Below are 576,716 nucleotides of genomic sequence, written 5' to 3' on the forward strand. Positions count from 1 at the left end.
AGTCCCTAATTTCCCTCCTATCTCTTGAAGATTCAAGTCTATGTCAGTTTATTTGAGGCTCTGACAAGTTCTGCACAGCAAGGGAGTGGCTGATTCGGTCTAATCCATCATCACCTAAGATTCCTTAACCATCTAGCCTTTTAATTAACACCAGTTAGCATCCCTTAAGCCAAGATTCTGTGGTACATGCCTCTTGCTGTACTGGAGTAGAGGTCTGTGGGGCTTCTGGAACTGGGAAGACTCCGCCCTCTGCTTTCTCATAAGAGACTAGTGGTTTCCAGGCTGGACACACCCATTGGAACCTTCCCACAATTGTAGAAAGTTCTATTGGCTAGCATTGCCTATAGGATAAGTCAGATGTAGGTTTGGATCTGAGTTCAAGGTCAGACTATGTGTCCTTGGGTTTGGGCCCTCGTTAAATTCCTTGAGGTGCCACTTTCTTCTTAAGTTTAAATGAGGCTCTTTCAGCTTAACAGCAGGTCCAAATTTTCTACCACAATAAGACAAGTTCGTCAACAGCAGAACCCAGTGTTCACTGAAGCCCCTATCTAGGCTTCATCTGTATAACTGGTAGCAGGGAGGTCTGGCTCACTGACTTTCCTGCAACCCCATTTAGATTGGGGCTCCCTGATGTGAAAAAAGAGCATGGCTACTATTTCAGGGTGACATGCAGAAGGGAAATTGCCTCAATTAGCCGAAGCTGGATCCATTAGCATATTTTCTTCCTGGGCACAGAGCATCTGTTGGTAGGAAACAGCCACTTGCTCATTTTGTCCCATCAGAATCAGGAGCCTGGGTGATGAACCAGGTAGGTCCACAGGGAATCCCAAAGCAAGCAGGGCAAAATCCAGGAGGGGCTTGAAATAATCCCCATGGAATCCAGCCAGACAATGGCAAATGGCCTAAAGACTATAGCTCCTGGCCACGCAGCAGGCTGGGAGCATTCAGTAGGCCTATGACTGCTCCTCCAAGCAGGCCAGAGAGACTAGCTTTGCCATTTAGTCCTATGAAATCCCACAATGAGTATCATAACCTCAGGTCAGTTATAGAGCCCTTGTCGTCTGAGAAACAGGAGCCATGACACCCACTTGATGGGGTTCGTGAATACCCCTGAACCCATACTTGATGCTTAGTCAATGATGGCTGAATCACAATGTGATGTTTGTGACAGGTCTTACAATGTGGCCCAGGCTGAAGTGGAACTTACTGTATAAAGTCAGACCAGTCTCAAACTCTTGGTCCTTCTTACCTAAGCTTCCTGAGTGCTTGAGAGTACAGGTGTGTAATAACATACCAGGCCTGAATCATAATCTTGTTAGGAGGGAAGGAAAATGGATGAGCACAGGATATTTGAATAGTGCCCAGGCTGGTTCCTCTGTTTATTTTCTGAACACATTTTGACTCTGTGAATTAGCTTTGTGGCCTGGGACACCTTAGCCAACATGTGCTTGAATGAGTCAGCTGGAGCCTATGAGGTTGCTATGGCTGATTTCGGGTTCCTTACAATTCTCCCTGCCCACCAAAACTTTCAGCCAACTTGAAAAGTCTGGCCCATGTGGGTTCTGGCATAAAGTGAGTACACTGTTGGGACACAAAGTCCTGCAATCTTGGATTTGGAAATGGCCTTTAAGAATCTTCAGTTCAAGCCCCAGAGTAGTGATGAGAAGTGGGTCCCCTACTGTGCTGATGAAAGCTGGCTTCCATTCATGCTCTCCCAGCCTTATAAGCTACCTCTTCTAGTTCCAGGGTATTCTATTGTTGGGGATAGTTCACACAGTGTGGATGTAGCTGCCAACTAATATTCCTCTTCTAACACACACCCAGTGTAGAACAAATCCCTCTGTCCAGATTGGAGATGAGCAGAGAAATAAGGCACATCACAGAGACTGGTAGGAACTAAAAGCAGTAATATCACTACCGCATCTGGCACAAAGTAGGTTTTCTCCCTCTGTTCTCTCCCAGATGAGGGCTGCCATCAAGTCCCCTTGAAGCTCTAGCTTGGTACTCCAAAGCTACCTCTGCTCACACTACTGAATTTGCCATGGGAGAGCCCAGCCTTTCTGTCTCTGGCATCTATCAAAAATACAGTGGCTCATGTCTGTAATTCTAGTTACTCAGGAAACAGATCAGAGGGTTGTGGTTCAAAATCAACCCAAGCAGGAAAATCAGTGAGACTCTTCCTCCAAATAACCACCAAAAAGCTGAAAGTAGAGCTGTGGCTCAAGTGGTAGAGTGCTAGCCCTTAGCAAAACAACAACAAAAAACCCACATACAAAACAAAAAAAGCTCAGGGATAGTGCCCAGGCCCTGAGTTCAAGCACCAATATGGGAACACACACACACACACACACACACACACACACACACACACACACACACACACACACACACACACACACACAAAACCAACAAAAAAAAACCCTTAAGTGACTGGCTGGAGGTGTGGCTCAAGTGGAGGAGTACCTACCTGACAAGTGTAAATTCAAATCCAAGTACTCACCTGAGCAGACAGCACAGGCAGTTGGCAGCTTGTCTCAGTAACTGAGAGGAGCTCTCACCAGTAAGCGAATGTCCTGAGCCCAGGGGACAAACCAGTCTCAAGATTCTGAATGGCCTCCATTGTGATGTCATACCAGTGAGACGGCCCTATAGGAAGGCCTTCTGTGACTGCTTGGTATGGGGGCAGGGTAGGGCAGGAGGGCTGTCCTTCTAGGAGAAATGGTCTGGTCTGTGTATTGGTTTTTTTTGTTTTGTTTTTTATCACACTGGGGCTTAAACTCAGGGCCTTGAACTCTTACTTGGCTCTCCCACCACCACCAAGATTTGTGCTCTACCACTTGAGCCATACCTTTACTTCCAGCTTTTTGCTAGTTAACTAGAGATGATTGTTTCTTATATTTGTCTTGGGGATGGCTTTGAACTTCAATCCTCAGATCTCAGCTTCTTGTGTAGCTATGATTTCAGGCGTCAGCCACAAGAACCTGGCTCCAGGTTCATCCTTGTTAACATTCTCCCACACCAGTTGATTTATATGGGCACCCCAATTCTTCCTGCTTCTATGAAGCATTCAAAATTCCAGGAGTTTTTTTTAAAATTTTAATTATCCTTCTGATGGAGAACTATATGTAATTTTCCTTCCTGCCACCTAGTATGGCCTCCAGACAGGATTTAAATATTAGCTCAGGAAAACAAACACTCAACACAGATGTCCCATAGGTTATCTTATGTAGTAGGTGTGCCTGGGTTACTTTTCTCTGTTGGAAATTGATAATTAGGTACAGTTTATGTTTAATACACCTAAAAGGAAAAGAAAACTCCCTGAAGGGGGCAAGGTAGAAAACATTTCAGAGGCCTCTTAATTTTCCTCCTGGGTTTGGAGTTAGGGGAAGAGAGCATCTCAGTTTAAGAGAAAATAGCTACGCTGGCCACTCTAACTTTTAGAACAATGGATTTCATGCTTGAAATCAGCCTACAGTTGCTTGGTTAAATGAACACATTCCATTCTCAAATATCATAAGATGGGAGCCACAATTCCCATTTTGAACAAGTCACCAGGCCATGGAGATGATGTTGGTTCAGGGACCACAATTTGAGAAGGAAAGGGTGCTGGTGTCCTAAAATAGTCCTACCAGCTGATAGTAGTATTTTGAGGTTACTGGAGAACAAACAGGAGCTGTGGCTTTGAGGCCAAAGCTAGCTGAGCCCTTTGGGTTGAGCCAATGTGCTATAGTGAGGATCTATTCATTGCTGGGACTGAGCTGGCATTGGGGGGCCCTGCTGACATTGTCAGGGCCCTGCCTGCTGCCTCTTGTCAACAGCCTGACTTTCAGCTGCCAGTATCCATGTTGCTCTACCTGGGGTTTTCGGCTGCTCCTGGAGCCCCCACTGCCTACAAGCAGGGCAGCTACAAGTGTCAGGATGGAAGCCCCGAGGTATGTCCTTAGCCAGTGGTCACCAATCACCATGCCCCAGCTCCCTTCTGTTCTGGTAGATGAATAGGGGAAGACAGCTATTCTGCACTGTCTCCTGGACAGCCCCCCAGTGATGTCTGAGGGGGGTGCCTGGGTGGTCACTGCACAGCCACCAGAATTCTTGTCTCCAGCTCTGTTTCTGGGGGAACTGAACTAAGACAATGAATCAGGGTTGGTTCTTGCCCTTGGTCAGGTCACATTTGCAAGTGGAAACATGGAAACTGGCTAAGCACAATTTGGAGTTTGTCTGACTCACTGGGGAGTACCAGGTCTCGGGGCAGATGGAGGCCCTCTGCTGCCTGTCCTTTAGAGGACCATTAAGGTGGCTACAGAACATGCCTGGGTCGGGGTGGGGGACTTGCATATATAAAACATATGGGACTCTACTCTTGCCTCACTCATGATCTCAGCACCAGTCCAGCTCTTTCAGTGCCTTTGTCATGGGCCCAAGCTCCTATTCCCAAATCCTCCCACATCTCCCACCAACACCCCAAACCAAAATGGCAAGAAAAATATACTTCAAATCCAGGCCTCTCCAATCAGGCATTTCATAGAAATGATAGAATTGCCAGTGACACATCCCAATTGCTGTTTGACTGACCACCTTCACAGGTCATTCTTAGGGGACAAGGTACCTTAAGGGTTCTTCTTTCCCCCACATTTCAACATGGCTAAAGGGAGCATGACCCCTATGGTGACAGAGTATTGGGTCTACCTTTCAGCCATACCCAGGATTCACACAGCGACTGAATACAAATAGCCCTTAGCACTGCCTCTACACAGAAGGAATACATTGGAGTACGAGACCCAATTTGGAGAACTCAGGATGGAGTCTAAGCCAGGAAACACACTTGTAATCTAGGTTACTCAGGAAGCAGAAATAGGGAGGATTGTGGTTCAAAGTCAGTCCCTGCCCCATCCCCCCGCCAAATTATCAAGCCCTATCTCAAAAAAATAAACAGGGCATGATGGTTGTACAGCTGTAATTTGAGCACCTGTCTAACAAGTGTGAGGTCCTGAGTTCAAAACCAACTGAGCAATATAGGCAGAGATAAAGGAGTACCCACAGGATTTCATTTGTGGGACGTTCTGGAACAAGAGAATCAGAGGTCACAGAGGTAAGTTGAATAGTTGCTTGAAGTAAGGAGTGGGGGAATGAGCTAAAGCTGCCACAGGAGTAAAGTGATATTCTTGATTTGTGTGTGCATGTGTGCGTGTGTGTGTGTGTGTGTGTGTGGTCCTGGGGCTTGAAGTTAGGGCCTGGGTACTGTCTTTGTGCTTTTTTGCTCAAGGCTAGAGCTCTACCACTTTAGCCACAGCTCCACTTTCAGCTTTTCTTTTTTTTTTTTTTGGTAGTTAATTGCAGACAAGAGTCTGATGTGCTTTACTATGCATACACACATGTACACAAATTGCTTGCCTAGGGGAAAATCTAACAAGAAATACACTAAAATATGAAATGTTTGTGTTTCACAGACGGCATTCTAGATGGTTCTTTCATCTTCTTAGATTTATCAATAATTTCTACCTACATGATTCTTCTCTTATGTAATAGTAAGAGAAATGTCCTTGTTTATTGCACATGGAGGAAGGCAGGTGTTATAGTGGTCTCCAGGACACTAGATGTTCAGTGTGTATTCTGTGTGGCAAAATCCTATGGATTTGTTTCTGGATATCTCCTATTCTAAGACTTCAAAGCAGGCTGGAATCTCACATCCCTTAGTTAGTCAGCCATAATGCTCCTGGTAAAAGCAAATAATGTCTTAGTTATGTCACCCACCATCTTTCCATACTTTGCTGCCTGTAACCATGTTATGTGCTCACCAGGGGCTGAGCTGGGACAATTCAGCTCTCCTATGTCTCCTCTTTTTCTCTCTCTTCTTTCTCTATCTGTCTGTCTACATCTCTGGGGGCTGGGGTTGCTTGTGATCAAAACTCAGGACATCACAGATGCTAGGCTAGGGTAGCCGAACTACTCAATTACATCCTCATCCCAAAGAATAAATCTTTATTCTTTATATTTCCATCCACCTTTAACACAGCAATTCAGAGAAAATAAGTTTGATTGGGCACAAAACCACTTCTACAGTGGCACAGGTTGCTCACTGCATATACCCCAAGCATTGATATAAATGATTTCTCCTGCTATGTTAAAAGTATCTTTACAGTCCTTGCTGAGAATTTCTCTCTTACCATTTTCTAGTTTTCTGGCCTTGAGAAAGTTATTTCCTCAGCCCATTTCCTTATCTATATAGTAGTGTGGTTGGGATGATTGAATTGAGGTTGTGTGTTGAAAGCCTTATATAAACTATTAAGCAAACAGCAATATATTGGGTGTTCATATAATAAATATAGGCCCTGTCTTTCTTTTAGGCCTCTTTTATTCATGGTTCTTTGCTACTCCTTCCTTGTTAACTTCCATGCAGTTCTCTGAAATAGGCAAACATGTTCCCACGTCAGGGCCTCTGCACACACTATTACTCCTATCTAGAAGACTCCTGTTCGTGCAACCTCCCTGTAGCTGATTTAGATTTTAGATCCAATATCTCTTGAGACTGTGCCTAAGCTGCCTACAGCATCTTCCTCCTCACTTCCATGTTCTGTCACATTGCTATTGTAGTTATACAGCAATCTTCCCTTGTTCTAGTAAATATAGTATCTTTTCCTTTGTGCCCAGCAATACTGTGCCACAGTACCAGAGGCAATTATGTCCTTTTCACATTTTATACCCAGGGGCCTCCATGTATCAGTGTTCTTGCGCTCAGTTCAGTAAAGCAGAGGTTACTGGAGCACAAGCACGGTAGTGCTAAGCCAGTCCATGTGACATCAGAGACAGCTCCTGAGTGACTAACAGGAGAGTAGCCTATACAATTTGGATACTTTGCATAACATGGTGATTCATTTATCCACAAGACTACTCAGAATAGCTTGAAGATTAAAATTAATGAATTTTTTTGCAATTTTCCCTTTAATATTTTTTGACCTCCATTGACCATGAGCAATGCAAATGTGCTGATCAAGCACTTTCAATTTAGTACCTGAAATTATCTGGCTTGTTTGGCTCTGATCATCTACCTCCTGTTCAAAATCTACTTCTGTTAAAGAGGCTCTATCTGTTTCACTCAGAGCCATAGCTCCAGCCCTAGAATACCAAAAGCGCCCCCTGATTACCAACTGAGTGAACAAATAGTTATTGACCAGTAGGCTACACATTGTATGGATTCAGTTCAGTTGTCTAGCTGTTTTGCAAAGAGGAGAGACTAGGAGGTAAATGCTAGGTGTTCTGGGCCCAGTGGCTGAGGAAATCTGTCCAGGTTGTGCTTGCCAGCCACATGTCTGATGGTTTGCCACAGTCAAACAACTCCAGGGAGAACAGGTCAATAAGGAAGGCATTGTGCTGTGCACAGAGATGTGTGTGCTCAGAGAACAGCTCAGGAAAAAACTGCTGGACACACCTTTCCTGGCCAGGTGTTCTCTTCTCCTCCATATCATCCTTTCCCCCACTGAAAGCAGAGAGCCGACCTCTCTGTTCTCTTCACTGTCATCAGGGGGATTTTGCAAGGTTCTGGGACCAGTGCAAGCCCTGCCAACACCATAGTGGAATTTTCTAACCCATGCCAAAGAGGGAGCTCATTAATTTTCATGTGTGAAGGAAACAAAAGGCTTCTTGAGCAACTGGCATATTTGCTCTGTGGAAGGAGGGCAAAGCTCTGTGGAAGGAGGATCGTGGGTGAGTCATGCTGAGAGACACCAGCCCACCCCAGCGATGGTGCCACGGTCCTAGGTGACATGAACAGAGGAAGGAAAAGGACCCTCCTTCTGTTGTAGAGACCACCTTGAAAATTTTCCAGAGTGTTCTTCTGCTAATGTCCCTTCCCTCCTCTTCTGAATGCACACACTTTCTGGAGCAGTCATGCCCACACACCCACTTTTCAAACGGGACAATAGTTTGAGTCAATCCCCTAGTGCCTGGACTCTTTGATATCAGATAAATACTCAGAATTTTTTTTTTTACTGAGTGGTGATTCAGAACATTGTACTGTGTAAAAATAAATAAATAAACACGTGGAAAAACAACAATAATAAACCACTGTACTGTGAAGCAATTTTTTTTACATAGAAAATACTGTAGGCCAGGCACTGGTGGCTCACATCTGTAGTCCTAGCTACTCAGGAGTCTGAGATCTAAGGATCACTCTTCATTGCCAGCCTGGGCAGGAAAGTCCATGAGACTCTTATCTCCAATTAACCACCAGAAAACTAGAAGTAGCACTGTGGTTCAAAGTGGTAGCGCACTAGCTTTGAGTGAAAAGGCTCTGAGTTCAAGCCTCAGGACGGGGGAGGGGGGGAGTAGTGTATAAGGGGAAAGGGGAAATACTTAAATATAACATCAGAAGATGGATCTTTTTCTTTGTATCTTTTCCTGCATGTATGTACTATATATTCATGCATGTCTCCTCTTTGGCCATAACATTGCAATAGCGCTAGCTGAGCACAGGTGGCTCATGCCTATAATCTTGACTACTCAAGAAGTTGAAATCTGAGGATCACGGTTTGAAGCCAATACCCCCCCACCCCACCCCCACCCCCACATCCAGGAAAGCCTGTGAGACTCTTATCTCCAATTAAACACCAAACAGCTACAAGTGGAGCTATGGCTCAAGTGGTAGAATGCTAGCCTTGAATGAAAAAGCTAAGGGATAACACCCAGGTCCTAAATTTAAGTTACACACACACACACAATTGCAATAAAGCTATTTCCAGTTTGACAAAACCCGGAAAAGTGAATATATTTTGGAGAAAAATGCAAAAATTACTCTCTCTCTCTCTCTCTCTCTCTCTCTTTCTCTCGTGTGTGTGTGTGTGTGTGTATGTGTGTGTGTATGTGTGTGTGTGTGTGTATGGTGGTCCTGGTTTTGAACTCAAGGCCTGGATACTATCCCTGAGCTTCTTTTGTTTAAGGCTAACACTAAAGGCTAACACTTCCACTTCTGGCTCCACTTTTGGATTTCTGGAGGGGTACTTTATTAGAGATACGAGACTCCCTGATTTTTCTTCCACAGGGTGGCTTCAAAATGCAGTTCTCAAATCTCAGCCTCCTAAGTAGCTAGGATTACAGCTGTGAGCCACTGGTACCCAGGCTCATGTGGGTTTTAACATCATATCATCCTAGGATTGATGGTTTAGAGAGCCTCCTACCCTCAATGTTCACCTCTACTCTTCTGTGACTAGAGGAAGTGGCAAACATGTTGAAGAGGCATTGAATAGTAAGCCAGTAAAACTTAAGTATGAATTAGTCTGTCACTCCCCTTCTCTCTCACTCATAGGCACACAATTCCTCCCCCCCCCCCAACCCCGCTCCGCACCAGAAGACGGTACCCAGAGCTCTGTGAGAATCAGTGGCCTCGTAAGGAATGGCTCTGTAAAGGGGGGGGGGGGGGCGGGCGGGGGAAGTTGCCTAAATCCCACAGAAGTAACTTAATTCTTCACAGATCTAGAGTTCTCTGACAACAGGGGCCACCAGAAGCCTAACAAAGAAAGCCAATGGGGGTGCATATTAAGTTCTCCTCCCTCCAAATCTAATTTTTCTGCAGTTCACATTCACAAGAGAGTCTGGGAGCACTGTGCTGAGCCAGGACAGCCTGCCTGATGGATTAGCTTGTCGAAGGAACAGCCAGGCTGAAGGCAGAGAGAGGAACTCATTCTCTTTACTGGGTCCTTTCAGAATTTTATTAGACTTTCCTTTTTTCCCCTCTTTCTTCTGGCTAAGGACCTTCTTCAAAACTCTCACTAATGATTAAAAGTAAAGGAAACATAAAAGCTGATTAGTGGAGTTTGAGAAGAGCTAGACGGTGATGAAGTGGTTTGGGAACAGAAGCATAAGAAACTGCAGTTTTTAAGGCTGGAGGAAAGAACCTGGAACAGAATTAAATAATGATGCTGAAGTGTCAGGCACTTACTAATCAACTGACAGAGACAGAGGCTTCCTGAACCAGACCAACCCAGCATTGAGCAGGGTGTCTCAGCTCTGCCTTAAAGCAATGAAGAACAAGACTTGAAGAAATAAGCACACAATGATGTAGGACTGATTTAAGGTAGACCTAAGAAAGGACTTCCTGAAACTAAAAGTAGCTCATTGAAGAATAGAAATCACAGGGGATTGAGAAGGAAAAAAGTATGGCTTGGGTCTTACAGTTTTATTGATACTTCAGAGTTGACTCTCCTCTACCAGCAAATGTTAATGACCCAGAGGGAGCCAGTGGTGGTGGTGGCGGTGTGTTGAGAGCTTTTGTGGAGGAGGAAGAGTTCTGTTTGCTCTTTGATGATGGAGAACAACCAAAGCATCCCACCAAGAACAACAGCAACAGAGTTCTTGTAAACCTAGTACCAATGGCAGAATGAATGAACATGAGTAACATTTGAAAGATGAGAGGGTAGGACATGCCCCTGGTAGCAACAGTGCTCCTTGGTAAATGGTGGGGCCTCTGGTATATGAAGGTTTACAAAAGTCAGGCAGAGAGCCCATAATCCTAGCTACTTAGGAGGCTGAGATCTGAAGATTGAGGTTCAAAGCCAGCCCAGGCAAGAAAGTCCGTGAGACTCTTTTTCTCTCCAATTAATCACAGAAAAAGCCAGAAGTAGCACTGTGGCTCAAGTGGTAGAGTGCTAGCCTTGAGCAAAAGTTTCTCAGGGAGAGTGCCTGGGCCCCAAGTCCCAGGACTGGCAAGAAAAATTAAGGGGGGGGGGAGGTGTCAGGCAGAGAAGCAGAGACTTGACAGACTTGAGCATCTTAGTTCCTGATAAAATAGAAGCAGTAGGAGTTTTTGTTTGTATATTTGCTGGTAGTAAGGCCTGAACTCAGGGCTTCCCTTAGCTTTTTACTCAAGGCTGGCTGCTCTACCACTTGAGTCACACCAATACTTGTGTTTTTTGTCTGTTTATTTGCTGGTTAATTGGAAGGAAGAGCCTCATGGTTTTCATTTTGAAGATATATTTGTTAAAAAAAGAAAAGAAATAGCAGAGGGCTCCTTCACAGTCCTTGTATATCACTTTGCCATGTGAATTTATTTGGGAGCACTTACCTCGAGTTGAATGTTACTCTGTTAAATTATTAATGGCCTGTCTGCCCATATTACCATTGCACTATAAACTAAATGAGGCTAGGGGTCCTATTTGTCTCTGTTGAAGTCTTGGCAGTCAGTCAGTATAGACTGTACCATGCCACAGTAGTCCATAAATATTTATTGAATGGATAAATAAAATAAACCAGGAATGAAGAATGAAGCTATAGACTTCAGGTTAGGCCCTGAGCTCTTCATCTCTGGTAATATTCCAGAGGAACCAACATGTGTAACTAGCTAGGCTAATTAAGAATGTCTTCTGGGGTGATACTGTCTAAAAAGAAATATACCCATTAACTGACTTATGAAACAGCAACCCCTCTGCATACCACCTTTATAATAAAAAATAAATTAAAGTTGGGCTCTGGTGGCTCATGCCTATACTCCTAGCTACTCAGGTGGCTGAGATCTGAGGACCACAGTCCAAAGCCAGCCTGGGTGGGAAATTCCATGAGACTCATTTCCAATTAACCACCAGAAAAACTGGAAATGGTGCTGTGGCTCAAGTGGTAGAGCACTAGCTTTGAGCGGAAGAGCTCAGGGGCAGTGCCCAGGCCCAGAGTTCAAGCCCCATGACCCCCCCACCCCACAAAAAAAAAAAGTTAAAAAGTTAAAAAAAAAAAAAAAAGAATGCCTTCTGCTGCTCAAGAATGAAAAGATGAGGTCCATTGTACTTTTTATTTCAATGGCCCTTGGCTTTTGTCCCCAGATGTCTTGTGTGTGGTACCTAGCCATACCAGGCTCTCCTCAGAGCCACAGAATTTCTCCTAACTGGTGCTTCCCTTGGTCTGAGATGAAGGGCTGTGGTCCCAAAATTCTTAGGATATCACAGCTGAGAAAGGACAACACAATTATATAGGGCCTTTGGTTCAATCAAAACATTTGTGCCAGTTTGCCCATTGCATTTAAGAATGGTAGGGAAGGGCTGGGGATATAGCCTAGCGGCAAGAGTGCCTGCCTCGGATACACGAGGCCCTAGGTTCGATTCCCCAGCACCACATATACAGAAAACGGCCAGAAGCGGCGCTGTGGCTCAAGTGGCAGAGTGCTAGCCTTGAGCGGGAAGAAGCCAGGGACAGTGCTCAGGCTCACCTGAGTCCAAGGCCCAGGACTGGCAAAAAAAAAAAAAAAAAAAAAAAAAAAAGAATGGTAGGGAAGGAAAAACGGTTTCATTGGTATACCTAGGGTCTGCTATACCTGTCTCCTTTCCCCGTGGATAGTTCCATGGAGGAGCTTAGGAGAGGTGTATGCTGGAAAGATGCTGTTTTGGGGTTTTAACTTTGCTGTTTGTACTTTGAAAGCTTGGGCAAGCTACTGTATTTCCTTGAATATCAGCTTCTAGCGCCACACCTATAAATTGAGCATAATGATAATATGATAATAATACTTTCCTGTCTTGGTTATGTTAAGGATAATTTGCAAAGCACTATGGAAACAGAAAAGTGCCAAATAAGTATCATTCATCTATTATTTTGTTTTTCTTTGTCTCCTCTCCTCGCTTTCCCTCTCCTGTCCTCCTTTCCTTTCCCTCCTCTCCCCTTTCCTCTTCTTTCTTCTTCTCCCCTCCCCTCTCCCCCCTTCCATCCCATTTGTCTCTCTTTCTCCTGGTATTGAGGTATGAAATAGGGGCCTTGCACTCTTGCTTAATTTTTTTCACTCAAGGTTAGCACTTCACCACTTGAACCACAGCTCCTCTCTGGCTTTTCACTGGTTAGTTGGCGATAAGAGTTTCATGGACTTTCCTTCCTTGGCTGGCTGGCTTTGAACCATGATCCTTATATCTCAGTCTCCTAAGTGGGAGTACATGTGTGAGCCACCGTAGCCTAGCCTTTCTCTGTTTTCTTTGGGACCCTACTGCCAGCCATTGGGTCAGTCATTGCCCTCTCTGCAAAGGTTCCTAATTCTAAGCTCACCTGCAACATCATCCACAAAACAAGCCAAATATTCCAACCCAAATTATTGGTTCCTATTGCAACAGCCACAGAAATCAGTAACACAATTTCACACGCTCAACCATCTACTTCATTTGTATAAGTTTTCATATTTTTAAAAAGTTACTATCATCTCTAGGGATATACCCTTGTGTGTATAATAACATTACTTTGGTTTTATGAAACACTAGTGTAGAATTCAAATGATCTGGGTCATCACATGGGTGTTGTGCTCTAGAGCTTGCAAAAAGCACATAATGCATGTGTTCACCAGGGAATGGCAGGATGTATAGCCTATTCTAAAAACTTCTAAGTTCTAAATGGTTTGTGATTAACACCAAGTGCTTAATCTCATTTGTTCACTCATTAATTCAAGAAGTATTTATGACTTTTAGAGCACAATTAGTGCCCTGCCCACATGCCCTCTGTGGTTCCAGTGCTTATCTAGAGCCTGTGATTACAAACACCTGCAGCAGTGCCTTCTCTGGGGTGGAGGATAGGAGTTCATGTCTCAGACTCAGCCTTCAACCTGTGAGGGGTAGGAGTGGGAATAAACACTCTAGCTTCCTTGTTTCTTAGTTTAGGCATCTCTGAGGCTACCCACAGCAGGAACTAGTAAGGATGCACTCTACTGGCTGTCTTCCTCTGCTAATCTCATGTTCCTGCTCCTCTACTGGTGATTTCTTTCTTTTTTTTTTGTAATTTATTTATTAATTAAACAAAAATTTTTTGACAAGGTGTTGTGCAAAAAGGGTACCGTTACATAGTAGGGCAGTGTGTACATTTCTTGTGATATCTTACACCATGTTTTTCTTTCCCTTCCCTAGTTCAGGTAGACATATATACAATACACAATGTACCAAGAACATATACAGTAGCCACGTGGCCTACGCCAAAGAAAATTCGCCTAAGGCTTTAAATGTAATGTCGACATTAGACAATATGTTGACAATAGTCTTATATGAACATACATACATAACTTTTAAGCTATTGTATTCCACTGAGAGGTCAATTTTTTGACCTTTATATGTTGAGTAGTTGTTTGGTTTTAGTTACATAATGTTGGGTCGCTGACCCAATCCTGTGGGAAATACCATTTGACAAGAAGTTTATTGTTTCACAGACCTGGTCTCTACTGTCTCCCCATCACCCCATCTTAACAGTCATATATCAGGGAGATCATGCCCCTTTGTTTTCTGTGTTCTAGGCTTGTCTCTCTCAACATTATTTGTTCAAGTTCTGACCATTTCCCTACGAATAACAATATTTCACCATTCCTAAACGCTAGGTAGTATTCCATTGTGAATAGGTACCATTTTTTTTGATCCATTCATCTGTGGAGGGGCATCTGGGTTGATTCCATATTTTGGCTATTGTGAATTGTGCAGCAATAAACATGGAAGTGCAAATGTCTTTTTGATATCTTGGGACTTGCTGTTCAGGATAGATGCCTAGAAGTGGTATGGCTGGGTTATAGGGTAGGTCTATATTGAGTTTTTGAGAAAGCTCCACACTGTTCTCCAAAGTGGTTGTACTAATTTGCACTCCCACCAAAAATGGAGAAGGGTTCCTCTTTCCCCGCACCTCCTCCAGCATTTGTTGTTGGCTGAGTTCAGAGTATAGGCCATTCTAACTGGAGTGAGGTGGTTTCTCAGGGTTGTTTTTATTTGCATTTCCTTTACTGCCAGAGATGTTGAACATTTCCTCATATGTTTCTTTGCCATTATTATCTCTTCTCTTGTGAAGTCTCTCTTTAGCTCCTTTGCCCATTTCCTAATTGGTTTACTGGGCTTGGAGGGGCTTAGTTTTTTGAGTTCTCTATAGATGACAGATATTAGGCCTTTGTCTGTTGCTGTGCTGGTAAAGATCTTTTCCCATATGGTTGGCTGTCTTTCTAGTTTGGTGGCTATGTCCTTAGCTGTGCAGAAACTTTTTAATTTGTAGTAATCCCATTTATCGAGTCTCTCCCCTATTTGTTGTGCCCCTGGGACTATATTCAGGAAGTTCTTCCCTGTACCTATAAGTTCTAGCGTCTTTCCTACTCTGTCCTTCAGTAGTTTCAAGGATTCAGGTCTGATATTGAGGTTCTTGATCCATTTTGAGTTGATCTTGGTGCATGGTGATAGGCTTGGGTCTACTTTGAGTTTTCTGCATATGGCTGCCCAGTTCTCCCAGCACCAGTAGTTGAAGAGGCCATTGTATGTCTTTAGATCCTTTGTCGAATATCAGCTGACTGTAAGAGTGCAGTTTTATTTCTGGGTCTTCAATTCTAATCCATTGGTCTTCCGGTCTGTTTTTGTACCAATACCAGGCTGTTTTTGTTATGATGGCTCTATAGTAGAGCTTGAAATCTGGTATTGTGATACCTCCTGCATTGCTTTTTTTGCCTAGAATTGCTTTGGCTATTCTAGGTCTTTTGCTGTTCCATATGAATTTATGGATTGCTTTCTCTATTTCAGTGAAGAATGTGGCTGGGATTTTGATAGGGATTGCATTGAATTTGTATAACAATTTGGTCAATATGGCCATTTTCACTATATTGATTCTGCCTACCCATGAGCATGGGAGGTCTTTCCATCTCCTTGTGTCTTCTTTGATTTCCCTTATTAGATTTTTATAGTTCTCATTAAATAGGTCCGTCACATCCTTGGTTAGGTTGATCCCTAGGTACTTTATTCTTTTTTTGGCTACTGTAAATGGAATTGTTTCCATAATTTCCTTTTCTGTTTGTATATTGCTGGTGTACAGAAAAGCTGCTGACTTTTGTGGATTGATTTTGTATCCTGCTACTTTGCCAAAATGGTTTATTAGGTGTAGGAGTTTGGCGACTGAGTTTTTTGGGTCCTTCAGATATAAGATCATGTCATCTGCGAATAGGGATAGCTTGATTTCTTCCTTGCCGATGTGGATCCCTTTGATGTCCTCCTCTTGCCTTATTGCTATGGCTAGGGATTCCAGCACTATGTTGAAAAGAAGTGGGGAGAGTGGGCATCCTTGTCTTGTTCCTGAGTTTAGGGGGAATGATTTAAGTTTCTTTCCATTTAATATATTAGCAGTTGGTCTGTTGTATATGGCTTTTATTGTTTTGAGGAATGTTCCATCTATTCCTGTTCTCTCCAGAGCTTTTAATAAGTATAGATGTTGTATTTTGTCAAAGGCTTTTTGGGCATCGACTGAAATAACAATGTGATTCTTGATTTTAGTTCTGTTGATGTGGTGAATTACATTGATTGATTTACGGATGTTGAACCATCCTTGTGACTGTGGGATGAAGTCTACTTGGTCATGATGTATAATTTTCTTGATCAGGTTCTGGGTCCTGTTAGCTAATATTTTGTTGAGGAGCTTTGTGTCTGTGTTCATTAGTGATATTGGTCTGTAGTTCTCTTTTTTGTTGGGTCTTTGCCTGGTTTGGGAATGAGTATGATATTAGCTTCATAGAATGAGTTTGGGATTTCTCCCTCTGTTTCTATTTCACGGAAGAGTTTGAGGAGTATTGGTATTAGCTCCTCACTAAAGGTTTTATAGAATTCATTGGTGAATCCATCTGGGCCTGGGCTTTTCTTTATTGGGAGGCTCTTGATTACCCCCTATATCTCGCTGTAAGTTATTGGTTTATTTAGTTGATTTATTTCTTCTTGGTTCAGTTTGGGCAGTTTATACTTCTCTAAGAATTGATCCATTTCTGTAAAATTATTGTTTTTTAGTGAGTAGAGGTTCTGGAAATAGTTCCTTATGATTGTTTCAATATCGTGTGTATTTTTGTAATTTTTCCGGTGGAGTCCCTGATTTTACAGATATGAGTCTCTTCTTTTTTTTGTAAGTCTTGCGAGGGGTCTGTCAATTTTATTTATTTTCTCAAAAAACCAGCGTTTAGTCTTATTTATTTGTTGAATGGTCTATTTTCAATCAGATTTATCTCTTCTTTAATCTTTGTGATCTCTCTCCTCCTAGTCGTTTTAGATTCGATCATTTCTTGTTTCTCCAGTTGTTTTAGTTTCATCGTGAGGTTATTCACCTGCTCTGCTTCCATTCTTTTAATGTGAGTGCTGAGGGCAATGATCTTGCCCCTCAGTACTGCCTTAGCTGTGTCCCATAGGTTTCTTTGTGATGTATTTTCATTGTCATTGTGGCTTATGAATTCGTTGATTTCATCTTTAGTTTGGTCTGTGGCCCAAGTGTTGGATAACAGTGTGGGGTTTAGCCTCCAAGAATGTGTATAGCCTCTGTGGTAACCGTTGTTATTGAGCGTTACCTTTAATCCACTGTGGTCAGATATAATACATGGGATGACGTCAATACTTTTGTATTTGCTGAGGTTCTTTATGTGGGCTATGACATGGTCTATTTTGGAGTATGATCCATAGGCTGCTGAGAAGAAGGTGTATTGGGTCTCTGTAGGGTAGAAGATTCTGTATAGATCTGTCAGATCCATTTGGGATATGGTGTTATGGTCCATATGGACCATATGGGATATGGTCCTCTGTGTGTTGGATCTGTCTCTTGGAGAGAGTGGGGTATTAAAGTCACCCACTATGATTGTGTTTGGGTCTATCTTGTTCTGTAGTTCTGTGAGAATTTGCTTGACATATGTAGGGCCTCTTTTGTTCGGTGAGTATACATTTATCACCATGATGTCTTGATTCTGGATTTTTCCTTGTATTAAAATGTAGTGACCTTCTTTGTCTTTTTGAGTTGATTTTAATGAGAAGTCCAGCTTGTCTGAGATCAGGATGGCTACTCCTGCCATTTTGGTAGGTGCGTGGCTTGGAGGCTTTTCTCTTCTTTGGTTCTTTTTTCCACTCGGTATCTTGGTCAGAGGAGCTCACCTCTCAGGCGGTTCGCCCACCTGTGTGGATTGTTCCGTGGCCAGTGTTCTTGAGGGGTGGCCCAACCACCTGTGCAGAGATGCGCCTAGCAGAGCGGGTGCTGTCACGGGGGGCCCTGCCCACCTGTGCAGAGTGTGCCCACCAGAGCAGGCGCTGCCACTGAGGGGCCCTGCCCACCTGTGTGAAGTGCGCCCAGCAGAGCAGGCGCTGCCACTGGGGGGCCCTGCCCACCTGTGTGAAGTGCGCCTACCAGAGCGAGTGCTGCTGCTCGGGGCCCGCCCACCTGTGTGAAGCTCCTGTGGAGGTTTGGGCAGGAGGTCTTCTTGCTGGAGGGCTAGCACGCTGGCCCACACTGGCCCTGGGGGCGGGGGCGCATGTGTGTGCCCTCCAGTGCTTTCTCCGGGGGTGTGCTGCCCCGAGCTGCAGGAGGGCGCTTGTGCCCTCTCGTGAGTCTGCTGTGGGGGGGCAGTATGCGTGAGCCCAGCTGGGCCAAGTGTCCGGGCGCGGGTTGGTGCCCACAGACTCTGTACCTCAGCTTCGAGGGGGGGGGCATGTGTTCGGGCCTAGTGAGCCTGTGACTGCTGTTCAAAAAGTCCGCGTGGACCAGGCGCCTCAGGTGGGGCTTCCACTGCCCACCAGTCCCCGGGCCCCTGTTGGGGAGGGGGTGGGGCCAGTGCAGCCCGGCTCAGGCTCCTCTGGTGCCTTGGAGCTGCTCGGCCCCTGCCATCTCCTGTGTCCTCCCAGAGTCTGCAGGGGCCCCTTGCCACCTGACTTGTGCCTGGCTCCTTTGTTCCCTCGGGGTAGGGAGGGGGAGGGAGGGAGCTCTAGCCTCCTTGCAGGCCTTGGGTCTCTGCTAGAGCTGGTCTCCCGTGGCGGGGGGGGGGGGGGGGGGGGAGTAATGGGGAACTTACTGGCCCCGGATTGTGTGAGCATTCTGCGCCGCTGTGGGCTCCTTGGGGCTGTGGTGCTGGGGTGCGGTGATTGGTCATTTGGTGGTGGTGGCCCTGGCTCTCCCCGTCTGCACTGCCCAGTTCCCCTGCTGCCTACGTCTGATCCTGGCCATTCGGTCCCGCAGCTCTGCACTCAGTTCTGGGGTCCGTGGAGTCCTACCATCTGGACTCTGCGCTCCAGGCGTGACTTTTCGGCAGTTGGTTTGCTGGCGCTGGGTCCCCTTTCCCAGCCTGGCCCTATTCAGGCCAGGGTCGGTGGGTGGGGGAGGGGTACCCCGGAGATTTTCCGGCTCCTTGCAGGCTATAGGCTCTTCTTTTTTTGTTCTTTTTCATTTCCTGAGTTCCTCTGTTGCTTCTGGTTGTTGGGTTTGCTGGGTTCTTGATGGGATGTTGGGTGCTGGACTTCCCAGCTCACTATTCAGTTGGAGCGAGTTGGGGTGCCTCCCTACTGTGGCGGCGCCATCTTCCCTCCTTCTCTACTGGCAATTTCTGGGATTGTCTCCCAAATAAACTTGGATTTACATCATTTTCTTAGGGTGTGTTTCTGGAAAGATTCAACCTCCAGTGAAGTGAATCCTTACTAGAATCAAAGCATTGGGTTAGATGTCCATAATGATGCAATGGATAGAGCCACTGACACCAAACAAATAGCTTAGATGGGGAGACGAGACATGTGCAGAAATAGCAATGTGAGTGCACAATTATTTCACTTTTTAAAATATGTTGAATCCTATTGAGCCTCTGCATTCTGCCCCTCCCTCCATCCCCCCTCCTTCTCTCTCCCTCACTTTTTCCCTTTCTTCCTCCCTCTACCACCCTCACCTCCTGTCTAGAGGCCAGTTGACAATGATCTTCAGTGCTATGGTGGAGCCTACTTGTTTGTGAGAACTGATGGTTACATTTTTAGGACTTTCTCCCACAGTTATTATACAAAATCAATATTAAAACTCACATTGACCGGCACCTGTGACTCAAGCATGTAATTCTAGCTGCACAGGAGGGTGAGATCATGATTTGAAGGATCAAGGCTTGAAGCCAGCCCAGGTAGGAAAATCATGACTTTTATCTCCAATTAACCACCAAAAAGCCAGAAGTGGATTTGTGGCTCAAGTGGTAGAGCACTAGCCTTGAGCAAGAAGCTCAGGGACAGTGCCCAGGGCCCAAATTCAAGACTGTAGACTAGCACACACACACACACACACACACACACACACACAGAGACACTTCATATCATCTATACTCACAGTGAGATAAATTACACTTAAAAACCAATGTACCTGTAATCCTAGCTACTCAGGAGGCTGAGATCTATGGACTGTGATTCAAAGCCAGCCTGGGAAGGAAAGTCTGTGAGACTCTTATCTCTAATAAACTATTCGGAAAAAAGCTAAAAGTGGTGCTGTGGCTCAAGTGGTAGAGTGCTACCCTTGAGCACAGAGAGGCTCAAGGGCAGAGCCCAGGCCCTGAATTCAAGCCCTAGGACTGGAAAAAAAAAATACACACAAAAAACCCCAAAGGTGGTAGGAGGATTATGTCCTAACTACGCAGGAGGTTGAGATGTAAGGATTTTGATTCCAAGCCAGTCCAGGCAGGAAATTTCATGAGACTCTTCTCTCTAATTAACCAACAAAAATCCAGAAATGAAGCTGTAGCTCAAGTATACTAGCCTCAAGTGACAGTGCCAAGGCCCTCAGTTCAAGCCCCAGGGCTGGCACAAAAACAACCTCTCCCTACAAAAATCCAAAACAAAACAACAACAACCAAAAGTAATATAAAGCAAATCCAGTTGATGAGATAAGAGAAGCCACATTTTGAGAGGTCAGATTGGGAGTTTTTATTAGAAAGCTGGCCTCTACAAGTGGACTCCTGTCACAAAGACCTGCAGCCCCACATATACACTTAACATTTAGAAAATTGAGCCATCAGAGCAGGGGAAGAAAGAAAGACTAGAAAAACAATATCACCAACCCAGATCAATCCCAATAGAGAATTAAAACGGGATGCCATGTTGACCAGAGGAGAGCCAGGAGACAGGACACAGCACATGAGGCCTGGCATATTGGTATTTGAGCTGATCTGACCCTAAAATAGGGTCAGGTCAAGGGGCAGGGTCACAGAAAAGGGGAGAATCTCCCAAGTTCAAGGCAGAGAACTGACAGGTCCAGTGACCTATCACCCAAGTCCTCACCTCTGTCTCTAGTAATTCAGACATGCCCATCACCTGGGAAGTGGTACTTCCTTTTTCTCCACCATGCAAACAAGATGGTGCCAGTTAAACCCAGTCCCTACCTACCATGTGGCCAAGATGGCACTGGTTAGACCCAGCAACCCTACTTCAGTAATAGACTGCCTGTGGTGGCACATACTTCTAATCCCAGCACTCAACAGTCAGAGGTAGGAAGATCATCAGCTTGAGGACAGGCTAACTGCACTTTGACTCATCTTACTTGTTTATTAGTTGACTACTAAGTGGATGCACTTTTTCAAAGAAGACCCTTCTTTGCCTTGGATGTCTTCTGAGCATCTTGAACAGTGATGGACCAATAGTGGGTACTCAGCTGGACAAATCTGTGAGATGTAGGGGTGGGGCATTGCTTCTACCTTCTCTCTTCCCATTCACTACAACCACCCATCACTGTTGCCACCCATTCTTTTCTCTAAAATATTCTCTCCAGGCTCCTGGTGACCTGTGAGGTTCCATGTTTACTCTCTCTCATATCTGAAAGCTCTCTCCTCTGTGAACCCATCCTCTTGATGAACTTTTTCTTTGTCTGTTCTTGTCTTATTGGAAGATTGCAACATGGGTGCCATTTTCTTATCCCTGCCTCTATCTTCCCTCCCCTTGAACCTGAGCCTAACTATGGCATGCTTGGGCCAAATGGATGAGGTAGAAGCAACTTGGTTCTGAGCCTTAAGTACTTCTGCTTGGTTTCTTTTGTTTTAGTCATCTCCATGAGAAAGACCTGCTGATCCCAAGAAGGAGGGCTGAGTCAAGAGCTTAGGAGTGAGCTTCTAACATACCTCAGTCAAGTCCAAGCTAAAGAAAAGTCACAGGCTGGGGATATGGCCTAGTGGGGGCTGGGGATATGGCCTAGTGGGGGCTGGGGATATGGCCTAGTGGCAAGAGTGCTTGCCTCGTATACATGAAGCCCTGGGTTCGATTCCCTAGTACCACATATATAGAAAATGGCCGGAAGTGGCGCTGTGGCTCAAGTGGCAGAGTGCTAGCCTTGAGCAAAAGGAAGCCAGGGACAGTGCTCAGGCCCTGAGTCCAAGGCCCAGACTAACCAAAAAAAGAAGAAAAAAAAAAAAGAAAAGAAAAGTCACCAGTCCACCAGAGACCTGTGATGGAGCCAGTCAAGCTCACCCAAGCCTCAGCTGACCCACAGCTTGAGCTCTAACACCGGATTTGTTTTAAGCCCCAAGTTTCAGAGTGGTTCATTATGAGCAAAAGTTGATTGGTGCTGTTTCAAATGCTGTTTAAGGGCTGGGAATGTGGCTTAGCGGTAGAATGCTTGCCTAGCATTCGTGAAGCCCTGGGTTGAATTCCTCAGTACCATATAAACAGAAAAAGCTGGAAATGGGACGTGACTCAAGTGGTAGAGTGCTAGTCTTGAACAAAAAGAGCTCAGGGACAGTGCTCAGGCCCTGAGTTCAAGCTCCAGGACTGGCAAAAAGAAAAATGCTAATCATTATCTTCGTTGAGCTTCAGGTTAGGTGACCTTGCCCCCACCCCCCAACAAGCATGCTTATTTTTTCAAATGTGTCACCGAAATCAGGTGCTGATGGCTCTCAACTGTAATTCTAACTATTCAGGACCAAGATCTAAGGATCTTGGTTCAAAGCCAGCCCAGACAGAAAAGACCATGAGACTCTTGTCTCCAATGAACCACCAAAAAGCTGGAAGTGGATGTGTGGCTCAAGAGGTAGAGCACCAGCCTTGAATGAAAAGCTAAGAGATGGAGTCCAGGCCTTAAGTTCAAGCTCCAGTACAGGCACAAAAAAGAAAAAAAAATGTATCACCAACTCTGACTCCAACCATACCTTCAGACCCAAAGAAAACATAATCACTGGTTGAGTAGCCATGTCTCGGTCAACACAGCACTGATCCCATCAGGTTTTATCACCTAGTGACATGGTGGCTTAGTTTGCATGAGCACACTCTGATATTTGCACAAGGACAGAATCATCCAAGATCATATTTCTCAGAATGTGTGCTTGTTGAGTAAAGCAAGACTGGATCTCTTCCCAGACATGGTTTGGTCCTTGAATTTTTAAATTTTCTGGTCCTTGAATTCTGGGCCTGCATGCTGTCTTTGAGCCTTTTCACATGCAAGGCTAATGCTCTACCACCAGAGCCACAGTGCAACTTCTGGCTTTTTTTCTAAGTAGTTTATAGGAGATAAGAGTCTCACAGGCTTTATTTTATTTTATTTTGCCTGGCTGGCTTTGAACTGTGATCCTTAGATCTCAGCCTCCTGAGTAGTTAAGATTATAGATGTGAGCCACCAATGCCCTGGCTTGGCTCCTTGAATTTTAACAGGTCAACATAAAATACATTTTCCCCACTTTGTGTGTGTGTGTGTGTGTGTGTGTGTGTGTGTGTGTGTGTGCATGTGTGTGCCAGATCTGGGGCTTGAGCTCAGGACCTGGGGTGTCTTTTTTTAGCTTTTCCACTCAAGACTACCACTTTTCCACTCCAGGCTCTACCACTTGAACCACAGTTCCACTTCCAGCTTTTTGATGGTTAACTGGAGATAAGACTTTCCTGTCCGAACTGGCTTTGAGCCAGTATCCTCAGATCTCAGCCTCCTGAGTAGATAGAAATAGAGGTGTGAGCACCAGAATCGGGCTTCCCTACTTTGTCTCTCACCTTTTTACTCTTCTGAGTATCTTGTCCCAGCAGTGACACTAACTCACCCCTATCACTCATGCCAGAAACAGGTTTGTGACTTCCTTATCTTCACACTTAGGGGATCAAGCCTTCCCCATTTTGCCTCCTAAACATGTGTTATGAAGGACCCTTCCATGCGTGTACACACACACACACACACACACACACACACACACACACACACGTCCCTGCAATGCCTGAGCTATTGTGATGGATAGTCTCCAATGGACCCAGTCACCCAAAAAGAACATGTCATGGGAATGATCACAGATGCCATTCATCACAAACCCCTCCTTGAGTTACAGCTTCTGGAAGTTACGTGTGTCAGACTCTCCTCTTCCACCACGTACACACCACACCTTCAGGATGGGACAGAATTTGGGAGGGTAAGGAGGGAACAGAAAAGGTGGAATTAAGGAAGAACAAATACAACAGTAGTACTCACTAGATACTATACAGAAAATGGACTGTACATCTTGTGGGTGGGGATGAGAGGGAAAAACTGGGAGAGAGCCACAGAAGGGAGACATGGTTCAAAAAGAATTGTACTCATTGCCTGATTCATGTAACTGTAACCCCTCTGTATATCACCTCACAATAAAAATAAAAATAAAGGGGCTGGGGATATAGCCTAGTGGCAAGAGTGCCTGCCTCGGATACACGAGGCCCTAGGTTCGATTCCCCAGCACCACATATACAGAAAACGGCCAGAAGCGGCGCTGTGGCTCAAGTGGCAGAGTGCTAGCCTTGAGCGGGAAGAAGCCAGGGACAGTGCTCAGGCCCTGAGTCCAAGGCCCAGGACTGGCCAAAAAACAAACAAACAAACAAATAAAAATAAAAATAAAAGCACAGTTTGTGCTCAGCTCTACTGAATTAAAGTAAAAAGATGTGACAGAGAGCGCTCTGATTATGTATAAGAATGATGCGGGGGCTGGGAATATGGCCTAGTGGCAAGAGTGCTTGCCTCCTACACATGAAGCTCTCAGTTCGATTCCCCAGCACCACATATATGGAAAATGGCCAGAAGGGGCGCTGTGGCTCAGGTGGCAGAGTGCTAGCCTTGAGTGGGAAGAAGCCAGGGACAGTGCTCAGGCCCTGAGTCCAAGGCCCAGGACTGGCCCAAAAAAAAAAAAAAAAAAAGAATGATACGGGCAAAAACTTCCCCAGTAATCAGCACTATGTGAGTGGGGTACTAAATCCTTCTATAACTCAGTTTCCTCATCTCTAAAATGAAGGCAGAGGCAGAAGGATTGTGAGTTCCGAGCCAGCTGTGAATACATAGCAAGATTTTGTTTCAAGAAAGAAAGAAGGGAGGGAGGGAAGGGGGGAAGGAGAGAAGGAAGGAAGGGAGGGAGGGAGGAAGGAAGGAAGGAAGGAAGGAAGGAAGGAAGGAAGGAAGGAAGGAAGGAAGGAAACCTCCATTAAGGACTGGAGGTATAGCTCAGGTGGACAGCACTTGCCTAGCATGCATGAGGTCCTGGTTTGATCCTCAGAACAACAAAAATAAAATGGAGACAATGGTACCTTCTTTACAGGGTTGTTTTGAGGGGTAGATAACTACATATGTATAGAACATATAAACAATGATGAGATCTAAACATAAGATGCACATGATAAGATCTAAACATGTTATAGTTTGGTACCATGTCTTTTTCATGTGTTATTTACTTCTTTTGCCATTTATTATTCATAGATATTGACAAAGCAAAACTTCTTTTGAAACTCTAAGATATCTTCTCATCTTTCTGCTCTTATTCAATTGCAAATATTCAAAAAGAATATTTTTGAGTAGTCATGAATTAATAGACCATGTTAAGTAATCTGGTATGTTTAATTTTTTCCTAATAATGCTTTATTGGCTTTTAATACACAACTAAAATTTGATATATCTCTTTTTTGAGTTAGTATGAAGTATGATACACTAACAAATGAAATTCATCTTTTTTTGGTCAGGTGGGGGGGCTTGGACTCAGGGTCTGGACACCACCCTTGAACTTTTTTGCTCAAGGCTAGCTAGCACTCTATGACTCTGAGCCACAGTTCCACTTTCAGTATTCTGGTGATTGATTGGAGATAAGAGTCTCATAGACATTCTTACCCAGGATAGCTTGGAAATGTGATCCTCAGATCTCAGCCTCCTGAGTAGCTAGGATTACAGGCATGAGCCACCAGTGCCTATCTCTTTTTTTTTCCCCCTTTCATACTGGGTTTGAACTCAGAGCCTTGAGCTTGTTCAGCTTGTTTGCTCAAGGCTGGTGTTCTTTCACATTTCCTTGAAGCTTCTGCTCATCCACTTCTCTCCTTAGTGTGCAGTAATTCCACACCTACTGGTCCCAGATCCCCTCAGGCCTTTTTGTCTCTGACCCCCTCATTGTGCTAGCTTTGTATTGACATCACCTGTCTACACCTGAGAGCAGGGGCTTGTTTCTAGGCTTTCTAGCCTGGAGCCTGGCCTTGAGAAGATGGCACTCAGAAGATGGACTGTGGGATGGAACCTTCCTCATGTGGCTGGAAGGCTGAGACTCAATAGATTCAGGTCTGGAGCAGAAGACCTGAATGAGACGGTAGTGGTGCCTCTCACCCCACTGAAAGGCTTTTCTGTCTGGCAGGCTTTGGGATGACTCTGGTTTTCCCAGCTATACCTCAGGAGAGCAGATGGGCTGAGCAGGGGTAAGGACAGAGTTCTTGAGGTGCAGAAGTAGCTGAGAGGACCATGATGATGGTGGTAGTTGTTGGGCTGACAGGCCTTGACAGAGCCTGGTGGAGGGTGGTTGTGTTCTCAGCTCAAAGGGGCCTGAGAACAATGAATCTGGGGGTGGGTGGAACTACCACAGAAAGGGATGGCAGAGGATGAGGGAAGGGACACAGGAAAGGCAAACTCAGGCCAGGCCATGCTTCCATTCTGAAGTCAGTGGTGGGTTGAGGTTGAGATAGAACCAAATACTGAATTAGGGGAAGGAACAGACACAAGGAAGCCCTTTTTGTAAACATCTCTCACACCTATGGACTCTGTGATCCTGTCATTCCTAGGATAATATTTGCAGAACATGTGTTTACTGGTCTCCCCCTTTTTTCAGACTCTAGTCCAGGCACAGAGGATTTTATGATGTCCCTTACCCTCACCCTCCAGTACTTACCATTCTGCCCAGAGTTGCTTCTTGCTACAAGGCTTTCTCTGACTGATGAGGGCAGGGGTGAATTAAAAGTCCCCCCACACCAATAGAAAAAGCTCTTAATCGGTTAGGACTGGGGGTGAGTACATCAACAACATATTCTTACCCTATGGGTGGCCATTTTCAGGATATATTCCATATGGTCTCCAGACATGCCTATGATAGCAGGCCCTGACCCCCCACAGCAGCTGGAGGTTTGATGGTGTGCTCTTTATTGGCTCCTCCTTTTCCCTTTTTTCCCACTAATATTTCCTAGATGATCCTCCTCAAGATAAATTACAAATGGCCCCTCATACCACAGGTTCTACAGCCACAGAGTTAACCAACCAAGATAAAAAAGATTCAGCAAAAATTGTATGTGTACTGAACAGACTTTTTCCCTTGTCATTCATGATTTCCCTAAATAATCCAATATTCTCACTATTTCCGTAGCATTTACGTTGTATTAGGTATGCTAAGTCATCTAGTGATGATTTAAAGTACATGGGAGATGTGCATAGGTTCTATGCAAACACTAAGCCATTTTACATAAGACTGGAGTATCTGGGATTTGGGCATCCATGGTGGATCCTGGAACCAATCCTCCTCAAATATCAAGGGACTGACTACTATATTTGAACCAAGTCCTCCTGCCATGGTCTGCTTCTGGGAAAACTTTAAATGAAGACAAATAGTGTATAAGATGAAGGAGGCCCTGTCCACAGATAGCTCTTCAACATCTGGGTCTTTAAAGGATCTGTGTGTCACTTCAGACTCCTTACTCAACCTAGTACTATATTCTAGGCACTCAACACAGTGAACAAATGAATGATCACCTTCTCTAAAAGCCCAGAGGAGTACATCCACACTCAAAAAAGTTCAATGGCTTGCCCAAGGTCAAGAAAAACTAGTTGGTAGCAATTGCCAGCCTGGGATTGTTGAATTTTATTTGAAGTTGGGCCCACAGCTAGAAAATGATTGAGTACAGGAAGCTAATCCTAGTTAATTCCTGTTGATCAATCATTAATGGGTGTAGGAATCACTGCCATTAAAAACAGGAATGGATGGTTTAATTTCAACCTAACCCCTCTGTATTCCCTCTTGTAGATTTTTATTTTCCACATCAAACAAGAACTACTACAATGTAAATGGGTGTGAGTGCATTCTGTAGCCACAGGGGCCACAGCAGCAGTGTGGACAGGCCAGTCAGCTACAGCTCTTTGGGCATCCTAGAAATATACATTAAAAAAAAAAAAAAGCTGGCGGTGGCTGGAAATGTGGCCTACTGGTAAAGTGCTTGCCTAGCATACATGAAGCCCTGGGTTTGATTCTTCAGGACCACATAAACAGAAAGAGCCAGAAGTGGCTGCTGTGGCTCAAGAGGTAGAACGGTAGCCTTGAGCAAAAAGAAGCCAGGGACAATGCTCTGGCCCTGAGTCCAAGTCCCAGGATTGGCAAAAAACAAAACAAAACAAAAAAAGCTGGCTTTGAAGAGTTAAAATTAACCCAATTAATTTATTAAAATTAACACTATTAAGTGGTTAAAAACCAAACTTAAAATTTAACTGAGCCAGGCGCCAGTGGCTCACACCTGTAATCCTAGCTACTCAGGAGGCTGAGAACTGAAGATCAAGGTTTGAAGCCAGCTGGGGAGGGGAAAGGCAATGAGACTCTTTTATCCTCAATATACTACTCAGGAAAAGCCAGAAGCGGCTCTGTGGTTCAAAGTGGCAGAATGCTGCTAGCTTTGAGCTGAAGAAGCTCGGGGACAGTGCCAGGCCCTGAGTTCAAGCCCTAGGATTTGCCCCCTCCCCCCCAAAAAAAGTGAATTAGATTATAAAGAGGTGGGGGAGGGGGGTTGGCTACCCTTTGGAATAAAGTTAGATAACGAAGAAATAACAATTTGTTGGGTTTCTTGGAAAATAGGTGGGTAGTCTTGGGCCAGAACCTTTCCCCCTCCCCCATTATGGGGAGTAAGATAGCGCCACAGGTAGATGGTTAACTATTGCTCTGCTCCGTGGGGTTGGGTGTATGCAGCATCTCACAGACCATGTCACTGGTGTACCCTGCCTAGCCAAAGGGTATGCAACCCTACCTCAATTCCTTGTGCACCTCTGATCCTTCCACCCCAATTCCTCCATGTATTCAAAGGAATTCTTTCTGTAGCTAACTGGAATCTCTTTGAAGATCAGACAGCAGAGCTGGTCATCACAGCCAGAGGCCCGAGGGGGGCGGTGCTTTGGGCTCGGGCAAAGTTACTTGGGTTTAAATAAAGCATTTTTCCTGCTGTTCCTAGATTGCGCAATCCTGCTCAGGGTGACACCCTCCGCCATCTCAGCTCCGCGGGAGTTCAGAGTAGTAGGCCCAGGACTGCCAGGAATCGAACCTTCCTTCACCCTCCTAGGCGGAGGCCGCTCCACTTAAACGAAAGCCAGCAGCCCCGCCGCCGCCTCGGGGTGGGCGGGGCCGGCCTGCGACCTCCCTAGGTAGGCCGGGCGTCCTAGCCCCGCCCCCGCGCAGAGCCGAGAGCTGCGCTGCGCGGCCCCGCCCCCATTGCCCCGCCCACCGCAGCTCCCTGCAGCTCCTCCCCTCTCTCATTGGTCGCGGCGTAGACCCGCCCTTCTGCCCAATGGCTGCGGCCGCGGCTCGGCCGTACGCGTCCTGAGTGGCCAGCGACCGGCAGAGTGGCGGAGAGCAGTCCAATGGGGAGAGGCGTCTCGATGAATGGCTGGCCCGGGTGGGGAAAGCAGGAGGCGGCGATCCCGGCGGAGGGGGCCGTTCGCCAGCTCGGAGGCAGAAAGTGCCACGACTCCACACGCGCGCACGCAGCCAGCGAGCGGCCAGAGCGGACGGCGGACGGGGCGGACGGCGTCGGGGTCGCGGGAACTGCAGCTGCTTAGGGGCGGCTTCTCGGCGGAGGCTCGGCCGGCTCCTCTCTTGCGGTTCCGCGGCGGCGGCATCTCCTGCCCTCGCTCTCCCTCTCGCGTCTCCGGCTGCAGGTAAAAAACTTGGCCGGGCCCTGCAGCGGCGGTGGTGGCGCGCGGACCAGGCCGTCGGGGCGCCCGGGCTGGCTGCACTGCGAGTGACACGTCTCCTTGGCGGCCCCTCCCCCGGCGGCGCCGGCCCTCCCGCCCGGGCCGTCGCCCAGGCCCCTCGGGTGGGACCTGGGGGGAGTGGGGGGTGTCTAGCAGGCCCAGCCCGTGCAGGGGCGTCGGCCCCAGCGCGCTCCGCCATGCGGACCTTGCGCCCCGCCGTCGGGGAACCGCGGTGGCTACGCGGCGCGACGTGGCGACCCCTCCCTCCGGACCGGGCCGTCGGGCCGGCCGGCGCGCTCAGAAGTTGGGTGAAGAAAGTTGGCGGCGGGGCGGGGCGGCGCACAGCTGGCTAAGGAAGGGGTTAAGTTTCGGGAAGCCGCCGGATGACGTTGCCGGGGCTGGAGTCCGGGCCGGAGGGTGGGGGTGGGGGGCGGAAGACGGTGGGGCCGGCCTGGGGGAAGAGGGTAGGTACGATGGACGACCCTGGACGGAGCTCACCAGCCTGCGAACTGTAGCCTAGGTGCCGCCTCGGGCGTATCGGGGTGGCCCCGACGGGGCGGGCTGGGAGTCACCACTGGTCTGGTTGAGGGTGCTGTCCGGGGCCGGACGCTCGGCGGCCGCCGTGGCAACTTCCCGGAGTATGGGGTGAGGCTCCTTGCTCCCCCTGGCGGTGGGGCCTCGGCACCGTTTCCCCAGCGGGGCCGTGTGGAACCCGGCACGAGGGTGCCTGACTGGGGTCGAGGGGCACCTCGGGCTCTGTCTGGCCCTCCCGGCCCGCGGCTAGGATGAATGGGCCGGTGGTGCCAGGCCCAGGCGGAAGCGGGCACCTCCGGCCCGGCCAGCCAAGCATGCTGGCACCCGTCCCGTCCCGCTGCCCGCCCCGCCAAGGCTGCCTGGCTTCGCCCTGGACTGGGAGAGCTAGCGGGCCTGCGCCCCAGTAGGGAGGGAAGGAGATGCTTCAGGGTCCTCTTCCTGGATTGTAAACCACGAGCTCTTTGAGGGCTCCATACCGTGGGGAGTAGCTTCCAACAAGTCTTTTTTTTTTTTTTTTTTTTTTGCTTGGGATCTCTCATTTCCCTCTCTGATAAAGGGAATCCTCCTCCTCTGTACATGAGAGAAAAGCACTGAGGACCCAGTACTTGTAGCTAGCCTCGTAGTTAACGAGTATTTACCTTTCCTCTTGGGATGGGTTGCCGTGTTAGGGACTTGAGGGAAAATGGAGCCAGGTGGGTCCTGGCTACATCACCTCTGGCTCAGGTTCCCTAACCTCTGTGAACCCGGGTTTTCTTATCTGTAGCCTGGAGATAGTACCACCCACTCCCGGTAGGATCAGAGTTGTTCAGGGAAGTGCCTCCCTGCCCGGTCCTTGTGCAAACAGAAGGCAGTTTAGCAATAACCCTGGAGGTCAGAGGTCAGGATAGACGGGAAGCACCCAGGAAATGAAACTTTGGAGGCTCTCTGGAGCCTCCCAGGTTACTGTTGGCTCAACTGTTCATTCACTGTGCTTAAACCTGGTTCAGGAGTCCCTGGGTGGATTTTTCTGGAGACTGGCGAAATAGGCCCAGAAGGATTACACATCCTAGGCTAAGCAATTTGCACACCTAACACTAGCCCTCTACTGTTGAGCATTGTCTCCCACCTCCCTTTACCTCCTTACAGTTTTCAATTGCCTTTGTCTTGACTTCCTGTTAATTGCAGGCCCTTAGAAATCTCTGTGACCCTGCAGCATGCTACCTGTGTGCTGTCTTAATTCCATTATGAACTTTTCAAAGGTCAGCTTACTTTGGTCTGCTAACTTGTTTCCCTTCCAAATGCAGCTTCCAGTTCTGAAAGTCTGGAGATGCTCACAGATACCTGTCTACTCAAGAAAAGGAAAAGTCAAGGCAGACCTTTTTTAAAAATAAGATTTCCTATACATTGAGCAGTGCAGACCTGGATTCCAGAGCAAGCCTGGGTTTCTGGCGCCTGAGTCAGTTGAGGCCTAGAGGAGGCCAAAATGGGGAACAAAAGTTCTTACTTTTCTTTCTTAAGAAATCTCAGGATTTGGAAGCAGAGAGTTTCCAGTAAGTAGAGGTATAGGTACTATGTTATAACAGAATTCTTTCCTTTCATATTTAGGAATCAAACCCTGACCGTCTATATCAAGGGAATAAGAAGCTAGAGTGATACTGTGATATATGAACATTTTTTGTTGTTGTTGGAGAGTTTTAAATCCTGAATCGTAACAATTGAGCAATTATTCTCTTGCTTAAATGAGTTTTAACTCTACCAGCTGCAATAATTAGATAGCAACCAAACTCAGTTTAACTAGTTGAGTACAAATGATTTAATTGGCTATTGGCTTATATATAGCAGGGGTACTTTTTAAATGTATGGGACCTTGAACTCTTATTCTTTTACCCCTGGGAGCTTTAACTAATAGACAAATGACACAGGATCAAGTGTTTTTTCTTTGCTAAAATTAAAGACAAATCCAGAGGAGGAAGAAGAGTCAGTGAGAATTATAAGGGTAGGAATTGTACTGTTCCTCGGCATCTTGGACATGCAATGATGGTTAAGTCCTAACACATCTCCCTGCTCCTCCTAAAGGGAGTGTTAAAAAAGTAGGTTGCCTGGCTCCTGGGCCAATTGAGGCCCAGAGGACTGAGGAGAAGACTGGAGGAAGACAGCAAGAAAGGAATGTTGGGATTGGGAAGCAGAAGGTGTCAATACTTAATAGTTATTGAAGGAGGTAGACATACAGTTGTCTCATGGGACAAATGAAAATGAGTCCAACCTGATTTTTAAATTTGCTGTTTATAATCCCATCCTTTGAGTTTCTTCTCTATTTAGGCCTCACAGCAACCCTAGTTTATAAGGTATTTATCATTGTTTGCTACCTATTTCATGGGTAGGAATGAGGATGCTCAGCAAATCACCAGGAGGTGTTGGGTCTGTCCTATTGTCCTATGTTAACTAAATGACATGGTCCCTCTGCCTTGTGTGTGTGTTTATGTGTGTGTGCTGGTCTTGGGGCTTGAACTACTCAAGGCCTGGGCACTGTCCCTGAGCCTTTTTGCTCAAGGCTAGTTGCCTTGAGCCACATGAGCCACAGCTCCACTTCCAGCTTTTTGGGGTTAGAGACTTTCCTGCCTAGATTGGCTTTGAACTGTGATCCTCAAATCTCAGCCTCCTGAATAGCTAGGATTACAGGTGTGCACCACTGGTGCCTAGCCTCTGCCTTTTGAATATTCTATAGGGCTGTATAATTCTACCTTCCTGGGATAGTAATTACCCAAGGGAGGATGCCAAACTAGAAGGTTGAAATTAAGAGATTCAGTGGTAAAAAGATAGCATGAGTTGAAAATGTGGCACTGCAAGAAAGCATTCTGAATTTCATTTTTTTAATGAAGCATTTCTATGCTGGGCCTTCAAACTCTATACATGCAAGTAAATGACACTTGTCTGAAGAAGCTTCGATCAGGTCCATATGGTCCATATGAAATAAAGAATTAAGATCTTAGCTGCGCACTGGTGGTTCATGCCTGTAATCCTAGCTACTTGGGAGGCTGAGATCTGAGGATTGTGGTTCAAAGCCAGCCTGGGCAGGAAAATCTGTGAGTCTCTCTCTCTCTCTCTCTCTCTCTCTCTCTCTCTCTCTCTCTCTCTCTCTCTCTCTTCCCCCACTCCCTCTCTTCCCCCCTCTCCCTCTTTCTCCTTTTCTTTCTTTCTTTCTTTTTTTTTTTTTTTGGTCAGTCCTGGGACTTTAACTCAGAGCCTGGGTGCTGTTCCTAAGTTCTGTTGCTCAAGGCTAGCATACTACCATATAGAGCCACAACACCACTTCCGGCTTTTTCTTAGTAGTTTATTGGAGATAAGAGTCTCATGGACTTTCCTGCCCACTCTGGCTTTGAACCATGATCCTCAGATCTCAGCCTCTTAAGTAGCTAGGTTTACAGGCGTGAGCCACCAGCATCCAACTTCTGTGAGACTCATCTCCAATTAACCACCAGAAAACCAGATGGGGAGCTGTGGCTCGAAGTGGTAGGGCATTAGACTTGAGCAAGAAAGCTCAGGGACAGTGCCCAGGTCCAGAATTCAAGCCACACAACTGACAGAAATAAATGAATAAATAAAAATAAAAAATTAAGTTCTTGGCCACATTTTAAGTGGTTAGTAGTCACATATTGGTTAGTGTAGGTTTGCTTCATTCCCTTTGTCACAGAAAGCCTGACTGGACAGCTTGGGCTAGGTAAGTGGCATTGACTGACATTCAGGTGTTTGTTCTTGATCTTATAGACATATTATGATATTGGACCAGGTGAAATTGGCCATTGTGTTAAGTCAAACAGTTGATTGGTGTAAACTTTAGAAAGCATTAGTTCTAGTGTTTCATGCATTGTAAACCACATACCAGAAAAAAGAGGTTGATCATAGAGGCAGCAGTTTTACCTAGTATTGACAGCATCAAAATGATCAAATCTACCAAACACAGAAAATAAGTGGTTATTAGATGGAGAGCATATGGTTTGTAAAGAAATTACATATTTCTAAACGTGAGAGCTTGGGCAAGGAAGGCCACTTAACATTATAGGGAATTAACTCAGGGACTTCCTGGGAGACCATTTACTTAGGCAGACAAATTCAGAATGGTTTTTCTGAAACAGGTAGATGCTTATGTTTAAAACCATACACCTCTTCTGTTTTCCTGTTAAGTGTTGTAAGTAACATGTTTTCCCTACTTGTCAAGCAATGGGCAGCAACTTTATAAAGAATCCCTTACAGTTTCTGATTTTTAGATTTTTTGCAAGATTGGAATACCCGCCTGGTCCCCAAAACTTACACATTCTATTATTCTGTACTTTTCCTATCTGGCTGGTGTAAATAATTTTCTGAGCTAGTAACTATTTGAATATTCTGTTATACAACTTTGAAAAGATCATTGGGATTTTGAAGGGTCAGTGTATGGGAAGAATTTGTGCATTCTTTGTTGTAATAGTGGGCTCATTTTAGTGCTCTGTAGAATGACATAAAACCAAAATTTAAACAACCTGATGGACAGCTAGCTAGTTAATCTCATTATTGGTCAGAAAAGAGGTCCGCTGAAAAGTTGTCAGCTGTTAATAGTGATAATGGGTATCATCTGCTGACTCAATAGTTAGAAAAAGACCACCCAAACCTTTAATTCTAGACCATAACCATGAGCAGGCTATAAGCAGACAAGGTCTATGTTAGCATGTCTGGAGACAAGTTCCTAATGTCCCTCTGTGGACTAGACTCTACTCCATGGAATCAAACAACTGAGCCACCCTTTCAGTTTTTAATTAAATTTAGATTTTTAGGACTCTCAAGAAAAATGGGAGTTTCTTGCCACATCATGTTGGTTTTCTTGTGGCAGCTGTGACCTGTGTTCGACCTTCCTGTGTAAGGCTGATACCTTTTTCACCAGCATCTTTCCGTAATTTATGTGGCATGCTTGCATATTGGCAGTCACTGTGGAACTTGGGGCATCCGGGTGTAACCTGGCTCGTCCGTCATCAGCATTGCTGGCTCAGCTGTAACACATGAGCTACAGGAGGGCTGAGATGCACATGGGCAGTGAGAAGCCTGGGCTGGGAGTTCTAACCCCAGGCATAAGTGATATGACCATAGCTTTCAGTTTTTTCCTTCCTGGGCTCAGTGTCCACTTATCAAATAAAAGCAGGCCAAAGGGCTTCAGCTTTCAATCCATAAGCCTCGATTTAATTTTAACTCCTTGCTCTCAAACCTGTGTCTTTTACACTAGCAAATCCCATCAGCTCTACCCTCAAACCCATTGTCTCACCATCTCTGTTGGTTCTACCTAGATCACTCCCACACCTGCTTATTTCCCCGCCCTCTGAACTAGTTCCCACCTCTGCAGGTCTGTTCCTGGAGCAGGTGGATTCACTCTTCATTTCAGTGTCCTCCTCCTTGGCCAGTCTCTACAGTGGTTTTTCCCTTTTGCTCCAGCTGTGTTGGCCTTCTCTCATCCTCAGGCACACATGCCCCAGAGCTTTGTCTTGTGGTGTTGCCTCTACCTCGGGGGACCTTTTCCTAGGTAGCTACAGGTGGCTTCCCCAACCCCTTTCAGGTCTGTCTGCCCTCTTATTTAAAGTGACAGCTCCTGTCTCACCTCTGCATCTTTCTCATTACTACCACCTGATAAGTCTTTTTTTTTTTTTTTTTTTTTGCCAGTCCTGGGGCTTGAACTCGGCCTGAGCACTGTCCCTGGCTTCTTTTTGCTCAAGGCTAGCACTCTACCACTTGAGTCACAGCACCATTTCTGGCTTTTTCTGTTTATGTGGTGCTAAGGAATTGAACCCAGGGCTTCCTGCATACTAGGCAAGCATCTACCCTTAAGCCACATTCCCAGTCCCTAGGTCCCATTTTTGACTGGAACCAAATACCATAAGCTATACCAGCAATGTGTAAAATAGTGATGGCACCCAGGAGATATCCATGCTTGCTGGGCTAAGGGAGAAGTATTTTTAGTGCTTATGATCTGTGAGTCTATTGCCATTTTGCCTGAAGTCATCTGGATTTCTAGAGCATCAAATATAAACACAAAAACATTCCAGAGCCAAATGCAAGCAAATTCTGGATTATCTCCAACCTGGCTTCAGTTGAGAAACTGACAAGAAGGTAGAATTGGTGTTGTGGAGTGTGGACAGTCCCTCATTGCCAGGCCAGAAATGAAAGCACTTGGGAGCTGGGGCTTAGGGTCTCCAGGCAGCTTTCATTGCTCTTAGAGATGACTGTTTCTCCACAGCCCAGCACCTCAGCATCCAACTCGCCTCACCTCCTGGCAGATTCTCTTTCTCAAGGCCTTCCCACATATGGAAGTCAGGTGGAGGAAGTTTGGTGAGGGAGGCCAGTTACCCCATCCTTCATTTCCCTACCTCTTTAAGGCAAAGAAGACGAGTAGATTCTAGAGTCCTAGCTCTTTGTGATGGAAATGTGTAACTGACTCATTTTACATAGATTGTTCATACCCAGGTGGTATTTTTTTTTAAACTTTTCTCATTGCGTAATTAAAATGTACAACTCAGCTGTATCAAAACCAAGTTTGGGGGAATATGGCCTAGTGGCAAGAGTGCTTGCTTCGTATACATGAAGCCCTGGGTTCGATTCCTCAGCACCACATATATAGAAAAGACTAGAAATGGCACTAGCATTGAGCAAAAAGAAGCCAGGGACAGTGCTCAGGCCCTGAGTTCAAGCTCCAGGACTGGCAAAAAAAACCCCAACCCCCCCTCCAAGTTTGTTTCCCATGAAGACTGATACAAATAGGGATTAGATCTACCTGTATTTCTGTTGGGTACCTTATTATTTCTGATTAGTTCTTGGTGTTTGTACTATAATATTTAGAAAGCATATAGCTTGTACTATAGAATTAGAAAATCTTATCATTAGAAAGAAAAATCTATTCTCAGAACTGGAGTGTGACTTAAGAGGTAAGAATGCTTACTTAACAAGTATGAAACCTCGGATTCAGTCCACAGTACAGGGGAGAAACAAAACAATAATAATCACGGTGACTGAAGGAAGGAGAAAGAACAGAAGAGTAAATAAAGATGTTTAACGAAAAGTCTTATTAGTGATGTGTCAGTGGACTTCTGAAGGCTAGCTTTAGTATGATTCCGAAGCCCAGTCACCATCATGTCATCATGAGCAGTAGTTCATGTCATAAATTGCTTCCCTTTTTAGTGGAAGATTCTGAGTTTTATTTTGTAAAGTTTAAAAGAAAATTTAAACAGATACATATTAACATTTTTATTTTATTTTCGTTCTCATAAAGGTGATGTACAGAGGGTTTACCATACCTTTAAAGTACAAAGGTGTTTCCATTTATGAGTATAATTCTTTCTTTCTTTTTTGCCTGTCTTGGGGCTTGAACTCAGGGCCTGGATGCTATCCCTGAGCTGCTTCTGCTAGCACTCTACCTCTTGAGCCACAGTGCTACTTCTGACCTTTTCTGAGTGGTTTGTTGGAGATGAGAGTCACATGGACTTTCCTGCTTAGGCTGGCTTCGAACTATGATCCTCAGATTTCAGCCTCCTGAGTAGCTAGGATTGCAACCATGAGCCCCCACACTAGCAGTACGAGTGCATCCTGATGGGTTTTAACTTTTAAAAGATTGTAAAGAGGAAAGCATAGTAGGTGAGACTAAGCTGCCATCCTTGCTACAGCAGGAAGTGACACCTACCTTGGCTAAATTCCAATTAATTCATTTCTGGAGAAAGAAGGCAATGTTGTGTGTGTGAGTGGGAGCTGAGAGGCGGACAGTAACAACCATACTTCGTGATCACAGATTCTTTAGGCCTTTAAGGTGCTTCTCCTTCAGGATCCATGGGATGTATTTTCTTTTTTTTGGCCAGTCCTGGGCCTTGGACTCAGGGCCTGAGCACTGTCCCTGGCTTCTTCCCGCTCAAGGCTAGCACTCTGCCACTTGAGCCACAGCGCCACTTCTGGCCGTTTTCTGTATATGTGGTGGTGGGGAATCGAACCTAGGGCCTCGTGTATCCGAGGCAGGCACTCTTGCCACTAGGCTATATCCCCAGCCCCCATGGGATGTATTTTCTTAGCAGAGATGGCACATACTTTTAACTCTTTACTGAAGTAAACATACTTGTGGAGCCAGGAGGAGACATAGGCTCAGCTATAGAAGAGTGTGCTAGGCTTTACCCCCAAGTGCTTATACTAATTCACTCTTGGAGCAGTAATGCATTATAAAATGACTGGCTTTTAAAAGGAACCAAAGTGAAGTTTGAGTTGTCATTGATAATAAAAATTAACTCCTTTATACTCAAGTTCTCTTTCGTCATAGACACAAATGCCTAGCAGTAGAATTTGTTAATCCAAAGGTGAGCCTCTGCAAAAGGCACTGAGACCAGGTCAGATTTTTTTTTTTTTTTTGCCACTAAGCAAATGCTATTTCTTCATCACAAAATGGAGCAGAAAAATAGCTTCTCATAGGAGTTAAAGGAGGAGGTTGAGCAATGCTCTGGTCAAGAGTTCCTTATCAGAAACTGCCCCTAAAGTGAATTTTATAAAAACACAGGACCCGGCATCTAATACTGTATGTTTTTAATTAGAAAATTTGCCCATCAGGGGTTGGTGGTGGTATGGAGATACCCTTGTAGGATCTTTACTTCCTTACATCTCTACCCTGGGATTGGGGGTGCATTAGTCTTCCAGTCTGTAGAAGGATACATTCCTAGATGGCCAGTGAGTACTGAAAACTGCAGGTAGTACTGAACCCTTGTCATGCTTTCTTCTTTAGGTACATACTTACGATGACAGTGAATTTATAAATTAGAACTAAAAGTAGAACCATTAGTATAATCTTATTGTACTGTACAGTACTCACAATCCTGGTGATACAATATGTACATCATGAGATACAGTGAAGTGGATAATGTAGGCATTGTGATGCAGCCTTAGGCTACTATTGCCCTGTGATCATACATATTTGAACTGTGGCTGGTTGGGCAATCCAAACATCAGAAAGTAAAAGCATGGATAAGGGAGAACTTTGGAATATCCAGCTCTGGATTAAGAAGTTGTTTCTGTGATTAAAAAGAAAGGAGGAAGAGGATGAGGAAAAGGAGGAGTTGTTTCCTTCTGCAGCCAACCTTCCCATCACCTAGCAGCAATGTTCTTCCTTCTAAGCCCTTGGGTGGCTGGGTTTTTATCTGGTTGTGGTTTTGAGCAGCAGCACCACCAAATATTAGTTAGCTTACAGATGGAAAAGGCACTTGGGGATAAGGGGAAGCACTTGGGTTGGCTACATACACCTTTTGATTTGAGATAGGTTTGAATCAGTTGTACATAAAAGATTAATTTTTTTTTCTGAAAAATAGGGAGTGACCCAGATGATTCTGAGGAAGATGGTAATCAGAGAGAATACTTAGTAGGATAAACAGCCCTGCAGACCTTCAGTGAACTGGGGAAACTCTAAGCTCTGATGGTATCTCTAGGCATAAAGGATAGAGATTAAAACACAGGCTTGTGGGATAGGAGACCCTTCCCCTAAGAGCGGGAATCACTAAAGCCTAGATACCTTCTGGCAGAAGTGAGTCAGAAGTTAGCACTCCGTGGCTGGGAGTGTAGTTAGTAGTAGAGTCCCTGCTTAGCATTCTTTTCTTTTCTTTTTTTTTTTTTTTTTGCCAGTCCTGGGCCTTGGACTCAGGGCCTGAGCACTGTCCCTGGCTTCTCTTTGCTCAAGGCTAGCACTCTGCCACTTGAGCCACAGTGCCACTTCTGGCCGTTTTCTATATATGTGGTGCTGGGGAATCGAACCCACGGCTTCATGTATATGAGTCAAGCACTCTTGCCATTAGGCCATATTCCCAGCCTCCTGCTTGGCATTCTTGATGCCCCGGGTTCTGTCTCCAGCATTGGGGTGTGTGTGGTGGGGTGGGTAGGTAAGCACTTTCCTTACCCCAGACCCAGGACTGATAGGAGGGTGCTGCCTGAAAGTGGGTACCACAAGTTGTTCTTTATGCTGATCATATGAACCACATGCTGGCATACAGAAGCTCATTGTAGATTTAAGAGTTGATCTGGACAGACAGTACTTCTAGGCCAGTCTATGAGCAAGCAGATGTTTATCTTACGTTTGGTGAATCCCAGGTATAATTAAGACAGGAAAATAAACAGTCAGTCCATAGTTACAAACACAAGGCACTAAACAAGAAAGATACAAAGCCCTGTGAATTAAGGACCAGCAGGAGAACAGATATGTGAATAAATACCTAAGACAATGGAGATGGTACAGATTTTGTTTTGGGTTTTTTGTTTTTTTTGGCCAGTCCTGGGCCTTGGACTCAGGGCCTTAGCACTGTCCCTGGCTTCTCTTTGCTCAAGGCTAGCACTCTGCCACTTGAGCCACAGCGCCACTTCTGGCCGTTTATTATATATGTGGTACTGGGGAATCGAATCTAGGGCTTCATGTATACTAGGCAAGCACTCTTGCCACTAGGCCATATCCCCAGCCCGAGATGGTACAGATTTTAAACTCCACCACTTACTGTACTCCAAATTATTGTCAAGACTGAAAATATCAACAGGGACAGTGAACTGTAAAAGTCTCTGCACATCTGATAAAAGGCCTTTGCTTCATGTAGATGTGAAAAGCTTGACACTTACAATAAAAATATAGCAGATGGGTTTACCAGCAGAATAGACAAAACTCAAAAGCAAAAATGAGCAAGGTAGAGCTGAAGAGGCTTCATTGTAGAGAAACACCTAATTGAATTCCTAAGACCAATTAGAAATCTGGAGATGTGTGTTTAATTGAAGTTCCAGGAGAGGAGAGGAAATAGAACTAGTACTTAAAGAGGTAGTGACTAACAATTTTACAGAATGAATAAGATACCCATTAAAAAACGTGAACTTGGCTGGGCATTGTTGGCTTACACCTGTAAACCTAGCTACTCAGGAGGAGGAGATCTGAGGATTTCAGATTTGAAACCAGCCCAAGCAGGAAAGTCTGTTGAGACTCTTATCTCTAATAAACGACTCAGAAAAAGCCAGAAATAGTGCTGTGGCGCAAGTGGTAAAACACTAGCCTTGAGCAGAAGAAGCTCAGGGACAGCGCCCAGGCCCAGAATTCAAGCCTTAGGAGAGGCAAAAAAAAAAAAAAGACAATCTAAGAAATCTGGAAACAACCCAAGCACAATAAAATAGAATCTACATAGTTACATTTAGTAGTATAGTAAAGGGAAAAGTTTAACAGTAGAAGTAGATTAGTATTCATTTATTTTAATTTTTATTAGCTTTAGTTATACAGGGAGGGATTTCATTGTTACATTTCTACACATGTTTATACTTTATTCCAGTCTCACCCCCCTCTCTCACTTTTCCTTATCTCTTTTGTCCCATCCCATTTCATTGGTCTGTTTTTATAGTTGCAAATAATCTACTTTGGAAATACTCAACTTCCTTGTTAGTCCTACCCCCTCCTAGAATCTACCTCAACAGAACCTATTTTTCTTTCCCTGCCCCTACTCTCTTATTGATCCACAGCTTTCATTGAATTTCTTAAGCTGTTTTCATATGTACTTGAAGTATATTACAAAGTTATTCCTCTGAAAAGAAGACCATTTAAAAGACAAAGACATTTATTAAAAGGTCTTTGTTGAAGGAAATTCTCAAGTATATTCCTGGAAGGAAGGTAAGTCCAATGGAAGCAGGTGAGATAAAGCAGTGAAAAGAAGATGGTTAATATTTGGACAATTCTGAGAAAATGTAAAAATATAATGTTGGGGAGATTGAAAAAGCTTTTGAGTTGGAAAGAGGTAATGAAATCAGGTAAAGGTTTTGCTTAATTTGTGAACTTTGTTGATTTTCAAAGGTAATTACTAAAGAATGAAGCAATGAATCACTTCTACAATAGTAGATAGGAACAAATGAAGCATTAAAAAATGATCCAAAAAGAGTTAAGAAAGGAGACAAGTGAAAAAGTAGCACAAAATAAAGTTCTAAACCCAAACTTAACATTCATATTAAATGTAAACACTCCAGTTCATCCATAGATATTATTCATACTTGATTTTAAAAAACCCTGCTGTTTACAAAAGACAAAGGGTGAAAGTGAAAGGGAAGAGGATATGCTATGGAGATATTATTGAAAGAAAACTGAAATCTGGGAGCTGGTGCCTCATGCCTGTAATCCTAGGTATTCAGGAGAGTGAGATCTAAGGTTCACAATTGGAAGCCAGCTCAGGCAGGAAAATCTGTGAGACTGGTATCTCCAATTAACTACCCAAAAAGCTGGAAGTGGCACTGTGGTTCAAGTGGAAGAGAGCTAGCCTTGAGCAAAAATAAAAGCCCAAGGACAGTGCCTAGGCCCTGAGTTTAAGCCCCAAGACTTGTCACAGGAAAATAAATCAATAAGCATAAGAGATTTTCAACAAAAATATAAGTATATACAAATACAGCTATACAGCTACAAGTAAACAACTACAGCCAAAGTATGGTTCACAAAGGCTATAGCTATGGCCTTGATATGTCTCAACAAATATTAAGGTCTTGAAATTGTGTGGAGTGTGTAGTAATTCTATAGTTCAGTTAAGCTAGAAATAGGACTGAAAAGACTAGAAAATTTCCATGTATTTGGAAATTTTGAAATGTTTATAATAGTTTTTGAGGGTTAAAAAGTAACTGGAGACAGTGTCTCATTTCTTTAGTTTCAGCCACTTAGGAGCCTGAGATCCAGAGGACTGTGGTTTGAGGCCAGCCTGTTGTAAGACCCCATCTCAATCAATAAAAGTGTGCTTGTCATCCCACTTAGAAGGAAACATAGCTAGGATGATCACAGTCCACAGTGGCCAAGGCATAAATGCAAGACCTTATTCAATAAATAGCTAAAAGAATAGAATAGTAGAATGGCTCATGTTCAAATCCCAGTACCACCAAAAACACATACAAAAAATAAAAATAAAAAGGGAAATACTAAATGAAAATTCTACATATTAATAAAACTTGAAGTATGTAATTCAGACATTACATTCTGAGAGATTTATAACTTAAATGCATTAACAAAAAGATAATTAACGAACTTAGCATGCATACTGACATTACAAAAGGGAAAGTAAACCTAAGCCAATCGTCGGGAAGTAGCAGCAGTGAGAAGTAAAGACACAGAACACAACCCTAGAGAACCTCAGCAAAGTGGCACCTTCATCCTTAGAAGACAAACTTCAGAATTTCAAAATTGATCAAAGAGAATCATAAATAGCAAATACGTAAATAGAATTTACTACAGATAAGTGGGTATTGTGAAATTCAAAATTAATATCACTGGTACTTATTAAAAATGTCTAATAGAACCAGACAGTAGCATATTCATGTAATCCCAAGTACTGTGGCAGCTGAGGTGGGAAAGACTGCAAATTGAAGACCAATCTGTGCAATATAGCAAGACTTTTTTTTTTGCCAGTCCTGGGCCTTGGACTCAGGGCCTGAGCACTGCCCCTGGCTTCTCTTTGCTCAAGGCTAGCACTCTGCCACTTGAGCCACAGCGCCACTTCTGGCCATTTTCTATATATGTGGTGCTGGGGAATCGAACCCAGGGCTACATGTATATGAGTCAAGCACTCTTGCCACTAGGCTATATTCCCAGCCCTTTTTTTTTCATTTTTAATCTCATAGAATACATAACCATAATTATTAAGGAAATGGGTCCTTAAGTAAGTTTTCTCATTAAAAAAAAAAAAAGCACCAGGCTCAGGTGACTTCATTAGCTAGCATTGTAACTGTTCATAAGCATTGTAACTGTTCATAACTCTTAGAAAAAAAATGAGCAGGTAATGCTCATTTGATGTCTGCTAACCTGACAAGGAGGAAAGAAAATTGTTCAACCTCATACCTAAAATTATAATCTATATTCTATACAGTTAACCATACTTATTCCAGGAATGCAAACTTAGTTTAATGCTTAAAATAGGTATATTTGGACTGGAGGTGTGGCTCAGGATAGAGCACCTGCCCAACAAGTTTAAGGCCCTGGGTTCAAAACTTGAGTACTGTCTACCCCTCCAAACATCAGTGGCAATAACTAAATGCATTTGGGAAAACTTGGAATAAGCTAAATTAAATAAACTTACAAAAATAAAGTATGTTGCAATAGAATAATGTGGTTATCTTAACAGACACAGATAAAAGCATGTGATAAAATTCGGTACACGTTTATGGAGATAATGGAGAAAAGGCACCTTTAATCGACAAAGGTGTATGTCACCTGATAAAGGATATCAAAAAGTCATTAGTAAGCATCACACTGAACAATAGACACTTTAATCTTGCCTTACAGTTTGTAGGAAAACTGGCTGCCTGCTAGTCACTCCTTTTCTGTGTTGGAGCTCCTACCCTGTAGGAGAAATGAGCAGAATATACCAGGATTAGAAAGAAAGGAGCAAAAGTATGAACATATGCTTATATATGTAGAAAACTTTAAAACCTACAGATGTCACTAGAATTAGACAAAGTTGTTTGAGGGATAAAGATCACCCTACTTAAATCAGTTACATTCCTGACTACCAACAGCAAACAGAAAATGAAACTTAAGAGGCTTATATGCAACAGTATAAAAATTGTGAAGAACTAAGAAGTAACTGGATAGTAAGCACGATTCCTGGTATGCATTATTTTCTCCATCAGAATGCTTATGTTCTGTTTGGATTTGGTCCCTGTATCAGTATTGATTGGCAAAACTATCCTGATGTAATTTTTAGTACATCATTTGCTCAACAAACACTGCCTGAGTGCTGATGTGCTGAGATTTGGAGGGATACAGTGTAGATCAGATTGATCTCTGCTTTCTAGATACAGGTCTCCTCAGATAAGATCCTATGTGCATCTTAATTCTTTATGTCTATTTTGAGAAATCAGGATTCTTGATTCCTGCCGTATTGGCCTGTTATCTTCCTTAATAATTTGAAGCCTTGGGCTTCTTGTAAGTGCTCAGAAATTTAAATCTTTTTAAATAACTATTTTTTAACTTTTTATTTTTTGGACAGAAATAATGTTAATTCTTAATTTTTTCCCCTCCAGCATTAAAATTGAACCTGAAGTGGCTTCTGAATAAGCTAAGGTTTATAATAGAATACATTTCTATTTTTAGGGTTTCAACTCTTCTTTAAAACAAATAGCATTGTTTCTTTAGGAAGTCAGTTATTTCTATTCTCTTAATACATGAATTAAATTGTTTCAGAATCATCTTTTCATCTCTGCATTTCTCCTAGTTTTTTTTTCAGGTATATGTGTCACACACACACCCACGGACGCGCACGCACGCGCATATGCACATACACATAATCAGAGGTTACCAAGCACTGGTGGCTTGTGGCTATAATCCTAGCTACTAAGGATGCTAAGATCTGAGGATTATGGTTTGAAGTCAGCCATGGTCGCAAAGTTTTTGAGGCTCTTATCTCCAATTAACAATCAAAAAAGCTGGAAGTGGAGCCGTGGCTCAAGTGTTAGAGCACTAGCCTTGAGCAAAAAAACAAAACGTAACAAGAAAACTCAGGGGCAGCACCCAGACCCTGTGACTGGAACACATACATAAAAAAATTAGTGGTTGCACTAAATCAAGCAGGAATAGGAAGTTCTGGCAGCTGTAGTCATCTTGGGATTTTAGTGTCCAATTTGTGCAGCAATTTGTCTAAGGTGGGGAGTAGGAACTGAGCCTTCCCTCATATTCTAGCTATGTTCTGAGTTCTTGGAGGGCTGTACAGTGAATGAAAGGCTTCTAGTCCATAGCTAGGGATGAGAATGGTGAGAACTTATCTGTTTTGTTCTGAAAAGTTTTAACCTGCCTCAGTAAAATTTCATCTTTGGCTATTGACTTCCTTGAGGGTTTCATTGGAGCAAACATAAAATTGAATTTAGGAGGCAAGATCCTAAAGATTTGCCACTGGTAAAACCTCCCCAAATGTATTTATAAATTCATATATAAGGTTTATATAATATGTGTTATATAGTTCTCTGTTAAAGGTAGGAAAGAAGGTAAAAAGAAAAGGGGGAAAATGATACCCTAAATTTTTTTTAAAAAGCCAAGCAAACTAGAAAAAAAGAAAACCTCCAGAAAAGTAGAATAATTCAAGGACTGATGGAGGAGCTGGTTAGATTCAACTGAAGAGAGAATAAGGGGAGCTTAAGTCTAGTTTTCCCAAGTGATAGCATAAAGGAGTTAAAATTAAATTAGGAGTTAGTTCCACTACTAAGGAACAGACAATTGTTTAAAGAACTCAGAGGCCAAGGATTTTTTTTTTTTTAATTCATGGAAGTTTGATGATTCCTACATCTTAGAACACAATAAGCCTGAATAAGATTAAATATACACCTAGTTTCTTGGCTTTTTTTTTTTTTTTTTTTGGAGCATAATGTGGCATCCTTTGAACCCTGAGATGTGTCTTAAAAAGAAAGGGATAAGAAGATAAATAAATGACAATTGATTGACATCACAATAGTGACCCTCCTACTAGCAAGGCAAACAAAATGGAATCTTCAAAGAGATGGGAGGGCACTATCAGTATGGATTTTGTACTCCGTTAATGCCTTCATGAAGAATAAGGGTGAAACAATTCTTTTCAGGTCTCTGAGGACTGAAACGGTATCAAGGAGAGTTCCTTGTTGAAAGAACTCATCAGGGATGTTTTTTGGAAAGATCCTGACAGAAGGAGTGAAATGGAAGAAGCAGAGATGAGCACATTTGAGGAATTTAAGTATTTGAAGAATTTAAACCAGCAAGTGTCTGCTGTCTGGGACAGAATCACAGTGATTAGTCCAGATGTGGGAGATGGTATGGAGGAACTCTTGTCAGATGGAAGGCACTAGACATAAGGATTTGTAGGTTCTTCTGCTCTTGGGGGTTGGCGGGTGGAAGCATTAGTGAAATGGAATCAAGTATGGATGTTGAGAAAAAGAAGAAAACATTTTAGGGTTTGGGTGGGGTTTTTTTTTTGACTACTCATTGAAAAAGTAGAAATAGAATGTTAGCTTCCAAACTATAAAAGAAATGAAGGACGATATAATCAAACAATGCAAAAAAAAAAAAACAAAAAAGAGGGAGATGAGTAAAGAACAGTGTTATAAATAGAATAAGACTATAGAGTCCAATTGTGTAGGAAATTGCAGTACATGTTAGTATACTAAGTTTACCAGTTGAAAAGACAAATTGCTACTAGTCTTAAAATGCAGCTATATGCTATTTTAAGAGCTCTACTTAAAGCATGAACACAAGGTTGCAGTGAAAACTAGGCCTGTATTAATCCCACAAAAAGTTGATAGGACTTTAAAAATAGTTAAATGATTAAACTAGACTTTAATGAAAAAAATAATTATTAGGATAAAGAAGGTCATTATAATATAGGGGGAGAGGGAAGTAGCAAGCACCAGGAAGATGTAATGATTCTGATTTTGTGTTCACTTAACAAGATGGTCTCCAACTAAAGCACAAATTGAATTATTTCAGTAAAGAAATAGGTGAGTCCCATTACCATAGTGGGAAAGTTAAGAGCTCTCAATAGCTACAAGGTTGGGCAGGCAAAAACCTAGTGGTGGTACATAGAAGATTATTGAAATTAAGAGTATATGCAGGATCCTGTAGTGCACACAACTATGGTCTAGTGAAAGTTACCAAATGTCTATAATCTAAAAATTTAAACCATAGGGCAAGCCTAAAAGTCTATTTTGTTGTGAAAAACTGGAATTTTTGATGGCTTAGAAAAATGTGTCTCATGCATATTAAAATTGAGTTCCTAGTTCATGAGAATTTTTGTTATTTATTTGTGTCTGTGTACATTTGTGTGTGCTAGATTGTATGTATATATGTTTATCTGTGTCCATGTCTAGGATACATAAATGTTACTTTTAGATTGTGGTTAAAAATCTGAAAGCTTGTTGGGTTCACACCTGTAATCCTAGCTACTCAGGATGCTGAGATCTGAGGATTGAAGTTCAAAGCTAGCCCAGGCAGGAAAGTCCTTGAGACTCTTAGTGCCAGTTAACCACCAGAAAACTGGAAGTAGCATTGTGGCTCAATGTGGTAGAGCATTAGCTTTGAGTAAACGAACTCAGGGACAGTGCCCAGACCCTGGGTTGAGTTCAAGCCCTATGACTCCCCCCCCAAAAAAACCCAAAACAAAAAACAACAACACAAAACCTGAAAGCTTATAGTGTAGTCAGATTAGGATTTATCAGTGATACTTCAGCCTCTCCTGTACGTTAGGAAAGTAAAACACATTGCCCAATCACAGATTAAAGAAAAAATATATGGGAAATGAGGGAGTGGTGGGGGTGGAGCATCAGCCATTTAGCAGAAGCGTCGTATATTGAGTTCAAGTCCCAGTCTCAGAACCCACCCCCACCCCCAACCAGTAATAACAGGACTGTTTATTGAAGGTTGCAGGATAAAGATACAGCTGTAGTTGGATGAAGATTTATTACCCTAAATGTTTGCTATAAGACAAGACAGTAAATGTGAAAAAATAAATGTTCCTGTCATAAGGTTGGAAAGAACTGAGTAGAACTGAATAAGTGAATGGAAAATAGAGGAAAGGAAAGTGAAAATTAATTAGGTTACAAACTCAAAAGCTGGTTCTAGAATTGTAATTGAAATGAAATCGCAGTGGAAACCCAGGCTATCTTCCCCTCTCCAACAAAAGATCTCTAAAACACCCATCTTAACGGTTTCACCTTCCCCTGTGGATGTAGTTTTATAAATCTTATGTAGATGTTTTATATACATCTACATCTCTCCTCTGAGGATCATCTCTTCAGTTTCATACAAATTCCCAAATAAGAAGGGAAAAGGTCTAATCCACAGCTCATTCTGTAAGAATTAAGTGACCTGGCCAGGTATGCTGGTGGCTCATGCCTATAATCCTAGCTACTTAGGAGGGTGACATTTGAGGACTGGTGTTCAACGCCATGCCAGGCAGGGAAGTCTGTGAGACTCACACTCTTATCTGAAGAATAACTACAAAAAAAAAAAAAAAAAGCCAGAAGTGGACCTGTGGCTCAAGTGGGAGAGCAAAAAAAGCTCAGGAAAAGTGCCCAGGCCCTGAGTTCACGTCCCAGGACTAGTCCCCTAACCCCCAAAGAAAATTACGTGATCCGATAGCAGGATCAGAGAATAGCCTGAAATTTGACTTGGTTTTTCTCATTCTAGAAGATGGTACAAATCCCACATAAAATATGAACAAATGAAATCTAGAGAATACTTAGAAAAGAAAGGAGGAACATTTATTCCATACAATCATCCGTGAGTTTGTAGACTATATGTTACGATAGCCCCCTCATTGTTTCACTCTGACTGCTTCAGTTATCCTTAGTTAATCTCAGTTCAGAATATTAAACAGAAGATCCCAGAAATCATACGTTGTTCATTATGTGCCATTTTTAGCAGGGCGGTGAAATCTCATGCTATTTACCTTCATCTCACTGAGGACATTGAGTTCTCCCTTTATTTAGTGTATCCACACTGTGTGCTGCCTGCACAACCCTTATTTATAACCCCAAACCACCTGAGTAGTGATGCTGTCAGTTGTATTACATTATTGTATTTATCCGATTTCATTATTGTTCCTATTGTGCTTAACTTATCAGCAAATACCTTCAGGGTTCTGTGCCTGAAACTGTGGTTTCAGGCCTCCATTTGGAGGTCTTGGATATTGTAGCCCTAAGCAAACAAAGGTGGGGAGACTAATGTATTATATCTAACACATTTCAAATTAAAGGAGAAAATGTCAAATGATAAGGAAATAGCATTTGCTAAAATTCAGTGCTCAGTTGTTAAAAAAAGATAGTTAAAAGATATGATACATTACTGAACCCAGGAAAAATTTCCACCAAAAACTTAGTATGACACGTGATAATAAACCAATTAGAAATGGAAACTGGGGAATGCTAACAGGGATGCTCTCTCCTCCTACCAGCTCTTCCTGCTCCACATGGGAGTTTTCAGCCAGCTGTTAAGACAATAAGAAGAAATGAGATAATACAGTTTAGAAAGCAAGACATTTATTTTTTTCCCCATAGATAATTTTTTTTACAAAGAAAATGGAAGAGGACCTACAAATATCTAGATTTGACAAGAGCTTAGCGTAATGTAATAACAAGGTAAACGATACATATGCAAAAGTGTGTAATTTTACTGGTTATCATAATTGGGAGAACAGAAAAAGTAATCTGTGAAAGGTATCTTTTTTCCCAGAACACTTAAAATAGCTAATCTTAATAACAAAAGACATCTAAGACTCATGGAGAAAAACTTTTAAGACAAAACAAAACCAAAACACAGCCTGGCACTGGTAGCTCATGCCTGTAATCCTAAGCTATTCAGGAGGATCCAGTTTTGAAGCCAGTCCAGGCAAGGAAAGCTTATGAGACTCTTACCTCCTCTAAACTACAAAAAAAAGCCAGAATTGGTGCTGTAGCTTAAGTTGTATAGAGCTAGCCTTGATAAGTAAATGTATCAATAGAGCATCATATAAAATCCAGAAACAGCCCTCCCCTGCCCTGGGTCCAGTACTGAGGAAGGAAGGAAGAGAATGGCCAGAGAATGGCTGGTAATTAAAATGATGGGGAAAGTCATGTGACCATTTCCTGTTATCTACTAAAACTAATACCACGTGATTGAAAAGCATTACTGAAGTTTTTACAGGAAAAGAACTTCTGAATGGTCAAGGAAGGGACCCTGGGTGGCAGTGTGGGCTATGAAGATAAATATAGCACAGTACTGGTTCATGTGAACAGCATACCTTTTTAAAACTTAGATATATAGGCGTGTGGATAATAGTTTGTGGTCTAGTTCCATAATGAATAACCCACAGTTATGTGTATCTAGATGAGTAAATCTCACAAATGAAATTCAGTAAAAGACTAATGTCCCTTACATAGCATCACCAGCATGTACATATATTTTGTAAAATAGGTGTAAAAATAAATAGTGTGTTGGCTCTCTGTGGAAAGAGATGATAAATACATATACACGCATATATACAAGTAAGTGTATATAAACTGATGTGAGTATATGACTTAGGATTTGATAGACTTGAGTGCTGGGAAATGAATATTCTCATTTTCTATGTTGAAACTATTTCATAGCAACAAGTTGTCTGTCTCTTAGCTGAAATTCTTCAGAAGAGTTTTGGGGTTTTGGAATTTCAATATTTCTGTCTATATAGTATATTTTAGAGATGAAGCCCATGTCTAAAAACACTAAGCTGGGGCTGGGAATATGGCCTAGTGGCAAGAGTGCTTGCCTACTACACATGAAGCTCTTGGTTCGATTCCCCAGCACCACATATATGGAAAATGGCCAGAAGGGGCGCTGTGGCTCAAGTGGCAGAGTGCTAGGCTTGAGCAGGAAGAAGCTAGGGATGGTGCTCAGTCCCTGAGTCCAAGGCCCAGGACTGGCCAAAAAAAAGCACAAAACTTTAAAAACACTAAGCTTACATTTCCTATGCATCATATATACATAGCCTGAAGGTAACTTTATACAGTTTTTGTTTTGTTGCTATTTGAGACAACAAACAGCCTGTGTAGCCCAGGCTGGCCTAGATCCTCATTCCTAGATCCTCAATCTTCCTTCCTCAACTTCCCAAATGCTGGGATTGCAGGCATGCTGCAATGTGATTGAGACCATCACCAAAATCCCATCTGCCAAATTAGCCTGAATGAGCTTGGTTGTTTAGACCACATGAATTAGATGGATGCTGAGGCAGGGGGTGGGGGGGTGGGGGGTGGGGGGGGAGTTCAGCTTTAACTTCCTTTTGTTCCCCCAATTTTAAGAACAGAAAAGTCTTAAGGTCTCAGAGTCAGCTTGCTGATTAAGTGCCCTCAATCTCTTCCTGTTTACAAAATGTTAAGTTTCTATTTCCCAGTTGCAACCGTCTCATTACACTCCTCAGAATGTGACTCTCCCCCGAATTCCCATAGCCCAGGTAACATCTCCTCAGAACCCCTAAAATTTTGTTTAAATTCCCCCCATACCTGTCCACTGCTGCTGTCTCCATTCTTGCTTGAAGCAGCCTGGCAGGTCTGTCTCCCAATAAAGCCTTGAGGCCATTTCAGTCTCTCTCCTCTGATCTTACCAAAAGCTATTCTTTTGGTACTGTAGATGTGCTCATTGTGTTTCATTCAGCTCATCCTAGAAATGGTCCTCAGCCCTTGAGAATGGCCTCCTGCCTCCTTCCCTGGAAGGGCCTCCCTATTTTTGCCCTTACTCTTAGTGTATCAGCAATAGTACCTATTGCTGATCTAGAAGTTACTAGAATTGACAGACTAGAATTGACAGAATCCTTGTGGGCAGACCATATAAAATGTATGAGTGGGCACACACATGTTACCTGATTCTTTGCCGGCCTATTGCTGGCCCTTGAGGAAGTCTTAGAATATTCTTGCAGGAAGTTAGGCTAGGAGGCTGCTAGCACCACGCAAATGTCAGAAACAAAGCCTCCAGGATGCTGTTCTCAAGGGTAGGTTTGCAAGGCTCACCAGCCTTACCAATTCTGCAGGTCAGGAATCTCCCAGGATATATTTATGCCTTACCCAGGCTGACTGGAGCAGCAGAAAGGTGGTTTTTCATTTCTTAAAGCTTTGCTGTTTGTGGCTGTACTGCGTAGCCTTAAATACTTCAGTGTATTACTAAAGACTAGGGTTTTTCATTTTCCTATAAAAGCTTTCTTTTAAATTCTAACTCAGGAATTAGTGGTGAGGATGTAATTTCTTTTTAAAGCAACTTGTTCTGCAAAAGTTGGGAAGACTCATTTCTCCTGTTATAAAACGTACATTTGTGTGTACTGTAGAGGAAAAATATTCTCCTGAGTTTGCTTTTCTTGATTCTGAGCTCTCCACAGAGAATGCATTTTTGTATCTTATGTTTGCCTATGTGGACTTAGATGAAAGGCTAATTTTCCAACCTTGGCTTTTCTGCTAGAGTTGGGAAGCTGGAAAGCATGAAGCTTCACAGAGTTCCCCAGTCTTCAGCTGTGAACAGGATCTGCTTTGTGGATGGTCGTTTGCTGTGTCAGGGCCTACTGAACAGTGCCAACTGCAGTTCCATGAGAGGCCACCCCTCAAATACATATTTTTTGGGAAGCCATTTGGGGTTTTATGGGGTGTCCGGGGTGAGGCAAACTGCCTCGAGCAGCTTGGTGCTCCAGAGGTGTTTTATCATCTGAATAGGCTGACTATAGTGACTGTAATTTAGTTTTTTGTACCTGAATATGTTGCCTGAGCCTTGAGAGGTCTTGTGAGAACTGGGAGGAGTTTGAGTAGGTGGATGCCTACCACTAAATGGGGTTGACTGACCTCCCTGCAAACCTTCTGGTTCCTCCTGCCCTTATCTATGGAACCCTTCGGAGGCCTAGCAAAAGACAAGTTTCATTTCAACACCTTAGCTGAGTTGTGTCCTGGAAAGGCTTATTGGTGTAGCTTCCCTGGCTCTTACAAATAAACCTTTCGCAAATAAGCCTTTGTGACAAAGGCTTACTTGAGAACACCCTGGCTGTGGGTACAGTGTTACCTGGAGTTCAACAGCCTCCATGAGCTCTCCTCACACCTCACTTGCAGTGGTGATGACTGAATGGAGAGTTGTGCCTTAGCCCTGAACAGCCTAGGGCAGCTGGTTTTGTTGGAGAGTGTCATTGCAGCCACTACTGAGTGAGAACCCTGGAGGGTGTGTGCCCAAGCCCTTATCATGGGAGTATCCCACATTCCTCTAGAGTCTTATCAGAAAGACAGAAGCCTTTCGGATTTACTAGGAAGTGATTTGTCTTAGAATGTGATGTTGAGATGTTTAAAACAATCTCCTTTTCCTGTCTCACTTTGGGTTTCATGATTGCTGTTTAGAAATTTGCTCTCTCTCTCCAATAGAAGGAAGAGAATTTCAATGTCTGAATTCCCAACTAGCTTGTCCCTGGCTCCCATAGTGTCTGGGGATTAGGATCCTGGAGGACAATGCTGTCTTCTGCTTCTCCCTTTCTGCTATGCTCTCTCATTAGCCCACCAACACTGCACTCAGTTTTATTCACTTGTAGAGGGGCTAGTTTCCTTCTCTGCCTCTAGTTCAGGGATTTGGAGCTTCTGATAGTGTTAATTTGACTTAAGAGTTGAGTGTAAAGTTCTTACTCGAGAGGTTGAGATCAGGATGATTGAAGTGTAAGGCCACCTTGGGCATACATGCAAAACCCCTTCTCAACCAATAGCTGATGTGGTGGTGGATGTCTTTAATACCAGTTGTATATAATGCTGCAACAAGGAAGTATCATGGTTCAAGAGCAGAAAAGTTTGAAAGACTCCATCTTGATGGAAAGAAGTGGGATACCTGTCATTCCAGCTATGAAGGATAGGAAGCCTCAAATAGCTGGATCACAGACAAGGTGCATTACTGGTGTACACAAAAGGAATGGAGGCAGGGCTCAGAGGTAGAGTAACTGCCTAGCAAGCACAGGCGCTGAGTTCAAACCCTAATAGCCGCCACCCCTTCAAAAAAAAAATCTGTGAGTTGTCACAGGAGTTAGAAGATGGTGTTTCAAAGAGGACTGAACAATAAACGATTTAATATAATTTAAAGCGCAAGTGAACTGGTGCAGATGGCTCACATCAGTAATTGTAGCCATTCAGGAGACTGAGATACTGAAGCTTTTGATGTAAGGGCAGTCTAGGCAGAAAAGTTTTTTTTTTTTTGCCAGTCCTGTGGCTTGAACTCAGGGGCTGAGCATTATCACTGGCTTTTTTTTTTTTTTTTTTTTTTTTGGCCAGTCCTGGGGCTTGGTCTCAGGGTCTGAGCACTGTCCCTGACTTCTTTTTGCCCAAGGCTAGCACTCTGCCACTTGAGCCATAGCGCCACTTCTGGCCATTTTCTGTATATGTGGTGCTGGGGAATTGAACCCAGGGCTTCATGTATACGAGGCGAGCACTCTTGCCACTAGGCCATATCCCCAGCCCGGCAGAAAAGTTCTTAAGACTCTTCAAAATAACAAGCAAAAAACAGCTGGCGGTGTAGCTCAAACAGTAATACAAAATGAGTGAATACAAACCCCAAATTTAAACCCTACTACTGTCCAAAGCAAAAGACCATCTCGAATGAAAATGAAGTATGAAAAGTATCCACTAGATTTGGCAATATGGACATGAATTAATGACATTTGCAAGAACACATTTTCTAGTGTTAAATTGTAAAAAAGTGGTAAAGTAGGAGAATAAAGAATTGGAGAAAAATAAAGTTGCATATCCAAATAAACTTCTGGGATGTGTACCAAGAAGATGTAGACTCAGTTACCTTTAACCCTGTAGACTTTGGTACATAGGCAGTAAGAATTGTGTGGGCCTTCTTGCTTTGGGGTTGTGTTTGGTAAAGAGCCTGGTGACATTGCAGGTGTACAGTTTCAAACAAGAGACTGGTGGGGCTTCCCAATTTGTGTTGCCCAACACGCAAATGGTACCTCAGAAGGTATTGGGGCAAAAAAGCTTTTTTTCTTCACCAAGTTCTTGACTTTTTCTTGGAACCTAGGTGTTTATGTTTAGCTGCTCTAGGGATAAAGGGAGGCAACAAGAGGAGATGACATGCCAGGAACACTGCTGGAGAGCTGGCAGATGTTTGAGTTAACTTACATGTTTTTGTTATTGTTGTTAATGGAGTTTGAATACAGGTGTCCACACTTGCTAGGCAGGTGTTCTACTTGAGCAATGCCCATAGCCCCTGTTTTTGCTTTAGTTATTATTTTTCAAGTAGAGTCTTAAGGCTTTGCCTGCCTTGGATGGTTCTTCTACCTGTGACCCTAGGGATGTGGAAAGCCATAGGTGAGAGGCTGTATAGAAATAAGTATCATCTTTGATTACCTTCTGTGGTGATCTGTGGCTAGTGGCATCTACTACCTAATTAGGTAGGGCAGTTCAGTTAGGCAGTTTTGCCAGTTGCTCCACTCTCTGTTGTTTCACACCTTGTTTGCACTTTGATTCTCACTTTTGATTGCTACACTAGGGAGCATCTTGAGTTAGAAGGTATAAACCTGCACTCTGCCATCCATCTGTTGTTTATGTCTTCCAGTACTAAAAGAGACTACTCAGAACTCAGATAAGAGATGTTTTATTTCTGAAGAGGGAGAGTTAGGAAGTGTTTGGCCCCAAAGATTGCTTGGATTTGTTGTTATTTTGAAATTAGTCTGGAAAAACAGTTAGGGAAACCTTAGGTTAGGTGATGGAGGGTGGAAAGATAGTTATTTCTCATGTTCCTCAGTTTCTCCAAAAAGTAATCTCCATGTATGTATTTGGCAGGTGGAAAGAAAGCCGAACAGCATGGATATTTACGACACTCAGACCTTGGGGGTTGTGGTTTTTGGCGGGTTTATGGTGGTTTCTGCCATTGGCATCTTCCTGGTGTCAACCTTCTCCATGAAGGAGACGTCATATGAGGAAGCCCTCGCCAACCAGCGCAAGGAGATGGCAAAAACTCACCACCAGAAAGTAGACAAGAAAAAGAAGGAGAAAACTGTGGAGAAGAAAGGAAAGACCAAGAAAAAGGAAGAGAAACCCAATGGGAAGATACCTGACCATGACCCGGCCCACAACATGACCATCCTCCTTAAGGAACCAGTGCGCGCACCTGCAATGGCTGTAGCTCCAACCCCCGTCCTGCCTCCTGTGGTCCTTTCCCCTGTAGCCATGGTACCTGCCATGCCTCAAGAGAAGCTAGCCTCTTCTCCTAAAGACAAGAAGAAGAAGGAGAAAAAAGTGGCAAAGGTGCAACCAGCACTCAGTTCTGTAGTGAATTCTGTCCAGGTTCTTGCCTCAAAGTCTGCCATCTTGGAAGCCACTCCCAAGGAGGTGCCTATGGTGGCTGTACCTCCAGTGGGTGCCAAGGCCAGTGCCTCAGCTACTGCACAGGGAAAGAAGGCAGAGGGGGCCCAGAGCCAAATGAAAAAGGGAGAGGGGACCCCAAACCAGAATAAGAAGTTAGAGGGGGCCCAGAACCAAGGCAAAAAGGGGGAAGGGACCCAGAACCAGGGCAAGAAAGGTGACAATGCTCAGAACCAAGGCAAGAAAGTAGAGGGAGCTCAGAACCAAGGCAAGAAAGGAGAGGGATCCCAGAACCAAGGCAAGAAGGTGGAGGGTGTCCAGAACCAAGGCAAGAAGGTGGAGGGTGTCCAGAACCAAAGCAAGAAAGGGGAGGGAACCCAGAACCAAGGCAAGAAAGGGGAGGGTGTTCAGAGCCAAGGTAAGAAGATGGAGGGTACTCAGAACCAGGACAAGAAAGGAGAAGGAACTCAGAGCCAAGGCAAGAAGATGGAGGCTACCCAGAACCAGAGCAAGAAAGGGGAGGGAGCCCAGAAACAGGGAAAGAAGGTAGAGGGAGCCCAGAACCAGGGCAAGAAGGTAGAGGGACCCCAGAACCAAGGTAAGAAAGGGGATGGTGTTCAGAACCAGGGCAAGAAGGCAGAGGGAGCCCAGAACCAGGGCAAGAAGGCAGAGGGAGCCCAGAACCAAGGCAAAAAAGGAGAAGGTGACCAGAGCCAGGGCAAGAAGGCAGAGAGTGCCCAGAACCAGGGCAAGAAGGCAGAGGGTGCCCAGAACCAGGGCAAGAAGGCAGAGGGTGCCCAGAACCAGGGCAAGAAGGCAGAGGGGCCCCAGAACCAGGGTAAGAAGACAGAGAGTGCCCAGAACCAGGGTAAGAAGGCGGAGGGGACTCAGAACCAGGGCAAAAAGGTGGAAGAGTCTCCCAACCAGGGCAGAAAGGTAGAGGGGTCTCAGAATCAGAATAGGAAGGGAGAAGGGGCCCAGAACCAGGGTAGGAAGGGGGAGGGGGCCCAGAACCAGGGCAAAAAAGTAGAAGGATCTCCCAACCAGGGCAAAAAGGGGGAGGGGGCTCAGAACCAGGGCAAAAAAGGGGAGGGGACCCAGAACCAGGGCAAAAAGGGGGAAGGGGTCCAGAACCAGAGCAAAAAGGGAGAGGGAGCCCAGAACCAAGGCAAAAAAGCAGATGGGGCTCAGAACCAGGGCAAGAAGGCAGAGGGTCCCCAAGGCCAGGATAAGAGAGGGGAGGGAGCCCAGAATCAGGGCAAAAAGGGGGAGGGTAAGAAGGCAGAGGGGAGCCCCACCCAGGGTAAAAAGGGAGAGGGAGCTCCCAATCAGGGCAGAAAGACAGAATCCGTTGCTAATCAGGGCACAAAGGCAGAGGGTAGTGCAAACCAGGGAAAGAAAGCAGAGGGGTCCCCTAGTCAAGGCAAAAAAGGTGAGGGAAATCCAAACCAAGGCAAAAAGACAGAAGGGTCCTCCAACCAGGGCAAAAAGGTGGATGCAACTGCCAATCAGGGTAAGAAGGCAGAGTCAGCTCCTACCCAGGGTAAAAATGCAGATACAGTCCAGAGCCAGGAAGCCTTAAAGCAAGAAGCTCCTGCAAAGAAGAAGTCTGGTTCAAAGAAAAAAGGCGAGTCTGGTGAGTGACCATTACCTGTTTCTTGATTTTGGGAAAACTGTATCTTTCTGGCTTGTGGGTTCCCTTTAAGGGTGCCAAATGGGCTATTCAGCTCTTGTGAGACTGTGTAACAACCATCCCCCAAATCAAGCAACAATCATTTGTCCTTGGCTCTTGCTTCTGTAAGTTGGCGGACGGTTGCTTGCTGTGTTGGTGGTTGTCTGCTGTGAGTCTGTTCTTCAGGCTGTGGTTTCACTGGGCTGCCTCCTTTGCAGGTTGAGCTCAGATGTGCTCCATATCTGTTCATTCTGGGGCCAAGGCTGGGGCCTCAGTTGCTCTCCAGGGCAGGGGCCCTTTCAGCATTATAGCGGAGGCACAGAAGGGCATTTAATGGAGGCACATTTTAATCTAGTATCCCATCGTCCAGGGCAAGTCATGTCATGAGTCGGCTTGAGTCAAGGGGCAGGGCATCTGTGTAAGTGACCTTGGAAAGTAGAGGTGAGGCATGAAAAACAGTTGTGTTGGCAACTCTCTCTCTCTCTCTCTCTCTCTCTCTCTCTCTCTCTCTCTCTCTCTCTCTCTCTCTCTCTCTCTCTTATTTTTGTGTTTAAAAATTTTGGTGGTACTAGATGTTGCACTGTGGGGCTTGTGCTTGTTAGGCAAATGCCCTTCCTCTTGGGTCATGCCTCTAGCCCTTGTTGCTTTTTAGTTGGCCTACAGTCCTTGGACCTCTACTCCTGGGATTGTAGATGTGTATATCGCACGATGCCCAGCTTGTTTTCTGAGATAGGCTCTTGCTAACTTATTTTTACTGGGGCTAGTCACAAACCTCAATCTCCCTATCTTCACCTCCTCAGTGGTTGGGATTACATGTGTGCACCATGACACCTGGTTCCTTTGGCAAGCCTTAAATGCCTGACTCTTTTCTGCCAGTCTGTTCTGTGTTCTCACCTCACCTGATGCTTTCGTTATAACTTGTGTGTTTGTTCAGTGAATAGCAATGGGGGAGTTGAACTCAGGGCCTGAGCTTTGTTTACGGGCTAGGGCTCTACCACTTAAGCCACACTAGCTCTACTTCCAGCTTTTTGGTGGTTAATTGGAAATAAGAGTCTCACAGACTTTCCTGCCTGAGCTGCCTCATCCTCAGATCTCAGTCTAAGTGGCTAGGGTTACAGGTGTGAGCCGCCAGTGCCAGCTTAGAAGAATGTTTTTAAGGAGCAGTTTAGTTTCCCCATATTGCTCCCTCCACTTTTTTTTTTTTTGGTGGTGGGGGTTGTGGGGCTTGAACTCTAGGCCTGGGCCCTGTCCCTGAGCTCTTCAGCTCTACCACTTTGAGCCACAGCACCACTTCTTGTTTTCTGGTTGTTAATTGGAGATAAGAGTCTCACAGACTTTCCTACCCCGGCTGGCTTTGAATTATGGTCCTCAGATTTCAGCCTCCTGAGTAGCTAGGATTACAGGCATGAGCCACTGGTGTCTGGCTCCCCCCTCCCCCCCCCCTACTCTTTCCCCTCTTCCCTGCCCCCATGCTAGTCATTCAGTGAACATTAGTGTAGAGGTTGTATAGACAGAGAATAGATAATGGAAAAAATTGCTTTGCCTTTATCTTTTTAGTGGCTGTTACCATAGAAATTGGGACAGGAAGTTTCTGATCGTGTTCATCAATCACTTGACATTTACATTTTTCCTACTCCTCACCCCTAATTGTAAATTGACACACTAGTTTGTAGTTAGCAGCTCTAATGCCCCTTAGACTGCTTGGAGGTTAAGTGTATTCTACCTACCCAGGCCCAGACAGATACCAACAGTGATGGGTGTGAAGATTCCATAGTAGCATACAGAGAAGCACAGTTTTAGTTGAGAAAAATGGGGTATCAGATTCTTTAAACAAACTGCAATAATGATGTAAGGCAAAGACATTAAATGATAAAGATGTAAGAAATAATTTAGGGGAACAGTCTTCCCTCATATCTCAGGGGATGGATTTCAAGATTTCCTGTGCATCCCCAAATCCATAAAGTGGCTTAATATTTGCATATGACCAATGCCCAATGTCCTGTATATTAATTAATTGTCGGCTTTATTCTAGAGGCCAAACCCAAGGCCTTGTGCATATTAGGCAAGTGCTCTGTCATGAACCTGCATTGCTAAACCATCCCATACACTTTAGTCTCTAGATTACTTAGAATACCTAATACCTAAAATGCTGTGTAAATAGTTGTTGCACTATATTCTTTATGGAATAGTGACACATGCTTAATATGGATGCAGTTTTTTTTGTGTGTGTGTGTGCGTGTGTGTGTATACTGGCACTGGGGCTTGAACTCAGGGTCTTGCATTCTTGCTTAGCTTTTGCTGCTTAAAGCTGGCACTCTACCACTTGAACTGCACTCTGCTTCTCAGATGCAATTAAAAAAAATTTTTTTTGATCATGGTTGGATGAATCTTGTGGAAAACCCATGGATACAGAAAATTGGATGTTCCACAATAAAAAGTCCAGGTGTTTCTTTTATTTATTTTTCTTGTAATGTGCTAATATTTTATCCTTCAAAATTGAAAGCGGCCCAGAAGAACAGTGGATTTTGAAGCAGTGACAGCATCTCCTGGTGTTGGAAACATCGTGTAGAAGACCTTCACTATCATTCTCCTCCATTCAAGGCCCCATGGGACAGGAATTCTAATGAGCTACTGGAGTGGATAATTTCCTATTAAAATCTTTATTATTTAATGACTTTATGAAATTATTTTTAGGATCATAAAATGGGATCATGTTATATTATCTTAAATTCACTATCTGTCACTCAAAAACACCATCATATTTCCAGATGTTAAGACGATCCAGAAAGATACCTAGAGGACAGGCTGGGTACAACTTTTCCTGCATTTAAATGTAGTTCAGCATGTCAGGATTGACTTTAGTAGTTCAACAGTGAAACACAGAACAGGACGCAGGAGCAGGAGCTGCAGAGAACAGACATTAAAGGGTAAAGGTCATTGATAGCATTCCAGGGCTAGTTACACAGGATTGTCAATAAGGGAACATGGCCTCCCAGTCCCAAGGAAGAATCCCTTGTGATTTTCAAGCAAGCTCAGCTCAGGACAGATGAAGGGAAGCATTTATGAACACTCAGGGGAGCTCTTAGCCAGCACACATGGTGGGGTAGTAGAGCTGGAGATTCCAAGTAGTATTTAGTTGATAGTTCAAGTACTCAATTCCCATAAAATCAGTATAGTGCATTGTTGAGGCTCCCAGGTGAGCCACAGACAATCTGTGTCCTAAGTGTGTCTGTATTTCTGTGGCCCTAAGGTGGAGGTCTCATCTGAGCACCTCCTGTGGAGAGCAGAGGAGGGAGGTGGGCATGTATTCTGAGGAAGAGCCAGTTTGTGAGGATGGAAGTGAAAAATCATGACCTTTCATTTTGTCTTTAATGTAGTCGTTAGACCCCGTGTGACATTGCCAAACCAAAGTAGGCAAGGCAAGGATGTATTCATGAGTTACTGTGTTTTTAAGTACATGGTGCACTTTTCTCTGGTCTGTGCTAGCATTTTCCCTGCATGGGTGTGTGTGTGTGTGTGTGTGTGTGTGTGTGTGTGTGTGTGTGTGTGTGTGTGTGTGTGTATATCTGAGAAGCTGTTGGGTTTGCCTTACAGATCTGTACTAGTCTGCTTATTGCCAGTATAAATGTATTTTCTGTTCTTTCTGGCTAATGGGTTCTAGGGATGCTTCTTAATTTTTTTATGGCTACTGTCTTCGTGCTAATAATAGCATGGGAGAGGGGATACAGCCTCCTGCCATGGCCAAGGATGCAGGCAAGAAGGGCAAAGCAAGCTGTCTCCACAACACCCATAGCCTTGCAGTCTGCTTGTGCAGGACTGAGGCTCTCCATCCAGGGCTCAGTAAAATGGGTGACATTTTCCCCCAGATTGCACATTGCCACGTACAAATACTCAAATGAAGGTAAAATTCCAAGGAAACACTGGACAAGGTTAAATCTATTGCTGCAAATAACTGAGAATTCCAATTTAACCCTTGTTCTATGAAGATCCATTCCAAACTTGGGTCTCGATGGTGTGCTTCATATGTTGGGCCATTTTGTATGAAGAGAATCATTTTTAGTGTGGAAACATTTAGGTATTGGCAGTGATGTTCCCACTTTGTCTGATGTGTCCTTGGGCTTCTGTCTTCATTTTCAGGGTGTTTCATTAATCATAAACTGTGGTAACTCAGGGTTCGGAGCATGAATCTGAGAACTTGCAGCATGGATGTTTACCAGGAGCTTATGGAATCTGTCTGTATTTCTTTGTGATTACTTCTTAACCTGGTGCGTAGTATAACAGTGTGCATCTTATTTGTACTGCTCTTTTGCAGCTTAGACCATGTTGTACTTAAGTAGACATGAAGGAAAAGCAGGCCTAAGTTTTTACATGTAGTTGGACTTCCTCTGTTTTGTTGGCCCAGGTTGTGGCCAGTCCCAGTTGGCCTACCCCCTGGACTCCTTATCCCTTAGCTAGGACTAAGTCTCTGTCTATCCACAGCCTGCATCCACATTGAAGCCACATGCCCAAGTCAAGGGAACTTTGGCAAAACTCCTGGTGGGCACTGTAAGTAGGACAGGGTGAGGTGGCTAGATGACATGCTGCAGGGACTTAGAAATGCTTATGCAAGGGCTGGGAATATGGCCTAGTGGTAAAGTGCTCACTTTGTATGCATGAAGCCCTGGGTTCGATTCCTTAGCACCCCATATATACAAAAAGGCCAGAAGTGGCGCTGTGGCTCAAATGGTAGAGTGCTAGCCTTGAGCAAAAAAGAAGCCAGGGACAGTGCTCAGGCCCTGAGTTCAAGCCCCAGGACTGGCAAAAAAAAAAAAAAAAAAAGAAATGCTTATGCAATGTTTTTGCTTACAGTGCTCACAAACTCAGGAGACCTTGACTTAGGCCACAGTGAGGTGGGGTCCTAAAGCCAGAAGATTTTAGCAGTGAGCTGCAGAGGCTGTGTTATCTACTGAGAACCATTGGTCACATTGGCCATTTAAATTGTCACTTAAATCAGTCAAATGTAAATAAAGGTTCAGTTCCTCAGTTGCTCTAGCTGCACCCTTCTTGTTCAGTAGCTGCGTTTAGCCAAGTAGACATACAAGTCCTTTTGGACAGTATGGAGGTAGTCCAGTCGATAAAAAGTCCTGAGTCCTGTTGGACAGCACTGCCCCAAATAGCAGCCATTTAAAAGGAGATGGTCTCTGGAGTCAACTTGCAGGTGGCCCAGTAAAGAAGACATATCACTGCAGCCACGTGTTGGCAACTCATCAGCTTTCCCCATATGGTTTGGCTACTGGTTCTTCATATCATAGTGGAATGCTATGAATGAGGTCATAGCACAGAACCAGCTTGAGGTCTACCAGGAACAGGAGTTGCTTCCTTGATAGAGGGGCTGCTGCTGACAGGTGCCATGGAGGAGACCTAGCAGGTGTAGAGGGAGGCAGATACAGGGCATGTTTCTGCAGTCCCAACTTGGAACTCTTTCAGAACTAATGTTCTGATTTTTCTAAAGAGCAGATCAAGGCTCTTGTCTGTGGCTGTGTTTGACAATGAACACCTGCTCTTCTAATCTCTGCTTCTTAAAATTTATTATTATATAAATGCATATTTCCAGCAAACAATTCAGATAATATAGAAGCATGGCTGGGGGTGGGGTGAAAATGCAAGCTTTTTCTTAGTCTTCCACCTATCACCATTCATCCTGAGGGGCCCTGGAGTCAAGTCACATGCCCGCTGTGATGTGCACAGCTTAGAAACTTCTCTCTGCTATATTGGTGTTTGGTGACATCTTTTCACGTTGCACTTGCAGAGCTGCTGCATTCAGCTGCACAATAATCTGTAGCATGAATGTATCATAATTTATTTAAATGACACTTAAGTAGTGTGCAGGCTTTTTTGGGTGCTAAATTTAATGCTGTAGTGATGTACGTATATTGCTATGTGAGTGTCTCTCTAAAGTAAATTCCTAGATATGTAATTGCAAGTCAAAAGGTGGGTACATTTTTAATTTAGGAAGACGGTGCTCTGTTGCTCTCCAAAAACATGCCATGATTTATGATGAGAGGCCTATACAATTGTTTTCTGAGTTAATCACTGCTCACGTGGTTCTCCTGTGGCACTGTGGAATGGTTATAAGTTCTAGGGAGAGGATTGCAAAACGAAAACATTGGCCTATAAAACAGAAGGTGTGGATTCATTTCTAAATGTTTGGAAAAGAGAATGGGTGGAGGCTAGAAGTAGAATTCCCCAAAACTCAGTTGTCCCACCATTTAGGATGCCATCACTGACATTAGCACAGAGCCTAGCACTCATGCCCAGTGTCTAATAGGAAAGCCCAGTTTCCTGCAGAGGAAGTTCATGTATGTAATAGTGGGGTTTTGTTGTTGTTGTTTTTGTCTTTTCTTTTTTTGGTACTGGAGATCAAACCCAGGATGTTGCACTTGCTAGGCAAGTGCTTTGCCCCTGAGCTACATCCTAGTCCAGAAGTGGTTGTTTTTAAAATATATTTTCATTGTTGGGTTTAGTCTTTGCTTTCCTAAGTCATCTTAGATTGCCTCCTGCCCTGAGCTACAAACTACACTGGTTATGCACTCATCAGCTTCTTAGCATTGTGCTATTAGGAGATCTGTCCCATCTTAGCACTTGGAAATTAGTCTGGGTTAATATTGGTGAGAGCCTGGCCCTGGGTAAGGGAGAGACTAGGACTGGGGAAGTGAAATGTGCTGGGAATGTGCAGTTTGACTGAGCTGTAGAATTGTGTGCTTTTTATTAGAGCTATAGAATTGTGTGCTTTTGCTGAGACAGTCTGAGACAGGCATGTAGCCCACTCACGGACCCACAACCTTCCTGAGTGTAGCATGGGAAATACTCCGGGGCCATGGCACTTGTCTCAAAGATTATTGGTTGGCTTTTTTGAGGGACCTTTTCCCAGCCTGGTCATACAGGCTGGTATTACTGTGTTACCATGGTATCAAGGTCAGGAGAGCCCCACCAACTTCCACCAGTAGAGAAAGCTCACAGAAATGCATGTTTACAAAGCCCACTATTGCCATATTGTCAAACAAGAAAGTATGGGAGAAAGGCCATCACTGGGAGGTAGGATTGTGAATACTTTTCTTTCCCGTCCTCCACTTTCCAGATTTTAAATGGATAAGAAAGGAAAACTCCGTTATTTGTTTCTAAGTCAAAGTGCTAGATAGAGTTTCTGTCCTAGCATTCCTTGAGCACCTCTGGGCAGCAGAAATGAGCACCTTGTTTATTCTATCCAGTGATTAGGATGAAGGAAGATGACAGCTAGCTCTCAGGTCTCCAGCCGGATGCTGGTGCTCAGACCCTGGTACCTGGTAAATACTTATGAACTAAGGTGAAAGTTAAAAGTGGTTCTGGCCAGGTGCCGGTGGCTTACACCTGTAATCTGGAGGCTGAGATCTGAAGATCTCAGTTTGAAGCCAGCCTGGACAGGGAAAATTCTTGGGACTCTTAGCTCCAATTAACCACTGGAAAACCAGATGTGGAACTGTGTGGCTCAAAGTGGTAGAGTGCTACCCTTGAGCAAAAAAGCTCAGGGTCAGAGTCCAGGCCTTGAATTCAAGCCCCACAGCCACCACCAATAACAAAAAAAAAGTGGTTCTGCCTTCTGGAACCTGTCCTTAGGCGCTGGTGTGGATGTTTGTGAGCTTCTTGCTGTATTGAGCCTCATTGGGCCACAATTCTAAGTTGGAGCAATCAGGTGGGAATGCACAGTAGCAATGCAGTCTAAAGTCTGTAACCTAATAGGGGCAAAGGCCTGAGGTCATAGGTAGGAATGATCATTCCTGGAGTCCTTAGCCTGGCAAATCCCTCATCTGATTGCTGTTTGACACTGGTGATCACAGCCCTTCTTCCCTACTACTTAGCCACCTGTGTTCATCTGTACTCACCTTGGGCCTGCTGTGTCTTAGGCCTGGTGGTGATTACACAGGGAGTATAACTCCTGTGCTTGCACAGCAAGGACTTTTCTTGGGGTGTATACTTTATAAAACTCATACAGTTGTTAAGTTGGATGAACATTTTTACCTCTTTTACAAAAGAAGTCAGAGCTCAGACTTGGCACAAGTTGTGCAGCCAACAATGGCAGTAGGGTGTCTCCAGACAGCACTTCATAGGGCCTCTTTCCTTTCCTGCCAGTTGTCCTGTGCCCTTCCTACCAGCTGAGGCACTAAGGTGTATGCTCTAAGCAAGTCTTGATACTTTTTCTTTGACTTTAATGCAGTTTCTTGGGTCTGAAGCTTTGAAGAAAACCCCCAAGGGCTTTTGAGGCATTATTCACTTTACATGTAAGTTCTTCAAGCTCATCTTTTTCTTTTTTTCCCCTTGTTTTCTTTAAAAGGGAACAAAAACAGCCCCTAGGGAAGTGAGCCAAGGTTTAGCGGAGAAGCTGTGAGGTGACATTCTTCCAGAAATTAACATTTGGTCACTGTAAGACGGTGCTGGGTCTCTAATCATGGCACAGGCAGATGTACTCAAAAGCCCAGAATTAGAAACCTCTTGTCTTTTTCTGAAGGCATTAAATAAAATCTTGACTGCCATTGAAACCTTGCACTCCCTGTGTTCCTGAGGAGCTCAAGGAGGGGTCTGACGAAAAGACCCTCCTGCTGTTGTCTTTTCTTTTGTTGAGGTTTTTCCAGGTATAAATTGTTTCTTTTGAAGTCTAGGGAGAGGCAAAACAGATGTAAGAGGAGGAAAACAGACTCAATCAATAGGGTATTTTAAAATTCCTTCAGGTACTATTTAATAATGCAAATCCACTCAGTTTGGTAACAATTACTTTTCCTCCAACTAAATGAAAAGTCCTCATTAAAAGGCCACAGGTAGGTTGTTATTGACATATTTGTACTTAGCTCTAGTTCACTGGAAAGTCTAGGTGTGACTTCCCTTTGCAGTTGGTGGTCAAGTGAACCTGTGTCTAGTCAGGCCCTGTACCTGGGTGGCGTGGAGCTTCTGCTCATACCTGCCTCAGATGTGGGCCAGTGAGCAAAGTGGTGTCTCGTTGCATTTGGTAGCTCTTCATGTCTGTGAGGGCCTTGTACTTGTCATTGCTCCCCAGGTTTCAAGGCCACATGCATGACAACCAGCTAGGGGGAGGTTGCAGTTTTTTAGGCCTGAGTTTCTTATTCCTAGAGTTGGTGTCACAAGCTTGGCAGAGCCCTGTGTGGAACTGGCCTCTTAAGAGGAGGGTGCTTTTGGGATGCAGCCAGCAGGATATTAATCTGAACTCTTGGCTTTTGGTGCAGGTGATCTAGGCTTCCAGCAGGTACAAGGAGCTTTCTCAGAGCCCTGGGGCTTTTGCCTTCTTCTAGAAGATACAAGTTTGCCTGCAGTTATTAGAGATAACTATGCATGAAGTGGGTTTAAGATTTGGGTATGACTTCTTTCCTGTGGGGGACACTGTTGATAACCTATTCCTTTCAGTTTGGCTCCTGTGCAAGGCCCAGAGGTGCAGCAGTTGTTGGACTTGCATCTGTATATCTGAGGGAGAGCCCTTCACAAGATTCTGGACAGTTCCTGAGAAAATGCATGCCTTTGTCATTGGATTCTCACTAGCCCCCCAGACCATGTGTGGTTCCCACTGTTGGAGTAGCTAAGTTGGCAGCCTATACCTCTCTCCCACCCCTCAGCCTCTTAAATACTCAAGCTTGGTCTTGAACTCTTGGGCTGCCTACTTCTAGCCTTGTCCCTCTTAGCACCCTGAAATCATTTTCCCAAAGCACAGACTTTGCTCTCTGCTAAGTATTGATCTTTGCCTGCAGGATAAAATCCAGATCCCTGGGGCCTGTGATTCTTGTACTCACTCTAACCTCAATCCCGTCCCAGTATTTGCCCCACTGAGTTCCTGCAGGCCTCTGTACCTTTCTGGGGCTGATTTTCCCGTAGCACCTTTGTTCCTTTCTTTCTCAGAGGTGCCTGGCTTTAGCATCTGTGCCTTAGCTGCTGCAGCATTTGCTCCCCTAGAGCTCCTTGCCCCTTGTTTTGATGTATACCTGTTTTATGTCTGCCCTATCTCTTAGCTTCAGTCTCACCTCTTAACCTTTTCAGGCCTAGCATTTTGCAGACTGCTGGTACTTACTTGGTGTTTGGAGACCAGCTGGCTCTGCCTGCTCCGGGCAGGATAGCTAGGCACTTGTAGAAGCAGCTGGCGTCAAGCCAGAGCCACTTGAATGGCCCAAACTGGGGCTGAGGTGATAATCCCCTTGTTAGCTGTCAGCTGTCTGTGGGCACTGGGGAGGGGGGCCTGGAACCTCCAGTGCCTTCTGTTCATGGAGGAAGTGGGTGTGAGCAGTGTAGTCTAGTAGCTGGATACTGGGAACAGAGCTGCTGAGACTTGAGTCCTGGTATAGTTGACACCTTCCTCTTATGCTTGAGGCTCACCATTGGGGTAAGTGATTGTTCAGGCAAAGAATGTCTCTCCCACACAGCTGACAGAGGAAGGCGCCTCTTTGCAAGAAGACAAGCTTAATATCATAGTTGGTGAAGCCTTTCAGTATGGTCACAAAAGCCAGCATAGCTTTGAAGTCTGGGGCATTATACACACCATCTGAGCCTCTTCTGCATTCTTCTTGTGGAGAGTCCTGGTAACACAGGGCCCCTCTTACCTAAAGCCCTTCCCATGTAGCATTTTGAAGTTAGGACAAAGGACAGTGGCATAAGGCAGGAGTAACTGGGCCCCCAGGCTTGGTGTTCTTCCCCAACCATCCCCAGGGAATGGCTCTGTGGTCATGGAGGATTGACTTCTGAGCCTCACACTTGGGGGACTTTATTCGTTGACTGACAGCAGAGAAAGGCAGGGCTTTGCTGTCTGTTCTGGGAGGGCCCAAGGTCTGGGATTCTTGTATAGTTGGGTCTTGAAGGCTGGGACTACGGGTTTACTTTTCAGTGCTTTACCCTGTGTCAGACATTGTCCCAAATACGTTAAAATTTGGACTTTGTAGCCAGGCTTCTAGGGAGGAAAGACTCACTCCCACTTCACTTCACAGATGGAATCAGAGGCAAAGGCTTGTGAAGCCTCTGCTCCAAGGACATAGGTGAAGGGCAGCTGAGTGGAAATTCTATAGCATGTGGTTTGGCCTCCAGTGAGGTCTTGCTGTGACCAAGGACAAAAGTGACCTGGAGACACTGGCCCACTGATGTATCTCTTCAGCTCCATGGTACTTCTTTCACTTTCTTTCTACTGAGTTAGCTGCCAGCACTAAATGTCAGGAAATTGTACATAAAATACCTTATTTTCAATCACTTGGACAATTCTCTAGTTCTTAGGGTTCTAATCTGGAAGTTCCTATGAGAGCCATTATCTGAAAGTGAAATACCAAGGTCAGGGCCACTCAGTGCAGCCTGAGCCCGGGCCTCTGTGGTCATTTGTCACAACCCATGTCTACTCCACTCTTCTCTGTCCATGTGCCTCATTCCCTCCCCAGGCCTCCTGGCCTGTTCTTTCCTGGTATTTCAAACCTACTACGATGGGCCAAACATGATTGTAGGGGTAGCTGAGGGAACTGACCTCATCTAGAATTCCCGTGATCTTCAGTTTAACATATTGCTCTGAAGTTTTAACAGATTGGATGTTGAGTCTTTGGCAGATTTATTTTAGTGCCTTAAAGTTTCCCAATACCAAGAATTATCAGAGTATAAGTATCTGCTGAAAACATGAGTGAGGTGCTAGCATATGTTAGACTTGTGTTGGTGCATTGAATATGACTCACCCAGAGGCTCAAATTCTAGTTTCTTCTTTTAAGTGCTTTTATCTTTCAGTTTTACTGTCTAAGGACAGTAGAGATAGTATAGTTCTTACCGAAGAGATTTAAAAAAAAATGTTTTATAAAGTTATGGCTTCCCCAAAATTATTTATAAGAGAGTGTATATGAGCAAGGAGAAGGCCATGGAAATTCTTGTGGTGGCAGAGAAGAATGCTAAATTTTACTCTGTAGTTTTGGAGTGTTTGACTTGTTGCATGTATTTTTCTTGCATTTAAAAATGTTTAACAAAAATGTAATATAGTTACACTAGGAAGTCCTAGTAAAGATTCATTAGAATGCCACTGTCAATACCCTTTGGAAGCCCTCTGGGACAGAGTATGCAGGAAGGAGCACATTCATTTTTCTAGACAGAGCAGGGGACATCCAGCTGGGGTGACACTTGTCTGAAGAGGATGTTCAGCAGCAAGATTTCCTCCAGCAATGTTAGCAGATGTTAAGAGAGGTCAGAAAGCTCTTGGTCACTCTGAGCCCTCTGTGCAACCAAGGATACCAGGAATTGGGCAGAGTGTGTGCTTGTTTGGGTGCTACAGGACTAGAAAGGAATTGACTAGCCTAGCCAGGTCAGAAGAAATACAGTGTGAGCCACATGCATGAGCCCCACATGTGACTTAACTGTTCCTGGTTAGCCACATTAACATAGGTAAAGAAGAAACTGTTGGAATGATTGTGTGTGTGTATGTGTGTGTGCATGCACATGCGTGCGTGTGCTGGTCCTGGGGCTTGAACTTAGGGCCTGGGAACTATCCCTGAGCTCTTATGCTCAAAGATGGCACTCTACCACTTGAGCAACAGCTCTACTTCCATCTTTTTGGTGATTAATTGGAGATAAGAAGCTCATGAACTTTTCTGCTGGCTTTGAACCATGATCCTCAGATCTCTACTGCCTGTATAGCTATGATTACAGATGTAAGCCAATGGCTTCTGGCTTGGGATGAATTTTAATGATATACTGAACTCATTTTATCTGAAATATTATCATTTCAACATGTAAGCAATATGTAACATTATTAGATACTTGGCATTATTTTTTATGCCAAGGTTTTTAAATAGCATGTTTATTTTCAATTTTTACAACTTAGGTTGCATGATCCACATTGCAAGTACTCATTGGCCACCCCTGGCTGAATCAGGAAAAGGAAATGTCTGAAAATCAGCTAGATTAGGAAGCCATCTCCCATCCTGTAAATGCTCATGCATCTGTCTTTGAGACAGGTGGTCTCCCTCTTCTGGGCAGTGTTAGCAGTGCATGTATCTAAGGTGGTGGTGGAGGGGTAGGGTGGCTGCTGCAGCTGAGAAGCCAGAATGAAGCCTTAAACCAAAACTGTACCAGTGGGGTTTTTACCTGAGTGAGCTTGATAGGGGATTTTAATTTATTTTGACTTGATAGTACTCAGAATTTTCTGCACAAGTTTATATTACAATTATGCACACACATGTAATTCAAACGAAATAAAGGTTATATGCTCCTCTACCACAGTTCTCGTTTTCATGGCACCCATGAACTCCTTGGCCTTTAATGTCAGCGTGGTTATGTTTTATTTTCCAAGCTTCTTCCAAGTAATAAGTCATAAAATGAAGGTGCTCATAGCAACCAGCTCGCCCACATACTACTTCCTCCTTATTAAGGTATCATTTTAAGTGCTTCGACTTGTAATGAAAATATTGTGACTGCTAAGTAAAAATATTGTGACAAGTCAGGAAACCAGGGTTGCTATGGAAATGTTCCGCACTGATCCTCTTAAGGTGGGTTTTGTTGAAGGTGTGGTCCAGGATGCTCTGTTTTCAAGTAACACACCATGTCTAGCTTGTTTCCTTTGTTTTGCCTCATGTTTGGCCTGTTCTTTCAAATGTAGGGCAGATTTGGGCCACTGAAAACAATTGCCTAGACATTTTGGGCAGTTCACCCTTTTCTTGCCTTCAAGGCTTAAGTGGCAGCTACATTCAGAACAAAATTGTGTGTGTGTGTGTGTGTGTGTGTGTGTGTGTGTGTGTGTGTGTGTGTGTGTGTGTGTATGCATGCGTGTGCGCATGTGAACAGAGAAACTAGGAGAGGTGAGGTCAGCTTTTGAGCACTAAAAGTCATTAGCAGATGGCTCTGTGTCTTCTATGCAATCTTTTGGGGACTGAGTAGTAGACAGGCTCATTCTGGAAGAATGTGTATATACACTAAACTTTTCCTCTTTCCAAATCTCCACTGCTTAAGGTTCATCCAGAGGATGTTAGAGATAGAATTATTGATCCTGGGTGCGTGGGAAGCAACCTTCTGTTGCCTTCCATGGCTGTGGGTGTATGGTTTTGGGTGTCTGTGGGTCCTGATCAATCATGGCAGTATGACACAGGGTACTGAGCTAGGCACTGGTGGGAAAATCTTACAGTTTCTTGTTGGCAAGAACTGGACCATAGTATTTGCTAGGAAAAGAAGGAAGGAAAAATGTTTTGGAAAAGTATACCTTGCTCAGTTCTGCTCAGCATCATCTTGGTGACTTAAAAAAAAAAAAGAGTTGGGGCAGGTGCTGATGGCTCACACCACTACTCTTAGTTACTCAGGAGGTTGAGATCTGAGAAGGGAGCTTTGGAACCATCCTGGGCAGAAAAGTCGGTGAGACTTTACTCCAGTTAACCAGTAAAAAGCCAGAAGTAGAGCTGTGGCTCAAGTGGTAGAGTGATAGCTTTGAGCAAAAAAGGCCTTGAGTAACCCTGGTGTGTATACAGACATACACACAAACCCTCACGAAAGAGAGAGAGAAAAGGAACAAGAGAAAGAAGCTGGCTTGCAAGTTAACACAGTAGCATAGTTCTTTCCTAGCATGTACCAGGCTCTGAGTTCTATCTCCAGTACTGTCAAAAGGGAAGGAAAAAAAGAAGGATATTATTCCCAGTCTAGGCTGGGACTTTCTTTGGGTAAGTTAGGTTAGAAGGATGGAATGATGGGGTCTTTTATTTGGCCATTCTCTGTGTTCTGAAGAGCAAGGAGGCACTTGGAGTGGGCCCACTGGGTGGGCAGCAGCAACTCTGGTGAGAACCCGCTCTGGGGCTTTGTTGTCACATCTGTCATTACTTGGGGTATGAATGTAAGACCCTGCTCCTTCCCACTCTAGGGCCCCCAGTTTCCAACAGCCCTCTCTACCTGCCCTACAATACACTGGTCTCCACGGTCGGAAACATGGTGTTCAACGAGGGCGAGACCCAGAGGCTCATCGAGATCCTGTCTGAAAAGGCTGGCATCATTCAGGACACTTGGCATAAGGTGGGCCCAGAGGCCACTGCAGTGGGCCAGAGTAGTTTGCTCTTAACTCCTTTTCTGCTTAGAGATGGGTGAATTGCAGTGGTTGTTGGGTCCTGGACCAAACTCCCCACTCCCCTATCTCCCCAGATGTCTGTGGAGCATACCCTGCTTGCCAGACCTCAAACAGCCTCTCCTTCACAGCAGAATCCTGCTACTCCTGCCCACACTCAGGCCACAAAAATCACCACACAGATGCTGTGACTCCTGCCACAGTGGTCACCAAAACCAGAAGGCTTTTAAGAGACAAGGGACAGGGGCAGAACTCTGTGTTACAAGCGCTCCTGGGGGTTGAACACAGTTGGTTTGTGGCCAGAGCTCAGTGTGGCAGGGAAGGTAAAAGGAGCAGAGTGTATGAGAAGACCCTGCGGTGAGTCCTGTTCTCTTGGGTTTCTCTTACCAGAGGCTGGCTTCTCCTTTCAGTGCCTCTGGCCACTACACTGCCTTAGGAAGTATAATATGCCACAGTTCCTTAGCCAGAGTTGGGATTCCAGGTAATTTTGCTGGAAAATGAATGGCTAAAGGTGTGAGGGTATCCTGAGAGCCAGGTTGGGGTTTCCTCTCCTGAAGCCTGTGGTAGTCACCCCTCTTCCTAGCTGCCACATGCTTATGCAGCACAGCTTCAGTAATGTTGGGAAACAACACCAAGTGAACATTGGGTAATAGGTCCTCTTGGGCATGTGTGTTAGTGGTCAGGGTGATGTGATTGTGGTCCCAGCATTCTCGTGACTTTGTCCACAGAGTGTAACCTCCCTATCCCAGCTCCCATACTGTAATTCCAGTCTGTATACCTCAACTTGAGCTGGTCCTAAAAACTGCCACAAGCAATCCTTTCACACATGGTATGGGAGCCTCAGGGAGGAGGCTGGGTGGCTGAGTGGAGCCATTTTTTCTCCTTGTGTGTAGAGGCAGGATGATGCTCTCACCTTGGAATGTCCCTGCTCCTGCTTCAGTAGATATTCAGGCCTCTGAATAAGTAAGCCAAGTCTGTTTTCTCTGCTAACATGGCTTTGTGGATGTTTATAGGCCACTCCAAAGGGTGACCCTGTGGCAATTCTGAAACGCCAGCTAGAAGAGAAAGAAAAGCTGCTGGCCATGGAGCAGGAGGATGCAGCTGTTGCCAAGAGCAAACTGAGGGAACTCAACAAGGTATATAGTCCAAGCCGAGAAGCCATTGTGTTCAAGGGGATCTGTCCGTCCTCCCACCCCCTGTTATCTGAGGACCTCCTCATCCCTGGGGACATTATTGGTCTTGGATCTTACTCATGGTCTAGGGCTGGATCAGACAGGCAGCTTTTCCACCAACTTGCCTGTTAGGCATTTTTATCAAAGTGCCATGACATTATCTCTATCTGAAGAACCCAGGGCTGGGGTGGGGGTTGCTTCTTTTCAGCTATAAGAACATATGTTTTACGCCTTGTGATGGGCATGGACCAGAACTGGCATTCACTGCCTGGTGCCATGGTGCCAGGCTTTGGGGAGTATTACCAGGAAGGAGGATGGACACAATTGATCATCATTATTTTCTTGAGAGAGTTGGGGCAGGGGATGGGAGTGGCTACTTTTTTCCTTTTCTAACACCCTCACCAGATCTAGATGCCCTTCATCCCCTGTTGAGACAGTAGAACATATTCTTGATTGTGAACTGCAGGGCCAAAGTCCTTGCCTTTCACCATCTCACTCTCCAGTATGTGGGTCTGGGCTCTAAAGCCAGGAGAAATCTGGCTGTGGACCTCTCTGCCTCTAACCACATCCTGTTCAGTAGCTTGAGGAGGTGCTCTTATATTCCCAAATGCCAGTCTGATCCAAGAGGACTCCCTTCAAACTCTGCCATTGTCTCCAATCTTCAGCCTCCAAGTTCACCCTCAGAGCACTGCTTCCTAGCTGCTCTACCTTTGACCTCTCCCTATTTCCTTGCATCATTGCCTTCCCTCAGACGTATCCCATCCTTCTTTGTTTCCTCTGGACTCTTCTGCCCTTCTCTTAGCCTCACCTGCCCCTCTTGTGTGGGCATTTTCTTTGTATTCTGTAAAACTCAATTTGAAATGGTCTCTGTCTTTAAGGAATCCCCTAAGTTCCTGTCCCAGACAGAGGTCGTTGTTATGAATGTGTGTCGCAGACCTATATCTGGCTCTTGATAGCTGTGAGCCTTGTATAACAAACCTTCTGGCTACCTCGTTTGTCCAGCCTAGCAGGTTCTCTGTAAACAAGTAGTTCCCAAGGCCTGAGGCTGGCTTGCAACTTTATTAGCATTTTTCACTAGTGTTAAATGGTTGTAGTTTATGCATTTATCCATCTTTCCTTCTATGTCCCTGAAATTGTGGCCATTGGTCCCAGAAGTTCTGTCAAGAGTCCTGGGCAGCTGGCATGTGGACTCATTTCTTGTGTCACATCTTCTAGCCCAGCATGTTAAGGACCTTATATGGGAACATGTTACTGAGCATGTGGAAGCCTGAATTAACCCCCACTGGAACCAGTAAGATTGTATATAGGTTGTGTGTTCTATATTCAAGTCCCTTGTACATGTTTCCTTTGCCCTTGTGGAGAAGTTTTTATAGTTAAAAAATATGAGGTTTTGTTTAAGTCTTTCTGGGAGTCATACTACAGGCATGAACTGCCCTTAGAATGTTTGATTCACGTGCTGCATGTGTGACTACCACATGAAGTGGGATGGGATGGGATGATGAAGTCCAGCAAGCTGAACCCCAAGGGCTGGTTCAGGTACATTTGTAGGAGCTTGGGGGCTTGGGTATCCCTCAGAGCTTCATCCCGATCTCCTGAGTGTTCAAGGTCACTGAACTGACTTACGGAATCTAGGCCAGGACTCCAGTATCCTAGCCAAGAAGTCAGAAGTTCTAGAAAACCTTCCCAACTTTATCTAGCCAGGCACCACAGTCCCTGCCTCCAGGACCTCAAGACTAGATCCATCCTGTGCCTCTTAATGTTTGAGCTTGAGAGCCTAGGAGGAACTTGGGCTCTGACTTAGTAGTTAAGGAGCCATGAGTTTCCCCCCCACCCCCGAGATGTAAAAGAATGTTTTTGGGGTGCTATGGTAGGAATTATAGCTATCAGCCTTTATTGTGGATCCAGGTAAGAGAGTACCCCCTTCAGACACACACCAAGCCATGTGGACCCCCCACTAAGCCTGTGCAATCACTTTAGTGCCAAAGAAGGCACCCAGTCATTTCTATACAAAGTTAACTCATGCAGATTCTGTGCCTCATGGCCCTGCCAGAGAAGAGAAAACTAGGTTTGACTAAGAGCTCCTCCTCTGTCCTCCCACCACCATCAGGAAGACTTTTCAATAAAATAAATGTGGCTCTGATCCCACCTCACCAGCCCTCTTGTCTGGTATTTTCTCTAAGGAGATGGCCTCAGAAAAGGCCAAAGCTGCAGCTGGTGAAGCCAAGGTGAAGAAGCAGCTTGTGGCTCGGGAGCAGGAGATCGCAGCTGTGCAGGCACGCATGCAAGCCAGCTACCGGGAGCATGTGAAGGAGGTGCAGCAGCTGCAGGGCAAGGTGAGCTGTGGCTCCTAGGCTTGGAAGACAGGACAGGCTGAAGAAAGTCGTTGGGTGACCAGCGGGCAAGACCTGAGGCTGGTGTGGGGGAGGGAAGAGGGAAGAGGATGCCTATGGGAAGCCTATGGGACAGAGGTATTGCACTTGGCAGGGTAGTGCCAGGCATCCCACTGTGTATGTATTTGATACTGATAACCAAGAAGGTATAAAACATACTTTAGAGTGTATTTTTTTAAAGTGCATAACCTTAACTGGCCAGCAGTATGTTGCAGCCTCTTTAGGTGCCTTAGAGTCAGGTGCTTATGCTGTACATGAGCCTGGAATAGTGCTGGCTCCACCTTCCCACATGAGGTTGGGAGAATCCCAAAACAAGAGGCCTGAATATTGCTGAGCCTAGCATAGAGCTCAGGCAACTGCCTGTCTGGAGTGGCCCTCATTGTCAGAGTGTAATGCTTATTTTCTGACACCTAGCTCTACTCATCTAGACTGTGGCTACCTCCCTCTAGCATGTCTTAGAAGGTAGCATGGGTGGTCAAAAGTCAGGAAATGAGTCTTCCTTGGGGGTGGTTCTAGACTGTGACTTTAGTCTCAGAATAGTCAGCCCATGTGACCTCAAAGGCAGAATTGTGTGAGCATATCTCAGGCTCTAGACAGAGTGCTGGGTTGAGGGCAGGCTGAGAATGGTGAAGAGGAAGAGACCTCCACGTGGAGCACATGGGAGGCTCCTGGGGTTTTCTGTCTGGATTGTGGCCTAGAAGTCACCATTCCCTGTATGGTTGAGCAGCACTGCCATGCTCTCCTCAATGACTTTCCAGATCCGAACTCTTCAGGAGCAGCTGGAGAATGGCCCCAACACCCAGCTAGCCCGCCTACAGCAAGAGAACTCCATCCTGAGGGATGCCTTGAACCAGGCCACAAGCCAGGTGGAGAGCAAGTAAGCTGAGTGTCCCACACATAGCTCTGGAGCTTGTATGGGCTCCTTGAACTCCAAGGGGCTATGGCAGGCACATTCTTAATTTCTTGCTCAGTATGCAGCTAGTGTGGCATTTGTACATGGGCCCATGTGTTGAGTGGGGCACCTATGTGTTTCCACTGCTTCCTCATGCAGGGCCCTGACTACCTCTTGTGTAGGTTCTTGGCAACTGAATCTTCTGGCAGGTGACCTGCTGTGCGTCCAGTCAGATCCCTGAAGGAGAGCAGCATGCTCTCTCCTGAAGCCTGAAGTGGGCCTGAAGCCAGCCCTCTCTTGCCAACATACGTGGTGTTTATGGGATTGAGCACTCCTCAGACTCTGGCTGTGGCTGGTGTCTCACTGGCCTGGCAGAGTGATACTTGTGTTTGCCTGTCTTCATAGCATCCTCCAAGGGGGGGTGGGGTGTGTTTCTACATGCCTGGCCAGAGTAGCAATAGCAAGCAGTTTGTCTAGAACGGAAGTATGATGGTGATCTAGGGACTTGCTGTGGTCCCAATCTTCCATTGGGTGCACAGTCTCCCATTATACCCTACTGTTTTCCACTACCCAGGCTCCTGTAGCAGAGTTCCTACTCTTATTTCCCGCCAGCTGAATGCTGGAGAGTTCCTAGCCAGCACACCAGCTCTGGAGAACAGCTCTTTGCTTCCAGTGTTCAGACTGTCCTCCTGGCCTTTGCTTTCCAGTCCCAGTGTTGCAGTCTCAGCAAGCCTGTCCTCAGGAACTACACTGCAGTGACAGTTGATACCCATCTCTTTACTGCCTCTTGGCCTAAAATGCCCTGCTAGAGCCCTTATTCTGAGAGCATCTGCTCTCACCAAGAGGACTGGCTGATCCCTGACACCTCATCTTATGACCAGATGTTGCATGAGAACGCCTCAGTACCAGAGCTGGACAGTGAAGGAGAGCTGGGCTCACTGTTTTCCTAGGTGTGATAGCCACCCTCTCCAGGCCATCCCTTCTGTTGAGGTCCTCTCTGTATGTGCATATACTTAACTTGTCTTTATCTCCTCCCTGATGCTCAGCGGCTGGAGGTTGGAGGTTTGTCACTACCATTTCCTTCGAAGCCATGGCAGAGGGTGACAGGGTCTGAGGAATGTCTGGCCTCCTTTGTCATGCAGAATCTGCTGTGGCCTTTGTACTAGAGAAAGCTCTAAAACCCAGAAACTTGTCCAGCCAAGGTAGCAGCTGCTGCCTTGCTTTTAGTCTGGAAGCCCTGCTTAGTGGGGAATGCACAGCACTGGGATGAGTTCCCAGCCCCCATCTCTAAGCCCATCCCACTCTTTCTCTCAGGTCACCTGAATCTTGGTGTGGTAAGCTTTGCCTCTGCTGTGTGAAAAGAGCAACTTGCCTTTTACCTATGTTTCCAGTGGTGGGGTTCTTCTTTGTGCTAACTCCAGAGTTTGCACTTGGAGCTTTATGCTTGTTCATCTTGTTTGCTCTACTGGTGTTCTACCACTTGAGCCCATGCCTCCAGCCCACCTGTTTGATAGTTAATTAGAGATGGAGTCTTGCAGAGTTTCTGCCTGGACTGGCTTTGAATCACAATTATCCTAAGTAGCTGGGATTACAGGGATGAGCCACCAGCATCCACTTCCAGTCGTTTCTTATATATTCTGCTTTTGCTTTCTCTGATCTATACTGCTAGCAAAACACCTTTGACAATATAGCTCCTATAGTACAAAAGAGGATTTGGTAACAGTTCCAAGACCTGAATACTTACAAAAGAGCAGGTGTCTCTGAGGGAGGCACAGGCAGCTGGGCCTTGCCACCCTCTTCTGTCTATCAGTCAGGGCTGATGATTATCTTACAGGCAGAATGCTGAGTTGGCTAAGCTCCGGCAGGAACTCAGCAAGGTCAGCAAGGAGCTGGTAGAGAAATCCGAGGCCTCGCGCCAAGAGGAGCAGCAACGAAAGGCTCTGGAAGCCAAAGCAGCCACCTTTGAGAAGCAAGTCCTGCAGCTACAGGTGAGTCAGTGTGGTGGTCACCCCAGTAACCCTATGGGCTGCTTTCTAAGCCTGCCTGCCTGAGCAGAGTCATCTCTGATGGCTGGAGATGAAAGTAGTGCTGAGGCAATCTTAGCCTAGTTAGTACCCAGTGGGTACTTTCTATGTGTTGATCATCATTATGAGTATTTTCCAAGCATTAACTCAGGTAATATCTTGTAACCCTCTAAGGGAAGTGGCACTTGCAGCTTACCTATATGGAATAGGGAGGGCAAACAACTTCCCTAAATTTACATAGCCAGGACATGGCAAAGGCAGGATTTGTACCCTCTGAATCTAACTCCGACTTACATTTGGCCACCACTGCCAGCTCGACACTGTAGCCTCAAAGCTATGTCCCCCAGAGGTTGCCTATTCTCCTTCAGAGAGAGGGAGACTATCCTTAAAGTATACCAAGCAACATCCAGTATGCTTTCCTCAGCCAGGGGCCTTGCTGCCAATCAGCCCTATGATTTCTGATGCCCCCACAGCCCATGTCAAAGCATGTTGACTTGGTCTAGGCCAATTACCTGAGAGCCCTGCTTCCCGTTTGCACTTGACCATCATACTAGTACCTGTCCATAGGGTGGCTGTGGGAATGAGCCATGCTGGTACACTCAGACCTAGAACAGAGCCTTGCACAGAAAACAAGCTTGGTAAATGTGAACTTTATAGGGACATTCAGGAAATCCAAATCAGGCTGTACTTTTACTTTAGCTTGTCAAGCTGAAGTAAAATGGGGTCTTTTCATTCTATCCTTCCTTTATCTTCACTTCAAGCCATCTCTCTAGGGACCAAGGTAGGTGAGGTTTCCTGTGCTGACCTTAGGTCTAAGACCATTAGGGGGGCTGGGAATATGGCCTAGTGGTAGAGTGCTTGCCAACTACATGAAGCCCTCTGGGTTTGATTCCTTAACACCACATATATAGAAAAAAGCCGGAAGTGGCACTCAGGTGGTAGAGTGCTAGCCTTGAGCAAAAAGAAGCCAGGGACAATGCTCAGGCACTGAGTTCAAGCCCCAGAACTGGCAAAAAACAACAACAACAACTCACCAAAAAACACAAAACAATAAGACCATTGGCATCAGGGAGCACCTCCTCAGCTCCAGCACAAGGCCTGTCTGCCCTTTGGGTGGCTTAGTGGGCCTGTGTGGAGGAAATAACAAAGTTCTCTTTGAGAGTCACATGACTTGGCTTCTTGTTCCAGTGGATAAAGTCAGTTTTAGAAATCTTGAGTTTTTCCTAGAGGTTCCCAGTATGGGACCAACTTTTGAAATAGTTCGATGAGATTGACAGTAGTGAGAAAGTTGAGGTCCTAACGTGTTCATGTGCTTTCCACTTAAGATTCTAAGGTTTGAGTTCCTATCTATTTCCTTATTGTCAGAACCAGTGTTCTAATTAGTGATTGTCCAACGCAGTCTCCATGTAGTCTAAGCTGAAGAAAGAGAAACCAATGGTGCTTTCTCTGGTTGCCAAGTGTCTCTCCTATCCCTCTTGGTGATGGCAGAGCTGTAAGGGTATGGAAGCCAAGAGAGAGAGGCAGGCCTCTTCTATGGTTCTGGGACAGAGGAGAAGCAGGTCTTCCCATTGCAGAGTTATTAGCATTTGTTCCTTTCTTTCCTCCCTCCGATAGGGAACTGAGTAGAACCACTGCAGAGAAAAACGCTGTCTACCCCAAAGCTGTCCCGTTTTCCCAGAATATTTATCCACAGTCCTAGTGGACACACTGTTAGCAATGGCTTCAGTGGCTCCAGACCTACCTCTCTTGTGATGACTGCTCTCATAGAAGTTAGCTTAGCACCAGCTTGTACATCCATTGCTCTTGAAGAGAATGAAAACCGGGATGTGGGGACATCAGCTTGCTGAAGGAGTGGAGGTGTGGCTCAGAGGCTCACTTCAGGCCTCAGTTATTTGTTGGCTGGCCCTGCTCACCTAGCCCTGCCTTAGACAAACTTGTGAATTCTGCAGTCAGTGATCTGATCTTTTGGAAAATGAGTCTTCAAATGGGTTGACAAGCACTTCCTCCCTGGAGCTCATTGTGTGGGGATTCTGGACTTAGGGACTAAGAAGTCCACTGGAAAAATCAATTGGGGCCACCAGAGACAGAGAGCAGTCTGCCTGCCACTGGGTAGGGAACCACATGCACATCTGTGTATCAGAGATCTAGTGGCTCTTCCCATGAGGGGGACCTATCCACACTGCTGCAGAAGTCTCCAAGATTCAGATTGAGCCCCATGAAATTGCCATTTTTATGGCTCAAACAGGGTGGAATATTGGCAGTTTGATATGGCTGCATCTTGAAGTCAGGAATGGAAAATATTTTTTACCCAGGATCATTTGGATACTTATAACATCATTCACAGGCCATACAGAATTATCAGTACAGGCAGGCAGGTTGTGGGCAGCCAACAAGAAGCATGTAAGAAGCATATATGTGTCTGTCCTATCATGTATGTACTGTCAAGTGATTTTTGAGGACTGGGGGTGTGGCTCAGGTGGTAGAGCATTTGTCTCAAGTGCTTGAAGCCTGGAGTTCAACTCTCCAGTAACCCCCTACACCCAAGAAAAAAAATCTGATCACATGATTTCAAGGGCCTAGGCCCCCAGGCTGGATGTTCTCTGCCTTTTCTTTAAGTGAAAGAGCTAGGAGAACTGCCATATAAGTGATGGTGACCATGTACCTGCTTGTTTGTATATTGTTGCATGTTGTTGCAGGTAAGAGGCTCACCAGACTGACACTTCTGGGGAAGGAGTCAATCAAGGACCTTTTTGAGGAAACTGCTAGTTTACTTTGAATCACCTGAGAATATTAAAACACTCAAAAGAAATAGGAAATGAACAAAGGGGCACTGGCTGGAGTCAAATTGTGCAGTTGGAGAGCATTCAGAAATGGAGATCTTTCTTGACAGACTACCATACAGCCAAACCAAAGACTACCATACAAAGATTTAGTAGGAATAGGAAGGGCATGTGAAGAAATTGGTCCTCTTCAACCTCAGAGTTGAGGAAGGCCCAGTCTCCTCCCTTCCTCACAGCCCTGTTTCCTCTCCTCCTCCTCAGGCATCACATAAGGAGAGTGAGGAGGCTCTGCAGAAGCGCCTAGATGAGGTCAGCCAGGAGCTGTGCCGTACACAGACCAGCCATGCCAGCCTTCGAGCAGATGCTGAAAAGGCCCAGGAGCAGCAGCAACGGATGGCAGGTGAGGATCATGTCCCTGTGGTCCCATTTACCGGAAGGACCCAGGGGAGTCTATTCACTGTTGTCCTACTGCCAGCACCACAGCATAGTGGACCAACTCTATCCCTTGGATAGTTGAAGAGGCTGGGATTGTCCCTCCCTAGGTACAGGCCAGTAGCAGACTGTCCTCCAGTGTGTGTGGAGTGGAAGTGAAATGGGGCTATGAATGGTCTGCAAAAGCTGGACAGGGCATATGGCGCTGGTGAGAATCAGTGGGCTACTGGACTAGCCTCCCACAAGGTCAGAATCACAGCAAGGCTTTCCACTCAAAGACTTAAATCTCTGGAGGGACAGATAATCTATGGAAGGATGGTAGGCATGGCTTCCAGAGCCACATGTTTATTTTAAAGTTCCTCAGCTCTGCTGCTGTGACCAAATGTGGCAATAAACAATGTGGAATGGATCCTCCTGACTGTTTAAATGGAGCTTTATAAAAATAGGCAAGGAGAGGAAGAGCGTATGGGCTCAGTTGCTGGTCTCTGCTCTAGAAGGCTAAGTGTGGCTTTAGTCATGGGAGGCTTCTCTGAAGTAGGAGAGGGGATGTTTAAACCTAGATGAGAAGGATGATAGGGCCAGCCCCACTGTGGAGCAAGCACAGAGCTCTTGAGAAGTGAATCAACTATTGAGAGGGCTGGTGATTAGTATAGGGCCAGATGGGGAGGGGCTCACCTTGCCCCTGTTTGAGGAGTAGTGTGGCAGGAAGGTTTGGAGACCAGGGACAGAACAGCCCCACTTTCTCACTTGCACTTCTGGACACTGTGATCCTGGGTGGAGAATGGACAACGGGCAGGAGTGGCCCATGGAGAGCAAGGATGAGGCTCTGCAATTGTCCAGGCCCAAGCAGCATGCCTGGTCCAGAAAGCTATCGAGATGGTGATGGGGACAAATTGGCAAAGGTGGCAATGGGTGAGAGAAAACAGCGGTCAGGGTGAGGACACCTGGGAGGTTGAAATGCTGATTGAGTTGCTTGGATACAGCTTCATTTAGAAGTGGCAGGCAGCAGAGCCTGGGGTCATGAATAAGATTGGGCCTAGGGGAGGGCCACAAGCAAAGCTGTGGGACATCTATGATTAATTGAGGAAGAGGACATTTGGTGAGAGAAGGCCAGGACAGGTCCTAGGTAGGCTCGGTTGGTTGGGGTCTACATAGTTGCTTTAATAGCGTCTCTGGCAACTTGCCCCTACTCTTGGTCTCAGCTGAATCTGATGCAGGATGAGCTAGAGAATGAATCTTTAAAAGCTTCAGAATATATCCACTATAGATCTCCATCATTTTCTTATCAAGGGGTCTGTTGGTATTTCATTTTACCTAAGGACCCTCAAAAGTGCTATTTCCAGAATATGACTTTGCTTATACTTCCCTCAATACTCACAAGAAGATCCACTGATAAGAAGGGGTTCTAAAACCTGCAAGCACATAGAGAAGGCCGAAGGGTAGCCCTTAGTGTCCTGCATGTGCCTAAGGAGAGGGGCAGCAGTTTGAAATGTCCACCCCAGGCTCTGACTTCTCTCTTGCTTCACTTTTGCAACAGAGCTGCACAGCAAATTACAGTCCTCTGAGGGGGAAGTGAAGAGCAAGTGTGAGGAACTGAGTGATCTCCATGGGCAACTCAAGGAAGCCAGGGCAGAGAATTCACAACTCACAGAGAGGATCCGGTCCATCGAAGCCCTGCTAGAGGCAGGACAAGCCCAGGATACCCAGGTCAGCCCCTTTCCAGGCTGACAGGAGGGGAGGGAGGACTCCACTGGGCAAAGGGCCTCTTGCCCTGACGAGTAGCTAGCTGCACAAGTGAGCCTCATGGAAACCAAGGAGATTTCTGTGTCTCGTTCCAGGCCATCCAAGCTGAGGCCGACCAGCAGCAGACCCGGTAAGCTGGCAAGGTGGAGAGCTGAGGGATGGCAGGGCTCCTGCCTACGTTTAGCCTCATCAATGTGTGACCACGGGCCTCTGTGAGCTGGGACGTTGATCTGGCTGCTTGAGTTCCCTGGAGGAAGATAACCTTTCAGAAGCCCCTGTCCTCTTCCTCTGTCTCTCTGGTGACTTGGAGAAGAGGACAGGTCTGGATTGGGGGAAGGATGCAGCCAGTTTTCCATCACTATTTCACAGAATTTCTTTAGCTGGATTTTCAGGGGCTGGGGGGGAGATTTAGAGGCAGAATGTCCAAAGTCAGAATGTCCCATGTATTTAGCTTCTGATGAGATCCTCATGGTGGATGGCCTGATGGTGTATACAAGAATGGAGAGATCACATGACAGACAGAAAAACAACATTATTTCCTCCTCAGAACAATGCCCCCACTGATTCCTGCCGGCCCCCACCATTTCTTCTTACTATGTGTGTGCCGATACTGGGGCTTGAACTCAGGGCCTAGGCACTGTATCTTAGCTTTTTTTTTGCTCAAGGCAACTTGCTTCTACAACTTGAGCCACAGCCCTATTTCCAGCTCTTTGGTGGTTAAGTGGAGAGTCTCGCGGACTTTCCTACCTGGTCTGGATTTGAACTGCATTTCGTAGACCTCGACCTCCTGAGTAGCTAGGATTACAGGCATGAGCCACCAGGGCCTGACTCTACCACTTTTTAATGTTACCACAATGGGGACCTGATCTTCTAAGATGCTAAACCATTGAGGGGAAAAGAACATCCAAACCACAATAAGCTCTGTGCTCAGTTTCAAGAACCCAAACTCATTTGTGTGGAGGGTGAGTGGTGCCTCAACAGGACCAGATGTCCTGCTACTACTGTTCATCTTTCCCACTGGGGAAGGATTAGCTGGCCAAAAGCTTCCTCTGTATTTCCAAAGTGAGGGATTTTAGGGACTGAGGTCAGTAAATCAAATTGGAAATAGATATGATCAAGGCTTTCTGCTGCCACCCATGTTTGGGATGTTGGAACAGTTTAGAACTGACTTGATCATGCTACAAGGCTGTTTTCCCTTGTTTATGAGTTGACTTCACTACTGACTAGACCTTGTTTTTCATCATTGTCAACAGTCCCATCACCAGGCCCTGTCCAGAGACTATTAGTTTGCTGTTGCCTTAGCAACAGAGCTTGACACCTGGGTGGGGTGGCTCTGGAGTACAGAGTCCTTGTGATCATTACCTCTGAGGTAGATGCTCACAAGCTCATGACACGTGTCTCAGCTGCGTGTCCTCAAAGCAGCCATGTTGGAGAGAGGTGGAGAGGATATCTTCTATTCTTCATCCCTGCTCATTTTTGGTTGTGTTCTGGGCTATCAACCAACAAGGTTCCTTGTTCTGGTGCTTCTCAGCAAATTTTTCTCCTCAGACTATAGCTTGTATCCTCTAGCAGCCAGAGGGCTCTGTGGTTTGGAGACCAGAGGAGGAAACCAGGACTCTCTTCCTTTCCCAGAAAGCGTGGATGCTCATATTTATGAAGGAAGAGAGGCTGAATTTATTTACTGATTTTTATTTTTCTCTTGTATTTTAAGATTAGACTTTGAAACTGGGCATGTTGGGAGGCCAAGGTAGGAGGATCAAAAATTCTGACCCACATAGACCCTGCCTCAAAGAGCAAAGATGAGATTCTTGCACTATAGGACAGATTACTAGGATAATTAGTTTACATTGCAAATAGGATAGATTTTAATTTTTTTGCGTCATGCAAAAATATCTGGCAGAAACTGGTTTATTTCCTTTTCTGTTTATCTGCAAGTTGCCTAGGCTAGACCACCCTGTTCTGATAGAGAAGAGTAGATGATTGATGCCAGTTCTATAACTTGGGAGAGACTCCTGGTGGGGTGTAGACTGTCAAGTGTGTTCTTGCCACTGACACATAGGCTCCTTCAGGTCTTATTCTGGACACACTCTGGGGTTGTACACTCTGGAGGTGCCTTGCTGGAGGAGACTCTTGATTTGAGGGAAATCTGAGGGGTTCTACCAGCAGAGCTTTGAGGGTGGGGTCAAGGTACTGTGGGCCCAAAACCAATCCAAGAAGTCAGCTAGGGTTTTCTATCAGGGCCACTGAATTCAGGATAAAAATATGAAGCTTACTGGGTGCCAGTGGTTCACTCCTGTATCATAGCTACTCAATAGACTGAAATCTGAGGATCACAGTTCAAAGCCAGACTGAGTAGGAATGTCCATGAGATTCTTACCTCCATTTAGCCACCAAAAAGTGGGAAGTAAACCTGGAGCTCAAGTGGTACAATGCTAAGCTTGAGCAAAAAAGCCCAGGTACAGCATGTAGGTCATGAGTTCAAAAGTGTGTGCACGTGTGCATGCACACACTTATATACTTGCTGTGCCAGGCACACACAGCCACACAAGCTGTGCCAGCCTGGAGTACATTATGAAGATGGTAAGGATGGCCACCTTGCTTAGTCGGGCCTGACATTATGGTCAACTAGTGTGTACTAGAAAGGTAGTTTTCAAAAAGGCTTTGACCATGGATTCCCAGGAGAAACAAGGACATCAGGTCCCCATCTGGCTAGCAATAGAAGCAGAGCCTTCCTTCCCCCAGCTAGTGGCAGCTCCCCTCTGTGAGTCTTCTTCCTGGATCTGGGTGACTGTTAGAATTGTTCATTCAAGCCACCATTGGCTACTTCTGGATTTTAGGTTTCAGACATCTCTGGACTTCTTTCTATCTGTCTTCTAAATCTGAATGCAGGAGGGGGTGTGTCCATTGGAAACTTGTCCCAATTTTTATAGCAGCATCAACCCCTCATTGCTGGATGGTGAGGGTAGACAAATCCCAGTAGGCTAGTCTAAATGGGACTAACACCTCACTAATCCCACAATTTTGCAGTGGGGGGTGGGGGTTGGAGGTGTTTGGGCTAAGTCCTCAGATTCCAGGAGAGGAGCATTTGGATTTCAGAATTAGATGTTGATAGCATGCTGGGATCATCCAAGAGCAGTGGTGCCCAGGGTCCCCGTGGGTGAGATGACACAATGAGTCTTCAGTTCGGTCAGTTCTTCCTAAGAAGCAGAGCCTGGGACAGGTTATAGCTGTGGTGAAGACGAGCTCCTTGCCAGCATGGAATCTCAGGCAGGGCTTGGTGCCCTGGGCAGATGAAGGAGTTACTTTGAAATAGAGCCATGGCTATGACCTTACTGTATCCCCCAGACTCAAGGAGCTGGAGTCCCAGGTGTTGTGTCTGGAGAAGGAGGCCGCTGAGCTCAAGGAGGCCGTGGAACAGCAGAAAGGGAAGAACAATGTGAGTGACATGGCTGGGGTGGGGAGAGTAGGGTAGAAGCAGAGTGAGGCTGCCAGAGAAGATCCTGAGGAGACCAACAAGGACCCTGCTGTGGAGCCTGCCCCAGATTATCAGATAAGAAGAGGGCTCGGCTTGGCTGCCATACCCTTCCCTTCCAGCCTTGCTTGCTGTGGGCACCCCTCCCGCCTCCAGCCTCTTCCCTCTCCTGCAGACCGCCAGCAGTTCCAGTGCACATTGTCATTGGGGCAGCTTGTATCATGCCTCGGAGCATGGTACTATTCCTGGGGGACACAGGGTGCTAGTTGGCCTGGCCTAGGGCATGTGGTTACTCTAAGCATGTGGGAATAGGCTCAGGCCAGAGAAGGGCCTGGAGGAGCTGGACAGGTGACACTGTTCTTTTCTGGGGATGCTGAAGGGGCCTTGGCCCATCCTCTCCACCTGTCCTGTGACACAAACAGGGCTTGCTGGCTGCTCCCCTGCAGAGGCAGAAGCTTCCCAGGGGCAGGCCAGGCCAGAGCCAGTTGGGAGTCAGTGCTTGCTGTTCAGTGTTGGGAACCTCTTTCCTCTGAGGATAGAGCCTGGCTCTCCTTCCTCCCTTAGTAGCTGTCCCAGAACCTGAAAAGTCCCACATCAGGCTGTAGCTCCTCACACACAAAGATGTCGAGTGCTGCCCAGGAGAGGCCCCATGTACGCAGAGCAAGGAAAAGACATCTTCTTGTTTCTGACTAGAGGTCCTGGGTCCTGCTGTGGCTGATCCCAGATGAGGAAGTATATAGGGGGCCCTGTCTGCAATTGGGTCAGTGTGGCCATTGACCTTTCCTCCTTCTCCCCACCCAGGACCTTCGAGAGAAGAACTGGAAGGCGATGGAGGCACTGGCCTCGTCTGAGAAGGCCTGTGAGGAGAAACTACGTTCCCTGACCCAGGCCAAGGTTAGAGCCCTGGCCATCCTCAGACTGACATCGATTAGTAGCACTTGATTGGCTTAGCAAACCCTAGAAAAAGTGTCAACTGCAAAAAGACAGCCCTGGTCTCAGATAGTCTCATAAATCCACAAGGGATGCTCGGGGCTCAGCGCAGTGTTCCCTGGTTCCTGTTTTCTTCTGCCAAGTGGATATTTGGCCCTCCCTGCCTCCAAGGTGGCTGGAAGAGGAGCCTTCCCGGCTGCTGGTCCCATTTGGCAGCGGCTGTAACCAGAGTGGCTGCTCTGCCTCTCTGCCTTTACAACCCTCACCTATTATCGCCTGCTTTCAAAATATTGAAGGCATCTTCTGCCCTGCTCCCTGTCCTAGCCCCACCCACCTGCTTGGTCCCTACATGTGGCCCCTGTTGGCTGGCTTGGACAGACAGAAAGAGCTTCTGGAGCCTAAGTTCTAGGTGGGAGGTATAAGGCAACTGGCACTTACCCTAGGGACTAAGACCAACCCTGCATACCCTACCCTACCAGACTGGCTTCTGCTTTGGTTCCTGTTCTTCCCCCTGAAGAGCCCTTCCAAGGGTAGCGGTAAATGCCGCCCTCTTCTTCTCCCTCACCCCTTCAGGAGGAATCAGAAAAGCAGCTATGTCTGACTGAGGCCCAGACCAAGGAGGCCTTGCTGGCTCTGCTCCCAGAGCTCTCCATCTCAGCACACCAGGTAGGAGGCAGAGTGGCTCCCAAGGATCCCACTTCCCCGAGGGAGAACTCAAGCCCCACTGTGATCACTGTCATTCCTTCCAGAACTATGGCGAGTGGCTGCAGGAGCTCAAGGAGAAGGGCTCTGAGCTGTTGAAGAAGCCATCGGCTGCCACAGAACCCACCTCGGTAAAAGAGGCTGCTAGTCAGGGGCCTCCAGCAGAGTAGCTCCTGTTAGCAAGCTCTCCTTTTCCTAGGAGAGTACCCACAGTTGTTTTAGCAGATAGCTGAGAAAAGACTAACCAGACAACATGCCCTTCTCTGCCCTCAGGACCTGGCCTCCAAGCTGAGGGAAGCGGAGGAGACCCAGAGCACCCTGCAAGCTGAGTGTGACCAGTACCGCACCATCTTGGCAGAGACGGTCAGCATTCTGGGACAGGGATTTGTGAGCTCTGTGGCTGGGCTTCTCCAGGGGCTGTCTCAGAGGAGAGCTCTAGGGCCTATACAGCAGCAGATAGTGAGGAGTCTCAGCAAAGCTTACTAACTCTGGGTAGTTGGGGCAAATGGCGTCCCTGTCTAGGCCCCCATTTCTTTGGCTAGATGGTAAAGGGATGGATAAAGCTCTTCAATCTTTATTATTTCTGAGCTAAAGAGAAGGCTAAGTTGAAGGTTTGGACTGGTAGCTAACACTGAAGAGAGTCTAGTTATATATAACAAGGAATGATGGGACAAGCAGCCATGAGTCAGACCAAGGTAAGCTTTGGGCTTCCCTTGAGGTCAGCTTTTGTGGAAAAGTCCTATAGTGAAGGAAGTCCTAATGGCTTCATGTGGGTCACACTCCTTTCCCAGCATGGCTCTGCATTTAGCACTTGCACACTGGCCAGCTTCTCAGTCAGAGCAGGGAGATGCCAGCAGGTCACCACAGGACCTACAGGGCGGGAAGATGGCAATGTATGAGCATGGAGCTTCTGAGGAGAGGGACCATCTGTATGCTCCTCCACCCCCTAGGAGGGCATGCTCAAAGACCTGCAGAAGAGTGTGGAGGAGGAGGAGCAGGTGTGGAAAGCCAAAGTGGGTGCTGCAGAGGAGGAGCTCCAGAAGGTATGATGCTCATACTGCCCCAGGGCTGGCAGCAGGAGTGTTGCTGTGGGACACAGAGAAGCCAAGTGGTTGGTGGACAGATCATCTGTCACCTAAAGGTCTTGGGTACCATGGTTGGCTTTTGGGGGTGGGATGTCCTATAAGTCACATTTATACACTGATAGCTCATTGGTCACTAGGAAACTTCTCCAGTCTGTTGGAAGAGGCTGCCAAGGTGCCTGGCTCTGTCCAGAGGGGTTAGGTATCCACAGCTCCTTGAGCTGGGAGTGTTCTCAAGATGATCCCCCAGATTCTCATGTCTGACAAGGCCTTTCCCTTGGTTGGCAGTCACGGGGCACAGTGAAACATCTCGAAGACATTGTAGAGAAGCTAAAAGGAGAACTGGAAAGCTCAGATCAGGTATGTGGGGGCTATGTGAGAGCTGCTTTCTCTTGTCTGTGAGCCTCTTTGAAAATAACATTATGCCGAGTGCCAGTGGCTCACACCTGTAATCCTAACTATTCAGGAGGCTGAGATCTGAGGATTGCGGTTTGAAGCCAACCTGGGCAGAGAAGTCTTCTTGAGACTCTTATCTCCAGCTAACCACTCAAAAGCTGGAAGTGGGACTGTGGCTCCAGTGGTAGAGCACTAGCCTTGAGCACAAAGAGGCTCAAGGACAGCACCCAGGTCCTGAGTTCAAGCCCTACAACTGACCAAAAAAAAAAGGAAATACATTACTAAGACCACTTGAGTCATTTTTTCCTCTTGTAGACCATGTCTGAAGAAAAGCTGTTTTCTCCAGAGCAAGGATCTTGTCCTGTTTTCCCTGAATGTAGCATTGCCACCTCAGTGGCCTGAAACATTGTGAGCCTATGCAGAGCTGCCTAGCCCTGGCCAGTGGTCTTCAGAAGCAGGCTGTTTTGAGGGAAACTGCTGCTCTTCCAGACACTGCAGTGTAGTGTGCCCTGGCCTTGCAGAGGGTATCTCTGGTGCCTATTCTTTTTCTTCCCACCTTGTCGATCTTTTTTTTAATTTATTGTCAAAGTGAAGTTCAGAGGGGTTACTTTCATCTCTGGTACCTATTCTCACAAGTACACTTAGGAGCTGCTCTCTCTATAACTCCTCAGGTTTGAGGACATAGCAGGACCCAGCAGTCCCAAAGTTTAGGTGCCATCTTCAGTAAGGGGATCTCTTGTCAGGGATTTGTTGTTGTTGTTCTTGGGTTATTCAGAAGCTGAGTGCCCCAGAGGCATTTATTACTTATCCTGGGCCAGCCAGTCTTGAGGCTTGTCACTGTACTCCCTATTGTTAGTGCCTCTCTACTAATGTGTGTATGTGTGTGTGCGCGTGTGCATTTGTATGGACACATGCATGCTTTTTCATCCAGGTGCGGGAGCATACCTCACTACTGGAGGCAGAGCTGGAGAAACACATGGCAGCTGCCAGCGCCGAGTGCCAGAACTATGCCAAGGAAGTGGCAGGGGTAAGTCCACCTGCTCCAGGGACTCTTGTCCTTGCACCATAAGGCCCCTGCCCAGTGGAACTGGATCTTCCCCAGGGTAGTGGCTCTTTAAAGGACACTGACTTGCCAGTGTGAGCCATAAAGTCTGTTTTCAGGCTTTTTACTTAGAGTCCTGCAGACACCTCATTGGACCGACCTATCTCAGCAGGGTTCCAAAGGGCAGCTCCACAAGAGTAGGACAGGAGCAACTCTTTACATTCTTGGTCGCCCCTCAGCAGGGGACGCAGCCTGGCTTGCTGATCCTATTTCTGGGAGGAAATGGATTTAAATCTGTCCCTGTCTTCTAACCATTCAAGAGCAGAAAGCATAAATGCAGTGCTTCCTATCCTGCCTTAATCTCAAACTTGTGGCCTTTTGCTAATGAGAGCTAATGCACAGGTATTTCGGAAGGACTGACATGGGTATACGTAGTCTTCACAGGGAAAACGGTGGCTAGAGGAAGCTCTGCCTGCTTGTGTAATCATCACTATATGAGGTGAAAACATGTTCAAGCTTATGTTTAGCTGCAGACTCGCTGGAACTGATTTTCTTTTCTTCTCTCCTTTTTCACCAACCACCTACCTGGCTGTTTTCCACCCAAGTTGAGGCAACTTTTATTAGAATCTCAATCTCAGTTGGATGCAGCCAAAAGTGAAGCCCAGAAACAAAGCAGTGAGCTCGCTCTGGTAGGTGACTTGGTGTCCCAGCGTTGGAGTGTAATGTGGGGTTGTGTGAGAGATGAAGTTGCTGGTTGTTCCAACATCCACTCAAAGATTCTAGTTACACACATTAGGCTATGTATGACCGACTAATGGGATTTTTTGCACGTTTGCCCAAAATTCTGAGCTGGTCTGTGGCTGTAGTTCCAGAGTGCTCCATCTTTATTTCCTGTCTTCTGGCAGCCTGGTCTCTTGCACAGAGCAGTGGGAAGAGCTGTGGGAGTAGTCATACCTTACAAACCCATCTCATCTCCTATGAATATTGGGAATGTGGTGACCCCTAGCACCAAAAAGCCTAAAGATCCTTCTTGGCCTGGCCACTCATTGCCCTGTGGCTCTTGGAAAGTCCTTGCTTTCTGTGGGTTTTCCTTAGCTCAGTAATGGCTCAGACCCTTAAGTTCTACCCCAGGCTTGTGGGCCTGTGCCACACTAGCCTACGGTCAGGCACTGGGTGCAGAGATGAAGCCCTGCTCACTGATGAAGATCCTGCTGTGCAGATGGCTTGAGGCCTGCTTGGCCTGCCTGGTTTTCCACCTGGTGTCTGATCCCAGGCCCTAACTGCTTGGCCTGTTCAGCCACTCATTTATAGAGACTTACACCTGTTGGAGCAGGACTGCATGCAGCAGTCTACCCAGCCACTGCAGTGTTCTCTTGGATTTGGATAGGCTTTTTAAAATGCTGAGGTTGCTAGGTTCTGGTGGCTCATGCCTGCAGCCCTAGCTACTCAGAAGGCTGAGATCGGAGGACTGCAGTTTGAAGCCAGCTGAAAAGCTGGAAGTGGAGCTGTGTCGCTTAAGTGGTAGAGAGCTTTGAGCACAAAAGCTCAGGTACAGCACCCAGGCCCTGAGTTCAGGCCCCGGGATTGGCAAAAAGAAAACAACAAAAAATTAACTGTGAGGTAATTGTCAACATTTAGAAATTAGAAGACTTTGAGTTATTATGTACTGGCTTTTAGGAAACCTGTCTGGTGTAATGGGCTAGCATGTTTTTCAGTCTGGAATTCAGGCTACTTCTGTCAGCCAATGGGTGCCAGGCCTGGATGAAGGCCAGGAAGAGGGTGCAGCTTAGGGGGGGTGCATACAGAACAGAGGTTCTTGTGCTGTTGGACTTTTGGGAGCTATTAGGGTGGCCCTGAGCACCCTGCCTGTTGAATGGAACCGGAAGCCATGTCTCATGGAGTGTTTGTTTCTTATAACCTTTCTAAAGCTCCCATGGTGGCCTTGCTGCCGGTCAAATGGGCATCTCATGATCTGAGGACCTCTGGGCCACTTTATGTGTCACTTGCCCTAGCAGTAGAACTGAGGGGGGATAGGAGGATATTAGCCAAAAATACTGTCTTTTTTTTTTTTTCTAGACCCCAGAGTGCTCTGAGACCACATTTTTTAAGGAGAACTCGGGGTGCAGGCAGCAGCATCTCAGCCCCTATGTGGGACCCCTTTGCTTTTAAGAATCCTCTTGCACTTCACCTTGAAGTGAAGCACATAGGTGTGGCCAGCCAGAGGCTTGATGTCAAGGCCTGAGTTGTGTCAGATTGTGGCTCTTGTCCTGCCCCTCTCTGCAGGGATGAGGACTCAGGCATAGGTCACCTGTAGGGGCCTTGGTAATTGAGAGCAGCTGTAGTCCTGAGTGGGCGGGGATGTGTGTATGGGGCCTCCTGCATCTGCCGTGTATTTGCACAAACCTGCCCCTCCCTGTTTCAGGTCAGGCAGCAGTTGAGTGAGATGAAGAGCCACGTAGAGGATGGTGGCATGGCTGGGTCCCCGGCTATCCCCTCAGAAGTTCCCCCAGCTGAGCAGGACTCCATGAAGGTTAGGGTGGTGAGCTGGTACTTAGGCTGTTACTAACTGCCCTAGGTGGAGCTGTGTGGCTCTTCTGGCCCTACTGCTACCCTCTCCACCTACTTGGCCACCTACTTGGCCTACCCAGGGCTGAGAAAGATGCAGAGAGAAGGGCAGGTGATCAAGCAGAGGCAGTGGGGGAGGGGGAGGGACGGGCTCTAACAGAATGAAGGTGTCTGCGATTTGAAGTCTGCCTGCTGAGCTGAGGGAGCAGCCTTGGGTTGCATCTGCAGCCACAGAAGGGGACTCTCCTTCTTTTAAAGTCCTTGCTGGGACATCTATTAGCAGGACAACTGTTGTACAGAGTTTAGAGCAAGGAATAGCTGCCAAGAGTTATTGCCAGAAGGCAGGGGGACCTGGGGCTGCCTTGTGCTCTGAAGCATCTTTCTTGTCTTGGAGTCTTGTTACAAGCCTCTAAGGTCACTAAGGTCCCCTTGGCATCTTTCCAACCTACCAGCTTCTATACTAGGGCTGAAGCACTGTCTCCCCAAAGGAAGAGAATTGGGAACAACCTATTGGGGTGATGGGGGAAGAGGGAACCCTAGAAAGTAGCTAGAAGGTGGGGCCTTTTGTTTCAGTCCTTAAGGACCAAAGAGAATACTCGATTCCCAAGATGTTTATGGTGTCTCCACACAGCTGAACACACAGCTGGAACAGACAGAAGCCATCTTGGAGAACGAGCAGACGCGGAGGCAGCAGCTCACAGCCGAGTTTGAGGAGGTCAGGCTCTACCCAGTGGCCCTCAGCCCATCACCTTTCAGGCTCAATCTCCACAGAGTTTGTGGGTCATATCTGCTCCCACCCCACCCCCCACCCCCCGGCACGTGCACTAATCCTCTTGTTAACTACAGGAGAGGCTAGAAGTTAACCTGTGGTCTGTGACATGCTGCCATTCTGGAACTAGGGGTGGCAGTAGGGTCCTGGGCAGGTGGGCATATAGGGTGGAGACATCTAACGAAGGCACCTCCTGGGTAGTCAGCATGCTGTGGTCAGGCTCCTGGCTCGTCTGTGTAGGGTCTGGCATGGGTTGTTCCCCTCATCAGACTTGGGATGATGCCCCAGTGCCTAGGCAGGCCTCAGCTGGGCTCAACAGCGGGTCCATTTGTAGGGTGTCTCACCCAGTCCCTCCACTGTTTGACCAGGCTCAGGCCACTGCGTGTCGGTTACAAGAAGAACTGGAGAAGCTCCGAGCCGCTGGCCCCCTGGAGTCTTCAGGAACAGAAGAGGTCACACAGCTGAAGGTAGAGGATGAACCTGGGGCATCTACTCAAGATTGTTGTCACTCTTAGCCTTGGATGGGGGGCAGTTAATAGAAAGCCATTCCTAGCCCAGGCACTGACTTTCCTCATTGGCAGCCAGTGGGAGTGAGTTGTTACATGGCAGAGCAAACTGTTTTGGTTGGGCCAAGCCAGGAAGTTGTCTTGGCAGCACGGGTAGGCAAAATAGGGCACAGGTAGTCAGCCCAGGAAATTCTTTTGTTCCTTCCAGCTGACAATGTGTCTGAGAGAGCAGAAGACCTCTTCCTTGTGTGCCTGGAGGGAAGATACTGGGTGTGGGGGCCCCATTTACACAGCTAACGGGGGTCTACTTACTGATCCTCTTCAATCCTCCCAGGAGAGACTAGAAAAAGAGAAGAAGTTAACCAGTGACCTGGGGCGAGCTGCCACCAAACTGCAGGAGCTTCTGAAGACGACCCAGGAGCAACTGGCAACAGAGAAGGACACAGTGAAAAAGCTGCAGGAACAGTTAGACAAGACAGTGAGTCTGCATGTTTGCTGCCTGCGGTTTGGCCCATGGTGGAGTGTGCCCTGTGCTCTGCAGGGTGGGCACGAGTCAGCTGCTAGTAGAGACCAGATATGGTGTTTAGGAGCTTTGGGAAGTAGGCCAAGAGAGGGAAACAACTGGAGTGGAGATGGAGATGGAGACTAATGTGAGAACATGGGCATTAGCATGCAGGCTCCCGTACCCTCAGCAACATAGTTCCTCAGCAAGAGGTCTTCATGGCCAGCCTATTCCTCATTCTGCAGGGGCCTTTCCTCAAGCCCAGCCCCCTGCCTGTAGGACCAGACATGCCCACCCACACGCCTGAACTCTTGGGGACAGAGGATGGAATGGGTGGGAACCAAGCCCAGAGAGAGCTGTGGATCATTACTAGAGGTTGCTTTCTCAAGCGCCTGGAGGGGAGCACAGGGCCTGGTGTAGGGTGAGTGGCTGTGCCTTGGCTCCTGCCAGTCCTTCCCCTCAAGTGTCTTGTTTTGTTTGCAGGAGGAAGGCAGCTCAAAGGAAGGCACCTCTGTCTGAGTCTCTGTGGAAACTTCAACTTACCAAAATGCCTTATACATTCCTTACAAATAGAACAACCAACACAGCGTCATCCAGGCCCAACTTCCAGTAGTCCTGAGAAGCCATGAGAGACAAGAGTCTCTTAGAACAGAAAAAATTCTTCCAGATCCCCAGTCTGTAAAAAACTTATCACACTATTCCTAGAAGCAGCCCTGGACCACCTTGAGCGGACGCCAAAGCCTCATCGACTCTGCCAGGCCAGGGTGCGCTGGGAGGCCGGGACACCAGGGGGATCTATGTCAATCAGTGCAATTGCCATGTATTTCACAGTGGGTTGGGGGGTCAGGAAGTGGCCAGGCCGGGTGGTGAGTTCTCAGAGGCCGCAGAGCAGACTGGAGGGCCAGAGCCCAGCTCAGCAAGGCAGCAGTCCCTCACTCCTAGAGTTGCCAAGAACTGATGTGACCTGGATGTTAATGCCATTAAAACCAACTTGTTGCCCGGCACTCTGGTCTTGTGTATTCTGCTAGCACTCCCCAGTCTGTTGGATCCAGGATGAGAACAGAACACAACACAAGGACCCGTCCCAGGTGGCAGAGCCAAGTGTATGTCTTGGTTTCTCAGAAGTCAGGACCTACCACTGTGTAGAGTGGTTTGAGTAAAACCCACTGCTTTCTTACTCCCCTCCCTGACCCCCCAACCATGTGACTTCATCACCTTCCCGTTCCAGTGCCTGCCAGGTGAGTAAGGTAGGGCCTGTGTCATCCAGTGATGTGCCCTTGAGGACTGAAGGTGTGTGTGAGCTGTTATGTGAACTGAGTTCTAAATGATGGACTGAAGGCTTGGCCAGGGGCATGTGTAGTGGGGCTATAGCAGCTGGCAGCTTGACCTTTTGCAGCAGTTTCAGTGGCAGAAGCCTAAACTTGTTTCCTGTGATCCTCAGATCCACAAATACCCCATGGCCGGTAACAATGTGGCCCGGGGGATGCTGGGAAGGGACGGTGAGTGTAGGCTGCTTGCAGAGTCAACCAGTCTTGTCAAGGGCATGCCTCAACTGAGCACCACCAGTACTGTTCATCCCTGCCAAGCCTCCTGATTGGCTGGATTAGGCTGGCGCACACCTGAACTCTTGGATGACAGTTCCTACCAGACAGCAGTATGAGATGAGGGCAATATACAGCATAGTGGACAACTGCTCTGGGCCTGCTTCCCACGCCTTCTTGGTTGGGGCTATGACTCATTCTTGGGTGGCTGACATGGGATCATTGTGCTTGTGTGCTCTTGCCTTCATTTTCCAGCAGCCCCCTATACACACACACAGCATCTGTCAGAGCAGGGGGCACTGTACAGTGAGACTACAGAACCAGACCCTAGGCCCTGCACTCCCCTGAGTTAGTGCTGGAGAAAGACACATTTAAGCCAGGGTTCACAAGAAAAGTAGCTGCTGGAGGACTGGTACAAATGGGGGGATGGGGTAGGGGATCGGGGGCTGAAAAAGGCCAAAAGGGCCAACTGGGTAAGGTAGGAGCAGCCACCTGGGGATTTTGAGTGTGAATGTAATAATCATACCTGTTTTAGAACTCTGTGAGGCTGTGGAGAGGGCACCCAGGTCTTGAGACACCAATACTAGTTTCTGGCTGGAGATGAAGTGGTTAAGATCACCTGATGGCAGCCTGTGCCCAGCACTTGGTTCTTGGGAGCATCTGGTTCTCCATATGTGAAAATGAACGCACCTCACCTTGTAGGCCACGGGGCCAGAGTCCAGGGCCAGATTCCATCCTATCACTGTTCCGTGCATGGGCAGCCTGGGTGAGTCCGCACTGGGGAAAGGGCTTATTTTCTGGAGATGGAGATGTAAATTCACGCAGCCACAGCTGAGCCGTAAGAAAATGTGGCACCTCAGTAGAATGTGTTTGCCTTGCACACATGGAACTAGAGGACAGGATGAAAGAGGCCACAGAAGCAGAACTCCCATACAGGTGGCCATTGGAGGTGTGGCTCAAGCCGTAGAGCTCCAGCTGTGACCAAAAAGGCTGAGTCATCACTATGAGCCTGTCCCCACCAGACTGCAAACTGAAAGCTCCCATTTGGGTAGATACCCCCCAAAGGCACAGGAATAGGGGATTCTCATTTCATTTTGAGGAAAGGGGAAAAACGTCATGTGATACTAGGGTTACCAAGCAGCTGGCTTTTGGTTCAGACATGGGTATCTTCTGCTTACAGCCCTACTTGTTCCTCAGAACACCAGTGGGAGCTTTGTCTGCCTGTGGGGGAGGAGACAAGATGAAGACACACCACGGGGTCCTGGAGGCCTACCTTAGGAAAATACTTCAGAGGAAACCTGCCCTCTGCACTGTAAGCCCAGCAGCAGCATTTCCCAGGCCAGCTGAGGGAACCAGAGTTGCCAGACACTGCCAGGTCTGCCTCAGTCAGGCCACCTCGCCAGTCTGGCTCTCCCAGAGCAAGAGCCCTGGCCGGCCAGCCACTCAGCTTGAGTAAGCTCGGCCTCCATGAACCACCTCCCACATCCATACTTACTTTATACATACAGACTGCATAATGTGTCCCTTCTACCTACATCCTGGCTGGAACCCAGTTCTAGAATCTGCATTATTTCAGAAATGAACTAGTCTCCAATGGTTCACAGAACAACAAACCTGTTAGCAATGAAAGTGTCTAGCCCAAGGCAGTCATTCTGTAGCAAGGATACCTACCACTCGCTAGCCCATAACTGTTATCCAAGTCACCACTGTATTCTGGGATTTGTATTCTGCCAAGTAGTACACTTTGGTCAAGCTCTTAGGGTTTCTCAGAGTCCAAGATTAACCACTAGAGGAACCATAAGCAAATTTCCATATGTACATTTGTTATGTGTTTACCTCTGAAGATGTAAATGTGTTTCCTAGCACAGTAACTTGTGGTTTGCTCCTGACCAATGTAAACTCTTAATCATACCAGACCCACCTGAAGAGGAGTGCTGTCAGCAGAACTCCTGGCCCTGACTTCCCCAAAGCCTGAAACCAAACAGGCTCCAGAGACGTAAGTAACCATTAGTGCCTTCCCCATTTCTAAGAGTGTAAAGCTGGGTGTTTACAGACATGGATAACCGTTTCCCACAGCACTCTTCCCCTCACATGCGCGTGCGCGCACACACACACACACATACACACACACCCTGTGCCTGTACTTCTGAAGCAGTGGTGGTGAAACTGCAGCACAGAAAGCTGTTCTTAAACACCCTCGACCAATACCTGGCTCTACCTACAGGGCTTATTCTTGACAAGGCAGCGCTGGGTGGTGGCACGTTCTTGGTGTACTTACTATTACTATGGTCACTAAAAGCAGTGTTTTGCAGAGAAAAGTAATCCATAGAAATACATTAACTGAAACACAGTAGCTTCAAGAGAAATCTCAAGCAGTGTAATTACTTAAGCAGAGTTCACCAAAATGAAATGCCATGAAGTGGGTTCTTAAAAGGAGTGGAGTGGGGGACAGGGGTAGATGAATAAAGAAAGACTAGGAGAATGCAACCAAGAATCCAATGTATATGCTACAAAATTAAGCACAAGGCAAGGTGGTATAGAGGAGGGATGGATGAGAATGTTAATCAATATATATTGTGTTCATAAACTGTTAAATGGCAACTGTTAAATGTACAACTACTTAAATAATAAAGAAAAAAATAATCCAGGATGCCAGGCACCATTTCTGGGCAACTCTGAAAGACAGGAAAGCACTGTTTTGCCTCCCCAAGGCTGGCATTTGGATACACATTTGGAATAAGGGGACCTAGCATTTTCCTGCATTTTCATTCATGCAGAGAAGAGTGTTACCTTAATTAACTGTCAAAAATACCCAAACTTGATTTACCCCATATGGAAAGCCAAATCCTTCACTCCCAATTCACACATGAATAATTACACAACAATAAGTTAAAAATGCTTCCTTTATTACATAAAGCCTATATTGCTACTTCTAAGTTCAACTGTTTGTGCATCTCTACATTGTTCCGTGTGTCATGCCTGTGATGTTAATGACGATCACTTCCAAGTGTCATTGGGCAGTGGTCCCTTGTGAGTGCCATCCTCCATACTGTTCCCCACCTCCACAGTAGACAAACTTCTAGGAAACTGTTTTCTCCTAAGCCCCAGAGGAAACCAACAGCATTCTTCAACTCTTACTGTACCAGGTTCAGCACAGTTCTGAAGGAGACACAAGGAAAGATTTTGCAGGTGTCCTGGCTTACCAATACTTATCATTTTCAATAACAAAAGCAGATTACAGTGGAGCCCTAATTTGCATCATAATTAGTTGTTATAACACATCACACATTCTCCTGAGGACATACCATGATTTCTAAGCTGCAAGGTCACTCACAAAAGTTCTCCCAGCTGGTGAGGCTGCTCACCTCAGGCGCCATGCTGCCTCTTGCATTCCCACGCTGGCTTGGAGTTGTGCTTTGCTACATCAGCGTGAATTATAAGTGGACACAATTCTGAAGTGGCCTTCATTACACATTTGGTAGAACTAAAAGACTGCCTTAGTCTTACTGTTGTTAGTATATTAGTGTTGTTACACATTATAAAGAAAATTATATCTAAGTATGCTGTTCAGGTCAATAAAGAATAGAGAATTAAGAATAATTTGGGCCAAAATTATAACCAATTCTCCAAGCAAAAGAAAGTAACTGGTGGTTAACAAAGATGTAAAAATGTTCTTCTCATGGCCTTGTGAGGTTTTGTGAACTGCATTATTAAAAATCCTGAGCATCACAAGCATCCTTATAGGTTAACTCACCAAAATAGGCATTTGGCCAGTTAAGAATTTAATTTCACACTGATAAAACTTTTGATTCTAGATTTATTTAGGGCTATGTTTGGACATGTTTATATTTTACTCTAGAAGATGACAAGACAGCTCCCCCTCAGTAAGACCCTGACCTAAATAAATTTGCTTTACTTATATAGCAAGAGGATAACATTAAACATGGAAGCTTTCAATTTGTGGCACTGAATGATGATCTACACAGGGCACCCTTCAAAAGCTACAATTAAGGACCCGCCTAGCTTTTCAGCAATACAAGCGCGGTTGAGGTCTTCCGGCCCATTTGCTTGACATTCATGCTTTATGCCTAGAGAGAAAAACAATAGTGCTATTTAGAATTATGGCAAGCAACTCAGCAATTTTTCTAAGATACCAGTGCTTTCCAAGGTCACCTACAATATGGATAACTGGTGTTTACATACCATGAAATACCATATAGTAATGAGAAGAAATAATCTGTAACTGCATGCATTACAATGGACAACTCTGACAAACATAACATTGATTGCAAGAAGCCAGAAAAAAACAAACAAACAAGTTGACATGATTGGTATGATTTTTATATAGTACACAAAATCAGCTCACATTAACACAGGCATCCTGGCTTCCCTTGTGGGTCGGGGAAATGGTAGGAATGCAAGAAGGCATAATGGAGGCTTTAGAATACTGGTCATTAGATCAAAAGTCAACCATTCGGTTCAGCCTGTAAAATTTCATGCACTGCTACAATAATTTATGATGCTTACTCTTCTAAAGATGTGCCGAACTTCACTAAGGCAGATGCCTATGACATCTCTTTCTTGAGACAGCCACAACCTCTCCAGGAGTGTGACAACTGCACACTTGAAAAGCCAACCAAGATGAAAACTAACAACATGAACACTCTATCAACACCCCACACAATTAGCTTGCTTTCAGGATTGCTAAGAGCAGCTGTGTTCCGAATAGTTGCGTTATCCCACTAGCTTAGGACTGTTTCTCAAGTTCTGCTGAAAGGATAGCATGCCAGCTGTGAGGCAACTTAAGGTTGACCTGAGAAAGCTGGAGACTTCATTAGGAAAAAAGGTAACAAAGTGACTGTCACTTAATATCACCAAATCAAGTCTGTACAGCAATTCCCTATACTAAAAGGCAATGCATGCTAATGGTGATGAGGAATCCACTGGACTCTTTGACGGTAAGCAGTGTGAGAATGTCAGTTAACCACCAAGTGAAGTGACTGCTGGGAGTGCCCCATCATAAGCTCTAACATATAAAGAACCCAATGAGGCACTAGTGGGGCACTGGGACTCAGGAAAGGCAGGATTCTGATTCTGTTTTCCTAGCTAAGTAAAACTACAGAAAAAAAAAAAAAAAAAACTTGTTCTACAAGCATACAAGAACCACTCACAGAAAAAAACAAAACCAACTTTGAACAAGCCTTTGGCTCAGGAAGCTATTTGGAAATGCAGGGAGACAGCAGGCAAAAAAGGCCCCCCATGGAGGTTATTCGGCTCTGACCAAGGTCATACAGCAGTTAGGACAAGCTTAGCTCTCAGCCTGGGCCTCTGGGAACACACCCCCATGCTCTTCCCACCATACCATTTTCTTCTGGCTGGACTCAGGCTAGGCCCTCTCATCCAGACCCCAGTCACCGACTGGCAGGCAAATAACTGGCCAGCTCAAAGTCAGTGCACTTTCCTTTGGATACAGACAATTGATTACCTAAAGTCATACCCTTCTCCACGGTAAGGCTAGAGATAAGAACATCCTGCCCTCTTACGAACATTTCCTTTTAACAATTCAGTTGTACGTTCAACTACATTCAAAGACAATAGGAAATCGATTACACAGTACAACTAATGTAAAACAATTGGTCTCCACGTCCTCCATGAGAAACTAGTTTCAAACCAGCCTTAGCTGAGGGTGGTACCATGTCTGTAACCCATATGTCTGTGCAAAAGGCTAAGAATTAAAGGCCAACCTGACGAACAGAGAAAATTCAAAGCCAGCCTGAGTTACAAGTCAAGGCCTTGTCATTAAAAAATAAAAAATGAGCCATGTGCCAGTGGCACACACCTATAATTCTAGCTACTCAGGAAGCTGAGATCTGAGGATTATGGTTCAAAGCCAGCTGCTCAGGCAGGAAAGTCCAGGAGACGCTTAAGCTCTGTGGCTCAAGTGTTAAGAGTGCTAGCCTTGAGCAAAAAAGCTTAGGGACAGCACCAGGTCCTGAGGCAAATCCCAGGACCTGCACTAAATATATGAATGAATGAATAAATAAATGGCCCTGTCTTTAAACAAGTGTCACACAGCCAATATTGAAGGAGTATTTTTAACAATGGTTCTGTGATGTCAGAAGATGCTCAGAGGCCGTTTATTTCCTCAGAACAAGCAATGAAGAAAAGTTCTGGTGTGGGTCCAGGGGCTTACTGCTAATTCTAATCACCTGGAGGTAAGTAACACATACCTTGAAACTTCTTTTTGATGGCATCCTTGGAGCTTGCATAGATCATTTTACTTTTCAGAGGTGCTAGTTCTGGTGCCCTAGATGGAAGGATGCCAAAAATAAAAGTGGTTTAAGAGAAAGTACAACTTGCCATCTTATCAAACAATTCCCATCGGTGACAGGCAACAAGAGGAAACTCAATCTCCTGACCGAGATTTTATGTCCCCACTTTCTCAGAGGGTAAATGCTATGCATGGTGGTGTATATAGAATCACTCATGCTGACCAGAGTGAATATAAATGCAAGAACAATGCAAAAAGTAGAACTACTGACATGGTTATAAGAGATCTGACACTGGGTACCCTTGTTTAACCCAATTTCTTTTTTATAACACTTTTTTTTTCTTGTGGGTAAAATTCAGGCTAATATTTATACAAGGGCTTTCTAATTTTAAAAAGTTTCAAACACACAAAAAGGTTTCTAATTTACAAAAGTTTCAAATACGCACAAAAAGTTTTCAAAATACAAAGAATAATTGGCAAGTCAAATGCCTGCCACCCAAAATTTTAAAATGTTGATAATCTGGCATTTTTGCTTCCAAATATTTCCTAAAAAAGAACAAACTGTAAATAAGGTCAAGTTCCCCTTTCAACTCTTTCCAGTCCTCTAACATACATCTGTTCCAACAGTAGGTACAGCCACTTGTTCCCATCTCAGTTGAATATAACATGTTCAATATCAAGTCAGGAGTCAAAACCTGTGATTAAATCCATGTGTGTGACTTCATAGTTCTAAATACAACTTTCAAAAAGCTTCTCCTTTTTTTTTGGCTAAGTGACAACTTGGTAGTAATTATGCCCTGCTTGCCAGTGTCTCCATTATCGTGTACTCACAATACTTGAGTGCCTACTCTCAGGGATGGAGGCACAGGCCAAGCACAGTGCATGTTTCATAGCACTCTCACCATCAACCCCGAAACCAACGATGCACTGTGAGCAGGAACGCTCACCCTGCTCAGATGCTTACTCAGTAAGGCTGGCTTTCCCTTTTTTCCAGCAGGCGTCAGGACTGGCTGCTTACCACACTACCCAAATCAAAGAAGTACAGAGAAGTCTCCATTTCCAGGTCATTGAACCCACCTAGTCTGTTGGGGTGCTGATTCCTCTCAGGACTAAGGTTCAGTGGGAAGGTAAAACCATAACCACACCTTGGGAGCTTGCTATGGAAAATATCTACAGTAAAGTTCTATGTCTTCATAAATTAACTGCAAAATAAGTTACTGCATTTATACTAAGTTTCCTTTTTTCTATGTATATTTTCATAATGCTCTTTAATAAGAAAGTATAATTCTCATAGTGGAAAAATACATGGAAATAAAGTGCAAATAAAGGAAATGCCAGCTTAAAAGTTGGTATTTACAGCTGAGGCAGGCATGCCTTGTAATCCACAAGGGCAGATACTGTTCTTTTCATTACAAGAGCTTTTCATTTCCCCAGGCCCTCACAATACCTAGTACACAGTAGAAATAAAGTTTAATAAGTCTACCCTCATTCAAAACCCATATTCTTCTAATTTTGTCTTACCAACTATTACCTTTACATACCAGTTTCAATGGAGCTGCCCCAATCCATATAACTTGACCACCTACTTGCATTCCTTTACAGCACTTTGGTCAATCAAGCACAGAAAAAGCTTGTTAAAATGGAACTGAGGTGTGATCTAAGGTTTCCTGCCTTTAAATCCCAATTCTTTGCCCTTCCTATGCAAGCTTGCATTCTAAGAATTTCTCTGCCTTGCCCTAGCTCAGGCCAGAAGGCCTCATGTACCCCAACACATAAGGGAGTGTTTACCATTTCCCTTTTCCCTTGGAAGCTACAGAATATTCTAACTGTAGGGTCATATCAAACAGTGTGGCATGGGGCTGAGGGTATGGCCTAGTGGCAAGAGTGCCTGCCTCCTACTATACATGAGGCCCTGGGTTCAATTCCCCAGCACCACATATACAGAAAACAGCCAAAAGTGGCGCTGTGGCTCAAGTGGCAGAGTGCTAGCCTTGAGCAAAAAGAAGCCAGGGACAGTGCTCAGGCCCTGCCCAAGCCCCAGGACTGGCCAAAAAAAGAAAAGAAAAGAAAAGAAAAACCTCAAACAATGTGGCATAATTAAATGGGGGATGCACAAAAGACTTTTATTTAAGGTTCAATCTCAAATACTGACTTACTCCAAAGACCTAAACTACTTTCAACAGCAAGACCATACACACGTTACTTTATAGAACTACCTAGAGGGCTAGGAATGTGGCTTAGCAGTAGAGTGCTTGCCTAGCATGCGTGAAGCCCTCCCTAGGTTCAATTCCTCAGCACAACATAAACAGAAAAGGCCGGAAGTGGCACTGTGGCTCAAGAGGTAGAGTGCTAGCCTTGAGCAAAAAGAAGCCAGGGACAGTGCTCCGGCCCTGAGTCAAGCCCCAGGACTGGGGAAAAAACAAAAACAAAAAAACTACTACCTAGAGAGCTACAGTGTCCACAGAGCTTTCCACAAACATTTCAAATGTTCCATATCTGATGTACAAAACCTGTCTCTTGCCCTTTTCCCATCAAAACAACTACTAGGTCATGTTCTTTCAAGTACATAAGAATTCAGTGTTGGCCCCACAAATATGAATTCAGCTAAGAACTTATGAAATCTAAGCAAAAATAAAATGATGACTGCAGACAGCACTACTTTGGTCTTAGACTGGTTCTCCAGACACTGACAATAAGGGATTAACTCTCAAAATTACGGAGGCCCAATATTTCTAAACACTTACCACAAAAAAAACATCAACTCTTCTTTTCTAGATTCCTTGGTTTCAAAGCTTGCATCATACAAAGCATAACGACAATCTTTTTCAGGAAGCATTCCCACGAAATGCTTGAAAGGATCGGTTATGGTAACACCAACATCTCCAACCAAAATTTCTTTGCCCTCTTCAACAATGATGCACTTTTTGTCTGCACTGAGACAAAAAATGACAGCCTTCTTCCTTTTCTTGATTTCTTCTGGTGTGGAGCATTTTCTAACTTTCATGTCATAGAAAATGCGACACACTTCATCAGCAACTTGCACTCCAGAGGCCTATGAGGAGAAAAGAAATGCATGAAACTGTTTCTACCAAACCAAATACAAGACTACTGCATTTTTGGCTATAGATTGGCAAATACTCAATAAGAAAACAAAAAATATTTAGCATAATCACTACTGATTTTGGATATCAACTTTTTAAAGCTTACTTATACTATGTAAGTTACCCCTCACCATACCATATGGTGGTTAGGGGAAATAGCCCTTCACTGGGGCTCTAAGAATCTGTAAATATATTCCTTTTGTAATATGCAGTAGACAGCTGGAAAAAAGCCCATCCCCACAGTATCTCTTTTTCTAACACAAAAAAAGAATTAAAGATCTCTGTTTTGATACATTAAAAAACTGTGATCAATATTCATTATCAGTCACTTACTATTAAAATTTCATAATGGGCTGCTGATATGAAAATTGTGAGTAGAAATATAACAATGAAATCCACCCCCCCATATAACTGATGTAAGCTAATTTAAAAAATAATTCTCCTTAAGCCTTTCATTACTTCAGCAGTATGTTCTGATTCATTTTAATAGCTCAGTGAAGAGTACGCAGATATGAGAGCTCTGTAACTGTAGAGACCATGACTGGAAAGATGGAAGTCTTCGTTCACAAGTTGTCCTTCTCAGAAACTGAACTCAAAACATTTAACCTTACAACACATATTTTTGTGTAAACAAAGAGAACATACTACAGGTGAGTCAGATATAGCCAGATCTGGCAACTTGGCATGTTCCCGCTAACTTCTGTAACCTTTGCTTTATCATCTGTAAAATGGGAATTATACCGCTAATTCAAGAAGCTTTAAACCACACACATCAAGCACTTAAGTACAGCACATAGCAAGGGTACCATTCAGAAAATAAAGATTTAGGGCTGGGAATATGGACTTAGCAGAAGAGACTTGCATGCATGAAGCCCTGGGTTCGATTCCTCAGCACCACGTATGTAGGAAATGCCAGAATTAGCGCTGTGGCTCAAGTGCTAGAGTGCTAGCTAGCCTTGAGCAAAAAGAAGCCAGGGACAGTGCTCAGGCCCTGAGTTCAAGCCCCAGCACTGGCAAAAAGAAAAAAAAGAGAAAAAAGATTTATTTAACATCTAGTTAGAGCTTCTTCAACTCTAATTTTTATTAAAATACTTTGGTTAAAGAAATCTACACAGTGGGGCTGGGAATATGGCCCAGTGGCAAGAGTGCTTGCCTCGTATACATGAAGCCCTAGGTTGATTCCTCAGCACCACATACACAGAAAATAAGCCAGAAGTGGTGCTGTGGCCTAAGTTGGCAGAGTGCTAGCCTTGAGCAAAACAAAGCCAGGGACAGTGCTCAGGCCCTGAGTTCAAGCCCCAGGACTAGCAAAAAACAAACAAAAAAAAACCTACACAAATTAAAACAGATACTCAAAACAACTTTATATTTATTGGGTTAAGCAGAACTGTAAATTAGACATGGCTTTAGTACACATTTCTTCTTTATTCCCATGACTATTAGTGGCTAAATAGCTAGTATCTGCCCAAGAGAAAGATGACAGTTCCCTTAACATTGTAAGTCAATGACACTACCTTTTAACCATTCTCTTAGGCACTCCTATCACCTGTAGGCATACATAAAAAGAAATGTGCAGTTTCTTGGTGAGTCACTAGGTTTCATCCCAGATCTGTCCATTCCTCATACACAAGTCAAGCAAGCACACAGCAAATACTCAATTACTTTGATAAATTAAAAATATGGAAAGTGGGCTGGGAATATGGCCTAGTGGCAAGGGTGCTTGCCTTGCATACATGAAGCCCTGAGTTCGATTCCCCAGCACCACATACATAGAAAACGGTCAGAAGTGGTGCTGTGGCTCAAGTGGCAGAGTGCTAGCCTTGAGCAAAAAGAAGCCAGGGACAGTGCTCAGGCCCTGAGTCCAAACCCAGGACTGGCAAAAAAAAAAAAAAAAAAAAAATATATATATATATATATATATATATATATATATGGAAAGTTACTGCATGTACTTTTACAGATCACATCTTGCTTAAAAGTGTGTATCAGAGCTGAATCCAAGTTTCCTCTCTGCTAGGCAAGCTGTAGACCTGCAGGGCTACAGCCAGCTAAAGAGGAGTCACCTGCTCCAGCTGCTTTCCAATTTACTGTCACTACCAGGGATTCAGAAAATATTCCAAGCTAGCTCTCTGCCTTAATACATTGATATAATCTATTTTTTAAAAAGGATGAATAGCATTAAATTTACCACCAATTTCCAGTTATAAAAGTTCTCATTCTCCAAAGTACAAACAACATTCTTTTTTTTTTTTTTTTTGGCCAGTCCTGGGGCTTGGACTCAGGGTCTGAGCACTGTCCCTGGCTTCTTTTTGCTCAAGGCTAGCACTCTGCCACTTGAGCCACAGCGCCACTTCTGGCCGTTTTCTGTATATGTGGTGCTGGGGAATTGAACCCAGGGCCTCATGTATACAAGGCAAGCACTCTTGCCACTAGGCCATATCTCCAGCCCAAACAACATTCTTGAGATGATGGCTTATGCTGACCAAATAGCAATCCTACTGTCACATAGGAACACTCAACACTCAACCCCCACTAAAACACTCAGTTAAATCTTAAGTAAAACTCTATAAATCAGTGCTCCCCCTTCAAAAAGGAGGGGAGAAAAACTCGTAAAGAAACTTATTTGTTGTTTAAACAAGTACAGGAAAAAAAAAAACCTATTGCAACAAAGTAAGCAATATAATAAATCCCACTCGTAAATCTCACTCAGAATGCATGCAAACTTATTTTTTAGACAAGTCTTATAAGTTTGTTAACAGATTTCCTACCCCATGTGACAGGCAATAAGTGAGAAAGGGAGGGTAGGGACAAGAAGGTAGTTTTTTAAATTACTATAATTATCTTTAGTTGCACAAATGGATTACAATACAACATGTCAATCTGTAAGTACACCTTGATCAGTGTTACCTCCTTCATCACTCTCTTCCATCTCTCCCAATCCCACCCTCCCCTCAATTTTCCAAGTTGCATTTTCACATATGTACAATGGAAATTATGACTCCCAACCTTCCTCTCTTCATACTTCACCTTTTCCATACATCTCAAGTACCAGCTTCCTAATATTCTTTTTGCTGCACTGTAAGTTTATTGCTCAAAAGAATTACACCACTGGAATTCTCCCCTGCATATATCATACTTTAGTTAATGTTTATGTACATGTGATTTGACCTTGTATGTTTACATATACAATAAGGAGTTTTATAAACCTTACAAAGAAAATCCCTCACTTTCTGACAGAGAGAGAGAGAGAGAGAGAGAGAGAGGAGAAAGACAGACAAAAAATGGTAGTGGAGGCAAAAAGCAAGGAAGGGATGGTAAGCACACTGCAAAACAGTTTACTGCCATTTTCATTCAAGGTTTCTACTCTTCAGACTTAAATCCAGTTCCCTTAGCACAGGATAAACCTCTTTATGCACTACTTCTCCAGCCTCCTTTTACATTTCTTTCTCGTTAGCGTGCACTCCTTTTCCAACCACACAGGACTCTTAAGATTCCCTCAATATGCCATATTCCTGTGACAACTTTCCTCCTCTTCAACTGATCACCTTCCAGCTCAGACATCACCTCCTCTGAGAAGGCCTCCAGTTACCTTTTCTAATCTAAATGTTCTTATGTACTAACAAAAAATACACTTCCAGCACAATACTGTGAAAGTTACCTGTTAGTTGAAACTTTCACCTGGTCATACTCTTTAAGAGCAAGAACTTATTTTATTTTTTGCAGTGTTAGAGATAAACCTAGGGCCTGTGCTTGCTAGGCAAGTACTCCAGCACTGAGCTACATCCTCAACCCACTTCCAAAGTTTATCAATCTGCTGCTCAACACACATACAATCCTCCATCTACCCAGAACTAAAGCTACTAAATGTTTACTTAATGGATAAAAATGTAGTACCTAGAAGTTGTTATAAAATCATGGATACATACTATTTTTAAAATGTCAAATATAGGGCTGGGAATATGGCCTAGTGGCAAGAGTGCTTGCCTCCTACACATGAAGCTCTCGGTTCGATTCCCCAGCACCACATATATGGAAAACGGCCAGAAGGGGCGCTGTGGCTCAGGTGGCAGAGTGCTAGCCTTGAGCGGGAAGAAGCCAGGGAAAGTGCTCAGGCCCTGAGTCCAAGGCCCAGGACTGGCCAAAAAAAAAAAAAAGTCAAATATATGATTATCACATGATTTCTGGATAAATGCTATATCAGAAACCTAATTGTATGTATAATGGACATACTTAAATATTTTATAATCCATAACTTTGTTCAATGACCACTTGACACTGCAATTGAAAAATTAAAAGGCATTATTTGGTAAGATGTATCTATGAATAAGAATATTGAGTGCAGGGTGCCAGTGTCTCATGCCTGTAATCCTAGATACTTAGAAGGCTGAGATCTGAGGATCATGTTTCGAAGCCAACCAAAGCAGAAAAGTCCCCATGAGACTCTTACCTCCAATTAACCACTCAAAAACTGGAAGCAGCAAGTGGTAGACCGCTAGCCTTGAGCACAGAGGCTCAGTGACAGTGCACCAAAGCTATTAGTTCAAGCCCCCTACACAAGATTTGCTAATATTTGAAAAAGAAATCTTTACAATATTTGATAACATACCCTTCATGTAGAAACAAAATATACCTCTCTGACTCTTCCAAACTTATTCTATGTCAGCATTACCTTGATACAAAGCAAAAAAAAAAAAAAACAGGTTAAGACTAATGCCCTTGATGATCAAAAACATAAAAATTCTCAACCTAACACTAGGAAACTAAATTCAAAGTACCTTAAAAAGATTACAGACAAGGCAGGAGACTCTTGTCTCCAATTAACCATCAAAAAGTCTGAAGTAGAGCTGTGGTTCAAGTGGTAGAGCTGAAAAGCCCAGGGACAACAAGGAGCCAGGTCTGGAGATCAAGCCTCAGGACTGGCACACATACACACAAACACAAACACAAAAAAGATTACAGACCATAATCAAGTTGGACATCTCCCAAAGATGGAAAGATAGTTTAATACACACAAATTAATAAATGCAGTATGTTACATTTATAGAATAAGGGACAAAAACTATACGATCACCTCAACATGTGCACAAAAAGCATTTAATAAATTTCAGCCTCTCCATGATAAAAATCTTCAACAAATTAAAAACAGAATAATACATCTTAAAGACTATATGTATGTAAGCTGGGCACAGAGTGGCTAACACCTGTAATCCTAGCTACTCAGAAGGCTGAGACCTGAGTATCATGGTTCAAAGCCAGCACTGAAAGTCTGTGAGACTTATCTCCAATTAGCCACCAGAAACCAGAAGTGGCACTATGGCACAAAGTGGTAGTGCACCAGCCTTGAGGCGCAAAAGCTCAGAGACAGTGCCCTGAGTTCAAGTCCCCCACCACCCTCCCCCCCTGTGGCCAAACAAAAGACTCTATGTGACAACTGACAGTCAACATCCTCTAACATCAGTAACAAGAAGAGGACATTTTCTTTCACTACTTTTATTCAATATAGTTTGAAGTTTAGAGGATTAAAGCAAGAAAAAAAATTGCCAAGTTGGTTCATACCTATAATCCTAACTACAGAGCTGAGATCTTGGTTTAAAGCCAGCCTGAGCAGACAAATCAGAGACTATCATTTCCATTCCAATTAAAAAGCAAAAAGCCAGAACTAGAGTCCTGGCTCAAGTGATAGAGCAGAAGCTTTAAATGAAATAGCTAAGAAAAAATATGACACCCAGAGGGGCTAGGAATATGGCCTAGTGATAAGAGTGCTTGCCTTGTATACATGAAGCCCTGGGTCGATTCCTCAGCACCACATATATAGAAAAAGCCAGAAGTAGCTCTGTGGCTCAAGTGGTACAGTGCTAGCCTTAAGAAGCCAGGGAAAGTGCTCAGGCCCTGCGTTCAACCCCAAGGATGGGGGGAAAAAAAGATAATGCTCATTTCTCCCTAATACTTACTATTCCTGTCCACTGCTTTCAAGTTTGGCTCCTTACTTTCCTAAGAGCTTGAGATGCATTGTCAGATTAATTATTTGAAGCTTCTCTCTCTTAATTAAGTAGATACTCCTAACTATAAACTTTGCTCTCAGCATGTCCTGCTATTTCCAAAAATTCTAGTAAGCTGTGTTTCTGTTTTTATTTGGTTGTTTCCCTCTCTCCTTTCTCCAACGTCCAACTCAGTGTTGAAAAGTACTGTCTCCTCAAAGGAGCTAATGGAAAAAACATAGCCTCTTCAACTACTAGTGCTGGGAAAACTGGGCAGCCACATGCAGAAAACTCAAAGTGGACCCTAGCCTATCACCACGCACCAAGATCAACTCAAAATGGATTAAGGACCTCAACATCAGACCTGAAACTCTGAAACTACTGAAGGACAGAGTAGGAAAGACACTAGAATTTATAGGCACAGACAGGAACTTCCTGAACAAGAGTCCCAGGGGCACAATAGATAGGGGAGAGACTCGACAAATGGGACTACTACAAAACAAAAAGTTTCTGCACAGCTAAAGACATAGCCACTAAACTAGAAAGACAGCCAACCGGGCTGGGAATATGGCCTAGTGGCAAGAGTGCTTGCCTCATTTACATGAAGCCCTGGGTTCGATTCCCCAGCACCACATATATATAGAAAACGGCCAGAAGTGGCGCTGTGGCTCAAGTGGCAGAGTGCTAGCCTTGAGCAAAAAGAAGCCAGGGACAGCACTCCCTGAGTCCAAGGCCCAGGACTGGCAAAAAAAAAAAAAAAAAGACAGCCAACCATATGGGAAAGGATCTTCACCAACACAGCAACAAAGGCCTAATATCGGTCATCTACAGAGAACTCAGAAACTAGCCTCCCCCAAACCCAGTGAACCAATTATTAAATGGGCAAAGGAGCTAAAGACAGACTTCACAGAAGAAATAAAAGCGGCAAAAAAACATATGAGGAAACGTTCAACATCCCTGGCAGTAAAGGAAATGCAAATAAAAACAACCCTGAGATACCACCTCACTCCAGTTAGAATGGCCTATACTCTGAACTTGGGCAACAACAAATGCTGGAGAGGATGCTGAGAAAGAGGAACCCTTCTCCACTGTTGGTGGGAGTACAAACTAGTACAACCACTTTGGAGAACAATATGGAAGTTCCTCAAAAAAACTCAGCATAGACATACCCTATGACCTAGCCATACCACTCCACTCCTAGGCATCTATCCTGAAAAACAGGTCCCAGGATACCATAAAGACATCTGTACATCCATGTTTATCACTGCACAATTCACAATAGCCAAAATATGGAAACAACCCAGATGCCCCACTACAGATGAATGGATCCAAAAAATGTGGTACCTGTATATAATGGAGTATGACAGCGATTAGAAATGATAAAAATAATGGTATTCATTTCTTTAAGCTTTCTTTGATTTGTTGTGTTTCTGGGCCTTTATTAAGACAGTTTCCACCTATGCCAAGGAGCACTAGTGAGTGTTTCTCCTATTCCTTCCTGCAATGTTTTCAGAGTATTTGCCTCCGTGGGGGGGAGGTGGGGGGGATGGCAGGGGCAAATCATACTAAGTGAAGTAAGTCAGACCAAAAAAAAACAAGACTCTATGGTTTCTCTCACTGGTAATAATTAGTATATATATAGGATAGTCCTAGCACAGGATCACAATAGCTCAATAAGATGATGCTAAACAAAATGATCTCTAAAATATGGAAACAGTTTACCATTGATGTTATTTTTAATGTACTATGTAAAATTATTTCTTTTTTTCTTCTGTTTATCTTCCATATGATTTAGCTCCTGTTGTCACTGTGTTTGATTCTGGTATCTTGGGTATTATATATATATGTTTTTCTGAATTAGGGAAAGGAAGGAGAACATCAAAATGGTGAGACAATGGGTAAAAGATGAACCAATGCAACTGCAATACTTACAAGACAATATGCTGTAAATGAATTGTACAACGGGGGGGGGGGTTGGGGAGGAGGAAAGGTGGGAAAAAATGAAGGAAGAGATAACAAGTTTGACAAGAAATGTACTCACTAGTTTATGTAGGTAAATGTAATCCCTCTGTATATCACCTTGACAATAAAAATTAAAATAAAAAAGAGAAGCAAAAAGAAAAAAAATAATGGTATTCACAGGGAAATGGTCAGATCTTGAACAAATAATGTTGAGCGAGATAAGCTTGGAACACAGAGAACAGAGGCACATGGTCTCCTTAATATATGATTGTTGGTTTGGGGGGGGTGGGGAGAGGAGAACAGTAGAAACCAGGTCTGCAGGGTGGCAAACTTCTTTTTGAATGGTATTTTTTCCACATGTTTGGGTCAGCGAATTTACATTGTGTATCTAAAACCAAACAATTGCCAAATAAACATAAAAAGGTCTAGGACAGACCTAACAGAGGATTGCAGTAGTTCAACAGCTATGTGCATATGATTGTATAAGAAGAGGTTGAGCAGGGTGAACTCCAAAAGAAGGACACAGGAGGACTTTATTGTTGTCGTTATGTTTATTGTACTAGGTGAATTTCCTTTGGCGTACCCCATGTGATTACTGTATATGATTTTGGTATACTGGATATTGTATATATGCTTACCTGAACGAGGGAGGGTATAACAAATGTGACAAGAAATGTACTCACTGCCTTGTTTTGTGTACCCCCGCTGTACATCACCTTGTCAATAAAATTTAATTTAAAAAAAAAGTTCTGTCGGGCTGGGGATATGGCCTAGTGGCAAGAGTGCTTGCCTCGTATACTTGAAGCCCTGGTTTCGATTCTCCAGCATGCCATATACAGAAAATGGCCAGAAGTGGCGCTGTGACTCAAGTGGCAGAGTGCTAGCCTTGAGCAAAGAGAAGCCAGGGACAGTGCTCAGGCCCTGAGTCCAAGGCCCAGGACTGGCAAAAAAAAAAAAAAAAGTTCTGTCTCTGGGTGTTAGAATATTTTCTGCAGTTTCTTGTGTAACTGATTTCCAGTTATAGCCCACTGTGATCTGAAAAAAAAAAAAAAAACAGGAGAAATCGTTGGGCCCCAGTGGCTCATACCTGTAATCCTCACTACTCAGGAGGCTGAGATCTGAGGATCATGGTTTGAAGCCAGCCCAGACAGGAAAGTCTGTGAGACTCTTATCTCCAATTAGTCACAGAACAAGCCTGAAGTGGCACTGTGGTTCAAGTGGTAGAGTGCTAGAGCAAAAGAGCTCAGAGACAGCACCCAGGTCCAGAGTTCAAGTCCCAGGACTGGCGAAAAAGAAAGAAAAAACACACAAGTATTTCAATTTTCTTACATTTGTTAAAACTTACTCAAAATACAAGTATCAAAATATATGATCTATTGGAAAGAGTTGTATGGGCTGTTGAGGATGTGTATTTTGCAGCTGTAGATGGAATATTCTGGCTTACCATCTGGGTCAATAGTGTCTACAAATTCTGAAATGACTTGAATTTTTTTCACTTTGGGTGACCTATTTATAAGTGAGGGTAGGTATTAAAATCTCCCACTACTGTGTTGGAAACTATCTGAGCCTTTGTGTCCAGTGATATTTCCTTTATGAAACTTGATGCATTGACATTTGGTGTGTATGTTTACAATAGATAAATCCTCTGGATGGACTATTCTCTTTACCAATACAAAGTGACCTTGTCTCTTCTAATTTGGTTTAAAGTCTGCTGTCAAATGAGCATGACTAGTCCCTGATTGCTTTTAAGCTGCATTTGCTTCAGTTTAAGCTAGAGTATGTCAGTGGTAAGTGTTCCTTGAAGACACCAAATAGCTTAGTCTTGTTTTTAAACCCAGTCCATCAATTTGTATCTTGTGATTGAAGACCTAAAGCCATTAAGATTCAATGTTATTGTTTAAAAAAAAAGTATTTAGTAATTCTATCATTCTGTTGTTTTGATTCTTCTTACTCATTTGGTGAGATTTCCCACCATATTTTCATTGTTACATTTATCTTGCTCTGTGTGCGAAATTCCTTTGAGTATCTTCTGAAGTGTTGTGCTTTAGTGGTGAAAATTTACTTTTTTTTTAAATCATGGAAGGCTTTCTTCTCCAATTATGAATGATTGCTCTGCTGGTTATCTGCACTGGTAGTTTTTTCTTTCTTTCACAGCATGAAATTATACATCATTCCATACCTTCCTTGCTTTTATAGTTTTTGTTGTTACTTGGACACATGTATAGAAGTCCAAGTAAAGCCTCTACTCTGCACTGAATTCTAACCATGCATAATGTTTATGTAATTGAAAGATTTCAACTCATTCTCTTCTGAAATTTTTCGACTTAAGAGTTTTTCCTGCCTAAAAATGTTCTTCATACAGCTAGCTTCTTCCTTGCTAAGAAAATCTAACCTCCAATGTCACCTACAAGGGGTGGCTAAAGATGCCAACTCCTCTAGTATTTTACATGTACCATATTTCCTTTATATCACCACTATTTAACACAATCTTCCTTTTTTTTGGGGGGGGGGCAGTCCTGGGGCTTGAACTCAGGGCCTGAGCACTGTCCCTGAGCTTTTTTTCCTCAAGGCTGGCACTCTACCTCGAGCCACAACACCACTTCCACCTTTCTCTGTTTATGTGGCACTGAGGAGTCGAACCCAGAGCATCATGCATGCCAGGTAAGCACTCTACCACTAAGCTACATTCCCAGCCCCATAATCTTTTTATCTCTTCATATTAGAATGGTAATTTCAGCAAGGAAAAATCTTTGTTTTTCAGTACTATACTTCTGGTGCCTGTAGTTGTTTTTGGCATCTAAAGAGGTGGTGCACACCTTTTATCCTATCAACATGGTAAGCCTGACATACGTGGATTATGCCCAGATGCCTGGGCAAGACCCTATCTCAAAAATAACCAGGAAACTACATGCTTACTGTATATGATTTTGGTATACTAGATATTGCATATATGGCTACCTGATCTAGGGAAGGGGAAGAAAAATGAGGGTGTAAGAGATCACAAGAAATGTAGTCACTACCTTATTATGTAACTGTACCCCCTTTGCACAACACCTTATCAATAAAATTTAATAATAATAAAAAAGAAACAGGGTTAGAGGCACGGCTCAGCAATAAGACTGCTTGCCTAGCAAGTGTAAGCTCCGGTGTTCAAACCCCAATAGAGGAAACTAAAATAACATTAAATCAAATAAATAACTATTGGATATATTAAATTGAAATTTCTTTGTACAACAATATAGATAATCATAATAAAGCCACAAAAAAAAAAAGCTATGTATCAGTAGCTCATGCCTATAGTCCTACCTACTCAAAAGAGATCTGAGAATCATACTATGGAGCCAGACCAGGCAGTGGCTGTGGAAGTGGGATTCAAGTGTCAGAATATCATGCAAGAGTAAAAAAAAAGCCAAGTGAGAACCCAACCATTGGAGTTCAAGCCCCATAGGGGAGGGGGGAGGAGAGAAAAACTATTGACACAAATTTTGATACTCTCTTCCATTCTTTGTTATTTGATCTACAATAAAACATGCACTGTTGTGAGATACTATAAGTATGAATACAAGACATAAAAGACCTTAGAGCAGCTGAGGATATGGCACAAATGGTAGAGCTCCTTCCTAGCAAGCACAAGGCCCAGAGTTCAAATTCCAGTGTCTCTACCAGAAAAGGGAAGGGGTTTGAACTTTCTGAAGGTATACCTAGTTAGGTAGAAATAACATGTACAAGTAGGGATTCTTTAATTAGTGCTGCACTAGTGATCAAAGCTCTATGATTTTGATGCCTGGGGAATGAGTGGTTCTATTGAAGGGGAAGTATCGGGAGTTGTCATGTCAGGTAAATCTTCTCAGAACTGGCCCTGGAAACATTAGCACACTTTTGAGCAGAAATCCCTTCTCAAGGAGTTAGTGATTTTAGACTTTTCTTTCATATAGTGGGAATTTTTTTAATTAACATAGTTGAACACTACCATCATTTATTTTTTTAGCTAACACTTTACCATGAGCCAAACATTCCTTTAAACTAAGTTGTAAGAACTGCCCCTATCTTGTGATGGTAGGTGTGACTGCTATTGTCATGTGGAATAATGATAAAATTGAAGCACACAACAGCCAATAAGACTAGTTTTACCAAGTGCCAAAGCCAATGTTCAAAAACTCTTGCTAGCCAGACTCGGAGACCATGCTTTGTAGCCACTTGACAGTATAGTTTAATGGGAATGATAACACTTTCCTCACCAGACCTGTAAGAACTGAATGGGATATGGTAACACAATGCCTAACAATACTTGAAAGTTATCTAAAATAGCATTACTTCTTTCATTTATTAGGCATTCAAGTAGCTTTCTATGGCTCAAGATGCCCTGATGAGCATCAAATGTCATTCAATTTTGTTTTAGTGAAAAGGAAGAATAGCACTGATTAAGGGGTTCTATATTCTAGATTCACTTTAAAGGTGTTACATTCTTCTAATGCTCATGAAGTAATGTGTGTGCCTTGTAACTATCTCCAATTCAGTATTTATTTGCACAGTGAAATGACAAGCAAAGTGATGTCAGTAAATTATTTAATTTTAGTAAGCAGTATAAAAAATAAAATAAAAATAAAGGTGTTACACTCTTAATACTTGCCTCACCTCTAAGAATCTTCATTAAAAGACTCGAATTCTTACGTGGCACACAAAGGGGAGCTCTTAATTACTGTAGTACTTATACCTCAATTTCCTCTTTTTTTTTTTTTAAATGTATGAGAATAGAAATCCATCTCCATAGGAAGCTGTCCTCTCGCTGGGCTTCAGTGGCTCACACCTGTAAACCTAGCTACTCAGATGGCTGAGATCTGAGGATCATGGTTTAAAGTCAGCCCCGGCAGACAAAATCCCTGAGAGTCTTATCTCCAATTAACAGAAAAACCAGAAATGGAACTGTGGCTCAAAGTGGTAGAGCACTTGAGCCTTGAACAAAAGAATTCAGGGACAGTACCCAGGCCCTAAATTCAAGCCTCAGGACCAGTACACCCCCCCACCAAAAAAGAAAAGAAAAGAAAAGAAAAAGAAACCCTATTATTCATTAGTGTTCATTCAATAATATCTGTGTGGGCTACTAGACAAAGGCATTTTACTACTGGTATGTGCAGATTCTCTCAAGAATTTCTTAGAAATACCCTAGTTTTAAGTCTTATAGAAGAAATTAATATGCTACCATCGTTATTCTTAGACATGTGCATGCAGAAATGTACAGAATTAAGTACTGGTACCATACTAACTCCCCATTACAAACATCATCCACAATGTATAAGGCTTATTCAAAAGTTGACTGACCACTAACCATGTTGAGTTTAGTGAGTCCTATAAATGTAGGACTACTGCAGCTACAAGTCTGTATTTTTAGCAAATTTAAAATTTTTAAATCTGAATTCCATTACTGGAAAATTTAAGTGTATTTGGAGCAACTTTGATAAGTGAATCTTTTTCAACTGTAAATTTTACACTAAATTTAGATCAAATATATCCAATAAAAGCATGTGTTTGAGGTACGTTTAAAGTGAAAGTGAATTTCAAACAATTTGAGGGAAAGGAGTACGTAAAGCTTTTAATATTGATTAAATGTTGGTAACATTTGAAGTATATTTATTTAAATAAATTTCACTTTTTACTTTTTAATGGAGCAACTAGAAAAATTTTAAGTACATAGATAATACATTTTATTCTATTTGACAACACTGCTATAGTCACATTTTTAATTAAGCAGAAGCTTTATTTCCAATGACATATATTGTTATAACAAAACCTTATTGTGATTATTCCTCAAAGCTCCCAAGCTTTAACAACTGACTTCAATCACTCCAGAGCAAGTTGAGATCTTACCTGTATTTGTCAGCCTGTGCATTAACTTTAGTTCTATCATTACATGAAAATACCAGCAACAAAAATTTGAAAACAGGGCTGCGAATATGGCCTAGTGGCAAGAGTGCTTGCCTCGTATACATGAAGCCCTGGGTTCGATTCCTCAGCACCACATATATAGAAAAGGCCAGAAGTGGCGCTGTGGTTCAAGTAGCAGAGTGCTAGACTTGAGCAAAAAGAAGCCAGGGACAGTGGACAGTGCTCAGGCCCTGAGTTCAAGCCCCAGGACTGGCAAAAAAAAAATTTTTTTTAATCATTTAAAAATATTTGCAGTTATAACCTAATATAAGAGTAAATTTGCTTTTCTGGGATAATATAAACAGAAGCAATCAATAAAATAATAAAACATAAGGAAAGGAGGCTTCCTTTGACAGGAATAAGAGCAAAACAATGACAAATGGCCCTCCTATGTATGTAGTAAAGTTTTTCAAGAGCTCATCTATTGTCTCACTGCAACAGACCTAATTCTTAGCCATTCCACATCTTCAACTAGATTAATTTCTTAATTCTTAATTGCTTTTACCTAAATCAATTGCTTAAAATTTACTTAGGATTTTTAAAAACTCAAAATTTTAACATGACAAAGCAAATCATGGAATAGAGTAAGTACATAAGCATTACAATGTCAGCTACAGCACTACAGACTAAAACCAACTGAATTCAATGAGGGATCTTGCACAGCAGATTCTTTTTTTTTTTTTTTTGCCAGTCCTGGGCCTTGGACTCAGGGCCTGAGCACTACCCCTGGCTTCTTTTTGCTTAAGGCTAGCACTCTGCCACTTGAGCCACAGCGCCACTTCTGGCCATTTTCTATATATGTGGTGCTGGGGTATCGAACCCAGGGCTTCATGTATATGAGGCAAGCACTCTTGCCACTAGGCCATATTCCCAGCCCCTTGCACAGCAGAGATGAATGTAACAAGTTTGTCAGAAGTTATCACTGGGATGATGAACTCAACGTTTATTTTTTCTAAGTCTGTACTTTTCTCAACAAAAATTTAGGAAAAATGAACAGAAGACACTTCCAAGTGAAAACATCTTGCTTCTAACATCAAAGCAACATGGCAGAGACAGAAAGGCAACTGTGGTTAAATTATTATAAAAATTTTACATGGGAAAATTATAAAGATGATTTCTATGGGCTATTTCGAAGGGAATATTATGCCCCAAAGAAAGTGGGCTTAAAATACCTCAACAATCCATCCATTTGGTGGTATTGGTGTTTGTACTCAGAACCTCAAACTAACAATTTTATTTTTTAGGCACCTCCCCCACCCCAAACTTCAAAAGGTTGTACAAGAGGTTACAATTTTTTGCATTTTTTTTTGCCATTCCTGGGCCTTGGACTCAGGGAGAAGCACTGTCCCTGGCTTCTTTTTGCTCAAGGCTAGCACTCTACCACTTGAGGCACAGCGCCACTTCTAGCCTTTTCTGTTTATGTGGTGCTGAGGAATCAAACCCAGGGCTTCATGCATGCTAGGAGGTTACAATTTAACATGTCCATCTAAATGTCTATTGGTTCTTGGTCAGTCACTCCTTCCATCAGAATCTCCTCCATCCCATATGTTCCCTCCCTCTGACTCATTTCACATTTCCCACTTCCTTTATCACATAAGCGTTCCTTTCTTAATTAATCTACCTTCTCTCTTACTCTTCATCCCACCAATCTCATTTCAGGCTCCTGTTATTTATTTTATCAAACTGTTAACTTTTCAAAAGATTTACTCCATGGAGTTTGATTCCTGCATGTACTATACTTTAGTCAATTAAGTTGTACATAAGTGTATACAATATTATTTTCAAAATATGCTCTATGGTTTACATATACAAAAGACCAGCTGAAGCCTAGACACTCATGGAACTAAACTGTTACTCTAAAAAGTAAAATTGAAACAAAACTATGCATAAAGTTTTTTTTTTCAAATTTCAAGTATGATTTGCTTAATCTCAAAAAAAATATTACTAGCTGGACTCTGGTGGCCCAAGCCTGTAATTCAGGATGCTGAGATCTGAGGCTCCAGCCTAGGCAGGAAAGTCTATAAGACTCTTTTCTCCAATCAAATCACAGAAAAAGCCCATGAAAATGGCACTGAGGGGTGGGAATATGGCCTAGTGGCAAGAGTGCTCACCTCGTATACATGAAGCCCTGGGATCGATTCCCTAGCATCACATATATAGAAAACGGCCAGAAGTGGGGCTGTGGCAGATGTTTAGCCTTGAGCAAAAAGAAGCCAGGGACAGTACTCCAGCCCTGAGTTTAAGGCCCAGGACTGGCAGAAAGAAAGGAAAGAAAGGAAAGGAAGGAAAGAAAGGAAAGGAAAGAAAGAAAGAAAGAAAGGAAGGAAGGAAGGAAGGAAGGAAGGAAGGAAGGAAGGAAGGAAGGAAGGAAGGAAGGAAGGAAGGATGGCACTGAGGTGGTGAAATGCTAGCTCAGGGACAAGGCCCAGACCCAGAGTACATGCCTCAGGGCAGGCAAAAAAAAAAAAAAAAAGTACTGAAAGAAAACCAAGTTTTATTAGCACAAAACACAAATGTTCAGGAATACTCCTTTGTTGAGCACCATTTTATTTAAAACAATCCTATTTACAAAAAATAGTAGGTTGGGCATGGGGATACAAGTAATTCTGTAATCCGGGGCACTCAGTAAGCTGAAGCAAGTTTGTTCAAGGCCAGCCAGGGCTAGCTACATAGTGAAACCCTGCCTCTGACCTAAAAAATAAAATCATGTCTATTTGTCTTATTTTGCACGTTTATATTAATAATGCTCTTTTTTCTCAGAGAACTTTTATTTAGTTCACCGCAAATCTGAGCAGAAAGTAGAGTTCTCATGTGTGGCCTATGTGTTTTTAATGTTTTAGTTAGGAAAAAGAAAAGTATAAAGAGGAGAGGACTAATTTCCCTTGGCTAAATACCGCTACCAGAAGCCTGAAAAAGGGAGCTGATTAGAATTAGGAGTACTGAATTCTGTGATTTAGTTAAGAGATCTAGAAAGAATCTTACACTCCAGAGGAAAGGAATATTAATCCTTAGGCTAAGGTTCTTACGTTCTTGCTGATTTTTTTTTTTTTTTTTTGGTGGGTCATAGGGCTTAAATTCAGGGTCTGGGTGCTGTCCCTGAGCTTTTTTGCTCAAGATTAGTACTCTGCCACACAACTCCACTTCCACTTTTCTGGTGATTAGAGGTAAGTCTCACTGACTTTCCTGCCTAGCTTTGAACCAGTCTTCAGATCTCAGCCTCCTGAGTAGCTGGAATTACAGGCATGAGCCACTGATGCCCCGCTTGTTGATTTTTTTTTCATGCTTGAATAGCTCTACAAATAAGATTTAGATGAAGTCAAATGCACTAACTGTATTATGCACATAAAAATGTAAGATGCAGGCTAGGTGTGTATACCTACCATGAGACCTTAAATTTGCCCCCCATAAAAAAAAAGTTTTTATATATATATATATGTATATATATATATATATACCAAAATAGTTGCTCACTACCAATTAGATAAGTTTAAAATAAAGAGGAACCATTTCACACACATCAGGTAGGTGAAGGTAGTAAGTCTTGTAACAAGTAAAAATTAAGAAATGTACTGGTTGGTAGCTCATGTCTGTAATAGTAGCTACTTAAGAGACTGAGATCAAGGATCATGCATGGTTCAAAGTCAGTCTGGGTGGCAAAGTTCACAAGACTCTTTTATCTACAATTACCTACTAAAAAGCCAGAAGTGGAACTATGACCCAAGTGGTAGACTGCCAGCCTTGAGCCCAAAAGCTAAGAGACAGTCTCAAGGCTCCAAGTTCAAGCCTCAGTATAGGCATTAAGAAAAGAAAAAAGAAATGTGGAAAGAAGCTACAGATGGGAAACAAAGCAGAACACATCAGCAGAGACTAAAACGTATTTGCACGCCCTCCAGCCCAGGCTTCTACTTACAGGTACAAACCAAGAAGAAATACACCTAGCAAAGTAGTATACAATAACGTATTACATAGAAACCACCTATTGTAAAAACAGCTTTAACAGATAAAATACATTAGAGAACTGTCCAAATGGTCATTAGTAGTGAAATGGAAAAAACTTTAGTCACATAAAAGAATACTATTCAGGGGCTGGGGATATGGCCTAGTGGCAAGAGTGCCTGCCTCATATACATGAGGCCCTGGGTTCGATTCCCCAGCACCACATATACAGAAAATGGCCAGAAGTGGCGCTGTGGCTCAAGTGGCAGAGTGCTAGCCTTGAGCAAAAAAAGAAGCCAGGGACAGTGCTCAGGCCCTGAGCCCAAGCCCCAGGACTGGCAAAAAAAAAAAAAAAAAAAGAATACTATTCAGCAGTTAAAAAATAAAAATATCACCCCCAAAACAACTCAAAAAGAACTGAAAGCTACACAAGGCATAGCATTTTATATAAAAATCCAAAGCCAATCAACAGAAAGTAGAGCTGTGTGATGTTCATGCAGTAGAGCACTACTCTTGAGCAAAAAAATTTCAAGGACAGTGCTCAAGCCCTGAGTTCAAGACCCAGGACTAGCTCATACATACACATAAAAAGCTCACCAATGCAGTATGTATAATTAAGGATGCCATATGTACAGCTGAAAGCATGAAAGCACCAATGAGAATGAAATCTACCAATTTTGGCTGACTTTGAAATTTTTAAGTCCTGTGTTCTTGGAAAGCAGTGGTTATGAAATCCACCCTCATTCATTCCTATTTTCTGAATAACTGAAAAGAATATGCTTGTTGTCTACTTGTCTATCTATCTATCTATCTATCTATCTATCTATCTATCTATCTATCTATCTATCTATCTTCTGAGATAGGACTTGTTACCATCCTTCCTGGTTTACTCATCCCAGGATCTCTTTGGCCTTGAGAGGATCTTTCTTAATGCATGTTCTCATCATTTATAGCAATCTGAAAATAAAATCTCCTTAATAGGCTACATTAAATCTTTAACCAAAGAGGTATTTTCTCTATGGAGGAAAGGGGAAGGAATGGAAAAAAACACAAGATACATGTTTAGCCCTAACAATTATAAAACCCTGAAACACATCAAAGTTAGTCTCCTTTTTTAGGGGGAGGGGGATTTGCTGTGGATAGAAGCCAACACCACATGCTAGGTAACTACCCTACCACTGAACTTCCTGCTGCATTCTCAGCCCTAGCCTTTTTTCTCTCTTTAATACAAAAAGAGGGGCTAGGAATATGGCCTAGTGGCAAGAGTGCTTGCCTCGTATACATGAAGCCTGGGTTCAATTCCTCAGCACCACATATACAGAAAATGGCCTAGTGGTGCTGTGACTCAAAGTGGTAGAGCACTAGCCTTGAGCTGAAGAGCTCAGGAACAGCACCCAGGTCCAGAGTTCAAGTCCCACAACTGAAAAAAAAATGGCCAGAAGTGGCACTGTAGCTCAAATGGCAGAGTGCTAGCCTTGAGCAAAAAGAAGCCAGGGACAGTGCTCAGGCCCTGAGTTCAAGGACCAGGACTAGCAAAAAAAAAAAAAAATTAAAAAAAATTAAAAAAGGATCTTGACTCTATAGTTGGTCGTTAAAATGTTTCAAAATTGTTATTTTTTAATTTTGAGGCTTTAAAAAAATCACAAAAAGTGATGTTTTCTTGTATATCAAATAGGCACATCATCATTTTTCACTGGGTTGTTCTACTAACCACCAAGTAGAAGAATTCATTTATGATTCAGTCAGTTAGCTCAGTTTGTTAGAGCACAGTTCTGTTTTTGGTAAAGTTAGAGTTAGATGGCCAGGTAGACTTTAACTGTTTCAGGGGCAAATAAATACTCCTACTTTCCAGGGAAGCACACAGCATGCTACAATTACTTAACAAGGTTATAGGAGGAGTTAGGCAAGTCTATACAGCCAATGTATCAATCCACACCAACTAGAACAAATAACCCTAGGAACTTGATGGACTGGTAAATCATCTTTGCACATACAAGGAAGCTGGCAAGCTCAGTAGACACAAAAGAAAGTTTTATTTGGGGTGTGTAAATGTGGATCGTGGGGAGGCCGACTTGGGGTGGGGAGCACTTTACAGTGAGACCTTTGAAATCATGAAATCTCATCTTAAAGTGTTCAAGATGATTTTGAGTTAGTTCGTTTGTTTTTATTCCCCAAGTGCTTCTAAAAGACTTACTGAGAACTAGGAAGTAACTCTGTTTATTCAGTACAAACCAATTACCAGTTAAAATTTAACTTAAGAGAAATGTACTTATTACCTGGCTTATGAAACAGTAACCTCTCTGTGCAATGCCTTAATAGTATTATATTTAAAAATAAAAAGTACTAGGAGGAAAAAAAAACAAAAACCTTGCAGGCACCAGTTGTGACTAATGCCTGTAATCCTAGGTACTCAGGGGGCAGAGATCTGAGGGTTGTGGTTTTGTAGCCAGCACAGGACTGGAAAGTCTATGAACCTTACTTCCAATTAACTACCAAAAAGCTGGAAGTGAAGCTGTGGCTCAAGCAGTAGAGCATGAGTGAAAAAGCTCAGGGGCAGTGCCCAGGCCCCAAACTCAATACTCAAGGTGGGCACAAAAACTTGCAACCAACAAATCTAAATAGTTTTTAAAACAAACCTAAATAATTTTAGAAACAGAAAGAAGGTGCTAGAGTACAAGAGCTCTTCACCTTCATAATGTTCTATAATCACCAGATTGAGGTACAGCTCCTAAGACCAAATATAAGAGTAATCTTTAAAACTGGTTGGTTTGTGCTCTAAATTCACTGCAGGCATCCAAGTAGCTTGTAAGATGTCTAGACCTCCCTAAGACCAACAAGTTTGTTGTATATTTAAAATATATCTTAGGGTCAGGGCCTAGTGCTTCCTAGGCTGGCACTAATCACCTGAGCCACATGCCCGGATCTGTTTTAGTAACTTTTTGAAAAAGGTCTTGAGTTTTTGCTGGAGACTGACCTCAGACCTAAATCCTATATAGACCTACATTGCTCTCTTCTCTCTTATTGCTGTTTCCGAAAGCCTGGATTGAGGGTTAAGACAGAGCCTAACTTTTTTTTTTTTTTTGGGGGGGGGGGCAGTCCTGGGGATTGAACTCAGGGCCTGAGCACTGTCCTTGGCTTCTTTTTACTCAAGGCTAGCACTCTACCACTTGAGCCACAGCGCCACTTCTGGCTTTCTCTGTATATGCAGTGCTGAGGAATTGAACCCAGGGCTTCATACTAAGCAAGCACTCTACTATTATGCTGTATTCCCAGCCCCAGGGCCTAACTTTTAAAAATGTTTTCTCCAGGGTTATCCTGGAACCTCAGTCTTCCTGATCTGCACCTCTAATGTAGCTAGTATTACAGGCATTCACCCAGAGCCTCTGTTTATTTATTCTCCCTTTACCCCAAAGTATTAGGAGGTACTATTCTTCCTTCGTTTTATCAGAAAATATGTGGTGGAAAATTACTTCAATTGAAAACACTCCTCCCACTTGACTTTTTCTGCCTAATATTGAAAAAGACCCTACTTGTAAGAGGGGAGGGTGGTACCATTTTTCTTTCAGCCATACTGAAGGAAAAAGAAAAAAAACTTGGTCTCCCTTCCAAGGCTTCACTAACAAATAAAATCTGTTGGTCTGTCAAGTCTGCTTTCTGCCCTTTCTTTATTCTAATCCCCTCAAGACTCAGTTTCCTTACAATATGGGAGTCTAGAAGCAAAGCCTTAAGGACTGAATTTAAATCCCAAGTGAACATGTTTGGTCCTGTTTTCAAACAAAAAAAAATAGAAAAAAAAAAGCAATGTTAAACCAGAAGACACTAGACCAAGTTCCAACTCTCTTCAAGGAACACCATCATAAGTGAAGGTCAAATTTATTAGAACTCAAGCCTGTCCATTAAGTGTTTTAGTAAAAACAGTGCAGTGTATACGTTTAAAACCTTGAAAAGACTTAAGATGCTGATTCTCTTTGTAGCTTACAGCACTAAAGGACAAAAAAACTACATGCCAAACCCTAATTACACAACGTTAGTCATCAAGAAACTACCTGCTAAGTCTCTTTTTTCTTCCACTAATGAGCAAGCCTGAATCTGTAAGAAAGTTTCAACACCTTAGTGAAAACCAAAATTGTTCTCAGTGAAAACATTTTGTATTCGGACAAACTGGAACCAAGTGTTTCCAGGCAGAGAGACGCAATAACAGTGGAATATTTCAAGCAAAGTCTGGGGAGGCTTTGCTTGCAAATCATTGACCAAAAATGGTAACAGTGTGTGCAGACTACAGAAAACGACAAAGTGTTTCACCTGTCGGTCTTGCAGAGAACACTGTTTTACAACCGTTTACAGCCACAGTTTAGAGGAAGGAAATTACACAAATTTAGCAAAATCGCCATCTAGAATGCATTGCGTACGTTTCCTTTCAGAGGCTCGGGTAATTAAACTCTTAGAAGAAAAAAAGCTTTTAAAATCTGTATTACCATGACCTCTCTCCCCTCTTTCCTACCAAGTGATGGCGGAACTGTTCCCAGGTAAAGGAAAACGTGTAACCATGGATGGACGGATCAGGCAGGAGAGGGTTAAAAGCGTGACTGCCAAATTCGACAAGCACGAGAATGCTGCTGGAAGCTGATTGTCAGATACGACAAACAAAGCGACTGACTGCAAGGCCGGCCACCCTGCTCCCACTCGTGCCGGGGTCACGCTCGCTAGCAATCATCACGCCCTCGAGTGTGCCTCAAGAAAGGCCTTCTTTTCCTTTCTGAAAGTACAGAACTCTATAGACCAAAATGCCCGCGGGTCGGGGAGAGAACAGCTGCGGAGAAACCCGCGCCGATCCGGGCCCCGTGGCGGGATTCCGCAGACCCATCACCTCTGGATCGATTTCCTCAGGCGGTGGGAACGTCGAACCCGGGCCGGTCGTACCCAGGCCCAGCTGGGAGACCGCGGAAGCCACGGTCCGGGGCGGCGGCCTGGACGCCAGTGGGCGCAGCGCCGAGGCCGGGGAACCGCCCAGGAGTGCGGAGCCCAACCCGGGCCACCGAGGCCGTGAGACTGCCGCAGCCCTCCTTCCTTCCGCGGGCGGGGACGCGACTCACGCCCCTCAACCAGACCCCGCGGCGCCCCGGGCGCCCACCGCCCTCAGCCGCCTCGGCCAACACCTTGAGCCCTCTTCCACTCACCATCTTGGCTGGGACGGTCACAGGGACTCGGGGGGTAGGGAGACGGCCGGCGCCGAGTCTTCAGAGCGTCTTTCTCGCGGCAGCGGGACAGACGGAACGAGTGCAAAGCCAACGCGGCGGCGCGAGCCTACCCAAGGGGGGGGGGATGGAGGGCGGGGACGCGCGCTGTGTGTCGGGCTGAAATGCGGCTGCGCACGCCACGCACCGCCCGCCGTTGCTACGCAACCAGCCGGCCTTGGCCGCGCCCCGCTCCTGCGGCAGAACGGACTCTGTACTGCTGAGTGAGGAAGTGAGGCCTCCCACACCTGCTCGAGGCTGGTGGGGCGGAGTCTCCCGTCACCAGCTCTGGTCTTTGGTGAGCGGGGGGAGGGGGAAGCAGAGCCGTGAGTGGGTTCTCCCGGATCTGCGGGCGAGGTTGGGCAGGCCCAGGATGGATGACTCAGGTGGACCGACCGGTTTTCCCCCACCCCCGCAGGAACCAGGCCACGTGACGGCCCGCCCACTGCGCAGCCGTTGCCCTTACATAGAAGCAGCCACCTGGCCAGGTGTGCGCTTCGCTAGGGGCGGGGAGGGACGGGGCGGGACCGGGCCATGGGACCGAGTTGGGGCTGGGCTCGCGGCGAGCGGGGTGGGGGACTGGAAGGAGGGCCTAGCGGGAGGGAGGGCCGACCGGAGCCCTAGTCGCGGCCGGGAGCCGGCAACTCGCATTTTTTTACCTACTTTGGTACGATTCCCGCCACCCTCCCCTGATTGGCCCGCCCGACATGTCTGGCCCTCGCGTGAGGGGGAAAGAATCTGCACATTTTTCCTCCTTCCCGTGGCGACCGTGGCAGTTGAGAATGCTCTGTGAGTCACCGCTAATTTCAGGTCTGCAAAACAAGGAGTGATTTATTTATCTTGGGGAACAGTCGGGGAAAGGAGACCCGGCCGGACCTCAGGGGTGTGGCTGCAACGGCTGCGATGACTTGGCGTGATGGCTTCCGCCACGCTGTATTTTTAAATCGAGGATTCTGTTTTTCTAATGGTGGCTGCACAGAAACACAGTTTTCCGAGGGCCCCAAAGAATCCTAATGTTTTTTTAAGGGGTGTGTGTGTGTATATGTGTGTGTGTGTTAGAAAGGAAAGAATATACAACTTGAATGATTAACCTTATTTTTAAGTTCTGTTTCCTTTAGGCTACTGAGAACACCGTGATCTCCATCAGAACTATTTTAATTCTCCGAATTTGGACCAGAGGATCCGTGCGTGTTTTTGTTGTTTCTGTGTGTGGGTTTTACAGCCCCACCGATCATGGAAAACTCAGTTGTCATAACTTAAAGACAATAAGCAAGTTGTGTCTATTTTAAGCCTGCACTACTTGCTACTGTTTGTTTTGTTTTGTTTTGTTTGGCAAGCCAGAGATTGGCAGTCAGAATCACCTGGTGAACTTGTTCGAATTCAAATTTGTAAGTGAGAGACCTGAGCGTTGTTTTCATTTTTAATAGTTCTCTGGAGACTAAGCTGCTGGTTGGTGTTGGGGATTACACTGGAGAACTCGGTTGAGAAACCACTCAGTGCCCATCTGTATCACCCACCTGCATCTGGAAGCAAGCTAAACTAGCTTGCTTGCTTTCTTCCTTCCCTCCCTCTCTTTTTATGCTTGGACTGAGGGCCTGGGCTCTGCCCCTGAGCTTTCATCCTCAGGGTTAAGCATTCAGCCACTTGAGCCACAGCTCCACTTCCAGCTTTTTATGTGTAGATAAGAGTCTCACAGTCTTTCTTGCCCAGGCTGTATTTGAACCATGATCCTCAGATCTCTCTCCTGAGTAGCCAGGATTACAGGTGTAAGCCATCACCACCAGACTGGCTGACTTCCTTCCTTCCTTCCTTCCTTCCTTCCTTCCTTCCTTCCTTCCTTCCTTCCTTCCTTCCTTCCTTCCTTCCCTCCCTCCCTCCCTCCCTCCCTCCCCCCCCCTCCCTCCCTCCCCCCCTCCCTCCCCCCCTCCCTCCCTCCCCCCCTCCTTCCCTCCCTCCCTCCCTCCCTCCCTCCCTCCCTTCCTTCCTTCCTTCCTTCCTTCCTTCCTTCCTTCCTTCCTTCCTTCCTTCCTTCCTTCCTTCCTTCCTTCCTTCCTTATTATTTCTGCCTATGGTTTCTTGGCCCCCAATAAATATGAGAGTTCCTTTCCTAGCCCAGAATCGAATCATGCTGTTTTATGGCCACATAACTGCTTGCTCTTTCTTTCACTTAACCTTCTGCCCTCTGCTCTGCCATCAGTTATGTTCAAATGTAAGAATCTATCTGATCCCACTGTTTACCTGCTTGAAGTCTTCTGTTTCTTCTTCCAGAATCCTCAGCAAGTCACACTTTTCTGCCTTGAGCCTCAGCCTGTCTTTCCTATCTCTTCTAAGCTTCTAAAGCATCTACCGTCCTTTCCAGGCAAAACTTCTCATTCTAGTGCCTTTAAAAAATAATAAATAGGGCTGGGGATATGGCCTAGTGGCAAGAGTGCTTGCCTCCTATACATGAGGCCCAGGGTTCAATTCCCTAGCACCACATATACAGAAAATGGCCAGAAGTGGCGCCGTGGCTCAAGTGGCGGAGTGCTAGCCTTGAGTAAAAAGAAGCCAGGGACAGTGCTCGGGCCCTGAGTCCAAGCCCCAGGACTGGCCAAATAAATAGATAAATAAATATGGGCTAGGAATGTGGCTTAGTGGTAGAGTGCTTGCCTTGCATGCATGAAGCCCTGGGTTCGATTCCTCAGCACCACATAAACATAAAAAGCTGGAAGTGGAACTGTGGCTCAAATGGTCGAGTGCTAACCTTGAGCAAAAGGAAGCCAGGGATAGTGCTCAAGCTTTGAGTACAAGCCCCAGGACTGGCAAAAAAAAGAAAAGAATAATAATAAAAAATAAATAAAATCAGGGTCTCACTCTGTAGCCCAAGCTTACATCAAACTTGGGATTTTCCTGCCTCAGACTCATGAGTATTGGAATTACAGGAAAACCACTAAGCCCAGCCCCATAACTTTTCTTGTTTCAAGTTCTGTTTCAAGTTCTGTTTTCAAACAAAAAAAAGGGGGGGGGGGCAGTAGGAAGAATGAAACTAGAATTTCTTTACTAAGGGAGGGAAATGGAGACTGAAATACCAGCAATGACTACCATGGGTAGATATTACAATTGATCTCATAGAACAGATAAGGTAAGATGAATATTCCTTGGGAGACTAGAATCATAAGCAGTGTGCTTCAAGCCCATAGCCTTTCCCATCAGGCCACACAGGCCTCGCCCATGGGTGAGGCTAAAAGAGAGAACAGGTATGTCACATGCTTCCTTAACACAACAGATGGTGATTACTGGCAAAACTAAACAAAGGGAAAGTAGGGAAAAGATGGACATCCCTTTACTCACTGCCCATAACCCAAACCTGATGGATCAGACAGCCTCAAGTCCCGGGCATCTATTGTAGAAAGAAGACTAAATGTGTTTGGAATATACTCATGGAAAGATTTGTGCCACATGAATTCTCTGCCAGTCTTTATGACAATAAGTTGTACACCATTCTTTCATAATGTCAAAGACTAAACAAATTTGTACTGCTTAAGATAAACCATGAGAAAGTGGACTAGAAAATGCCACAATGATCATTTTCAAATTTCCTATCATAGCCATTGCCTTTTTTTTTCTTTACTGTATTTCTGGTGGAAGTGTCCTTGACTATAACTTTGAGTTCCCTTACTAGGAAGAGCTGGGTTTCCTTGACTGAATCATCATTTGTCATATCTCCTCCCATGCCCCGAAGAAGGGAAAACTAGGAAGCCAGAACAGCGGTTAGAGGAAGTCAGGAAAGGCATTATGAAGCTCAAACACATGTTAATACCAATTTTTCATACTCTGCAGGGCTCTAGTGTTATCTTGACATTACCCAGCAGCATCTGCAGTAAATAGTTTGCATACTGCAATGTTTTCCTTCCATAGGAGCAGTAAGTGAGGCAGAAATCTACAAAGGGACAGACAGGAAATGGGTCCCCACCCAAGTTCACTACCAGCTATGACAAGCGTTTCTCCATCATTCCCTTTCCATTATTACCCAGCATTTAATGGAGCCCTACTTTCTCTAAAATGACTCTTGAGCTTTAAGAAAAGTCTCCATGCTTTTGGATGTTATAAATGACTATAAGGTTTCTAGTCATTCTTTCCCTTGATTTTTATTATACTCAGTCCTTGAGCTTCTCCACATTTTGGAGAGTTTGAATTCATTTTGTCTCTCCTGAAACCAATACTTCTTTCTTTTATTTGTCCCATTTGAGCCTTACTAACAGTTTTTATTTTTTCTTCAAAAGTACAATCAACTGTAGACAAAAGGTGGCATCCTTATGAAAAATGGGAAGATAATATGTATGGAGACTCATTCATGTTGAATGAATAAACACAAATTGCAGGTTTTTTGTTGAGGCTAAATGAACATGTAGAGGTAAAAGGTTGGAAAGCTTTATACCGGTACTAGAGTTTGATCTTGGCCTGGACACTGTCCATAGCTTTTTTTTGCTCAAGGCTTATGTTCTATCACTTGAGCTATAGTTCCATTTCTAAGTTGGAAGGTTTTAAACTGATAAACAATGTGGTATGGACTCTGTGCTTGGTTTGTATAAATCTGTCTGTGGGATTGTTTAGTTATCTCCACACTGGGTTTCTTTTTCAGAACATTTTCCCTCAAGTTTCCTAAAATACCTAATTTAATAGATAAGCTTTAGGGGCGCACATGAAGTCCTAGAGACTATAGGCCCACCTTTGTGAGTTGGCACAAATATGAATCTTTCTCTGTGTATGTGTCTGTTTACTTTTCATAAGAATCTCAGAATAATCCCTTTAGCTCCAGAATGTATGTATGCATTTCAGATTATTGAGGCTAGAGGTAAAGCTCATGCTTGGCATGCTTATGGCCCAGAGTTCAATCTCTGGCACACACACACACCTTTGAAGAACTGGCATAATCTCAGCAATTTGTAGAACTCCTGTTTGCTGTATTAAAGCTCATAAAATTTGGTTTATAAACTTTGGAATTTGAGTATAAAAACCTATGCTTATTCTTTATATTCAAATCAACACATTGCTATAATGATCCAAACTACAAAGTATACCTTGAGGAAAGGGAACTGATTGGCACAAAGGGATGAAACAGTATTAACCTCACCACACTCATGATGCACAAATGAGGTCAACAACCACATTTTGCAATCAGTTGTGAGCTTTCTGTCCTTCCCTCCCTCCCTCCCTTTGATTTATTATTATCATTAGGTTTTGGCAACACTAAGTACTAGGGTTTGAACTCAGGGCTTTACATTTCCTAGGTAAGTGCTCTACTATTGACCTATATCCCCAGTTCCTGTTTTGTGGTAGGGATTTTTTTTAGGTAGTATCTCCATTTCTGATTAGCTATGTATCTGTGTCTTCATCTGCCCATTCTAGGCTTCCCTGAGCTGGTCACAGGTATGTACCATCACACTCAGCTTCTTTCTGATGAGATGGAGCCTTGCAGACTTTCTGGAGCTGGCCTGCAATCACAATCCTCCCAAACTCAGATTCCCACATCACTAGGATAACAGGCACTCTCTGCCACACCCAGCTATAGGTTGAGAAGGGCTCTCATGAACTTTTCTGCCTCAAACATCAGTCTTCCTATTCTCAATCTCCCAGGTAGCTAGGGCTACAGTAATGAGCTATTGGTAGCCAGCTTTGTGTGTGAGAAAGTGAGAAGGAAGTAAGGAAGGCATCCTGTCAGTAAATGTTGGCACACTCATTTAGAGGTGGTCTCATAAGATTTTCCATGCTGGATGTGGATGGAATCTCTTGCTTATTTTTATTTTCTGATCCTGTAGGACCCCCCTCCCCCCTTGAACCAGTGAATCACTCCCTCCCTCCATGCTGTTTCCTTTCTTACCTAGCCCAGCCAATAGGAATGGTACTTCTGGTGTTAAATCACACCTTTGGAAGATCAGAGAAAGGGCCTGTAAGCAGGAGGAAATGTGCATATACTCTGACAAAGGCCAAGTGTTGGATTCTAGGTTCAGCATATTTTCCTTTTCCTTTAAATGACTCTAGGAAAAAAACTCCCATAGAAGGTACAGTGCAGTGTAGGGTTCATTTATGACTCATGGAAAATTTTTAAATGATAAATATTGGCTCAGCCAGAGGCTGAGAAACACTCCACTAAACCATGGTTACAAAAAGCAAGAGGAAGAGTATTCAACAAATACACTGTGATACCACTTTTAGGCAGAGAAGGAGCTTGGATTCTATGAGCTCCCCTGAGGACAGAAACTTCTCTGGGCTGCTTGCCATCTTCCTGGTGAGGAAGAATTTCAAATGGAGTTAGTCCAGACATTTTTGGGCTAAAAAATGACATAAAAACTAATGAAGATGAAAATATTTTCTCCTCGATAAAAGGAAAAGAAATATTTTCCTTCCTGAGTTAAAAAAAAAAATCCCTCCGTGTCTGTGCGTAGAAGAAATCCAGAGTGATGTTAAGAATCTGGAATGTCAACTTATTTCACAAAAAATTTCACTTGTGAGTCATAAGTTATGGTCAAGGTCCTCTGAGTCAAGTTGTTATTGCTTGTGAAATAAAGTCACTATCTGTTTTGTTTTCTAAAGAAAAATAAAATGGCTGTGGAAAACATAATGAGTGCTTTGATTCTTTCAGCTGGTTTATCCTGAATAACATCTATTAATGGAGCAGTACCTGCTAATTAGTGTGCTTTTTAGAATTGGATTCCCATGGGGCTGGGGATCTGGCTCAGCGGAAGGGCGCCCGCCTGGTGAGCGCTAGGCCCCGGGTTCAGTCCCCTGTTCCAGAGGGGGGAAAAAAATCACAAAACTATAGAATTGGATTCCCATGCATGCATGTGCTCACACTATACAGTCTAAAGTCAAGATGAACACATGGTAAGGAGAATTAGTAGAGTGAGAAAAGACGCAGGTCACAATGCTTTTCCATTTTTTTCTCTTTTACTTCCAACGGACATATAATTTCGTATATTTAGAGGTGTAGTGTGGTGTTTCAACATATGTATACATTAGGTAATGATCACACCATGGTATTTAGGGTGCCTGTCATCTCAAACATCTATCATTATGAGAATTCAAAAATCTACACATATTGAAGCATGCAGTCAAATTTGAAACTTAGAGGGAAGACTTGAAAAGTATAAACCCAAGACAGTTCTCTGTTATAGTCCTGAGGTAAATTTCCTCTGTAGGAAACAAGTTTTTGTGTTAAGGCCTTCAAGTGATCAAATGGGGCCATCCACATGGTGATTAATCTGCTTCACTTAGTCAACCACTCTGTGCAATAGAACATCAGAGCTTATTCTTTCTAGCTGTGGCCTTGTATCCAGTGTCTCCCCCATTTTCTCTCCTTCCAGCTCTTAGTCACCACTGTTCTACTCTCCATTTCCATGAGATCAGCTTTGTAGAAGCCACATACAAGTAAAATTATGTCTTTCTGTATCAGGCTACAATTGTATGCCTCAAAACAGCCAAGGGCACTTGAGACTGAGGCAGGAGGATCAAGAATTCAAAGCTAACCTGAGCATTGTAAAAAAAACCCTCTAACTGAAATTAAGTGATATGAACACTGTGAAGAATTGAGGTTCCCAGGCAAGGTGATAAAAAGCTGACATGAGGGGCTGGGGAGATAGCCTAGTGGCAAGAGTGCCTGCCTCGGATACACGAGGCCCTAGGTTCGATTCCCCAGCACCACATATACAGGAAAACGGCCAGAAGCGGCGCTGTGGCTCAAGTGGCGGAGTGCTAGCCTTGAGCCGGAAGAAGCCAGGGACAGTGCTCAGGCCCTGAGTCCAAGGCCCAGGACTGGCCAAAAAAAAAAAAAAAAAAAAAAAAAAAGCTGACATGAAATCTGGAACTGATGAAGTATTTTCCTCAATTTACTAGACAACTATTTGGTGATGCCACTAAGGTCATGTGGACTCTCCCTCAGCCAAGAGAGGACAAATAGTAAGAGCTCCGAGAAAAGTCTCCAGGACATGCTGAGAAGAGGTTGGAGGGCAGCAGCATGGATAGGGCCATTTTACACACTTCAGTGAAGCCCCCGTAAAGTAGAAGAGAAAGTGGGATCTCAGGTATGGTCTGGAACTCCTGCACAGGTAGGAAGGGACATGTAACCAGACCCTGCATCAAATGCCCTTTGACACAGCTGCTAGGAAATATCTTGAATTCCTCCAGGGAGCAAAAAAGAACAAGATGCGTACAGAGATGTGACGTGGCCTGGTGTCCAGTCTGTGGAAGCTGGAACTATCTTTTGGGGGGCTTGACCTGTGGTTTTCTTCCATTTGCATCTTGGCTCATCTTACATTAATCAGCATTGCAGCCTGATAGGAATGGAGCTCTCCTCACCAGTCAGGCAGTGGCAAGAGTGTCCCTGAAGGTAACCAAGGTGATGTTGGCAGCCACAGTTGGGATGGCTCTGGCAAGAAACGCCTCACTGGCTGCCAAGGGATGGGGCTGGACCCTGAGCCAGGACTTCGATGGACCTCGGCCATTCTGCTGGTTGAACCAAATGGCACTAAAAATAATTTCAGAATAGAAATCACGCTGACTCTTTTCCCCCCTGGAATTAAAAGATAAAAGTTAGCATGCCTATTAATCTCAGCACTGAGGAGGTGGAGGCAGGGGAATCTGTAGTTTAAGGCCATACTGATCTATGTTTTCGATACCTGTGTCAAAAAAAAAACCAAAAAAAAAAAAAAAAAAAAAAACCAACCAGCACTTTTGGGGAGGATTTGATAATGTGCAAGAGAGAATGCAAATATCTTCTCTTAGTTGTCTTATGATATTTAAAAATGTTTTATAAAGCATGTTATTACACAGTATTGGGGGAAAATCTTCTAATGAAAGCACATGCATATATCCACATACACATAAAATTACTTCTATTAGAAAAATTTTTTCATTCCGTAATTCTTTTCCTCTCACCAAAATTAAACACTTTAATTGATTTGGAATGTGCAGAGCAAAGTCTGAATGAAATGAATCCTTCCAGACATTATTCTACTTACACACAAGCACACAGTTATACACACATATGCACACAGACTAGATGGAAAGATAGATAGATGTAGATGTAGGAAATATATGTATGTGTGTGTGTATGTATGTTTCTTTGAAGAACTCTGGCTGATTAGCCATTCATTGACAGTTGAAAAGTTCAGAAATTGTATGTCCTGGGGCTGGGGATATGGCCTAGTGGCATGAGTGCTTGCCTCATATACATGAGGCCCTGGGTTCAATTCCCCAGCACCACATATACAGAAAATGGCCAGAAGTGGCGCTGTGGCTCAAGTGGCAGAGTGCTAGCTTTGAGCAAAAAGAAGCCAGGGACAGTGCTCAGGCCCTGAGTCCAAGCCCCAGGACTGGCCAAAAAAAAAAAAAAGAAATTGTATGTCCTTCCACTAAATACCTGGAAGAATTACTAAGTTGAAATCCATGAGCTATTTAAAAGAGAATAATCTGTATACTTGATTCTCTTTCTATAAATGTTACATAATTTCATACTCCTAGGAGTAATGGATGGGATGTGGAGTCCCCTAGACATACATCAACAGTTGATAGTTATGCTCTCTTTTATTTTTGTCCATGTTAGGAGGTACTTCCTGCTTATATTTACAGTGTTCTGAAGAATATTGAACTTGAACATTTTTTCATGTTTTGGCAATATGCCTTCTTTGATATTTAACATGCTTTATTAAGTATATACTGTGCATAAGTATATATACTGTGCATTTGAAACTTAGGCTGCATGAAAATGGCTCCTTTCTTCCAAGTAGAAAAGATCTCAGGGGCTGGGAATATGGCCTAGTGGCAAGAGTGCTTGCCTCGTATACATGAGGCCCTGGGTTCGATTCCTCAGCACCACATATACAGAAAATGGCCAGAAGTGGCGCTGTGGCTCAAGTGGCAGAGTGCTAGCCTTGAACAAAAAAGAAGCCAGGGACAGTGCTCAGTCCCTGAGTTCATGGCCTAGGACTGGCCAAAAAAAAAAAAAAAAAAAAAAAAGAAAAGAAAAGAAAAGAAAAGATCTCAGCCAGGAGCTAGTGGCTTATGCATGTAATCTGAAGATCTGAAGATCAAAGTTCAAAACTAGCCCAGGTAGGAAAGTCTGTGAGTCTCTTGACTCCAGTTAACCACCAAAAGAGTGGAGTTGTGGAGCAAGTGGTAGAGTGCTAGCATTGAGCACAAAAGCTCAGGGAGAGCACCCAGGCCCTGAGTTTAATCCCAGGAGTGGCACACACACATACACACACACACACACACACACACACGCAGAGAGAGAGAGAGAGAGAGAGAGAGAGAGAGAACCTAAAAAACTCTAATGTAAACTTTTCAATTGTTTATATGTTCTGCCCACTTTTCTATGATTTTTTTTTCTTATTCGGAATCTTTCTATTCTTTATACTTTGTCTTTCATCTGACATGCACTGCACTTTCCTCATTTATTCATTCATTCATTTATTTATTTATATCAGAACAGGGGCTTGAACTCAGGGCCTGGGCACTCACTAGTCCTTAGCTTTTTTGCTCAAGGCTGGTAGCCTCCTACTTAAGCTATAGCTTCACTTCAGCTATTTGCTGGTTAATTGGAGATAAGTCTCATGAACTGGCTTTCAACTGTGATCCTCAAATCTCAGCCACCTGACTAGCCAAGATTACAGACATGAAGTACCAGTGCCCAACTCTCTCCCCATTTGGGGAGGGTTGTGCTAGTCCCAAAGCATGAACTCAAGGCCTGAAAACTGTCCCTGAGCTTCTTTGCTCAAGGCTAGCCACTCTACCATTTGAACCATAGCTCCACTTCTGGCTCTTCGGTGTAACTGGAGATGAGAGACTCATAGGCTCTCCTGTCTGAACTGGCTTTCAAGTGTGATCCTCAGATCTCAGTCTATTGAGTGGCTAGGATTACAGGTATGAGCCACTCAACTCTCCTCATGTTTTGGCTAGCCCTTAACATTAATTATGGATGAGGTTTCTGGTTTGTTTTCTAGGCAACACAATAAAAGTTTATAATAACAAAAGCAAGTATCAATCTTTTCCTTATCAATTGCCAGGGCAGTTATTTATTTTAGAAATGGTGGCCACACACACCAGTTCTCTTCTTTTCATATGAAGAGAAGAAATATTTTTATGTCTTTAAAAAAAATCTTGGAGACTGGGAATATGGCCTAGTGGTAGAGTGCTTGCCTCCTATACATGAAGCCCTGGGTTTGATTCCTCAGTACCACATATATAGAAAAAGCCAGAAGTGGTGCTGTGGCTCAAGTTGGCAGAGTGCTAGACTTGAGCAAAAAGAAGCCAGGGACAGTGCTCGGGCCCTGAGTTCAAGACCCAGGACTGGCAAAAATAAATAAATAAATAAAAATCTGTATTCTGCATAGATGTTCCTGAGTCTGGCTTACTTATCATGGTGAAATTTGTGAAGAGAAGTGGAATGGCAGGAAGGAGGTAAAGTTGAGCTAACGGATTTTTAGTAAAGTATCAGCAATAATAATGTTGCATAACTTGTGTTTTCTGCATGCTTCCTACCAAAATCTGGGTCATATGCAAGAAGCTTTTCTCTGTCCAACCACATCAGCAGTGCTTTTTCCCCTCATGGTTCTTCTAGTATCTAAACCTGTTTTTGTGTTGTGGGTTTTTTTTTTTCAATCATAACAAAAACAAACACAGTTCCTACTGCTTTGGTCAAAACTATCTGCCTAGCTTAAAATGTATTATGTGATAAAGGTACCATTTATATCTTGGTAACCAGTTGAACAGATGCAGGGTTTTAACTGTTTTTGATGTTGGATAAGGCATGTTTATTTCTAATTTGGAAGACATATCATTGGGCCTGGATGACCTTTATTTGAACTGGAATATTCTTCTCATTGTTGACCTTGTCCTATATTTTGCTTTGTTACAAGGAGCAATCTTATGTTCTCTTACTTCCACTGTTGGTCTCCAGAAAGACTAAAACAAATGTTTTGTGGTTCCTAAAATTGTTTCCCAAGTTAGGTGATTACAGTTGCAAAATTTTTGTTTTGATAGAAGACTTTGCCAAAGACAACAGGCTGATAGCTATTATTTCAGAGGGAAAAAAGTCGGGATTATCCATGGGTTGCTGTCTCTTTTTCACTAAAACAGAGTAAAATTCTTCCAGCTGGGCCTTAACCATCTTTTAGATAAATCTCTCTCCCCGTTCCTTTTAAAAAATAGAGATATGCTTAGTTTACTGGCTGAATTCCCCAGGTTTTCACATTGCCTTATAAAAGTTTGGAAAGCACTTTAACTTTATAAGGCAATTTATCATAAATTTTCAGAAACTTCTTGAGCCAACTAGAATAAAAACAAACCACATTCTCAGGCAATAGACTAATTTTAGTTTTTTTTTTTTAACAGGGCATTTAAATTTAGGGCACCATTTAAAATAGTATATGTGGGAAGACTGATTCTTTTCTTTGAATTTCTAGAGACTGGGTAAAAGATGCCACTAATTTTATCTGGTAGTTTCAGCCACCAGAGAGAGATGGTATTGTTTTATAGGTAACATAATAATCAGTAATAGTAATATATAATGTAAATATATGTAATATGTAATATAAATTGTAATATATGTAATAAATTATATGTAATATAAAATGTAAACAGTAAATATCAGTAAGTGGTATCAGTAAATAGTAAATAATGCCAGTGAATGGTAAATATAGAATATTAGTAAATAGTAAATAATGTTAGTCAGTAGTTAACAACTGACTTTCTCTGGGGAGAAATGTCCTAATCTTTTGCTGGTTCTTGTGGTATAAATACTCTCACCACAGCCAGTTTCAAGCTACTGATGAGTTGTCAATGAGCTGACAAAATTTCTGAAAGTTTAACAATCAGCTCTCCTAAGCTTCTAAAAATTAGCTCTAGGTGTCTCACCATATAGTTCCCCCAACGCAAGCTTGGGTCCCCTGTCTTGTAGCAGTGGCACACTTCTATTTTTTTCTTTAATTTTATTGCAAAGGTAATGTGGCACACTTCTTTAATGCCGTAGAATTGATCTTGCAGTTACTAGGGCAATATACAGGAAACCCCGACAGAATAGTACTTTTAGACCAATGTGCTTTAAATTCTGTCTTAGTTTGTTCTGTTGCTTTGACACAGTTTCTAAAACTTTCTAAATCTATAAAATGTTAAAGTTTATTTTGGCTTGCAAAGTTCATTTTTGTGTAGAGGAAAGTGGGAAATTAGAGGATTTTGTTTGTTTGCTTGTTTTGGTTATGGACTGGCCCCAGAGCCTTGCACATGCTAAGCACATACTCTGCCACTGAGCTTCAACCTCCTACTTCTACCTTAGAGTTCGTGAGTCTGGGAAGTCTGAGGGTATGATGCAAATATCAACTCTGCCTCCAAGGAAGGCTTCCAGCTGCTTCAACTCAACAGGGAAGCTAAGGAAGGAGTGGCCATGTGGGGAAGACAGGAGAGATACTGAACTCAGAAACAGCACACTCATTCCTGAGAGCAAGACATTAATTCATTCATGAACATCTTTTCCTCCTGACATACACTAGGCCCCACCTCCAACATTGCCATACTGAGAGCTTAAGACTCCAATATAAGGCTGGGGTTGGAGCTCCTTTACCACAAGGCCTTAACACTGTCAGGGGAGGAGGGTTGAAAGGGCAAGGAAGGGAAGAAAAAAGGAGAGGAGATGAGAGAAAAGAAGAGAAGAGAAGGAGGAGAACAGGGGAGAGGAAAGGGGAGGAGGAAGAGAGAAAAGAGGACAACAAGCAAATTCGAATACACAGACTTTAGGGTAATGCATGGATGTTAGGGGGTGGCACTCTCATACTCTAACACACTACCCTGGGTGAATTCTATCCAAATGTTCTCTACAATTACAGGTCATACAAATTAGGGTCATCGAGAACAATCCAGGGACATTTTAGAGACAAGGACCCACTCATAGTTTGAGGCTGGAGTTCAGACGACATCATTCAGCAAAGGCTGACCACAGAAGAAAATAAGCAGCCGAAATCAGCTTGGATGCCACCCTTCAAAATGGGGTTTGTTTTAGGATTACAGTTGAAAAACCACAGCCTTTGAGGATGTCTGGGAAGTGTCTTTATTGGCTGTTATTTAGAAACATCTCTTTTCTCCCCATCTTTTTAAAATAGAAAGCAATTTTTCCAAGAAATTATTTTTTTCTTTGTGTTTGTCTTATAACTGTCATCATTCTGTTGACTGGTGCACTGTCTTCTTTCTTAATGAATGTACTTTTGTTCTGTTCTAATGTATTTCTTCTAATGATGAAAGACAATGAGCATAAACCTAGCTGTCATAAACATCATAGTGGAGCAAATTTCAGTTTGAGGCCGCTACTAAATTTGACTGCTCTTTCAAACAGCCCAGTCAGCAAATGAGTATTGTGGCCAGGCCTTCCTTAGAGCTGCTGTTGAAAGTCTCTGTAAAACTCCATCTTCGATCACATGGTATCCAATTCCTCTTTTAAAGTTTCTAGATGAAGCTGGGTGCCAGTGCCTCATGCCAGTAATCCTAGCTATACAGGAGGCTGAGATCTTGAAGATCACTGTTCAAAGCCAGCCTGGGCAGAGAAGTCCATGAGACTTCGATCTCCAATTAATCAGGAAAATTTAGAAGAAGAGCTGTGGCTTAAATGGTAGAGCACCAGCTTCAAGTGCAATATAGCTAAGGGACAGTGCCCAGGCCCTGAGTTCAAGCCCTAATAACAGCACCAAAAACAAAAAAATCTCAATGGGATTCTCAACATTCAACGATTTTACCTTTCAAGTTTCTTTGTATGTATATATGTAATGGTGGCACTGGGATTTGAACTCAGGGCCTTATACTTGCTAGGCAGGCACCCTTCAGCTACCTGTCTAGCTTTGTTTTTGCTTTAATTAATGTTTTAGATTGGACCTTGTATTTCTATATGAGATCATCCTTGGAACGAGATCAAAGGAATCAGCAAAGCATGGTAGAGCATGTAGGAAAAAGCAACCACAGAAATTAACTATCCGTAAGCCTAAAGGTGCAGGAGGAGAGAGACTTGAGAGAGATGTTATGCTTAGAGGGAGAGAGGCAGGAGGGTGTTTTTGGTTCTACTAAAACCTACAGGAAACAAGATGACATGGAAGACACACGGTACAACCTGGGAGGACCAACTTTTTAGAATTTTAAGTAGCCTGGAGAAAGATAGAATTTGGGTCTCTGGGGATCGACTGGAGAATGGCAATTGGGGAATGCTCAGTATTAATATCAATCCTGCCTTCAAAAAGCTGTAGTTCAGGGGCTGGGGATATGGCCTAGTGGCAAGAGTGCTTGCCTCCTACACATGAAGCTCTTGTTCGATTCCCCAGCACCACATATATGGAAAATGGCCAGAAGGGGCGCTGTGGCTCAGGTGGCAGAGTGCTAGCCTTGAGCGGGAAGAAGCCAGGGATGGTGCTCAGGCCCTGAGTTCAAGGCCCAGGACTGGCCAAAAAAAAAAAAAAAAGCTGTAGTTCAGGAAGAATTACCTATGGTCAGGTCTATGAAGATGGTGATAGGGAGATGAAACCTGAGCCAGGTTCAATATAAGCCTGAGGGGAGTGCCTCAGCCCATTATGGGGACTGTAGTGCAGAGAACCAGAGACTTCTCAATACATTGATTTGCATACATTAATATGCATGAGGTGTTGGGAGGGTGGTTTTGAGGAAAAAGGAAGATGTTGGTATTTGCTGGGTGAAAATAAGGGCCAGATGACACAGATTTTAAATAAATGAGTCAGTAGGAACCACTTTGCAAATGAGCTAATAAGTCAGATGACTGTGATATGTAGTTCTTTGAATTTTGGCCAAACTCCACCAAACAATGTTAGTCTCTTGTAAACCAGATATTGCTGGTAATTTTATTAGAAAATTACTCATTGAGCTTGGGAGGGCACAGTCTTCCTGTCCCTTACTGTACTCTTAAACTGTGGGCAGAATTTGAAAATGGCTGATAAGATAGCTTCCTTGAGGTGTCATTCTTTTCCATTGTAGGCCAAAGCTAGGAAGCTGGGACATTTTGGAAGATACACTATATTTCTCTCATGAAATAGTCCCATCAGTCCTTTCTGATATCATAGGAAAGTAGACCCAGTCTTACAAAAACAACAGCTAGTCAAAGTACATGTTTAATTCTAAGAGCAAAACTTCCTTCAGAAATACCTTCATGGCTGGGCATTCACCATTCCTTGAGACCCATCTCTTAGTTGGTACAAAGCAAGATTTGGAACATCTCTTTTTAGGGCTATGTGGGCATGCCCATTGACCAACTTCAGCTTGATAATACACCCAACAACTTGCCAGTTTGCTCCTAGAAGAAAAGAGGTTGTGGCTGTAATATAAACTTGTATGTGGTTGTAGGTCTTTTTAATAATATCTTAGGCAGAATTATAGAGCCCAAACAGGAACACCAGGGCTTGATTGATATCCACAGAAATTATAACTGTGAAAGACTCTCCCTGTATGGCCCTGACAAGTCATTGGGATGACTCACTTCTGCATGCCAGAGGCCATAGCTAGAGTCACTTTTTATGCATAGGCAAAAGGATGATGAATTGATGTGACTGACACTGGGTCAATGACATTCCAAGACTGTGGCTTATTGTCTTATGGGCAGCCAAAGCAAGTCTTAATGTGCCTCAAAATCCTAACCACCAAGTTGGGTGCTAGTGACTCATGCCAACAATCCTAGCTACTCAGGAGGCTGAGATCTGAGGATCAAGGTTTGAAGGCAACCTGGGTAGGAAAGATGTTGAGGTTCTTTTTTTAGTGTGTGTGTGTATTGGGGGTGGAGGGTAGTCCTGGGGCTTGGATTCAGGGCCTGAGCACTGTCCCTGGCTTCTTTTTGCTCAAGGCTAGCACTCTGCCACTTGAGCCACAGCACCACTTCTGGCTTTTTGTATATATGTGGTGCTGAAGAATCGAACCCAGGGCTTCATGTATAGGAGGCAAGTACTCTTGCCACGAGGCCATATTCCCACCCTTGTTGAGGTTCTTTTTTTTTTTTTAATAATTACTTATTTATTGTCAAAGTGATGTACAGAGGGGTTATAGTTTCATAGGTAAGGCAATGGGTACATTTCTTGTATAATTTGTTACCTCCTCCCTCATTTCCCCCCTCTCCCTCCCCCTTTTCCTCTCCCCTTCTGTTGAGGTTCTTATTACTGACTAATCCTCAAAAAGCTGGGAATGGAGCTGTGGATCAAATAATAAATTACTATTGTTGAATGAAAAGACTAAAGGACAGTGCCACACCCTGAGCTCAAGCTCTAGTATTAGCATAAAAAAAAATTCCAACCACACCTTAAGAAAATTCAAAAAGGTGTTCTTCCCATAGGCACAAATGAGATTTTGGTGCTGAGACCATTTGGTGAATCACAGGAGAATGTTCACATTCTGGGCAGGGAATATGGCCTAGTGGCAAGAGTGGTTGTCTCCTATGCACGAAGCCCTAGGTTTGATTCCTTAGCAACACATACATAGGAAAAGCCAAAAGTGGCACTGTGGCCCAAGTTGGCAGAGTGCTAGCCTTGAGCAAAAAGAAGCCAGGGACTGTGCTCGGGCCCTGAGTTCAAGCCCCAGGACTGGCCAAAAGAAAAAAGAAAAAAAAAAAAGAATGGTCACATTCTCTTTCAGAAGAAAATTTCTTGAAGAATCGGGGATTTGGATGTGTAACTTTTCCCCTTTATAATTTCAAACTTACAGAAGAGAACAAGGAATACTTCTAAAAGTCCAATCCATCATTTATTAACATTTTGTTCTTTTTTTTTTTTTGCCAGTCCTGGGCTGTGGACTCGGCCTGAGTACTGTCCCTGGCTTCCTTTTGCTCAAGAGTAGCACTCTGCCACTTGAGCCACAGAGCCACTTCTGGCCGTTTTCCATATATGTAGTACTGGGGAATTGAACCCAGGGCTTCATGTATATGAGGCAAGCTCTCTTGCCACTAGGCCATATTCCCAGCCCTGTTCCTGAACTTTTTCACTCAAGGCTAGCATTCTACCACTTGAGCCACAACTCTACTTCTGGAGTTTTGGTGGTTAATTGGAGATAAGAGTCTCAGGGACTTTTATTCCCAGGCTGTCTTTGAACCATGATCCTCAGATCTCAGCCTTCTAAGTAGCAAGGATTGTTGATATGAGCCACTGGTGCCTGCCTCTATTTGCTTTTTTGTATATGTGTTTGTTTATATTCATAAATTATATAAATGCATATGTTTCATATTCATTGTATATCTTTGTCCCTAAACCAGTCTGTGCTAAGAACAAGGTCATTTTCTTGCATGTCATAATAGAATAATTAAAATTAGCTATCTTAACATTGTTACAATTATTATTATTTTAGTACCTAATCTGTATTCAAATTCTATCCATTGTCATAATGGTGTCCCTTATACTTTTTTCTTTTATTGCCAATCTTGAATCCAGTTCAACATCATGTGTTGCACTCAATTGTCCTTTCTTTGTGTCTCTCAATCAAAGAACCAGGAATACAACTGTTATCACATAAAGTTGACTTTCTTCCATGCTGGTTTTTGTGTGTATGTGAGGGTACAGGGGCTTGAACTCAGGGCCTTGAACTATTATTTGGCTTTTTCACTGATGGCTATCACCCGATTACTTGAATATTACTTTCACTTTGGGATTTTTTTGCTGGTTAATTGGAGATAGGAGTATCACAGACTTTTCTACCCTGAATGGTCTTGAACTTCCATTCGCAGGTCTCAAGGTCTTGAATAGCTAAGATTACAAATGTGAGCTACCAGTGCCTGTTGATTTTTTTTTGGATACTTGCTCCAATTTCTACATTAGACCCATAGAAAAGCAAGTTGGATGTTTAGTGCCTCTTGCATTTGAATCTTAAGTTTCCCTTCACACAAATTTTCAGTCCACTGTATGTATGCTGTTGTAGAGAAAGCCTTGCTTCTGATTATACTTTTCTATTGTTTGCCATTCTTCATGCTGACTAACCACACTCAGCAAAACTGAACATGTTTTACAGTGTCTTGAAAGATTGAAGCCTGATGGACAGCCCTGGACTATATAGAACCAGGCTATGAATGAAGAATCTGTTCCTTCTTTCCTGGGCCATTGATCTCCTTATTCAAAATGAGAATTTCTGAGGCTGATTTTTCTTTGGAGCTGATGCAGTTTCCTAGAAAGGCACAACTACAATGTACAACTGTGGGTCTGTGCATCTGCCTGTTTTGTGACAATCACTAGGACCTTACAGTCGGGTATTCAATTTTAGTGCAGTGTTGCCCTCTTGTGGCAGACATTTATACATTGTGGGAAAAAGGATTGGCTGCAAAAGATAGCAGAATCAGACTATTGTAGCAGTACAAGAGCTTGCTAGAACTGTAAAAACATAGAACCACAGACCTAGTGGCTGAAACCACAGAAATTTGTGATGTGAGATCAAGATGTCGAGATTCTCCATGGCATGCCAATGGTTGTCTTCGCCCTGTGTCTTCATGTGACTTTCTCCCTGTGTCCTGATCTCCTCCCTCTTCATTTAGGGTATATTACAATATACTCTAGGATGTCACTTACCTTAATCACCTCTTCGGAGATCCTCTTTTCAAATGAAATCATCTTCTAAGGAAGTAAGAACTTTAACATGTGGTTTTGGTGAAGATACAGTCTATCCCATAAACAGGAAATAGATTATATAGGGACTAGAGTTTAAATTCACCATTTTGTTTGTTTGTTTTTTTTGCTAGTCCTGGGGCTTGAACTGAGGGCCTGAGCACTGTCCTGGCTTCTTTTTGCTCAAGGCTAGTACTCTACCACTTGAGCCACATTGCCACTTCCAGCTTTTTCTATATATGTGGTACTGAGAAATCGAACCCAGGGCTTCATGCTAGCACTCTACCACTAGGCCATATTCCCAACCCTAAATCCACCATTTTTTAAAAGAGGAATAACTGGCTTATTCAAAGCCATCAGATATACATCAGAGGCCCAATGTGAATCTACAGCTCTGGGATCCATAGATAGACTCTCTTCATGACTTGGTGATTCTATTTAAAAATAAACAAACTTAAAGCAAATTTACTGTGTATCTTAACTGCAAGGAATAGCTCAAAACTCCAGAGTGTGAAATGGACTAAAAGGTAAATAAAAATCTATATTTCTGTCTATTTCATGCATGCTTTTTTCAACACACACACACACACACACCACCACCACCACCACCACCACCACCACCACCACCACCACCAATAACAACAACAAAATAGCCAGCACCTGTGGCCTCATGCCTGTAGTCCTAGGTACTTGAAATCTGAGGGTTGCAACCCACAGTCAGGAGGGCAGGAAAGTCCATGAGACTAGGAGAGAGAGAGAGAGAGAGAGAGAGAGAGAGAGAGAGAGAGAGAGAGAGAGAGAGAGAGAGAGAGAGAGAGAGAGAGAGAGGAGAGAGCACGTGCGCTGGAAGTGGAGCTAAAAAAGCAGAGAATCAAAACAAAATGAGCTGAGGTGGGGGTGAAAGGGGAGCAGTGGCTCAAGTGGTAGAGTGCTAGTCAAGCAAAAAATGTTCAGCTACAGTGCCCAGGCCCTGAGTTCATGTCTCAGGATTAGCACACACAAATAAATAAAACTACAAACACAATGGTACAGTAAACAAACATATCAATCAAACTTTTAGCTAGGTGCAGTAGTCCTGTCTGTTGTCTCAGCTACAGAGGCAGGTGGATGCAGGAGTCCAGGAGGCAAGACTTGGGCAACATAGCAAAACTTGTCTCTACAAACAAATTGTAGTCAGTTTTGTCTATATTTTAACAACTTTAAATTGAGCAAGTGCATGCAAAAGAGAGACAGAGAGATCTGACTCAAAGCCTGACATATTTCACTAGCTTTGATTTGTAGAGATATTTCTTTTCCTGTGGCTATAATCACCACATATTGGATGTTTTGGTTTCCTCTTTCCCTTCATGCTTGTTCAAGACATTTTCACTTACACCATAGTATATTCACATGATTAAAATGGGCCAATAGACATAGACCGTTTCCTCTAGTCTTTACTAAGCTTCTCTTTGTTCTCTTCCCTCTCTTTGCTATTAAATGTGTATGTGGCTAAAAAGTACAACAAGTAAATGCTTACACTGCCACAGCCTTCATCTAGAAGATGAACCCACTTTAAATAATTTTTTTGAAAATAATTTTTTTAAATTGTAGGAATAGTACAAACCACACCCATATGTCACACACTCATTTTCCCTCATTCACCTATAAAGCCCTGGGTTTGATTTCTCAGCACCACATGTATAGAAAAAGCCAGAAGTGGTGCTGTGGCTCAAGTGGTAGAGTGCTAGCCTTGAGCAAAAAAGAAGTCAGGGACAGTGCTCAGGCCCTGAGTTCAAGGCCCAGGACTGGCAAAAAAAAAAAAAAAAAAAAGGCTAGCATGCTACCACAATGAGCCACAGCTCCACTTCTGGTTTTCTGGTGGTTAATTGGAGATAAAGAGTTTCACGGACTTTACTGCCTGGACTAACTTTGAACTGTGATCCTCAGACCTCAGCCTCCTGAGTAGGTAGGATTACAGGTGTGAGTCACCAGTGCCTGGCTCTTTTTGTCAATCTTGTAACAAAAAGAGCTACCATCTGTCCTGTTTCTAGTTCTCTTTTTTCTATACCTCTTCACTCTCCTGAGCCAATCACTTTAACTCTTGATTCTCCATTTTGGTATTTAACTCTCAATTGTGCATTATCATAAGCTAATACTGTTATGTCTATCTATTGTAGATATTATGTATTATTTTTAGCCACTGGAAAAATGAATGTGTATCTATATGTATCTCCTTTCTCTCCTAAGGATATTAAGACTTTTTTTATAACCAATAATTGGTGTTTCAATAATATGACCATATATGAATGATTTTTCAAAGCCTATTAAACTATACATGCATATATGCATATATGCATGTATATACACACATATGTGTGTCTATATATTGAAAAGTTTGTTATCAAAATCCAATTGCTATTTCCATAATCAAACCTAAAATGAGGGCTGGGAATATGGCCTAGTGGTAAAGTGCTCGCCTCAAATACATGAAGCCCTGGGTTCGATTCCTCAGCACCACATATATAGAAAAAAGCCGGAAGTGGCGCTGTGGCTCAAGAGGTAGAGTGCTAGCTTTGAGTAAAAAGAAGCCAGGGACAGTGCTCAGGCCCTGAGTTCACGCCCCAGGACTGGCAAAAACAAAACAAAACAACAACAACAACAACAAACCTAAAATGAAGTGCAGTAGCAAGATCTACTTGCGAGTTGGCCAATTTATTAACTCTTTAGGTTATTAGATTCTCTTTTAGTTAAAAAACCTTTTAATGTGTCTTGCTGGAGCTCTACTTGTTTCTTCTATTCAAAAAGGGTATCAAAATCCTGGAGGGTAAGGGAAACACTGTAACATCACTGAGAGAGTGAGGGTAACATTCATTGTAACATCACCTAGAGAGTGAGGATAACACCACTGAGAGGGAGGGGGGGTATGAGGGACAAGGTAACAAACAGTACAAGAAATGTATCCAATGCCTAAGGTATGAAACTGTAACCTCTCTGTACATCAGTTTGATAATAAAAATTTGAAAAAAAAAACACCACTGAGAGTGCTAGGGTAACATTTTTTTTTTTTTAACATCACTGCGCATGCTTCTTAAGTTAAGAAGAAGGATACTCTAGGGGAAAATGAGGTATGGTCAGCTAACAGCAAGTATAGGAGATATTCCTTCATATACTTCCCTTAAGATTAAGGGAACAAAGTCATTTTGGGGGAAATGAAGTTGGATAGATGAAGGGAAAATGAGGAATGGTCATCTTACAGCAAATATAGGAAATATTACTTTAGGTACTTCCTTTAAGGTTAAGGGAACAAAAGTTATTTTAGGGGAAATGAAGTAGGATAACTTAAGGAAATTGAGGCCTGGTGAAGGCATCTCAGAAATGGTACTTAGCAACATATAAGTTTGCTTCAAAGAGAGACAGTAAGATGCATTCCTTGCTGAGGAATTAACTGCAATTCTCACCCAAGGATTAACAACTTCTGACAGGATGCATTTTACCTGGAAACTCAGAGAATAACACCAGGTGTGGTTAGAGTAGCCAGACCCCTTGCCTTTACACTATAAACATCCCAACCCCACAAGGAGCTGTGTGTCCCTCTGGGTGTCTTCCTTGTGTGTGTGTGTGTCTCTCAATGTCTCTGGGTCTGTGTCTCTCCATGTGTGTCTCTTTGCAGTGTTTGTCTACCTCCTTATGAGAGTTCTCACACTCTGCCAGTGTGCCCCTGCCCTTCTGTTTGTCTGCTTGCCTGCTTGTTTACTTACTCAATAAAGCTCTATTAAGTTTTCTTAAAATTGTGACTTGTCCGGAAATTCTTATTCTGAGATCAAAGTCAAGGACCCTAAGTGAGGAGTTCCTACATTTTTAGGGAAGCATCGCTCAGGCTCACCACTGTCCGGTGAGAATCTTCGCAAATATGCACAGGTATTAGTTAAGAAATACATCTTACTAGAGATATCTTTCCCCCCCCTGTACCTATGATGACGAATCCCCACTACAAAGACAGTTCCCCAATATCACGTTATATGGGGAAGAAACGCCTTAAGTAATCAGAAAACAGTTTAAAGAGAGACAGGGTAGATCTTGAGCTAGTTCAAGTATAGGAAGCTCGCCTTGAGTTGCTTTCACAGCTCCCGGTGGACCCAGTCAAAAGAACATCGTGCCTCTCCTGTCCCCTGACCCGCCAGCCATTCAGTCAGAAAGCAACAGGTCTTCACAATCACAGAACAAAAACCGCATTGCCCAATTGAACCTTCCAACCCCAGAGCGTGTATGGGCCTCTAATCCGGCTCACAAAGCGGGGTGCTGCTCTTTCTATTGTTCTGGGCCGGGGGCCCTGAGTTGAAGCCCAACTGCTGATCCGCTCTGGAACGTCCCAGCGGCCTCCGATGGTTATTTAGCGGGTTGCTGGCTGGGCACGGGCCTCCTGGGGGAGGCTTGCTCACTCGCTCGCAGAGGAGCCATGTACCGTCGCAGCTACGTGTTCCAGGCCCGCCAGGAGCAATATGAACGGGCGGACCAGGCCTCTGGCCCGGCCGAGGCCGAGCTCCAGGTCCTAGAGTCCCGGGTCGCCGAGCCCAGCCTGGCAGCGCTGCAGGGACTGGGCGAGCGCGTGGCTGCCCACATCCAGCGCGCCCGAGCGCTCGAGCAGCGCCACGCGGGCCTCCGGCGGCAGCTGGACGCTTTCCAGCGTCTGGGCGAGCTGACCGGCCCCGAAGATGCCCTTGCTCGCTACATCGAGGCCAACCACCAGCGTGCTCGGGACCTGGTGGCTGAGCGCGCCCGGCTGGAGCGCCAGGGCGCAGAGGCGCAGCGCACGCTCGATGAGTTCCGGACCAAGTAAGCAGCCACATGGAGGGGGAGGCTGAGGCAAGGTGTGTGTGTCCTGGCAGCGCGGGTCTAAGGAACCAGGACTGGAGGCCCAGCTTTGAATCCAGACTACTGAAGGTCTCAGTCCAGCAGAGGGTTTGCAGGTGTCATTTTTTCCTTAAGCCTAACTTCTTTTTTATGCACTTCCACATTTACACGAAACCAGATCACTTATTTTTAGTATATTTTTTTCAGAAAATACATACAATAAGTGCACACTTCTCGTGTGACCATTAAAAAACAGATTTTCATTACCCAAATTCCCAGCCGGGCCCTGGTGGCTCACACCTGTGACCCTAGCTACTCTGGACTGAGATCTGAAGACTGCGTTTCAAAACTGTCATGAAAATTCATGAGACTTCTCTCCAAGCAAAAACCTGAAGTGGTGCTGTGGCTCAAGTGGTAGAGTGTTCAGCCTTAAGTGAAAAAGCTAAGGGACAGCACCCAGGCCCCGAGTTCAAGTCTCCTCTCTCTCTTTCTCTCTCTCTTTCTCTCTCTCTCTTTCTCTCTCCTCCCTCCTCCCTCTCTTGCACATTGCCCTTACCAAATTCCCTCCTCTTTTCCAGTCAGTCTTCTTCCAAACGAAATTGTGCTCAGGGGTGCTTAGGGTTCTGATTTGTTAGATCTCTCTCTCTCTCTCTCTCTCTCTCTCTCTCTCTCTCTCTCTCTTTCTCTCTCTGTTTTTGTAGAATTTCCCAACAAAATGTACTTCTACGTGTTTGTCTTTAAAAAATTACTTTTTTACTCTGTTAAATTTCAGAATTAGTCCAAATGCCCATTAATTGCCCTGGTTTTACTCTCTTCCAGAGCTAATTGTCTTGGAAAATCCATTCTCAGATTCTGGTAGTGAGATAGGGCCTGTTCAGAAGAATCTTGTGTACCATAAAGAGTCCAATGAACTACCTACTCTGACATCATACAAGAGAGAAACATGCTTCTATTTTGATGAAGCTTTGGGGGGATAGCAAAATGCAAATGAAATTTGTCATTGTAACCATTTTAAGTGTTTCAGTGGCATTGAATGCATTCATGACATTACGAAGCTCAGACATACCTGGTAGTTCAGTGGGTTGTCAGGATAGTCTGGAAGTCAGATGGCTGCAACTAGGTGGAGCTGTCGTCCACTGTGGTTTGTCTGAGCAGACTTGATTCTCATTTGTCTTCATAGAGGAACAGCCAAGCTGGGTGTTCCTGATCTTTTCTTGATTTCACTTGCTGTTGGATTCCATGCCTGTTACAGAGCAGCTCCATGGGCTCCTGTGGTTTATTTAAAAATTCCAGCTAATGTAGTCCAAACCATTCTTCCCTTGGAGAAGTTTCAAGTCTTTTGATTGAGGTGGTAGAATTTGAAAATCATTATGAAAACCACATGCATCCACATTCATGGATACACACACACACACACACACACACACACACACACACACACAGAGTTTGCTTTTACACTGCAGAGGTGGATGAGTTGAGGTAAAAACCATATAGAAAGGGGATGCATATGCTGCTGGCCCGTGCCAGCATTAGATAATTGTTTCTACTTGGGGATGTGAATAATTTCAAAATCAAGACTTTTCACATATCAAAGGCTAAGCAAAACATGAAACAAAACAAGAACCATGAAAATAAACAAAAAGTACAAAACACAGTGAGGAATAGAGTCAGTTAATCCAAACTGCTGAAAATCAAGCCATCTATATACAACAATCAAGCAATGAATGGAAACCAAAGTGTTGGTTTTCATCTTGTGAATTCATTTGTATGAACAGTTGAATTCTTATTGTGAATTCTGAATAATGAAATCTCTCTTCTAATATAATATCTAGATGGCTTCCTGGCATGTAAATTACTTGTGACATTATATTGCATTGCTTATCAACACATGTTTAAGGTACAGGAACCTGTAGATGTTCCTAGCAGGAAAGAGCAAGGAAAAAGCCAGATTTTGTTAACAGTTTTATTATTATTAATTTACTTATTGTCCATTTACCAACTCATTTTGGGGTCTATTAGAGTTACATGTGAAAGAAGCAGCTATCTGTGAAGTCCTGGTGTGTAAAATGTAAAACAAATACAAAGATGTGTAACTTACTGGTTGCTCTTGAGCTACTCAGATAACCTTGGAACTTAGGATGTGTTCACAGAGTGCCTGTTTCTCCAAATCCTTCCCCAAGCTCAGGACTTGTAATTCTGTGAACATAGGAGTGTGATTTTTCTATCATCTTTCACAACTGTGAAGTACTTGACTTGGGCCTATGACCTGGTTGTTCAAGGACACAGAAGAGAGAACCTGCTTTGCAGGTTGGGCTTTGGGTTGATTAGGATCTGTTGCAATGAATGACATAAACTCCATAGCATTTGCCTCACCACTGAGTGTCTGAAGGGTTTTTTGATGATCTCATCTGAGGGGAGGGAACCAGGGTATTTATGCACAGATTGGCTTCCAGCAGAGGTTGAGAGCTGCTCCCAGGAGTGCTCAGCTGCGCACACACAGCCTTCTCTGCCTGCTGGTCCTGAGGAGATCTTGGCTGGCTGGGCAGCCAAGGATGAGCTTCAGCACTGCCCTTGAGGATTTGACATGTCTCTCAACCTTGGTTTCCTCATTGTTCCTTTGAAATGTCAGTAAACTACTTCCTCTCAGAGTGTAGTAAGGATTAAATGACACAATCCCCCTAAAATGATGTTACACATATCTGTGAATACAGTTGCTTAAGGAGTGTATACCCGGTGAGGTTAAGAGCATCTGTTGTCTATCACTCAGTGTAGCCTTTCCCATCTCCTTGCTATAGCTGTGCTTGGGTTATGGTTATGGCAGTTTGAGCTCTCCAGGCTGGGTGACTTCCTGTTCCATTTACCCATCATCCAGTGCATTGTGCAAATATTACTACTTCCTCATGTGCGAAGGATTGGGAAATAGTGGGCAAAGAAATACAAAATTAGCTACTTCTTTGAGTTAAAATGAACTCATTTGGGGAGAGGGCACAGTATTATCTGAGCTCAAACTCGATGTTGGTTGTGTAATCTACACATATGCAAGTGTAGAAGCTGCCCAACTCTTGCTTTTGTGTCTCATTTGCAGGTATGAAAATGAGTGTGAATGTCAACTGGTGCTAAAAGAAATGCTTGAACGGCTTAACAAGGTGAGTTGAACATTACTTGGGGCTTAAATAGCTTAATTACAGTGTAGAGTGAAATGTCAGCAGCAATTGTATCCTGTACCTCATCTTTGTGTTATTTTAGGGTCCACCTATTTCCTTTGCTGTCATTCTCTTCCTTGCCTTTTTAATTTTAACTGAGTGTAAATAAACTCATTCACATACATAGCCTATGGTTGTATATGAGAAAACATAGACTAGTATGCTTAGTGTATTAGTATATTCCATTAATATAATAAAATTCCCAAGGCTGGTAACTTGTTTTTTTTTATTTTTGTAATTTATTTATTAATTAAAGAAAAGTTTTTTTTGCAAGGTGTTGTGCAAAAAGGGGACAGTTACATAGTAGGGCAGTGTGTACATTACTTGTGATATCTTACATCCTGTTTTTCTTTCCCTTCCCTAGGTCGGTAGACATATATACAATATACAATGTACCAAGAACATATACAGTAGCCACGTGGCCTACGCCAAAGAAAATTTGCCTAGGGCTTTAAATGTAATGCTGACAATAGACAATATGTCGACAATAGTCTTATATGAACGTACATACATAGCTTTTGAGCTATTGTGATCCACTGAGAGGTCAATTTTTGACCTTTATATGTTGAGTAGTTGTTTGGTTTTAGTTACATAATGTTGGGTTGCTGACCCAAACCTGTGGGAAATACCATTTGACAAGCAGTTTTTGGTTTCACAGACCTGGTCTCTACTGTCTCCCCCTCCCCCCACCTTAACAGTCATATATCAGGGAGATCATGCCCTTTTGTTTTCTGTGTTCTAGGCTTGTCTCGCTCAACATTATTTGTTCAAGTTCTGACCATTTCCCTGTGAATGCCAATATTTCACCATTTCTAATCGCTATGTAGTATTCCATTGTGTATAGGTACCATATTTTTTGGATCCATTCATCTGTGGAGGGGCATCTGGGTTGTTTCCATATTTTGGCTATTGTGAATTGTGCAGCGATAAACATGGAAGTGCAGGTGTCTTTTTGATATCTTGGGACCTGTTGTTCAGGATAGATGCCTAGGAGTGGTGTGGTTGGGTCATAGGGTAGGCCTATGTTGAGCTTTTTGAGAAACCTCCATACTGTTCTCCAAAGTGGTTGTAATAATTTGCACTCCCACCAACAATGGAGGAGAGTTCCTCTTTCCCTGCACCCCCTCCAGTATTTGTTGTTAAGGCTGGTAACTTGTAAAGAAAAGAGGTTTATTTAACCTTCTAGTTTTGGAGGTTGAAAGTCCAATCAGCATGATGTTGGGGCTTGTGAGGGTCTCTGGTTCCATTACATCATGATGGATGGTATTGTACTGAGGAGAGGTCACATGACAAGCTAGGAAGCCAGAGGGGCCAATCATGGCCTTCCATTATGCCCATATAGGGAAGATCCTCTTACCATGGCAGCACTTGGAACCAAGCTCCCAACACACAAGCTTTTGGGGAACACACTCATACCACATCCCCAAACCATAGCACTAGGTTATCAGAATATGCAGCATGACAGTGACCACTTGCTACTATCCTACTCTGATATACTGATCCCAAATAGCAAATTGAGGAATGAACTTGCTTTGAACAGTGGTTATTGAGATGACATAATACCTCCGCTCTGTCAGTTCAAAGTCTTGAGATTGCTGTTCTGCAGGAAAAGACTCACAAGGACGGAGAAAGAAACTTCCATTTCTCTTGAAACTCCCCCTTCTTAGAGCATGAAGACTAGCCCCATAGGGATGCCCAAGATCCTGGCAAACTTCATCCGGGAGCTGTTCCTCACAGGAGTTTTCTTCCTTCAATCCTCCATCATCAAGTGACTGGTTGGAATTTTCTACTGTAGCTGGGAGAACTTTGCTACAAACAGAATAATCCTGGACAGCAAAGATTGGACAAAACAAGGGGATGGAAAAGAACTTTAAGCATTAGTATCCACTTCCAATCATATCAGAGCTCAAATACAGAGTGGAAAAACCCATGGTGACCATTAGCTGAAGGGTTGCTTACTTAGGTCACATGGGTTGCCAGCTCCCACCCCATTCCATGCCTGTCACCTCAATATATTTGCTGATAAGACTTGATGCTCTTCTTTTCTGGACCCACATAGGTCTTAGAATCCCTTTTCACCCATAACTTCAGGCATCTATCTATTCCAGATAGTCAGGTGTAGGTAGCTCAGGATAGGTGCTAATGCCTTGTTCTCTCCAACCTCTGTTTTCCAAGGCTTCTTCTGCCAGTTAGTGGTAAGACCACAACTAGAATCTTGAGAAACAAAGATTCTCAATGTGTCAGTGTTATTTGCTTATGGTGTCTGTTCTGTCTATGAGCATTTACTCTAATGGGTTGTCTAAACCAGGATACTTTCGTGAAAGGGTAGCCATCAATAATTACATAGGTCATAAGATATTATGCCAAAGGTTGTGTCTGTGAACAACTGAAATGAATAACTATGGCAAACTAGATGGGAAAAGTTTTTTTATTAGCATACATGAGTGGTATGGGTGGGGAGGCTCATTGTGAGGTTCCTACACATGTAATTGATGTGTGAGAAGGACATATTACTATGTTTTGTTTTTATCATTTTTGGATTAAATATTTTACCTGCCCTAAAATTAAATGCAACTAGGAGAAAACTAGGAGAAAATGAAGGAAGCGGTGACACTGTTCTAAAAGAAATGTACTCATTACTTGACTTACATAACTGTAACCCCTCTGTATTCTGTATACCACCTTTACATAACAATGAAAACATTTAAAAAAGTATAAAATAAAGTTATAGAAAACCCAAAAAATTACTATGCAGTGCAATTGTTAAAATCTGGGTCTATCTTATGCCAAATGGCTTGACCTATGAGTACCCTAGACATTAACACAAAGATGGTGGTGTATTATTATCTCAATGTCCACAAAATCTGAAGTAATGTTGCATTTTTCATTTCTGATGTTAGTAATTTGAGGCCATGGTTTTTCTTACTTAACCTGACTTAATCTTTCTGATTAAGTATTATTATTGGTAAGCTTACTGATAGTTCACAGAACCAACATTAGAGTTTTCTTTATTAATTTTCTGTTTAGGGAAGGGAAAGGGAATATCAAAATCGAGAGACAAAGGATAAAAAGACAAACCATTCCAAAAGCAATATTTACAAAACCATTTGGTGTAAACCAACTGTACAACTCATGGGGGGGAGGGGGAAAGGAGGAGAGGGAGGGGGGAATGAGGGAGGAGGTAACAAGTTGAACAAGAAATGTACTCACTGCCTTACATATGAAACTGTAACATCCCTCTGTACCTCACTTTGACAATAAAGAAAAAATTCTGTTAAAAAAAAAGATGGTGGTGAGAGTGGGTTTCAGGAAATCCTTGAGGACACAGGTTTCAGGCAGCCTGGGAAGTGATGACTCCATGCCTGTTGTGTGTGAGTCAGAGCTGGGTTTTTTTTCTTATTAACATCCAATCCTGGTAACACTGGTAGCTTGTCCTGCTCTTGTTCCTGATGATAATCTCAGGTTGCCAACTTGGGCCACTATCTTGTCCACCGACCATGGCTTTCAAGGACTTAGATACCTGATACCCTTTACTTAGATGTCCATATCAGCTCTCCAAAGCCCCCTCCTCCTGACATCACCATATGCAGGCCTTTCCCTGGATTTGCTTCACGCAGCTCCTTCTCCAGGCTGGCACTAGGCACTTGGGCACACCGTCTTACACATGCTTCGAAGATGAGTGCAGAAGAATGGAGTCTCTCTTTTTACCCTTGGTGGAGAATGACTGGATTCTGCCACTGTTCTCTTGTTAAAAAAGCAATGCAGTCTCATTAGAAAAGCCAGATGCAAGAGATAATGTGAATGAATGACATATTCCTGTTTATTGTGACAGAGTGTGGATATTTTGATGTATTAGGCCCATAAGAATAGGATCAGGGTTTGGGAAAATATACTACTATGAACACAGGTGAGGTCTAGCACAAGGGATTGACATGACTTTTCTGGGCTGAGGCTAGAGCCCCCTGCTCACTAGTGAGTGGGACAAAAGAAGAATATAGCCTCATCTTACTCCTCTGCAGAGAATCCATTAGACTAGGGGAGAATTGCTTCATGTCTCTGAACTTCTGTAAAATGGGGACAATGATAGTTTCTACTATCATCAGGATATAACTATGTCTACATGCCCAATGAAAATGAAGCAACATAGTTTGTGTGTGTGTGTGTGTGTGTGTGTGTGTGTGTGTATCTCAATATCTATCTAAGTGTGGAGTGCCTATGTCCCTGATAGAATGAGAGGTGACTTTGGTGACTTTATTTTATTTGTGCCATACTGAGGATTATACCTAAGGTCTGTGCACGCTCCCCAAGTACTCTACCAGATGAGCCACTCCTCCAGCAGGAGGTACTTGTGTACATAGTGGATATAGGAGTTATTCCTTCACGGTTGTGAGTTGTATTTACCTTTTTGTGATAGAAAAAGTTCATTTTTAAATAAGACCAGGTAAAAATGAATCAGTGTAAAGAAAAAGACAGAGTAGCTAATCATCCAGGTGGTCCTTGGATATGGTGGGGGTCATGAACATAGCAAAGAAATGTGGAAATTGAAGTGGTCCTTGTGTTAGCTCGCAGGAGCATCAGAACAACTTTGGTTATTGGTGGTTCAGTTTTTCTTTCTTTTTTTTTGCAGTCCTGGGGCTTGGACTCAGGGCCTGAGCACTGTCCCTGGCTTCTTTTTGCTCAAGGCTAGCACTCTGCCACTTGAGCCACAGCGCCACTTCTGGCCATTTTCTGTATATGTGGTGCTGGGGAATCGAACCCAGGGCCTCATGTATATGAGGCAGGCACTCTTGCCACTAGGCCATATCCCCAGCCCGGTGGTTCAGTTTTTATTCCCTCCAAAATAACCCAGTCCAACCTCTTCTTTTTGCCAGGGGAAAAATTCACCCTTGAGGGTAAATGACTTTAGGGCTCCACAGCCTGCTCCTGGAAGGAATCTTTATATTGATGGCTCATTCTCCACCTTCTAAGAAAGTCAAGGAATCTGTTTCTTAGAAGGCAGAAACAAGGCCAGGGTACTGTAGGTTAAAGATGGTCTCTTAGGCTGTGATGTTGGAGTCCTGTGTTTATTTCTTGATACATCCTAGCTGTTTCCCAGGCATGATGGATGGCTTCTGGCCTCTGGCTCTTGGAATTTTCATGACTTCCCAGAGTTAGATGCTAACAGACAGGGAGCAAACCTTAGCCACTGAGGGCAAGGAGAGGACAGGTAAGTTCCTCAGTTCCCCCTGACCCCTAGGGCAATCCAGCATGGCCCTTAGTAGGGTCCGTAGTGGACTTGACTGTGTGTGTTTCACAGTGATAACCTACTTATCAACTCACCCTGATTGGCTTTCATCTTTTCCACTGCTGCTTCTCCCTCCCAACCTGTTCTTCCTGAAATCACCTCTCAATTAGGACATATACCCAGACTTTGCCTTGGGGTCTGCTTGGAAAGTTCAAATCAGGATAGCTCCCCAAGAAGTTGGCTGGTTGAGCATTGGGCATTTTTGTTCTCTGTCCCTGGAGATCATCAGAAGAGAAGAGAAAAGAAGAGAAGGATGAATGGATGGGCAGAATTCTCATCTTTTCAGATGGTCAGATGAGTGATTTTTGGCCAAAGCTTTGCATATCTGTATACGTAAAACCAACAAGATTTTGACTCTTCATTTACTCTCGCTGCCCATTTCCTATAGTGTCACAGGCACAAGGGATTCTTCCTTGGGTGTGTAACTCTAGAAATCCTTAGTCTAGTCTTTGTATCCTGTTTGGAAAATACCACAGTGTATGTGAGATCACTGGATACAATTTCTCTCAGAACCTACCATGCTTCCAGGCTGCCAGGTAATTAAATCTTCCAACCAGAGTACTTGCATTTCTAACATCCAGATAAGTGAACAGAAGCCACTCACTATGCACTTTGCACTATGCATTTTGAAGGGAAATAAATCCTTCAACATAACTACTTAAATGGTTTAGTCAAAGTTCATTCCAGCCACTTGATGGCACAAAGAAATTCGGATGACTTAAAAGTCAATATTTAAAAATATTCAAGTTTGTCCTTATCTTAAGGAAAATGAAAGGAGTTTTCCTCTTTTTTCTTTACAATCCCAGAATGTTAAGGCAATGTAGGTTCTAGTCAAATGATCTTATTTAGAAATAGCTAAAAACATGTAAAGACTTACATATTAAGTATTTTCCATGCAATTCACATGTCTCTAGATTTGTCTGGAAAAGCACAAACAGTAAGGGTGTTAGGGCATGGAAGGGTGGGGCATGAAGCTCCCACTTTTCTAGGATAGCAGTGTCCACATGCTCAAGGACTCCTCTGTTTGTTTGTTTTTTTTTTTTTTTTTGGCCAGTCCTGGGCCTTGGACTCAGGGCCTGAGCACTGTCCCTGGCTTCTTCCCGCTCAAGGCTAGCACTCTGCCTCTTGAGCCACAGCGCCGCTTCTGGCCGTTTTTCTGTATATGTGGTGCTGGGGAATCGAACCTAGGGCCTCGTGTATCCGAGGCAGGCACTCTTGCCACTAGGCTATATCCCCAGCCCCTCAAGGACTCCTCTGAAGTTGGAAAGGAACTTCCTGAAAAGAGGAGAGGAATCTTGAACGGAAGAGTTTAAGAGCTGGGATGCAGAGATCTGAAGGAAAGAAGGGTAGAGGAAGAGTGGAGAGAATGCAGGGGAGAGAGCAGAGTTGTGGGAAATGGGGAGGGGAGAGCCACTTGCCCAGCCTACTCCTCCAGGCTGGTTCTAGGCTCTAGGACAGCAACTTTAAAAGTATTTAAAAATTAAAGCCTACCTATCATTAAAATGGAGTCCCCATTCTTTAGCAATTGGCCTTTTAGTGAACCCCCTAAAATTTCTGTGAGGTGTTCAAGGCTGATTTTTCTAGGGTACATCAAATGCTGACTATGTCCTTAATCCTTTCTCAAAAATGACTAGGCTATAGCTCAGTGGTAGAGTACTTGTCTGGCATGCTTGAGACCCTGGGTTCAATTTCCAGCACCATAAAAAATAAAATTTTGGTTGGTCATGGGGCTTGAACTTAGGGTCTGGGCACTGTCCCTTAGCTCTTTTGCTCAAGACTTGCACTCTACCACTTTGAGTCACAGCACCACTTTCCTATTTTCTGGTGGTTAATTGGAGATATGAGTCTCACATACTTTCATGCCTGGGCTGGCTTTGAACTGTGATCCTCAGATCTCAGTCTCCTGAGTAGCTAGGAGTACAGACGTGAGCCACCAGCATCCAGCTAGAAGATCTTTAAAAAAATGTAAACATTCTAGACCAGTGGTTCTGGAACTTTACTGTGACTTGATGGTCTCCTGGAAAGAGTGTTAAAACCTAGATTCCTGGGGTCTGGTTTCAGAAATTTTGACCCAGTAGGTCTAAGACCCACTGGAGTATTTAGATTTCTCCCCAGGGCCCAGGTAGTGTGGTCCAGGCACCATACCATACTTTGGGAACTGCTGTTTACATCTAGAATGTGCATGCTACTAGGATTGGATTGTTTTTCAAAAATTGGAATGTTGACCTAGATTTTTCAATTCAGAAAAATCTAGATGCTTCTGCTAGTGCAATGTTTGAAAGTTCAGCTGACAGCATCCTATGCATAATAAAATTACAGTGTCTACACATTTCTGAGTTCTGGTATAAACAAAAGAAAACACATCCAAAACAAAACAAATTCTCTTTCACAAATCAGCAGTGGCACAATCCGACAGCATCAGCTCACCTGTGGGCTTTCTTTTTTAAAAATTTTTGGCAGGCAGTCAGGGAATTGCCTTCAAAACCAGATAATATGCTTGCTGAAGCATCTGGTTAGCTCCTATTTTAATGTCAAACATTGGTTGTCCTTTTATTATTATTACCAATAGTTTGCTTTTGCTGGTATGAGTTTGAACTCTGGGATTTGTGCTTGCTAGGCTGCTTGCCTGATTGGTGCTCTACCACTTCAGCTAGGTCTTCAACCCTGCTTTTGCTGTTTATTTTGGAAATTGAGTCTAATGGGTTTTTCTGTGTGGGTTGGCTTCAAACCACTGTCCTCTGGATCTCAGCCTCTTGGGTAGCTAAAATTACAGCTGTGAGTCACTAGTGCCTGCCTCACAAATAGTTTTAAAGTGTTAACTGATGGCCTGGTGATGAGGTAGGGAGGAATGGCAGACAGTAGGGGATCTACCCATACCTAACTCGTAACTAGTACAGAGAGGTCTACGATAGGCTCCAGTCCCATTATCTTCCATCAATTTTCACTGACCAGGGGGTGACCCACTGAACAGTCCAGCTCAGGCATCCCTTTGGTAAAGTAGACTTTAGGTTTTGACTGCACTTGGCAGAGCCCTGGAGTCACTTGATGGGCCTCTGTGGGGTGAGGACTGCTAGACAGATGGGATGTCTGTGGCCCATTATGCTCTGTCTGAAGAGGCTATCTGGATGAGGGTGACTACCCGTGATGGCTCAGTGGTACAGCATACCCTCAGCATACACAAGACCCTTGGTTCAGTCTTGAGCAGCTCCCTTTCACTCACTAGGAAAGCAACAAAGCATCCCTTTGTTGTTGTTGTTGTTGTTGGTGGTGGTGGTGGTGGTTGTAGAGCTTGAAATTGGTGCCTGAGTGCTGTCCCTGAGCTCTTCAGCTCAAGGCTAGCCCTTTACCACTTTGAGCCACAGTGCCACTTCTGGTTTTCTGGTGGTAAATCAGAGATAAGAGTCTTATGGACTTTCCTGCCCAGGTTGGCTTTGAACTGTGATTCTCAGATCTCAGCCTCCTGAGATGTTAGGATTATAGGTGTAAGACACCAATGCCTGGAGTGTTTGTTTTTGTTTTGTCCTGGGACTTGAACTCTGGACTTGGGCACTGTTCCCTGAACTTTTTTGCTCAAGGCTGGTAGCGCTCCAGCACTTGAGCCACAGCTCTACTTTTGACTTCTTGGTAGCAAATTGGAAATAAAGAGTCTCCTGATCTTTCTTACTCAGGTTGGCTTTGAAATGAGATCCTCAGATCTCAGCCTCTTAAATAGCTGGGATTATAGGTACAAGCCACCAGTCCCTGACTTTGACCCTATACATTGACTTTTGTGGAGGAGATGGATCATACTGGTGGCTTATAAAAATGTTTGAGAACCAATGACCCCCAGAATTCCTCTATTTTTAAATATTTGGCCTGTAGGTTACAACACAAGGTTCTTGAAACCCTAATTCTAGTTCTTCAGCTCTAGTAATTGTGGACTCACTTGGAGCAAAAAAGTAAAATGCTTGAGAATTCTCCATCTTACTTCATCTTCAGCAGGCTTAAGAGGGGCAAAGGGAAGGTAGAAAAATATCCAGAGAAATTGGCTCATGTTTTTTCCCCTAACATTCTGTCACTTTTGCCCCAGATTCATCATGTCTCTGTGACAGTTTGTCCCCAGCCCCAACCAGTTCACTTTGAAGTGTCAAATCACCTCAGAGAGAACCACTGCTCCCAGAGTGAGGATCCATCTAGAGCGGTTATTCTGACACAAGCCCCTGAAGTCTGTAAGCCTGATCTGTCAGCTCCTTGAAGCTCCAGCTTTGGTATCACAAGTGAAGACAGTCCTTGGGGACCACAAAGGTGAAGACAACTTGTGTGGAAGGCCCTTTCGTGGCAGGTCCTGCACAGAACGAGAATTTCCATTATCCTGGTTGTCAGCCTGGAACAACTGAAAATCTTCCTACATCAGTGGTCATTTCCAAGAATGTTAAGAAAGGGAACCTTCCCAGAAACTACAGTCTAAAGGCTTTGCTGGACCCCAAACTCTCCCCAAAGATGGGGAGTATCCCCAAATATTTTGGCCAGCTTACTTCCCTTGATTATCTTAATTCTGTTCATCCATGTATAGATAATATTTCTTAAGTAGGTTAGCCAAGCCATCTATCCACATTTATTAATAAGAGCCTATTGCTGGGCATCGGCTTGGCATTGAGGGGGGCGGTCCTGAGAGGCCGCCTTTCCTCCCTCCCTGGGGCGGGGTGGCTGTTAGCCACTCCTACCCCCCCCCCCCCCCCCCGGGTCCTGAACCAGAAAGGGTAGCTGACCAGCCTCACCTGGAGCACATGTAGGCCAAGAATGGCTCTGGGAAGCCCAGGGGGCGGTCCTGCGGGATGTGACTTTAGCCCGTGGAGGAGGTCCTAAGACGCCCCCTTGGAGGTACAGCCCAGGTAGCCTATCACTAGCGCCTAGCTAGTCAGTCCAGATCCCTCCCCTTCCTGCCATCACTACTGCTATAAATGTGGCTGTTTTTCCCTGAATAAACCGGAATTCCGAGAAGCTTTCTCCAAGAACTCCCGCGTGTCCTGCGTCCTCATTTAAGTGTGTGTGTGTGGGGAGGGGGCATCTTCGCGTCTACACACAATCCAAGGCTTGCACGTGGGGCCGCACTCCAGCTGTTCCACCCGTGGGACGGGGCGGAACACGCGCGTGGGTGAAAGGGTCCAACAGCCTATCATTAATATTCATGATACCTAGAAAAGTATGTCATTAAAAAGTCAGGAAGAACCCACTTAGCAAGGTCTCAGGGATTGACAGGGGTCTTAACATCCTAAGTTATGTTTACCTGGGATATCACATGATATACTGAAGTATCTGAGCCAATTTCTGACATCATAGCACAGACTCAGCAGCATGAACTGTTCCATTTTGTCTACCTGTTTTGTCCAAACAAGATCAGGTGAGGTGAAAGTCTAAGTCACCAGAACATTCAGTGAACAAATTCAACCTTCTGTGGGAAGTCATTTCTAACTTACAGGAATAAATGCTATGTGTGACAGCAATTGTTCTAAAAAATACCTATATTTTGTGTCAAAGCTACATCTTACAGTGGATGTTAACTACCCTTGGGAGAAAACTATTAAGTTATATGTTTCAGTATATAAAAAAGCCATTCCTCTGTTTTGGTTATTCTTGGCAAGGTATAGAGCAAATACAGATGTTATTTCGATTTTAGGGTACTTGGTATGTAAATATACTCTAACTCAGATCTCTCTGTCATATGAGGAGAAAGAGAGAGAGAGAGAGAGAGAGAGAGAGAGAGAGAGAGAGAGAGAGAGAGAGAGAGGAATGGTTTTATTATGTAGCCAAGGCTGGGCTATGTTGCCTAGGCCTGTCTTAAACTCATGATTCTCCTGCTTTAATCTATTGAGTGTCAAGATTATAAGCAAGTGTCACCATGCCTAGCTTTTCAGAACTTTCTAGATTAAGGTTTCTCAACTTAGACAATTTAGGCTAGAATGTTCTTTGTGTTCATGTTGGACTGGCATGCTGTCCTGTGTATTGTATGTTTAGCAACTTCCCTTGCCTCTGTCTGTTAGACTCTTTGACAAGCATTCCACCCTTCTAGCAATGACAATCAACATTATCTCCAGATCCCCATAGTGCAAAGTCTGATGACAACTATTTGATTTCCTCCTCCTCCTCCTCCTCCTCCTCCTCCTCCTCCTCCTCCTCCTCCTCCTCCTCCTCCTTGTCTTAGGGCTTGAACTCAGGGTCTGGGCACTGTCAGTGAGCTTCTTTCACTCAAGGCTAGCACTCTTCCACTTGAGCCACAGTGCCACTTCCGGCCTTTTCTGAGTAGTTTATTGGAGATGAGAGTCTCACGGACTTTCCTACCTGGGCTGGCTTCAAACCATGATCCTCAGATCACAGCCTCTTGAGCAGTTAGTATTACAGGCATGACTTTATAATCTTGACCAGATCTAATGACAACCCGATGCTTTGCTAGAATGCAGGATCTCAGATCCCTTCCCAGAGCTACTGAACAAAAAGTACGCGCCCAAGTGGTGTGTGTAAGCAGACATCCGGCTGATTTTATACCAAGGCACTTCTGAGATGCAAGATGTGGGACTTTCTCATTGCAGGAAGCCGATGAAGCCCTATTGCACAACCTGCGCCTTCAGCTCGAAGCCCAGTTTCTGCAAGATGATATTAGTGCAGCCAAGGACAGATACAAAAAGGTAACCTTGGCCTTTCTCTTGTACTTCAATCCAGAAACACTCAGTTTGGGATATTCATGGCTGAACACAGCCTACAGAAATAGCTACAGCCTTTGGTGTACATTTTCCTCTACACAAAACTAGGCAGCCAAGTCTTTGAGCACACCCACTGAAGAGTACATATATGTAGGAGCTTCACCTATCACACGTCCTAATTTTTATTCACCTCTACTGGTTTCTCACAGGCCTGACTTGTGGGGGGGGGGGGAAGTGCTGTACTGGAACAATCACATCCTAGAGCTGTGTATCCATCCATTAGTGGCCTGCCCTCTCTGGTCTGCTTCTTCACCTTCAAAATGCAAATGCCAATATCCCTTCCAGTGCAGCCATATGGGTTAGTGAAGAGAGGAGACCCAAGGGGGGCCTGAGCCTGAGCTCCCCCTTTGGTCTTCTCTCTCTAGTTGGTTCTGGAGTCCCTTTTACTTAACAGTGTCTGCAAGTCTTTGTTCAAGAATGTTCTCCTAGCAGCCAGAGACTGCTCTATCCTATAAGAAAATATTAGAGAACATAACCACTGGTTGATGGCAGGTGGTGTATCAATATTCCTGTCCCCTCTTGCCTGCTTGAGGCTTCTAAGTTCCCAAAGATTTCCATGAGCAGGAGCTCAGTGACTGTAGGGTGACTGATGGACAGCACACCCCTTGGGCTGCCTTCCCTTCCCCGTGTCTGCTGGACTGGACTCCACAGACTCACAATTCCTGGCTTCATCTTTCACATCAACCATTCCCACCTAGCTCCTCTCGAGGGTCTAGTGCTAGGAAAACCTAAACTAAAACAATGTGACAACGTAAGTCCAACCTAGAACTCAGGGAGGCCTCAGCCAACCTTTGGTTCTAGTTCTACCTGTGCAGGTGTGTTTGCACGGGGTCAATCCAGGCTCTGTGCCAGATGCTTTTCCTATTGGCATCCTTCAACTTCCCACCCTGCCCTGGCCTATCTCCTCCATTGCACCTTCCTTTTTGCTTCTGTTTACTTCTAGAAGCCTGGAAGCAGTACAGTGTGTTTGTGTGTGTGTGTGTGGGGGGGGTTGCAGTGGGGAGGACAATTTCAAAGTAGCTCAAAATAGTCTTAAGGCCAGGCCATTTAGAATAATGAGGAGGATAGCTGCCCTGGGAAATTTCCAGGATGCTCAGATAAATCCCTATGTTCAGAGGCCAAGATAGTGACATTATGCAATTGCTGTTTGTGTGGAGAGCTCTGGGGATAAAGGGAGGAAGGGAAGCTGTCTAGCAGAGGGAGGCAGCCAAGTACTGGTAAGGGTGTGGTCTCAGCTGAAGCCCAGCAGAAGCTGTGGAGAGTGTGAATCATACCACAGAGTTCATCCCACTTTGAGACAAGAGAGGTGCTATTTTGTACTACTCTGTTGGTAAGTCATTGGCCTGGGTTGGGATAAGGTGGAGCCCTTTTAGCTTCCTAGATGGAATGAGCATGGACTGGCTAAGGAAGCTCTCTGGTTAGGGCTATTATTAATGGGCTCAGTGCTTGGGTGGGTAAAGGGTTTGTAGGATTCCCCCCAACCCCAGGCTTAGGTTTATTCACATGCCCTGCTGTTGTTGTAAAGGTTAAAGGGAATGGGAGTGCTGCCCCTTGGGAGACACATAGGAGCCATTCCCGGCAGCCAGTCCGCACCCTCTTTCCACTCTCAATGTGATCATGGCTGTGGGAGAATGTATAAATGGGTCCATTCATGGGTTCTCCTAGGATAAGGGAAACACTCAGCTTACAATGAAAACCACCTTCCCTCCTCCAACAGAACCTGCTAGAAATTCAGACCTATATCGGCATCCTGCAGCAGATCACCCAGACGGCTTCTCCAGCATCCACCATTATGACTGGGATGAAGGAGGTGAGCATTGGAGCCAGGCTGCAGGGAAAGCTTACCTCTCCTGGGAGAGCCATACTTGCAGCCTTTTTTCACTTTTTTCTCCTTTGATAGTGGGCTTGAACTCAGGGCCTAGGCACCATCCCTGAGCTCTTTCGCTCAAGGCTAGCACTCTACCATTTGAGCCACAGTGCCACTTCTGGTTTTCTGGTGGTTAATTGGAGATAACAGTCTCATGGACTTTCCTGCCTGGGCTGGTTTTGAACTGTGATACTCAGATTTCAGCATCCTAGAATTACAGATGTGAGCCACCAGCACCTGGCCTTTATTCACTTTTTTAATGGGCTTAGTTGACCTTGGTAGTGGTATAAGGACAAGCAGTGGGTCTGACTGTGAGGGGAGCCATAGCCGCTTCTGTGAAGTTCATTCCTCTGTTCACATGTTCGTTGTTCATGCTAGACATCAGAGGGCCTAAACCATGTCAATGACCATTGCCTTAGATTTTTTTCCCCACTCTTGTGTACTTCATAGGAAATCAACAAGCCGTGTTTCCAACTAGTGTACTGTTGTAGTCAGTTTTGAATAACACAATACCACAGGATGGAGAGATCACAAAGAAAACAGGGTTATATTGACTCATCCAAAAGGGCTTCATCTGATGGTGGCAAGTCCTGAGACAGAATAAGACATCACAGGGAGCAGGAGAGACAGGGACTCTCTCTCTCTCTCTCTCTCTCTCTCTCTCTCTCTCTCTCTCTCTCTCTGTGTATGTGTGTGTGTGAGTGAATGTATTTAATTTCTCTTTTCTTGTAGTCATCAGGATTCAGTCATGGGGGCTCCATCCTGTGACCATCTCTAATCTTTACACTTAATGTCCTCATCTCTAACATCATGGCTCAATTAAGCTTCATTTTTTTTTTAAAACAAGGTCTCTCTTAGAACTCTCTATCCTCCTGCCCCAGACTTCTGAGTGCTGGAACTATAGGTGTGTGTCACTATACCTGGTTAGCTTCCATCTTCTTAATACTTGGCAATGGGATTATACACCAGCATGAATTTTTGGAGGGGATGAACCATATTTCACTGCTGTTGACTCCCCATTATGGATGAGAGTTTCCCACTGCGCTGTGTTCTTGATATGACAGTCTTTATTGTGATTTTATATTCTTCTGCTAAGTATCTGATTGTGGCTTGAATTTGCATCCTCAGTGATGCAGGATGGATAGCATCTTTTGCATGCTTATTTGCCACTCTTCAATCTTCTTTGTTGAAGAATCTACTCGTGGCTTTTGCCCAATTTAAAATCTGGGTTGTGTCTAAGTGTGCTGCTATTACAGAGTACCACCATTGACAGGGTAATTTATAGTCCCCGCCCAATCTAATTCAAGGTGTCTTACATGCAAGTATGGTTTTCAAGTCCTACCATGCATTCTCATGTCACAAAACCCTTCTGGGTCCAAAGAATATAGAGCATGCATCCCCTGGGAAGCCTGAGACAGTCAGGATGCCCATCCTAGCTGGACCTCAGAGCTATGAAGTCACATGCTGCATTGCAGCAAGATCTCCTGAGGTTCGTGGGCACATCAAAAATGGAGAGGCATAGATTTAGAAAGTGATCCATTTCATATGAATCTTGGATTAACATTTCTGAAATGTGGTTATGATGGTGACTCTTGTTATTGTTCTAGAGATCATGGAAATCACCTTTGCATGAATGATAGAGTCACCATAGTTGGCTTTGTCCCCTAGGAACACAAACTGACTTATTGATGGGTCAGTAAAGCATAATGTCAGTGCCAACTAGCCAGAAGTCACATGGGACTCAATTGGGGCCCATGGGGGCTGAGCTTGTTATTCCCTGCATCATGGGGCCTACACACTGGAAACTTTAAGGCTGCCTCAGTTGAGGAGGGATGTGGCATGGATCAGTGCCTAGGAAGTGATGGGGGGAGGGAGGGAGGTAATCAGTCATGCTCTGGGTTAAGTGCTCTCAGAAAGAGGAGAGTTCCATGGTTGTGTCTCTTGGTAACTGAGTCTGGGATGCTGAGGAATACAGTGTGGCTACTTGTTCTTGATAATGAGGCAGCACATTATGATAATGGGAAGGGTACACTTGGTTTTTCCTCTGATAGCTTAGTGATTTTTAAAATCTGTGCTCAAATAACATTTCATGGTGGTCTTGTTTCTGCTTCCTTTTACCATGGTCCTAGAGTGACAGGTTTGGATGCATCATTTCTAAACAGGGAGCACTGTGGCCTGGCTATTAGTGTTAGTTATCAGCCCAAAGCCATCTTCCTTCCTCTGCAGTGTTTCAGGGATTTCTACATGTGAAGCTCTGCAGGAAGGTGGCAGAGAAGGATGTAATGGTGAACAGGATCAAGGCAGTGAGCAGAGGCCTGCAGGAGTTGGTATAATAGCTTTGCACTGTGGCTACTGCCATCCTTAGGGTGAAGATCTAGAATTTGCAAACTGTGGTGTATTTCAAATGTACCACACATGAAATTCCCTAGAAAGAACCTGATTTCCCTTTTGCTATTCCTAGCTGCATGCATTCTTGTCTACATCTTTGAGGCAGGGAGATGAGGAATTAGACCACAAGAAACAAATAAACCAAAGACAGAGAAGCTGGCTGGAGAGAGAGAGAGAGAGAGAGAGAGAGAGAGAGAGAGAGAGAGAGAGAGAGAGAGAGAGAGAGAGAGAGAGAGAAGAGAGAGAGGGAGAGAGAGAGAGAGAGAGAGAGAGAGGGAGAGAGAGGTCAGAGTCCCAATATCCCTTTCAAGGACAAGCCTATGACCTAACTTCCAATGACCTAACTTCCTCCTAATAGGCTCCACCCCCTAAAGGTTTTACCACCTCCCAATAGTCCCACATGTTGACAACGAAGTGTTTATCCATAGGACTTTGGGGGGACACTCCAGCAGGCTTCTTTGTGAGGCATTTGTGAGCAGGGGACTGACTTCACAGGTGGCACTGAACACAGAGGGCACTGGGGTAGACTTGGCTTTTGCACATGTGTGTCTTTGATTCTGCCCACTCTGTGGGGCTTGTGTTGGAGGAAGGCTTTTGAACAGCCAGGCACTTGTGAATCAATATGAACATTATTGCCTAGACAGTAGAGAAGTGAATGAGGATGGGGAGATGTGTGGCAGAGTATGGGCTTGGAGGAGATTTCCTTCTGGGCAATTCCACAGAGCAGCCATAGGATGGTATATAGAGGCCCTTCTGGGGCCCCACTTCACTTTCACCTTTTGGGGTCCAATGGCTCCTGCTTTGCATTGCCACAAGTTGATGGCACAGAGTGTCTGCATTCCAGGTTTTTCTTTTCACAGAAGGGAAAATGAGGGCTTTGAGAGTCAGATGCTTGCTAGCCAGTTGATGATACAAACAGGTCTTCACTTAGGTCTCCTAATAGTCTTTTGTGCTTTTAGAAGACAACACCAAAGACATGAACAGTGGCTGTTATGGGCCCGTCTGAACCCTCACAGGTTGGAAAATTAGGATTCCATAGATGGATCATTATTTCTCACTGTTCAGTGTCAAGGTTCCAGCAAGATCAGGATCTGCTGAGGGCTCACTTCCTGACTGGCAAAGGTCACCTTCTTGCTGTGTGCTGATGTGATGGGGCAATTGAGTCAGTACCCAGTCTCTTCCTCTCCTCATAGGGCACTGATTCTCATCATGGGGCCCTGCCTTCATGACCCCATCTGATCCTAATCACATCTCAAAGATCCCACCCCCTTATACCACCACTTTGAAAATGAAGGTTGTCAGCCATGGATTTGGGAGTGACACATAAACATTCAGCTCATACAGGACCCCCACACTGTGCTTTCTCCTTTCTCCTTTGTCTTTGCTTCTGTGTGAGAGTTTGAGTCTGGTTTTCTTCATGCAGGAGAAGCTCCTGACAGAACGGGAAGTGGCGGCCCTGAGGAGTCAGCTGGAGGAGAGCCAGGAGGTGCTGCACCACCTGCAGGTGCAGAGAGCAGAGCTGCAGGCTCAGGTAACCACCATACCCCGGTGTCTGCTACCTGCCAGTGGTCATTCCCACCACACCTATGTCCTATGCATGCACAGGTATCCAGCTCTATGAATTGTCACACCAAACACACCCATGTGCCTGGCACAGCCATAGTGCTTTGCCTTGGACTGAGGTTTCCTAGATGCAGGATTTTCAGTACTCAGCCTGGAAGAGGCCTGGGTATATGGGGGTCATGTGATACCAGTCCTTCAGCCATTCTCCTCATGTTCCTTTTGGGTTCTTCCCTTCTCCCACCACGGGTGAGCTGTCTCACTGTCATCTTGGATTCATTTACCCAGATCAAACTTGCTAAGAATAAGTAGACACATACTGGAGTGTGTGTGTGTGTGTGTGTGTGTGTGTGTGTGTGTGTGTGTGTGTGTGTGTGTTGGTCCTGGGGCTTGAATTCTGGGTTTGGGCATTATCCTTGAGCTTTTGTGCTCAAGGTTAGTACTCTACCACTTAAGCCATAGTTCCATTTCTGTCTTTTTTGGGTAGTTAATTAGAGATAAGAGTCTCCTGGGCTGGCTTTGAACCACAATCTTCAAATCTCAGCCTCCCAAGTAGCTAGGATCACAGGTGTGAGCAACTGGATCACAGCTACTTATTGGATTTTTATCCTACACTTTTTCAAATCTGTGCTTTTTGCTTTTCCTCTTTTGTAATGAAACTTGTGCTTTGACATTTGATTATCAACCAGGAAAGAATGATTGTAGCAGTATTTGCCTCCAGTGGGACATTTGCTAGTATAAACCTCACATTTCTACTCTGCCTCTTCCTACTCCTCTTTCAATTGGAGCTCCATTTGAAAGCTCAGTCCAGTCTGTTTCTGTGGCCACCCTGTATTCCAGGCTAAGAGGCTTCGTGCTCATCCCTCAAATCCTTTAGTTTTCTGTCTTTGTTACCATCCAGTTGATCATGTTGATGGGGTTGATACTGCCGCTTCCTGTAAGGTTGTGTAATCACATTTCCCAGGTCAGGCAGTTACTTGTACAGGACAAAGAACAGCAACAGCAACAACAACAACAACACCCTAAAAGTCTGATTCGAGTGATCTGGTTGTTATATGTTCTTCTAAAGCCTTGGCTATACATGGTTCATTTTATAGACATTCAGTGCCCCCCACATCTGCCCAGGCTCTCATTTGGGGATTGTGGAGCCCTACTTCCCCAGTACAACTGTTGGAGCTGCAAAGCAACCCAGGGACCACGACTGTCATCTGAGCTGAGGGTCACGGAGGGAGAGGGACACCCCTAGAACTTGTCCTTTGGAGACAAACTATGGCTTCAGGAGCACATTCCCATCTTGGTGACTGTGGTCTCATCTAAGGTCCTGAACAGACAGAAGGAAAGAGAGAAAAAGATAGAGAAGGAGAATTAAAGGGAGAGAGAGAGAGAAAGGGAGCATCTAGGGAGAGAGGATCTCTATATAGATGGGATGTGTGTATGTGTGGTGCGTATGCATGTGTTATGTGTACATGCATGTGGTAAGTATATGTATGTGAGCTGTGTCTGTGAGGTATTATGTGGTTAGTGTATGCAGGCTGTGTGTATGTCTGTGTTCTGTGCATTGTGTGTTGTCTGTGTGCATGTGTGACATGAATGATTGAAGTAGGCTCAGGGCAAGCCACAGTTGTAGACATCCATTTTTTTCCCCAAACAGTTATAACTCATTGGATATAAAATGAATTTTGCAGAATTGACTAATATATATATATACACACACATATATATATAGTAGAGCCAAGAGCTGGTGGCTGTCACCTGTCATCCTAGCTACCTCGGAGGCAGAGATCAAGAGAGTCGTGCTTTGAAGTCAGCCTGAACAGAAATATCTACGAGAGTCCATCTCCAAAATAACCAGCAAAAATCAGGGCTGGAGGTGTGATTCAAGTGATCAGAGCATCCGCTGAGCAAGCAAGGATGTGCAAGTGTGAGATCTTCAGTTCAAATCCTGGTATAGGCAAAAAAAAAAATAGTAGAAACCAGCAACCTTAAACTATACAATATGAAATAACAGAATGCATAACAAGCGAAAAGGTAGGGTTTGTTTTTATTAAACTTTTGTTTTAAATGTATAACTATTTAAATAAGTATATATATTTAAACATACAAATAATTGTTCATAGGCGCACACATTTCTATAACACTTGTGGCTTGTAGTATGGAATGTGTCATTTCCTGAGGCTGTGGTGACAAAATTGAGAACCAGGGCTGGGGATATGGCCTAGTGGCAAGAGTGCTTGCCTCATATACATGAGGCCCTGGGTTCGATTTCCCAGCACCACATATACAGAAAATGGCCAGAAGTGGCGCTGTGGCTCAAGTGGCAGAGTGCTAACTTTGAGCAAGAAGAAGCCAGGGACAGTGCTCAGGCCCTGAGTCCAAGCCCCAGGACTGGCCAAAAAAAAAAAAAAAAAAAAAAAAAAAAATTGAGAACCATTGCTCTAAATTCTAAGAAGGAGGAAAAAAGGTTTTTTTTTTCTTTCTGTACATGTATGCATTTGCTAAATATGAAAAAAAAAGAGGTCTCGTGAAGGATGAGTATGGTTCTGAGGATGTGAAATGAACCTGTCCCCACCAGAACTGCTGCAGGGACTTGCAGTTGATTCTGGTGTTTCTGAAGCGGATGCTCCACCTTCCCTTTCTGTGCGGCTCTCTCCCTCATTCCCCACAGCCTTTGGTAGTCTGGTAATGCTTGCAGATTTCTTCTCAGAGAAATGTGGTTAAAGGCACAAAATATTAATTTTTTTGGCAATTGAACCCTACCTCATGCTTGCTGGGTAAGCACTCTACCATTTGAGCCATTCTACCCTCCATGATGTCCCACATAGCTGAGATGATAGGTGCATGCTACTGTGACCAGCTTTTAATTAGTTGAGATGGCGTTTTTGAGCTTTTTTTTTTTTTTTTTTTTTTTTTTTTTACTTGACCATCCTGGAACCTTGATTCTCTTAACCTCAGTTTCCTGAGTAGCTAGGATTGCAGGCATGAGCCACCACATCCACTTAAGACAGTTATGTAAACCAAACCACTTATACTGAAACCATTATCAAAATGTTATCAAGTCAGTTCAAATATAAGGTATACAGACAGCACTTGACTTACAGTGGGGTGACATCTGGACATACACATGATAGCTGAAGTACAGCTCACCTTGCACATCCTAACTCAGCAGCACAGCAGGTCCAGCACGCTGGTCCTTTCCCCTCGTGGTCTCCAGGCTGACACAGAGCTCCTCTTGGAAAAGAGCAAAATGCAAAATGAGAACTATGGTCTCTACAGAGTTCACGTTGCTTTCGCACTATGGTAAACTGGGGAAACCCTCAGTTGACCTGTTGAAAGCCTAGGATGCTGTGAATATACTTATATAGCAGCCTTCAGTATCTATGGGCCATGGGTCCCAGGACCCCATAGATACCAAACCATGGGTGCTCCCATCCTTTCTGCAGCACACAGAACTTTTGTGTATAACCTATGTGATGCTCTCACAAGCTATCAGTCATTCTCTAAGTGTATACCTAAGTCATCTAAGTGTATGTAAATGCTTGTTAGTAAGTATGCAACTACTTGTTATTCTGTGTTGTTCAGGGAGTACTGACTGGAGAAAGATGTCTGTGTATACTCAGTACAAATGATATTAAGAAATATTTTCAATCCCCAGTTGGGTCTGTGGATCTGGGTTCAATAACAAAATCTAATGGTGAGGCTAATGAACAGTTTTCTGCCTTCACCAGTTATCTAGGGACTTACAGTGAGACCCATCAGTCTCTTGTTGCTCTGGAAGACAGATATCACTGCAAGTTCAGTTTGTTTCTCTGCTCTGGGTCTCCTGAGGCAGAAATAAAGGTGGGTTGGCCTGAGCCAGTGCCCAGAAGAACTTTGTGGAGAATTTGTACCCAGTTTTATTCAAGTTGTTGGTGACAGAATTCCACTCAGGTATGCTCCTAGGAGTGAGGACGCTGCCTCTCTGTTGGCTCTTGACCAGAGTGCTCATAGAGGCCAGTATATCCTTTTTTTTTTTTTTTTTTGGCCAGTCCTGGGCCTTGGACTCAGGGCCTGAGCACTGTCCCTGGCTTCTTCCCGCTCAAGGCTAGCACTCTGCCACTTGAGCCACAGCGCCACTTCTGGCCGTTTTCTGTATATGTGGTTCTGGGGAATCGAACCTAGGGCCTCGTGTATCCGAGGCAGGCACTCTTGCCACTAGGCTATATCCCCAGCCCCAAAATTACATTTCTTTTTTTTTTTTGGCCAGTCCTGGGCCTTGGACTCAGGGCCTGAGCACTGTCCCTGGCTTCTTCCCGCTCAAGGCTAGCATTCTGCCACTTGAGCCACAGCGCCGCTTCTGGCCGTTTTCTGCATATGTGGTGCTGGGGAATCGAACCTAGGGCCTCGTGTATCCGAGGCAGGCACTCTTGCCACTAGGCTATATCCCCAGCCCCCAGTATATCCTTTAGCTTAAGGTCTCTTTGTCTTTGAAGCCAGCAGCAAGAAGGCTGGGAACTTCTTAGGAGTGCAAATACATACACTGGGGTCTTAAGAGGGAGAGTGCTTACCTAGCATGTGTGAGGTCCTGGGTTCAATCCCTAGAACTGTTAAGAAAAAAAAAAAAAAAAGCAAATTCACTGGCACATCCCGGACCAACAGAGTCATTAATCTGGCAGTGAAATCCCTCTTTTCAGCATCCCCAAACTTGTTATTTCACAGGATCAAGTTTAGCTCAGTCTAGCTCAGGCTGGAAGGATCAGAGCCTGTGACGGAAATGGGAGCTTTTTTCTTCAGGTAAGTGGAACATAGAATCACATGACCCCTGGAGATGGCATTTCTTACAGGCTGAAGAGAAAGGACAGGCGAGTCTGGCTCCCTAAATTGCATTGACTGAGAGTTCTGTGTCAAGAAAGTGAAAAAAGCTTAATTGCCAACTTGGAACCTCAGAGGCTTCCTTTCTCATTACAGACTCGTGACGCCATCTAGTGGTTAGTTTGATAAGACAGACATAATTAGTAAAGGGTACGATTTAGTTTCTCTTGAGAAAAGATTTTGTATCCTCACTGCTCCAGGTGGGGCTCACTGTCACACTCCCACATGTGCCTCACTGTTCACAGCTCAGTGCAGAGACACAGATAAGCCAGGCATTCTAGTGGCCCCAGCATGATCACTGCAGATCACCTCAGTATATCAAGTTTAAGTTGCCACAAGACCCACCTCTTCTTGCCTCTCTTTTCAGGGTCATCTTGGTCTCTCCTCTTTAGGTGACCTTGCCCATCCTCTACTCCTCTCCTGGCCACTTCTGTGGTATCTAGTCTTTGACACATTACCTCTTTCCTTTCTTAGGACTGAGGGCTGGCTCTACCTCTTCTTGGAAGCCCTCAACACATATGTGAGTTGTTCCAGGCGTGTGTGTGTGTGTGTGTGTGTGTGTGTGCGTGCGTGTGTGTGTGTGTGTGTGTGTGTGTGTGTGACAGAACCATCTCCTGCTTGGACTGTGGATCCTGGGTCTCATTCTCCAACAGCCAGGCTGATGAGCCTGTGTCCCACACAGTGCCAAGGTAGTTCAGGCCAGGGACTTCCCTAACCTCAACTTGAGCTTGTGAGAGTGGGGCTCTTAGTTTTCTTGAATATCCTTCCTTCTGAAGAATAGTTTAAATAACTGTTGTAAAACTGTGTTGATGTGCCAGGAGTAAGGAAATTCCAAGCCCTCTGGCTATATGTCGTCCATGAAATCATTTGGTACATAGTGGGGTAGACAGGCACAAGTCCTTCTTTTTTTAATTTTTGATGCTGGTCATAGGACTTGAATTCTGGGCCCAGTCACTGTACCTGAAAATTTGTGCTCAAGGCTAGTGCTCCACGTCTTGAGCCACAGCTCCACTTTCAACTTTTTGGTGGTTAATAGGAGATGAACGTCTCTGCCTGGGATGGCTTTGAATTGTAATCCTCAGATCTCAACCTTTTTAATAGCTAGAATTGCAAGCTTGAGCCACCAGCACATGGCTACATTTTTTTTTCTACAGGTGGTATCTGCCTGTACTGATAATTTTGTATGTCCTGCAAATGATGGCATAAATATCTATATGGCCCTCAGCAGGAAAAGATTCCCCACTCCCGGGTCCAGTTTCATAAGTGCAGTTGTCCCTTTTCTGGGTGCTGTGGACTTCCGGTTGGCTCAGGCAAAGTCATGTAGGGGCTTTCTTGAGTGTTGGAGCCAAAAGGTGCCTTAGGATTGTGGTGCGCAGATGTCTCCCTTCCAGAGCAAGAATTTCCCACCACTCCATCCAAAGACATTCAGATTTTACAACACATATCCTTCAAAGAAAGAAAGAAAGAAACAAACAAACAAAAAAACAGCCAATCAACCAACCAGGAACCAGGATCGAGGATCTGAGGCAGCTGCTCATCCATCGTCTCTATGTGTCTCTGTTCTTACAAAGAATTGCTTCTCAGCTTCCCCATGCCCATTCTGGGGGGATCACTAGTGCTAAGTGGCAGCTTCAGATCTCTATCCATGTGTCCCACCAGCTAGCTGCTACCCCTGACATCCCTATCCAAAGTCCCACCTGAGTGGTTGAGTCCAACCCTCATTCCAAGATCTGGACCAGAGGGTAAGGCCACAGTGCTGGTAGGATCCTCTTGTGGAGGGAAAGATTGAATGACACAGGCTGGACAGACATCTTCCCTAAGTGTTTAGCACATGTGTCTTTCTTCCTCCCTATCTCCTTCCACATGCAACAGGCATTTTCCTGCATATCTTTTTTTTTTTTTTTTTTGCCAGTCCTTGGAGGGCCTGGGCACTGTCTCCCTGGCTGCTTCTTCTTCTTCTTCTTCTTCTTCTTCTTCTTCTTCTTCTTCTTCTTCTTCTTCTTCTTCTTCTTCTTCTTCTTCTTCTTTTTTTTTTTTGCCAGTTCTGGGGCTTGAACTCAGGGCCCGAGCACTGTCCCTGGCCTCTTCTTCTGTTTTTTTTTTTTTTTGCTCAAGGCTAGCACTCTGCCACTTGAGCCACAGCGCCACTTCTGGTCGTTTTCTGTATATGTGGTGCTGGGGAATTGAACCCAGGGCTTCATGTATACGAGATAAGCACTCTTGCCATTAGGCCATATCCCCAGCCCCCTTTCCTGCATATCTTATCGCTTAGGGGACTTCTCTATCCCAGGGCCAGGTCTGCCAGTATAAGTGAAAAATCCTGTTGTCATAGGATGATGACATCACGCTGAGGTCTGGGTGCAGGAAGTAGCTCGCAATGCACAGACATGAAGTCAGATGCAGACACTGGTGTAGCCACAGGACTCCAAGTGTGGCCTGTGGCTCAGTGGTACATGGGAGCTGGTTACGAATGCAGGCCTGGTGCCTTGGCCTACACCTACCCCATGGGAAGCTGAGTTTTTACCAACCCTGGGTGGCTCTAATGCCCAGAGCAGTTTGAGATAGAAGTAGTGTTTTTGTTTGTTCCATTCGGTTTCTGTCAAATTCTTTCTTATTGGAGAGTAAAATTATAAAATATATGTGTGTATATTTATATTACATATATAACATACACTATACTATATTACACATATTATACATTATATGACTTATATATACTATTATACCCACATGTGTGTATATATTACCTATATTACATGTTACATACTATACTATATTACATTATATTATACAGTATATGGTATATAATGTACACTATTATATAATGTATACTATAGATATACCCACATATTTTGTAATGCTGGAGTTTTGAACACAGACCTTCATTCTTGCTAGGCAGACACTGCCACTTGAGCCATGCTTGTAGCCCCTGAGAGTATAGTCACACTTGCAGATGTTAAGCTTGCAAAAAGGTTCAGTATGAGTCATTGCTGATTTGTAATTGCTGGAGAAACAGATAGGTAAAGCCAGTAGAACTTCCTACACAGTGATCTGGCTGTCTTGACAAAATCCATCTCTTAGGGATAGAGAGGTATGGAGTTCCTTACAGCAGATCTTTACCCACAGACAATGACCCTGGAACAAGCTATTAAAAGTGCCCATGAAAGTTACGATGACGAGATACAGATTTACAATGAGCAGATCGAGGGCCTGAGGAAGGAGATTGACGAGGCCGAGCGGACGCTGGAGAAGTCTTCCTATGACTGCCGGCAGCTGACTGTGGCCCAGCAGACCCTAAGGCATGAGCTGGATCGCTATCATCGGATCCTGGAGATTGAAGGCAACAGGTTTGTTCTTGCATCTGCCCACCTTCCTGCTCATCCTGATCACTGACTCATTCCACAGAGCCTTGTTGATTGACTACTATATGCCAGGTATAGTAGTAGGCCACAGGGATATTGGCAGGAAAGGAAACAGAGGTTCCCTCATTGTCATGGAGTTTGAACACTAGTGGGAGAGAGAGATGACGACTTGGTAACGTCTTGCTATGGAGGAAAGTTTGGCAGAGTGGAGAGGAATGACTATGGATAGACTCGAAATTCTAAGTAGGGTGATGAGAAGTGCCCTCAGTGAGGAGGTGGCTTTGTGTCCCTGGGATCTGGAGTCACAAACCATCCAGCAGGAGGGATGCTCAGAGGTGCAATGAGATGCTGCCACAGGCAGGTGAGGTGCCACAGGCGAGGTACCCAGCACTCTGGCACTTGCTGAGTATTGTTCAGGGTCATTGATACAACCATCAAAAGATGGTTGGGTGACCCAATGCAGCCATCTATTGGGTCAATAATGTGTCTGTCAACATGGTATCTGTTGTCCAAACTCCATTTACATTAGGACTGTTGGGACATTTGTGCTTCTCTCTCTCTCTCTCGTTCTCCATCTATGCCTATGTTGATATTTGTATTTATAGATAATGTTTTGAAAAAAGATTGGGTATGGAGTTGTGATTCTTCTGATTTGATCCTCCTGATTTTCTGGGTTTAGAGAGAATTAAAAGAGAGACCTCCCTCCGCTCCCCTCACAAGGGTGGTTCTACCCTTTGTTCTGTGTGGCTTGGTTGCCAGTGCTCAAGTGCTTAGCAGGAAATGCAAGCTTTCTGCTTCCTCTCTGTCATCATAGTCACTGTGTCTTGGGTAATTTGGTGTTCTAGTTATGTCACAGAGAACATTTTATGAGCACATTTATGAAGAGTAGTGTTAAACAGCATTGACATGTTTTATGAAAATATTTGTTTTGGGGACAGGGCATCGTAAGAAGAGCCCTTTAAGTACCAGATTAAAACTTGTAATTTTTTTTTCCCATTTTGTGTTGTGACTGGGGCTTGAACTTATGGTCTCATGTTCTCACTTAGGTATTTTTGTTCAAAGCTAACACTATCCCTTGAGCCACACCTCCACAAATCTGAGCATTTGTCTCCACAAATCTCAGATTTGTCTGCTTAGGCTGGCTTCAAACCTTGATCTTCAGATCTTAGTCCCCGGAGTAGCTAGGATTACAGGTATGAGCCACTGGTGCTCGGCTTTATAATTTCTAATTTTGGTAGGGTTTCAAACAGATAAAAATGTTATGAGATTAGAACAGAGAAAAATCCACCAACTATTTACATTTGTCTCAATTACTTTAAATATGTTTCTGTTTATGTATGGTATACATTATTGCTGCTGCTACTGCTACTACTACTGTGATCATTGTTTGTGTGCCACTTCTGAGGCTTGAAATTAGGGTCAGGTCACTGTCCCTTAGCTTTTTCACTCAAGGCTGGTGCTGTATCATTTGAACCATAGCTTTACTGCCGGCTTTTTGGTGGTTAATTGGAGAGAGGAGTCAAGGACTTTCCTACCTGGGCCGGTTTCAAACTGTGATCCTCAGATCTCAGTATCCTGAGTAGTTAGGATTATATGCATGAGCCACTAGCATTGGGCAGATATACTTTATTATTTAAAAAAAAGTTGGTATTTCAACGTGGTTGGCCATGCTTTACATCACAAACACCCTCATCCAATAGGGAGATGGCTTGGTAGTTTATAACTAATCACAGCACAGTATTTCTGTAGCTCTGCCTCACAGATTATGACGAGTTCAAAGAAATGAAATGTACTTATCACTTGATAATTATGTATCATTCAAGAGTAATTTAACGTAGAGAAAGCCTTTTCATTTTCACTTAGGATTAGACGGGGTCACTCTAGTCCCTGGCCCTCTATTTGGCTTGATGATTGAAAGATGGTGACACCTTCTTTCTGGTTCTTTCTGTCAGGCTGAGCTCTGCCTTCATGGAGACGCCCATCACCCAGTTCACCCCAAGCCGTGGGGCCTCCCTCAGCCTTGGCTCCAGTGCAAAAGGTAACAAGACACTCCAACCCTGCTTCCACTTTGTTTTCTATCTTGGAAAGTATTAGAAAAACAAATATTTCTGACTTTGACGTTCATGCTGTCCTTTGATTCATCTGGAAGTTAACTGTTTTTGTGTGAGGAAAGTCTGTCTGCCTCCCTCTCTTGCTATGTTCCTGTTGGTGCTAATGGGACTGAGACAAGAAAGTTTATAAAGAAAAAAATTTCCTGGGGTACAGCTTGCCTGGTTGGGAAAGAAATGAAACTCCATATTCACTTCTTGCTTCTTCATTATTCCAAGAAGATTTTTACTGAGGCCATCCCTGTCCTGAAGTTTCTAATTTTGAACAACGGAACATGCTCTTTCCCTTGTAGTGAGGCCTGGAATAAAGTAGCTGGTCCAATAAACATCGCCCCTCTTAGACCAGTTGCCAGTTTCTTTGGCATGCCCCTCTCTGCAGTCCCTTCATCTTGGCTTCCTAAATGGTTTCTGCTATTTTCTGCTCACACATCATAGGTCAACCCATGCCAGGTGCTAGTTCTCTGTCTATCTTAGTTTTGGGGTTTCTGATGGGATGGAATGGAGAAAAATTTTGGGAAGGTAAAAGTTCCCAAATTACTATGTGAACAAGCTAGAAGTTCTCACAGATGACAAAATTTTTCTGTTTCCTCAGTTTCTAGTTTTTCCTTTCAGTGAGAATGGGGAAATGGGCAGTGCTTTGAAAACAGGGCACTCCTGCCAGTTCTGAATTTAATAACATCATTTCTTCTTTTGGCCCATGAGGAAGGGGATACTGATCAAGGGGTGGCCATGTTGCTTTAGGTTGTCGGGGCACTGTGGATGGATTCAATCCCCATGTCTGAAGCCATCTGAGCATGTCAGAGGTCCAGGTAGCCCTGTTGTGCCTCCTTTGAGGAAGTTGGAGAGAATGACTTTGTGGAGTGGGTTCCTATGGTATAGGCTGTGGACTCAGACAGCCACTGTGAGCACAGCTGGAGATGGGACATGTGTGTTGCTCCCATGAGTAGCACGGTGGTAGAATTACGTGTCTTGGACGTATTCCAGGGTGATGGTGAACTATGAGCATTCTCTTCATTTTGGGCGGAAATCGAGAGGGACGATGTGATTTGTTCAGAATTGCACAGTTGGGTGTGGAGAGCTGGTATTTCAACATGGTACCAATGGCTACCTCAGAGCTGGCACCTCAATGTGGGCTATAGAACAACAGATTCAGAGTTTCTTCCCTTTGTTTTTTGCTCCATATTTAACACATGCCCCTTTAGTGCTACACTTGTCTGCAGTACAATTAACATATTTTAAATGAATATAAATTGTGTTCCTGCTCATTGAAGTTATGCTCCACTTTACATTTCTTTTTGTTAGATCTCACCAGGGCTGTTCAGGATATAACAACAGCTAAACCAAGACAAAAAGGCCTCCCCAGGAGCCTTCCAAGAAGAAAGGAGATTATAACTCAAGACAAAGCAGAGGAAAGTGTGCAAGATGCATCATTAAAAATCCAGCAAGATACCAAATCAGTGCAGGCAGAATTTAAAGAAGAAGGTGATCAGCAGAGAGCAGGGGATGGAGAAACAGGTTCCCCAGATCAAGAGGGGAGGCCAGAGGATGTTCCAGATGGAGGGCAGATAAGCAAAGCCTTTGGGAAACTATGCAAGATGGTCAAGGAGAGAGTAAAAGGTCCCAAAGAGCCTGTGCCGGAGCCCTCCATTGGCCTCTACACCAAAGGGCACCATGTGTTAGTCACAGGGGATGCCAGTTATGTGGACCCTGGCTTCCACTCCTCCTCCATCCCAGCCAGGGGCAGGGTGCTGATTTCCATTGAGGAAGACCCTATGAGTCATGATGGCCATGTGGAGCCATCTCCAGAGCAGCCCACACCACCTCTAGAGAATGGACCAGAGGGTCCCCAGGGAAGAGATGGTGGGAGAGTCAGCAACCAGCAGGCTACAGATAAGGAGAATGGGATAAATGCTGAAGAAGCAAAAGGTCCCAGGGAGAAAGATGATGGCCGGAAGGAAGAAGAAGGGCCTAAGAGAGTCTGCCCCGTGATCATATCTGGTCCAGAGGGACCATCTACACCCCATGCCCAGGGGCCTGAGGCCAGCCAGGATAGAGCTGAAGGGCCTGGGAACAAGAACAGCAGCCTGCTGGGAAAAATCCCTCCCAAGTCTTTGGCTTTTAAGAAGGTAGAAGTAGTGGAATCCATTGAGAAGATCTCAACGGAGAGCATTGAGACGTATGAAGAGACGTCTGTAATTGTGGAGACTGTGATTGGAAAGACAAAGGCCAACAAGAAACTGGGAGAGAAGGGCTCCTAAAATGCCTAAGTTCAATGGCAGAATTGTCTTTTGGGGTGTGTGGGGGCTACTGTAGGGAAAATATCCTGATATTTTAGAACAAATGATAAAAGAGTGCTCATTCCTGTTTGGATTTGATTATAATTGATCTATCTGGCATTGTCAACGAACCTTCATTAAAATGCTTTCTTTGCTTGCACAAGATCCTTTGTCTAATTCCTAGGGCCTTGGGAATGGGGGGAGAGGGAGTTCAGCTTTGCTTAGGACAAGGATGGCCTGTTAAATGGCTATCAAACTTCTTTGCTTAGGAAAGAGACCTGTCCTCTCTTCCCCTAGCTTTTTGGTGGATAACTGGAGATAAAGAGTCTCACGAACTTTCTTGCCCAGCTGGCTTCCAGTCTCAATCCTCAAATCTCAGCCTCATAAGTAGCTAGGATTACAGGCATGTAATTACATCTTGATCAAGTGCCCCATCACGTTTTACATCTTGATTGAGTCAGTCGATCAAGAAGAACAGTTTGTTTTGTGCAGGGCACAGTTCTGGGCTGGCACTGAAGGGAACCATCAGATGTGAGCCTGACCCCAGCCATACCATTCTGGTTGGGAAGGAAGGAAATGCATAAGTAAGAAGAAAGCTGAAAGAGAAAATCAGAACAAGTCCTATGGAGGAAACCACATAGGACGCCATGCTGGTGTGACTGCAGGACTCTTTGGGATGGGTGGTCCAGGGAAGGCCCTGTGGGGGAGGCCACATGTGGTCTGAGTGGCAGAGAGAAGCATCAGGTGCAGATCTGAGGGGATATTATTCCAGACAGAGAGGAGTGAAAATGCAAAGGTCCTGGGACAGGAGTGGAGTTGGCTTGCTCCCCTCCTGTAATACCGCAGATGGAGTGCCTTTCCTGGCTTTCCCTCCCCTGAAGGCTATGATGTCTTCATCTCCTCTTCCCTCACAGTTGCTCAGGAGTGGTGAGATGCCCCTAAACAGCCTTCTCCCTGAAGAAGGTACACTGAAGTCCCCACCCCACTCTTTTCCCAAGCCTTCCGGTGGGTGACTGGAACAGCCACCCAGCCATTGCTGTTGTCTCAACTCAGATCCCCTGCTGTCTAGCCCAAGCCTACACCCTGAGGGGTCCTAACTGTATGTACCTGAAACCCTTTGCCTTTACATTTCCTAAGGCCACAGGAGAATGCTCGTCCCATACCCAGGGCAGGTTGAGAGCTCTGAGTTCATTCTTGTAGGAGCAGCCCTGGTAGGTCAGTACTTCAGCTCTCTCACTTTCTGTTGCAAAAACTATGTGGCATCCTCAACTGTCTGTTGGAGGTTCCTGGTGGCTTTAGTCCTAGATGCCCACTGTTCAACTGCCTCATATGGATCTCTTCTTTCCCATCTTACTTTCCCACTCATGGTAAATAGATGCTTCCTTTCACCTAAACCACTTGACTTGACTCTTTTTTTTTTTTTTTTTTTTGGCCAGTCCTGGGCCTTGGACTCAGGGCCTGAGCACCTTCCCTGGCTTCTTCCCGCTCAAGGCTAGCACTCTGCCACCTGAGCCACAGCGCCCTTTCTGGCCGTTTTCCATATATGTGGTGCTGGGGAATCGAACCGAGAGCTTCATGTGTAGGAGGCAAGCACTCTTGCCACTAGGCCATATTCCCAGCCCCTTGACTTGACTCTTTGTCATAGGGTTGGCTGCTGGGAGAACCTGGACTGAGATAGTGGATTGGCTGCTGCCAAGCAACAACCCTAAGGTTGAGATCATTATAGTCCCAGGACCTCCACACATTGCATTGCACAGGTAAAATGGCATAGGTTCATGTTCAAAAGTGCCAGCTGTCCTGAGGGAAACCTTGGAGGGCCAGCTGCCAGGTGATTCCTTTAGTGTTTCACTCCAGGCTGTGGTCCCCAGCTCAGATAATGAATGGACCCATTGGGATCTATATGAACCTTCATCGGAGTTCCTTCTGGCTTTGTCTCCCCCAGGCTTAGGATATCATCTTTCAGTTCCTTACGTATGGCTGTGCATATAGGCTGCCTGCTGCAGGTGCAGGTGTGTCAGGCCTACGTGCCCCGTGGCAGCCTCCAGTTTCCGCTGAGCAAACCACCTGTGTCCTTGCACCAGGCAGCTTTCATGCAGTCCCTCCCCACCCCCAGCTCCCACATACCCTAGATGCTTTCATCCAGGTGATACTTCAATGTTTTCTGCTTTTTTTTTTTTTTTTTTGCCAGTCTTGAGCCTTGGACTCAGGGGCTGAGCACTGTCCCTGTCTTCCTTTTGCTCAAGGCTAGCACTCTGCCACTTGAGCCACAGCGCCACTTCTGGCCATTTTCTGTATATGTGGTGCTGGGGAATCGAACCCACGGCTTCATGTATACGAGGAGAGCACTGTTGCCACTAGGCCATATCCCCAGCCCTGTTTTCTGCTTTTTGAACAAATGAAATGCATACAAGATGAATGGGAAAACTCAAGTGTCATTAATTAATTTGAAATAGAAAGAGGGGGTCTTCTTTTTAGTCGATCCAAGTGTGTGTCTTTCTTAGGCTGGTTTCAGTATTACTGGGAGGCTGAATGAGACATGGAGTAGGACCATTAGCAGGAGATAGCACACTCCATATGGGAGGGGGACTCTCTATCTTCTACTAAGAGTCTCTCTCTCTCTCTCTCTTTCTCCTCTCTCTCTCTTCAGTAGACTTAAGAGATAGGGATTTGGCATACCAATCTCTGTCAACTTTTCTCACCCTGACTTATCTTGTTAGTTGTGGGGCTTGAAATCAGAGCCCGAGTGCTATCCCTGAGCCTGTTTGTGCTTAAGGCTAGTTCTCTACCACTTGAACCACAGTGCCACTTCCAGTTCATGAGTAGTTTATTGGAGATAAGAGTCTCACAGGGACTTTCCTACCTAGGCTGGCTTTGAACCATGATCCTTAAATCTCAGTCTCCTGAGTAGCTAGGATTTCAGGTGTGAGCCACAAGCACCCAGCCATCCTCACTTTTTAAAGCTTCCATAGTTGAGTGTCTTCCCTTCTTCCTGTCCTTTCTGTGGACTAATTTCTTTCTTTGGACTTGGAGGACCTCCCTGTTGACTGTAACTACAACATTTGCATTGGCCTAGGAGACATTCTGTGCCAGTGTTATTGCAGGTTCCCCAGTGGTTTGAGTCTTAGAAATATTTCTAGCAAATTAGACTCTAACAACTGAGTCTGACTGTAAGATCAACAGTTCCCCTAATTTGCTCCTTGTCTCTCTCCCTTTATATAAGGGGTGTGTGTGTGTGTGTGTGTGTGTGTGTGTGTGTGTGTGTGTGTGTCCTAAACCTTTTACATTGTATGGGTTTTTAGGTAACCACTCTAATCAATACGATCAGCTGATCACATGGGACATCATCATTCATTTTTTTGGTACTCTGGATCAGACCCAGGATGCTGCACTTGCTAGGCAAACGCCTTGCCACTGAGCTACATCCCAGCCCTGTAAATATTCTTTAGTGAAACTCAAGTAGCCTGAATCTTTATGGAGGATGTCACTGTGGCCTTGGAGAGCCACTTGAATCCTCATTAGAATGTGTGAATGATAAATAAACCTTTGTTGTATTAAACCACTGAGATTTTGAGGCTGTTTGCTATTAAAGCATAACTTAGTTTACTCTGACTAACATGCATATATTCTAGAATTGTGTTTCCAAAAGATTTTGCCAATGGACCATTATAAGAAGTCTAGTTTGTGTCTTGAACCATGCAGATGGACAGAAAGACAGACAGACAGACACATATCCTCACCTCCTGGAAACATATTTCAGGAAACAATACTTATCTTTAATATGTATGATCTAGTCTACTCAATACTATCCTATTTTATTCTAGTAAAATAGCATTGACTTCTAAAGTTGGTTTTACAGCACAGTAATGGATATAACTTAAATATGAAAAAAGTCACTTTTGATCATAATTTGTGTCTGATGTACATGCTAATGTGTCTTTTGTGCATATTTACTAAGACAGGCAGGCTTTTTAGAGCTCTCTTTGGCAACTTTTTATTACCTGCTCCTACAAATGATGGAAGTGTTTTCATGTAAGATATAGCACATCTCACATAATTTCTGGAAGGTAATGTTTTATTGTTGAGCCTCCTAATTTACAACATATATATTTTAAATTTACTTATAAAATTTTGTCACAGGGAGTAACAATATTAACCTGATTAATCATTATCCACTTATTTTCATTTTTAAAATAAATGACTATAAATAACTGTCTTTTGCATTAGGATCAGGGCTATCATGAAACATCACTACCTAGACATAATTTAGTGTTAGTACAGATGCAGAAATGAAATAGAGACCAAATATTTATATATAGCACTATATATTTTTATATACTATATTCTCATATCAAAACTTGCCATTTCTATTAGAAGCTGATGTTACTCTCTGCTTTCATAAATACCACAACTGTGAAAATACGGACAACTTATATATTCTTGCTGCTTATATAAGACATTTAATGTTTATACAGAGAGCTGCAAAATTACAGAGGAGACATAATGGGACTCGATGAACATTTTCACCTGAATTTCCACCGGCCTTCTCTTAGCAGAATAATCTTGATATTCTCTGAATATTCTTTCAGAGATGAATATGGTGTCTATTTCTTCAATAAATACACATACACACATGTTAAGTATATGTGTGTATATACAATTATACAGATATGCATATATACACATAAACACATGTATATAGTCTACATATGTATATGTATGTATATATTTCTGTGTGCACTTAAACACACAGGCACACATAATGTCCTTTGGTTTGTTTTCAGACCATTAATGTGAAATGAATTCTCAAGACTTCCATTTATTTGTTTTTCTTTAAATCTAAACTGGTTTAAAAAGACTTTTGCAACAAGTAATAAATTTCTTTAAAAATCATAAATATTATTACATGTAAAAGCATATTCAGGGACAGTTCACAGGGTGTGAGAGAAGAGAGAAATTCATGCCAATATGGGAAAGTAGAGAACAGAAGTGGGGATTCTCTGTTAAAGTTGCCACCGTCAGGGAGTTGAACTTAGAGATCTTGATTGCTGGTTTGAGTCAAAGATGCTGTAGGGAAGGGAGGGGTTGGAGCCAGGAGTGGCTGGGAATGAAGAAACATTTCTTGTGAGTGGCTGAGCACTGGTGTTGTGAAGCCAGTTCTGGGGTAAGAATGCAAAGCAACAACTGGTTAAAATATTGGGAATGAAATGCTGTCTTTTGGAGTGGAAAACTCAAACCTTTGAGTTGCATGTCAAGTGTTCTCATGGATTTCTAAGTTGGAAAGGTAGCAACTAGGTCTTTTCCTAAAAGAGGGATTGCTTACTTCAGGTATCAAGCTATTAAGGGGAGAACTGATAAATCCCCTTCTCATCAAGATAGGCTCCTCACAAATGGAGGTCTCCATGAATATAGCTGCTCCTCCAATGTGCCCCCTTCATTCTTCACTCACCTCTCTCAGAACAAATGCCATCTCCCCAACATATCAGAGACATTTCTTTCCAACTATGCTTTTGGAAATCAAAGTCCAAGCACATGTGTGTAAAGCCGTAAAACTCAACAACAGAACCAAATCCAACCCAACCTAGCCCTTCGCTTCTTAATCATGTCAGAGCAGAAAGCCCAAAAGGAACATTAAAAAGGAATAGTCTTATTTTTTAAAACTAAGAAACTACTTTTCACAGATAGGTTGCTAGATTTGCTTTAATGCTTTCCTTTTGAATAGCTATATAAGAGAATTCCCTGAAAATAAGTGTGTGTGTGTGTGTGTGTGTGTGTGTAACTCTATACAAATGAGAAGAAATTTGGGCTACTCCAGCAGATTTGACAATAAATCTGAGCACCAGCTGGTGTGAGGAGAGCCACACTATGTAGGTTTCCTATTAGGTTGGCTGAGGAAAGTGAGTTATGACTGTAGTGTAGATGGCAAATGTCCAGTGATCATACTTTGGGAATCTTTTTTTCTCTCCTGTAGCAATTTAGGTTCTCTGTGGATGGCCTCTTTCTCACCATGTCACCCAAATCTATGATATCCCTGATGAATCTAAAGCTTGCAGCTTTCCCTGTGCTTTAAGAGTTTCAGAGGCCTGCTCTCCTCCAGCTCTGCTTCAGCTCTGATTTCCATGTTATGTAACAGCTCCTCACTGAGACCACAGACATTCTCCAGTCACTGCATGTGCCTTTTTTTTTTTTTTTTTTTAACATGCGTTTGCTCAGCTAGGAAAAAAATCAAGGGAAAAACTATCCCAGTTTTGTTTGCAGGATATTACCCATTTGAATGACAGAAATAAAGAAGGTAGAGTCACACATAGGACATAGATGTTATGGGGGAACACTATATTTGGGGCATAGAATAAAAAAGATCACTTCCATTGTAATGAAAATAATCATTGACAGTGAGCAAAGCTGTTGATTAAGAAGATGGCACCGCCTGTGAGTGGGGTGACAGTAATTGCTAGGTGCCTGCTGGAAACATGGGGTGAGGATAGCGGCAGAGACAGGGAGGGAGGGAGACCATGGAGGCAGAAATGTGGCCCTAGTTTTTGCTTAGAATACTTTTCAGGCTTCTCTCCACAGCTTCGTCCAGCTCTTCCTCTAGCTCTTGCTTCTTGGACATGGCCAGCTTCGACTGGTAATCTCTTACAACCTGGTCAATATACGGGGCACTCTGTGTACCATGTAGCATCAGGGTCCATTCCTTCAGCACCCCTTTTTGGGGTGTACTGCCCACAAACCCCAGCTCCAGGGTCCAGGTTCCTCGGGCATCTTCCCCCCAAGTGTGGGTGGTCATAAAAGGCCACTTGTCAAAGCCCACTTTGGAGTCATCATCCCTGGGACGTCTGCTCAGCAAAATAGACTTGGTACCCATAGGTGAAGTCATGTTGATGTTCAGGTCCCCTCTCCTGGTGGCATTCACCGTGATGACAGCTTGGACATGCTCCAGATAGCGGACAAAATTTTCCTTTCCCTCACATGCATCTGTGGTGAGGGTCAGCACCAACTTGCCTGTGGGTGGAATTTTCCTGAGGGCAAAAGGAGAGATGAGGTGGTGAGGGAAGGTACTAAAGACACTCACACCATAGGAGGGGGCTACAAGGTAGCTTCAGGTAGCAGGAAGAGAAGGTGACTTTGGGGTTAATCCAAAAGAGAATTTAATTCCTACCTTTTCTTGTGAGTGTAAGCAAGTTCTGTGTAGTTAGAACCTTCTCTGTGAATGTAGAATGAAGCAGATGCTGTTTACTGCCCTCTTCCACCCCCTACATCCCCTAAGTGCCCTCTCAGTCACCTGCAAATGCAAGTGAATGCATATACATAGCCTGACTACTTCCCACCTCAGGTACCAGCATGTCCCAGCTTTGCCCCAATTGTTCAGCCTGTGTTCTAGGCACCCTAAGGTGTTAGAATCTAACTTCTCAAGAGAAATCCTGTACCACTGATGGACAGACTGTGATGGATAAACATGTTCTGTCTTCCCTGTTCTCCAATGGGACAACTGTGTCACCAGTGGGATTGCATTCTGGCTGTCCACAATGACAATTTGCCTGTAATGCATTCTTTATTGTTCTTTCTCCCCTTCCCTGTCTCAAATCTCCACTTCCTCACTAGGAGTATCTCCTTAAAAAAATGTCAGCACCCAAATGCTTTCCTAGGATTGATATTTGGGGTAACCAAGAATGAAACAGATCTTCAGAATGCACCCCCCCTTTTTTTTTGCCAGTCTTGGGGCTTGAACTCCAGGCCGGGGCGCTGTCCCTAAGCCTCATTGTGGTCAAGACTAGCACTCTACCACTTGAGCCACAGCACCACTTCTGGCTTTTTCTGAGTAGTTTATTTGAGATAACAGTTTCACACACTTCTCAACCCCAGCTGGCTTCAAACCATGATCCTTAGATCTCAGTCACCTGAGTAGCTAGGATTATAGGTATGAACCACCAGCACCCGGTTAATGCCTTTCTTTTAAATGTAGAAATGGGCTGACCTCATTGTCATTGCAGTTTGAAGATCCCTTATTGGACATGATGGAACCACAGTGTTTCAGATTTTGGATTCTAGAATGTTTGCATAGATGTACTGAGATACCTTGGGGAATGAAACTCAAGTCTAAAGCAATGGAATTCGTGTATGTTTTGTACACATCTTATAAGTATTTGTGAACACTACTTTCAGAGCACTTGAGTTTTGACTGGCTCTGTCACATTACATGAAGTCATGTGTGGAATTTTCTAGTTGTGACATCATGTTGCACTCAGAAGGATTTGGATTTTAAAGCATCTTTGATGTTCAAATTCAAGATAACCAACTGTTTTGGCATTAAAAATGCTTAAGTTGGATTATTTTATGGAGAGACAGTCTTATGAAACGTCAGGAGACTTTGGTCACAGAGTTGGATTCCTGGAAGGGTGGGGTATCAGCTAAATAATTACCTATGCTTTCTCTCCTTTCTAGAGATGGCTTCCTGCTGAATATGAGAAGGTCAAAGTTTCATGTACTACTGATATTTATAGCGAACTACATTTGAGAACTGCACAGAGGAAGGAAAAATCCCCAGATGGTGGGAATAAACCCATTTGGACTAGAATTCTGCTCGTTTGCTCACGAGTCACGAGAAATTGGATGAAATCTTAAAGTAGTTGCTCGCACTATCATTGTGGGCAGATCTTGAAAAGACCATGTTTAAAAACACTAAGCACAATACCTGGCACATGGAACAAGTGCTCCTCTCCCTCTCACTGCCTATGCTAATATCCTTTCTCTACATAGCTTTTATTTTGGAGCTATTTTAAAAAGTATTGTAAAATCCTTTGAAAATATTATCATTAAGTAATTGTACAAAGGAGTTGGCTTTCACCAAAGCAGCTTGTGAATACAGTACATCTTAGTCAGTATCACCTCCCCTATCAACCCACCCCTTCCCTTACTTATCTTAATTGTAGTTTATGTATTGAATTTTTTGGCCATTTAACAAAGCAGTTTATTTGTACAATGTGTCTTGATCTTTACCCCTCTTTGACCCACCCCATCCCTTATACTTCTCAATTCTGTAGTTCCTCAACAAACAAAACATAGAGCTATCTTATGACCCAACAATTCCACGCTTGGGCATTTATCCAATAGAACACAAACAAGGCCACACTAAAGCTACCATCACAACCATGTTCATTGCACCATTGTTTACCATAGCCAAGATATGGAATTTAAAAAGACTAAGTTATAGCCCGACAAAATAAGTACCAGGAAATAGGCACTTGCAAGAGGGGAGTGTGGGGCTGAGAGGAGAGGGAAAGAAGAATGGAGGAGGAAAGGAGAGAGAATGCAGGCAAGAATTCATGTATTTACCACAGAATGGAGATATTTATTTATTTAGCCAGTCTTGGGGTTTGAACTCAGGGCCAAGGCACTGTCTCTGAACTTCTTTTGCTCAAGGCTAGCACTCTACCCCTTGAGCCACAGAACTTTTTCTGTTTGTGTGGTACTGAGGAATTGAACCCAGGACTTCATGCATGCTAAGCAAGCACTCTACCATTAAGCCACATTCCTGACCCCTGGAGCTATTTATTACAAATGATAGACATTTTTAAATTTACATATTTTCTCTTAGGTCTGAGAACTCAGTACCTGATACTTTCACTCACTGGCCAGCACTCTACCAAATGAGCCATGCCTCCAACTCCTAAAATGTACCTCTTGTAGGACAAAAAGATGCTGGTCATATGTATATAGCTCAGAGCCAAGATTTGGTTCTGCATTGCCCTTAGAGCCATGCAGACCTCAAGCCAAGGAGTTTTTCTGAACTACTGTCATGAATAAAGGCAATTCTACCACGGGGAAGTTTATAAGTACATATTTGACTAGTTTTCCAGGGGTGATGCCATGAACCATTGGCCCGGATGGCCAGCTTTTCTGGTTTGCCTGGTTCCTGGGCTCTGGGAGAGCATGCTGATTGACATAGGAAGCATTCACTGCTTATCGGGGTACAGCGATGTGGTGGAGGTTCTCCCCCACCTCTCCCCTGCAGTGTGAACTGCCTACTGCACAGGAGCTGGGCAGATCAGGCTGGTCTGGGAATGTTGTTACTCTGAAATTAAATTAAAAGCCTGATGTGAATTCCAGAGTCCACAAGCTCTGGCAAGGTTGCTGGCAGGCAGCATGGCTTTGGGGAAGCCTAGGGGCAATATACTCAGTGTTCCAAATCCATGGGTTCCACTTCAATGGATTCAACCAACCGCAGATGGGAAATATTTGGAAACAAGCTTGCATCTGTACTGAATATGTACAGATTGTTTTCCTTGTCATCCTTCCATAAACAGCATAATAAGTATCTGCATAACATTTGTGTTGTATTATATAGGTAATCTAGAGGGACTTAAAGCATACAGGAGAATATGCATAGGTTTTTCACAAATATGATACCATTTTGTATAAGGAGCTCCAGCATCCATGGATTTGCGCATTTATGGGGGTAGGGGGTGTCCCTGGAACAAATTCTCCACATATACCAAGGGATGACTTTTATATTTGTCAGGCTTTGTTTGTTTCTCTCTTTGTTCTCTCTTTCCTTTTTCTCCTTCCTTCCTTCTCTCGCTCCCTTTCCCCTTCCTTCTTTCCTTCCTTCTTTCCTTCCTTCTTTCTTTCCTTCCTTCCTTCCTTCCTTCCTTCCTTCCTTCCTTCCTTCCTTCCTTCCTTCCTTCCTTCCTTCCTTCCCTCCCTCCCTCCTGTCTCACTTGCATTTTCCTACAGTGACCACATATATTGCCTTTATAAAAAGAAAAGAAAAAATTTCATTCTAAAGGAAAAAGAAGATTGTGCTTAGGAATAGTTGGGTTGTAAGAAGTTAAAATAGGAAACAATTATGGAACCAAAAGAGTCTCAGCACAGAAACTTTAAATAGTCACAAGGTATTACTTTCCAGGTTGTGTTCTAAAAGTTCTTCCCTGCAAAAAATGAAGTAGGTATGAAAAGACTTAGTGACTCTCTCCTCTTTGATCTTATAGAGATGGTAGACAAAACCCTAGAATTCAAATCCTGTAAAAGATAGAGAATGCTTGTATCTTTATTTTATTGCACATTATTGTAAGTGATCAGTTGCCTTGTGCTTAGAAGCAGGTGTTTTCCAGGGGGTCTTATCCAATGCTGTTCAATGTATAATAAATTTATTTAGCTGTGACTGCTTAATCAGAGCCATAAAAACAGTAATAATAGCAGCCACTGTTTTTCAAGTGCCTTAAATACCTGTAGTGCGGTAGTCCTGTAGAACACTTGGTGGCTGGTCATTTGAGGCTCACTTTTTCCCAGTGGGACACAGCCCACCTGAACACCTATCCACACAGGCTGTTATGTGGTTGACTGAGCTGTTTTCTCTCTCCCTCATGCTGCTTCTGGCATTCACAGCAGCGTAATAAATGTCAACTGGCTACCAGTAGCTCATACCTGCAATCCTAGCTACTCAGAAGGCTGAGATCTGAGGATCTCAGCTTGAAGCCAGACCAGGCAGAAAAGCCCGTGAGACTCTTATCCTCGATTAACCACCAAAAAACCAAAAAGCAAAAACAAAAATCCCTAGAGGAGGAGCTGTGGCTCGAGTGGTAGAATGCTAGCCTGGAGAAAAAAAGCTCATGGATAGCACCCAGGCCCTGAGATCAAGCTCCAGGACTAAAGAAAGGAAGAAAGAAAGAAAGAAAATTTACATTTATTTCCAAATCTTCTTCACATTCAGAGATGGAGCACACTTTTGGCTCTGGCCTTAAAGAAACTGCAGGGCAGTTCTCATGGGAGGCACAGAAGAGTCAGGGAGGTGCTGGCACCATGCTTTCCCTTGTGCTGGCTGATGGCATGGCCCTTGCTTGCTTTGCTCACTGCACGGGGCAGGTGCAGCTGGTTGCAGCCTGTTGCATTTTCCTTTTGATCCTCATTGAGCACCCTTCACTGACTCTCCTCATAAAGTCTCTTTAGAAAATCACTTTTCAAATTGACTCTTTTTGGGGAAGATAAATGCTCATGAAATGAATAAACCTGACACTCACCCTCTGCTCTCTTCTTGCAAGCCATCTCTGTACTTCATAGGAAGTGTGAACTGCCAGGACTGTTCACATTGAGGCTCGTTGGAGGTGTAACTCCAGGTAGCAAGGGCCATCTCTGCCAAGTGGCAAAATCAGCCTTGGGCTGCCCTGCAAGCTTTCCTGCCCAGCCTCTGTGTGCCCCAATAAGCCCATCTGCCCTGGACCTAACTCCCCCGCATTCAAGAACAAGTTCAGGTATGGGACTGGATGAGAAGGGTGTTGAGGGCCACAGTCACAGTTGGGGACCTTCCCAAGTTTGTGCTGAGGATGCAACCCAGGGCTTTGTATATGCAAGGCAAGCGCTCTGTGCTGAGCGCCACCCCCAACCTGAATGCATTATAAGTATATTATATATTCTAATTCACTGTAAGTATATGTAATGTCACTTTGGACTTGTGCATTTCTGTGTTTTTAGATTATTATGGGGCTTGGGTGGAAGCTTTCCTGGTTAAAGTGAGCATTATGAAATCATGGGCTAGTACATGGGGAAAGCACACAGTTCTGTAAAGATCCATTTGATCACATTCTAAGAGCTCAGTGAGTAGACAATGGGCTGCTCACCCAGGGAGGATGCTCACCCAAGGAGGATGAGCATGAGGAGGTATGCTTGTCTACAAGAGTTTAAGCCATAAATGTGCACAATTTGGAATTCACATGAGAACCAGGCAATGAATCCATCCCTGATTCTAGGAGCTCATCATTTTTCTGCAATTCTGAAGTAAAAATGTTTAAAGTCTGGGGCTGGGAATATGGCCTAGTAGCCAGAGTGCTTGCCTCATATACATGAAGCCCTGGGTTCAATTCCCCAGCACCATATATATAGAAAATGGCCAGAAGTGGCACTGTGGCTCAAGTGGCAGAGTGCTATCCTTGAGCAAAAAGAAGCCAGGGACAGTGCTCAGGCCTTGAGTCCAAGGCCAAGAACTGGCAAAAAAAAAAATGTTTAAAGTCATGGATGAGAGGGAGAGGCAAAATTATATTTATTAGTACCCCTGTCCCTGAGCTTTTTTGATTCAAGGCTTGCACTATACTATTTGAGTATCAGCATCACTTCCAGCTGTTCTGGTGGTTAATTGGAGATGACTTTCATAGACTTTCCTGCCTGGGATGGCTTTGAACTGAAATCCTCAGATCTCAGCCTCCTGGGTAGCAAGGATTACAGGTGTAAGCCATTGATGCCTAGCTGCTTTTTTTTTTTTTTAAGATGAAGTATTGCTATGTAGCTGAGGTTGGCCTTGAACTCACAAGACTCAGCCTTCTCATTGGGCCATTGATGAACCAATGAGGATAGCAAGAAGTCCAAGAGGTATTCTTATTTACCAATTCTCTTGCCATGAAGGGGAAGTGGGAAGGAAAATTGGTATATTTAGCTAAATCAGTGATTTCCATGGAAGAAATTTCTCCCTCAAGTCCCTTCTCATGGCAAGCCACCCCATTTAGAACAAAATCAAGTCCTTCCCTTGTTCTGTGAGTAGAAGGAATAAGTAAATTGTGATATGGTCACACCTTGAGACACTCTTCAATAATAAGAATAAACTATAAGTACACATTAAATTTGACAGAATCTCACAAACATAACTAAATTAGAACAAGAGTAATTAGGTAGAAAAGAGCAGAGTATTGATTCTATTTATATTGAATATGGAATAAGCAAAGTAATCTATAGGGTTAGAAGTAATATCAATGGTCACCCCCTGGGGAGAGGAGGATGGAAGATGCTATAGGAGTCCTGGGACATGAGTCTTATTCCCTTTACTGATTGGCTCATTGGTTAGATTGGTTGATTTGTACACTTAAAAATAATCACATAGGGGTTGGGGATATGGCCTAGTGGCAAGAGTACTTGCCTCATATACATGAAGCCCTGGGTTCGATTCCCCAGCACCACATATATAGAAAACGGCCAGAAGGGGCGCTGTGGCTCAAGTGGCAGAGTGCTAGCCTTGAGCAAGAAGCCAGGGACAGTTATCAGGCTCTGAGTTCAAGGCCCAGGACTGGAAAAAAAAATCACATAATATGCTGGCTCACAACTGCAATCCTAACTACTCAGGAGGTTGAGATCTGGGTGAATCTCACTGAAAAGCAAATGGAGCAAGCATGAGGCCTTGAGTTCAAACCTCAGTACAGCAACAACAACAACAATAACAACAATAATGGAATAGTTGCCGAAATAGTTACAGCTCACACTTTTTGCATTATACAGTTTTGTTCTCTGTGAATGTCAATCTCTCCCCCAGGCCCCCACCCCCCCTTCCCATCCCCAAGTTGGGCAACTCTGTGATTCTGCCTAGAAGCCTATTCCTGAATCAAATTCAATCCATGCCTCTGACAGAGAGGGGAGTCCAGCTGTGTGGGCAATCTCATGACACTATCTCTAGGACACTTTGACATGCACAAGCAGTGTTCTTACTTACTCAGGGTCCTGGGTGGAGCCTCCCACACAGTGGAATCTCTCAGGCACAGTTTTCCAATCTTTAGCCATTTTCACCATGGCACCTGCATCCAGGACTCCGTAACCAAAGAGATGATTGAACTCCAGTCCAACTCCATTCCGTCGCCACTGATGGACCTCATCATGAAGCTGGTTCCGTTTGGAGGTGAGCACAGTCAGATGCTGCATGTCTCTCCAGGTCAGATCCAGACTGGTTGTCAGAGACAGAGAGTGCGAGGGCAAGGACAAAGGGCAGGGTGATAGAGGAAGAGGAACATGATTAAAGGAAGTGATGCTCAGGACACAGACCCCTTAGTCTAGGAACCCCCCCACGCAAGGAATGGTTCACATACTACTTGTGACCATTGTTATATCAATTTACAATATTTTTGGTCACAGCTAAAACTCACAATATTCTTTTTGATAATATATTTTGCAGTTGACATAGCAATTTTTTTTGAGTGGTAATGGGTTTCAACTCAAGGCTTTGCATTTATTAGTGAGGGCTCTACAGCTGAGCTATATCTCTAGTCCTTTACTGCACTGTTTTTGTTGCTGTTGCTGTTGTTGCTATTATTGTTACATAGTTTGCTTTTCTTAAAATATTTTTACTTCAAAAGAATATTCTAACACACACTGGGGTTGGCTAAAATGGAAAACATGGACAAGATGACATGTTGTCAAAGATGTGGAGTAAGTGCAACTCATGGAATTTGATTATGAATTATTGAAACCACTCTGGAAAACTGGTTGTATCTCCTAAGGTTTTCTGTCCGTCTAAGCCACAGACCAGAAATTCTATTTCAAAAAATGTGTATCTATCTACTAGGCATATGTACTGCTTATAGCCCCAACTTGCATATCCCCCAAATTAGTAGAATGAATCAACCATTAAGGTATAATTTATAGAATGTACGTTACTATACAGGGGTAAGAATGAATGAACTACAATTATTTCTAGCAATATGGATGAATTTTACAAGTGCAATGTTGACCTGAAGAATCCAGACACAAAAAGACAACACATACTTTGGATACGGTTTGAGGTGCTAGAAGCTTGGTCATTATTGTAGTGATGTTGGGAGGTACTAGAACCTTTTTTTTTTTTTTTTTGCCAGTCCTGGGGCTTGGACTCAGGGCCTGAGCATTGTCCCTGGCTTCTTTTTGCTCAAGGCTAGCACTCTGCCACTTGAGCCACAGTGCCACTTCTGGCCATTTTCTGTATATGTGGTGCTTGGGAATTGAACCCAGGGCTTCATGTATACAAGGCAAGCACTCTTGCCACTGGGCCATATCCCCAGCTAGAACCTTTAAGTGATGGAACCTAGTGGGAGAGCTGCCCTCAGGAAGAAGTAATGTAGACCACATGTGACCCTGTCTCAAGAGTAAGGTTGCCCTCTCCCTATTCTCGGGGTTCCTGTCTAGCCATGTGGTATCTTCTCACATGTGCATCCACCGTGATGCCATCTGCCAATGATATGACATCGCCAGGAGGTCCCTCAGCAGAGGCTGAAATGATAGAGGCTTGATCTTGGACTTTCAGCTTTCCCTGACTATGAACAAAGGAACTCTTTTGTAATTAAGCATCTAGCATCAGGTATTTTGTGATAGCAAGGTAGAATGGAGGAAAACAGAAAACATAGCACTCGATTCCATTTGTTTAAAGTGCAACAGGAACATCAGGGACACCTAGTCTGTGTTTTTGGAAATTGGATGAGTGGCTGGTTGTGAGAGTCATGACTGGAAAGGGACTCAGTTGACAGTGCTCTTTCTTGACCTGGGAGTTGACTACCTGCTGTGCTCAATTTTGGAGAAATGAGGCTGTCGGTTCTTTTTTTTTTTTTTTTTTGCCAGTCCTGGAGCTTGAACTCAAGGCCTGAGCACTGTCTCTGGCTTCTTTTTGCTCAAGGCTAGCACTCTACCACTTGAGCCACAGCTCCACTTCTGGCCGTTTTCTGTATATGTGGTGCTGGGGAATCGAACCCAGGGCCTCATGTATACAAGGCAAATACTCTTGCCACTAGGCCATATCCCCAGCCCCGAGGCTGTTGGTTCTTGAAGGGCAGAGACAACATCTTCAATGTTTGTGTCCCAGTGCCAGGACAGTCCTTGGTGCACTGTTTACTGAACAAACCAGTCTTGCTTGCAAATGTTATTGTCTGTGGAAATTAGTCTATTATTACCCAGTGTCAGATTTTCTAGCTATAAGTCATGACTAAGTTGTAAGCTAGGAAATCTGCTTATTGCACATGTGCTCTACCTAGGCTGCATACAAAAATCATTTGGGGGATCTGCTCAAACCATATCTCAGACCAATTAAACCACAATCTTTGCAAGAGAGTCTTAGCTATTGGCTATGGCCATGTTTTCCAGATCATTTCAATAGATAGCCATCCTTGTAAACAAGAGATGTGATGTGTGGGACTATCATTTGTAAGTGCACTAGAATAAAAAATAATAACAGGATGAAATGCATGTAGATTTTTTATGTAAGTATTTTATATGAAACATTTGGTGTGTGTGTGTGTGTGTGTGTGTGTGTGTGTGTTTCTGTAGTGCAGAATTTATTTCTCACTGAGGCTAAAAGAACTGACAAATTTCAGAACTACTGTTCTCCTCAGAAGACAAATAATTTTAAGGAACAGGAACAATAGAACTCATTTGGTAAAATTTCACTGGTCTGGGGCTCTGAATCAGAGCCAGTGTGTTCCAATAATCCATATGCTCTGAAATGCAGATCTTCTTTTAAGGAGAAAGTTCAAAGGAAGGTCATGCTTATTTGAGAAGATTCAGAACAAATCTGGCACACATGGTCCCCAGGGACCTGAAAGAATGGTGTGACATTTCCTGAAGTAGATTACAGCTAAAAAGTACTGCATTTTTGCTGGACTGGAATTATGAATTTATGAATCCCAAAAGTGTTAAGAAATGAGGATCTAGATAACCTTAGAGGATCTAGCAGGGGGAAGTATCTTTTATGTTCGTTGTAGAAATGGGCAATGCTACCCAGTTTTCTCAAATGTTTCTCCAAGATGTATTCTCATGTGGGGAGGGGGGGAGGATAGAGATAGGGGAAGAGAGGGAGAGAGAGCAGGCAGAGAGGCACAGAGGGAACACACAGAGGGAGGGAGAATCAGAACAAAGAACTCCTCACTTCTGAGATTGATTAATCAGAGTCCCTACTGAATGCATACTATGGTTTGGTTAGCCTGACTGGGTGGGGCTTCTAGAAAGGGATATGCACTTTAGCTCTTTTATGATAGAGGCAGAAATCTAACTCCCTTTGGAAACCAAGCAGCCTTGTTTACTTTATTTAGGTTTTTTTTTTCTTTCAGTTGTGGGGCTTGAACTCAGGCCTTGGTGCTATCCCTGAGCTGTTTTTACAATTTTGTTAGTGCTCTACTAGTTTGGGCCACAGATCCAGTCCCAGTTTTTTGGTGGGTAAATGGAAATAAGAGTCTCACAGACTTTCCTGCCTGGGCTGGCTTTGGACCATGATCTTCAGATCTCAGCCTCCTGAGTAGCTATGATTATGGTCTTGATCCACCAGCAGCTGGCTTTAAGTTGTTTCTATGTGTGTGCAAATGACTCTGTTTTCCCAGGAGACCATGAGCCAAGTATTGTCCACTGAGGTTGAAAGGGAGCCCCTTGTTTGTAGTTGGAGCTGGATAGAACTGCTCAGGTCCCAACACAAACAGTTTCATTTTCAGAAAATGGGTTTCATCTGTGACTAACTTTTGGTTTCTATGCTTAATAAGTCAGAGATAGCTGTCCTTAATAGTTAAGCTTTGATCAGGGGCCTTTTCTTGGAGTCCTAAAATTTCCACCTGACTTTTGTTAAAAGAATCAAAGTTTGGAAAAGACACTTTTTTTGTTTTTTTTTTGTTTTTGCCACTCTGAGCACTGTCCCTGGCTTCCTTTTGTTCAAGGCTAACACTCTACCACTTGAGCCATACTCTACCACTTGAGCCACAGAGCCACTTCTGGTCTTTTCTGTATATGTGGTACTGAGGAATCAAACCCAGAGCTTCATGAATACAAGGCAAGCACTCTTGCCACTAGGCCATATTGCCAGCGCCAGGAAGATACTCTTAATTTGGGAGTCTTTCCTGGAAAAGGAGAATAGTTACACCTTTTTTGTTTGTTGGTGGGAGGCTAGACTAGAAAATCTTTTAAAGACTCCTGCTATACTATTTAAAAAGGCAAGTCTTGTCTTTTTTATTTTTGTAAGTCAGAAAATGCACTGCATACATGGAGGGCTACTCTACGCAGGGCTGCCTGGAGATTGATGGTAGAAGCTGCTGTTGCTTAGCAACTGCTGACAAGGGTGGGGACTCAGCTCCCCTTCTTCAGGATATGGAATCCAATTTCTCACAAGTCGTTGCATAATGCATTTTCTGAGAACTCCCCACATGGCAGGTGTTAACAGTCACACCACATGTGTAGTGTCTTCGTGTTTGAAGACCACTTCTTGAACATAAGGCCAGCCTCTGGCTTCACTGAGAGGAATGAGGGTAGATGGGCAGGTATCTCCACTGGTGCTCACATCCAAGGTGGATGCAGTAAGCTGTGTGGTGCAAGGGAGTGATCCCAGGTGATGGCCTCACCATGGGAGAGGGCTTTTCACTAAAGCCCATGGCTTTATTTTATTTTCCTTCCTTCCCCCTTTTCTCTTCCTTCCTCCTTCTCTCCTCCCTCCCCTCCCATCCCCCTCCTCTTCTCTCCTTCCTTCCTTCCTTCCCTCCTTCCTTCCTTCCTTCCTTCCTTCCTTCCTTCCTTCCTTCCTTCCTTCCTTCCTTCCTTCCTCTCTCCCTCCTTCCCTCCTTTCCTTTCTTCCTTCCTCCCTCCTTCCCTCCCTTCTCTCTTTCTCCCTTCCTTCCTTCCTTCCTTCCTTCCTTTCTTTCTTTCTTTCTTTCTTTCTTTCTTTCTTTCTTTTTCTTTCTTTCTTTCTTTCTTTCTTTCTTTCTTTCTTTCTTTCTTTCTTTCTTTCTTTCTCTCTCTCCTTTCTCTCTCTCTCTTCATATTGGTGTTTAAACTCAGGTTCTCTACTGCTGAACCATTCTAACCTATACAATGAACAAACCTTGAGTAGAAGCATCCTGTTTACCAAATGTCCTGAAATTCCTTGCTAGACACCCAAGTTGACAGTTTGATTTTCCTTCATGTAGCTGATTGAGACTATTTATTAGAGTAAATACCAAGGAAATCACAGATTATGAAAGGGGAATTTCATGAAGAAATATCTATGTGTTCCTATTTCATATCTGAGTTGGGTATTGGAGCCTTATGCTCTTTCAAGGATGTAGCTATATGGTGTGTGTGTGTGTGTGTGTGTGTGTGTGTGTGTGTGCGCACATGTGTGTGAATGCATGTTTGCAATTTATTTAAGGCTCAGAGGTTGTTAGAAGTGCTTAGCAGAGTTCATAATAAATTCTCATATCTACACATGCCTCCATGTACACCTGGCATGTGGGTAGAGAGGCACATGTTAGCCTGCCCTTCAGAGCTGGGCCCAGAGCTGTAACATACTTAGCTTCTAAAGCCAGTGCAAACACGCCAGCTGCTTCAGGAGCAGCCGCAGATGTCCCAGAATGCCTCAGAGTGCAGTTGCCATACAAATCTGTGGTGGCCTGGAAGGGAAGAGATTGATTAATGAACAAACAAATCTTACCACATTGAATCCCCAAATCATGCATCAGGATATTATCTATTTGTTTTATTTAAACTATATCTTGCTCTGAAGATTAAGATGAAACTACTATAAGCTTAGCACCCTAATACCTATCTCCTTTGTCATACACTTTATCCAAGCTTCCTAATAAACACATGCAAAAAGGGACACTGTCATTTATCAGTACAGTATACACAAGGTAATATGGCTATTTCAGGGACTAGGCAGACTTTTGCTTTCTGAATCAAAAAAGGGGACACCAGAGGTGAAAAGGGATAGGTAAGTCCTATCACCTTGTCCATGCAATGGTGAATTTTGTTGTATTGGGACCAGATCCACCAGTTCTCTCTTCTTGATGGAAAAGGTTGTATTCTCCCCCCAAGAAGGAAGAGAGGAGAAAGTGGGCATCACTTCCCCAGTTGTCTGCCATCTCTGTTGGACACTGGATGGGGTAGAAAGAGCTAAGCCCTCCTGCTGCTTTGGAGGAGCTGGCATACTCTGACCAACAGGCAACCAGGAGGGGCACAGGAAGTGCAGGGTGTTAAGGCTGGGCTGTGTCTCTTCTCTGGAAAGGGCTTCTTCTGACTCACAAAGAAGCCTGATCATCTCAACAAGATCAGAGCCCAGGAGAGAAGAGGGGATCAAAACCTTAGATGCAAATAATGGTTTTTATTTTGAGATCCCATCTTTTCCTCTCTTGGGTAGTTGGTGGTGGATGGCCATTAAGATGTGATTCATCCATTGACTTCCATACCAAATCCTTAATTTGGAGGTCTGAGGAAAGAACTGTATGTGAGAAAGATAATCAGGAAGGGAAAGACTCCCAAAGTGTAATTATGCTCTCCTGTGGTTATAATCCAATTTACCACTGCACCATCCTTGTTGTCTAGGAAGGATGACTCTCTCTCTCTCTCTCTCTCTCTCTCTCTCTCTCTCTCTCTCTGTGTGTGTGTGTACTTGGGCTATAATTTAGGGACTCATGTTCTCACTTAGCTTTTTTGCTCAAGGCTGGCACTCTATCTCCTTGAGCCACACCTGCACTAGCAACTTTTTACTGGTTAATTTGGAGTCATTGTAGCTGCCACTGGTTAATTACAGAGTTTTTGTCTGGGATGGCTTTGAACAATAATCCTCAGAGCTCAGCCTCCTAAATAGCTAAGATTATAAGTGTGAGCCACTAGCACCTAGCAAGGAAAGAAAATTCATTTGCTCAGAAAAGAGAAGAAAGATAACCTAAATCTACATAACCTAAAGATAACCTAAATCTAACCTAAATTTTGGTATTTAAGTCATAGATCCATTAAAAGTACAACGAAAACCACACGTTGACCTTGAGAAACAGTTGTACCCAATTTTAAAGGTTTTAGGGGACCCAGGAAAGTCTATCGATGGATATTATTCTTTCTTTTTTTTTTTTGCAGAGGAGCAAACATAGAGCCTGCCACATGCTACATCCCAGCCCAATGCTATATTGTCACTACTCTAATACATGAGTGGGTTCTTGGCTCTGATGGAATTGTGGTATGATGCCTCAGTTCTTACAGTTAATTACTCTTGTAAGCGATATGCAGTGCAACTTAATCATAAACCCAAGTTCGTCATCATCTGTAGACCAGAATAATCAATAAGAACATCTATAGAAGACGTGCTGGACAGGGCTCCTCATCATTCTTGCTTTCAATCCATGTAAGGTAGGTCTCCACCTTGATCCCAAAGCATAGTGAGACATGAAGAAGGTGGATCTTTTCCCAAGACTTTGAGGAAAGGGAGTTGACATGTCCATCCCATAAGGAAACAAGGGCAGGAAGTGGCTCACACTTACCACACCAGCCTCAGGGTTTCTCTTCCTCCCATTGCTGAAGGTAGATGCCAAGGTGGAGGAGCAACTCTCATCATACAAGGCTGTCCTGCCATCATTGATGGCTGAATTGATGGAGATGGTCCACATGCTGGAGGCGTAGCCATCACAATTGCAGTCATCATAGCTGCCGCCATCCCCAGAGGCCCACACGTAGATGCTGCCTTTGCCTCCTCGGCCCTGTGAGAGCAAGGGAGGTGCTGCTGGTTAAGTCCTACATCTGGGAGTCAGGGGCTAAATGGGGGGGGGGGCTGGACCTGACACAGGTAGGGGACAGTATTCCTAGCCCAGGTGAGGATCTGGCAAAGGGAGGGTCAAGATTTGGATTTCACCAGCAAGTGAATGTAGTGGCTGGTAGCGCGTGTGTGTGTGTGTGTGTGTGTGTGTGTGTGTGTGTGTTGTTACTGGGGCTCGAACTGAGGGCCTTTTGCTCTCTCTCAGATTTTTCTGTTCACAGTGGCACCCTATCACACCTCCATTTCCAGCTGTTTTTCTAGCTGATTGGAGATGAGAGTCTCATGGATCTGTCTGCCTGGATGGAGTCTGAACCTCAATCCTCAGATCTCAGCTTCTTAAGTAGCTAGGATTACAGTGTGAGCTGGATTTACTTTTTTATTCTTCAAGGATCATATCCTTTAAGTGGGACATAGTGGGATTTTTTTTTTCAGGAGCATCCAATATAAAAAATCACCTGGACTTACAATTTAAGCTAGGTTTACAATTTAAGCTTCTTAAGATTTGTAAATGAGCTGCTTTTTAGAAAAGCTATAAAGCAGTACATGCTCATTGTTAAAAATAGTCAATGTATATGGGAAGGAAAATGAAAAAGCATCTCTATAGGGGTGGGGGTAGTCATTGTGATTTCATTTTTTTGCAGTTTTAAGTTTTTAAATTTAATTTTATTGTTAAGCTGATGTACAGAGGGGTTACAGTTATATACATAGGTAGTGAGTACATTTCTTGTCAAACTTGTTACCTCCTCCCTCATTTTTCTCCCACCTGCCCTCTTCCTCAATTCCCTTTCCCCAAGTTGTACAGTTAGTTTACAACATAACATCTTGTAAGTGTGATTCCATTCTTTTATCAACAGTATTGAGATTTTGAACTCAGTGCCTTGTGATTGCCAGGCACATATTCTACCAATTGAGCCATGCCCACCGCTCCCCTGCCAGGCTAATTTCAGTCTTATGTTTCATCTTTCAGTGAAAACTTAAGTGTATGTATATTTATACTTTGTAAAGAAGATATACATTTACATATAGATATTGTAAGTAATAAAATTTTACCCATATGTATATATCTATAGATCTCTCTATATCTATATCTATCTATTTATATCTATATGTTTATCTGCACACATACGTTTTTCTAGCGTCTTTTTTTTTTTCCAGTGCTGGGTTTGAACTCAGGGCCTTGTGTTTGCTAGTGAGGTCTTTATCACTTGAGCTACACTACCAGCCCTAGCATTCTGTTAAACACAATCTTATATAACTTTGTACCAATGCAAAGGATCCTCAGCAGATATAGGAAGAAAGTGGAATATTCTCCAGTAAAACATAAAGCAAAAAGAAATTTAAGTGCATGATGATAGTTTATACAAACATAACAGTTAGCATTATTCTCCTGTTCAACCCATGTTCTCAGCATTTTCATCTTTGCATTTTCTTTTGTGTTCTATGAGTATTTATTCTGTCTTTGTCAACCTAACATAGGGTCCTTTGTTTCTTGCTTCCTCCCATTTTACTGGAAGCAGTGGAGCTTAGCTATTTGTTTTCCTCCACTGGCGGGAGCGGAGAGGAGCCGGGTTGTGTGAGAGGCAAGGGCAGGTGTGCAGCTTGGCGATCCTCAAGTCTAGATTGAGAAGACAGAAGATATTGGCAGGAAAGCCTGTCTCTGTAAGGCTGCCAGGGTCCAAGGCCTGATTCACTGTTTTGAAGTGGAGATACCAGAAGGAAGAGAGATGACTGGATTACCTCCAGGTGATGTCAACTCCTGACAATGAGAAGTGATATTTTGCATTGCTTCTAATGGGGCAAGGAGTTCATTAGCCTGTGATTGACTGAGTCAATAACTCAACACATATTTATTCCAGCACTAGCTGGAAATTGTCCTCAGCTTTTTGGTAAATCTACACCACTGACAAACTCCATCCAAACAAGTAAGTGCTCTAAGAAACAGACCAAGGAGAAAGGTGGGTCATCACTACAAGTTACACACTCAGACACACACACACACACACACAATGGAACTTTACTCATTCATCAGGAAGAATGATGTTACATAATTTGCAAAAAAAATGGACAGACATTGAAAAAGTTATGTTAAGTGAATTAAGTCAGGCCCAGAGAGATATGTATTCTCTAATATAAGAAAGTTAATTCTAAATATATATATATGTAAACACACACAAGGTCACTTACACATGTAATATTAACTAAAGTATGGTCCCTGTAAGGGAGAATTCCAAATTCCTTTGAACAATAGACTTACAGTCCAAGAAAATGAATATCAGGAAGCTGGCACTTGAGGTTGCTCAGGGAGGGTGAGGTCAAGGGAAGTTGGATAAACAAATGACAAGAGGAAGGGTGGAGAATGCAATCATAATATTCCTAATTTCTTTTGGGGATACCGGGGTTTGGACTCAGCATCATACTTGCTTGGCTGGTGCTCTACCACTTAAACCATGCCTCCAGCCTGACTTTTTGCTGAGATGGAGTCTCTTGGGCTTTTCTGCCTGGGATGGCTTTGAACACAAGATACTCTGGATCTCAGCTTCCTGAATAGTTAGGTTTACAGGTGTGAGCCACTGGTGCCTGGCTGAAAAAATTAAAAATGTATAAAATCATGTGAATTTTTAAAGCTATGTAAACAAGTAGAAATAGCCATCCATATATAATTAAGTAAAAGATGAAAGAAATTATGAAAGGTCTATTTAACAAGATGAATAAATATGATATAGAAGAGGAAATGTTAATTAGGTAACAGTAAGAAACACATTTTTGAGCAGGTCAAAAAGATTGGATATATTTTATGATCACAGATCCATTTCTTAAGCTGTTTTTATATTTTTCCATTATGTATAAAACTGGTAGGACTCACAACACAGCATCAAGAATCATTTATTCATGGAAGAGTACAGAGAAATTTTCTTCTTCATAGTGTATTTAAATTATTCTGTATTGAATGTGATTGTGTGTGTGTGTGTGTGTGTGTGTGTGTGTGTGTGTGTATGTGTGTCCTGGGGCTTGAACTCAGGGTCTGGGTGTTCCTGAGCTTCTTTTGTTCAAGGCTAGTGCTTTACCACTTTGAGCCACAGTGCCACTTCTGGTTTTTTTGTTTTGTTTTAGTAGTTGGACATAAGAGTTTCGCAGACTTTCCTGTCCAGGCGACTTTGAACCATGATCCTCAGATCTCATCCTCCTGGGGAGTTAGGATTATAGGCATGAGCCACTGATGCCTGGATAATGAATATGACCTTATAATAAAATATCCTAACATATCAAAGCATGCCCAATGCCATATTAAGGTGTCAAGGTGGGCAGAAAAGAAAGGCATAGTTGGGTGTTTAGGAAAAGATTCATTTTCCAGGCTAGCCTCACCAGATATGTGCCCCTCTCCAACGCCCAATGGACCAAGGGACCTGGACCAGCCCTTAACTGTATCACTTAGGAATGAGGGACTGACTCACCGGAGCCTTACCTTTCTCAAAGAGAGTCTCACCTGCTGGGATGCAGGCCATGTACTAGAGGGATAGGAATGTGAGGAACTAGACTGTAGCTGGACACCCACCTAGTGGATGGTGAGCAATTTATAACATAGTCTTTTATAAAGAGCAACATTACCAAATCAGTATTGAGAAAGGGTTTTGTTTTTGTGCTGGGCCTAGGTTTTGAACTTAGGGTCTGGATGTTGTCCCTTAGCTTTTTCAGTCAAGGCTGAGGATCTACCAGCTCAAGTGGTAATTGGAGGTAAGAGTCTCATGAACTCTCCTATTTGGTCTGGCTTTGAACTGTGATCCTTAGACCTCAGCCTCCTGAGTTGCTATATTACAGGTGTGAGCCACTGGCACCAGGTTCAGTCCATCTAATTTTCAAAAAAAGTTTTACTAACTTTGTAGATAAGATGGTACCACATTGTTTTCAGTTACAGATTTCTTCTCTGAAGGTTCAGTTGATAATCTTATGTTTTTATACTGCTCACTGCGCAAGACTTAGCAAAGCACCAAGCCCCCAAAGATAATATTCTTTTTCTTAATTTGCAAGCTCTTGCACAGATACATCATGGAGGGAAATATGCAGATGATATACAAATAAGCCTATAAAAAGATGCTTTACAACTCAGGACTTCAGGGGAATGTAACTTAAAACAAGATACGGTGGTATGCCTGACAGAATGGTCAAACTCTGCCAAGTCAAGGGCAGGTGAAGATGGGCAGGGCAAGAATCTCCCTCACTGCTGGTAGGAATGCAAATTGTGTAGCCCCTTTACAAGATGGCTGATTCTTATCCAAATGACCTAGAGGCCATACTCTTGGCATTTATTCAAAGAAGACTTAACGTACATAGAATCTATGCTTGGATGTTATAGCAGACATCTTTGTAATTGCCAAAAAATTGAAAGCAACCAAGATGCCTTGGATTGGTGAATGCCTAAATAAAGCCTAGACATATAGATGATGAAATATTATGCAGCCTTAAAAAGTAGTGGGTTAGCAAACCATGAAAGGACACAAAGGGACCTTGACTCCTTACTAAGTGCAGCCATACCCAAAGGATGGCTACCCAGTGTGGGTTTCCAATCTGGCCACTGCTGCTAAGGCTGGCCATGCCTCAGGAAATGGCATCAGGAGCCCACCAAGCTCCTTTTTCCTTCCTTTTCTAAAATCCAGAAATGGAGGATGCACTGTCAGCATTTCAGAGGCTGAGTTGCAGATTGTGCACTGTAGCAGTCCCGTTCCACTATGAGGCTTCATCCGGCTGGAGAGCATAAATCAGGGCTTGTGGAGGACTCAGGAGAACTTTGTGGCAGGAGACATTCATCGCCTGCCAGAAGCCCTGGCATTTACTGCCACCGTGTCTGACCTACTCTCTGATTAAATTTCAGCAGGTGGCACCAGGGCTTTACCTGACCTGTGCCAGATTAATCACTCTGCCTAGGCATCTGTCCGGAAACTGCTTTCCCCCAGGAAATAGACAACAATGTAGTGTCTTTTCTGCATGTCAGAACATTTCCTGTCTTTAAATATTCCTAAATCATTCTCTCTGGTAGCAGTCTTGAAAAGTGATGAGCAGGAAGTGGGGTGGAGGGGTCAGAGCCGGCCCCAAATGGGCCAGGGCTGTCCCGAGTGCATGCATTTCCTCCAGATGTCAAAGAACTTTATGAGTCAGCTGTCATCTTCAAGGTTCCTCTGGAGTGGTATGAACTTCCCTTCTGCTTGTCAGAGCAAAATAAGATATCACCACATAAGATAGTGTGTTTCATCATGCCTCTTATGGCCCGCCCTTGTCTCCTTGTAAGAGCTGCATCTTCCGCCTCTGAACAGTAAAGACATTGTCCTGACACTGCTGTATCTATCAGGATGACAACTCTAAGTCTCTGATTAGGTTTTACTCAGCTGGCACCCCAGCCTTGGGAGCACATGGCAGTGGCTGTCAGCTCACATTCCATGGGCCCTAGAACCTCTGTGCCCGGGAATTTTGAAATGTCAGCACAGGAATCTCTTTGTCATAGGGCTTCTTCTTCCTCAAAGCTGAAAGCTGCCCAGAGTGCCAGCCCATCTCACCCTGGGGAACAAACTTCCATTGATGGCTTTGCTCTTGCACTCTTGTTGCAAGGTGGGAATCACTTAACAGATGTGTGTTCACTCTGTTTCCAGCTTCCTGTGCTCCAACATTTTCCCAGTGGTTCTGTCTTGATTATACAACCTGAATCGACCCATTCTGTTTTGGGTAGAACTTTCCTACTCATTCCTGCATTCCCTGTGCCTCCCAGATAATATCAACTCAAATCTCTCAATAATTTCAAGTCAGATTTGAGTTCAACTCAGATTTTGAGCTGCCATTTTGTCTCAGTGTCTGGTTCTAGGAGATCCACAACTAAGGCATAAAGCAAAGATGAGTTCTCTCAGAATTCAGGGGTCTCTGTTGGATATCCATTTTCTACCTATAAGGTGAAACATGCTTTAACTGAATACCTAACACATGGACTATGAAGTTAACAAAATTGAAACAAGAAAAGCAAAAAAAAAAAAAAAAGATTTCCTTCTTTCCTTTCTTCTTGACCATGCCTTTAAGTATTAAATGAATTTCGGAGTAGGTAAAGTTTGTGTGTCATACACACATACTACAAGTGGGAAATTTCCTCCTTTTTATACTAGACAAGCACACATGTAAGATACTAAGATTGAAAGACAACTAAAACTGCCTCTGGGAGAGGTAATTGTTACTTTAAGAGATGGCTACCTTTCTTTTCTTCCCTTCCCTTCCCTTCCCCTTCCTTCTTTCCTTCCTTCCTTCCTTCCTTCCTTCCTTCCTTCCTTCCTTCCTTCCTTCCTTCCTTCCTTCCTTCCTTCCTTCCTTCCTTCCTTCTTCCCTCCCTCCTTCCCACTCTCCCTTCCTCTCTCCTTCTCTCTCTCTCTCTTTCTTTTTCTTTCTTTGCTCAAGGCTTCTTCTTTACCACTTGACCCACAATTCCACTTTTGATTGTCTGCTGGTTAATTGGAGATGAGAGTCTCTGAGGGCTGAACCTCCATCTTCAGATCTTAGCCTCCTGAGTTAGGATTACAGGCATGAGCCACTAGCTCTTTTCTAAAACATTTACATGCTATCATCTGAAAATAGGCATGATTTATTTTTCATTCTCTTAAGCTTCAGCGTGCTTGGCATGTGTTGCCCAACAATCTCCCTTGGAAAAGGCCTTTTTAGTTGTAGCTGGAGAGGTGGCAGATGGGGCAGCAAGACATACCCAGATGATTGACATGGTGGGAGAGTTTGGTCCCTGGAAGCTGGCAGGGCCGTCCAGGGATGCTCTGCAGTGAGTGCCATCTGCACTGGAAATGATGGCAGAATGCACGCATCATCACCTGAGGAACACATGATCTCTTGTGGCTTCAGGTGACAAAAAACATGCCTGTCTGTGAAAAGCAGGCATCTGCCACACACTCCCCTGGGCCACGCTGACATTTGGCCCCGTGTTTGATGCGACATTCCTACTCCGAAGCCACACAGTGTTAGGAAATGAGCTGTGTGTGTCAGAAGTTCAACCTCAGCCAGGTCACTGGTGGCTCATGCCTCCAATCCTAGCTGCTCAGGAGGCTGAGATCTGAGGATCATGGTTTGCTTAGTTTTTATGGAAGCTAGAAGTTCAAGACCAGAGTGTTATCAGGGCTGGCCCCTCCCAGTGACTGGCAAGGACAAATGCTCCTTGCCCTTCTTCCAGCTTGTGATGTTGTACCAGTCACGATTAGCCTTCCTTGGCTTGTCACTCTATCAGCAATTTCTGCCTTCATCTTACAGTGGCATCTCCCTGTGTTAGAATTTTACTTTTGCTTTGCAAAATAAAGACATTAATCAGATTAGGGGCCTAGCCAATTCTAGTATAGCCCCATCTTCACTAACTACATCTGTAACAATGCTGCTTACAAAGCAACTTTACACTCTGAGGGCCTGGGGCATAATATTTCAACATATGAACACTCTGAGTACACAGTTCAACTCCATAACAGAAAAGTGTGTGTCAGGGCATGGGGAGATGGTCGTATATTTCTGTTCAGACCTCTGTAAGAATTCAGTTACACAGAATATACTTTTCCACCAAAGGGCTAGAAAGACTGTGAACACAGATGACTAGCATTTGGTGTTATGCAGGGTAGATGAGAAAGAGGACACGTTGGAAACCTGAATGTCCTCCCACCATGTGAGTTCTGGACCTTTCTAGTGGAAGCATATTTCTTAGTTTTGCAGCTACATGGGGCAGGGTGGTGGGAGGATATGTCCTCTATTTGAGACCAACATTTCCTTAACAGCATCAAGGATAGGTAGCTGTTAGAGCAGAGAGTGGCTGGTGATTGTGACTGGCAAGGGTGCTGTAAGTCCACATCCAAGTGGAAATACCCCTGGAACCTATACCCCCAAAGAAGAGAAGGATAGATTAAAGAAAGGAAGATCCAAAGCCAGGGAGGAGAGAGGCTGAGAGGCCCTCAGCCCCATGATTATGGATCCTTATACCTGGATGTTCACAGATCCTGGGGCTGGGACCTTGCAGTTGCCTGGAATCCAGCACATCTGTCTGTTTCTTTCTAGGCCATGTAGGGACTTGCTTTAAGCATCACACTGAACTCAGCACTCCTGTGCTTCCTTCCAAGAAACTCCTTCAGTTGAGCTATATGGGGTTCTGTCCCCACAACACAGAGACACACTGAAATGTGGGGCTTGGTCACCCACAATCCACCTAACACCTCACCCTGATGGGAAAGTAGGCTGCCATTACTTTCAGAGCATCAGGTGCCTCGTGCCATTTTCTGTTCTGTGTGGGTTTATAGAAGTTTTGCCATGAGGTCTGTGCACCTGAGGGTGACAGGATAGAGATCTTGGAGGATGTCTTTTCAAGCTACACCTCTCAAACCTTGACGGGGTCTTCTTAAAATGCAGTTGGACTTATCAGGTGGATGAAGCTGAGACATGGCACTGGCTCACATTCCCGGGTGGGCCAGTGACCACAGTAGTAGAGTTTACTGGTTCACACTTATAATTCTGACTATTCAGGAAGCTGAAATCTAGACAATCTCATTTCCAAGCCAGCTCGTGGAAGAAAAGTCTGTGAGACTCCATATCTAATTAACCAACAAAATGCTGCACTAGAGTTATTGGATCAAGTTGAATATCTTCCATGAGCAGGAAGGCTGAGTGAGAATGTGGGCCCCTGAGTTCAATGTCTGGTACTAGCCCAAACCAAGTGACCATCGCTACCCGATGCTTTGTGAAGGCACAGTTTGGTAAGGGCCATTCAAATCAGGACTGCTGTGTCACTTTAGGTCTCAGGATTCATGCAGTAGAGATAAGGCACCCCCAATGTGCCCTATCTGAGTTCTTGACTAAGCTCCAGCAGCCTGTAGGAGTTGTATTTGGGGATCAGTAGTGACCGGAGCTGATGCTCACCATTTGCTGAGTATTCCTCAGTGCCTTGCACATATATGTTTATCTCATTTGGATCCTGTTTTTTTGGAGGACTGACATTGTGACCATTTTACGGGCAAGAAAATAGGCTCATCTGGGCTTAGGCCCTGAATGATGAAGTGAAGACCTGACCCAGCAATATTAGAATCCCTAAGCCTGGCCTCATGTCTTGTCTTGGGTGGTCCTTACTCCAAGACCTCAGAGAAGAAACCTCTGCCCCTCACTATGTGGCTCTAGGCTGTGTCTCCAGACTGCCCTCTTATTGGAGCCTCTGCCATGGTCCCTTTTCCATGACTCTTGGTCTACCCCCAGGCTAGTTTTAGGAACCCATGGGCATAAAAGTTATTGCTTAGACCTCCGATCATGGGAGCACTGTGGAGTTATCCTCTAGCTCCTGCCCCTGCATTCAGTCTCTCCCAGTGTGGGTTGAGAACCCACTTCCTGTAGGCTGCTCCCAAGTAGCCAGGAGGGGAAGGTAATGTTGGCCCATTGCTTCCCAGGATGGGTGACTTTAGCTGAGGGCAACCTATGAACCTAACAGAAACTTCTTTAGAGTGGGGTACTTAACTGAGATCCTTTCTCCTCAGTTCAGGGATCCAGCCCCATCATTGTTAGAAGCCTCCTCTGCCACTCCCTCTCCCTCCTCTTTATCCTTCAGAGATGTCCTTTCCTGTAAGTTTCCTGCATTGCCCAGACTGTTTTGGTATGTCCTTTTCCCATAGCATCTGAGTAACACACCGGGAAAGAACCCCACCTCTTCCCCTACCCCTGCCCTGGCCTTTCACCTCTTGTATTATCACCATGACTTCATTGATCTTGTGAGGGGCCTGGGGCCTCATGGCGGCAAGGGATGTCTTTACCTTGTTCACTCCATCGGCCATGGCCTGAAGCGTGAGCTCTCGGGGCCCATCCACAGTCTTCCCGTTGTCTGTGGGGCCCCAGCTGGCACTGTATATGTCAATCAGTTGAGGCATGTGGCTGATGGAGGAGGCCTCGATGATGTCTGTCATAAATGGCTGGTCCAGCATCCGGATACCTGTGGACAGGTATGAGCAGAGATAGCGTCATATTTTGGTACCCCGAGTGCTCAGGAGACATGGCAATGGGGAAGAACTTAGGCGCTGGGTATGGTTAGAATAGATGGCAACCTTCGATGATCCAAGAAACAGTTTGGAATCCAAGGATCAGAAGGGATACCTAGATGATCTGTTACTTCTTTTAAGATCTTGCTCATGCCTTCAGTACTACTGACAAAAGAATTTATTCCCCAAGGGTCGGGGGCAGGAACCACAGACTGCAAGCCATGTTCATTCATATTCTACAGCCAGGTGCCTGACATCTCTTTTAATTGTGTTTACTTTAGGAGGAATGAGGCATATATTAATTAAATGAGATACAGTACTAGCCTTGCAAGCAATAGTACCATTAAGAAGCAAGACAGAGACCCTATGTGACCAGAGAGCATTTAGAGAGAGCCTCTCCCCTGACTCTGGATTCTTAGGAGCTATAGGGACCAGGCAAATATGTTGGGGGTAGGTGGGTAGAGAGAGGTCAGAGGAGCGAGAAGTATGTTTCTTCACATCTGTTGGACATTTTCCTTGGTGGTGGGACTCCATGGGTGAAGATGATCACATCAGGCAAAGCTGATTACCACAGATGGGTGGTACGCCCTCTCTTCCATTTATTTAGAGTCCTTACCTATCTACCTGCTCAGCTGGCACTGCAGCTGGCCCTCCTAGTTAGTGGCCTGGGATTGGCATGGCCTAGTGGATTGGTGCTGAATTGTCTCTGTTTTGCCCCTGTTACCAAGGGTGTGATTGTATCTGACATCTGCCCAGTTAAGTCAGAGTCACTTTATGCACTTACAAATATTATCTTTGAAGGCTAAGGTTTTAGGGTCTGAAAACTCATTAATCATTGTGCTTATGGTGATTTTTTATTGGCCTATTTAAAAACTCAGATGAAATAGGTGTAAAGTCACTGAGGTGTTATAAGATTTATTGGCTAAAGAGACATATGAAAAAGTGCTCTACATCACTGGCCATAAAAGAAATGCAAATCAAAACAACACTGAGATTCCATCTCACCCCAGTAAGAATGTCATATATCAAGAAAACTAACAACAATTGTTGGAGGGGATGTGGCCAAATGGGAACCCTACTTCATTGTTGGTGGGAATGTAAACTGGTTCAGCCACTCTGGCAAGCAGTATGGAGATTACTCAGAAGGCTAAATATAGAACTCCCCTATGACCCAGCAACCCCACTTTTGGGTATTTATCCAAAAAACCACAAACAGAATCACAGTAAAGCCACCAAAACAACAATGTTCATCGCAGCACAATTTGTCATAGCTAGAATCTGGAACCAACCCAGATGCCCCTCAGAAGACGAATGGATCAGGAAAATGTGGTACATATACACAATGGAATTTTATGCCTCTATCAGAAAGAATGACATTGCCCCATTTGTAAGGAAATGGAAGGACTTGGAAAAAATTATACTAAGTGAAGTGAGCCAGACCCAAAGAAACATGGACTCTATGGTGTCCTTTATTGGGAATAATTAGTACAGGTTTAGGCAAGTCACAGCAGAGGAACACAAGAGCCCAATAGCTATACCCTTATGATCACATAAGATGATGCTAAGTGAAATGAACTCCATGTTATGGAAACGATTGTTATGTCACAGTTGTAACTACTTTCAACGTGCCATGTGTATCTGTAGCTTCTACTATTGATGATGTTCTTGTATCACCTTCCTGTGGTTGTATCTACACTATCTCTGTAATCTTACCTGAATATATTGGAAACCGTCTATACTGGTATTAGAACTAGGAAATTGAAAGGGAATATCAAAATCGAGAGACACAGGGTAAAAAAAGACAAACAACTACAAAAGCAATACTTGCAAAACTGCTTGGTGTAAGTGAACTGAACACCTCATGGGGGGAAAGGGAAAAGGGGAGGAGGGTGGGGGGAATGAGGGATGAGGTAACAAACAGTACAAGAAATGTATCCAATACCTAACGTATGAAACTGTAACCTCTCTGTACATCAGTTTGATAATAAAAATTTGAAAAAAAAGATTTATTGGCTAATAAAAATAATGGTAATCTGTGAAAGTGATTCATTGCTGCATAGTCAATTGCAAGATATTTTGACAAAGACCAACAGTGTAGCTTCCAAATGCATAAAAATCCTGTTTTGAAATAATAACGACAATTAATAATAATAATAATAATAATCATCATCATCATCATCATCCAACAGCAGTGAGTGCTTGGAAGGAAAACTGTAGGGACTTTTTTTCCTTACCAAGTCTTGATGAGTAAAATGGCCAGAGAGGTAATTAATGTTAGAGGAAGCAAGAGGCTCTTGAGAACTAAAGGAAGAAAAGGAGGTGGCCATGAAACATAAAAAGAAGGGTTCTGGGCAGAGGGAAGAGCAGATATGAGGGTCCAAGAGAATAGTGGCTATGCTTTCTTATGTATTTGCTAGGAGATTTCTAGTCTGAGTTGGGTTTAGCCAAGTATACCCATATCACAGAGACAGGATGGATTACTGCAGAGAGGCTGAGGAGCACAGACTCCCTGGATGGAGGAAAATTGAACTAGGTCCTCAGCACCACCTATAAGGTGGACAGCAGATGGACTGGTGACTGCATATGAAAGTTATGGAGAAGATAGTTGCACAGACTGAAATGAATCTGGGGCTGTATGTACAACACACCAAGAAAGCCTGAAAATCAACAACAAGAAAAATGAGCCAAGTTTATGAACCAAAAAAACTCAGTGGGTAACAAGCTCTTGCAAAGATGTCCATGCACATTTTCCCTTTGCTTCCTTCAGAGTAATTTCCACTCCTTTAAAAAATTAAATCCCTGCACCAGGAGTCAACACTGAAACTTTAGGCTTCTCCATTTTTAGAGCAGAGAAAGATTTCCACAGCACAGCCAGAACCATAAAATCGTAAAATAAACATCCTGAGACAGGGACCAGCAATGACTGTATTCGCCACTAGAGGGCAATGTAGCCCTTTCTGGATCAGAAAGCCATGAGAAGGAAGATTTTTCTGGAAGAATTTGAATCATTTTTAGCAAGTAATAAAACACCAGGTAACTTTCACAATTGTCAGACTGAGTGAGTAAAATATCCAGGTCCTCAATTTGTAAGGTCCAGGAAGCTGAAACTCTGCCCTTGTTTACAAGTTTTGAATAACTAGTGTTTCCTCAACTAGAATTCGTTTTCATCTTCTGGGAGTTCAGAGGATGCTGGATGCCCTGAAGGGTGCAGGGTGGAACTAGCTTACCTAGTGCTAGAACCATTAGGATGGGACTGGCTGGCTACAAGGAGCAAGGCTGGGCTAAAGGAGTGGAAAAGAAGCCTGTTTGCTCAACCCCCCTGTGGCAGGTTGCTGATCTATCTACCCCAGTGAGTCAAAAGCATTAAACTGCTTTTGGCAGGGGAGGCAGAGGCACCTCCAGCCATCTGGGTCTCTGATTGGGGGGCTTTCTCTATCTAGCTGAGTTCTGCTCAGCCCTAGTGAGCTGATCTAGTGAGAGTATTCATAGCCAGTGAGTCACAGGCACTGGTGAATCAACTCCCCAGCCTCCTCACCTGGTGTGAGGGGTCCATTCTGAGAGCCACCTAGAGGGCTGAGCCTGGGTGGTCCTTGAGACTGATCAGCATATCAATCTACCTTCTGTTGCTTCCTTTCCCTAGGTATCTTATACCCAGTTCATTACTCTGGGGTCCAAAAAACTGCTTGCACTCAAATCCTTTTCTTGGGTTTTGTGTCTAGGGAATCCAAAGTAAGACAGCAGGAACATTAGGTACAATTGTGAACAGCTCAGATGTTTAAATAATGCAAATAATAAAAGGAGAGAAAGAGAGAGAGAGAGAGAGAGAGAGAGAGAGAGAGAGAGAGAGAAAGGGAGAGAGAGACAGGAGACAGAGACAAAGAAACAGAGAGACAGAGATGAGGGAACTGGGAAAGGAACCCTCATTCACTTCTTAGAAACCATGACCAGCACCTCTTTTAAGAGCTGCAGGCTGTTATTTTGCAAATCTTTTTGTTCAAAAAAGCCAGTTACTTAGGGCATGCAGAGCCTTCGAAATTGTTGAAGACCATCATTGAAAATGAGAAATTCTGGTTTGAAATTTTCAATTATCTCCAGTTTTCCCTTGTGACTAGAGAATCTGCCTGATGTCAGGTACTACCCGAGGTGTGAGCCTGGCTCATAAAATATGAACGGAATGAAATCCTTTCCCCCGAGCTCATCACTGCTCCTGACACGTTGGTTGCACACAAAGTTAAAGAGCTGACATCTGGGGCCAAGCTTCCTCTATGTATGTTTCAGAAACCTCCAGATGCATTCTTTGTGAAATCGCTCACCCTCATCAGGTAAATCTTCCAGGAGATGGTGTTGAAAGGATTAAGTGTGGGGAGATAGAGGCTTGCTCTATTTAAGCCCCTGGAAATGCAAGGTCAGTACAAAGCCAGTTTATGGAAAAATAACATTAAGATAGTTGTACAAGAAAAAGGAAGGAAGAAAAACAAGGCTATGTGATTCAGCTTGAATACATCAAGAATTAATTTGATGCAAAACTTGGCATGAGCCACTGTATTCTTGGACATCTTGATGAAAATTTAGTAATCTTGGACTCTGTCTCACTCTATTTCTGTCTGTCTGTCTGTCTGTGTCTTCCTGGGTGAAAGTGCTGGATTGTAAATATCCAGTGATTTGCCACTTCCATTTATAAGATTTTAGTCCCTGTAAAGAGGAAATTGTTAAATATCCCACTCAACATAATGTCATAAAAAGGTGGCTGGGAGCTAGTGGCTTATGCCCATAACCCTAGCTACTCATAAGGCTAAGCCCTGAGTATCATGGTTCAAAGACAGTCTGGCAAGGAAATTCCATGAGCTTCTGATCTCCCATGAACTACTTAGAAGCCAGGGGCAGAGCTATGACTCAAGTGATAGAGTTCTAGCTTTAAGCAAACAGGCTAAGGGACAGCACAAGGTGCTGAGTTCAAGCCCCAGTGCTGGCAAAATTCCCCAATGAACACTACTACACTGTTGCTGGAAGTGTAAATTTGTTCAACCGTTCTGGAAAGCAGTGTGGAGGGTCTTCAAAAGGCTAAACATAGAGCTCCCCTATGACCCAGCAACACCACTTCTGGGCATTTATCCAAAGGATCACAAACAAGGTCATACTAAAGTTGCCAGTACAACCATGCTCATAACAGTATTATTTACCGTAGCTAAAACATGGAACCAACCCAGGTGCCCTTCAGTAGATGAATGGATCAAGAAATTGTGGTATATACACATAATGGAATTCTATGCTTCTATCAGAAAGAATGACATTGCCTCATTCATAAGAAAATGGAAAGACTTATATAAAAAAATCATACTAAGTGAAATGAGCCATACCCAAAGAAACATAAACTCTATGGTCTCCCTTATTGGTAATGATTAGTATATGTCTAGGATAGTTCTAGCAGATGATCGCAATAGCTCAATAGCTAAGTACATATTATCACATAAGATGATGCTAAGAGAAATGATCTCCAAAATATGGAAACAAGTGGTTTATCACTGATGTACTGATGTACTATGTGAAATTATTTCTTTTTTCTTTTGTTTATCTTCCCTATGGTTTAGTCCCTGTTGTCGCTGTATTTGATTTTAGTACCCTGGGTATTTTATATATGTCTGTCTGAATTAGGGAAGGGAAGGGGAACATTAAAATGGAGACACAAAGGGTCTAAGCCAAACCAATGCAACAGCAATATTTACAAGACAATATGTTGTAAACTAACAACTGTGGGCGGGTTGGGGAGGAGGGTAGGTGGGAAAAAATGAGGGAGGGGATAACAAGTTAGACAAGAAATGTATTCACTACCTAACATATGTAACTGTCACTCCTCTGTACTTCACATTGACAATAAAATTTTTGTTTAAAAGATTATAAAGGTGAGAAGTCACTGGGAAAGCTGGAACCATGCAGCTCATGATGGGGGCGGGGGTCATTTGCTCCAATAAAGAGCAAATGGTGTATGGCAAAGAGATACCTGTCATTTACAGGGAAGTTAAGTAATATATGTCAAATGAACAGACAATAAAATGGGCAGAAGCATTAAAAAATCCACAATGAAACAAACAAAAAAAACTAAATAGAATATATATCTTAAAGATGAATGGAATTCACTGTATGAAATACTTTAAATGCTCTGATGACTTCGTACATTACTTGTTTGATCCTCTAGTCTACATTTGAGTCTCCATAAAGTGTTATTGACATCTGGGTGTGGTGGTATATGCTTATAATCACAGAAAATGGGAGGCTGAGGGCGTTGGCCAATGTATTTGTGCTTTTTTTTTTTTAAGTTTGTGCTTTTTCTTGGGTTTATGGGCAGTAGCTGGGAGCATTGTGAGGGTGTTGGGATCCAGTCATGAACTTTATCGTAGCTCATGCTTAAACTTAAAACAAAAATATCTTAATATGTCTGTGCACATTGTGATTTACAAAAGCATTCTCAATCTTGTTCCATCTGTGGACTGGGTCTCACCTGTTTTGGTGTTTTTTTTTTTTTTTTCCTGCCAGGTCCCACCAGGTTGGAGATCAGAGTGGGACACCTGGTAGGGCTGACTGCCCATCACAGACAGGACCACCTTACCTGCCACCTTGGAGTTGTATGCTACCCCAACTCCACAGATATTGTTGTTGGCTGCAGCTGAAACTTCTCCTGCGCATCGTGTTCCATGGCTGGGGGAAAAATAAAAGACAAGCAAGATATATTGTTAAAAAGGATTTAGAGGCGATTTCTTAAGTTCTACCAGCTGGAGACGATTTGCTTCTTTTCAGTGGCCCGACTGGGGCTGATCCAGCCTGTGGCCCACCTCATTTCCTGCCTGTATATCCCAATGTCCCCTTTCATCCTCCCACTTCATACCCGTGGCCTTCTTGACCCTGGTCTCTTGCTTTCATAAAATAGTTTCTAAGAACATCTTCAACCTTAATATTTGATCTTCACTTTAAAATTTGAAGTATCTTCCTGCAAAAAACACACATTTCCTTCAAGAAATGAAACAATATAAAATAGATATATACTAGTTAGATGGGCTCTGACTTTCTTTCTTTCTTTCTTTCTTTCTTTCTTTCTTTCTTTCTTTCTTTCTTTCTTTTCTTTTCTTTCTCTCTCTCTCTCTCTCTCTCTCTCCCTCCCCCCTCCCTCTCTCCCTCCCTCCCTCTCTCTCTTTTTCTTTCTTGGTTATTTTGATGGTACTATGGGTCTTGCCCTTGCTAAGAAGGCACTACACCACTTAAGACATTCCCTTAGCCTCTTTTTGCTTTAGTTAGTTTTGGACTAGTGTCTGGAGTTGTTGCCCAGACTGTGATCCTCCTATTTACGCTTCCCATGTAGGAGGGATGACACCATTTCCAGCTGTTGTTAACTTTTTGCTGGGGCTGGGCTTGAACTGTACATATCAGATCTGCTTCCCAAGTAGCTGACAATACAGGCAGAAGTCATGAGGGCTGGCTGACTCTTCTCTTTTGTTTCTTAATTACTGGAATTGTGGACTTGTGTTATTTTCATGAACATTTCAACACACAGGGGTATAATACTGCCTTTCAAAAATGGAGTCATGGCCCTGCTTTTGGGCATTTACCCAAAGGATTACAAGCAAGACCACACTAAAGCTACCAGCACAATTATGTTCATCACAGCACAATTTACTATCACTAAAATATGGAACCAACCTAGATGTCCTTCAGTAGATGAATAGATCAAGGAAATGTGGTATATATACATAATGGAATTCCATGCTTCTATCAGAAAGAATGACACTGCCTTATTTGTAAGGAAATGGAAAAAAATCATACTAAGTGAAATGAGCCAGACCCAAAGAAACATAGACTCTATGCTTTCCCTCATTGGTAATAATTAGCACATGTCTAGGATAGTCCTAGCAGAAGACAAAATAGCTCAGTAGCTAATACACATGAGCACATAAGTGCAATGAACTCCAAGTTGTGGAAATAAGTGGTTTACCATTGTTGTTGTTATTTTCCACATACCATGTGAAATTATGCCTTTTTCTTTTGTTTCTTCCCTATAGTTTTACCCCTGATGTCACTATAACTGATTTTGGTACTCTGGATATTGTATATACGTTTATTGGAACTAGGGAAGGGAAGGGAAGGGGAACATCAAAGTGGAGAGTCAAAGGGTAAAAGGTGAACTAATGCAACAACAATATTTACAAGACAATATGCTGTAAACCAACTGTACAACTTGGAGGGGAGGGAGCTGGGGTAGAGTGAGGGAGGAGGGAACAAGTTTGATAAAAAAAAATGTATGCATTGCATTACATACAAACTGTAACCCCTCTGTACATCACTTTGGCAATAAATAAATAAATAAAATTTAAAAAATGGGGTCATGGCTATGTCTCTTCATTGCATTTTAGCCTCCTGTGAAGAGCTATTGAAAGATCCAAGTCTTCACTTTTACCCAGAAAAAAAAATTAATATACTGGTGAAGTTTGGCAGTTTGACTTCAAGGGTTCTACAGAAACAGAGACTGAGCAGATTAAGAATCCTAGCGGGCATGGGATATGGCCTAGTGGCAAGAGTGCTTGCCTCGTATACATGAGGCCCCAGCACCACATATACAGAAAATGGCCAGAAGTGGCGCTGTGGCTCAAGTGGCAGAGTGCTAGCCTTGAGCAAGAAGAAGCCAGGGACAGTGCTCAGGCCCTGAGTCCAAGCCCCAGGACTGGCCAAAAAAAAAGAATCCTAGGTATTATATGATTTTTCCAACACCCGAATGTGAGCAAGGCTTTTTCTTGAGGCAGAAAACACTAATATCCCAGATCTTAAAAAAAGAAATGAAATAAAAGAAGGAAAAACCCTTTAAACTGTTACATGTTTATTAAATTATGAATTACATATTTGTATAGAACATTTAAATATTTCTATTATAATATGAATATGAATATAAATTATAACATCTAACCAGTGCCATATGTCATATAAAGAAAGTAACGTTATAATGCATATACATTATCTAAATTATAATGTATAAATTATACCATAATTATAATATATAAATGCAATAATTATTATGTACATACATTATAACAGCATATTATAAGTTTACATTACAAGTACTTTAAATATTAGTTATAAATACATCTACATCTCTTTATCTCTATTGTCTGTCTATCTATCTATCTATCTATCTATCTATCTATCTATGCACACACACCTTTTTTTCTCTGCAGGAAGAAAAGTAAATCCTACCTCTATAAAGCTATTTGACTCTTGGGTTCAGAATCAGGAATGAAATTTGTATATTGTGTATAGATAAACCCTGGAGTTACGGTGAGGTTGATATGTTGAACGTTCAAGGGCTGAGAATAACTAGCTACTTGTCTAGGGTTTTGCAGTGCACTTTGGATATTTTAGAGAAGGTGTTTCCTTATGGTTTAACTTGATGGGGCTGAAACTCTCATGGCTTCCATTTCTTTAGGAACTGCTATATAAGATGCTGAGGAAAGGGTAGGCAAGCTCCTACATATGTAGGTTGCATTATGAAATACATAGACACTTGGTAGTTTTTCCTATATATTAGCCAGTCTGTAGGTAAGCTTTATTTCTGCTTTTATCTACTTGAATATTTTCCATTATATATTCATATGTTAATATGTAATATAAACATATACATAGTCACCTAAATACCATAAATATAAAGTACACATGTTATATATATATATATGCACATATATTATGTTTTTAATATGTTATTTTTACATGACATAATAAGTGTATATAGTTATGGTTTACAGTGTGATCATTCAATATATACAAACAGTGGTATACAATAAATATTGATCTAATAAGGATAGTCAGCATTTCCTGCTCCTTAAATACTGATAATTTCTTCATGTTTGGGAAACTTGAATTCCTCTTTTTCAGTTTTCTTCTTCCTCCTCCTTCTCTTCTTTTTCTTCTTTCTTTTTTAAGTGGTACTGAGATTTGAACTCAGGCAGGTGCTCTCCCACTTGAGCCTCATCTCCACCTTTTCCAGTTATAAAATATGTCATGAAAGATGATGCACTATAATCACCATCCTTGCTCTTGTACATCAGAACCTGTACTTCCTATGAACTGTATTTTGGTAGCTGCCACCCAATCTACTTCTATTCCCCTCTTCGTTACCCTTCTTTGCTCAGGGTTTCTCTTCTGTCAATTGCTTCCAACACTGGCCTAGTTTCTTTTCCTATTGAGGTGTTTACCTGTTTATTTTATTATTTTGCTTGTTCTTTATAAATTTGAATACTAAATGCTGGCTTTCCACAAAATTTGCTGTGCATATTTTCCACTCTGGGGCTAGTCTTCCAACTTTGTTTTCTATGGCTTTTGCTGAATGAAAGTATTTAATTATCATGCATCAGGTACATTCATCTTTTTCTTTAGTGTTTAATGGGATGGGGAAGAATGGGGAAGAATGACGGAAGGGGTGATATTGGTCAAGGTGCATTTTTCATTGTAGCCTGACTTATAGAATTCTAACCTCTTTGTACAACCTCTTAATAATAAAATAAAAGAAATCAATCTCCATGTCAGAATCATAAAGATGTTTTTCCCACCTATATTTCATTCTAAGGGGCTGGGAATGTGGCTTAGTGGTAGAGTGCTTACCTAGCATGCATGAAGCCCTGGGTTTGATTCCTCAGTACCACATAAACAGAAAAATCTACAAGTGTTGTTCAAATGGTAGAGGGATAGCTTTGAGTTAAAGAAGCTGAGAGATAGAACCCAGGCAAGTTCAAGCCCCAGGACTGGCAAAAAAAAAAAAGAAGGAAAAAAAAGCTAGACATGGCGGGTCAAGTCTGCAATCCAAGGTACTGGGAAATAGGGTAGGAGGATTGCGATTTAAGGTATGCTCAGACAAAAAGAATTTTGAGAGACTCTATCCCAACAAATGGCTTAGCATAGTAGTGCACACCTGTCTGTCTTCCTTTTGTTTCTGGAATTATTGTTTTAGTTTTTGATCTTTTTGTTACTCCTGGTTTTCATACTATGCACTTAGAATTATTATGGCTTTATAATGTTTTGATATCTGGCAGATGAAGCTTCCCTTTCTTATTGTTGTTCTGTTGTTGACCTCCTCCTCCTCCTCCTCCTCCTCCTCCTCCTCCTCCTCCTCCTCCTCCTCCTCCTCCTCCTCCTCTTCTTCCTCCTTCTTTTTTATGTGCAGGTACTGGGGCTTGAACTCAGGGTTTCATGTTCTTGCTTTGCTTTTTTGCTAAGGCTGTCACTTTATCACTTGAGCCACACATCCATTATTGGCTTTTTTGTTAATTAGAATAAGAATCTCAGGGATTTTTCTGCAAGTGGAACCCATATCCTCTTATCTCAACCTTCTGAGCATGGGCCAGTGGTGCCTGGCCTTTCTTTTTCTTCTTTATCTTTCATTCCCTTCCTACTTTTTCTCCTCTTCCCTCCTATCTCGTTGTCTACTCTTTGCTCCCTTTTCTTTGCATATCAATTTTAGAATGATTTTGTCTAGTTCCAAAAATGCTATTGAGGGCTGGGGATATGGCCTAGTGGCAAGAGTGCCTGCCTCGGATACACGAGGCCCTAGGTTCGATTCCCCAGCACCACATATACAGAAAACGGCCAGAAGCGGTGCTGTGGCTCAAGCGGCAGAGTGCTAGCCTTGAGCAGGAAGAAGCCAGGGACAGTGCTCAGGCGCTGAGTCCAAGGCCCAGGACTGGCAAAAAAAAAAAAAAAATGCTATTGACATTTTGATTGAAAGCACATTGAATTAATAGACTAACTTGACATCTTTATATTGTTCTTCTTTATTTGTGAACTTAGCATGTCTCTCTGCAACTCAAGAATGCTTTGATATCTTTGCAAAGTTTTGTAAAGTTTCCCCACTAAGAATAATGTTTGCTATAGGTTTCATTTATTTATTTATTTATTTATTTATTTATTTATTTATTTATTTATTTATTTATTTTTGGCCAGTCCTAGAGCTTGGACTCAGGGCCTGAGCACTGTCCCTGGCTTCTTTTTGCTCAAGGCTAGCACTCTGCCACTTGAGCCATAGCGCCACTTCTGGCTGTTTTCTATATATGTGGTGCTGGGGAATCAAACCAAGGGCTTCATGTATACAAGGCAAGCAGTCTTGCCACTAGGCCAGCCCTGCTATAGGTTTTAGATAGAGTCTCTTTTATCTTCAGTTCAACAATTATCTCTCCAACTATACCCAGGTTAGATTTTATCCAATTTGTTGAGATTTTATTTCATATTTCACTTATTATGTTTTTCAAATTAATTAGTTCTTGTTTCATAATTTATTTTCTGCCTATCCTGGAGCTTGAACTCTGGGCCAGGGTGCTGTCCCTGAGCTCCTTTTGCTCAAGGCTAGCACTCTTCCACTTGAGCCACAGTGCCACTTCAGGCTTTTTCTGTGATTAATTGGAGATAAGAGTCTCACAGACTTTTTTGCTCTTGCTGGCTTCACACCACGATCCTCAGATCTCAGTTTTCTGAGTAGCTAGGATTACAGGCATGAGACATTCATGCCTGGCCCATATTTTTATTTTTGCTTATTTTTCTCCCATTATTTATTTATTTTTCTTTGTAAATCAATAGTTTATCCTTGCATTTATCACTCAGAGCTAACTACACATAGTTAAAATCTTTCCCACAACTGTCCCCACAACCAATTTCATCTGGAATGAATTTCTATCCTGATTTTAAATTTTGTTGGATATGCCTTTTTTTTTTTTAACAGATATGTTGGACTTAATTTTAGATTGCAGACTAATTTTCAGGTGGAGATATTTTCCCCCTTCTCCTTTCTTTCCCTTTGGGCCCCTCTTCCTCCGATTATTGATTCTGTGACTGTTTCACTGTGCTTGAATTCTGAATACCATAGCTAGACCCCAGTCCTGGAGTTTCAAGGCCCTGGATTCACAGAGATACTGTGGAGAAGACAGAGTCAACCAACAAAATAGCAAGCAACTCGGTCCATTCACATGTGGTCATCTTCACTCTTCAGTCTCCCATGATACCAGCCAGCTAAAGTCTTTGGAGACAGAAGTCTTTTAAAAAAGTTATTACTTAAATTATTTTAAGTAGTTGACAAAGGGGTCACCATTTCACAGAGCAGTTTATGAGTACAATATATCTTGATCAATGTCAGCCCTTTCAACATTCTTACCTATCCCTCTCCCACCTACCCCTTCCATCACTCTTCTTAATTTTGTGGGCTATACATTGGTTTTTTGACTGCATTCTCCCTCTTTTCTTCTCATCATTTGTCCACTTCTTTCCTCTGGACCCCACCCCACCTCTCTCGAGTATCTACTTCCTTGTGTTTCATTTTGCTGAACTTTGTCTTTGCCTTTCAAGGAATTACACTAATTGAGTTCTCACTTGAATCTACCATATTTCAGGCCATACATTTATATACATTTGCATGCCACCCAACTTGTATTTACTTGTAAGTTTATAGGTTAAAATTTAGCTTCCACAAACATAGGGGAAATATGCATCCTTTGTATAGACAGAAGTTTAATGTTAGATATATTGGAGTTCAAATGTAGACTAGATAGTTATTTTGGCATAAGCCATGTTTGTTGGCTAATGTCCAAAGCAAGATTTTGGGGGTTTCAATAGACTTGTTCAGAACTGAATGAATAACATAGGAAGGATAGGATAGCATAGGTGACAAGTGAGAAGTGGCTGTTGTGGGGAAGCCTAAAGTTTGTTGACCAACCACTGGTGCTTTCTAAAGAAGTAAGGAGACCCTTCCATTTCTCTAAGACCCTATGTTAGGCTTGTTGACTTCCCTTACCACTCAACCTTGTGCTACATACACAAGGTATCATTGGAAATAAGTCATCTTTTTAAAATCAATTTATTTATTGTCAAAGTGATGTACAGAGGGGTTACAGTTTCATACATAAGGCGGTGAGTACATTTCTGATCAAACTTGTTACCTCCTTCCTCATTTTTCTCCCTCCTTCCCCTATCCCATTTCCCTCCGCCCCCATGAGTTGTACAGTTGGATTATGGCATATAGTTTTGTAAGTATTGTTGCATTGTTTGATTAGCAATTAAGAAATACATCACTTGACTTTTGTCAAGAAGTTCAACCTGGGAGGGAAGATGGCACCATCACAAGAGGGAGGCACCCCAAATCAACCGAATAGTGAGCTGGGAACTCCAGCACCCAACACCCCATCAAGAATCCAGCAAACCCAACAACCAGAAGCAACAGAGAAACACAGGAAATGAAAAAGAGCAAAAAAAGAAGAGCCTATAACCTGCATGGAGCCGGAAAATCTCCGGTGTACCCCCCTCTCTCCCCTACCCCCCCCCCCCCCGCTGACCCTGGCCCGAACAGGGCCAGGCTGGGAAAGGGGACCCAGTGCCGGCAAACGGGGCCACAGACCTTCAGCAACCGAAGAAGCAACAGCTGAAAAGTCATGCCAGGAGTGCAGAGTCCAGACAGCAGGAGCTCTATGGGCCCCAGACGGAGCACAGACCGACCCAGACAGATGGCGGCGAGAGACCGGAGGTGTGGGACCGAATGGCTGGGAACAGATGTAAACAGCAGGGGAACCGGGTGGTGGGCGGTGCAGATGGAGAGAGCCGGAACCGCCACCACCAAATGACCAATTGCCACACCCCAGCACCCCAGCCCCGAAAAGCCCACAGCAGCGTGGGACACACACACAATCCAGGACCAGTAAGTTCCCCATTACCCCTCCCCCCAATGGGAGACCAACTCTAGCAGAGACCCAAACCCTACAAAGAAGCTAGAGCTCCCTCCCTCCCCCTTCCTACCCGGAGGGAACAAAGGAGCCCCATATCTGGTGGCTCGAGGACCCTACAGCCTCTGGGAGGACACAGGAGCTAGCAGAGGCATCCCCCAAAGCCCCAGCGGAGGAGCCTGAACCTGGCCGCACTGGCCCCGCCCCCTTCCCAGCAGGGGCCCGGGGACTGGTAGGCATTGGAAGCCCCACCTGAGGTGCCTGCTACTCGCGGACTTTTTGAACAACAGTCACAGGCTTGCTGGTGTGCAATACCAGCCCAGAAGGGACACCTGGGCCCGAGCACATGCCCTTCTCACAGTGGAGGCACAGAGAGTCTGTGGGCACCAACCCGCACCCAGACACTTGAACCTGCTGGGGTCCACGCATACTGCCCCCCACAGCAAACTCATGAGAGGGCACAAGCACCCTCCAACAACTCGGGGCAGCACGTCCGCAAAGGAAGCACTAGAGTGCACACGCACGTGCCCCCCCCTGCTCTGGAGGGCCTGTGTGGGCCAGTGTGCTAGCCCTCCAGCAGGAGGATCTCCTGCCCAACCCTCCGTGGGAGCGCACAAGCGGGCAAAGTACAACACCCGCTCTGATAGGCACACTCCTCACAGGTGGGCAGGGCCCCCCAGAGTCAGTGCCCACTCTGATAGACACACTCTGCACAGGTGGGCGGGCCGCCCCTCAATAGTAACACCTGCTCCAACAGGAGCAATCCACACAGGTGGGCGAGCCACCTCTCAGGGGCAAATCTCAATCTGAGAGGTGAGCTCCTCTGACCACAGTACTGAGTGGATAAAAGAATCAAAGAAGAGAAAAGCTTCCACTCTACGCTGAATCAGCGACCCGCAAACCCCCACCAGGGGCACGCTAGGGTCAGCACAACACAGCAGCAGGACACAGTCCTGCAGAGAAAGACACAGAACCTACCCACCCTCAAGTGCAGTGAGGGTGACCCCGGCAACAACTGAGATGGTCACGCTCATCCATTGGGCAGTAAGGTTCAACAGCCAAACTCAAACCCAGAGCCAGGACACAAACAAGTCTCCACAGACGGACCAGCGGGAACCAGCACAAAGCCAAGCCAAGGATGCCACCTACAGATCTCCAGATGCGCAAATCACAAAGAAATATAACAAATTTCATCAAAGGGCAAGGCAACTCGCCAGCTCCAAAAAGCAGTACGACTGAAGAGGAAATGGAGAATAAAAAGACAACTGAGGCTATGATAGCAGCAATGATGGAAAGCCTCAGGAACGAACTCAGAAAACAATTCTAGGAGTTTAGAATGGAAGTCTCAAAGGACCTTCAGGAAGTCAAAAAAGAAATGGAAGCAAAAATGGATACAATGCAAACCTCCATTAAAGAAGACCTTAACATCCTGAGAAGCGAAATGCATGAAAAAATAAATTTAAAATACAACTCTTTAAGGGAAGAAATTTCCACAATCAGAGTTGATCTGGCAACCATAAATAGCTCCCTGACATCCATAAACTCCACACTTGAATCCACAGCACAAAGAATTGACCATATGGAAGCCAGAATCTCTCTTCTGGATGACGATGCAGCCGATAAGGACCAGAAAATTACCACACTCCAAGAAACGGTAAAACTCCAGGTCAGACTAATCCAGGAGCTAGTGGAAAAAGACAAGAGATATAATCTGCGCATAATTGGAATAGAAGAAGGAGCCAAATACCTGAGCAGAGGGTTTCAACATATTTTCAATAGAGTTATTGCAGAAAACTTCCCCAACCTCACAAGGGACCTCACCCAGGTAACCGAAGCCTATAGGATGCCTGGCAGACCAGACCCTAGAAAATCCTCACCCAGGCACATAATAATCAAGACTTCAGATCTCAAGAATAAAGAGCAAATTTTGAATGCAGCCAAAGTGAAGAAAGAGATTTATTACAATGGGAAAAAGATCCTAATTACAGCAGACCTCTCCACACAAACCTACGAAGAGCATGGAAAAACACAATCCGAGTCCTACAGGCCAACAACTGCCAACCCAGAATTAGATATCCAGCAAAATTAGAATTCACATTTGAGGGAAAAACCAGATCTTTCCATATCAAAGAGGATCTAAAGGAGTATGAGAATAAAAAACCAGCCTTACAGCGAATTCTAAGAGGGGAACCCCATCCAACAGAAATCGTACAGGACACACAGACAGAAACAGAAAGAAACTACAATAGCCAGAGCCCAACAGAAAGAGCAGCTCATTAAAGACAAGAAAAAAAAAAAAAGAGAGGAAAAACAACCTAACAGGAAAATGGAAGGGGAAAAAACACTCTTATCCTTGATCTCTTTTAATATAAACTCTCCGATAAAGAGGAGCAGATTGACAGAGTGGGTCCGCAAACAAACAGTTGCCATATGTTGTCTTCAAGAGACCTATCTTACAGCAAGGGATAAAAACAGGCTCCGAATGAAAGGATGGAGCAAGATCTTCCAAGCAAACGCACCTACCAAAACGGCAGGAGTAGCCATCCTGATCTAAGACTAGCTGGATTTCTCATTAAAATCAACTCAAAAAGACAAAGAAGGACACTACATTTTAATACAAGGAAAAATCCAGAATCAAGACATCACGGTGATAAATTTATACTCACCGAACAAAAGAGACCCTACATATGTCAAGCAAATTCTCACAGAACTACAGAACAAGATAGACCCAAACACAGTCATAGTGGGTGGCTTTAATACCCCACTCTCTCCAAGAGACAGATCCAACACACAGAGGATTAGCAAGGGAGCTGAGGACCTAAGTAACACCATATCCCAAATGGATCTGATAGATCTGTACAGAGTCTTTCACCCTACAGAGACGCAATACACCTTCTTCTCAGCAGCCCATGGATCATACTCCAAAATAGACCATGTCATAGCCTACATAAAGAACCTCAGCAAATACAAAAGTATTGACGTCATCCCATGTATTATATCTGACCACTGTGGAATAAAGGTAACCCTCAATAACAAAGGCTACCTTAGAGGTTACACATATTCTTGGAGGCTAAACCCCTCACTGTTAGCTAACACTTGGGTCACAGACCAATTAAGGATGAAATTAACGAATTCATAAGCCACAACGACAATGAAAATACATCACAAAGAAACCTATAGGATACAGCTAAGGCAGTATGAGGGGCAAGATCATTGCTCTCAGCACCCACATTAAAAGAATGGAAGCAGAGCAGGTGAATAACCTCACGATGCAACTAAAACAACTGGAGAAACAAGAAATGATCGAATCTAAAACGACTAGGAGGAGAGAGATCACAAAGATTAAAGAAGAGATAAATCTGATTGAAAATAGACCATTCAACAAATAAATAAGACTAAAAGCTGGTTCTTTGAGAAAATAAATAAAATTGACAGACCCCTTGCAAGACTTACAAAAAAAAGAAGAGAAGAGACTCATATCCATAAAATCAGGGACTCCACCGGAAAAATTACAACAAATACACACGATATTCAAACAATCATAAGGAACTATTCCCAGAATCTCTACTCACTAAAAAAACAATAATTTTACAGAAATGGATCAATTCTTAGGGAAGTATAAACTGCCCAAACTGAATCAAGAAGAAATAAATCAACTCAATAAACCAATAACTTACAGCGAGATATAGGGGTTAATCAAGAGCCTCTCCACAAAGAAAAGCCCAGGCCTGGATGGATTCACCAACGAATTCTATAAAACCTTTAGTGAGGAGCTAATACCAATACTCCTCAAACTCTTCTGCGAAATAGAAACAGAGGGAGAAATCCCAAACTCATTCTATGAAGCTAATATTATACTCATCCCCAAACCAGGCAAAGACCCAACAAAAAAAAGAGAACTACAGACCAATATCACTAATGAACACAGACGCAAAGCTCCTCAATAAAATACTAGCTAACAGGATCCAGAAACTGATCAAGAAAATTATACATCATGACCAAGTAGGCTTCATCCCACAGTCACAAGGATGGTTCAACATCCGTAAATCAATCAATGTAATTCACCACATCAACAAAACTAAAATCAAGAATCACATTGTTATCTCAGTCGATGCCCAAAAAGCCTTTGACAAAATACAACATCCATACTTATTAAAAGCTCTGGAGAGAACAGGAATAGATGGAACATTCCTCAAAATAATGAAAGCCATATACAACAGACCAACTGCTAATATCGTATTAAATGGGGAGAAACTAAAATCATTCCCCCTAAACACAGGAACAAGAAAAGGATGCCCATTCTCCCCACTTCTTTTCAACATAGTGCTGGAATCCCTAGCCATAGCAATAAGGCAAGAGGAAGATATCAAAGGGATCCACATCGGCAAGGAAGAAATCAAGCTATCCCTATTCGCAGATGACATGATCTTATATCTGAAGGACCCAAAAAACTCAGTCCCCAAACTCCTACACCTAATAAACCATTTTGGCAAAGTAGCAGGATACAAAATCAACCCACAAAAGTCAGCAGCTTTTCTGTACACCAGCAATGTACAAGCAGAAAAGGAAACTATGGAAATAAGACCATTTACAGTAGCCAAAAAAAGAATAAAGTACCTACAAATCTAATAAGGGAAATCAAAGAAGACACAAGGAGATGGAAAGACCTCCCATGCTCATGGGTAGGCAGAATCAATATAGTGAAAATGGCCATATTGCCCAAATTGTTATACAAATTCAATGCAATCCCTATCAAAATCCCAGCTACATTCTTCACTGAAATAGAGAAAGCAACCCATAAATTCATATGGAACAGCAAAAGACCTAGAATAGCCAAAGCAATTCTAGGCAAAAAAAGCAGTGCAGGAGGTATCACAATATCAGACTTCAAGCTCTACTATAGAGGCATCATAACAAAAACAGCCTGGTACTGGTATAAAAACAGACCTGAAGACCAATGGAATAGAATTGAAGACCCAGAAATAAAACTGCACTCTTACAGTCAGCTGATATTCGACAAAGGAGCTAAAGACATACAATGGAAAAAACAGAGCCTCTTCAACTACTGGTGCTGGGAAAACTGGGCAGCCATATGCAGAAAACTCAAAGTAGACCCTAGCCTATCACCATGCATCAAGATCCACTCAAAATGGATCAAGGACCTCAACATCAGACCTGAATCTTTGAAACTACTGAAGGACAGAGTAGGAAAGACGCTAGAACTTATAGGCACAGGAAGGAACTTCCTGAATATAGTCCCAGGGGCACAACAGATAGGGGAGAGACTCAACAAATGGGACTACTACAAAATAAAAAGTTTCTGCACAGCTAAGGACATAGCCACCAAACTAGAAAGACAGCCAACCATATGGCAAAGGATCTTTACCAGCACAGCAATAGACAAAGGCCTGATATCTGTCATCTACAGAGAACTCAAAAAACTAAGCCCCTCCAAGCCCAGTAAACCAATTGGGAAATGGGCAAAGGAGCTAAAGAGAGACTTCACAAGAGAAAAGATAAAAATGGCAAAGAAATATATGAGGAAATGTTCAACATCTCTGGCAGTAAAGGAAATGCAAATAAAAACAACCCTGAGAAACCACCTCACTCCAGTTAGAATGGCCTATACTCTGAACTCAGCCAACAACAAATGCTGGAGGGGGTGCGGAGAAAGAGGAACCCTTCTCCATTGCTGGTGGAAGTGCAAATTAGTACAACCACTTTGGAGAACAGAATGGAGGTTCCTCAAAAAGCTCAACATAGGCCTACCTTATGACCCAGCCATACCACTCCTAGGCATCTATCCTGAACAACATGGTCCCAAGATATCAAAAAGACATCTGTACTTCCATGTTTATCGCTGCACAATTCACAATAGCCAAAATATGGAAACAACCCAGATGCCCCTCCACAGATGAATGGATCCAAAAAATATGGTACCTATACACAATAGAATACTACATAGTGATTAGAAATGGTGAAATACTGTTATTCACAGGAAAATGGTCAGAACTTGAACAAATAATGTTGAGCGAGACAAGCCTAGAACACAGAAAACAAAGGGGCATTATCTCCCTGATATATGACTGTTAAGGTGGGGGAAGGGGGAGACAGTAGAGATCAGGTCTGTGAAACCAAAAACTTCTTGTCAAATGGTATTTCCCACAGGTTTGGGTCAGCGACCCTACATTATGTAATTAAAACCAAACAATTACTCAACATATAAAGGTCAAAAATAGACCTCAGTGTATCACAATAGCTCAAAAGCTATGTATGTTCGTTCTTATAAGACAAGGATAAGCAAACCCCATTGTCGACATTACATTTAAAACACTTAGGCGAATTTCCTTTGGCATAGGCCACGTGGCTACTGTATATGTTTTTGGTACACTGTGTATTGTATATATGTCTACCTGACCTAGGGAAGGGAAAGAAAAACAGGGTATAAGATATCATAAGAAATGTGCACACTGCCCTACTATGTAACTGTACCCCTTTTATACAATACATTGTTGAAAAATTTGTTTAATTAATAAATAAATTATAAAACAACAACAACAACAACAACAACAAAATCTCATACTCAAGACCTGGGAAGGTTGAGGGAGGAGAATCACAAGTTCAAGGCCAGCCTGGGATATACAGCTAGCATCTGTCTCAAAATAAATGAATAAATAACCAGTAAAAAAAAAAAAAAAAGAAGTTCAACCTGGTGCTGAGCAGGAAAGAATGGAGGTCTAGGTAAATAATGGGTTCAACAACCAGACCATCCATGGACTCCTTTGGTATGTATTCTCCTACTTTGCATCTAATTTTGCAATATATGACTTAGCTCTTATAGAAGTCCCTTTACTGATAGTCACATTTGTATTTGGAACCACTTACAGAGTGTCTGTTGTGTGCCACGCTCTGTGCATGCAGTCTGCACCCATGACTCCTATCTCCAGTACAGACTTTCAAAGTAGAAGCATTTTAGAGACAAAAAACTGAGTCAGGAATCACTAATTTCATGTCGAAGAATGCACACAACACTACATTTTTCCATCCTACCTGCTCCATTTTGCTGTCTTAAGAAAAGAATCATTGCCACTTGAAGATGATAAAAAACTACACAACTTGTTACAAGCACATTAGGTTCTAAAGTAGAGTTGCTTATACCAACACTAAGGTATTTATTTTACAGTCTTTATATGTTTCTCCACAACTCCTAGAACTATATTATGTGTATTTCCTTTCACCCAAAAAACAATTTAAATAAAGGGAATTTGTGTATTCCAGGTAGAGGACTAGAGATGAAAAAGAAACCATGATATTTCTCCAGTAGTTTAAAATAGCTAGCAAAATTATACTCCATTGGATTTCACTCTGCTCTGATTTGGATGTAGAGAGGATTAGTTATAAGCAACAAACTTTAAGCTAATATCGACTTATGAGGCAATCTCAGAGCTCACATGAAAAGAAGTTAAACGAGCTCTTTGAAAACAGTTGGAATTTTATTATCTGGGAGGTGACTTCTGAATTAATCCATAAAGACCTGAAGAAAAGATGTTCATCTCCTCCTAAACCATTAAGTGTCACTGGGATAAAGAATCAGTTTACATCAGTGTGAAAATAGGAAGCCAGAGAGAGCCATTTTTCTTCTATGTTCTTCTACTGCCTGGTGCATAGGTTTTTAAAAATGAAATATGAGTTTTAGTAAAAGAAAAGGCTAATCACAGAAAATCTTTTTTTCACTTGAAGGTTTAACTAATGCTATCAACCAAATTAGCTCATATAGAGATAAATGGTCTTTTCTCTCTATATTATACGTAATACACACATCTATCTATATATCTATATCTCTATATATCTATATATCTTCCTCCTGTCCTCCATTTTGGTTGCTTGAGTAATAAATGTCTCCTTTCTTCCTGGATTTATGGTAAACTTTTTGCATTCAGGAATTGCATCTAATCCATATTCTAGTACTCCTTAGGACTTAATAGATAGAGTGTGCTGTGTCTTGTGATGCTTCATAAATATCACTGATGGCAGGGATGACATTTCAGTGGTGAATGCCTGTCAAAGAAATGCTATGCAAGAGAGATTTTTATGGACAACCATGTAGTAATGGAATACAGATCTGCAATGCATCACCAAACATTGACTTAACACTGAGCCAGGCTGCAAGATTATTGACAAGCTGTGGGCCACAAACCTTGTGAGTAGCAGGCAGCCCTAAAGTGGAAAGATGTCAAGGTTGTTCAACATCTCAGCATGAGAGAGAAGGTGGGTCACCCATCCATCACCCAGTCAATCAATACTTACTGAATGGCAGCCAAGAAAAAAAATGTGATGCTAGATCCTGATGCCTGCAGCAAATCAATTATATCCTTTATGCACATTATTGATGCTCATTAAATTTGCAACATTTTCTCCCTTTTTTATAACTTGAGTTATTATCATTATTATTTTGTTTGGTCAAATGTAGTCCTCTGGATGGAAGCTAGGTAACAATCATACTCTGCAAATTTCTCAACTGTTTTGGCTATATTGCTAGAGCTGAAATACTGTATGTAATTATTAAATAGCTTACCATGGAATAAATACACTGGCTCTGCTTATAAAAAGGAATGATCTTACCAAATCTAATCAAGCACTGGTTAAGATATTCTAATATTCATAGTGACTAAAAATAGTTTTGCATATGTATGATGTTTATTTTCATATGTTGTGCCTGGCTTAAGGGTTTTGCATATGTTCTTTTTTTTGTTTTTGGTCAGTCATGGGGCTTGAACTGTGGGCCTGGGCACTGTTCCTGAACTCTTCAGCTCAAGGCTAGTGCTCTACCACTTTGAGCCACAGAGCCACTTCCATTACATGTGTTCTTAAAGAAATGTACTTGAGGGTCTGGAGGAGTGGATCCAGTGATAGAGCACCTGCATGAAGCCCTGAGTTCAAACCCTAGGATTGATTTCTGAAAAGTAAATAAAAAGTAGACTTGAAGGGAAACAAGTGAATAAGCAACTTCACAGGGTGTCATGCAATGGTGTAAAGTGTCAGGAGAACCCAGGAGGAATGTGATGCTTTTGAATGTGTTTTCTCATCCAAGGGGAACATTTTTACATGCTTTCTTGAGGGTGTTTCTTGTAATGTGTTTTATTTTCTACTTTCCACAGTAAACGAGACCCCTGTGATGGAGAGCTGCTGGCTGATTCCCAGGCAGCAATCACTCCTGTGTTCTAACAAGACTTTGTGACAGGCAGAGTGGCTGGAACCATTAATGGCAACAACCCCTTCCTGGCAAGCCACAGCCAGTCTTTATTGGAATCTCAGTATATGTGGAACTGAGCATTGCTCAAGGGCACCAAGATGCTGAACAGAGATGAGGGGCAAGATTGGGTGCCCAGTTATAGGAAGAACACCAGGGAGAACCCAACATGGCTTTATGGCTGGGCAGTTGATGAGAGACTCATGAAGGATCAGTAGCAGATCCTGAATTGGGCAAGGGCAGGTGCTGAGCTCAAGGTCATGGGGCTGCTCCATGAGTGTAATGGGAAAAGAATCATCACTTAGTGCTCTCAACCATCATTTTCTTTCTTTCTTTCTTTTCTTTTTTTTGGCCAGTCCTGGGCCTTGGACTCAGGGCCTGAGCACTGTCCCTGGCTTCTTTTTGCTCAAGGCTAGCACTCTGCCACCTGAGCCACAGTGCCCCTTCTGGCCGTTTTCCATATATGTGGTGCTGGGAAATCGAACCAAGAGCTTCATGTGTAGGAGGCAAGCACTCTTGCCACTAGGCCATATTCCCAGCCCTCAACCATCATTTTCTCAACCAACTGCAAACTCTTCCCTTCTTAGCAGCCTGTTTATACCTTTCCTGTCTCATCTATTCCATGAACCTGTCTTAGAATGATGCTACCTGCAGTCTCCAACTCCCAGACCAGTTATCCAAGCCACTTCCCCAAATATAACTTGTTCCTCTATCTTTGTCTCACTGTCTTTGCCTAATATGGATATTTTCCCCACCTCCAATTCTATATATTACCTTTTCTCAGATTCTGGGCCAATAACCCCCATGAAAACCTGCTTCTACTACTTATTGGCCACGGGACCCTGCATGGATTAATTAAACCCCCTGTGCCTTGGTTTCCAAAGTGAGGGTGATTTTGATAATATTTATTCAGAGTAACTGCTCAATGTGTCTTAGCTCTCCTCAGTGTGCTATGTTAGTGCTGACCATATCTGAATTGTAGGGATTTGAACACATGTTTCTTCCTTACAAGCCCCCCAGAATTGTGTACATCCAAACGAGTAGTCTTATGAGTACCATAGAATTCTTACCTGTTTTTAATACCTCATGCATTTTAGGTAAACTTCATATTGCATTGTGGGTGGCACTATTCTTGGAGGTGCTGGAAATGTTGGGAAGTGGAGCCTAGCTGGAGGAGATGAGACACTAGGAATGCTCATATAGCCATTCATATTTCCACAAGAGAGTGTCCTTGGGGCCTTGGCCCTTCCCTGGATGTCTTCTGTCTTTCTCTCTCTGCTTTCTGTCCACTACAAAGTGAACTACTTTACTCTGCTACACGCCCACCATCATGATATCCTGCCTTGATTCAAGCCCATAGCAATGGAGCCAGATAATGATGGACTGACACCTTTCAAACTGTAAGCCCGAAGAAATTGTAACTTCCTTATTTTGTCTTTCTCAGGCAGGTATCTGTCACAGCAATGAATATCTGACATATATATGAAACTTCAACGTCATACAAAAGTAGAGTGTGCTCCATGTCACCCATCTTCCAGCTTTATCAATGACTAAGTCATGACGGATTTCATTTTCTCAACAGCTCAACCCATTCTCTACCTCAAGATATATGTCATATGGAAGAAGAGGCAAAGTATAATGTTATGGTGGGGATTTTGAATAAATATATCCTCCACTTAAGAAGAAAGGTAGGTTATTTAAAGCTTCCTTATGCTAAGCAGGTGCCAATGGTTTGGACTAAGGATTCTCCCAGCATTGTAGGCTTGGACTTTGACCTATCATTCTTTCATTGTCAGTTTTGAGAGGACAGGAGTCAAGGAGGGCATCATTTAATTTTTGTAGCAACAAGCCATGGTAGATGGGGATCTTAGAAAAATGACACAATAATTGGGGACAACCCATTCAGTGTTCAAAGTGGACACCCTGTCTTGAATCATTAGCATCCTAGGACATGGGGATCACACTTGCCTGAGTCACTATCACAATTTTCCTGGGTAAATGGACCTTTGGGATTTGTTACTGCTGACAGTGATGGATTTTATTATATAAAACACTAATTAGTTCTAATTAGAGGTTTTCAGCCGGTTTAGAATGGTACTTTCAAGAAAAAGTTTGTGAATGAAAATATTTAAGGGAGAAGACCTTGCCTTAAGTTTTTATTTAAAGGACTATTCTCATATCATCTCACAAAGGATTTGATTTGAGGGGGCTGTGCTTGGATTTGAAATGTGGGGTTTGGGAAAAACTTCACTTGGTTATGTTTTTATGCCTGGACCAACCCACCAAAAATTAATTTAGTACCTATTGCTTTCAGAGAAGTGGCAAGTAGTTGTTACACATGTTACCCCTGTCTTTTCTGAAATTCATGTAGAGAGCTGGCAACCATTTGGGCTACTCAACAAAGTGTACCAGCCTGCTGTTGCCAATTACATCTAACCCCTGCCGTAGTGACAATTATTTGCTAACTTCACATCCCTGAGTCTGCAAATGGTTTATTTGCTAAGCAGACTTTAGGAACTAAGGTCTGAAGACATGGAATAAATTCATGCCCAAAGTTCTTAGATATTTTTAATACATTCTTGTTCTCCAAACACACATATCAAAGCACTGCAGATCAATTTTCCAGGCTGCAGATTATGCAGTTGTACAAAGGGGTATCAATTCAACATGTCAATTTATGAATACAAGTGTATCTTGATCAATGTCATCACTCCCATCAGTCTCCCCTCCATCTATCCCAACTCTACCCATCCCTTCAAGTTACTATGTTCCATTTTCACATATTACATTGAATGTTATGTTGTATGTATCACTGAGCAAGCTATGCATCTTAATTTGTTGATATTTCTTTGTGCAGTTAACCATCGAAGCAAGATATTTACTTCACAGATACAGAAAGCACATTTATATCTTTAGTAGTACAGTAGGCTAAAAATACATCTGGATGGACCATTTGGGCAGTTTTGCATGGCTGAAACTCTATTCCCTATGGCTGGGTGCCAGTTGCTCATGCCTGTAATCCTAGCTACTCAAGATGCTAAGGTCTGAGGATAGTGTTTTGAAGCCTGCCTGGGAAGAAATGTGAGATTAAAAAAAATCTCCAAGTGTGGCTGGGAATATGGCCTAGTGGTAAAGTGCTCGCCTCATATACATGAAGTCCTGGGATTGATTCTTCAGCACCACATATGTAGGGGATCGCTATGCCTTTAAGACCTGGGGTCGCTCTAGCCACTCCCACCTCCTTCTGGGTTAAACCGGAAGAGAAGCTGTGGTGAACACGTGTGTCAGGATGGCACCAGCTGAGCCAGAGGTGGAGCCAAGAGGTCTCCATCTCTGCGGGAAGTTCCGTGACATCACCGTGATGGACACGCTCATTAGCCTATCGTTGGCACCTGGCCAGTCCCTCTCCTTCGCACATCACTGCTGGTATAAGTGTATTTGCCCTCCCCCTTATTAAACCAGAACACCCCTTGAGGGTTCTCCGGGACCCCACGCGCCCGTGTCTTCCTTGGGAAGTATGGGGAAGGGGGCAGGGAGTCCCGCAACCACACGCTGACCTAGGCTGCACGTGGCCTTCACTCCCGCAGTTAATCCCTACTGGACAGGAGATGCGTTGAGGGCGATAGAGGACCACACGGGAGAGGCAGATAGGCCCAGGATGTCCACGAGGACGGAGATAGAGCTAAGCCCGGCACACATATATAGGAAAAAGCCAGAAGTGGAGCTGTGGCTCAAGAGGTAGAGTGCTAGCCTTGAGCAAAAAGAATCCAGGGACAGTGTTCAGGCCCTGAGTCCATGCCCCAGGACTGGCAACAAAAACAAAACAAATAAACAAATGTATTTAAACTTGTAAAAAATTTTACTTAAAAAATCTCCAAGTAACCAGTAAAAAGCTAGAAATAGATGTATGGCTCATGTAGTTGCTTTTTTTTTTGGTCCCAGCAAAAATGCTGAACAAGAGCATGAAGTTTCAAGTTCAAGCCTCTCCCCCTGACTTTATCCCCAACATTGCCTCAAAACTTTGCCAACTATATTTACTCTTTGTCATTTACTACATGAGTAATTATTAGTTTATAAGCAGAAATTTTTTTTTTTCAAAAACGCACCAGTGCAGACCCAGGAAGCAAAAAGTTCCTCAACAATGGTTTTAACAGTTCAAGCGAAACCAGAGTGCTTTCTTTCTTTTTCTTTTAAATTCCCTTGTGACAAAAGACTTCTTATTTCTGTTCTATCTTCTCTTCAATAGATTAACAGGCAAATCATTCCTAGCTCAACAGAGCTACATAGTCAATAGATAATTCTTGTGGAACATTATAATATTAAAAATCAAAACAAAACAACCTCCCCACATTCAAAGCATATAGCCACCAACAAGAAAGAAAACCCCAACATAATGGAATGTAACATTGAGATAGTTTTCATGGTAATATTCAACCATAGGCAAAACAAAGTAAAGTAAAATCCTAAAGCCCAAGATCAAAGATGCTCACAAGGCTTGGCTTACCTGTTAAACCAGTCATCAGTGTACCGAGGGTAGGGATAGGGGTCATTGCTGCTGAAGTCATAACTTGCCTCTGCATTCTGTAAAACACAAGATATTTCATTAGGTCAATAAAGCCAGAGGCTCATTAAGGGACTAGTGAGGTGAACCATATTGTTGAATGCTTATAGCCCCTCCTGGAGGGCAGTGCTACAATGACATGTTCTGGGGATCCATGTTTGAAAGGTTGGGACAGAGCTAGAGTGTTCTCAGACCTTTCTATCTTCTTTTTATCACCTTTCTTGTTTGAAGTCTTCAAGTGGTTAGTAAACATGAGCCCTGTGTTCTCTAGATCTGTTTTTATTTGTTGTTGGTACAGATTTGTTGTTGGAGCAGATTTTCCTCAGATTTTGGTATAAATGGGAAATTTCCTTGATGGCTCCTTCGACCAGTGGGCAACATGTTTTAGTGCTTATGTCAAAAGTCAGACTTTTTTTTTTTTAGTTTTTTTTGTTTTATGCAGAAGGCTTACTTCTGCCCCTCCTGTGTCTGAAAGTTAAGGTTGTTTCCTTTCACCTCATTGGTATTAAACCCCTGTCCAATTCCCTAACAACACTCATGAAGGACCCCATATAAAGAATTCAACATACGTCCAAGACTTTGCTGAGAATGAGGTACAATAGTGCTATCTTTGTTTTTGTAAGATTTACAGCCTCACTGGGGAAACAGGCATCAAGAAATGGTTAAACAAATAAATATACAGCTGTAAGATTTCTAAGCATATACTCTTAGACCCTATCAAAGGTGGTGAGGAGTGTAAAATTTGAATGTAATCCCATCCCTCCATGTCTTCCATTGAGAGTGTTTGTCACATCAATCAATTCTGTACTGCAAAACATTTATGATCCTAAGCAGGATGGATGAAGGCTTTTTGGTCAGTAGTAATTTAAATAAATAAATAAACAAGCAGGGGCCATTCTGAAATTTGGTCTTCTTTTCCCCCTGGGTCTTGAATACATTTGTCCTGTATTTCAGCATCTAGCTCTTCATTCCAACACCAGGTCTGTAGAAAGTCTACACAGGAAGTCTGTCCACACTGGACAAGTACCTACTGTTCTTCCTCTTACATTTATATCTCAAATTACTTTCATTCATTTATAAAATTTAATTATATGTTTGGCCTATAACACTTTTCCTGGGAGACCATCTATTTGGCTTTTATGTCTCCCTTGATTTTCCTTGAAGTATTTAGATTTCAACTCTGTCCAGGCCTATTATTTTGAAATAGTCTTTCTGACATATCCTGAGTGTGGTTTATTTCTCTATAGAAAAGATTAGGATTTCCTGTTGTAGGCTGAGTTGGTGAGGGAATGTGACACGAATAGCCACTGTGACACTCTAAGAGGGAGCACTGAGTGGCATTTCTTGTGAGCTGTGTTCTTGGAGTGGGATGTGCACAGGCAGGGATGAGCACCTTGGAGAGGTTTGGGGTTCCTGCTATGGAAGTATCATGGGACCACACACTGAAAGTGGTTCTGCATGGGATCTCAGCTAATAGTCTTGGGACAATTCTTCTCTGCACCCCTGACCCTTAGTGGCAGAATATTCTGTACTAGGCTGAGACTGATGAAGAGAGAACCAACTGGCCTAGAAAGTTTGGTGGTCAGGACTGTAAGGAGCCAAGATTTGGGAATCTCTCTGAGTTGATGACAGGACAATGGGAATAGGTTGCTGAAGAAGCCAGAGTAGAGAGATGATGGACAGCTAGCTCCCCCATCTCCCACTCTTAGTGCTGTGTTAGCCTTTGAAGCTTAAAGTCAGTTCCAGAAATAGGAGGCCAGGGGAAAAACCTGAATCAATTAAGATCAAATTTCTATTTGTGCAATCAGGCTACTGGCAGATAGAAAATAGTTCACTTAGAGAAAAATGTAGGATTCTGTACCTTACACATAATTGCCCAAGTGACTGGTTTCATAAGCATTCCACTGTAGCTCATTTCTGCCTCATAATTTTTGCTGGGTTCTGGGTTGATCAAATTTCCTTGGCTCTTATTTCTGGCTCTGGTGAAGATGATTTGCTGTGAGGCAGGTGGGAGTTAGAAGAAGGGACTGGAAAATTCTGAGATCCAAACTGGAAACTTAGAACCTTGAAAACTCTATGACTATTTTTGTATCAAGAAGTAAAACCATGTGTTGTCTGGTCATCAAATTTGGCTCTCAATGTTGAAACAGATGAAAACTTTGGAACCTGAGTAATTTAGTTGTTTGTAGAGTGAATTTGATGACTAATGCTTAATTCTTTAGTGGAGAGGAATAGTCTACACTGAGCATTAAGGAAAGCAAAGAGTTATTCTTGTTGGGCTGTATGTTTTCTGGCTAAAATTCAAATGGTTTTCTAGCAAGAAAGAATGGTGAGCAATTCTTTCAAAGGTCCTGTTTATGCTTTTATAGCCAGACTCAATCATTTATTGATTTGAATTACAATGTTGTCTCCTGTAAAATGATTTGTGTATAAGACTCAATTATACTGGCCTTGAATTATGTTAGACTTTTCTATGGCAGCCATTACTGTGAACATTTAAGAACAGGTTTTGGAAAAATTAATATCCTGCTCATCTTAGGCTAAATGAGATGCTTGCTGTTGTTCGGGCTTCTATAACTTCTTCTAAAATATGGGCCTATTTTCTTGCTTTAGAAATTACTAGCTGCTCAGCAAACGTAGCTTCATCCTCTATGATTCAGGGTTGTGATGATTCAGTCATCGTTAAGGACTTGAATTATCTTTGCGCCATCAAACAGACAGTGAGAAGACTGGGCTGAATCCAAATTGACCTCAGGGCTTCCCTGGAAGTTCTTTCTGGAAAAACTTCTGATAATGGCTCATTTATTTTTCTTATGAAAGTTGAGAGCAAGGGGAGAATTTTTTTTTTTTTTTTTTTTGCCAGTCCTGGGCCTTGGACTCAGGGCCTGAGCACTGTCCCTGGCTTCTTTTTGCTCAAGGCTAGCACTCTGCCACTTGAGCCACAGCGCCACTTCTGGCTGTTTTCTATATATGCGGTGCTGGGGAATCGAATCCAGGGCTTCATGTATATGAGGCAAGCACTCTTGCCACTAGCCCAAGGGGAGAAAAATTATCTTGGGTATTTTATAACCTGAAAGCTTCATTTCTGAATATGTGAATCTATACTCAGAAAGCCACACTATATTTACCCTTGGAAAAAATAGTTTGTCCATTGTTTGCATGGGACACTTGGTACTGAGTTGCCAGTGTACACACTAAATTATGACAAGGCAAGAGTAGAACTGAGTTTTACAGAACCGTCTGACGTTCTTCCTGGAGATTAGCTTGTGTGGCCATAAAAGGCATAGGCTGAGCGATGGACACTTCAGATGCTGGGACTGGTCTTACTGAGTTCCAGAACTTGGTGATAACCATGCCCCATTGGGCATTCTAGAGAAGCTTCTGAGGCCCCCAAAGTGGACTCTTGAATACAGAATGGAAAGCTTCTGTGATCAGTAGGCCCTCCTTGTGGGGGCTGCTTAAGACACACCTGTTTGCAAACATCTGCTTGGTGGAGGGAAGAGAGACATTCGAGTCAGTCAGACATCATTTTGGATCTAGTCTGTTTTGCTCTTGTAAAGTTTCTTTATCTTTTAAATACTGATGATAGAACTGGTAATACGCAGTGGCTGTGTAGATAAAATGAAAAGATGGGTGGATTCATGTAGGCATTCTCTTCTCTTCTCCTCTCCTCTTCTCTCCTTTCCTTTCTTCTCATCTTGTCTCTTCTCCTCTCCTTCTTCTTCTCTCCCTCCACTACTTATTTCCCCCTCCTCATCTTCTTCGTTCTCCTTTCATAAATCTCCTCCTCCTCCTCTTCCTCCTCCTCCTCCTCCTCCTCCTTCTTCTTCCTCTTCTTCTTCCCTTCCTCTTCCTTCCCTATTCTCCTCCTCCTCCTCCTCCACTTCTCCTTTCCCTTTCTCTCTTTCTCTTTCTCTTTCTCTCCTCAATGGCCTAGAACCTTGGTCATCCTGCTTCATCTTCTCAGTGCTGGAGTTACAAATGGGCACCACCACACCAAGCTCATTCTCTCACTTGTTTTACTTCTCTTTCTTTTGCCACTTTGGCTACATATGGCAAGAGTCACAAAATATGGCCCATGGGTTGATTCATTGTGCATTTTTGTAAACGAAATTTTATTAGGACATTGGCATATCCATTTGTTTATAAATTACAGTGGCTGCTCTGGCAATACAATAGCAGAGTTAAATTGTTTTTGCAGTACCTAGCAGAGTAAAGTAGTGCTGAGACCTGCGAAACTGAAAATATGTATGACTTGGTATTTGTTGGGAAGACTTTGAGGATGTCTGGCCATATTCTAGATCATTTTTATTCCCAGGCTGCACTCTGAAGGCCACATCATAACACTGTACCAAGACTGTGCCTTCCTGGGCATCCCCCTTTGTGCTGGAGTGTATGGGTCCCATGTAGGAGCACAGAAGCTGCTGAAAAGAATTGGACAGAAGCCAGTCAATGCTTACTCCTCTCCTGCCTCATATCAGTCAGGGTGGGTTATCAGATAAGCCACTTGGTCAGAAACCTGGGTTCAGCTCACTGGGAAGAGGGCATTTCTGAGGGGCCACCAACCCTGTCATTCTTCTGCCCTTCCATATGAAAATGTCCTGATTGTTCTGATAGGAACATCACCCTAGGCAGCATTTGCAGGAAACAGCACTGGTGACTGCTCAGGTGAGACAGGCACACATGGCGTCTGTTATACAAGGGTTTGTTTATTTTTCACATAAAAAAGTGATGCTGTGTTCACGTTCTATCAGTATGGGACTCTTGTGATACATGCATGGGTGTACTTCATGTGGACATCCATTGGTGTGACAGAACCGATCATGTTAGAGAACACAGGGTCAAACTCTGTGGTCTGATCACAAAACTGGGAAAGTGGTTTCTGTGATCAGGGTTGTCATGTGCAGTTGAGCAGGTCCTATAAGACATGCACGAAGATGGGGGATCTTATAAAACAATTGGCCATCTCAGAGGGGCTACTTTCTCCCCACCCCCTCATTCATCTACTCAGCACATGGGCAAATTTGAGTTGCTGTTTTACACCCATTGGTAGGAAGTGCCTTCTTCAATTACATGCAAAAGCACTATGAATATCCAAGAATGTCTATGAACCATGACAAGGAATAGGCCTCTGTACTTATGGTCCTATAAAAGCCTACATCTCAAAGAAATCAAACCATAGAGATCAGAAGTCTTGGTGAAACATCAAATTATGGAAGACTTAAATAATGACTCAGACAATCAGTCTTTAAGATCATGTCTCCAATGATTAATTGCCATTTAGACTGCACAGCTATAGGAATTCAGAACATGAAAGTGTATAACATGTTTCCCTTTATTCAGGATTGCTCCTTTCCCTGGAAGCATTCAACCAAATAACCCAGCTAGGAGCTCTATAACAGTATTAGCTGAAATTGCACTGTGCTCATGGGCTAATGAAAGAGAAATGAGCTTCCCTAGATAGAACCTCAAACTGCAACCATATTGTCCCAGAACAAAGCTCATCTGTATGGAAACTGAACGACAAAATAGCCCAGTCTATTAGAGCTTCAAGAATTTTGCTGTTGCGCCTACTTGCATCTAATATGGTCATGGCTGAATGTTCCCAACTGTGCCTATTTTGATTTTCCTCAAATAATTCTCTTGCATGCACTGGTTTAACGATAATGTTCAGCTCACTTTTGACTGAAACCAACATTAAGGGGATTTATGTCTATATTAAGCCTGACTATAAAACTTAATGAAATTTAACATTTCTCTAGCACTTGAAAAAATTTACAAAAAAATGCATAGTCAGAAATTTGTTTGCAATCTTTTTTCCCCTCTAGACTCCTAAGGCTTCTAAAATTGTTTAATTTTTTCCCATCAATGCAGTGTTCTCTGATGATGGAACTGATATTTTGAATCATTCTTTTTTTTTTTTGCTTCTGGACATTCTAGAAGCATCTCTAGTTACCGGAACACTCTCCAGGCAAGAGGAAAGATGTAATATAAGCAGTTAGGCAACCCAGATATCACCATCTCTCAAGCCATGTCCTTTCCAACTCTGAGCAGCACTCTCTTTTGGCTCTAATTTGCAAACTTCCAGTAGAATTGGAAGTTTTAAGCACTGATTAGAAAAGGAACTGGTAACAATAATACTTTCAAATGGCTTGCAAAGTGCTCTCAACAGTGCCTTTCGTTGTTTTTCCAAAGGAATATTGAATGTGTTATTTTCTTAGATATTTACCCAAAACCTGTGGGATACTGTGTTGGAGAAGAGAGGGCATGGTCATCCTGAGTAACAGCCAAGGCAGCCTTTGAAAGGCTCTTGACAGTGCTCTTTGCCTGCCTACCTTCATGGCTTCTCTTAAAAAAATTTTTTTTTAATTGTTAAGGTGACGTACAGAGGGGTTACAGTTACATATGTAAGGTAGTGAGTACATTTCTTGTCAAACTTGTTACCTCCTCCCTCATTTTTCTCCGATCTTCCCTCCTCCTCAGTTCCTCTCCCTGCCCCGCCATCCCCCCTTCCAAGTTGTACAGTTTGTTTACAACATGTGGTCTTTAACCAATGCTGTTGCATTGGCCTTTTACCCTTTGTCTCTCCATTTGATGTTCACCTTCTCTTCCCTAATTCCTACAAACATGTATACAATATCCAGGGTACTAAAATCAAATACAGTGATAACAGGGGCTGAACCATAGGGAAGATGAACAAAAGAAAAAAGACATAATTTCACATAGTACATTAAAAAATAGCAACAACAATGATAAATGGCTTGTTTCCATATCTTGGAGTTCATTTCAATTAGCATCATCTTATATGATCATGTGTACATAACTATTGAGCTATTGTGTTCCTCTGCTAGGACTATCCTAGACGTATACTAATTATTACCAATGAGGGAAACCAGAGAGTATATGTTTCTTCGGGTCTGGCTCACTTTGCTTAGTATGAATTTTACATGGCTTCTCTTAATATTTTCCATGGCCAGTGTGTAACCTGTGCTAAGCTAGTCTGAGGCTGATTCCCACACCTATTTTTTTTTTGTTTTGTTTCTGTTGTGTCAGTTCTGGGGCTTGAACTCAGACTCTGGGTGCTGTCCCGTAGCTTTATTTTTCACCGAAGACTGGTGCTATACCACTCAAACTATGCTTCCAATTCTGGATTTTTTTTTTTTGTGGTTAATTGGTGATAAGAGACTCACAGGCTTTTCTGTCCAGGTTTTCTTTGAACCATGATCCTCAGATCCCAGCTTCCTGAATAGATAGGATTACAGGTGTGATCTACCAGTGCCTAGCCTCACTGGATGAATTGAGAGACAGTCATTCCTTGGCAATAAATTTTCCAGAGCTACCTCTAAGACAGCTTCATTTTTATTTTCATTTGACACTGTTTAAATTTAATCTCAAACTACAAATAAAAATTCTTGGGGTTGGCCTAGCGGTAGAGTGCTTGCCTAGCATGCATGAAGCCCTGGGGTCGATTCCTCAGCAGCACATATGCAGAAAAAGGTGGAAGTGGCGCTGTGGCTCAAGTGGCAGAGTGCTAGCCTTGAGCAAAAAGAAGCCAGGGACAGTGCTCAGGCCCTGAGTTCAAGCCCCAGGACTGCCCCTCCGAAACAAAACAAAACAAAACAAAAAACAATTCTCAACACCACCAACAAAAGATAGCTTCAAAACTTGAGCAAGAGGGCTGGGAATATGGCCTAGTGGCAAGAGTGCTTGCCTCATATACATGAAGCCCTGGGTTTGATTCCCCAGCACCACATATATATATATATATAGAAAACGGCCAGAAGTGGCGCTGTGGCTCAAGTGGCAGAGTGCTAGCCTTGAGCAAAAAGAAGCCAGGGACAGCACTCCCTGAGTCCAAGGCCCAGGACTGGCAAAAACCAAAAACACACACACACACACACACAAAACCCCAAAAACTTGAGCAGGAAGAAACTTACATATTCATTTTCACTAGCTACCACCTCATATGGAGCATTTTCTTCTATGATGAATAGGAAATAAAACCCACAGTACCCTGTGAATTTGTCATCATTATATTTTGTTATATACTTATGATAGCAGGTAGGCAGAGATATCTTTTCAGAACATTCTCATGGAATTTTGTAATAAGTATTGGCAAAGAATGAGGCTGGTTATCATTTCACAAATGTGTATTTTCAACCATTTGATAGCTATGACTCAATATAATTGCCTTTCTTAGTGTTGTGACCTGAAAACTTGTGTTCCTTCATTCATATGTTGAAATATAATTTTCAGTGCCTGGTAATTAGGAAGTCAGGTCTAGAGCTGGGCACTAGTGGCTGAGTCCTGTAATGCTAGCTACTCAGGAGGCTGAGATCTGAGGCTCACAGTTCAAAGCCAGTCCTGGCAAACAAATCCAAGAGACTTTTATCTCTAATTATCTAACAAGTACAGGTATGGCTCAAGTAGTAGAACACCAGCTTTGAGCAACAAAGGTAAGCAAGGCCCTGAGTTAAATCCCATATTGTCATATACACACAAAGCAAGCTCTTTGGTTGTGAGGCCATTAAGGGTGGTGCTCCTGTGAAAGGCTTGAAGGAACTGTTTTCCCCTTCTGCCATAAGAGGACTCAGCAAGAGGGCCTTGTCTGTGAGGAGCAGGTCTTTACCACATGTGGCTGTCTCCATGAACCTGGACGTCCAGTCTGTACGACTATGAGCTATCAGTTTCTGAAAATCCTCTAAAACATTTCTTTTTGCCAGTCCTGGAGCTTGAACTCAGGGCCTGAGCACTGTTGCTGGCTTTTTTTTTGCTCAAGGCTAGCACTCTACCACTTGAACCACAGCACCACTTCTAGCCTTTTCTATATATATGGTGCTGAGGAATCGAACCCAAGGCTTCATGTATGCCAGGCAAGCACTCTACCACTAGGCCATATTCCCAGCTCTAAAACATTTTGTTATAGCATCCCAAACAAAGAAACTTGCCTCTGTTCTGTATTTTAAGAGTCTAAAATATTACTTCTTGAATAAAGGGACACAGCACTTTGTGTACATGTTTGGAGTACTGGTTGGTGCAATCCTTTTGAAGATGAAATTCAGTAATGTCTATCAAGTGGTGAACTGACCATTTCACTCAGTGATTCCTGTCACTAAAAATCTACCTTATAGCTACATTTGTATGTGTATGAAAGATGTGTGTGTGTGTGTGTGTATGTGTGTGTGTATCCACACAACTGTGATTATAATAGTGAAAACAGGAAGCAACCTGAGTCTCTAAATTAGGGATGAGTTAAGTAAATTATAGTGAATTCATAAGATGCAAAAATCTGCACCTCTGGCCAGAAATGAGGTCCAAAGTCTACATACAGTGAATTTATTCTCAGATATATTACTAAGTAAAAAAATGGCAATGTACAGAAGAGAGTGCATAATAAACCCTCATTTGAAATAAAGGATATGTGCCTGATGGTAAATGAATAGAGTATTTTTTTTTGCAGAGAAACATATGAGCCTTTAATAAAATAGAACTGTGCCTCGATAGAGTGTGGAGGTCTTGGGTAGAAGGAAGACATAGTTCTCAATGCCTAAGCTTTTTAGTTTAAAATTTTTGGCATAGTAATAAGAAGTAGCACATACAGAGTGCTTATTTTGTGCAAGGGACTCTTTAATATATTTTATATGCATTAGTTTCTTTTATGCTGTTGTTAGATAGATAGGATTCTAATTTTCACCCCCATTTTATGACCAAGGAAACTGAGGCACAGAGAGGTTGAATGCTTACCCAAGATCACACAGATGATAAAAAATTAAAAGCAAGGATCTCGGCCAGCGATCTAGTTCTAGAAGCTTCTCTCTTAACTATTCAATTTTGCTCTTCTGCATGAAAATCATAACCATTGCATTCTGCTACACGCATTGTTTAAAAGAGAAAGACAAAAGTCGAGCAAATATAAAAGAATAACTTGGTGCATTTACTCCCCCGAGCACCAATGGGTCACTCAAATCCATGTAGATAAACCAGCTAATAATTTAACCCCTCACACTAGACACACAGTGCTAAAGATCCTGGAAAATGTATTTCTTACTTTGAATGGTCCATTTTTCTTCTTCTTTTTAACAGCATGATTTTAACCAGTGAATTCTCTCATCCAAGATCGATATAATTTGGGGAAGCTAATTCTTTTACTTTCAACAACAGGGTTGAACTCACTCCTTTGTTGTCTGTTGATTATGTTGTTCTTTATAGAAGTAGGGTTTTAAAAAATGATGGAAGGGGTGGCTGATCAAGATGCCTTGTACAGATAAGAGGACATGTTAAACTGAAACTCTTTTGTACAACTATTTGAAGATCATTACTTAAAAGCTGAAATCTTTGCGGATTGTGCCTTTCCTTTCCTTTTCCTTTCTCTTTCTAGTTCCTTTTCCCTTTCCCCTCCCTCCCTCCCTCCCTCCCTCCCCCCTCCCTCCCTCTTCCCTCCCTCTCTCCCTCCCTCCCTCTCTCCCTCCCTCCCTCCCTCTCTCTTTCTTTCCCCTTTCCCTCTTTCTTTTTTTCCTTTCCTTTCTCTTTCTAATTCATTTCCACTTTTCCTTCCTTTCCTCTCCTCCTCCCCCCTCCCCTCCCCTCCCCCTCTTCCCCTCCCCTCCCCTCCCCTTCTTCCCCTCCCCTTTACTCTCCTTCCCTCCCCTTCCCCTTCCCTTCCTTCTTCAGCATTATCTGGTGCCTGTTAGGCTTCTGGATAGAACTTGAACTCATTGGCAGAGAATAAAATTTCATAAGATGCTGCTACCTTGGGTCTGGAATGTTCCTCAAAGCCACCGGTGTTAAAGCCCCTGTTGCTATCAGGTAGTGAAAACCCTTGAGATGCGGCCTCATGAAAATTTTTAGGTTCTTGTGGGTGTGCCGGTGAAGGGAATTATGGGACTCTGATCTTTCTTTTTTTCTCTTATTTCTTGGCTATGAGGTAAACAGTTTTATTCTACCATAAGCTCCCTGCCAAGATGGGTGGCCTCACCACAGGCCGAAACACAATGGGGATAACTGACTACAGACTAAAACCTGCAGAACTGTAGGCCAACACAGACTTTTCCTCTATTTAAGCAGATTATCTTGGGTATTTTGTTACAGCAACAGAAAGCTGACCAACATGTATACTCATCTCTGATGCCTCTTCCTCAGTGCAAATAGCCTGACAACTGCAGGAACCTGTGATTTCTTTTAAAATGCTCTGCCAGCCTTCTTGTTATGCCAATGACAAAGTCTCTGTGTGGGGATCCCATGGCTTTAACACCTCCCTGAACATGTTACTCCTTCTTTTCTGACAGAGGTGAACACTGATAGGCATAAACATCTCCACTTCCATGACTTTCATGATATTTACTTTGAGTTATATCAAAGGATATGACTTGTTTTTCTCTTTGAAATAGTGATTTATGGTTTCCCTTTCAAATACATCTATTTAATGGTAAAAGAGTGACTCAATTTAGAGAAACACAGTAGGCAAATAATAATACTAGCCACTGGAAATTCAAAAGGTGTGTTGTGACAGGTGGATGCTTGGAAAATACTTGAAAACAGTAATACTAAGAATTGTGGCTTTGATTTTTCCAGTGATCAGCAGGGTCAGCTTGAATAAGTGGCCCCTGAATTAAAGATCTATGTGAGAGATTTGGGAAAGTAATGGAAAACGCATTTTCTCTCAAGTTCTGATGTCATGGCTTCAGTCTTTCTCATTGTGTAGACTGTTGGTCATTTAAATATATTCATTCATTCATTCATTCATTCAGCCAATTGTCTACTTATTTCTTTTACTGAATAAATGTTTATTGAACAACTTAAAACGAGGCAACTGTTTGTCTGGCACTGCATCATGGCAAGTTATTGGAGGAAAGATGTCCCTGGCTAGTGTATCCTGTTAGCGCTCCTGAGATAATGCACTAGTTTATGGAATGTTTAATGAACTCTTTGGTTATTAGTCAACAATAGTGCCTAGCATCAGCTGTGAAAGAGAATTGTCTGGAAGATTTTTAGGCATATAAATATTTGAACAACCCCTTTGAAGTAGAACAGGGACCTCCACAGGGACAAAAGGCAGGTTCACAAACCCCTCAATCCTATATGTAAAAGTAATGTCCACAATGTATGGAATGGGTCCATCCCTAAACCCTGTCTCCTTCCTATCCTTCTCTTACCATAGGGATAAAACCTTCCAGTTGGAGGATGGCACAAGCCATGATGTCCTCAAAGAATCTGGCCACTGATCTCTGTCCTATGCAAGGAAATCTTAAACCGGAGGAATAACTCAAACAAAAACCAACAGAAAATAGCAAGCCATCCCCATGACTAGTGGAAGATTACTAGAGCCTGGACCCCTGTATCTCTAATAGCTCTAAATAAAAGGGTCCATTCCTTCCTCTGATTAGGATGGGGGAGAACCTAACCCTTCTCTGTCCCCCATTCCCCTTCTCCATACCCTCTTGCTCTTCTTCTGAAGACTCCTCCCCTCCCCCACCATTAATCATTTTCCTGAATGTTTGTTCTCTCTACCTATGTCTCAGTTTTTACTCCCATTGTTATAAGGATAAGATTTCCCTCATCTTCTGTCATCCTAGTTCTAATTTAATTAACCTGAGGTAATTAAAAACAAACCAGACAATGAAACCATTTCTAGTGATTGTGCTGTGCCCCCCAAGGCTGGAAAACTGTTCTGGCTCCTCTGTTACTAGTGCCCATTAGCGCGCCAAGTGTGGACCTGGAGCAGTCACACACTTGTTAGAAATGGAGAAGGACACACCCCATCCCAGACTGACTGAATCTGTTTTCTAACAGGATGTTCAGGCACATTGGCCCTTTTATTTGTAAGATGGGTGCCCATTTTGCCTTTGAGCTCTCCTCCATTGAAGACTCCATAATCTCCCTGTTACAATCTCTCATCATCCCTAAACTCTCAGGGAGAAAGCATATTTGACAAGGTCTTGTTAGGGTAACTAAATCGAGTACATTGACCTTCCCATTATCATTCACTTTAACAGAGGAGAATGGATACCTGAAGAAGCTAAAGAACTTAATCTCTAATCATGAAGACTAAAAGGTAGTGGTTTGGGAGCATTGAGCTTCTTGGCACATCTCAAGTTGGTCAGTTCTAAGAGCCCAGATGTCACTGTGGATTCTTCTTATTCCAGAGAAGATGCCTGACGAACCCAAGAAAACAAGAGGGTGCATGATTGCTATAAATAATGTTATTAGATTTACTGTTGCCTCTGGCAGGTGAGGGCTACAAAATACAAGAATAAAAGTGCGGAACAAAGGGTTTCCTGCTATTAAATAAATTTTGATGAGTATTAAGGGCTGAATTATTTTTGCTCCCTGTTGCTTAAAATAATGTTTGTGTCAAACATCAAAAATACAGCCAATTAGAGACAAATAAAATGCCAAGTTGCATTAATGTCAGTGGGAGTTAAAGCATTCCCTATCAAATATGTTTAGATCTCAGTGCATACCTTTCTCCCCTATCTTGCCTCTTTCCTAAAGAGAGAGGATATATGTTTTCTGGACTCTAATAGATGATACAGACAAACAAAAGTTGACAGCATACTAAGCTGTAACTTAGATTTAGCAACATTCAGGTGCATACAAGTACCCAGAGTGCTCTGTGATTCTGTGATTACTTGGCCTCGTGGTCCAAGCTTGATCTCTGTGTCTATGAATACTAGCTGAGGAAGATCCAAGCTCATGACCTATTCCATTGAGATGACTGCCCCAGAGCTGATTAATTCTCCCAGTCTTGTGCTAACTCCGATACCTGTCTCCATTTCCCAGTGACCTTCGGTGTAGAGGTCTATCTGTGCCCACATGACAAAGCTGACCTTGAAAGTGCTGCATAAAAGCCACTAGGACATAGTGCTCTTTTTGGTCACTGGATTTTCCACCTCTCATGAACGCATTACATTCCAAAGTGCCTTGAATTGAATTTCCTCCTTATGAGAGGTGTGAGAGAAGAAAGCCACTTGCAGTAGTGCTGCACTTTATTATCTACTATAAAAATAAGAGGGTCGTACAGAAGCACTGGCTAATCTGAGGATGATGAGCAAGGAAAGGTGTGGGTTGTGGGTTTTAGAAGGCAATGGAATTTCATCTTGATAACTTAATGAAAGGGCAAGGCTAGCAATCACTCAGTGGGACCACAGAGGTGCCCTCCTAGCTTTAGGAATAGCCTGGAGCTGGGTTTGCAGTCACTGCTCTTGTGGAAGGTGGATGAAGGTAAGCTGAAGTGGCCCAGTGGAGCTGGCTCCATAGGCAATTTCTGTCTGATGTTCACAGCTCCACAAAGACTGAGTGTGCTGTCAAAACCATGCAGCAGCTAGCACGTAAATCAGTGCAAGGAAAGCAGAGGCACAGCACGGAGAGAGGAATCAGAAGATAATGTAGCATTCAGGGTCTCAATTTGTGTTGTCAAGGTGATGAGGTACAAGTCAATTTGTGGTCCCCTCCTTTTGACTAAGTGTTCTCTGATGGATGAGCCATAGACATGCTCAAGGTGGCTGCAGCCTGGTCCATGGTTTTCTACCTGCTTTTGAAGGGCATGCAAAGTCAGAAAGACTATCTTTGAGTCCAAGTGTTTTAGAGAGACACAGACACTAGTTCATGACGTCTTCTCTCTTTACTGACTGATTGCACAACTTCCATATTACCTGCCTCTTCTTTTTCAACCCCCAAAATAGCAAAGGCAAGTTACTGATAGCTGAGTCACTTCATTGAAGGGATTGTTCTGTCCGGAATATCGTTTACTGGAGATTTTATTTTAAGCATATCTTACACAATGTTTTTATTTTCCTGTCAAATGCACATCTATAGGGAAAATAGATTTAATATAAGGATCTACATTTTATAGGTGAACTACCTATGTATCTAACTCAGCCAAATTAATCTCACTTGAGACTCATCCCATTTTGGTGCACTGAGTATGGTTAACACCCATCCAGCAGATAAAAAAACGGGAGCTCCATGAAGTTACAAGATTGGCTCAAGGTTTTCAGCTAGAACTGATTGGATTGGTACTAGAAATGAGATCATCTGATTCAGGCACATCTGTCCTCCACAGTGTGCCATTTGCAGCACATTCGGATTTAAAAGGGTAAAGAGAAAAATGCATGGGATGACAAGCACCTAACTTAGCCCAGAACCCCAAGTCCTGGAAGGAGCATCAAGATCTAAAATACATCCAATAGCACTGAGCCTGGGGCTCTCAACAGGAGAGGAGGAGCTCAGGGCTTTGGATTTCCATCTGCTTTCTCCTTGTGAATGAATCAAACTCCAAAACTGGCCAGCCCATTTTCTCACTGGTTTCCTTTTGCTTTGAAGCATTAATCTCTGTGTTGGTGGTGTTGCAGGGCAATCTTGCTAAGAAAAGAAGATGAAAAGAGGGGATCATGACCTTGGGAGATGAGTGGAAAGGAAACCCTAAATGCGTGGTAATTATCTCCCTGTTTATGGCTGGAAAAAAAAGCAAAGTGGCTCAGTAACCTTTCATGAAGAAGTTGAGTCTTACTTTTAAATGAGGCCAATTTTATGTTCCCTGCTAATGAGAAATGTGGCCAAAGGGTGGAGGGAGGGGAAGAATGGATCCCCAACTGTTCTGAAGAAAGATTAAATGCACGTCTATTTCCTTTCACAGTTATTCATCATTTTAATTGGTTTTGAAGCTAGAAAACTTTGACAGCATTTGTGATGGGAATTCAACTTCATAATTCATAAACTATGGAAAAGTGATTACAGGCTTCATTGGGAGGCTGTGCACATACCTTATTAAGTTGCTACAAGATGGAACACTGGTATCCACATTAATCACACAACCCTCTGTGTGTGGGGTTCTGGCAGGTGAGTTATGCACCGGGTCCCTTGAGAAGTAAGTGTTCTCTTCTAGATCTTTTGCAGATGACATTCTCCTGACTCATGGTGTCTCTTAGCACCCCAGCTACTACTGTGATCCTAGGCAGCTTGAGAACCAGGAGGAGAGCTCCTTGAAACCCTTTGCCTTATCTCCCTCAATTCTCTCACCTCAACAGCTCCCCATATGAGACTATCTTAGCATCTTCCTTGGCTTTCTATAGCTCCCCAGTTGTGACCTTGTTGAAATAACAAGGGTCAAGTATCAGTGGCTCGTTCTCTACTCTTTACTTCTCTCATTATTTAATCACCAGTGTGTCTCACTGGGCCTGAAAAAAATCCCATCTACTGTGGGAGGGAGGGGAGATGGAGAGGGAGAGAGAGAGATAGATAGATAGATAGATAGATAGATAGAAAGAGAGCTGTTTCAGTCAAAATTTGCATTTTATTTCAACATCAGACTTATCTTCTAGAAGTTTGAGGCTCAAGTTGCTACTCCCTAGTTGCACATCCAAAACTGTTCTTACAAGCAATTTTTATTGTAGCTCAAAGGACCCTTTATTTTCTAGAAAGGATCAGAAAATAAATATTTTAAACATTTTGTAGACTTTCTGGTCCTTGGCACAATGACAATGATTGATATCTGTCTTAGGACTGGGAAGATAGTCATAAATGATATATAAATGTACATGGCTATGTTCTCATAAAGCCTGTGGATGGGTGTCCTTAATGCATGTCTCATGTTTCTATCCTGTCCCAGTCACTGTAAGAGCATCAAGGATGTGGATTGGGTCTTTTGCCTGTATTATAATGCACACACGAGGCTCAGTGAATGTGATGAATGAAATACTAATTACAGGAATTGGTTCCGTTATTTTCTTGATTCCAGTATCATATGCCCCTTTGAGAACTGTCGGGTAGAATTTGCTCATGTGTTTCTTTTCTTCTTTCTTTTCCTTCTTCTTATTTTTTATTTTTATTTTTATTTTTTGGTGCCAGTACTGGGGTTTGAGCTCAGGACCTGGGCTCTGTCCCTTAGAATTTTCGTTCAAGGGTAATGTTCTACCATTTCAGCTGCATAGCTCTACTTCTGGCTTTTTAGTGGGTAGTTTGAGATGAGTCTCATGGACTTTCTGTTTCTGGCCTGGGCTGGTTTTGAACTTCAATCCTTAGGTCTTAGCCACCCGAGTAGCTAGGATTACAGGCATGAACCACTGGCTCGTGGCTTTGCTCTTTTAACAAATTTTCTAAAATATGATTGCTTATTTTTGGAATTCTGCAGAGCAATGTGAGCATGCTTCCAAGAGATTTCAAATCATTAAACATTCAATATTCAATTTTTCATTATTTGTCCTTTGCTTTTTTATTTTTTATTTTTTTTTTGCCAGTCCTGGGCCTTGGACTCAGGGCCTGAGCACTGTCCCTGGCTTCTTCCCGCTCAAGGCTAGCACTCTGCCACTTGAGCCACAGCGCCGCTTCTGGCCGTTTTCTGTATATGTGGTGCTGGGGAATCGAACCTAGGGCCTCGTGTATCCGAGGCAGGCACTCTTGCCACTAGGCTATATCCCCAGCCCTCTCCTTTGCTTTTTTAAACATCAATGTGTTGATATCTTCCAGCCTCCATTTTTTTGTGGGGGGGGATTGAGGAACAGGATTTCACTGTGTAGATCAGGATTCCCTTGGATCTCATAGATCTTCTACCTTAGCCTCCTGAATGCTGGGATTATAAGTGTGAGCTGCTATACTTGGGTCATGTCTCCTTTCTTCAGTTATCAGCACCATACCACTTTTATTTCTACTACGCTCAGCTATGGCTGTGTTCAATCAGGATTATTTGCATATGTTAATTGCATTTTTGGCCATTATTTTAGAAAAAATAAGTGGAAAAATGAAGATGAAATATGCTGACACCAGAGATAAAAATAGAGGACTCATAAACTTAATACAATTGAAACAAGATGGAAATCGTAAGGTATGCTGCAAACACTAAATCTTCAACCCTAATCAAATATTCATTGGACTTAACTCAACAGCATTCAATTGCCATCGGAAAGGGGAAATTTTTTAAAAATATTCCTTTTTGAAGACAAATCATCAAAAATTACGTCTATGAGTTGAAGCATAATAGGGATTGTATAATCATGATAATTTTAACTTTTTAGAGCTTTCTGGGAACATAATCTTAACATTATGAATGCATACTTGATGTTCAAATTTGTGAGCTGCATATATTCTCAAAAATTCAAGTATAATCAGAATTTCATGTGAAATTTATTGCATTTAGTTAAAAAATCTCAAGACTGATTTGCTTATAAATAAATATAAAACTTAAGATATAAAAGTTGAGGGACAAAAGAGAGAAAAGAGGAAGTGTTTTGGCTTATCTTGACATATAACTTGGAATAACACTGGATAAGTGACATTTTGGGTAGCAGAGTAGATGATCTGAGCACTTATCTTTTGTTGAGAACAGAACTGGAATGGACAGCCAGACAAGAGCAGACGAACGATTCACATCCAGACCAGCACTTCATAAAGGACAATGATCTTCATAGAGAAGTGTTTTCGCTACTTTAGGAGCAACTAGTCTTTTTCTAGCTTCCATGAACTTTGAAACTAGTCATATTTTCCACAAGTAGCTTTCCGTACTATCCAGCAAGCCCAAGATAAAGGAAATCTTAATTCCACACAAAAACCTGTGCGTGAATGTAAATGGAAAGATACTTTAATTTTTCCTTTTATTTCCTTTTTTGTCTTACCAAGCTTTGAGCTTGTAGGCAAGAACTCTGCTGCTTGACCTATGTCCCTGCCTTGAGTTTTACACTGAATTGCCCCAAATTGAAGTCATCCAAAGTCCCATAGCTGGAGATTATGTAAACAAAATGTCATAGAGCCTGCAGCAGAGCACAATAGAGTAATGCAAAATAAAACATTCTTGATATGTACAACCCCATGGCTGGAATATAAATGTGTAAAGGAAGCTTTACTTGAAAGACTATCTACTGTGTGATCCCATTTATGGAACAATTTAAAACTCAGCTGAAGGGCAGGAAGACAGATCTGGGGAGGCTTGACTATAAGGGGAGCATGAGAAAATTTGTGGGGGGAGGGTGATAATGCTCTAATCTCTCTCTCTCTCTCTCTCTCTTTTTTTTGCCAGTCCTGGGCCATGGACTCAGGGCCTAAGCACCTTCCCTGGCTTCTTCCAGCTCAAGGCTAGCACTCTGCCACCTGAGCCACAGCGCCCCTTCTGGCCATTTTCCACATATGTGGTGCTGGGGAATCGAACTGAAGAGCTTCATGTGTAGGAGGCAAGCACTCTTGCCACTAGGCCATATTCCCAGCCCCTAATCTCTTGATTATGGTGATGTTTACATGATTTTATGTGTATGACAAAACTCACAGGATGGTACTTCAAAACAGCATATTTTACTGCTGTAAAGATAAAGAGAAACAATTGCTATTAGCTACTGAACAGAGTAATTTTACACGACAATAAGTTAAAGTTACTCTCATACTGGGAGAGAATTTCTTGATTTCTAGTTGGAACTTTGAAATGTATTGTCCTCTCTCTCTGTCTCTCTGTCTGTCTGTCTGTCTGTCGGTCTGTCTGTCTGTCTCTCTCTCTGTGTCTCTCCTCCCACCCCATGGCTACCTCTTTTTCTATCTGGTTTGTATAAATAACTTATTTTTTTTTAAAAAAAGCTGGATAGAATTGTTGCCTGGGGGTCATGAATTCTCTGGCTTGGTCATTAGAATATTGAGGGGTTGTGCCTCTGGGTGTTTTGAGGGCTTGGAATTTCATCACAGGAATGGAATCCTTAGTTCCTTTCCTGGTCATAGTCTCTCATTTCCCGAACTCCATCTACGGATTAAAAAAAAAAAAAGCCTTGGGATGGAAAACAGAGGTAATGAAGTGCCAGACTTTGAAGTCAGGCCCCACTTTACCACGTGAACCCCATTTTACCACGTGAGCCCCATTTTACCACGTGAACCCCATTTTAGAATCGAACCCTGAGCCAATCAGATTTGTACCTGTGTCCTAATCTTGCTTGCTTGAACAGCTGATTGTTGTAACTTTGTTCTTTGCCTTTATAAGCCCTGTATAATCACAGCTCGGGACTCCCTCCTAACCTCCGCTGTGTTGGTGGGTAGGACGAGGCCCAAGTTGCAGCTCGCTTAAATATAGCCTTGCTTTGCTTTTGCATTTCGGAATGTCTGGGTCTCGGTGGTCTCCTTGGTGGTGGTTTCGCGACTTGGCACAACATTTGGGGTTTCGTCCGGGATGGCCCCAGAGACCCCTGAGACCCCAGACTCTGAAGGTAAGAAAATAGGGCAGTTCATTCTGTGTGTCTGTGTCTGTGTGATTTGTAGTTTTGTTTTCTGTTTAGGCCAGCCGCTTGAATCTGAACCTGTAGGTAGTGAAGGACCAGCCGGAGTGGACACGCTCGTATGCGCAGTCCTGGAGGACTTGGGGGACACCTCAAGCCCTCCACAGGGGGCTCAGGCTTCCCACTACCACCCTGAACCTGAAGGACTGAACCGGGAGGCCCTTCTAACGGGCGTCTGTCCAGTCCACTCTATATTTGGGGTTGTCTGGTCCGCTCCTGCACAGGAACGGGAGAGAGAGAGCCTCAAGACTGTGTGGTCTGCGCCCTTACAGGGGCAGGAGAGACACAGTGAGACTGTGTGGTCTGCCCCCTCACAGGGGCAGGAGAGACTCAGTGAGACTGTGTGGTCTGCCCCCTCACAGGGGCAGGAGAGACACAGTTGAACCTGTAAGCCACAGCTCCCTAAGTCTGTCTGTAAGTGTTGTCTGGTCTTAGTGCCTGTGATTATTTTTGTGTGTTTCTTTCTTGCGCTGTGCCTGACTGACAAACCGATGATGGGGAACGTTCCTTCCACTCCCCTGGGCTTGACTTTAGCTCACTGGAAAGATGTACAGGTGACAGCCCACAATCAGTCAATCAGTGAGAGTGTCCGCAAAAAACAACTCTAGGGGGACCCCCACCCAACCTTCTTAAGCAGAAAATTGTTTGGTGCGCTAAAATGTTTTACTAAAACTATCAAGCCCTGGAAAATGAGGCTGGAGAATGCTAAAATCATTTGTTAAAGGTTTTTGTCTTAAAATGTACAGCCAATGCTTATTCTATGCGCTTTAAGATCTTTTGAAAATGTATGTGTGTGTGCATGTGTGAGTGTGAACATGTTCAAGACTGCAGTATGATGCAAAACTAAGTTTAAACTAAGTTTAAGTTTAAAGTCAAAGGGTCATCAAGTTTGGGCATTACCAAATGCTTTAAAGGATTTCTCAGGGTTCTTTAATTAAAATTAAAAAAAAAATCAGAGCTAAGTGTCAGAAATTTGGATTTAAAAGGATATATATATATATATATATTAAACTAATGGGGATAGAAGTAAACTCTCATTAACTCTATGTATGTAGGAAGAAAAGGCAAAATGGGCCAATGTTTCTCACTAATATATTGGAAAGCTGAATGGATAAGTATTTCTAATTGTAATTCTTACATTAAGGAAAAATTCAAAGGTCTTCATGCCATGCAGTAACTGGCACTGAAGAAAAAAAAAGAGGCTCTTTTGAAACAAGCAGCCCATAGGCAAAGGGCAGCACCTGGTTTCAGAATGCCTGTGAGCTTCAGTTTTTCTGATTCAGATAAAAGCTAAAATGTTGTGTTAGTGTTAAAAAGGCTTTGGAAATCAAGAATACATTTCTAGATAAGAAATTTGGAAGTAAAATTGTCCTAAATAATTATTGCAAAATGAGAAAAGGAGAATTATGGCTACCAAAATGTTTAATTGCCATTCCAGCTTCTTTGTAGGTTTTTTGTAACAGTTTCCAGCAGGCCCACAGAGAAGCACAGGTGATTCCTACAAGTTTGTCAAAATCTAATACTGACCCTTAATAAGTTCCAGGTAAGAGAGCATGCTTAAAAACTACTTCTGTGTGGACCACCTTGTTGCTTCTAATTGGAGTAAAGTGGCCTCTTGTAAGACTCACTGATCTGAAATCTGCGGTTCAAAGCCAGCCGGGACAGAGAAAGGTCCCTGTGAGAGACTTGTCTCTAAGCAGCCAGCAGAGTGCTGGGAACGGAGTTGTGTGGAGCTCAAAGTTGTAGGGTGCTAGTCTTTAGCTGGAGAGCTGGAGGACAGCGCTCAGGCCCTGAGTCCAAGTCCAGTGGAAAGTCACTCCTCCTGGGACAAAAGTGATGGAGCATCCAGAGGCAGTAAGCCACTGCTTGGATGGCAGAGATGGTGTCAGATCCTAGAGTCACTCCTGTTTGGCCTTTCAAAAGTTAATCAAAGCCGGGAAGTCCTAGAAGAATAGTTCATAAGCATGCCTTTCCAATGCCCATGTCTGTCTACTGGGCAGGAACTTGCCAGTCATCTGTGATAGTGGTTAGTAAGGGGAAGTTTGTCAAATGAGAGGATAGATTAAAATCTCACCCCCCCCCCCCCCGCATTTACTCAAAGCTCTGACTGGCAGTGAGAATTTTAAGCTGATACATCTGTTTAAAGCTTGTAGACCTGAGATTGTGTCCTTATTGAGATCTGTTAAAGGCCTGCAAAGGTAACTTTTTAGGTCATCAGAGATCAGTTCCCCAGCCAATCAGGAAAATGCTTTTACAAACTAGAATGTTAAAAGGCACAAATTTGTCAACCTGAAGTCACCCATCTGGGCTTCATATTAAAAGAGAGCAAGCGTTGGCTGTCAGATGCATGTAGACTGTGCTGAAAATCCCTGTGCCTAAATCAGCCAGTCAAGTGAGAGTTCCTGGGAACAGACTTTAGTAGACCCAGGGCCATGAGCTTTGCCTCCTGTGCCCCAGTATTCCCAAGAAGGCTTGGAGTGGATAAAGAAAATTCCCATGGCCCACAAAACCCCTGGACAGAGAAGGAGCTCACCTCTGTGGGAATAGGCCAGGCGTGTATTGGGAAGTAGATTTCACAGAAATTACAAATATTTGCTAGTTTTTGTAGACACCTTTTTCAGGATGGGTTGAAGCCTATCCAACAAAGCATGAGACTGCGAATGTAGTGGCTAAGAAGATCCTGGAAGAAATCCTACCCAGGTATGGCTTCCCATCCACCATTGGGTCAGACAACAGACCGGCCTTCATCTCAAAAGTAAGTCAGGGAATAGCCACTGCACTGGGGATGGATTGGAAATTGCATTGTGCTTATAGACCCCAGAGTTCAGGACACGTAAAGAAAATGAATCGGACTCTAAAAGAAACCTTAACTAAACTGGCCTTAGAGACTGGCGCAGACTGGGTATCACTCCTTCCTTTTGCTCTGCTTAGAGTAAGAAATTCTCCCTATCAGCTTGGCTTTACTCCTTTTGAAATAATGTACGGGTACCCCCCGCCCATTATCCCTAGCCTTCAGACTGAATTGCTTGCTGATTTGGATGATGCTGAATTTTTGTGTAAATTCGATTATTTGCAGCTCGTGCACAAGAATGTGACCCCAACTTAAGGCATTATATGATTCTGCTTCTGTCCCTACCCCCCATTTATTAAGACCAGGGGACTGAAATCCTTAGAACCACGGTGGAAGGAACCATAGATGGCATCACCACTTGGGTTCATTGCTTCCATGCCAGGCCAGCTGACCCCTTTGCCCTGGACGATGACTACTGTGGTGGAACATGGGAGGTCTATGGGAGGTCTCCGCAAACACTCAACTCAGCCGCTTCGCCTTCGCCTCAAGAAAAGAAAGTTAGACTGAATATTGTTATAATTTTCTTTTTGCCTTCTTTCCTTACTACCCTGGCTAGTGTAGCACTCTGCCACTTGAGCCACAGCGCCCCTTCTGGCCATTTTCTGTATATGTGGTGCTTGGGAATCGAACCCAGGGCCTCATGTATACGAGGCAAGCACTCTTGCCACTAGGCCATATCCCCAGCCCCATCAGCCCCCCTTTAAAACCGAGGGACTAGAGTTGTTTTTGGGAAGATGAGGCAGGATAAACTAGAGGCATGCAAAACAGAGGTACAGAGACTGTACTTGTGAGAAATGGTGACAGGCCCTTTGGTTACTACTTTGGGCCCTATTGGCCCATGCCTTATCTCTATATCATCCCCTAGACATGCAAGCCATTGAAATGGACAGAATGGAGCCATGATTGGCTCCCAAGGTACCAAAAAGAAAAAGGGGGAAATGAAGTGCCAGACTTTGAAGTCAGGCCCCACTTTACCACGTGAACCCCATTTTACCACGTGAGCCCCATTTTACCACGTGAACCCCATTTTAGAATCGAACCCTGAGCCAATCAGATTTGTACCTGTGTCCTAATCTTGCTTGCTTGAACAGCTGATTGTTGTAACCTTGTTCTTTGCCTTTATAAGCCCTGTGTAATCACAGCTCGGGGTCCCTCCTAACCTCCGCTGTGTTGGTGGGTAGGACGAGGCCTGAGTTGCAGCTCGCTTAAATAAAGCCTTGCTTTGCTTTTGCATTTTGGAATGTCTGGGTCTCGGTGGTCTTCTTGGTGGTGGTTTCGCGACTTGGCACAACAGTAACAAGTGTACAGAGACTGCACTAGTGAGAAATGGTTACAGGCCAAGCCTTCTATGTTGGCCTAAAAAAATCCTAGCCTTATTGGAAATATCTGATTTAAACTTATTGTCCTGGGAAAATGACCCAAGGGCCATTGACTGCCTAAAGCTGTCTTGAAATTCAGTGGGGCACTAGACTGTAAAAGCCAGTGTACTTAAAAGGCAACCAGGAAAATATTAGGAGATTTCACTAAACTCAGGCCTAGGTTAAGTTTCTTTATAGTCTATGCAGAAAATTGCAGGCAACCCAGCAGAAGGTGTGACATTCTATTGGAGCCACTAGGAGACACTGCTGCCTGCTGCCACCACATCCCCTGCCCATCCTATTTGGGTTAAGATCAAGGACAGCCTGATAGTCATCTGGAAGAATCTATATCTTCATCCTGAGCATCCCTACCATGGTAAAAGCACATGGGACTCCATCACATGCAGCTGATTCCTGCTGGAAGGCCACTTTGGATCTGCTGAAACTAAGATTTTGGGGGGACATTCTTCCTGTGGTAACCTTCCCACTCCTCTGAGTTGTCTGGAATTGACTAGCTCTATTAAGAAAATTGGAAAGCATGCCTGGCAGGCTAGAGAGTCACTCCAGGTGATGCCTGGAGTGGGAGGTGTGTCCAAATGTATTAAGAGTGTGTCCAGATGGATTAGGGTGTGACCTCAGAGAAAGACGGGAGGTAACTGCCTCCAGGTGTGCCAGTTACCTAGGTAACTGCATGAAGATTTAAAGAGGTGAGAACACCTGCAGCCCTTTTGGGGGTGGACCTCACAGATAACCTGTTTCTTTCTGGGTGCAAGCTTAAGAGCAGCAGTCCCATCAGATTGGCTCTTGTCTCATCCTTGCTCTCCCCAGCAGCCCGTGGGTGGAGTCACTTTACAGTCCAGACAAGATTAAGCTCTCCAAAAGAGAAATCAATGATTTTATTTTTATGTACAAGAAAAAAAGGGGGGAATGTAATATGGAGGTCAGATCTGGCCAGCGCCATCATTGGCTGTTGAGGGGTGTCAGATTGACTCCATCTCAGATTAGTTAAAGAGAGTAGAAGCCGACTCCATCTTCACTAAGATCTCCCCAGCCCTATCCAGGGAAGTTCCCCTTTGCAGGGATAGGATTGTGTAAACTGCTTGACCACCTGAGTAGTGGAACACTCAAGATTAAACCTTTGCCCTCCCCTGAGTAGGGATATCCACTTTCATCATGTGAGCCCCGCCAAATCTAATGTGTTAGGTTGGTTCAAACAGTTGCTATGAGGCAGATTGTAACTCCATTGGTCACCTGTGTGTGACCTGGCATGCTCTGTAAGTGTTGTAACCACATTGGCCACCTGTGTGTGGCATGCTTGACCATGTGGTGTTTGCCTATATAACCTGACCCCGAGCGTGGCCTGGGGCGCACAGTTCCAGCTCCTGAGTCTGGGCTGCAGCCCTGGCCGGCCAGCCTGCTTTTTACAGTTGTGGTCCCAGCTCCTGAGTCTGGGCCGTGTCCCTGGCTGGTCAGTATGCTTTTTACTTCCCCAATAAATCCATCTTTTTGCTTGGAAAAAAATGCATTGGCTAGTGCTCTGTCACTTGAGCTACAGCTCCACTTGGCCTTATTGGTGGTTAATTGGAGAGAAACTTTTCCTGCTCAGCTAGCTTCCTATCATGATCCTCAGATCTCAGCCTCCTGAGTAGCTAGGATTACAGGCATGAGCCACCAGCGCCCAGCTTTCTCTCTGCTTTCTGTTTCTGAGTGGACCAACAGCACAAAGCATGAGGGTTTTTTTCTTGAGCATGGAGCTGTTGCCAGTTTGTTCCCTTTTTCTTTCTTTGTGTGTTCAACTCTTACAGACTGTAAGGACATCTGTTGGTAAAGATCAAGCAAAGTTAAATGTGTGCTTCTCAGATGTGAATACATTGTGGGTCCTAGGACTCTAGTCACTTTAGAAGCCACATTGTGCAAAATATTAACTGGCTTGCTGGTTTGGGTTAAAAGAACATTAATAACACACATACCTTATAGATGAACTACTTTTTTTTCCTCGAATGTTAGATTGCCTCAAATTCAGGAAGATTATTAAATCAATTTTTGAACACAATTAGCTTTTGTATTGTAAAAGATCTGCCTCAAATGAGAAAAGATGTTGGTCCTATAGGTAAAGAGATGATTAATTTAAAAAAATTGAAACAGTCATGAAATCTAGCAGTTTTGGATAAAGCCAAGAAAGAAACAAGCTAGCCTCTCATTACCAGTTATTTCTGCCCATCTGCCTTGTATTAAAAAAAAAAAAAAAAGCAGGCATTGGCTTCCTTTTCCCAACCTGCAAAGACCATCCTACAATACAGAATCTGTCTATTTATGCTTGTGTTTACAAACTGTATTTGTTGGGTTTGGGCTTTTGTTTTTTTTATTTTCTTTGATGGCATTTTTCAAGTCACTTTTGCTTCAATAACAAAAGTAATTGTTTTCAGATAATTTGTCTTCACCCTTTTCTGTATTTGTACATAGTGATTCAGTATTAGAGAAGTACATTGTTCTGTCATATTTCCAATCTGTGTTGGTGTTCATTTGAGAAAATAAAGTTTTCAAGTATTAAAAAAATGCCTTGGGAACTACCGAAAAGTGATAGTAGGTCAGTGTTGGATTTCCTGGCATAGATGACATGGCAAAATAGAACTTTTCTCTTTCTCAGAACTTTCTGAGAACATAGCTGATGTTTTAAGGGAGAGTTAATCCAATTCTTGCATTTTTTTCCTTGCTAGTAGTTTATTACTCATTATTTTAAGTTGCAGCTTGGATGACAAAGGGAGGCCCCCTTTAATTCATCTACAATTCTGGCTAATTACAGCAATTGACACAACACTGTTTCTATGCTTAAATCTATTAGCAAGCAAATGTTCAAGTCATGTGCACTCAACTCTCATTAATCTCACTGTTTAAGAGTTTAAAAAAATCATGTATTTTATTTCTTCGTAATAAGAAATTTCAGGTCAGCAAGGAAAATAGAAATCTATTGCCCTCAGCTCTAACTCTGCCTCTTTTCTTCTAATTTATCTTTTTATTCACATATAGTATTTGTATAAGGCAGTTGCATTGTGATAGTTTTACAAGTGCATATAATGCACTCTGATCAAATTTACCTCCTCTCAGTTTCCTATACTCTTTCATTTCTTTTATAATTTAAATAAATGTCTTTATTTTATTTTTTCTGAACTTGAAAAGGTTGTATAAGGGAGTTAAAATTTTACATGTCCATTTAAGTGCCCAGTCTATCTATCTATCTATCTATCTATCTATCTATCTATCTATCTATCTATCTACCTACCCATCTATTCTTCATCATCATCATCATCATCATCATCATCATCATCATCATCATTGATATTATGTGCTGGTTCTGGGGCTTGAATTTAGGGCTTGGGTGCCTTCCCTGAGCTTTCTTGCTCAAGGCTAGTGCTCCACTACTTGAGCCACAGTTCATGTCTGGCTTTTTTGATAGATAATTGAGGATAAGTGTCTCATGGACTTTCATGCTTGTGGTGACTTTGAACTGTGATTCTCAAATCTTAGTCTCCTGAGTAGCTAGGATTATAGGTGTGAGCCACCTGTAAGAAGCCAACTTCTTTTACAGTTTTTAAAGAGTTTCATTATTCTATTTTTACACATGCATTTAAAGGACTTGACAGGAATGTGCATATGATTGTACAAGAGGAGGCTGAGCAGGGTGAACTCCAAGAGAGGGAAACAGGAGGATTTTATTGTTGTTACGTTTAATGTACTAGGTAAATTTCCTTTGGCGTATCCCATGTGGTTACTGTATATGCTTTTGGTACACTGGATATTGTATACATGCTTACCTGAATGAGGGAAGGGAAAGAAAAATGAGGGAGGGTGTAACAAATGTGACAAGAAATGTACTCACAAGGGAGGAGGTAACAAACAGTATAAGAAATGTACCCAAGGCCTAATGTATGAAACTGTAACCTTTATGTACATCACTTTGACAATAAATAAAAAATAAATTAAAAAATCCATTAAAAAAAGAAATGTACTCACTACCTTATTATGTAACTGTACCCTCTCTGTACATCACCTTGTCAATAAAATTTAATAAAAAAAGAAACAACAATCACATTCAATGGACAAAAAAAAAAAAGGACTTGACAGGATATACCATCTAGACAAAAAAAATGAACAAAATAACTTCAGAATTAAATGACACTACAGAGCAAATGGACTCAATAGACATCGACTTTCTCCAAAACAAATCCTATTTTAGGACATAAAGCAAGTCTTAATTAATAAATAACTTCCTGGATTTTTTTCTGATCAGACCACAATGGAATAAAACTAGATATCAACACCAAGAGAAACTATAGAAAATATAAAAACACATGGAAACAGAACAATATACTTTCAGGGCTTGAGCCCAGTTCTTTGTATTCTCTCTCAGTTTGCTTGCTCATGGCTGGTGTTCTATCACTAGAGCCACAACTGTAGTCTGAGTTTCTGCTGGTGAATTGGAGATGGAATCTCATAAATGTTTCTTCCTGGGTTGGCTTCAAACTGAGACCTTCCAGGTCTCATCTTCCTGAACAGCCAGAATTATAGATGTGAGCTAGCAGTGTCTGGCTGAACAATATATTTTCAAATGGCCTATGGGTCATTGAAAAATTAACAGAGTAAATAAAGGTCCTAGAATCAAACAAATATGGAAACATAATTTCGAGAACTTTATGGGACACAGCAAAGGCTAGGTTAAGAGGAAAGTTTGTAGCTATGCATGACTACATTACAAATAAGGTTTCAAATTAATAAAATAATAATAATAATAATAATAATAATAATAATAGCATCTTAAGCTCTTAGAAAAGAACAGCAACAAACCAAACAGGAAAAAATGTAGATGAAAAGAAATAAAGACTAAAGCACAAATCAATAAAATGGAAACAGAGATAGAACAATACAAATCAATGAAACAGAGTTGGTTCTTTGAAAAGGTAAGACTGACAAACATTTAGCCAAACTAAACAGAAGAGGGCAATGACCCAGACTAGAGACAATAAAGGGACAGTCACAAAAAATACAACGAAATTCAGAGAATCATTAAGGAATATTACAAAAACTTATATTCTGTTTTCTTTTTGGCCAGTCCTGGGGTTTCGAGTGAACACTGTCCCTGGCTTCTTTTTGCTCATGGCTGGCTAGCACTCTACCACTTAAACCACAGCACCACTTCCAGCCTTTTCTGTTTATGTGGTACTGAGGAATTGAACCCAGGGCTTCATGTATGCTAGACAAGCACTCTACCGCCAAGCCACATTCCCAGCCCCCCAAATTTACATTCTGATAAACTGGATAAACCTATAAATAGATACATTTCCGGATACATATGTCCTGCAAAAATTGAATAAGAGGATAGAAACCAACCAGACAGATCCATAATAAGCAATGAGATTGAAGCAGCAGTTGTCTCCCAACAACGAGGAGCCCAGGAATGGGATACATTTCACTTCCAAATTCTATAGACCCCGATGGAAAAACTAATATTGATGTTCCTCAAACTATTCTATAAAATAGAAAGGGATGAAATACTACCTCAGCTTCTTCTATGAAGGCAGTATATTCTGATAAACTAGATAAGACACAACAGAAAACAAAAGATATAGATCAATTTCTTTTGAGGAGCACAGACATAAAAAACACACCTCTCAATAGAATTATTGTAGAGTCCATTCAAAAACACATTAAAAGAATCATACACCATGGTCAAGTTGGTGTCATTTCAGGAATGCAAGAATGGTTCAATATATGCAAATGCACATATGCTATAATAAAGTATATAGACAGCATGTAGCATAAAAAATCATATGATCATCTTAACAAATTTAGAAACAGCCAATGCCAGCTCTGCTTTTTCTCTCTTATTTTCTGTTTTTTTTTTTTTTTTCAGCTCTCCTTTTCAAGAGTGTTGAATGGTTTGAATGTTCAGCATCCTTTCAATTTTATCCTTCTCTTTAAGATCAAAATGAGAAAAGAAACTCCTGGGAACTCTGTGAATTATCCAGTAAATACTTTGATGATGTTTCTCGTGATTAAATTGGTGTGCATTTTTTTTTTCTTTCTGTCCTTGGGCTTGGACTCAGGGCCTGAGCACTGTCCCTGGCTTTTTTTTTGTTCAAGGCTAGCATTCTGCCACTTGACCCACAGTGCCACTTCTGGCCATTTTCTGTATATGTGGTGCTGGGGACTCAAACCCAGGGCTTCATGTATATGAGGCAAGCACTCTTGCCACTAGGCCATATTCCCAGCTCTGTGTGTATCTTTTGACCAAGACATTTCACTTATAAAAGTTTATTTGAAAGAAATATTCACAGTGATTCAGAGTTCTAAATTAAGGAAATATGTTTCATCCTGTTATTTGCAGTAACAAAACTCAGGAAAAATTAAGATTTTCTATTATTAGGGGCTTAGTGAAATAAATTCTGGGATATCTATACTGTCCAAAGAATATGTTGTTAAATAAAAGAGTAGGTTGCACGATATGATGTGCCACTGAATAATTCCAGTTTGGCAATAGAAAGTATGTGGGAGGATCTACACAGAACTGTCACATTTACCAGAATTGGAAGGTGAGTGGGATTTATAGTGGAGAAAAAAGGAGAGAGGAGGGAGATGGCAATTTTTGTTTTATTAATTCTTCTAAAATGTTTGAGCCTTTTTTCCCCATGATGTAAAAAGCATTATTTCTATACTACAAATTCAAATATAGGGGCAACTCCCCCTCTTCAAAAATGATGCTTTTTACAGAATTGATTGACAACTTTCAAACAATACCCCTTCAAAACTATATGGGGATAGCCGCTTCAGAGAGTTTCCAAGTGCCTTGGCTTTAATAATGTCTTTTATGCTTGAGATGACCTGGGGAGGGGGCTGGGAAGATTAACCTCCCCTCCCCCCCTCCCCCCTGGCCCTGAGCAGTGGAAAAGCTGAAGCTTAGGATAGGAAGAGATCCTAATCTCCCTCTTCCCACATTCACTGGACATTTTCAGTAGTAACTGATTTGCAAAATGGACCCTTTTGCTGACAGTTGTTTTTTAAATTATAGTTATAATTCATTAGTTCATATAGTTCATTCATTAGTTCATATAGTTCATTAGTTATGATTTGTGTACATAAACTGTGTGGTCTTAAGCATGTATGTGGAAGTCCACATACCTTAATCAAGACATAGGACATTTTTTTTTATCACCTTGGAAAGTTCATATACAATATAAACTCTCTCCTAGTTTATTACCTCTTGCTTCTGTAAATGCTATTCTGATTTCTGCTGCAATATTTTAATTGTTTTAGAACTTTAGGTAAGTGGAAGTGAGTATATATGGGTTCCTTTTTTCTTTTCCTTCTGGTCCTTGGGCTTGAATTCAGGGCCCAGGTGCTGTTCCTGAGCTTTTGTGTTCAGGGCTAGCACTCCACTTCTATCTTTTTAGTGGTTAACTGAAGAGCCTCATGGACTTTCCTGCTCAGGATGGCTTTGAACTTCAATCCTTAGATCTCAGCCTCCTTAGTAGTTAGGATTACAGGTTTGAGCCACCTGAACCCAACTGTATGTGCTCTTTTGTGTTGTCTTTGTTAGCTAACGTAATGTTTTGAGATTTGACTATTTCATTGTATGCATTAGGTTTTTTAGTTGCAGAATATTTCATGAAAAATCACAGTTTTATTAATTCATTCACTTACCGAGGGACATTGGGGTTACTACCAGTGTTTGATTATATGAATAAAGTTGCTGTGTATTTTTTTTTTTTAAGTGAAAGTGTGTTTTCATCTTTCTTGGGTACATCCTTGGAAATAGGATTGCTGATTGTGCAGTGTGTGTTTAACTTGATAAGAAACCTTTTTTCCAAAGAGATTTCTCCATCAGACATTTGTACAAGCAACATATGAGGTGGCTGGTAAGTTTTGCCCTCATAAACACCCTCCTTCATATATGTCTGTTGGTATTTGCCTTTGGAGGAGCAGTCCCAGGAAACTCTCAGCAGCAGGAAACACTATTCTGAGTCCTGCCCATCCCAGATCCCATCCCTTCTAAGACAGTGTGATTGAAAGACAATGTAACCCAGCTCCTGTTCCCTGGCCTATGAAGTAGGTTCAGAAGACTAGTTCTTTGCAAAGTCAAAGACGATTTCTCACCCTTTTCATGATGTCTCAAAAAGTTTCTTCACATTCAGTTGATTTTCAGCTGTTGACTTGAGAGATCTAGTTTTCTTTCTTTACCATTTCCCCCTTTATTAGCCACTGTATGTTATAGGATAGTTATATCATAGATCCTGTAGGCACATATTCCCTGTGTCATGCCTATACATACCAATGACCTCTTTCTCCTGAGATCCTTTGCTACTAGCACATCAGGCTCTAGGATATCTCAGGGCTGCATAAGAGAGATTTGAGGGCATGGGGGTGCATTTATTTATGTGATCATTCTAGTTATATGGAAAATGACATTTATCCATTATAGAGACAACCTACTCAAGGGAAAGAAAAACAGAGTGTAAGATATCACAAGAAATGTACACACTGCCCTACTATGTAACTGTACCCTTTTTACACAACACCTTGTCAAAAAATTTTTGTTTAATTAATAAATAAATTAAAAAAATTGAATTCTGAAGTGAAAATGATTAAGTGCATATTGACATCTATATCTATATCTCTATACATATCACAGTGATTCATGAAAATCCAGAGTTGGCTTCATATTAAGAAGGTCTTACCTCTGGCACAATTCCGTATTAGCTATTAAATCCACTCTGAGCAACTTGGTTGCTCATCATAATCAAAAGAGATTTACCAAGCACCTATTGTCACTCAGAATATAATGAGCCTTACAAAGTAGGCTTAGGTTCCTGCTTGAGACTGAACATCAGTGATACTGTTACTAAATATACTCCTGTCAAAAATCTGTGTAAAATCAAACTCTCCATGATGTGCGAACAATCTGGACATCCAATTAATTTCCAGATCAGCACTGTGTGCTTTCTGATTAAGATCACAAATGCTTTTCAGATCTCTCTGTGGGGTGGTCCAAACTCCTGCTGCTAGAGGAACAGGGTATTAAGCTCTACGCTGTATCTACTTTGTATCCCACGATAAGATCCTTTCAGGACCTGGACACCTGGGTTGACAAGGGCCTAATGAGGTCTGCACGATTTGACAGTACTTTTGTCTGCTCTTTTGAGATAGCCCTGGGTTTCAAATCTAATTTGAAATGTTCCTGAGTTTCCCTCTGGCCCCCCGTTTAAAAAAAAAAAAGAGAAGGGGGATGTAATACTGTCTCCTAAGTTCAGGCTATTTTACCCTTTCTGTCTTTTTAAATTAAATTTTATTGCCAAGGTGTTGTGCAAAGGGGGTACAGATAATAAGGCATTGAATACATTTCTTGTGATATCTTATACCCTCCCTTTCTCTCTTTTTAAATCATAACAATTTTGTTTTTGTTTTTTTGCAAATAAACTTTCTCCCAGGAAAGTTCCCCTATAGGATTGTTCTGCTTTCATTTTTACCAACTCAATGAATAAGTTGTTGAGTGAATAAATGAAAGTAACTATACTACTATTCTTCTTTTACATTGGGGAACTCAACTTAGAGTCTGAGTAGATTGTCTCAAATCATAGTAACAAGGTGATAGAGGCAGGATGAGACCACGATCCTCACTAGTGCAAACTCTATGACACTGTTTTATCTCACACAAAGATAAACATCTTAACATCTTGTTGGCTAAAGGATTTTATTTTTGTGTGTGGTGGTACTGAGATTTGAATTCACGGCCTTGCATTTGCAAGGCACTCTACCACGTGGGCTTGCCTCCAGCCTTTTTCATTTTTGTTATTTTTTTTCAGATAGGGTCTCACACTTCTCACCTGGCCTCTAATCACAATGCTCTTTACTATGATTTCTTCATAGATTACAGTCATGAATTATCATGTCTCACTGGTTTTTTTTTAATGCATAATTTCTTATTGATCATGTTTAAAAACAAGGCTCCCTAGTGCTCAGTTAATGCAAAATATAATCCATTGGCACAGGGAAAATATTACAGCTGTTTTTGAGCTGGATTTAAAAAGATTTCAGTATTGATTAAAATTATATTATCTTTAAGTAATTGTACAAAGGAATTACCATTTTACAAATACAGTGCATCTTAATCAATGTCACCCCTTTTTATCATTCTCCCTCATCCCTCCCAACCTATCCTTTCCTCTTAATTTTCTTAAGATATTCATTGAATATTATGACCGCATTCTCTTCCCTTCCTCTTGATAAGATTTACCTTCTCCTGTTCATTTTCACTGTACAGCTCAGTAGTGTTAAATACATCATTATGTAAGCAATCTCCAGAACTTCTTCTTTTGCAACATTGAAACTGTATCTCATCAAGTACTCCTTATTCTGCTCACCCTCAAGCTCTAGATTCCTGTCTACTTCCTGTAGCAACCTTTCTGCTTCCTGTCTCTATACTAAACACCACATACATATGGGATCAGACAGTAGTTGCCTTTATGGGACTTGCAAAAATGCCATTAATGCTGTAGCACGCTAACAAGATCCAATGCTTATTAAAGGATAAACACCATGCCTTATGCTGCTTATCTATTTAATAAACACTTGGGTTGAACCTACCTCTTGGCTATTGTAAACATAGGTGAGAATTTTAAGTTTTTAAATATTTATTTTTTTAATATATTTTATAACAGTATATCTTGGGTATGTTTTGGTTGTGGTTCTTTTTATAAATGATCTTTAAGAAGGTATACAAAGAGATTTTAATTCAATATGTCAGTTTATGAGTACAATGCATCTTGACCAATGGCATTCCTTTTATTATTTCCCCCCACTTCTCCCAATCCCCTAGGCATGTTTTATAATGTAGCCAGTGGTGGGGATGTCTCACCTCCAAAACTTGGTATATAGTGGGACAGATGCTTGTGATTCTTGTATGCTTGTCAGCTGGTCTGAGAATGATGCTATACATATCCAAATGGCCCTTGGGAGAGGAAAGGCTTCCAACTCCTGAGCCATTATTACAGAGACATTATCACAGAGGGAAACTATATGCTGTGAGAATAAATAACTGTATACACACACACAGTGAGAGTCTGTTTCAAACATTTAGAGACCTTTGACTTTACAAGTACAGAAAATTCTGTTGAATGCTCCATCCATAATCTCTTGCTTCTTGTATTTTAATGTATTGACCAATGTCCTCATGCCACTGTTTCATCTCTTTACCTCTGAAGTCCTGTCAACCAGTAATCTCAGTAGTCCAAAAGTCAGGCACTGCTTCTCCTCCATCCTGCATCACCCTTCCCCAAATCCTTCTCACCTGGATCATTGAAGTGGGCTCCAGCTGCCCACAATGGTAACTCACCTGTTACCTACCCTGTAGCTCCTCCCTTTCCTGTGTGATTCTCCAGTATTCCTGCCCATACTCCAGGGACCAAAGCCTAAATCACCTGCTGACCATCTCCCATTGGCTTCTGGGGGACTCAACTAAGATAACCTACGCAGGCAAAGCTCTCTGAAATCACTCTCAATAGTGATCCGGAAACAGAAAATCATGTGTGGAAAATAAGAATAACTTTGACTTAGTATCTGTCATTTTCAAAAGGAAATCAAGGAGATCCAAAATAATTGGCAGTTTTATATCATTACAAAACCTTCTCAGCTTTTGTTTCTTGATTGGTGATTTTTATTGGAAGGGAGGAAAGTTTCACAATATTTTAGGGTTCCCACAGACAAGAGTCCATTTTTTTTCAGTGTACACTGGAGAATGATATGCCCTTGAGATGTTCAGTATCTCACTAAATACCACACAGCTAAAAAAGTGGTCCAGCCATGACTGGTCCCATACTACAGCTTTCTGAACCTATGGCTTTAAAAAAACCAAAACCAAACCCCCATATTTCTATGTTTCAGGTCTCAGGGTATCTGTCACAATCTGCCATTATAATATGAAAACAGCCATAGATAAGAAGTAGTCAAATAAGTAAAATGTGTTCCAATAAAACTTTACTTAAAAGAGCAGGTAGATAGACTGTAGGTTAGATTATAGAGGAAAGGTTCTCCTTGTCTTTCTGATTAAGAGAAATGCTTAAATGTTACAGTGCTTTCACATTTATGAAATGATTTACTTTAAAGAATACATAAATAATATAGTCAGTTCAATACAGGTTTCACTGTGTTCTCCTTTAAATCCAAACAATAGCTTCTTGGGCCCTAAGATACATCATGGCCATTTGTCTCCTTCTCTCATTTCTGTCATGTTAATCATGCATGTTAGCCCTGCCAGGCCTTAGGGGTGTTGTGTTTGACTTCCTGATTATAACACACAATAGTATACACAGAAGAAAAGACTTCCCACTTGTCACCGCATCCCCCAAATGAGAGTGAATATTTTTCCCCGTGTCAATATTAATTACCTGCAATGTAGCTTTCAATATCATTTTGTATATTAATTTCAACATGATGGGGTGAGTCTAATTTAGAATGATAAAATCCATTTGCATTTAAATTGATATTTTAAGCAAGCATTCCCTGTGAGGAATTGGAAGCATCCATGATCATAATTATAAGCATTGTTTCCAAAGAAGGCTTCTTTGGAAATATGTCCATCAAAAAAGAGTTTACTATTCATACTGCACGCCATCCGCACCCGACCTCCGCTGCTCACTGCGCCCATCCACCTCCCGAGCCCACCATGGCCACACTTAAGCAATTAGAAGAATGATGGTGACTGGTGGACAGCCAAGGCTTTGACGAGTACATGAAGGAAATAGGAGTGGGACTTGCTCTGCGCAAAATGGGTGCAATGGCCAAGCCAGACTGTGTCATCACTGGTGACGGCAACAAGGTTGACACAAGGTTGAGCACTCTGAAAACAACACAGTTTTCTTGTGTTCTGGGAGAGCAGTTTGAAGAAACTACAGCTGATGGCAGGAAAACTCAGAGGGTCTGTAACTTCACTAACGGTGCATTGGTTCAGCATCAGGCGTGGGACAGGAAGGAAAGCACAATAACAAGAAAACTGAAAGATGGGAAGTTGGTGGTAGAATGTGTCATGAACAATGTCACCTGTACTCAGGTCTATGAGAAAGTAGAATAAAAATTCCATCATCATTTTGGACAGGAATTAGCTGGAAGAATGAAAAAGCTCAGTTCAATGAGCCAACTCTCCATACTTTTTTTTCACCACTATGTTCAATAATCTTTATCACATACATTTTAAGTGCAACAGTTTCAAAGTCATGGTTTAATTGGCCTCATCCCTTTGGTTAGCAAATAAATGTGTTTGTGCTAATAAAAAAAGAGTTTACTATTCATAAATATGGCACCACAATATCACGTTTCTTCAGAGAGTCTGGTAAATAGAATCCCTATGTTTTGGGAATTCCTTTGTCCTATTATTAACTAAGAACAAGTCCATATATACTTTCTTCTGAGTTTTCAAAATCTTATGGATATGGATTTTAGAATAGGAAAAATCCCAGGCTAACTTTTCAGCCTCAAAATTCATGCTCTGAGAAATAGAATGGTTATTGTTGATTGCACAAAACACAGATGAACATGTTGAAAGCATCAAGGGAATTTTCCCTTCCCTTTGATCTAATTCCCTGCTGTTTTCTTGGCATAGACAAGGAAATCCTGTACAGAGGGGTCTTCTGTTCCTTCATTTATAGTTATGAAGAAACATAGTAGTAGCTCTCAGAGGTTTGAAGTACAAAAATATTCTTCTTCTGGATGGTGCTGGCCAGTAGCTTTCCTACATAGTGTAATGCTTACATTGACTGAGGTATAAGTAAATTGCTACCAACCAATAAAGGAACAACAGAATGAAAGTAAAGAGGAACTTTGGGAAGAGAATGCAAGGCCAGAAGAAATGCAAGGGTAAGGACAAAAGTCAAAGAGCAAAAAATTTATTCACCAGCCAGTCAGCCATCACTACATCGAAGCTGATGGTTCTTCAGTCACAGTGCTATGAAAGATAGACAGCAAAAACTGCCACCCTCTGGGAATAGCATTTCAACTGGGAGCCTTCCTTTCCTTTCCTTCCTTCCTTCCTTCCTTCCTTCCTTCCTTCCCTTAACTCCTGCCCCCCCCCCCCCCGCCCCGCCTTCTTAGGAAGGGATCAGGGAGGTACCAGAAAGGAACTAAACTCAAAAGGGGAAGAGCCAGTGTAATACTCTTCTAAGTCTTGAGTAAAGGCAGGACAAATATTTACAGAAGGACTAAAGCTAACCTGTTGAGCCTCATAGGGAAGGGGCAGAGGAGTGTTTTTAAGGCAAGGGAGCCTCTAGGTGAATTTAAGCAGGGAAGTTACATGGCCTGCTCTGCTCAATTCATTGTGAGGACCTTTCCAGTTTATCGGAGGAGAATGTGCTGGAAGAGTAGAATCAGGAAGCTTTTGTGGCCTCCTGGAGGGAAATGATGTTAGTTTAGTCTAGGACATTGAGGGCATGAAGAGAGAGCAGATATTTGCAGGAACAGTGTTAGCAGGATGGCTGGTTGTCAAGGAGTGGGGAGGAGGAAGGAGGAAGAGTCAAGAGCGACTCAGGTGTTTGAGGCATTAGACACTGTGCCTATGGCAGTGCCATTTCCCAAGGTGGGTGAGACTGGAAGGGGGCAGGTTGAGTGAAGTCAGTGACAGATGGTGATTTTCCTATTCACTGTTTTCCTACTCATTGGCTGTGTGAGTATGGAGAAGCACTAACCTTTCTGATGTTCAATTTTCTATGTGGGAGATGTGGATAAGAAAGTGTCCAGGACTGGGAATATGGTGTAGTGGTAGAGTGCTTGCCTTGTATACATGAAGCCCTGGGTTTGATTCCTTAGCACCACATATATAGAAAAAACCAGAAGGGACGCTATGGCTGAAGTGGTATAGTGCTAGTCTTGAGCAAAAAGAAGGCAGGGACAGTGCTCAGGCTCTGAGTCCCAAGCCCCAGCACTGGACAAAACAAAAAAAAAACCCAAGAAAGTGTCCATTCTATTAGTTTAATATGCAGGTTAAATGTGATTAATGCATATAAAGCACAAAGGTCAGGTACCCAGTAAACACAAACAAATGCTGGGTGGTCATACTCTCATAACTCAGGAAAAGGCAGTGGGTCAAAAGGGGATGGAAGATATATCAAACCAAAAAGAGGAGAGATGAAAATAAAAAACATGGGATTCATACTCTGTTGAGCCACAACGAACTCTCCATGTGAAAGGAGATGGAGCTAGACCAAACAATTCAGAGCCCCCAATGAAAGTGCCCTGCAGTCTGTGATAATTGTGGTTGTGTGTGAGTGATTAGTTGTAATGTTTCTGTACTCTGGCCATGGTCTCATTTGCAGGAAACATGTTTGTAAGGTGTTTGGTAAGAACCCCAACCAGATACTGACTCTATTAGATGACTCAGTGGCAATCTGATCATCACACAGGCACCTACATAGGGAATGGATCCTTACTGAGTCTTCTGGAATATTCTGGAACATTCTCTATAAATTAGAGCCAAGGTGTGTGTGTGTGTGTGTGTGTGTGTGTGTGTGTGTGTGTGTGTGTGTGCATGCACATGCACGCTCAAGTTTCTAGGGTAGAGAAGAGAGGGTGGTACAGTATTTGTAGCAGAATACACTCAGTGCCTTTAATGTTTTGGAGAGTTCAGTGAATAGTTTTTTGATAGATCAACATAGACCTAGTTGATTTGTAGATCAATACAATCAATACAGACCCAGTTCATGTTAGTGAAAAGGATACTACTTCTACCTCTGTTACTATGGAGACAGTCAGGTTCTTGTCGGGGCAAACAATCAACCCTGTTTTACAGGTAGGGAAACTGAGAGCAGTGAAGCTTAAGTGATGCCTTTTCTTTTCTTTAAGGACTCAATGGGAGTCCTTGAACTAGTATACCTTGAGGAGTTTAGATTTACACCAAACCCCTTATTTAAAAACTTGGCAATGCTAGAGCTATAAAACATAAGCCTTCTCTTTCCATAGCTTAATGAAAACATCTCCCACACACTGTAATTCATCTTATTCTTCAGCCAAGCTGAGTACCATGGTGGAGTGGTCCTGTGCGTGCCTGACTGAAAGGGCCGACCTCACCATGATACCCAGGATGATGCGAAGGAACATTGCTAAGAGCCCAACCCTGGCTTCCTGCAATTGGCTTCAGGTTTTAATTATCGGTTAGCAATTAAGGGCTCTTTCTTGGTGAAAAATAATTTCCCGTAGGTTGGGAGCCAGCAGGGTTACCATGGTGGAGAAGCTAATCTTATTTCGACGTCAGAGATTCTCTCTTCCTTGGCCACACAGGATGGAAAATTTTGCTTTTCCCGGAGCTCCAGTCTGCTCAGATGTAAGAAGGTCAGCCTCCTTAGGAGCTGCTCCTGCGATGCAGGCTTGAAGCCAAGTGATTTATGAAGGATGAGCTTGCAGCAAGAAACCAGTAAAGGAGTTCTGAGGCAATCGAGGGCGGAAGAGCAAGCCAAGGACAGGGGTCTCTTCAGGTGAAGTCCTGCAGGGGTAGTTTTGGCCTTATCCTGCAGGGGGTGCTAGAGGGTCAGCTCCACATCTGCACGTCCTCAAATGGACACTACAGTTACGTATTAACAGCTGCCTAGAAGAAATGTGAGCCCTAAGACATGTCAGATCTCCACACCAGTAGGTTAAAGAGAGAAGTCCTATAGCCCCTGGTCAATTTTCCAGAAAAGAGCAGGTGCTAGAGTGGGAGGTAAAACCAGACACAAGCAGGGGAGGGAATATGCCGACTATGGTGCAAAGGGATCAGGATAGATTAGTCTTTTCAAGGCTGTTTTTTTTTTGGGGGGGGGCGGGGGCTAATTATAGAGTCTGTAGGTGGAAGGGAGGGCCATGGGGGACTTGTGACAGGAAGGTGTGTTGAGCATAGTGAGGAAATGTGAAAATCTTCAAGCCATTCTGTGTTGGGACGAGATGCTGCTGCTGCTGCGGATGATGATGATGATGATGATGATGATGACGATGAGGAGGAGGAGGAGGAGGAGGAGGAGGAGGAGGAGGAGGAGGAGGAGGAGGAGGAGGAGGAGGAGGAGGAGGAGGAAGATTTGCTCTGGATACTTGGGAGCATCCAGATGTGTGCCTCAGTCATGAAGGGGACACTTTCAGTCATGGGTGAATACTGGAGACCTGAGTTCCAGGAACAGCTCTGCTAACCTATAGGACGGCCCCTGAAAATCCATACTGTCCTGGGCCTTTCTTAGTTCCCTCTTCCACAGAGTGAGGGACTAGCTAGGCTGCCAGCTAGTGTGGCCTTGACTTCTGCACAGTGAGCTCATCTTTCTGCGTTTTGGTCATGTAACTTGGAGGAGTGGGGTGGAGATTAAAACTCTCATAGCCAAGGGTAGTAGCACATGTTCGTCACCCCAGTATTTCCCAGGTGAGATTATAAGAGTTCAAGACCAGTATATGCTACATAGCAAGATTTGGTGTCCAAAGTAAACAAACAAAAAACAACCAAACAAAATGAGACTTCCACAAATACCCTCCCCGCAACACTGGTTATGCCTTCAAAGCCATACCTAAGGCAACATAAAGCTGAAACAGTTTCAGTTTTGAGAAGGCCCATCATGGAGAAGAGGGGAGGCCCCAGGCTTTGGTTATCTATTAGAATGAGGACTATAGAATCAGGGTTCCATCTCAATTTCTGTACATTGTTGCTAATGGCATATCCTGAACAGCTTTGATTTGGGGGGGTGCACATGGGATCCTTTGGGGGTGTATCCCAGCCATAGCTGGTCTTAGAACTGGTTTACTGTGCCGCCACCAAGCCCAACATGCTGGGGTCATGGCTGAGAGGTAAGATTAAAAAGCTCAGCCTGCCTCACCTTTATGTGGAGGGAAACAGGAGAGCTAGGGGTTGTTTTCTATTGTGGCTGTAAGAAGTCACAGCAAACTCAGAGGCAAACAAGACACACTTGTGATCTTCAGGTTTGGCATGTTCAAATCTCATATGTGCCTCCCTGTGTTCAAGGTGTTTCTGGGGCTGTGTTTCTTTATGGAGCGCACGTGTGTGTGTGTGTGTGTGTGTGTGTGTGTGTGTGTGTGTGTGTGAGTGCATATGTCTCCCTACTAGTTCAAGTTGTAGATTTCAGTTCTTATGGGACCAAGGTACTTTGTGGGCTGTCAGCTGAAAGCCATTTCCAGTTTTCAGAGGCCACCCCAAGTCTGACCTATGTCTTCTTTCCTCCAATTTCTTAGCCAGGGTTGAATCATTTTCATGTCTCGGTCTCTCTCAGCCCTTCTACCTCCATGCCTCTTTCTAACTCTGATTTTGCTTTCTCACTCTTCAGAATAAATCTACAATTGCACTCTGCACACTTGGAGAATCTTCCTTCCTAACTCCCGTTAACCTTCAGTCCACTGTCAAAGCTCTTTACCCAGTGCATGCAAGCTAATGTGGCTAATGTGGTCACAGGGAGGTGGATATCCTCAAGGTCATCATTCAAATGACTGCATGGCCTTTCCAATACCCTGTCTTCTCTTTCACTCTTGGTTTGCTTGGGTCCTTTCTCCTCAGCTTCACTCTGTCACTTGACTTCATTCATTCAGCAGTCACTGCACTGCTATATTCCCTGAGGAATGATCTTGTCCTCACTCAAGAGGCTCACAGAGATGTGGTGCCCAGACAGTGAATATTACCAGGACCTGACAGGTCCCCTGTGTTGGGCAAGTATTCCCAGACTTCTACTCTGGGGGTGTTCACTGCTAGAAGCTGACAGTGCTCTCATCTTGAAAATTGGACAGACAAGAGTCACCAAACCTGAGAAATGACATATGTGCTCTTCAGGGATTGCTGAAGGCAATGATGGCCACAGGAGTACAAATGCATTTTCCTTCCTCAGGAAATAAAGTATTCTGTAACATGATTTCTGCTCTGGGGCTCCTTGAGGGATGAGGTTGAGGCTGGGCTCCAGCTGGGATCCACATTCCTCTGCTGTTCTGTTTGCCTCCCCTGTCTTCTCTGGAGACATGTCACCCAGTAAAACACAGCCTCTGGAACTGAAGGCAGTCAGTAATAATACCAACCAGTCCAATCTCTCACCAAAGTGCTCCATCTGTCCTTGGCATTGGTGTATAAACACACACACACACACACACACACATATACATATATACCAACTTGTACAATAAAGAAGCACAATGCCATGATCCTCTGGGGCTGTGTGCTTATGTCCAGCCAAAATATATTTATAAGGTGACCATGAGGACTAAAGTTAGTTCCTCAAATAAGCCATGGGTTGAGCACTTTGTATTATGCAGTGTCTGGGCTCTGGCTTAGAGTTAGATTGAAAACTCACAAAAGAAAAACAGAGTGAAGTTTCGGCCTCCTGCATATTAGCAGGAGAGTGGCGGGATAATGGAGATTACAATACCACCTTGCCAGACCCCTTACTTTCATTCTGGAAATTCTTTCCATAAGTTCATTGTGTCTTGAGGCAGGAAGAAGTCAGAATATAGGTCTCAAAGCCTGTACCTGAACTTGTCCTTCTCTGTTGAATCCCAGCTATGCAACCCTGGCAGCTGATTATCCACAGTGGGTACTTACGATGCTAGATGTGGTTCCTAGGGTCTCCTGCATAGGAATTACACACATGATCAAATTTACCAGTAAGGGTCAGTTAGATGTCAAATGCACCCCATGTTGTTAAAGGCTTGGTCCTCAGGGTGTAGCCTTCAGAACCTCTAGGAGGCAGGGCCTAGTTGGAGGTCCTTAGGTTATAGGAATGGGACCTTACAGGGATTGTGGGACTCTATCTTCTCTCCTTCCTGGCTCCAGATGTTTACACTCATTCTTAATACCCTTCCACAATTGCCACTTATCACTCTCACCATGGGCCAAACCCCAAATGGGGTCTACCTGATCTTGGAATTTGAACCTTCAAAATTATGAGCTAAATAAGTTCTTTTTTTTTTTTTTTTTTTGCTAAGGTTAGTTGCCTCAGGTATTTTGTTGCAGTGCAAAGCTGGCTGATACAAGCAATATTACCATGAACTCATGTTAAAGATGAGGAAACTGAGGCACAGAATTACATGGCAAGGAAATAGTTGGAGATTTGAATTCAGGGATCTGGTTCGAGCATCTTTAACTCATGCTATCTTTGAGTCTCTAGTTATAGGAGAATTATTATTTATGAATGACCCACATGTTTTGAGATTGAAACAAACATTAAATATATAGAAACTGAAAATTGATCTATTTATTAGTAACAAAGAAAATTGATTAGTTCAGGCTCAAACATCTCTATACAAAGTTTAAGTGAATTTTCTCTTTCTGTATAGCAAATCACCACAAACTTAGAGGCTCAAACCCATGCAAATTCATTATCTCTGAGATTCTAGATAGAGATCAGATGGGTTCTTTGTCCAAAGTTACAGCTGGCTGAAATCTGGCTGTACTGGCAAGGTAGTCTCTTCATATTTAATTACTGGTAAGAATCCACTGATTTGAGGTTGTAGCTATCATTTCTCCTACAAGTACTCCTGTAGACACATAAAGAATGGTCCAGGTAGTCCCCTTCACATTGTGACAAGTGCTCCTCTCTATTGCTTAAAATATTTTGAACCTCTTCCTTCTAGGATTTTCACATCTTTATTAAAGGGTTAACCAGATTAGTTCAGGCCAACCCACAAGAATTTCTTCTTTGTCTATTTTAAGTTCAACTGATTAGGAACCTTAATTACAGTTGAGAAACCCTTTTAACTTTGCCATATATTGTAACCTAATTATGTCAATTATGTCCCATCATAGTTATAGGTCCTGCTCACACTCCAGATTTGGGAAAGGGAGCATTATTGAGTATTTATATCAGGAACTCAGGATCTTGGAAATCATTTTAGAATTCTGCCTGCCATACCAAAGATTTGTCTTTGAGGAAAAAGCATTGAGAGATTTTAGTGGATGTAATCCAGTTGCAACAGACTTGTAAGCCCTCACAATTCATCAGTACAACTACAAAGGTATCTCACATGTTAGAAAACTTCATGGCTCAGAGTTTTAGCCTCCTTAATTGAGGCCTAGGCATTGTTTTCTGGTCATTGCTGCATTTTTGTTGGTGATAGATAGCAGGCTAGATTTTTGGATGTCATCAGGCCCACATTTGCTCTAGCGATGACCTCACATGGGCTAGGCTTGGTGAACACCCAGTTAGGTGCTATTTCTTGGTACTAAGCCATTGGTGGCCCTGTAGATGGTCATTAGTTTGTTGGCCACCAAAGGATACTTCATCCCACTGTCCTTCTGGATGGGACACAAGGGTTCCAGCATCTGGGCAGGCCCATTGCAGATACCTAGATCCATGGCTCTAAGGAAATATTATTGGGAAGTTGGTACAAGAAGAAAGGAAACCATTAAAAATGTCACTTCAATAATTGCAATGTTTTTCATTATAACGGCAGGAAGGAGTTGAGAAGAAATTAGTTATTTGTGAAGATAATGTTAAGCAAGGCCTCGTCCCTTTATAGTGTCCTAATGACTCTCTGTGGTAGAAGGCCAAAAAGAAAATAAAAGTGGAATGTTTCCTACTTTAGGAATTCAGACAGTGTATATTACTAGTACAGGGAAGAGATATTTAAATATTTTCATCTTTGTATAAGTGCCTTTCTTGTGGCTTTTTATGTAGTAATACTGAGCAGGTATATTTGGATATAAAGTGAATAAAATGCTAATATTAGCATCTACCCATCTGTTTGTCCACCCACCCTCCCACTCAACCATCTAACCTTAATTTTTTTTTTTTTTTTTGCCAGTCCTGGGCCTTGGACTCAGGGCCTGAGCACTGTCCCTGGCTTCTTTTTGCTCAAGGCTAGCACTCTGCCACTTGAGTCACAGCGCCACTTCTGGCCATTTTCTGTATATGTGGTGCTGGGGAATCGAACCCAGGGCTTCAAGTATACGAGGCAAGCACTCTTGCCACTAGGCCATATCCCCAGCCCCTAATCTTAATTTTTTTTTTTTTTGGCCAGTCCTGGGTCTTGGACTCAGGGCCTGAGCACCAACCCTGGCTTCTTCCTGCTCAAGGCTAGCACTCTGCCACCTGAGCCACAGTGCCCCTTCTGGCCGTTTTCCATATATGTGGTGCTGGGGAATTGAACCGAGAGCTTCATGTGTAGGAGGCAAGCGCTCTTGCCACTAGGCCATATTCCCAGCCCCTAATCTTAATTTTTGTATAAATAAAAATATTCTTTTTTGGTCTCTGTCTCTCTCTAGTATTAGTGTTGAATTTGTAGTGTTCTACAAGAGAATTTTTTTACTTTAGTTATTTGGTTTAGTTGTTATTAAAAATATAGTTATTATTATTGGATCAGACAGGGTCTTCAATTGTCATTCTCTAACCTGTGCTTCCCACGTAGTTGGGATTACAGATGTGCACCATCATGCCTGGCAGAGAAAGTCTCTATTAATGATCAACCTGGGGGATGAGACCCAGTTGATTTGCTCACAAGTAAGAAATATAAGATGTTATGCTGGATTTAAAGTCATTTAAGTTTCATCAAAGAGATGGGGTTTGTCAAAAGCTTTCAGGAAATTTTGGGATAAGAATGACTTTTGTGTGTTTTCACTTTCAGTCTAAGCTTCTCGGCAGAAGCAAACTTTTTGGTGGAAATCCAATCACCCATTGGTCCAGTATCATATTGATCAGCCTTCTAGACAGGTTCTTAGATAACCTCCCAAGAAAAAAAAAATTCTACCTCAGTGTAACAAGTTGCTGCTTGCTCTTTCAGTGCATTTCTATGGATTTTCTTCTCTAACAGGGTCTATTTTGTTGCTCATTCTGCTGCATTCCCAAGTGGATGGTGTTTTACTTCTAAAAGAGTATTAAGTACATGATAGTGTAATAATACATGTATGTGGAAACTTTTTGAGGGCAGAAACTGGATTTTTCAGCACCTTGTACACAGCAGGAAGTCAACATAGGGGTCTTAAGAGCTGTTTGGGTTCCTTGGAACAAAATGTAGTCTACTCAGCAATTTGGGGAGAAAGAAGATTAATTAGATCCTTTTCCTTGCTTTTGCCTGTAGCTTTGACTATAGGTCCAAACAAGGAGTTTTATTTCATTAAACATTAAGCTTTTATATTCTCCCTATTATTATGCCAAAATAAGCATTTGGAGAAATGAACTGTTTCCTCTAGTCCATGGATTGAGTTAATGATTGTCACTTGAATGACAGTCTATGGAAATACTCATGAAAACAATTCTCATCCTAGTGCTCAGCCTAGTACACTAAGACCAGGTCAGCACTTAGCAGTGCATGGAAACAAGCCAGCCTCTCCTTTCAGTAAGACACAAAGGGCATTTAAGCCTCAAGTTCATATGCATTATTAATGTCCTTATTTAAATATTCATAGTTTTAAAAGCCTGGAGCAATGTATGTGATCAATACTGCATGGCATCTGAGTCATCCCCTGTCTCTGAGAACAGTACCCATCTCCAGCTGTCACCCTTTTATCATGGCGGCCATGTGCCACCTGGAGCCCTGGTGTGCGCACTGCTGCTGAGCTCAAGGCACTTCCTTTGGGCTAAGTGCTGGCAGCTCTTCAGAGCTCTCCACAGGCCTGCTCTTCAGAGACAGTCCTGTCAGAACCCATGAAAAGAATGCAAAGTGCAGGCTTAGGGCCAGGCTATTTTTCTTCTTATGAGCACTTCTGTTGGTAAAATAACAACCTTGCAACTTCAATAATGTTTCAGATTTTGAATTGAACCAAGAAGTATAATGTGTCCTCTCTCACTGGGGGACCTAATTATATTTCCACCAACCCAAGAAGTTCTCAATGTTATAGAAAAGAATAGCTTATGGTTGTGTACATGTGAATTACCTATCTTGCAAATCATGTTTTCCCTAGGTCCATGAGATCTCAGTTTCTGTCATCACTATCATAAACTACAAAGATTCAATGGTGGTATTTGCCTTTGAGAAAATTAGAGGATTCTGCATGCTAGAATTTCCATTTACCATCGACTTATGGTATGGGTTGGCTTCATTTGGAATAGCATTGAAATAATATTCAATACAAACTAACAGGTATTTATTAAATGACAGATTCACATTATATTAAGTATTAAGAGGGATATAAGGTACATAAAAGGCAAGCACTATCCTACAAACTATGACCTAATTATGATGTGCATTGACTATAGGAGAATAGTATTGCTGAATAAATGGAAACCCTAGAATAAATAATCAAGTTAATCACATCAGAATCTTGGAAAGGTTTTAAGGTTTTGTTTTTTTAAAACATTTCTATGAGGCTTACAGCCTTAAAGATTTAACTCAGTTGGTCTAGGGTAGGGCTAACCTTACATATTTGCCTTTAATGGTGTCAAAGCAATGTATATTCACGCTGATATTCAATTTTTGATGCTTTCCCTGGGTTAACAATGCTCAGCGTAGTCTTGTGATGCTTGGCTGTAGCACTGACCCACTGTCAGCTGTCAGACCTGCCGTCAGAGGAGGAAGCCACTGCTAGTCAATATCCTACTGCATTGCCAGTGTTTCCTGGATTCCAGTATTCAACAAATGACATGAAATACTAAACACTTGATTACAAAATAGGCTTAGCATGAGATTATATTACCTGACTGTAAACTAATGTAAATGTTATGAGCACATTCAAAGTAGGGCTTGCAAAAGAAGGGTGCTCTGCAAGTCAGATGTATTAAATGTACTTTTGACTTAGGGCACCTTTCATTCGGATGTGTTGATGGGACACAATCCCTTTCCCCACTACTGGGAAGCATCTGTATTTCCTTTTCAAGTTACATTGGGGTGGATGTTCAGTACTGTGGGAGGACTGAGGGAGGTCTTGCTTGAGAAACAGTTTCATACAAACACTGTAACGCATCAGCGGCATGTAACAGTGAGCACTTATATAATTTAGGAGTCTACAATTCAATTCCAGGTAGTGTAGGCTGGGCACCTTTGCTGTTCTGGCAGAGTTGCTTGTTTCTATTTGTTGCCTGGGGTTTGATTGGCACTAGTACAATTCAGCTAGGAAGCTCTGCTTCTTACTGTGGTTTTGTGGCTAATTTGAGTGGCAGCATTTCAGGCTATCCTGGTGGGATCAGCTCTTTTTCATGTGTCTCTCATCCTCCTCTGGGTCTAGTGGCCTACTCTTGGGGCTAATGATGATGGCAGAGATACAAGAAGGGAGCACATGGGAACACATAAAACAACTAGAGCTGAGGCACTAGTATACATTATACCTTTTTCCCTGCACAATTAGATATGATAAATTGTAATTTCTAAATTAAGCACAGTAAGAGCTTAACAGTAATAACTAATGGTAAAATAGAATAATGCTAATAATACAGTAGTAAAAGTTATGTGTAGACCAGGCTAAAGTCTTTAATCCTAGCTATTTGGGAGAGAGATCAGAGGATATGGTTCCATGGCAGCTGAGGCATGAAAGTTTCATGACAGTATGTCTTCATTGACTAATGGCTCGATGCAGTGACATCATATCTCAGCAAAAAAGGTAGCACAGAGAGGAGGATCATAGTCTAGGAAGGACAGGAGATAACAGGAGAATCTATTTTGATGATAACCAATGCAAAAAAGGGCTGGCAGTGTAGCTATCTCTGTCCCAAGTTCAAACCCAGTGCCACCAAAAAGAGATTACGTAGATATGCTCTCTCTTAAAATATTATACTGTACTCACTCTTTTTGTAAAGATGTGAGATGATACAACTGTGTGATAAGATGAGTGGAATGAACAATGATGTAAGCAATACCATAACATTAGGTTACTATGTACTTGAATGTAACCTGCATTCAAGAACTACAATCTGGGACATCTGTCAACTAGAAGGCTGTTCACTAATGGGTCGGTGGCATATACTGGACAAAGGCATGATTCATGGAATGGGTGAGATAGAATAAGATGGTGCTGCATTTCTTTATATGACTCAAAACAGCACACCGTTGACAAGCTGTATGTTTCTAGAATTTTCCACTTAATATTTTCAGATTCTTGTTGACTGTAGCTCACCCAAATCATGAAAATTAAAACCACAGATAGGAAGATGTAGGAAATCTACTTCACCCCTTTCAAGGGAGGATATGCAAAACCCTAATGTAGAAACTGGGAATTGGAGTCAGTGCTGTCTTCTGTATTTGCTGCACTCAGGAATTTGTGGAAAAACTCTAGGACAAACACAGGAATCTGCATAGACGTTAGATCCTTAGCAAAGAATCTTGAAGCTCCCCAGAGGAAGATCCATGTTCCATACTAAAAGATGGAAGCTTTTGTGCCAGGAGCAATCCTCCTCACCCTCAGGGCAGGGGCCTGCAGCTCCCACTGTGATCACTTAAACACAAGGAAGTGTGGTTTTCTTGGCCTGGAGAAACCTCATCTGGAGAAAATGCTATTTTACAACCCTTTTACCTACTTTGTGAATTAGCCTTTCCATTTGATTTTTCCATGAATATACTCTTAGTTCAAAGACCTGTGACAGAGGAAAGGGTGTAGATCAGGAATTCTGTTTCCTCTGTAGCATTCTTCTTCATTATATCTCTGGCCAGGAAGAGTGACTCTCCTCTTTCCCTTTATCTCCTCTTTGCTTGGATGTATTTGGTCTTTCAGAGCCTGTGAAATTTATTTTGGTATCCTCTGATTTTTTTTTCTTTTTTGGTCTTCTCTTCCCTAGCCCCACTTTTACTTAGCTTGGATCAGCTGCCCTGTTTTCTCTTTTGATAACTTTGAGCCCACTGGGAATCATGCTGAGCAATTGCACTGGTTTCCTTATGCTCAACTCGGCTTTATCTCCATTGGCATAACCTGACATTATGCCGAGTTGTAATCGCAACGCTTTTGGGAAGTTAATGGATGTTTATTGAACATTCATTATATTATATGCCAGGCCCATGATACATGTTATCTCAAAAATACCTGACAATGCCAACAAACCTGACCAAAGTTCATTCGGTCCATTTCACAGATGAGGAAATGAGACTCAGAGAGGTTTAATAGGCTCATGTAGGGATCCACAACAAGGACATCGGGATGTAGGAGATACACTCTGGTTTGACTTAGTTTCCAACATCCATCATCACACTGTCAGTATCCCGACCTTGCTGTCAGCAGATGTAACCCTTGAAAGACCCTATTTGCTGGACTTCATTCTGCTTGACTACAGGGCAGAGCAGAAGAGCCAGTAATGGATCCCTTCTCCCTGTACTTCAGCCCTGCTCCAAGGTAGCAGTCTTATCTAGTGATGGGCAGGAGTTTGTGGGCACTCTGAGACAGTCTCCATCTATCCTGTTTTCCTGAGCTCTTTTGGAAATCATGTGCCTCTTACCTTCAGTGGCAATTTGCTTAATCACACATCCCTTTTTGGTTACCCTCTCTTTTGATGATCACTTCCTTTCTCCCCTTCTGGTACTCCCTAGGATTTTCTTCTGAATGAAGTAAGGCTGTTCCTAGATATCCACATGAGATTGGTTGCAGGATATTCTGCCTCTTCACCCAAGCATACCCAAATCCACGGATGCTCAAGCTTAGATAAAATGGTGTAGTATTTGCGTACAACACAGTCATTTCCTTCCTTATGCTTCAAACCATCTCTATGTTTCTGATGATGCCTAATATAATTTAAATTCTACATAAAAACTGTTATTTTTTTAGGGAATAAGGACAAGAGAAGAATCTCTGTACATAGTCAGAAACCACAAGTACACAGTTGACTGTACTTGACTTCAAGTCTTGGTCTCATGGTCTTCCTTTGCGCAAACCCTAACAGGTAGCATAAAGACTCTCCTTAGGTTTTATAGACCCATGTTGGTGGCTTTAGGTCTTTGAAGCGAAGCTGGAGATGCTCCACCTTACCCGTTTTCACATTCGGAAAACTGCCATCTCATCCATACTCTACCAGTTCCTGAGGAAGTGCTCCTCTATTCTATAGACTTAGCCCAAACCCCAGGCTAGGGTCAGTACCATGAAGTTATTACTGGACTGAAAGCCACAGGGAAAATAGATGAACAACTTCATCATCTGTCTGCCTTTTACCTCCTCTCCATACCTGGGCTCTTACTGACCTGTAGATTCTTCTGAGGTATCTATACTTTATTTCCTACTCATTCTCTGTGGCTCCCATATAGTAGGTACAACACATAACAATTGTAGTGAGACAGAGGAACAATCCAGGCTGTTATGCTGCAGTAAAGATGGGTAAAGAAGGCTCTTTGACCCGGTATAAAATAACCTCTTTGCCAACACTCATTTCATGATATTACTATTGGAGTGATTGGAGTGGATAAAGGAGAATCTTAATTATTTTGAATGGTAAGTCTTTACCAGTGGGACTAGATCCCTCAAATTAAATTCAATCATAGAACAATAGAGTAATAATACAAGTGGCTGTTATTATCCTTTGATCCAAACACTCAACAGGCTCAATGTAGATTTGTTGAATTAAATTAACACTGATGACTTACACTTATATATTGATTTGAAGTTTTCATAGTATTTTAATTCTCAGTTTAATGGAAACACAGAACTGCTGGCATGCCCTCATCCTCTCTTTTAATACAAGGAATGACCAAGCTTTGAAGATGATTGTGCTTTGGGAAACATTTTGCCTGGTTTGATTATGGAGAGATTTTTCTTAAGAAGCTCGAGTAGAATTTTTCACTTTTCACTGAAAATAAATCAGTAACCAAAAGAATATTTTTTGTTTTTCTTTCCACATAGAACTTTTTATATATTTTAACTTGCAAGAGATTTCTAAGCCTATTACTCTATTAGCCTGATCATGACTGCCTGTACCCAGTTTCTTTGCCATGGCCGTTCCCCAAGGCTGGAGGGGCAGAAATGCTGCATTATAAACATCCGTGGCACTAGACCTCCTCCAGTGACTGCTGAAGTTGCTATAAACATACCAGATTCCTCAAGTAACCCAGGTGCCAGATAAGGTCACTTTGGTGGTGTACACATTCTACACCATTACTCAGAGTTCTCTAGTGGGTGAAGTACTAGCTGCCCAGTGTGAAAACTTGTTTGATAATGCATTGTTCATTGGCTGTCTTTCCTCCTTTGACTCACCCTCTCAAATCACCCATTTCTTCTTAAACCTTTGTCTCAAGGTCTGCTTCTGAGGAAACCTAAACAAAGATCTCCTCCTCAAAGGTCCTGAGAAGGGTGCTAGGCTAGCTTATCACATGTAAGCCATTAAGTCACTTAACAGGATGTAATGCTGCTTGCTAACCCTTTGTTCACATAATTTCCCAGCCTATCATTGTGCACTGATTTCATGGCTCTCTTGGGGAGATCTTCTCTACTTGCCACTCTCATTCTGATAATGATAGTGTAAACTTTTAAATTAAAAATAGAGAAGAGAAACGTGGTTAGTAGCTTCAGTCTCAACTCTGCACAGAGCAGAAAGATACTATGATTAGAAAAGGCCATTTTGATCTCTCTGGTGAAAAATTTAAAAAAATGAAGTTTTTGGCTGGATGCCAGTGTCTGTAACCCTAGCTACTCAGGAAGGCTGAGATCTGAGAATTGTGATTCAAAGTCAGCCCAAGCAGAAAAGTCCATTAGGCATTAATCTCCAATTAACCACCCAAAAGCAGAAAACAGAGCTGTGACTCAAGTGGTTGAGCACTAGCCTTGAGCAAAAAAGTTAAGGATAGTGCCCAAGCCCTGAGTTCAAGCCCCTTGACCAGAAAAGAAATAAGCATATTAATATCCAGTTTTCTCACTGAAAGCAAAGAGGCAGGAGAATTCCACAGCCAAGTGGAAATGTATAAAATTGTGATATGCCAAGTGTTTGGTAAATGTTGAAGGTTCATGTCATGCTCTGGATGGAAATGATCAGGGGATACATCTTTGCACAGGAACTCTTTTCCTATTCAGGTATTGAGTTCCATCTAGGTTAATGTTAGGGCAGACATTGCTCTCTGATCACATCCTTGTCCTTCTGAACATTTTCAGACACGGATAACTCATTACTTCTATTTATTTATTGACTTCAATCCCAAGATGAGGTTTCCTTTAAGTGAAATAACAACAACAAAAACCCTGCCTTCTACAGTTGCCATTAGTTGGTTGGAATTTTCTTGGGCAAAATTACCAAACAACTTGAGTACCTTATTGCACAGGCAAATTTAGGATATGTGAAAATATACTTAACATACCTTTTGAGTTTTCTTTTTATTTTCCCAGAACAACTCTTTTCCATTCATCTTTCCTTAGCATTTTATGGTGTCTTTCCACCCTTACATGTCACTGTCATATGAGGCATCAGCTGGTAGCACTGTAATGGCCTAACAAATTAGGGACTGGACAATGTGTAAATAAATTATGATATTTTAAAGCATAACAATATAAGTATGACTTATCACATGGTTGGAGGAGTGTAACTTATGCAATGAGAGTCCAACTTCATGAGCAATCTTGTATTCCAAGGGGCAAGATGAAGCAACATAGGTTTGGACAGGCTAGTGGAACCTCATGTGGCTATTCTGCAAGTGCTGGATCCTGGAGTTGGAGTGAATCATAGAAAGTGTCAGCGCCTGAGGCTGACACTGTGTCTCAAAGTGGTAGAGTACTAGCTTTCCAAAGCTCAAGGACAATGCTCAGGCCCTGAGTTCAAGCCCCATGACTGACAATCAAAAACAAAAGCAAAAAACCCCCAAACACCCCAAACTAGAAAATGTCAACCCCTCTGCAGCCCTTGAAGGTGAACTATGTGGCCCTGAAATTGGGATCACTGCCACATCTCTATGAATAGAATAGCAGAGTCTTGGGAGAAAATGCATTTCTTAGTCTCCCATCAGAGACATCTCCAGGGCCTGCAGTTATGGGGAAAGAGAGAGCCACTGAAGTGTAAGCCAGAGTCAGGAGATCAGGGAATTCATTTAAGAAAATCAGTGAACAAGTGAGCAGACAGCTCCTTATATGTTAGCAGTGGGGAAGGCCGCCATAGAGATAGAGGAAGAAAAGGGTTTCTTAGTTGACTGCCATCCAGAAGACCATAGAGCAGACTCTGCACCTCTCATGTAGTTTATTACTATCTTCTCTAAATGTACTGGTTAACATCATTGGAAATAAAGCTTTGGTTAACTCGTGCCATATCTCTCTGGGACCATACTGGCAGAACTGTGCCCAGGATTCACTCCATATTCTTTAATATTTAAAAAAAAGATCCGTGGCTGGGGATATGGCCTAGTGGCAAGAGTGCTTGCCTTGTATACATGAAGCCCTGGGTTCAATTCCCCAGCACCACGTATACAAAAAATGGCCAGAAGTGGCACTGTGGCTCAAGTGGCAGAGTGCTAGCCTTGAGTTAAAAAAAAAAAAAGAAGCCAGGGACAGTGTTTAGGCCCTGAGTCCAAGGCCCAGGACAGGCAAAAACAAAACAAAACAAACAAACAAAAAAAGATCCATAGATCAACTTGCATGCTTCTAGATGTATAACACAATCGCACTGTTGACCTGCTTCCTGATGCCCAATGCTTCAAGCACATAAAATGTTTGACTTCAAAACTGGACTTAAAGAATGGTAACCTCTTTGTACAACTATTTAACAGTAATTTTTAAAAAGGGAAAAATATCTCTAGTGCCCTTTTGAAATGTAGATGTACGCACTTTCCAAGGAAAGAAATCTAGAAAGTCTACCCCTAAATTTTGGCTTGCTAACCATCCTCCTATTTAGGCCCTAGTTATACTAAGTGGAAGTCTTTTCATTTATTAAGATAATATTTTTTTTTATATAATTAGGTCTGGAGTTTCTAGGGGCAGCATAGCTTACTAAAGGTTGGGACCGTTTTAAATGTACTCACTGAAGTATAAACATTGTAGTCTCAGGTTGAAATAAAGGGAACAGTTATGTTTAAAAGGTTTGTAGGTTTCATCAGGAAAGCAAAGCAGGAGTCATGGGTGGGGGGTCCTAAGCCAGCAGAGTTATGATGCTGTTAATCATCTTTGTCAGAGTTTGCTCAATGAGGTGCCCAAGGTTGTGGGGATTTTCAGTGCAAAGAGGTCATAAGTGATAAAAATAGTGAAAACAGATAATGTTCTTACTTTCATAAAGTGACAGCTTCAATGTGAATTGCTGAGGCTTTTGGCTTTTTGCCTCTGTTTCATCCAGCAAGAACCTAAATGGCTCGTGTCCACCCTTCACTTCAGGATTGTCAGCTAGAGTCTATTTAAGCCTTGCCAAGTTGCTCTCTTCTCCACCTGTTCTGTACCTAGTTTCTTGGCACTGTGTTCTTCCGAACTTCAGCTTGCTTGCTTTTCTTCTCACAAAGCTGCCACCTCTGCTTGCTGCCAGGCCCCATGCTTTGACGTTTGCCTTTGGCCTGAGCTGGGGCTCTAATAAGATGGGCTGTTCTAGTGTGTGTATGTGTGCATGCACACATGAGTGTGTGTTTCAGTGTGTCTGTGAGTTCATATGTACAGGCATTCTGGGTGCAGGCATATGCCCCTATGTGTGTACATGCTTATTTCTGTGTTTATACCCAATTACTAGGGCTCCCCAGAACACTTAAAAGCATGAATTCCTTTGTGTCTCCCAACCCCCAATCAGCTTGTACTTACATAATTGGAGGCCAAGTCTGGGTGGAGATAGTCGATTCCTGTGAAAAGATAATAAGAACAGAGGAATCGAAGGTTAATACCTGCCACTGGACTCAGAAAAGCTGCTCAAGAAAGCACCTTTCATAGAAGGCCAGAACTAGGGAACTTGTGGTAGGGCTTGAGGGACTTGAGGACCCATCAGAGCACCCCAGCCTTGTAATTCCTTTCTGTGTGAAGGCTGGCTGAGATAGCTGCCCCAGCCATGTTACAGAAGAGTGAAACCAATTAGAGCCTGTGGCCCAGGGATAACGCGTCTGAAAAAATGTCAGCACTAAGGAGCTTAGTGACCGTGAGATGGATGGCTCATCAAAGCATGGATCTAAAAGAGATTTGTAGAAATCCTGACATTTCTAAAGCACCAACTGGCATTTCTTGTGAAATAAAGCTGACCCTGGGGAGGAAAAGTGATGATTATTTAACAGGGCACGGACAGCAATGGATTGGGAGTGCATAATCCTGCGAGGAAATAAGAAGACATACATAGATAGGTGAGAAAAGCCATTAGGAAAAAAGCAAATGGTGTCCAGTGAGGTGTTCCTGGCTGGGAGCTGATGCCTGTCTCCTTCTAGAGTCAGAAGCTCTCATTCTTCTGATAGGAGTCCCGTGCTTGTGTTTGAATGTGGGCCCAGTATAATTCCAAATGCAGAGTTGTGGTCTAGGAGTGCCTCTGGGTTTCACTCAGAAATCATCATATAACATCAGAGGCAATGGAAAAGTCCTCAAGTTGGCAGAGTTCTAGAATCGTGGCAGCAGCCACACCTGAATGTCCAGGCCTCTGGGAATACAGAAACAGAGCAGATTCCTGATACTACTTAGCATAGTATCAGTATGAATATTTGGAATCAAAGATGAGAATTTGAGTCCTGACCACTTTGATAACGGGCAGCAGAGATTCTGTCAAGTTACTTGGGTCAAGTTACTTGGTCAAGTTATGAGATGCTACTGAGTATATGGTTTTGCCCCTGTATTGCAAGAGCTGTTCTTGTCCCAAATGTTGATTTGAGAGATGGCCTAGTTTCTTCCACTTCTCTAATTATTATATTGAATTGGAGATGGTCAGAGATCTGCTATCCATGTTCCACCCATCTAAACTGGGAGGAAGAATGTGTTTCTCCTTTGAAAAGCTGGACTGGCAATCCAGCAGAAGTGACAGAGCAATGCCTCCTTATTCTAGGTTCAGCTGCCAATTTCCTCCTCTCTCCTGGAACTCCTGTTCTTAGAAGTTGTGAGTTACCTGTAAGAAATCTATCTGCTTTGCTGGGAACTCTGAGATTCTGTGGAGAAGAAGTTATAACATCCCAATTGAGCCTACAGCAGTCTCCAGCCACAGCTGCCTTCTGACTCCAGTGTCACAAGAAAAGACCCCAGTGAGGCAGCAACAGAGCTGTGTAGCTGAGTTCTCTCAGCCCATAGAATTGTGAGACACAATATTAAAAAATATATCCAATTTGGGGTGGTCTGTTCTATGACAGTAGAAAACAAAACCAATATAGAACTCAGGTGTTTTAGTTGGGATGAAGGGGGACAGAGAGTTCAATTTATGGGGATCTCAATGACCACTAATATACAGAAGAAATAAGATAAAACAAAAAAACTTCTGCTGGGACTTTGTGTGTGGCTTAGCCTCCCAATGTGGAACTGTGTCAGGTGTTTTGCTGCCTGTGAAAGGGATGGCTTCAGTGTCAGGCAAGAAGGCAGTAGTTAAGAACTCTGAAATGGGTAATCCTACCTACACAGGAGTTGGAGGTAGGAGAATTGCAGTTCAAGACTAGCTTGTGGAAAGTGTGATACTCTATTTGAAAAACAAGCTAAAAGCACTAGATGTGTGGCTCAGGTGGTAAGAGTGCTTGCCTAGCAAGCACGATGCTCTGAGCTAAAGCCTTCGTATCATCCAAAACAACAATGATGATGATAAGGATAATAAAGACAACAACAACAAATGGGCTTCTAGAGTGCTGCTGGAGGTTTCTTATGAATGATCCTGCATTGTCACTCTGGTATCATTTTAGTCTATTTGGTCCTCAGGAGAAGATACCCGGTACAAGCACTGAATTGGCCATCACATTATATCCTGGGTAAGTTCCCCTTAAACCTAGGTGTGTATGTGTGTGTGTGTGTGTGTGTGTGTGTGTGTGTGTGTGTGTGTTTAGCTGCAGCTGTTTTGGAAAGGTTTCCAAGCTAAAGTGTTAGGGAGGAAAAATATGTTCATAAGCTGCTGACATCCTGTCCCCATACATTCTTTCCCAGTGCTCTTTTCTTCTCACGAAAGTCCTCAGCCACCAGAGAAAGCTTTTACATCCACTTCAAAACATCTCACACATCAGAAGCATACTAGTTTCTGTGCTGATATTTAATGAGCCCACACGAAAGCAACACAGATTTTGAGCATGCTGGCTTCCCTGTTGCCTCCATCAACTCAGCTTCAAAGGCTTGCTTTAGACAACACCATGCTCTTAGAAGATGTTCAGAAAGGGAAGGCCCCATTGTTTCATCTCTGTATAGCCTTTGTATGCAATTAGATGGATAATGTACAGTGGAGCTTGGAACCAGGACATCTGATAGCTAGATGCAGAGCAGAGGCCTATGCTAGTGAAAGGATGTTAGGGTGATGACTCTGTAGGATCTTGATGGGGTCAAGGACATGTGCAACTGGGAAAACAATTCATCAAACCCAACGGTTTCAGACTATAGAGATTAAGTTTTCAACTACACAAAAATAAAGCTCTGTTAGATCTTGGGAAGGTACTTAGGGTAGAATAACATATAGAAGGTGTCTGTATTATTAATATTATCAAGGCTGTTTTTGACAAGGGTTCATTCTGAAGATATCATTAAAGTCAAAATGTCAAAATCCGGATTCTGTTTTTTTAAAAGTGATTGAACAGTTTTAGGGCTCTAATGGTGGAGAGAATTTTTGTGTGTATGTGTGATGGTTGAAATGGAGTTGGTCTGAATTTCAGAAGCTGATGCAATTTATGTAGCAATCAAGAACTTGAAATGATGGGCTCTGGGTTCAGTGGTAGGGTGCTTGCCTCGCATATGCAAGGGTTTGATCCTCAGGCTTGCAAAGCAAAGCAAAGCAAAGCAAACCAAATCAAACTGGACATGTCTGAAACGGAACTTGTGTGTGATAGAAGAATTGAAAATTTAAGTTTCATTTAGTTTAAGTAATTAAAATTAGAAGTTAAGTAGCCACATATACAGCCTTCACTGGGTAGTGAGGGTGGTTAATATAAGCAGGGTTTGAAGACATTTTGTGGTCAGCTATAGGCAGTGGTCCAATAACAAATTAAGATTGAATGGCAGTTAGCTGACATTTTAGTTTAGTTCCTTATTTATTAATTCAAAAAAAGTATTTGTTAAGAGCAAATGGGAGTTTAATGATCACTGATCTGAAGGAAGGTAAGAATTTGGTCATAGTATCCTTAGACCCAACATCAGAGATGTCACTTCTGCTGATGATTAGCATCTTCCAAAGCAACGAATCTTCCATGTTCTGCAGGCAAGCAAAAGCACACTTGCTTCCAAGTGATGTATAATATACTCACCATCATCCATAATTCCAATAGTCACACCTTTTCCTGTGTATCCCAGCTCCCAGGCTTCTGCCACATTCAAATCAAGCCCAGGAGTGCCATCAGCTTGCCCAGTGTTGATCTGATAGAGAAATTCAAAACAGAATCATATTAGTTTAATGGTGTACAGTGTGTGTGTGTGTGTGTGTGTGTGTGTGTGTCTACTTGAGAAGTTCTGCAGCAATCTGATATCCCAGGGTCAGCATAAAGGCCACATCTTTCATGAAGCAGTATTTCTGGATGCCCTTTACACCTTTCATAGCCTTATCTATCTGTTTGTTTTTTTTTGAAAGCAAAGCATGTTTTCCGTGAATGTGCAAAAAACAATTTTAATCTCCCCATATTTACTAGTTAGATTGCTATGTTGTAACTAATTCTAAACAAAAAAATCTTGGGAGTTTCCATTGTAGCAAACCTTTTCTGAAACAGTTCTTCCATAATTCTTTGCTTTTATCTCATATTATCTTGGATTATTCTCATTGAATATAATTTCAATGTAATTTCCTCACTTAGTCACAATACCATTTGGGGAGAAAACATGTCTTATTTACCTCTGAAATTTTAGTAATATCATACCAAGTCTTGCTCAAAAATATTTATTAAATGGAGTCAAATAGATATAGCTCAACTTTAATGCAAGTTCTAATGCAGACCCCAAAATATACAAAAAAAAGAGAAGATAGAAATGTTCTAAATTGATATGCATCTTTGTCCAATGAAAATTTTTCTGAAAGATGGCCTGCAGCAAAGTGGGGAAGGTAGCATGTGAACTGGGCTAAAGCCCCAGTGATCAATAACTCTTCAGCTAGTACCAAAATGTATTAATCTTGTTAGTGTTTTTTTACTAAAATTATTACTCTTCTTCTCTCAGGCACAGGTTAAGTCGTGTGTGTGTGTGTGTGTGTGTGTGTGTGTGTGTGTGTGTGTCTGCATATATGTGCCATTCGGGAGTCTTGAACTCAGGATCTGGGTGTTGTCCCTGAGCATTTTTCTTCTTCCTAGGGCTAGCACTCTACCACTTGAGCCAAAGCTCCAGTTTTTTTTGTTTTTTTGTTTTTAGTGGTTAACTGGAGATGAGATGCTTTTTTAAAAAAAATTTATTTTTTTATTGTCAAACTGATATACAGAGCGGTTACAGTTTCATGCATTAGACATTGGATACATTTCTTGTACTGTTTGTTACCTCCTCCCTCATTCTCCCCTCCCCCTTCTCCTTTTCCCTTTCCCCCCATGAGTTGTTCAGTAGATTTACACTAAACAGTTTTTGCAAGTATTGCTTTTATAATCGTTTGTCTTTTTTACCCTGTGTCTCTTAATTTTCTTATGGACTTTCCTACCTGGGCTGGCTTTTTTTTTTTTTTTTCAAATTTTTATTATCAAACTGATGTACAGAGAGGTTACAGTTTCATACATTAGGCATTGGATACATTTCTTGTACTGTTTGTCACCTTGTCCCTCATGCCCCCCTTCCTCCCCCCCTTTCCCTCCCCCCCCCCCAGGTGTTCAGTTCACTTACACCAAACAGTTTTGCAAGTATTGCTTTTGTAGTTGTTTCTCTTGTATCACCTTCCTGTGGTTGTACCTACACTATCTCTGTAATCTTATCTGAGTATATTGAAAACCGTGTTTACTGGTATTGGAAGTAGGAAATTCAAAGGGAATACCAAATTTGAGAGACACAGGATAAAAAAAGAGAAACAACTGGGCTGGCTTTGAATCTTGATCCTCAGATCTCAGACCGGTGCCTGGCTCTCTCCAAGTCCTTTTACATCACAATGGTCACATGATTGGTGTGGGCAAATGGAATGTGAGCTCATTTGCACATCTAGCCAGAAGCTTTACCTCTTTTCTTGCTGAGTTGTCAGTGGATGTTCAATAAGAGTGAGAAGCAAGCTTTGAGTTTAAAAAGCTATGGTGATTCAGGTGTTGTTTGTTACTGCAACAAACTTACTGTATCCTGACTAACAAACGAATTCTATTATCCAATTGGATTTTGAGAATTCTATGTCAAAAGGTACAACTCTAAGTCTCAAGAAGGAAGTTGGGATGCCTCCTTAATGAAGCAGTTCAAAGGTCCAAAAGTTTGTTTGCTTTCTTATCACCTTTTAATTTTAAATAAAATGAAGCTTCATTCACATGTATATATTAATCATTCTCCCACCACGTGTCCTGCAGTTCAGATTGGTTTGGCATTACTGAATCTACCCAATATATATGGATCATGATGAAGCCAGGAAATTCTCTCTTCACTGGGAGACAAGGTTTCAGTTTCTTGAAGCCTTCATCCATTATGCTTCAGAAAATTGATTTCCTGCCATTGTTTTAGAAAGCACTAAGAAATGCTACTTTTGCTACTTTAGTTTCTTAATTCTTTTGCTTGTCCCTTGTGAAACTATCAGATTTCTTTCCCTTGTGTCTGTGACTTCACTGAATCCTCACTTTACTCTGCCCATGGGGATCCCTGGATTACCTTTCCCAGAGCCTTGATTTGACCTTTACCTATTTTTTTGAAAGTTTTAATTCACATGAAGGTGCAATTTTTCTCTGTAGGAGAACATGAACAGCCATGAATAGTAGCTCTGTCCCTAGGAGGCAGTTCAAGAAGAAAGCTGATTAGGGGAGAAGATATTTTAGTGGTAGCAGATATAAATCAATGCCTATTGGAGGGAAGTGATAGGTTATCTGTTGTTACTGCTTTTCTTGATCATGGCCATTCTTACCCGGGTGAGGTGGAATCTCAGTGTTGTTTTGATTTGTACTTCTTTTATGTCTAAAATATGGAACCAACTCAGATGCCCCCCGGTAGATCAAGAAATTGTGGTATATATACACAATGGAATTCTATGCTTTTATCAGAAAGAATGACATTGCCCCATTTGTAAGGAAATGGAAATACTTTAAAAAAAAAAATCACACTAAGTGAAGTGAGCCAGACCCAAAGAAACATAAACTCTATGGTTTCCCTGATTGGGGATAATCAGTACATGTCTAGGATAATCCTAGGAGACGATTACAAAAGCTCAATAGCTATGTACATATGATCACAAAAGATGATGCTAAGTCACAGGTTTAGGCTAGTCACAGCAGAGTATCACAAGAATCCAATAACTATACCCTTATGAACACATAAGATGATGCTAAGTGAAATGAACTCCATGTTATGGAAACAACTGTTATATAACTGTTGTAATTACTTTCAACATGCAATGTGAAACCGTAGCTTCTATTATTGATGACACTCTTGTATCCCCTTCCTGTGGTTGTACCTGCACTATCTCTGTATCTTATCTGAGTACATTAGAAACCATGTACACTGGTATTAGAACTAGGAAACTGAAAGGGAATACCAAAATCGAGAGACACAGGGTAAAAAGACAAACGACTCCAAAAGCAATACTTGCAAAACTGTTTGGTGTAAATCAACTGAACAACTCATGGGGGGGAAGGGAAAAGGGGAGGAGGGAGGGGGTAATAAACAGTACAAGAAATATATCCAATGCCTAATGTATGAAAATGTAACCTCTCTATACATCGGTTTGACAATAAAAATTAAAAAAAAAAGATGATTCTAAGTGAAATGAACTCCAAGATATGGAAACAAGTGTCTATTCATTGTTGTTATTTTTAATGTGCTATGTGAAATTATCTTTTTTTCTTGCATTTTTCTTTCCCATGGTTTAGCCCCTGTTGTTACTGTATTTGATTTTGGTACTCTGGGTATTGTATATACATTTATCTGAATTAGGGAAGGGAAGGGGAACATCAAAATGGTAAGACCAAGGATAAAAGGCAAACCAATGCAACAGTGATACTTACAAGATAACACATCATAAACTAACTGTACAACTTGTGGGGGAGTTGAGGAGGCAGGAAGGTAGGAGAAAAATGAGGTGGGAAGTAACAAGTTTGACAAGAAATGTGCTCACTACCTTATGTATATAACTGTAAGCACGGTGTACATCACCTTGACAATAAAATTATTTTAATTAAAAAATATCTAAGACTAGGAGTTCAGGGCACTTCACTGCTTGGTCAAGCTGCTCGCCCTCAGTTTCTCTTGAGGATGTACTATTGTTTTCAGATCATTTCTATTTGAATAAAATGTAGCTTCTGCTAAAAAACAAAAGAGGTTATCTGAGCCAGAGGTTGGCTAACACCCTGGTGGTAATGAAATAGACATATATCTTTCATGCGAAGGATGAAGAAGAAACTCACCAGATACCACTGCTTTGTGAACAGAGGATCGTTCATGTTGATGTCAATTTCGTTGATGTCTCTGTACCCTCTCTTTTTTCGGTCAAATCCTTCCTGTTGCAAGGCCATCTTTACCTGGAATGACATTACTAGTCAATTATCCAAATGGCAACCCATACATGTCTCTTTCCATAAATGCAAATTTCATGGGTAAATCATGTGAGTTTTCTTTTTTTCTCAGAAAAAGAGAGTTCATCTCATGTAGACTCCCATTTTATGATTATTTTTCTCAGAGCATTTACCCCTGGCTGCATCAGACAAATAAGGCCTTAGTAATGGCTGAAAGAGAGTTTCCTTAAAATAAGAATTAGATGGAGAAAAGTGCTTTTCAGGGAGATAAAGTGGTAGAGGACATTAAGTGAAACAAAGCAAGAATACTCTGTTAAGGAGAGATCTGTGGATTCAGAGAGGAAAGGGGTAAGGTGAAAACTGCATAGCTCATATTTCTGGAAGTCTTCCCAGTGTTTACCTTTATCGATAGCGTTATCATATCTGGGAATCAGCTAAACAAGCAAACAGAAGCAAAGCAAAATAAAATAAAGTGGAACCACCCACTAGACAGCCATTAAGTCCTACTGTAAAGCTCTAGAAGGTAAGTGACATTTGAAAAGAAACTGATGGGTGACACCTACTGTCCTAGTATTCATACTTTCTTTTTTTGATAATTCATATTTCTATATTAAAAATCAAACACAATTAAATAAAATATTATTTAAGTACATGAATTCTTCAACTTTAGAAGAATAACAGAGGTGGTACATAGTACAAAAAACTTATACACAGCCTTTTTGTTTCTTCTGTTGATAAAACGGTGTGCCTACATATAATCAATATTGCAATGGAAAAAATTCTCTACTCATTCAAGAATTTCTCAAGGACAGAAGTGATTAATAATTATATACATATATATATATATATTCTTTTTTGGGAGTCAGATAGAATCCCAAGGTAACTAGGATGGCAGGAAACTTTGGAGCTGATATAGTTCATGCAGACTGGGGCATAGTGAGGTTTTGTCCCTCCAGGAAGCTTTCTTACTCTTGGCCACTGACCATTTGATTATCCAGTAGCTATGATCAGTCCGAATATCTACAAAACCAAGGACTGGGCCCATGTATAAATTGAGTACATGCGAAATGTTTATGGTTTATATTTTGTGATGCAGCATCTATTTTTCTTCTTTCCAATCTTCCCAGTGTATTTGGGGAGGCTTCTGTGAGTCCCTTGGTTGTGTGTTGGTGCTACTGAAGTTCTGAGCAATATTTGCTGTGAAGGCACTGAAGTCTTTCTGGGCCACAGTGTGCCTCCATGGCTATCTCCCCAGGATTTGAATCTTGGGAACATGATGCAAAGACAAGGAACACATGGGGTCTATTTATCCCAATGGCTCACTCATCAGACACTCTCTATGAAGGATACGGGCTATAATTATTACCACAACCCTGCTCTGGACATTTTCAAGACTAACTTGTTAGTATCCCACTAAGGGCCTGGTCCTTTCAGCATGGGAAGGAAGGACCTTGAGTTTGGCCATTGGAATTTTGCCATTTTAGTCCCACAATGGGCCTTTACCTTCTCTGTTCATTAAAGGGACACCTTGGTTGGCTTCCACGGAGGAGGCTCATTACATTAGATTACTGTGAATTACTTCCTTGAGATAGCACTTTCCCTCACTAGAACAGTGGTGAAACAGGAATAACTACCACAGAGAAGTTTGAAAACTTATCTATATGTCATTCCCTTTGCAGAATAAGAACAAAAACAAACCCATCGCAACACATCTTTTTAAAATATCAGTGCAGGAATGACTATTACAATCACACCAAACTCAATTAGATCATGAACACTGTAATGAAAAGACTACTTAAATTCATTTCCATAAATTAATTTTTAATTTCATAAATGAGATTTTAATGAAAACCAGTAATGCTGGGGAATGCTGCAGTCTCTGGATACCACTGCTCCTTGGAACTGGGAAGCTGAGGAATTCAGAGCCGAACAGAGCATTTGGAGTCTATCAGTCCACTTCCTGTCCTCAGTGAAGGTCAGGGTTATATTTTAAAAGAGATAAAAGCCTTAAAAGTAGGTTTATGCCAGGTGCTAGAGGCTCACATCTGTAAGCGTAGCTATTTAGGAGGCTCAGATCTGAGGACTGCAGTTCAAAGGCAGCTCTCACAAGGAAAGCCTACAAGATGATTATCTCCAATTAACCACCAAAAAGCCAGAAGTGGAGCTGTGGCTCAAATTGCAGAATACTAGCTTTGTGTAAAAAAATTCAGGGATGGGCTGGGGATATAGCCTAGTGGCAAGAGTGCCTGCCTCGGATATACGAGGCCCTAGGTTCGATTCCCCAGCACCACATATGCAGAAAACGGCCAGAAGCGGCGCTGTGGCTCAAGTGGCAGAGTGCTAGCCTTGAGCGGGAAGAAGCCAGGGACAGTGCTCAGGCCCTGAGTCCAAGGCCCAGGACTGGCCAAAAAAATAAAAAAATAAAAAAAAAATTCAGGGATGGTGCCTTGGCCTGGAGTTCAAGCCCTAGGACTGACATAAAAAAACCCCCAAAATGGGCTGGGGATATGGCCTAGTGGCAAGAGTGCTTGCCTTGTATACATGAGGCCCTGGGTTCAATTCCCCAGCACCATATATACAGAAAACGGCCAGAAGCGGCACTGTGGCTCAAGTGGCAGAGTGCTAGCCTTGAACAAAAAGAAGCCAGGGACAGTGCTCAGGCCCTGAGTCCAAGCCCCAGGACTGGCCAAAACAAAACAAAACAAAACAAAACCCCAAAAGCATGTTCACATCCAAATAGTGGGAAAACAGTGTTTTCCTATCAATTGTTTGTATTGTTATAGGTTTTTGTCCAATGTTAATTTCTATTCACATTTAAATTTTACACAATCAAGTTTCATACTATAGATATAATTGTGTATTCTTTTTCCTGAGCATCTTTCCATAAAAAATTTAATATGCTACTACACAGCCATCATATCTTAATTTGTACACATTCATAGACCGGGCACAATAATTTATTCAACTATTTTCCTTTTATTGGTCATTTAGAATTTTTTATATTAAAACTGATATTACTATGACCAGAGATGAGATTATAAACTGTTTTTAAAGACCTCTGAGGCACAGAAATGGTGGAACAAAGGGTGAGCCAATGCAACAGTAGTGCTCACTGGACACAACATTGGAAATGAACTTTGTAACTTGGTGGGGGAGGATGTGAGGGGGGAAATGAAGGAGGAGGTAACACTGTTAAAAAGTGTATTCATTACCTTACTCATGTAACTGTAACCCCTCTGTATATTACCTTCACAATCAAATTTAAAAAATAAACAATATAGAAAAAAGACCTCTGAGGAAGATTCCAATATTATAATTCTATGTGTAACAAAGTCCTTAATGTCAGAGAACTATTTCCTAGTGTTTAAACTATATTCCTCACAACTAAAAGTCTACCCTGACTTATTTTCTCTCCTTACTCTGAAATGCCTATCATTGCCATTTCATTGCAACACTAATGGGCATGCCTACAATTTAAACATAGCTTTTCTACTCAAAAATCATGCATAGTTAACTTTGGAATTTAGGTTTACAATGCTTCCCCAAACTGAACCATTGTCCTAAATATTTGTCCAAACAAAAAAGTAAGCAAAATTACAGGAAATTGGAAGTGCTTTTTTTTTTTTTAACTGATTACTATTTTAGTGAACATGAACTGATAGGGAGTTGATAATTTTGATTCAACTTTTCATACTTTACTTTGACAAATGTTCATAAAAGTTACAGAAGCTATCCATCCTTTTCCCCTTCCAGTTTCTCTCAACTGAATATTTCTCAGTCCATGGTTGCTTTCCATGTATCTTCAATGCACAACTTACGGACCGTACTAGAGTAGAGTGTGCTTTTTATAGCTAACATTTATATTCTATTTTACAGCTAACTACTGAAATATACTGAAAGTATAGGAAAGGGAGGTTTAGAAACCATTGTCCATAAAAAGATAGTTGTTCCATTAGGCCACATTGTCTGTTCCTAAGGGCTTGTAACATAGTCAATCTTCCAGTATCTGGGACATCTTAGCCAGGGATATAACCCTCTAAGGACCTGAGCCATGTTCACTTCTCTACTAGGCTGATAAGTAAACAGCTGTTAATTAGCACTGAATGTACTAGGTAGGCAGGGGCCAGGAGAATGGGGAGCAAAGGGAAACATGGTCCAAATGGAATGAGGTACATTCTTTTTTTTTTTTTTTCTCAAATTTTTATTATCAAACTGATGTACAGAGAGGTTACAGTTTCATACATTAGGCATTGGATACATTACTTGTACTGTTTGTTACCTTGTCCCTCATACCCCCCTCCCCCCACCCCCTTTCCCTTTCCCCCCCATGAGGTGTTCCATTCACTTAGACCTAACAGTTTTGCAAGTATTGCTTTTGGAGTCGTTTGTCTTTTTACCCTGTGTCTCTCAATTTTGGTATTCCCTTTCAATTTCCTACTTCTAATACCAGTATACATGGTTTCCAATATACTCAGATAATGTTACAGAGATAGTGTAGGTACAACCACAGAAAGGTGACACAAGAACATCATCTATAATAGATGCTACAGATACACATGGTATGTTGAAAGTAATTACAACTGTGATATAACAATCGTTTCCATAACATGGAATTCATTTCACTTAGCATCATCTTATGTGTTCATAAGGGTATAGCTAATGGGCTCTTGTGATCCTCTGCTGTAACTTCCCTAAACCTGTACTAATTACTCCCAATAAGGGAGACCATAGAGTCCATGTTTCTTTGGGTCTGGCTCACTTCACTTAGCATAATTTTTTCCAAGTCCTTCCATTTCCTTACAAATGGGGCAATGTCATTCTTTCTGATAGAGGCTTAAAATTCCATTGTGTATATGTACCACTGGAATGAGGTACATTCTTAAAAGGAGTGAGTACAATAAAAGAAGCATAGTTGAGTGCACTGGCTCACACCTATTGTCTTAGCTGCTCAGAAGGCAGAGCTCGGGAAGGTACTGTTTCAGGCTAGCCCAGGCAGAAAAGTTCTTGAGACTTGGCCTCAGTCAACACTAGTACTACTACTGCTGCTGCTGTTACTACTACTACTCAATAAAAAAGTGCTTCATGTCTATTATCTCAGATGTGTAAGAAACATAAATAGGAAGATCAAGGCCCAGGCTTGCCTAGGGAAAGATATGAGACCCTATTCAAAAAATAATTAAAGCAAGAAGGACCAGAGACATGGCTTAAGCCGTAGGGCAATCTGCCTAACAAGTATGGAGTCCTGTGTTCAAACCCGTACTACCAAAAAAAGTAAAAATAAAATGCACAAATGCCATATTGCTGAAGCTTATTAATTTATGATTCTGTGAACTGAGATCACACTTTGTTTTTGAGTCCTCAGAACAGATCATGATGGAGCAGGGCCAGCATATGTTCTCAACCTATTATCTGTAAACTGAAAGAAACCACATGGACTATAGTAACCTGTCTTCTTTCTTGCATCTAGCATCTGTAACTGAACAGGAACAACTAGTACACTTTTGGACCCATAAACTATTTGACTCCATAAACTATAATTTGTGCAAGATAGTTTCCATGGTTGTGTGTTTTACTTTTTAAAACTCGCCTCTTTTCTCCCTTCCTTAGAACACAATCCAGTTGCTACAGGACTTTGGGAATCTGGATATTACAATTCAGGGTCTTTTAAAAGACTTTGAATAGGATAAATGCTTTTGTTTTCTTCCTTTTTTTTTTCAGATTTGTTGACTATGCCATTGATTGTATCACAATGAGGCAGATTAGAGGAACCCCAAAACACTGGGGTAGAAGTAAAGCATTGTTAAAGCACTGTTAAATACTGTTAAATCACTGTTAGTGTTATTGACAAACCTCTATTTTAAGAATGGCTTTATTATTTTTTTTCTTCAAATAAGATGTGTGTCAAATGATAGTGGAGTTGGTGCCTGGCTGTCTGAGCAAAGGTGGGTCAGCTATGCATCCTGCTGGGATGCTCTCCTGCTTGCATTGGCTGCTTTTACACTCTCCATGCTTGAGGAAGCTAAATGACAACCACAGTTGCTTGCTGCTAAAACACAATTTTGGCTTCTGAAGATCCTACTCCAGCCATGGCTATTTCAAACAATGTGTGCTGGAATTTTTTTGTTACCACAAGCTTCACTGAACTCTAGACGCCATCTATCCCCAAGCCAGAGGGAAGATCTGACCCACCAGAAAGATTGTGACCGATACAAACATAACCCTTAATTTACATGAGGAACTCATATGTCTGGTGCAGGTGTAGTCCCTTTTGCTAATGAAGGACTGTGACATGACTGGAGCAAACATAACCCTTCATTTGCATTAAGGATTACCATGATTAGTGCATGTATCTTTGCCATGTCCCCCTTTTCAATGTATGTCAGTGTGTTTTGCTCACTTCATGAAACAGCCAGGAGACACCCTCCTGTTATGACCCCTGATGTTGTAATATTAAGAGCAACAAAGGTTTCTCTTGAGTGGTCTTTGTTGTTTACATTTCATCTTCCTTGTTACTATAAGCTGAGGGAGCTGATAACAGGAGGAGAGAATATGTCAGAAGTGACAGCAGTGGTAGAGGTGGCAGCAGCTGCTGTTCTGGCAGCAACAGCAGTAGGGGCAGGAGTATGACAATAAGAGGGCAACTGAGCATTCCAAGGAGCAGCCAAGGCAGAAAGTTCTTGGGCCAGAAGCAGTGGAGACAAGAAGATGAATGACCTTGATCACTGGAAAAGTTCCAAAGAGTTGTTAAACTTTCAGGGTCAACTTCTCAGACATCCTAGGCTTGAGGGTAACGTTTGCCACTGTGCAGGGCTGAAAATCCCGACACCCTAGGCTTAAGAGCTGCAAGACTTGACATTGAAAGGCTGAGGATCTCAGCACCTCAGGCCTGCACATGAGCTATAACACTAGAAGGTGCTATTCATTGTTGTTTGCTACTATCTGCTATTTCTGGAAGCCTAGGATTACACTAGCCGGCTGCTCATTAAAGTCCAGAGTGATAAACTTCCAACCTGAGTGCCTAGCGCTGTAAGTCTCTGGCTCCTGGAAAAGCTTGAAGTAACAGGCCTCTGGCTCTGAGTGCTTGTCTTCTCTTTGAGTCCCTGGCCCTCAGATACTCAAGGGCACAGTATTGTCAGCACTAGAAGAACTTTCCTCCACCCCACTCATAATTCCTATCTGTGTAGAGCAAAATGACACTAGTCAGCTGACTGGAAACAACTCTTACATTCTGTGCCACTAAGAACTAGGGAAGGGAAAGAGACTATCAAAACAGAGAGATAAAGGATAAAAAGACAAATGACTCCAAAAGCAATACTTAGAAAACCATTTAGTGTAAACCAACTGAACAGCTCACAGGAGGAGAAGGAAAGGGGGAGGGGGGGAAATGAGTGAGGAGGTAACGAATTGTACAAGAAATGTACCCACTGACTTACGTATGAAACTGTAACCCCTCTGTATATCACTTTGACAATAAATAAGTAATTATTAAAAAAAAGAATTATTTTATTTACCATGGTTATGGGGTAAACTGTGTACATAAAATTTTTTTTCTTTATTGTCAAAGTGAATTACAGAGGGGGTACAGTTTCATATGTAAGGCAGTACATTTCTTGTTCAATTAGTTACCTCCTCCCTCATTTTCCCCTACCTCCCCCTCCCCCCTTTCCTCTCTCCCTATGAGTTGTTCAGTTGGTTTATACCAAATAGTTTTGTAAGTATTGCTTTTGGAATGGTTTGTCTTTTTATCTTTTGTCTCTCGATTTTGATATTCCCTTTCCCAGAATTCCATAGCCTTATTGGCTTTCCAACCTCCAGCTTCTATGGAAATAAAAATTAAAATGGCTACACTTTGGCCAAGAGGGAGCAAACGTTCTGTGTGAACCTGAAATCACACTTGTCAGGATGTAGCTTGTCTCACAGACAAAAGTTGTTCAATCTCTACCTTCCAGATATAGATTGCTGTTTGGAAGAAAAATATGCTTGTGAGACTAAGGATTACAAAAGTCTCCATTCCAAGTTCTCTGTAGATGTACTGACTGTTCCAAAAGACTTAGTGTTTCTTAACTGCCCCTCATAATAGCCCCTCTAACAACTACATACAACAATATATATGCATACATATTAACTACATATGGCAACTAGCAACTATAGATGCCTCAGCACCAATCTAATAACATGTAACATATATGGCCAATTGATGCAAGATTTAGAGAGAGAGAGAGAGAGAGTAAAGGGAGGCAGTTCAAGAATATTACAAAAGTCTCCAAAGAATATTGATATTTTACTCTTGATTGACACTGTCAGTTACTTAGCCTTTATTATAGACTATGGGACTTATTTTCAATGATAGATCAAAACGACATAGTAATGAAATATCTCATCAAATAATTTAGCTAGGACACCATTGGCTAGGTTAGCGCACACATGCATTTGAGATGCTTCCTTATGGGATATTGGATTAAGGTCAAGTCTGAGGGTCCCCCTGTCTCTTCCTCATGATTGTTTTCCTCTTGGGGGTGGGGAGAGGGTGTCAATTGTTTTTAGTGTAGGCTAAGAGGTGGATGGGATGGCAGTCAGAGAGAGGATCTGTTCTTCCTCACAGGCAGTGCCAAAGGCACAGTCAGGGACTTACATTTCAAACACTAAGCAGCTGAGAAAACTGACATGATGGGGTTGGGTATCATTGATTTCAAGAAAAGGAGAACATTGGGTACAATAATGACTTCTAATTAGTAGCAAATTTTCAAAAGAAGGGAGCTTATCCTTGTGGATGAGAATGTGGTCTTGCAACAGGCAGACTCCAGTTGTAGGCCCTGTTGTACCTGCAGTTTACTAACTTGAGAGTTTTAGAAGATACTGAACCTACTTAGGGCTCAGCTTGCTCACCTGAAAACTGGAGATGAGCCCTAATAATGACTAACATGAATGGAGGAGTGATGATGTGCTGTATAGGCCTCTAATACTTCATGTACATCATCTCAGTTATTTTGCATTACCATTAAAGCAGGCTAGGAATACAGGCATGAAGAAAGTTATAGATGTGTAAGAATCACACAGCTTGCCAATGGTAGATTCATGCTTCATGCCTGTAAGCTGGGATGATGTCCTTCCCTAAATAAAGTGTTGAAGTCTTGATCCCCAGTGCCTCAGAATGTGACTGTATTTGGAGATAGTGTTTTTCAAGATATAAGGTTAAAGTGTAGACATTAGAGTGAGATCTAGTCTAACATGACTGCTGTCCTCTTAAAAGGAATTAAGGACATTGTTACCAACAGAGGGAATGATGTGAAGACACAAGGGGAAGATGATTATTTACATGCCAAGGAGAATGGCCTGGAACAGATCTTTCCCTCATGGTTCCACTAAATTCCAGTTCTGCCCATATCTTGCTCACAGCTTTTAACCTCCATAGCTTTCTGTTACATAAACATCCCTGGCCTGGTATTCAGAATGAACCTAGCCGACCATTATAACTTTTGGGCAATCTACTAGCAGGATCTGAAGATTGGTCTACTATACCACATTTCTCCTCTGCTCCCAGTTCTGTTTGTGTGGTGAGAACCCAAGGAGACCATGCTCTTAAGATAGCTGCCCACAGCAAGGACTCATGAAATTGCAGCAATCACTACTAAAATGGTCAGCCATGTTGCAGTATTTCAGATAATGTGGTAAGGGAATGGGGGTGTTGACTTCCCCTGTTCCAAGCCATGGCTTGTATTCAAAAGTAGCCCAGAATGCCTGTGCTTCATGGAGCCTGCTCTTAGCTGACTGAAGAAAATAAAATTAAACACGGGAACAGAACCAATAGGAGTTCATTCCCATGTATGTTCTCCATGCAGAAGTTCCCCTGAGGAAGAGCATATTTCTGCTTATTTTCTTTTTAAAAGATGATTTTTGGTTATTAAAGTATATTAGAGAAACTAGAACAGTGGAGGAGAAAAATAGCATGACTGGAGACAAATAAGACAGCAAAAGAATAACATACAGATGTTTTAAAAACTCACCTCAGATGTCTATAAATTGTAATTCTTAAATAAGAAATACGTATTCAAGTTGATAAAAACACATGTCAAATGTTACTTGACTGTAACATTGGAAAGCTAACCATTGGGAAAACCATAAATGTCCATTAATGAGGAAATGGAAATAAATTGGAGTACATACAGACTAAGGACTACTGTACAACTAGCATATTAAACATCTTTAGTAATCAGAAAAGGCAAATCAAAAGTACTTTGAGATTCTCTTTCACCTCAATCAGGATGGCTGTGAAGAAACATATATGGAAAAGGCAATGAAGGCTCACACCTGAAATCCTAGCTACTCAGGAGGCTGAGATCTGAGGATTATAGTTCAAAGCCAGCTGTACAGGAATGTCCATGAGACTCTTATATCCAAATAACCACCCCCCCAAAAAAAAAAGTCAGAAATGGAGCTATGGCTCAAGAGGTAGATTACTAGCCTTGAGCAAATAAATCCAGATCTTAAGTTCAAGTTTTAGGATTGGCACACACACACACACACACACACACACACACACACACACACACACACACCATATATGAAAATGTATACAGGGCCATATACAGATATACACAGTCAAACTGACTAAAGTAAAATGGATGCAGAAGTGGATCCCTGTGGCATAACTCCTTCTGCCAATCAACTGACAGTTTAACAAAGTGAATACCAGGAAGGTGAAACATGTTTTGTTTGAGTGGGGGTGGGGCTTAAGTGGAGGAGGGGAAGATGAATGGAGGGAGGAATGATGGGCCAATACAGTCACAGTAGACAATTTACATATGTGAAAATGGAACCACACAACATAGGATATGAGTGGGGTTGAGACAGATGAATGTGAGAATGAAGGAGAAGGTGACACTGAGCAAGATGCCTTGTACACATAAATTGACATGTTGAATTGAAATTCTTTTGCGTAACTACTTAGAGATAACAAAATAGAAAAAGAAGAGTATGGTGGGGCCCACAGACAAATTGAGAGATACCTTTAGAGAGTTCTATATACTTCCTGCAAACCACCCCCCCTCCACATGTGTATATATAGCCTTTTCTGTCAGCAACACTGACATCCAAAAGACCCTATGTTGAGGCATGGTGATCCCTTCAAGCCCACTGTTGACACCAAGTTTCATTATTGGGTCTCCTTTTTCTGGCTTTGCCTTTCTAAGGCAGAGTACAGTCTCAATTTGAACTGGTGAGTTAATGTGACCCACTCAATAAGAAACTCCCAAAAGCCACATTGGGGGTGACATGGGAAATTATGGCAGAAAAAGGCCTCTCCTAGGCTCATCAGCTCTCTGAGGAACTTCTGGCCTTGTATGTCAAGCTCCAAGCAGAGATTGTGAGGGGAGAGAGAGAGAGAGAGAGAGAGAGAGAGAGAGAGAGAGAGAGAGAGAGAGAGAGAGGAGGCCTGATCCAGGTAGCTCAAGCATGGGGTGGGGGGTGGTGGTGGTGGTGGAAGCAGGTGACTAACAGTCAGGGAGTCTGGCTGCTTAATTTCCTCCTTGAGCAGGCAGGTATGACTTTTTGGAAAGCCCAATTATGCACAAATCACATGGCTTAACTTTTGAAAGAACACCAAGTTAAGCTACAATTATGGCTGAATGCACAATATTGATTGCCCTCATTTAGCAAGGTTTGCCCATCTTGCAAGAACGAAGAAGATCAATTGAGGAAAGAAGATATGGCTGTGTGCCTCTGACCACAGTTCCAGCCAATGAATCTCAGTGACAAGATATTAACAAATTGCTATCTATCATCTAATGCCCTGGACACAAGGCAGTACCATGAAATAAATCAATGCAATTAAGGAGGAAGCAAAAGATGTTTCTAGTGGAGCATGTGTAACAAAAACACCACTAAATTCTTAACACCCAAGTTTGCTGGAGTGTGTGTATTGTGGTTGAGGTAGAGCTTTCATATGAGCTTGAACTTCCCCTGGCTCTTGTTACCAAGGTCATGGAGGAGAATGTTAGTGGTTGGATTTAGGGCCATAAAGAATACTAAAAGAGGGCAGGTACTTATCAAATGTTAAGGAAAGGCTGGCTAGACTAGAGGACACAGCAGTCAAAATCCCCTAAACTTTCTTGACTGAAATGATATCGTCTTTTCCATGCAAATCTCCTAAGGGGGGGGGGTCACAAAAGAAGCAAAATAGGCTAAGAAACTATGATATGAATATAATAACTCTGGACACATACACACAACACATCACACACTGTCTTCCACACACATGTACAACAACACTCTAGATAGTCTGAACCATATGGACCACTCTATTTCCTTCCTTTTAAAAAGGTTACTTTAAAAATTATCCTTAAGAAGTTGTATAAAGAGATTTTGATTCAACATGTCAATCTGTGAGTACAGTGTGGCTTGATCAACATCACATCTTTCATCATCCCCCCATCTTCTTTCTTTTCCGTCACAGGTAGGCAGAGGACTTCAGTATAACAAGGAAGGGTCTTGGATGGACAAATGGGAAGGAGGAAGAAGAGGTCTCTGGTCATCTCCACTCCAGCTGTAACTACTAGCACCCTCATATGCAACCAGTCCACTGGGTCCAGCACTTCCTTGGGAAGGTGCTGGTTGGGCCAAGGCAGGGAATAGTGTCTTCAGGTCATCAGGGGCCCCAGAGAAGGTACTCAAGACAATACTGGGAATGGATGTATGAATGAATGTCAGCCTGTTATAGCAGCCCCTGCTTCCATAGCTTTATTTTGTATCACCTCCATCATGATGCTAGCTAGTGTATCCAAAGGAGACACTGGGTAGATGACATGCCTGGGTTACATGATTCCTCATTCTGTACATTCTGTGCTTCTGGAAGGCACTACCAATCTCAATGAAGACTGCAGTTTCATTCAGTTGTTTTCAATGGCTGGTAAGCTTCATCATATTAGGAAAAGACCTAATATTCATATTAGGAAAGACCTAATAGCCCCAAGGCAGTCTGGCTTAGTCCTGTGGGGCACATCCCTTGATTCTGTTTCCATGACCACAGGCAAATGATGATACCCTGGTCCCAAATGCTTCTGTGGGTGGTGATAAGAGGAACTGGGGGGAGAGTGTGATTCATCAGATCCCAAATAATGACTTTCTCCTAAGTGCCGAGGACAGTATCCCTGCCTTAGATTTGGAGTCAGAGAAAACTGGATTTAAGTTCTGCCACGCTATGCTTCATGTTTGTACATGCTCCTAATTCATAGTTATACTTTCTTCATTTAGAGTGGAGATTTGGCCAATCCTGCCAGCTACTTGTTGTTGTATATAAAAATGTTTTGAAGAAAAGCTGAATTTCTTTCCTTCATATCATCTGTGGTTGCTTTCACATTATGTGATAAAGTTGTGTTAACTGTAACACAGACCAAAGGGCTCTCAGAGCTTAACCTATTTGCTCTTTTTTCTTTTAGATCTTTAATCAAATTGGAATTTGCTTTCTGTAAAAGTTGAGAAATCAGGCTATATCTCCCCTGTCATCTCATCTCAAGTGTGTAGTTGATTTTCATCACATCATTTATTGAACACTTTGTGTTTTGCTCATTTTTAAAATGCCACTACCTATTTGCTCTTGAGCTGGGTGTTAGTGGATCAAACTTGTAATCCTAGCTACTCAGGAGGCTGAGATCTGAGGATCATGGTTCTAAGCCAGGAAGGAAAGTCCATGAGTCCATGAGACTCTTATCTCCAATTAACCATCATGCAAAAAAGCTAAGGGACAGCACCCAGGCCCTGAGTCCAAGCTTCAGTACAAGCGCACGCACACACACACACACACACACACACAAACACACACTCACACACACAAACTTGTTCTCTGGCCTTTGTAGAAAGTTTGTTGACCCAATGCACAGCATGGAAATGATGGAATTCTTGACCTCAAAGGCAAGGATCGAATGCAATAAACTTCCCTTACTGGGAACTATGAAGCATAATATGATGAGCAATATATCCCTGGAACCCATTCATTGATCAGGGAAGAATTGAGGGCAGCATTTAGGCCCATGGTGCACACAGTGTAACTTGCAAGGCACACGTCATTTGTCCTGAGCTCGGCATGCACACTGACTGAACTTGGTTGCAAAGAGTTAAGCTTTAATTTTACACAGTCATTATCCAAGTTGATTACACCTCTATTTAAAAAGATTTGGAAAACAAGTCCCCTGAGAAGGACAACACATCCAGGTGTTCTCACTTGTACTTGTGCAGAAACTCATTAATTACACAGTCTCTCTCTATGGTGATGGTTGAGATAGGTACAAGGAAAGGAGAAGAGTTTATGGGAAAAAAAATCAATTCTGGAGAACACTGACAATTTTCTGCAAGCTGAGGAAGAGTAATGTGGGCTTCAACAAAAAAAGGATCAAGACACTTTCTTCCTAAGGAAAGATGAAGGCAAAGTTGGCAATCAGACCTGGGAAAAAGCCCTCACCAAGGTGTTTGCTTCTCCAGGCTCTTTGTCATGCCTTCAGGATGCAGAAGAAAAATGTAGCTACCACTTACTTGTTCTAAGAAAGGTTGTTTCTTCATAAATTTTCAGTGTGTGTGTGTGTGGGAAGCCGACTGCTATAGAATACACGGGGATTCTTAAAAATCAGTCTTTCTATCTTTGTCTTCCTTTTTTTTTTTTGGCTTGGTGGTGTTGAGATATGATCTCAGAGCCTCATGTTTGAACTATCCCTCTATTTGGTCTTGAGATTTACCTAGGCCTGACCTTGGACCATGATCCTCTGACCTGTGCCTCCCTCATTTCTAGGATTACAGACATGAGCCACCATGCTTGGCTTGATTCTTTATGACAGAATCTCATTTATCTTTTCCTTAGACTGGCCTCAAACCAGGATCCTCCCTATGTCTGTCTTACAAGTAGCTGGATAAACATTGAAGAAGTCTTTTTTTTCATTTAGGACAATGGCCTAAAAAAGTTTAAGAGGAGCTGGGCACTGATGGCTCACACTTGTAATTCTACTCAAGAGGCTGAGGTTTCAGGATCTCATTCCAAAGCCAGACCTGGCAGGAAAGTCTGTGAAACTCTTTTTAAAAAAATATTTATTTATTGTCAAAGTAATGTACCTGTGAAACTCTTTTTTTTTTTTTTTTACAGTTAAGACTTGTCTTTTTAAAAAAATTTTTTTTATTGTCAACCTGATGTACAGAGGGGTTACAGTTTCATACATTAGACATTAGTCTGTGAAACTCTTATCTCCACTTAACCACTAAAAAGCCAGAAGTGGAGCTGAGGTCCAAGAGATAGAGCATTAGCTTTGAGCAGAAAAGCTAAGGAACAGTGCCCAAGAACCAGGATTGGAAAAAAAAAATGTTAGAGAAGGAAGATTCACTTCTTTTGTCTTACTTCCTTAAAGATTTTCTCCTTGTAAATTCTTCCCCCATTGGTGTTTAACCAATTGTTAATGGAACAGTTCCAGGGTGACAGAGGAGAGAAGAAATGTGTGTTCAATTGCTATTGGCTTTTGTCTGGAGTATTTGGAGACTGGTGAAAGTGCAACCCCAGCACCAGGCAGCTGGAGTGTAATTCACATGCCAAGCCAAGCAGCTACGAATGAAAGCACCAGTAAGGAATAAAGGTCAGAGTCATTGATTCTTAACATACTTCTTCTTATGCATAGGGCACTCAGCAATGGGTGTTAATGAGCCCTAGCACAGCCATGCAGAACAAATGAAGAACATAACAAATAGACTTTTCAGTAGCCCTCCTGCAAGGCACAGAACCATCCAGACACTTAGGTTTGCCCTTTGAGAAATAGTAGGAGAAAGTAGATTATTTTTTGTTCAGAAGTAGCTTAGTTTTCCATGCCTGCTGTAACCAATTGCCACAAATTCAGTGGCTTCAAAATAGATGAACTAGCCAGGTGCCAGTGACTCACACCTGTAATCCTAGCTACTCAGGTGGTTTGAAGCCAGCCTTGGTAGGCAAATCTGTGAGACCCTTATCTACAATAAACTACCAACAACCAGAAGTGGAGTTATGGCACAAGTGTGCAGAGTAGCTCAGGGATAGTATCTAGGCCATGAGTTCAAGCCCCAGGACTGGCATGCACACATGCATGCGCGGGCACACAAACACACAACTTCTGTGGTGAACAGGGATGACACTGCAGAGTCTCTTAAGGAGAGGATCTGCTTTCTTGTTTTCTATGAATTCTAGAGATTTCTTGCATACCTTGGTTTATGGCCTCCTTTATCCATCTTCTGTGGATTAAATTCCTCTCTAGATATGTGAATGTAGAAATGGGGAGACAGACTTGGGTACAGTGCACATAATGTATTATCTTCACAGTATGTTCAGGGTGTTTGAAAGAGGTGGGGTAGGAGTGTTCGCAGCAAGAATAGGAGGAGCCACCAGCCCAATTCTGCAAGTTCTTTAGACACTGGGAACTTGGCAAAGGACTATGCATTTGTAACATGTGTCTCAGGAAGTGATTTAATTTGTAGACAGACCAAAGGCTACCCACCATTGGGTCTGGGTTATGCTGGTTTGGATATAGCTTCTCAATTAAAAGTAAGTAAATCAGAAAGAAGAGGACTACATGGGAGATCTGAGAAAGAATACTAAGAACAAGGGAAACAAGAGGAGAACATCAGACTGAATATTCAGGGAAAAGTATTACATTAAAAATAACCAGACATCAGAGCCAGAAGTGAGTCTGTTGGCATGTTGACATAAATCAAGGTTGTAATGAAATGGGAGCTCAAATCAATAAGACAGATATGAATATACCCATCAAGATAAGCAAAAAAGTAAACGGATGAAACATAGAAACAGAAAGAGGATGCCAAGCCTAAAAGCAAACTTAAAATTTGTTTTAAAAGCAGCAAATTGACAATGTAGAAATGAATAGGTGATGGCAAAGGGACATTTTCTACCAGAAATAGATAAAAATGTTGAAGGAGAAAATTATAGGAGTGCATGACTCAACAGAGAAATAATTCAACATAAAAATTCTAGTTAACTTGGGAGACGGGAATGTTCCTAAATGCTTTCTAGTAACAAATCTACGAATGTGGAATGTGAATGCTCTGTAATTAGATAAACTTCAAATGGAGACCTGGCTGCCTCTACCAGAAACTTCAATGTTTCCTTACTATAAGCCACAGAGCAGGAGATGGAGGGTGTGTGTAATTCCTGTTGGGCCTTTAGGTACCAGTCTTGGTGACGAACTCATTGCCTCAGAGCTTATAGCTAGTGGCTTTACTATATCCTGGTTTAACATTACTTGAACAAGTGCCCAGGAATGGAATTGCTAGATCATAGGTTAATTCTATGTTCAATTCTTTCAGGAATCTCCACACTGCTTTCCAGAGTGGTTGAGCAAGCATACATTCCCACCAACAGTGTATTAGGGTTCACTTTTGGCCTTATCTTTGCCAGCAACGGTTACCATTTGTTTTCTTGATAATGCATATTCTAACTGGGGTGAGATGGAATCTCGAGGTTGTTTTGACTTGCATTTTCTCAAAGGCCAGAGATGTTGAGCACTTCTTCATGTCTATTGGCCATTTTTACTTCTTCTAAGAAGACTCTCTTCAACTCATTAGCCCATTTATTAATTGGGTTGTTAGTTTTTTTTTCTTTTCAAACTGATGTACAGAGAGGTTACAGTTTCATACGTTAGGCATTGGATACATTTCTTTTATTGTTTGTTACCTCCTCCCTCATTCCCCCTCCCCCTCCCTCTTTCCCTTTCCCCACCAAGAGTTGTTCAGTTCATTTACACCAAACAGTTTTGCAATACTTGCTTTTGTAGTCATTTGTCTTTTTCACATGGTGTCTCTCGATTTTAGTATTCCCTTTCAGTTTCCTAGTTCTAATACCAGTATACACAGTTTCCAATGTACTCAGATAAGATACAGAGATAGTGCAGGTACAACCACAGGAAAGGGATACAAGAAGATCATCAATAATAGAAGCTACGGTTACACATAGCACATTGAAAGTAGTTACAACAGTGATATAACAATCGTTTCCATAACATGGAGTTCATTTCACTTAGCATCATTTTTTGTGTTCATAAGGGTATAGCTATTGGGCTCTTGTCATCCTCTGCTGTGACTTGCCTAAACCTGTGCTAATTATTCCCTATAAGGGAGACCATAGAGTCCATGTTTCTTTGGGTCTGTCTCACTTCACTTAGTATAATTTTTTCCAAGTCCTTCCATTTCCTTACAAATGGGGCAATGTCATTATTTCTGATAGAGACATAAAATTCCATTGTGTATATGTACCACATTTTCCTTATCCATTCGTCTACTGAGAGGCATCTGGGTTGGTTCCATATTGGGTTGTTGGTTTTTTGTGGGTTTAATTTTTCGTGGTATATTCTGGATTTTTGGCCATTGTCTGATACATAGCTGGCAAAAATCTCTCATCCTGAAGACTGTAAAGCTATCAGTACAACCATGTTTATTGCAGCTCTATTCACCATAGCCAAGGTGTGCAACCAGCCCTAATATTCCTCAGTGGATAAATAGATCAAGAAAATGTGGTATATATACACCAGGGAATTTTACTCATCCATTAGAAAGAGTGATATAGTACTATTGGTAAATAAATGGAAAGACCTGGAAAAAAATATGTTAAGTAAAGTAAGTCAAGCCCAGAGAGACAAAGGATGCATGTTTTCCCTTATATTTGAAAACTAGATTTAGCTTATAAACTTAGAAGCAAATATGTATTATTTATTTATTTACTTGTTTGCAAGTGTACATAATTGAGTTAGCTGATTCAAAGGAAATTTCAAATAATGTAATTCCTTAGAAAGGCAAAATCAAAGTTCAGTAAAAAAAAAACCCCACCAGGAAATGGGTATTCAAAAGTGGTGGGGTGGAGTCAAGGGGAAAAGGGTAGACAAATGAAAAAGAGAAGAGGGAGAAATTGTAGTTAAGAATCCAATGTAGAGGGAAGGGGTGACATTGTCCAAAAAGAAATGTACTCTGACTTATGCAACTGTAACTCCTCTGTACATCATCTTTACAATAGCAATAAAAATAATTAAAAAATCCAGTGTATATCCTACAAAATTAAGAGTAATGAGGGAAGGGGTGAGTAGGGGAGGGTTGGATGAAAGGGGTGACATTTATCAAGATATATTTTATTCATAATCTGCCTTGTGAAATGGCAATTCCTTTGTACAGCTAGTTGAACATAATAATAAAAAGAAAATACATTAATAAGTAAAAGCAGTGATGCTGAAAAAAATAGCTTATAGCTAGAGAGTCATCTGTTTCTGAGGCCTGAGAGGAGGCATGTGCCATGTAATAAGCAATACCGTGTAGGGTTAGGTTGTATGGAGGTTATGAAAGACAAATCCTAAGACTCAGTGATCCAAAATATTAACTGATGATAAATCCATTGCCAGTATTCACTGTTACCTGTGCTAGATGGAGCATACAGTCCACCTATGGAGGTAGAATATATATGGGCCCATGGCTACTTGACTCTTAGACCTGGAGCAAGAGGACTGGGTTTGTAGGTGGAAATTGTTTGAACTCAATATTCCAAATTTATCATTAGGGACCAGCTCATCAGACCAAAATTGTTCCTAAAAATATTCCTGGAAAACAACAAAACAAACACTGGAACAGGCACAAAGCACAAGAGTCTACAAATAAAAGGCTACCACATTCTAAGAAAGATTAATAACACAAGATCTATACTTAACCATATGCCTGAGGTTATTTGAATGCAGTGACAAAAACAAAATCCCAGAAGCATCCAAAGAGGAAACAAAAATATATTAATAGAAAGAAAAGCAAAGAAAGAAAAAAACCAACAAGTAGGACTAGACCTTTTCTCCAAAATGAAATGTTAGAAGCCACTTAGTGATTTATTCAAGAGGTCAGTGTTTGTGTTCTGTCTACTGCTGCTGCCAAACAAATAAATTCAGGTTATTGTAGCTTAAAGCCACCATTTTATTATGCTCACAGATTCTGTAGGTCAGGAATCTTGGAGATAGCACAGAAGGATATCTTGTCTGTAATATTATTTCTGGAAAGGCTGAGGGCTACATAGATAATAAAGATGATCATTTCTGTTAGACTCTCAAAATGAATACCTAAACAATAAATAAAATAAACAATAACATCTTAGTCCTACACATTTGCTACCTTTCTCATTTCCTATCTTCAGCTAGTGATTTGCAGAAGAGTTACAGGGCCACCTAGGACAACTATTTTTGCTTTCCCCAAACATTCAAGTCCTGGATGCTTCACATAGTTGCATGCACTTTTTCTGTAAGTAGAACACAGAAGAGCTGTAACCTGGATTTCAAAGTTTCAGAATCCTGCCCATCTTGGTTAGCATGTTGTTGTCTATCCTCTGCTGATCTGGACAGGATAGCTTTCCTATTAAATCCTCACTTCTCCCCATGTGTCTCCTGCTCAGTGCACAGTCTCTGATACCTCAATGTTTTCTCGTGTGTGTGTGTGTGTGTGTGTGTGTTTGTGTATGTGTGAAAATATTGACACATGAACCCACTCCTCATCCTCTCATCCCTGATACTGGTGACACTTCTTGTGATAGCCATCATTAGTTTTGGTCACATCTCTTGCAAATGGATTGATTGAACCATATACAACTATTTAGCCTCGAACACTGAGTATTTAAGACACTTTGGTGCTGAACTGCCATTAAATTATAATTTCCTCGGGGGGACAACCAAATCAATGTGAAAAATACTTTCTCACTCTCAGAGAGAGACAGGGAGAGAGAGAGAGAATAAGCAACTTCCATCCTATAGCTTTGCATTTATAGAACAGGGCTATGTAAGGTCTTCTCTTAGCACCTCTCTAGTGAGAAGCCCACCATTATTCTCTGAAAGGTTATGATTTCTGTCTACTCTCTCCTACTTCTAAACATGAACTAGATCATCCTATGGTTAAACAAGCAAATGAAAGTCACGAAAGTCATCAGCTTGCTTGTGCCTTGTCAGCGTTTTAAAAAGCTACATCACGTATCATTGCACAGTGTGAAACTCAATTACTTTTATGCAACTGTTTTTGTGGAATCTAAAAAGTGCTGTGTATCCCTGAGAAGCCTTCTAGAAAGGGTTTTGTTATATTAATTGTTGACTGGATCTTCCTAAAATGTGTGTTATTCTTAATGCAAAAACAGATGGTCTATCTTGATGAATTTGTAAGTTAACCAGAATCACTTCGAAAGCAAGATGCTAGGTGACATTCCCATGTCCCTTCTGGAAGTCCTGTCTTGAATTTTAAGGGACTTGTTGAAAGTTCATCTATCCATTAAGACTCATCTGTCATGCTAGTGTTTTGAGAATGTTTTCCATTTGAATTGCAGAGAAGAGTATCTCTCTGGTAATATGGATTTGTTTATTCGCTCAACATCTACCAAAGCTCTTTGTCAGTCTGGGCACTACCTCTCAATACCAGCCTTCTTCCTGGTAATCAGCCCCTAGTTTTATTTCTGAGTTCTTAGAAGTACCAGGTGCAAAATAGTGGTCAATAATACGGACATGTGCAGACAAACAATAATTTGGTCAAGCATGGACTATGTAAGTAGGCTCATGCATCCACAAGGTTGTATTGTCCAATGACAGGCAAAAACAAAACAAAACAACAAAAGAAATGCAAATCAAAACAACATTAATATGCCACCTCACCTCAGTTCGAAATGCCATTGTCAAGAACACCAACAATAACAGATGCTGGAGCAGATGTGGCCAAAAGAGAATACTGTTGGTGGGAATGTAAACTTTTTCAACCATTCTGGAAAGCAGTTTGGAGGTTCCCGAAAAGGCTAAACATAGAGCTTCCTGATGACCCTGCAATTCCACTCTTGGGCATTTATGCAATTGACCACAGACCAGACCATGTTAAAGCTACCAGCAAAACCATGCTCATTGCAGCATAGCTTACGATAGCCAAGATATGGAATCAAACAAGATGCTCTTCAATGGATGAATGGGTCAAGAGAATATAGTATGTATACACAATGGAATTTTATGCTTCCATCAGAGAGAATGATTTTGTACAATTCATAAGGAATTGGAAAGACTTGGAAAAATTATATTAAAGTATTTTGTATAAAGTATAAAGTATATTGAAGTAAGCCAGACCCTCAAAAATATAGGTTTCATGGTTTCCCTCATTGTACTAGAATGTGCCTATAGATCTGTAAGTAAACACACTGGATGATAAAAGACAACTAAAACCACACTTGGACATGATAAATTGTACAGGACTCTAGACATTCACATGGCAAGATCAAAGGAGTATTTTCTTAAGAGAGGATCACAAAGGCTCAATAGCTATGTGCATGTGATCACATAAAACGATATCGAAATAAACTTGAAGAAATAGAATCAAGAGGTTTTTTTTTTCTTATTTTTTTTCTCCTTTGTCACTGTTTCTGTTTTCTGAACCCTTTGTCTTATATGTAAGTCTATCTGATTTGTGGAGAGTAAGTGGGGGGAGCACAGATATAGTGGGGTAAAGGGTGAACAAATGCAGCTGTGATTCTCACTAGACACTACTTTGAGAATGAACTATACAACTTCTGGGGGAACAGGAGGGAAAAAACTAGCAGAAAGCAAAGGAAGAAGTGATGCTGTTAAAAAAAAATGTACTCATTGCCTGACTTATGTAACTTGTAACCCCTCTGTACATCACCTTCATAATAACAATGAAAACAGAATGTAAAAAAGTAAGTTGGGAAAATCTGACAAAATCATGACATAATATTTTTGTCTGAAGATGTTCCTTTGCTGTTCTTTGAGGCAGGCTGTGCTACTGTACTGGCCTTCTGGACTTGTGTTTTGGTAACGAGCCAACCCCAAATCCCAGCATTCCCATCTTAGTCTATATTCATTGCTTTCCTTCCAGTGGTACCCAGTCATCATTAAGGTAACTTCTAGCTTACTTTTGTTTCATTGTTTGAGGGAATGTCTAGTTTTTTTCCCCCTGAGAATAGACAATCATATTTCTGTTTCCTTGGGTGTTGATAGCAACATAGTATTGGTGTGTGGTTTCTTAAATGTCTTCTATAGCAAAGAAATCCACAAATCTCTTAACTTATGTTTATCTGTCACAACTGAGACAAAGGCATGACTTTCTTTACAATATCCAGAATACAATCAGTTTTTCACTTTGACACCCAGGATGCTAACCCTATCTTGTGAAAGGCTCAGCATTACTCTGACTTGAATGCTTAGGCTCTCAGCCTGCAGGTTGGGTTTGAGCATCACTTCTTAAATTGGTTGGAAATATTTTCCATGATGCTACTCTGTACCATCTAGGCCAGCTGTGTTATCAATTGGCAAATAACAAAGTGTGAACAATGGCGTGCACTTTCCAATCTAAAATCAGTGTGTGGGGGGTGAGGGGGAGCACACTTGATGCTTAACCAGCTTTGTGTTCAGAAAGCCAGGATTGCCTTTGTTGCTCATCACTTGATCTATTTCTACACAGTCTGCCATTTGCCTGATGTTTGCTCAGCACTTGGTAAGCAGAGAGCTTTCAAAAATGGGAGAAAAGAAAATCAATAACTCTTCCCATTTAGAAAGCCTTTCACCATTCAGCCACACTCATACAGCCCTGAGGAGGAAAGATCAATGCATCCTAGGGACCTGGAGAAGGCGTTCTGTCAATTCATCTGAACAATCGATGGCATTCAACTAGTTGCCAAGCCTAGACTCAAGTGATTGATTAGGTTTATATAAAGCTGCAGCTTGAAGAAACACCATACACCTGTGTTACCCTCTTTCGGCAGGTGTCTTTCCAATCCATGAGGAGCAGCATCCCATCACCCTGGTACAAAAGAATGATTACCAAAAAAAATCTCAATAACATCAAATACAAAATATTTTGCAATTTTGATATAAGTGAATCTTTTCTACAATCTTGTAACCACAGAACCATTACTGTGGAAATGTTCTAATACTTTTGTTCAGACTTGTGTTTAGTGTTCTTCCCAGGAAGAGGTTGGACCTAGGTCTTATCTCTTGACCTGGTGTAGCTTGTGACTCTTTGGCCTGGTAGAAGTGATGTTATGGGACTTCTATCATGAGAACAGAAGAGACAAACTGTTTTCCTTGATCTAAGATAAGCTGTTGGGCTGGGGATATAGCCTAGTGGCAAGAGTGCCTGCCTTGGATACACGAGGCCCTAGGTTCGATTCCCCAGCACCACATATACAGAAAACGGCCAGAAGGCGCTGTGGCTCAAGTGGCAGAGTGCTAGCCTTGAGCGGGAAGAAGCCAGGGACAGTGCTCAGGCCCTGAGTCCAAGGCCCAGGACTGGCCAAAAAAAAAGATAAGCTGTTGCCATGTTAAGGGAGTCCAACTGCCCTGAAGCTGTCTTGTAGAGCTATGCTCCAGCCAACATGCTCAGCAGGGCTCTCCAGTGTGAGAGGTCTTCAAGTGACTCCAACCTTACCACCCTCTGATCCAAACCGAAACTCCAAGCAGTAACTGACAACTCCTTCCCAAATTCTTTCTTTTTTCCAAATTCTTTTGTAAAAAATAAACTTTATTGTAAAGGTGATGTAAGAGGGGTTACACATACATGATACAGGTAATGAGTACATTTCCTTTTTTTTTTTGCCAGTCCTGGGCCTTGGACTCAGGGCCTGAGCACTGTCCCTGGCTTCTTCCCGCTCAAGGCTAGCACTCTGCCACTTGAGCCACAGCGCCGCTTCTGGCCGTTTTCTGTATATGTGGTGCTGGGGAATCGAACCTAGGGCCTCGGGTATCCGAGGCAGGCACTCTTGCCACTAGGCTATATCCCCAGCCCAGTACATTTCCTTTTGAACAGTGCCACCCCCTCATTCTCTCCCAGTTTTTCCCCTCCTGACTTCCCTACTCCCAAAGTTATAGAATTAATTTCCAACATAGTGTCTAGTGCATTTCCCAATTCTTGATCCACAAAATAGCAACCAAATATAATTGTTCCTTCCCATCTTTAGGCTTTAGGTTTATAATTATCTTATGAGAGAGGAGGTTGAGCCTCATGACATTTAAAAAACTTACCCAAATTACTACAATTTCAGCCATTGGTTATATTAGATTTATATTATTTATATTATATCATTTTATTATTATTTATATTAGATTAGATTTATCACAGTACAAAAAAAATCAGTACCCTCCTCTCTATGCCATGTTGTCTTTCTAATTAGTCAAATAATTGCAAAGGAAACCCAATACTAATGAGAATGTATGAGAAATAAAGGGAAGTCTTTTATCCTTTGTCTCACCTTCCCTAATTCAGACAAATATATATAAAATAGCCAGGGTGCCTGAATCAAATACAGTGACAACAGGGGCTAAATCATAGGGAAGACAAACAGGGGAAAAAGAAATAATTTCATATAGTAAATTTTAAATAACAACATAAAGGCAACAGCAATACTTACAAGATAGTATGTTATAAACTAACTGTACAACTTGGGGGAGGGAGGAGGAGAGACTGGGGAGGTGGGAGAAAAATGAGGGAGGGGGTAATAAGTTGGACAAGAAATGTACTCACTCCCTTACGTATGTAACTGTAACCCCTCTGTACATTACCTTGACAATAAAAAATGATTTTCCTGGAGCTAAACAACCCAAGACACATTTGTCATCCAAAAAAAAAAAAAAAAGAAAGAGAAATAAATCTCTCTGTCTGTCTGTCTGTCTGTCTGTCTCTCTCTCTTTGATGTGCTAATCCTGGGGCTTGAACTCAAGAGCCTTGGCAATGGACCTCAGCTTTTGAACTTTTGTTCAAGGCCAGTGCTCTACCACTTGAGCCACAGCTCCACTTCCAGCTTTCTTTTCTTTCCTTTTCTTCCCTCACTCCCTCCCTCCCTTCCTCCCTCCCTCCCTTCCTCCCTCCCTCCCTCCCTTTCCTTCCTTCCTTCCTTCCTTCCTTCCTTCCTTCCTTCCTTCCTTCCTTTTATTTTCAGATTTTAAGGCTTTGAGGAACCAGATATATTATCCTTTTCTACACTTGATAAAATTTAAGATGTGTGTTTTATTGCCAAGTCCTCTTGCTTAGTTCCCTCCCTCCCTTCCTTCCTTCTTGCTTTCTTTTCTTCTTTCCTTTTGGTGCTAAATTGAAGATAAAGTCACATGACTTTCCTGCCCAGGCTGGCTTTGAATTGAGATTCTCAGCTCTTACTCTGAGTGCTAGGATTATAGGTGTGAGCAGTCAATGCCTGGCTTCTTGTTTTACATACTTCCTTGAAGATCCAGCTGGGGACAAAGTTCCCCATTTCCATTCATGTGTGTGAATGCAAAGGTACCAATCCTGTGATTGGTGATTATTACCACACTTGGGACAGAAACCCTGAGAGCTTTCCTTCTAGGTCTGCACTCTCACTGGTCTCATCCTGTTGACTTCTCCCATTTCCAACTTACCATTAGTTTCGTTGCCCACAGCCAGCCTTTGGGGAGCAGAGAACAAACATTTTATGACCACCCAGACTCCAGGCCTGTTTCCCCAGCAGGACTTCCCTCTGGTCTTTGTGCCACACATGCAGAGACATCAGTGTTGCTAATAGGGCTTTGCAGTTATGGAAACTGAGAGTTCAGTGACCTGCCCGGGTTAATTAGCACATTTGAACTCTCAGTTTTCTAAGTCTCATTGTATTATGCTCCTTTCCATGGCCCTCAAAATACCTAATGTTTAAAGAAGATTCAGAGCTCCTGTACTCTCTGGCATTTTCTTATTCTAATGGCTGAGCAAACTGGTGAAACATATTATGCCCATGTCAGGGGAAGCCTGGGACCCTCAAGTGATACTGTGTCCTACCTAAATGCCTTTTCTGGAAAACCATTGAGCACCCATGCCCCATGCCACTGCCTTCCCAGAACCTAGACCTTGAGACTGTGCTGGAAGAAATTAGTTCAGGCACAAAGAACTTGGGTTGGTAAGCAATGCTGACAAGCTTTGTTACCCTGGGCTGGATATTTAACTTCTCTGGGTGTCTATTTCTTCAGTTCCATAGTGAGAGAGTGGACACGATAAACCTGAACATGCTATGCATATACTGTGGACACTACACTTGTATTTGGAACTATTAAATATATGAAATGCTATTGTAGGAATAACAGTAAATAGTTATTAAACAATTTTTCATGTGTTTAGCACAGTCCTAATTTAATACTTATTATGATTTTTTTCCAATGAGGACATGGTAGAAGTTTACTCAAGCCCCCCCAGGTTGAAAGTGAATGAGGTGGGATTTAATCATTGTCTGTTTGTCCACAAAGGCTACCCTTTTATACTAGTTTCTGACAAAGAATTAAATGACACATATTCTCCATATTTATTAGGTACAGTGATATTTTGATATATGTATACCATCTGTAATGATCAAATCTGGATAGTTAGCATTTCTATCATTGCCAACCATTTCTTCCTCTTTTTGTGCCAATACTAGGGCTGGAACTCAGGTCCTTGTGTTCTTACTTAGCTTTTTCACTCAAGGGTGGCTCTGTACAACTTGAACCATAGTTCTACTTCCAGCTTTTCATCTGGTTAATAAGATATAATACTCTCATTGATTTTACTGTCCAGGCTGGTTTCAAACCTCAATCTTTAGATCTCAGCTCTTGGGTAGCTAGGATTTTGAGTCATAAGGTACCAATGCCCAGCTTCAAACCATTTCTTAGTATTGATAAGTTAGCATTAACATCATAGGAGAGATAATAACATCAAGGATTTGGAGGGAAAGGAACATTTCCAGCCATAATGATCACACTGTAGAGGGTGCTTTCCACCCCAACATCCTTTCTCCAAAATCATCTCCTGAGACATTCCTGTTTCTTGTGGAGGGATGAAGACAGTGTTGCAAAATAGGATCAAAAATGTACAAAAGACATTCTGTGAAACCAATTTCATTGCACACATTTGCAATATAAGTCAGGGTAGCTCCACTTCCTTTACTTTGTAATTTTTAAAATCTTTAGGCTAGTTACAGAAGAGGATGACAAGAGCCTAATAGCTATGCCCCTATAAACACAGAAGATGATGCTAAGTGAAATGAACTCCATGTTATGGAAATGACTGTTATATTACTGTTGTAAATACTTTCAACACACCATGTGAAACTGTAGCTTCTTTTGTTGATGATCCCCTTGTATCCCTTCCTGTGGTTGTACTCACGCTATCACTGTATCTCATCTGAATACCCTGGATACTGTATATACTGGTATAAGAATTAGGGAAGTGAAAGGGAATATCAAAATCCAGAGACAAAGGATAAAAAGACAAACGACTCCAAAAGCAATACTTGCAAAACCATTTGGTGTAAGCCAACTGAACAACTCATGGGGGGAGAAGGGAAAGGGGAGCGGGGAGGGGGAAATGAGGGAGGAGGTAACAAACAGTACAAGAAATGTACCCAAGGCCTAACGTATGAAACTGTAATTTCTCTGTACATCAATTTGACAATAAAATAAAAAAAAAATAGAAAAACCTGACAATTATTTTAAAAAATAATAAAAGAAACCCTGAAAAACAGTTTAACAATTCCTGTACACTCATCATTCGGATCTCCTGAATCTTAACATGTTACTATATATGCATTACTGTTCTTTGTATATGTATGTGCTCCCTCACAGACACAATTACTTTTAGGTCCTGAACTCTTTGGAGAGCAATGGCAAATAGCATTTCTCCTTAAGTTTCAAAACTTCCTGTGTTTCCAAAAAACAGTGATCACCTTAATTTATTTTATTATTATTGTAAAAGTGATGTTACAGTTACATAAGCCAGACAGTGAGTACATTTCTTTTTTTCTGTTTCTTTCTTTTTTTGTCTGTTCTGGAGCTTGAACTCAGGGCCTGAGCACTGTCCCTGGCTTCTTTTTACTCAAGGCTAGCACTCTACCACCGGAGCCACAGTGCCACTTCAAGCTTTTATTATTTATATGGTGCTAAGGAATCGAACCCAAGGCTTCTTGCATGCTAGGCAAGCAGTCTACCACTAAGGCACATTCCCAGCCCAGTACATTTCTTTTTGGACAGTGTCACTTCTTTCCTCATTTTCTCTCTTTTTTTTGTTGTTTTTTTGTTTTGTGGTGTGTGTGTGTGTGTGTGTGTGTGTGTGTGTGTGTGTGTGTGTGTCCAGTGTGGGGCTTGAACTCAGGGCCGGGGTGCTCTCCCTGAGTTTTTTGTGCTAAAAGCTAGCACTCCACCAGTTTGAGCCCAGAGCCACTTCAAGCTTTTTTATTTTTATTTTTTATTTTTGACAGTCCTGGGGCTTGAGCTCAGGGCCTGAGCACTGTCTCTGGCTTATTTCTGCTCAAGGCTAACACTCTACCACTTGAGCCACAGTGCCACTTCTGGCTTTTTCTATATATGTGGTGCTGAGGAATTGAACCCAGGGCTTCAAATATACGAGGCAAGCACTTTATCACTAGGCCATATTCCCAGCCTCCCACCCGCTTCTGGCTTTTGAATGGAGATAAGTCTCACAGGGACTTTTCAGACTGAGGAGGTCTTGAACTGTGATCCTTACTCCTGAGTAGCTAGCCACTGGCACCTGGCTCTCCCAGTTTTTAATCACCTTCTTATTAACCATAGTTCAACTATGAAAATCAGGAGATAGTATTCCTTTTGTACTGTTATTTAATTTATATTTCTTATTCAAATTTCATCTGTTATCTCATTAATATTCTTTGTTTTAGAAGTTAATTTTTTTAATAATTACTAATTTATTGTCAAAGTGATGTACAGAGGGGTTACAGTTTCATATGTTAGGCCATGGATACATTTCTTGTACTATTTGTTACCTCCTCCCTCATTCCTCCCTCCTCCCCCTCTCCCTTTCCCCCTTTGAGTTCAGTTGGTTTATACCAAATGGTTTTGCAAGTATTGCTTTTGGAGTCGTTTGTCTTTTTATCCTTTGTCTCTGGATTTTGATATTCCCTTTTACTTCCCTAGTTCTAATACCAGTATATACAGTATCCAGGGTACTCAGATGAGATACAGTGTTAGCGTGGGGACAACCACAGGAAGGGGATACAAGAGGATCATCAACAAAAGAAGCTACAGTTTCACATGGCATGTTGAAAGTAATTACAATAGTGATATAACACTCGTTTCCATGACATGGAGTTCATTTCACTTAGCATCATCTTATGTTTTCATAAGGACATAGCTATTGGGCTCTTGTGGTCCTCTGCTGTGACCTAAACCAGTGCTAATTATTCCCTATGAGGGAATCCATAGAGTCCATGTTTCTTTGTGTCTGGCTCAGAAATAATGACATTGCCCCAGGAAATAGAAGGACTTGGAAAAAATTATACTAAGTGAAGTGAGACAGACCCAAAGAAACATGGACTCACCTCGGGGGGGGGGGGGGGAAGAGAGAGGGGGGAGGGGGGTATGAGGGACAAGGTAACAAACAGTACAAGGAATGTATCCAATGCCTAACGTATGAAACTGTAACCTCTCTGTACATCAGTTTTATAATAAAAATTAAAAAAAAAAGATAAAGTGGAAAACATGGCAGTGCATATGAAGAAGCCAACTGCTGCTTTCAGGAGAATTTTTTTTGATATGATGTTCTAGATTGCAAAAAAAATGATACTGCATCTTGTAAAATATGTTGGTTTACATGTATGGTAAAATGGATTGATGATACAGTATATAGTAATGCTTTGAAATATCACTACAAACTGATCTGTGTAAAAAGCTATGTGATAAATAAATGCAATGATATGCTATAGTAAAAAAAAATAAAAGAAATATAGACTCTATGGTCTCCCTCATTGGGAATAATTAGCACAGGTTTAGGCTAGTCACAGCAGAGGATCACAAGAGCCCAATAGCTATACCCTTATGAACACATAAGATGATGCTAAGTGAAATGAACTCCATGTTATGGAAACGACTGTTATATCACTGTTGTAATTACTTTCAACATGTGATGTGAAACCATAGCTTCTATTACTGATGACCCTCTTGTATCCCCTTCCTGTGGTTGTACCTGTACTATCTCTGTATCTTATCTGAGTACATTGGAAACCGTGTATACTGGTATTAGAGCTAGGAAACTGAAAGGGAATACCAAAATCGAGAGACACAGGGCAAAAAGACAAACGACTCCAAAAGCAATACTTCCAAAACTGTTTGGGGTAAACCAACTGAACAACTCATGGGGGGAGAGGGGAAGGGGGAGGGGGGAGGGGGGAATAAGGGAGGAGGTAACAAACAGTACAAGAAATGTATCCAATGCCTAACATATGAAACTGTAACCTCTCTGAACATCAGTTTGACAATAAATTTTTTTTTAAAAAAAAGAGTTAAAAAGAGACTTTTCTGAAGAGGAAATGGGAATGGCCAAGAGACAGATGAAAAAGTGCTCTACATCACTGGACATAAAAGAAATGCAAATCAAAACAACATTGAGATTCAACCTCACCCCAGTAAGAAGGTCCATTATCAGGGAAAATCGACAATAACAAATGCTGGAGGGGATGTGGCCAAAAGGGAACCCTACTTCATTGTTGGTGGGAATGTAAACTGGTTCAGCCACTCTGGAAAGCAGTATGGAGATTCCTCAGAAGGCTAAACATAGAGCTCCCCTATGACCCAGCAGCCTCACTTTTGGGCATTTACCCAAAAGATTACAAATAAGAACACACTAAAGCCACCAGCACAACAATGTTCATTGCAGCACAATTTGTTATTGCTAAATTATGGAACCAACCCAGATGCCCCTCAGTAGACAAATGGATCAGGAAAATGTGGTACATATACACACTGGAATTTTATACCTCTATCAGAAAGAATGACATTGCCCCATTCATAAGGAAATGGAAGGACTTGGAAAAAATTATACTAAGTGAAGTGAGCCAGACCCAAAGAAACATGGACTCATTAATATTCTTTATGACAAATCAATGAGCTAGTCAACTAACCAACCTATCAACCAGCTAACCACCTCTTACTTCTAAAGAAACTAAAGCCAAAGTCTTTTTTGCAGGACAGGGACAAAGACGACTAGAATCCATCTCAACTACTGTAAATGTAGTTCAATTTAGGCAGCATTCACCCAACCAAGAACATGAACAGAACTGTGACAAATCATCAACCTTTCAGCAGGTTGACTACAGTTACAAAGCTCCAATTTCCCAGGTTCTCAGAAGTTCCTCCTAGTGCAAGTTTTCAAATTTAAAAGCAGTATCAGGATTATCTAGAAAGCTAGATAAAAAAATAAGTTGTAATCTGGCAGGTCTAGGATGGAGTTTGGAAAAATTCAAACAAGCTCCCCAATGCTGCTGGGGATGCTGGTCCATTATTCCATAAGTAGGAGTAGCTGATCTAGGTGGCGGCCCTTCCCAGGTTTTGTGGGATGACTCCTTCAGTGACTTCTTACCAACCAAATTCAATGTTCTGGTCTTTCTTCCATATGACCCTTGGATAGGGGTGGAGATGGGGGCACCTGTCTACCTGTTGGAATCACATTATTACCAAGACACTCTAACTTGTTCCAAGAACTGAGAAAACAATACTTTTGTGCAAGGGCCACTAAGTGCAAACATTTTAACACTCAGATGTGTGCTCATCAGACATACACTCACACCTCAGCCCAGCTGAACCTACCCTAGGTCAGCTGAATCACAACCAGGTCATAAACACACTAATCTAATGTCTATCGTAGACTGTGAGTTTTTTTGTTTGTTATGTAGAAATAACTGGCAGGTTCACAACTTCATAGGACTACTGTGAAGCTGAGTATGTGAGCAAGTGTGGAGTACAGAGCAGTAGTGGCATGCAGGAATTTCTCAGAATGTGAGCAAAAATTCTCATACCCAGGGCCTAGACCTTTGGGAAAGTTTTGATAATAGGAAAGAAGGAACTCCCCTGCAACCTCTCACAACCAGCCCGTTCACATATACTCCATTTCTACCATCCATTGACTGAGTCCTAGCTACCTACATGTTTGAGCCTATTACTTTGATGTCTGAATCTTAGTTACATGTTTTAGCCCACATGTTTAATCTTAATCCTTTTATTTCTTTGAGTTTACAATTTTTCAAGTAATTTCAAACATTTCTGCCAGAGTCAGATTTTTTTTTTTTCAAATCACAAAATTTGATGGACATTTTGTTCAGAGATAAGGTTTTGGCTAGGCCAGAGATTTTTCCAAATCATAAACTTTGATGGACATTTTGCTTAGTGATAAGGTCTTGCTGGGAAGCTCAGGATAGCTTTGAATTTGCTAGCTAGCCCAGCTGGCATCAAGCTCTAATCCTCCTGCATCAGCCCTTTTAGCTGGGTTTACAGGCATGCACCACCATGCTTGCTTCCATAAGAGTATTTGAGGGTAACTACCTTTGTTGTCATGAGTTTTTACCTTCTTTTCAAGAACAGAAGCTATTCCAAGCAGTTTACAGTAGAACACTCATTTCTAATATCTCCTTTTCTTGTTGGTTAAAACTAAGCACCTTTAAGTTTTCACAAATACTAAAGCTTATATTGAGGAGGGACTGAATCTTACACTGGATATTTAAATTTGCTTCTGAGAGTATTTACTTGTACCTTCTGTGTTCTTGAACTATTATTTACTTCTGAGTTGGACATAATTGGGATGGCAAATGGGTCACCTGTTATTGCCCGTGTCTTGGGGAAATGATTTAACTTCTGGATAAGCTGCAGGTGATAGTCATGAAAGCATGAAACATACAAGGTTATCTGAGAGTCCGGCTATGCCATGCTGCTGCAGATAAGATGAAATGTATTTTCTTAAACATTTTTTTGAGGACATGTGAATTAGCACAGCCTATGTGGTGTGTGTGGGAACTCTAAAGTGGGCATGTTGTTTGAGCCAGGAATTCAATTTCTAAATCTGTTATGAAAAGTTCTTTGAGTGCCTGTATTTTAACTGTTTTCAACACTTTCTCTTATCTCAACTTGCTGCTGTAAACTAGCATTGTCAGTTCTGTTGACCCAGCTTTTCTTCTGATTAAGGAAAACCATGGATCTGTTCTGGCTAGAGCTATAAATGGTCATCTGCCCCCCCCTGCCCCCCCCCCCGCAATCTTTCTACCCTCTTTGAGTGAATAAGACCTCTTTCTTATTTTCCTAGCCATTCTGTAATATTCTGCTTTTGGAGGCTGGAGTAGGAAGACATGCTACCTGGACATACAGCAACCAGACTGCAACCACAGGAGAAGGTGAGGAAAAATTCAGAGACAGCAACCTGGAGCCTGTGTTGTCAGCTGCTGGATCAGCCTTTCAATTGTTATCTCCAACATCCTGGACTGACATAATTTCCCACCACTTTTCTCTATCTCTGTGTCTCCTCTTTGCTTCTCTGTATTTCATTGTCTCTCTCAGAAAGAGCTTGCGTTGTGTCATCCAGTAGGTAATCTATGCCTCCTATTGCCTGCCCTTAAGCATTTGAAACAGGACCATTCTGAATTGAGATGTTGGAAGACAGTACAAAACAAGAATGTAAAATGAAAATACATTGGATAGTACGTAATGCATTCTTAAAATTAATTTTTACCTATTCTTTACTTTTTAAATGTGACTCCTCATTATTATGTGCACAATTGTGGCAAGGAGACACAAACTATTGAGGATAGTTATTCAGGGTACGGAAATGAAGAGGGGGCTTGGTTTGGGGGGATTTCTCCTCTATGCACTGTTTGAATTTTCTATATTATGCACCTGTTTGTAGATTACATTTGTGAGCCCTGGGAATATAAGACAAGATCTGAAGACATGTGGTACTATGTAGCCAAAGCTGCTTTGTCAACAATGAAAGGGAACCAGGGTTCATTTTAAGGATGGAAACTTTAAAGTTGATAGCTAGCTATTTTAAAATACTATATTTAATTGAATCTGTATAATGTATAACAGGCATTTTCAATCTCTGCAACATTAAATATCAAACAACATATACAGTGAAGCATTCTGGAAGGAATTTGTGATAATGAATCAGTGTTATCTGTTTTTAAAGGCAGAATCAAATCTATAAATAAGGCTTCTTTCTGAATTATGGGAACATATTTATGAGATCAGGAACACAAATACAAGGTGGCTGATAAAGGAATTAAGATGTATTTGGGTTAATTTGAGCTAACAACATTTATGATTTCTTTCTTTTCACATCTGGAACACAGCAACCTATAAACTAGCCTAGGTTTATTCTGGCTCTTGACTCTGTGTGTGTGTTGCATTGGTAAGTTTAGTTTCAAAGTCCCCCTTCCCACCCCTAACTCCAAACTTCTCAGTCATTAAATTTTAGGATTAACTTTGATTTATTACTTTGGAGGGCTTGCTAAATACAAAGATAAATTACTGGGCTTCAGTGATTAAAAAAGAATAATGGTTTGTTTGTATTCAACACTGTTCAGTATGTTAATTGTTATTATTTTTAATTAAAAAGACAGCATGGGATTCCTAGTCTGTAAGGAAGCTGGAGAGGAAAACAGTGAGCAGGGACCTAAGTGGAGTAGTAAATCTCCAGGCCTGTCTGGGGGAGGACTCCCAAAATGTCTTTGCTTTATGTTTGCTGGGTTCTGGCAGTGTTTAGATACTAATTGGCAGGAAGGTGCATGCACTAGAGTCTTTGAGGGTTATTTCACAATTGTCCACAACTGAAGAAGAAATCCTAATGATTTGCTACAATGTCATCATTTGACTTATAGTTTAGCCACAAGGTAGCTATGTGTTGTGGGTCAAATCCATTTTCCCATTAGGATTTCACTCTTCAGGTCCACTTCTTCAGCTTTGAACTTCTTCCTCATTTTCCTCTTTTCCTTTTCTTTTCTTCAGCATCCTCTTATACCAAATGCTCAGTTTATTCATAAGACATGTAGACTGTTAAAGCCAGTTAATTAGCTGCATTATGTGTCTGCTATAATAAATTTCAAGAACTGATCCATTTATATGTTTATTACTATATATAAGGAACTATAAACATACCAAGTTAGCATGACTTATTTATAAGTATATAAATATATTTATATATTTATATTTATAAGTACATGAATAAGTATATAAATATGAATTTAAAATACAATATATGTATAAAATAAATGTAAAATACAAAACAAAATAAATAAAAATAAAATAAAAACATATAAAGTATAATTTTATATACTTATAAAATCATGATAATCTCATAATTATTTGTAATTGTACAGTAGACAATTATACAGAAAATATACCTAAGTATTATATACTCATAGGTTTTTTGCCAGTCATAGGGCTTGGACTCAGGGCTTGAGCACTGTCCTGGCTTCTTTTTGCTCAAGGTTAGCACTCTGCCTCTTGAGCCACAGTGCTACTTCTGGCTTTTTCTGTTTATGTGGTGCTGAGGAATCAAACCCAGGGCTTCATGCATGCTAGTCAAGCATTCTACCGCTAAGCCACATTCCCAGCCCTATACTCATAGGTATAATGTAATTATATATTACATTATATCTATGTATATAGATATGCATACATGGGAGTAGGAAACACCAATGTAGAAACTGTACACATAAACTAGATTCCCAAAACCTTCTCTGTGTGATGGGAAAGGAAAAAAAATGATGTAATCCCAAACTGGTCATAAAATCACATTTTAAAAGTTCTTTAGGAAGTAACTGAGGGAGGGGTAACACTGTTCAAAAAGAAATGCACTCATTACCTTATTTTTATAACTGCAACCCCTCTATGCATCATCTTTACAATATAATAAGATTTAAAAAATTCTTTATAGCTTCCAATTGGAAATTTCACTTTGCAAAATGTATGGTAAGCTTATTTTTCCTTTCACTCTCTTTTTTTCTTCCTTTCAGGGCTCCTTAAACTAGAATTCTTCCAAGGATGAAGCAAGACTTTGTTCCTAACATTTCTTCTATTATCAAGCAGCATTTCAGAATAGTTGTTCTAAGTGAACAGTCACATGCAGGCCTCAACCAACACAGCCTATTAACAAATCTCATCTCAACCTGGGTATAGCATGCATGCATAAAGGCATGATTTACTTGGATTTATTGAGGCAGCAGTAAATACATTTGGAAGCAGTGAATTATATTAGAAAAACCACGACTGAGCATTTAAAGCTCTTTCTCAGCGAAATAAATGGTATGTTTTGCAGACAGTCTCTTTCTCATGCATTAATATGGAAAAAGCAATTTACCAAAAAATGGTAATAGAAACCAGCAAATAGCTTAATTCGTGTTATTATTCCAGCCAATATAAAATTCAGGGAAGCAGAAATGGCACGGGTGGAGACACAGCGGTAGCAGCTGCTCTACAACACCATGAAGCATGGTCCAGTTGAGGGATGCCATGTTGCCATGGCAGCAAGCTATGCCTGTGAGCTGCCTGCAACCCCAGATAGCCAGCTCTGCCCTAGGGAAGGGGCAGAGAGCATGCACTGGGCTGTGGGTAATTGGTGGGGTGGAGTGGTATTATACAGATTAAGTTGAGTCTTTCAAGGATACAGGCCGTGGTCATATTGGTCTCTGCCTTCAAGGAACTTAAAGTTAATCTGAGAAACCTAGTGAAAGGTACATGATTGTATGATATTAAGACTTCCTGTGTCCAGAAACACTGGAGAAAATGAAGGCTACAGCAACCAAAGAAACTTTCTTGGGAGGAAGAAAGACTTAGGTTAGATTTTGAAAAGGAAATGCAATGAAAATGCAGTGCCCTGTTCTCATGGCTAAAGTGGATGATAAAAAGATTCACATTTATTGATGACAATATAAATTTCACAATAAAGTACAGCACAATATCAATCAGTACTTGACTAAGGTACAAATGAAGTGCCTTCAGCCAACTCATCTCCCTTGTGCTTTGTCACAAATGGCTCATTTTCCCATGAAACACCACCACCACCTTTTTTGTTTTACTGTTATAACTTTATCTTCTGTTTTACAGAATTATTTTTTTGTTTCTATTCTCAATTTTCTTTTTTTCTGAATAATTATTTATTGTCAAAGTGATGTACAGAGGGGTTAGTTTCATACGTAAGGCAGTGGGTACATTTCTTGTACAATTTGTTACCTCCTCTCGCATTTCCCCCCTCCCCCTCCCCCTTCCTCTCTCCACCCATGAGTTGTTCAGTTGGTTTACACCAAATGGTTTTGTAAGTACTACTGGTCCCATTGTGTTTCTCTGACAGGAAGCAACACCTTTTGATGATAGATTCCCTACCCCTTTCTTTTTTTGTACCAGTGCTAGGGCTTGAACTCAGGGCCTTGGTGCTATCTCTTAGCTATTTATGCTCAAAGTTGGCACTCTATCACTTGAGCCACAACTCCACTTAGGACTTTTTGCTGGTTAATTGCAGATAAGAGTCTCACAAACTTTTCTGCCTGAGCTGCCTTTGAACTGGGAACCTCAGGTCTCAGTCTCCTGAGTAGCAGAGATTACAGGCATGAGCCACTGGTGCCCAGCTGATAGATCCTCTTGAAGACAGATAAAACATGATTTCCATCCACTACAAAATCAGCAAGATGTTAATCCAAAGGCCACATAGGTTTGGAATTTATACAGTCTGACTTTCTGAAATAGAAGAAGAGGAGAAACACATAGAGGACAGATGGGCTGGTGATATAGTGTAGGTGGATGGGAAGGAGATGATAATAAAACAAAGGAGAGTAGGTTCAGCACCAGGCCATAATTTCCAAACACCCTTCTCCACCATTGTCTTGGGGTAATGGTTGAACATGATTGAGGATACTTTTTGGCAGAGTGATCAACAGCTCCCAGCAATAACCCCAACAGAGAACTTCCAAACTCTAGAGGTTAGCCAGAGGTCTCATTTACATCTAATTGTTGTAGTGTCATGCACTCACACCTCACCTCAATATACCATCTTGCCTCTGAGGATACATAATTTGGTAAGTGACTACCTGCTACCCAGTTCTTAGAAAAGCTCTCTAATTTCTTTTTAAAAATCCCAAACTGCACAATTATGTACATATCTTTAATATAATCAATCGTTAAACCTTATCTATATTACCTAAGAATTGAGGCTCAGGGAACTTGACTGCTTGGTCAAGCTACTGCCCATTTGTATTTTCCTCTGGGAAAGTTATCACTTTCCAATCATTTCTGATTCAATAAAGTCTAGCTTTTGCTTTTAGAAACTATACTCTGTTAAAACCTCCTCTGTGTATCTGCCCTTGAATTCTTTCTTTGATGAGACCAAGAGCCTGTCATTTGTTGACTGGCTAATGCTGGCAAGAATAAAATCATAGTGGAATGAGGCTGGGAGTATAAGGGGAAGACACTTAGGAATGAGTGATGGAGATTCAGACATGCTTTCTACAGCTTCCTCCAGCCCCTCTACAGGTAGATACCTCAGGTAGGTATATATCTCTGGTCTTAGAGTCACAACATTTCCCTTCCCACCTGGGTAGCAAATGTGACTTTTTTTTTTTTTTTTACCAGTCCTGGGGCTTGAACTCAGGGCCTGAGCATTGTCCTTGGCTTCTTTTTGCTCAAGGCTAGCAGTCTACCACTTGAGCCAGAGCACCACTTCTGGCTTTTTCTATATATGTGGTGCTAAGGAATTGAACCCAGGGCTTCATGTATACAAGGCAAGCACTCTACCACTAGGCCATATTCCCAGCCCCCAAATGTGACATTTGTAAGACAAGTATAAGATTAAGAACTTGATGAATCTAGATAAAAGGTGATTCCTGCCACATTTCATCTCTCATGCTTTTTTGTCAAAATAATCTTATTTTGGAATCCTAAATGTATAGGGAAGTTAAAAATGGAGGGTGTTATCATATGCCCATGATTCAGGTTCCTTATGATGACTGTTTTAGTTTTACCATTGTTATTATAAAGGTGATACATAGAGGGGTTACAGTTACAGGAGTCAGGTAAAGAGAACATTTCTTTCTCCTGTTCTCTCCCTTCCCCTTATTATTAATATCTTATATTAGTATGGAACATTTCTCACCATTGATGACCCAATGTACACCTACTGTTCTTAAGTACAGCCCATACTTAATTCATTTGTTTTAGTATTTTTTTTTTTTTTGCCAGTCCTGGGGCTTGAACTCAGGGCCTGAGCACTGTCCCTGGCTTCTTTTTGCTCAAGGCTAGCACTCTACCACTTGAGCCACCGTGCCACTTCTGGCTTTTTCTATATATGTGGTGCTGAGTAATCGAGCCTAAGGGCTTCATGTATGCAAGGCAAGTGCTTTACCACTAGGCCATGTTCCCAGTCCCTTCATTTGTTTTAGTTTTAACCTAAATTAAAGTTTTGAATCATGATCCCATCCAGGATTTCATATTACTTTTATTTTCCAGATTTACTTTAGTTCTTGACTGTGACAACTGTTATCATTTTTTCTTTCTTTTTTTTTTTTTTTTCATATGATGACCTGGGTAGGTTTGAGGAATACTGGCTCCAACCGCTTCTCAAAGGGCTTTAAACCTACATGCTGCCTGAGGATGTGTTTGCCACTGGCCATTTTCTTTAAAAATTTTTTTTATTAATAATTACTTACTGATTGTCAAAGTGATGTACAGAGGAGTTACAGTTACATACGTTAGGCCATGAGTATGCTTTTTAAAATGCTTCTTATCACAATAAAAGACCACAAGTAGCAAAAACAATCCTAAGCAGAAAGAACAGTGCTGGAGGAATTACAATACCAAACTTCAAGCTGTATTATAAAGCTATAGTAATAAAAACAGCTTGGTATTGGAACTGGTACAGGCCTGTAGACCAATGGAACAGAACTGAAGACCTAGAAATGAGCCCACAGAACTATGCCTACTTAATATTTGATAAAGGAGCTAAAAATATAGGATGGAAGAAAGATAGCCTCTTTAACAAATGGTACTGGCAAAACTGGTTCAACACCTGCAACAAACTAAAACTAGGTCCCTATATATCACCCTGAACCAAAATCAATTCCAAATGGATCAAAGACCTTGAAATAAAAACAGATACCCTGAAAACAGTAAAAGAAGGAGTAGGAGAAACACTTGGGCTCCTTGGCACAGGACGAAACTTCCTTAACAAAGACATAGAAATGCTACAAATCAAAGAAAGGATGGACAAATGGGACTGCATCAAACTGCAGAGCTTCTGCAGGGCTAAGGACATAGCTCGCAAGATAAACAGAAAGCCCACAGATTGGGAAAAGATCTTTACCGGCCATACAATGGACAAAGGCCTCATAACTAAAACACATGGAGAACTAAAAAAAAACAAAATTCCTCTAAAACAAAACCGCAAAGAACCAACAGTCCCCTCAACAAGTGGGGTAAAGACTTAAAAAGAGACTTCTCTGATGAGGAAATGAGAATGGCCAAGAGACATATGAAAAAGTTCTCTACATCACTGGCCAAAAAAGAAATGCAAATCAAAACAACATTGAGATTCCATCTCACCCCAGTAAGAATGTCCTTTATCAAGAAAACTAACAATAATAAATGATATGGGCAGGGAATATGGCCTAGTGGTAAGAGTGCTTGCCTCATATACATGAAGCCCTGGGTTTGATTCCTCAGCACCACATATATAGAAAAGGCTAGAAGTGGCACTGTGGCTCAAGTGGCAGAGTGCTAGCCTTGAGCAAAAAGAAGCCAGAGACAGTGCTCAGGCCCTGAGTCCAAGCCCCAGGACTGGCAAAAAAAAAAAAAAAAATGTTGGAAGGGATGTAGCCAAAAGAGAACCCTACTTCATTGTTGGTGGGAATGTAAACTGGTTCAGCCACTCTGGAAAGCAGTATGGAGATTCCTCAGAAGGCTAAACATAGAGCTCCCCTATGACCCAGCAGCCCCACTTTTGGGCATCTACCCAAAAGACCACAAACAAGAACACACTAAAGCTATCAGCACAACAATGTTCATTGCAGCACAATTTGTTATTGCTAAAATATGGAACCAACCCAGATGCCCCTCAGTAGATAAATGAATCAGGAAAATGTGTTACATATACATAATAGAATTTTATACCTCTTTCAGAAAGAATGACATTGCCCCATTCATAAGGAAATGGAAGGACTTGGAAAAAGTTATACTAAGTGAAGTGAGCCAGACCCAAAAAAACATGGACTCTATGGTCTCCCTCCTAGGGCTTAATTAGCACAGGTTTAGGCTAGTCACAGCAGAGGATCACAAGAGCCTAATAGCTATGCCCTTAAGAATGCCTAAGATGATACTAAGTGAAATCAACTCCATGTTATGGAAATGAGTGATATATCACTGTTGTAATTACTTTCAACATGCCATGTGAAAGCATAGCTTCTGTTGTTGATGATCCTCTTGTTTTCCCTTTCTGTGGTTGTACCCGCACCATCACTGAATCTCATCTGAGTATATTGGATACTGTATATACTGGCATTAGAACTAGGGAAGTGAAAGGGAATATCAAAATTGAGAGACAAAGGATAAAAAGACAAATGACTCCAAAAGCAATACTTGCAAAATCATTTGGTGTAAACCAACTGAACAACTCATGGGGGGAGAGGAAAAGGGGGAAGGGGGATGGGGGAATGAGGGAGGAGGTAACAAAGTGTACAAGAAATGTACCCAATACACTGGACATTGTATATATGCTTATCTGAACTGGGGAAGGGAAAGAAAAATGAAGGAGGGTGTAACAAATAGGACAAGAAATGTACTCATTACCTTATTATGTAACTATACCCTCTCTGCACATCATCTTATCAATAAAATTTAATTAAAAAAAAGGAAATGTACTCAAGGCCTAACGTATGAAACTGTAACCTCTTTGTACATCACTTTGACAATAAATAAGAAAAAAAGTAAAATGCTTCTTATCATTTTCTTCTTATCTTGTGCTTGACTATTGGACTCGATTTGTCATCTCTCCTTGTATCCAGGCCTACTTGTGGCCTCATTGTGGGTGGAATATAAATCTCTACCTGGTGACTTTAGACTTGGTCATGTTAAGATGTGCTGGCCAATAGCATATGGACAGAAGTAACCATGAGCTGGATTGAAGCTGGGCATGAAAAGGACTCTTGTGGTTTCATCCAACCCCTTTGCTCCTGCCATTGTCACAAGGAGAACATGCCTGGACTAAGCTCACCAGTGGCATGAGAAAGACCAAAGACACATGGAGCAGAGCCACCCTCAACTGTGCTTAGATTATATCACTCACCCCAGCCAATCCCTGATGGATAGATACTAATCAATGATTGCTGTTTCCTACTTCTGAGCTTGGAAACATTTGCTGTGAATCCTAACATTAAATGTACTTAAGATTTTACAGAAACTTAAAATAAAAATTTTCAGTCTTTTAAAAGCTACGTCTTCAGGAGCATGCTGTCAAGGGGACTCGCATCCCAGGTTGGCTAATTTTTATACTTGTGATAAGAAGACATGTTTATTATTGAAAACCAGAGCTACTTCACCTCTAAGTCTCTAGAGGGATTTAGAAAAATAATTGAAATTCAGCTGCTTATGAATGTGTTTATTTTCCCATTTATTCATCCCATCAGCAATTTAGTTGGTGCCTAATATGTGTTAGGCTCTTCACATGGGAGTGAGTGAGTGAGAATGGATGTAGCCCCAGCCCTCAGGGGGCTGACTTCTTGGTAAGATGTGGGCAAAAATGCAATTACAAGGAAGTGCCTTTCTCAAAGAAAAGCTATTGTGCAGGCGTTTATAGGGAATCTGACCTGGTTGTGTTTGCAGGAAATCTTCCTTTAGGAAGGCTGACCTGAATTCTGAAGCAAAAGGAATAGACTAGGCAAAAGAGGGGAGGATTCTGTGCAAGGAGCCCACTCTGCAGACTGCGGGAGGGAACACAATGGTGTTGTGGAGCTGCACAAACCTTGGTAGGACTGAGGTTCAGGATGAAGAGGAACCTGAGTAGAAGGGGGCTGGATTCCAGCTTGTCTAGGGATTTGAGCCTATTCACAATTCAGTTTGTCCTCACTTGCTTGAATTTGGGGAAACAGAAGAGGCCTCTCTCATTGCACATTGGCAGCATGTCAAACCTATAGTTCCCTTCCATGGGCTTCTGGTAGCTGAGCATTCAATGGTGGCAAAGGGAATGTCCAAGAAGTGGAATCTGGCAGCCAGAAGCTAATGATTAGGACCGAAGTGCGTTGGGACCCACAGACAGGTGCCCCTCACAGATGATTGTTATGACAAAGCCTTTTTTAGGTTCTTACTTATCCATTGGCTTGGTTTCCAGCCTTCCAAGCTGATTCCATGGAAGAGGCCCTTCTACTTTAGTTATTCACACTAATTTGCCTGCATCGAAGCCAAGAACTTTGATAAGTATAGGTAGGTGTTGCATCCTGTCAGCATATTAAAGAAAGTGACATTTTGCATAAGGAACTATAGGTCCTTTGAGGGTATCAGACACAGGAGAGGGAGCTGTTCAGAGCCACTAGTGATGGATTGGCAATTTCACTTGAGTTTCTCCAGAAGATCCCAAAGCACAGGGATTTGACTGAAGGAAGCACTAGTAGAGGTGGAAATAGCAGGTTGTCAATAGAGCCATTTATTATGTGGAGACCTGGAGATCAGTACCAATGAGAAACTTGGAAAGCAGCATAGAACATGACTCAGAGCTGTCCTAAAGAAGGGAGGAAGGAGCTGGGTTATTTCTACACTAAATCCCATTTATTATTGGTTCAAAGATACTCTGTGGAGTGGGTGTGGGTATTCACTCCCAAGAATTAAATTGCCCATGGATCAAGGTCAAGTGAAAATGCCCTCAGGTGAAGAGTAGCAAGTACTGGCAGCTGGAGTCACTGAATTTTCTACTCCTAGTGGAAGCTGGTGGGTATTGGTGTGTCTAGCCATCAGGGAAAAACACCAGCTTTCCTTTATACTTGATATATTACAAAATGTTGTCTTAGGGTGAAAGATGTAGGAAGAAAATAGCTTTCTGTATACTGTATTGTCTCTTACCTCAGGAAAAATTGACTAATGAAAAATTTAAAAAAAGGAGTTGAGACTGTGGCTTAATGTCAGAGTGCTTGCCTAGCATACATGAGGTCCTGGGTTCAAAATGAAATGAAATGGCAACTACATAAATGGGATGTAATGAAGTCCTATTACATCCTATTTAGTCCTTACTTATATCTTGTTTCTGCTTTTGAGGAAAATTCAAACTAAGAAGGAGTACTAGGTCTTGAAGCCAGTAGACTAAAGCTGGAATGTTGAGTCCATCTTTGCTGTTGCAATTTTGGGCATGTTGCTTCTCCCCACTCCTGGAAACAACTGTGAACCAACTAGATTCATTTCCTCAGGATTTCCCAACAAAATACCACATATCTGGTGGCTTAAATAACAGAGATTTGTTTGCTCACTATTTGAGAGCCTGGAAGTTCAAGATTAAGTGTTAGCTCCTGAGTCTGCACTGTGTCCCTGACCGGTCAGCCCGCTTTTTTAGGGTTGCAGTTTCAGCTCCCGAGGCTGTGCTGCATCCCTGACTGGTCAGTTCTCTTTTTGCTTTCCCAATAAATCCATCTTTTTGCTTGAGACTTGAGACTATCTCTGAGTGGTGGACTCTTGGAGGAACATGGGATCTCCTCCCTTGAACCCCGTAAGGGGTGAGGTCTTCTAAAGCCATTTCTTTGCTTGCAGGTGCTTCTCTTCTTGAGTCTCCTGGAGTCTCCTCATGGTTTCTCTCTCTCTCTCTCTCTCTCTCTCTCTGTCCATCTATGCCCTAGTATCTTTGACTTGTACAGACACTAGTTGTTATGATCTGAGAGGTTTCCCAGATTCAAGTGCTGAAACTTATTCTTTACTTTGGTGGTATTAACAGATAGGGCTCTGGAAAAGTGGTTAGGCATGGATGGTTCGCCCTTATAAATAAATTAATTCTCTAATAAAAGAGCCTTTTTAGAAAGCACAGTATTTTGGTGATCTGTCTCTTCTGTTATTTGGGGGCACAGAGGTCCTCCCCAGGGAGAATGTACAAGGTGCCATCTTGGAAAGCAGAGATCAGGCCTCTCACCAGATACTGAATCTGGTTCCTTTAGCCTGGACTTTCCTGCTTCCAGAATTGTAAGAAATTGTGGCTAGGAATATGGCCTAGTGGCAAGAGTGCTTGCCTCATATACATGAAGCCCTAGGTTCAATTCCTCAGCACCACATACACAGAAAATGGCCAGAAGTGGCACTGTGGCTCAAGTGGTAGAGGGCTAGCTTTGAGCAAGAAGAAGCCAGGGACAGTGCTCAGGCCCTGAGTTCAAGGCCCAGGACTGGCAAAAAACAATACAAAACAACAAACAACTAGAATTGTAAGAAATTAATCTGTGCTCATTATAAATTATTCAGTGTAGGTATTTTATCATGGCAGAACAAAGTGATTCAAACCCCAGCCATATTGGATAAGAATCTACCTGTTTGTACTCATGTAACCTTAATGACTTCTTTAAAGGCCTTTATTCAAATATAGTCCTATTTGGAGGACATAATTCATGCCATGGCACTAACTGCACTGCTTATTTATCATCCCTCTAAGACCCTTACCTCAATGTACCCACCAACCCAAAGCAAGAAAAATCTCATGCAGTTTAGTTTAGACAAGCTCTCCACTCTGAAAGACTGTCTCCCAAACCACTACAGCTTAAGTTGAAACCATTCTCCATCCCGAAACTGTTCACTCTGCTCTTAGTGTAAGTCTGATAAATATGGCTTTGCTTGATCGATGAGTTTCTTTGATGGTCTTTGGGGAGAGGACAGGATCAAATAAAATAGCAAATAAAGACTCTATGGCAGTGTCTGACATCCAGAAGTACTCAGCCAATGTTTCTTTGCTTCTTACCTCAATCTCCTGTCTAGAGAAAAGATTTTTTTTTAAGCTTGAACAATAATTTTTGTTTTCTTCCTTTGTCATGCCCAAATTGACAAAATAATCTCACGTCAAAAGCTTTCTGCCTCTCTGTTTTGTCTGAGGAAGTCTGTGCTTCATACAAGCCAGTAGTTTTTAAAATATTTTTAACTCTTCCTTTGGAGTTCTTGGCATGTCAGAATCAATTGGAGGTTAGTCAAAGGGTTCTTCCAATGGAATGCAGTGCTGTTGGACATGTGTTTGATGGGCATTATGCAGACTGAGAAGTTGATGGTGACTTACAAAAATCAACTACTGTGATGAAAATAGAGGCAAATTCCTCTTGCCTTGAGAGATGGGAACATGGCACTCTTTTTTTTTTTTTTTTAACTTGAAAGTACGACTTATCCCTACCTAATTTTGAGAGGGCTCTTTACACATGTTTCTTCAAGGCAGAATGCTACTAGAAAGAAGGTTTATGTTTTTTTAACTCTGCATTTTCTATTAGTTTAAATTCTACATGAAGTAAGACTTCAATACAAATTGATTAAGTAGATTGACTTGAGCAACGAGGGAACTAGAGAGCCAGATAGGAGGAGGATGGCACTTGTTGCTTTTCCTGGGTGATCTGCTTTCCATACTTTCTTTTACTCAATCCTCAGCATATCCTATATTTCCAGAATTGCTACTCTTTTTTAAAAATCATTTAAATACAATCTTTAGATAGTTGTACAAAAGGGCTTCAATTCAACATGTCAAACTATGTGTATAGTGAGTGTATCTTTTTTTTTTAGTGAGTGTATCTTGATCAGTGTCACCCCTTCCATTTTTATTCCCTGATGTTTCTTTTAACAGATGAGGAAGCTGAAGTTTAGAGAAGATGACTTGGTCCAGGTCACAGTTTTGGAAAATGTCAGGGACAGAATGAAACCCTGATCTAATCCTGGTCTAATGCAGTTATCTCTTGAAGTCATTAGGTGATCACATCCAGGATCTTCTGTGAATTCTGTGTTATTCATGGGAACAAGATGGATGAGAAACTGTGTGTCCTGGACATCCAGCCTTTGTAACAGGAAAATTTCCTAAACACATCAGTCAGAATTGGACTCACCACTGTGTGGAGTGATCATGACACAGAGGAGAGATGGTGCTCAGAGGCTGAATTAAGATGAAAGAAGAAAAATTAGATATGCACAGCAACTAATTCCCAGTACCTTGCCATGCAGTGGTTTAATCTATGAGCAGTTTTAGCTGCACCTGGGATCTTGTTATAAATGCAGAGTCTCACGATCTTCATCTTGAATCATAATCTGCATTTTCACAAGTACACAGGTGATTCCTAGGCACACTAAAGTTTGGGAAGTGCTGCCTAATGTATTTAAAATACTTGGACATAGTGATGCACACCTGTTATTCAGCCCCTGTGAGGCAGAGGTAGGGTAATCATGAATTCAAAGCCACTCTAGGCTATGTATAGGAATTTTGTCTCAAAACAAAAGCAAGAAAACAAAATAACAACAAAAATGAGGAAAATAGGAGGACTTGTGCTTCAAAAATATTATATCCTGTGCTTCAATTGATGATTGTCCCTCATTACATCTGTTTATTTATCTGCCTATCTGAGCTTGTTGCTTTCTCTCTTAAACTATTTCCCAGCTACTAGAATCCTGATAGAGCTTTTTTTTCTACCTTTTAGAGAGTCTAGTGTAAATACTTTTTATCTATCCTAGGAAATCAGTCACATGATGTAGGGGAAAAGGTCACCTCTCTCAATTGAAATTGCCTAATCTACTAAAGAAAGGATTTGAAAACACCTGAGATTTATTCTGTCACATGATTGCATGATTCAAAGTCCTTAGAATTAGTCTGATGATACAGCTAAAAATATTTCCAAGAATACTTCTGGGGTACATTGTTGGAATCATGCCCCTAATTTGTCCCTGCCTCTCTGTATTTATTTCTTTGAGTATTTCCTTTCCACATTGTCCTTGGGCCTGGTCACATCACTTGCTTTGTCTGATGAGACATAGCTAACAAACCATAGACAGAAACTTGAAAAGAACATAAACAGAACTTAGGGAAGTTCATGTACACTGCAGCTGCTTCTCTCTGCTGCACCCTGAGTTAAATTTGGCTTCCCTGGACTGGGAATATGGCCTAGTGGTAGAGTGTTTGCCTCAGAAACATGAAGCCCTGGGTTTGATTCCTCAGTACCACATATATAGAAAAAGCCAGAAGTGACGCTATGGCTCAAGTGGTAGAGTGCTAGCTTTGAGAAAAAGAAGCCAGAGACAGTGCTCAGGACCTAAGTTCAAGCCCCAGGACTGGCAAAAAAACAACAACACACAAAACAACAACACCCCAAAGCAAAAAAAAAATTGGCTCACCTGTTAAGAGACACAAGACTCATTCCCCTACCTTTCCCAGTCCATTTAGGATCAGTCAGCTCTCAACCGCACATCTCTTGACTAGACCTACATGAATGATCCCAGGAAGAACAAGTAGAAGATCCACCCAAATGAACCCATCCTAAGCCTCTGACCTGGAGCTAATAAATGCTTGTGTTATAGTCAGTTCCACTTTTTATGTCTTCTTACATAACCAAAAACTGATTTACTGGAACTATTTTTCATCTTTAACTCTCCATTATAACTTCTTAAAGGAGCATAGCTTGGTAACTACTTACACGGAGAATTATAGGAACTCAAGGTAGGAAAAGAATCACTTTTAACTAATCAAAAACTAGTTCCCTCTGTTGTAGATGGGGCTGCCTACACCTCAGGTTCTTAGTTGCCTATATCCTCCTGGATACAATAGAATTAAAGTTCTTGTCACAGAATATGGATCAGAAGTGAACATTGCACATAATGAAATGGTCTTTTCTGATCTCAATTGACTTGAATGATCCCACACTGGCTACTCTGATTGTGTGTATGGGCATCTCATCTAAACCAGCAGCTGTATTCCTGTCTATCCCTGAAGGCATGGCAATAGAAGTAAACCCTATAGCTTATTCAAAGCTATTGAAAGCAAAGGCAGGCCTCCAGAGAGACCCAGAAGAACTCTGACATTTGGAGGAGTCCCTGGCAGATGGGAGTTGTTGGGTAGAATGCCCTGTGGAGTTGAAAGACTACCATTTACAAGTGATTTGGGGGCACATTGTTTAGAAAATGACAGACATACTCATTGTTTCCTGACTTAAGTCAAAACAAACCAAACCAAAACAACTCCCACATAGCAGTCATAGCCACTTGACATTACCCAGCCCATATACAAATCAGAATGCATTTTGTTTTTGAAAGGGGGCTGGATAATGTTGCCTTCCATCTCTGTAGGGCTTGAGCAAATGAAAGTTGTGATGACAAACCAGTCGACCTCAATGCAGTTTAAATTGCAAATAGCCATTCATCCCAAGCTAGTCATATCCTTTATCTCCCAGAGAGAGCAGGCACAGAGAGCCTATTCTATCTCTGGATGACTAGAGTGCATGTTGAAGGCATGGGATGTTCTTTGACAGCATTATGTCTAGAAATGGAATTGGAAGTGTTGTTCTGTCCTCAATTTTCTTTGGCATTTGGAGCTGTATTCCAACTGGGAGCTCATTGTAAGCAAGTAAAATGGCATATTACCAGGACAGCAAATCTTAAAACATATTCAATTGTCCAACTAAGTTGCATCCAAAGCTGAAGCTATACACAGGAGGTAGCTGGTATAGCAAAACAAATTTGAATGACACATAATATTTGAAAGGACTTTCTGTAAAATAGAATAAGACAAATATTTTATTTTCCCTATCTCTGCCCCAAATTGTCCTGTAGTAACTTATTTTTCATTCTACCTTCTGTCCCTTCCTACATCTACATCTTTTTAAAAATAACCATTTTTGGCATTTTTTGTTTGTATGTTTTTGTTTTTTTTTCCAGAGCTGGGGACCGAACTCGAGGCCTTGAGGTTGGGACCGAACTCGAGGCCTTGAGGTTGCCAGACAGGCACTCTTCCGCTGAGCCAGATCCCCAGCCCTGTGGTTGTATCTACACTATCTCTGTATCTTATCTGAGTATTTTGGAAACCGTGTATACTGGTATTAGAACTAGGAAATTGAAAGGGAATACCAAAATCGAGAGACACAGGGTAAAAAAAGACAAAGAACTACAAAAGCAATACTTGCAAAACTCTTTGGTGTAAATGAACTGAACAACTCATGAGGGAGAGGGGAAGGGGAAGGGGGAGTGGGGAGGGGGGAATGAGGGACGAGGTAACAAACAGTACAAAAAATGTATCCAATGCCTAATGTATGAAACTGTAACCTCTCTGTAATTCAGTTTGATAATAAAAACTTAAAAAAAAATAACCATTTGTGTTGCTGTTTCCCAGCCTCTCATTTGTTGTTCCTGTGTTCCTTTTTTTAAAGCCCTTGCCATGTCTCCTGTAGTATTTTATTATTATTTCTATTTTGAGTTACTTATTTTTCTTCTCTCAGAGACTGTGTGACACTTGAATGTGAATGCAAATAAAGGGCAAGCAGAATGGAAACATCTCAGGAGGGTGTGTGTGTGTGTGTGTGCTTTGCATCAAGCTGGAGAGGAACAGGCTGTTAATGAAAGAAAAGGCACTTCATAAAAGAGTATTTACTTATCCATTTTCCAAATCCCAATTTGCCTAGAAGTATACTCATGGTCACAGCCAGAACAGCCATGCAACACCATGGAAAATTTTAAGAAATTATATCTAAGCCAGTGAGAAATGTCCATGAGGGTTTGATCAGTAGGAATGGATGGAGTTTTGGATAATCAAACAAATTATTAGACCTCTATTTTCAGAGTTCATCAGGACGTTCCAGGGAAGCAAGTTTAATTAGGGGAAATTGTTTATTTATAAACATTCACATTGCTTTCCCTCACACCCACTACTTTGTACTGGAGAACAATTGAGTCAGCTCCCAAAATTTTGTCCATTATAGAGACCTTAGGAACTGGGAGAAAATGAGTATATATGGAAAAGGTAAGTGGGTTTACCTCAGAGTTGATGGAAGAAATAATTTGTTGAGGGAGAGACAAAAAGACAGAAGAATTGAGAGATGAGGATAGAGAGAGAAAGAGGAGAGGAAATAGGCAGATGCTTTTGGACAGTGTTCAGGAAGCAGAGAGGTGTCAGTGTAAGAAGAGAGGATATGACACTCTTAAATAGCTGGAGAAAAGAGGGAAGGAAAGAAAAAATGAACTTTCAAATGACACTTTCAAAAGCATTCTTTGGGGGAGGTTAGGCAATTCTAATAATTAATTTTTGATAGCTTTTGTCTGGTGGGTTGGGTTTCATTGAAAACTAGACTCTATGGGGCCTGGCATTATATTTGTAGTTCATTTAAGCATTCATTCTTATAATCTAGCTGTCAAATTACACATATATCAGTCAACACAGCACATATCACAGTACTCAAGACAAAAAGATGGTAATGAAAGATAAGCATCATTAGTTTAGTGACTGCTAACTCATTTGCAGAGTGGCATGTTTTCTGCATGAAGGAGCATCCTAAATCCTGGGGAAAGAGCTGAACCACCACCACTCAGAACCAGACCATCAGTGAGATCAAGAACAAGAAGTTTATTGGAGGAATAATCCCAGGAAGATTTGGTAGGAGAGAAAGGAAAGGATCCTTGGGATATTGAGAGTGTGTTTCAGCCTGATAACTGAAGAAAATTACAGAAGTAATACTGATGTGAGATCTCACCTATAGACACACTTGGCAAGATATTAAAACTCACAGGAGAAATGGAAACAAGCTTTTTTTTAAAAAAATTACTTTTTGTGTTCCCCCTGCATTTTCCCCTCTTGCTGCTGTTTTTGATTTCTGTAAATTTTGTCTTATATGCAAGTTTTATCTGTCTGGAGGAGGGTAAAGGGAAGCACAGAAATGGTGGGACAAAGGGTGAACTCATTCAGCAGTGATTCTCACTAGACACTATGTTGAAAATGAACGTTATGACTTGTGAAGGAAGGAGGTTCAGAAGGGTAAAACTGAGAGAAAATTAGGGAAGAGATGACAGTGTTCAAAAAGAAATGTATTCATCACCTGACTTTTGTAACTGCAACCCCTCTGTACATTACTTTTACAATAACAATAAAAAAATTTAAAAAATGCAAGAGGTAGACCATAGAGTCAGGATAGTCACAGCAGAGGATCACAAGAGCCCAATAGCTATGCTCTTATGAACACATAAGATGATGCTAAGTGAAATGAACTTCATATTATGGAAATGACTGTTATATTACTGTTGGTAATTACTTTCAACATGCCATGTGAAACCTTAGCTTCTATTGTTGATGATCCTCTTGTATCCTCTTCCTGTGGTTGTACCTGCACTATCATTCTATCTTATCTGAGTACATTGGAAACTGTGTATACTGGTATTAGAACTAGGAAAGTGAAAGGGAATACCAAAATCGAGAGATACAGGATAAAAAGACAAATGACTACAAAAACAATATTTGCAAAACTGTTTGGTGTAAACCAACTGAACAACTCATGGGGGAAGAGGGAAAGGGGGAAGGGGAGGGGGAAATGAGGGAAGAGGTAACAAACAGTACAAGAAATGTATCCAATGCCTAACATAGGAAACTGTAACCTCTCTGTACATCAGTTTGACAATAAAAAAAGTAAAAAAATAAAAAAATGCAAGAAAAGCCCAGGACCAAATGGATTTACAGATGGATTCACCTTTAAAGGAGGACTCACACCAATACTCCTCAAACTCAATAATGAAATTGAAAGTGAAAGATCACTACCAAACTCATTCTATGCAGCAGCATAACCCTCGTCCCCAAACCAGATAAGGACTCATCAAAGAAAGAGAATTATAGACCCATTTACTTGATGAATATTGATGCAAAACTTCTCAATAAAATTCTGGCCAATTGACTCCAACAACCGATTAAAAAAACATATACTATGATCAAATGGATTCATTCCAGGGATGCAAAGTTGGTTCAATATATGCAAGTTAATTAATGTAATTCAACACATCAACAGGAGCCAGGACAAGAGGCAAATTATCATCTCAATAGATGCAGAAAACACATTTGACAAGATCCAAAACCCCTTTATGATGAATGCTCTGAAAAAGGTAGGAATTCATGCAACATTCCTCTAAATAATAAAGTTTTTTAGATGACAAATGTACAACCAGCATGATACTTAATGGTGAAAAGTTAAAACAATTTCCTTAAAATCAGGAATGACACAAGGATGTCCACTCTCTCCATTCATCTTCAATGCGGTATTGGAATTCCTAGACAGAGCAATAAGGCAAGAGACAAACATAAAGGGGATCCAAATAGGGAAAGAAGAAGTCAAACTATCCTTCTTTGAAGATGATACGATCCTGTCTTTAGAGAACCCTATAGATTCCTCTCCCAAGTTACATGATCTGATCCAATCCAAAACTTTGGCAAAGTAGCAGGATATAAAATTAACCTACAAAAATCAATAGCTTTTCTGTATGCCAACAATGAAAAGAGTGAAAAATGAGATAAGGAAAGCAACTCTTCTTGTAATAGGAATTAACTTAACCAAAGACATGAAGGACCTCTATAATGAAAACTTTAAAAACCTAAAAAGGGAAATTAAAGCAGTCTTATGGAAGTGGAAAAATCTCCCATGCTCCTGGATTGGGAAGCTTAACATATGAAAATGGCAATGCTGCCAAAAACTGTTTACAAATTCAATGTACTACCCATCAAAATCCCAACAAGATTTTTAATGAAATAGAAGAAGCAATCCAAAAAGTCATACTGATATGGAATAATAGAAGATTCCAAATAGCAATAACAATTAACAGGAATAACAGCGCTGGAGGAATATCAATACCAAACTTCAAACTCTATTATAAAGCTATAGTTATAAAAACAGCTGGGTACTGATACATGAACAGGCCTGAGGACCAGTGGAATAGAACTGAAGATCCAGAAATGAACCTACAGACCCATGACCACCTAATATTCAAATAAGGGAGCCAAAACAATAGATAGAAGAAAGATAGCCTCTTCAACAAATGGTGCTTGCAGAATTGGCTATACATGAGTAAAAACTGAAGTTAGAATATTATTTATCTCCTTGCACCAGAATAAATTCCAAATGGATCAAAGACCTCAATTTAAGATCAGATACACTGAAAATCTTACAGGAAGGGAAAGGGAAACACTAGGGGTCCTTGGCACAGGTTGAAACTTCTTAAGTAAAGATCCAGAATCACAGCAAATCAAAGGAAGTTTGGACAAATGGGATTGCATTAAACTGCAGAGTTTCTGCATGTCAAAGGGCATAGCTAGGAAGATAAATAGAAAGTCCACAGATTGGGAGAAGATCTTTACTAGCTATACAACAGACAAGAGCCTCCTAAATTACGTTTATAGCTCAAAAAATTAAGCTCCCAAAAACAAATCCTCAAAGAAACAACAACCCATTAATAAGTGGGCTAAAGAATCAGAGACTTTTCCAAAGTAGAAATAAGAATGGCCAATAGATACATGAAGAAATGTTCAACATTTCTGGCCATAAAAGAAATGCAAATCAGAACTACGTTGAGATTCCAGATCACCCCAGTTAGAATGACTATATAGAGAACTGATAAAGATAACTATAAAGAGAACTGATAATAACATGCTGGCAGGGATGTGACTAAAAGGGAATGCTGTTACACTGTTAGTTGGAAGGTAAACTTGTTCAGCCACTCTGGAAAGCAGTATGGAGGTTCTTCAAAAGACTCACCATATGTAAGTGAACTGAACACCTCAGGGGGGGAAAGGGTAAGGGGGAGGGGGGTATGAGGGACAAGGTAACAAACAGTACAAGTAATGTATCCAATGCCTAAGGTATGAAAGTGTAACCTCTCTGTACATCAGTTTGATAATAAAAATTTGAAAAAAAAAGAATAGCATCAACAAGTGCTCAGAGACAGTTAACAAAACATGTACAACTTCTGTACAATAAAATAAAAGTATTTGCCCCCCCAAAAAAGACTCACCATAGAGCTTCCCTGTGACCCAAAACTCACACTCTGCTCATATACCCAAATGTCCACAAACAAGGCCACCCTAAAGCTACCAGCACAACCATGTTCACTTAAGCATTATTTATCAAAGCTAAGATATGGAAACAACCGAGATGCCCGTCAGTAGATGAATGGATCAAAAATGTGACACACACACACACACACACACACACACACACACACACACACAATGGAATTCCATGCTTCAATCAGAGAGAATGACATTTCCCCAATTGTAAAGAAATGGAAAGATTTGGAAAAAGTTATATTAAGTGAAGTAAGCCAGACCCAAAGAAACACAGGCTGCATGGTTTCCATCATTTGTAAAAACTAGAATATGTTTAGGATATTGTTAGCAAAGGATCAAAATAGCTCAATAGTTATGTGCACATGCACAAAATGATGCTTATCAAAATGAATGCCAAGAAATGGAAACAAGAGGTTATTTTAGTGTATTATTTGCAGTTATTTTTTTCTTTCTTTCTTTTTCTTCCTTTGCTCTGTTCTCTGTTGCCAGTGCTTTTGATTTCTGTACCCTTTGTCCTGTATAGAAGTTTATCTAAGGGAAGGGGAGTCACAGAAATGGAATCAAGGGTGAACCAACACAACAGTGATACTCAGTAGATACTATATTAGAAATTAACTTTACAACTTGGAGGGAGAGGGAGTCTGGGAGAGGAGAAGCAGGAGAAAATGAAGGAGAGGTGACACTGTTCAAAAAGAAATGCACTCATTACCTTATGTATGTAACTGTAATCCCTCTGGACATCACTTTTGCAATACAAATAAAAAGACAATTCAATAGAAACACTTACAAAATGATATGCTGTAAACCAACTGTACAACTTGGGATGGTGGAGGGAATTAGGATGGGGGAAGATGGGAGAAAAATGAGGGAGAAGGTAACAAGTTTGATAAGAAATGTACTCACTGCCTTGGGTATGAAACTGCAACCCCTCTGTACATCACTTTGACAATAAATACATCAATTAAAAACTTTAAAAAATAAAAAAGAAATGCAAAAATACTCCCAGGAACTAACACTTACACCCCCCAACACACACTTTAAAAACAAACCACTCCATGGCCATGGCCATGGTGCATTTTATATGCATCTGTCTAATGCTGGGACAGGTGCAGTCCAGATGAAAACAAGAACAGGGGTGGGTAAGGGCAGGTGGCTCGCATGTACAGGCAGCAGGCACAAGTTGTCCACTTACTATGCTGAGTGCTGCCTGGAATGCACACTTGTTTTATGAAGTCGGAGCTACTGTGGTTCCATCTGACAGAAAAGGTCATGCATCAAATAAGACTTAGGGATAAACCCAGCAGCTTGGTTTGAGAGGTCATGTTCACCACTTTGCCTGCATTTGCTCCAGTGTTTGGGTTGTCAGTACCCATGATGGAGTTGTTAATAAAGATGCCAACAAATCCTTGGTGGTTAATCGTGCACACTGGAAGGAGGATAGAGCTCTTGTGTCCAGGAAACCCTCCTTGGAAGACCCCTGCTCCTGTGAATGCCTGGCGTGTGTGTGTGTGTGTGTGTGTGTGTGTGTGTGTGTGTGTGTGTGTGTGTGTGTGAGCTGCTCAGGGATTCACAAAGAACCTGGTGGAACCAGCTGTGGACAGTTGTGGGGGAGTGGGAAGCCTTGTGCCTTCTAAGAGGACTTGGTGACAATGCATAACAACCCCAGCTCTAGTGTTACCCAAAGGCTTCACTTTTGTTGTTGTTGTTATTTTCATTCATTTACTAAATAGACACCAATAGTCTACCACATGAAGAAGCCTGGTACATCTCTGATTGTAGCCATTTTTCTTGCTGTCTGGCCTGTTTGGAGCCACAGGGACTGTGACTTACTTGGCAGTTCAACCTCAGTCGATCATTTGGAGTGTGGGATGGGGAGAGAAAGGCAGGGGACAAAAGAACATGGCCAACGCAGCTCTGTTTTGGCCCACAGGGGCACTCTGACTTTTCTCCAGTGACACCTGTAGCATTTCTACTGCAGAATGAGCCACACTTCTGGTTTAGGGGTGGGGAGGGGGACTAGAGAGTGTATTAAATAACCACTTCTGTAGATAGATTTTTAAAGGCAGCCCTTTGTGCTTTTCTGGATTTAGAAGAAGCTAATTTCCAATTTACTTTTTCTCCTTCTTCTCTGTTCAACTGCCCTGCCCAGGCAGTCCCTCCACCTCATTCCTAACAACACATTCATGCAGGTCCAGATCACCATTGCTGCCATCCTTTAGTTTAAGAGGCAAGCAATTCCATCAACTTCATATTAGGCATCAGAGCAGGGGTTAGTCCTAGGAGGACTCTGGAAGTCACCAGTTCTGGGCTGCAGGCTCTGGATGGAGGCTTGTACATAGCTCAGAGGCTGCCTAGACTTTCAGAGAGACATGGATAGGGGGGTTTAATGTTTTATTCCCCTGGCATTTGAAAAGCATTTCCAAAATCTATTACCTCTTCTTGTGAAAAATGCCTTCTTTGGGGCAACTCTAAAATTCTAGTTCTATGATTTAATAGTAAACAAATCTCCAAACTCAAGCAAGCATGAAAAGAGTCACACTTAGACTAGCAAACACTTAAGAAATACCTGATAACATTAAGTGGTGAGGACAACATGTGAAAATCTCATTTCGAAGGCCAGTGACTAACAGACACAGGAGAATTGGAAGAGGTCTTACCAAAAATCGATAGAACAAATCAATATCAGTACTAGAGACACAATTTTAAAAATTATTCAAGAGTAACATCTGCTATCTTGGGGTTCATCTGGTTTAATGTACAATAAAAGAACAAACCAACTCACCTTCAGAGACAATCAAGAAATCAACCACACAGGCACATAACCTGACTGTCCCCCCTCTTCCCACCCCCCCCCCCCGCCAAACTATCACATTGGAAGCAGTAATTTTGTTATTAAGAGAATTAACTTGGGCAATAACCATTGAGGGTTTCTATGTAGATGTTAAATATTGTCCAGGATGTAAATATTTCACTTCCTGGGGTGTTGAAGAAATCTTCTTGGCATGATTTATTCCTACTTTGCTCTGGGTTTGATTCTAGAGGTCTCCCCAGACCAACCCCCCTAACCTGCCCGGTCCCTGCCCTCCTTGTTCCTCTCCATCCTATCCCTTCCCAGCATAATTTTCAAGCCTCATTCTGAGCATTCCCTTGACACTGTAAATTTGGTACCCAATGAAACACAAAATAAAAACCTACCTAGAAAGGAAGTCAAAACATATTGGAAGCCATAAAAAATTTACTAAATGTGAAATCCACTTACTTTGTCAAGTTCTATTTCAGGAGACAATTGGTGGTTTTGATCTCTTGTATTTTTGTCTGGAAACATATCTTACTACTTGCAGTAATTCAGTCTCTTTGGGGTGGGAATGGGTTAAGGGGCAAGACTCAGGTCCATTTTCTACTGGAAAAAAGCACTTAGTCTTAGGTAGAAACAAAAGCATGTCATTAGTCACTGCTATCTTGGTTGAAAAATGGAGTTTTCAGAGTTTACCTTGCGTATGCAAGCTATTCATTTACAGTCAGGCACACATGATTTGTGTCTCATTTATCTATTAGGAAATGTTCTGTAAATGCATTTAGGCCCTGGATTTTTCAATGGTTTGACCAAACAAACATCCACCCTTTTATCTTCCAGTCTGTGGGCATCAACATTAATGTTGGACTGTCCTGAGTGCTAGTTGACTTGCAGAGAGAGAAAGCTTACAAATTATGGCCCATTGTGGCTTGAATTACCAAGCAGTGACTCAGAAAGCAACCCTGAATGCTTTTTTTCCTTCCCCAGAATGCAAACAGGTTTGGGAGAAGAAAACTGACAAGAAGTGACAGGGAGATTGTCAAGTCACTGTGGTCAGATCTAAAACAGTTGCTTTCTCTTGGGCTTAGTGTTGCCAGCAGGGCTGTTGAGATACTGGAGGTCAGGAGCAGCGATAGTGGCAGGAGGAGGGCAAGCACATCCTTGTAGGCATAGTTTCAGGGAAGTTGAGGATTTTCTCTAAAGTTTCCTTTAGAGGCTCAGAGGCACTGGACACTCAATGGTCCAATTACGGTATGCTGGGAGTGGACAATACACTTTAAAATGGTTTTATTTTATTTTAGTGCAAAGGTGATGTACAGAAGGGTTACAGTTACATAAGTAAGATGATGAGTACACTTCTTTTTGAGCAATGTTATCCCTTCCCTCATCTTCTCCTGCTTTTCCTCCTCTCTGACTCCCCTCCTCCTTAAGTTGTGAAGTTCAGTTCCAATGTAGTGTCTACTGAATATTGCTGTTGCATTGGTTTTGTTGTAGCTGTTGTTAGTCATGGGGCATGAACACAGGGCCTGGTTGCTGTCCCTTCCCTGAGCTTTTTTCCCCCCTCTCTCAGGGCTAGTACTCTACCATTTTGAGCCACAGCACCATGTTGGGTTTTCTGGTGGTTAATTGGAGGTAAGAGTATTATGGACTTTGCTGTCTGGGCTGGCTCCAAACTGCCAACCTCAGATCTCAGCCTCATGAATAGCTAGGATTACAGGCGTGAGCCACCAGTGCCCGATTGTTTTGTTTTCTGTTGATCCCGGTGTTTGAACTCAGGATCTGGGTACTGTCCTTGAGCATTTTTTGCTCAAGAATAGTGCTTTGTCAGCTGAGCCATAGCCTTACTTTTGGCTTTTGGGTAGCTAATTGAAGGCAAGAGTCACAGACTTTCTTGCCTGGGCTGGTTTCGAACTGCAGTCCTCAGGTCTCAACCTTCTGAGTAGTTAGGACTATATGCATGAGCTACTGGTGTCCAGCTCCACTCTACAAGAATAAGAATGTAAATATAAGACTATAAAAATAAGAATGTAAATAGCTCACTAGCATATTCTTAGATGGCTTATACAGTGAAATGATAATGATTTGGATGTTTTATAACCCAATATGTATTACACATTGAAATGATAAATACTAAAATTCTTTCATTTTCTCTGTTTTACTTAAAAATGTGTCTATGAAAAGAAAGTATTAGATCACCTATATAGTTCCCTTTGTGATCTCAATGGTGTTTGACTTAGTGAATTCAGAAGACATTTTGAGTAGGATAGTAACCTGAATTCTCCAGGAAGTAAATTAAGTACTTGTGGGAAGAGTTTGGAAAGAGAGGGACTAGAGTTGGATTTGGGACATACAAGTAAACATTTATCAAATTCTAGACAGAGATCTGTGCCTGCCTCATTTCTTAATTTAATTGCAATTTCTTGGGTACTCAATACAAACCCACTGTACCATTACAACTGCATTTCTCCTCACATCATCTTTAAAGGCATATATATATAATTCCCCAGATGGGGATCTGTCACATGATTTTTTTTAATTCCCTGGCAGTGTCTAGGCTTTCTGTTTGTTCTAGAGTTAGTTGTTTGCACAGTATGCAACTCATCTTCTCATTTATTAAACACAATACCTTTTCTATTGACTTCATAAGGCTGATATAATAGAACAAATGAGTTAGTGGGACTGGGTGTATAATTAGGAAGTATTAAATGACCTTAATAAATGGATTATTAATGATCTTTGGAAGAGAAGAGTTCTGGTTGAGGAAAAGAACGAATTTACTTTTCAGAGACATGAAGGCACCAAACATGGTAGCCACTCAGGAGACAGAGATTGGGAGGACTGTGGTTGCAGGCCACCTCATGCAAACAAGTCTTCCACCTCAGTCTATAGCTGAGCATGGTGGTGTAGGCCTGTCACCCCAGATATGTGTGAGGCATAACTAGGAAGATTGTGGTCTGGTAAGTGCAAGACCTTTAGTTTGAATCCCAGTATGAAGGGGGAGGGGAGGGAGGGAGGGAGAGAGAGAGAAAGAGAGAGAGAGAGAGAGAGAGAGAGAGAGAGAGAGAGAGAGAGAGAGAGAGAGAGAGAGAGAACCAAGGGACCCATGTGTCCCAGCTTCTGAACTTGTAATTTGCAGAATCTAGCTCTGGCTGGAAGACTGAGTCAGAGTGGAGGGGTAACTTCTGAATTTTGAAAAACATAAAAATCAAGTCTCTAAACCTGAAAAATGAGAGGCTATATTTTCATGGTCTCCTGCTTTGTAAAGAATTGTTGATGAAATGACATTGTTTGGAGTCAAAATAGAGAATTCTCTGTAATAGAGGTGGCAGAACAGTCAGGTTATAAAAATAGAATGGGATTTTTTTTTTTGCTCCCAGTTTCTCTGCTTAGTTAGGCTTGCATAGGCACATGCTGCATAGGAAGAGGCATAAATGTATTCTTACAGATTTCTTTGCTTTTTTCTTTTTGGTGTCAGTACTGGGGCTTGAACTCAGGGCTTGTGTGCTGTCCTTTCTCAAGTTTAGCACCCTCCCACTTGAGCCACAACTCCATTTCTTTTTATGGTAGTTAATAAGAGATAAGAGTCTCACGGACTTTCTTGCCCTGGCTGGCTTTGAACCACAATCATCAGGTCTCAGCCTTCTGAGTAGCCAGGATTATAGGCATTAGCCTCTGGTGTCTGTAGAGCAAGCTAGTTCTAGTGACTTAGAGTTGCAGTTACAGGAGAGAAAAGAAAAAGAAAAAAGAAATACTTCCTGGAGATATTCCTAAATCTATTTAAACAGGTTTGTTTGCTGTCTTGTAAAAACTGTAATCTTTATTTCTCTAAGATCTAAATTTCTTGCAGGCTAATATGTTTTGGAGGAGGGGGCCATGGGGGGTTGAGGATATACTTCTGAAAACAGACCATATTATGATCAGAAGATGTAGGTCCTTATCCCAGCCCTGATCTATCCATTACAAACCCGATAATGAAAGGACATCCATCATTGTCATTGTTCACTTTATTGGTCCAAGGTGCATCCTAAAAGCTGAAGAGTTCTTCACATTCTTCTAGAATGAAATGATAAATCACCCACTCAGAGATCTAGTCATCTACTTGCTGGGTCACCTTGAAGATCATCAGCTTACAACTGCAGTTAGATGGTGATAACGCCCCCTGCCCTTCACTGCTCCTAATGAGAAAACAACCATATGATAGATGTATAAACTCCTTAAGTAATGCATACATAGGAGAAATTATCCCACTTAAAAGAATTCTTTTCCAGGAAATAAAACTATTTAATACTTAATGGATAATGTTTCTAAATCTATTACTATGCAGAATAACAATAAAGGATTTTTTATTTCTGTAAAAGGTAGAGAGTATTCATTATTATTTTCAGTTAAAAACATTACGATTCTCAGAGTTTAAACTGTCGGTGGCAGGTAGGATGGAGTGGGGCAGGGTGAGTTCTAAGGAGATTTTCCCTGCCCTTAGAGACCTCAAGATACTCCAGTTGGTGAATCTTTCTGATGGCTCTTTTTTTCATCTCCCCATTCCCAAGGAAGATTTCATTCATCCATTCTATGAATAGTTTTTTTTTTTGGCCAGTCCTGGGGCTTGGACTCAGGACCTGAGCACTGTCCCTGGCTTCTTTTTGCTCAAGGCTAGCACTCTGCCACTTGAGCCACAGCGCCCCTTCTGGCCATTTTCTGTATATGTGGTGCTGGGGAATCGAACCCAGGGCCTCATGTATATGAGGCAGGCACTCTTGCCACTAGGCCATATCCCCAGCCCCATCTATGAATAGTTTTGATGACCTTCTTGGGGTGGGGTATTATGTGACCTACTGGGTATATGAAGATGAGTTAGACCAAGTTCCTGATCTCAAGGAAATTACTATGTGGTAAGGGACTAGACCAATTTGGAGAATGATGTCATAGAAGAAAATAGAGTTTGAATAATGACATATGTGTGGATTGGTAACATTCATTTTTTGGTGATTCAGTGATCAAGTTAAGATGAACAAGGTAAGTTATCAACCAGTATTAGCAATTATATTATTGCTGTAATATTGTTTAAATAAGTGGGAGTATTAGATAATAAAAATTTCCACATAAAAGAAATATTGTGATATTTATTTATTACCATAATTTTTAACCTTATGGTAACAACCAAACCTGTAGATAAAAGTCTGTATTTACATTTCTAAGCCAGTGAGGTAGCAGCAAGTGTGTCAGTGTCTTTAGATAAGGAGACAGTATGGGGAATAGAAAAATTCCTGTATGGAAATTAAAATTACTACTACTAAAATTCAGCTCTTCCAGTAAGTCTTTGGAACTCACTAAGAATGTTTGCAATTGACTCAACTAGGTCTTTTATGGCTCATTAATTAATTACACAGAACTCATTGTTGCAACTTTCATTCCCACTTTTCTACTACAGTCCTATTGTTTTGAGGTCATCTAAAAAGAGAACTGTCCTACTGACTCCTTTCACTTCTGACCATGGGTTAAGCAGTGGAGGTGGACAAAACCCTCCTAATCTCTGGCAAGTCGCTCAAATTTTATGGTAGCCTGTGGTAAGCGTCCATGATATGTCATTCTTCCTTGAATACTTCCCTTTGCAAAGTGACTTTGGAACTCCTACTATCAAGAGGAACAGTGTATTTCCCCTCCTTTAGCATCTGGACTCATGGTTTGTGTTAATATTTACTCTGTGATGGAATCTGGAAGAAACAACCATGTACCAGCTTTGGGGTGAGGACTCAAAAGACTTGGTAAGGCCTGTGCTCCTTGGACTGAAGATGAAGGACCACAAATAGCAGAGTTGAGTCAATTCAAATCTTTCAACCAAGAACCCAGGGTCTTGGTTAAGACCTAATGTTAAGAAGTCCTGGCTAAGAGCTGCAAAGTTGCCTGTGTGATCCGTGGCCACCCACAGCTGCTTGAGGGAGCCAGATATCTGACCTGAGTCTAGATTATTGGCACTCAGAAACATGAACTAAATGTATTATTGTTTTAAGTCATTAGGTTGTAGGATAGTTTGTTATGCAGCAACAGCTGGGTGATAAGTGTATTAAACTTCCTATACTTTGGTTCATCCTGTTCTCTTTCCACTCCTGAAATATGTTATATTTGTTTTCTTCCTCAGATCTTTGCATGTTTGACTCTTTATCTATGACTCAGTTTTCAGATTCAATGTAAGCTCTTTGTCAAGGCCCTCCCTGGCCATTCTTTCAAATTGTACTTCTTAGTTACTATCCATCACATTACCTAGCTATAGTGCTCTGCACAGCATCTGCTACATGCTGAAATATTCTTTTCTACTTCTAGCTTTTGTGGTTATTATTTACCTAATTAGAAACAAAACCAACAAATCTGTTCTAGCCCTCCTGTTGCTACATGGAAGAGGAACTCAACTAAAAGCTTGGTGAAAAGAACGCTTTCTTCAGTTTACTCTAACTTATAGAAGTCACACGGAAACATGGATTATCATCACCTGCCTGTCAGGGAGTCCCTGTCATGGTCACAGTCACCTCCTGGCCGCATTAGACTGCATGCGATATTTCCTAATAGACCATACTTTTCACTCTAGAAAGGCTTCCTTTCACCCCTCAAGGCTCTCAGCTCAAATTTCAGCTCCCCTTTATTTCTGGACACCAAGGAGAACTAATTACTCACCATTTATATTGTTTAGAATGGATAACAAGTTGTTTCTATAATAATCTTGTCCCCTATTTATTATTTACTCTTTAGCCTTGGTACTTGGCAAGAAGGGCCTTTCTCCTCTTTTACAATGTCCAGTGATGTTAGGTAAAGCCAGTGAACTACATGGCGATGGGGATGATAATAATAAAGAGGAGCTAATCTTACAACAGAATATGGTTAGTACTCTTGTTTCAAGGATGTTGCATCTAGGTAAACCATAAAAAAAAAGTTAACAGCTCATAACTACCTTAGTGGAAGGAGTAAATAAACCAATTGCATCCAGGCTATTTCTCCTCTTAAATTAGCTACCTAAATGAAAGTTCCATGAGATACTTTTTTTTTTTTTCAGTTTCAAAGCTTTTTATCTAAGGACCAATAGATGTTCAGGAGGGACTTTTCCTTAATACTGTGGCAAAAGGAGTTATAATTAGCACTGACACCCAATTTCTCCAGGAAAAGTATCAAATCTGAGAGAGTCTGCATGTAGCTCCTTACATAATCTTTGAAGCTCTCCATAGGCCATAGTAATGATTCTCAAATCATTGACAGTGTTTCCATTAATGACCCACTGATCTAACCAGATGGAGTGATAATGAGACTGGAGGGAGGCTAGGGGGTTCTAAGTCACTGTTCCTAGGGAATAGTGCCTTCTCTCCCATGTCTTATTAGCGTTCTACCAGGGCTAGGCACACCAGGCTTTTGCCTATCACACATTCAATTTCAAGACAGGCAGTTTTACCTTCAAACTCTGATGCCATCTGGATATATTAAGCCATCCCCTGCCCCGAGCCATCTACTGTTAAAGGATTCATTTTTTTTCTCTTTGGGAAACTTCAGCTTTCTCTATCCATCACTATGTAGCCTCCCTTACCAAAGGGCTTATTTTTGCTTCAAGTTTATTTTTCATGCTTCACATGTTCACTGTAAATGCCAAGTTGAAAAGAAATGATCACCTTAACATAATTTATCTGCAAACCAAGAAACAACCAAGGAACTAAAGTCATTCCCATAAACTTCGTACAAATTGCATTGCCAATACTCTGGCTAAAGGGAGATACAAGTGTATTGTCCTTGTAATTGTGTTTTAGAAAGCCCTGTAGAAATTGTTCATCCTAATAACTCTAGTTCTTAGCACCACAACACTGTTCATGCAAATTCTGCTCTCATTTTGGGAGAAATTCATTTATAGAAAAATGTCTGCCTAAGAAAAGATGGTGACATTCACAATGAAAATGCTAACAGTGACAAAAATATATCAGGTTCAACTTCATTACAACAACAACATTCTTCTTAAGATTTGTATACATGGCCCAGTGTTATTCTAGCAAAGGTTTGAATAATTACCCTTGAGTGAACTAATAAAGCTCTTTCATTTATTTATTTAACACAGATTTAATGAGTTTCTGTGGTTATAAATGCCATATTAAATACTAGGAATGTAAAAAATAAATAAGTCAGTTGTCAGTGTTTAAGTTTTTTTCCTTCCTGAAAGCCTACATAGTTTGAAAATAATTAAATGTTTATAATGACCCTTTAAAGGATCTTATATTATGCTCATTTTAAAGAACAGAGATGGGGGAGAATGACTTTGGAAAGAATGACTTTGATTAAGATGTAGTGTACTCATAAATTGACATGTTGAATGGAAACCTCTTTGTACAACCAGATAAAGCTAATAATAATAAAAATAAAGAGAGGACAGCATGTTCTCTCTCATCAGTGAGAGCTGAATGAGTCCATCTGGATGACGAATAGTGATGGTAAGAGGCTGGAGAGTGGTTGGTGGTGGTTGCGGGTGGTGGGGGTGGGGAAGACAGGCTGGATAACAAGCACCATAACTTAAGAAGAAAAACTGTGCTGTGGTTCACCACAACACACTGTATTTTTTCTGGAGGAGTAGAAGGGAGAAATTTGGAACCTCCAAGCACAAAGAAATGATGGGATGGAAGTGCTACTCTCATTTGATTAGTCCACTTACATTCACTAGTGTCAAGATATTATATATACTTCACCCCATAAATGAGCACAGTAGTTACTTGTTAATCAAAAATTGTTTTAAAAAATAAGGGAAAGAAAATGATCCCTTCAGTCACGTGGCTTGAAAGCAGGAATGATATTTGGGGTGAAGCCTGTGACACCTGGTCCTTGTTGCATGGTCCTTGTAACTGGGTTCCCAATATACCCTACTTTTCCAGATGTGGCTGCAGTAGAACGTTTCTCAACCTAAGTCTTTTCAGAAACCTTGCTGTCTTTATGTCTTAGGAAAACCTTTTTCATGTTGCAAGCTGCCTACCCTATTCCCCTTTGTCAGAATGGAAGAAGAAACCTTTGTGTGTTTAAAATGCCATGTGGCTGGGAATATGGCCTAGTGGTAAAGTGCTCATCTTATATACATGAGGCCCTGGGTTCGATTCCTCAGCACCACATATATAGAAAAAGCCAGAAGTAGCGCTGTGGCTCAAGTAGTAGAGTGCTAGCCTTGAGCAAAAAGAAGCCAGGGACAGTGCTCAGGTCCTGAGTTCAAGCCCTATGACTGGCAAACAAAACAAAACAAAACAAGTAAAATGCCATGTGACTTTGGCATAAAGACCTCTGCTTAATATTGAGTAAAGAAGTAGCTTCCCAGCTTCCTGGATGATACAAATCTACCCTTGCTTAACCTTTATTAATAAAGCATATTTTGAAAGTACCACTTTGTTACAAAGTAGAATGAACTCCCTCTCTGAAGCTCCTGCTACCTACCAGTAGGAAACCAAGACCACGAAAGAACAGAGAAGACTGAGCTGGGGAGAGCCGCAGGGAATCCAGGTGGGTTAACACATGACTCAGGCAGAAGTGAAACAAAGCAAAGCACAATAGGAAGCCAAGAGAAGCAGAGACTGGAATGACTTTGTACTGTATATGCACGCGTGTGAGTGTGTGTGTGTATTTTTTGTTATAATTTCTGTGTACCACAAGTTCTCTCCCTGCCATTTTCCTCCTCCTCCTCCTCCTTCTCCTCCTCCTCCTCCTCCTCCTCCTCTTTCTTCTCCTCCCCCTCCCCCTCCTCCTTCTTCTTCTTCTCCTCCCCCTCCCCTTCCACCTTCTCCCCTCCCCCTCCTTCTTCCCCTTCCTCTTCTTCTGTTTCTTCTTCTTTGTTTCTTTGTCTCCCCCTCTTCTCCATTTCCTTTTTCCTTTCCTCATTCTTCTCTTCCTTCTCCTTCTCTCTTCCCTTCCTCCTCCTTCTCCCTTCTTTTTTCCTTTTCCTCCTCTTCCTTCTCCTCTTCTTCTTTTTCTTCTTCTCCCTCCTCCTCCTCTTCCTCTTCCTCCTCCTCCTCCTCCTCTTCCTCCTCCTCCTCCTCCTCCTCCTCCTCCTCCTCCTCCTCCTCCTCCTCCTCCTCCTCCTCCTCCTCCTCCTCCTCCTCCTCCTTCATTATTGTAAAGGTGATGTACAGAGGGGTTACAGTGACATAAGTCAGGCAATGTTCGTCTTAAACATTCTATTTGGTATTATTTCATAGCAATGCTCATGATAACAGCCTTTATTTTTCTTTTAAGTGGAATGTTTGCTGTGTACCAGGCTCTATTTCAAGGGCATTACAAGTCTCATCTCACTTAAAGCCCACTGATTAAGGTAGGCACTTACTGTGATCTGAATTTTGTAAATGGAGAAATGGAGTCATGAATGACTCATTTCTGTATGGCCATACAACTGAGGGTTTGCTTCAATTAGAATTCAGAGTTAATAAATAAGTCAGTATCCCCTTAAGTTCACAGCTTCTTGTTCTTTTATTTAAGCACCCAGTGGAGTTCTCAAGCAGAGGAGCTAGGTACATAAGAAAAGTTAGCTTTCTGCTCAGAATGGAGTTTAATATTCCTACAACATTTTCTTGTATCCATTTCCAGAAAATTCTACTGTTTATTAACCAGTATCTACTCTCCCCACCAACTCATTCAATAAATATTTATTGAGTACCTAGTCTCTGTCAGGATCTCTGCTAGGCTTTAGGGATAAACTGGAGAGAAAAACTAGCATTATCCTTATTATCTATCATGGAATCAGTGTATCCTTATTATCTATCATAGAATCAGTTGAGTGAGGGCTGGAATATGGTGTAGTGGTAAAGTGCTCACCTCCTATACATGAAGCCTTGGGTTCGATTCCTCAGCACCACATATATAGAAAATGGCCAGAGGTGGCGCTGTGGCTCAAGTGATAGAGTGCTAGCCTTGAGCAAAAAGAAGCCAGGGACAGTGCTCAGGTCCTGAGTCTAAGGCCCAGGACTGGCAAAAAGAAAAAAAAAAAGAAAATCAGTTGAGTGAAATGTACATTGACCAAATAAATATGCAAGTAACTACAGAATTACAAACAAGTATAGTACAGGAAATACATAAACCAGTAACACAGTTGTTTGTTATCATTATCAAATATTATGGATTGTACATAGTTGCTTTGGATACATTCCTTTTCCCCAAGTAATGGACTTAACAAGAATTCATAAAGGGAAAAAGCTAGTCAAGGAGCTCTATGCTGAAACTCTATCTCTTAACTCACAATAGTACATTATTATTATTTTTTTATCTCTTTGAGGCCTTCCAGTGATTGCTGCTGTTGCTTTGTATCTGTTGGACAATTACCTTGTAGCAGTGGATCTAGATATAGGGAGCATAACGTGAATCAAAACTTGTAATTAGCTAAAACTAGTGTTGATTAAATGTATTTTGTGATAATCATTATAATAATCCTTCACTACTGATCATTAACTCTCTAGAATAAATTCAAGAAATTTTTATTTTTTCACCCCTATTTTGCAGATGAGGAAACTGAAGCTTAGAGTTCTAAAGTAACTTTGGCAAAGATTCTGAGAGTTATGGATTGGGACATTTTACCCTCAAACTATATATACACATATGTATGTACACACATATACATACATACACATGTATGTGTGCCTGTGCATACAGATACATATATAGAAGTATACAAATGTATACATATCTGTACATACACATGTATATATACACATGTGTATTCATATAAATATTACATATTTTATATATAAATATATGTGTCTGTACATATTTTTTAATCACTACCTATGTCAGTCCCTTTGCTTGTCAAGTGATTGAACAGTATGAGAGTGCAAGAACTAAATTTAGAGGTTTCCTAGTTTCTGGATTCCCTTGTTCAATGATATCCCATGTGTTGGAGAGTTAATCTCTGCATTCACATATCGATGATATTTAAAGCTGGCACTTTTGGGAGCATTTGAGGCCTTATAAAAAGAGCCACTGGAGCTAGCAGACACATGTGTCTCTCCAGTATACTATAATGTAGTAAGACAGCCCTCATTAGATGCTGAGCAGGTACTGGTATATTTTCCAGCACTATGAGCCAAATGAATGTAAGTCTATACAATATCCAGCCTAAGATAGTTTTGCTATATCAGTAGAAAATAGACTAAGGTAAAAAAAATTAACTATCACCATGTGCACAGGCAACCAGAAACAGAAAATAAAACCAATAGTAGCAACAACACATTGTACAATGATGAGGCCTATAGCTCGTTAGGTTATTTGTAACCATGACTGGATAAAATCACCAACCAGAATGATGGTCCTCAGAATGAAGCCTGGGAGTGTGTATGGAGTGGGGGATCAAACAAACCTTATTTACAGTATGGGCTAGATCCTGGTTTTCACTGTGAATCCAGGAGCTGGGTCAGGGATGTGTGACCATGAAAAGGAAGACTATAGCTCTTCTATCTCTTGGGACATAGGTGATGAACCTCAAATTTTCTTATTGACACTTCTATTAATCAGAAATGAATATAACATAAAGAATATTTTTGGATGTGTAAGGACTCCCCAAATGTATTTGATATAGGACGTCACAGAAAAATACTGCCACGGAGTATGTTTCAGCAAGAGAAATAATGAGGCTCAGATGAGAGGAATGGACTACAACAGTGAGAAACAACTAACATGCAAAAACAAAACAAAACAAAAACAAATAGGTTGATTTATGCTCAGGGAGAATAATAAAGAATGAAAAGAAACTGACATGGGTTACAAGGGAGTTTCAGAGTGGACCTTGGGCTTCCAACAATAAGGAAAATTTTGTATCAGGTAACTGATTTTGATTTGAGCAAAAATTACATATTTTCCAAAACACATATATGGCAACAAATAGCCATAATCCTTCAAATTCCTTAGCTGAAATCAAACAGCCAAATCACATCAAGTTGCAATTTGTAACTTGTTAAGAACCAAAAAGGTTATGGCACACACCAACTATTTATTGTTTGTAAGGTTATAAACAGAAGTGGGCTATCAAATGAAATGAAAGAGCCATGTTTCTCTTAAAATGCATGTCTATGTGAGGTCTTAAAATGGTGTTTAGGTAAAAATCTGTCCAAAGAGAAAGTGACCTCAACTATAAGGTGATGTTTCATTTTCCTAAGAAGACTATAAAAATGTCTTGTGGACAACTTGAATCTAAAAGATTTTTGGAATGTACACAAATCATTCAAAGTGTCTCTTTATGAAAGTGACTGTTTCTTCACACACACACACACACCTAAGATTACATTTACATTGTGTTGATTTGCCAGAGTTTGTGACATCTGGGCTTCTGGTCCTCTGAGCGGCGTTGTGAGATGTCCCTGTGGTCATAGGAGCAAAGCTTCCATAATCATCAATCCCAGTAAAATGATCTAAGGTTTGGCACATTTTGAATCCAAAGATATCAGTGCTGGAAACGTCATCTCTCTGCCTGCCTTTCTATTTCCAAATATCTCACACGAAAAAGCTCTGCATTCCTGGGGTCTTGGTTCTTTAAACTTGATAAAACAACTTTCTGAGCTTCAGAAGGTTGTACAAGGCTGTTACAATTGAACATGTCCATAGACATGTCCAGTGCTTCTTTGTCAATCAGCTCTTCCATGATTCTCTTCCATCCAGTGTGTTCCCTCTCCCAAGATTCATTTCCATTTCTCCAATTCATTTATCATGTATGTATATTGAGTATTCTGGCTGTATTTGTATTCTCCTGTTCCTTTGCTTTGCTCTGTGTGTGTGTGTGTGTGTGTGTGTGTGTGTGTGTGTGTGTTGTGCACTCTAAAGCCTGGGGCTTGAACTCAGAGTCCCAGTGCGGTCCCTGGACTTCTTTTGCTCAAGGCTACTGCTCTGAGTTCCACTTCCAGCTTTTGTTGTTTTTTGTTTTTAGCTTATTGGAGATAAGAGTCTCATGGGCTTTTCTGCCTGGCCTACCTTCTAACCTTGATCTCAGATCTCAGCCTCCTGAGTAGCTAGGATTACAAACATGAACCATAGGCATATAGCCTTTTCAAATTATTTTTTTTAGAAAGCTCGCTAAGAAAGAAACTCTTGAAATGAGAGGGACTGTCTTACACAATAATGAAAACATCTCCACTCCCTTTCATTTTGTTTTTGGTTACTTTTTTCTTTCTTTCTTTTTTGTCTAACTCTATGACACAACTTGGTATTTGATGTTTTTGCTCATTGGTTAGTGCTCCGCCACCTGAGCCATGCCTTCCACCCCATTTCACTTATTTCACTGGATTACTTCTATAGTGTCCATAATTATTATTAATGGCTCAAGGCAATTTAGGGACATGCATGCCTCTCCCAAACAGAAATCTGTTTCCAGTGAAATTGTGAGGCTGCCTCTTAGAAGAGGGTTTTGTGAGGGTGTTACCTTAAGGTCATGAACTCCTTTCTCAGAGGAATTCTAGTGAAAATTCAATTCTCATTAGGATAACTTCAGTATTTTGTGAGCTCTTTAGAATATTACTGCTTAAAATGGTTCTGCTCTCTGAAATAGTACAAAAATGAGAAAAGAAAAACTGAGAAAGATGAAAAAATATTCTGAAACAATGGAAACACAAAGCTCAGCATTTTCTTGACACTCCTCTGCTTCTTAGCACCTTGATGGGCTTGAGGCAGTTGAAGTCATCTCCCAATGTCTGTGGAAATGACTATGAATGATAGATATACAAGGAGAAACCTCTACCTGGCATATGGACTAAAGAAGGAACTCACATTTCATCCAGAGTCTGTGCTGATGGCTAGGGACCTCTGGAGAGCTTGTCACTGAGCCAGCCAAGGCCCTGGGGCCAGGAATTTTAATCCCATCACTGCCATTGGTTCCCACCACAGTGCAGACCCTGGGATATGACTGGAACAGATGGCTCTGCTGGGAGGACAGGTCTGTGGACTTGTTATGAGGGTGGCTGAGGCTGGTGACCTGTGAAGACTCTGCTGGGCTTCCTCATTAGAGGAGGAAGGAGGTCACTGGATGCCTGGATCATCCTTCTACTGCACCGCTAAACAGGTGAAACCAAACCAGCGAGAATCTATTTATTTTCTTTTTCCTTCTCTGGGCCTTATCTATGTGGATAAAAATCTCTGAGGATTGCTTCTGGGAATAAAACTCAGAGACAATCCTAGATTCTGAGATCTCCAGGTTACTTTTCCTGGGAGTTGGTTGATGGATGATTTCTACCATAACACATATAGAGCTAGCAGCAAGAGGACAATGAGTGTTTTCCTAATACCAAATCAAATTTGTGAGTGTGGAGCCAAGAGTCCCCCCAAAAGGAAATGCTTTAATATTGGTAAAGACAGCATGAAGAACAAACAGAAGTATTAAATTCAAAACTGCTACCCAGAAGAATAGTAGATTATGTAGAAAATCAGATTAGTGAAGGAAAAAGTGAATTTGAGAAAAACTTCCTGAACACACAGGGAAAAAATAAAGAGGTTAAAAACTGTGACAGGAAAGAGAAACAGAAGACTGGCCAGTAATATCTAGTATGCAATAAGCCTTCCCATATTCAAAAGTGCAATGCAATTTCAGTCAAAAGCCTCAAGGGGTATATTTTTGAAACTGGATGAAATTAAGTCCAAAGGCCTTCTGAAAGAATAAATGCGCAAAGAGAGGTCCAAAGGTGGGTGTTAAATGTGATTGTAAATAAAAGAAGGTTGGCAGTTGGGAAAACATCATGAAACCCAAACAATTCAAATTGGGAAATTAGAAAAATGGAGAGAAAAGGGAAGAGTAAATATAGTCATTATATTCAATGTATGTATGTGAAAATGTAACCATATAATTTGAAGGTTTAGATGGACTTTGGAAAGATGGGGTAGAAGGAAGAAAGGTATGACATTGATCAAGATGCATTGTACTCACATTCTTACTTATTGAATTGAAACCTCTTTGTACAACCACTTACAATAAAATAATTGAGAAATTAGTGTGAGAAAAGACATTCAATGAAACAAGACATAGAGTCTAGAGTCTAGAGTCTAGAAAGCAACCTTTATGTTTCACACTGGAGAATGGTGACAATTCAAATTAGAGAGGAATGCTGGATATTTGTAATAACCACCAGAACCAATCCTGATGGGTTAAAGTGATCATGTACTAAAACATAATTTGAGACTGTTGGGAAAGTACCTGATCTCAGGATGGGTATGAACTTTCTAACAAAATCGTGAAGGAAGAGATCTTGGAAAGAATCTTAGCAAAAAGAAAAGAAAATCATTAATAAAACTGTTATTTCAAATATCACTTTAAGTATTTTTAGTACAAGTATTAGACATAGGCATAAGATACTGCATGATAAGCAAGAAAAATAGGGAAATGAGAAAGGTTAGGATAAGAACTTAACATATGGAGATGGTAAATGTGCAAATATGTGGGGAGACATATCTGCCAGAAAAATATTCCTGCTCAGGAGAAGGATTGTTTGGAGACCTCTCTGCTTCTGGGAAGTTTGTCTATAAAGGCATTAAAGCCTGCCCAGGAATCACTGGGTACTCAGGAAAGCATAGATCTCTATGGAGTCTCCTTCAAAGAAAATGCATTTTCTAGCCAGCTAAAGGTAAGTGTCAATGAAAGAAATTTAAGAGTAATGGCCAAAAGAGACATAGGAAAAAGTGCTCGACATCACTGGCCATAAAAGAAATGCAAATCAAAACAACATTGAGATTGTGCACCTCATCCCAGTAAGAATGTCCTTTATCAAGAAAACTAACAATAGTAAATGTTGGAGGGGATGTGGCCAAAAGGGAACCCTACTTCATTGTTGGTGGGAATCTAAACTGATTCAGCCACTCTGGCAAGCGGTATGGAGATTCCCCAGAAGGCAAAACATATAGCTCCCCTATGACCCAGCAGCCCCACTTTTGGGCATCTACCCAAAAGACCACAAACAAGAACACACTAAAGCCACCAGCACAATAATGCTCATCACAGCATAATTTGTCATAGCTAGAATTTTGAACCAACCCAGATGCCCCTCAGTAGACGAATGGATCAGGAAAATGTGGTACATATACACACTGGAATTTTATGCCTCTATCAGATTGTCCTGCAAGACTGGCCTGGATGTAGTCTTCCCAATCTCAGCTTCCCATGTGCCACTGCAGCTGTTGGTTGAGAAGGTAGCCTCACAAACTTTTCTGCCTGGGCTGCAGTCCTCCCCTTCAGCTTCTCAAATTACTGGGATTACAGAGAGGAGCCACCAGCAACCATAAACTTTAAGTTTTAATGGACAAATAGAGTTCTTTTAGTTGAGATCAAAACTCAGACTATGAATGTATGCTTTTAAGTGTTAGCTAAAATACTTACACAGAAAGGCAAAAAAGTAGAAAGAGAAGAAATTAGCAAAAGGTCTATCAGGCTCATGAAATAACAAGAGAGCAAAGGTCTCAGTATTAATACTGGGCAAGATATACCTGAAATCAGAAAGCATCAGATGATGTCATTTTATATTGACAAGAAATGATTTGGCAATGAGAATGTAATGAAGTTGGTTGTGCAGCAGATAGCACCATGCTACACCCCATAAACCCATTTGGTTGTTGCCATGGATGGGGCTGGCTCCAAGCATGTGCTAGTCCTGGACAGAGAGACACATGGGGAGATCTGAACCCAGCTGCATCCTGAAGTGCACAGTCTAGTCATCCTTTAAGCCACAGTGGGGCCAGAAGGTGTCGGTGTCCAGTCTGGATCTACCATGCTGAACATATCCCAAGCTCCACAGAGGCTACCAAGTACAACTCAACCATAGCACCCAACATTCACCACTGTCGTCCATCTGCTGAGATCCACCCTCCTTTTGGGGCTTACTGACGTCAACCAACTTCCTTGAAGCTTCTCATGTCCCTCTGCAAAGGCAATCCAGCTCACAGACATGACTTGCAAGATCCAACAAAACCTTGCCTCGATGACGCTGCTCAACACCCAGTCCTGTGACTAATGGCCTTTGTGGTTTCCTCCCTACAGGGCCTTGTGTGATTTATTTACCGTATGTAGCTCCTTCTTAAACAGAGCTTATCTTTCCTCACTGCATATGATACTCTGTTCCCTCTCTGCTTAAATGTCAACTGAATTAATTAATGTAGTTGGTGTTACTGAAATTAAATTCACATGCCATAGAAACATGAATCCCTTAAAAATACTCATGTGAAGACATATAAATTACAAAGAAGCTATTTTCAGTTTTGCTTATCATCTTTGGATCAAGACACAGAGCATTTGAAACATGCCTTAACTTGTTAGAAGCTATTACATATGGGTTTGGGTGTTGAACTTTTAAAAGTACAAATGAAGTCATCCATACTTTCATGGTTGAAGTGACACCACCAAGAATCCTTCTGACATGTTTTCCTACTTAAAATGTTGTGATAATTCACTTAAGTTGATAAAAACAGCAAAATATGTTCTAGCAATGCTCAAGGATACCACCCAATGTTATCAACAAAACAATATTCATCTTGCATCAAGAGAGCACTTGAACAGATTCCTCTCGTCTAGCTTAAATGTTGTAACTTTTTTTTTTTTGTGCCAGCCCTGGAGCTTGAACTCAGGGCCAGAGCACTGTCTCTGGCTTCTTTTTGCTCAAGGTTAGCACTCTACCACTTGAGCCACAGTGCCACTTCTGGCCTTTTCTATGTGGTGCTGAGGAATCAAACCAGGGCTTCATGTATACAAGGCAAGCACTCTACCATTAGACCATATTCCCAGCCCAAATGTTTTAACCTTTAACCAACATTTGCCTGGCTTCCCCTCACTGTCATCCTGGCCACCATATCCCACAAAGAATACTTATTGCAAAAGCATCATGTTGCAAATGTAAGTGTATACAATTCATGTATCAATGTAAAAGTATCATTCAAAGCCAGGTGCCAGTGGCTCAAGCCTGTAATCCTAGCTACTCAGGAGGTGGAGACCCAGAAACCCAGTTGAAGCCAGCCTGGGCAGAAAAGTCCATGGCCCTCCATATCTAATTAATCAGCAAAAAGTTGGACCAGAGGTGTAGTTCAAGTAGTAGAGTATCAACTAAGGAATCAAACTGAGAAAACTTGAGGCCGTGAGGAGCAAGCTATGAAAAAGTAACTGGTAGCACAAAATCTGCCAGAAATCTAAGACTTGTTTTCAAGATGATGATTTGAGTTCAGGTGCTTCCCCTCACTCTCTTCCAACTGAAATTCTACTAATATAACAAAAAGGAACATACATGTAAGCTAAAACATGCAGCAATGTTGGAGAATACAGAAGATCAGATTTAGCAGGTGGCAGTAGAAGAACTTCAGGTAGACAGTGAACAGCTAGCACCAAGGTGAGCACAGGTGAGTCATGAGGGAGTACAAGTAATATGACTGGCTCAACTCCAGGGATGAGCCACTAAAAGCTATTGCATCTATTCTCTACCTTCCAAAAGTTATGATTTACTTATTTATTTATTGGTGCCAGTCCTGGGGCTTAAACTCAGGGCTTGAGCATTGTCCCTGAGTATATTGCTTAAGGCTACCTCTCTATCACTTGAGTCACAGCTTCACTTCAGGCTTTTTGGTGGTTAATTGGAGATAAGAGCCTCTCAGATGGTTCTGCCTGAGCTAGTTTTGAACCATGATTCTCAGATCTCAGCCTCCTGAGGAGCTAGGATGCTGGCAAATCATGAACAAAATTTAAGTCTCAGATCAAAAAGGATCTGTCATTTATGTCTCACAATTTCTATGGATGAGGATGCTGGGAGTTTTGGGATGCTGACATGTCTATGGACACTATCTGTGTCCTGCTCACTCGCCCTGGACCCTTGCCATTATCATGCAAGTCACTGGCTTGTGGCATCTGATTCACTCCTGAAGCCATGCTGCCAGACACTGGGCAGTCATACTTCTGTCCACTGGCCTTACAAGCTAAAGAAATGAATTGGATGGATACCAGATGAGGATAGGCATGACATGACTACTAGCCGAGGGCACCAGTACCACTCTGGGACAAGCAGGGACAAGCACTTTTATGGACACTCTGCTGTCATTTGACCTTACTTGAAGCAAGGGCCATGGTATACCCACCCTTCTTGTCAGTATGGACATATTTCTGTGTTTATTAAAATGAAGGAAAGGAACAGAACAAGATGTGACTCAGGTGGTAAAGTACTAGCTGGGAGCAAAAGCAAGAGTGTTAAATTGTGAGTTCAATCCCTAGTACCAACACAAAAAGAAAGAAGATGAGGAAGATACTAGAAAATTCACAGACATAGCTGCAGAGGTCATGGAACAGAGGACAAGAAAAACAGTGGGCCTCATGAACCATGGTGGCTCATTCCAGGCTTTGCAGTCATATGACCTGTCTTGACATTCAGGCTCTGCCCAGTCTCCCTTGTGTAAAACACTGGTAACAACACTCATGCATGCTGTGACTCTCTAATCCTCACAGGGCTGCTTTGGATCAACTGAGTTACGCATACACCATGTTGAAAACAATGCTAGGCACATGTGAACTCCTGATAAATGTGAGCTGAATGTAAATGTGGACCTCTCTAAAGTCAATGAAGAAGCATGGGGAAAATATTCATTATTTTGGCCAATTTCAGTGAAACATGAAAGCACATAGGGTTGTGAATAATTTGCTATGAGGAAAAAAAAACACATAAGAAAACATGATCCTTGGAAGACATGTGCAAAGATTATGCTATAGTTTGACTCTTGAATGGCCCCTGAAGAATTGTTTCTCTCTCTCTCTCTCTCTCTCTCTCTCTCTCTCTCTCTCTCTCTCTCTCTCTCTCTCTCTCTCTCTCTCTCTCTCTCGTTGCCAGTCCTGGGGCGTGGATTCAGGGCCTGAGCACTGTCCCTGGCTTCTTTTTGCTCAAGACTAGCACTCTACCTCTTGAGTCACAGTGCCACTCTGGCTTTTTTCTATATATATGGTGCTGAGGAATCGAGCCCAGGGCTTCATGTATACGAGGCGAGCACTTTACCACTAGGTCATAATCCTAGCCCCACGTCTTTTGTTACAGGAATAGAAAGTGAACACAAATTACTATCTCAAATTTAATGTAATAATGTTATAAACCAAACTGGTGAATAATTATTCAAGGAATTATCTTGGAGAACAGAGCAAGTAGAGAGAAAGAAATAAAGAAAAGAAAGTTAAGAGGTATGAAAGAGAGAGAGAACTGGAGTATCTTGTATAATATGAGTTTGAGAAAGAGGGAACAGAGGAAATGGAAGAAAATAGGAAAAAGGATGTTTAACTTAGAAGAAAGTTTTAGCCTTAACATTAGCACCCCTCACTGAATGACAGATTTCTGGAAAGAAATCATTTGGAGAATTACAGGAGAATGCAAAACACCCATAAACATTTAGACAGGAAGAAATGAAGCATTACAAAGGAGACAGAATGAATTGGGACTTTTCAGGTACTGGACTTTTCATCTGAAACTCTGTAAGTTAGGAGAAAATGGAATGTGGTTTGCAGGGCTCACAGGAAAATAGATTGTGGTTGTTGAAATTAATCTGAAGCGCTGCAACCTTCCTATGTGGAGACAGGAGAAGCCAAGTAAAGTTAGTTATTCCAGCAAAAGACAGCAAAGGGGGAAGGGAGGGAAAGACAACACTGCAAGAATATAAAGCACACAGAACTTAAAGTAAGGGATGCAATCATTGTGGACACAATAAATGTAAATGACCTAGAGACCTTGTAAACACCAACACTGTCAAATGTGCAAGCAAATAAACAATACCAAAGAAATCAGACCAAACAGGAGATATGCACAATCAACCAAAAGATACACATGCTAGAGAAAGGATGAGTACAAAAGATTGACAACATATTTGTTAAATAAATGCAAAGCCTTCCCCACTTCCAACACAAGCTGACAATATTAATATCCCAAGAGACAGAGCTGAGCAAAAACAAATGAAGGGGAGAGAAGGGAATGCTTTCCATTGTTAAAATGACATCCATTGGCTGGGTGTAGTGGTGCATGCCTGCAATCTCTATTACTTAGAAAGTGGAGGTAGGAGAATCACAGTTCAGGGCCAGTTTTAGTAAAAACATGAGACTCTAATTGGAAAAAAAATCATACTAAAAAGCAAAAGGTCTGAGGAAAGGGTTCAAGTGGTAGAGCCTTTGCCTAGCAAGCTTGGGAATGTGAGTTCGATCCTTAGTACTGAAAAAAAGGAAAGAAAACAAAAGAAAAAAGACTACAACTCAAGAGCAAACACAAAATGTTTAACTACTGTATTCATCATATAAATATAGCTACTTTATGAACCCTCCATATCACTACTGGGTATATGTCCAAAGGAGATATGCATAAAAGATTTGTCAACATACCCATGCTATTGCAACAGCAGTGGAATCAGGTGAGTTACCCAATGAGAGATGGATGGATAAAAAAGAGATATAGTACATAATATTGCACAACCATAAAAAACCATGTGATTTATAGGAAAATAGAAGGAATTGGAGATTCTCAGATTAAGCGAGACAATCCAAGTTTAAAGAGTCAAGTATCACATGTTTTTACTCATTTTTAGAAACTGGATCTAAAGGACATACACATTCATAATCATGCACATATGTATATACATTTTTACATCTATGTGTGAATAAGACATGATTCTAGTTATGAGACTGTTTAGGGTGTGACATGCACATGTATGTGTGTATACATACATACATACATACATACATACATACATACGTAGAATGTGGTTCTAACCCCCTAATCAATAGACTGTCCATTGATGTGCACATCTATCTATTTGTCATCTATCATCTTTATATACATACATGTACATACATATGTACATGCACACACACACTATGATTCTAGCTACTAGGAGGAGGAGAGAGGAGAAAAGAACAAAGGAAAGTGGGTGTGAAATGCCTTGCAGCTATTTATGAAGGAATTTCAATGAAACTTGTTGATCAATAGGGGATGTGAAGGGGAAGAGAGAATCGACAGGGATTTTCTGGCTTAAATACAATATATGTATATTGGAAATAAAATCGTGAACCCCTTTGGTACAATTAATAGGTACTGAAAAAAAAAACACGAATAGCAGTAAAGTCAAATAGGTTATTCTTTGGGGAGGGGGTGGTTACCAGTAGCAGGAAGAGGTCTAATGGAGAGGGTGAATTTAGTCAAAGTAGCTTATTTGCATGTATAAAAGTAAAACATGAAAACAAATGAGATGGTTTTAGAGGGAAGGAGGGAGAGTGGCAGGGACGGCAGGGTTGAGTTTGATACAGATACATACATTCTATGCTTGTATGCAAATGTCACAATATCACCCTTGTTACAAGAAATGTATGCTGATAAAATTTATATAGAAGGAAACAATAACTTCGGAATACATAAAGAATAAATTCTTAGAAGTAAAGAGAGAAGTTAACTGGACACCACTCAGACTGGACATTTTATAGCCTTCTGGGCAGGAAAAGCAAGAAACTCAGGACTATGTAGATGACTTAGTGGCAGTGGCCATGTTGAAGTTAACAATCCTGTAGAAAAGAACTATAATTATAATTACTGACTACTTAGAAAGGAATAAAAATGGAAGCTCTCACCTCCAAGCCAGTGAAATGAATTCAAACCCTATTTAAAGGAGGTAACTTTAACCAAGTGCTATTTTTTTAAAAAAAATATAAGGCATTTTATTACAAATAACACAGTATTAACCCAAGAAACAAAAAAACCCAGTAATTTTAACAGTAATAAGAAAGAGGTATTATAAAGATTAAGAAAAGAAACAGAATCTCTCCCATCTGACTCTAAAGAGTATAAAAATAAAGAAAAACAAGTTTTGGGTTTTGTTTGAAAAGACTAGTCCAATACACAGACTTTTTAAAGCTACAACAAACAAACAAGACAGAGAGAAAGAGAGAGAGAGAGAGAGAGAGAGAGAGAGAGAGAGGAGAAATGTACTACGTTAGGAACAAAGACATAATTATAGATGCTGAACAAATGTTCAAATAATAAGAAAAGAATGCATACTAGTCAAAAGCAACAAATTTGATACTTGAGATGAATAAGTACACTGCAAGGAATACATGAATTACCAGAAATTACTAGAAACTCGTCGAGTGTATGCTTAAGCAAAATTGAAGCATTAAAGATGAATGTCCAAAGACCCATGTAACTCAGCTTTAACACGATTATTTTGGTCTTCCAGGAAGCCATTGTTCTCTGGCTGTGTAAAACTGCTAAGAAGCCAGAAAAAAAATCAGAAAACTCCCAGTTCATTTTGCAGAGTTCACAAGGAGAAGAAAACTAGAAACAGGAGACTTAAAGACACAGAGGTCACTTAGGACTACAGCTTTTTAAAACTTCTAAATAATACCATAAGTTGAATCCAGAGTATAATAAGCATTAGTTTCATGACAAAGTAAAATTTAAAAACTTGGGGATCTATGAATACAAACTACTTGGTTAAATTAATAACTTGAAAAAGGATAGAACTAGCCAGGCACTGGTAGCTCACGTCTGTAATCCTAGCTACTCGGGAGGCTGAGATCTGAGGATTGTGGCCATCCCAGGCAGACAAGTCCATGAGATTCTTATCTTCAATAAAGTACTTGGAAAAAGCCAGAAGTGGTGCTGTGGCTCAAGTTGTAGAGTGCTAGCCTTGAGCACAAAGAGGCTCAGGGACAGTGCCCAGGCCCTGTGTTTGAGTCCTAGGACTGTCCCCTCCCCACTTCCCCCGCAAAAAGAAAGATGAACTAGAATAAAATATAATCTAAAACTAGAATTAAATATGATCATGCTGATATGTTTTCAAGTATATGGGATATGTTGTAGAAAGTTTCCACTTCTGATGAATACTCTATCAGTTGAAAGCACACAAAATTGTTTTGAAACAGGATAGCCACCAAATAATATAAAAGCGAGGCAGATATATTCTTAGTAAAATCATGTACAACACAAAGATGTCCTCACTTGTAGGGATTAGTCATTTCTCTGTAGCCAAAACAAGCACACGAGCAATGTATGGGATGTTAATATTATAAAAAACATGTCAAATGACAGTATACATACATACATACATATATGTATATATATATGTATATGGATACACACACACACACACACACACAATGCCAGTACTGGAGTTTGAAGTTAAAGCCTGGGCACTGTTCCTAGCTCTTTTTGTTGTTGTTGTTCAAGGTTAGCACTCTTATCACTTCAGCTACAACTTCAAATTTATTTATTTATTTATTTACTGGTTAGTTGGAGACATGAGGCTCATAGATTTTTCTGCCTGGGCTGGCTTTGAACTATGATCCTCAGATCTCAGCCTCCAGAGAAGCTCTGATTATAAGCATGTAATACTGATGCCTGGCTACATTTTTTTTGGTCTTCCATAAAATTAATGAGAATCATTTTACAAGCTATCAGAATGGAAGTTCAGAAAGCTGGGGAGAATTGGCATTTAAAATTTTTATGGCTTTCTTGTGCATAAGCAATCATCTTATAGAAAAAATAAGTATCTACAATGACAACTCAACTATGAATCTCAGGACTAGATCCATGACAAGCATACAAAACTATACTGAAGAATTTCTGGAAATACATCAACAAATTTATAGATATATCATGCTTTTAAAAGTGGCCCCCTCATTTTTGTGAAATTGTCACTTTTACCCCTTCTAGTAATCTATGTTTATGAAAACTCTTCCCAAATGTTTTGCTTAAAATCCTCTGTATATAATAAATTATCAGTGCAATATTAGATTCACAAACATGTGCTTGAGCCAAGTATCTAACAAAGGATATGATACCATATCTCCAAATAAATTCAAAAGTTCCAGCCATATAAATGTATCATTAAAATCAACTTATCCAAGGATTTTATGACTTGATCTTGCATAAATACAGAAAAAGATGAAAGTATTAATTTATTACTTTATTTTCAAAGACAGGATGGGGGGGTGTCTTTTAATAACCCTCTCCCTCCTCGTCCCCCATTTTTGTGCTGGTTCTGGGGCTTGAACCCAAGAACTGGGTGCTGTCCTGGAGGATTTTTGCTCAAGGACAATGCTCTACCACTCGAGCCATGGATACATGTGGTGGTTAATTGGAGATAAGAGTCTCATGGACTTTCCTACCTGGACTGTCTTTGAATCATGATCCTTAGGTTTCAACCTCTTCTGTAGTTAGGATTACAGGTGTGAGCCACCAGTGACCAGCCAAGACCTTTCTTATTGCAACAGCGATACTCACAAGACAATATGTTGGAAATTAACTGTTCACGTGGGGGCTGGGAGGGAGGAAAAGTGGGAGAAAAATAAGGAAGAGGGTAACAAGTTTGAAAAGAAATGCATTCGCTACCTTCCGTATGTAACTGTAACCCCTTTGTACATCACTTTGACAATAAAATTAAATTTAAAAAATAAATGAACTCCTTACCTTACTTATGTAACTGTAACCACCCTGTTCTTCACCTTTATAATAAATTAAAAATATATACATAACAAAAGAAAAAGACCTTCCTTTTTTTTTTTTTTTTTTTCTTTTGCCAGTCCTGGGCCTTGGACTCAGGGCCTGAGCACTGTCCCTGGCTTCTTCCCGCTCAAGGCTAGCACTCCGCCACTTGAGCCACAGCGCCATTTCTGGCCGTTTTCTGTATATGTGGTGCTGGGGAATCGAACCTAGGGCCTCGTGTATCCGAGGCAGGCACTCTTGCCACTAGGCTATATCCCCAGCCCAAGACCTTCCTTTTTGATAAAAGAAAAAGTCCTTAATTTAAAAATTCTTCATGCTAAAATAAATAAAAAATGAATCAGGGTTAGAATTAAGGCCATGAAAATTCAAAGGAAATAGAAGCAAGTGCTTGTTTGATTTTGGGATGGGTTATCTGTGGAGAGACCAGGAATAGGTAAGAGCAATAACAATGTTGCTAGTCAGTTATAATAATGTTGCTAGTCAGATCTAACAATGTTGCTGCACAGTAGTGTTGCTAGCCAGTTGCAACAATCATAGCCAGCTGTAACAATGTTGCTGGCCAGTTGCAACAATGTTGTCAACAAAATAGTATAGAGCTTCTACAATAAGGCAAGTAACAAGCTCTGTCAGAAGAGTATCTATCCCAGCAACGTTTCTTGCTAATAGTGAAAGGCAATGATATTTTTGGACTTCATTAAAAGCTATTTTTAACCCCTTGGTCTTTCTGGCTCTTCTTGTCCAGAATGGAGATGTGAAAAGCAGATTGTCCACAGCTATTGTGTAACTTTAAGATTGGCAGTCACATGTTCAGAATGATAGAGGCAGAGAAATGAAGTAAAGAAGCTCGAAGAATATATAGTACTGTGTCCTGTCAGACTAGATAGTTTATGAGAAATAGTTTATTTAGCTCACTGTTCTAGAGGCTGGAAAGTTTAAGAAGAGCCTGGCAGTGGCACCTGCTGAGAAATTTTTTGCACTATCAAAACACAGTGGAAGAGCAAATAACTGTATCTAACACAGAGAGAGTTAGACCGAACCCAACCTTTTATCAGGAACCCATTTCCACTATATTAAACCCATTTTTGTCATAACAGCACTAGTTTATTTATGATGTCATGGCCCTCATGACCAAGTTCTCTCCTAAGCATTCCATCTCTCAACACTGTTCTAACATTTCAATGTGAGCTTTAGAGGAGGCAATCAAATCATAGCAATCAGGTGAGTGGAGAAATGCCCCTTGACTCCCCCTGTTGCTTCTTTGGGCACAAGAGAAGGCTTCTAACCCTTGGAATTATACCTGCCTGGCATATTATTATGATTATTACTATGTGTGTGTGTGTGTGTGAACTGAAACTTGAACTTGGAGCTTCTTGCTCTCACTTGACTTTTCCTCTCAAGGCTATGGCTGTACCTCTTGAGGCACATCTTCCCCTTCCTACCTTGCATTTATTGCTCCTCATCAAAGCCAATTTCCTCTGGGCCAGATCAGGAATCATGTGATTCCTCTTGTGGTGTTGTGCTGATTTTCTGCCACCATTGGAGGCATTCTCATATACTTGAGGGCAGCAGGGTACTTGCTGTGGTGGACATGCCATCTTCCAAAAGAAAGGATTTCCTTATGGCACAGTGTTTGTTTTGGGAAGGGACTCAGGAAGGGCTCCTACCTGGTCATGTAGCATTAGAGTGGGAGGGGGGGATGGGAAGGTACAATTGGATGGCTCACACTTAGGTGACACTTAGGTGACCCTTAGGTGGGAGCTAGATCACTTTGCATAAGGAAGACAAGGCACTCTGGGAAAGAAGGGAAAACCACCCAACCCCAGACTTCAGCCTAGTTTTTCTTCCAGTAGGCACATCCGCAGTTCTGGCTAAAGCCAGACACTGTACAAGACCCAGGAGCTGAGCATGGTTTCATGCCTCTTGGTCCTCCTCTACCAGTTTGAGGAATACTGGGTGGGCAAGGGAGGGAGCTGTGCCAGAAAGGACAGTGACATCTCTGTGTATTATTGATGGCACCAATGCCCCTTTAGCAGAACTCTTCCTAGACAGTTAAGGTCTTCCTGCCATTAAGATATGAGAAAGTCCAAGTCACTATTAGAAATGAAATCTGGCTGGGGTGTTGATAGCTTGCACTATTAATACTAGATACTTAGGAGGCTGATTTCTGAGGAGCATGGCTTAAAGCCAGTCAGGGCAGGAAAGTCTGTGAGACTCCAATTAACCAGCAAGAAAAGAAAAACAAAAGCGAGATATGGAACTGTGGCTCAAGTGGTAGAGTGAAGCACTAATCTTGAGCAAAAATGCTAAGGGAGAAAAGGGAGAGTACCCAGGCTCTGGGTTTAAGCCCTGATACCTGTAGACAGACAGACAGACAGAAATAGAAAGAAAGAGAGAGAGAGAAAAAGGAAGGAAGGAAGGAGGGGAAAGGAAGGAAAGGAGGAAGGAAGGAAGGAGGGAGAGAAGGAAGGAAGGAAAGAAGCAAGGAAGGACATCTGACTAAGTCTGCTTTGGTGCTTGAGTTCCAAGTCATACCAGTTAAAGAGCAAACTGGGCTCTGCTTGATGTGTTTACTTCTCTAGGATTCATTTATATCACTCTCTTGTTCTTTTCCTACTTCAGCACACAAACACACACACATGCATGCATACACACATACACTTGTACACGACTCTTGAAAGGCCTCTAGATATCTACAGAGAAGAATTTCTCACTATCCTTTCCCCTCCCTTCTCCAGGCCATCAATTGCTATCTGATTTTCTTGCTTGGCTTGCTGGACTGTGTGATGGTTAATGGCATGTCTCACCTTATGGTGCTCAAATACATGCAACAATATCAGTTTTGGAGTTTCCCTGAAGGTATTTTCTAGATACCATAAACATTTAAATTCATAGATTGGAATAAAGTAAGTTATCTTCATGTTATGGGTGGGTTTTAACTAGTCAGTTGAAGTGTTATGGGGAAAAATAACCCAAGATTTTCAGAGGAGGAAGGGGATGGTGTGAGGTTCTGCTTCTCAAATCTGTAAAGACTTGAGCTGTAGCATCAGTTCTTGCTGGAATGTTACCTACCCTGTAGATTTTGGACATTGATCATAGTGGCATTGTTGAGAATATATGCCCCTCCCTCACTTGCCTTTCATCTGTACATCCTATTGTGCCATTTACCGAGAGAACTTTAATCCTGGCTGTGAATATGGCGCTCTCTATCAGGCTGGAGACAAGTGTTGAAGGTGCTGAGGAATGAGGCAAGAACTGTTTTGCAATTCACAAAGCACATTTGCTTTAAAACATGGCCAACTCTCACTGAATCCCTGACAAGGCCAGGACTTATGTCCCCACTTCTATCAAAATTGATGGAAGTATAATCAAAGCATTTAGCAATTGATACATCTCTCCCCCCCAACACCCCCCGCTGCCTTCCAAGTAAAGTACATCTTAGGAGTTTTGCTTCATGTTTGAAGATTCAGCCCCTGAGATGGTATATTTAGTACTTTTCTTATAAGGCCTCTGACAGATTTTAGGTGTTAAAGAAAAGGTTAATTTCCTTAAATAAAAAGCATTCCACGCAGAGAGCTTGCTCCAAGTCACTTGGAGGCTGCACCTCATTTCTTTCCAACATTCTTCTTCCTGCCTTTACAACTCACTCATTTACCATTAGCATTTGATTAACCTTTTATTCCAGAGACATCTGGGTTTTGTTATGCATCATTATGCCAATTCTGGCTTGCTTTATTTCAGATAATTTTCAAGGAGCCACATGGGTCAGGTAGTAAGAGTTTTTTTAAGAACATTTTTTTTTTTTTGGCAATGGGGTTCCAATATGAGTCTTCACCTCATTATTTGAAGCTTGTGTCTGTGGAGAAAGTAAGAACAAAAGTAATGATGGGATTATTTAGAGGAAGGTCCTGGGTATCTTTGACTTATACATCTTCTGTAATAGGCTTCAAAGATTATATTTTCTATCAATTAAAATTCATGTCAACTATGTATTGAAAAGAGTAAAGGTATATCTATAGTTGTGAGTACACAGAGTTATCAGGTTTTTGAGGCCTTGAGTATTGACTAGACCACTACTAGGTGGGTCTATGATATGCTACACTGTGGGTGAAGTTATGGTCCAACTGCTAGATCTAGAGGAAGGAAAATTCTACTCCTGATTCTTTACAGCTAAGGATGGACCATGGGTACTACAAAACAGGCTTTGGTCCTGGCTTTATCCTGAAGGTTGCTGTTCTCATAGGACCACTGTGTCTGCTGATGTCTGCAGGCAGAACTATGAATATAAAGTCTTCAAGAACTCTGGAGAGAGTCACAGCTTGTACACATAAGTTTCTCCACAGGAGTAAAAGACAGGGAATATAAAGCTGGTAAGTCCTAGAATGTAGAGTCAGAGGACTGTGGTGGTGATTAGCATGTGGCAGGAAGACCATGTCAATCACATGCTCTGTCTTGTATTTAGCCCAACACATTCTGGACATGGCTTATGTCCTGATAAACTGGTTCATCTACAAAAAAAGTCTCAACTCTTCTGGAAGGTTTGTTGGGGTCATGTGTACCCATAAGAGAGATGAGGATAGAAGGGAAGTAGGGAAGAAATTTTATTCCAGTTGGTTTAGGGTTGATGAGCCTGCTAGTTTGAATTGGATGGGGTAAGCCACTTGGAGTGTCAGCATCAATGATGAAATTATTTCCTGTATCTCTCCTGTGCTTGGCAACTCTGCTAGTACCAGAAATAGAAGCTTTAAGTTCCTTCCCAAAAGGTTTACCTAAAGGATATGGACATGGCTCAGTGGTAGAGCAGTTGCCTAGCATGCATGAGGTCTTGGGTTCAATCACCAGCATCACAGAAAAATCTTACCCTTGAAATTATGTAGTGGTCTAGTCAGATGTAAGAAACACTTAGACATTAAAAATGCTCTTGGAAATTTTTTGTTTATTCTCATGGTTTGGTCCCCAAATATTCAGATGCTTAATGTGTGGGAATCCAGGATCCCTTGCTCTTGGCCGAGGTGAATATGTGCTTATCAAATTGGCCATTTTCTTTTGGTAGTTTTGAGACATGTAAGCACAACAGGAGGTGGCAAAATGAGCCTGGAATAAGATCTCAAGGATTCAAACTCACTCTACTGCTCCCATCTGTGAAAACATTTGTTCTATCCTATCCATGGTATCTGCATCCAGGGATTCAACCTACTGTGGATAGAAAATATTGGCTCCCCGCCACCCCCCCCCCCCGCCATTACATTTGTACTGAACATGTACAGATTTTCTTCCTTGTCATCATTCTCTAAATGGCATCCTGTCACAACCATTTGTGTAGCATTTACATTTATATTATATTGAACATGATGAATTGAAGCGTACAGGAGGATGGGTGAAGGTTGTATGTGTATAGGACACTTGTGTACAGAAGTTTAATATCTGAAGATTACAGTGTCCTTGGGGGTTCCAGAGATGATTCCTCATGGATATTAAGGGATGATTGGATACTTCTTTGTTAAGGACCTCTCTGTAAAGTTTAGTTTTCAATCCACAGTCTCTTTATATATCTACATAGATATCTCTATCATCTATCAACATTTGCCTATCATCTCTCCTTTCAACTATTTAGGATGGCACCTCTTGTCTTTCTCATTTGAATACAACATTTTGAGTACAGTGATCACCTTCCCTACCCAGTTAATCTAAGGTGTAGGACCTACAGAAGGTGTTCTGGCAAATGGTTTATTGGTTAATTGGGTTAATGAGATTGAAGTCACCACACTTAGATCTAACTCTATAAAGAGATCCCTCATATCAACCATATGAAGGGACAAAGTAACAAGAAATGGGAGGGGGATCTCCTCAGAAGAGAAAGAAATAAGATAGATGAGATCTGAGTAATCTTCAAATCACAGTCATGACTACAAGACTCCCTCAGATTCATTCTCTTCAGCCTATCTTAATAGGAAAAAGACAAAGGTCTTCCTTATTAAAGAAAATGCCCAGCATAACACTTTTATTCTCAGCACACAGGCCCTTTCAAAGGAACTATTCTCACTAATGAGTCGTCTTTGCTTGCCCTTTTGTTATTAAGCACTTCTTAGAAAAAAATCCCCTCTCCCTTTAAAAAACCAATGTGTCTGTTCTTTGTGTCTCCTTTGAGACTTTTTTAAAATCATGAGCTACAGGCATGAAACTAGGAAGGGATACAACATCAACATGAACTAGTCTGAATTTCATACAAATGGGCCACTTCCTTCTTGCTTTCCTTAAGTGAGTCAGTCTTCACAAAAAATAGTCAATGGCTAAAGAGAAGTTATAGGTCAAAATAAGTGACTCAATAAAAGAAATATGTGTTTCTATGTAATATTATATAGGAATTAGCATAAATGGTAGACTGGAAGCTACTCCCAGCTACTCCTCTTTCTTCTTCAAATCCTCAGACATTGCAGAACTACTGATAGCCAGATGTTCTCCACTTCATTTGAAAGTAAAATAGAACCTCCATCCTCATTGAGGTCTGCCCACCCAGTGACAGGAACACCCAATTTCAGTGTTCATTGACTTATCTTGTGGAATTCATTTATCATGAGGGTTGGCAGAAACATCTAGAGAAGATAGCAAATTCCAGTAAGGCTCATATTAGGCAAAGAGCATTGTAAATGAGGGAGAAATCGAATTCCATTGTACAGTTGTACAGAGGACAAAGAAGTTATAGTAATTTCTTTGGGTAGTAAACATGAGCAGGGTTCTCTGAGGAAGAGCTTCATAGGCTAAGTTCGAACCCAAAGGGAGACTGTTGTGGTGAACTCTACCTTGTTCACTGCACATTCAGGTGAAAGATTTACTTTTGAAGGAAAAATGGGGAGCAGGTGAAGATCCACACTGGAAGTTGGCATCACATTTTTCATAAAGATTGTCCCAGGCATAAATGAAAGTACCAAAGGCAGAGAAGAATAATCCATTGAGATTATTGACTAACAAATTAGAACAATTAGTTTTTGGAGCAGACACAAAGTCTCCACACTCTTGACTTGGGAGTTTATAATTGGCTGTGTTTTCCTCACAGATATTATCTCCATTTGTCCAGCTAGAAGCTAGAAACTCTCCTGGTATGTGAAAAATGCTAGGAGCTACTCAGGTCTTATTGGATAATCAAAATGATACTCAGGTATCATTGTGGGGTGTGTGTGTGTGTGTGTGTGTGTGTGTGTGTGTGTGTGTGTGTGTGTGTACATGTGCACCAATCCTGGGGCTTGAACTTAGGGCCTAGGCACTGCTTTTGACTTTTTCTGCTCAAGGCTAGTGCTCATGAGCCCCCAGGTCTGTTTCCAGAATTTTGGTGGTTAATTGGAGCTAAGGGTTTCCTGCCTGGGCTGACTTCTGTCATCCTAAAATCTCAGCCTCTTGAGTAGGTATAATTTGAAAATTTGAGATTCCTTTAAACTTACTTCTTAGCCATTTTCACATTATTTTTAGATGGTTAGTACACAACTTAAAATGTTCTTTTGGGTCTATGAACAGCAGTCACACTTCAGAGAGACCTCCTTTATGACCTACAATGGCCACTAGCTCCACAAAATGTGCTTTGCTGGTGTTGTATGCACATCACTTTACAAATAGGGACTGCGAGGATCATAAAACCAGTGATCTCCTGGAGTTCACAAAGATGATAGATAACCAAACTGAGATTTGAACTCACAGCTCCAACTCTCCCACCCTCATTCTACTGCAACTATTGCACTGTCAGGAACCCACCAACATTTTGTTTCACACAAACATTCACACTTTGGGAAAGCCTATTTCTTTTATGCAAAGGCATCAATGTCTTAAGTTTGAATGAACATCAACAAGCAAACGTTCTTTGCCAGGCTGATTATTTTTCATGAGTTTACCTCACACTGCTACATTATTTTAAATGAACACAAATAAAATTTGGTTAGAAATTCTTTGGGAGTAAGTTTCCTGACACTATCACAAAAAACCTGAGGTAGTCAACTTATAAAGAGAAGAAGTGCCTTTGGTTCACAGTTTTACAGGTTCTTGTCCTTGATCAATTGACCTCATACTTTGGGGCTTGTGGTGAGGCAGTACCTCATGGCAGGAATGTGTTACGATATGATCCAGGAATCAGGGAGGAAAAGAAACAGGCCAGGGTCCCACAGTTCTTTTCAAAGGATTGTCCCCCCCTCCTCTATGACCTAAGGATCTCCCTCTAGACCATCTAATGATCTATCCTACCATTTCTTCTTCTTTTTTTTTTTTTTTCCGGCCAGTCCTGGGCCTTAGACTCAGGGCCTGAGCACTGTCCCTGGCTTCTTTTTGCTCAAGGCTAGCTAGCACTCTGCCACTTGAGTCACAGCGCCCCTTCTGGCCGTTTTCTATATATGTGGTGCTGGGGAATTGAACCCAGGGCTTCATGTATACAAGGCAAGCACTCTTGCCACTAGGCCATATCCTCAGCTCCCCTACCATTTCTTAATTGTGCCATATCAAAGGCCAAGCCTTTTAACACATGAGCCTCCAGGTAATACTCAAGATTAAAAGTAAAGCAACTCACTATAATTATAGTTTCTACATAACTCTAAAAATGAAAATGAATGCACAAGTTAAATATAAACACCACCAAAAAATAATAATAGCAACATAGTAGCATTGGCATGAAGACAGTGTAACTTAGCTATAGATAACTGGGGTACAGTGTCTTTGGGATCTAGCCTGTCTGCTTACTTTAACATGCTCTGTGTCATGATTTGCTTCTCCATCACTTGTTTCTGTTGCAAAAACTTTGCCTTATTTTTTATTGTTGCACTTAATAAAGGATGCCAAACTTTAGTGACTTAAAACAACATGGTGGTAGGATATATCTGTAGGGACAGTTGATGTCACTGCAGATTCTCTTGCAGGATGACTCCTGTTCTCTCACACGTCTGGTTTTGTGGTCTCCTCTCCACCTGACTTACACTTCCCACAACACAGTGCAGGGTGGTCCCACTTCCTACATGGCAATCCACTTCCAAAAGGAAAGAATTGAAGCTCCCTGCTCCCTGCCCAAGTAGAGGTTATCCCTAGAGTTGGCACAGCTTTACACCACAACCTTCTACTGGAGAAAAAGTCACAGAATTTTCAAAGTAGGTGGAGAAACATGCTCTATTCTTGATGGAGGAGGGACCACAGTGGAGAAGAACAGGTGATGGAAGGTGCTTTCAAGGTACCTTAGGGAAACATGAGGGCTGCATTCAGTGCAAGTCCCCTGTAATTTCTTATTAGCCAGCATCTACACCAGAATAATAGGATGCTCAGCTTCTGGAAAAGTTTTATTTTATTTTTTTGTTTGTTTGTTTTTGGCCAGTTCTGGGCCATGAACTCAGGGCCTGAGCACTGTCCCTGGTTTCTTTTTGCTCAAGGCTAGCACTCTGCCACTTGAGCCACAGCGCCACTTCTGGCCATTTTCTATATATGTGGTGCTGAGGAATCGAACCCAGGGCTTCATGTATACAAGACGAGCACTTTACCACTAGGTCATATTCCCAGGCCCTCTGGAAAAGTTTTAAACTCATGGAATCACCTAGGGAGCATGCTGTTACTCCTATTACTTTTAAAAATTATTATTGGAATATAAATAGCACTGTGTAAGGAACTTTTGCTGCTGCTTCCATATCTCCTTTGTTCTCTTTTCTGAGCACAATGGAGCCTTAATTTCTCATTCATCCTCTGTACATAGTGTGTATTTCTGTTCAAGTGAAGGAGCATGAAGGTACCATTTCCAAGGCTAGGCACTTATGAGGAGGTTGAGCTCATCAAACAACTCTTTCCTCTTTCTTCCCCAGTGCTGTGGAAGCCACATGTTAGGACAGTGGCCTGTCAACAAGCTGAGACTTTCAATAGCAGCAGTAGTTGACAGATTATGTTAATCAGGGCCTCTTTCAACCCACACTTTCCCTGTGGCACATATAAGAAGCAAATACTTGCATATTAAACTAAAGGGCTAATTTGTTACTGCATCGTAATCCATCCTATTCCAACGAATACTTTTTTATTCACAATAATCTGGCAGGAAATTCAAGAACTCCATCATAATACAGGGGTAAGAACACTTTTAATTGTACCTAAAATTGTTCATGGTGTAGGATCAGGCAAAGAAAATAAATAGAAATAGTAGGACAAAGGGTGAATCAATTCTGCAGTGATACTCAATAGACACTATGTTGGAAAGGAACTAGATAACTTCAGGGGGAGGGGGTGGGGGGAGGAGACCCAGGAGGGGAAGAAGTAGGAGAGAATGAGGGTGGGGGTAACACTGCTCAAAAAGAAATGTGCTCATTGCCTGACTTACATAACTGTAACCCTTTTGTACATCATAGAAAAAAGAAAAATGATTTCTTTTACAATAGAAAAAGAAAATAGTTAAAATGGAAGAACTTGCAAAAAAAGTTTTCAGCTGGCATCTCTCTTCCTTTGGTAAAGTTAGAATGTATTTCAGAAATTAATGTGTGGTTCCAAAAATGAAGTTATGGCTCTAGCTCTGAAGTCTTAGGTATTTATTTCCCATTATTCACACTTTTCTTGTGACTCCACGATAGAGATGAACAACTTAAGGCAATTTCTTTCTAGACATTTGGACTTTTGCTGGTATTTAATGACAGAGATGGTGAAATGTAGACTATTAGTAAAGGTTAAGTGACTCACCCAGGTCACATGATTAAGTGTGAGAATACTTTTTTGAGTGCACTAATATAAGTCAAACAGTAATGTATTTTTTAAGCTGTGGGAAATATGAACCTGCACTGAATTAAGTCTTCTTCTAAGACATTACATCTTACTCATTTAAAAGGAATTGGTCTATTAAATCACATATACATATATAAAATTTCTGATTTGGTTCACACTTAAGAGCCACCTGGTACTTGTATGATTAGCAATTACCCATTGATTTTGTTTTTCTGATTAAATTATTTTTTTCATGATTTAACATCAACCAGTTTGCAGATGTGTGGACAAGTTATGAACTAATTCAAATTGCCTCAAAGGACCAGATTAAAAACTGGTTGGTCTGGTGATTTTGGTCATGTGAATGACTCATTTAGCTTGCTCCATGGCAAATAAACTGATTTCTCAGGGAGTGATATACACAAACAAATCAGCTGGATTCAGAGTGAGGCAGTTGAGCCATATTAACACAACCCTCAAATAGCTTCCCTGGTTGAGACACAGTTTTTCATTTGCTTTGAATGATGGATTTTGGAACTTTGGGTGTCTTATAATTTCCTTTTAACAGAGGGTCAGTGTGAGACACTCCTTACAGTGTTTATTAATAGATTTATATCACTCTGGAAAAAGGGTTCTGAGCTTTGTCAATTTTTCTCTCCAATTCAACCTTTTTCTTTCTTCAGAACTGATTGAGAATATTGATGATGATCAAAATCACAGATGACAGGATAATGGGACAGAGACTAAATAAGGACCCAACAAATCTTGAAAAGTCACAATGAATTCTAATTTGAGGAAAAACAGAAGTAAATCGAACTCCTTTGTTTTAGGATTGACATGCCAATTCTAAAATGGGTAGAACAATTACCTATATATCTGAGAAGGACCTAGAAGAATTAGCTATGTGTAGGGTCAATGTTAGTCAATGATAAAATTGGTAGCCCTAACAAATGGCTAAAGTGATTCTAGGATATGTTAACAGAAGAATAGCTTTCAAAATATAGGAGGATACAGGGTAGAGGGCCCAGTATCACTCTAGTATCATCAGATGAATGGTGTTTTCAACTCTCAATGACGCAATAAAATATGGGAAGTGAGCACAAATTTAATCAAGACCTCTGGAGAATATAGGAAAGTTTATTGTAAGAGGTTTAAAGACAACTATTTTATGTTGGAAAAGACCTCACAAGGAAGATAGAATTATCTAGCCCCTGAAAGAAGAAATGAAATCATGGATCACAATGACAAAGAGGTAGCTTTTGGGTTACCTTAGGTAATAGGCAACCCTTTTTCTTTCTTTTACTTTTACTTTTTTCTTCTGTCCTTTTTGTTCTTCCTCCCAGCTATATCTTGTTTGCTTTTTAATTTAGTTTAGTTTTTGTCCTTAGGGAAGAACTTTTACATAGACTAGCTTAGCCAATAGGGAAGTCTAGGACTGGTCATAGAGTTGGGTCATTTTCTTCTGGAAAATATAGAGTGGGTTTTGAAAAATAGAAATTCATGATTAAATTTGTTATGCTACTGTATTTTCAATAGCTTGGGCAGTGTAAGTAAGTCACTACGTTTTTTTTTTTTTGTTGTTGTTCTTTTCTCTTTTTGAAACAGGGCCTTACTATATAGCACAGGCTGATCTTGAACTTGTGACCCACCTGTTTCTGCCTCCAAAGTGCTGGGGATTACAAGTATGTAACCTATACTCCGTTAATCACCAACTTTTTTTCTCTACAAGGTCAAAAATTCTGCACAAAGATTGGTATTTGCTGCTTTTTATTTTTTAAAAACCTTTGTGCATCTGGCAACCATGAGCTTCAAAACTTGGTGTTAACAATCAACTGAGGATGTAAATCTGCTTCCTTTTGCATGTGTGCTCTCTCCAGTCTCTCTAGAGTTTTCTCCAGTCTCCACCACTCCCTTTTGCACTCTTTCAAAGAGACAGTGGATAACTTCATCATTACTGTTTGAAGCCTATTTGCCTGGCCTTCCTTGGCATTTGATTTCTGGTCTCCACTGGAAAGAAGGTTGAATGGTTTGAAGAATGGGACATGTTTAAAAATTAGTGATTGCAAATTTTACTTTTTACTGAGGTACCTCCCCTCCCATGTGCAATTTTCCACAGCCACTTAATACCAAACCCGAATTAATAAAGCATAGTAGAAAGAAGTAGGCATGGTGGTGGTGCAGTCACAGTATTAAAACACATATCCTATGAAACTTGCAAAATTGAGGGGAGAGGTAGAGTTGGGAGAGAAGAGGAAGAATGATGAAAGGGATATTAATCAAGATTCATTGTACTTATAAACTGACATGTTGTATGATAACCCCTTTGCCCAACTATTTAAAGATAATAAATAAATAATAACATGACCACTTTGTAAAGAAAAGCATAGTAAGAAAAAAGTACAGGAGTAACCTCTTCCTCCTCATCTTGTATTTTCCTTGGGGCAAAAAATGGACTCCCGGGGTTCTGCTGAACTCTTTTTTTTCGCCATGTTTAGACATACTTTATTCATGTTTCTGTAAGCAATTTGTAATTGAATTCATTTTTTACAAGAAATATATTTTGCATGACTTCAATTTTTTAATATCTTAAGGTTATTATTATTTTTTAAAGAAACAATGTATTATCATTAAGTAATTTACAAAGGGGTTATCATTCAAAAAATCAGTGTATAAGTCTCATACATCTTAATTGATGTCACCCTCATCATTCTCCCATATCCCTCCCAGCCTAACTCCTCCCCTTACTCCTAGTTTGTGGTTTTTTTTTTTTCTTATTTATTGTCAAAGTGATGTACAGAGAGGTTACAGTTTCATACATTAGGCCTTGGGTACATTTCTTGTACTGTTTGTTACCTCCTCCCTCATTTCCCCCTCTCCCTCCCCCTTTTCCTCTCTTCCCATGAGTTGTTCAGTTGGTTTACACCAAATGGTTTTGCAAGTATTGCTTTTGGAGTCGTTTGTCTTTTTATCCTTTGTCTCTGGATTTTGATATTCCCTTTCACTTCCCTAATTCTTATACCAGTATATACAGTATCCAGGGTACTCAGATGAGATACAGTGTTAGCGTGGGGACAACCACAGGAAGGGGATACAAGAGGATCATCAACAATAGAAGCTACGGTTTCACATTGCATGTTGAAAGTAATTACCAACAGTGATATAACAGTCATTTCCATAACATGGAATTCATTTCACTTAGCATCATCTTATGCATTCATAAGGGCATAGCTATTAGGCTCTTGTGATCTTTGGCTGTGACTAGCCTAAACCTGTGCTAATTATTCCCTAGGAGGGAGACCATAGAGTCCATATTTCGTTGGATCTGTCTCACTTCACTTAGTATAATTTTTTCCAAGTCCTTCCATTTCCTTATGAATGGGGCAATGTCATTCTTTCTGATAGAGGCATAAAATTCCATTGTGCATATGTACCACATTTTCCTGATCCATTCATCTACTGAGGGGCATCTGGGTTGGTTCCATATTTTAGCTATGACAAACTGCTGTGATGAACATTGAACTGTTTAGACAACAAAGGACTCAACATTCACATCTGAAAGTTGAGGGCACTACAAATAAAGAATGGCTTTCCAAGCACTTTGCCTTGTAGAAAATCTTATCTCAAATTCTAAAGAAAAGATATGTAAAGATGTAAAGATCAGGAACTAGAGAAAATATCTAGGTTTCAGTCCTGGTCTTGACCACAGACAGATGGTGAGGTCTTCATGTTTTGTTCTGGAATCAAAACTATGAAAATCTAAGATGTCTTTTCTTCTTTTATCGGTTGTGGGGCTTGATCTCAGGGCTTTCCTGGGTGCTGTCCCTGAGCTTTTATTGCTCAAGGCTAGCACTCTACAACGTTGAGCCACAGAACTACTTCTGACTTACTGGTGGTTAATTGGAAGTAAGAGTCTCACGAACTTTCCTTCCCAGGCTGGCCTTGAATTGCCATTCTCAGATCTCAGACTCCTGAGTGGTTAGAGTTACAGGTGTGAGCCACTGGTACCAGGCCTAAAAGGTCTTTTACAGGCCAATGTGTCCATATTCTCACAATACAGATATGGCAACTAGAGTCAATAAATGAAGTGGTTTGATAAATTGAGTCAGAACTAGTACTAGAACCCAATAATGGTCTGCAATTGGACTGTGCACAAACTCCTTTTCTCTCTGATAGACAATTGATTGAGTTTCTTTCCAGACATTAGTTTTCACCTGTGTGGCTTTCTGTTCTCTGCAGGTTGGGAGGAGGGCTCCTCAGGTCAACTCTCTGAGGTGTCCTTACAAACGAATACCCAGCAAAACAGCCTTCTTTATATGTGGGGTGAGTTGGTCTCTTCTTTCAGGGAAATAGAAAATAGAAAATTGTTCTGTCTTACCTGCTTTCTCTCAGGCAATACGTTCTTTATTGCTAAATGAGACATACATGTCACAGAGAAGATGGAAAACACAGCCTTTTCTGTCCAGATAATGGCTAACCAATTAGAAAAACTCCAACAATGGGGTTGTTATTCAGGCAGGAATCTCTCTTGTCTAACTGCTGTTTACTCCTTTCTGGACCCGGCTCCAAGCTTCTCCTTAGCCTCTCCAACCCCTCATGACTTTGAAATGACTAGAAATGGCAAGGATTCGATTCTACTCAACTTTCAGAAAATTCTTATGATTTTTGGATTTACAATGAACAAGCCTGCTTAGAGATGAAGATGCATCACAAAAAAGTCAGTGAGTATTCTAGAGGGAAAATGGCCAAACTAACTTAAGAATAACAGAAGAGTATTAAAGAAACTTTTTTGAGGCTTCTACAACTTGAAACCTACCTTGACCTCACAAAGCATTATTTTAGGAATGTTTGATAGTTCACTATTAAGCATTTTTAACATTTGACCGTATAATGAGTAAGAAACATTTCTAGTCACGTTGAATTAAGCATCAAATACATTTCATTTTAGAGCACTAGTATGAGGAGGGAAAAATTACTTTCTAGGTAGATTTTTGAATCTTAGCAAATAAACTATTTTGACAACTTCATCTTTTTGAAATCCAAGAAAATGAGACGAGTGTTGAATCAACACAACCTTGACTTTTATTTTCCTTTATCGCAGGTTAGAGATAATTTTCCTTTTGGTTTTGAGCAAATCTTGACCTTTCTCTTGACTTTTATAGCTTCTTAAAATTAAGAAGAGTTGCCAGAACCAGGCTTTTTTTTTGTTGTTATATTAAACAGAGGGTTTTTCCTAGTACTTTACCATGTAGCTGGTAGATCCAGCTCTTGTCTTGAGATTTTTGCCTTGAACTTGAGGTGTGTGTGTGTGTGTGTGTGTGTGTGTGTGTGTGTGTATGTGTGTGTGTGTGTGTGTGTGTTTATGCTTGTACTGGGACTTTAACTCAGGGCCTGTGCACTGTCCCTTAACTTTTTCACTCAAAGGTAGTACTCTACCATTTGAGTCACAGCTTCATTTTTGGCTTTTTGTTGATTAATCAGAGAGGAATCTCAGGCTTTCCTGGCTGGATTGTCATCAAACTGGAATCCTCCAATCACAGCTTTCAGAGTAGCTAGGATTATAGGTGTGAGCTACCAGTGCTCAGCTCTGACTTGAGTTCATAAGAGCTTGGTTCTCATCAGCTGGAGTCAACGGTGACTCCCTGTCTTAGTGCTCACTGTCCAGTCCAGATACTGTGGCATCCAGGTGAACAAAAATTTCATGCCACTCTTTTTGTTCCCCATAAATCTACATATATACCACAACATTTTGATATTCTTAGAGGAAGTGTTTGAAAAACAAATGGAAGAGAAAAAGTGAAGAAACATCAATGCCTCCAATAAGAAATAACCCTAGGTATGGTTGATTTAGTCTGGGAAAAGGTTCAAGAATTCAGAAACATTGACTAGGTTTGGTGTTTTTTTTGCCTTCTGATCTTCTTACTCCCTTACTTAGACTTGAATGTCTTTTAATGTGGAGCCTCAGCTATCTTCCTAAGTCTTAGATTCCCTAGGGCTTCCCTCAGCTACTACCTATGGCATTGAAGGCCACCAGTGTGTGGATGACTGCTAATTACTTGCTCCAATTATTTATTTATTTATTTATTTATTTATTTTTTCAAATTTTTATTATCAAACTGATGTACAGAAAGGTTACAGTTTCATATGTTAGGCACTGGATACATTTCTTGTACAGTTTGTTACCTTGCTCCAATTTTGACCTACCTATTGAAGCCTTTGTTTTGTTTGTATCTTCACTTACTCAATAGAACCCTCAAATGCTTAGTATGAATTAAATCTCCTTCTGATCACCCTCCTGCTCTGCCCACCATCTTTCCAGTCTACCCAAGTACTATTTCCATCCTATAGCAAACCAGCAGACATTTCTAGATATACAATTGCCTTCTCTCTTTTTATCCCACTCCTCACATCCCTAAACTAAGGCAGCAGCAAATTTTAAGACTCTCCATGATACACTCCAAGTTTGACTTGTTTTGTATCCTTTTTACCACTTCTGGCCAAGCCACCAGCCTTTCTCTTCTAAAATACTGCAGTTCTCTAAAATATGACAGCTCCCTTTCTGATTATTTCATTTGTTTCCCCATACTCTATTATTTTCCCCAATACAAAAGAATCCCATCTCATTCAGAGCCAATCCAAACTTTCTTAATAGTAAAATTGCACATGGTTTTTCTCTCTTTCTCCTTTCTGACCTTGACTCTTCTAGACTCTCCTTAGATTCCCTTTGCAACCTTACTGCTGTTCTTAGAACACAACCTACTATTTCTAGAACATGTGTCTTGTACAATAGATCATTCACCATGCTGGTTCTTCCGCCCAGAATGTCTTTCCTGCACAAGTCTACATAGATCTCTTCCTAATTTTTCCTGAGTCTGTATTTGAAAGTCATCTTACCACAGTAGCCAACCTTTTATTTTTAAAATATAAAATAGAAGCATCTCTTTTATGGTGCTCCCTCCTTCCCCTACTTTGTTCCATTCATCTTATGGTACTTTATTATGATGATGATGATGATGATGATGATGATGATGATGATTAGCACTGGTTATGTAATTGTTTTGTCAAATGGTTTTTATTTTTTCCCTTCATTCCACTAGTATACAAACTTTGTGGAAAAAATATTTTATTTTGTTAATTGATTTACCTTAGTACCAGGAAAAGTGCCCACATTATCATATGAACTTAGTAAATACTTGCTGAATGAATAACTATTCTGCAAATAAGCAATATGGTAAAGAAATTATATGGTGAGTTAATTGTTCTTACACAGAAATGCTCACTTGAAGAAAACAGGGACAGCTTTCAGATACACAAACACATTTCCTTTCACAGTGTGTGAGGAAGAAACTAGTTGAGACAGGTCTGGAGAAAACTGCCTTCTAGTCACATAAGATCTTTCCAGAAAGCCCACCATTTAAGAGTATTCATCTTGTGAGTTAGAAAGATGACACTGGAGATTGGGCACAGTTACATGTCTGCAATCCCAGCACATGGGTATCTAAGGCCAGAGGATTGAGTTAGCTTTCCACAAGGGCTTGTGAGAGTCTTCCCTATGAAAATTTAAACTGCCTAGAGTTCTCTGACCCTTTCAGAGCATACCTGCCTCTCCTGGAAGGATGGCAGCAACAACCATAGCCATCATTTAAAAATGTGCTCACATCAAGCAGCACATTCCTCACTAGCAGCTTCCCCTCTGCCCTTCTGAAGCAGCAGTAAATCATTCTCCCCAGCTCCCCACAAAGAGTTAATTGTAGCAGCAGCAGCTTTTTGAGGCGGGAAGGCACATCTGCAATGCCCAGAGGAGAGCAATGCTGAAAGTCGCTCCCTGCTGCAAAATAAAGCTAGTGGATCAGGGCAGCTGAGCCTGTCTCACCCATTTGGGCAAGCATGTGGCTGGCACTTCCCCCTGCTTCTCCTCACCTCCCCCATCCTGCTCCTTCTCTCCTGATGCTGCCCAGTCACCCTTGAAATGCATGGCCTAGGAACACCTGCTGGCCTCTTGACACGGTGTCTAGAAAATGAATTTGGCTGCCAGATGGGAGGTGAAGGCAGAATCTGCTCGACTTGGCTTTTGCAACTTCAGCATTTAGCTCAAAACATAGTCAAGGTCATATACCAGAGATGGAGGCTTTTCCCCCAGTGGTTTAGAGAAAACCTCACAGAAGGGCACTACCGGATGACTGTGGGTGGATGGATGGAAGAGGGACAGCTTGACCAAGAAGGCATATTCACCTCTGAACTAGAACCTTCTTTGTGTCAGTAGATGTGCTTGTGGGCTCAGCTCCTGTGACCTGTGTCATCAAGCCAGGACACAGGAAGGCAGTGAGGAGCAGAACAGAGCAGAGGGCCATGGAGCACTATGGTACAGATGATTAGTTTCCCAAAGAGACAGATAAGGAAGTGGAGGTGTGGCTCCAGTAGTAGCGTGTCAGCCTTGAGTGAAAAAAGCCAAAGGGATGCATGAGGGTTTAGTTTATTTTGGGGACCCTTGAGGGCTGGTGTGTTAATGAGCTGAGTTCCAGAAAACAACTCCTGAATTAAATGTGACCTTTGCCAATATCTAGTTAATGTACAGATACAAAAACCTTGCCCCTTTGGGTTCAACTTGGGACAACTCTGAAAGGCCATCCCAGTTTTCTAGTTTTCTGTAGGACTAATTGAATCTTGCTCCTATTCTGAGTCAACTTCTCTCTCTCTCTCTGTTGAACTCTGTCTCCCATCATCTTCATCATCATCATCATCCTCATCATCATCATCATCATCATCATCACCACCAACACTACCAGGATCTGAACTCAAGGTACTAGATGCACTTGCTTGATGGGTACTTTGACACTTGAGCCATGCCTCCAGCTTATTTTTGCTGGCTATGTTGGACGCAAAGTCTCATAGAGGTTTTTGGCCTAGCGTTGGCTTTGAGCCTTAGTTCTCCAGGTCTCAGCCTCTGGAGTAGCTGAGATTATAGGCGTGATCCACCAGTGCCTGACTGCACAGTATTCTAAAAGTAGAGATTCCAATTGTTACTCAGAACCTTTTGGGAAACAAAGAACCACAAGTTCATAAGTAACATTCGTCCTCATTTAGCTTTTTATTTAAACCAAGTCTGTTATTGCAAAGAATCCTGAGTTTATTTCCTTCCCCCATCAATCACAGTTGTGTGATCCCAGAGATGTCACTTATACTCTCAGGGCCTATTTTATTTAAGCAGTAAAATTATATTTTAAATCTTCAAGGCAAAGGCTAATTCAGGTTTCCTGGTGACTCTTCATGATCTATTATCCTCTTTGTGGAGACAAGCAGGGAAAATTAATTCATGAAATAGAGATCTGTGACAAAGGAGTATCATGTAATGGTTAAGACCCTCTTGCTTTTACAACTCCAGGTCCTTTAGCTGTTATGACCTATCCTAGGTCTAACTAGGTCTACAGAGAAATGAGAATCTGAAGAAACAGCAGATACATACACCTTCTGCAATAAGTGTTCTACTCCAACACCAAACACTACAGGACTAGTATATTTGCTGTGATATGAATAATAAATTTACCATGTTACTTATAGATATTTCTTAGTACATGGAATATGACCACATCTATCTTCTCCTTTTGTTCCCCTTAAGGAAACATTTGGAAGCGATCAGAGCATTCCTATGTGTTTCTTGTGGAATAATCTCCCAATCGGAGACCTCACTGTTTTGTAGGTAGCAGGTTTGAGGATAAAAAGAATCTGTTCTTTGGGTGTACATTCTTTTTCTTTAAAGTTCTAAAACTACATTCTTTCTCTTCTTTTACCCAGCCCTAGGCTGAGAGACCCAGGCATTCTCTGTGTTGCTGAATAGAGGTCACCACAAATTCTCTTAGTTTCTCTTTGGAAGTGAGTCTGGTCAAGACAGTGAGCAACATTCTTCAGGACATTTTCTATTTGAACAGAGAAGGCAATCATGTTTCCTCTTTTCTTTAATATTTAATCCAAGAAATGGAATTATTAGCTAATATACATGAAAGGAAAGGATAGTTTGGTCATAGGACTTACAATGTGGTCCTTCCTTTTGTGAGAACTGACTATGAATTTAACATCTCTGAAAATAATTGGAAGCTAAGAGCTTCACTATTGAGACAAAATTTCCTGTAAATTTTAGAGGAAGGAGCTCTGTGGATTTCTTGGCTTCCTTTAAATTACTGAGCTTCCAATAAAATTCTTTTTAAAAAGATATGTCTGGATTGTGACTCAATTGCTATGTTATTGCTCTGGGTTCCCTCAGATATTACTTTTTATGTAATCTATCCTGAAATTTACATATATATGCTTAAGATATTCACCAATTGTGGCTAAGCTATCATTATTGTTTGGGATTTAGCATGCATTATTATATCATGTCAGAAAGGAACTTGCAGCAATTAGAAGCCATTCCCAATTGCTTGAGTTTCAACTGTGCAATGATAAATTTATCTCCAAAACAATCAGTTACTGCATTATGATGTTAATGGACAAAGAAAGTCTGGTTTGCCCATTAGCTCAGTCTTTTATAAATAGATCATATGAACTGTGTCTAGTTAATTTCAGAGAGTTAAAGCTTCCTTTTTATGCTCTGGTGGGTAGGCTGTGAGATGTTTGAAATGTTATTATCTAGTGAAACTAACTTCTGTGGGTTATTAGAATATGGCTAAAAATTCCACAAATATGTTCAAGAATAGATCCTTAATGAACAAAATAGCCTGGGCTTGGTGAAGCATGCCTTTAATCCCAGCAACCTGAGAGGTAGTGATTAGAGAGATTGTGGTTTGAGGCCAGATCAGATAAAAAGTTAATGAGACCCCCATATCAATCAATAAGCCAAATGTGGTGGCATATGTTTATGATATGATATCAGCTACAGAGAAGCCATTCTTTGGAGGATGTTTGTATAAGCTGGCCTCTGGCAAAAATATGAGAAACTATCTGAAAATAGCTAGAGCAAGTAAGGGGGTGGGTTAACAGTGGTTCAAGTGATAGAAGGCATTTCTAGCAAGTGTGAGGCCCTGAGCTCAGACCCAGAACTGGAAAATCACCTTCGTGCCACTTAGAAATGGATTATTATTATTATTATTATTATTATTATTATTATTATCCATCATGGGGCTTGAACTCAGGGACTGGATGCTGTTCCTGAGCTTTTTCCTCTAAGCTAGCACTCTATCACTGAGCAATAGAGCCACTTCTGTTTTTTTGTGTTTTTTTTTAATTGAAGATAACCACCTCATGGTCTTTCCTGCCTTGGCTGGCATTGAACTGTGATCCTCAAATCTCCACTGGTTGGCACCTGGCTAGACATAGATTCCTCTTTTTTTTGCTTGTCATCAGCTATTTTTTAAGAAAAATATTGTCAAAGTGAGGTACAGAGGGACTATGGTTACATATGTAAGGCACTGAGTACATTATTTGTTACCTCCTCCCTCCCTCATTTTCCTCGCACTTTCCCTCCCCCCTCAATTCACTTTGTCCTTTTTCTCACCATTTTGTTTTTCCCCTTCCCTTCCCTAATTCAAATAAACATATTCCCTTTTGGAAGAGGAAGAAGCTAAGGAGTCACAGATCCCAAATATAAAAGACAAACCCACCATTTCTTGAGCCAAGTAAAACAAATAATATTTTCAATGGATTAATAAAATTCTGTGTGTGTGTGTGTGTGTGTGTGTGTGTGTGTGTGTGTGTGTGTGTGTGTGCTGGAGATGGAATCCAGTGTCTTGTCTGTGCTAGGCAAGCATTCTACCACTGATCTACAATCCCAGCCCTTGAATGAAGTTTTCAACTTGAAAAATTGAAGCAGGTTGAAAAATAATTTTTATATGGTAATAAAATTACTTGGAATAAAAAAGAAACACTGGTAATTCTTGAGTCTAATACAACATCTCCCAATAAATAAAGATTGGATTATCTTTATTAGGCTATTTGGCTTCGGTGGGTGTAATATGCATTACTGGTAGAAAGATGTGAGTTGCATGTACTTTGAAAATGTGTTTCCTTTCAACACTTTATTTCAGGCATGTAACTGGGTGTTACAGAGCGGTGAAACAAATGCCATCTTAAAGAAAGCTTTTCAAGAGCCTGTAGAATGTGGTGCTCTGATATGTTGACTGTGAACCACAATTAAGTTTGGCTTCAAGATTTGCTGATGCTGCTCCAGATAAAATTTAATAAATCTCAGAGAAGTTTTGGGCAGATAATATTTGTTCTTTGCTCTGCTGCTGAGAAGGTAGTTTTAGTTTTATTATTTCATCGTAGCTTTGGATTTATTGATTACATCTTCAAATTACTTTAGCTTTGGTGGTTGAGTATTAACTGAACATGCTCAGGAAGAGAATATTCTGGACTTTAGAAATTAAAATTCAGTGGTTCACACCTGTAATCCTGTCTATTTGGGAAACAGAGAAGGTTTGAAGCCAGGGAAGACAAAATTTCTCAAAATCACATCTCAACTAATAAAGATAGATGACGTGGTATGTGTTGTCATCTCAGCTATGCAGGAAGTATAAATAGCAGGATCGTAATGTAGGCTGATATGGGCATAAACACACATGCCTATCTCAAAAATAACTGAGGCGAAAAGGAACGAGGGGTATAGTGTCTGCCTGGGACTACAGCATTCTGAGTTCAACTCCGGTACCACAAAAATGACATTAAAAATCAACTTTTCGTGGTATTATTAAGAATAATTTTTTTCTTGGCTGTTTAATTTAGAACAGGGATAAAAGGTAAGGAGAGTTTTCATAATTTATATCTCCAATGGAAAACATTTAAATCACTCATTCATTTGGAAATCACATATTGAACACTTACTGTGTACTCAGATGCATACTATGTAAAGATATTTTTTAAAAAAATAAGCAAGACACAAATTTCACTTTATTTCTTTTATGTCAGTCCTAGGGTTTGAACTTAGGGTGCTGTCCCTGAGCTTTTTTGCTTAGGGCTAGTGTTCTATTACTTGAGCCACAGCTCCTCTTCTGGGTTTTGGTGATTAATTGGAGGTAAGAGTCTAACAGACTTTCCTGCTGGTTTTGAACCAGCAATCTTCAGAGCTCTGCTGCCTAAGTAGCTAGGATTACAGGTGTGAGCCACCAGTACCTGGCAATGTTCACTTTTTAGCACTGATGTGATGATAATCAGCAATGTGCTAACCTTTTTAGAAAGACTTGGAAAGACAAGAGGAATACTTCTAAAATAGCCTGCATGTTGATGAACATATTGAAAGTAGCACTTATCATTGAACCTAAAAATAAGGTGTTAAGAAAAGCATAGAAATCCTTGGATATTACACTCTAGAGCCAAAAACAGATGAAAAACTATGTTTTTCTTTCACCTTTTGTTTTATCTCTTGCATTGGTAGCAGGACATGTTGATTTCTTTAACTAAAAAGCTACATAGGTAGACCCAGCCCTGAGAGCCTGTAGCAGTTCACATCAGCCTGTACTCCTGTACTGGAATCCAGTACAGAATTCCCAAGTTCCCTGGGCTCTGTACTCATTTTTATGAGCCTGTAGACAGTGATTAAAGAGGCCAGGAAATGTAGGTGGTGGGAAAGAAGGAGAAGAAGGTTGGAGCATGCAGCTGCTCCATGCAGCATGGAGCTGCATGCATGGATAGAGTTGGTAGGTCTAGAAGACAACAGGTTTTAGAGAATGATTTGAAAAACACAACACTTTACACTTAAGCTTTTGTTTTATAAACATCTAGGCAAGAGCTAAGAGATTGGATAATGGCTTCTTTTGGTTTCTTGGGTTTTTCTCTTTCTCTCTCTAATTTATTTTCCTTTTTCTTCTGCAATAGTTTTGAATGTACTTGGGTGCCCCCAAATGGATGTATACCAATACTAGACATATTTGAATTTTTTTAAGGTCTATAAACACACAGGGAAGAATCTTTATATTGCTGCTCTTATACCATACATAGTCAGTGCTTTTTGTTTAACAATAGTTACCACTATTTGTCTCCTACCAGCAGATGCCAAATTTAAGGACTCAAGAATATACTGCAGGAAAGATTGAAACCTTCACCTACTATTTTGGAGTAAATTAGATGTAGCTTTGTTGAAAAGCATCTTGTAAGGAATTATGAAATTTTGTGTTTATTTATTTTCTTAACATGAGTTTGTTACTGACATGTAGGGCTTTTAAGAATAAGGTAGATGGCTACTCCTGCCTGGCATAAGCAATGATCACCAGGACCTTTTTAATGACTAATGAAAAGTTATGGATACCTTTTGGGTGATAATAGGTATATTTTTAGAAGAAAAATGATTAAAATCATTAGCATCCTATCTCTTCTCTTATTATCCAACCTACTGGATTTTCTTCTCTTTCCAAAGCATCTTTATAAAGCCAGCATTTCTGATATCATTTCAAGAAGTGCTGCTATAAGAAAATCATAGCCTAAAGGTCATGCCCAATCTGTTTAGCCCACACAATGGCTTTTGTTTTGTTTTATCTTCATTGATCTTCAGTTCTGTGTCCCAGACTAAGACTTTTCAGCATTTCTTTCCTTCTGCCTCAAGTTCTTTGTGTTTCTTTCTCTCTGATCTTAGGAAATTGCCTTTAATTAAAAGAAGAGACATCAATAGGACTTCTAAGAAATTGTCTAAATAAAAGGAAAACAATTGGCCATAAAGGGTAAGACCAGTGTCATATCACCAGAGTGCTTCTTGCCTAGTGGGGTCCACTTTAGATTCACAGAGGAGACAAGATGCTTGTCCAATGGCTGCCTAAGGGTATCACCAAGCAATGAGTTCATACAGCCACGGCTGTTACCTCACAGTTAGCAGTGCCACCTTCTACAAGAGAACCTTAAAATTGTTGACATTGGCTGGTAGCTCAGGATACTAAGTCTTACTTCAAAAGCAATGATTAAATGGCTTCTTAGAGGATAAAGTCTCCCATTCCAGGACATGTGAGAAGACCTGGGTGGAAAGGTTAAGAACATTGCCTATGACAATTGGTGATCTGTTGGGGAGCCTTGAATTTCTAATTAATCCCCAAATTAAAGCCAGACAAATATTCACACGGGAAGTCCCAAAAGAATAATTGTTTAGGTTCATTCACTCAAAGGGGAACTTATGCAAATCACGAGCTCAAGTATCTGACCTACTTTTCATCAGCTGTTTAAAGAAAATCCCAGGGAAGAGATTACCCTGCCTTCAGTGCATAAAAATCAGCTTGCCTTTGGGGTGCTATTTCCCCCTTCCTTGGGTTGCATGAAAGAAACTAAAGTTTATCCAATAGCTTGAATGTGCAGGTACACAGGGAGGTTGGAACACTGGAACTTTCCTATCCTGAAAAGCAGGAAGCTGATGTATTTGCATGGGGGAAACTTGAAGTCACGCTGTCACAGGGAGTAGAAAATGAGACCAAGAGTCTAAGAATGAGTGCTGGGGATATGGCCTAGTGGCAAGAGTGCTTGCCTCGTGTACATGAGGCCCTGGGTTCAATTCCCCAGCACCACATATACAGAAAACGGCCAGAAGTGGCTCTGTGGCTCAAGTGGCAGAGTGCTAGCCTTGAGCAAAAAAGAAGCCAGGGACAGTGCTCAGGCCCTGAGTCCAAGCCCCAGGACTGGCCTAAATAAATAAGTAAATAAATAAATAAATAAAATAAAATAAAAAGAGTCTAAGAATGAGGTAACAATTGGAGAGGAACACATAGGAGTTATGAGTATCACAAAGATAGCTAAAACATGGAGGCAAGTTTGGTGATGTGAGAAAATACAGGGTGAGAAGGTTAAAGCCAGGAGACCATCATGGCTAATGAAATGGCCCACTGCCTGTGATTAGAGAGTCCCTGATTGGTCCACTTACTTTCACATTCATAACACAGACATGGAAATCTCCTCAGGGCATGTAGACAGACCAGAAGAAACCTTTCATAAAATCACTCATTAACTCTTGATGTTCTCCTATTGATAATTTCCAGAACAGGTTCCTGAGCAAGCCAAAGGCCTCACACAATAACTCAGAAGACAGTAGTGAAGGGGTAGTACCTAATGAGTCTAAGGCTAATTATTATGCACAAGACAGAGGAGTAGAAAAATCCCCAAAGCTACTATGCATAAAGATTTTTTTGGCCTATCACAACACATTATATGCCTTGACTTTAAAAACCTCTGCCTTCCCCCACAGCATGTGGTGGACTGAATGAGCTCTGCTGTGGCAGTGGAGACCAAGAGGCAATTTTCTGGGGAGAACTCACCCTAGGGTCTCTCTCCAGCTGCTGCTTGTGGTGTAGGCTTCTTCTCCTTTTGGCCTTCGCAAGACCATTGTGATAAAAGTGGTACAGGCCATCTGCAAAGGGGAGCTGTGGAGAGTCAAACAGATCAAACAATGATTAGCTTCTTGCATGTAGGACTGAAAGCCTATGGATGTAATGTGAGAAAACCATTGGCAAGTATGGAGGTTCCTCAAAAGACTAACATACAGCCTCTCTATGACCCAGAAATCTCACTCCTGGACATTTAGCCAAATCACCACAAACAAGGCCTCACTAAAGCTACCAGCACAAACATGTTCATTGCAGCATTATTTACCATAGCTAAGATACAGAACCAACTTAGATGCCCCCAGTAGATGAATGGATCAAGAAAATGTGGTATATATACATGATGGAATTCTATCCTTCTACTAGAAGGAATGACACCACTTCATTCATAAGGGAATGAAAAGACTTGGAAAAATTCATATTAAGTGAAGTAAGCCAGACCCAAAGAAATATAGGTTCCATGGCTTCCCTCATCTATCCTAGGATAGTCCTAGCAGAGGATCACAATAGCTCAATAGCTATGTGCATATGACTATATAAAATGATGCTAATCAAAATGAACTCTAGGATATGGAAACAAGAGGTTTGCTTAGTGTTGGTGGTGTTCTTTAGTGTACTGTTTTCAGTTCTTTCTTTTTTATTTGTTTTTCCTCCTCCCCTCTGGTTTATTCACTGTGATCACTGTCTTTGATTTCAGTACCCTTTCTCTTGGGGAATGGAAGGGAAACCACAGAAATGGTGGGACAAAGAGTGAGCTAATGCAACAGCTACTCTCACTAGACACTAGGTTGGAAATGAACTTTAAAACTTTGGAAGGGGGGAGTCAAGGGGAGGGAAAGTGGGAGAAAACAATGGACAGAGTAACACTATTTGGAAAGAAATGTATTCACTCTTTGCATATGTAACTGTAACCCCCCTGTATATCACCTTTACAATAAAAAAGAAAGAGAGACAAAAATTAAAAAGAAAACCATTGGGCTGGGGATATGGCCTAGTGGCAAGAGTGCCTGCCTCGTATACATGAGGACCTGGGTTTGATTCCCCAGCACCACATATACAGAAAATGGCCAGAAGTGGCGCTGCGGCTCAAGTGGCAGAGTGCTAGCCTTGAGCAAAAAGAAGCCAGGGACAGTATTCAGGCCCTGAGTCCAAGCCCCAGGACTGGCCAAAAAAAAAAAAAAGAAAACCATTGGCAAATCTGTCAAACTTGGGCCTCTACTTCTTAATTCTGTATTTTGTCCCTTCCCTTCCATTTGCTTATCTGGGAAATTCCTTTGTATGTTTAGCTTTCCAAACATCTTCTATATTTTCTCCTCACTTTTAGCTTGTATATATTCTTTAATTCCTTTACTTTCATGGAGCACTGTCTCCATCATTATACCCATGACAACTTTTCCAATCTCCTTTCTTGAACTTGTGTTTATACTCTATGTACCATCTGGTTGCTTCTTGATTGTTTTGTGACCTAATCCTGTCTTTGCAGCTGGATTATCTAACCTGTCTCAGGCTTTCTCTGTGGCTCATTGGTGTCTTTTAGCAGACTGGGTAGAGTGAAGCCATTTTAAACTGGTATGTGCCTTTTGGATGGCAGGTTTCCCTTTATCTTCCTACCACAAACTTTCTTGGAATCAGGTATGAATGTCAGAACCAGACAGAGAGAAATGACAGCATTCAGAGCTTCTCTTTGGCGCAGGGACTCTAAGAACCTTGGAGGACCCAAAGATGACTGTCATCTGTTCTATGATCCCAGTAACTTAGATGGGAATCTTGACCTGGAATTTGGGGCAATTGGACACAGCTCATGTCTGTTACCACCTAACAAATTGACCTTGGGCAAGGCACTCTCTAGGCTTCTCTTTCTTTTTATACAGAGGTGAAGTCTTGAAGTTTCCAGCTCTCTGGCTTTTCTTCACATGTTTTCATATTGATAAAAAGATGCAATTTGTAGTTCTTAGCATGGTTAATCAATTTATTTTAATACTTGAAAATGTGGAGAGATTGGCTGGGAATGTTGCCTAGTGGTGGAGTGATTGCCTAGCATGCATGAAGCTCTAGGTTCCATTCATCAGCACCATATATATAGAAAAAGGTGGAAGCAGTGCTGTGGCTCAAGTGGTAGGGTGCTAGCCTTGAGCAAAAAGAAGCCAGGGACAGTGTTCAGGACCTGAATTCAAGCCCCAGGACTGGCAACAACAAAAAAAAGAAAATGCTGAAAAAATAGTGTGCATATATATATTTTCTGGAATGAAAACATGGTTTTCCTTGTGAGTCTCAAAGGGGTCCCTGAGAAAAAAAGTGTTTCACAACTCAAAGTGTTTGCTGTTGAAATTTAGATGTGTGTGTATGTTTAACAGAAATGGGAATGCGATGTGAATTATTTGGAGATAAAGCTTTTAAAACTAAGTGGGGCCTATTTAAGATTCTTCTTGTTTTTTGTGGTGGTAATATTTCTTTTTAAAATCTCAGCTGCTGTTTTTGCTGATCCTAGAACTTAGATGGAAATACAAAGAACCCAGAATAATCCAAATAATCTTGAAAAAAGCAAATATTGGAAGACTCAGACTTTTTTGATTTGAAAGCTTAATGCAAAGTGATAATACTCTGGGTAGTTTGATACTAGTATATATACGTGTGTGTGTGTGCACACGTGCATGCATGTGCATGTGTGTGTACATGTTCAATCCCAGCCTTGGCCCCATAGCAAGACTATTTCACAAAACAAATGGGTGATTGAATAAAAAAGAATCAATCAATAAATAAATATCAAGGAAGTTTTGCCATATGACTTCTGGATCTGCATCTTGAAGGACCATGTGACTTCTGTCTGGTCTCTGAGTCCTTGCTATTAAGATACTGACCTATCACGGAAGAAATCCATTTACTCTCAAGCTGCCATGTCACATTAAGAGTTATGAATCAGTGCTTGGTTGACAGTCCTGGATGGACCAACCCTTTGGGTCATCCTAGTTCAGATTGTCAATGCATAGATGAAAAAGTTTCTGGACAACTCCAGACCCCAGCCATTTCTGTCATCCTCTAGCTGTTGAGTCTCCTGCACAGGTCTGCATTCATTATGGATGACAGACAAGTCATCTTCTCTATCCTATCTGAACTTCTGATCTCCAAATTAGGATTACAATAAAATGATTGTTGTTTTGTACACTAAGTTTTGGGTCAATTTGTTACTTAACAATGGATAATAAAGAGCAAATAACTAAGTGATAAAAAAGGTTTTATTCCCTAAGCTTTCAGAACAACTGGAAACTATACAGTATTAGGTTTTCAATTTGTCATCAGGCCAGCTCAGCTGAAAGTGTTGCCATCCAGGGATATACTTGGCACAAGGGGAAAGCCTGGGGGTCAGATCAGCAGCTCAGGGGTTGAATTAAAGGACACAGCCAATTCTCCCCAGAGATGGTGTATAAATGAAAGTCCTTTAGAACATTGCAGCTTTTGTCATTTAGTTCCTGCTCATTAAAATCCACATTCTCTAGGGCAAATTCAACATAAATATTTAATGTGAATTTCTAGGCTGAATGGTTCTCCAATACCTTTTCTACTTAACCTCATTTATATGACTAGAGTAATGTTACGGTTTGATTTTAAAAATAGTGGACGGAAGGAAGAAAACATGGGTAGACTGTCTTTTGTTCTTCAAGCATATACACTTTGACTGCTGTCAGAAGGTACCAAGTAATAGTTTTCTCTTCTATGAAGGAGGGCACTATAGATCTGAAAATTTTTAACACTAGGATGGAACTTGGGGTTAAGAGCCAGTGGGCTTTGAGAAACATATTTTACCATTATTCCAGTGTTTTTAAAATCTGATTATTAGAAGTAAAATTTGAATAGAGGCAGTGATACAGCTTCCTAATAGTAGAAGTAATAGTAGGACTTGAATAGTGGAAGTAATGATGGCAATTGAATATTGTTATCTAGGACCCCACAATAGTAATGGTAGCTAGAAAGAATCTAAGTGGATGCTAAAATTAATGGGGGAAATATAGCAAGAAATAAAGTGTAATTGTTTCTTTCCTAAGTATGACCCTGGCAGAGACAACCAAGTAACCTGTTAGCTTCATCCATGATGGGATATTTCAAAATCACGTGCCTCATGTTATGATGCTCTGAAAAGGACATGACTTCACTTATGTAATGTTCTTGCCAAAACTAAGTAATATGTGTTCAACAAGGTGGAAACACCAGACAAACCCATAACTAGCTAGTGCTCCTTAAAGTTGTCATGCTCATGAAAGACCAGGAAGGACTGTAGAGCATTTCCAAATTGGAGGAAATTGTCTTTGTCTTCTCCTAAGAAGACATGACAATTAAATACATACAATGCATATCCTGGATTGGGTCCTAGATCAGATAAAAGGACGGTAGTGGGATAATTGGCCAGTTTGGATAAGGTCTGTAGGTTAATTAATAGTATTATCACAATGTTTACTTCCTGGCTTTGGTAATTGTATAACTAAGGTTATATAAAAGCTTAACTTTGAGAGTTTGGATTAAAGGCATACAGAACTTCTGTGTTGCTTTTCTCAAAAGTGATATTTATTTATTTTTATCATCTTCAAGTAGTGGTACAAAAGAGTTTTAGTTCAACATGTCAGTTTGTGAGTACGACACATCTTGATCAATGACATCCCTTTCATCATTCTTCTCTATCTCGCCCAAAAGTTATCTTTTGAAAAAAAGAACTATATATGTATATATTACATCAAACTTTCAACTTTAAATATTTTACAGTGTAGAATTTAGTGTTAAGTACATTCACACAGTGCATCATGTCTATCCATTTCCAAACCTATTCCATCATATCAAATTAAAACTCATACTCAAGCCCGGCATGGTGGTATACAAACTCTAATCCCAAGCACACTGGAGGCAGAATAGAAGGATGGCGAGTTCAAGGCCAGCCTGGACTATATACATTGAGACTGTCTCAATGCAATGCAAAAACATAAACAAAAACTCCAAACAACCCTTTATATCCATTAAACATCAGTGTCTTGCTCTCTTTTCTTCAGTCCTTGGCAACATTCAACTTTTAGCCTCTGTGAATTTGAGTACTCCAGTACTCATATAAATAGGATTATACCATATATGACCTTTTATGTCTGGCTTATTTCACTTCTGCATATTTTCTTTAGGTTTGTGCATTTTTTAGTGTGTTATCAAAATTCTTTCCTTTTTAGGTCAGACTAATACTGCATTGTATATATAAACCACCTTTTGTTTATCTGTTCATTCACTCATGAACACTTGGTTTGCTTCTAACCTGTTGGCTAAGAATGCTGCTATGGATGTGAGTACATCTATGCTATTTTTGTGGCATGTGAAAAGTACACAATCATTTCCAAGTTTCAAGATAAAAATGTAAAACTATTGTAACATTTAATTTTGAATGTCTTCCAGAGGCCATTCAGATCACAGGTTTCTACCACCTCTGCTTGTTGCATACTGAAGTGGCTTTCCATGGTTGGGTAACTTGAGCCAATTAAGTTATACCTCCTGGCTTGGTCTAACTGCTTCATTTTGTTAGAGCAGACACTAGTTCAAAGAGGGCTACACTTGTTTAGCTGAGCAGATTCTGGGCAGAAATCCCAGGTCTTTCCACGTGTCCAGCAGGCACCTTTCCTAATATCATGCAGCTTTGTTGCTTTCCTCATCTAGGTCCCACCCCCTTTATCATCATGGCTATGAGTCCATGAGATCCTGGATGAGTGGGACTCATCCTTTTAACCTTTGGACACATGGTCCCAGAGTCTGGTAATTAAAGAGCTGTCTTGGCTGTGGAAGGCAATGGAACAAATTGATTTCACAAGGCTAAAATCAGAAACTTTTGAGTAATAAATAGATAAATTGACTAATCATACACCTAACAAAATTAGATATTTTCCTGTTTTTTATTGGGGAGGTGTCTCTTAGTTTGAAGAGCAGACCCATATCCACTGTTATCTGAGCACATCTGACAGGAAGCTGTTTGAGAATACTGCTCAAGCAGGATCCTACCTGCCCCATAGGGAGGGAGACAGATGCTGTATGTCATGGTAGAAGGTACTTAATACTCACACAGCTCTCAGCAGTGTAGTGCTTGGTCAGTACCTTCCTTAATTGCCTTTTCTCTTTCTTTTCTTCCTTCATTCTTTTTCTTTTCTCTTTCCTTCCTTCTTTCCTTTTCCCTCCCTCCCTTTGCATCTTGTATCAGGCATTTAATACATTCCCCCACCCTTCATCGGAACACACACACACACACACACACACACACACACACACACACACACTGCCACCTTGTTCTTGTAAGACAAAATATACATGGTTCTGGAAGGAAAGAGAAAAAGAATTCATAGGTTTCGTGTGTCATCTTGAAGGTTCAGGTTTGGTAAGAGTAAAATAATGCTGCTAAGTTAGATTTTGAGTTTTTAGAGATTCTCATTATGCTACACACATTATGAATCCCAGCAATCCTCCTCACAACCTTCCCCCTCCTTTTTCTTGTCCACTGATAACTATGGCTCCGAGCTGGAGCACCTCTTTAAACTCACACACTCCTTTCTCCCAGCAACAGAAATCCCAGGGAGCTGTAGCTGATTGTGAACAGACCAAAGGCTTCACATTTTCATGGGGTCCAAGGCCTGCCTTTCTTTAGAGCAGCTTTCTTTCTCCTTAGACCATCCCTGGATTCTCTGGAGGGGCTTTGCACATGGTGTCCACCACAAATCTTTTGCTTCTATGCTTCTACTTTTCTCAGGAGAACACAGACACTGGGTATCAGATATCCCAGTGAAGACCCCCTGAGTCAAAACTATCATTTTCCTCTGGCTGCTTTCCTTGCCTTTTCTCATTATGCTAAGTTTCCATGACCCTCATTCAGGCTCATTTGGCAATCTTGTTTGATAGAACCTTGAGAATCATTCTACATATAAGGATTTTTAGGATGTGATTCTCAAGAGAAGCTTCTGTCAAGAGATTTAAGAAATAAATATTGGAAGATAAAATAGTGCAGCAAGGAATTACAAACCAGTTCAGCTTATAACTGCTTGACAATATCATTTTAAGCATATATTTTACAGACAAGGATGGGCTCTGCATTTTCCAAGACTATTCTTTATTTCCCATGACTGTATGCATGCAAGGTTATGGGTAGGAAATGGCACCCTGTGGTAAGTATAAAGAAAAAAGGAACCATAAAAGAACCAGCAGTATTGTGATGTATATGTGGTGTGTGTGTGTGTGTGTGTGTGTGTGTGTGTGTGTGTGTGTGTGTGTGTGTGTGTGTGGCTTTGACCTAAAGATGTTTATAAACCAATAAGGGAAAAAAGATAGGAAAATTATGTTGTAAAATTCACAGAAACACACACTATTACAGTAATAAGAATAGAAAACAGGCATGGTGGTTCACACCTGTAATCCCAACACTTAGGGTGCTGAAACAGGAAGATCATAAGTTTGAGACCAGCCTGAGCTACTTAGTGAGAACCCATCTCAAAGACCAAATCAATCAGTCAATCAAATAAACAAAGAAAAACACCCCAACAAAAAAACAAGGATAGAACTATGATCTTACCTCTGAATTGGGGAGGGAGAAATAGAGAGAGTAGAAGAGAGGAGGGCAGGCAAAATTGAGAGGTGGGTATGGTTAGTGTGATGTAGATTAAGTAAAGGCAAGATGTTTTTTACTTTAAAAAGTAAAGAGGTCTCTTCTTTGTCTGTCTCTCCCTCTATATATTGGATGTTTAGTGACATGAAAGTGTAATTCTCTGTTAACTTGTAGTACACTGATCAATGGACAGCTAACTCTTAAATTTACATTTACTGAAGAGTAGAGATCTCTGGGAGCACACAGGATGAGGTGGGGACTAGAGAAGGTAGAGTCCAACCTCTATTGCAACCATGTCTAAATAGTGCATAATTTCAGACCTCTTACCAGTACTAACTAGTATCTTTTCCCCAACCAAAACTCTCCCTCCTTAAAGCCTGGACCCAATGTCACACTTCCGAGCATTTTCATGCTTGTTAGTTCTTCCTGTTTTGCTTTAGTAAGGAAGAGATGCCCACACCATTTGTCTATGCCTCCCCAAGATGTTCCTGTCTCTATAAGTGGTTGCTTTGTCTTGATTGGGCTGCTTGCCTCATGGATTTTTTTTTGGTCATCTGTGGTTCACTGAGTTGACATTATATCTACCTGTTATTTGGGGAATCTTAGTTCTTTCCCACATGGTCCCTCATTTTCTAGTTACCTAGACCAAGCTTAGTCCTATGGATGAGACTATGATTTCCATAAATATGTCCAACATGCATAAGATTAAATGGCAAGTGCAAGGCCTCTTGAGATACAGACATGGAACTGGCATGCCAGCAGTTCTGCTTTATTCTTTTGGTCAAAGCAAGTCAGCGAGAAGTCCAAATTCATAGTATGGAAGGACCACAAAGTTCCAGTGAAGTTGTAAGGAGATGGATGATTGTGGACATCAATAAAATCAATTTACCACACTTAGAATTAGGTCAGGAGACCCACACTGAGCATGTTACACAAGTCACTTCTACACATGCAAAAATAAATATTATCGTCAGCTTTGGAACATTGTTTGATGTCCCACCCCAAGAGAAAATGACACTGATGGCAGCACTGTTAGATTTGCTCGAGGAGGTGAGTGATACACAAGGGAAACCTTCCTCAGGATAAGACGACAAAACAGTGTTGCTAGTTTCTAACAGAAAAAAGCTTGAAGAGATCCAGCATTACATCCACATGATCATAATGTACCAGGAACATTGCAAACATTAACTCACAAGAGTTATCATGGCCATTCTGTAAGGGGAAGGAGTATAAATATCTAGACTAGTATAAATATCTAGTAGCAATGATTTAGAGAGGTTCCTTTAGAATTTAAGTCTGGTGAATCCTGAAGCCCATGTCATTTTTTTTTTAATTTTTCACTCTTCTTATGCTTTTTCTTCTTCATAATGACTTGTCTCTGTCCAGGTCAATCAGAGCACAAGTCCTGCATGTTGCTGACATCTGACCACTATTGATTTCCTTGGATTATGTAAGAGGCAAGTTGACCTGAGCAAGAATTCAGACGCTTACTGACAGGTCTGAATGTCAACTCCAGAGAAAAGAGAGAGAAAAGAAAAAATCCCAGAGCAATTTATTTTTTGAAATCAACAACAAAACATTACTTAGATTAGTTTAAATTAAATAGGTTAAAGATCTATTTCCTCATGAAATATGGAATAGATTTTTATCAAGCAATTATTTATCAACTATGGAACTCCTGCTGTCATCTAGGACATGTCTAATGGACTATGATTGACAGCACTGAGTTATGCCAGGGTGTTCTATATTCCTCAGGTCCTCTTTGGATTGCATTCCCCCCACCACAGGGTAGGCTGTTATATCAGAGTGGAGCAGCCACTCATTCAGGAATTCTCTGAAGAACACCCTGCATTTGCTAGCCTATCTTTAAATCAAGAACCAGGAGCATTTCTTGGCGGTACTTAATGTCTGTCATTATCTGTCTTCTTTGCACTCATTGGCAACCTCTCAATGGGAATATTCCCTTGGTAAATTCCACCAGAGACATTCCAGTTCACAGCTTAGTAAGCCACGCATAGACCTCATAGTAAGGAAATAATTTTTACTTAAAGGAAAAACGCATGCATAAGGTTAGTTTTTATGTGTAGTAATTGAGATCAGCTACTGGCATGTTGTCTAAATCTTTGTTTTTCAAAATTATCATGGAATGCTGAGGAGAATGTTATCTCAAGGAAGACCTGAGGATGTCTAGATTACAAACTCCATGGGATAGTGTCTATTTCTCACATTAGTGTCTGATAACAGAGTATGCATGCTACAAATATTTCTTGAGTGAGTGAAAATGTTTTAAGTCACTGGGTAGTTGCATGATGCAATGTAGATGACCAAAATTCTTTGGGTGTGGCATCCTCTGTGCTGAGGTAAAATACTTATGCTTTCAGAATATTTGTAATTTTTATTAAAAATAAGTAGTAAAATATAAGTATTTATTTTTAAATTTTTTCCCATTGAATAAAATGAACATTTACTTTGACATTATGAATACATACTTACTGTTTTCTTAAAATATTTTAGTGTATACAACATGGCATTTTGAAATGTGTACAAAAATACAGTCAATATTTGCTAACATTATTTATTCTTTGAGACTCTATTAGTTTCTATTTTCAATCAAAATTTTCATTAAAAATTTAAGTATTTAAATCGAGAATAAGATGATATGGACAGGTGGGGCTTGTGATAAATCAAAGGGCATATGCTCTACCTCAAGACAAACTGATCAATAACCCTGTGCAGGTTTTGTTCTTGTGATTCACATTGCATGTTGTAGATCTGAACAGTCTAGAACTCTGTGAAGCACCTGGAAATAAGACAAATCCTAAAGAGGGTTGTAGTTACAAAGAACTCATGGGATTGAATGAACTAGGAATAAAAGCATCCTCAGATCCAAATTGTTATAGACATAAGGCAGACTTACTTTTGCCTAAGGTTAGGCCAAAGCTCGCTGAGCTGGAAAAATGAGAGAGATTAACCACTCCCTTTGGGAGTTAGATTATCTTTAGGGTTCAGGTTATCTATAAATGATAAATGAGAGAAGGAAGTGGGACGTTGATAAAACAGCTATGAAATTACATGGTGCCATCTTCACAAGCAAGTTGTTCTTTTGGAAGTTTGAATAATCCAGACAAAAGCTGAATTTTGTGTGTACATATACATATGTACCATATATATGTATGTGTATATGATACATATGTATATATTTGCAACATGCTTTGTATTCTTCAAAAAGGTATCAGTGGCTCACACCTGTAATACTAGTCACAGAGGAGGCGGAGATCTGAGGAACATGGTTGAAAAGCCAGCCTGGGAAAGAAAGTCTGGGTAATTCTTGTCTCTAATTAACTACTCCTTCTCCCCCACTCCCCAGAAGAGCCTTGAGCAAAAAAAGCTCATGGAGAGTGCCTAGGCCCTGAGTTCAAGCACCAGGATTTACACACATACACACACACACACACAAACACACAAGTTGACATGCATAAAAGGTAGTTTAATCCTATGAAATAAAAGTGCAATTCTGGGCTGGGGATATGGCCTAGTGGCAAGAGTGCTTGCCTCATATACATGAAGCCCTGGGTTCAATTCCCCAGCACCACATATACAGAAAATGGCCAGAAGTGGCGCTGTGGCTCAAGTGGCAGAGTGCTACCCTTGAGCAAAAAGAAGTCAGTGACAGTGCTCAGGCCCTGAGTCCAAGCCCCAGGACTGGCCAAAAAAAAGAAGAAAAAGTGCAATTCTTAGCATCTCAGCATTTTCGCGCTTGAAAAAAAAAATCCCTCAAGATTATCCATCACTGTGTCTCATTTCACAAAGCACATACAAGCGAGAATTTGATGATTTCAACTGGCCTCAAGTGTTTCTCTTGAGGAAGAAAATGTCTTTATATTCCTGAGAATCCAGAAGTGTTTGTAGGGCCTGGAGACCATTGATGCCTAGAGAACAAAATAATTCTGCTCTTCTTGGGACAAATTTGCCATCAGCCATGAGAGAAACAAAGGAAGAAGAGAGAGCCAGCAACCAGGATGGAGTTGGATGCAAGAGCACCATCACTGAATTCAATGGCAAGGTGGCCCAGAACTTTAGAAAGCATGCATGAGCCATACCTTACATGCCCTGGTGGCACTCCTGACATCACCGGGGTGATGCACACTCTGGTCACCAATGCTTGAGTGAGTGCTGAGGGCTTTGTTGGGATGGAGATGTCAAGTTCCACAGGTGAGTCACAGTCCTGGGGAGTGGAAGTTGCATGTGTAGGCTAAAGGAGTAATTTGTTATCTGGAAAATTTTAATAGAAGCTGGAAATCGATATGGGAGTGAAGTGAGGACCTAGCCTGCATCCTTAGAGTTTTGTAGAAATATTAGAAAGGGTGTAGGATCTCCACAGGCAGATAGAAGAGTTCTGTGTGGGTGACAGTCAGATCTTAAGGATCCAGGTGTTTCTAGTTCATATCCGGGTGATACAGAGGGAAAAATGAAGCTCTGGGAGCTGCATGATTTTGTTTCATGCACTCTGTGTGCAGTGGCAGAGATGGGGCTGAACTTCATGATGGATGAAGAAGTTTGAGCTAGCTCTACATGTTTGGTTGGAGTCAACATACACATCTTTGTGGTAATTTATTTCTGAATAATTTTTAGACTCAAAGATAATGTGAAGAACTCTTAGAGACCTGTCACCCAGTATTTTTAATTTACTTCACGTTCTTTAGCTCTTCTCTTCCTCCCTCTTCCCTCCCCTCCCCCCCTCCCATACTCTCCTCTCCTTCCCTCCCATTCTCTCCTCCCCTTCCCCCCCCTTTTTTAATGTAGCTTAGGATATCTTGGAGTCTAGTACATAGCTCAAGTTAGCCTCAAACTCACAAGCCTTTTGCATCCCAAGTATTGGGTCTACAGCTATATGCCACCATTCCCAGACCACACACTAATTTTGTGGAATTAGTTATAAGCTGGGCATTGTGTGTGTGTGTGTGTGTGTGTGTGTGTGTGTGTGTGCATGCGCATGCATGTTTTCTAAGAACAATAGAGTAATTAGATCTCAGCCTTCTGAGTGGCTAAGATTACAGGTGTGAGCCAACAGTACCAGGTAACTAGTCATTTAAAAAAATATGGCTACGTCAAGTTCAGAGCAATAGTTTTGAACTTACAATCTGAGTAGAAGTCACATCTGTGGACACTCTTGGTGCTTTTTGCTCACATGTTTCTGAGCATCCAAGTATGAACAATCTGAGTGACTAAAAATACTTCCTATTCCAGTAGACTCAGATTGCCATAATTACCCAAACAGGAAGAAACTCATTAGGAATGGAATATAGAGTATCCATATATCATTGATTTATTTATATTATTCTTTTCATCTCTTTCAGGAAAGGAGTAGAGCTTGGCACTGGAGAAGAAAATAGGAATGGGGAACTGTTCATTTTGAGTAAATCCAATGAGTCCAAATTATAAAATGATATGATGATTGAGACTACTCAACAAGAAGTCAGTCCATTCTCAGCAGAGTAGCATATGGATGCGCAGAAAATCATATGCTGTCTCATAAAACTCAATCAATGAGCAACAGCACAAGATAATTTCATACAGAAGGCAAACAAGCCATGTTATTTAGATGAATAAAGTAAATATGACTGCGCTGGAGGAGTGGAAGGCTAGACTGCTTCTTTAAACAGATGTCTTTTGTACAGTAGAGGAGCCTAATTATGTATGGATGTCTTCAGCTCTTTTGTTAATAGGACAAGGCTAGCAGAGGGAGAGTACCACTGCTTTGAGTAACTCAATGTAATGCAAGGTATTATTCTGCTTCAGTTAATTAGGGTGTTTCACAAGGGGAGCATGGTTGAAGAAGGTCCTTTGTATGTAGGCTAGAAACCAGTTGCTGAGTTTTTCACACTCTAACTCAGAAAGAAGGTATTTATAAAAGCTGATGGGTTCATTAGCTGTAGTGAAGTCTTGTCAACTAGCTTATAGAACTAATGCTATACTTTCCTTTGCACATAAACTTAAATATGTTGCCTTTTGCCTGTAGAACCCACCCCTTCCAAGATGTCTCACCTCCATAGGGCTCAACAAAAACATGTTGAGAGAACATAGGGATGGATTTTCCTGCAAAAATCAGTCCCCTTGATAGGGGCTATGTGGGAAGTCATTGGTCCAGCACTAGAAACACCTAACTGGAGCCTACCTTGCTGAGTTTTGAGCCACTCCTAAGTATTTGTTTAGGATAACATGCAACTTTATCTGCGATTCTAAGATCTAAACTTCCTTTCCCAAGAGCATAGAGTTACAAAATGGTGTGAGTTATCTATGATTATCCTTTATTCTAGTACTGAGCTACTGGTCTGCCTGGGATGCAAACTATGATTTATTTCAAAGAACGAAACCACTGGCTTGTATCAAGTCTAGAATGATAACCAGGTAGGAGGTATCTGATTCTTGGATTCTCAGCCTTACTCATAAGCCTTTTCTTTCTAGTCTTAGGAAAAAAAATTATGTATGACCTCAAAAAGGAAAAATTTGGGACAAACATTGTTGTTTGGATCATCAGGGATTCATCTACCTATGAGGTAGGCTTAAACTATAGAGATAAACTACTGTCTTTTCATGTTAGTTTCTAAGTCAGGGGATCTGCTTTACTTCACACATTTATATGTTGGGGACTCAGTAGGATGCATTTAATTATTTTGTTCTTAACTGGACTAAGTTTCATGGGTAGAACTGACCGCATCAACCAGCTCTTCCTTGAAACTTTCAGGACAATAATTAATCAAGCCATTATTACATTGAGGTCATTAGTCAGTGGCAATGGGATAACAAAGATAAATAATCTCACTTCTTCATAACATTATCTACTATAAAGGATAATACTGCCTACTGCCAGCACCTGAGCCATTCCACAGGACAAGGGGACCAGGCTGAGATTAAGGTCTCCTCAACTCTGTTTCCAATTCTGTTATTATTCTAGGATTTTTCACATATGTCAATTGTATTACAATTTTCCCTATCTGCTGGAGAAATTCAAACCCCTCAGCCTGGTACGGCTCATCTCTCATGAGCCAGTACCACTTCTTTAACTAACCACATCTGGTTTCTCAGTCACTAGCTACACAGAATGATTTCTAGTCTTTCTTGAATCCCTGCCTAGGGATTCTGTTGTACATCCTGTATTTTCCTCCAGGGACCCTGTTTCCTTTAGACCTACTGATATTATAAGCCTCCATGTGGATTCACCTGACCTTAATGTTGCCTGCTTTGTGAGGCCTTCCCTTCTGCTGACAGCCATTACCCTATATATCCTACACCTTAAATCTACTATGACAAAGAACTCCCATTTGTCTGTGATTCCTTGAAGTCAGGACCCATATTTTATCTAAGCTTATGTCCTTGCTGTAGCAAATGGTGTTGATACCCTGCTTGTCTTCCCTTGGTCCACATTAGAGGTCACCCATAGTGATCACTTGCATCTGCCAAAGTTGTCCATGCCTTGGGCACACTGTCTGGCTATGGGTTCTGGCTTAGTCTGCTGGAAGCAGGCAGGAATGCCAGAGAGTTGATGTTCCCCAGAAGTAACTCTCCACTTAGGAGAAATGGTAATTTATGCTTACATTTCCCAATTCCCTTATCGTTTCAATGGGACAATTCAGAAATCCTTTAACCAACAGAAAGGCCTGGAGGAGAATGCCACAGTAACGGTTTTCATTTTGTTCATGCCTCTGAATCCACTGGCTTTGTTCACATTAACTCTGAGTGTTACTATTTTTCCAGTGGGATTTAGTAATTGTGATACAAGCAAAATATAAGTGTTTTTATTGTGAATTTTTCTCTTTCTTCTATCTTTTGGCAACATTCTCAGACCAAGGAAATGAATGTTGCCTACTTGTTCCCAAATCAGTGTGTCAGTAACTGACATCTTAATTGCATATTGAATGTACTCAGTGCATATTTTTTCATGAACTGAATATCTGCTTCGATACTTTCTTCTGCTATGACTGATGATGTTACTTTCATTGTCTAGGGGTTGAAACCTTCTATAATACTTCTTTGGTCCTTTTACTTGTTTTAGTTAATGGTCAAGATGATTTGTTTTTGACTTCAACAACTGGTCCCTATTTTGAGCTCATGAATCTTTCCAATCCCCTAAACCTACTTCTGAGCCTCTCTTGCCATATGGTGCTGCTCATAGACTTCAAGAAATCATAAATGGCTTCTTTCTCATCCTTCTCCCCAAACCTTGAGTTCTTAAAGTCTGTCTGGGTCTCTCATTAAGTGATAGTACCTAGAAACAGACAGCAATAACTAACTAGAGTCGACTCTTGGATGTTCACTGTCTCCTTTAAACTTTCTTCAAATGTTTAAAAAAGAATGATGGGCTCCGGGCACTGGTGACCCATGCCTGTAATCCTAGCTATTCAGGAGCCTGAGATCTGGGAAGTACAGTTCAAATCAGGCCAGGAAGGAAATGCCAAGAGACTCTTACCTCCAACTAACCACCAAAAAGCCAGAAGTGAGCTGTCACTCAAGGGGTTGAGCACTTGGCTTGAACAAAAAATCTCAGGGAACCTCCCCTGGGACCCAAAAATTCCACTCTCGAGCATTTATCCAATAGACCACATACAAGGCCACACTAGCACAAACATGTTCATTGTTTATCATAGCCCAGATATGGAATCAACCCAGATGCCCCTCAATATACAAGTGAATCAAGAAAATATGACACACACACACACACACACACACACACACACACACACACACACAATGGAACTCTATGTTTCCATCAGAAAGAATTATATTACATCATTCATAGGGAAATGAAAAGATTTAGAAAAATTATATTAAGTGGAGTAACATAGGTTGCATGGTTACCCTCATTTGTAGTAATTAGAATGATCCTATAAATATACAAGTAAACATAATGGATGGTAAAAGACAAAAAAATTACACTTGGACATGATAAACAGTACTCTAAACCTTCACACATGAGATGAAAGGAGGATATTCTTAGAAGAGGATCACAAAAGCTCAATGGCTATGTGCATATGATCATATAGAATAATGTTTATCAATATGAACTCCAGTAAAGGGAAACAAGAACTTTTAAAAATGTTGTTTTTGTTTCTCCTTTGCTGTTTTCGATTTCTGTATCTTTTGTATGTAATTTTATCTGTTTTGGGGAGGGTAAGGGAGAGCACAGAAATGGTGGGACAAAGGTTGAACAAATGCATCAGTGATACTCACTAGACACTCACTATATTGAAAATGAACTATACAATTTGTAAGGGCAGAGGTTGAGAGGGAAAAAAACTAGGCGAAAATGAGAGAAGAGGTGACAGTGTTCAAGAAGAAATGTAGTCATTACCTGACTTACGTAACTGTAACCCCTCTGCACATCACCTTTACAATATAAATAAATAAATAAATAGATAGATAGATAGATAGATAGATAGATAAATAAATAAATAAATAAATAAATAATTTTAAAGCTCAGGAACAGAAACAGGCCCTGAATTCAAGCCTGGAGACAAGCATACACACAAATGTGAGTGTTAGACTCCTGATGAAGTCAAAGTTCTTTTCCCTTGTACAAGCTAAGGTCAAAGAAGGATACAATTTGTGAATCACTTTATTCTCCTCTGTTGCTGATTCCTTAATTAACAATTAAGTCACAAAAGGTTAGGCTATTAAGAACAATGAATTAATGGATGCCACTTAACAGAGGCACAGAATCAGATATTCAAATAACCTCATATAGTATGCTTGGGATATCTTACTGCGATTCATCCCATAATGGGCACAGAGTGACAATGCTAAACCATTAGATTGATTCTGATCATTTATTGTGATACTTACTGAGTCTCTACTGAATGCACACCACTCTGCTAGGTACTAAGGAAATAGACAGAGAAATATAAATTCCTACTCTTCCTTTTACAAGTATAGACCCAGTAAGTTGTTTGTATGGGGGTACTGAATTTGTGGAGAACTTTACTTAGAAAACTGGAATTAATAAACATTCTAGGAGTTAATGGTGAGCAACAGGCCAGATGCATCTGAAATAAGTCAGTGTAGTTGAAATGCATTGGTCTTTGAGCCTCATCCATCACAGGTTTATCATGTGGTTCATTTCATTGCACATCCAGTTTGAAAATATGGTTGGATAGTTCTAAAGCAAATGACCAAGTTGGGGTTCAAATGTTCTTTGCTAGTGTGAAGACTGTAAACATACAAATTTCCCTTCTCTCAGGTATAAGATGAAGGGTGAGTTAATCTCACGTCTTCCTAAGATCTCTTTCTGTTCTGACAAGCTATAATTCTATCATTGTAGTTGTTATTTGTAAAAAATGTAAATGACTCTGGATAAACCGATTTGATTAATGAGTTATGTCACAATATTTTGGTGTGGTAACAATCTCCAAGTGGTCTGACAAGTGTTTAGAAATCATTATGCATAAAAATATTTCCACACATTAAGTTACTATGACACACTTTCCAACCACATTTCTTGAGGGAATCAATGGCATTTGATACGCCACTTGCTACCTTCTAAAACTAGGCTTCCTTTGTGAGGCAGATAATATTGCTTTTTCTTCTCAGATGCCCCTGAGACTTACCATTTAGTGCCGCACACCTATCTGTATATTGCTGTGATTATTTTTTCTGGATAGTCATATTCTACTCTATCTAGAGTTATGCCAGGCTCAAATGCTGGAGAGTTAACCCTAGGCTGTAGCTGTCAATCATCAATCAACTCCTGAATGCAACTGGCATGTAAATGCCCTTGGGCAGGATGACACTGAGGTAAATGTGCTGTACCAGCTTCTATTTTCTCTGTGGGACAGAGCTCCACTTATCCACAGTGTCATCTTGTTCTATAATGCACATTTTGTGCCTACTTTCTTTTCTTCTAATTGATTCACCACTATCAGTATTTTTAGAATCACTCAGTGCAAAAATTTTATTTAGATTCTCATCTCATGGTCAGCACCTGAAGTCCCAAACTAACATATTTCTCTTCTACCAGAGTTCTAAGGTTACTCCTTCAATTTCAATAATGACTTTCTTTTAAAAACCTGTAGTCATAGTTGTCCCTTATTTCTTTCTTCCCTTCCCTGTCCCTTCTCTCCATTACTCCCCTTCCTCCCTTTCTTCTTCTCTTCCCTTCACATCTCCTTCCTTCCTTCCTTCCTTCCTTCCTTCCTTCCTTCCTTCCTTCCTTCCTTCCTTCCTTCCTTCCTTCCTTCCTTCCATATTCACTTCTCCTTTCTATCTTCTTTCCTTTCTTTTCCTCTTCTCTCCCCCCTCCTTCCTTCACTCCTTCCTTCCTTTCACAATAGTTTGAGTTCTGACCATTCCTTACTACATATCAGAAGTCCTTAAGATCTCTTCTGTACATTTCTTTCCACAGTTTTCTTAGCAATGCTATTTGCTTGTGTGGTATGAATGATGTGTACAGGAATGAATCTTTTTCATAATGGACTTTCAGTTTCTTGACCACCTTTGCTTCTTTCACGTTGATCCTTGAGTCTTATTCTGTTTGATATGATTGTGATTCTAGGTGGATGTTATCACCACACCTTGACTGGTACCTACACACAGGACTGGTGGTCCACTTTTCTCCCTTCAGATTCAAATGGAATTGCCTTCATTGAGAGGCTAGTCCCTTGGTTTAAAAAAACAACCCAATAAAAAACAATAAAGGAATGACAATGAAACAATCCTTTACCAGACCACAGAAGTTCTGATAAAAAGTTCTGCATTGAAGCACTATTTACCATAGCTAAAATATGGAAACAACCCAGATGTCCCTCAGTAGATGAATGGATCAAGAAATTGTGGTATATATGCACAATGGAATTCTAGGCTCCTATCAGAAAGAATGACACTACTCCATTTGTAAGGAAATGGAAAGACTTGGAAAAAATCATACTAAGTGAAGTGAGCCAGACTCATAGAAACTTAAATTCTATGTTTTCCCTAATTGAAAATAATTAGTATATGTCTAGGATAGTCCTAGTAGAGGATCACAATAGCTCAATAGCTATGTATATATGATCACATAAGATGATGCTAAGTGAAATGAACTCCAAGTTATGGAAACAAGGGCTTTATCATTGTTGTTTTATTTTTAACACACTATGTGAAATTCTTTCTTTTTTTCTTTTGTTTATTTTCCCCATGGTTTTACCTCTGATATCACTGTAACTTATTTTGGTGCCCTGGGTATTGTATATATGTTTGTCTGAATCAGGGAAAGGAAGGGGAACATCAAAATGGTGAGACAAAGGGTAAAAGGCCAACCAATGCAACAGCAATACTTATAAGAAAACATGTTGTAAACTAACTGTACAACTGGGGGAGGGGAGAAGAATTGGAGTGGAGGTAAAGTGGGAGAAAAATGAGGGAGGAGGTAACAAGTTTGAAAAGAAATGTACTCATTGCCTTACATGTGTAACTGTAACCCTTCTGTACATTACCTGGATAATAAAAATTAAAATAAATTTTGCAATAAAATAACAAGCAATTGTAAGATATAATGAATGTATGAAATATTGTATATTATGGTTATAACTAGAAAGTTAATATTTATTTGTAACGTGACGTGACAAAAATATACCTAACAAACACTGGAAATTCTAAGAGGGAAGATGAAGAGGACTGTCACAATGTTAAATTTTCCACTTCACAAATTATAGTTCATAAATTACTAAATTTGAAAGACATAATTAAGTACATAATTACATGTCCTTCTAATATTTATATTTAAATTATGTTACCACAAACTTCTAAATTGTGCAATAATATATTACTTGGAAATAACTCTTTATATGACAAATTTATTTATTCCTTTTTTTGTGTGGTAACCAACTTGAACTCATAGCTTTGTGCTTTCTAGACAGGTGGTCTACCACAGTAGCCATGTTCTCAGCTTAAACAGTTTCTTTAGTTTTCCATTTTATTCTTCTACCTACCGTTAAATTCTATAATAATTTAATTAAATAATTTAAAACTTCAAATAGAATGCGTAATGTGATTCCATTTCTACAAAACAATTTGCTTATATCTACATATTCATACAGAAATATTTTAAATAAAATTTTCTTATAATGGTAATGGTTATTTCTGAGTAATGAGATTGGGATAATTTTAAATGCTTTCTTCCAGGGCTCTTTTATATCACTTGGTACTTTAAAAAATAATGAGGGATGTATATTTATGGAAATTAATGTCACATTTAAAATTCTAAATAAAGAGCAACCTGAGGATCATAAAGTTTTCTTTCTGTTCTTGTCCTTTCTGCCAATATCCTGCAATATTGTCAGGCTTTAAACAAAATCCAAAAGATTCCCGAGCCTGTTTTTCTCTAGATCAAAAGGAAGAGTTTGTGTCATTATTCAACCTGCAATGTAAGAGTTTGCTGTAGTCCATTATATTCATAGCATCCAAAAAGATGTGGTCAAATTAGCCTTTGGGAGTTTTCAATGTAGTTTTATTTCTTTATGTGTGTCTCACCTATTAATATATAAAACAGCAGTGTTAACTCAACTTCTTCACTTCCTGACCATTTTCATTGTTGTAATAGACTTTACAACAAATATAACTCAATAAAAGAAATAAAAATATAAATCCTGTTTATACAGTTTTGTGAAAATTCGAATACAGGATTTCCACGTAAAATGATGGGTCTGAGATCAATGGTAAAAAAAAACTCCTTCTCTATCAGAAGAAAAATTCTGAGCTTCATATTTTATATTTTGTTCTTAAAGTCTGACTTTGAGCAGTCATAGCTGACTATGTAATTATTGCAAACTTAAAGAAACTTTTTGTGGTATAGTACAACATGATCTACAGCCAAAAGGACCCTTTCAAATAAAGTTGATTTCTAGGTATTCACTCAGTTGACAAAAAGGAGGTTCACACCTCTCTACTTCTTTGTATATGGTTATGATCTAAGTGCAGATTTCATTATCTATGCTCAGAGTTTCTCCATACTACTATTGGTGATATCTGAATTTGGAATTTTAGGGAAATACACAAGTATGCCAGGCACACACTGGAATGGCTTCCACTTGCCTACTTCCTTGCCAAACACTGTCCATAGAGAAATAGATGATACCGGGATAGTTTTTCAAAGCAAAGTTATTCCAGTACATTCCACTTGAGCACCATCTTGATTCAACTGTATTCACCAGTGAAAAGACACATACAAAACACCTCTAATAAACAGGATATATTGGCTCCTAGCAGGGGGCAGGGATGTGGATTTGAAAGAGTTTAATGTTTACTTTGGAGAAGAAAAATTAAAAAAAAACTTGGGAAGTTGATTGACACCATGAGATAAAAATATAAGAGCTCTCACAAGGCTTTGAAAGACTGTTTTTGTTGTGGTTTGACTTGGCTTTGCTGCCAGGCTCAGAGCTTCCCTCTAGCAATGTAAGGATAGGGATGCTTATTGACAGCATATTAGTTGGGGTAATGCTGGCTGCTGCAGATAACCATCCTCCCTCTCACATCTCAGAGCCTTAATGGAATAGCAGCTTATTTCACACTACGGAAGGTCTTCTAAGCCAGGAGCCAGGGATCTATATATCTCTCATTTTATGACTGCTGTTTTTTTTTTTTGTTTTTGTTTTTCTAATTTGGCTTCCAAAGTTGCTGTTCTCAAGCTCCAGAGGGAAGAACATGGAGCAATCAATTTGTAGGGAAGAATTTTACATTGGGCATGGGAGAAGAATGCATCATTCTATTTATATAAGCTAGAGTTGGCACATAGTCACGGTGATCTACAAAGAAGGTTGAGTAGTCTTACTGTGGCTCAAGTTCAAGGGAAAAGGAGTACGTTTACTAGGCTTCAGCCACCATCATAGGTGCCTTGTGCTGGGATATGGGGCTAGAAAGCTGTCAGAGTCTGCTATGGACTATGCTGGCTCCCAAGTGGCAACTATCTTCTCCACTCTGTCCCAAATAGCCAGTCAAGTTTTCTAAGGAAGCCAGAATTTTCAACTGCAATAATAAGTATGGTATAGAATGAATTAAATTCATGGAGTGATTGGGACCAGGTCATGTCATATGCTATGGTTAGCCTGTGGATGTGGTGTTACCAGTATGGAGTCTATTCCTCACTAAATGTATTTGTTACAACCTATGAGTGCTCCTTGAAAAAATGAAGTTTTATTAGGCCACCACATTGATATTTTTACCATTACAAACAATAGCTATCTATTCTTTGCACCCAGATCCCTATGTATATTACTATTTATTTATTTATACAGTACTTGAACTTAAAGATAGGACTTCATGTTTGCTATCTGGAACTGTATCCTGAACCATATCTCCAGGTCTGTTTTTCACCGGTTATTTATTTGTTTACTTATTTATTTATTGCCAGTTCTGAGGCTTCAACTCAGGGCCTGGACACTGTCCCTGAGCCTCTTTGTGCTCAAGGCTAGTGTTCTACCACTTGAGCCACAGCATCACTTCTGGCTTTTTTGAGTAGTTTACTGGATATAAGGGTCTCACAGACTTCTTTCCCTGGGGTTGTCTTTGAACTGTGATCCTCAGGTCTCCACCTCCTGAGTAGCTAGGGTTACAGGTGTGAGCCACAGGTACCTGGCTCATTGATTTAGCATGGGGTTTCCTTACTTGTGCCACAGCCTACCAACTTTTAGGGCTTCCATCCCCACAGGAATAACATATGTGCACTATTGTGTCCAAGTTCCTTTCTGTGGAAAAACAGAGTCTCATGGAGTTTTCTGTTGGGGCTGACCTCAAACCACAAGCCACCTGTTTTCAGCCTCACAAGTAGTTAGGACTATAGATCTAGACCAACAGCACTTCACTGTACAATATTTTTCATGACAGTAAAAACAACTGAGACAGAGTCTCCCTCTCTTTACCAGGCTGCCCTGAGACTCATGTACTCAAATGATTCTCATACCTCTGCCTCCCAAATGAAGTCATGTCTTCAAGCACCATATTTTACTAACCATTTTCTAAAGATAATAAATTTCCCAGGTTTAGTAACCCAGTCAAGTTTCTAACACTATCAAAAATCCATCATTTTTGGTGGATTTCATTATATTACTGTTTCTGGCTTCCTTTAGCCACAAGAGGGGAATTGGTTATAGTGAACATTGTGATAGTTATGACTCCTGTCAGAAGAATGTAAATTCATTACATGAAGCTGAAGTTCCAAGTGGATAAGAGCACTCAGTCTAGATCATCTAAGGAGGCCAAGAGGGATGAAAGTAGGCTTGATCTAAGACATACTGTATTAAATTTGGCTTCAACAAGAATTAATGGCCATTTTGTCTGAAGAAGGAAGGCTGGTATTTCATTTGCCTATCACAGTAGTAAAGTTTGAAGGTTCAAAACTGTTCTTTAAGCCACACGTGGCCCCAAGACTGAGAAACAGGCGGGGCCAGCTAGTTGATTTCCAGGTGTGCCCCACATCATTCAAGTACCCTGGATTACTGTATATACTGGTATTAGAACTAGGGAAGTGAAAGGGAATATCAAAATCGAGAGACAAAGGATAAAAAAACAAATGACTCCAAAAGCAATACTTACAAAACCATTTGGTGTAAACCAACTGAACAACTCATGGGGGGAGAAGGAAAGGGGGAGAGGGGAGAGGGGGAATGAGGAAGGAGGTAACAAATTGTACAAGAAATGTACCCAGTGCCTTATATATATGAAACTATAACCCCTCTGTACATCACTTTGACAATAAATAAGTAATTATTCAGCAAAAAAGAAGCTATTTAGCTTCCTCCTGGAAAAATAAAATGTGAGAGTGAAAAAAAAACCAATTTCTTAGGATTGCTTTTGGAAATACTTAGGAATAATTTTATATCCTGTTTGTGTGTGCATGTATGTGCATGTGTGTGTGTGTGTGTGTGTGTGTGTGTGTGCGCGTGCGCATGTGCATGCAGTCCCTCGTGCTTGAACTCAGGGCCTGGGCTCAAGGCTAGCACTTTGCCACTGGAGCCTCAGCTCCACTTCAGTTGTTTTTTTGGCTGCTAATTGGAGATAAGACTCTCACAGACTTTTCTGCCCAGGCTGGCTTTGAACCACGTTCCTCACATCTCAGCCTCCTGAGTAGCTATGATGGCAGATGTTAGCCACAGACACCTGGCCTATATCCCATTTTTGAACATCTTTTTCCCCTTTGAAATTGTGTCAATTTTGATTTAGGGAAGAATAAGCTACAGTAAGGAATAGGAGATTACTGTTATTTTTTAAACCAAACTCCTTTTTGTCCAGTTGCAAGATGAGGTAAGAGTAAAATTATATCTGGATCCAATATTGTTGGGGAAATAAGTAACATTAAATGGGTGGTTTAAATATTTTTATTTTTTGCCAGTTATGGGGCTTGAACTCTGGGCCTAGTTGCTGATTCTGAGCTCTTCATCTCAAGGCTAGCCCTCTACCACTTGAGCTACATTGCCACCTTCAGTTTTTCTTTTTGAATAATTACTTATTTATTGTCAAAATGATGAACAGAGGGATTACAGTTTCATATGTAAGGCAGTGGGTACATTTTTCTTGTACAATTTGTTACCTCCTCCAATTGGAGATAAGACTCTCATGTGGACGTTCCTGCCCAAACTGGCTTTGAACCATGATCCTCAGATCTCAGCCTCCTAAGTAGCTAGGATTGTAGGTATGAGCCACCAATGCCTGGTGATGGTAGTAAATATTTAAAATATGTATATATGACAAAAATTCCTATCCATAGCAGGTAGAAACTATACAAATAAATGGCAATGAGCAAACCAAAAGGAAAAAATATTGCACAAATACCATATAAAAGAGGATCTCCAAATCATCACTAAGCACATGAAGAGACTTTGATCTTTAATTGTAAACTTCAGTTAAATTCATGTGATACTACTACATACCCATCAAACAGAAAACAGGTACAAAGTATCAAATGTTGGTCATAATGTGAAATAACTGGAACTCTCACATTCTTCTGGCTGGAATAGAAATTGGTATAATTATTTTGGAGACTTATGTATCTGTTTGTGTGTAGTAGGCAGAATTCTAAGATGGTACCCATGATTTCTGTCCTCTAGAGCACATGAGTTGCATAACCATCTCTTTTGAATGTGGGCAAAATGGGTAGGCTGGTAAATATGATGGATTTTACTTCTATGAGGAGATTAAACCAAATGAAATAAGAAATGTGCTCACTGCCTAATGTATGAAACTGTAATCCCTCTGCACAGCACTTTGACAATAAACAAAAGTTTTTAAAACTAAGTCAAAAAATGAAGTGAAAGGATTTGTTAAATATGGTTAGAGTGTCAAATCAGTTGCCTTTGACTTAATTAAAAGAATCAAAAGGGAAATTATCCTGATTGATCTAGCCTAATTAAGTTCAACCTAAAACTGGATTGGCCCATTCTTGAAGGAAATACCTGAAGGGTGAAAGTGTATGAAGGCCTACAGAGGGAATAATGCTGTGAGATCATGAAGATGGCTTCCATAAACCTGTCCTAGAAGCAACAAGCAAACAAGGACTTCAGGTTTAAAACTATTACCCAGCAGCAGCAAACCAAAGCAGTCTCTAGATGCTAATGTGTGTCTGCTCTTAGACTCAAAAACTCATTCCTAAGAATCCTTACCAGAAAGGTACATATGTACTGACAAACATATATGCACAGCTGTACATGTCACGACTCCAGTTAGATACCCAAAGGGATGCTCCATCCTTTATAAAAAATTGCATAGGATTTATGTGTAACCTACATAATCTTTCTGAAAGCACTATACATCATTTCTTCTTAAGTAGGGTACCCAATACAATGTCGGTGCTTTTCAGATAGTGGTTACACTGTATTGTCTAGAAAATAATGACAAATAAAAAGTTTGTACAGTTGGGTACAGATGCAACTTTTTGAGAAAAAGTACTTTCCATTGATAGTTGGGCTGAATCTGCAGATGTAATGCTTCCAGAATGCAGAGTCCCAACTGTGTTTCAACATGCACAAAGGCAAAAATTCACGAGTGAAACTGAAGACTACAAGTACCCAAGAGAGTAAGAGATGGTGTGTTGGATTCTGGTAATACTGTTTTTCTTGACTGGGGATCTAGTAACACAAGTATGTTTACTTTGTGAATATAGTACATTATTTTTAAATTTTCAAAATATTCTCATACCTATAATGATGGCCATATGATTTTTTTTATCTTGTAATCATCCTAGCATGGGGGGTAAAAAGTCAAAGCAGATGGCTAGAAATCACTGGCTCACACCTATAATCCTAGCTACACAAGAAGGATGATGCCCAGGGGATAGAAGTTCCAGGTCAACATAAGCAATAAAATTTACTAGATTTTTATCTCCAAAATAACATTAAAAAGAAAAGCTGGATGGCTAAAATGGTAGAGCATAAAAAAGCTAAGCAATTGCATGGCCCTTAGTTCAACCCCAATAGTACAATCAAAGCAGACCACCATAGAATTAAAAACAGCTAGTCAGTTTTTTTCTTTAACATTAATCCTGGAATATTTATTTATTTATTTGTGTGGGACTTGAACTCAGGGCCTGGGCACTGTCTATGAGCTTCAACACCACTTTCAGTTTTCTGGTGCTTAATTGGAGATAAGAATCTCACAGATTTTCCTGCTTGGGCTGGCTTTGAAATGCAATTCTCAGATCTAAGTCTCCTGAGTAGCTACGATTATAGGTATGAGCCACCAGCATCAGGCCCAATTCTTGATTTTTTTAAGCTTTACTATTACTTAACCTTAGTACATAGATTTGATAAATAATTTTTGTTTTCTCTTTCTTTAAAAATTTTTTTTTTAATTGTCAAACTTTTGTTTTCTCTTTCAAGTGCATTAAATTTCTAGCATTGGGAAGTAAAGGTGCTCTTTAGAATAATACTTGTACATTATTGTAAGGCCCCCCCTCATCCAGCAGTCTCATGCCTGTTCTCCCTTGGACAAAGGTGCTAAGTTAGGACTAGACAATTTTAGCTTGTTTTTGAGGTAACATTGTAGATATGTTGACTCCCTTTCAAATAGGCAATAAGTGTTTGCTAATGGTCTTATAAGAATAAAGTAAGCCAGGTGCTGGTGCCTCACACCTGTAATCCTAGCTTCTCAAGGGGCTGAGATCTGAGGATCTCTGTTCAAAGCCAGCCAGACTAAGAAAGTTGGTGAGATTCTTACTTTGAATTTACCATTTACCACTCAAAGCAGGAAATGGTGCCATGGCTCAAGTGGTAAAGTGCTAGCCTTGAGCAAAGAAGCTCAGGTCCAGGCCCAGGCCTAAGCCCCAGGACCAGGATACACACACAAAAGAATCAGATAAATGATTGAAAAATCTTTTTCTAATATTTCATTTGCAGAATATCATACTCCTAGGGTTCAATTCAGCCTATGATTTCTCCATTTTGAAGGTTTATAGTCTGCCTCCTGAAGAAGTCCACAGGCACACTCATTGATGGGTGAAATGCATTTGTATGTTACCATCAAATATATGTAAAAAGGGAAGGAAAAATATCAGAACTCTGGAATAGACTTCCTGACTTCCCTTCCTGACTTCCTGACTATCCCTCTGGAATAGACTTCCCTTCCAAAAAAAGGGAGGGCTTTTAAGAGGCAGTGTAAAATAGAAAAAAACAATTATTTTCAGTTTTGAAAAATGGGATTTAAATGTGAGTTCCTCAAAGAGTCAATCAATACAATAGTGGTATTCACTAGACACTAAGTGGGCCTGACCACTGTCCTTGCCTTCTTTTTGCTCAAGGCTAGCACTCTACCTCTTGAGCCACAGCACCATTTCTGGCCTTTTCTATTTATGTGGTGCTGAGGAATCGAACCCAGGGCTTTGTGCATGCTAGCCAAGCACTCTACCACTAAGCCACAATCCCAGCCCATAAACTGTATTTTTTTTGTTTCTTTTTTGTGATTTTTTAAATTGTAGAGTTGATATACAGAGGGGTTACAGTTACATGAATCAGGTAATGAGTACAACCATGTCTCCCCTTCCCTCACTCTCTTCCAGTTTTTCCCTCTCATCCCACGCACTTAGTGTTACCAGGACCAGCAAAACAAAACAAAACAAGCAAAAATAATTTATAAAAGAGAGAAGTATATCCCATTATGGAATAATTAAATCTAGTTAATTAACATAACCAAAATAAAATAAATGTGAGTCCTTTAATTTGCCATGGGCAGTTATTTCACCTGTTTGACCATTAACACTTTAATCTGAGAACTAAGGTTGATGTCTATGGTTTGTATGCAAAATTTGAGAGGCTAAGATGAGGATAGCTTAATAAGCTCACATGTATGGATGGATAAATAATCCTTAAATTTCCTTTGTGTCTGATGTTGAGTGTTACATATCACAGTGGGAAACTGGGAGGCTGCTGAAGAGCACAAGACCAAAGAAGGACACTTTAACAATTTAAAAAACAAATGACACATGTCAGCAAAAGTGCATTGCAGTATAAAAAAAAGCAAGGCAGGATAGGGCTGGGGAAACCTGAAATGATTGCTAAAGCTAAGAAAGCTTCTTTAAAGTCTGGCAAGCACAGTCATGTGCCTGTTAGGGCAAAGAACCAAGAAATGTGAAACAGATCATCCTTGCATATTTAGCTTTCCAGAGGAAAACAATAGTTTGATTCATCTTTACTAGGGCGAAATGGCAGAGGCATGTGATAGAATGCATTGGCATTGGCTTTCCCTAGCACAGGTTTGACTTATTAACTCCATAGCAGTTAGGAGAAGGGAAAGCTCATTGTAGTCTAAGCCCCAGGGAACATTTAGATTAGGTCTTGAAGAATGAGTGTTGTATGTTGCAGGCTTACTTGACAGAAGTACTCTTGTCATAGGCTTACTTAAACATGTATTAAGGTAAAACCCGCTAGACATGATTAAAAGATAAGACCTGAGAAGCCTGAGAGAAGTAAAGTAAGAGGGGAAGAGCCCTTTCCTCCTAGGTGGGATTTGGGGGTTTGACACTATGATGCAAAAAAATCACTGGGCTCCTCTCCAAGAAGAATGGGAGGAGAAAGAGGCCTAGTTATCCTAAATAGAAGCTCCCTTTGGTTTTGAGGTAAGTCTATTGAGAAGATTCATTTTCAATGAAATTGTCTCTACCATATTTGTTTGAATTTCATCATCAAAACTGTGGATACTTCATGAGGTTCTTCACTGGATAGAACCACAACAATTCTGATCTTGGAGAATTAATGTTAAGCCACTATCATTTCATCTCTAGCTAGATTTGATTAAGCTTCTATGTTTGAATCCAAAGGACATGTGCTCCAGGGGGGAAGAGGAGAGAAATAAATACTGAGGGCAGCAATGTGTGCCCACCCATAGAGAAGATGCCTGGTAGAGGGAAGGGGCCACGGATATGAACATGGTCAGCAGCAACTTCCTACAGGCCAAAATGTAGTCTGCCTGTCCCCAGGTCCTTAGCCTACTCCCAAGGCTGGCAAATCCTTCGAGTATCTAGCTTGCTTTGGTGTGTCCAAAGGGGTAAGAAGTGCAGGCTCACTTCTTTAAGAGCAACTTTAATACCCTTGCATGTGTTTCTTTGGGGCTCCTGTCTGAATCAATTCCCCCTTCAGTGCTTTAGGCTGAGTAACAACACTGGGCACCTTAAAGCTGTTAAGAAGATTCAGTAAGAATATACGCGAAGCTTCGGACACAGAAAGGTTTCCAGTAGCTGTCAATGAATCATCACCACGGTCATATTTTCTTTCTCATGGTGCCTGGGTCCTGGGTCTTGCCAACTTTGGGGTGGGAAGAAATGGGGAGTCTGCTAGGTTGCACTCTGGAAACTGCCTGCAGGCGGTGGGCCAGGAGGACAGCAGGCTGCTCCATCAGCTGGCGCCTCCTCGGTGCCCTTCTCCACCCATGCTTCCCCTATCTCCTCCTCCCACCCCCAGCAACAAGTCCTTTTCTGTGAGACTCGCCTGCGCGCCACGGTCAGCCCCGGCGCCTCCTCGTAGACCTCTGTGACAGTCGTTATCAGATCCACCAGGGGTGGAAATAACCGACTGCTGCCTATGCCCCACGGAGGCTGGAGAGCCCGCTGGCCCGGACGGAGCCCTGGCGGTGCCAGAGAAAGATGCGGGAAGCGTAGGAAGGCAGGGCGGAGGAGGGGGAATAGGAGTTTCCAGGGCGCACAGCCCTCCAAGGCAAAAAGCAACCAGCCAGAACTCCCGCGTCTTGTCTCCTGGAATCAGGAGTGAATTTAACTAGTCCTCTGGTAGCCAGATTGCATCTGTTTTTCGGGTTCCTCCCACCCCAGCTTCTTTCCCAATCCCCCCGCCACTCCACCTGACCGCCAGGTCCCCTAAGGACATTCGAGATCTCGGACACAGATATTTTGCAAGGAAAAGGAAGCAGGTCAGCCTCAGGCCCCCTCCCAGCGCTGCCTTCCCGGCTGTGCTTCAGGGACGGGCATCCTAGCGTCTCCAGAGGCTTCCAGAGCTGCCCGAGGCCGGCAGCCTCATCCAGCTGCCTAAACAATCAAAGTCTGGCAACTTCTTGTAATGGGGATCCCCCGCGCTCTCCTGGGAAAGCCAGGCTGGCCGCCCACGTATCAGGAGAGGACACCTCGACTTTTCTGTAGGGAATCACCCTCGCACTCCACCTCTCTTGCTTGCTTCCTACAGCAAGGAGTTGAGAACTAGCGAGCCAACCAGGAGTGCGCTCCGGGGGTGGGCGGTCGTGGGAGGGGGCGAGGGCGCAGAAGTTCCGCCCAGGTTTCAGAAAGACCAATTTCACGCTTCCACGTCTTGAAGCCTCAGGAAGCACTTACTCCTCGGAGAGGAAAAGTCACTGAGAAGAAGTCCCCAGGCGCGGGCTGGAGAAGCACTGAGGTGAATTGCAATGTCCACACTTGGAGCCCTGTGGGTGGGAAACTAGTTTCCTCCATGGGGGGAGTGGGAGTGCAGGAGGCGTCCCTGGTAAAGCAGCCTACGCCAATCCCAGCAGCTCCGGGTTTTATCCCTCCATCCCCAGGCAGCTTGGAGAACTTGGTACCACGGACAGCAGCCCTGGGCGCAAAGCATCCTTTTCTAAGGTGTTATCGGATTTCTCCCGGGCCAAGTTACAGAGTAATAAATTATTTTGATGACCTTAGTAGTACAGATGAAGGACATTTTAATTATATAACCCGTGAAAGATCACCGGAGGCAATGTCGTGTTTGAGAGCCGATGGCAGAATATCTGCATCGCGCAGGAAAAAGACAGAAAACTTGCAAGTGTTCGGCAAGGAGATTGCGCAGAGCTGCCCCCTTGGTTTTTTGGGATACAACATACGAAATGCATGGGGAGTGGGGGTGGGGGTGAAGCTTACCTTTCGGACTCCAAAGCCGTGCTGTGCTGCAACTTGGCGAGCTTCTTCCTCTCCCCCTTTATGCAACTCCACAAGAAAATGATTCGTGAAGACCGGTCTGTCGGCAGAGGCAAAAACCGTGACACAGAAGAGGAGCCCGGCGGCTGCCTTCCACTGGGAACCACGGCTCCCCTTCATCCTTCTTTGGGAGTGAAAAGTGGGGCTAGGAGGCGCGCAGACTGGTGGAGTTGGGGACGCGGAGCGAAGATGCAAATAAAAATAGATATGTAGTTATTTTTAAAAAATAAGTATAGAGAAAGAGAGATTGAGTATAGTGGCTTGGAAAGCAGCAAATCAGTGTGTGTTCCCCAGCATCTGGCTGGCGGGGAAGCCGGGCAGTCAGGCGGCCCGGCTTGCTGGCAGGGGTGCGAATGTGAGGAGCTGTGTGTACCAGGAGAGAAAGAGCCAGTGTATGTCTGTGCTTGATGCTAAATCTGCATTTTCAGCTCCGCCTCGGCTCCAATTCCACCGGGGCTGGAGGCGAGCACCAGCCTGGGTGACGCGCGCCCGCCAGTGGCCAATGAAGAAGGGAGAAGCGGCGCGCCCCGCCCTGGGCCGCCCCGGGCCCTCCCCTGCCCGCCCCCGGGTCCGGCCAGTCCGCCTTCGCCCGCGGGGGGCGAGCCCGCGCCCCCGCCCAGCACCGCGCGGGGAGAACTGGAGCGTCTCCACCCCGCCGCCCGCCGCGCGCCCAGGAAAATCCCCCCAGCTGGAATCGGGCGGCGGCGCCCAAGTGATGTCATTGTTTGTGGAAATCTGTAAGGCTCTGGAAAGGGAATTACGGGGTGTGCGGCTCTCTGAGGCCCCGAGGGGAGCGGGGGCACCGGCCTCTCCCTATTGCTATTCCTCCTGCTTGCTTATTTTCAGCTAAAAGACAACTCTCCTCTGCTCTCCTCTCCTCTCCTCTCCTCTCCTCTCCTCTCCTCTCCTCTCCTCTCCTCTCCTCTCCTCTCCTCTCCTCTCCTCTCCTCTCCTCTCCTCTGCTCTCCTCTCCTCTCCTCTCCTCTCCTCTCCTCTCCTCTCCTCTCCTCTCCTCTGCTCTGCTCTCCTCTCCTCTCCTCTCCTCTCCTCTCTTCCCCTCCCCTCCCCTCCCCTCCTCCTCCTCCTCCTCCTCTCTCTGTCTCTGTCTCTCTCTGTCTCTCTGTCTCTCTCTCGCTCGCTCACACACACGCACACACGCGCACACACACGAGGCATCCTTGCCTCTGCTTCCCCTAATAACAAAGCAAATATTAACCCTCCTCCCGCCACTTTGGGCCAATCCTGGGAGCGAATCCGCTCCCCTCCCTGGCTCTGGGAGGTCTAAGAAAGCAACCTTGTAGAAGAAGGGTGACGGACTCCTGGGGTCGAGAGTGCAGGAATGAGTTTTTCCCACTTTGTTTATTTTATTTTATATTTATTTTTTTTTGAGAGGCTCTGAACAGGTCAGCTATTCAGAAGCTGGAAATCCCACCGAAGGCCACGCTTGCCCCCTGCAGCCATGGCCCGAGGACAGACTTCCAGAGTGGGTTGCATCTCCGAGATGGCTGGCAGCCAAGGCCGCCTGCAGGTGCATTCTGAGACCCCGGGGACCCTTCAGGGCACGAGTTTGAGAAGGTGTAGTCACCGGTCCCTGGCACACCGTCAAGGCATTTGCGAGCATCCTCGCTGAAGTCAAATTCAGCCCAAGTGGCAGGAATTGTAAGGTATCCACTTAAACGTGCGCCACACAGTTACATGAGACTCAGTGAACAGCCCCAAGGCCTGACTTCCCCTTATTCCCCAAGTGGGAGAAAGTAGGCATACTCTGCCTGTACACAAATGAGCACGATTACTTTTAAGTAACTTAAAAATTGTTGAGTAACAGTGAAAATGGACACTTCCCATGTTTGTGACTTAGTGCCAAAATCCCTCCTTCTATTGGCGAAGAGGTAAGACACGTTTTTGCCCCCCGTAAGGAGAGAGAGAGGAGTAGAGAGAGGGGGGAGGGAGAGAATTAGATCTGAATTTGTTACACTGACACATTATACACACCCACATAGAGTTACCTGTCTATCTATCCTTTCCCCACTTAGCATGCAGTCACAACCTACATAAAAAAGGCAAGACTGGTAGAATAATCACACATGTCTTCAGACAAGCTCTGGCTGTTCACACAGTTGATTTCCCTACAGCCTTCTAAACTTTGCTGAGTAAAAAATGTGGGCATTGCTGCAGGTTTTGATTAAAACACAAGAGGGCTTGTATGCCATCATTAGTAGCTGCATTTTAATTCCTTTAAGAAAACTAAATGACGTGGGAGAAGGTTATAAATACTAGAGGGGTTGCAATGGAAACAATATTTCTGGAAAAGTATAAAAGGCTCAGACCAACTCTGGAACCTTCAAAGTTTTCTTCTAAGGGATTCATTTTACTAAGATTTTTTTTTCTTTTTTCTTTTTTTGTGTGCTGGTCTTGGGGCTTAAACTCAGGGCTTGGGTACTGTCACTGTTTTTTTGTGTTCCAGACCAGTGCTCTACCACTTGAGCCATAGTTCCAATTCTATCTTTTGGTGGTTAATTGGCGATAAGAGTCTCACAGTCTTTTTGGTCTGGGATGGCTTTGAACCACAATCCTCAGATCTCAGCCTCCTGAGTAGCAAGGATTATAGGCATGAGCCACCAGTGCCTGGCAACTTGTCTTTCTTTTATCCCCATCTTGCTACAATGCTTATCCCCTTTGCCATCTCTTTGTAACACAAGGCTTTCTCATCCAGATACCTACAGCTCTTTTGCTCTCATTTTTCCATAGTTGGAGTTCAAATGCTAGATTGGTGCAAAGCACTGCCATATGGCTTTTCTTGCTCTATATTGTCCTTTGAGAGAAATATTGAATGTGAAAATTATGTTAGATTGATTCACTGCCACGGAGAGTATTTCAAAAGCAGCAATAGATAAAAATCTAAGTCTTTAGAAAAATAGATCTGAAGAGTATCAAATAAGTCAATTTAGAAGATTATGGGTGTTGGGAAATAGCACTGCTAATGTAGCTAATCTCTGAAAACTCAACATGAAATTACCATCTATTTAGAGATACTTATTAATTTTTTGAAACCACAGAGTAATACTCCACTTCCTAAATAAGTTCCAAGGATGGTATGCTAGTAGTAAATGTTGAATCTTGTATGCTACCACGGTTAGTCTTCTACTAAATTTATAGTGAAATCTGGTCACTGCTGTAGCATTGAAAGTGGGACGTGTGTGTGTGTGTGTGTGTGTGTGTACATGTGCATGCTGCACTTGAACTCAGGGCCTCATCTATGTTCACTAATGACTAGAGCCATGCCTCTGGTTTCATAGCTGGTTAATTGGAGCTAAGAGTCTCCAGTTTGAATTTGGCTCTCCAAGCTGGCACAGAATTGCAATTCTCAGATCTCAGGAGGTATAAACACCAGTGCCTAGCTTGGAGTGGGGCTTTTAAGACGTGATTGGATCATGAAGCTTCTGTCCTCCTAAATATTCATTGATGGATGGGCTAAGGAGTTACTTACTATACAACTTGTGGATGGGAACTGGAAAACTGGGAGACAGCGAGGGAAGGAATGACATTGTCCTAAAAGGAAGGAACTTTTTACTTGGCATGTGTAATTGTAACCCCTTCGTATATCACCATTTTAATAATAATTACAAATTATTTAAACCATGTAAAATAGAGTACAAACTAAATAAACCTGTATGAATGATTACAATGCATTGCTTTTATTGGCTTCATAGTATATAATTTGTCATAATACTGTGAGAATGGCATAGCAATTGAAGAGAGGATTTTTGTGATGGAAATGCTAAATTTTTAATGCACAGCGCTGTGGTAAGCTTGTAGAGGAGATGTATTGATTCATTTAATTGACGTTTGAAATGCAAATACATGTCCATGCATATTGCTTTTTTAAATGATTACCTTTAAAAATAGCCATAGTGATTTTTAGAGAAAGGAGGTAAACAGAATGAGAAAGGCAGCAGTGCATTTTGAGGACTGACCCATCAACCAATTTCAAAGAACTTTACTGCAGATTCTGCTATCATTGCCTGGATAAGCTGCTAAATGAGCAAATCATTGCACCTCTCAACATTTCATCTCTTCAGTTGGTCTGATACTTTCCAAATGCAAACATACAGAATTCCAAAGAGCTGTTAAGGGACAGGGGCTTAGCTCAGTGGTAGAATGAATGCCTAGCATCATGCTTGGATGCTGAGTTGAATCCCTATTATCCCACCAGAAAACAAAAAAGAAAAGAAGCATCAAAGAGATACTAGGCACAGACTATAATGTAAAGAGCTTGTGGAATGTCAAGAACAGTCATACTTTTTGATAGAATTATGATGGCCAGTACCCTTTGCCCTTTTGGCAATCCTCCTCCAAACTTTCTAATCCTTACTAATTTTGTGGATTTGAGGAAATCAGTGACATAGACTGACTCTAATACCAAGCATGAAACCATCAGCCCTTGGAGGTCTTTCAATTTCTTTAATGTTGCATCTGTGGAAATACATGGGCTATTTTATTCTGGTTAAGAAATAGGACAGAATCCCCCTTCTACATTGAATATCTTAGTTCTTACAAAGACCAGGATATTACCATTGTATGGATTCATAACTATAAGTCCATGAATGATTAAAGGAACACAAGCCATGATGGAATCCTGCCATTCAGATGTACTTCTAGGAGAAGATCAATTCCAGGTAGCATTAGGACAAGGAAAATCTACCACAGGGCTGAGGGAGCAGAACAATTTAATGACTGCTCTAGGGGAGATTTCTGGGCCTTTGACTATTCACTGAATTATTAAAGAAAATATCTAATTTTTCTGTTGATTTCTCTTATATTGGGTAGGGAGCAATCTGGTGAGGAATGAGATATGTATAACTGAAAGTCACGTTTTATTTTATTTTATTTTTTTTCAGAATTAATAATATTTTTATTTTCTTAGAGGAATGTTTGGTGTTATCAGAAAATAAAGGCATCATATCTATTTTATATGATTACAGTGAATTGAGAGCAAATTTTATTATCTCTTAGAGAAGCTGTCCCTGAGAAATTAGTTTTCTAAGTTGCAGTACAATCGGTGTTTACTTATTTTCAAATCATATTTTAACTCACTTCAGCATATCTATGAGCCAAAATAAAAGATAATTCTTGCAAAACCTTATCACCTATTACACACAAATTATTTTACTTTTAAATTGAGGTACAATATTTTCTTTTTTTTTTTCTTCAAATTTTTATTATCAAACTGATGTACAGAGAGGTTACAGTTTCATACGGTAGGCATTGGATACATTTCTTGTACAAGAAAGGCACATTTTAAACCACAGCCTTCAGCTAGATTACATAGCTGTAAAGGACCAGCCTGGATTACATAATGAGGCCCTGCCTCAAAGATATAAATAAATAGTAAAATTTAGATTATGCTTTGCTATTTTTGCTGCATTCTTTTGCCTACTCCAAGTGCACCAGTGATACATTCACTGGTTGAAAACATTTCTATCCTGTTGTGCTTTACAGTGTGTCTTCCTTCAGACTCTAATCTCCTTGTTTCTTGGATCTCAGTTCACCTTCACGATCTCTGAAACACTACCAGCTCTGCATAGATCATGCCAAGTTCTGGTCTCAATTTTAAGTTTGCCTTTTTCTTTCCAGATAAGGCTTGTTTGTCATGATTCTACCTCATTTCCCATGGTACTTATCTACATTTTCCATTTGTTTTTAACTTAAGATTTTAGTGCTTTATTTTAATTAGTTCCTCAGTATATATTCTTTCTAAGTCATTGGGATATGATTTAGTGGATTCTCATTCCAATTACTGTAGCTTTGTCAATTTATACATTTTCCTTAAATGACCAGCATCTGTTTTTCCTTCAGTGGAGAATTCTCAGTGACTTTATTTTTTAATCTAAGCCATTTTAGATTCGCATAGCTGAGGAGGACTCCTGGGGCTCAATCAAGTGTTTATTATTATTAAAACATTGAATCTAGAATGCATTTTGTAACTTCAACAACCTGTCAGATTTATTCAGACTAATCAACTCTTCCTAAACAAAAGCTACTCCTTGCTTTCTTGTTTTCCAGGACAGTGAAAATTTATTTCTTGTGCTAATTTAGGTTCTATTATTTTGATAGCATTTGAAGTAGCAAAACAATGAGGACCAAAGGCCCTTTTAATCTTCTTTTGAAAATTAGAAAACACAGTGCTATTCACTACCTTTAGATTCCTCCCTGGGCTTACGGGACTACAAAATAATGTTTTCTCACTTGGAAAATTAATTAGTTATTTCTCAGGGCTTATTGGAACATTGCTTATTGTCTGTAGAAAGTGATTACCTATTCATGAATTCTCCGTCTTGTGTTTTTTTCCCTTTACTTTTTTTGGTACTTAAAAAAATACAGTAAATCTTCCTCAGTTCACATTTTGAAGGATTATGGACATTACCTTTAATAGGGAGATTTCTTGTACTTCTCAAACTGCCTGTAATCTAAAAATAATTCAGAAAGGACAAGGCAGGTGGCTTGTTAGCAAATATAAACAGATTTTAAAAGATAAAAATTTAACATCTGAATAATACCTAAAACATTAAAGGCTAGATACTACCTCTCTAAGATCAACTCTGCCATTGTAATAAAACATAAGGTTCTAGAACAGTCTTTCTCTTGATCTAGAAGCTGTAGATAATGGTACATGATTTAGAAACAGTTTGGATGACCCAAGCCAAGTTCTGAAATTGATGTATGACATTATTTACATCCAGGAATAACAGTTCCAATGTTAGGCCTGTGTTTTCATATATGACATTTTTCATTCCTTTGAGAATATTGTTTCTCTCCCTTCATGGTTTAAAGAACCACGGCATAGTCTATTTTTAGGAAATTTCATCATGCAATATTCAATTTATCTCTTTAGGATACTGGAGAGGGTGAACCAAAATTTGCATCCATATACACAAGGATTTTCTAGAAACACTCATTTGATACAATCACTAATATCTTTGTAGATTTCTTTTCTTTTAAGTCTATTCACATGCAACATAACCAGAATACTTATTTTCTAAGAACATACTCTTCTAGGCATTATTTTATACAGAAGGTTACAGGCTAGTGGCATCCCCTTGCAGGCATGTTTAATATGGATCTCCATGTCCATAAAAATGGCCACAATCTTTTAAATTTTATTGATTCCCACTTAAAGAAATACGAGGCATGGTGAAAGTGGCTAAAATTAGCTGGAGTCAGTGCTCTTGTTCTCCATACCTAGATATTAACATGCCCAGTTTGAAGAGTCCTCATCTCAAACTCCTGATGCGCCTGCTTTACATTCCTTATCTGGCTCCTAAAGGCACCTGGGTTTGTGACTTACGGTTTCACAGAGATGTTTTTAAAAATAATCTGTTTCACAGGACATATTCAAATAGCATGGAAATAAATGTGTATTCTTTACATTATTAGCATGGTGAAAGCATTTCAGTTAAAAGATTCAGAATACAGACCCTCCGTCTGCACTCTGGTAACACAGAATAGACCAATTGGAACTACTTCCCCTTTTAGGCAATGAAAGCTGTTGCAACTGTCTAGCATGGTTAATGTTCATGTCTTGGACTTTGCTGTAGGACAACATTTAAAGGAAGTCTCAACTAGGATTACCAATATGAGAAGAGTGAGAAGCTCAGGCAGAATTAATTATAAATGTCCCAAGACCTGTTAGAATAGCACAGTGGAAAGATAAAGGTTCCTTGGTGTGACCTTGGCACTATCATTTTAGTCATGTAACTGAAGTAAGCTGCTTCATGCTCTTCATCTCAGTATAAATAGAGGATGGGGATTATTTACTTGGGCTAGTTTAACATCATGTTCAGGGCTAGTGTTTAAAGGTATCTTTTAGACCAAACTCTTATTTCCTTCTTGTACCTCATGTCTGTTAAGGCATACTGACTAATGATCAGTGCAATGCAATGGCTTACGAAACACAGGGGTGTGTGTCAGTTAGAAATTTCCACTCTAAAGCTAGGTCACAAATTGCTTCCACTCAGTGCTTAGCACAAATGTTTCATTGTTTTATTGTAGTTTCCTGTGGTTTTGCAGGACTTGTTGAGAGGTGGCTTTATTTCAGGCCTGGGTTTGGTTTAGATCTATGCCATGTGTATTTATTCTGAATTGCAGGATTATGTAGTAGTAGCAGTGACCAGAGACATTTTTATGGCTATTCATTTATTTAGCTAGTTGCTGGTAACAAGGTTTAAATTCAGATTTTTTTTTTGCCAGTCCTGGAGCTTGAACTCAGGGCCTGAGCACTGTCCCTGGTTTCATTTTGCTGAAGGCTAGCACTCTACCACTTGAGTCACAGCGCCACTTCTGTCCTTTTCTATATATGTGGTGCTGAGGAATCGAACCCAGGACTTTATGTATACAAGGAAGCACTCTACCAATAGGCCATATTCCCAGCCCCACAAGGTTTAAATTCAATCTTCCACTTGCTAGGGTTGCTTACTTGGCTAGCACTCTACCACCTGAGCCAACCCTCCAGCTCAACTTTTATTGTGGTTAATCTGGAGATGATATTGGATGGAATTTTCTGTCTGGGCTGGCTTCCAGCTACAATCATCTAGGTCTTCATCTTATGAGTAGATAGGACTACATGTATGAGCTACCAGTGCTTGGCTTTGTTTGGGCTTTGATTAGAGTTCAAAACCCAAGCCAAGACTTGCAAAAATTCTTAAAACCACCACTACATCATCCCCACTAACATTCTATTGACCAAGGTAAGTCATATAGCCATGCCTTTCATAATTTACAGCGGAAGGACAAGGGGAAAGATCTTCAGGATGGCCATCAAAAATCAAGAAATGTCTCAACTGCAGACATTTTTATTAAACAGTCTGTTTTTAAGTGAGGCATGGTGGCACAAACCTGTAATCCCAGTGCCAGGGGCAGGTTGAAATGAAGTATTTATTGATTTTTTTTGTGCTAAACTGGAGAAATTGAACTCAGGGCCTCAAGCTTGCTTGCATACCTCTTGAGTCATGTCCTCAGCCATGTGGACCATTTTAAAGGGTGAATTGAAAAAATTAATATCTGTAATGCATTTGAAGAGTATTGTTCTAAAATGCTGAGAAAGAACATTTTGATAATCTTATTTATCCATGGAGAAATGAATCACTGGGCTCTCAGAGGCCTAGATAAATTTGAGTGGATGTTTGTTTGCATATTCACTTTGGAGTAGCCACACAGGCAGCGGAGGGGTCTGGGTTTGACTGGAATGACAATGTTCAATGTGATGGCAACAGAAATAAGGCTTCATTTACTTAAAAATGGATCATCTCAGATCCAGTCATGATGGAATGGATGAAGCCCAGGGAGGAAAATAGTTCATGGACTCTAGTCACATGACTGTAGACTTTTGGACACATTCCAAATTGTAGTTTGACACTCGCAATCATCCCAATCCTATCTTCCCATTATCGGTGATAGAACTACAGACTAACTGGCTCACACAATGAAGGATATTTCTTGTTTTTCATCCTTCAAGAATCCAGAGGTAGGAACAGATTCAGGTTTGGCTAGATGTAGAGCTTTCCCAGCTTCACTTTTAGGGTCTTGTTATCTTCTTTGTTGCCTCCCTCAACTTTAGGAAAGATCTTCTTTTCCCAAATATTTTAAAATAAACTTTGTAACTATAGCTCAAAAACTTGGCTAATAGTATGTGGGCATTTCCTTTCCAATTACGAGCTCCAAGGATTAGAATTAGTTGCCTGGTCTGTTGTCTGGGGCTTTTCCTAGAGCTGATACCCAACTTTAGTCTAAACTAAAGGCCATAGACTGTACAGAAAAAAATAAGAGATCATATTTCTATAAAAAGCAAGGGTTTTAGATAGATAAAAAGGACAGATGCCTACTGTTCATCAAAGATGGATACTATGCCAGAGTGAGGGACAATTTATAAAGCACAGATATATTGAAGAATATTGACTAAAATGAGACCCAAACTTTTTAAGTGGTCTAGTGCTAGATTAACACATCCTCTAGTTGCTGGATAGAGAGTATGACATGTGATGAACTGGGTATTTGTGGAAGTGAAATGAGGTCATTCCAGTGTATGGACCCCAAAGCAATGATAGCTCTTAGCTGGTGTCATGCTGTTAAATTATGTGTGGTGACTTGTCAATGAAAGGTTGACTCAACTGTTCAGAACATGGTAGTGGCAGAGCCAAATCACAGGCTCAAGCTTGAGGAGGGAAAGCCCATTGGTCATTTCACCACATTGCTGTATGTAAATGCCAAGATTCAACTGGTAATTGAAATAAATCTTTCCAGAAAGGTTCACCTACCCTAGCAGGTGTCATCACATTTCCTTCACTGGTAGAGAAAGAAGGCATCTTGTTCTCAGTTCCACATGAGATGAGAAAATCATCTCACCATTTCCCATAGTACTTTGTGCATAATTACACTGTTCCTTCAAGGTGCCCTTATTATTCCTTCTCTCATTTTCCCCATGAGACATACACCAGGAGGAGCTGGCAGGTTTCCTTGGCAAGACCAAATGAATAAATAAGGAGCATGAGCTTGCGACTTTTAGCTGAGGTGATTTGTCAAAAACAACAGCATTGTGGATGTTTGGAGATTTTAAGGCCATACTCAACCTTAGTCAAGGGGGAACTAGGGAAGGGAAAGTGAATATCAAAATCGAGAGACAAAGTATAAAAAGACAAATGACTCCCAAAGCAATACTTACAAAACCATTTGGTGAAAACAAACTGAACAACTCATGGGGGGAGAAGGAAAGGGGGAGAGGGGAGGGGGGAAATGAGGAAGGAGGTAACAAATTGTACAAGAAATATACCCACTGCCTTATATATGAAACTGTAACCCCTCTGTACATCACTTTGACAATAAATAAGTAATTATTCAGAAAAAAAGAAAAATAAAGATTATATGAAAAAATTTTAAAAATCACTGAAGAATAGATTTTTGGTAGAAAACGAAGTCGGTTTTTCACATATGGCTGACTTCATGGGTCTGAAGGCATTTTGTTTATGTCAGAGTGTTAGGCAATGGTGAATACTTTGTCTAATTTATTGAGTGATGAGTGGTCTTGAGTGAAGAATCTCATGAAGAATAATAGACTTTGTGCTGGATGTTAGTGGTTCACATCTATAATCTTAGCTTCTCAGGATTCTGAGATCTGAGGATCTTGGTTTGAAGTTAGCCCAGGCAGACAAATCAAAGAGACTTTTTAATCTCCAATCAACTAGCAAAATATGGACGTGGAAGTATGGCTCAAGTGACAGAGTGCTAGCCTTGTGTGGGAAAGGCTAAGTGAGATTGTGAGGCCCTGAGTTCAAGCCCAAGTACTAGTGTGTGTGTGTGAGTGCCTGTGCATGCTTGCACAGATACACACAAATAGACTTTGTGTTCGAGAGAGGAAAAAGTGCTTGAGCAAGGTGGCATACACGGTTTATGTCAGGTGGCATACACGGATGAAATGTGTTCTATAATATTGTCCAAGACTACAATACCTTGGTAATATTTGGCATCATTATATATTGTATAGACCCCCCAAAAATGTCTGGTTATTTCTGTCCCCCCAATCTCTTTTTCTCTGCTGTGTATTATGCCTGCAAATTGATTTTTATGGAGCACATCAATGAGACATTTTACAACTTCCCCTTGGATTTGCCAACAGGAGGCACTGTTTAAAAACTGAGGAATAGGGCAAGGAAATAAACTCAGGCTTTTATTTTCTATATTGCCTCTCTGGTGGCTCATCACAAATATACTTCGTCCGTATGCCAAATATCATAGCTTGTGGCAGGAAGCTGGTCCCAATCCCATTAACCACCCTCTTATTTTCTTTCTTTTGGTCTAAGAGGATAATGGCCACACTGTATTGCTAGTTTCATGGACTGCATCATACTTAATTATATTTTCTTTATCTTTCTACACACCTGAAATCAGCCCCTTAACAAATTTTGCTGAATGACTCCACTTGTTGACACCATCTTTTTCATTCTAGATGAAGAAAAACCACCATGAAAAATGACCCACAAGACATGGAAAACATGTACAGCAAACTTGCTACATGAACAAATTCCAGCATCTGGAAGATTGTCTGGTCAAGCACAACAGTCAAGATAAACAAAAGAATATAAAACCCCAAAGAACACAACACAGAAGGACCAAAAACCCTCTGTCCATCACTTTTACAACAAAAAAAGGACAAACATATAATATATATTAGTGTGAGAGAATAATGTTCATTATAACAATGGCAAGAAAAATGGGGTAGCCGGGGAGACCCAGAATTGTATAAAAACATCTCCAAAACATAATATCAAAATTAACATTTGGGAAAACAAGAAGATTACAATATCTGGTAGATAGAAAACTTAAGTAAACAAAAAAAGAGTGAACTCACTGCAGCAAACATTTGGGAAGGAAAGAGGGTATAAGGAACCCTGAGAGAGCTCATATGTACCATCTACAGCATCGGCTACGGTTGGCTCTGTCCATGGTGCTGACTGGGTCAACACTTGGGCACATTTCTCCCTCTGCAGATCAGGTAAGCTGGAAAAAAATTCACAGTGCCTCACTGATGTGCTTTCCCTGGAAATTGCTTTATACTGAAGGCAGCTTCGCAAAGAGCAAACTGTACCAGACTAAAAGAAGGGGGAGTATCTCATTTGTCTCCCAGCTAGTACGTGTTTGTACATGATTGATACTAGCATTACTGCCACTGGCAATTGATCTGAGCATATTACCATGCTAAACCAATTTACAATGAAGACAGGCACAAATGTGAGAAGTGAAGGAAGCTGTTTCAAAATAAGAGGCCTGAGTAAAAATGACTCTTAAGTCCACAAAATGGTAATGCTCAAATATCCATGCAAAAATACAGAACTGAGTTTCTCCTGTCTTCCATAACTTTATCCTGGGAGAAAAGTTCATTATGTCATGTTTCTAATAGGAGATAAAATTCTAAAAGGTAAAATAAATTAGGTGATACAACAGCAAGAAGCACCATGGACCTTTGGGATTTGGGAAAGAAATCACAATTTAAGAGGAGGAAATATTGCTTTATTATATATATATATCATTTCTTATAGCCACTCTATCCAAGGGAAACAAATAGGAATTTTTTTTATGTTGTACTCGATTTCACAGATTCTCACTATTGACATACTACCACATTTTCACACCTCATCACTTGGAAGTGCAAGCATTTGAAATTTCCTGACATTTCTTTTCTTTCATCTTCCTACTTTTGAAAAGGTCTTTGTGTGCAGTAACTAAACATTAGGGCATGGATGTGCAGCCTTGCCAGGAGGATGCTTGAGCAGATTGTACACCTCTGTGTACTCACTTACCTTTTAAATTTGTCCATGAGACATTTGATCCACAAAAGTATCTCAGTTTTTAAATAGGAAGGTGTGAATGCATACATTATAATGCATTCATGCATATATTGATCCAGAAAACTGGGGTCTTTTCAAGTCCCTGGAGCCTGAATTAAATTGCCCTAATTGGATCGCTTGGGAGAATCTTGATAATTCCTAATGTATCTGACAGGTCTTGAGGACCACTCGTTTCCACATGCCTTTCCTGCTGGACTCTTATATACCCCTTGACAACTCTTCACAGGATTGTGTTGACTCAGGAAATACAGTCTCCTCTCCCAAACTTGCATAGTTCAAATCCAGGCTAGTTTTCAAGAGGGTTTCTGCTGAGGAGTCAATAGGGAGCACCCTTTATAGAAAGTAGGTGAGTCAGAGGAAACAAAATACTTTTACTGTCATATCCATTTTAATGGCCAGTAATAAATTGATCACACAACACTGGGGCCATGGAGGCTTCTTTAAAATAGCACAAAGGTAGATATCTATAAAACATAGATTGTATTCAAATAATTCTGCATAAAAACCAATTGGTGCACTTCAGAAAGGAGAAAATAATACAAGCCAGAGACAGAATCATTCTGTCTTTGTCGTGGATCTGAGTCTGTTGAAGACTAGCACTCTATCACATGAGCCACAGCTCCACTTTTAGCTTTTTGGTAGTTAATTGGAAATTAAGAGTCTCATGGACTTTTTTTCTGCCCAGGTCGGCCGTGAATTGTGATCCTCAAGTCTCAGTCTTCTGTGTAGCTAGGTTCACATGCAGGAGCCACTGGCCGGGTTCACCAGATGTTTTAAAGAGAAAATAGATTCACAGAAGTTGGCTTAGGTTTTGGACTTAGCATATAAATTGCTTTAAGATGACAGATTTTTCTCCTTTTAGAAGTTTTGCTAGATATTTCACTACTTGAGAGCAAAATAAAACAAAATGCTTTTAAGAATTATTTTGAATTGTTTTGTCTTTAGTAACTTCTGGGATTTTGCTGAGGGTCTATTTTTATTCTAATTTTTAAATAATAGTATTATGGAGAATACAATACATTCCCTCTTATCTTACTTCAGACCAGATCATTGGTAGTTTGAACTCTTAAGATACAAAATGAGAGTTTGACAGGATGAATGAACTCAAAAGATTTATTTTACAACACAGTAACTATAGCTAATAATTGATTGTATGCTTTTCTTTCATTTTTTAGTTTGGGTGGTAATGGAGTTTTGAATTTAAATTCTCTCTTGCACTTGCTAGGCAGGTACCTTTCCACTTGAGCCATGCCTCCCACTCCAATGTATTATATTTTACAAGAGTAGATTTTAAGCATTCTCTACATGAAAAAAAGATAAGTAATGTATATGTTGATAAGCTTGACTTAGTCATTTCTTTGTATATGCACATTTTAAAAAACATGTTGTGAGTATTAAATATTTTGTTTGCCAATTTAAATAAACAAGTACATACAAAGTCTTTATTACTAATCAGCATTAGTAACAATATGCTAAGAGAGATGTTTTCTAGTGAATAGATAGGTAGTAAGTAGTTGGGTATATAATGTCCTGGCCTAAAGACAAGCTCTTAGACTGAGTTTATGTGACTCCAAAGGGAGAAAAGTTCAAGTGTTATATACCCTCTCACCTAAGAATACTGGTATGAACTCTGAGAACTAGAATGTCAATGGCAAGGTACATGGCTGCTCCTAGAAGGTATGTGGAATTGCTCATCTAACTATTGCATTGCACAACTCTGACAAGCTGAGAAAATGAGATGAGAGATCAGCACAGGCTGAGAGTGATCTCAATAGCTGCTATGCTGTCTGTAGCCAACTCAGAAATAATCTTTAATTGCAGTTAACTCATTGATACACCTCAGGTAAGAACCTGACTCGGCTGATAACCAGGATATGAACACAGCAGAAACACCTTTAAGAGTAAAAACTGGTTTCATGCCTTTCTTCCCTACTAAGAGCTTTGCCATGAAGGGGCCTTACTATATAGTAGGGAGCAAGATGAGGAAGACCAGTGAGGGGCATCAGACAGGTCAGAATTTAAAACCTGGATTGATACTTATTAGCTATACGACTTAGAGAAATACTTTAAATGTACAGACGGCCTTTTATTCCTTTGTTAATCCCTCTAGGAATGTGGGAATTAGATAAGAACTAACATATATAATGCTTAGCATAATGTAAAACCATAGTAAAATATTGTATTATGATAAGCCAGAGTGGAATGACTATATTACCAAATAGAAGATCTAGTCCTTTAGCCAACATGGTGCTACCATTTCCTCCTTGGAGGCCTCATAGGAGACATTGTAGCCATGTATTAGTCACTCTTACCCTAGAGTACTATAGGACTCAGCTAGATTCACTCAGACAATGGAAGGTAGGTTCCAAAGTAACCCCTTGGTTTTGCTTAGGTAAAGCATTAAAGCAAGTCATTATTTGGACCTTCTCTGCCATATCCTGGAACTTAAAAAAACTATTTTAATTGTTATAAAAGTGATGTACAGAGGGGTTAGAATTGCATAAGTCAAATAAATAGTATATTTCATTTTGCATAATATCACCCCTTCCCTTACTCTTTCCTGGTTTTTCCTCCCATCCACACCCACAAGTTGTATAGTTCATTTTCAACATAGTGTCCAGTGAGTACCACTGCTTCCCTTGTTCACCTTTTGTCCATCCATTTCTGTGCTCTGCTTACACTCTCAAAGCCATATAAACAAACAAACAGAACAAGAAAAAAAAAGAAAACAGAAAAGCGAAAAAGAAAAATAACCCTCTTATTTCCATTTCCTGGAATTCATAAACATTGTTTTGTATGATCAGATGCACATAATTTATTATGTCTCAGTGTATTTAGATTTAGCTTCTGCATATCAGAGAAAACATGAACCATTTGTCTCTCTAAGCTTAGCTTACCTCACTTCACACCTCACTTCACATGATTTGTTCTAGGTCCTTCCATTTCCCTACACATGACATGTTATCATTCTTTCTAATGGCTGTGCAAAATTCCATTGTGTATAGGCATCACATTTTTTGGATCCATTCCTCTATTGTAGGGCATCTGGGCTGTATCTAGAACTTGGCTACTGTGAATAGTACAGCAATGAACATGGATGTGCAAGTGTCTTTATGGTATCCTGGCTTGTGCTGTTCTGTTTAGATGCCCAGGAGTACATCCTGAAATTTTACCTGAAAACAGAGGTGAGATAATGTGATCAGAGAATGACCTAACAGGTCTAATAGGTGATTATTGTATCAGAAGCAGAAATGCTATGAGCCATTTCTAAAACAATTCTTATGATGCAGAAAGAATGCACCCTTAGTTCATCTGTCTGTCTCCTTTTTGTTTCCTTCCTTGAGACCACTTAGAAAGAAGCCTGTGTGATTTTTGTTCAGATACTGCTTCTCTAAAATGACCAAAAATATTTACTCAAATTACCTTTCATTGTATGTTTCCAAATTAGAACCATCCAGAAGAAAACTTTGCGAGACATTTGGGTGGAGGGGTGAATTGAAGCAACAGCTATTAGTACTCAGAAGGTTATGGTGTCTGGTGGGTTGAAAGACAGACATGCAGGTAGTTCTGGTTCATTTCCAGCCCCAGTTTTTCTTTCTAACTCCCAGACTTGCTGACTGACACCAAACCTATACCGGCCACTGGACTCTTGTCTGCAAACATGAGAAGCAAGAGCCATGAAGAGACCATAGCTTCCAAAAATTTCTACATCAGTCCACCTAATGGTCACTCTCTTGTTGTGGGATACACCTGGCTTCCAAATTTCTCTAGAAGCTCTGCTACACTCACCCATGCCAGTGTCTGGATGAGGACTTCTCCCGGACACATTAACTCCTCTTGTCAGACACCTTCTTCGTCATCATCTCCCATAACATTGCACAGCTGCATTGCTATGATAAATTCCTTATTCCTTATCCCTCAGTCTTGCTATGCTTTCCTGACTGCCCAGTGTCATGTTCAATTTACTGTCAGGCATCAGTCTCAAACCACATAAACTTAATCTCATCTACAATCACTCAAACAGAAATGGGTTTTGATGTTAACCTCTCAGTTGTTATCCAAATTCTTTATTAAAACATCCAAGTAAAAACTTGATATGTACCTTTAAAATAAAATTGATGTCAAGAGCCCTGCCTCTCATGTCACTCAATGTTACCTTCAGGAAGATTTACATGAGAAATGATTGTCAGTTTAGACTATTTTCTTGCAAGCATTGCTATGTTTCTTCCTTTTTTGGAAACTTCCTGGCTCCCATTTTTGCTCTATCTCCCATGAGGTACAGAACCATATATGATGCTAAATTATAGTAATGTTTTATCTTTCAATTTATTTGGTTAATCCTCTTTTCATGTATTTAATAAGTTCTCTCTTCCTAATCTTGGGGCATTACTTGTCTTTTTCCCATAACTCCAAATTGGATATGAGTGGCATGGGTCAAGACCTTTGTACTTGGTGCTTACCTTGTGTCACCTGGCTAAACACTCTGACTACATTTTCTCTCTATTATTTTTTTATTTTCCCATGAGGATATTGAAGACCAGCGGAATTAAGGGAAGCTAAATAGAAAGAATATGAAGGTGGATGCATTTGACCCATAATCCACTCTTCCTCCAGTGTGCCAGGCTGCTTTCCTGGCTGAGTCAGACATAAGCTCACAAAACCAGTGAAATATATACCTCCGTCCCTTTGAACATTATTCAGGAATAAAGACCTTGGTGTTGGTTCCTTTTGTCAAGAGATTATTTGTAAGTACAAATGGGATGTCAAACAAATGAAAGCTGGTGAAGAGTGAAAGGAAACTAGGGCGGTGATGAAGTTGATGAAGCTGGTGGTGATAGAACTTTCCAATGCAAAGTGGGACTGCAAGGAGTGTTACTCATTTTCTTCTGCAGACTCATGGTCTTTCCTAGACATAGACAGAACTTTACCTAACTTTGGAATCCTATTCTTTGGAGCCATGTCCCATGTCTCCAAAAACCATATAAAGTAACCAGAATGATTTAGCTAAATGAATGATTGAGAGCTCAGGAATATTGGAAGTTCTTCACACTGGTTAATTCATTTAATACTTAAAAATGAGCACATTGAGGTAGATACTTTTAAAATACCATTTTACATATGCTGTAACCAAGGCAACAAATGGTTAAGGTGCCTTCAAACCAGATCATAGAAATCATTGTTGGGCTAGAATTCAAGCCTGGGAAATCTGGCTCCAAAGCCCAAACTCCTACCTATGATGCTGTGCCTTATTCTTTTAGTGGCCACAGGGCAAGCATGCACTTTTGAGTTAAACACATTTGAATTCAAATCCAGATTCTGTAAATTCTTAGCTGTGTGACCTTGATCTTGTTACTTCTTTAAATCTCAGTTTCTCAGAGACATCATTTAAGTGATTGAATTCTCTTGAGCCAAGCGTTTCCTTGACAAGTGCCTAGGAGCTTAGCACTAGGCTAGGTACTTTGAATTAAACCACCTATGGGAAGACAATTAGACCACCATTCAAAAATCTTGCTCACAGATACAAGCATAAAGATGCTGAAGATGCTTGCCTAATTGGAATAAATTTTCTTGCAGCTGGCCCTGAAGAAGACAAGAAAAACTGTCATTGAAGAAATCCTTCTTTTTTCACTCTTCACTTTCTCTCTACATCCCTCGACATCTCTTTCCAAAAGAATTTTCTTTCTAGGGTAATGTTGGAAAATTTTCCAGGTATAGTCATTATTTGAAAATCTAATTCACTCCAGAATGCCCCCTGGACATGGAATATATTCAGAGGCCTGGTGGGTAACTGATGCATAGTGAAGCAGGAAATTAATATTCTATATAGAAAACAGAGTCCTAGAAGGAGGTGTTGGGGTGTGTATGTCTGTGTGTGTGTGCATGTGTGTGTGTGTTGGTAATGGGGCCAGTGCTCTCTCCCTTAACTTTATCATTCAAGGTTGGTGCTTTACCACTTGAGCTGCACCTCCACCTCTGGCTTTTTGTGCGATCAATTGAAAATCAGAGTTTCTTGGACTTTCCTTCCCAGGCTAGCTTTAAATTATGATCCTCAGATTGCAGCCTCCTGAGAAGCTAGGATTACAGAGTTGACCTGGCAGAGCCTAGATGTTACTATTCATTTTGTCCCTCTTCCTTGATTTGGATGGCAGAAAAGCAGGCATTTGGTTGGGACCACCCAGTTTTCTATGAAGAGAAGCCACAAAAGAGAGAAGGCAGCTATTTTCAGCTACTGATTTCTGCCTTCATTTGTGTGATTACTAAAAAAGATTTTCAGATTAAAGGAAGGCAAAAAAAGCTGGGTACTGGTGGTTCAGGACTGTAATCTTAACTATTTAGGAGGTTAAGCCCGGCAGGGTCACAGTTTGATGTCAGGAAGTGTCAGGCAGAAAAGTCTGAGAGACTCTAATACTAATTAACCAGGAAAACACCAGATTGGAATAGTAGCGCAAATGTAGAGTGTAAGATAGCCAATGCAGCGAGGGAATGCATGAGGCTTTGAATTCAAGCATCAAGGAAGGGAAAGAAAAAAGTTCAGATCAGTTTGTAATTTGAAGCTTGTGGGTTCATCTTTATTTGACATGAATTGAACAGCAGAAAAAAAAGGCTTTCTGCTTTGAGACTGAGCATCCTTCAAGTAGCTTTTCTCTACCAATGGACTGCTTTGTTCTTTACTGCATTTTGTAACCATCTATTTTCCCAACTCTCCTCACTGTGGGGAAGAACTCTCAGGATGGAATTAGAAAACTTAGCTGTTTATTTTATGCTTTTCTCCCAGAGGCTGCTTCTTCATCTTGTATTCATTTCTATTAGTTCTTTGCAGTTTAGCTTGAAGGTGTGATATGAGTTAGTATGGCATCCTCAGTGCATCTAGCTGGAGGAACAGAGAGAAGTCGTGGCCACATTTTCAGAGGGTGCCACTTGGCTGTGCTTGATTGACAAATATTGTACTACACTAATCTGAGTAGAGCCAAAGGACAGAGTATGTGTTGGTTGGTTGTCTGTAATTGGGAAAACAAAAATCAGTGTTTAAGATCTTGGATCAATGAATGATTGTAGAATTGAAGGGAGACTCCATACTTTTCTCTTTGGAATAAAAAAAGGACTTACATGGAAGGTAATAGACTTAGGGTTTATTATTCATGGCAACAGAGGAACTCTTTGTCCACAACAACATTTCTGTAGGATCCCTTCCAATCAGAATTATTCTATACTCTCTAGAAAATTGGGAGGTACAAGCCATTATCTTCAGTTTTAGTTAGAAGGCTTTTTGATGGTCAATATACAATGATGACAATGAACAATTAAGCTTATCCTATTATTTTTCTCAATTATTGTCACAGCTATATATTGTTCTACTGGTAAGAAAACTGAAGCTCAAAGGATTTTGTCCATAGATGACTGTAGTTCAGAATGAGGCCTCTGGATCTCCAAGCTCTTAGATCATGATTTACCTTAAAGTCTCACTTTCTGTGAGGCATAGCCAGCAACACTGAAGTGAGAAAAGTGGAGGATGAGGTTTCTGATATCACTGCGTAAATAGTAAACATTACACCCTCATGTTATGCATTATGTAACTAAAGGAAGTGCTAATAATATAACTAACCAAAGTATTTCAGTATCCTAAGACATCCTTCAGCAACCTAGCCTAAGGTGTTTCCTGAATTTTAATACTTTCCATTTCTATTCTCTTAAGAATAAAAATGACTTGAAATTGTATTACCTATGAGAATACTGTTTTCAGATCTAATACACCTACAACAGAACAGATCATTAAATAAATAACACATAGTTCTTAAGCCCAGAATGGAAACTTCTGAAATTTAATCTGCCTACTGTTCTTTTTTGTACTTATAATCGAATATAGCTGTAAAGTCTCTACTTACAAAGTACTCAACTAAGTAATTTTAAAAGTGCTTTGTGATTTCAATATTCTTTTTGTTACAATTAACTTTACAAATATCTGTTAGTCTAATTATGTGTTTTTGCATTTGCAAATTACTATGGAATTGGTTAACAAGAGTAGCTTGTGTTGCTGAAGGAATATTTCCCTGATTTCAGGATATGGAAACTAATGCACATTTAAGCGCTGTCTTATTTATCTGTGTGTTTAAGAAGAAGCATTTAATTCCCAATCCGAGTACTGGTTTACCTAATTATATCTTGCCACTGATGTATCAACTAAATGGCTTTACTCTGCTTGGTTTATTGGCCATGATATCAAATCTAATGCCTACATGTATCAAATGCACAGTGAGATTTAGTTGGCTATGATGTCTTGGAGGCTGAAATTATAGTAGTTCCTAGGACACCCCTCCTCCCCCCGCCACAGTGGATAACCAAAATCTATGGATGTTCAAGTGCCTCATATAAAATGGTTTAGAGTTCTTTTTATATAACCAGTACACATCTTCATTTATAATTTAGTCTATACATGACTAATAACACTTATTGCAATGAAAATGTCATGTGATAGTTATGGTTTCATGTATAGAATAAGGACAAGAGAACGATTTTCATATGTGTAGCACAGATGCATTTAGCATTTTAAAAATTATCTTTAAATAATACAAAGGAGGTGTCATTTGACAAAGCTGTTTATGAATGCCATGTATCTTGATCAGTGTCACCTTCTTCAACATCCTCATTCCCCCTTCCACCCACTCCTTCTCTTGCTTTTCTTAATTTTATAGTATATACAATGAATGCATTCTCCTTCCCCCATCCCTTCATTTGTCTGTCCCACTCCCTTTAGTAGAGAAGCATTTAAAAATATTTTCCTATGCTGGTCATTGGTAGCTCATGCCTATAATCGTAGCTACTCAGAGGTTGAGGTATGAGGTTCATGGTTTAAAGCCAACCCTAGCAGGAAAGGCTGTGAGACCCTTATTTTTGTTAAACTACCCAAAAGGCCAAAACTAGAACTGTGGCTCAAGTGGTAGAGTGCTAGCCTTGAGCAAAAAGGCTCAGGGATAGTGCCCAAGCCCCAAGTTCATGCCCCGGGACTGGCACCACCCCGCCCCCCAAATCCATCCTGAAAATACAAAGAACCAACATCCGCTTTGTCTCTCTCTCTCTCCCAACCCTCCTTCCCTCTCTACTTCCCTTTTACAGTGCTGAAGATGGAACCCAGGGCCTTGTGTTCTATCATTGAACCTCAGCCTCCAACTGTAGTCCTTCCATGACTTTTAAAAGTAACTCTTTTACACACACATGCACACACATGTACACACATATCCAATGCAACCTCCTCACAGCTGAAACAAAAGCTGGTTTCATTTGTCAAAACATCATCAATAACTGGATGAAAAAGGTAGCATTTTATTTTACGTCTTTTTTTTTGTGGACAAAAGGCAAACTTTATTTTTTTTATTTGAAAAAATATAGCTTTTGCTAAGGTGGATCAGTTTTAATAAATCTTGGCCTTTTATTTGGAGACAAATTCCAGAAGCACACCAAGAGAGAAAGGTCTCTAATGTAAGTGGTTGATAAAGGATATTCTGAGGGCTTCAAATGGAGTGTATGGGGGAGGAGGGGGGGGGCGGATGATGGCAGAACAGCACTGTAAGAAACTTTATCTCAGCCTGGGTCTGTGGGGAGCTGTGGGGTGCCACTTACTTCTCAAAGTTTGTCTCAACTAGAGGCAAAAGAGCTGTCATTGTCTAAGGACCAGCATGGAGGGGGCACTTCCAGTGATCTGTATAAACAAAGCAGCTCCAGTGTCTTGAGGGCAGAGGCTGAAAGAAGGTCACCAAAGCAGCTTTCAGAAGTAAAAGCAGACAAAAGCAGGGGAGGCACCATGGAGAAGGTAAAAATGGATGCCCAGGGGCTCTGGGCAGAGAGCACAGACTGCATTTCACTGCCCACAGCTTTGTCTTCTCCTCCTCTGCCTTTGTGTTCCTCTCATAGCCCAGACATTACAATTCCAGTCTTTCTGGATCTGGCATCTAAATCCTGAAGAGGGTGAGGGTGTAGATTTTCCTGTGTTTGTACAAAGAGATTTGTATTTCTGTTTCACTCTCTGTCACAACAAAGGACAAGGGCATCAGGTATTTTTATTCCAAATTCAGAAATGATACTCTACAAGAATGTGAGTGATGCATTTGTGCTTATACAGCTTAACTAGAGGCAGCCCCAATCTCATCTCCATGGCATTGTTTATTCTGTGGACAGCATCCTCCTCAACACCTGCCATCCGGTGGACCTCTGCTTGTGATATAAATGTGTCTTCCACATGAGGCATTTCCATGAAATCAGAAAGCACACACTATCAGGAGAACCCATAGGAGCTCTTGACAGTGTTACTTTTCACGCTTCACCTTTCCTTGTTAATCAAACTCTACATCGAATTCTCATCCTTAATTGATAGGTCTCCTACTGGTAGCACACGTGTATAAATTATTTTGAACTTATTGGCAAATTTGCCAAATGTCACATTAGTTTTCTAACATCTCTGCCAAAGTTGATTGAGAGGATGAGGTAGTGAGAGAGAAAGAATGAGAAAGAGAGAGAGAAATGGAGAGAATGATGGGGAATGAATATGGGGGCTACATATTTTGTAAATATTTCCTTTTTCATTAGTATCCCCTGGGAAAGATGGAAGGGAACTAGGTAAGAAGCATGAAAAATATTTTGTCCAGAAGTAAAACTGAAACCCATATTAACTTAACTGTTGACTAGGTAAACTTTACATTGAGCTGAAGTCTTCTTCTTCTCTTTAATATTTATTTATATTACCTGAAACTTCTGTATATTTTAACACATATGAACAGTTTTCTGTGTATTCATTTTTTGTGGATATTGTCACACCTATGTGCTCGCATATATACAAACACACACATCGAGAACTTGCATTTCTTGTGTTTACTGTGAGTATAGTCTTCATATTTTTGTGATGTAATGACAAAAGACATTCATTAAATTCATTAAATAACTAGAGATCTTCTGCTTTGCCTTGCCTTGGCTTGGTTATGTTTCTTAACTTCTGTTCCTTATTTGACACAATGAGTAGGGTAGGAAGTTGAGAGAAATGCTTATTTAGGTTCCTCTTAGCTTAAAAAGCCAACGTTTCCCTATTCTTCTAGGATCACTGGAAACTCAGATGATGCACATTCCTGAATCTTGACTGAGATGCTCAGATTCCAGGCCGCCAACTCCTAGGGAGGGCATCCTCCAGAGTGACTTACAGGAGCTCTGGCAACTTCCTCAAGGATGGGAGATGAAGGACTAGACATTCTCCATTATGGAGCACTTCTTTTTTTCTTTTTTGTAACAGTCCTGTGGCTTGAATTCAGGGCTTGGGCCACTGTCCCTGAGCTTCTTTGGCTCAAGGCTAGAGCTCTACTTGAGCCACAGCACCACTTCCAGCCTTTTCTGAGCACTTTATTGGAAATGAGAGTCTCATAGACTTTCCTGCCTGGGCTGGCTTCAAACTGGGGTCCTTAGATCTCAGCTTCCTGAGTAGCTAGGATTACAGGCATTAACCTCCTGGTTCATCTTCTTGTTTTTATTAATATGTACTATTTGTACAAGGGTGTTTCATAGTGATATTTCCATATGTGTATTCTATGGAGCTTAATCACATTTGCCACTGTAATCTTTCCTTTGCTTAATTTTCTTTTCCTTTAAATTTTTTATTGAGTTTCATTATACTATTTGTGGTATTTTTTTAACTAAGATTTTGTTCATTGAGGTATTGTCATATGAAGAAGGGATACAATGTCACACACATATATCATTCTAAAATTCAACTCTATCGTGGTTTTTGCCTACTATGCCTTGGGGGTCCTATATATTTTTCAAGGAGACATTAGATTCACCATTCCAAATTCAGTTCACCAATCTCATCCAAGGAGACTGTAAGTAAAAAGAAAAAATAACTCAATGGAAAAAATAATGAATCTGAGATTTTTTAATATGGAAAATAAAATCAATTTAGTGTTGCTTTAATTTTTGATGATTTACTGTGGGAGTTCTAATGCCCAGCAGGTGCCATTTGACATTTTCATCTCCAGTGCTGTGAAGAGATTAGCACTTACTGGTATTGATTTAAACTAGGATTTATACCAGGGCTGTCATTTTTATGGAAAGCACAATAAAAGAGATTAGAAAGAAATTGCCAAGCAGCCTGAGTCTAATCAATCCTAGAATGCTTTCATTGGGAATTTGCAATTTTACCAAGCAGAAAGTTAACACACAGGATAAGCAACAGGAAATGAAATTCACATCAGGACTTAAGAACTGTGGCCAGGCCCCAAACCAAACCAATCTCCTCATAGGACACAGTATTGCTCTGCCACCTTTCCCTGGGGCTTCCAGGGAGAAATATCTGCAAACAACAGCATTTTAGAGAGTAATGATGTGGAACAGACCTCCTTGGAGGACCTGAAAAGCAATGTCTGATGTATTTCAGGGTTGAATATTAAAGGTCACACTTGGGGAGAAAGTTTTGAGTAAGAGACAAACAGACTCCACAAAGGTGTATGATTTTTGTTTGGTTTTTGCCTAGCTGGAGTTTAGTAATTTGGTGTCAGGAAACAAAGTTTATTACTGAACAAAAAGCTCAAGAAAGACAATGTAGAGAGAAAAGTGATGTGGGTGAAAGCACCTCTTAATCTTGAATTGTATGTCACTTAGAAAAATGACAATGTGACATGTGATACTTGAGATAAAAGCATCTGAAGAGCTATCAACAAAGATTCTTGATATTCTAGCAGAGATACCTAACCTATTGGGTAATGTGTATTATTAGGAAATCACCCAGAGAGAAGATTCCATTTACAACTGTCTTAATTTAATTACAATTAGACTCGATGCCAGTGACTATTCAAAGGGCCTGGGGTTTTACAAAAAAATAAATGTGCGGGAACATAGCACATTACAAGCTCACAATATCCAGGATGAAAGGTTTGAAAGTAGTTTATTGCCAGGCAGAGTAATTATAATCAATGCTTGATGGCCTAGGGTGAAGAGACAGTTTAGAGAAGGTCATAGAATCTTTGGAAAGGTAAAAGACAAAGGTATCAAGAAAGGCTTCTAAGGGGGACCTCATATGAATGCAGTTTTGAAGAATGAGTGGAAAGACAGGGAAGGAAATAACATCCCAGGTAACAGAGCAGTGAGTGTGGGTGCACAGGTCCATGGTAGTCAGAAAGGTCATGAGTTGGGTTCAAATTCAGACTTTTTTCTGTGAGTGATGGGCAAAGCATTGATCGATTGTAAGTGTGTATGTGTGGTTGTGTGCTTGAGACAGGTAGGGAGAATCACTCAATCAGAGAACTGTTTTAGAAGTGTCCAATACTTGGGCTTATGCCATGATCTTCTACCTGTTTTCTTCTGTTCCTACCTTGGCTCAAGAAAGGGATGCTAGAAGAATGTCACCCTCTGTCAAACCTGTCAATTCCTGCTCATAGAACTCATAGAGGGTGTTTTCTATGATTCTGCCTGTGAGAGCTGCTTAAGCCACAGCTTGTAGCATTTAATAAGAATTGCCTCTATCAAAATGGTAGTACACACCTGTAATCACTGCTACTCAGGATTATGATTTGAGGCCAGCCTTGGCCAAATTATCATGAACTCCTATCTAAAATCATAGGGACTGAGGGCTAGGCTCAGATGGCAAAGCAGTTGCCTAGCAAATACGAAGCCCTGAGATTAATCCTCAGTATTCAAAAGAAATTCTTCATATTCTTACCAGTTCTCAAACTCATCTGTCTTAGTGCCTGTGGGTGCTTATCATTTTTTTTTCTTCTTCTTGGAATGTTTTCCCCTAGAAATGTTAGTGCTCTAGAACTTCAGAGGTCCTCCCTCAATATTCAGTATAACCATGACTGAAGGAAAGAGTGAGTATGTGAAAGAGTGGCACAGGGGTTGGGACCCTAAGGAGAGAGAACACAAGTTGGTGGGATTTAAAGAGTCCTTCAACCAGGTACTGGTGGCTCCCACCTGTAATCACAGCTACTCAGGAGGCTGGGAGCTGAGGATCAAGATTCAAAGCCATCCTGGACAACAAAATGAGACTCATCTCCAATTAATCATCCAAAAGCCAAAAGTGGAGTTATGGCTTAAATAGTAGAGTATGACTATTGAGTAAAAGAAGCTCAAGGATAGCACCCAGCCCTGAGTCAAGCCTCATGACCAGCGTGCGCACGCACATGCACACACACATACGATTGCTTGGATGTAGCAGTGATGGACATAGGAAACTGTGTGATTAGGCAGACAAAGGGTCACTGCCAAGTTTAGGCCAGGGGTCCTGGATAAGTGCAAGAGGTATGTTTTTGGAAGAAAGCAAGAATAGCTAGAGAATAGATAATAAGAGTAACAGGTAATATTTATAGAGCCTGACTGATGTACCAAGAATCCGTGCATTATGTGTTCCATTTTACTTTCTAATGATATTTTTAAATTTAATTTTATTGTCAAGGTGATGTACAGAGGGGTTACAGCTACATATGTAAAGTAGTGAGTACATTTCTTATTAAACTTGTTACTCACTCCCTCATTTTTCTTAATGTTAGCTACACTTTTCATCATCAATTTCATTTTCTGTGAAGACTATGAGGGTAAAGGAGTAAACTGGAAAGATGTTAAGCCCAAATTAGTTTGATTTGCTCATCTGCATGTATCTGGTTATAGTAAATAGATTGAACTGTGAGAATCAATTCTAACAATTCATATGGAAGCATAGAAGTTATGTAAATTAAATAAAGCCTTGCATTTTGAGTAGCACTGCAAGGATACTGCTTTTACTATTTATTTTGGAATTTTTAGAGTCAGAGATGATTTTGATTTATTTTGAATCTTTTGTGCAGTCATCTGAACCTGTTCCTGTTTACCCAAAACCTGTAGAAATCTGAACAACATCTTCATGTTGCGTTAGCCAGGTTTCCACATAAGCTATTCAGTCTGGGCATTGCACAACCATAAGGAATTGCCATGACATTGAATGTTCCCTCTTGGAGATGTACAATATGGCAGCTCTAAAATGCTTGTGACATGTGTTCTAAAACTGTCATTCACAATAGTTATCACTCATCAGGGAAGGAAAGGTAACTGGAATATTTTCAGAGAGAAAGGAAATGGGAAAAGAGTAGAATGAGGACCTTGACATCATGTGAAAAAAGAAAGTTCTTTCAGAGAGGATGTGATGCAAGTGGTTGTGAAAAGCACTGAGCCCAATGCAGGGCAAGGCCGACTGTTACCACACTGTGAGGTAGAGTGGGTGACCACAGGTGGGGAAACAAAGAAAAGCCAAGGCTATTTTCATAAATATTTTATGCACAGCAAGAACACTGACCTTTTCTCCAAGCTGAGTCTTTTATAAACATACAAATGGGCAGTCATTTCCTATGAAATTACCTATCAAATCAAGAGGAAGTAGAAAATATTGCTTAAGAATATTTTTTCCATTTAGACCATAAACATCACTCTTGCCTAGAGGACAAAATTTTACACAGTCTTCCTTTGCTTCTACCCCACTTCTCTCCCACCCTACACAGGCTCACAAACTGTCTTTTAAAAACTCACCTTAAACCAGTTTTTATCATCTCCTAAATGTTCCTTCTGGGCCTTGCCTGGCTGAGGGTGCTAGTAAGACTCTCAATGTAGAGCTTTGCTTACTGCAGAAGAGTCAGCTCAACTTTGTCTTACGAGCTGGTGACCTGAGATATTTTCAGGAACCAGCATTTAACATAATGGAAAAACCTGTAGAGACAAATTATTTTTGTATGTGTGTTCCTAACAACACCATACTTAATTTGTAGGATATGCTCGATAATTAAATGGATATCTGAAATGACTAAAGACATAAATGTTATCTTTAGAGTCTATTGTCTCCAGATGTATTTAAATTATAAGTCAGTCACTAAAACTAATATTAGAAGAATTAACATATATTGAATGTGATCAGCCTGGAACAAATATCTTGTTAAGTAATATTTTTTTAAAAAATAGGTAAAATAATGAAACTTATACTGATTAAAATGGGTACCCATCAAAGATTTATTGATTGATTATTGAAGGATGTAGTAATTATTGTTTGATCTGTTAAAATATTATAACCAGTTCAATAGAGAATCAAAGTACTATACCACATAGTTATAGGTAGATAAGCAATAACAAAATAAATTTATAAGTAAATGCAAGCCTGGTCAAAATCTATAAAATAATTATCCATTAAACTCAGTTTTCATTCCTTAATGAAATGATTTGCATGCTGCCAGTTTCCTACAACTTGAAAGTAGTTATATAAAGATGACAAAAGCTACAGACAACCCAACTGAATATTCAAGACCCTAGTGATCTACCTTTCTTCCCTCATCTTCAAGTCTTTAGAAGACCAACTATTCAGCAGAAGTATTTTCTATAAAAACAATGTAATCAAAACCAATTACCAATGTTTTAAGTGAGATTTCATTAATTAGATTAATTATCATCTATACTAAAACCCTAGAGAAATCTTCTCATCCAGTGAAAGATTGGAACATTTTCTTTGTGATAAGGCTCAAACCACGAATGCCCACTGTATTACTTAACTTTCTCAACACTGTGACCATATACCCAACAGGAAGAAAGAACTCAAGGAGGAAGAATTTATTTTGGCTCATGGGCTCAGAAAGTTCATTCCAGTTTCTTGGTCCATTGTTCTTGGGAAGAACACGGCAACAGGGAAGTGTGGTGAGGAACTTTTAGCCTATGGCAGGACAGGAAAGAGAGGGGGAGAATATGATATAGAGGGACCTGTGATCAGGTATATCCTCCAAGGCCATGTCCCCAGTTACCCAACCTCCTAAAGTTTCCAGAACTGTCCATTTCCTCTCCACATTTCTTCCTATAGATTAAGTGTCAATGCTTAAGTATTATTTTGTTGATTACAGATTTTTTTCTTATAAATGTTCTTGAGCTTTTTTCTTTCTTAGAAGTAGTTCAATGACTTAGAAACTCTTTCACCCTTAGAGATTTTACTTCTACTATTTGAGTAATTCTTTGTTCTTGGCTACTCTGACAATATCCTCCCTAGCATACTACCCAGTGCTCCTATGAATGACTAGGCTTTCTAGTCTGGCTGAGGGAAACATAGTACACCTGCCCGGTGCCTTTCCTCTTTTAATCCTCTAGGATGCTTCTTTCCTACATCTCAGGCAATTTCAAAGATATGTTGGTCAGTTCCTTACTGAATATCTGAGTGGGACCCTAGGCAGATCCTAAGGTTTTTCTCTGTGCAGTCTTCTTCTTGGGTACTTTTTCCAGTTTATCCTAGCAGCTAAGGACTTTGTAGGGTCCCAATTGCATCTTTTAAGGAGTCTGCTAGTCTTCACCTTGGTTTTCCTTTACTTGTATATTGTGCATTAGAACCCGACTCAAGTCAGTAAGGTAAGTCTTTTGCAGAGTTATTTTCCCCTTTCTCAGAGATCATTGCTTGATATTTAGTGTCTTGAAAATCATTGTTTAATCTGGAAAAAAAGATATGTTAATTGAAGTCAGACTCAGAGAGACAGAGGATGCATGGTTTCTCTTATGTGGAAGTGAGATAACACACACACACACACACACACACACACACATACACACATGATTATGGCATATGCAGAAGAGTATTCCATTGGTGTAACTCCCTTGAACAACTACATGAAACCATGAAACTGGAACATTTGCTCTTGGGGGCAGATGAATATCCCTAATAGAGGGGATAGATGAATAGTTGAATAGAGAGTAGAAGGTGAGTGAAGGCATGAGAGGGAAACTAGGTAAATTGGTGGGTGAGTGGGGTTGAGAGAGATGGAGAGGGAATGATGAAAGGAGTGACATTGATCAAGATATGTTATACTCACAAACTGTTAATATTGAATTGAAAATCCTTTGTATAATTACTAGGGATAATAAAAGTCAAAAAAACCAAAATCAGTATTTAAAAATTTTCCTTTATTTTGGGTTATTTCACATAGAAAATAAATCTAGTCCCTGTTTTTCCATCTTGGCTTTTTGCCATTTTGAAATATGACACATAAAAAATGAGATCAGAAAATAGTCAAAAGTAAAATGTGTTTTGCTCAGTAACACTGCCAGATAAGAAGAGTCTCTGTGTATATATTACATATTTTTCAGTCTTTCTGCTTATGTTCTAGCCTTGATCATTTTGCCTAATAATCAAAGGCTGTAAGATCAAGTGTGTTACTACATCAGTGCTTTGGGCATTTTGTGATGTTTTGATATTATCTCTACTTTTTTTTTCCTTCATCTATCATAAGAGGGTATTTCTCGCCTGGATCCAATAAAAGAAAGGAAGACAGGACAGAATCAGAATTCTTAATGGAAATGGGCAGTAGTAAAAAAGTGCATTACAGTTTAGGTAGTTCTTGATTTCAAAAGATACAGGGTGGAGTATGTGTGTGTATATTCACACACATTTGTGTGTGCATATATACGTACACACACATATAGAACCAGATCATCAGGAACATGTGTGCATTTTCAGATTAAAATTTTTAGAATTTATTTTCTTCTATGTTTATTAAAATGCTCAAAATCCTCTGCACAACTTTATCAAACTGTATATGACAGCTAAGAAAGAGTTAATAGATCAATGTAAGACTATCAGGGATGAAAACTATTGTTGCAGAAAGTTCCTCCGCTAGGTCTGATATTTAAATAGGTGCATCTAAGCAGCACTGTGGTCTGTGTCAAGCCTCTCCTGCCATTATCTTTTTCCTCTCTCAGCAGACTTTCTCTTATGGGATTTTGCAGAGCTATGCAATCCCCTGAGCCCAATGGATAATCCATTCTCCTTTAAAGGTGAAGAAGGAGGTAAAGTTTATCTTTTTTTCCTCCTTAACTAATTTTAAATTTAATAGAGTCATTTGTGGTAGTGGCTCCCTCCTGTGATGGAGTCTGTCCAGAATAACTAGAAGAGGAAGAACCCCCTCTTTGTTCACAGGTTTGCTCTCTAGGTTTATCTTCTGCCCTGTGTGGGCTCTGCAATAACATGTGGGTATCTCTGTGTGGAGTCTTCAGTCTTTGTTCAGGCTGATGCTATCACAGAACTGATTTACAGGAGTTTCTTCCACTCTTAATATACAGGAAAACAAGCTGGCCTCTCCTGCCTGTCTGCATCTGCCTGCCACTTGCATCTACTTAAATGGCTTTATTTTTAAGAATATGAAGACATGCACATATCACTTCACCTTGTGCATTATTAAAAGGCTGAAACAAGTAAACAAAAGAGAAAATAACTTTCCAGGAGCAGAACACTATATAAAATGTGGTAAGAATTGTAAGCCATCACAGGAAAGGGATAAGTCAGAGGAAGTTGTTCCCTCTCTTCTCCCAGATTTGAATTGCTGGGAAGGAGAGATTAGTGTGTCCTACTGCTGTTTGTAACATACTTCCTGTTTTTGATGCTGGGTACTTGTGACCTATGTGTGCTGTTTCTGGATAGCTTTAGAGATTTCATGGTTCCTGTGATGAGAAGCTTAGAGGTTTCCTGAGACATCCTGCAGCTATGCATGGCCACATCACCAGCCCCAAATGTAATTTTGCACTCTTGTCGCCACTTCAACAAAAGCTGTGATAGCTTTTGCTCATTCCCTTCACAAATGCCTCATGATTGTTCTAACATGCCTTCTCCCTGGTCCTCAATAGAAATTGCCTTCCTTGGTCCTAGCTGGGGTGTTCCCCACACCTCCTTACTAGGGAACTCCTCTGCTAAGATGGAAACAACACGAAAGAGAAGACAGTGATTCTCAGAGTGAAGTATGAAGCTTTTCTGTGGGGAAGTCAAGCCCATGCCCTCTCATGATGCTCTTCACATCTGGTTTTGAGTCAGGGTTCTCAAAGGATGCAGGAACTAGGATTCACTTTTTATTTCAGCTTGCTATGTTTTATTAAATACTATATGTGTGTGGTATGTGTGTATGTTTGTGGTGTGTGTGTGTATGTGTCTACAGAAAGATACTTGTAACAGGAGAGAAAATTCAGAAATAGACTCATACATATATAGGAATTTTGCATATGAAAAGGTAAAAAGAAAGATAGGTCATTGATAGTAGTATTAAGACACCAGAATAATACATGAAGAAAGCAATAAAGTTTACTACATCTATCACACCTTGTACCAAAATGAATTTTAAAAGAATTATAGATTTAAATATGAAAGCTGAAATGAATAACTAGAGGTGTTTAAAAATAATCTTCATATAGCAGAAAATTTTAACAACCATAAACAAAAAGCTAACAACCATAAAAAAATAACTACATTAAAAATTTAATGATTGTGATTTGTAAAAAGCCTGATGAGCACAGACAAAAGACAAATGATGAACAAAATGAATAGAATGTAGTTCAGTGGTAGATACTTTCCTACCATGTTACAAGACCCTGTGTCAAATCTCCAACACCAGAAAATCTGAGCAAACAAAACAAAAATGCAAATTGTAATTCAGATACAGTCAATTACCTGAATCTATTAAGATAACTGAAAGTGGGTTAAACAGATGGTCAAAACCACAATAGATTGCTAGCAATGGATACAGATGGAAATTACAGAGAAAAGAAATACAAACAATTCATCAAAAACAAGTCCATCTACTTTAGAATGAATGCAGTTCAAATAAAAGGAGGTTCCTTGAATGAACATATTGCTTTCCCACAACCCAGAAATCTCACTCCTGGGCACTTATCAAGTAAGACCACACTAAAAATGAGCACTACCATGCTCATTGCAACATTGTTTACTATGGCCATGGAATAAGCCCAGATGCCCCTCAGTAGACAAATGGATAAAAAGTGTGGTACTATATATGCAAAGTGGAATTCTACTCATCCATGAGAAAGAATGATATTGTACCATTTGTGAGAAAATGGCCAGCCAGACCCGAAGAAACATAAGCCACATGATTTCCCACATTGTGGTAGCTAGAATGTGCTGAAAAACACACTAGATGGTACACACTGGGACATGATAAATTATACAGGTCTCTAGGCATTCACACAAAGTGAGACCAAAAGAATATATTCTTAAGAGAGGAACACAAAAGTACAATACCCATGTACTTCTGATCATATAAAATAGTATTTACTGAGATGAACTCCAGGAAATGGAAACAAGATTTTTCCCCCCTTTGTTTTTGTTTTCTTTTGTCTTGTTTGTTCATTTATCTGTTTGGGGAGGGTAAGGGGGTACAGGAATGACTGAACAAAAAGTGAACACATTCAGCAGCGTTACTCACTAGACACTATGTTGAAATGGACTATACAACTTGTGAAGAAAGAGAGAGTGAGGGAAGGGGTGTCATTGTTCAAAAGGAAATATACCCATTACCTTACTTATGTAACTGTAGCCCCTCTATACTTTGGAATAATAACAAAGATGCATTAAAAAGTCATAATTACACTATCATACTAAAACCTAATATCATGCTAAATTTTATAGTCAAAGCGCCTAAACTTTGATATAAGTTGTGTGAAGTTCTAGAGACTTTTACACTTTGCCATAAGGATTGTCTGGTGACACACACACCATGTGGGGCAATTGACAACACAAACAGAGATTACTAATGTACATTCATAGGCTACCTTTGTTGGAGTGTTCATTATGTAAATTACTCATATAAGTACAAATTAGGTTTTATGTCCATGTATATTAGTTTCCCTTGGCTGCCCAAGCAAATATCATACACTTGGGAGCTTAAGAGAGTAGAAATTTATTTTGTCACATCTTGGAATCCAGAAGTCTGACATCTTCACCCCAAGGTTGAACCAATCTATCCACAAGGCTATGCTTCACCAGGATGCTCTAGGAAAGCGCCTCTGCCAGCGTTTGCTGTCGATGCTGGCATTTGTTGCCTGTGGCAGCATTGCTGCCATCTTCAAGGCCAGCATATCTAAGTGTCTCTCCCTACCTTATCTCCCTAACTATATTTCATGTTAATACCCTCTGCTTCTTTATGGATGCATTTAAGACTAATCTGAGGAACACAAATAACCTCATAAGTTAAGAGCCTTAATTTAAATGTCTAAAATCTTTGCCACATATAGTAACACAGATTCCAGGGTGCTGGGACTGGTATCTTTAGGGAGCCATTTTCTAGCCTGTCACATCAATGTTCAACATAGCAGCAGTTTTGGTCATAATTCAAGACTGGAAACAACCCAAATGTCCATCAGCAAAGAGGCAATTAAATAAATTATGGCATACCCGTAAAATGGAATATTATGTATATTCTGATATGAAAGGCTTGCCAAGATGCTGTGTTAAGTGAAAATTACAGGGTACCGGAAGTCTGTGATGGATGCTAACCAGTGTTACAGACCTTTTTATTTCTGGCACATTTACTTATATTATGCATACGATTGAATATATTAAGTAACTCTGGGAAGAATCATGAGAAATTAGCTACAATATTTATCTATTGGAGAAATATTAGAAAACTGTATAGATGGAAATACAGGTGGAGGACAGCATCTATTTTCACCTTGTTTTCTTTAGAACAAATTGAATTTTAAATTATGTAGCTTTGCTATGTAAAAAATAAAGAGGTTGACCTGCACCAGAATCAATTCCAAATGGATCAAAGACCTTGATGTAAAAGTAGATACCCTGAAAACATCGCAAGAAGGAATAGGAGAAACACTAGGGCTCCTTGGCACTGGTGGAAACTTTCTTAATAAGGGCCCAGAAACACAGAAAATCAAAGAAAGGTTGGACAAATGGGATTGCATCAAATTGCAGAGCTTTTGCATGGCAAATGATATAGCTAACAAGATAAATAGAAAGCCCTCAGACTGGGAGAAGATCTTTGCTGGTCATACAACAGACAAGGGCCTCATATGTAAAATAGAACTCAAAAAATTAAGTTCTCCCAAACCAAATCTTCAAAGAAACAACTTCCCCCTCCATAAATTGTCTAAAGACTTAAAGAGAGACTTCTCTGAAGAGGAAATGAGAATGGCTAAGAGGCACATGAAGAAGTGCTCAACATCACTGGCCATAAAAGAAATGCAAATCAAAATAATATTGAGGTTCCCACCTCACCCCAGTAAGAATGTCCATTGTCAAGAAAACTAATAACAGACGCTGGAGAGGATGTGGCCAAAAAGAAACCCTACTACACTGTTGGTGAGAGTGTAAACGCGTTCAACCACTCTGGAAAGCAGTGTAGAAGTTTTCCAAAAGGCTAAACATAGATCTCTTCCACAACCCAGCAACCCCATGCTTGGGCATTTACCCAAAGGATTGCAAGCAAGATCATTCTAAAGCTACCAGCACAACTATGTTTATCACAGCACACTTTACCATCGCTAAAATATGCAACCAACCCAGATGCCCCTCAGTAGATGAATGGTTCAAGAAAATGTAGTACATATACACAATGGAATTCTATGCTTCTATTAGAAAGAATGACTTGGCCCCATTCATGAGGAAACGTAAAGACTAGGAAAAAATCATACTAAGTGAAGTAAGCCAGACCCAGAGAAACATAAACACTGTGGTTTCACTCATTGAAAACAATTAGTACTTGCTTAGGATAGTCTTAGCAGAGGAGCAAAATAGCTAAATAGCAATGTACATATGATCACATAAGATGATACTAAGTGAAATTAACCACAAGATTTGGAAATAAATGGTTTGTTGTTGTTATTTTCAATGTACCATATGGAATTATGCCTTTTCTCTTGTCTTTCTTCTCCATGGTTTTACCCCTGGCCTTATTCTAAATGACTTTGCTACACTGGGCATTGTATGTATGTTTATCAGAACTAGGGAAGGGGAACACCAAACTGGAGAGACAAAGGGTAAAAGGCTAACCAATGCAACAGCAATACTTACAAAACAATATGCTGTAAACCAACTGTACAACTGCATGAAGGGGGGGAGGAGGGAGAAAAATGAAGGAAGAGGTAACAACTTCAATAAGAAATCTACTCACTGCCTTATGTATGAAACTGTAGCCCCTCTGTAAATTACTTTGACAATAAATAAATTAATTAAATTAATAAAAAAGAACTAAAAATTAAAGGGTTTAGACAGTGGTTCACACTTTTAATCCTAGCTACTCAGGAGGCTGAGATCTTTTATCTTTTATTTGGGAAATATTGAGTGAATTTCTTCCTTGTAATCAAAACACACCTGTCTATAGCCTAGATCCTGGGTTGTAGGACATGTGGATATTCCTTTTCCCAAAGGAAAAGTATTCATGGCACAAAATCTGAAACCAGAGCTTGTAAAACTTGGAGACATCACTCATGTGGTTATGAAAATGCACACTACTGACTGCAATGGTAAAAATTGTCAAATACTACCAAGGGTACATGGAACAATAAAAGAAGCCAATTTAAATTCAGGTTCATCCACTTTTTAATGTAAGTGTCATTGTATTCTTGCTGTGGGGCTTTGAGCAAATAACTTAAGCTTTCTGAGACTTTTTATCTGTGCATGGGGTGAATACCACCTGTTCTGTTCTTCTGCTGAGCAAATTAGAGATAATACATATGCAATGCTGAATAATGGAACTGACACTTAGTAGATAAAGAACAACGAATGGCTCTGATCATATCACATGGAAATGGGCTGATTGACCAACTGTGACTGTCATGACAAATAGAAGAGTGAAATGGAAAACCTGCTTATGCAAAGAGACTAATCTGAAATTGCCAAATGCATGGTTGTCAATGACCAGTTATGAAAGAAGAATGGTATTGTAAATGAGATGCAAGCAGATTTATAACTGAACGAGAGAACTGCCTCACAAACAGTAAGGCTAGCAAGGAATTAACCTATTAAATATACTGTGTGTCACATGAGAAAAATCTCTGAATAACTTCCACTGGTGCAATGCATCGCAACAGCTTACATAGCAGTGAAGACAGAAATTTCCACATGGATAAAGGAAAGATGCTGGTTACTACAGTAACTACATTTTAGGTGGAGGTGTCCAAAACAGATGGGATAACCTCCAAATGCCCTTTAGAGATTAACAGAGCTCCTGAAAATCAGAAGCATATGGCGGGGCGGGAGACAGGGATGGACATCACAGAAGATATTATTTCCCTCAAAAAATCTGAAGTATTTTTCTTGGGACTTCAAAGTGCCTAAGATTTACCTGGGGATGCAAATCCTATTAATTCGCTGGTGTTGGATCTCAGGGTAAGGTCTGAAATGCTGTGTGTCTAACATATTCTCAGCTAATGCTGACATGACCAGCCTCTGTACCACAAGATGTAACAGAAAAAAATTTAAAATAGTTATGAATGATTCATCTAGTTTCTCTACTTCAACAAAGTAGTATTTACATAAAGTAGTTGAGAATGGATGGAGTCTAGAACGAGGTAGACCTCGAACCCACTTGCAAAACCTTGAGCATTGGAGAACTTTGAACCCCTAGATATTCATCTGATTAGATACATGATGTGAAAATGACAGGTTACCGTTTGCTCTCTGCCCAACTATGATTTGGTGGCAATGACAGGAAGTAGCCTATGAAATCATGTCACACAAGGGTCTGTAATCCTTTTGACTGTGACAGTCCATTGTCAATTAGCAGAAATTTCTGGTTATGAATATGTAACAAATTTGCAATTAGCTCATTTATCAACATATTTACTGAAGTGGAATAAGCCACTGAATAAGGCTGCTAGGATTATGTACATAATGCCTTTCTGATTATACATGCTTATACATCTGCTTTTGTTTTCTCCCTTGATGACATACTTATTAATTTATATAAAACCACATAGCATCTGGGCATCAGTGGCTCATGCCTATAATCCTAGCTACTCAAGAGGCTGAGATCTGAGGGTAGCAATTCAAAACCAACACAGGCAGAAGAGTATGATGTAAGATGCTTATCTCCAATAAAACTACTCAGAAAAAGCCAGAAGTGGTGCTGTGGCTAAAATGATACAGTGCTAGCCTTGAGCACAGAGAGGCTCAGGGGCATTGCCTATGCCCTGAGTTCAAGCCCAGGACTGGCAAAAAAAAACCACACCCCACAAAAGACAAAAAAGAAAACCACCCCTAACAACAATATTAACACAAACAAACCATGTAGCATACCTCACTGCTTTCTATAGCCCCATACTATGCTAAGGAGGTAGATGAAGGCATTTTCCCAGAATCTGGGTAAGAAATCTAGTTATAAATTTCAGGTGTGATAGCATCTGATGCAGGGTTATCTTTCAGGAAGAATGGCTGGGTGTTTGCCCTGATTTCTCACCAATTTTATAACTGGTCCAATTACTAAATTGCTCATTTATTTTTGTTTTTGAATTGACATTAAATATGATATTCTTGATTCATCCTAATTGATTCATAGTGCATAGTAAATGCAGAATCATATGCAGAGGAAAACCCACTGGGGAAGAATTTAAGGTAAGAAGATCTCACAACTGGCCACATGAGCTTTTTTCCTAATCTCTCCAATGCCCTTTGTTACTGGACTTGTCAGTGGAGCACTATGCCATAATGCCATAATTTAGTTGTTAAGATTATCTGTTGAATTGTGTTCCAGCCACCACGGAGCCATCGCTGCTCTCCGCCTCTCCCAAAGGCCTTTCTATATCATGGCTCGCACCAAGCAGACTGCCCACAAATCCACCGGTGGCAAAGCACCCAGGAAACAACTGGCAACAAAAGCTGCTCACAAGAGTGCGCCATCCACGGGAGGGATGACGAAACCACATGTTACAGGCCTGGTACTGTGGCGCTTCGTGAAATTAAACGCTACCAGAAGTCCACTGAACTTCTGATTCACAAGCTCCCTTTCCAGCATCTGGTGTGAGAACTTGCTCAGGACTTCAAAACAGATCTGCGCTTCCAGAGCACAGCTATTGGTGCTTTGCAGGAGGCAAGTGAGGCCTATCTGGTTGGCCTTTTTGAAGATGCCAATCTGTGTGCTATCCATGACAAACGTGTAACAATTATGCCAAAAGATATCCAGCTAGCACACAGCATACGTGGATGACGGTGCTTAAGAATCTACTTAAGATGGGAAGCATTTCATTCTCAAAGTTTTTCTCTCCCCTTTTCTTGTTATCAGTAGTTCTGAATGTTAGATTTTTTTTTCCTTCATGGGGTCAAAAGGTACCTAAGTACATGATTGCCAGAGGAAAAATAAGGGACAGAAATCAGGTTATTGACAGTTTTTCCATTTTCATTTGTATGTGAATTTTTAATATAACTGCAGGGATATAAAGCATTAATGCAAGTCAAAATGTGTCAGTGAACAAGTTTCAGCAGTTCAACTTTATAACAATTATAAATAAACCTGTTAAATTTTTCTGGACAATGCCAGCATTTGGATTTTAAATAAATAAATAAATAAATATCTTATTGATGGCAACTAAATGGTGTTTGTATAATTTTTGTCATATAGTAGATTCCATCCATTCACTCTACTTTTCTAATTGAGTTGTCCTTCATGCGAGTACATGCTTTTAATGTTGTCTGTAAGTTTGCTATTAAAATACATTAAACTACCAAAAAAAAAAAAAGATTATCTGTTGTTCTGCCCATCTGTTTGAATTACCACTTGCTACTCTTTTGAAGAAATACCAAAAAAAAAAAAAAAAATCACAAAAGGATAGAGGATACCAAATATACTAATGGGTAGAAAAGGAGATTCATTATTCTTTTAGCTGTGAGAGCTTTTCTTTCCTTGGGTTAAAACAACTGAGAGTGGAGAGGAGAAAGATGGCGCCAAAGAATAGGGAGGCACCCCGACTCGTACCAACTGAATAGCGAGCTGGGAACTCCAACACCCAACACCCCATCAAGAACCCAGCAAAACCAGCAGCCAGAAGCAGTGGAGAAATGCAGGAAAACAAAAAGGAGCAAAAAAGAAGAACCAAAAACCTACACAGAGCCGGAGAATCTACGGGGCACCCTACCCCCACCAGCCGACCCTGGCCAAAACAGGGCCAGGCTGGGAAAGGGGAACCCGGCGATTGGCAGACAGGCTGCCAGGAGCGCAGAATTCATATAGCGGGAGACCCCATGGACACAAGGCAGGGTGCGGACCAAGACACACACCGGCAGCGACGAGAAGTTCGGGTCCACACCAGGTTCGGACAAGGGAACCCAGCGAGGCAGAAAGAGGGAACCGGGGAAGACACCACGACACTTCGCCAACCCCTGAAGGGCCAACGGCTGCGCGGGACACACACACAAAGCAGCAAAAGTGAGTCCCCCATTATCCCCTCCCCCAACGGGAGACCAGCTATCAGAGACCCAAGCCCGACAAAGAAGCTAGATCTCCCTCCCTCCCCCTCCCCACCCCCGAGGGAACAAAGAACCCCCAAATCAGGCGGGAAGCTCCCATCAGGCGCTGGGAAGCCAGTTTAGCAGGGGAAGGGCGGAACAGCCCCAAGCCCCCACAGATTCCTGAACTGGCAGAACTGGCCCCGCCCCCTTCCCAACAGGGGCCGGGGTATGGCCGGCAGGGCAAGCCCCACCCGAGGCGCCTGGACCTCGCAGACTCTTACAACTAAAATCACAGGCGCGGAGCTGGGGATATAGCCTAGTGGCAAGAGTGCCTGCCTCAGATACACGAGGCCCTAGGTTCGATTCCCCAGCACCACATATACAGAAAACGGCCAGAAGCGGTGCTGTGGCTCGAGTGGCAGAGTGCTAGCCTTGAGCGGGAAGAAGCCAGGGACAGTGCTCAGGCCCTGAGTCCAAGGCCCAGGACTGGCCAAAAAAATAAAAAAATAAAAAAATAAAATAAAATCACAGGCGCTGGTGGGCAATACCAGCCCAGCAGGGTCACCTGAGCCTGATCACGTCTCCCCCCTCGCAGCGGAGGCGAGGTCTGAGGGTGCCAAGCCACACCCGGACAGTTGATCCCACTGGGCCCCACACATACCGCCTCCCCCAACGGACTCGCGGGAGGGCGCAAGCACAACCCAACAACCCAGGACTCGCTCTGGGAGGCATATCCTGCTAAAGTGCATGTTGTAGTGGACTACAGCGCACAGGAGGGCGGGGCCCCCGGCCACAGCGCCCGCTCTGGTAGGCGGGGCCACAGCGGCAGCACCTGCTGCCGTAGATATGCCTACACAGGAGTGAGGAAAGAGCTACAAACCAAACCTGAGAAGCTATCCACAGATTTCCAGATGCGCAAATCACAAAGAAACATAACTCAGTTCATCAAAGGGCAAGCCAACTCGCCAGCTCCAAAAAGAAGAGGAGATGGAGACTAAAAAAGCAAATGAGGCCATGTTAACAGGAATGATCGAAAGTGTCAGAAATGAAATCAGAAAACAATTCCAGGAGTTTAGAGCGGAAATCTGGAAGGACACCCAGGAAGCCAAGAAAGAAATGGAAGCAAAAATGGATACAATGCAAGCCTCGTTTAAAGAAATGGAAGCAAAAATGGATACAATGCAAGCTGCCTTTAAAGAAAATCTCCACATCCTGAGAATTGAAATGCATGAAAAAATAGATTTAAAATACAACTCTTTAAAGGAAGAAATTTCCACGATCAGAGCTAATATGACAACCATAAATAGCTCTCTGACATCCATAAACTCCGCAATTGAAACCATAAAACAAAGAGTGGACAATATAGAATCCAGAATCTCTCGCCTGGAGCAGCTGACAAAAACCAGAAAATGACCACACTCCAAGAAAAGGTGAAGCTTCAGGGAAGACTAATCCAGGAACTAATGGACAAAGACAAGAGATATAATCTGTGCATAATTGGAATAAAAGAAGGAGCCAAATACCAGAACAGAGGGCTTAATCATGTTCTCAATAAAGTTATTGCAGAAAACTTCCCCAATCTCACAGGGGACCCCATCCAGGTAACCGAAGCCTATAGGACACCTGGCAGGCCAGACCCCAGGAAAACCACCCCAAGGCACATAATATTCAAGACTACAGACCTCAAGATTACAGAGCAAATTCTGAATTCAGCCAAAGCGAAGAAGGAAACTTTTTTCAATGGGAAGAGGATTCAAATAACATCCGACTTATCCACACAAACTTACCAAGCTCGAAGTGAGTGGAAGAACACCATCCAAGTACTTCAGAATAACAATTTACAACCTCGGATCAAATATCCAGCGAAATTGGAGTTCACATTCGAAGGGAGAACCAGATCTTTCCACACCAAAGAGGAGCTAAAGGAGTATGTGAATAAAAAACCAGCCCTACAGCGAATATTAAGAGGGGAACCCCACCCAACAGACATCGTAAAAGACACACAGACAGAATCAGAAAGAAACTTCAATAGCCAAAGTCCAGCAGAAAGACCAGCTCACTAAAGACAAGAAGAAAAAAAAAGAGGAAAAAACAGCCCAACAAGAAAATGGAAGGAGAAAAAACACCCTTATCCTTGATCTCTTTAAATATAAATGGCTTAAACTCCCCGATTAAGAGGAGCAGACTGGCAGAATGGATTCGCAAACAAAAAGTTGACATCTGCTGTCTACAAGAGACCCACCTTACAGCAAGGGACAAAAACAGGTTTCGAATGAAAGGATGGAGCAAGATCTACCAAGCAAATGCACCCACCAAAACGGCAGGTGTAGCCATTCTGATCTCAGACAAGCTGGACTTCTCTTTAAAGTCCACTCAAAAAGACAAAGAAGGACACTACATATTAATACAAGGAAAAATCCAGAATCAAGAAATCATGGTGATAAATGTATACTCACCGAACAAAAGAGGCCCGACATATGTCAAGAAAATTCTCACAGAATTACAGAGCAAGATAGACGCAAACACAATCATAGTGGGTGACTTTAATACTCCTCTCTCTCCAAGAGACAGATCCAACACCCAGAGGATTAGTAAGGGAGCTGAGGACCTAAATAACACCATTTCCCAAATGGATCTAACAGACCTATATAGAACCTTTCACCCTACAGAGACCCAATACACCTTCTTTTCAGCAGCCCATGGATCATATTCCAAAATAGACCACGTCATAGCCCACACAAAGAACCTCAGCAAATACAAAAGTATTGACGTCATCCCATGTATTATATCTGATCACAGTGGATTAAAGGTAACCCTCAACAACAAAGGAAACCACAGACACTATACACACTCTTGGAGGCTAAACCCCACGCTGCTATCCAACACTTGGGCCACAGACCAAATTAAAGATGAAATCAACGAATTCATAAGCCACAATGACAAAGAAAACACATCACAAAGAAACCTATGGGACACAGCTAAGGCAGTACTGAGGGGCAAGATCATTGCACTCAGCACCCACATTAAAAGAATGGAAGCAGAGCAGGTGAATACCCTCACGATGAAACTAAAACAACTGGAGAAACAAGAAATGACAGAATCTAAAACGACTAGGAGGGGAGAGATCACAAAGATTAAAGAGATAAATCTGATTGAAAATAGAAAGACCATTCAACAAATAAATAAGACTAAAAGCTGGTTCTTTGAGAAAATAAACAAAATTGACAGACCCCTTGCAAGACTTACAAACAAAGGAAGAGAAGAGACTCATATACGTAAAATCAGGGACTCCACTGGAAAAATTACAACAAGTACACACGATATTCAAACAATCATAAGGCGCTATTTCCAAAAGCTCTACTCAGCAAAGAACAATAATTTTACAGAAATGGATCAATTCTTAGAGAAGTACAAACTGCCCAAACTGAACCAAGAAGAAATAAATCAACTAAATAAACCAATACTTACGGTGAGATACAGGAGGCAATCAAGAACCTCCCTACTAAGCAAAGCCCAGGCCCAGATGGATTCACCAACGAATTCTACAAAACCTTTAGTGAGGAGCTAATACCAATACTCCTCAAACTCTTCTGTGAAATAGAAACAGAGGGAGAAATCCCAAACTCATTTTATGAAGCTAATATCATACTCATTCCCAAACCAGGCAAAGACCCAACAAAAAAAGAGAACTACAGACCAATATCACTAATGAACACAGACGCAAAGCTCCTCAATAAAATATTAGCTAACAGGATCCAGAAACTGATCAAGAAAATCATACACCATGACCAAGTAGGCTTCATCCCTCAGTCACAAGGATGGTTCAACATCCGTAAATCAATCAACGTAATTCACCACATAAACAGATCTAAAATTAAGAATTACATTGTTATCTCAGTCGATGCCCAAAAAGCCTTTGACAAAATACAACATCCATACCTATTAAAAGCTTTGGAGAGAACAGGAATAGATGGAACATTCCTCAAAACAATAAAAGCCATATACAACAGACCAACTGCTAATATCATATTAAATGGAGAGAAACTTAAATCATTCCCCCTAAACTCAGGAACAAGACAAGGATGCCCACTCTCCCCACTTCTGTTCAACATAGTGCTGGAATCCCTAGCCATAGCAATAAGGCAAGAGGAGGACATCAAAGGGATCCACATAGGCAAGGAAGAAATCAAGTTATCCCTATTCGCAGACGACATGATATTATATCTGAAGGACCCAAAAAACTCAATACCCAAACTCCTACACCTAACAAACCAATTTGGCAAAGTAGCAGGATACAAAATCAATCCACAAAAGTCAGCAGCTTTTCTGTACACCAGCAATAGACAAACAGGAAATGAAATTATGGAAACAATTCCATTTACAGTAGCCAAAAAAAGAATAAAGTACCTAGGGATCAACTTAACCAAGGACGTGACGGACCTATTCAATGAAAACTACAAAAATCTAATAAGGGAAATCAAAGAAGACACAAGGAGATGGAAAGACCTCCCATGCTCATGGGTAGGCAGAATCAATATAGTGAAAATGGCCATATTGCTCAAATTGTTATACAAATTCAATGCAATACCTATCAAAATCCCAGCCACATTCTTCACTGAAATAGAGAAACCAATCCATAAATTCATATGGAACAGCAAAAAACCTAGAATAGCCAAAGCAATTCTAGGCAAAAAAAAAAAAAATAGTGCAGGAGGTATCACAATACCAGACTTCAAGCTCTACTACAAGGCCATCATAACAAAAACAGCATGGTATTGGTATAAAAACAGATCAGAAGACCAGTGGATTAGAATTGAAGACCCAGAAATAAAACCGCACTCTTACAGCCAACTGATATTCGACAAAGGAGCTAAAGACATCCAATGGAATAAACATAGTCACTTCAACTACTGGTGCTGGGAGAACTGGGCAGCCATATGCAGAAAACTCAAAGTAGACCCAAGCCTATCACCATACACCAAGATCAACTCAAAATGGATCAAGGACCTCAACATCAGACCTGAATCCTTGAAACTACTGAAGGACAGAGTAGGAAAGACACTAGAACTTATAGGCACAGGAAGGAACTTCCTGAATAGAGTCCCAGGGGCACAACAAATAGGGTAAAGACTCAACAAATGGGACTACTACAAATTAAAAAGTTTCTGCACAGCTAAGGTCATAGCCACCAAAATAGAAAGACAGCCAATGATATGGGAAAGGATATTTACCAGCACAGCAACAGACAAAGGCCTGATATCAGTCATCTACAGAGAACTCAAAAAACTAAGCCCCTCCAAGCCCAATAAACCTATTAGGAAATGGGCAAAAGAGCTAAAGAGAGACTTCACAAGAGAAGATATAAAAATGGCAAAGAAACACATGAGGAAATGCTCAACATCCCTGCTAGTAAAGGAAATGCAAATAAAAACAACCCTGAGATACCACCTCACCCCAGTTAGAATGGCCTATACTCTGAACTCAGGAAACAACAAATGCTGGAGGGGCTGTGGGGAAAGAGGAACCCTTCTCCATTGTTGGTGGGAGTGCAAATTAGTACAACCACTTTGGAGAACAGTATGGAGGTTTCTCAAAACTTAATATAGACCTACCCTATGACCCAGCCATACCACTCCTAGGCATCTATCCTAAACAGCAAACCCCAAGATATCAAAAAGACATTTGTACTTCCATGTTTATCGCGGCACAATTCACAATAGCCAAAATATGGAAACAACCCAGATGCCCCTCCACAGACGAATGGATCAAAAAAATATGGTACTTATACACAATGGAATACTACATAGCGATTAGGAATGGTGAAATATTGTTATTCGCAGGGAAATGGTCAGAACTCGAACAAATAATGTTGAGTGAGACAAGCCTAGAACACAGAAAACAAAGGGGCATGATCTCCCTGATATATGACTGTTAACAAAGGGAGACAGAGAGACAGTAGAGGCCAAGTCTGTGAACACTGTATATGTTCTTGATACATTGTATATTGCATATGTGTCTACCTGACCTAGACAAGGGATGGAAAAACAGGTTGTAAGATATCACAAGAAATGTACACACTGCCCTACTATGTAACTGCACCCTCTTTGCACAACATCTTGTAAAAAAATTTATGTTCAATTAATAAAAAAAAAAAAACAACTGAGAGTGGCAACATGAACATACTTGTGCTTAATCCAGAAAACAGAAATAAAATACTGCACAACTCAAAACAGAAACTAGTTAAATGCTTTGATTATTAAGCGATTCTGCTGTGAAAATGTTGTCACATTTTTTCCTAAATGCATTTTAAACTATCATCAAGATGGTGAAGGTCATATTGTCTTTGAGCTTTTTACTGAATTGTGTTGTCTCCTTTGTTGATAGATCATGTGCCTTGTTTTTCTTAATGCTTTTAGAAAATGATCTTGATTATTTCTCACATGAAGTTTGTTTGGGTTTTGTTTTTTGTTTTTTTTGGCCAGTCCTGGGCTTTGGACTCAGGGCCTGAGCACTGTCCCTGGCTTGTTTTTGCTCAAGGCTAGCATTTTGCCACTTGAGCCATAGCGCCACTTCTGGCCATTTTCTGTATATGTGGTGCTGGGGAATTGAACCTAGGACCTCCTGTATATGAGGCGAGCACTCTTGCCACTAGGCCATATCCCCAGCCCTCACATGGAGTTTGGGTATCTACAAAGCTGCTGTTTTGGAGGCAAGATGACAATCAGTAATATTAAAAGAGTTCCCAGAAATTGGGAGGAATGGTTATGCTAGCTGAGCATTCTAACCTATGCTTGTAATCCTAGTGACATGGGAGATAGAGGCAGGAGTATCGCCAGGGGAGGCTAGCTTATGCTAAAGTATAAGACCTTACCTGAAAAATAAGGGCAAAACCAAAAAAGTAAGGACTGGGAATGTAGCTTAAACGGTAGAGTGGTTGCCTAATAAGCACCAGGACCCGAGTTCAAATCCTGTACCCCCAAGCCTCCAAAACTGTCATGTGACTTTACTTTGTATAGGGGTGCAGAGCTCTGATGTTTGCAAAATGTTGCCACACACATTAAGACACTGGTACTTCCAGTCATACTTTGCTTTTAAGGATTGGCTTTCTCTAGCTATTCTGCTGGTGGAATTTAAATTTTAGCAGTTGAAATTATCCTAGCACTGATTATTTGGAGTTGACAACCATGAACTTTCCCATGCTGCTTACCACTGTTCCTAAAAGAATATTTGAGCATTTATTCATGTTTTCATCCAACAATTAGAAAGCACAACTTATTTGCAATTTGCTAGATCACAGGGAAATAAAAATTAACAGGTTATCATTCTTACCCTTAGGAAGCTTAAAGGCATTGCCAGACAGGGAAGTTCAAGTACAAAATCCACTGGGGTAAAAGTTTTGCTGGAGGGAAAGCATGGACAAAGGCCACTTAACCAGCTCTGCCTTTCAGTTGTCAGGCAATGACTTCCATGGCTAAGTCATTAGGAATGAGAGGTTTGGGAAGAACAGACTCTGGACAGGAAGACAAATGTTTCAGAGAGGAGAACAAAGAGTCAAGATTTACATGGCCCATAAGTATCTTTAACACAGGGATGCATTTGGTATTCAACTATTATATTACAGAAAGCTTTATTATAGAATTAACCAAAAAACACTGAAAGAGAAGGGATGATATAGTGGGGTCATGCTGCCCTATCACTTAGCTTTCTTGGATTATTAAGGAAAGATAAAATTCATATCTGCAGTCAACTTTGTGAGTTCAGGAAAACACATTTCAGATCTGTGGAGGAAAGAACAATATAATCACTAAAGATGTAACCATTAGTTAACTGTAAAGAAAATGCATAGGTAATCCTCCTTAGTAATCAAGGTAAATACAAACTCTAGTTGGATTAAAGACCTGAACATAAAAAGAAAGGCAATGAACTTTCTTGGAAAAAAAAACTATAAAAGAATGACATTATGGATGTGGGATAGACAATGAAGGATTTCATAGAGTTAAACATCACAATCCTTCTCAGGAGAGACTTTTTTCCCTTTATTGTAGAAGTGAAGTACAGAGGGGTTACAGTTTCATATGTAAGGTAGTGAGTACATTTCTTGCTCAACTTGTTACCTCCTCCCTCATTTTTCCCCTGCCTCCCACTTCCCCCCTTTCCCTCTCCCCACAATGAATTGTACAGTTGGTTTATACCAAATGGTTTTGTAAGTATTGCTTTTGAAATCATTTATCTTTTTATCCTTTGTCTCTCGATTTTGGTAATCCCTTTCCCTTCCCTAGTTCGAATACACATATATACAGTATCTGGGGTACTATGACCAAATATAGTGATAGCAGGGGTAAAACCACAGGAAGGGAATACAAGGAAAAAAAAGGCATGTTGAAAATAATTACAACAATGAAATAACATTTGTTTCCATAACATGGAGTTCATTTCACTTAACATCATCTTATGTGTTCATATGGGTATAGGCATAGGGCTATTGTGCTCTTCTGCTGTGACTAGCTTAAATGTGTAATAATTATTCCCTGTGAGGGAAATCATAGAGTCCTTGTTTCTTTGGGTCTGGCTCACTTCACTTAGTATAATTTTTTCTAAGTCAACCAGGAGAGACTTTTATGAATGAATAGATAAGAATGTCAAAGAAACACACGAGAAAATGTGCAACATACCTGGTTGCAAAGGAAATGCAAATCAAAACAACTCTGAGATTCCATCTCACCCCAGTTAGAATGGCCCACATTGTGAATTTGAACAACAACAAATGTTGCTGGGGATGTGGGGAAAAAGGAAGTCTATTGCAATGTTGCTGAGAATGTAAATTAGTACAACCACCCTGGACAGCAGTCTGGAGGTTACTCAAAACACTTAACATAGATCTTCCCTATGACCCAGCCATGCCACACCCCAGAACATCACAACCCAGGATACCATACAGACATTTGCACATCCATTTTCATTGCCTCACTATTCACAATAGCCAAGTTGTAGAAACAGCCCAGCTGCCCTACAATAGAGGAGTGGATCCAAACAAATGTGATGCCTATACACAGTTAGACAAAACAATACGGTATTATATCATTTGCAGGGAAATGGATGGACATAGATCAAATCACAATGTAAGCCAAGCTCAGAGACAAATGGCACATGTTTTCTTTCATATGGGGAAGTGAGATTTAAAATATACTAGGACATGGTAAATTATGCAGTAATCTAGGTATTCACATGCAGTGAGACCAAAGGAGGATACTATTCGAGGAGGAACACAAAGGTGAATGCCTCTGTGCCTCTGCTCATATAAAATAATAACACATGGGAAACAAAAAAAGATGAACAAAAGAAAAAAAATCAACTAATGACATAAATAGGTTTTAGAAGAGGAAAGAAATGGGATCACACAATATACAAAAATACACTTCAGAAATTTAAATTAAAAGCATAACACTAGGAAAAATCATTATACATACATATATACATACATACATAGAAGGTTACACATTTATGTTTTAAGTTAGAGGTGGATACCTGGTTTTCAGCATACCATTATATAATTTTTTACCATTATATCTTATATATTGAAGCTTCATAGATATTCATCTAATGCATATATACATACATAAACATACATAAATATATACACTTAATATTTGGTATGTTTTAGATTTTTATTAAATAAACTAGCACACAACTTGTAGGGTTTTGATAATCTGTTATGAGTACTGTAGGATTTATTCTTTACAGAGACAATGCAATTGAACTCAATCCTTCTCCAGAAGCCAAATAGGCATAATTCAACAGGCAGTCTGGGTTAATGGAAAAGTCATAGCTGGGGCTGCTCTGCCATTAACCGAGTGGGTGATCCCAAGGCCTGTCATTACACCTCTCAAAACCTCAGTTCCTTCTCCTGGAAATTGAAGATATCCTATGAAGACCTGTGAGCTTCATGATTCTCTATTATGGAAGTGTTTCCCACTGTGTATTGCAAAGAATCTATGAGATGCTCATCAGAGTTTCTTGAGAATAAAGTGCTATTGTCAAACACCTTGGAAATCACTCATCATTGCAATGCACTGTCTTTTGGGGAGGGACGCTAAGACTAAGCAGAAAGAAAGAGGAGAAGGAAGAGAAATGGGGACACTGTTTGTAGGATGAGAAACCAGACCTGAAGAACTAAGCACCTTGGATCTCTTCCCTTATGTAGTTTTATTCTGGTTTCCAGGGACATGGGAGTTATTTATTTGGAAGACATTTCTCTGATTCCTTTGTACAGTCAAAGATAATCACAGGCAGGAGGAGGGGACCAAAGAACGTCTATTCTCTGCTTCCTCATCCCTTCTTAGGATGCTAAGGTCAAGGCTCTGTTTTGCTTTGGCTGTGAGAAAACAAAGCCAGCTGGCTGCACCTGCTTCCTGCTGAGAGCTTTCCTGATGTCATGGAGATCAGGAGAGGCTTGCCCTTAGTATGGGGGCATGCCTTTATGGGGATGGAAAGGTTTTATTTTCTGCCAAAAGCAGCTGTGCAATGAATAGCTGTGTGTTCTTGGGCACTTCACTCAATCCACCGTGGGTTTCAGATTCTCGTCTTTGAAAAGAGGTTTTAGAAGATGATTTCTGAAACCTTTTCTTGTTCATTCATTTCCTAAGACATTTATAAATGCAGCCATTCAGAAATTCTTAGGACTTGGTTGAAGCCAAATTAGAAGTACTCAATAACGGAATGGTTTTGTAAGCTATTCATTCACCATAGTAGTTATCAAGGACCTACATATGTAGGACTTCAATGCTGGGCAAATAGCAATGGACAAAATGAAAAGTTCCTTCTCTTCTAAATTTTAATGGGAGGAAAGAGACAATACACAAAAAGCTACCTGCATATCAGATAGTAAGTAGGAAGGTGAATTAAAAGCAGAGCATGTGGAAAGAGAATGCCAGGAAGGGATGCTCAGTACAGGGAGATAAGCAAAGTCTTCTCTGTTATGGTGGCACTTGAGTGGAAACTCGAATAAGGGCAGTGGAAGTTGGTTTTGATGGGAATATTGTTCTAGATAGAAGAAATGGTATTTGTGCAAAGGCCCTGAGGCAGGGGTATGTGTCTGGCATGTTCAAGGATAGCATGTTAGCAAGTAAGAAATGGTGGAAATTCTGAATTTCATCCAAACTGAGATGACAAATCAAAAGAGAGAGATAAGAAGGGAGTTGATATGATTCAAATAAGGTTTTGGAGGAAAGATTCTTCTGGATGAGAGCCTGTGAGCAGTGGGGTAAAGAAGGTGGGAGACACAGATCCCAATGGCAACTACAATAGCCAATGAACAAGAGTGGTGGCTAGCAGAAGGTTTCAGGGTGAGATTTTGGGAAATCCCAGGAAGAACTTAAATTGGCTCAGCCATGGCCAGAAGGACAGGATTCCTTAATGGCAACCTCTGCAACTGGAGGCTGAGGCAAAAGAAGATGCAACACTTCAGGGGTGACATGCACTAGTGGATGTGAATTGCTGCATTATACAGATAAAACAGGGCAACTCTTAGACAGGGAGACAAAGAGTGGAACAGAAGACATGATGGTGAAAAGATTTCCAAGTTACATGATCCTTGAACTGTTGTAACAAAGAATCCAGAGTTATAATAAATTTAGACTTGTGACATCATGGGCACTTGGATGCACATTGATTACTTCATATGACCCAGGTGTAGAAGAAGGTGGGATTGTTCCCCAGCATGATAAGGCAGAGAGAATGAATAGGACATGCTAGTTTTCTTCATAAAAAAGCAAACATTGATTTCTTTATCATGTTCAAGAGATATAGAGTTAAGATATGTGGGTCTCCATTTAGATGAAGGAGGAAGTAACAAGTTTTGCAAGAAATGTACTTACTACCTTACATATGTAACTGTAATCACTCTGTACATACCTTGACAATAAAATTAGCTTTAAAAAAGATATCTGGGCCTACAATGTACATGATACCATTTTACCATGGAGATACCATTGTATCAAATTTCAAGGATCTCCTTGTAGTTTGTTGTTATGTCCTTATTATTGTATCATTTTGTTTCTTATTTGCAAGGAACTATTTTTTAAGTAAACAAAGAATTGTAAAAACTCAGCCATAAGAAAATAAATAGTCCAACTTGAAAGATGGGTAAAGGGCTTGAACACCCAAAATAGATAAAATACATAAAGGGGAAAAAAGCATATGAATAGTTGTTTTGCATCAAAGATTATCACAAGATGCAAATTAAATCAACAAAGTGATACTATTGCACAACTATTAGAATGACCAAAAGGCAGAACACTAACATCACTAAATGTTGATGATGATGTGGAGCAAGAGGAACTCTGATTCATTGCTAATGGGAATGCAACTGTTATGCCCAAGTTGGGAGAAGACCACTGAGAGCCAGACATTCCGAAATGCAAAAGCAAGGCTTTATTCAGGCGAGCTGCAGCCCGGACCTCGACCTACACACCGACACAGCAGAGGTTAGGAGGAAGGTCCCGAGCTGAAATCTTACAGGGTTTATAAAGGCAAAACTCACAAAGTTACAGTAACCAGATGTGCAAGCAGGACTGGGGTGCGAGTACAAATCTGATTGGCTCGGGGCTAGGGACATTCCAGGGTGGTCAAGGGACATTCCAGGGCGGTCTAGGGACATTCCAGGGCGGTCAAAGCAACCAGAACGTCCCCAAACCAGTTGGTCCATCTGTGCAATGGTGGTAGTTGTGGTCTGGTGCTTTCGGTACAAACGGCTCTGTTCCTGGAATTTGGGTGGGCTCTGGGTTACTCATAGTTTAAACAATCAACAAAATGGGGGCTGCCTGAAAATGGAGTCATTTTGGCTTTTCACAGCAATGGTGCAGGCTAAGTGAAGGGGTTTTAGAAAACTATACATACTCTTCCTACACAGTCCAGTAATCACAATTCTTGGTATGTACCCACAGGCATTAGGCATTAGACAATTATGTCCACACAAAAACCTGAGCACACGTTTGTAGAAATCTGAGTGGACAAAGCCAGTAGGTGTAGGTTGCATATTATGTGGTTCCAACTATAGAACATTCTGGAAAAAGTTCTGGAGCAAGGACTGTAAATTTGATTCATGGCCCAAGTAAGATGCTTACCTGCAAGTGTGTTGAGCTATTTAAGACTCATAGCAGCAGAGCACAGCTTGTTTGGAATAAATGCCAGCCCACTTATATTTAGATTCAAAGCACCTGCATTTTGAGAAGCATAAACAAACAGCGGGTGCTTTCCTGTTTCCTGAAAACAAAAATGCAAATGAACCTTGACTTCATTAGATGCATTTAGCCCCAGCACCTGCTTAGGCCACAGGCGGATACCCAGGCACCAAAATTTGCCCAGTGTAACTGCTGGGCATATCAATGTGTTTATCATTCCGGTCATCTCTTCAGATCCACAAAACACCACAATTTATATAGCTTGCTTCTGTAGACACTTGAATATAGTCTTAGAGTTAAAATTAAGAAAAGGAAAACAAGAATCTATTTGTCCCATACATTCCCGTAAGTTAAGCTTCAAGGCAAGATGTTTGATGCAGAGGAAAATTCTGCAATAGAAAAATACATATCAAAGAGGCCAAAGGTTCACCATCTTCTTTTTGCATACTACTGGCATGGTTGTTTAATAAAGTGGCATTTGGACTATTACATTTGCTTCTGCCCATTTCCTACAATCTTTCTAGAAGTCAATAAAAACTGTCTCCTTCTACTCAGGTCTTTAGCCCTGTTTGTGTATCAGAATAGCCTATGTAGCCTTGAAAACCCTATACTGCAGTATACTGGAGTACCATTCATTCTTATTAAATTTTTGGTATTATTTTCATCTGACCCAGTGGGGCCCACATTTATTGCAATGACATCCTGGTCAGTATTACAGCCTGTGTGACACATGACTGATACTTGTGAGTGTTGGTGAATGGAAATTAAATGTACATTCACAAAACGGAATGTAGCAGACTCATTGAAGTTTTGCCTTTGAGGTTTCTTTTTATTTATTTTTTTATTTTATTCATTTCTTTATTGTCAAAGTGATGCACAGAGGGGTTACAGTTTCATACATAGGGCAGCACATACATTTCTTATCCAACTTGTTACCTCCCTCCTCATCCCTCCCTTCCCCCTCTTCATTTCCCTCCCCCACCATGAGTTGCACAGTGGGTTGTACAGTATATAGTTTTGTAAGTATTGCTGTTACATTGGTTCGTCTTTTTATCATTTTTCTCTTGATTTTGATATTCCCCTTCCCTTCCCTAGTTCTTGTACAAGTACATACAATAACTAGGGTACCACAATGAGTTACAGTGACATTAGGGGTAAAACCACGGAAAAGCAAGATGAAAGAAAAATGGCTTAATTTCCATGGTATGTTGAAAATTTTCAGGTAATCAGATCTTGGCTCCTACCCATTGTAGGAAGCTGTATCTGGCATCCACATCTAGCATATATTTTCTGTTTTAAATGTTGCTCCAATGAAAATAATTGTCTGTTGTTTAACTAGATAGAAAGCTGCAGTAATAATCAGTCATGGGATCCTTACTCTTGGGCTAAAAGCTCCACATTCTTTTCTTGGTAATTAGAGTTTTTATTGTGCCAAATTCCTGTTGTAAGGCTGAGATAGTTCATTGGCAGAGTGTTTGGCTATTAACATGTATAAAGGTCTGGGATCAATCAATTCAGCCACTGATTCATGGATCCATTGATTGATGCATCACTCATCCAGCCATTCTTTTTCAGTGTCTGATGGGCAACATTACTGTGTTCCTGGTGACTTGTTGGAAGAGTGTAACTTGGCTATCTTTTTTTTTTTCATTTTTGATTTAGTTAATTAATTTGAAACAAGGTCTTCTTCCTAAATAGTTCAAGATGGCCTCTTACTCATGATCTTCCTACTTTAGGTAGAGTAGAATGACACTATGGAAAGTTTCTAATTGTTATTGTAAAGATGATGTAGAGAGGTTATGTAAGTCAGATAATAAGTACATTTCTTTCTGAACAGTATCACCCCTTCCCTCATTTTCTCCCAGTTTTCCCCTCCTGTCTCTACTCCTCAACATGTTTGTGTAGTTCATTTTCAACATAGTATCTAGTGAGTATCACTGCTGCATTTGTTCACTTGTTGTCCCACGATTTCTATGGTACAAAACTGATAAAACAGATAAACAGATAAAACAGATATACTTACGTACTAAACAAAAGGTACAGAAATAAAAAAGTGACAAAAAAGAAAAAAAACACTAAGCAAAATAAGATAAAACCTCTTATTTCCATTTCTTGGAGTTCACGTCAATAAACACCATCTTCGGTGATCATATGCATATAGTTGTTGAGCCTTTGTGATCCTCCCTAAGAATAACCTCCTTTAGTATTACCATGTGAGTGTCCAGAATCCTGTACAATTGTCATATCCAAGTGTATTTCTTTTGTCTTTTACCACTCTGTGAGTTGGCTCATTTTAGGGAAACTATGCAGCCTATATTTCTACGGGAATGGTTTACTTCACTTAATGTAATTTTTTCTAAGTCTTTCCCTTTCCTTATGAATGGTACAACATCATTCTTTCTGATGGAAGCATAGAATTCCATTGTTCTGATGGAAGCATAGAATTCCATTGTGTGTATATATCATATTGTCTTGATCCATTCATCTACTGAGGGCCATCTGGGTTGGTTCCATATCCTGCCTCTGGTCAACAATGCTGCAATGAATGTAGTTGTGCTGGTAGCTTTAGTGTGGCCCCGTGGTCTACTGGATAAAGCCCAGAGTGGAATTGCTGGGTCATAGGGAAGCTCTATATTTAGTCTTTCTTTTTCTTATTCATTGTCAAAGTGATGTACAGAGAGGTTACCGTTTCATATGTTAGGCCTTGGGTACATTTTTTGTACTGTTTGTTACTTCCTCCCTCATTCCCCCCTCTCTCCTCCCCCTCTCTCTCTCCCCCCATGAGTTGCTCAGTTGCTTTAGACCAAATGGTCCCAGTAAGAATGTTTATCAAGAAAACTAACAATAATAAATGTTGGAAGGTATGTGACCAAAAGGGAACCCTACTTCATTGTTGGTGGGAATGTAAACTGGTTCAGCCACTCTGGAAAACGGTATGGAGATTCCTCAGAAGGTTAAATATAGAGCTCCCCTATGACCCAGCAGCCCCACTTTTGGGCATCTACCCAAAAGACCACAAACAAGAACACACTAAAGCCACCAGCACAATAATGTTCATCGCAGCACAATTTGTCATAGCTAAAATATGGAACCAACCCAGATGCCCCTCAGTAGACAAATGGATAAGGAAAATGTGGTACATATACACAATGGAATTTTATGCCTCTACCAGAAAGAATGACATTGCCCCATTTGTAAGGAAATGGAAGGACTTGGAAAAAATTATACTAAGTGAAGTGAGCCACACCCAAAGAAACATGGACTCTATGGTCTCCCTCCTAGGGAATAATTAGCACAGATTTAGGCTAGTCACAGCAGAGGATCACAAGAGCCTAATAGCTTTGCCCTTATGAATGCATAAGATGATGCTAAGTGAAATGAACTCCATGTTATGGAAATGACTGTTATATCACTGTTGTAATTACTTTCAATTTGCCATGTGAAACCGTAGCTTCTATTGTCTTGTATCCTCTTCCTGTGGTTGTACCTGCACTATCACTGTACCTTATCTGAGTACACTGGAAACTGTATATACTGGTATTAGAACTAGAGAAGTGAAAAGTAATATCAAAATCGAGAGACAAAGGATAAAAAGACAAACAACTCCAAAAGCAATACTTGCAAAACCATTGGGTATGTTCAGTCTTTTCAGAAACCTTTATATTGCTTTCCAGAGTGGTTGAACAAGTTTACATTCTCACTAACAATATGGTAACATTCCCCTTTTGGCCACAATCCACGGTCATCTGTTATTGTTAGTTTTCTTGAGAGTGGTCATTCTAACTGGGGAGAGGTGGAATCTCAATATTGTTTTGAAATATTGTTTTGATCTGAGTTTCTTTCATGGCCAGAGATGTTGAAGATTTCTACCTATGTCTATTGTTCAGCCTTACTTCTTCTGAGAGGACTCACTTTAAGACTTTACCTCACTTGTTAATTGGGATATTATTTCTTTTTTTCCCCAAATTTTTATTATCAAACTGATGTACAGAGAAGTTACAGTTTCATACGTTAGGCATTGGATACATTTCTTGTACTGTTTGTTACCTCGTCCCTCATTCCCCCCCTCTCCTCCCCCTTTTCCTTTCCCCCCTGAGGTGTTCAGTTCACTTACACCAAACAGTTTTGCAAGTATTGCTTTTTAGTTGTTTGTCTTTTTTTACCCTGTATCTCTCGATTTGGGTATTTCCTTTCAATTTCCCAGTTCTATTACCAGTATAGATGGTTTCCAATATACTCAGATAAGATTACAGAGATAGTGTAGATACAACCACAGGAAGGTGATACAAGAACATCATCAGTAGTAGAAGCTACGGATACACATGGGATGTTGAAAGTAGTTACAACTGTGATATAACAATCGTTTCCATAAAATGGAGTTCATTTCACTTAGCATCATCTTATGTGATCATAAGGGTATAGCTATTGGGCTCTTGTGATCCTCTGCTGTGACTTGCCTAAACCTGTACTAATTATTGCCAATAAGGGAGACCATAGAGTCCATGTTTCTTTGGGTCTGGCTCACTTCACTTAGAATAATTTTTTCCAAGTCCTTCCATTTCCTTACAAATGGGGCAATGTCATTCTTTCTGATAGAGGCATAAAATTCCATTGTGTATATGTACCACATTTTCCTGATCCATTCGTCTTCTGAGGGGCATCTGGGTTGGTTCCAGATTCTAGCTATGATAAATTGCGCTGGGATGAACATTGTTGTGCTAGTGGCTATTTTGTTTGTGGTTTTTTTGGATACCCAAAACTGGGGTTGCTGGGTTATAGGGGTTGCTGGGTTATTTAGCTTTCTGAGGAATGTCCATACTGCTTGCCAGAGTGGCTGAACCAGTTTACATTCCCACCAACAATGAAGTAGGGTTCCCTTTTGGCCACATTTCTTCCAACAATTGTTATTGTTACTTTTCTTGATATATGACATTCTTACTGGGGTGAGATGGAATCTCAATGTTTTGATTTGCGTTTCTTTTATGGCCAGTGATGTAGAGCACTTTTTCATATGTCTCTTGGCCATACTCATTTCCTCATCAGAGAAGTCTCTTTGTAAGTCTTTAGCCCACTTGATGAGGGGGCTATTGGTTCTTTGCGGTTTTGTTTTGGAGAAAGGTAATTTTTTTAGTTCTGCATAATTTTAGATATGAGGCCTTTATTGGCTGAATGGCCGGTAAAGATCTTCTCCCAGTCTGTGGGCTTTCTGTTTATCTTGCGAGCTAAGTCCTTTGCCCTGCAGAAGCTCTGCAGTTTGATGCAGTCCCATTTGTCCAACCTGTCTTTGTTTTGTAGCCTTTCTGGGTCTTTGTTAAGGAAGTTCCGTCCTGCGCCAAGGAGCCCAAGTGTTTCTGCTACTCCTTCCTTTAGTGTTTTCAGGGTGTCTGTTTTGATTTCGAGGTCTGTAATCCATTTGGAATTGATTTTGGTGCAGGGTGATATATAAGGATCTAGTTTTAGTTTGTTGCATGTGTTGAACCAGTTTTGCCAGCACCATTTGTTAAAGAGGCTATCTTTCTTCCATACTATTGTTTTAGCTCCTTTATCAAAGATTAAGTAGGCATTGTTCTGTGGGTTCATTTCTGAGTCTTCAATTCTGTTCCATTGGTCTTCAGGCCTGTTCCAGTGCCAATACCAAGCTGTTTTTATTACTATAGCTTTATAATACAGCTTGAAGTTGGGTACTGTAATTCCTCCAGCACTATTCTTTCTGCTTAGGATTGTTTTTGCTGTTCTAGGTCTTTTATTGTTCCATATGAATTTCTGGATTGCTTCCTCTATTTCATTAAAAAGTGGTGTTGGGATATTAATGGGTATTGCATTGAATTTGTAGATAGCCTTTGGCAATATTGCCATTTTGATTATATGAATCCTCCCAATCCAGGAGCATGGGAGGTTTTTCCTTTTCCTTAGTTCTGACTTAATTCCGTTTTTCAAGCTTTTAAACTTCTCATCAAAGAGGTCTTTCACTTCATTGGTTAAGGTTATTCCTAGGTATTTTATGTTTTTTGGGCTATTGCAAAAGGAGTTGCTTTCCTAATTTCAGCCTTGGTCTTTGGGTCATTTGCATAGAGAAAGGCCATTGATTTTTGAAGGTTCATTTTATATCCTGCAACTTTGCCAAATTTTGTATCAGCTCTAGTAGCTTGGGGGTAAAGTCTATGGGGTTCTTTAGGTATAGGGTCATGTCATCTGCGAAGAGAGAAAGTTTAAGTTCATCTTTTCTAATTTGGATCCCCTTTATATTTTCTTCTTGCCTAATTGCTCTGGCTAGGAATTCTAGTATTATGTTGAAGAACAGGGGAGAGAGTGGACATCCCTGCCTTGTTCCTGATTTTAAAGGGAATGGCTTTAGTTTTTCACCATTTAGAGTTATGCTTGCTGTTGGTTTGTCATAAACTTCCTTGATTATATTCAGGAATGTTCCCTGGAATCCCAGTTTTTCCAGGGCTTTTAGCATAAATGGGTGCTGGATTTTATCAAATGCTTTTTCCACATCCAGACATAAAACCATGTGGTTCTTTACCTTGCTCTGGTTGATGTGGTGGATTACATTACTTGACTTGAATATATTAAACCAACTTTGCATCCCTGGGATGAATCCAGTTTGTTCTTGGTTTATGATTTTTTTGATGACCTGTTGAACTCGATTGGCCAGAATTTTGTTGAGAATTTTTGCGTCTATGCTCCCTGCCTGGTTTTGGGATGAGGGTTATACTGGCTTCATAGAGAACGTTCTCTTTCAATTTCATTGAAGAGTTTGAGAAATATTGGTGTGAGTTCTGTCTTGAAGGCCTTGTAGAATTCTGCAGTGAATCTGTCTGGACCTGGGCTTTTCTTGGATGGGAGATCATTTATTCCCATTTCTATTTCAATACTGGATATGGATCTGTTTAGAAGGTTTCAATCTTCATGGTTGAGTTTGGGGATATGAATTTTTTCTAGGAAATCATCCATTTCTTCCAAGTTCTCAAATTTGTTGGCATAAATGTTTGCAAAATAGTCCCTTATTATTTTCTGAATTTCGGTTATTTCTTTGGTGATGTTACCTGTTTCATCTCTTATCGTGTTTATTTGAGTGTGCTGCCTTTGTTTTTTGGTCAGGTTTGCCAGGGGTCTGTCTATCTTGTTGATTTTTTCAAAGAACCCACTCTTTGTTTTGTTGATTCTTTCAATGGTTTTTTTTTCGTCTCTAATTGATTTAATTCTGACATGATTTTAATTATTTGCTTCCATCTATTGACTTGGGGTTTGGCTTGCTGTTCTCTCTCCAGAAAATTAAGGTGCTTCCTTAAATTATTGAGTTGCTGTTTGTCCAGTTTGTTCTTGTATGCACTCAGAGATATAAATTTTCCTCTGAGTACTGCCTTTGCTGTGTCCCAAAGGTGCTGTTACTTTGTGTCCTCATCTTGGCTGAATTCCAAAAACATTTGAATTTACATTTTAATTTCTTCAATGACCCACTGATGGTTCAGCAGTGTGTTCTTTAGTCTCCATGAATTGTAGTATTTTCTGTGGTGGCTGTTTGAGTTGAGCTCTAATTTTATTCCATTGTGGTCTAAGAGAATGCAGGGAATGGTTTTGATACGTCTGAATTTGTACAGATTTTCTTTGTGTCCTAAGATGTGATCTATTTTCGAGAATGTTCCATGTGCTGAGGAGAAGAATGTGTATTCTGTTGTTGCTGGGTGGAATATTCTGTAGATGTTGGTTAAGTCTAGTTGGTCTATGTAATTATTTAGTTATGTGATTTCTTTGTTCACTTTTTGTCATGTTGATCTGTCCAGAGGTGTTAGTGGAGTGTTAAATTCCCCAACTATCAATGTGTTTGGATCTATGAGTGTTTTTAGAGTCAGTAGTGTTTGTTTGATGAAGTTGGGTGCTCCTGCATTTGGTGTGTAGATATTTAGAATGGTTATATCTTCCTGTAGGAGAGATCCCTTTACTAGTATGTAGTAACCTTCGTTATCTCTTCTTACCTTTTTTAATTTGAAGTCAATTTTGTTTGATACTAGGATTGCAACTCCAGCCTGCTTATGTGGGCCATTTGCTTGATAGATTTGATTCCAGCCTTTCACTTTTAGAAGATGTTTACTTTTGCTGGATAGATGTGTCTCTGGAAGCAGCAGAAAGATAGATCTTGATTTTTGATACAACTTATGAGCCTATGTTTTTTGATTGGAGAATTAAGTCCATTAATGTTGAGAGTTAAGATTGAGAGATGATCGTTTGTTCCTTTCATTATCACTATCTTGTTAAAAGCTGTGTCTTCTCATTTCTTGATCGGATGATTACTATGTAGCGTTCATTTCTCTGTCTGTATTGGGATCTTGATTATTTTCCCTGTATAGTACATCTTTGAGGATTTTCTGTAAAGCTGGTTTGGTGGAGATATATTGATTCAGTTTTTCCTTACTGTGTAAGACTTTTATTTGACTTTCGGCTATGAATGAGAGTTTGGCTGGGTACAGTATTCTTGGTTGGTAGTTATTTTTATTTAGTGTTTGGTATACCTCATTCCAGGCTCTCCTTGCTTTCATGATCTCTGCTGAGAAATATGGGGTAATTCTGATTGCTTTTCCTTTATATGTGATTGTTTTCTTCTCCGTAACAGCTTTAAGGATTCTTTCCTTGTACTCTACTGATCCTGTTTTGATCAAAATGTGTCGGTGCGATGTCCTATTCTGGTCTGGTAGGTTTGGGGTTGTAAATGCTTCTTGTATGTGTATAGGCCTATCCTTCTGGATATTTGGGAAGTTTTCAGCTAATATTCTGTTAAATAGTTTGCCTATCCCATTAACTTCTTTCTCCAAGTTTTCCTCAATAACTATTAACCTCTCTGTACATCAGTTTGATAATAAAATTTTGAAAAAAAAAGAAATCTTAATTCCTACATTTTAAGGGATACTATTTTAGTATACTCATTAATCTTAATAATGTCAAAGGATTTACTTGAGGATTTTAGATGTGACTTTGTGACGTGTGGCAGATCTGAAGGCAAATGATGAGCTTATACCAAAGGCAGCAGGGGGTTCTTTTCCATAAATGCTAACAGACAAGAAAGCTAATTTTGCTGTTGGGTCTGAAGAGTAACAGGTGTGGCAAGAGCAGCAGAAAGGCCAGGAATGTTTAGATCTTTATATTTTGTTTTTCTTTAAAATCTGATGAGAATAACTCTTTTGCAACCAAATTTAGAAGCAAGTGAGTGAAAGATTTTTCTTAGTATGAATTGAATGTTAGGGACTCATAAAGAGGGACAGTAAAGAAAACAGCTCTTTTCTCTGGGATCTGTAGCTTTACAAGGAGTAGGGAGCCCAGGGGAAGCTGATCATTACAATCCACCTACTTACTCTCAGTTTTATATTTTTACATTTGATATTCTTGTACCCAGGAAGAAGGGGGAGAAGAGTCAATGCAGGTATCCCGAAAAAAAAAAAATAATACATTGATTGGCCTGTTTCATTATCATATGCTAATTGTTTATAGGCTTCCCTGAGATTGGTAGTTATTTTTTAAATTGGAGCTGCCTTACAAATTCAAAGGCGATCTAATCCATACTGATAGATAGTGACTGATTTTCTAATATCTAGACCTCTGAACCCATCTGCTAATTCCTTTTCAATTCTTGTAATTTTTACATTTTCTTTATTAATGAGAAGGGAAAACAAGCAAACAGAATAATATTACATGCTTGAACAAGTGATAGGAAAATGAAATACATTCCTAATTAGTTCACCTTATCTGTTTGCAGTTTGTTTAAATACAACTCTAATTAAGTATTTTCTATCTTTTGGAAATTAAGCCTCTTCCATAATTGTGCCTTTGCTATTCCTAAGTAGGTCACTTAAGAAAATATAAGCAAACATTTCCCTTATGCTGAATGCTATCTTATTTTAATATCCACATGTTTCTTATGCATATTTGATTACACACTGCTTACATGGAATATTTTTCTTTTATTTCAAACACACCTTTCATTTTTATTGTATCACAGAGACTATAAATTATAAGTGTGGATCTCTAATGTCCTTAAATTATATGGAACAGTTTCAGATATAGCCTGACATTAATGTCATAATGAATGAAAGAAAAAAATCAGTCAATTATATCAGTTATCTATTGTTGCAAAACAAACTATCCTAATATATCTGGGCATAAAACAGCACTTTATTTTGATCAGGGGCTTCTCATTAAGAGTTTGGGCAGGAAATGGTGGAGCTAGCCCCACTCTGTGCAGAACTTCAGCTGAAAAGCCTGAAGGTGAGGAAGGCCTGGGTAGCTGGGCTCATACTCCTGTCTCATACTCCATGCTGGCCAGTGGCTGGCACACCTGAACAGAGCTTCACCCTGGGGTTCCTCTTATTGACCAGTGTGCTGTCTGGATTCAATGAAAACAACCTAGAAACACTAGGAGAAGCAGTGCTAGCCAGATTGTTAACTCCAACCCAGCCAGTATTGAGGAAACAGAACTCATCTATCCTGGGAGGTAGTCAGGAACATGTGGTAGGGAGACATGTATGTGGCCATTTTTGGAAAACACAAGCTATTTCTGAAATTATGCATACCGTTTATGTGTCATGTAGACAACACAAAGGTATTTCTTTTTTAAAAAGCTAAAATCTCAGCTGAGTAATTTGGAAAATTTCAACAGATGTAAATAACATAAAATTGCAATAAATTAAGAATAGCAATCGAAGATTGAAGAGGAGAAAGTAAAAGTAGAAAAATTTTGACTCAATTTATTTTTCTATTGTTGTATCTGTTGTCATTTAATTAAGGGAACAAACACAATTAGGATTTCATAAAGACAAAACTAACATCCTAGTTTTAGTTTTAGAGAAATAAAGAAGTCACAACTTGGTGGGAAGTAATGATGTCCACCTACAATCCCATCTGGAGACTAAAAGAGGAGGATTGTGAGTTGAGGCCAGCCTAGATTATATAGCAAGACTCTGTATCAGAAAAGAAAAAAGAAAGAAAAAGGGAAAAAAAGTAGATGTCACAGCTTTAATTAAATTTTAATTTTCACACATTTGATTTTATACCTACACATTTACCTAATTTCAGTACACAACTGTTGGATAAAAGAAATAGGTATTCAGTTGTAAGACTATAACAGACCCATTTGTAAGTGACCCAACTTTCTGAATTACACCACAAGGTTTACAAGACACACTAAACATTCCAAGCATCCCAGCCTCAGAGATGAACTATTTCAAGTTCTTTAAATAAGAAGACTCTGACCTGAGGGGTGGATGCATAGTAAGATATAAACATATTTTTTTAATTTCCAGAAATAACTGATATGTGGCCAGCTTCAAGAACTATGGTACTAAAGCAGTACTTCTCAAACTTTACATTGTATGAAGTTACCTGCATGTACTACGAAACCCCAGATCTAATTTAATAGGTCTGCAACAATGAGGCCTGAGATTCTGCATTCTTTTATTTCTTTTGAGGTATTTGGGATTGAACACGAGGTGTTGCACTTGCAAGTACTCTATCAGGTGAACAATGCCCCCAGTCCATTCACATTTAGTCTACTTTCCAGGTAGAGTTGTGGGATTTTGCCTGGTCTTGCTGGGGACCTTGATCCTATAATTCTGCCTTCCTGGTAACTGGATTTACAGGTGTGAATAACTACAAAAATTGGGAAACTGGAATAAGCAAGTCTGAGAATAAGCACAATTAGCTTTCCATAACGTACCTGAGCTTGGATCTGGAATATCCCTCAAAACTTACATGTTAAAGAAATCTTAAAAAAAAAATCTGTACTCTGCTATTAAGGGGTAGAGCAATCTTTCAGAATGGAGCCTTGAGGGAGGTACTTAGGTAATTGGAGGAATGTCCTTAAAGTGGCTTGTGAAACTGAACCATGGGGTCTTCCTCTTTTCCTGTGGCCCAGACTTGAGGCAAGGCCTTGATTCATTTTGAGTTCCAAGTATGATGCACATACCACCACAGGTTCAAAACAATGGGCCTAACTAATTGTGAATTAAAACCTCTAAAACTGTGAACTAAAAATAAAACTTCTCTATATGCACTGATCATTTCAAGTATTTTACAGTAAGAAAAAGTAACAGGATAGGACATAATACTTGTGAGTAAAAGGCTACTTAGAAAATATTCTTTAATATTTTATGTAGGTCCATAAAGAGTAGATGTAGACTCAGTTCTTCAGACTAAGCAGGTTCAGTATTTCCATTTCTATTTGTAAACTGAGTTCAGTAACAAGAGATTTCAGAAATGTCACTGCCATGTATGGGCAAAGTTACTTGTTCACATTTTAAGCACTTAATGGGCTGGTGTTTTTTTGGTCATTATCTTTCTAAAATCCCAAGAATTCTAAATGTCCAACCTCCTTATTTTCTAGGTAGAGGAGGGTGTTCTTTCTTTTTCCTTTTTGGTCAGTCCTGGGGCTTGAACTTGGCCTGGGCACTGTCCCTGAGCTCTTCAGCTCAAGGCTAGTGCTCTATCACTTAAGCCAAGTACCACTTCCAGTTTTCTGGTGGTTAATTGGAGACAAGAATCTCAGGCTGGCTTTGAACCATGACCCTCAGATCTCAGCCTCCTGAGTAGCTAAGATTACAGACATGAGCCACTAGCACCCAGCTGAGGAAAACATTCTTTACAGCTTATAAAAATCAACCACTTTGCTAGAAAAGGCTGGGGAAAAGAGCAGAGGTGGGAAAGCTTCCTCAGGTTTTGCTTGGATGCAAAGACTTCTCAAGCATCTAAAACAGTTAGACATTCCCTGGTCTAATTTGTTCCCTAGGCAAAATCCCGAATTCTCTCATCATCCTTGGAAAGAAAACACTTGCATGTGTGCTTTTGTGTACTGTCCACACCAACAATGTTGCTTCTGCCAAGTGCTCTTGTTTCAGCTATTATGGTGAGCAAATGAAACATTGACAGAAATAGAAAGTCCAATTAAAAGATAATGCTATAGCCAGTCATTCTTGCTCCTCATTTACTCTTCCTCTATGAGCTCTGTGACACCCAAGGAAAGCCAGATGAGCATGCACTGCACACACTAGCCTGCTCTATCATTCTTCTCTCTTTTCAATGCATCAGTTCAAGCGGTTAAATTCACCCTCCCCCCTTGTGCTACAGAGAGGAACTTAATATAAATGAAGATGACAGTCATATTACCTGGACTATGGGATTCTCATTTTAATAAACATACAGATTAAAAATCCACATATTATTGAAAATCACAGACACAAATGCATATATCAAATATTGATAAGCAAACTGTGGATGTGCATGTGTGGATGTGAGTGTATGTGTGTGTATGTGTGTGCATGTGTGCAGGTACTGTGGCTTCATTGCTCATGAATAGCATTCTGCCTTTTGCCACCAGCCTAGCTTTTTGCTGGCTAACTGAAGAAGGAGCTCCTAGGACTTTCCTACTCTGGCTAGCTTTGAACTTCAGTCCTTTTATCTCAGCCTGCTGAGTAGCAAGGATCACAGGTATGAGCCACGAGATTTCAGCAAGCAAAATATTTTATCAAGAACTTAAACTGCTCGATTCTTTATGGCATTTCCCTATTGTGTTCTGGGGAAAATGTTCTCACATTTTAATTTTATATGTTTGCATTTATCTATTTTCAGTTCACAACTGTGGGATAAAAGAAATGGGTATTAAATTGACTCATTTGTAAGTGATCTGGCTCACTGATATCTTTCAAAAAATTGTCATAGCTGCATACACATGCAGTATTGCCTAATTTTTACTTGAAACCAAATTATACTTGATATAAAAATACCTTTACTGGATTTCATAACGGTAAACAGAAGCACAATTATGTTGAATAAAAGACCTAATACTTGAAAAAGCAATATGTTTCATTAATAGAAAGCAGCTTTCTTGGGGCTGGAAATGTGACTTAGCAGAAGAGTGTTTGCTTAGCATTCATGAAGCCCTGGGTTCGATTCTTCAGCACTGCATAAACAGGAAAAGCTGCAAGTGATACTGTGGATCAAGTGGTACAGTGCTAGCCTTGAGCAAAAGGAAGCCAGGGCCAGTGTTCAGACTATGAGTTCAAGCCCAAGACTGGCAAAAAAAAAAAAAAAAAAAGAAACAAAGGAACAAAACAGAAGCAGCTGTCTTATTTTTCTTGTCACTATACAAGGTAAAATATTCAATGTAAAAATATTAGAGAATATAGAAAATGTAAAGTAAAACTGAAAACTACCTATAATCCCACCACTTAAGAAATATTGTTGCCTATCATTTCATTATTTCAGACATTTTTGTACTGCTAGGGATTGACGTAAGGGCCCTTTACATACTAGGCAAGTGTTCTACTACTGAGCCCCAACCCTAGCTTCCACTGTTCTTTTCATAAGCACACACATACACATGCTTAGTAACATGGATTGTAACATAAAATACTTGATTGTGTATTTTTAACAATATAACATGAACAAAAATTCTTGGTTAATAAGTAGTTATTGCATGATTATCTAAAATATAAACTACAATTACTTAATAAGTCATTTAATATGGACATTTTGATAGTTTCTCATTTATTTTTTATTCTGGTACAGGGGCTGGAACTTGGCCTGAGCACTGTCCATTAGCATTTTCGCTCAAGGATAGTACTCTACCATTTGGGCTCACAGTTCCATATCTGGCCATTTAGTATTTAATTGGAGATAAGAGTCTCATGCATTTTCCTGCTGGGCTGGCTTTGGATCCTGATCTTCAGATCTCAGCCTCCTGAGCAGTTAGGCTTACAGGCGTGAGCCACCAGCACCTGGATTTCTTCAAGTAATTTTCAAGACTAATTCTTTTCTTTGAAAACATTATTTCAGAAAGTTAATCTCAAAAATTGCTTTGAAATTTGGAATACACTCTTTGGGAGGGATGAGCAATGACGAAGGGATGATATTGATCAAGATACATTGTACCTATAAACTGACATGTTGAAATGTAACCCCTTTGTACAACTACTTAAAAATAATAAAAGTATAATTTAAAATAAAATTTAACTTTGCTCCTTTTTATTGTTTTTGATCTGGATTGTGATGTATCTCATGTTTTCATAGGTCTACTTTGTTCTTATATTATGTATTCATAGAAAATCAGGTCACTACAGCATCAAAGAATGATCCCACTTTCCAGGTCTCTAATTTCTTGCTTTCTTTTTTAAAGAAAGAGTATGCTGGAATTTTTTTCCCTTGGTATATATCTTATTTTAGCAATATCTTAAAATTGAAATTTCTAGCATAACCAAGGCATATTAACAATGTAATTCTAAAGTGAGGTATTAGACCATCACAGGCAACATTTACAAAGAGCATTTATTTTCAAAATGATTGTAAACTTCATTGAGGGGCTCAGAGAGTTCAGAGATAGGATTTTGCTTTGAGTTCCTTTAGAGTTAGAGAAAGTTCTGCTGCTTCCAGGAGAAATAGAGATGTTACTTGTTTTCTTAGCTCAAGTCTAGTATTTAGGGGAACTGCCTATTGGGACCACTCAGAGAACCCTGAGGTACATCCCTGAACTTTGAAGAGCTGGAAGTGGAAATCTTTCTTCTATCCCAGGACATTGGGACTGCTGGTTCCTTGGTCTGGAAATGACTGTCCTATGTGGGGAGTGTGTTTTCTGTCCACTATGTGTGAGGAGTGTCTCCCATGACCTTGGAGCCATAGTAAGTCTGAGGAAGGTGTTCATCTCAAGAGGGGTGGTGGTGATAGGACCCTCAACAGTGAGCATCTGAGCCACACTGGACACAGTGGCCAATCAAAGATGAGAATGTCCTGCCTTGTGAGGTCTGCATTGGAAAGAGCCCAAGAGAAAGGGTTGTCAACAGTTGGCTTGTGATAGCATCCTGACATAGTTGAAAACATAACTAGTATGTTAGAACACATCTTTTCATAGACCTAGTCCAGCTGTGGCTGGTCCCAGGCGAAGACAGACCCTGTAGTTAGCAATTACAGATAGAGGATATTGGATAGGACAGAATGAAGAGAAGTGTCCCCATTTCTACTCCCTCAAGTTTACAGGTCCTGGTAGGCCTAGCTGTGGTATGTTGCAGTAAATCAGTTTCAAGTATTTTATTGTTATGAAGGACTGGTCATACAGATTTCAAAATTGAAGTTTGGTGTACTCTTCATAGTTGTCTTAATGCTATCCATTTCATAATTTGTTGGACCTATTCAAAATTTACTCAGGGCCATAGAATTATATTAAACTAGGAACATGGTAAAACATAAAATAAAACAAAATGAAAGTAAAAAAACAAAATCCCCAAATTGTCTTCTAGTATATGTCCAATGGGCTACTTGCCTATTTCTTGGTGGTTTCCAAGTGAAAACACTGAAGCTGTGCTTCAGCTCCACTCAAATATGCATTGGAGCCTTTCATTCGTCATTAGAAAGTCTCACTACCTCAAGCACAGACCTTAAGAAAATGCTAGAATTCTCAGGGTACCCAACTTGGATATTCCATGTGACATATAATACTTATGAGAGGAATGAAAAGAAATAACAGTTCTTGTCACAGAACAATTCAGAGACATTTGTTAGTTATTTTTGTATTATGCTTATTAGTTTATTTTGCAGGCAGATTGTTTACTCACATGAGGAGTCAGTTTGTAGATAGAGCCAAGAAATAAAGGGGAAAAACCCCAGAGTTATGAGACAGTAGGAAGAAAAAGAAACTGTTGCAATTGTAAAAAGCATGAATTTTACTGGTTGTTTTGATATAAGCAATTATCTGGAAACCATGAAAGAGAAGTTCCCAGGCATTCTGTTTCTGAGTAGGATAACTAGGGTTATAAAGAGGACAACTTCCCTTGCTCAGGAATTCACCAGGACTTGAGATCTGGGCTTGTAACAAATGAAGGTAACATCTTTCTGAAGCAGCTGGCCTTGTTCTTCTTTCATCTCCAGTTCCTTGGCTCAGCCACTGAACTATCATTATTTCACCTCTGACTCCTGAGCCCATCCTTAGATAACTTCAGTGTGTTTCTATTATTGAGGAAACCCAGGATCTCAACTGAAGCTGAATGTTCTAGATTTAAAAAGGGCAGAGACCCTCCCTCTTTTCAAACAACAACAAAACAACAACAACAAAACATTTGGGAAAGAGGAGGGAAGAAAGGACAAAAGAGATAAGGTCAGCTCAGATTCTATGTTGGGAAAAAGGAAGTTTTTGTTGCTATTTAAAAGGATAATGCTATAATCTGGGGGTAGATGCAAGTAGGGGATCAATTTGCTTTGGTAAAATATGAGCATTATTGTATAGAATACAATATATCCATATTCCCTCTTTTTCTTTTCAAAAGTTTTGTAAGAAAGTGTTAAATTGCTTTTTACTCCTGACTTGTAGTGCTTTTGGAAGCAATGCTGCACTGAGAAAAATGAAGAGCCACGTTTATTCTAGTAATGCATGCCAAAGATTTGATATGCCTTCAATAAAGATACTACTTTTTTTTGTCCCTGATATAGCATTCACCAAACTTAACTGACCACATTGTCCTTTTGTTAAAGAATGTGATTTCATATGTAATTATTTGAAATACATTTTGAGAAATATGATTCCTGGCTCACATTATCTCCATATGTCGAAAAAATATTTTAAATCATCCTCTTTCCCCCCTAATTTAATTTAGTGGAGACATATAACATAATGAGAAAGGATGGCTGCACTGGATTGAATCATGTTGGCACTGCTCTCCCCTCTGCCAACCTGCCAAATGTATCCATGTCCTTTCTAGAACTTCAGAATGTGAACTCATTTGAAAATAGGATGAGGGCAGATGTAATTGGTTGAGGAGAGTTAGTAGGTACCTTTATCCAATATGGCTGGTTCCTCCTAGGAAGAGGGGAGACAGGCAAAGACAGAGAACCATGGGCTAGGGATAGCACCAGAAGCTAAGGGATAGTCTAGGGCAGATTTTTTCACTAGAGCTATCAGAGTGAGCATGTCATGCAGGAACTTTGATTTTCAGATTCTGGTTCTCAAAATTGTGGGGAAGTCAATTTCTGTGTTTTTTTAAAAGTCATCCAGTTCATAACAACTTGTTAAAAAATGTCTAAGTAGTTAAGAAAATGACTGTCTCAAAAATGAAAACAAAAATCTGAATTTACAATCTTGAAAACTTGAAGATCACTTAACAATGAAAAGTAATAAACTATCAATCCATAAAAATATACAGATGAAGTTGGGCACCAGTGGCTCATGCCTATAATCCTAGCTACACAGAAGACTGATATATGAGGATCACGGTTGGAAGCCAGCCTGGGCAGGAAAGTCCGTTAAGACTACTCAGAAAAAGCCAAAAGTGGTTCTGTGGCTCAAGTGGAAGAGCACTAGCCTTGAGCACAAAGAGGCTCAGGGACAGTGCCCAGGCCCTGAGTCCAAGCCCCAGGACCAGCAATACATACACACATGCACACATACGCACACACATACACACACACACGAGTGTCTAAAGAATTATGACAGATGAAAGAAACCCGATTAATAAAAAAAGAACATGCCATGAGATTTATTAGCATCAAGTTTCAACAACATAAATGGACTTACAGTGACAGAAAGCAGAAAGGAGGAGGCTGTCTGGGAGTTCCAGGGAGGAGGAGAAGCTGAAGAGGAGGGTTTATGAAAGGCAGAAAGAACACTTTGGGATGATGAGTAGTTCACTGTCTAATATTGGTTTTATTATGCATATGTATGTGAGAACTTATCAAAAATCATGTGCCTAAAGCAAGCGCAACTTATTTTAATTGTACTTTAATCAAGCTACTCAAAATAAAGCAAGTTGGGAGACTTACTGAAATAACCAGACAAAAATTGTGCAAGCTTGTATGGAGGAATGGTAACATACAAACAAGTGCTTCCACGAGATTGCACACACACACACACACACACACACACACACACACACACACACATTCTCTCATTCTATTCTTGTCCTTAATTGAAAGTAGTAAAACAAACACATCACTGAAGCAATTCTAATTACTTTCTCTGGACTAGTCTCTAGCAAATTAAGAAAGGGGAGCTGAGAAAGACATTTCAGCCCTGAAATAACGCCAGGGGATTTTTTTTTTCTCGAGACATTCTTAGCATCTAGCAAATCTAAAGCTCTTCAGTATTATGGGCTCTGGGGACCTCCTTAAGGTTGTGTTGAAAATGAACCTGGGGCAACACTCCTCCCTTCCCATGCTTGGCACATTCATTTTCTCTCTCACTTTTCTTACTGGCTTTAATTAAATGTCACAGCTGAAAGAGGTTACTGGAACAAATTACATGGAAGGGTTCTGCTAGCTCCATCCATCCTTTATGATATGGGTCTTAGTCAGGTTTTCTCCATAAAGGCTCTGCTCAGCTTGGAGATTACCCATGGCACTGCTCTCCTTTAAACTATGTAAATGAGCTCTTGGCACACGCAGGTTTCTATGGCATTCATTTTGCCTATGATTCTTGGCTCCCCAGTCCTATCTGCGTCCTTGGCCTTTTGAATCCTTTGTCTCTACCTTGAAATGCTCTTTCCCTTTTGTCATCCCTTTCCAGATCTAGAGATATATTCTATTCCCCCGAAGGGCTTGCTGTTGCAGGCACGCTGTGTTTTTTCTCTAGCTTCTTTTTATTTCACTCTGAGGCCCAGGGGTGTTATTTGAGGGGGGGAGAGGCTGGACTCTGCATAATACATGTATGTGGTATGAAGCTGATGACTTCAGATCTGTGTGACTGGGGGCTCTCATCACAGCTGCTGTGTCCACAGAGGCCCAGGAGTATTTTGATATTAAATATCCTTGAGGAAGATACTCAACAAATGACTGATAAGGAGGGTCGACCAATACCCAGGCCTCCTTCCCCTTTAGTGACCTTTCCTTCATGTGTTTCTTCAGGTTTTCTCAGGCTTTCCTATGGATTGCAATTCCATCCATCCATTTTGTAGTTGATTAATCAAGGCTCCCTATGTAGACCACACCTTTCCTTATATGTCATCTCCAGTTCTCTCATTGGCAAGAACTTCCAGGCTTCAAATTTTCCTCAGGGTCTGTTTCTGAGGAATTCCACCTGAAACCACATTGGGTCAGAGCCTATTGGTTACTTGATTCTTTGCTTAGTCCCTGATTCCACACTGTCTACACAGTCCCATTGCAAAGATGGAGTCTGTGAACCTCTCCACCACTGAACCTCCACTACCACTGCTATTCACTTGAGCCCTTGAGGCTGACATTCTGCATTTCCCCCAGAAAATCATTGTAGGCCTTCCTTGCTTGGGAGAGCTCTAGGAGAGAAAGTCCCAGTAGGAGATTTCTGAAGAAACCCTAAAGGGCTTTTTTTTTTTTTTTTTTAAATCATGGCATGTCAGTGAGTCCAAAGCTTTTAAGTCCAGTAAAAACTGCTCTTCTGGGTCCTGGAAGCTCACATATAGCTACTCAGGAGGCTGTGATCAGAGTATCACCATTCAAAGTCATCCCTGGAAGACACATCCATAAGACACTTATCTCTAATTAACCAACCAAAACTAGAAGTAGAAATGTGGTTCAACTGATATTGTCAGCTGTGAGAAGAAAAGCAGAGCAAGTGCTCAAGGCCCTGAGCACTAGCACAAAAAGGCAATCAAATAAATAAGTACTAATAACAGAAATAAAACCTTTTCTCTGCTTTCTTTTACTTTCTTCACCCATGGTTTTGATCCTGGCATCTCGAGAGTGAGAGAGGGAAAGAGGTTCCAGAAGTGAGTAGAGAACAGTGACAGCCCCTCCCCTTCTTCCTCACAACAACTCTCCCCACAGCTCAAAGTACTCACTTGATTGTAAGTGGTGGGACCCAGAATGGTAAGATCACACTTCTTTACCTCTCTGTGGCTAGCAGAATAAAGGCTCCTGACCCCACACAAATGTCTCTATGACTAAATCTCTGGAACAATTTAATTAATATTCAAGGCTTGGACTATTTCAGAGCACATCAGTTTATCTCCAGCCTGGTGATGTTGGCTACAGTCAGAGATTTAAAAGGTAATTTAATTAAATTCTCAGTATTATTATTACTATTAAATAATAATTTTACTCAATTTGTTCAATAACATTTATTATTTATTATTAATTTATAATTATTACTATTATTAACATTTCACCTGTTACCAGAGCCAAGACATTGAATGTGACTGGATTGCTTCCCTTAGAATGTCTTTCCTTCCTTCTCTCCCCAGGCAATCTATATCTGGGACTTTCCTTCTTATCTAGCCTTACACTGGAGCTTTCAAGAATATACCCATTTAGTAAAGGCCAAAGGTTTGTCTTTTATTCTCTATTTCACAACTCACTAAAATTATAGTTTCAGTTATTGCTTACTGTTCTGGGTTTTTAAAATAATATAACTTTTACTCTTCAAATCATTTTTCTGTCTTTCATACTAGCGAGCATCTTCATGAGTTTTTAAAGACTCTAAAAATCAAACATTGAGTGACACATGCATCATTAATTAGGATTACTCCTGATATTTGGTTATATCTTATTATCCTATTAGTCTGCTGCATTCTTAGCTATGTGTGTGTGACTGAGCTCGTTCCCACTGCAGGCAAGGGGAATGGAATGCAGCTGCAGAGCTTTGGAAGACTGTGTGTAATGTGCCAAAATTATCACAAAAAAGCCTCGATCCTCAGGGACCCACTCAGTGTCCATCATTGGCTGAGAACAGATTCTTGGGAAATTGGTTGACATTTCTTTCTGGCCTTCCCTGTGCACAAGTTTCTCAGAGGAGCACTGATATTTGCTATATTGAAGAAGATTTGTATAAAGGAGAGTGCTGAGAGGTTATGGTAGGGGGCACTGATAGTATGTACTATAGCATAACAGTTAACACAAAGACAAATGCAAGCTCTCATCTTGGAAATCCACAGTTTTTGTCTGGATGGGAGGACTATATGATGCTTTAATTTATGTTTACCTGTATTTTTTCGTGTGTGTGTGTGTGAGAGAGAGAGAGAGAGAGATAGGAAGAGAAAGAGAGAGAGAGTATGTGAGAGAGAGACATGCGCATGCATGCTTGTACACATGCACGCTTCAGTCCTGAGGCCTGGGTGCGGTTCCTGAACATTTTTGCTCCGAGGCTAGCACTCTACCACTTTGAGCCATAGTTCCACTTCTGTCTTTTTGGTGGTTAACTGGAGATAAGAGTCTCACAAACTTTCCTGCTGGCTTTGAATTGAAATCCTCAGAACTCAGCCTCCTGAGTAGCCACAATTACAGGTATGAGCCACCAGAACCCAACTTTCTCCTTAATTTTTAAGGTTGTCAATTATTAATTATTACCTGAAGGTTTTAAGGTAGTAATTAATAATTAATAGTATTTTAATTGATGGAAAAAAGAGGATTTTTTTATTTGTTGCTGTTTTTGTTTTCTTTTCATTTTGTCTTGCTAGTACATCTGTCTTTGGGAGGCTAAGAAGAGAGCACAGAAATGGTGGGAAAAAGGTGAACAAATGCGGCAGTGATACTCACTTGACACTACATTGAAAATGAACTTTATAAGTGTGTGTGGGGATGGATGAGGAAATACTGGGAGAGAGGGAGGGAAGGGCTGACATTGTCCAAAAAGAAATGCATTCTTTACCTGACACATGTAACTGTAACCCCTCTGCACATCACCTTTATAATGACAATAAAATGTATAAAAACAAAGAGTAAAAAAGAATACTGTGTTTAAAAAATACATTTTGCCTCTTTGGCCAGTCATAAAAATGCACACAAATGTTGAGAGGAGGACTAGACTAGGAATCAGGAGACATATTTATTTATTTGTTTGTTTGTTTGTTAGTTATTTATCTGATACCTAAAACAAAGAGATTGTATATAGTAACTAGGGTACCATATAATTTCTAATCCATGCATACATTGTATAATGTTTAAAATAAGAATATATCTATTATTTCTTTGTGTACAAGCACTCAAAAATCCTTTCTTCTGGCCTTTTGAAATGCATGGTACATAATTGTTTTCTTATTTTTGTTGTTAAATTTTTATTGTCAAACTGAGGTACAGAGAGGTTACACTTTCATAATTTAGGCATTGGATACATTTCTTGTACTGTTTGTTACCTCTTCCCTCATTTCCCCCTCCCCCCTCCTTCTTTTCCTTTCTCCCCCATGAGTTGTTCAGTTCATTTATACCAAACAGTTTTGCAAGTATTGCTTTGGTAGTCGTTTGCCTTTTTTTTTTTTTACCCTGTTCTCTCGATTTTGGTATTCCCTTTCTATTTCCTAGTTCTAATTCCAGTATACATGGTTTCCAAAGTACTCAGATAAGATACACAGATAGTGCAGGTACAACCACAGGAACATAATTGTTTTTTAAAGTTGCCATACTATGCACTAAAATTCTAGAACATTCATTGGCTGTAAATTTGTACACTGAAGGACATTCAACTTTTTTGGTTTCAGTTCTGTTGTTAATATGCTCTGAGGCAATGTGTTTATGGTTCAATCTTGGTGGCACTACTTTCATAATTTGTAAAATGGGAACAATGAACAAGTAGACCTAAAAAACCTTTCTTCTGCATCGTGATGATATTATGATAAACTAGTGCTGATTAAGTCCTTTTATGGATACATGTTTATATGTTGAATAGTTACACCTCATCAAATCAAGGGGATTTTGTGTGTGTCTGCTGTTTCTTATGTAAATGTATTGTCTGTGAACTGCATTGGTGTGCAATGCAAAGCAAAAGTCTTCACACTGAATAATTATCTTTTCAAGGATTATTGAGAAGGGTTGCCTTGGCAACATGAAATCAAACCTACCCACTTCATCTAAGGGGTCAGAACAAGGTTTGTCATGTAATCATCATTTTTGTTCTTCAGGTACAGATGGTGAAGAAACCTCAGTAATAATATGCAAATATTAGTAACAAGTAGCTTTGTTCACCAAGACAGACACTTTGCTTATCATTTTATATAGAAAGGTTAATTCACATAGAGTGTAAGATAATGTTGGAGGGCATATGCATCATTCTTTCTTCTTTAGTAATCTCTCCTGTCCCCAGAAGGTACTATCTATTGAATATTTATCATATACTTCATTCAACACTGATGACTTATGAACTATCTCTCTAATTCTCACAACAAGCTATCAATTTCTTTTTCTATGTAGCAGACACTCAACCCTTTTTGTGTTAACCTAAGCAACTTATTTATCTTATGACTTTATAGGCTAGAGATTTGAGATAGACTTGCTGGATAATAAGTCCTGGTGTCACTTAACTTCTTCATGTGTTTCTGATCAGTAGGTTAATGGGCTGAAGTCTAGTTTGTCTGGAATGTCTTCATCTGGAATGGACCATTTCTGGTCTAGGTGGGTCTCTCATCGTCCAGCAGGCTAATGTGGATTGGCATGACAGTTTTGGAGTCTTAAAACTGTCAAGAAGGCAGCCATAATGAATGTGCCATGCTTGCTATGGCCCGAGAAAGTCACAGGGCATTGTTAGAGTGACATAAGAAGAAACTACCCAAGGCATGAAAAGAGCTAATTGCTTCAGTTGCAACAATCTACAGCCTAGTACCTTGATACACAAGATGCTTCATATACAATGAAACCACCAAGATTATAGAGCTATCAGTACCTACAGAGTAGTAGGGAACATGTGATTTGGGGGAGAAGAAAGAGGAATATAGAGAAGCATGTGCCAGGGTCATCTTAACCAAAGAATATTGCTCTTTCAGAGGCGACCATTTGTCTCCGTTGATGGTCATTTTTCTGGTAGAAATACTAAGAATAAATTGTTTCCTAGATGCTTAGGAAGCTGAAATTACCCTGAAGTTTTCTAACTGTGTGGTAAATTATTTCGTTCATGCTAGCTCTTTAGAACCTTGGACAGCTCTCATTGAGGGAATAAGAGAAGCTCTTGGCTTCTCTGCATTAACTTCACTGGTCAAGACCAACAGCTATTCAAGCTGGACATGACGGTTCACACTTGTAATTCTAGTAGTAAGAGGGTTGAGGCAGAAGGATTGTGGGTTAAAGGCCAGCTTGAGATCCACAGGAATTTGGAAGCCAGCCTCACCTACATAGTAAGACCCTCCCCCCTCTGCAAAGACCCAAACAACACAATAAAAAACTGAAAGAATAATGGGTATTCACCATTGGTGGTACAGTTCTAGGAAACTCAGACTCTTTAACAGTCAGTAGAGAATATTCAACATCTGTCTAAAATTCATGGATGAGAAAACCTGGAAGTTCAAACCAGAGCCTTGGAGTCCAGAGGTCTTTTGTACCAGCACTTCCATCAAGGAAAACTCCAGCACTAATGCATCATTTATGTACCATATAAGCCTTGACTTGCCTCATGCATTTATGTGGATTAGCTTTTATTTTAAAACAAAGCAAAGCAAAACCAAAAACAAACCTGGATCCCTCTGCCTCTTCCTCCCAAATGATGAGATTAGAGCCATGTGCTTTCAACACCCACCATGTATTAGCTTTGAAATTCCTGTAGAACAGCACAGAATTTCACCTTCTCTTCTCTTTCAAGCCAGGAGAAGCACATATTGTTCACCATATAGCCTCCCACTCACTTCACAGAGCTGACAAGGGAGCAGTGTGCTGGAAAGTGACTTAAGCAAGGGTGAAGTCAGTGAAATCTGCAGTAAGTTTGTGCTGAAAACTTGCTTTCACCCCTATTTGGTTTTAAGTCCACTAGATCCTGAAAACTCAAGGTCAGAGGTAGCAATACCGGCTTGGAGGGACCCAGCAATAGGTTCCTACCTATACCAAGGAAGCCGGATAAACCAGTAAAGGGAATGTTATGAGTGAAACATTGAGAGGTACTTACTAAAATTAGTTTCATTCAATAGTCTAGAAATCTCTTGTCAGTTTTTGGAGAAAACAAAGAAGGCATATTTAACATACAACAAATATATAAAAGTATGTAAACAAAAGCCAGGTTGTATTCAAAGCACTGAGTAGGTATCAAATGCAGCATAAAGCCAACCAACTGGAAAATTCACTTCAGATAAAAGCACAATTTTATGCCACCAATGGGACTCTAACCCCACAATAGGGTGCATTTTATTTCCTTCACTAAGGGAAATTAGAGAAACAATTATTGTGCCTGTGAACAACACAAATGTGATCAATTAGTACAGCTGTCCCTTGATTAGCCCTGCACTTTTAGGTACCTAGAAGGAGCTGCTCCAACAATCTCTGAGAAAAGCACCTGCCATCTCAACCTCCTGGCTGAATTGGAGCATTTGAGCTAGAGATGAGCTAGAGGAAGCCTTGCCTAGCTCACTCATTTTATAAGTGTAGAAACAGAGAACTGGAAAAGGCATGAGCCCACTGAACTTACATTTTTTTTGCTGATTCAGCATTCCACTGCTTGTAAGGGCCTCTGCCAGGGAATGATCAAAAAGACAGATGAATAGCAGATCAACTGAGTCAGCAAGTAATTGCTGAGCACCCACAGCATAACTTGTGCTCACTTCAGAGATGAGGAATAGTCCTGGGTGACTGGCCTTTTCAACTCCTGTTGCAGGCAGCAACTGTACTCACAATGACATTACTTCTAAAATCCTCTATTCTTGCCACTTCTACCCAAGAAGTGTGATGATTATGTATCCTCTCCTCCAAGCCTTTATTCTAGGTCTTACCCTCTCATGTGGCCCACCATGCCCCACACTCTGTTTTGCCTTCCTGAATCTGTTATTTTTCCATGTGGCTGTTGTCTACACTACAGCTGCAGTGATCTTTCTTCCAACCTCATAGAATTGTAGCCTGTCCTCAATTAAATCCCTTTAATAAGTTTTTAGATCCAAGTTCCTGTTCAGTATACAGATTTCTCTTTGAAGTTGACTTTGCATGCGTGTCCATCTTGATCCTTTAGAGCTGAGCCACAATGAACAAACTATATAGTTCCCCAACATATAGATGCATTTCCAGCTTTCCTGATGTTCTACTGCTGTGGCTTGGCTGTGATTCTCTCACCCTGCCTCTATCTGACAGGAAGATGTCTCACTTCATATGAAATTTTGGTGTAGAAGTTAAACTTGGGGAAGGCTGAAAGGCTACACTTGGATGGGAGGCAAGCTTAGCTGGAGAGAGGAGCCTAGAGTAAGGAGGTAGAATATAATGGTCTTGGCTGTGTTTTCAACTATCACTTTGTCTAGTGAAATGTTCATTAATCATTTGAAAGTATTCACTCATTATTTCCTTCCTCATAGAATATCAGTCTTCACCACAGGACATGTAGGCATCAGATTTAAACATAATAATAACTGTCTGCGTATGCATACATGATGCATATACCTAAAATTCCACAGATTGACATCCCAGAGCCATGGCATAGCATACAATCTTTTAAAATACATTAACTTCCAGAATACTGTATGGGCTGTATATGGTGATGGATGTCTCTAATCCCAGATAGTCAGGAGGCAAAAGTAGGAAGATCATGGTCCAAGATAATGAATTGGGCAAAAGTGGGAAATTTTATTTAAAAAACAAAAACAAAAACAGAATACAACAAAAAGTGCAGAAGGCATGTCTTAGCAAGCACAAGGCTCTTAGTTCAAACCCAGAAACTGTTACTCTTTCAAAACTCAACCAACCAACGAAAACAGCATACAAATAAGCCAAAGGGATTTTTTGGACAATGTTTATCATCAGATTCATTAAATGAGTTCTTCCCATTCTTCCTTTACTTACACAGAAAATAGCAGAAAAGTAATTAAAGGAAGAGCATACATGTGAGTGAGGTGGGTTTCTTGTTCCTAATTCTCTTTGGGGGAAGCTTGGTGATGCCAGGGGTTAAGTTATTTCAAGACATGCAACTCTGGCACATTATGAGCATAGCTGAGCTATGTTGGTAATTATCTTTGCAATCTTTGGGGGCTTTGAGGAAGAAAGACATAAGTTTCTAGCAACCTGCAATTATAAAATAAATCACTGCGTGTGTAAATTAGATCCTAATTCGATCTTATTATTGTCAAAGCTGGCTTCTCTTCTGCTGCTCTCATTTTACAGCAAACCATCAAGATTCACAATGCTATAGTGCCTCAAGTTTTCACTTTTGGAGGTTTGAGGGTAAACGGGTCTTTCCTAAAAACACTGTAGTAAGGTTGACTTTCTTGTGTCCAAGGAAGGCTAGAACTAGAGGTATATGTTAATTTGATAAACTTACCATATTTGAAGATCTTTACTTTTATGCACAAAAGCTGGGAAATTTATTATTTGCTGGCTCAAGATATTAATGCATATGAGAGTAATTTCTTTTTGCTGTTTATAGTGAGAAGAAAATGTTACTGATAGAGGGGTTCTTGAATTCTTTTTTAAACGAATATATATATATATATATAGAGAGAGAGAGAGAGAGAGAGGTTACAGTTACATAAGTCAAGTAATGAGTACATTTCTTTTTGAATAGTGCCACCCCTTCCCTCACTATGCCTCATATACACTTGTTAAGCATAGAACAGAGCAAGAGAGTGAAGCATTTCTGGGGATGACTAGAACAGTAGCAGATTAAAATGAAAGCTAAGTTTTTGTACTGTCAATGGCATGTTAATCACTGATATTCACTGTGTGAGACTTCTAGAGTCTTTTTTCAAAGCTTTCCTCTTTCATTCTCTTTTGCATGGCTTCCTCAACTGACCATTCACTCCTTTATGATACAATATTGCCTTTGTATCCTCACAGGATTTGTTCTTTTTTCTTTTGTCAGTCATGGGGCTTGAGCTCTGGGCATGGGTGCTATCCTTGAGCTCTTCAGCTCAAGGCTAGTGCTCTACCACTTGAGTCACAGAACCACTTCTTGTTTTCTGGTGGTTAATTTGATATAAGAGTCTCATTGAGGGCTGGGAATATGGCCTAGTGGCAAGAATGCTTGCCTCATATACATGAAGCCCTGGGTTCGATTCCCCAGCACCACATATATAGAAAACGGCCAGAAGTGGCGCTGTGGCTCAAGGGGCAGAGTGCTAGCCTTGAGCAAAAAGAAGCCAGGGACAGTGCTCAGGCCCTGAGTCCAAGCCCAGGACTGGCCAAAAAAAAAAAAAGTCTCATTGACTTTCCTGCCTTGGCTGGCTTTGAGCCACAATCCTCAGATCTCAACTTCTGGAGTAGCTAGGACTACAGGCATGAGCCACAGATGCCCAGCTCAGGGTTGGTTCTAAGACAGCCACAGATACTGAAACCAGAAGATACTTAAATAGTTTACCTAAAATATCATTGTATTTTCATATAGCCTATGCATATCATCCTGTATATTGAGAACATCTCTAGAATACTTACAAGACCTAATACAAGGTAAATATGATATAAACATTGTTATACTAGAATGTTTAGCAAATAATGACAAGGAAAAATCTCTGTAAATACACACAGTACAGATGCAATTTTTTTCCTTTAATATGTTTGATCTTGGTTGGTTGAATCGATGGGCGTAGAATCCATGGACAGAGAAGGCTATTTTCATTCTTTTAGCCACATCCATCAAGGTTTGCTGAGGGGAGCCAGTCTTCCCGAAAGGATATCTTTTTTACTTTTCTAATTGGTTTTGTTTTGGTTAGCTTACCTCTCAGAAAACAATCTTCACTGTCTTATTTCCCAGTCCTTATGAAAGAAGGAGAGGCAATTACCAACAAAAGAATCCCCGGAAGAGAAGATGGATTGCATTAAGATGATTTTGGTGAAAGTAGTGAGAAAAAGTTTGGGCTGGCCTAAATTATGAAGGCTAAGATATCAGGATTTACTGACTGATTGAACAGAGAGAAGTTTGGTGAGAAGAAGAAGAAATTCAGGATGGGGTAATAGACTTTGTTGGTGTTCCAGGCATACCTTCACCAGGTTGGCACACCTATTCCCAGCTATGGTGAGTACTGCTTTCTCATAGCTCTCAGTTCCTTCTTCTCTGGCAGGTTGACCTGAGTCAATAGAACTATTCACCAAGAAATGTTGGGATGGGAGGCTGAAGCTTGTCATCAGTGACTCACTGAAACTAGAGTGTCAAAATGTGGAACCCGGGCTGGGGATATAGCCTAGTGGCAAGAGTGCCTGCCTCGGATACACGAGGCCCTAGGTTCGATTCCCCAGCACCACATATACAGAAAACGGCCAGAAGCGGTGCTGTGGCTCAAGTGGCAGAGTGCTAGCCTTGAGCGGGAAGAAGCCAGGGACAGTGTTCAGGCCCTGAGTCCAAGGCCCGGGACTGGCCAAAAAAATAAAAAATAAAAAAAAAAATGTGGAACCCCTGCTGTGTGAAACAATGCTGTGTTCTTCTCATACTACAGTTCACTTTGGCACCAGGCTGAAGCTCTATTTCAGATACACTCACATCTTAGCCAATCTCTTTCTCATGGCCTGTTCAGCTTTCCTTTTGCTTTATAGGTTTCTCCTAGAGTCTCTGAGAATCTCATGACTTGGACAGAAATCTCTACCTGAGATCCTATTTTAAGAAACCCAACCCAAGAAAGATGACTCTAAGTTTTTTATTTGAGTCACTAAATAATAATGGTGGCAGTTACTATGATTGGGAATCAAAAGGCTTAATAGACCATGAAGAATTCTCATTATACTCCAGGACTCCAGGATCCCATGACCAGTACACCAAGACAAATAGACAACACAAACTGATATGTAAAATCTGCAGTTAATGTGATTTACTGTGCTTAAAACAATAAAATAACTTCTGTAGTTAATCTAGTGAGTCTTTGTTTGTATAGAACCAAGAGAGTCTTGCATGAGAATAACACCTGGTTCAGAGAAATGGAGTGACTTGCCCAGGGTCACTCTGTGTGTTTGTAGATTCTTTGAGGGTTATTTTCTTGAGCTCTTTGTATATTCTGGATTACTAGGCCATTCTCTAACTTATAATTGGCAAAGATCTCTTATCCTGTAGACTTTCTTTGCTTTTTAACTGTGTCCTTGGCTACACATAAACTGCTTAGTTTGATGCAATTCCATTTGTAAATTCTCTTTAATTTGCTAAGCCCCTGGAATTTTACTGAGAAAGTTCCTGCCATGCAGAGAAGTTGTAATGTTTCTCTTAGTCCTTCCTGTGGTAGTTTCAATGTTTCAGATCTTACAATGAGGTTTTGACCCATTTTGATCCAATGATCCAGTTTCAGTTTTCTACATGTGTGTATCTACTATTTCTAGCACCACTTATTGAAGAGACTTTTTTTCATCCTATGTTTTTGATTTCCTTATGAACTATTAGATGGCTGTAGGTCTGTGGGTTTATTCTGGCTCTTCTTTTCTAACCCAATAGTCCTTGGACCTATATTTGTGCCAGTGCAAAGCTATTTCCATTGATATAGACCTGTAGTAGTCACTTCTTGATGTAAGAGACAGGAAAATTCTGAAGTCATCATTTCCAAACGCATTGTTTACCAATAGGTAAACCAATAGATCAGAGAGGGAAATATTTTCTTGAAGTTGACTGATTTACAAGATATTTGTCACTAATTGACATATTCATCTCCTTTTCCTGATGTTTCTAGGTAGACTGTTTATTTGTGGAAAAACTTAGTAGAAGGCCTTTTTAAAAAAATGAGTAAAAGTATTGTAATTTTGTGCTGTTAATGAATACCTGGGAAAACATAAGTATTGTCTGTGATAATCTAGGAGGATTCAGAGTCAGGAGTCTGCCAATGGGCCCTGAGAGATAAATGTCATGTTTTTGGTCCTGGGGCTTGAACTCAGGGCCTGGGTAGTGTCCCTGAGTAATTGTTTTCAAAGCTCGGGCTGTACCACTTTGAGCCATAGAAGAATTTCCCACTTTTTTGGTGGTTAGTTGGAGATAAGAGTCTCAGACTTTTCTGCCTGGGCTGGCTTTGAACCAAGATTCTCAGATCTCAGCCTCCTGAGTAGCTAGGATTACAGGTGTGAGCTTCCAGTGTCCAGATAAAATGGCAATGTTGATGACAAGGTTTAAAAGGAAACTTAACAATGAAAGAAGTAAAGGGAGCAAAGGGGAACAAGAAACATACAAAGGAAGCTAACATTTAGCCAGGAAAGAGTGGTAATAATGTAGAAAATTAATATTGACTTGAGTTGCAGACAGGACAGATGTAGAGAACAAATATTCCTGAATAAAAACTGGGCGGAATCAGATCAGGTACATAAGCAAAAATAGATAGTAAACAACGCCACTCAGTCCCTGAGATAGAGCCACATGCCACAGACCTCCTAGGGCCAGGAAGCATTATAAGTGAGAGGCTTCTTTACTCTGACTCAGCCCAAGGACCAGTTAGGATGGTCAATGTCTTGCCATAGTGCCAAAGAGCTCATCTTCACTGCCAAGAAGAAAGGATCTTACTATATAAGCAGGAGATTTATACCTGCTTATAAACAGGGGAGATATTGATTCCTTTGTACACAAAGAAGAACATTTCCTAGAGAGGATGTCTTTGTAAAGTACAGGCTTTTGGCCATTGCAGATAGGACTGAAGAAGAGAAATATAATAGAATGTCTGGTACTTTATGTGCTTGCACAAAAACAGACATTAAAACCAATAGAATGAACTAGAAGACTCAGAAACAACCTATACACTCACAGTTATCTAAATGTTGATGAAGGAACCAAAAATCTATGTTAGAAAAAAGATGGCTTCTTCAATAGTTGGTGTTGGATGTTCATACACAGAAGACCAAAACCCAATCCCACTCTGTCGCCCTGTACTACTATCAATTGATAGTGGGTCAAAGAGCTTAAGTAAAACCTGAATCCTTGAAACAACTACAGGAAAGAGTAGGGAAATACCAGAACTTATTGTCATAGGCAGGAACTTTTTAAACAGAAACTTCAGGGACTAAGAAGATAGGAGAGAGAAATCACAAATGGGATTGCATCAAGCTAAAAAGTTTCTGCATAGTGAAGGATACTAAAAATACAGCCTAGAGTATAGGAGAGGATTTTTTTTTTGCCAGCCATACATTTGACAAGGGCCTAATAACAAGCATGTACAAAGATATATTGTGTCCACAAACTCCTTTGTTAAATGGAAAATCCTTAGTACAACTACTTAAAGATTTAAATAAGTCAACCTAAAAGTCTGAGGAAAGAACATGCAAGGAGCTCAACAAAACATACTATCCAAGAATCAATAACCTAATAAAAACACTGATAATGGGGCTAAATAGGCAGTTTTTAGAATAAGTATAAAAGGCTAATAAATACTTGAAGCAATTCTCATCATATCTGGCTAACAAGGAAATGCAAATCAAAGCAACATTGAGAGTCCATATCACTCCAGTAAGAATGGCCAACACCAAGAATATGAACAATTACAAATGCTGGTGGTGATGTGGGGAGAAAGGAACCTTAGTACACTGTTGGTGGAAGTAAAACAGCTACTAAGGAAGTAAAAGAAAAAGAACAACTGAAAGCAGAACTACTCCATGATCCAATAATACCACTATTGGACATCTGAATGACTGCAGGTCAAGACACTGCAAAAAAAAAAAAAAAAGCCTGCATACTCATGTTCATTGCAGCACTATTCACAATAGCCAAATTATATAACAGCCCAAATACATTAAAACCAACAAATGGATCGAGAAAATTGTGTGTGTGTGTGTGTGTGTGTATTCATCTATCAGGAAGAATAATGTTACTTTCAAGGAGATGGATGGGCCTAGAAAAAATGTATTAAGGGTAGTAAGCCAATCTCAGAGAGATAAAGGGCATATGTTTTCTCTTACATGTGGAAGTTAAATAAAAATATAAACATATGAAAACACATGCATACCCAAATCCATACATGCATGATGAAACTGACTAAAGAAAGGTATGCATGAGAGTGAGATTTCATGCTGTAATTCCTATGGAAAACTAAGATAGAGTTAACAAAATGAATACTAGGAAGCTGAAAATAACTTGACTGAAGGGGTATGAGGTGAAAGTAGAAGGGGCAGACAAATGGAAAGAGGAATGCTGGGTGAATACAATCACCGCACTCAGTGTATAAATGTAAAACCTGAACTACAAAATCTGAAGAGACAGGTGGCCATGGTGTGTAGTTGGTGGAGTGGAGGGAGAATGATGGATGTGATACTGATCAAGATATATTGTACACATAAATGGATATGTTAAATTGAAGCCTCTGTGGACAACTACTTGAAGATAACATTTAAAAAAAGAAAAAAAGAGGACCCATTGTTTTTGTTACAAATGCACATTAAAGACAAGTTATTTTTATGTGCATTGCAATAGCAATTAAAAGCCCAAAGGAAAAACAACATGTGACTCAAAGGAAAGCTTAACTAAAGAGAACATTCTGGAATGAAAAGGTGACTCAAGCTTCCCCCATACCTCTATTTTTTGCCAGTGAAGTAAAACTATAGTCAGGAAAGTCCCTGTGGGGGTCATTCAGTGTCCATGATGATAGGCTTTAACAAACAGAAAAAAAAAAAATTTGTTCACTTGAGGGATTGATTTTGTATTGTTCAACACAGTAAATTCTTACCTTCATATTATTAAAAATTGTGAGTATTAAAATTATTATTTTTTGCTGGTACCAGAGTTTGAACTTGAGTCTTTGTGTTCACTTGGTTTGTTTGCCCAGCTGGTGCTGTACTACTTGAGCCATGCCTCCCATTGGCTTTTCTTCTGATTATTTTGGAGTTAGAGTCTTGTGACCTTTCCTGCCTAGGTTGCTTTAAACTTTGATCCTCTGGAACTCAGCCTCTTAAACAACTAGGATTTCAGGCAAGACCTATGGATGTTGGGATAAAATTGCATTAAAAACAATCTTGCAGCATGTTTTAACACAAGTTCTCACAGAAGGCACAGCCCTAACTTTATCTAAAAAGTGCCATGTCTGCTGAACCTAGAACCACTGACAAATAGAGTTCGGAAGCTGTCACTTCTCTTCTTCAAACAGGAAAAAGACCATGTAAACTAAAAATCTTTTTAGGATCTTTTCCTGGATCCATGAGAGAACTAAGTTTGTAGGGCAAATTCTTCTGAAATTTTGGAGAAAATGGTGGATGCTGAGAGTCACAGATGCAATTTGCCTGTCTGGAGAAGAACCTGGGAGCCATAAACCAGGTAAGTACTAAGACTTCATTTCTTGGTGGCTGAAGCCTAGAATTCTAGCTATTCAGTAATTAGAGATAGGAAAACTACAGTTTAAGGCTAGCTCCAACACAGATACTCCATGTCAGTCAATGGCCGGGTACAGCAGCATGCATCTGTTATTCCAGTTATAGGGGAAGCACAGACTGGGTCTACTTTTGTGCATGCTTGTTATCACCAGCGGAAGCACAAATGGGAGAAGACAGCCCAGGCCCACATGATCCAACAGCAAGACTCTACTTCAAAAATAGACAATGCAACTACGTTGAAAATAAACTATACAACTTGTGGGTGGGAAGGGGAGGGATGGAGGGAAGGGGAGATATTGTTCAAAAAGAAATGTACTCTTAGAGTTTCAGGAAGATGGCGGAGGAGCAGCAGAGCCCTAGCTAGGCTGTCTTAGACATCCCAGTTTTACCACTCCAGAGAAAATTTTACTCCTAGAAAGACAGCCTAAGTAAGTTATAACAGTATAGGGATTCTGGATAGAAAGGAAAAATTAACTTAGCTGGCCTGGAAACACAGATTTGAGCTCCAGGCAGTGTCCCTCCGCCACACCAGTGCCAGCGCCAGCACAGCGCCCCATACTCTGCGCACCTAAAGCACACAACAGCGACTAGGAAGAAATCCTCCAGACAGAAGCAGACAGACACAGATTGCAAGCTGAGCACTGACAGGCCGAAATCACAGAGAAAGCATGAGTACCCCACAAAAGACACTCTCACTCACGCCCACAGAGCAGCTTCTGGAAGGTAGCCCTTTCCCCACTGCCAGAGCAAAGCGCCATCTTTGACACTGGCATAGACCGAGTCCGACCAGACTGGACCTAAAGCAGACCAGAGGAAAGCAAGGACAAAGGGCCCATCTTTGAAAAGGGCAAGAGGGACCGACCAATGAGAGCCAGCTCCACCCAGGAGCTGCCCAGGCGGGAGGGCCATGGCTCACAGACTCAGCCAGAGGTGCCCCGCCCCACCCCGCCATGCCAATTCAGTCGCACCAACTCGCCAGCAGCCGGAATTTCTACATTCAAACCGAAAGTGGCGAGCAGTTACCAGGCACGGAACAATCAGACAGGAGAGTAAACAGTTCCTGAGACAGATAAACAGTCCCATCACAGGGGAAGCCCAATTCCCAGCTGGAAATGGAGCTGAATTCCACAGCCAGCTCTGCCTAGGAGAAGGTCACCCCGCCTAGGGGGGAGGAACCTCCTCCAGGCAAGCGGCCCTTAGCCAGGTAATCCAGGCCAGTGGTGCCCCGCCCTGCTGAGTCTGCAGCCTACTCAGAGTCAGGCGTTAAAGGCCTCACAGCAGATGGGAAGAGCCATGGTTCCTGAGACTGTTCAGTGTCCCCTATCTACAGAGGACACCCAAGTCCTACCTGCAAGCTGTGTGAACCACAAAGCCCCAGGATTTAACGAACAGGGGAGGAGGGTCAAAGCAGATCAACCCCCTGCAAACTGAAAGCAAGTCAAACGGGCCAAACAGCAGGAAAATAGACTGCAGACCATCACAAATAGAGACTGGAAACCAGAGATCAGGAAACCAGAGACTGGAGAGAGTCCACCCAAACAAGGAAGATTCCATTTTTTTAAAAAACTTTTTTATTTTCTATTTTTTTTTTATTTTTGAGATGTCGTTCGTTTTTACTTTTCTATTTTTTTTGTTTTATTGTTTTTTTTTGGGGGGGGGTTCTTTTGTGTGTTTGTTTTCCAGTATTTTTCTTTGTATCTCTCTTCACATTCTCTTTCTTTAAAATTACTTTTCTATGACTAACATCTTTACTCTTTTCTACTGACTCTCCATTGTCTATCATTTTAACCTCATTCTTTCTACCAATTCTACAATTCTCCACATTTTCACTTCACTGAAACTAAACAAAAATCATCACCCCTCATACATTTTACCCTGTTCTCTTCACTACCTCTAACTTACTCTCCTGATTTGCTTCCAGGACCTCCAGACTCCATTGACCCCTGGTTATCGGATAGAGGGTATCCCTGTTCATTCCGAGTGAATCAAAGGGGTTCATAGAGAAATCACACCAGTCCAAAAAGAACTTACTATAAGAACAAAAATTGCTCATAGGATTATGAAAGTAAATAAGTAACTACTGAATACAGGGCTCAGGGTTGGTTGTTGTATTGAAATTGTATTCTTTAGGGACACCAAATCTGATTTTATATACAAAAAAGAGAGGGAAGGTATATGGATATAATTGTGAACTTCTAAGAGTTATACAACAGTGCTTGGTAAGGTCTGCTTTGGGTCTTAAATGGTACTCAGAGGTGCTTTCGATTGGCATTCCCAATCCAAATGGGCAGAAGAAGAAAAAGAAAGATGGCTAACAATGGAGTCTCATCTCCCACTCAAAACAAGCAGGAAGCAGAGCAGTCAATTAAAGACCTAGAAGAGAACCCTCAAAATGCTCTACAAAGTCTACTGATAAAAATGTTAAATGAAAAGTTTGAATCACTTCAGTCAACTATTCTAGAGTGTGAGGAGGCAAACCAAAAATTAATAGAGAATTTCATGTCCATCACAAATACAAGAGTCCAATGAAAAGATAGCTACCCAGCTAAAAGATTTGAGAGACAGCACTCAGAATCAAATTAATGAAGTAAAGAAGTCTATGCAGGACCTAAGAGAAAATTATAACAAAGTCATGAAAATCATCAAGAAAGACCAGTCAGAAAAAAAAGAGATTCAAAATCAAGTAGCTAGCCTACAGTCCTCACTAGATGAAGCAAAGGATCAAATCTCAGGAACTGAAGATTCCCTAGAATCTATGGAGAAAGATAAAAAACAATACAAAACCAATCCAACTGGCAAAACAGATCACTGTAGAAGCTCCAAGATACAATCAGGAAGCCCAATTTAAGGCTAATAGGTATAGAGGAAAACCTAGAGAAAAAAGATAATGGAATAGGCAACCTATTTAACAGCATATTAGCTGAAAAATTCCCAAATATCCAGGAGGATAGGCCTATACACATACAAGAAGCAGTTACAACCCCAAACCGACTAGACCAGAATGGGACATCCCACTGACACATTGTGATCAAAACAGGAGCAATAGAGTACAGGGAAAGAATCCTTAAAGCTATTAGGGAGAAGAAAATAATCACATATAAAGGAAAAGCAAACAGAACTACCCCAGACTTCTCAGCAGAGACCATGAAAGCAAGGAGAGCCTGGAATGAGGTATACCAAACACTAAATAAAAATAACTACCAACCAAGAATACTGTACCCAGGCAAACTCTCATTCATAGCCAAAGGTCAAATAAAAGTCTTTCACAGTAAGGAAAAACTGAAACAATATATCTCCACCAAACCAGCTTCACAGAGATGTACTACACAGGGAAAATAACCAAGATCACAATACAGACAGTGAAATGAATCCTAAATAGAAAACCAGAATAGTAGATCAAGAATTTGGAAGGCACAGCTCTTAACAAGATAGCTATAATGCAAGTAACAAACGATCATCTCTCAATCCTAACTATCAACATTAATGGACTTAATTCTCCAATCAAATGACATAGGCTCATAATTTGGATCAAAAATCAAGATCCATCTTTTTGCTGCCTCCAAGAGACACATCTATCCAGCAAAAGCAAACATCTTCTAAAAGTGAAAGGCTGGAATAAAGTCTACCAAGTAAATAGCCCTCATAAATAGGCTAGAGTTGCAATCTTGGTATCAGATAAAGTTGACTTCAAATTAAAAACAGTAAGAGACAAAGAAGATTACTACATTCTAATAAAGGGATCTCTCCTACAGGAGGATATAACCATCCTAAATATCTACACAACAAATACAGGAGCAGCCAACTTCAGCAAACAAACACTACTGACTCTAAAAACACTCATAGAGCCAAACACATTGATAGTTCGAGACTTTAACACTCCACTATCACCTCTGGACTGATCAATATGCAAAAAACTGAGTAAAGAAACCACAGAACTAAACAACTGCATAGTCCAACTAGACTTAACCGACATCTACAGAATATACCATCCAGAAACACCAGAATACACATTCTTTTTGGCAGCACATGGAACGTTCTCCAAAATAGATCACATCTTAGGGCACAAAGAATATCTGTACAAAATCAGAAGTATCAAAAACATTCCTTGCATTCTCTCAGAACACAATGGAATAAAATTAGAGCTCAACTCAAACAGCCACCTCAGAAAATCCTACAATTCATGGAGACTAAACAACACACTTGTGAACCATCAGTGGGTCATTGAAGAAATTAGAGCAGAAATTCAAATGTTTATGGAATTCAACCAAGATGAGTACACAAAGTACCAGTTGCTTTGGGACACAGCAAAGGCAGTACTCAGAGGAAAATTTATATTTCTGAGTGCATACACCAACAAACTGGAGAAACAGCAACTCAACAACTTAAGGAAGCACCTTAAAGTCATCGGAAGAGAAGAACAAGCCAAATCCCAAGTCAATAGATGGAAAAGGAGTTCGATAAAATCCACCACCCATTTAAGAGTAAATCCCTGGAAAAACTGGGATTCCAGGGAACACTCCTGACTATAATAAAGGCAGTCTATGACAAACCAACAGCAAGCATAATTCTAAACCTTGAAAAGCTAAAGCCATTCCCTTTAAAATCAGGAGCAGGATAGGGACGTCCGTTCTCTCCTCTCCTCTTCACATAGTTCTAGAATTCCTAGGCAGAGCAATTAGGCAAGAAGAAAACATAAAGGGATCCAAATAGGAAAAGATTAAGTTAAACTTTCACTCTTCTCAGATGACAGATGATCGATGTGTTTGGCTCTATGAGTGTTTTTAGAGTCAGTAGTGTTTGTTTGCTGAAGTTGGCTGCTCCTGTATTTGGTGTGTAGATATTTAGGATGGTTATATCCTCCTGTAGGAGAGATCCCTTTATTAGAATGTAGTAATCTTCTTTGTCTAAAGAACCCCATTGACTCTACTCCCAAGCTACTAGAGCTGATACAAAACTTTGGCAAAGTTGCAGGATATAAAATAAACCCTCAAAAATCAATGGCATTTCTATATGCTAATGACCCAAACACCAAGGCTGAAATCAGGAAAACAACTCCTTTTGCAACACCCTCAAAAAACATAAAATACCTAGGAATAACCTTAACCAAAGAAGTGAAAGACCTCTATGATGAGAACTTTAAAAACATGAAAAATAAAATTAAGGCAGAACTAAGGAAATGGAAAAACCTCCCATGCTCCTGGATTGGGAGGATTAATATAATCAAAATGGCAATATTGCCAAAGGCTATCTACAAATTCAATGCAATACCCATTCATATCCCAACACCATTTTTTAATGAAATAGAGGAAGCAATCCAGAAACTCATATGGAACAATAAAAGACCTAGAATAGCAAAAACAATCCTAAGCAGAAAGAACAGTGTTGGAGGAATTACAATACCCAACTTCAAGCTGTATTATAAAGCTATAGTAATAAAAACAGCTTGGTATTGGCACCGGAACAGGCCTGAAGACCAATGGAACAGAATTGAAGACTCAGAAATGAACCCACAGAACAATGCCTACGTAATCTTTGGTAAAGGAGCTAAAAATATAGGATGGAAGAAAGATAATCTCTTTAGCAAATGGTGCTTGCAAAATTGGTTCAACACCTGCAACAAACTAAAACTAGATCCTTATATATCTTCCTGCACCAAAATCAATTCCAAATGGATCAACGACCTCAAAATTAAAACAGATACCCTGAAAACACTAAAGGAATAAGTAGGAGAAACATGGGCCCCTTAGCATAGGATGAAACTTCCTTAAGAAAGACCCAGAAATACTACAAATCAAGGAAAGGATAGACAAACGGGACTGCATTAATCTGCAGAGCTTCTGCAGGGCAAAGTACATAGCTCTCAAGATAAACAGAAAGCCCACAGATTGGGAAAAGATCTTTACCGGCCATACAATGGACAAAGGATTCATATCTAAAATATATGCAGAACTAAAAAAATTAAATTCCTTCAAAACAAAACCTCAAAGAACCAACAGCCTCCTCAACAAGTGGGCTAAAGACTTATAAAGAGACTTCTCTGATGAGGAAATGAGAATGGCCAAGAGACATATGAAAGAGTGCTCTACATCACTGGCAGTAAAAGAAATGCAAATCAAAACATCATTGAGATTCCACCTCACCCCAGTAAGAATACCTTTATCAAGAAAACTAACAATAATAAATGTTGGAGGGGATGTGGCTAAAAAGGGAACCCTACTTCATTTTTGGTGGGAATGAAAACTGGTTTAGCCACTCTGGAAAGCGATATGGAGATTCCTTAGAAGGTTAAACATAGAGCTCCCCTATGACCCAACAACTCCACTTTTGGGCATCTACCCAAAGACCACAAACAAAAGCACACTAAAGCCACCAGCACAGCGTTGTTCATCACAGCACAATTTGTCATAGCTAAAGTATGGAACCAACCCAGATGCCCCTCAGTAGACAAATGGATCAGGAAAATGTGGTACATATACACTATGAAATTTTATGCCTCTGTCGGAAAGAATGACATTGCCCTATTTGTAAGGAAATGGAGGGACTTGGAAAAAATTATACTAAGTGAAGTGAGCCAGACCCAAAGATACATGGACTCTATGGTCTCCCTCATAGGGAATAATTGGCACAGGTTTAGGCTAGTCACAGCAGAGGACCACTAGAGCCTAATAGCTACACCCTTATGAACGCATAAGATGGTGCCCAATGAAATGAACTCCATGTTATGGAAATGACTGTTATATCACTGTTGTAATTAGTTTCAATATGCTATGTGAAACTTTAGCTTCTATTGTTGATGTTACTCTTGTATCCCCTTCCTGTGGTTTTACCTGCACTGTCACTGTATCTCATCTGACTGCACCAGATACTATATATACTGGTATTAGAAGTAGAGAAGTGAAAGGTAATATCAAAATCGAGAGACAAAGGACAAAAAGACAAACAATTCGAAAAGAAGTTCTTGCAAAACCATTTGGTGTAAACCAACTGAATAACTCATGGGGGGAGAGGGCAAGGGGGAAAGGGAGGGGGGAATGAAGGAGGAGGTAACAAACAATACAAGAAATGCAGCCAAGGCCCAATATGTGAAACTTTTACCTCTCTGTACATCACTTTGACAATGAATAAGAAAAAAATGCTAAATAAAGAAATGTACTCTTTCTCCAACTTATGTAACTGTAACCCCTCTCTCCATCTGACTAATAACAATAAAAAATTAAAAATGGCCAGCCAGTGCAAAAACAGGGCTGGAGAGATGCCTCAAGTTGTAGAGTGCCTGCCTAGCGAACATGAGACTCTGAGTTCAATACCTAGTAATGACAGAAGAAAAACCTTAAATGATAGCTTTGATGAATTGTTTGAGGTTTAACATGGATGAGCATAATAAGGAGAAGTTTCTAGGAGCTCTAGGTTTCAAGCATCTTTGTATTTCTCTGAAATCTTATAGAACCTATTATCTGATACAATATGACAATCAAGAAAGAAAAAGGCCTGCCAAAAAGAGTGGAGCACACAGTTTGACGAAACAAAGCAAGCATTGAATCCAGACTCAGATATGGCATGCACTATGAAATTGTCATATTTGGAATTTTAACTAACTAGGATTAATATGAAAAGGGACCAAATGAAAAAACTAGAAAAGATCAGATCAAAGAACAAATTGGCAGTATAAACAGAGACACGGGAGTTACAAAAAGCAATTGAAAAGAAAAGTATAGAAATTAGAACAACATAACATAAATGAAGAATGTCTTTGATAGACTTGCAAGTGAACTCAACAAGGCAGAGGAAGGAATCAATGAGCCTGAACTAAAAACTGAAATGCCAAGAGAAAAAAGAAAGATTCAAAACAGAATATTCAATGACTTCAGGGCAATTTCAAAATGTGTAGCAGCTGCAATTGAACTGTTAGAAGAACTAAACAATGGAACAGAAGAAATATTTGACGTGATAGTAGCTAGCTGGTGATTTTAAATCTAATGACAGCAGAACAAAAACCTAAGAAGATAGGAGGTCATTAAATGGCCACCACTGATGGCTTACACCTGCAATCCTAGCTACTCAGGAGGCTAAGATCTGGGGATCATACTTCAAAGCCAGCCAAACAGGAAAATCCATGAGAATCTTATATTCAATTAACCATTAAATAGCCAGAAATAGATCTGTGGCTCATGTGATAGAGTGCTAGCCTTGGTCACAGAAGCTCAAGGATAGTACCCAGGCCCTGTGTTTATGCCCCAGGACACACACACACACACACACACACACACACACACACACACACACACACTCATTGAACATACTAGCTCCACCAAACTAAAAGCTATCACACAAACCTCCATCCTAGGTGCATATTGAAACTGCCAGAAATCTATGACAAAGAAAGTGTTCCTGAAGGCACTAGAGAAAAATGCCGTCTTTCCTACACAAGAGGGATAAGAATTGTATCACATTTATCATGAGAACTAATCAACAAGAATCATGTTTTTTAAATTTTGTTTGTTATAGCAAAACTTCCCACCAATCTAGAATTCTTTATCTAGCAATAATATCCTGTAAAAGTGGAGGAGAAATAAAAAACTTTCTCAGATAAATGAATGCTTAAAGAACTCATCCCCAGCAGGTTTGTGTTGCTATAAATGTTAAAAAGGCATTCTTCAGAGAATGGAAAATGATGTAGATAAAAATCTCAGGGAGATACAGATATATAGAAATAAAAGATATGGAAATGAAGACTCTCCAGGAAGAAATCAGTGAAAATAAAATAAAAACTCTTACTTTCATTATTTTCAAATGACATAGAAGATAACTGTATAATGCTATGCGTATATGAGTTTAATGACAGTGATGATGAAATGGGTGGGAGAGAGGACACAGACTATTTTTTTATAAGATACCTGAACTTCATGTGAAGCAGAATGATAGTATTTGAAGGTGGACTTGAATATGCATATTGTAAGCTTAAAGAAATGGGAATTTTTAAAAATTAGAAGTGTAAATGATATACATAGAGGAGATAAAATGAAAATATGAATGTACAAGTAAAGCTGGAAGGAAAAAAACGTTCAAACATGGCTGATGTTAACCCTAGAGGCTGGCTGTCCCTTTAAAGAAATCATCTAACTGCATCAAGTAAAGGACAGAGACTCTCAGATAATATACCCCATACTATGTATACACACACACACACACATACACACGTACACACCTACACACACACACACACACAACAAGGATAAGCAGTTTACATGCATTTTATTTTCAATATAAAGACTAACATTAGAATTAAAGGTGAGAGAGGCTGCTAACGTTAATCAAAAGAACTAGAGCAGCTATACTAATTTCTTTTTTCCTTTCTCTTTCTTATATTATATATATATTATATTTCTTATATTATTATCTTTAATTGTACAAAGAGTCTCAATTCACCATGTGAGTTCATGAGTACAATGCATCAATCTCACCCCTTTCATCATTCTCCCCATCTCTCCCAACCCCCACTCATGTCCTCAATTTTCCTAGTTACATTTTCACATATGTACATTGAGTATTATGACTGCATTCTTCCACCTATCCTCTCTTTACACATCTCACCCCCATCCCATTGACCTCATTCCCCCAACATTTAAAGCTATATTAATTTTAAACAAGGTAGTCTCAAGAATAAGGAAAATCCTCAGGGATAAAAATGGTACTATACTATGAGGATTAGTTTTCCAGGATGACAACAATCCTGAGATATGGATGCGACAACAGAACATCAAATTACATGATACAAATTTGATATAGTCACAGGAGGATAGACGAATCCACTGTATACTTGAAGGCTTTTTCTTCCCTGTCAGTAATCATATATTTAGAAAACAGAAAGTTAATACATACAGAATGTCCCTGAATCACGCTACAGATCAGCTTGATTTAATTGAAATTTATAGTATCTTGCACCCAACAGTAGTAGAAAACATATTCTCAAGTCTACGTAGAACATTCTTGAATACAGACAACACTCTAATCCCAAAATATACCTTAGCATGTTTAAAAGAAGTCACACAAAACATGTTTTTAGTCAGCAATGCAATTAAAGTAGAAATTGATAACTAGGAATGTATTTGGAAAATCATTAAATATTTGGAAACTAAACACACATTCATATAGTAAAATAAACCAAAAGAAACTCTGAAAAGAAATCAACATAAAAATATTTTGAACTAAGTTGAAATGATAAATATCAAAATTTGTGTGATGTACCTAAAGCAGTATTTATTGAGGAAGTTTTTTTAAAAAAATAATTAATTCATTCATTTTTATTGTTATTATAAAGGTGATGCATAGAGGGGTTACAGTTACATAAGTGAGATAAAGAGTACATTTCTTTTTGGACAAGGTCACCCCTTTCCTCTTTTTCTCCCGGTTTTCCCTTCTTGTTCCCACCAACAAATTGTATTTCAACATTGTTCAACATTTTCAATATAGTTGTTTAGCGAGAATCACTGCTGCATTTGTTCACACTTTGTTCCTCCACATCAATGCTCCTATTTCCCCTCCCAAAGACAGGTACATGAACAAATAAGACAAAAAGAAAAGAAAAGAAAATTAGCAAAAAAGAAACTCTTGTTTCCATTTCCTAGAGTTCATTTTGATAAATATTGTTTTGTATGATCAGATGCACATAGGCATTGAGCCTTTGTGTCTCTCCTTTGGTCTCATTGTTTGTGAATGCCTGGAGTCCTGTATAATTTATTGTGTCCCATGTATTTAGATCGAGCTTCCCCATGTGAGAGAAAACATGCACCATTTGTCTCTGTGAGTTTGGCTTACCTCACTTAACATGGTTTGTTCTAGATCCATCCATTTCTTTGCAAATGACATAAAACTGCATTATTCTTTTTGATGGCTGTGTAAAATTCCATTGTGTATAAGCACCACATTTTTTTGATCCACTTCTCTATTGTAGGGTATCAGGGCTGTTTCTACAACTTGGCTATTGTGAATAGTGCAGCAGTGAACATGGATGTGCAAGTGTCTTTTTGGTATCCTGGCTTGTGATGTTCTGGGGAGATGCCCAGGAGTGGTATGGCTGGGCTGTAGGAAGATCTATGTTTAGATATTAAAAAAAAATTATTGTCAAGGTGATGTACAGAGTAGTTATAGTTATATACGTAAGGTAGTGAGTACATTTCTTGTCAAACTTGTTACCTCCTCCGTCATTTTTCTCCCATCATCTCTTCTCCCCAATCCCTACCGCCCCCCATATTGTACAGTTAGTTTACAACATACTGTCTTGTTAGTATCACTGTTGCATTAGTTCAACTTTTATCCTTTGTCTCACCATTTTGATGTTCTCTTTTCCTTCCCTAATTCAGACAAGCATCTATACTATACCCAGGAAGATCTATATTTAGGTTTTTGAGGAACTTCCAGATTGATGTCCACCAACAGGGCAATAGGGTTCCTTTTTATCCCCTTCAACCTTTGTTATAATTCACAATGTTAGCCAATCTAATTGGGGTGAGATAGGATCTCAGAGTTGTTTTGATTTGCATTTCCTTTATGGCCAGGAATGACAAGCTTTTCCTCTTAAGTTTCTTTGTCATTCTTACCTCACCTTCTGAGAAGTCTCTTCTTATCTCCTTTGCCCACTTAGTAATTAGTTTATTAACTTTGGGAGGGGCTATTTTCTTGAGCTCCTCCTGTTTTTGGATATTAGGACTTTGTCTGATATATTGCTGGTAAAGATCTTCTCCCAGTCTGTCAAATGTCTTTCTAGTTTAGTAACTATATCCTTTGCTGTGCAGAAACTTTTTAGTTTGATGTAATCCCATTTGTCGAGTCTCTCTCCTATCTGCTGTGTCCTGAGACCCTTTTCAAAAGGCATCTGCTTATGTCTATGAATTCTAGTGTTTCTCCCACTACCTCTTATAGTAATTTCAAAGTTTCAAGTCTGATAATGAGGTCTGATCCACTTTGAGTTGATATTTGTACATGGCTCCCTTATCAAATATCAGATAACTGTAAATATATGGTTTTATTTCTAGTCTGTTCTATTGATAGGGTCTATTTTTGTGCCCAAACCAAGCTGTTTTTGTTCTTATAGCTTTGTAGTAGAGCTTGAGGTCTGGGATTTTAATACCAGCAGCATTACTTCTGTTGCCTAGAATTGCTTTGCCTATTCTAGGTCTTTTGTTGTTCCATATAAAATTTTTTATTGCTTTGTTTATGTCAATAAAGACTTTCATTAGGATTTTGATGGGGATTACATTAAATCTGTAGATCATACTTGGCAGTATAGACATTTTTACAATATTAATTCTACCCATCTGTGATCATGAAAAGTCTTTCCATTTCCTTATGACATCTTTGATTTCTTCAAGATTTTATAGCTTTGCTATAAAGGTCTTTTGCTTCTTTAGTTAGTTTTTTTCCTAGATATTTTATTTTTTTGGAGGCTATTGCAAATGGAGTTGTAGAGGAAGTTATATAATATATCTATATCTGAAAAATATATACTATATACAGATAGATATATTTATATGCATATATGTTCAAGAGAAATAATTCAGGCCTAAAGAAAAAAATAGAAATATTAGAGAAAAATCAACACAAATGAAAGCAAGATGATAGAAAAAACAACAACAATAATATGGCTAAGTAGAAGTTTTTCCAGATATTCAGGGTTAGTGCACTGTTTTGTTGTTAAACTGTCAGTATAAAGGTGAGCACCAGTGGCTCATGCCTAGTGTGGGGCACGCCCAGCTGGCCCTGCCTGGGTTCCCACCCTGGGGTCAAGTGTGGCTATTATGCAGAACCCAGAAATGCGGTTCTAGCTGACCCCGCATCCCAGCCTTGGGACCACGTGTGGCCAAGATGACGCCTGGTGGTGAACCCGGAGGCGGTCCTGTGGGCTGTGATGTAGAATTAGGTCGCCTCTTAGGATTGGTCCCTTGGCTCTCCACCTTTGATGGACAGCTCAGGTGTCTCTTCACAGCCCCTACATAGGTGCACATACCCCTCCCCTTCCGCCACTCTCTGACCCATTTAAGAACGGCGCACTCCTCCCAATAAAGTGAGACTTTGCACTGACTTAGCTCTCGGGCTGTCTGTTTATCCTCTGGTAAGGGAGGGCTGGGTGTGGGCGGTCTGTTGACCCTTTCCTCTTTTTGGCTCGCCCAGTTGGGGTGTGTTTCCCCATCTCTCCCACAGGTCAGGAGAGTGTGGGGGGCTAGAGACCCCGACAATGGCACCCAATGTGGGGCAACGAGGAAGATGTGAAACTATCAGCAGGCCAAGCCAAGCGGGTTCTGAGGTAAGGGTATCCCTGACAAGATGAGGCAGTCTCAAACTCAGCATGAGGATCTGGCACTTAAAGCACTGAGATTCTGTTGTGCCAGGTCGCAAGATGACCACCAAGAAGGCCACCAAGACTCAGACGTTCCGAAATGCAAAAGCAAGGCAAGGCTTTATTTAAGCGAGCTGCAACTTGGGCCTCGTCCTACCCACCAACACAGCGGAGGTTAGGAGGGAGCACCGAGCTGCGATTACACAGGGCTTATAAAGGCAAAAAACAAAGTTACAACAATCAGGTGTTCAAGCAAGCAAGATTAGGACACAGGTACAAATCTGATTGGCTCAGGGTTCCAGGCATTCTAGGGGTGGTCAGAGTTAAGCATTCCCAGTGGTTAGAGTTCTAGACCGACTGGGCCCTAATGGGCTTGTCCTGGGTTTGCTCGCAGGGCCTGCTTATCTCAGGTTCACGTGGTAAAGTGGGGTTCACATGGTAAAGTGGGTTTCACGTGGGAAAGTGGAGCCTGACTTCAAAGTCTGGCACTTCATTTCCCCCTTTTTCTTTTTGGTACCTTGGGAGCCAATCATGGCTTCATTCTGTCCATTTCAATGGCTGCATGTCTAGGGGATGATATAGAGGTAAGGTATGGGCCAGTAGGACCCAAAGTAGTAACCAAAAATAACTCTGGTCCCTCGGTTTTAAAGGGGGGCTGATGGGTGAAGATCATCCATCTTCTGTAACTTCTTCAGGCTGACTCAGGGGCATTGACCTTACCTAGCCAGGAACCTATAACCTTAGTCTACTTTACCAAGGGACTGCAGGATTACTGCAAACTGAAAATTAACTTTCAGCTATTAGCTGTATAATGTTTAGTATCCAAATGTAAGCAACAAAATAATACATAAACTTCTCAGCTGTGCTCTAAGGGTCAGGTAGCTATACCCGTACTCCTGAGCAAGCCCAAAACTACCTAAATTAAGGGGGTCACCTCACTTTGGAGTGAGCTGCCAAAATAACATCAACACTAGCCAGTGTAGTAAGGAAAGAAGGCAAAAAGAAAATTATAACAATGTTCAGTTTAACTTTCTTTTCTTGAGGCGATGGCAAAGCGGCTGAGTCGGGTGCTTGGAGACCTCCCATGTTCCACCACGGTAGTCGTCGTCCAGGGCAAAGGGGTCAGCTAGCCTGGCGTGGGAGCAATGGACCCAAGTGGCGATGCCATCTACCTTGAGAGCGATGGGAGTAGTCAGTAGCACCACGTATGGTCCCTTCCACCATGGTTCTAAGGATTTGGGGTTATGCCTTCGGACTAACACCCAGTCCCCTGGTCTGAATAAATGGGGGGTAGGGACAGAAGCAGAATCGTATAATGCTTTAAGTTGGGGCCACATATTCTTGTGCAAGCGCTGCAAATAATCAAATTTACACAGAAATTCAGCATCATCCAAATCAGCAAGCAATTCAGTCTGAAGACTAGGGATAATGGGCAGGGGGTACCCGTACATTATTTCAAAAGGAGTAAAGCCAAGCTGATAGGGAGAATTGCTTACTCTAAACAGAGCAAAAGGAAGGAGTGACACCCAGTCTGCGCCAGTCTCTAAGGCCAATTTAGTTAAGGTCTCCTTTAGAGTCCGATTCATTCTCTCTACCTGTCCTGAACTCTGGGGTCTATAAGCACAATGCAATTTCCAGTCCATCCCCAGTGCAGTGGCTATTCCCTGACTTACTTTTGAGACGAAGGCCGGTCCGTTGTCCGACACAATGGTGGATGGGAAGCCATACCTGGGTAGGATTTCTTCCAGGATCTTAATAGCCACTACATTTGCAGTCTCATGCTTTGTTGGATAGGCTTCAACCCATCCTGAAAAGGTGTCTACAAAAACTAGCAAATATTTGTATCCAAATTTTCCAGGTTTAATTTCTGTGAAATCTACTTCCCAATACATGCCTGGCCTATCCCCATGGAGGCGAGCTCCTTTAGCTCCTTTAGTAACTTGTTGATTGAGGGCATTGGTGAGCTGACAGGCCTTGTAATTTTTAACAATATCTTCAATAAGTTGGTCTCCTTGTCTAATTTTTACTTTGGAGTGTCGGAGCAAGTCCTGCATTCTTCGGGTTCCCATGTGAGAAGCTCGGTGGATTCTTTTAAGGATCCTTTTACCCAGCCCTTGTTGCAAGATAAGTTTCCATTCACCAGTTTTCCACCAGTCATTGTTTCCTTCTCTGTCCTATGTTTTAGGGGCCATGGGAATCCTCCCCATCCACTCCAAGTCTTCCTGGGAATACTGGGGCACAGGAAGCAAAGTTCGTGGCCCTGGGTCTATTAAAGTCAATACTTCTGCTCTGGGCTGAAGGGCTGCTACCTTAGCTGCCTGGTCGGCCAGATTATTCCCTCTAGTCACTGAATCAACTCCCTTCTGATGACCCAGACAGTGCATAATGGCAATCTTTGCTGGTTCCCATAGGGCCCGGATGAGGCTTAAGATCTCCTGCTTGTTTCTAATGGTCTTTCCTTCGGCTGTCAGTAGCCCTCTCTCTCAGTAGATGGCTCCATGGATGTGTACGGTGGCAAAAGCATACCGGCTGTCTGTATAGATGTTTAGTCTCTTTCCTTTTCCCATGTGTAAGGCTTTTGTTAGTGCCACTAGTTCTGCTCTTTGTGCAGAAGTTCCCTGGGGGAGTGCCTCCGCACACACTATCTCAGTGTTCGTAGTAACCGCCGCATCCGCATACCTTTTTCCATCTCGAATGAAGCTGCTGCCATCGGTGAACCAGGTGTGCTTGGCATGTGATAGCGGCAAATCCAGCAAGTCTGGCCAGAGGCTATGTGCTTGGGCCAGGATCTGCTCACAATCATGCAGAGGCACTTCCAGATCCAGATCTGGCAGCAGAGTTGCTGGGTTTAATGCTGTAGGTACACGGAAGCTGATACGTGTGGGGTTAAGTAGCAAGGTCTGGTAATGGTCCATGCAGGCATTGCTCATCCATCAATCAGGTGGTTGTTTTAGCACCCCCTCTAGAGAGTGTGGAGTGGCCACAGTCAGGTTCTGTCCCAGAGTCAACTTATCTGCATCTTTTACCAAGAGGGCCACTGCAGCTATTATTCTTAAGCACGGAGGCCACCCAGCGGCGACAGGATCCAATTTCTTTGACAAGGAGGTGGCTGGTCATTTCCAGGGCCCAATTGGCTGGGTGAGCACCCCTTTTGCTATTCCTTTATTTTCAGCCACAAACAATGTGAATGGTTTATTCATATCAGGTAGGCCTAAAGCAGGGGCTTCCAGAAGGCTTTTCTTGATTGTCTCAAAAGATTTTTGCATCTGCTCAGTCCAATGAAATTCTGGGATGTTTTTGGTGGCTTCATATAGAGGCTTGGCCATCTCAGCGAACCCAGGTATCCACAGCCGGCAAAAGCCCAACTCTCTGACTTGTCTGGCTGACTTAGGCACAGGGATTTTCAGCACAGTCTCTTTACGTGCATCTGACAGCCAACACTTGCCCTCTTTCAATATGAAGCCCAGATAGGTGACTTCAGGTTCCTGGAGGCCCTATAGCCCAAATTGCCAAGAGTCTTTAAGAGCCTAGTTGTTCCCTTTAGACAGCTATTTTTATCTGGAGCGGCTATTAATAAGTCATCTACATATTGCAATAGACTTATTCCAGTATTTTTGAGAGGTACTCACTCAGGTCTTCATGTAACGCCTCATCAAAGATGGTAGGCGAATTTCACTTTCTCCCTGTCTGATATCATAAGCTTTGGCCATATTGGTAGGTCGGTGAGCCGCAGCTTTGAGACCTGCTAGCAGAGCCTGGTGATAGACAAGGAGTCGCTCCCTACCTTCAGCTGTATTGTAGTCCTATGCTGGTCAGGTCTCGGGAAAATAGGTGTCAATCAAGGCAGGATTCGTGATGGGTGCTCCGGTGGGGCTGGGGATAAGTCTCCGGGCTGCTTCTTGGATACGATCTCTCTCCTCAGTGGTGAAAAGGACCTGTAAAAGCTGTCTACAATTGTCCCAAGTGGGCTGGTGAGTGAAAAGTATGCTTTCAAGCAAGCGAATTAAATCCTGGGGGTTTTCAGAAAAGGCTGCATTTTGGGCACGCCAATTGTAAAGATCACTAGTAGCAAATGGCCAGTTTTGGAATTGTTGTCAACCATCTGCATCCATGGGACCTATAGGGCGTAGGGGAAGGGCAACAGAATTAAGAGATGTAATTCTTCAACGCCAGTGAGTTGACTGGGCGGGGCCCTCCGGAGCGGAGGGCACAGCTGAAACATCTTCCTCAGAGTCCTCCTCTGGGGTTAACTGGTGTGGGGAGTATGGAGGGGGAAGCATTTCCTCCTCCGTGCTTCCTCCCTGGAGGACAGGTGGGTACAATTTCTTCTCTTCCTTCTTGGTTTCTCTCTTGTCACCCCGTGTCTTTTGGGTGAATATTGGGGTAGGGGAAGGAGGAGGGAGTTGGTAAGAAAGGCTGAACCCATGCTGTAGTGTCCCTGTCAACTAGTTCCCTCCAGGTGTCTATATAAGGAATCTAGTCTAGGCAGCCTGAACGAGGGGCTTTGATTAGGTTTTGTAAAGTACTGATCTTAACTATATTAAAGCTCCCTGCAGGTGGCCAATTAGCTTTCTCAAAGGTGGGCCATTCTGACTTACACAGGGTGATCCATCTTTCCTCCCTAAGGGTCACACCTCGGTTCTGAGCTATTTCCTTGACTTCACTCCAGTGAGCTAGGGTCAAATCTAGGGGGCTAGATGGAGATCCCCAAGATAGAATGTTACCCATAGCTCTGATCAGATGTTTAGTTCAGAAGGCAAAACAAAAACATAAAAAAAACAACACAACACACAGGCCTGGGAATAAGAAAAGTTAGTTGGAGATCTCCTAAGTTGGCCCACAAGCCTCCTCCTCCTGTTAAGCAGCAGGAGGAGACCTAAGTTGGCCCAACCTCCCACAAGGGTGCAGGAGGAGTGGACCCGAGTGGACTCAGAGTCTGGGGCTCAGGTAAGAGTGGAGAGTCCCCTAGATTGGCCCACAAGCCTCCTCCTGCAAGAAGAAGCAGGAACAGATCTAAATTGGCCCAATCTCCCGCAAGGGTGCAGGAGGAGTGGACCCGAGTCTACTCAAGTAGTGGTGAAGAATCTCCTAGATTGGCTCACAAGCCTCCTTCTGCAAGCTAAGCAGCAGATCTAAGTTGGCCCAACCTCCTGCAAGGGTGCAGGAGGAGTGGACCCGAGTAGACTCAGTAGTGGTGGGGAATCTGGGGCGTCCCCCAGTCTCCCACGGAATTGCCAAGTAAGTACGTCCGCCTCAACAACCCCTTAAAGAGCCCCTTTAAGAAATAAGCAAAAGCAAAACAGACAGACAAACAGACAAATTATAGGACAAGACAAATAAACAAATGAACAGCGCTGTTTCCTTACCTTCGGAGTCTGGGGTCTCAGGGGTCTCTGGGGCGATCCCGGATGAGCCCCCAAATGTGCCAGGTCGTGAGACGACCACCAAGAAGGCCACCGAGACTTAGACGTTCCAAAATGCAAAAGCAAGGCAAGGCTTTATTTAAGTGAGCTGCAACTTGGGCCTCGTCCTACCCACCAACACAGCGGAGGTTAGGAGGGAGCCCCGAGCTGAGATTACACAGGGCTTATAAAGGCAAAAAACAAAGTTACAACAATCAGGTGTTCAAGCAAGCAAGATTAGGACACAGGTACAAATCTGATTGGCTCAGGGTTCCAGGCATTCTAGGGGTGGTCAGAGTTAAGCATTCCCAGTGGTTAGAATTCTAGACCGACTGGACCTTAATGGGCTTGTCCTGGGTTTGCTCGCAGGGCCTGCTTATCTCAGGTTCACGTGGTAAAGTGGGGTTCACGTGGTAAAGTGGGGTTCACATGGGAAAGTGGAGCCTGACTTCAAAGTCTGGCACTTTAATTCATGCTTAAAAGCATAGGTTTAGAGATCTCAAACCCCCAAGCCGAAAAGGTCTGGGAGACTTTGACGTGCGCCACGCCCTGCCTGGCAGCTGCCAATCTTTTCAACTGGGCTACTTGGGACTGTGTAGAACAAGTGGTGAGGAAGAGGGAAATTAACTTGGGAGAAGATCAACCCCTTGGGGTCTACCCGACCCTATCCCCCCTCAAGGCCTGTTTCTCCCCAGGCCCCCCAAAGGGACACCTGGGGACAGTAATGGCCCTTTTAAGACTCTCACTCCTCCCGCTTCTGAGGTGACCTTAAAGAGCTACTCGACCTGGGAAGCATTTGCTGAAGAATGTCTTGGATGGAGGGGAGGGAGACAGCCCCCTGCTGCCCAGGAGGAGAAGGGCTTATTTGCTTAACATCTGCTTTAAAAGACACAAAGAAAGGTTTTCTGTTCTTGTTATTGATGTTTGCTAAGTTTGGAGGTTTGGTTGAATTCTGATTGTTGTTGGCTAAATCCTAAATTTTCTCTAGCATTGACCTTGTGGTGAACAATAGAATGGGTTTTAGCAAGCGCCTCCTGCCCACGCCCCAGGTAATGGGCGTGCCAAATTCCTGGAGGCTGGGCTGGGATGTGGAGACTCCAGCTCCCAGTAACCCTGTCCCCCTAAAGTCTGCAACTGTGGCCTTACAATTCAATGTATCTTGCAATTCAAATGTGCCTTGCAATTCAAATGCTGGAAGGCGAAGGTGTCTTGCTCTGAGCCTGCTGAGGCTCTGACTAGCTCCGCTGCTGTTGCGTCTGAGTTCTGTTGAGTCTTGTCTTCCATCTCCTGGACCTTCTCTGGTCATAGAATCCCACTTCAGCCTCCCATTGGAGCTGAACTGGTTTCTCAAAATGTGGCTTCTTCATTTGCCAGATAATCTGTAAAAATTTTTGTTTCCTAGAAAAAGTTTTTGTTTTCTAACTGACCACGTGGTTCTAAAATATGGGCAAAATAATATCATTTTGCCACTGGAATTCCAGAACACTTACATGACCAATTTTTTTTTAAAAAAAAAGGAAAAAAAATCCTAAGCATGCCCCAAAGCTTGTGCACAACTGTCTGTTGGTAAAATGTAAAAACTAGCATCATGGTTTAAAAATTACTTGCCTTTTTAACTACTATTTTAACTTACTTTAAGTCTTAACTGATATACAGCCTGTGGGTGGGGTCACAGTAAACAGCCTGGAGGCAAACCTGACTCATCACCAGACTCCAAGCCAAAAGAAAAAAACAAACCCAGGTTTTAAACCCAAACTCATCGTGTTTGGGTATAAGCAAATGTGTCTAAGAAAAACTCCAAAAGGTTCAAATATGCAGCCTGTGGTATAAGTATAATGATGTAAAATCAGTGTGTTATTTTTTATGTCTATCTATGCTAAAAGTCAATTGTACATCTGATCCTGACAATTCCTTGGTATAGACTAAGATTTTACTTCTCCATTTTTCTCTCCTGTGCTCTCATAAACTCTATAGGATCAAGGTACCGGAGTCATTTTGGAATGAGTGCGCAAATGTTGCTACTAACCTCGATTTTCCTGACCCAGGTATTTTGCTTTATAGGATCCAGGTCGACATGTGTGTTAGCTGTGTGGACTGTGGCGTTCCGTGGCTACAGGAAGCTGCCTCCACAGTCTGCACCCAAACTAATATCTTTAACCAGTCTGTATAGAAATTTGCAGGCAACTCAGCAGGAGGTATCCAACCCATCTCTCCTGCCTGCCTCCATCACACATGACTAACAAGGCCTGCTGATTCAGGATGGAAGAAGCTGAACATTGTCCTCACCCCTTGACCTCTTGATTGTTATTCATTTATGCTCTCTAACACCTGCCTGTTAGGTCCTCTCCCTGAGGGCTACATGCAGATGCCCCCACCTCATTAAGTCTCCACCCAGTTACCTGGGTAACCTGCAGACCTGGAGGCAGTTACCTCCCCTTTCCCTGAGGTCACCTCCTAATCCACCTGGCCACACCCCTTGCCCCTGCCCTAAATAAAGCAGGGCTGGGTGGGGGTCTCTCTCTCTCTCCCTTCTCTCCGGCCATGGATCATCTTGGCCACAGGCCAGCAGTTCGGTAATAAACTTTCTCTCCTGCCTGAATACCGCTGTGGCGTTCTCCTTTACCAGCTACCTACTTTAAAAACCTAACACTGCCAGTAAGGTTAAATGATATGATATGATTTGATTTGATGGCACCTATACTTTGGTGGAGTTACAAAAACTGTTAGGTGAGATTAACTGGTTAAGGCCTTGGCTTCACCTGCCTACAGAAGATCTGCTCCCACTTTTTGACTCTTTAAAGGATAAAGCCCTTACTGATGATATTACAATAACTCCATCACATCAAGTAATATTTCAAAAAATTCAGACGGCCTTAAATATGGCACAATTGGCTTGTTATAGGCCCGAATGCCCCCTTTGTCTTTGGATCCTTCCCAGCTCAGAGCTTTCCTCAGCCCCCATTGCTCAGGTGTGCGAGCCTCTCCAATGGGTGCATGTATCAGTAGGAGGGGCTCCCAGGGTTTGCGCCCAGCTAGACCAGCTAGCTGACCTTGTAATTAAGGGCAGGGATATTTCCCTGAGACATTATGGACGGGATCCTGATGTGCTAGTTATTCCCTACCGGCTGTCAGATTTTGAGTGGGTTAAAAGAAACCATAACCGGGTGTCCAGTGCCTTAGAGGGTTTCATGGGGAAGTTGGACTGCCATTATGGCACTTCAAGGTGGGTAACCTCATTTTCGAGGTTACAGTGGACTCCCCCCATACTTTTCTCTACCAAACCTCTTATTAAAGCTGTAAATGTTTTTACTGACAGAAGAAAAGCGGGATCTGCCACGGTGATATACTCCACCTCCTCCCCTGCCAATAGAGAAGAGGGCACCCACTACTTTAAGCCAGTTACAGGGTCTGCACAGTTTAAGGAGCTGTACACAGTTGCCCAGGCACTAACCCATGTCCAGCAGCCGATGAACCTGCTTTCTGACAGTTTGTATGTAGTTAATTTGTTACCAACCCTGGTGTCCTCATACATTAAACTAGATAAAAATCCAATTACTCCCTTAATGATCCAAGTCTGGTCTTTACTAAAGGAATGGGCTGAGCCCATCTTTTTACAACATCTTATAGGACACCAGGAACTGCCTGGAAATTTGACACGAGGGAACCAAATGGCTGATCAGTTGGCTACCAATGGGACTATTATAGCCATAGTCACTGCACAGCCTCAAAATTTTCAAATGGCTCAAGGACTCCACCAGCTTACACATTTAAATTGGAGAGGGTTACATCAAAGATTCCCCCTGTTTCCTATAAAGAATTTTTAAAAGATCATAAGGACATGCAAATCATGTATGCCATTTTTGCAGGTCTCGCCTCTGCAATCTCCTGGAGTTAACCCCAGAGACCTTAAGCCTAATGTTATCTGGCAAACTGGTATAACCCACTATGCTCCCTTTGGAAAATTAAAATATATATTTATGTCCATAGACACCCACTCACATTCTTGTTGGACAACTGCCCATTCAGGTGAAAGGGCCCGGCATGCTGAAAGCCATTTCCTACAATGTTTTGCCATCCTGGCGCTACTGCTACAGGTAAAAACAGACAATGGGCCTTGCTTTATAAGCAAACCAATGCAAAGTTTTTTTCAAATATGGAATATTAAACACACCACTGAAATACTGTATAATCCAAGGGGTCAAGCCATAACCGAGAGGCATAATAAAACCCTAAAGGACCAATTAATAAAAACAAAAGGGGAAGGCAACCCCCATGACCAGTTACAGACTGCCATGCTTACCTTAAATATTTTAAATTTTTCCAAAGACCAACCTCTGACAGCTTTTCAGAGGCATTGGTCAAATCAGACACCTTATTTAAAGGTGGAAATCTGATGGAAGGACCCCCTTACTGGACCATGGCGAGGTCCTGACCTGCTTATTAGCGTGGGAAGGGGCTTTAGATGAGTTTTCTCAATTGGAGAACCAAGCTCAATTTGGATACCTGCCAGAGACCTAAAATACTGTTCACCAGAATAACTACCCAAGAGCACCCCCTCTTGAGATATGCTTCCATGTTTATTCTCTCTAGGAATAAAAAAGACTGTGGTGGATTTCTTCCTGCTCCTTCCTGGAAATACGGGAAACCTGCCTGTGTGTATCAGCAATTGTGGAAAACAATGGAGGCATCCAGCCTCCCTTCTTTCTAGTTACTCGGCCCTACTTGCCTTGGCGGATTCTACCTCAACTTCTTTTATGGTGCAAAGTTTCTCTGTGGCGATAATGCCTACAGCTACTGCCAAAGAACTAGAATGGAGTTACACTGCTGTTTCCCTTTTGCCTTTCCCCTGTTGCTGAGCTTAGGGGTTCCCATTGGGAGGTGGGAGGAATAGGCGTTGAGGGTCTTTGCACCTTGCTTCAATGTTTATGATAAACTATCCACTAATGATGTGTTAAGTTGCTAGCACCTTGGCTGCCGTGGACCTCCAGAATCGCCAGGACTCTGCCTGCTTCTACCTCACCACCAGAGAAGGGGACTCTGCCTGCTTTATCCTGATCAATGCTGAAATGAACTGAACTCCACATTTCCCTAGACTGAGCCAAATGGGTGGTTCCCTTACCTTCTCTCCCTTGTGGGAGAGACCCCCCTCATGATCCTTGTGTTTACATTTGCCTTGTGTTTACATTTGCCTTATGTTTACATTTGCCTCTGTGTTTACATTTACCTCTGTATTTACATTTGCCTCTGTGTTTACACTTGACCCTTGCTAGGGTAAATAGGCTTCCCGTTTTCTTAAGCAATGAGCCAGAGCTGTCCAGTTAATGGTGCCTTTAGCCGATTGGGAACCCTGTGAGGTTGGTCATGGCCCCTACCAGAATGTGCACGTGTGAGGCAAAAATAACAGGGCCTCCTCTTGGGTGTCAATTCCTCCCCTCCCCCCCCCCCCCCCCCCCGAGTTCTTCCACTGGGCTGGCAAGCCCTGCAGGTAGGTTTGCCTAAAGAGCTAGGGTGGTAGTCAATGATGGGTAAGATCCTCAGAGGGGGACAACCTAAGACAGGCACACTCTCAAGTAGGGCATCCACCTGCTAATAAAAACAAAAGGGGGAGATGTGGGGCACGTCCAGCTGGCCCCGCCTGGTTCCTGCCCTGGGGTCACGTGTGGCTATTACGAAGAACCTGGAAAGGTGGTTCTAGCTGACCCTGCCTCCCAGCCTTGGGACCACGGGTGGCCAAGATGGCGCCTGGTGGTGAACTTGGAGGCGTTCCTGTGGGCTGTGACATAGAATTAGGCTGCCTCTTAGGATTGGTCCCTCGGCTCTCCACCTTTGATGGACAGCTCAGGTGTCTCTTCACAGCCCCTATGTAGGTTCACATACCCCTCCCCTTTCGCTGCTCTCTGACCCGTTTAAGAGTGGCACACTCCTCCCAATAAAGTGAGACTTTGCACTGACTTAGCTCCCGGGCTGTCTGTTTGTCCTCCGGTAAGGGAGGGCTGGGTGTGGGCAGTCCGTCAACCCTTTCCTCTTTTTGGCTCGCCCAGTTGGGGCGTGTTTCCCCATCTCTCCCGCAGGTCAGGAGAGCACGGGGGTGGGGGGGGCTGAGACCCGGACACCTAGAATCTTAGCTATTCAGGAGACTGAGATCTGAGGATCATGGTTCGATGCTAGCCTACACAGAAAAGTCCCTGTGTGACTCTTATCCCCAATTAACCACTCAAAACAGGAAGTGTCACAGAGGTCAAATGGTAGAGTACTAGTATTGAGCACAAAGAAGCTCAGGAACAGTGCTCAGGCCTTGAGTTCAAGCCTCACAATTTACAATCCTCCTCCGCTCCAAAAACCCCCCAAATTTGTCAGTTCATTTTATCACCTCAAAAACTGAGAGAAATTCATATGATTATCATTCACCTGGAAAAGTATATTTAATGAAATTTAGCACTTGTAATCCAGACTCTGGCGACTCATGCCTGTAATCCTAGAAACTCAGGAGGCTGAGATATGAGGACTGCAGTTAAAAGTCAGCCCAAGCAGGAAACTCTGTGCAACGTTTATCTCCACTTAGCCACAAGAAAACCCAGAAGTGGCACTGTGGTTAAAAGTGGTAGAGCTAGCCTTGAGTGAAATGGCTCAGGGACTACACCCAGTCCCTGAGTTCAAGCCCCACCAGAGGCTTGAACAAAAAAATAAACAAAAACCCAAAATTTAGCACATGTTTATGTTAAAACACTAAGAATAGAGGGGCAATTATTCATTGTTTTGTTTGGTCCTGGATTCTTGAACTCTGGAACTGGGTGCTATTCCTGAACTTCTTTTGCTCAAGTCTACTACTTGAACCACAGTGCCACCTGTGGCTTTTTCTGTGTAGTTCAGTGGAAATAATAGTCTCATGGACTTTCTTGCCTAGGTTGGCTTAGAACTACGATCCTCAGATTCTCAGCCTCTTGTGTAGTTACAACAGCTGTGAGCCACTGGCACCCAGCAGGAGTTATGAATTTGATAAACAGTATCTTCAAAATAATCTTCAGATAGCATCACAAATAACCCTGAGAAATTAGACACATCACCTCAAAGATCAAGAATCAATGCATGAGAGAGAATAATGAAAGGGATGCCATTGATCAAGATGCATTGTACTCACAAACTGACATGTTGAATTAAAATCCTTGTGTCCTATTACTTGAAGATCATTTTTAAAAGATCAAAGTAAGGATGTTCTCTCTCACACTGCCTATTCTATGTGACACTGAACACTTGAGATGGTATAATGAGATAATCCAAGGAAATAAAATGGACACAGATTGGAAAGCAAGAAGTGAAACTGCAATCACCATGGTGATATGTATCTAGAACCCCAGCACTTGGGAGGTGAGGGCACTAAGGTAGTAAATTTGGGTTACTCTAGAGTAACTCAGTCTCAAGAAACAAAATCAGAACTGTAATTCGATGTGTATGTGTGTGTATGTGTATGTGTGTGTATGTATGTGTGACAGAGAAAGAGAGAGGCAGAGAATATGACATCATTGTTCAGATTGGAAACCTTGAAGAATTTATGGAAGTAAACTAATGGAACTAGCAAGTATATATGACAAAGTTTCATAATAATACACAAAACACAATATAATGTACAAAATTCAATTAATATCCTATATAGCAACAACAAACAACTTGTCTTTGAAATAAAAACACACCGTCGATAATAGCATCCCCACAAAGGAAACACTTAGACATACAGTAAATCTAACAAAATCTATACAAGAACCATAGACAGAAAATTAAGAAGCAATGATGGAAAGCACCAAATAAGGGTCCTATTTGTATGTAAAAATAAAACACCCAGTATTTCTCTCATGATCATCTTTCTCACTCTTGATGTAGAAGTTAAGCAGTGGAGAAGAGACTAGAATGACCCAGGGGTAAACAGAATAGTGTTGGATGTTGTATGAAATTATATTTAGATTAACATAAGTAGTTACATTCAGGGATATTTAGAGATTGGTATATATGCCTGGATTAAGATATACACACACACATGGCTTGGTTAGCTTATAGACCTTAGAAGCAACAACATCTCAGAAGTAATAAGCGCCTTAATGCCCAGGTTTTAGTTTCCAATTCCATTCTCTGATTAAACAAAGACAAACAACTTTGAATAAATGGCTGATTTTAGAACTGGGAAATAAGGATGATAAGCCTAGAACATTTTGTAGCAAAAAAAGTAGGAAGTACTAATAAACAAACAAAACCAAAACCAAATCCCTTGAACCTTAAATGATCAAATATGCCAAAGACACACAATAGCCAACTGAAGGAACTCATAAGGTCAAGTCTAGAAGACTTTAAGCAAGTTAATAATGTAGCATTGAGTTAGTACTCAAAGCAAAAAATAAATGGATATTCATTGGTCCATGTGTATGTATACAAATGATTAAATAAATAAGGAATATATTCCTAAGAAGGAATATATATATATATATATAATATATATATTATAGATATTATGGCCTTAACAAAGTAGAACCTAATTCCTCATTTCTGGAAAATAGGCTGTTCTTGGTAACTTTCTTTCAAATAGTACAGTATGGAAAGTGGGGGGAGGGGAATAATTTTACAGTGGATACTCTGAAAATTATCTAAAGCTAGAAGATCAAGGAAAATATCAACAATGATACATCACATTGATAGTATAGAGTGCCATGAAGATGGCATTTTGCTTGTTATTTTCCCCCCTCTCAAAACACACAACACCCTAATTCAATGAAAGTACTGTACCAGACAAATCCCAAGAAAACGAAATTTTAGAAGGACTTGGAAGATGTTAAGGTCATCAAACAGAGAAAGCCTAGAAAATCATCAGTCAAAAGGAATAAAATAATGCAGTTAGGTCAAATGTTGTGTGGTATCTTGGAACAAGAAAAATAAAGGCCACTGAAGAAAAACTAAGGAATACTTTTTAAAAACATATTTTAGATAATAAGTATCAGCAGTAATTCATTAATTGTGGCTAATGCACTGCACTAATTAAGATGTTTACTTAAAATTTATTGACAAATTATACAAAGGGGCTT

At 41.4% G+C, this 576,716-nt stretch overlaps 5 protein-coding genes, 1 long non-coding RNA gene and 1 pseudogene across 13 annotated transcripts; 5 read left to right on the forward strand and 2 right to left on the reverse strand.

Annotated features, from left to right (window-relative positions):
* Window positions 1–29,595: 29,595 nt before the first annotated feature.
* Rrbp1 (ribosome binding protein 1) lies at window positions 29,596–98,337 on the forward strand. Of its 6 annotated transcripts, XM_048348758.1 has the most exons (26): window positions 29,596–29,847; window positions 56,677–57,436; window positions 57,467–57,774; window positions 58,195–58,834; window positions 73,737–73,885; window positions 74,948–75,070; window positions 77,287–77,439; window positions 78,255–78,373; window positions 80,223–80,376; window positions 83,454–83,592; window positions 85,162–85,331; window positions 85,463–85,497; window positions 88,713–88,803; window positions 89,641–89,733; window positions 90,343–90,435; window positions 90,519–90,602; window positions 90,745–90,834; window positions 91,422–91,514; window positions 91,842–91,913; window positions 92,881–92,976; window positions 93,597–93,680; window positions 95,414–95,521; window positions 96,188–96,271; window positions 96,694–96,792; window positions 97,166–97,309; window positions 97,817–98,337. In XM_048348758.1, exons 2-26 carry the CDS (start codon window positions 56,698–56,700, stop codon window positions 97,850–97,852), a joined length of 3,996 nt encoding a protein of 1,331 aa, XP_048204715.1. In that variant the 5' UTR covers window positions 29,596–29,847; window positions 56,677–56,697; the 3' UTR covers window positions 97,853–98,337. The 6 variants fall into 6 exon arrangements, with proteins under 6 accessions (XP_048204715.1, XP_048204714.1, XP_048204710.1 ...); XM_048348757.1 differs by having other exon boundaries at window positions 56,677–57,774; XM_048348753.1 differs by having other exon boundaries at window positions 56,677–58,834.
* Window positions 98,338–101,759: 3,422 nt separating this feature from the next.
* Dstn (destrin, actin depolymerizing factor) lies at window positions 101,760–131,359 on the reverse strand. The gene is made up of 4 exons (XM_048348761.1): window positions 131,222–131,359; window positions 107,890–108,197; window positions 105,105–105,181; window positions 101,760–102,962 (listed from the first exon to the last, which is right to left on the reverse strand). Exons 1-4 carry the CDS (start codon window positions 131,222–131,224, stop codon window positions 102,853–102,855), a joined length of 498 nt encoding a protein of 165 aa, XP_048204718.1. The 5' UTR covers window positions 131,225–131,359; the 3' UTR covers window positions 101,760–102,852.
* A 23,940-nt stretch (window positions 131,360–155,299) lies between these two features.
* Window positions 155,300–189,421, forward strand: Bfsp1 (beaded filament structural protein 1). Of its 2 annotated transcripts, XM_048348759.1 has the most exons (8): window positions 155,300–155,676; window positions 158,780–158,840; window positions 170,748–170,843; window positions 172,636–172,728; window positions 176,597–176,704; window positions 184,708–184,928; window positions 186,896–186,981; window positions 188,354–189,421. In XM_048348759.1, exons 1-8 carry the CDS (start codon window positions 155,300–155,302, stop codon window positions 189,307–189,309), a joined length of 1,998 nt encoding a protein of 665 aa, XP_048204716.1. In that variant the 3' UTR covers window positions 189,310–189,421. The 2 variants fall into 2 exon arrangements, with proteins under 2 accessions (XP_048204716.1, XP_048204717.1); XM_048348760.1 differs by lacking the exon at window positions 176,597–176,704.
* Window positions 189,422–195,636: 6,215 nt separating this feature from the next.
* On the reverse strand, window positions 195,637–459,593 carry Pcsk2 (proprotein convertase subtilisin/kexin type 2). Of its 2 annotated transcripts, XM_048347415.1 has the most exons (12): window positions 459,029–459,593; window positions 427,032–427,136; window positions 314,980–315,093; window positions 310,738–310,846; window positions 307,151–307,188; window positions 250,076–250,152; window positions 228,197–228,285; window positions 221,371–221,546; window positions 211,302–211,517; window positions 209,338–209,438; window positions 203,792–204,019; window positions 195,637–196,343 (listed from the first exon to the last, which is right to left on the reverse strand). In XM_048347415.1, the coding sequence occupies exons 1-12, from the start codon at window positions 459,203–459,205 to the stop codon at window positions 195,857–195,859; spliced, it is 1,917 nt and encodes a 638-aa protein (XP_048203372.1). In that variant the 5' UTR covers window positions 459,206–459,593; the 3' UTR covers window positions 195,637–195,856. The 2 variants fall into 2 exon arrangements, with proteins under 2 accessions (XP_048203372.1, XP_048203373.1); XM_048347416.1 differs by lacking the exon at window positions 427,032–427,136 and having other exon boundaries at window positions 195,857–196,343; window positions 459,029–459,205.
* LOC125352317 (fatty acid-binding protein 5-like) lies at window positions 287,291–287,752 on the forward strand. The gene is given in 1 exon segment (XM_048347417.1): window positions 287,291–287,752. A coding segment is annotated over 1 exon segment (405 nt). The 3' UTR covers window positions 287,696–287,752.
* Window positions 367,847–384,592, forward strand: LOC125352318. Its single transcript, XR_007211159.1, has 4 exons — window positions 367,847–367,861; window positions 372,914–372,916; window positions 380,562–380,568; window positions 384,457–384,592. It is a non-coding gene; the product is annotated as an uncharacterized LOC125352318 (long non-coding RNA).
* Window positions 459,594–499,032: 39,439 nt separating the features above from the next.
* On the forward strand, window positions 499,033–499,757 carry LOC125352319 (annotated as a pseudogene).
* Window positions 499,758–576,716: the final 76,959 nt, after the last annotated feature.

The sequence above is a fragment of the Perognathus longimembris genome, chromosome 6, assembly GCF_023159225.1.
Source record: "Perognathus longimembris pacificus isolate PPM17 chromosome 6, ASM2315922v1, whole genome shotgun sequence".
Lineage (NCBI taxonomy): Eukaryota > Metazoa > Chordata > Mammalia > Rodentia > Heteromyidae > Perognathus > Perognathus longimembris.

Coding starts and splice junctions, on each gene's coding strand:
- Dstn (XM_048348761.1), bottom strand. Junction 105,182..107,889: donor GAGTTGATGTTTTTTTTGTG/GTAAGTGTTTAG, acceptor CCTTCCATCTAG/GGCACCAGAACTAGCACCTC. Junction 102,963..105,104: donor CATCAAAAAGAAGTTTCAAG/GTATGTGTTACT, acceptor TTTTCTCTCTAG/GCATAAAGCATGAATGTCAA.
- Rrbp1 (XM_048348753.1), top strand. CDS start 56,698: ATGGATATTTACGACACTCAGACCTTGGGGGTTGTGGTTTTTGGCGGG. Junction 58,835..73,736: donor AAAGAAAAAAGGCGAGTCTG/GTGAGTGACCAT, acceptor TTCCCACTCTAG/GGCCCCCAGTTTCCAACAGC. Junction 75,071..77,286: donor AACTGAGGGAACTCAACAAG/GTATATAGTCCA, acceptor ATTTTCTCTAAG/GAGATGGCCTCAGAAAAGGC.
- Bfsp1 (XM_048348759.1), top strand. CDS start 155,300: ATGTACCGTCGCAGCTACGTGTTCCAGGCCCGCCAGGAGCAATATGAA. Junction 176,705..184,707: donor GAGCAGAGCTGCAGGCTCAG/GTAACCACCATA, acceptor CTTTACCCACAG/ACAATGACCCTGGAACAAGC. Junction 186,982..188,353: donor CCTTGGCTCCAGTGCAAAAG/GTAACAAGACAC, acceptor TCTTTTTGTTAG/ATCTCACCAGGGCTGTTCAG.
- Pcsk2 (XM_048347415.1), bottom strand. CDS start 459,205: ATGAAGGGGAGCCGTGGTTCCCAGTGGAAGGCAGCCGCCGGGCTCCTC. Junction 315,094..427,031: donor AGCTGGAGAGAGACCCTAGG/GTGAGTTCTCCC, acceptor ATGTCATTCCAG/GTAAAGATGGCCTTGCAACA. Junction 209,439..211,301: donor GAAACCCTGAGGCTGGTGTG/GTAAGTGTGAGC, acceptor CTTCCCTTCCAG/GCCACCACAGATTTGTATGG.